This window comes from Pseudorca crassidens, chromosome 2, assembly GCF_039906515.1.
Source record: "Pseudorca crassidens isolate mPseCra1 chromosome 2, mPseCra1.hap1, whole genome shotgun sequence".
Classification (NCBI taxonomy): domain Eukaryota; kingdom Metazoa; phylum Chordata; class Mammalia; order Artiodactyla; family Delphinidae; genus Pseudorca; species Pseudorca crassidens.
The window spans coordinates 80,493,594-81,007,106 of NC_090297.1; the positions used below are offsets into that span (position 1 = coordinate 80,493,594).

The 513,513-nt window shown below is 38.2% G+C and overlaps 8 protein-coding genes, 2 long non-coding RNA genes, 2 other non-coding genes and 3 pseudogenes across 22 annotated transcripts; 8 read left to right on the top strand and 7 right to left on the bottom strand.

The window, feature by feature from the left end:
• Positions 1 to 26,315: 26,315 nt before the first annotated feature.
• On the bottom strand, positions 26,316 to 98,791 carry LOC137218975 (uncharacterized). The gene is made up of 3 exons (XR_010940944.1): positions 98,667 to 98,791; positions 66,786 to 66,879; positions 26,316 to 27,679 (listed from the first exon to the last, which is right to left on the bottom strand). It is a non-coding gene; the product is annotated as an uncharacterized lncRNA (long non-coding RNA).
• BRDT (bromodomain testis associated) lies at positions 35,089 to 83,569 on the top strand. 2 transcript variants are annotated; one of them, XM_067726893.1, is made up of 17 exons: positions 35,089 to 35,323; positions 36,071 to 36,208; positions 37,941 to 38,055; positions 42,306 to 42,475; positions 43,149 to 43,499; positions 46,132 to 46,260; positions 47,303 to 47,491; positions 48,113 to 48,285; positions 48,362 to 48,651; positions 48,745 to 48,858; positions 49,327 to 49,470; positions 57,859 to 57,920; positions 60,093 to 60,267; positions 65,965 to 66,065; positions 74,844 to 75,049; positions 75,567 to 75,741; positions 83,501 to 83,569. In XM_067726893.1, exons 1-17 carry the CDS (start codon positions 35,135 to 35,137, stop codon positions 83,567 to 83,569), a joined length of 2,790 nt encoding a protein of 929 aa, XP_067582994.1. In that variant the 5' UTR covers positions 35,089 to 35,134. The 2 variants fall into 2 exon arrangements, with proteins under 2 accessions (XP_067582994.1, XP_067582995.1); XM_067726894.1 differs by having other exon boundaries at positions 57,859 to 57,914.
• A 160-nt stretch (positions 98,792 to 98,951) lies between the features above and the next one.
• On the top strand, positions 98,952 to 124,787 carry EPHX4 (epoxide hydrolase 4). Its single transcript, XM_067726895.1, has 7 exons — positions 98,952 to 99,191; positions 102,069 to 102,154; positions 109,204 to 109,361; positions 111,669 to 111,797; positions 115,347 to 115,450; positions 120,236 to 120,384; positions 123,316 to 124,787. The coding sequence occupies exons 1-7, from the start codon at positions 98,961 to 98,963 to the stop codon at positions 123,557 to 123,559; spliced, it is 1,101 nt and encodes a 366-aa protein (XP_067582996.1). The 5' UTR covers positions 98,952 to 98,960; the 3' UTR covers positions 123,560 to 124,787.
• Positions 124,788 to 126,292: 1,505 nt separating this feature from the next.
• LOC137210932 (lysophosphatidylcholine acyltransferase 2B-like) lies at positions 126,293 to 127,905 on the top strand (annotated as a pseudogene).
• A 9,610-nt stretch (positions 127,906 to 137,515) lies between these two features.
• Positions 137,516 to 245,903, top strand: BTBD8 (BTB domain containing 8). Of its 5 annotated transcripts, XM_067726898.1 has the most exons (19): positions 137,516 to 137,877; positions 141,496 to 141,690; positions 151,315 to 151,565; positions 159,063 to 159,180; positions 186,013 to 186,102; positions 194,100 to 194,180; positions 195,529 to 195,625; positions 200,024 to 200,112; positions 200,550 to 200,652; positions 212,053 to 212,235; positions 212,892 to 213,029; positions 213,973 to 214,102; positions 216,777 to 216,838; positions 221,659 to 222,367; positions 222,636 to 222,723; positions 223,182 to 223,321; positions 224,646 to 226,976; positions 243,819 to 243,907; positions 245,465 to 245,903. In XM_067726898.1, exons 1-19 carry the CDS (start codon positions 137,729 to 137,731, stop codon positions 245,519 to 245,521), a joined length of 5,100 nt encoding a protein of 1,699 aa, XP_067582999.1. In that variant the 5' UTR covers positions 137,516 to 137,728; the 3' UTR covers positions 245,522 to 245,903. The 5 variants fall into 5 exon arrangements, with proteins under 5 accessions (XP_067582999.1, XP_067583000.1, XP_067582997.1 ...); XM_067726899.1 differs by lacking the exon at positions 243,819 to 243,907; XM_067726896.1 differs by lacking the exons at positions 243,819 to 243,907; positions 245,465 to 245,903 and adding an exon at positions 228,277 to 230,686.
• On the bottom strand, positions 240,580 to 240,686 carry LOC137220277 (U6 spliceosomal RNA). Its single transcript, XR_010941588.1, has one exon. It is a non-coding gene; the product is annotated as a U6 spliceosomal RNA (small nuclear RNA).
• A 5,441-nt stretch (positions 245,904 to 251,344) lies between the features above and the next one.
• LOC137208983 (DNA damage-regulated autophagy modulator protein 1 pseudogene) lies at positions 251,345 to 251,929 on the top strand (annotated as a pseudogene).
• A 1,748-nt stretch (positions 251,930 to 253,677) lies between these two features.
• On the top strand, positions 253,678 to 282,025 carry C2H1orf146 (chromosome 2 C1orf146 homolog). The gene is made up of 6 exons (XM_067709992.1): positions 253,678 to 253,728; positions 259,621 to 259,935; positions 278,994 to 279,087; positions 280,565 to 280,733; positions 281,134 to 281,212; positions 281,891 to 282,025. Exons 1-6 carry the CDS (start codon positions 253,678 to 253,680, stop codon positions 282,023 to 282,025), a joined length of 843 nt encoding a protein of 280 aa, XP_067566093.1.
• TRNAA-CGC (transfer RNA alanine (anticodon CGC)) lies at positions 266,458 to 266,530 on the bottom strand. Its single transcript has one exon. It is a non-coding gene; the product is annotated as a tRNA-Ala (tRNA).
• Positions 282,026 to 282,073: 48 nt separating the features above from the next.
• Positions 282,074 to 325,521, bottom strand: GLMN (glomulin, FKBP associated protein). 4 transcript variants are annotated; one of them, XM_067726907.1, is made up of 19 exons: positions 325,413 to 325,521; positions 324,520 to 324,595; positions 323,964 to 324,089; positions 319,817 to 319,936; positions 318,442 to 318,550; positions 316,777 to 317,017; positions 314,939 to 315,041; positions 307,722 to 307,909; positions 305,626 to 305,679; positions 304,171 to 304,201; positions 303,976 to 304,065; positions 302,800 to 302,841; positions 302,634 to 302,707; positions 301,104 to 301,188; positions 298,147 to 298,253; positions 297,294 to 297,357; positions 284,477 to 284,588; positions 283,598 to 283,680; positions 282,074 to 282,888 (listed from the first exon to the last, which is right to left on the bottom strand). In XM_067726907.1, exons 2-19 carry the CDS (start codon positions 324,556 to 324,558, stop codon positions 282,880 to 282,882), a joined length of 1,677 nt encoding a protein of 558 aa, XP_067583008.1. In that variant the 5' UTR covers positions 324,559 to 324,595; positions 325,413 to 325,521; the 3' UTR covers positions 282,074 to 282,879. The 4 variants fall into 4 exon arrangements, with proteins under 4 accessions (XP_067583008.1, XP_067583005.1, XP_067583006.1 ...); XM_067726904.1 differs by lacking the exon at positions 282,074 to 282,888 and adding an exon at positions 283,252 to 283,491; XM_067726905.1 differs by lacking the exon at positions 282,074 to 282,888 and adding an exon at positions 283,252 to 283,491 and having other exon boundaries at positions 325,364 to 325,445.
• RPAP2 (RNA polymerase II associated protein 2) lies at positions 325,518 to 409,217 on the top strand. 3 transcript variants are annotated; one of them, XR_010940945.1, is made up of 14 exons: positions 325,519 to 325,669; positions 326,411 to 326,456; positions 333,384 to 333,498; positions 335,073 to 335,171; positions 335,379 to 335,444; positions 337,439 to 337,527; positions 352,187 to 352,222; positions 354,102 to 355,038; positions 360,138 to 360,220; positions 362,835 to 362,915; positions 373,605 to 373,673; positions 404,746 to 404,895; positions 407,117 to 407,263; positions 408,489 to 409,217. XR_010940945.1 is itself a non-coding variant. In XM_067726902.1 (13 exons), the coding sequence occupies exons 1-12, from the start codon at positions 325,597 to 325,599 to the stop codon at positions 404,885 to 404,887; spliced, it is 1,836 nt and encodes a 611-aa protein (XP_067583003.1). In that variant the 5' UTR covers positions 325,519 to 325,596; the 3' UTR covers positions 404,888 to 404,895; positions 408,489 to 409,217. The 3 variants fall into 3 exon arrangements, 2 of the variants coding, with proteins under 2 accessions (XP_067583004.1, XP_067583003.1); XM_067726902.1 differs by lacking the exon at positions 407,117 to 407,263; XM_067726903.1 differs by lacking the exons at positions 404,746 to 404,895; positions 407,117 to 407,263; positions 408,489 to 409,217 and adding an exon at positions 403,874 to 404,478 and having other exon boundaries at positions 325,518 to 325,669.
• Positions 409,218 to 419,924: 10,707 nt separating this feature from the next.
• On the top strand, positions 419,925 to 421,146 carry LOC137218979 (small ribosomal subunit protein uS2 pseudogene; annotated as a pseudogene).
• An 18,136-nt stretch (positions 421,147 to 439,282) lies between these two features.
• On the bottom strand, positions 439,283 to 452,303 carry LOC137218980 (uncharacterized). The gene is made up of 5 exons (XR_010940946.1): positions 452,222 to 452,303; positions 451,091 to 451,353; positions 447,907 to 447,979; positions 442,962 to 443,041; positions 439,283 to 441,934 (listed from the first exon to the last, which is right to left on the bottom strand). It is a non-coding gene; the product is annotated as an uncharacterized lncRNA (long non-coding RNA).
• A 7,163-nt stretch (positions 452,304 to 459,466) lies between these two features.
• Positions 459,467 to 486,400, bottom strand: LOC137208992 (putative RNA-binding protein Luc7-like 2). Its single transcript, XM_067710006.1, is given in 6 exon segments — positions 459,467 to 460,295; positions 460,298 to 460,928; positions 460,931 to 461,415; positions 461,592 to 461,974; positions 485,821 to 485,929; positions 486,361 to 486,400. Coding segments are annotated over 6 exon segments (1,689 nt in total). The 3' UTR covers positions 459,467 to 460,254.
• GFI1 (growth factor independent 1 transcriptional repressor) lies at positions 486,083 to 494,237 on the bottom strand. Its single transcript, XM_067713009.1, has 6 exons — positions 494,123 to 494,237; positions 493,621 to 493,803; positions 491,513 to 491,994; positions 491,254 to 491,391; positions 490,037 to 490,202; positions 486,083 to 487,336 (listed from the first exon to the last, which is right to left on the bottom strand). Exons 1-6 carry the CDS (start codon positions 494,235 to 494,237, stop codon positions 487,158 to 487,160), a joined length of 1,263 nt encoding a protein of 420 aa, XP_067569110.1. The 3' UTR covers positions 486,083 to 487,157.
• Between the last annotated feature and the right edge of the window lie 19,276 nt (positions 494,238 to 513,513).

The window sequence follows — 513,513 nt, forward strand, 5'->3', positions numbered from 1 at the left end:
TTGAGAATTTCTGCCATGGCCCCCTAGCAGCACTGGTCTCCCTGTTTCCACTCTGGTCTCCTCCCCCCTCCATAGTTCATTCCCTATAGAGCAGCCAAGAATGGCTTTTACAGTTTTTACGTCAGACTATATCACTAACCTATAACTAAACTTCCAGCACACTTAGAACTCCCTTTGCACTTAGAACAAAGTCCCGCATTACCCAACCCAGCTCCCTTCCCCAGCTGTCCTCCAGCCCCAAACGAACAGTGTTCTAGCCACGTGGGCCTCTTTACTTGCTCAGAGAGGCTGCCCCTGGCTTCCCTGTGTAACGAGGCATTCTCCCCTGCTCTCTAAGGCAGCACCCTGTCCAGGACTTCCATTGGCATTTCTCAGTTTTTATTGACTTACCAGTTTATTGTCCATCTCTCCAAACTAGATTGAATGCCCCCCAAAGGTAGGGCCAGAGCCCCTTTTGTTCAGCACTATATATCCAGTGCCCAAGTGAACACAGCGCACAGTAGATGCCCAATAAACCTTTGTCAAACACCTGAATGAATTGCTTAACTAATGGTTCTCATTGATTATAGGATTAAGAACAAATCTTGCCTGGTATCCCAGGTCCCTGGCCTCTAGTCCTCACCTACCACCCATCCTCCCTCATTTGCAACTTCTCCTTAAGGGGAAGCTTTAGTGCCTGCAATTTCCGTATTCTTATCTTCCTCCCCTCTTTGAATTACGCCATTTTCTCCTGCAACATCTATTCCCTCCTTTTGTTTACCACGTCCTAGTTGTTTTTCTACACCCAGTTCAAATCTCTTCTCCTGCAGGAAGCCCTCCACCTCTGTTATTCTCTCTTACCACTCTGCTCTCTCCCACAATTTCATCGCTACTCATCCCTCCAACCATACTAAAAGGTACAAGAGTAACTCTCCCTTTTGCATTTCTTTGAATTGACATTACAGGAATTGAGACAATGAAATGCCCTGGAAACCAGCCTGGCTATTTTCTAGTCTCAGCTGCCCTCACAGCTAACCAGGTGACCTCAGCACTTTACCTCATCTCCTGAGTGTATTTTCTTCATGAATAAAACAAAAGGGTAGAGCACACTAGTTAAAGACTCCGCTAGCTCTGATATGCCAAGATTTTAACAATTAATCAATTTTAACAAATCCACTTCAGAAGTAGGTGTAGAGATTAAGTCAGTTATTATGTCAGGAACTTAGACAAGTGTCGGGCACTTAGGAAGTCCTCAATAAATGAGTTGCTGATTATTTCACCATCCACCCCTACACACACACACACACACATGAAAATGGAGGCTCAGCAATTTGAATAAAGTAACCCAAGGTCAACAGCTAGTAATGACAAAGCCCAATACCTCCAGTTTTATTAAAAAAAAAAAAAGGAAAGAAAAAAAACCCCAAAACAATGAAACAAAACGAACAAACAAAAAAACATGCTTTCTCCCTGCCTCTCTGATAAAAACAATAACTTTGTATACAAGGATTTTAGTTTATAAACCTTTTTCATAATTACTATCTCATTTCATCTCCATACTGCCTCTGTGAAGCAGTTATTATACTCATTTTACACAGGAGGAGTGAGGTTTAGAGGGGCTGAATCACTTGCTGAAGATCACACAACCACTAAGTAGCTAAACTAGAATCACACCCCAGAATTTAGCCTCAAAGCCTAAGTTATTTCTAATATGCCACATGGCACTGTAGCAAGGTGCAATTAGTAAAGGAGACTTTGTTACATCCCATTTCTGTCAATAGAAATCTGTGCTAAAAATACACCAGTAGGTTACTTATGATAAAGCTAAGAGCAATATTTAATGAATTTAAGTGATATTTTTTATGTGCAGGTGATTTTTTTGCTATTCCACGAGTGTTCTTCCAGATCCATCCAGGGCTCAACACATGTGCAGTTCCCATTGATGCTAATGGGGATCACACACCCCAGCTCTTCACAGAAAACAGCCCCCAAACCACTCAACCATTTAGGAGGCAGAAACTTCCAAGAATCAGGCACATGTTGTCATGTGCCTAGGCGCCCTGCTACCCACCGAGACTGTCTGTTGACACAATGTGGAAGCTTCATAACTTAAACTATTTTTTCCCCTAAACGTATTTTGAAGTCTGGGGAGATCCAAAAAGAGAAGCATTTCAGGATCTGTCCCAAGTCAAAAGGGAAGGTTGGGGGAATTCCCTGGTGGTCCAGTGATCAGGACTCAGCGCTCTCACTGCTGGAGCCCCGGATATGATCCCTGGTCGGAGAACTAAAATCCCATAAGCCGTGTGGCGCAGCCAAAAAAGAAAAAGCGGGGAGCGGGGAAGGTTGGAAAGCTTTTATGGTTCATTTACTTTTTAAAAGCTGGAAATTATTTGTATTTTCAGGCTCTTTCATCACGACAAGTTTAGACCCAACAGCAAATTTCCAGGACTCAAATTTCCCATCTTTGAGTGGAACTGTGAAAAGATCCCTGGACTAGGAGGCCCAGGATATGGGTTCTAGGCCTAGCCCTGCTCTTTACTCCCTTGGGCAAATCCCTTAAACTCTGAGCCTCAGTTTTCCTATTTAAAAACAGGAAACGGGGCTTCTCTGGTGGCGCAGTGGTTGAGAGTCCGCCTGCCGATGCAGGGGACACGGATTTGTGCCCCGGTCCGGGAAGATCCCACATGCCGCGGAGCGGCTGGGCCCGTAAGCCATGGCCACTGAGCCTGCGCGTCCGGAGCCTGTGCTCCGCAACGGGAGAGGCCACAACAGTGAGAAGCCCGCATACCGCAAAAAAAAAAAAAAATTAAAATATAAAAAATAATTAAAAAATTAATAAAGGAAACGGATTAAAAGTAAACAAACAAATACCTGTCTTCCCTATTTCACAGGGGCTTCGTGAGATAGTTTTTGTGAAAGTGTTTTGTCTACTATAAAGTACTCTTCAAATAGAGGGGACTGGTATCACTGCTCCCAAAAGGTGAACCCGGAGACAAACTTCCATTTTCAAAGTATGTGTGTATATTCTGTCACCTAGTGGCCACACAAAGAATTCATTTTTAACTATGCTAATATTAAGAAAATTAATGAAACAAATCTTGTTATTATTTTTAGGAACTTTGAATCAGTCTTCTCAATTTATCAAATTTTTATCAACTTTTACTGACTTGATCAATGCTGTATCACAGAGCCAGCAGAAAAAACAGTACCAGCAACATAATTACATAAGTGTAATGTACTCGAACTAAAATTTGTGATCTGACACCACATTTTTTCAAGTCAGATCTGGGTTTTTTTGTTGTTTTTTTTTCCAGCACATAGTCATTTAACATGCGAGTACTTATTGGGTGCTACTTTGTGCCAGAGTCACAGCAGAGAAACAAGCAAATTTCCTGCTTTCAGTGGAGCTTACAGTTGTAGTGAGGGAGAAAATTAGTAGATGAATATGAAATATATTAGTTGATGATGAGTTCCATGAAGAGAAACAAAACAGAGTCGAGGGACTTGAGAGTGAACAGAAGGGCGATGTGTGTTCCACTTCAGGTAGGGTTATCAGGGAAGGCCACTCAATAAAGAAAATCCTGAAGGAAGTGAAGAGGCAAAGCATACTGATATTTGGGGGTCAAAAGTATTTCAGGCCAAGAGGACAGGAAGTACAAAATCCTGGAGGTGGAATATGTTTGATGTCATTGAAGAACAGCAAGGAGGCCCGCGGAGCAGAGAGTAAGGAGGCGGTAGGTATCAGGATCAGAGAGGTGGTAAGGATGCCAGCTCCGTATAGGCCATGGTCAGGAATTCACATTTGGCATTGGGAACTCTGAGTGAGACGGGAAAGCACTGGAGGGTTTCTTGTTTTTTTTTTGCGGTACGCGGGCCTCTCACTGTTGTGGCCTCTCTCGTTGCGGAGTGCAGGCTCAGCGGCCATGGCTCACGGGCCCAGCTGCTCCGCGGCATGTGGGATCTTCCCGGACCGGGACACGAACCCGTGTCCCCTGCATCGGCAGGCGGACTCTCAACCACTGCGCCACCAGGGAAGCCCACTGGAGGGTTTTAAGTAGTGGAACGACCTAATAATTCTGAGTAACTCTCTGACAAAACAACGTAAAATACCAAATAACCTGACAGACAAGTTTAATGGAATGCTTGGGGAGAAATGTTTCCCATAAGAACATAAATTTTTCAAAACGTTTATAAAGACAGTTCTTTTAGGGGAACTCACAAGGAGGGTTATAGAGGAAGAAAGCATAGTATCTTTACATTGAAACAAGTTAACTCAGGCCATCCAGAGCTATGCTATTTTTACTAGCTTGTCTCAAAAAAAAAAAAAGAAAAAAAGCTTTCATAACAATGGTACATAAATTCTCAAGACACTCTTCAATGAAGAAACATTTACTGAATGTCCACTATAGGCAGGTGATCTGGAAAGGTCGGTTTGGGTTACAAGTCAGGGCTCTAACCTTAAAAGCACTTAAGATACACCTGAGGAGATAAAAATGCATGCACATAAAAAGGTAACACAAGGCAACATATAAATGCAGGAGAGCTGGAGTCAAGCCCATAGCATTTGGGAGAGGAGGCTGTGCTCATGTATGAGCTGCAGAGGGACACACGTCAAGCAGGAACTGAGGCAGGGGAAACAGGGCAGGGGCAGGTTCCAGGAGCTGTGGCCTGGCTCTAGGACAACACCCAAGAAAGTCAAGAGGTTATGCCTGGGATTGCTGACTCAGAATTTTAGGTCTGAAAGGAACTCATCATAAGAAAAACATTTTTGTAACTATGTATATTGACGGATGTTAACTAGACATCTTGGGGTGAACGTTTCGCAATATTTACAAACATTGAATCATTATGTCGTACAGCTGAAACTAATATAATGTTTCATGTCAGTTAAAAAAAGAAGAAAAGAAAAGAACTAGAAAGAAACTTGGAGATGATTGAATCCAGTGCTCTTGTTTTACAAGAGGAAAATCAGATCAATTAAGGTCCCACTGGTTAGTGAAGCTGGACCTAGAACAGAGGCCCCTGTCCATTGCTTTTGCACATCACCATCAGGAAAATGACAGTGAGCCTATGGGATTCCTAAAATTACTAACCAAATTGGGATGGAGCCTTGTGGAACCATGGGACCATGGTTTAATATAGTCTAATATAGTCTTTAATATAGTCTAATTTATCTACATTCTCTTTTTATAGATAGTGGTTTTTATGTCTTAAGACATTTTTCCCTCAGATGACCTATATTTTCTATTAAAGTGTTGAAGTATTGTTTTTGAGATTTAACTTCTTAATCCATCTAGAGTTGATTTTTTTTTTTTTTTTTTTTGCCACACTGCATGACGTGGGATTTTAGTTCCCCAACCAAGGATTGAACCCGTGCCCTCTGCATTGGAAGCTCGGAGTCTTAACCACTGGACTGCCAGGGAAGTCCCTAGAGTTGGTGCAAATTAGAGATCCAATTTCATCTTTTTCCAAATGGACAACCATTTTTCCTCAGTTCTATCTATTTACTAATACACTTTAAAACCTTCTTATTAAGTTCCATAAAAAAGTTTTTGAGATGTTGATTGGAATTGCATTGAAACTTCAGAGCAAACTTCGGGAAAAAACGACACCATTACTATACTGATCCTTCTTCCTTTCTGTGGGCATGTTTTATCTCTACACTTATTTGAATCTTCCTTCCTTAATGTCTCTTAGTAAAGTTTTATAATTTTCCCTTTAGAAGTCCTATATGTCTTCCCTATATGTATTCCCTAAGTATTTAATATTCTCTGACACTATTGAAAACAATGTCTTCTTTCAAAAACATTTTCTAGTTGCTTATTACTGTTGTATAGAATCTTGTATTCAGCCACCTTGCTAAAATCTATTATTAATAATGACAGATTTATTTCCTCCTTCCCAGTCCTATGCCTCTAATTTCTTTCTTTTAGCATATTTCACTGACTATGCCCTACAGTGGAAGTGATGGTGAGGACATTATTATCTTGATGGGGTCCAGGACATGCTACCACAAAATATGGCACCTTGGCACATTGAAGATCTTAAGCTGAAGAAGTTTGAGAAAAAGGCAGAAGAAACAGGAAAGTCACGCTAACTTCACCCTCTTGCCCTTCTTCCCTGAAACACGTCTTAAAACTCCCAAGTGAAATGTACCCTCCCTCTACCAGGAGGAAGGGAGAAATTCTTATCACCAGAATCAGGGAATTTGGGGCCAAGAAATCTATATAAACCTCTCATTAAATTAACCCCTATCCTCCTAGTTACTTCTTCACCACTTACTACCCCTAGCTCAAACCCCTTTGTCTTGTCAATTCTACACAAATTTCTGGTTTCTTTGTCTAAAGGTACAAAAGCTTCCTGCTTTGGTCACTTCCTTGGGTTTTCACTCTCATGTGAAGGCTCCCATGTACATGTAAAAATTCGGTAAAATTTGTGTGCTTTTCTCCCATTATCCTTTGTTATTTTAATTTCCAGAACAGCCAGGGACCCTAAATCGTGGATTGAATTGCATCTCCCAAAAAGATATGTGTAAGTCTTAAGCACACACAACCCCCCCATATCTGCAAATGTGACTTTATTTGGGAACAGGGTCTTCGTAGACATAATTAAGATGTAACATGGAATGTCCATAAGACAAGGAATGCCAAAGATTGCCGGAAACACTAGAAGCTGAAAGAAGAGCATAGGGCAGTTTCTCCCCTGGAGTACATCCCTGTGGACACCTTGATCTCAGACTTCAATCCTCTAGAACTGAGAGAACACATTTCTGTTCTTTTAAGTTACCCAGATTGTGGTACTTTGCTACAGCAGCCCTAACAAACTAATGCAATATCTCTTAAAAATAACTATCTTGGGGCTTCCCTGGTGGCGCAGTGGTTGAGAGTCCGCCTGCCAATGCAGGGGACACGGGTTCGTGCCCTGGTCTGGGAGGATCCCACATGCCGCGGAGCAACTGGGCCCGTGAGCCATGGCCGCTGAGCCTGCGCGTCCGGAGCCTGTGCTCTGCAACAAGAGAGGCCACAGCAGTGACAGGCCCGCGCACCACGATGAAGAGTGGCCCCCGCTCGCCGCAACTAGAGAAAGCCCTCGCACAGAAACGAAGACCCAACACAGCCAAACATAAAAAAATAAATTAAAAAAAAAAAAAACTATCTTAAAAAAAGTAACGACTGCACAAGCCTGAAAAATTCCCAATTTACTTTGAAATTACCATTCCTAGCTTGCTATATAAAACATTTCATTTTGTCAAATAAATGTCACATAAATATCCTTAAAGATCAACCAGACAAGAAGAAAACATCACCTTTATTTATGGACTCACAACTTAAATTTACTCTTTCTGAGGAGTGTTTTAACCTACTGACAATGGCTTTTATAAGGTCTGCCTTCTTAGAAAGTACTATCGCTTAGTCTTTTATTCCTGAGATAGTGTTTTATATCCTTCTCCACTTTAAGAAAATTGTTATGTTATGGACATTTGCTACCCAAGTACCAATCATGGTAAATCAGTTAAAATTAAAGCACTTCTTTTGATTATGGTTCATATAAAACACTCATTCTGCTTTTGTTTTTTCTTTTCCTTTTTTTTTTTAATTGAAGTATAGTTGATTTACAATGTTGTGTTAGTTTCAGATATACAGCAAAGTCATTCAGTTATACATATATATATATACATATAGATATATGTATATATATATGATTCTGCTTTTAAAATGAACTTTGCTTGGACAAAAATTTCTGAATCAGTGAAAGGCAGACAAATCACTACAGCTGCAGTTTCATGTTACATAGCCACTTGTTAACTTTCACACCCAACAAGACAGATAAAATTGAGAGGAGGAGGACCTTTCATTCACAAAACCATGACAAATTTTGTATTTTTTAAATGAAATTATGGTACAATAAAAATTAAATACTTGGTCTTTGTTCCAGTTCCTGGCACAGAGGTCCTAAAACCCTTGGAATCTCTGGATTGATAAGAGTGTCTTTTGTATGATAATGAAATATTTCGGGTGGGTGCCCCTAGACAGCTCCAAGATGGGGTGCTGATCGACAGAAAAACCAACCAGGTGGCGAGAGGGTTAGAAATTTCAGCCCTACTTCCCTGACTCCTGGGAAGGTGAGAGGGACCTGGAGTTTGAGTTCAATCATCGATGGCCAGTTATTTAATCAGTTATGCCTGTGAAATGAAACCTAGTTAAAAGCCCCTAAATGATGGGATTAGGGAGCTTCTAGGTTGGTGAACACGTTGATATGCTGGGAGGGTGGTGTGCTCCCCACCACCACACTTTGCCCTCTGCACCTCTTCATTTGGCTGTTCCTGGGTTGTATCCTTTAAAATAAACTGGTAAACATAAGCAATGTTTTTCTGAGCTCTGTCGTTTAATAAACGCTCTTCCTATTTATTAGCTAGGGTGGATTCTGTTCTTTACAATTAGAAACACTAACTGGTGCAGTGATGTATCCTGGGCATAAGTGGGAGCTAACAGTGGTACCCTTACCCAATTGTTCACTTTAAGTACATCACAGTTGCAATTTACGTGGGCCTGGTTAAGAGTCATATAGAGTATTACGTGGTATAATATACATATTTATATAGTATATATATATAATATATATATTATATAATATATATTATATATATATAATAATATATATATATATAATATATATATTTGGTCTTTTTCTCCCATTCTTAACACAGAGCACCTAAAACCCTTGGAATTTCTTCAGTGACAGAAGTGCCTTTTGTTATTCACAAGAGGCCCCTGGGACCACACCTGACTTTATGCTAATAAGGTGGCTCAGGGTGAGGCCCCTTAGATCGCTAGGAGCTGGTCACTGGAAAGACCAAACACTTGATGAGAGGGTTGGAACTTTCAACCCATCCCTGACCTCCAAGGACGGGAAGAAGGACTAAAGATTGTATTCCTTAAAGACTCTTAAACAAGGAGATACAGAGAGCTTCCCTGTTAGTCAAAAGGTGCTGGGAGCACGGTCACTGGGAGAGGGCATGAAATCTTTGCGCACCCCCTGCAATACCACAAGTCCCCATATCTCACCCTATGCATCTCTTCCTTTTGACTGATCCTGAGTTGTATCCTTTATAATAAACCTTTAAACTTAAGTGTTTTTCTGATTTCTGTGAGTAGTTCTAGTGAATTACAAATCTGAGGAGGGGGTCATGGGAACCCCCAAATTTGTAGTTGGCTGGGCAGAACTGTGGGTAGCCTTGGTACCCTATTTGTGGATGGCATCTGATATAGAGGCAGTCTTGTGGGACAGAGCCCTTAACCTGTAGGGTCTGTGCTAACTCCAGACACTTAGTGTCAGAATTGAATTAAATTATTGGAAACCCAGTTGGTGTTGGAAAATTGGAGGACTGTTTGTGTCAGGAAACGCACACAGTATATTATCTAGTGTGACTTTAAAGTTTCCTGCAAAGTAGACACATATTGAAAATAATAATAATGCAAACAGAAGCTAATAAGAAAATGACAAAACTGACATATTATGAGTTTTCCATCAGGCAGGCAAAAGAGTGTGTCAGTCTAATTAGATATTACAAGCAGTTATCCAATGAATAAGAAAACATCTGCTTTTTAAAAGAAACTCATGTTGAAAGAACATTTGAAAATTGATGTGTGAAATTATTTCCATTGTTTGGTAATTTTTTCCCCCAAAACAATGTAACTATCTAAAGCTCACCTGCATGGTAAAAAGACTTGGCGACATAATTTATCATTTGTTTAGAAATTTCAATGGGTTTTGTTAAAAATATTACAACCTATTTGTTAAAAATATTAAAAATGGGGCTTCCCTGGTGGCACAGTGGTTGAGAGTCCGCCTGCCGATGCAGGGAACACGGGTTCGTGCCCCAGTCCGGGAAGATCCCACATGCCGCGGAGCGGCTGGGCCCGTGAGCCATGGCCGCTGAGCCTGCGCGTCCAGAGCCTGTGCTCCGCAACGGGAGAGGCTACAACAGTGAGAGGCCCGCGTACTGCAAAAAAAAAAAAAAAAAAAAGCACAATCTCCCAGTTCACAAAAATATTGATTGACACCAAAAAAGAAAGAAATTTACTAGCCAGATTTTAACAAAACCTGAAAAATTGGTGAACTGAACTGAAAAATGAGTATCAAGATTCAGTAAGTACAGACAACTGTGTATTTCCATTTGACTCTTCGTATCTTGGTGAGATAGCTTTATCAGCTAGGGCTGTCATTAAAACTAAATACCAAAGCTGACTGAACTAGATCTTTATCACAAAGCATTAACCAAAAAAAAATTTTTAACTAGCAAATATGTGTAAATGCTACATTGCTTTCACTATATCACTCATTACATTAAATATTGTGGGTTTTGCTAAACTTATTTTTACTAATGGGGTATTTGATCATGCAAAACAATATTGTATTTGTCTAGGCCAGGGTTTTCCAAAGTGCAGTCTATAGACCTCTACACCCGAATCCCCCAACAGTACTCCTTAAATGCTGTTGCCTGAGCCTTGTGTTCAAGACAAACAGCTTTCAACAAACGGAGGTATTCTCCTGGAGGTATAATCAGAATGACTGAAAGAGAAACGTGGAATAATTTTATGACCATGTGATTCCCTGTAATTTAATGCTTTGTCTGTGACGCATTTCAAGTCAATGGTGAAATGCTTCCCATAATTTAATCCAGATTTGCAGCATTTCAACATAGACTTCATGATAAATTAAAACCAGCATTAGTGAAAAACCTGGATTTCATACCACCGGCTACTTTATTTAAGGAGTTTTGTCTACTTAGTGAACTGGAGGAAGAAACTAGAGACAGAAGACATGGATGGAAGGAAATGAATGAATATGGCCAGAAGGAGAGCAGCAGAGATGGCCCTTCTACAGGAGACTCTTGCGTCCCAGTTTCTGAATTCCCTAAAAACAGACTTTTATTTCCACTGCTTTTTATCTACCCCCGTTGTGTTACTGAACCAAACTTGGCTCGCCCAATGCACAGCAAAGCCAATCTACTGACACTGGGTTGTGGTGAAGGAAAGTATAGCACTTACTGCAAGGCACCCCACATGGGACCAAGCATGGAGAATGAGCAGCTACTGTTCAAAAGACCCAAACTCCCCGATAGGTTTCAGGGAAGGATTTCTAAAGACAGTGTGAGGTAGAGGGTCACAGGGTGTGTGATCAGCTTGTGCACAATTCTCTGATTGGTTGATGGTGAGGTAACACGGTGATGTTTCCGGAATCTCAATCATCAACTTTCTGATTCCACCTGGTCTGCGGTCTACTTGCTGGTGGTCAGCAAGCAGTTAACTTTTTCACCTAGTAGGGGTTTTAGCATCTCCAAAACAATTCAAGGATATTGTTCAGGATATTATTTACAGCCCTTGAGGAGGAAATAAAGGTCCTTGACTTTGTTTTATGGCTAAACCATTATTATTTTGTCTTGTTTGACTATTTTCCTTTGTTTCTGCATTTTCTCACTTCTCTGATTAAATTTGTTCTTTAGAAATCAGGGTGGGGGGCTTCCCTGATGGCGCAGTGGTTGAGGGTCCGCCTGCCGATGCAGGGGACACGGGTTCGTGCCCAGGTCCGGGAGGATCCCACATGCTGCGGAGCGGCTGGGCCCGTGAGCCATGGCCGCTGAGCCTGCGCGTCCAGAGCCTGTGCTCCGCAACGGGAGAGGCCACAACAGTGAGAGGCCCGTGTACCGAAAAAAAAAAAAAAAAAAATCAGGGTAGGCCTAGGAGGCTAAAGCTTTTCTACAAACAAGAGGGAGGGGACACAGTGGGTAGGTGGGGAGGTTGTCCCCAGGAAGGCCCCACAGGGTCCTGCTAGCTGTTTCAGTTGGACTGGTCCTCACTTAGAACTGCATGACCGGCAGGACCTCAAAGGGAGCTTTCTTCCTCTGTTCACATCCCTCTCCTTTCCCCACTCCCTCAAGCTTTTTTTTTTTTTTTTTTTTTTTGGTGGAGTTCTAACCACTGGACTGCCAGGGAATTCCCCCCTCAAGCTTCTTGAACAGTTCTTTCCTGTCATAACTTATGGTCCCTTGCCCTTGTCTTTCTATCCACCCAGCAGGGCAATCTCATTTCCGGTTTCCCTTTCCCTGACCCTTAGCCTGGAAGGGATCTAATATTGGGAAAGGTTATAGAACCCTGTTCCAACTGCTTCAGAGCCCAGAGCCCTTCATGCTAGTGACCTCATTATTTTGTGCAGAGTGCCCTGCAGGTCCTGGTTAGAGGTTTCCAACGTTCCCAGGACAGACACTTTGGCAGGGGCACAACCCAGGGACATGACCCAAAGCTCTAAAAATTGAAACCTCCCATCTGGAATTCTAAGATGTTTTTTGAAATTGACCTTACTAAGTTACTCGAATGCAATCCAAAAGCATAAAAAGGTAGGTATACCAATTAGATTCTATACTCAAGTATTCGTTAAATAAATTATGGTGGAAAAAACCCCCCAAATTATTCATTCTTCAACAATTGTATTGAAGACTTACTTTTATAAAAGAGACAGCAACAGCATTAAGTAAAATAAATGGAAAGGCACATGTTTTCCAGATTAGTAGCATTGGTAATTGTATCTCTGAATATTACATTACCTTACTGTGCTTTTGAGAGACAATTTGTTTATAAACCTATGAGATGTTATAACACATTATCTCATCACTTTTAATTTGAATTGCATCATTTTCTGGTGAAACTTACGACCAAGAAACATAAGCATTATTGATTCTGACTTATTTGCAAATCTCAGCCTTTCTAGGTAAATAAATACATAGAAGTTATGTGTTTGAGGTTCTAGCTATACAAAAATTTTTTTAGTCAAGAAATTTTATCATGTTAAATATGGTCAAAAATCTTTTCACCACTAGTAACATTTTAAAATTTACCTATGTGTTAATAATCATCCCTCAAAAGTACAGTAAAACAAATTCAAAGGAAAACAAAGCAAAATGAATAAGAATTTCTTCCCCTTTCATGATCTGTGTTCCAGCTTGTCAAAATAAAATTCCCCTATTGCTTATTTGTTTCTTAGGAGCCTTCATGTACATTATAAATTTTACCTATGTGTCAACAACAATTTAAGAAATGGCCAAGTTACAATGTACAATTCTCCAATAGAAATGCATCCTTAGAATTTGTTAAGCCTAAACAAGGGGTCAGAATTCACTAAAATTAACAACACAAAGCCTCCTAAGAAACAAATGAATAAGCAATAAAAGAATTTTGACAAATTGGTTTGCTTTCCTTTGAATTTTTTTTAAACACTGTAACTAATTTTGCTATCATGGCTCTTTTTCTGATTTGGTCAGGGGAGATTTTTCCCCCTTATGAACCACTATTTTAGTTCTGATCAAAGAATTCAGATATTGGAAGGACTCATTGGATTACTGAAGGAATCTTCTTCTTTTCCATTACATGGATCATGACTGTCAAAGGCAGCCAAAAGACAAGGTCATTGCTCCATGTGTAAATTTTTCCTTTGGTTTGTTTGATTTTTCCATGCAATAGAGAATATATTTGCCAATTTTCAGCCAATTATTAGAAGTTTAGATACATAGGGTTTATACAATTTCAACAATATTTGAAAGCTAGTTGCCCGTTTAAATTGCTGGGCAATCCCAGAAAATATATAGGAGCTCCCTAATCCACTCTTCAGTACAAGAATATCTCTTCTGCAGTCAATATAGAGCCTCGTCAGGGAACTTCAGGCCTCTTCTCAGGCCAGTTAAGGGCACTGTCTCCTACTTTTCACTTTGGCAAGAGGATTGCTCTGTTCCCTTTACCTCTTTTGTCCCCTACATTCTCACCTTTGGTGAAGAGTGGGTCTTTACCTGAAAAGACATTTTTCCAAAGAAGACATACAGATGGTAAACAGGTACATGAAAAGATGCTCAACGTCATTAATCATCAGGGAAATGCAAATCAAAACCACAAATCTCACATCTGTCAGAATGCCTATCATCAAAAAGACCACAAGTAACACATGTTGGTGAGGATGTAGAGAAAAGGGAACCCTAGTATACCGTTGGTGGAAATGTAAATTGGTGCAGCCACTATGAAGAACAGTATGGAGGCCTCTCAAAAAATTAAAAATAGAATTACCATACGATCTAGCAATTCTACTCCCAGGTATACATCCAAAGAAATTGAAAACACTAATTCAAAAAGATAAATGCACCCCAATATTCATAGAAGCATTATTTGCAATAGCCACGATATGGAAGCAACTTAAGTGTCCATAAACAGATGAATGGATAAAGAAGATGTGGTGTATAAACACAATGGAATACTACTCAGCCATAAAAAAGAATGAAATTTTGCTATTTTCAACAACATGGATGGACCTGGAGGATATTATGGTAAGTGAAATAAGTCAGACAGAGAAAGACAAACACTTATAAGTGGAACTGAAAAAACAAAACAAACAAATGAATATAACAAAACAGAAACACAGATATAGAGAACAAACGAGTGGTTACCAGTGGGGAGAAAGGTGGGGGGAGGGGCAAGATAGGGGATTAAAAGTTACAAACTACTATGTATAAAATAAGACACAAGGATGTATTGTACAGCACAGGGAATATAGGCAAAATTTCATAATAACTTTAAATGTAGTATGATCTATAAAAAATATTGAATTACTGTGTTGTATACCTGAAACTAATATAATATTGCAAATCAACTATACTTTAATAATAAAAAACAGGAGGTCTTTAGGAACAAATCATTTGTTCATTATTAGATCACTATTAACTGAACACCTGCTATATGCCAGATACTCTACTAGGTTAGTGAGCAAAACAGACAAAAATCCATTCTCTGAGTTTCCATTCAAGGAAGAGATAGATATTGAACAAACAAACAACTATATTATGTGTCAGATGGCTATATATGCTATGGAGAAAATTTGGGAAATGGACAGAGTATAGGGGTGGCAATGGTGGTTGCTCTTTTAAATAGGATGGTGAGAAAAGCTCTCACCAATAAGGTGAGTAGAAAAGTCATGGATTAAGAAATACAGTACAATTGGCCATTAGCGTTCGTGGACATACATTTAAAGGAATACTTAACCGCACAGTTGTGCATTTTCCTTTAGTCAAACGGAGCTGCAAGGCACAGGGCAGATATAAGCTTAATAAGGATTTAATTTAAGTTTTAATAAGGGTTTAATAAAGGTTGTGACCTTGCCATGCATGAAATGAGGAGGAAGCAAGAGGAGACAGAGGAGCTGAGGGTGATCACAAGAATGATTGACCACAGCATTAAAGTTGGATAATAAGGGAAGAGAGGACGTAGGTAAGGGATAGTGAAAATGTGATAGGGTTAATGGATTACTGATCCCAGTGGAGGTGAAGGATTGCTGGATTCTGATTCTCTTCTTGGATCGAAATCAGAAGCACGCTGGGGTTTGATCCTCTATTTTTTTTTTTCCAGAACATCCGTTTATTAATTTAAAGGGATATTTTAATTTTCCAGAAAACCAGATAATGATTGCAGCATGACATAGAATTCTCATTTTCCTGTTTATCTGTGAGGAAGAAATTTTTTTTAACATCTTTATTGGCGTATAATTGCTTCACAATGGTGTATCAGTTTCTGCTTTATAACAAAGTGAATCAGTTATACATATACATATGTTCCCATATATCTTCCCTCTTGCATCTCCCTCCCTCCCACCCTCCCTATCCCACCCCTCTAGGTGGTCACAAAGCACTGAGCTGATCTCCCTGTGCTATGCGGCTGCTTCCCACTAGCTATCTATTTTATGTTTGGTAGTGTATATATGTCCATGCCACTCTCTTACTTTGTCACAGCTTACCCTTCCCCCTCCCCGTATCCTCAAGTCCATTCTCTAGTAGGTCTGTGTCTTTATTCCCATCTTACCCCTAGGCTCTTCATGACATTTTTTTTTCTTAGATTCCATATATATGTGTTAGCATACGGTATTTTCTTTCTCTTTCTTACTTACTTCACTCTGTATGACAGTCTCTAGGTCCATCCACCTCACTACAAATAACTCAATTTCATTTCTTTTTATGGCTGAGTAATATTCCATTGTATATATGTGCCACATCTTCTTTATCCATTCATCTGATGATGGACACTTAGGTTGCTTCCATCTCCTGGCTATTGTAAATAGAGCTGCAATGAACATTGTGATACATGACTCTTTTTGAATTATGGTTTTCTCAGGGTATATGCCCAGTAGTGGGATTGCTGGGTCATATGGTAGTTCTGATCCTCTATTTTTATTTTAGAGGGTGGGGCTCACCAATACGTCTCTTCAGTTCCTTTTCTCAGGAGGTGACTGAAAATGCAGTCAAGCCCAAACAACAGAAATCCAGTTGACTCAAGAGGGCTAGGAATTTCTGAGGACATCCAGATTAGGTTATAGTGGTTTCACAGAGACATTTTCTGTAACTTTCTACTGTACATGATTTATATTTTTTATTGCGGATAGAAATTCTCTGTGTCATATAGTTTTTCCATTCTATATGCAATTAACTTTCTTTTAGTGTTTTCCAGTGTTATTGTGCTATTTACAAAATCTTGATATACAGGATTAATGGGGAACAATTTTACAAATAAATTTTCTTAGGCTGATTAACTAAATTCTTAAGTTTTGTGGTAGTACTATACAAAATTTTTGGCTTCTCTTTTCACAGATGGAGCCCCTGTCTACTGCCCAGCCTCCCAAAATTATTTATGTATAATCTTTACTTATTTGAAATGAATATATTAAAATAATTATTTACTATACATGTTAATTCGCATTCAAATTTGAAACTTCTATACTTTAAGCACTACCTGAGGAGCATTATTTAATTGTATTTAATACTATTTCCAAAATAAATAAATTTGTTAGAGAAAATTGTAAGCTTATATCTATTGGTAAATGTTATACATTTTATTGTCAAAATAATTTAAAAACTGGTTTAATTTCACTTTTTAAAAAATGAATGGATATATAAGAGCTGAAAAGCTGCTAATAAAAATATTAATGTCTAAGGCAAGTAAGAAGTCAAAATTTTAAACCATGAAATTGAATAGGCAGAAAGCAAGACTAGGATTACAAGTCATGTCTCCCCTTGAAGTTAGTATATGTGCTATTTGACTCAAAACCTTTTTTTCATGCTTTGTCAACTAATTGGCTCTGTTTCTTCAAACATTTATGGAGGAACCTACGCATCACAAGTATTATTCTTCTGTCTTCTCTCAAAATCATATTTGTAATTCTTCTTAGCATTTTGCATCCCCCAAATTTACTTATTCTTAATATATGACTCACTAAGTAGGTCAACCCAGGTAAACTTACCTATGATGATGTATATATAAACACAGGTTATCCTAGTTCTTTATTTTAACTGTCTTTTTTCCTGTTATATGGTCATAGGTACATATCTTCTTTCTGTGATAGAGAAGAACAATCCAAACATGTATTAACTAATTCAATTATCAAATAATTATTAAGGGTCTGCTATATGCCAGGTAGTTTTAGGTACTTGGGACACATCATGAACAAAACTGATAAAACTCCTTGTCCTTATGGTGTTTACAATCTAATAGGGTAAGGAGACAATAGATAAGATAAATAAGTACAAATATATAGTATGTTAGTGACTAGAATTAAGGAGAAAAGTAAAGCAGGATGGAAATAAGAAATACATGTATGTGTACCTATATAATGCTTTAATTTAGATAAGCTAGCTATGGAAGATATCACTGAAAAGCTGACAAGATCTGAAGAATTTGAGGGAGTAAGCCATTCAGCTCTCTGGGGAAAAGGCCTCCCAGGCAAAAGGAACACCTAGAGCAAAGGCTCTGAGGCAGGAGTGTGGGTAGGGTGTTCTAGGAGCACCAAGTTTGGCTGCAGTGGAGTGAGCATGGGAGAGAGTAGCAGGCAATAAGATCAAGTATTAATGGTGGGGTGGGGGCGTAGGAAGGAGGAGGATAAAGAGCAGTTAATGTTGAGCATTGAAGACCATTGCAAGGACTTTGTTTTTTACTATGAGGGAAGTGGGAAGCCATTAAAACATTTTGAGAAGTGGAGTGACATGAATTGATTACCAACATCATTCTATGGCTGTGTTGAGTCTAAACTGAAGAAGGCCAAAAGGAGAAGCAGAAGCATTGGAGATTAGTTAGAAGTCTGTTGCAATAAACTAGATGAAAAATTATATAGACTCAGAATAGTTTGGATTCTGGATAGGTTTTGAAAATGTAACCATAAAGATTTGTTGATGAATCAACTCTTTTTGGACTTCACTAGCTGTCAGAGGTGAGAGAGAGAATGACTGAAATTTTTGGCCTGAGTAACTGTAAGATTGCAGTTGTTATTTACTGAGATGGGGAAGACTGAGAGGAGGAGTTCGAAGGTGGATATCAAGAGCTCAGGTTTGGATATACCACGTTTAAGATGCTCTGTAGACTCTCCACATGGAAGTATCCAGTAGGCAGTTGGGTGTATGAGTCTGGAGTTCAGGAAAACGTTCAGGCTAGAAAGATGTAAATTTGGTAGCCAAGAGCAGATAAACCTTGGGACTGGATACACTGCCAGATGTATCAATTGGGAGAAGGTCCAAGGACTGAACATTGGAGCATTTCAACACTGAGAACAAGGATGAAGAAGGAACCAGCAAAAACTGACTTTTAGATTTAGCAACACAGAGGTAACAAATATTTTTATTTTTAGTGATGAATCAACTCCTATGTCTATATGTATTTTATTGCCTCCAAATTCCTATACAAAACCATCTGTACATTTAAATTCTTTTGACTCTGAGTTCTGGGGATACTTGTGAATCCATGGAAGACCAGAGAGCTAGGCTTCCTCTTGTTGAATCTGATGCTAGAATGAAGGATGGAAACTTTAAAATGTCTTTTAGCTATGTTCATGTGATATCTGGATTTAAACTAAAATGCATACCTCATGGAACTACATTTGTTGCTTTTCTTAAAAAATGTAATTACAACTATTTACATTTGTCTTAGAATAGTCCTGTGATATCCTAGTTTTACTATCCTGGTCTTCAGCCACTTTCTTTTCAATATTTTAGAAGCTACTTTTCTCTACATGTCTGTGCCACACATCCCTGGCAAATCTCAGTGTTGGATAAAAGCAACTATCTTACTTCTCCATGAACAGTCACCAATTTCTGGGTCTCAACTGTCTCAGATATGTCTTACTAACACCTGTCCCCAGTCAGCTTTTTCTCCTGTTCTCTATAATTATTTTAAACCTTTTCCACCCTCCTAACCTCCTTCTTGCATTCCTCTCCCAACTTCAGCCTAGATTGTATTTTGAACTCTATAATAAACTCCCTATTCAAAATCTCTACCCAGATATCTTACAGGCACCCTGAATTCATCATGTTCAAAACTGAAAGATCAGAAGGAGAAATTAAGGAAACAATCCCATTCACCATTGGAAAAAAAAGAATAAAATACCTAGGAATAAAGCTACCTAAGGAGGTAAAAGAGCTGTACTTAGAAAACTATAAAACATTGATGAAAGAAATCAAAGATGACACAAACAGATGGAGAGATATACCATGTTCTTGGATTGGAAGAATCAATATTATGAAAATGACTATACTACCCAAAGCAATCTACAGATTCGATGCAATCCCTATCAAATTACCAATGGCATTTTTTACAGAACTAGAACAAAAAAAATCTTAAAATTTGTATGGAGACAGAAAAGACCCCAAATAGCCAAAGCAATCTTGAGGGAAAAAAACAAAGCTGGAGGAATCAGACTCCCTGACTTCAGACTATACTACAAAGCTACAGTAATCAAGACAATATGGCTCGGTACTTTGTGACCACCTAGAGGGGTGGGATGGGGAGGGTGGGAGGGAGACGTGGGAGGGAGGAGATATGGGGATGTATGTGTGTGTATAGCTGATTCATTTTGTTGTAGGGCAGAAACTAGCACACCGTTGTAAAGCAATTAATACTCCAATAAAGACATAAAAAAAAACAAGCCTTGAAGGAACAAAACTGAAGACAGTATATGCAAATCAGATGAACCATTGGATTAAGAAATAATATAGTATGGAATGGGCAAACTGAAACCACCATGGATTAATAATAAACTCTGTGATGAGCAAAAAAGAAAAGACAATATGGTCTCTTACAGAAAGACCTGCATATTTTTATATGCAGAAATATAGATCAATGGAACAGGATAGAAAGCCCAGAGATAAACCCATGCACCTATGGTCAACTAATCTATGACAAAGGAGGCAAGGATATACAATGGAGAAAAGACAGTCTCTTCAATAAGTGGTGCTGGGAAAACTGGACAACTATATGTAAAAGAATGAAATTAGAACACTCCTAAACACCATACACAAAAATAAACTCAAAATGGATTAAAGACCTAAATGTAAGATGGGCCACTATAAAACTCTTAGAGGAAACATAGGAAGAACACTCTTTGACATAAATCACAGCAAGATCTTTTTTGACCCACCTCCTAGAGTAATGGAAATAAAAACAAAAATAAACTAATGGGACCTAATGAAACTTAAAAGCTTTTGCACAGCAAAGGAAACTATAAACAAGACGAAAAGACAACCCTCAGAATGGGAGAAAATATTTGGAAACAAATCAGCAGACAAAGGATTAGTCTCCAAAATATATAAACAGCTCCTGCAGCTCAATATTAAAAAAACAAACAGCCCAATCAAAAAAATGGACACAAGACCTTAAAAGACATTTCTCCAAAGAAGACATACAGATGGCCAAGAGGCAAATGAAAAGCTGCTCAACATCACTAATTATTAGGGAAACACAAACTGAAACTACAATGAGGTATCACCTCACACTGGTTAGAATGGGCATCAACCGAAAACCTACAAACAATAAATGCTCGAGAGGGTGTGGAGAAAAGGGAACCCTCTTGCACTGTTGGTGGGAATGTAAATTGATACAGCCACTATGGAGAACAGTATGGAGTTTCCTTAAAAAACTAAAAATAGAATTACCATATGACCCAGCAATCCCACTACTGGGCATATACCCAGAGAAAACCATAATTCAAAAAGACACATGTACCCCAATGGTCATTGCAGCACTATTTACAATAGCCCAGTAATGGAAGCAACCTAAATGCCCATCGACAGACGAATGGATAAAGAAGATGTGGTACATTATACAATGGAATATTACTCAGCCATAAAAAGGAACGAAAGTGGGTCATTTGTAGAGACATGGATGGATCTAGAGACTGTCAAAGAGAATGAAGTAAGTCAGAAAGAGAAAAACAAATATCATAGATATATGTGGAATCTAGAAAAATGGTACAGATGAACCAGTTTGCCAGGCAGAAATAGAGACACAGACGTAGAGAACAAACATATGGACACCAAGGGGGGAAAGCGGGGGGTGGGGGTGTGTGATGAACTGGGAGATTGGGATTGACACTAATTTGTATAAAATAGATAACTAATAAGAACCTGTTGTATTAAAAAAATAAAATTAATAAAAATCAGTAGAATGAATGGGAAGATAAAGTTAAGGAGAACTCTTGAAAGTAAATCTGCTAAATGATAGAAATTCCACTAAGAACAGAACAGAAGGAAAAATAAACTGCCACCCCCCCAAAAAAAACTGAACTAATGCTCTCCCCACTCCATCAAACTTGCTTTCCCCTCCTACAATCCCCTTCCCCGTAAATGGTGCCTTCTTCAAGCCAGAAACCCCAAGTCATCTTTACATCTCATCTAACACCAAATCCTGGGGAGTCTACTCCCAAATAAATCCATTCTCCATATCTTTTCAATTTTGCAACCATTTTAAGTTTTTCAAAAACTCAAATCTGGTTTTGTCACACTTCCTTTCCCCACCCATCCCCACCCTTAATTCAAATGTGATTTTGTCACAGTTCTTAAAACCCAGCAGTATCAAAGGATAATATACTCAATGATAATACACTTTAGAGGCTTTTGATACCTTGCACTCATGGTGCTTACTGCCTAGTGGGGAAAATAAGACATGAAATATAACCCCGGCTATATAAGTACAATTTAGTAATAAGTGCTATGTAATTAAGTTGTAATGAGAGTGTAATGAGTGTAACAGGAAGACCTAATCTAGTGGAGGCCTCCTTGAGGAAATGACTTTAGGTTGACACCTGAGTGTGTGATGGAAGAAGAAGAGAGAAGAGCCCAGTACAGAAGCAGAGAGAGAGAGAGGAAACAGGGTACTGGGAAGAGCTGAAAGGTAAGTGGCTGGAGATGGGAGCATTGCTGGAGGGGTGGTTGCCGCTGAAGATAGATAAATCACGTAAGACCCTGTAGTTCATCCTAAGAGTTTTGATCTTTATCTTTAAAATAATGGAAAATAATTGAATGGTTTTAAGAGTGTTAACATGATGAGATTTAGCTCTTTTAAAAAGATTACTCAGGCTTCTCGGTGGAGTGTGCCTTTATCCCTTCCACTGGTTCTCAGGAGGAGAGCCAAAAAGTTGACACTGAGCAAGATTTGCACTGTCATTCCTGGGTTTTATTTCCCTTGACCTCCCTTAGCTCTTTTTTTTTTTTTTTAAACATTTCTATTGGCGTATAATTGCTTTACAATGGTGTGTTAGTTTCTGCTTTATAACAAACCGAATCAGCTATACATATACATATACCCCATATCTCCTCCCTCTTGCATCTCCCTCCCACCCCTCTAACCCTTAGCTCTTTCATGGTGTGATGGTCACACCAGAGGTCTGTACCTAGGTTACACCCTAAGCCTTACCTTTTCCCTGCATAATGAGATTTTATACAACAAAAACAAGAACACAAGTATTAAATCTAAATAAAGTAAACGCTATGGTATTAACTCTTCCACACAATTCTTGGTCATTGGGTTACTTGGAAACAAAGACCTTTAGTCCTTTCTTTCACTAAAGAAAAGCATTTTCAGCTTTTTGAGTAAGAAGAGTCTCTCTAATGTAAAAATGCCTGCAGCTAGTTATTTATGTTGACCTCTAGTAGTGTGTGGCTTTCTTGTGAACACTTAGTCCTGAGGACATTTTCTCTCACATAAAAACGACTGAATCAAGCCATGCCAAGCTGTTAATGACCCTCAGATTTGCGCTTCAGGAAACTGGAGGTTGATTGGTTTTTGACGGGTTTCTCAAGCAGTTTGTCATCTGTTTTTGTCCTCCCCTCCCTCTTCCACCCTTCCATCTAGGAATGAATATTAACGAATTTAGAAACACTGTTTGCGGTTGGGTCCAAAAGACAACTACTGTGCTGAATACATTTTTCTAATTCACATCCACAAATAATGATGAGGTAGTGGTCAAGACTCTCAAAATCCAAACTCAGTCTCCTTACTCAGCTGTTGTGAAACAGATCTTAAGTGCTATTTTAAACCCAATGAACCATGTTGGCTCCAACCTCAGCTGCTACCACATGCTGAGTACTCACTACGTTCAAGAGAATGGAGCTTTGGGGAGGGTGGGAGGAAAGTATGAAAAACATGACAACACCGCAAGGCAAAACTCACGAATCCCCTAAACGACATGGGGGCTAATCCACTGACTTGTTTTGAGAGTAAAAGCCTTCAGGACGGCGCTCCTACTCCTAAATCCTCAGCTCCCTTTACGGGGCCTGGCATTCAGAAAGCACACAGCAAACGTGCACGTGGTGAGTGAACGATCTCCGATCCACGCTCAAGCCTGGGGCCGCAGAGCTCAGACCTCAAGCACCTTTCAGGCGGTCGAACTCCAGGCCGGGCCACGTGATGCGCTCCAGCCAATGGGCAGGTTGCCCCCGGAGGATCGCCAATAAAGGCGCCAGTTGCTGCCCGCTAGCGGCCGCCATTGGGGCGAGAGTTGGCGGCGACGGGTGGTGGAAAGGTGCTTCCCTGCAGCGCTTCATCTCGTGAAAGCTGAAGCGGACAGTCAGAGAAGGTCCTTTCCACAAGGGGTAAGGGAGCCCCTTGCGGGAAGCACTACTCTGGGATCCGAGCCCTCGCTGTCACCCTGGGTGGGGAATAACCGTTTTTTCCTCTCTTCCCCTCCCCCATCAACATTGTGCGACAGCAGAGGCCGTTAGAGAGGCCATCCCGGCGTGTGCCTTTAGCCCAGGTGAGCTGCCGATTGCTTTTCTTTGGCCTTACCAGCTGCAAGCTCATTGCCCCAGTGGACCCTCTAAAATGTTTTTGGCTTTTCTCTTACGCTTGGTGGTGGTGGTGGTGATTTTTTTTTTTCCAAGGAAGGGGTGAGAAGAGGAAGGTTGGTCCAAGGAATGGCTGTCCAGCCACCTCCCCATTTGAAAAACAGTCATGGCCTTTGTAGTTCTCTTAGGTCTTGGATTGATGGATCGCTGCTTGTACTGTAGTTTCGGGAATGAAGGAGAAAACATGGAACTTTAGCTGTAGCTGACTTTTTTTGTTGTATTTATTCTGGGCGTGATCATTTGGGACAGGAAATTTCCCATCCTTGATTCATTTATTCATTCAACTAACATTAAGCCCTTGGAACATATTAAACCCTCTGTTGGGTGTTGCGGAATCTGGAGTTAGGGCAGGCCTCAAGGCGCTGGATTGTGTTAAGAATTAAAATGAGGTACGTACAGGGTGCTTTGGGACCTGTGGGAAGGGCCCGGGTGGTTGGAAGGGAGCAAGGGAGGGTTCTGGGTAGGCAATAACTGAGCTGGGTCTTGAGATGAAATAGAAGTTAGTCTAAAGAGTGAGGGGAGCTCTGGTGAGGAGGGGAAATTTTCCAAAAGCATAGACGTGAGAGCACAAGAGTAGGTGGGACAGTGGAAAACTGGCAAATTTTTGAACATGGCTGGCACTGTGTTGGGAGAGTAGGAAGAGATGAGTCTAGTGAGATAGGCAAGGGGCCATAAGAGGGTTTGTTTATTGGTATGTCATGAAGGGCTATAGGTTGAGCAGTATGATCTTAAGTTGCTGAACAAAAATCACAGCATCACCATTGCATGAATTCAGGTGGGAGATAACAAGTGATTGAACAAAAGGAGTGGTTTGGGAGATGGAAATTAGGAACACCATAAGTATTCAGAATATGTAAATTTATATTCAAGAGTCAGTTGTTTAGAGGTATTTGATGCCTTGGAGTGGCTGAGATCTGCAGAAAAGTAGTAAAGAAGACAAAGGAAAAACTGGAGGATATTAATGGGTTAGCAGAAGGTGAGATTATGGATTTCTCTGGAATTCTAATCTGACCCACCTATTTGTTCCCTTAGCACCCTCTTAACCTCTGTCACAGCAATAATTATATGTATCCTGTTGGAATTGCCTATTTTATAAGTCTCTGTAAAGAGATTATTGTATCCCCCAATTCCTAGCTCAGTGCTTGCCACCATTGTAGGTGCTTTGTAAATATTTAGTAAGTGAACAAACAGAATCTGGGGAAAGTGGTATCCTGGAAACCAGAAAAGAGTTTCAAGAGAGTCACAATAGTCTAGTGACAGATATAGCTGAGAGGTCAAGTAAGGTATAAGATTCAAAAAGAATCCATTGGATTTAACAAGTAAATATCGTAAGTATTAACCTTAGTGTAAGGGGAGTTTTAGAGGAATGGCAGGAAAAAGGCATGTGTGATGTGGGGAGTAAAGACTGTCATTTTTTAGGATGCTCTGGTGTGAGATACAGAAGAGGGAAGATTGAGACTACAAGGATAGAATAGGATCAAGAGAGGAATTTTTAAGGAGACTTGAGAAAGTTTATATGGAGGGTAAGCTAGTATAGAAGTATTGAAGATACAGGCAGAAGAGAGCAAGGACCTTCAGCAGGGGTATTATCTAGAGTATCTGGGAAAAGAGTTCAGACAAGAAGATTGAGAAAGGAGCAGATGAGAAGATTGAAGCATTGTGAAGAATATACATTTTCTACAAATTACCTGTTTGACCTTAAACAAAGCCTGATTTTATTTCAAAGAAACCATTTTCTCCCTTGAACTGGAGATGGCTAATTTGATGGTGCAGGATTTGTAGTCAGTATTTGAGCTCATCACAGGGCAGATTGCTTTTGATCTTTCTGAGCCCTAGAGGCATCTGATATTCAGAATCCAGACTTTTTTTTTCACCTCACTATCACCACTTTTATTCAGGATATACAGGAGATAGGAGTATTTGAAAAGAAACTAATAAGCAGACTTTTACAAACCTAATAAACACACAAAACCCAAATAGAAAAAAAGAGAATGCTTTGAGGGATATAACACCAGAGGCTTGTAAGAAAAAATAATTTAAAACAGGGAAAAAAAGGTAAATTTCAGGACATGTTAAGTACACGAAACCAAACTAAATTAGAAAATCAGACGAGACCAATAGATTCTTAGACAGTGGTTTCTTTTTATTGTTTTCTTTTTTCTTCCAGTTTTATTGAGATATAATTGACTTACAGAACTGTATACGTTTAAGGTGTACAGCATAATGATTTGATTTACATATATCATGAAGTGATTATCACAATACATTTAGTAAATGTCCATCATCTCATATAGGTACAAAATTAAAGCAATAGAAAAGAAAATTTTTTTGTGTGTTGAGAACTCTTAAAGAATCCAAGCTTTTTATGCTGTACTGCTTCCCTGCATGTGTAAGATCTATGAACCCAACCAGAAGTGCCACCACACAGCAAAATAACTTATATGTTTCTTGTAACATTTTGGAAACATTTTTTAGCTTGTGTGTGCATTTCAGGAAATCTTTGGCCTATATGTATTTGTCAGGGATGACTGAAACATTCACAACAATCCCAAAGGCTCTCTTTTTCTTAGAAGTTTAAAATTTCACTCTATAAGTTGGAATAACCTATAGAGAACAATTAAACATCTAGCAAAATTTAAATGCATTGGCCCAGAAATTGCCAATAGAAATAAATCCAGTAGGCCAGGCCAAAAGAAGAAAAAGAAGAAAGGAAGAAATATATCCAATAGGTTTTGGCATACATATGCAACAATATATTTACTTATTAGTGAGTAGATATTCATTGCAACATTGCTTATAATATCCATATGTCCACATCCATAAGATTACATACTACGCAGGCATTAAGGAGGGAGGGGGCAGCTCTGGGACATTTTCTAAGATGAATTAAGTGTAAAGAACCAGTTTCTAAAAGGATACCCAAGAAATTGCTAAGAGTAAGGAGGGGGATCTGGTTGGCTGGGGGACAAGAATGGGAAAGGAAACTTTGTTGTATACCATTCAAACCATGTGGATGTTAAAATTCAAATAAACTTGTTTATTTTTTGAAATCCATAAATGATATATTATCTTTAAGAATTTCTCCAGAATTCCCAAGATTATTTTATAATGAGCTATTGTGTGGACGAAAGGGATCTGATTTTCAGGCAACTTGCCCATGGAACCGTAGAATAATTGACAAGGTGATGCTACATTATTATGTGATTATCTTTATCAAAGTAAACCAGAATTTTTTTTAAATTAATTAATTAATTTATTTTTGGCCACGTTGGGTCTTCGTTGCAGTGCGTGGGCTTCTCATCGCAGTGGCTTCTCTTGTTGCGGAGCACCGGCTCTAGGCATGTGGGCTTCAGTAGTTGTGGCTCTCTGGCTCCAGAGCACAGGCTCAGTAGCTGTGGCGCACAGGCTTAGCTGTTCCGCGGCATGTGAGATCTTTCCGGACCAGGGCTCAAACCTGTGTCCCCTACATTGGCAGGCAGATTCTTAACCACTGTGCCACCAGGGAAGACCCTAAACCAGAATTTTTAATAATCATTTATGATACATTGTTTTTGAGCAGTTGTAACTGGTGGTTGTTACATAACATTCAATTCTTAGTGACATTAGATTTCATCTGCCCATGCTATCTTTCTTTTTAGAAATATATCCATGGGTAAAAAATGTTTTGAAAGCAGAAATAACAATAAAATGACAGCTCATCATAACCATTAGAAACAACAGTGGATTTTCACATAAGCAGTATAGGCCATGGATTATGCATAGTTCCCAGTAGACTTGTAACTCCATAGTTCAGTAAGTTGGAGTGAAGTAATTTTAGAGAAAATCTTGAAGTAACCAATCTATTTAAATGACAAATTACTTCTGACACCTTACTAATTGTGACCTACCATTATGTCAATTAAGGTGAATCTTTTAGAGGGTATGTTGCTGGACCATGATGCTGGCATTTTTTGTTTATTCTTAATTAAGAGTAAAAGCTACAAATAATAACAGTCTTTAGAGAATGTAAAATAAAACAGTGAAATTGGCAGCTATCTAACAGAAATTTGCCAAATATCTTTTAAAGCCACATAGCTCCTTTTTAAAAAATTTTAAATAAGAAAGAAAAGATTAAAATAATTTGAACAGTAAGACTGGGATAATTACAAAGAATATTTTATAAAGGGGATAATTCCTAGCTCTCTATTGCTGGACAGAATTTCACCTCAAAGAAACCAGGGCCTGTAGCCAATGCAGAGCACTTCTGAGATCATCATCAGATTACCAAATATTAGCTATTCTTTTGCCCAATGATAATTATCAGAGCTCTTGTCCATGGTCAGTCCATCTGCTGCCTTCAATCGCAGTGCACTTTAAGTTTATTATTAAAAATTTCTGACATGTAGAATAACGGATAAAGTAGTACAAAGGACACCTGTATAACTACCAACAATTGTCAACATTTTGCCATGTTTGCTTGTCTATATAGGTTTTTCCCCAAAACCATTTAAACATATTTCACAGATGTGGCTATTCACACCAAATTTTTTGAGCATGTATTTAAACTTTTTTTCCTTACATAATTACCCTACTGTTCTCACACCTATCAAAATTCCCTCGATTTCCCTAGTTGTCCCCAAAAATGTCTTTAGTAGTTGATCTCAAACCAAGATTTGATATAGGATGGTAAGTTGAGTTCAGTTGTTATGTCTTTTCTTTAAAAATATTTATTTATTTATTTGGCTGCATCGGGTCTTAGTTGCGGCACACAGGATCTTCGCTGCGGCATGCAGGATCTTTCGTAGTGGCAAGTGGTCTGTTCATTGCAGCGTGCAGGCTTCTCTCTAGTTGTGGCATGTGGGCTCCAGAGGGCACGGACACTAGAGTGCGTGGGCTTAGTTGCCCCGTGACATGTGGGGTCTCAGTTCCCCGACCAGCTGTCGAACCCACGTCCCGTGCATTGGAAGGCGGATTCTTAACCACTGGACCACCAGGGAAGTCCCCAGTTATTATGTCTTAATTCAGAGCAGTTCCTCATTTTCTTTAACAATCTTGCTTTTTATAAAAGATGGGCCATTTGTCTTATAAAATATTCCGTATTCTACATGTGTCTCTTTCCTTATGATTTTCGTTTCATTTGTTCTAGCACGTCAAAAAACTTCTGCAATGATGGCAGTGGTCTATAGCTGCACTGTCCTGTACAGTAGCCAGTAGGCATATGTGGCCATTAAGCACTTAAAATGCTGCTGAGTTTTTAACTTAGGTAATTTTGGTTAATTTAAATTTAGAGTTACATGTGGCTAGGGACTTCCCCTGGCGGTCCAGTGGTTAAGACTCCATGCTTCCAGTGCAGGGGGTGTGGGTTCGATCCCTGGTCATAGAAGTGAGATCCCACATGCTGTGTGGTTTGGCCAAAATAAATAAATAAACAGAATTACATGTGGCTAGAGGCTGTCACATTGGACAATGCAGCTGTAGCCCTTGAATTTCTGTTACAGAAAAGTTAAATCTAGAAGCTTGTTACACATTTTTGGCAAAAAGCCTTTATAGATGCTATATAGATTGTATTTTGTCTTATCAGGAGATATATATATATATATATATATATATATATATATATATATATATATAGGCTTTTAACCCAATATATGCTATTTTAAGTTCTTTCTAGTTAGTATTATTTTCCTAAATACTACAAAAACTTCAGTATTGGATTTGACTAATTTGGTGCAGATATCTGATCAAAGTACCAGAAGCAAGAAAATGTGGACTAGTGTGGTTGAAATATAACGGTCATATGATGAAGTGGTATGAGTAGCTAAGGATGTATGGGATGCAAAGGAAAACAATTTTAAGAGTGTTGCTAACCATTTCAAATACTACAGAGGAGTCTGGGAAGATAACTTAGGAACACCAGTGAGGGATTTGGAATATTTCAAGGTATTAGTGGTCTTTGGTAGAGCAGTTTCAGAAGAGTTGGAGAAATCAGATGGATGTATTTGACCTTTACAAGATTTTTTGCACCCAAGTTTTGTTTGTTTGTTTGTTTGTTTGTTTTAAGAGCAGTTTTAGGTTTACAGCAAAATTGAAAGGTACAGAGATTTCCTGTATATCTCCTGCCCAAAAACATGCATAATCTCCCTTGTTACCAGCATCCCCCAACAAAAGGGTACATTCGTTACAATAGATGAACCTACAATGACACAGCATTATCACTTAGTCTGTTGTTTGCATTAGGGTTCACTCTTGGTGTTGTAATTCCTAAGGGTTTGGGCAAATGTATAATGGCAGTATTTTCACTGCCCTAAAAATCCTCCATGCTCCATCTTTTCTCCCAGCTCCTGGCAACCACTGATCTTTTTACTGTCTCCATAGTTTTGCCTTTTCCAGAATGTCATATAGTTGGAATCATACAGTATGTAGCCTTTTCAGATTAGCTTCTTTCACTTATTATGCATTTAATATTCCTTTATGTGTTTTTGTGGCTGTATAAATCATTTCTTTGTAGCACTAAGTAATATTCCATTGTCTGGCTATTGCTTCACAGTTTATCCATTCTCCTACTGAAGAACATCTTTGTTGCTTCCAGGTTTTGGCAATTAGGAACAAAGCTGCTATAAACGTCTGCATGCAGATTTTCGTATGGAAAGGTGTTTTTAAGAAAAAAAATTTTAAGACGCTGATTAGAACATGTCTGTAGGCAGAGATATCAGCAGAAGCTAATAATGTAAACAAATATAGAAAATGAAGCCTTAAGACAAAGCAGGAAACAGAACTATGTGTTGCATAATCTTTAAATAGAGGAAAGGCTTCATAAACCTAATAAAAAAGAAACATACAATAATGGAGATAAAGGAATTATTAATGAAATAATAGGTTTCTGGAAAAAGGGAAAGAAGGTCCTTATGGAAAAGAGGTAAGGCACTTATTAAATAAGAGGTAATAGTGTAGGAAATAAAAGAAGCTAAGAAATTAATTTTTAAAAGTTTCTCATGTAAACTAAGATGAGATCCTCTGCAAATGGGTATAGTGGGCCTGAGGTTTTGAGGAGTGGAACAGGTTTGGAAAAAGCATTTTATAATTGATGTATATTCATTCATTCATATATTTTTTTTTTGAAGGCGGATTCCTGAGCAGTAGGAACTAACTTAAATCATCCTTGATTTCTCTCCCTACTTCTCCCTGTATAAACGAGTCACATCTGCTTTATTTCTAACATAAAATTGAACCTGAACACTTAAATTCAGCATATGTAGGCTCTGTCCTATGCATTGGATCAATACAAACAAGGTCCGTGGCCGGCATAGAGTTTACATTCTGGGAGTTGGTGGGAGGGTGGGTTGGGAGACAGTAAGCAAGTAGGTAAAAATATATTGGTGAAGCAGAGAAATGGCTGATGGATTGGAATTGGGGAGGATGGGTAAGTATGCCTATTTAAAATGAGGTTGTGAAGGAAAAATCTCCCTCAGGAGCTGATGATTTTGAATCAGTCTGGAATAAGAGCATTTCAAGCAGAGTGTAAAGGCCCAGAGACCAGAACTGGCTTGATGCAAAGAACTCAAAGAAGAGGATGGCTGGTGTGAAGTGATTGAGCTGGGAGAGTAGGAGTGGAGGTGGAAGGAACAGAACAATGAACCAGACCTTGGGAGGTTTCAGATCAGTTTGGAGGCGATGGCATTAGTCTTTGTTAGAGGTGATAATGACTGGGGCTAGGGTCATAGTGGTGGAAGTAGTGAGAATCTGAGATTTATTTTGGAGGAGGACTCATCAGAGAAATACAAATTAAAATCACAATGAGATCCCATCATACGCCCACCAGAATAGCTAAAATGGAAGAAGCTGATAATACCAAATATTGACAAGGATATGGAATAACTGGAATTCTTAGACTGCTGTTGTGTATATAAGTTGGTACATTTTGGAAAACTGGTGGTGTCTATTAAAGCTGAACATATGCATAACCTATGTCCCAACAATTTTACTTCTGGGTTTATACCCAGCATAATGCATGTACGTATACACTAAAGCATTTCATAGTATTATTTGTCATAGTCAAAAACTGGAAACAACCCAAAAGTCTCAACAGGAATGGATAAATTTTTGTATAATTTTACAATAGAATACAGTATAATTTTACAGTATACAGAATAGAATACAGTAATGAAAGTGAAAGTGAACAAACAACATAGGCAAAAACATGGATAAATCTCAAAAACAATATTGGTGAAAGAAAGCTAGGCACAGTGTAATACATAGTAAATAATACTATATTTATGTAAAAGTTCAGAAACAGTCACAATTTAATGTATGGAGATAGAAGTCATCGTAGTGGTTATCTCTGTGGAGAAGGGAGGGTGTAGTGATTGGGATATTCAAAAGGTAGGCTAGCTTTAAATAATTGCAAAGCCAGGATAAGAGCCAGTTGCAGTTGCAACACTAGAATAGCACCTTCTTTCTTCTCAATGACTTTTTAAAATTTATTTATTTATCTTTTTATCTGTTTATTTATTTGTTTATTTTGGCTGTGTTGGGTCTTAATTGCTGTGCGTGGGCTTTCTCTAGTTGTGGTAAGTGGGGGCTACTCTTCGTTGCAGTGTGGGATCTTCCTGGACCAGGGCTTGAACCTGTGTCCCCTGCATTTGCAGGCGGATTCTTAACCACTGCACCACCAGGGAAGCCCCCTCAATGACTTTTTTTTTTTTCTCAATGACTTTTTATTGAGTTCTAGTTCATATTTGTATAAGATGAGGAGAAAAGTGAAATGATGAGATAAAATTATAAGTCATCTCCAAGTTAATTCATTTTAATGTAGTGGTTTGAAACCTGACTGCACATCAGGATGTCCAGGGAACTTAAAAAAGAAACAAAACTGATTCTCAAGCTGTATCTCCAGAGGTTTGGACCTAGGCATTGTTTTCTTGTTTCTTTGTTTTTTGGGGGGTTTTTTGATAGGTAAGAAGTGGATTTATTTAGAGAGATACACATTCCATAGACAGCGTGTGGTCCGTCTCAAAAGGCAAGCGGACCTTGGGAGATGGGCCATCTCAGAAGGGCATTGGTATTTTTTAAATGATCCGCAACACCTCACACCCATTACATTGGCTGCTGTTAAACAAACAAAGTAACAGGTGTTGTGAGGATGTGGAGAAACTGGAACCCTGTAGATGGTGGGAACGTAACACAGTGTTGCTGCTGTGGAAAACAGTATGGGATTCCTCAAAAATTAAAAATAAAATTACCAAATTACCATATGATCTAGCAGTTCCACTTCTGCACCCTGGGGATATATCTCTAAGTATTAAAAGCAGGGTCTTGAAGAGATATTTATACATCCGTTTTTTTTTTTTTTACATTTATTTATTTATTTTTGCTGTGTTGGGTCTTCGTTTCTGTGCAAGGGCTTTCTCTAGTTGTGGCAAGCAGGGGCCACTCTTCATCGCGGTGCGCGGGCCTCTCACTATCGCAGCCTCTCTTATTGTGGAGCACAGGCTCCAGACGCGCAGACTCAGTAGTGGCTCACGGGCCTAGTTGCTCCGCGGCATGTGGGATCCTCCCAGACCAGGGCTCGAACCCGTGTCCCCTGCATTAGCAGGCAGATTCTCAACCACTGTGCCACCAGGGAAGCCCCTACATCCATGTTTTTATAGCAGCACCATTCACAATAGCCAAGAGGTGGAAGCTACTCAAGTGTCTGTCAATGAATGAATGGGGAGACAAAATGTGTATACGTATAATGGAATATTATTAAACCTTAAAATGAAGGAAATTCTTACATATGCTACAATATGGATGAACCTTGAGGACATTGTGCTAAAATAGATAAGCCAGTCACAAAAAGACAAATACAGTATGATTCTACTTATGTGAGATTCCTGGAGTAGTCACATTCATAGAAACAGAAAATGGATTGGTGGTTGCCAGAGGCTGGGGAGACGGGAGAATGAGGAGTTGTTTAATAGGTATAGTATAGAGTTCTGGTTTTGTGCGATGAACAAGTTCAGGAGGTTAGTTGCTCAAAAATATGAATATACTTAACACTGCTGAACTGTACACTTAAAATAGTTAAGATAGTAAATTTTATGCTGTATGTAGTTAGCCACAATTTTAAATGAAGGATCCACAAGTGATTAATATGCAGCAGGAGCTGAAAACTAACACTGCTTTAATGAAAAAAAAAGGTAAATTGGCTAAATGTTAACACTGAAAAATGGACAATTTATTTAATAGTCATACTTTGCTGATACACTTGGTAGTACCTTTGCTCTTTTATCCTTAAAGTAATAATGTTGTCTAGGAATGTTAGATACCATCTTTCTGAAATACTCGTGAAGCTTTAAAGTATTTTATTTTAGGTATAGAAATATCCACTAAAGAGTAGCATATTAACACTTGTCATTTTTCTTCCTAATAATTCACTTTTAAAATAAATCACTTTATTTACATTAGCCAGAAAAATTCCTTTGCCTTTCTCCCTTCACTGATTAATAATTGTAGAATAACGATGTACTCAGATAGTTATTCTTTAACCATCTCTTTAACATTCCCTGTTATTTCATTTTTACCAGGAATTTATAGACTTTTCCTGCTGAGACCTCAATTTGTGTCTAAGAAAGACAGAAAGAAATTACTGTAAAAGATTGGAATAACTTAAATCATCCAAAATGGAAGCGTACATAATGAAACAACTTTTAGTACTTCCATAGAAAAAGGTTTGTATTTGTTTACAAATAAATTTATCATTTGGCTTTTCTTTTTTCTTCTTCTTCTTTTTTTTTTTTTTTTGCTGCCCTAGTCATGATATGCTTTAAAATATGAAATCTGCTACTCCTGAAGAAAACTTTTCTGTTCCTATAAAAACCATTTTAAAGGTGCTTTGAAAATAACTCAGTTTTTTTGTTGTTTGTTTTCTGGTTTCTTTTTTTGTTTGTTTTTTAGGGCATATACCTATAGACAACATTAGAATATAAGGACTTGAAGCAGTTGAGAATGTCTCTGCCAAGTCGACAAACAGCTATTGTTAACCCTCCACCACCAGCATATATAAATACTAAGAAAAATGGGCGATTGACGAATCAACTGCAGTATCTACAAAAAGTTGTCCTGAAGGCTTTGTGGAAGCATAGTTTTTCCTGGCCTTTTCAGCAGCCTGTGGATGCTGTCAAACTAAAGTTGCCTGTGAGTGTATCTTATAATTATATTAGTTTAAAACAAGTAAAACCCTGTAAATATCCTCTGATAGAAATATTATGAAATATATTTAACTTAATAAATAAATTATTCAGCACCACTAAAGAATATCCCAATGACTATTTTTTCCTAAAACAAAAAACTCATTTTTCTGAGCATTGAAATTCTCATTTTAGCAAGTTGTGGTAAATTTTAAGTATCAACATATGCTTTCTTGTTTATAGCATATGTCCCTTGACCTTTTGGTGTAAGGTTGTCATAAGTGTTCCCTTCTCCAAGAAGTCACTCTTGACACGTCCTGACAGACTTAGGTGTTTCACATACAGAATTCAACTTTAGGTCTTATATTAAGAATTTTAGCCATCTGATAACAGAATGGTTAAGTAATTTGTAATATAACTTGTAAACTGTAGAGCTGGGATTGTACTCTGGATTTGTCAGACTCCATAAATTCTAGTTTCTTTTTCTTCATGCCCTTGTTATTTTCCAGGATGGTTCTACTCTTATATTCTTTCGTTATTCTTTCTTTATTGGCTTTTTTTTTCTTCTCTCTGAAGAAAAATGCCATGGTAATCAACTTTGTTTCTCATCGCAAAAGGTTTTGGTTTCTATATTATCGCTTTTAATCAGTTGCTCTCTCTAGTTACAGGTGTATAGCTTCTTAAATTTGTGTACCAATTGTTGTAGTGAATTCATTCTTACTACTAACATTTAGAATTTTTTCTTACACCATAGGATTATTACACCATAATAAAAAACCCAATGGATTTAAATACAATCCGGAAACGCTTGGAACATAAATATTATGTGAAAGCTTTGGAATGTATAGAAGACTTCAATACAATGTTTTCAAATTGTTATTTATACAACAAGGTCTGTAAGCCTTATGCTATACTTGCTAATTCTTTTCTCTTACGTACAGAGCAAAGAGATATGTATAAACAAGTGTGCTGATTTCAAATTTCAAGTCTTGATTTGGGGTACATTCCATATTTTTGAAGATAATGTTTTTTACTTTATTTCCTAATTTTCATGTATCAATATTCGTTCATTTTGCCATATTTTTTGCTATATTTTTGTCTGAATAGCTATAATGGCTTATTATGTTTTAAAAAATAAAATACTAATGATTGCTGGTTTCTGTGAATAAAATGTTATCTCAAAATGTTCTCTACTACACTTCTGCCTTTTTAGTTAAAATATGAATGATAAATCTTATTATACACTAATCTTGGTTAAATTTTTATGGTATGGATCGCTAGTTATAATCTAAGAAGCCAAACAAATGACATACTTATTTTTTCTTTCAATAAATTTATTTATTTATTTATTTTTGGCTGAGTTGGGTCTTTGTTGCTGGGCGCGGGCTTTCTCTAGTTGCGGTGAGCGGGGCACGCGGGCTTCTCATTGCCGTGGCTTCTCTTGTTGCGGAGCACGGGCTCTAGAGCGCAGGCTCAGTAGTTGTGGCGCATGGGCTTAGGTTGCTCTGCGGCATGAGAGATCTTCGCAGACCAGGGTTCGAACCCGTGTCCCCTGCATTGGCAGGCGGATTCTTAACCACTGCACCATCAGGGAAGGCCAAATTACATACTTCTAAACTTCATACAAGTTAACTTAAAGATCAGACACACTGTGTTATATCTCAGTAGTAGTTTTGCATTTGTGTTAATGTGTTAGCCTGTATGATAATATATGTGGACATTTTGAACTTAATCTTCACTTTTGTCTTCATCCATAAAATTGGATTTGTGTATTCAATTTTCCTCCATATAGGATTCCTGTTTCCCTAAGTACTGCATCCTTTTCAAGCTGTTCTATGCTATCTAAAATTTTTAAAACTTATTTTCCATTTATTCAAAATCACTAGTGACACTGAAATGTAATAGAAATGTTGGTTTAGTTTCCAAGGTAATCATCAGTGCCACCTTATGTATAATAGATTTAAGACTATTAGCTACTATGATTTTTTTTAAAAATCAGAGCTAATGGTATTCTGTAAGTACCATTGGCAAATTCATTTTAATTTAATAATTGTAAAGAGTCCTCTTACATTTAATATTTTAAAACAAAATTCAGTAATTTTCCTGAACTACCTAACTTAGAAATAGGTGTCTGCTTTAGGCCTTGCTTTGTAATTTAGTTTTTTCTCAGTAGTCAAGTAAAGCAAGATGAAGACTTCTAAGCAGATAGTTAAGATTTAAAAACTTAGCTCTACAGTGTCACTTTATTGCTTAGTTAATTGAAAATTGAATCACATCAAGTCAAACCATGAGGTACTTTTCACAGCCATGAACAAGTTTTACTTTATCCTATTTGTAAGGTAGAAATTCTAATTTCTAATACCTTTTTGTATTAGTAGGATTGGTTGGATTTTAACCCTTAGTGCTCAGAATGGCATCCTCAGTCCTTTTTAGAAGTTATAGGGGTAGGGTGTTAGAATTTTAAATGCGAGCTGCTATACTTAATTTAGAAGTGATAAATACTGTTTAGTAAATATTGTCTAAGAGTACTATGGCACTGCCTTCACTAAGGCAGCCTGAATTATAGAAATTTGATACAGTGACCATACTGTGTAAACTTATGTTACATTTTATATATTTTCTAGCCTGGAGATGACATCGTTCTTATGGCACAAGCTCTAGAAAAGCTGTTCAGACAGAAATTATCTCAGATGCCACAAGAAGAGCAAGTTGTGGGTGGTAAGGAAAGAATAAAGAAAGGTAAGCAAGAAAAGGTTTATGTTCTCTTTCTTTCTCTTTTCCATATATATTTGAATGTGTGTATAAGTATAATGACTATAATTAAATAATAAATCCCTGGGAATTCCCTGGCAGTCCAGTGGTTAAGACTTGGCACTCTCACTGCCAAGGGCCCGGGTTCGATCTCTGGTCGGGGAACTCATCCTGCAAGCCATGCGGCATGGCCAAAAAAATTAATAAATAAAAATAAAAAAATAAATAATAAATACCTGAAAGGAGGTAGACATCTAGAAGTCCTTTTACATCTAAAACGTCCCTTTAAACACTCTGCTAAACCTTGAGCACAAGGATGCCTATCATACAAGATTGGGAGGACTGTATAGATTATGGCCTTGGAGCAAAGTTTCCTATAGAATAGTGCCATTCACTTAGTAGGCACCAAGTAATTCACAGTTACTATTACTATTTTAGTAGATCATGTATCTGTGCTATACTAATTAAGAGGGCCAAAATTGCCAGCATTTCTCTGTGTCAGAAGATCCCATAGCTAAGAATGAAGTGTTGCTGGTGGGTCTGAAGATTCTCTTTTTCTAGATCTTAACTCAGAACTTTAGGGGGAGATGTTTTACAGCTAATAATCCTAATATTTAAATATGAAGTTATAAAATTAATCTTAAGTATTCAGATGGGTTTATTGTAGAGGTTAATCAAGATTGTCATAGGTCAAATGTTGGTTTATCTTTGGGTCACTGAAGCTGTAAATCTTGGTTAAGTTACTTAATCATTCCATGTTAGTTTCCTCATCTATAATATCTGGAAAATATTTAGCTTTCATGGTTGTAAATTTTTGTAAAGTATATGTTAAGTGGCTGGGACATATGAGACTTGTACCAATTCAGGTGATGGTTGAGGTTGTTTCATTGATAGTATGATGTACTTTTTTGCTGGTTGTTAATAGATCTTTAGGATGGGTCATGACTTATAGCTTGCTTTCCATCCATCCTGTGAGATACTCACTGTTTAATAAAGTTTTTATTTTGTTATTTTTGGAGAAGATTGATCGTAAGTCTGACCATATAAGCATAGGTTTCCACAAGAGGTTTAAAATAAGCCCTTGTGAGGCAAAAAACATAGATCAGTATGTTACTTAAATTGTTAAAACAAGGTGATAATTATTGCTGACTTAAAATATTATCTCTAGCAAGGTGAAAATTACTTACCTTTAGAATGTTTTCCTTTAAAACAACACTTTAACAGTTTCTTGATGGTTAAGTTGTAGCTACTTATTTCAGGTGCTCAGGTTATTGCTAAAAGCATAGGTTTCCCTTAGACAAAAGTTCTTTGACTTTGTTTTTCTGTCAGTACCTACTTGGATGTTTGTCCCTGTAAGGCACGTACTTTGGGACTACAAAAAAGTATAACCACCCTAACTCTCAGTTTAAATTTAAGTTAGAAATAAAACTTTTTAAAATAATAAGGCAATGCATTACAATAAGTGTCAGGTGAAATTACACGTGGTGTGTGCTATGGTTCAAGAGTGAGAAATTGACTTGCACTGGAAAAGCTGCGAAGGGCTTTAGAGGTGATAGAACTTGAGTTTGGCCTTGACAGATAGGTAGGATTGGGCTTTGGTGTGAAGGTCTAGGTTTCCAAGTAACTTTTAGTAGGAGCTTTCTACTGCCTAAGTCATGTCATTTTTCATGCACAGTGGTAGGGAAACTGCCATGTGACAGTAGCTAGTCTAAATAATGTGGTTACATGTTGATACTTTATGGCAAAGAAAAAAAATTTTTTAAGTAGTACATTGAATTGGTGTTGATTTACTGATTGAACAAATATTTGGGTACCTCTTATGTACCAGAACACTGTTCTGTATTCTTGGGATATATCAATGAACAAAACAAAAACTTTTGCCATCTCGGAGTTTACATTCTAGTAGTGAAAGAGAGACATACATGATAGGTTCAAAGTAGGCCTCATTGAGAAGTTAAGATTTGAACAAAGAACATTCCAGGCAGAGGGCTCAGCTAGGGCAAAGGCCTTTTCCCTTCCATCACTTTGGGCCATTGCCTTCATTTATGACCTGGATCTTGCTTCCCTCCTTACCTTCTTAAGGATTTTATTCCTTTGGTTATCCCCTTTGTTTCATGCGTCATTAATCTTTCATTCTCTATCAGGTTAGTTTTATTATACTATAAACATGCTCTAGTATCTCATCTTTAAAACTCATCTTTTCCCTATATCCTTCCAGCCACTGTCCTGTTTTTTGCTTTCCTCTTACGTACTCATGAACTCACTTCAGTATAGGTTCTAGCCTTACTACATCACTAGAAAGGTTCTTGTCAGTAGTCTTTATGTTGCTAAATTTAAGTAATATTTTTCTGTTCTCATTTTACTTGATCCCTATCAGTTGCTTTAGAAGGCTGCTGTCTCTTGAAATGCCTTTATTTCTTGGTGCACACTAGTTGTGAGGGTTTACTTCCCATTCTGTAGTCTTCTTGGCCTTATCATCCTCTTCTACTCAATCTCTAAATATTGAGGTATTTTTCAGGGCTTGATATTAGATATTTTCATAAAATCCATCTGTGTTCTATTAACTCCCAGATTTATAGAATTTGGAGAGTCAGGGATACTATATGTTGTATGTCAAATATGATAATGACATGGAAAAAATAAGAGAACTAAAGAGTAGTGGAATAGAGAGGGTTGCTTTATATAGGGTGGCTTGAGAAGGTGACATTTGAGTAAAGCCTGAAGGGAGTGTTGAAGTGAGCCATGAGGCTGTCTCCTGCCGGGCAGAGCAAATAGTCTGCTTATGGTTAACAAACTTGAGGACAGCAGGCCAGTAGTCTGGAGTGAAATAAGTGAGGGGAAGGGTGATAGAAAGTGAGGTTGGAAGGAGCGCAGAGGTAGGGGGAAAAAGTAGAGAGGTCACATGTTTCCTTACAAGCCATTGTGAGGACTTTGGCTTTTACTTGGAGAGAAGATTAGAAACCACTGGACATTGAGCAGGAGTGTCATGATCTTATTTGAATTTTAAAAGATCCCTTTGCTTGCTGTTTTGAGAACAGACTATAGGATGTAAAAAGCAGAAGGGGGGAGGCTTCCCTGGTGGCGCAATGATTGAGAGTCTGCCTGCCGATGCAGGGGACACGGGTTCGTGCCCCGGTCCGGGAAGATCCCACATGCCGTGGAGTGGCTGGGCCCGTGAGCCATGGCCGCTGAGCCTGCGCATCCGGAGCCTGTGCTCCGCAACAGGAGAGACCACAACAGTGAGAGGCCTGTGTACTGCAAAAAAAAAAAAAAAAAAAAAAAGCAGAAGGAAAGAAGGCCTTGTAGGATGCTACTGCAATAATTCAGGGTTATTACCACCTATAATAATAGTTGGATTCTGGATAAGAAGATAGAGCAAAAAAGTTTGCTAATGGATTGGAAATTGGGTTTGAGAGAGAGTGGAGTCACAGATGACTCCAAAGTTTTTGGCCTGGGCAATTAGAAGAATAGAGTTGCCTAGATGGAAGGATGGGCTTTTGAAATAGTCATCCCTCAGAATCCACAGGGACTGGCTCCAGGACCCATTCGTGGATACCAAAATCTTCGGATGCTCAAGTTCTTTATATAAAATGGCATAGTACAGTGGTCCCCCGTATCCGTGGGTTGCCTCTGAGTGTTGTATCCAAGGTTGGTTGAATCCGCAGATGTGGAACCTATGGATACTGAGTGCTGACTGTAATAGATTTCAAGGTGATGTGATCCAAATGTCTCCAGTCCTAGCACTGTCTGGGAACGTATAGGGCAAAAGAACATGCACAAATGTTCCTTTGATAAGAGAATTATGTTCACATCTGTTGTTCTGTGTTAGCCAGTGATGGACTCTCTGAAACAAATGTCCTAGGATATTTATGCAGAGCATTCTGAAGACCTCACGTAGTACCACATAGTTATCACCAGGGCGTCTGAAATTTTTGCTCGGGTTTACAGCAACCTGAAGCTAAAATCACAGAGCTCTGTTAGTCTGAGTTTAAGCCAGGCACCTTTTTGAATAAAATTGATAAACCTACCATTAATATAACAGGTTTTGAAGTCTCCAGTATTATATCTAAATCAGTCTAACTGTCAGCAAGTATGTGTGGGAGGGTTTCAAAGGGGAATGGGAGTGTAAACTGTGTTTGTATTTTTAAAAGCTGAACTAAATGTATTAAAATAGAATGCTAAAAGAAAAATAGTTTTATGTTTTACTCAGATACTGACTCTGGTTCACACTTTACTAGATACTCAACAGAATGCAGCAGTTTCTGTTAAAGAAAAACAATCCCTCAAAGCACTGGAAAAAATAATTAAGCAGCAAGCAATTCCCTCTGTATTTCCCGAAACATCTATTTCTCCTTCAAACATGGCACAAAGTGCTCCACTGAACTCTGCCTCACAAACAGGCACCCAAGTAAGTTTACTGTAGCATTAAAATGTTTCAGTGTAAGTTTGATGTGATGTCTGTACCTTTTTTTTTTAAACATCTTTATTGGAGTATAATTGCTTTACAATGGTGTGTTAGTTTATACCTTTTTATAAGTTGATAAGAAAATTGATCTTCAGCATACAGCAGTCAGTCTTTTTGTCTGTGTACATTTTGTGAACAGAGACCTGGGAGGCAAACCAAATTTTAGAGATTCCTTAGGTAGAATTTGAACTGATTTAGTATCTTTGTAGTATTAATATCAGTTGTCTAACTACTTTTTTTTTTCTTTTTTGGGTGATATAACTTTTATTGGCTCACAACTTGGTGGGTTGGTAATTTTCTTTTTTAAAATTGTATACCCTAGCTGGTTTCAGGTATTCAGAAACTTTTTGATATAACCATGACTTTTTCCCCCCATCTTTCATTGGTCTCAAAGGTTTGTACCAGACAGTTCTTTGGGATGTGGGAAGGAAATATCTGAACTATTTATTTTACCTATGAAAGAAAAATTAACCTTTACTAATACACGGAAGACTTGGTGCTAAATATCATTTCCTTTTTTTAACTGATAAGGGTAATGATCAAAGTGTGAAAACTGTTGCTCTGAATGTCACCTTATACATAGTTTTCTTTTTGTTTTTAAATTGTTTTGTTTTAGGTTACAAAGGGTATGAAGAGGAAAGCAGATACAATTCCTACAGCTTCAGTCGTTAAAGCAAGTGGTGAATCTTCCCCAACACTTACAGAAAAAAAATCAGGGAAAATGCCACCTATAAAAGAAAATGTGTTGACGAATGTTTTGACGGATTCTCAGCAACAATATAAAGTTGTAAAGAATGTTCAAGTAACCGAACAATTAAGGCACTGTAATGAGATTCTTAAAGAAATGCTTGCAAAGAAACACTTGTCATATGCATGGCCCTTTTATAATCCTGTTGACATTAATGCTTTGGGACTGCATAACTACAATGATATTGTGAAAAATCCAATGGATCTTGGAACCATCAAGGTAAATGTTGTGTTAATAGGAGGAACTTCTTTTCTTGATTATAAAAGTAATCTTGTCATCATTAATTTAAAATTCAGAAAAGGATAAAAGAAAAAATCACTAGTAGTCATACCACCTGAAGTAAATCATGGGAACATTTTTTTTTTTTTTTTTTTTGCGGTACGCGGGCCTCTCACTGCTGTGGCCTCTCCCGCTGCGGAGCACAGGCTCCGGACGCGCAGGCTCAGCGGCCATGGCTCACGGGCCCAGCCACTCCACGGCATGTGGGATCTTCCCGGACCGGGGCACGAACCCGCGTCCCCTGCATCGGCAGGCGGACTCCCAACCACTGCGCCACCAGGGAGGCCCCATGGGAACATTTTAAAGTGTTATGTTTTTATTTTCTTCAGTTCAGACACATTCATGGTTATTTACCACAGTGTTTGAGTTACAGTATGTAATACAACTCTACCCTGAATTTTTACTTTGTAGATATTTTCTTGTTATATATTAAAAGTATTTTTAATTTGCATAATTATAACACAAAAAAGGTTTTTTTGGCAAGGCATTTATGTGGTTTCTAATCCTCTCTGCATTTTTTGGTCTTCTGCCAGATTGGTAAGTTTTCTTTATTGCTGATTTGGAAGCTTTAAATTATTGGAAAAATTTAATTATGTGTATTCATTTCAAGGGAAACTACTAAAAGAGTAGAACTGTAGCATTTTCAAAATGATGCATTATCTCAGTGTTCCTCCTGAATGACTACTCATTGTACTCCCTGTTCTTTATTATTGTCTAGAAGTTTGGTTCTTTTAAACACAGTTTTGTTTTATTATTTCATCATCAACATTGTTTATTAACATGTTACTAATTTTAGTGCTTACCCTCATTTCTTGCTTCTTACTCTTTCCCCTCTTAGTGTTTCTTTTTGCTGAAGTGCCAACTTCAGTGGTTCTTCCATGAGCATTTATAGGTAGTAAACTCTTAATAGCCTTATCTCTGAAAGTATCTGTATTTTGTCTTTATTCTTGAATGGTTCTTTAACTGACTATAGAATTCTAGAACGACCAGTTATTTTCCCTCAGCACTAGGACAATATCCTTTGGCATTTATTGTTGCTGCTAGGAAGTCTTCTGTCAGTCTACTTGTCATCCCTTTGTAGGCAGTCTGTCTTTCCTCTCGCTGGTTGTGCATTTAATTTTATTCATCTTGATTGGAAATTATCGCTTTCAATCTGAAGTTCATGTTTTAAGTTCTAAAAAAATTTTAAGCATTATCTCTTCAAAATATGCTTTTCTACTTTCCCCTAATACTTACATGAGAGGTCATGAAACAATACCTGAAATAGGTAAACCTGAGCTGAGTCTTAAAGGATAAGTAAGACTTAGTAAGTTATAGCATCGGTCCCCAACCTTTTTGGCACCAGGGACCGGTTTCGTGGAAGACAATTTTTCCATGGACGGGTCGGTGGGGGGATGGTTCAGGTGATAATGCAAGCGACGAGGAGGAGCAGATGAAGCTTCGCTTGCTCACCCGCCATTCACCTCCTGCTGTGTGGCCCTATTCCTAGCAGGACTGGGGGTTGGGGACCCCTGAGTTATAGGACATTCCAGGCAGGGAGAGCAACTTGGAAGGCCCTCAGATCATAAAAGCATCCAGAATACAATATTTAAGCCAACATGAGACACAATATGAAGCAGTGAGTAGGGGAAAATGAGACTGGATGGAAACGGGGGCTTGAACATGAAAGACCCTCATTGTAGAGGCCTAGAGCTGGCATTAGACATGAGGATTATGGCCTCATATTTGATTCCTACAGTAACTTCTGTAGCAGCAATGTGGAGACTGGGTTATTCAGGAGGCTATCATAGAATTCCAGGGATAAGAAGATAGTGACTTTATTTAATTTAGTTCTCCAAAATCATTCCCAGTTGCCAGTGATCTGAGTGGTAGAAAATTATGTTTCTTGTTTTAGTTTTGTGTTTCTTTAATTACAAATGATGTCTGGCATGCTGTATTTGTTTATTGGCCTTTTGTATTTATTCATGGATTGTCTGTTAATATACACTTGTTTTGCCCAGCAGTCTATAGGATTTTCTTGACTGCTCATTTTTCTTTTTATAGTGGCTGCCTAACTGGCTACTCTGTATCCTCACTTCTATCCACTTTATATGCAGCTACCTAAAAATGTAACCCATCCTGATATTTCTCTTCTGTTCAATTTTTAATGTCTTTTCATTCCCAGGAGAATTTTAATACAGTATAAACCTTTCATTTAGATGTTCAAGGCTCATTTAAGGAGTTTATTTATTCATTGTTTTCCCACAATCAAACTGGTCTATCCAAGATTATCTGGAAACACTGTTTTTTTTCCTGCTTTTGTGGTTTTGTTCCTGTTCTCTTCTTTACTTGAAACACCCTCCTTTGTCTCTACTTGTCAAAATTTACTGGATTTTTCAAAGTCTAAAAATACAAAACAAGCATAGCCGAACTTTAATGTTTGTCAAATCTGGATGGTGGGTATCTAGTTTTGGTGTTATCTATTATTCCTCTGTATGTTTGAATTATTTCATAATATAAACACTTAACATAGGTGCTCAAACAATTATTGAACTATATTGTTGATGAATCCTGTAATTTTTCCTTAATTTAGGCAAAAATGGATAACCAAGAATATAAACATGCGTATGAATTTGCTGCAGATGTTAGATTAATGTTCATGAATTGCTACCAATACAGTCCTCCAGATCATGAAGTAGTTACAATGGCAAGAATGCTTCAGGTGAGTTTTTACTTGTGCACTGAAAGTGAGTTTCCTCTGAACATAGTTTAAAAATTTTAGAACCATAACTCAAGAGATAAAGAATATACCCCCCAACCCCCACCAAGTAGTAAAGCATAATTTAGACTCTTAAAATTGTGGGGGTTGTTTGTTTTCTGAGGCATATTATCCATTTGTAGTAAATCTGTTAATGAAGCTGCCCTACATATAGAAGGTACTGGGGAAGTAGTAGTGAAGAGAGGACAGTAGGTATCTGAGAGAGGGTTGACTGCAGTCAGTGTCCCACTGAAGGGAAGGCTCAAGGACTTCTGAGGCTAAGCCATTGTTAGGTAGTAGAATGATGCACCAGCCACAGGGCAGATCTTAAAAGGACTTCCCCTATATAATCTGAGAGGTCTGTCTTACCTGGAAAAATGGAGAAAAGTTGCTAAGGTTGGTAGGCAGGGAAGCATGAGTCTTATTATATTTCTGGTAAATCTTTTTGTCCTCCAGTTTTATAGGGATATAATTGACATTGTATTAGTTTAAGGTATACATTATGATATATGTATATATTGTGAAATGAGTACCACAAGGAAAAATAGAATTCTCATCAAAATATGACACTGAGGGGCTTCCCTGGTGGCGCAGTGGTTGAGAGTCCGCCTGCCGATGCAGGGGACACGGGTTCGTGCCCCGGTCCAGGAAGATCCCACATGCCACAGAGCGGCTGGGCCCGTGAGCCATGGCCACTGAGCCTGTGCGTCTGGAGCCTGTGCTCCACAATGGGAGAGGCCACAACAGTGAGAGGTCCGCGTACCGCAAAAAAAAAAAAAAAAAAAAGACACTGAGGGAATTCCCTGGCAGTCCAGTGGTTAGGACTCTGTGCTTTCACTGCCGAGGGGCCGAGTTCAGTCCTGGTCGGGTAACTGGGATCTGGCAAGCTGTGAGGTACAGACAGAAAAAAAAAAATGACACTGTAATGTACCTTTTCTTAAAAGGTGTTATTGCTGCATTAAATCAGAAACGCAGAAGACCTTAACAGTCTGATTTTCCATTATAGGATGTTTTCGAAATGCATTTTGCAAAGATCCCCGATGAACCTGTTGAGAGTATGCCTGTATGTTACATCAAAACAGATACCACAGAAACCCTTGGTAGAGAAAGGAGTAGTGAAGCTTCCTCTGCAGATGACTCTTCTAGTGATTCTGAAGATGAACAAGCTCAGAGTCTTGAAAAGCTTCAGGAGCAGGTAGTTGTTTATATTGATACAAAGTTTTTATATTCTTTCTATGAGCTGCTGCTGCTGCTGATCTACTATAAAATCCTATTTGTAGATTAAAAGCTGTTATATTTAGATCACGTATTAACTGTGACTTTATTTACTTCTTGGCACATTTTTAATGTTTAATAGTCTTTTCCCACTCAAAAATATATACATCTTAAAATTCTGTTATTTATATTCCTAATCACAATTCCTAATCACAATTCTCATTGAAACAATTTATATGACATAACCTGGATAGTTTATGGATGAGATCTTTATTTAACATTTGTTACCTTTTGTGATAAAATGTTAACCTGCTTTGAGCTCAATCCTGAAAAATCAATGATTTAAGACTTAAGACTGCCTGGAAAAATTAATGATTCTTGTTCTGTTTTTAGATGAATATTTAAGTTTATGGGTTGAGTACATGGTAGTCTTTGAAATTTAACATACGCCTTTCAAAATAATGAATTTGTGAAATGAAGTATCAACCTGAAGGAAATGAATTTCACAAAGGATAATGTTGACTTTTGAGTGCCTTCATTTTTTTCTACTGTCTTTAATTATTTAGAGCCATGAATGTTTAAAGAATTTTTCCTTTATCAGCTTAAAGCTGTTCATCAACAGCTACCGGTTCTGTCCCAAGTACCTTTCAATAAGCGAAAGAGAAAGAATGAGAAGTCTAAAAGGGAAAAGAAAAAAGAAAAGATTGATAATAGAGGTGAAAATCCAAGGAAAAAGTTTAAGCAAATAAAATTAAAGGAAAAGTCCAAGTGCAAGTAAGTATCTTTAATGATGCCTTATTAAAATAACATTATCTAAAATACATTTGATTAAATTTAACTTTTGTTACAGTCAGCCAAAGAAGGGGAAACAACAGGTCTTCGCTGCGAAATCTGAAGATAAAGATAATGCTAAACCTATGAACTATGATGAGAAAAGACAGTTAAGCTTGGATATAAACAAACTCCCTGGAGATAAACTTGGGCATGTCGTTCATATAATACTGTGCAGAGAGCCTTCACTGAGAAATTCCAGCCCTAATGAGATAGATATAGACTTTGAAACACTGACAGCATCAACACTGAGAGAACTGGAAAAATATGTTGCTGCATGTCTGAGAAAAAGACCAGTAAAACCTCATGGTATGTATTTCTTTATATTAGTAGAAGTCAGTCTGGTATTTGTGTTAGTTTTTGGTCGTACTCACTCTTTTTTTTTCCTCCTAAATCACACAGGTAAGAGAATAATGAAGTCCAAAGAAGAACTTCATTCACAGAAAAAACAAGAATTGGAAAAGCAGTTACAGGATGTCAGTAATCAGTTAAATTCTAGAAAACATCAAACAAAACGTAGGTACCGGTTTTTAAAATGTTCCTGTAACTATTTAATGTCTGGCATTTTAAAAAAATACATTTATTTATTTATTTATTTTTGGCTGCATTGGGTCTTTGTTGCTGCACACAGGCTTTCTCTAGTTGCGGCGAGTGGGGGCTACTTTTCGTTGTGGTGCATTCGCTTCTCATTGCAGTGGCTTCTCTTGTTGCGGAGCATGGGCTCTAGGCATGTGGGCTTCAGAAGTTGTGGCACACGGGCTCAGTAGTTGTGGCTCGCGGGCATCAGTAGTTGTGACTCGTCGGCTCTAGAGCACAGGCTCAGTAATTGTGGCACATGGGCTTAGGTGCTTCACAGCATGTGGGATCTTCCTGGACCAGGGCTCAAACCCGTGTCCCCTGCACTGGCAGGTGGATTCCTAACCACTGCACCAGCAGGGAAGAGCCTAATGTCTGCCATTTTTAATGTCTTTTTGTATTCTGTAGCTGAGAAAACGCAATCATCCAAGGCCATTGGAAGTGGTTCCCGACTGAGTGAAAGCAGCAGCAGTAGCAGCAGCAGTAGCTCATCAGAGTCTGAAAGTAGTAGCAGGGATTCAAGTTCTTCAGACAGCAGTGATTCCGAATCAGGTTAGCTGTCCCCTTAAGTATACCTCTGCTTGTGGGGAAATATTTTTCTTGTAATATTGAGACTTATCGTTTGAAGAAATGTTCATTACTTACCCAGAATCTATGGTTTGGATGCCACACTTATTATTTAACTGCATGTTGACAATCTGAACTATTTTCCTTAAAAGAGATACTGTGTAAAGTGAAACTTCATATTATACGTATGTGACTTACAGGCTTGTAATGTTGAAAATAATTTACTAAAGGTGGGATAGTCTGATATATAATATCAGGTCCTAATACCAAAAAACAGCACAGAATAAAATGCTGATTTTCACTTTTTAATAAAAGATTATTTGAGGACATCTTTCACTTTATTCTCTGATATATCAAATCACTCTAATGTTGCAAAGTTTGCTCTGTTGTGACAATATATTCTGAATTGAATAATCATTTTGAATTAAGAAACCAGTCATCCCAGAAAACGTGTAAAGCAGATTTTTTTCACTTCAGTGTTTTCTTCACTGTCGATTATTGTCCATTTATAGAAAAATGTACTTTAAATTCAGATTCTCAGTTATGCTAAAGTACCATGTTACCTTATATAGTTTATCATCAACTATATCAAGCTTAAGGCATTCGTGTTTCCTTTGTACTCTTTCACTGATGGTTGTGTAGTTGACAGCTAATCCCTGCCCCAGGTTTCAGACTTGGCAGAGGCATTCCATCATTGTTCACCAAAAGGCACATTCAAATACAGGGCACTTCCGGGCCTAAAATTTTGCTTTATTTTAAATGAGACATTTCTTGTTTGTCATGAAATTCAGCTCTCTTTAAAACATCCCACAGAGAATATTGTCACATTAGGAATTCTTACCGTTTGTAAGAATATCCCTCCTATTTCAGTCCGGTAGTAAGGGTCTGCTCTGTTACAGTACATTGTTTCACTTTTGGTTTTCTTTAATTTGTGGTGCTGATGTCTGCATTTTGTTTTTACATTTCTGAAGTATATAGTGGTAAACATTTTTGTTAGAATAAACAGAATTTTTACTTTTGTTGAAATTTGTCACACTAGAAAATTTTTCAATTAATTTAGGACTCAGATTATACATTATTTTCTTATAGTTGACTTTTTAAGCATAAAAAAGTACTGAAAAAACTCTTAACTTGCATTTAGTATTTTAAATTGTGACTAGCATTTGTAATTTCATCTAATAAAGAATTTATGGCCTAATAAGTTAGAGCACTTTGTCTTTTATTTGTAGAATAAAACTCTTATTAAATTATCTAATTATATATTGACTACTGATCAATAAATACCTTGAGTATTAGCAGAAAAGTACTTCAGAGTGCTTCAGTGAAGTACCTTAATTTTAATTTGAATTATCGGTTTCTGATAGAATCTTCCAATATGTTGCTTGAAGGAAAGAATGTTTTTCATCTATTGTGTTCTTAAAATAGTATAATATATATTATGTTTTCCTAACTTTCTAGCAGAATAACTCAGCCTCAGAATTCTGATTTTAAAACACTATTTAATTTTTATTTTATGACTATTTTATTTTATTTTATTCTTGTTTGATGTCATCTTTTCCAAGTAACTGGGGATGTTTTTAAAAACACTGTTAAAATCAAGGTAGCAAATTTTTATATTTCAATCTACTTTATGGATAATGTATAGGTTTGTGACACTAAGGTCAGTTTGTCTACTAATAGGATAGGATAGTATGAGTTATCATTTATCTTTGAAATTTTCATTGTTTTATGAACCAACTACATACTTCATTGGAAAAACACTGTATATGTAGGTTATAAGTTGCAAATGCAATGCTTACCTTAACGGGGAAAGAACAGTTATCTCTTTGCTTAATAAAATAAATTAGTAAATGAAGCAATGGGACCTTTTCTCCTGTTAACTTCAGTTGTACCCATTAAAATACTGTAAGGCTCTTGATTTCTAGTGTGTAAGCTAACAGCATTTTTTTAACTTTCCTGAGAACAACAAAAACTATAAGTAAAAGGACTGCAAATTGTGAAAAATAATTAATTCAGACTATATCAATAGCTATACCTATTGTAAGAATAAGCAAAGCATCTACCATTCTTAATAATGCACATGACGTTATCAAGAAGCAGATGACAAATCCCAAGTCTAAGTTTCAGGGTGAGGGGAAATGGGGCTGTGGAGAAAATATAATTTGTGAAAATTAGATATATTAGCAAAAACATTGTTACATAAGTAAAAATTAACTGAAAATGTAAATAAGATTTTGTAACTTTAAAATTTATTACGGGCTTCCCTGGTGGCGCAGTGGTTGAGAGTCCGCCTGCCGATGCAGGGGACGCGGGTTTGTGCCCCGGTCCGGGAAGATCCCACATGCCGCGGAGCGGCTGGGCCCATGAGCCATGGCCACTGAGCCTGCGCGTCCGGAGCCTGTTGCTCCGCAACGGGAGAGGCCACAACAGTGAGAGGCCCGCGTACCGCAAAAAAAAAGAAAAAAAAAATTTATTACAATTTGTCAAGAGCTGAAACTTAAAATAGGAATATCTTGATTATCAGAATTCTGATTAAATAAGAGTTTTGATTATTTAGAATAGGACATATGCATATAATTTCATTTCCCCAAAATTTTAATAGTGGAATCTTTTCTGAAAGCTTCTGTGAGAAATTCTTTTCTGATAGAAGGATATTGATCTTTAGTAATTTTTCTTAATCTATTTTTTAATACCTGTCTTCCTGGATTTTTTAGAAACTAGAGACTGTATGCAGTTTTCTTAACAAAGTCACAATCTTTTATTTATTTATTTATTTTTTTGTCACAATCTTTTATAATTTCTGTTATCAAGGACAGCTCTCTAAATTAACTTCTCGAAATTCTTTAATAGTATTGACTCTTAAGGTTCTTCTGTAGTTTTCTTGTATTATGAGTTTCTCTCTTTACTGCAATATTATTCTGTTTAGGTATGCTGAAATGTTTTAAGGGTGACATCTGTGAAAAACACTTAAATGTTATAAAGAGTTTTAGAGCTGTTTACACATTAATTATTATGTTCTATGTAATCGTAAACCTTATTTTATGCATGTTTGAAAAATATGGAGTAATTCTGCTTCATTAAATGGGATTAATTAAATGGCAGGGGAGTAAGTGCCAAGGAAAGATTCATTTTAAAATTTCTTTAGTTATAATTTCAAACAAGATACTAAATCAGTTCCAAGATAGACTTGTAATGAAATCCCAAATCTTTGAAAACTATAAGCAAGAAATCTGTGGGCTAGAAGCAGTACTTAATTGCAAATTTCAATGTGATTCGATTTTGCCGTTTAAATTATCTTCTTGAGTTACATTGGCATATGCAAATTGTCATGTGCCAAGAAATCAAGAACGATGATTGGGAATTCCCTGGCAGTCCAGTGGTTAGGCCTCTGCGCTTTCACTGCCAAGGACCTGGGTTCGACCCCTGGTTGGGGAACTAAAATCCCACAAGCCGTGAGGCGCAGCCAAATAAATAGATAAATAAATAAAATAAAATCCTATCTAAAAAAAAAGAACAATGATTAAACATTGGTATAAATATAAAACCTTTCTAAACTGTTTTTCATAACCCAAAATATCATTAAATGCCAGATCAAAGATATAAATGAGGCTTGACAATAAAATGAATTCCAGATACATATATCCTGTGTTAGCTGGGCTGCGCTAGAATGTACACACAAGCAATTGAGAGTTTTCTAATGCTCAACAAGGTTGGCTATCTTGAGTGATATAATAGGGAGGAATATTATTAACAGATTTAATACTATTACTGAGAAACCATCAAATGGAGCAGCTCATAGGTAATAGTGCTTTTTTGATTCTATCCTTGTAGGAAATAACTTCAGGAACTGTCTAAATGTTAGCTCAGATACTTGATTAGTGTGGAATAGGATATTTTTCAGGAATGATTATCATTTCAATTCTTACAACAGTTATACACAAAGAAATTGAATGGTTATGGCATCAATTCTTTACCTGGTTAAGACAAAGTGAATTTGTCACTTCATATTTTGGACTTTTTGCTTTTATTGGCTTCAGTGTAATGTTCTGAAAGTGAAATTTATGAAATTCTTTAAGTACCAATTGTTCCTTTTTTTTTTTTAACTTTCTTAATTATGGTGACTTAAAAGGAGTAAAATAACCGTTTCTCTTTAGTACTACAACCCACATCTTCTGTAGAAGTGACAATGATGCATTTTTTTTTCATGCAAGGGAAAAAGGACAAACTTTGTCCAAGTTTAGATTTTATTTTACCTTTTAAGGGGGAGAATGGTTTAGTAAATGTAGGAAGTATGAAATGACAGTTTGGAGTACTTTTCATCATTCAAGCTAGAAAGTTTAAGAGAAATGATTAGTACTCATCATTTAAATATTTTAAACTTTCATTAGTTTCTCATCAATTAGAGTGTTTTTAAAGCCCCAGAAGGATAAATTCAAGGACTCAGACTTGATTAAAAACTTGCATATATTGAGGTCTGTACTTGAGCCACGAGTCTTAGAAATAGGGATAAACTTTGTCATGTGAATTTAAAAATATTCTGTTCAAACTGGGTCTTACTGAATAAACAGGCTGTCTAGAATAGTGTTTCTCAACCTTGGCAGTACATTAGAATCACCTGTAAAACTTTAAAAAATAGTGTCCAAATCTGAATTGAATGGAGAGTGGGGCCAGGTAAATGTAATGTTCAAAGTATCCCATGTGTGGACTTATCTGGCAGTCCAGTGGTTAAGACTCCACACTTCCAATGCAGGAGGCCCACATTCGATCCCTGGTCCGGGAATTATGATCTCATGTGGCGTCGCCAAAAAAACCCAACAAAAACAAAACAATGTATCCCATGTGACTAATGTGCTGCAGTGTTTGAGAATCATCAGTCTAGGTGTTTTTTTGTTTGTTTCCACTTTCTAAACTCTAGTTAAAATTACTTTGGTAAAAGGAAGAGGCAGCTTATAATCGGTTTGTTCTTCTATATTACATAAGCACCACACACTTAAATCAAAATACCAAAACATTCTTTAAAGGGAGCAGATTTCTTTCGTTCAAAGTACTTGATTTTTATCAATAGAACATTAGGGGATAAGCTTGGGCAAATCATTCAACATCTCTGGACATACTTTCTTTCCTATAAAATAAGGTAATAACTTCCAATCACTTTTCTGTACCTTGTCCTATAGAACAGAAGTGTGATTTGTTTTTCTAATTTAAAAATCTTCAGTAATTTTTTCTGCTGTAATGGCATTACATTCTGGTTTTACATTATGTATGGTATTATATTCATATTCAATTTATCAAATTTTTTAGTCAGTACTGGCTTGCTGATAATATTTGGTGTCTCTGGAGCATTGATCTCAGTGCTTTGATAGGTGATGGTTATTAGCAAACCTTTCAATCAAATATTTGATGCCAGATCTCTCTCTTTTTCTTGATTCTGTGATTAAAATTTTTGCTTAGTTTGAAATGAAAGTTTTCCAATGAAAGTTTTATATTGAGGTTTTTGGGGAGCTGTGAAAATAAAACACATTATATAATGTGCAAAATATTCATTTGTTTAGTAGTTAACATATTTTATCCAATTGGATCCTCACAAGGTAGGTATACATATTATCACAGATCCCTGGTGAAGTTAGTTGACAAGCGTGTATGTTGTCACTATAGTGCTCAGTTTTATTAATGTTTGTAAGACCTGGTAGGGCTTCTTCATTTATTGAAATGTGGTCTTAAGCTTGATAGTGAAAATGTGTATGTTTGCCTTTTAATTCCAAAGGCCAGGAACTCATAAATAAACAGAAATATGCAGTTTTATTTTACTATGTTCCTGGAAAGTCAGCTACATAAGAGTAGAATGAGAAGCAAAATACTGAGTTTTAGGCTATCATTATTCATCTATCTATAGTCTGTAAGACTTTTTTGAGGCACACTGTATTTGGTGTTTTTGATTTTTTTTTTAATTAAAAATCTTTGATGCCTTTTGCTAGTGCTTTTTAGATTTTGAGGTGCTAGTTTGTATAATAGTCCTGAGCTTTAGTTTTATGTCAGAGAACTAAGATAATGCCCTTGAATTTTTCGTCAGAACACTAATGTGGTATGTTGTATTTTTACTGTAGTTAAGAGTTTATATCATTGAATAATTTGTTTAGGTGCATATTTGGATAATTAAGACAGGTGTATATCACTAATCATTAGAGAAATGCAAATCAAAACTACAATGAGATATCATCTCACACCGGTTAGAATGGCCATCATCAAAAAATCTAGAAACAATAAATGCTGGAGAGGGTGTGGAGAAAAGGGAACCCTCTTGCACTGTTGGTGGGAATGTAAATTGATACAGCCACTGTGGAGAACAGTATGGAGGTTCCTTAAAATACTACAAATAGAACTACCATATGACCCAGCAATCCCACTACTGGGCATATACCCTGAGAAAACCATAATTCAAAAAGAGTCATGTACCAAAATGTTCATTGCAGCTCTATTTACAATAGCCCGGAGATGGAAACAACCTAAGTGTCCATCATCAGATGATTGGATAAAGAAGATGTGGCACATATATACAATGGAATATTACTCAGCCATAAAAAGAAACGAAATTGAGCTGTTTGTAATGAGGTGGATAGACCTAGAGTCTGTCATACAGAGTGAAGTAAGTCAGAAAGAGAGAGACAAATACCGTATGCTAACACATATATATGGAATTTAAGGGAAAAAAAAATGTCATGAAGAACCTAGGAGTAAGACAGGAATAAAGACACAGACAGACCTACTAGAGAATGGACTTGAGGATATGGGGAGGGGGAAGGGTAAGCTGTGACAAAACGAGAGAGAGGCATGGACATATATACACTACCAAACGTAAGGTAGGTAGCTAGTGGGAAGCAGCTGCATAGCACAGGGAGATCAGCTCGGTGCTTTGTGACCGCCTGGAGGGGTGGGATAGGGAGGGTGGGAGGGAGGGAGACGCAAGAGGGAAGAGATATGGGAACATATGTATATATATAACTGATTCATTTTGTTGTAAAGCAGAAACTAACACACCATTGTAAAGCAATTATACTCCAATAAAGATGTTAAAAAAAAAAGACAGATGTATAGATGTACATATATTATATGATCGTATTAATGAAGTCTGTTTTTTTTGTTGTTGATCAAAGCTGAAATCATAATTTTTCCCCTAAATGTGAAAGCTACCTGGATCTATACCCTCAATCTTTGCAGTCTGTCTTCTTCCCTTCCCCTTTCCACCTAACCCCCAACACTTAAAATAATACTTAGTGGAGTGACATTAAGATGGTCCATGTCATTTTAAATACTTGAATTCTTTAAATTAAAGCACGTCATTGAGTAGCACTTAGCAATTTTAACAGTGTCCAGCATCAAACATTTTAGGAAAGAACAGTAACACATCCAGCGGAAACTGATGGCATTTCAGGAGGCAGAAGGTAATTATTAAAATTAGAATGTTTTAAGTTTGAATAAGACCTGGTGTTGACCAGCCTTGGTGCCCTGAAGCCTGAGGCAAATAATGCTCAGGAGGCTCATGAAAGCTGGCTGGAGAGGTGAATCAAGGCATTAACTACCAGTTTGGTGCTTTACCACACTGACTTAGGCTTCTTACTGGGGAGGATAGCACCAGAATCAATTGTAGGATCAAGAAAGAGGAACCTATGAGCACCATGTCAGAGAGATCTCTTTTTATATCTACTCTGCTGCCAGCGTCAGCTGTAAAGGCATTTCTAAAGGTAAAGGAGGTACTATAAAAACCATTTGTTTCTCTGTAGTTGAGGCTGCCAGATAGCTCGGAAGTAAACAGGGTATTAATTAGATGGGATCTTTATTATAATGCTTAGCAAGCAGAGCAGACTTTATCATGTATAATCAAATAGCTTCACTTTTAATAAAAGACTGTATCCTCTCAGGTAATGACATACCCTTCTCTTGTAAATTCTCAATTATTTTAATTAAGCCTCTTAATGGCTACTTGGTTAAAGATGATTTTAGTATAATTGGTACTGCTTGTTTAAACCCTTATCTCTGTTGTAACTTGTTTCTTTTTAAACTGTCGCTTATTCAAGCTCTTTACTCTGAAGTAACACATTTTTCTTTTTGCCTAATAATCTAAATTGAAATTTGTGAGGGGATATTTATTCCATTATGTGGAAAAGAAAATATCCCTTTTCAAAGCAAGTATCCCTTTAGAAATTTTGACTGATTCCAAGAGGGCAAAAAAATTTGTAAATAAAAGAATTTCTTGAGTTAAGAAGTTGACCATTTTCTTAAAATCATCACTTTCATTCTAATGTGAAAAAATGTGTCATTTAGATGATGGTAATTTTTTAAGTTGGCAAATATTAAAATATTTATATACATTTGCAGAAATGTTTCCTAAATTTACTGGAGTAGAACAGAATGATTCTTCTTCTAAAGAGAAAGTAAAGGTAAGTTAATTCTTCATTTTTACCTTAGAATTTTAAAATTATGTAGGTTATAGCTCACTGGTATAGTAGTAGCTTTCTTTAAAATTGTTCTTGATTTTATTTACATGAAGAGTTGTCCCTCATTTTAATTTGTCAACTAAATGTTCAAAGATTTCTTTGTAAAGAAGATTGAATAGTGAAATGATTTGGTTACATTTTTCTAACAAGATGTGACTTTTTTATGATTTAGTCAAACAGGTAAGTAGAACAAATTATAGAAATTTCAGCTTAGTCTTGAGAGTCTAAATACAGAGAGAAGGTCTTGGTGTCCCCATGTGCGTACCAATTACCAACTATTCATTTTTAGCACATCTGTGTTTGATTAGTAGTTGACATGCTTTAAAAAGGATAAAAGTAATTTTATCTTTTACTACTAATCCTCATAAAATTTTTAATCCTTTGTACCCATCCCAAATATAGAATTACAGGTGTATACCTTTTATTAAATCATAAACTTACTTAACAACATCTAACTCTAGGTTAGGGGAAATACAACATAAATAATACTGTCTTGAAGTATCTCTTAGTTGTGAGAAGAGAGATAATCATACCGTTAAGAGATTGTATGATTAGTGCTATAATCATCTATATTCATACTATATTGAGAAAATAAAGGAGGAATATATATTTACTGCCTGAAGGAGGGAATGCTTAAAATGGGTTTTAAATTATAGGGAAAGGGAAGAAATGGTTAGTATATTGACATGCTGATTAGGGACTTACTTTTTTAAACAGAGGTAGTAGCAGTAAGAGAGAGGGCGGGGGTGGGGGGTGGGGGAAGCACAGGAGGTGTGTTCAGGGAAATATGGTAGCAGAGGGTGTTTGTATGGGATTAGTTGGCTTTGGAGATATAATAGGGAGGGTTTTGCACACCTAGATAAAGTGTTAATATTTAATTTGTTAGGTAGGCGTGAGCTCTCACCGGTTTTTGAGTGGAAGGAAGATCCAGATGATCTGTCTGCCATAGGTATTAGTGGAATCAGAAAATTATGTCAAGTTATGAACAAACTTTGGAATAATTCTCAGTATATAGCACATAGAATGCTATGTTTATGATCTGTTTGTGACCAAGTTTTTTTCAGTGTCACTCACTGAAGAACAAAATGCTCATTTAAGACAAAAGAGGAAATATATTTATAGGATCATGAATAAATGCACATATTTGTGTGTTTCAGAAAGTGGTGTTTTGCTGATTTAAATCTCAGCATTTGCCTTTAAGCTTTGGGCTTGGGTCTGTATTATTGTTGGGATAAACATTCCTATGCCCTTTGTTTTATTCAAACTAGCATAGGTATTCATACACTTGCCTTATCGGCTCACTCACTCTAACCCCTTTATTAGATGGAGAAGGAAGATTGTCTTATTCATCTCTGTACTATCTATAACTCAGAGCTTAGTAGACAAGGTACCTGGGCTTTGGTACTGTAACTTAGCTTGCCACTGAATAGATGTGAGATTTTAGGTTAAGTTACCTTCCTTATATCTAAGTCCTATTGTAAACTGTAAATGGGGATAATAATTATACCAAACTCATAGGATTAGTGTGAGAAATTAAGAACTATATAAAAGGCTTACCCTGGTGCCTTGCACATCTTAAGTGTTAACTAAATATCATCTATTATAATACACTTTTTCTTAATAAGTAGTTAACAAGAGTTTGGAATCAGAATTTGTTGATAGTCTATGGCTCAACCATCATGTTATTCTTTTTTTAAACACCCCTCCTTTTATATCTATAATTCACTAAGGAAAAGGGGGTAAAGAAAGTGGATTAGTCTCTAGATTTGGTATAAAAGCTCAGTTTTTATTTTCAGTAGATCACAGGGAAGCATTTGAAAATAAGCAACACTGTTTAATAACATGTATAAGTCTATGTGTACTAGCAACTAAGATCATAGACTTTGACTCTGCTTATAAGCTATATAATGGCCAAGTTATTTAATCGTTCTAAACCTTAGTTTTCTCATTTGTAAGATAGTGATATTTATACCTTATAAATTTGTGTGACTTAATTTAATATCATATTCAAAGATAGTATTAAATTATATTCTATCCTCTTGTGTTTCTGTTTTCTTAGTTATACTTCTTGTGTGGTTAAGCTCTGAAAGATAGTTTTGTTTAACTTTGTCTTAGCGGATACAATCATCTGTGCAATATACAGCCTCTGGGAAAACTAGTCTTGTTCATCAGACTACATGTTCAGGTGGAACACCACCAAATCCCTACCAGTTAGTATTTAATTATCAAGAATCAGAATGTTTACAGAGTGTGGAAAACATTTCACCTTTACAAATTCTGCCTCTTTCAGGTAAGAAATTAAGAAGTAAATGACTGTGATTGAACAACTGACTTCTAAATGAAAATGCCAAGATTATCTTAAATGTTATGTATCTGGAATACTGACAATCATAACTAGTAAATTCCAGGTTAGAAATAATCCCTGAAGCATATTGCTTTATACCCCAAGGTACTCATTACATTTGAATGAAAGAAAATTGTATGTGCAGTTCACACACAACTTACTTTCATACAGATTATATACATTGGCATGTGAGCCATGCATAAAAACCTGTCACTGCCATAGCTCATAGCAAGCTCTGAGCAGACTTGCGAAATGTTGCTCTAATTTCCATGATGTCTGTGTGGGTTGGAAAGGTAGATTAGAATAGGGAAAAGATAGAGATTCTATAGGTAGAGAAATGAAGTTATAAACATTAAAAACAGTTTACAGTTAAAGAAACTTGGGCTAGAAATACTTGCCTAGTGGTGGTTCCTATTTACTAAAAACATATTCTAAAACTGAAAATTTTTGTATTTTTAGGTTCATTTGACTTTATAAATGTCTTATCTGTTAGTCTTATCAGAAGTGAACGTATCACCTTTCTCAGCCTGGTCCTCCTGGGAATGTGTGGCACAGGAGCATACTTCTCTGATAATGATGAGCCCAGCTTATGGAGTGCCTGAACTTTGAGACACAAATGTGTTCAGGCCTAGACAGAAGCAGATGTGAATATTCCATATCCATGTCTCCTTCTGTCTAGACTGCTCCCTGGCCTTCCAATGGCAGGGGTTTCTCCAAAACAGAAGAAATTTCTAAGCTGTTTTACTGAAGCACAGATTAGGAGGAACACAAAAGTTTTGATCCTCCTTTATTGCTTCCAGTAAACGCTCCCTACTATTCTGTGTTTGAGTATTCCGTTTTGCATTTAACTAGAGTTATAGCTCTTGACTCTGGAGAAGGAGTGGAGATCAAGAGAAAAAATATCTGAGGCAACACTGGGGGGCATCCCAGGAAGAAGTATAAACAAAGATCCAAAGTATGAAATATTTATAGCCATTCTTTTCTGGAAAAATATTTTCAAGGTACTCAGGAGAATAACTGAAGATGTAGTTGTTCTAGGTCATAAATTACCTTAAATACCAGTGCTACATTTGGATCTTTTATTTTGCACACAGAAAGTAGCTTCAAACAAGAGCATAACAAAATCAGATTTTACATTAGGAAGAGATTGCTGCTTGCTGTATAAGGGATCGACTAAGATGAAGATGCTCTGATATAATTGGGACCAAGTAAGGAAGCTGGGTGCTATAGTCTAGGAAAGAAATTATGAGGACCAAAACTAAGGCAGTACGTACAGAAAGGATGTGGCTAAATTAGATATTTTTGTGGCAGAATTACTAAGCTTTATTAGAATAAGTGTCTTACCAGAGTATTATCCAACAGTTGGCTTGAAAATAAGAGACATTGTTCATTTTGGACATGTTTAAGATGCTGCAGAATATCTAATTGGAAATACATAACTAGAAATAGGTTTCTGGAACTAATAGGGTGTAACAAGAACTACAGTTAGGAATTACCAATATGTAGAAGCTACTTGAAGCCATGAGAATGAAGGAAAATGTACAGAGCAGGAGGAGAAAGGTCAAGGACAAAATTCTGGGTAACCAAACTCCCTCTCTGTAAAAGTAGAAAAAATTAATAAGTTAAAAGAAGAGGTAATCAAAGCTAAGAGGAAAAGGAAAAATGGTATAATAGAAGCCCAGGAGATACGTTTTTCGAAGGAAATCATCATCACGAGTATCATGTCCTACTATATACAAAGCCTTAAAGTACCATGAGGAATGAGGAGAGAAGATTAAAATTGGCAATGTGAGATTTTTTTGCTTTTACAAAAGCTTCTTTTATGGCTACTGTGATTGAGATGGAAGCAGATTCTTGTAAACTGAGAAGTAATGGAATCTGAATGTAAACCAGTCTTTCAAGAATTTTATTGAAGAGGATGGGAAGATAGCTGTGGCTTTAACAGGAAGATAGGTATTTTGTTTTTGTTTTTTTAAGACTGGGAGAGAGGTTGTTTTGTTTTGAATTTTGAAATCGGCGAGATTTGATCGAGTTTGGAGGTCAATCGCAAAGAACCAGAGTAGGGAAAAGTTGCTGTTTTCATTATAGTAAGTTCCTAGGACAATGATAGGGATAGCTTTGAAGAAGAATAAAGACATTGAAAAATAATGGAAATAATGCAGTCAAGATGGTCTTTTGTTCCTATTTTAAGAAAACGTCCTATCTATGAAAAGTCAGGCTTTAAATATCTAAATCTTCATTCGGGTTCCGTTTCTTGTATTCCTTCAATTTCTGTTTATACGTGATTGTGAGTAATAATATTGTGTAGAGGGGAAGTTTGGATGATGCTGAATGGCTGTTCTACTGCACTTAAGCAGATTTTTCAGAACCAAAGTGGTTTGCATTTGCCAACTGTAGGTGGCACTATGCCCAAGGGAAACTGCAAATATATATAAGCTATAAAATGTATATAGAATTTTACTTTTCTGGAGTGTAATCTTGGTGGAAATAAATTAGAGTACATAAATTAGAGTTACATAGAGTACATAAATGTATGTTAGAGTACATAAATATTTAAGAAGTTGAAGTTTTAAGTGTTATCAGTTTTCTGCAAAACCTCTGCCATCATCTCCACATGAACTGGAAGATGTCTAATTTTTTTTCCTTAAAATAAGTTGAAGTTTTTAGTCATGAAGGATTACTAAACTTTATAATTTATCCTTCCAGAGCTCTTTAAAATATCTTCACTCAGTTGTATTAAGAAATTTTTAAAAAAAAAACTTATGCTGTCACATCAATGTGAATTAACATGGCAAATGAGAAGGTAAATCAAGGAGTTTGCCATCTAGTAGGAGAAGTAAACAACTGGTATATAAAGTAAAAATAGGGACTTCCCTGGTGGCGCAGTGGATAAGACTCTGCGCTCCCAATGCAGGAGGCCCGGGTTTGATCCCTGGTCAGGGAACTACATCCCACATGCATGCCGCAACTAAGAGTTCACATGCCACAACTAAGGAGCCCACCTGCCGCAACTAAGACACCAAATAAATGAATATGTCTGTGGATATGTGTGTATGTGTATATAACTTTTTTTAAATTAAAATAAAGTAAAAATAATGTGCCCTAAAAGAACCCAAAATGAAATTTAAGGAGATGAGGAAGGCAGAATTACCTGACCTCTTTGAAAGATGTGTATTGATGTATAGTAGGATCAAAAGGCATTTTGGATAGAGGGAACAACACGAATGAGTGTATTTAGGTGACCAGTAATTCAATGTAATTAAAGCTTTGCTTGAATAAATAGGAATACAGGGAAATAAATTTGGGAAGGTAGATCAGGATCAGATCATAAAGAACCTCAATACCTAGAGACTTTTGGACTTAATTATAATAGTATAGTCAGTGGGGAGCCAATGAAGATTTTTTGAACAGAGTGTGCTTCAGTGTAATTACTCTGCCAATATTGTGAAGGTCAGTTGGAGAGATGGGGAACAGAGAAGGAAAAGACCAACTGGGCTGTTGCAGTAGTACAAAAAAATTAAGTGATGGAAAGAAAGAAAAAGGTATAGTTGAAAGAAATCACAAGAGTGGAGTGAGCAGGTCTGCAAAAGATGAATATATGCTAGGTTTTAATAACAAAGGGGTGTATAAGCTTTGGTGGCTCAGAGGATAGTGGCTGGATACTGGTCCAGGTTGACAGACCTGGAACACAGATGAAGAACAGATGTCTGAGGAAAGATGAGTTTTGTAGTGTTTTGAGGTGCCAGAGGGCATCCATATGAAAATGTTTTTCAGAGAGTCGGTCCCTTGACACACTTCCCTTGGCTTCTGTGACACTCTTCTCTTGATCATCCCATCTCTGAACGTTCTTTACAGACACCTACTTTATCTGCCTACCTTTAATGTTGATAATACTCTGAGTTACATCCTTAAGCCTCTTTTTACTTTACTACAGGCTTTTCTAGCTGTATTCCAACGCATAGGCTTACTAAGCTAGGACCTCCCCCTCAGCTCTCATAGCAATAGGCTTGGAGAAGACCTCCCTTTACCCAGGTATGCCATACATTGATCATTTTCTACTTATTATGGCATGTAAAAGGTTGGAAGGCAGCAATCTATACATCCTTCCTGGATGATCTTCTTGGAGTCTATGACTTCTAGTCTCATTTTTACAACTCAAGCATCCAAGCCCCAGGCATGTTTATACAACTCTACTGAATACCTTAAACAGCACATAGGCATGTCAAATACAGCATGTCAAAACTGAATTTCCCCCTTTTAATTCCTACATTTAAATCTTTCCTCTTTAGTTCTTAATAATGGCACTGTCACCACTTACTAACTTAGAGTCAACAAACTGAGTCGTTTAGAATATACTTCTCTTGACATAATACTCTTTCTACTTCTTAAATAATATCTGATCCCAGGCAGAGAGGGGATGTAGTTCTGTACTTAGACTTTTTCTCCCTATTTTTCCATTCCCTGTTGAACTGAGAAAATAGGTGCATTGGGCCACATAGGAACACACAAATTTAAACTTTGTTCCTTCATTCATCCGTCCACTGACTGTTTTGTCTCACCCTCCTGTGCTCACTCCTATCCTTTAGTGTTCCTCCCTTCTTCAAGCCTCACATTCAACTAGTGTGATTTAGCCAGAGAATCAAAGGAATTGATGGGTGATAGAAGCTTAAATGTAAGTTCCTATAACTCTAAGTGGCCAGGATTTTATGAGCTTGAGCCAATTAACAAAAAGATAGCAACTCAAGTTTTCATTTTTCTTCTCTGTCCTTTTGATACTAGTTAGGACCTATAGACAAGAGCTGGAGAGACCTGAAACAGAAATGACCTAATTAAATTTCATACACCAGGATGCTTTTGGTCACAAATGCAGAAAATTCAGCTCCAAACTGGCTTACACAAGGAATTTTGTTATCATACATACTGTAGTCCAGAAGTAGGTCAGTCATTTAGACATGTTCGACAAAGGCTCAAGCTCTATTTCTGAAATTATTTTCACCTGTAATAAATGAAATATTTGTATGAAAGCTTTACAGTCAACAGGATTGTGTGGTTTGTTCTCTTCACCTCAAACAACATTTTGCATTTCTTACTCCTATTCCCCACTGGGTAGTTTAGGTGTCTGGTATCTTCGTTCTTCAATTCTTTGTATTTTCTTTGTTCTCAATTTGGCTACCAGGAAGCATCTTTCCTTAGAAGCCCTACAGTGGCTTAAGGCCTCCTCTTTTCTAAATGATTCACTGGTGTGGGGGTAGGATTACCATAATTAGCTTGGCCAATGAAGACCCATCTCTGGAGCTGAGGTCAGTTTACAAGCTGAAAGACTGCTATACCATGGGGAAAGCTAAAATAGGTCTTGGTAGGTGAGCCACAATGTCAGCTATACTTTATGCTGACAAAAAAAAAAAGAAGAAGAAGAAGAAAAAGAGAAGAAATAAAGGAGGTAAAATTTCAAGTGAAAATGTTTATTTTACAGTATTACAATTCTCCAACTAAGAATACTCCAAAATTAAGCGTAAAAAAACTAGTTATTTTATTTTCATAGTTTCTGACCTGGCGGGGGGGTGGGGGGTGGTGGAAATGTCAAATTCTGGAGAATCAAGATGAAATAACTTGACTATACTATTCTAAAAATGTGTGCATTAGATAATCCTGAACAACACTTGAATGGCCTAACTGTGATGCATCAGTCCGGTGATAATGACACAGTGGTATTAGAATCAGAATGTCAAGTTCCAGTGCAAAAGGTAAGAGTAAAGTTATTTTTTCTCACAAATATTGGGGGATTTAAAATTGAGTATAGAAATGGCATGGAGGTATTTTAAGCCCTAATTTGAATGAATTTTGGATCTCTAAGCCTAATTTTTGCCTACTTATAAAAAAAAAAGTTAACCTGTGAGCAACACTCTTTCCCACCCTCTACCTTCAGTCCCCATATTTGTGTTTAATTGTAAATTCTATAATGCTGGTATTTGCCAGCTATCCTGATTTTAAAACATGTTATAAAACTATCTTTTAGAATCTGTTGTAGGTGATTTCCTCATGGAGTCTTTGGTGCACTTAATCTCAAACCACACATTGATCAGTCTTTCAACAAATATTCTAGATGTTTGGGATACATTAGATACACCAGGTACTATTCTAGACATTTGAATCTAGTAACTGTCAGAAATGGACTATGAATGAGATATTCACATATCCCCTCTTTTTTCTCTCCCTCCCTTCCTTCCATTCTTTCCTTTCTTTTTTCCTTGTAAGTACTTCAGAGGACAAATCTTACTGCTTGGGCACACTTAGGAATATCTGACATTTCACCATGAGGAGCATATTGCTTTGGCCCTTGTTTTTTCTTATTCTTAGAAACTTTGACTTTCTTACATACTGCTCTGCTAATAGTTATTATCATCAAAGATGACCTATGTTTAATATGGGTGTTTTGTTATTGATAAGAACCATTTAAAAAGTACCTTTCCTGGGAATTCCCTGCTGGTCCAGTGGTTAGGACTCCTTGCTTTCATTGCCGAGGGCGTGGGTTCAATCCCCAGTCAGGGAACTAAGATCCTGCAAGCAGTGTGGCCAAGGGGGAAAATAAAAAAACAATAAATTTTTTTAAAAAAGTGCCTCTCCTGATATCCAGCATAAATTTTTTATTGTTATTGTTTTTTGTTTAAACATTGAAAGTGTCATCTGTCCCCTTTAGGATGCAAAGAATAAAGCAGCAGAGTTTCTCAAATATTTGGTTTACTGTGTACTAAAATCTTTGTTTCTCATTTAACAAAACTGTAATTTTGACTGACCCAAAATAAATTTTGAAAACAGTAAGAAAATTTTCAAAAGGGCAAAGAGATTACAGCAAAAATAAGCAGCAAAACATCAAGTATATGACATACCATTGAAGTTTGTGTTAAAGGTAAAAGTGACATAAGTCTACTCTGTTGATTTCTAATGTCTAGCATATAGTAAGAACTAGAATGTTGAAAGCTTGAGGAGGAATGGGATTATGTGGCTTGTTCTCTTCACAACAAACCGTTTCCATTCTTTTTTTTTTTTTTCTTGATTTTAAACTGTTTCCATCCTTGACATTATTTCCTACCGTTGCTCACTCACTATTAGCAGTGTTATTACCACTTACTGGAAAAAAAAAAGGCTACAGAATTTTGGTGCTAGAACAGATCTTTGAGAATTAGTCTTTATGAACAAACTGTGGCCCAGACAGTTCAAGCATCTTGCCCAAAGAAGAGCTGATACTAAAATAAAACATTTCAACAAGCTCCCAACCTCTGTTGTTTTACTCAGAGCTCTAGCTTTGCTGTTCGTCTCTTACTTACCTCTGCCTCAAGAAAAGGTATCCCTTCTTGCCAAGACTTCTCTATCTCTTTTCTTCATTTTCTTTCATTTAACAGATTTTTGTGGAGCTCTCCTGCCATCTCTATAGTCTCTATTATTCCTTTTGTCTCATTTCTCCACTACCTGTTTACATTTTAAACCAGGCTTTCTCAACTATAGCACTATTGACATTTTGGGCTGGATAAGTTTTTGTTGGGAGTAGCCCTGTACATTGTAGGATGCTTAACAGGAACCCTAACCTCTATCTACTAGATGCTAGCAACACCCTTTCCCCTACCACTACGTGACAACAAAAAACTTTGCTGACATTGCCATAGGTCTTCCCTGGGCAAAGGAGAATCACCCCAGTTGTGAAGCAGTACCTTAATTTTACCTAGAATCCAGCTGTTCCCCATTCCTGTAATTTGTCCTATCAGAGGAACCAATGATGTCTAAAATTGCTGCATCCCTCCCAAAGTCTTGATAGGGTAAGGAGTCCAGGGTCTTCTACTACTTCTCTCTCTGGTTGAACATCCACTGTGGTGATTTCAGTTACAGTCTCTCTGCAGATGACTCAAATATATAGTTCTAGACCTGACATCCTGTGAGTTTTAATCATTTTTGATTTCTCAGTCCCCTACAGCCAAGGAATTGCTAAATTCTCTGGGTTTTACTTTCAACATGTTTCCTTTTCCACTTCTGCCTCAGAGACCAGACCTCATTGCTTTCAGTCTGAGCTCTTTGTAATATTTGTAACTGGTCAGACTAACTTGAAACCTTCCTTGTTCTAATCCATTCTGCTTTTAACATTCTTACACTGTTCCTCCTGATGTATTGCTCTGATCACATTACTAATATGTATGAAACCTTCAGTAGTTTCTAACTTTGACTCCAGAGTGAAGATTAAACACCTTTACCTTATGACTCCAATCTAGCCTTTCAGTCTTAACTATATATGCCTTGTAATTCACTGAAATTGAACTCTTCATTTCTCCCCGGATATATCTAGTAATATCTTTAATTATGATTTTCTTTCTTCAGTGAGGAATGCTTTCCATCCTCATCTCTGCCTGTCAAAAGTCTTCTTATTCTTCTCTGTGATGTCTGAAAAACTGTACTGTACTCCAAACCCAATTATGAACTTTCTTGTTTTAGGATCTGCCAAAATTTTATTGCAATTAGATAGACATTTCTGGGATCAAGCCAGAGACCAGGGTTTCATCCTCCCTTTATTTCCTATTAAGTATACTACCAGGTATTACCTGTTCTGTTTCAAATCTCTATCTGAAGGCAAGATTCTTTAACTAACTCAGTAGAAAAATGAAGTCTGGAACTAGTATTTAGCCCATTCCATGGGTAAGAACGAAAACAGGTTTTATTGGCAGCATACAGGAAAGACTTCATAAACACAACTGGGTGACCTATGGTGAAGGTCTTGTGTGTACAGTAGGGGTGAGATTACTTCAGGATGGAAATTAAAAAGGCTTATGGAAAAGTCTTGTCATAAATTTTCTTTTGCTTTACCTGGGACCCTGGACAAATTTCTCCCTAATATTTCATGGAAATAATATGAAAAGAGGAATCAAGCATAATTATTAAGGAGACATTTATCAAAAAAAATTTAAACAGAGGATGTTCAGGTATTGCATTGTCGTCTTTCCTAACCCCAGATAAGTAGGCTAACTCTTTTTTTTAAATTGAGGTATAACTGATATATAATATTATTAGTTTCAGGTATACAACTTAATATATTGAGAAATGATCACCACAGGAAGTCTATTCTCTCCCTCTCCCAACATAGTTAAAATTTTTTTTCTTGTGATGAGAACTTCTAAGATCTACTCTAAGCACATTTGAAATGTACAATGGAGTATTATTGACTATAGTCACCATGCTGTACATTGCATCCCCAGGACTGACTTATTTTACAGCTAGAAGGTTGTACCTTTTGACCTTCTTCACTCATTATGCCCACTCCCCACTCCCCCTCCTCTGGCAGCCATCACTTTGTTCTCTGTATCTATAAATTTGGGGGGTTTTTGGGGGAGTGGTGTTTCTTGGGGTTTTTTTAGATTCCACATAGAAGTGAGATCATATGGTATTTGTCTTTCTCTGTCTACTTATTTCACTTAGCATAATAAATGCCCTCAAGTTCCATCCACGATTTCCTTGGTTTTTTGTGGCTGAATAATATTCCATCATGTATATATGCCACATTTCCTTTTTCTGTTTATCCATTGATGGACACGTGGTGTTACTTCCAGATCTTGGCTATTATGAATAATGCTGCAATGAACGTGGGAGTGCAGATATTCTTCAAGATCCTGATTTCATTTCCTTTGGCTATATACTCAGAAGTAGGATTTGCTGCATAATACGGTAGTTCTACTTTTTTTTTTTTTCTCGGGTATCTCTATGCTGTTTTCCATAATGGCCATACCAATTTAAATCCCCACCAACACTGTACAAGGATTTCCTTTTCTCCGTGTCCTCACCAACAGTTGATAATTGCCATTCTTATAGGTGTGAGGGTGATATCTCATTGTGGTTTTGATTTGCACTTCCCTTATAATTAATATTCCCTTATGATTAGTGATGCTGAGTACCTTTTCATGGACTTGTTGCCCATCTGTTTGTTCTCTTTGGAAAAATGCCTATTCAGGTCCTCTGCCCATTTTTTTTCAGTTTGTTTGTTTTCCTGCTGTTGAGTTTTCTAAGTTCTTTATATATATCTCTTATCAGACATATGATTTTCAAATATTTCCTGCCATTCAGTAGGTTGCCTTTTCATTTTGTTGTTGGTTGCCTTTGCTAAGCAGAAGGTTTTTTAGTTTGGTGTAGTTCCACTTGTTCATTTTTGCTTTTGTTGCCTTTGCTTTTGGTGTCAGATCCAAAAATTATCACCAAGATGGATGTCAAGGAGCTTACCACCTATGTTTTCTTCTAGGAGTTATAGTTATGGTTTTAGGTCTTATATTCAAGTCTTTAATCCGTTTTGAGTTGATTTTTACATATGGTATGCGATAATAGTCTAGTTTAATTCTTTTGCATGTGGCTGGTCAGTTTTCCCAATACCATTTGTTAAAGACACTGTCCATTACCCAGTTTACATCCTTCACTCCTTTTTGTTTGTTTGTTTTTGTAGGTCATTTTCCTTTATTTTAAATGTAACAGAAAGTTAAATTTTCCAATGAAATAACAATGAGGCTACTGGCTCTCTCCCACAAGACTCTGAGGCCAAGCCAAATTATATGAAGGCTAGCCTATCCACACTATTTTCCTTCACTGCTCTTTTAATTTCCTCTTTCCCCATCTTCTTCTGCAGCAGAACACGTGCCCAAGTATGAAATGAGTCCTTCACTCCTTTATTGTAAATTAATTGACCATAAGTGCATTTGTTTATTTCTGGGCTCTCTATTCTCTTCCATTGTGCTATGTGTCTGTTTTTATGCCAGTACCATACTGTTTTGATTACTGTAAGTTTGTAATATAGCTTGAAATCAGAGAGCATGATACCTCCAGCTCTGTTGTTCTTTCTTGGAATTGCTTTGACTAGTTAGGGTCTTTTGTGGTTCCATACATATTCTAGGATTGTTTGTTCTATTTCTGTGAAAAATGTCATTAGAATTCTGATAGGGATTGCATTGAATCTGTAGATTGCTTTGGGTAATATGGATGTTTTAACAATAGTAATTCTTTCAGTACATGAACATGGAATATCTTTCCATTTCTCTGTATCTTCTTCCATTACTTTCATCACTGTTATAGTTTTCAGTGTACAGGTCTTTCACCTTGGTTAAGTTTATTCCTAGGTATTTTATTCTTTTTGATGCAATTGTAAATGTGATTTTTTCCTTAATTTGTCTTTCTGATAGTTTGTTAGTGTATAGAATCACAGTGGATTTTTGCATATTGATTTTGTATCCCGCAACTTTACTGAATTTCTATATTCTAATGTTTTTGATGGAATCTTTAGGGATTTCTATATATAATATCATGTCATCTGCAAATAGTGACAGTTTTACTTCTTTCTGATTTGAGTGCTTTTATTTCTTTATCTTGCCTGATTGCTCTGGCTGGGACTTCCAGTACTATGTTGACTAGAAATGGTGAGAGTGAGCATCCTTGTCTTATTCCTGATCTCAGAGGAAGAGCTTTCAGCCTTTCATCACTGAGTATGATATGAGATGTGGGCTTGTCATATATAGCCTTTATATGCTAGGATATAGTCCCTCTATACCTACTTTGCTGAGAGTTTTTATCATAAATGGCTGTTGAATTCTGTCAAATGCTTTTTCTGCATCTATTAAGATCATATTTTTATCCTTCATTTTGTTAATGTGGTGTATCATGTTGTTTGACTTGCAGGTGTTAAACTATCCTTGCATCCCTGGAATAAAACCTACTTGATCATAGTGTATCATCCTTTTACTGTATTGTTGAATTTGGTTTGCTAATATGTTGTTGGGGATTCTTGCACCTGTGTTCATCAAGGATATTAGTGTGTAATTTTCTTTTCTTGTGATGTCCTTATCTCATTTTGGTATCAGGGTAATGCTGGCCTAGTTAAGTTTGGAAATGTTCCCTCCTCTTCTATATTTTGGAAGAGTTTGAGAAGGATTGGTATTAGTTCTTCTTTAAATGTTTGGTAGAATTTACCAGTGAAGCCATCTGGTCCTAGACTTTTTGGAAATTTTTTGATTACTGATTCAGTCTCCTTACTAGTAATTGATTTGTCCACATTTTCAATTTCTCCATGACTCACTTTCGGTAAGTTGTATGTTTTTAGTAATTTATCAGTTTCTTCTAGGTTGTCCAGTTTGTTGCCATATAATTGTTCATAGTAGTCTCTTACAATCCTTTATATTTCTGTGGTATCAGTTGTAATATCTCCTCTTTCATTTCTTTCTTTTTTTTTTTTTTTTTGCTTTTTTTCTTAGATTGATTGATTGATTTTGGCTGAGTTGGGTCTTCATTGCTTGCAGGCTTTCTCTAGTAGCAGTGAGCGGGGGCTACTCTTCGTTGCAGTGCGTGGGCTTCTTATTGTGGTGGCTTCTCTTGTTGCGGAGCATGGGCTCTAGGCACACAGGCTTCAGTAGTTGTGGCACGCAGGCTCAGTAGTTGCGGCTTTTGGGCTCTAGAGCACAGGCTCAGTAGTTGTGGTGCACCGGCTTAGTTGTTCCATGGCATGTGGGATCTTCCTGGACCAGGGCTCAAACCCATGTCCCCTGCATTGGCAGGTGGATTCTTAACCACTGCGCCACCAGGGAAGTCCCTTCTCTTTCATTTCTGATATTGATTTGAGTCCTCTTTTTTTTTTCTTGGTGAGTCTAGCTGAAGGTTTGTCTGTTTTGCTTATCTTTTCAGAACACCAGTTCTTATTTTCATTGATCTTTTCTGTGGTCTTTTTATAGTCTCTATTTCATTTATTTCTACTCTGATCTTTATTGTTTCCTTCCTTCTTCTAATTCTGGGCTTCATTTGTTCTTCTTCTAGTTCCTTGAGGTGTAAATTAGGTTTACGTGAGATAGTTCTTGTTTTTTGATGTAGGCATTTATCACTATGAACTTCCCTCTTAGGACTGCTTTTGCTGTATCCCATACCTTTTGGTATGTTGTATTTCCATTTTCATTTGTCTCAAGGTATTTTTTTTAACTTCTTTTGATTTCTTCTTTGACTCATTGGTTGTTCAGCAGCATGTTGTTTAATCTCCATATTTATGAACTTACCAGTTTTCTTCTTGTAATTGATTTCTAGTTTCATATCATTGTGGTAAGGAAAGACACTTGATATGATTTCAGTCTTCTTAAATTTATAAGACTTGTTTTGTGGTATAACATTAACTATCCTGGAGAATACGACAACTATTAGAAGGGCCATCTAGACATGTAATATCCAGTGTCCAGTATGGTAGCCACTAGCCACATATAGTTATTGAGCCCTTGAAATGTCTAGTGCAACTGAGAAACTTAGTTTTAGAACTTACAATTAACTTAAATTTAAAAACTTATACTCAGTTCAATTATTGGAGAGCGTAAGGATGTTTGGAACAGTTTGATTATGCATATCTACTTTTTCAACTGTAAGTTTTATGAAGTCTAATTACAGATCAATGATTTCTAATCAAAGTTAAGCATTTGAATTGAGATGTGCTATAAATGTAAAACACCAATTTAGAAGACATTACAAAAATATAGGGAATTCCCTGGTGGTCCAGTGGTTAGGACTCCAGGCTTTCACTGTCAAGGGCCTGGGTTCAATCCCTGGGCGGGGAACTAAGATCCCACAAGCCGCACAGCACGGCCATAAGTAAGTAAGTAAGTAAATAAATAAATAAATAAAATTATCTTCAGTCTTTTATATTGACTGCATGTTGAAATAATAATGCTTTGGGTATATTTGGTGAAATAAAATATATTATTAAAAGTTTTAGTTTAAAAAAATTGTGGTACTAGAAGATTTTAAACTATATATATTTCTATTGGGCAGCACTGATCTAGACCTTGGCATATCACAGTTAAGAACAGTGATCACAATCAGTTAATTTTTTTCTTCATACCGAAGAAAGGAAAACATAGCTATGTCAGAGGGTTCTCAACAAACACTGTGCTGTTCTTCTGGCATCGTCTTACTTTCCCTCTGATTAATCACTTGTATATTTGCTTTATTTTTCTCATAAGATCATAAATGTCTTTTTTTTTTTTAAGTTTTGTAACTTAATTTTTTTTATTGAGGTGTGGTTGATTTACAGTGTTAATTACTCCACACAGCAAAGTGATTTGGTTATACATATATATATATATTTTTTAATTCTTTTCCATTATGGTTTATCATAGGATATTGAATATAGTTCTCTGTGCTATACAGTAGGACCTTGTTGTTCATAAATATCTTGATTACAGTGACATGGGGATTTTTATATTCTTAACAGATTGTCATACCCTTAACATACATGTTTCATATTAAATTGAAGTAATTGTCAAGCATGCTATTTTAATTTGATCTTAGATGAATAGTTGAATTTAGTTAATCTGTTATCCTATTTTTTCTATTTTAGTAACCTTTAACTTAAGTTTAGTAAAGTTATGAAGCCTTTGGAATCTTTATTTTTGATCTATTACTATATCAAAAAATATTGCTTTTCTTCCAAAATTTAGTTGACATCTGTAGACATATACTGAATCAAATATTTGTTTTAGGATATAAAGATCAAGAATGCAGATTCTTGGAAAAGTTTAGGCAAACCAGTCAAAACATCAGGGGTAGTGAAATCATCAGATGAGCTCTTCAACCAATTTAGAAAAGCAGCGATAGAAAAGGAAGTGAGAGCTCGAACACAGGAACTAATACAGAAACATCTGGAACAGAATACAAAGGAACCAAAAGTATTTCAAGGAAATCAAAGGTCTGTAATTTACTGGATTAATGGAGGCTTTGAGAGATACAGACATGTATTTAAAATAAATTTCGTTTTTGTAAGTGGCTATAATTCAGCTATTTAGTAGACCACAAAGCAAATTATATTTAGAAAAAGTAAATTTTTATTGATTTTTTAAAAATTGGTAAGTAGTAGTATCTATTTTGAAGGGGATACAAATAATCAAGTGATTGAAGAAGCTATTAAAGATACCAATATTGCTAAATTATAAAGACATCATTATTTTCCAGAAATGTCTTAATATTTCCATTCTGTGTGTAAGAAGATGATGGTAAACCTTGGTCATAGTTTTCTAAAACCTTCTCTTCATTAACATAGATTACCTGATGTAAAATTTGACATCAAAAATACTAAAAATAATGTCATAACATACAAAAAAGGGTACCTAGAACATTGCTTTATATTTGTCATTTAACAACGTATCTTCATAATAAAAACTTTTAAGGAGCTTGAAACTTACTTTGAACTTGACTGTTTCTTTAAGGGACCATGGCTTCACTCTAGAATCTTTTCCAAATAAAATGCAAAACAAGTGTCTTGGAGAAGAGCAGAAAGAACATCAGCAGTCACTGGAAGCTCAAGATGGAGGCAAACTCTGGCTTCTCAAAGACCGTAATTTAGCAAGGGAGAAAGAGCAAGAGCGGAGGAGAAGAGAAGCAGTAAGTGAATTTTAGTTTATTAAATCTAACGAACAAAGGAAAGATTTAACAGAGCAGTGTCTTTACATGTTCAAAGATGTATTCTGGGTGGTTCTTCAGTGACAGTTACCTCTTTGGTGAGGATCAGGTTCTAAAATCAGAGAGTAAAATTAAAATTTCATAGTCAAAAGACACAAGCATAGTGTAATAATAGAGTATCAATCCTGGAGGCTACTAGACTTTGAGTTCAAATCCTGGTTCTTCCATTAACTAGATGTTGGAGCCTGGGCTATTTATTTAACCTCCCTGTGCCTCAATTTCCTTATTTGTAAAGTATGGATAATAAAGGTAAAAGGTGAAAGGAATTTACGTGTATTAAGCACATCTGAAAATGCCTGGCACAGAGGTAAAATCACTTACTGTTATTACTGTTGAAAAATCCATAAACTGCCTATGAATTGTGGCTAAAAGATATGCCATCTGTCCCTAGTCAGTGTTTATTTAGTTGAACACTAGATGAAGAAGTTATATGTCAATTATATCTTAACAAAACTGGAAACCAAAAAAAAAAAAAAAAAGACTTGTGTTTAAGGAGTCCTTAATATTTAAAAACTGATGTTTTAAAAAGTAGAATTAATTCCTTTTTTTATTGAGGTGGATTATTCTTTTATCTGTGGACTATTTAGAAGTGTGTTATTTAGTTTCCAAATATTTGGAAATTTTCTGGCTAGTGAAAATAATAGAAAATTAGTGATTTCTAATTGAACTCCATTGTGGTCAGAGAACATACAATGTCTTGAATTCTTCTGAATTCACTAAGACTTGTTTTATGGCCCAGATTATGATCTACCTTGGTAAATGTTCTGTGTGCACTTGAGAAGAATGTGTATTCTGCTGCTGCTGGGTAGAGTATTTATTAAACAGGGCAAGTTGGTTGGTAATGTTTTTCAAGTCTACTAAATTCTTGCTGATTTTCTGCCTGTTTGCACTATCAAATACTGAGAAAGGGCATTGGCACCTACAATGGTATAATTATAGGTTTGTCTTTTTACCCTTGTAATTCTATCAATTTTATTTCATGTTATTTTGAAACTGTTATTAGGTGCATAGACATTTAGAATTGTTACGTCCTCATGATTAATTGACCCCCTTTTCATTACAAAATGATCTTTTTTACTCCTGGTAATATTATTTCCTGTGAAATATGACCACTTCACCTTTTTTATGACTAGTGTTGGCATGGTGCAAAAATTTTTTCCATCCTTTTACTTTTAACTTATCTGTGCTTTAAATTTATTTTCTTACAGGCAATATGTAGTGTAGTCTTGACATAAAAAAAAAATCCAATCTCTGTCTTTTATAGGAGTGTTTAACCAATTACCTTCAATATGATTATTGATATGGTTACGTTTGAGTCCATCATCTTGCTTTTTTTTTTTTTTTGCGGTACGCGGGCCTCTCACTGTTGTGCCCTCTCCCGTTGTGGATCACAGGCTCCGGACACGCAGGCTCAGAGGCCATGGCTCATGGTCCCAGCTGCTCTGCGGCATGTGGGATCTCCCCGGACCGGGGCATGAACCCATGTCCCCTGCACCGGCAGGCGGACTCTCAACCACTGCGCCACCAAGGAAGCCCCATCTTGCTATTTTTTGATGTGTGTCCTCTGTTCTTGTTATTTTTTTTCCCTGCATTCTTTTAGATTAATCGTATTTTTTATGATTCCATTTTATTTCCTTTATTGGCTTATTATCAATAACTCTTTGTTTTGTTACTTTAGTGGTTGCTTTAGCGTTTACAATATATACTTTAGCTTGTCACAGTCTTCTCTTAAGTTATATCACACCACTTCACATTTAGTGTAATAGCCTTGCAATAGTGTACTTCCATTCGCCCCCTCCTAGCCATTAGACCATTGTCTAAGCAGTCAAATTGTCTCTAAAAGTTTTAAATGACATTTTTAAAAAAACCCTTGTATTTACCTACATAGTTACCATTTCTAGTGCTCTTTATTGATTTGTCTAGATCCAGATTTCCAAATGGTATAATTTTCCTTTTCCCTAAAAGGACTTCCTTCTAACATTTCTTGTGGTGTGGGTCAGCTGGTGATGAAATCTTTCAGCTGTTGTGTACATGAAAATATCTTTATTTGGCCTTTGTTTTTCATTAATAGACTTTATTTTTAAAGTGTTTTAGATTCACAGCAAAATTGAAAGTATAAAGAGTTCCCACATATTCTCCCCTTTGCCCCACCAATTCACAACCTCCCCCACCATTAACATCCCGCTTTAGTGCAGTACATTTGCTACACGATCTGTGAACCAACATTGCCACACCATTATCAATCTTATTTTATCAAGGAAAGTCCATAGTTCACATCAGGGTTCACTCATTGTGTTGTGCTTCTTATGGGTTTTGACAAATGTATAATGACATACACCAACCATTATGGTACCATCAGAATACTCTCCCTTTCCTGAAAGTCTGCTGTGCTCCTCCTGTTCACCCCTCCCTCCTGAACCCCTGCCAACCACTGATCTTTTTACTACCATAGTTTAGCCGCTTCCAGCATGTTGTATAATTGGAATCATACAGTATATATACCTTTTTCAGATTGGCTTCTTTAACTTAGTTATATGCATTTAAGTTTCCTCTATGTCTTTGTAGGTTGCTAGCTCATATCTTTTTAGTGCTGAGTAATATCCCATTGTATAAATGTACCACAGTTTATCCATTGACAAACATCTTGGTTGCTTCCAAGTTAATCACTGGGTTTTCATTAATTGTTTCCTTCGTGTGTCTTGTGCTTTGTTGAACTTACTGGAGCGATGTGTTTATAGTTTTGATCAAGCTTGGAAAAATTTGGGGCATTATTTCTTCATATTTTTTCTGTTTCCCCCTTTTCTCCTTTTTTTATATTTGTTTATGGCTGTGTTGGGTCTTCGTTTCTGTGCGAGGGCTTTCTCTAGTTGTGGCAAGCGGGGGCCACTCTTCATCGTGGTGTGAGGGCCTCTCACTATCGCAGCCTCTCTTATTGCGGAGCACAGGCTCCAGACGCTCAGGCTCAGTAATTGTGGCTCACGGGCCCAGTTGCTCCACAGCATGTGGGATCTTCCCAGACCAGGGCTCGAACCCGTGTCCCTTGCATTGGCAGGCAGATTCTCAACCACTGCACCATCAGGGAAGCCCCTCCTTTTTATCCTTTTAGTGACTCCAATTTCTTTTGTATTAGGCCACTTGAAGTTGTCCCATCTCAGACATTATAGTTGTCATATCTAGAAGGTGATTTGGGTCTTTTTAATGTTTTTAGTATCTCTATTAAACTTTTGAACAAATGGAATACAGTTATCATAACTGTTTAATGGGTTCTCTGCTAATTCTGACATTTATGTCACTTCCAGGTTGGTTTCGATTGATTGATTGATCTCCTTTACAGATATTGTTTTTCTGCTTCTTTGCTTACCTGGTAACCATTGATGCCAGATGTAAATTTTACCTTATTGGGTGCTGGATATTTTTGTAATCCTGGAAAACTCATGTGAATTCATAGGACATACAGAAACATTAGTTCCAGAAGAAAAAATCCACTGGCTTTGGCTGTGATATTGATTATGATACAAGTAAATTTCCTAGGAAATAATATAAAAAAGTTTTGTCAGCCTCTTATCTATAGTATGAAGGCAGAAACAAATTGCATTTAGCAGTGTTGTAACATATGGTGGAGTTTACTTTAGAGCAATATGGTCTTATAGAACTTTCTACAATTATAGGAATGTGCTTTATACAATCAAATATAATAGCTGCTAGTCACATATGGCATTGAGCACTTGAAATGTGGCTAATGCAACTAAGGAACTAAATTTTTAATTTAATTTTAATTAATTTAAACAGCAAAGTTTTTACATTGTTTTATTTTTTTGTTTGTTTTTTAGGAGTTCTTTATTAAAGTTTAATTAGTACTTTAATAGAAGTATTTCTCTAGTGACCTAGGAATTTTTCCTTTTGGTACTCACAAGGGCCTGACTTCAGTCACCCACAAGTGACATCTCAGCAACCTACCTGCCACCTAACAACCCAACTAGGTAACCTGATATAACTTCTAAACCCCAAGCATTTTTCTGGAACCCACTGAAATGTGACTAAAAATGCCACCTCTAGCAGCTTGACATTTGAAAACCTGACTTTGGAGCTACCTACTATCATTCTTGACAACCCAAACTCTTAATGCTGCTGCTACTTGACAGATCCGTATTGTAAACAGCTGCAAAAACTTGACATCTAGCATAAGCTCCCTACCAGAGCTTATTGCCAGTTCCTTTGACCCAATTTTTTATCTTAAATTTGAATGGCTGAAGTGTATATTAGGACCACTGAAAAAAGGAATATCCAGGTTATGGTGTCAGCTGCAGAGAGCCTTAATATTTAAATCATGGTATCTAAGGTTAATTGGTATAGGCAATAACCAGTTAGATATCAATAAGTATTCCACTAGTTCAGATTTAGTCAAGATGGAAGAGAATCTAAAATAAAGTACTTTTATTTATTCATTCTTTTAAAGTTAGTTTATTTTTTTAATTAATTCATTTATGCATTTTTGGCTGTGCTGGGTCTTCGTTGCGGCACTGGGTCTTTGTTGCGGCACACGGGCTCTTTGTTGCGGCATGTGGGCTCAGTAGTTGCAGCTCGCAGTCTTAGTTGCAGTATGTGGGATCTTAGTTCCCTGACCAGGGATCGGACCTGGGCCCCCTGCATTGGGAACATAGAGTCTTAACCACTGACCACCAGGGAGCTCCCAAAGTACTTTTACTTTTTATTTAAAAATTTTTTTTTATTGGAGTACAATTGCTTTACAATGTTGTTAGTTTCTGCTGTACAATGAAGTGAATGAGCTATATGTATACCTATATCCCCTCCCTCTTGGACCTCCCTCCCATCCCACCCCCCCATCCCACCCATCTAGGAAGTCACAGAGCACCGAGCTGAGCTTCCTGTGCTTTTATAGCAGGTTCCCACTAGCTATCTATTTTACGCATGGTAGTGTATATATGTCAATCCTAATCTCCCAGTTAGTACCCCCTCCCCCCCCCCTCCGCCCCATGTCCACAAATCCAGTCGCTGTGTCTGTGTCTCTATTCCTGTCCTCAAGTAGGTTCATCTGTACCATTTTTCTAGATTCCACATATATGCATTAATAGACAATATTTGTTTTTCTCTTTCTGGCTTACTTCACTCTGTATGACAGTCTCTAGGTCCGTCCACATCTCTACAAATGATCCAATTTCATTCTTTTTTACAGCTGACCAATATTCCATTGTATATATGTACCACATCTTCTTTATCCATTAATCTGTCGTTGGACATTTAGGTTGCTTCCATGTCCTGGCTATTGTAAATAGTGCTGCAATGAACATTGAGGTACATGTGTCAAAACCTTTTGAATTATGGTTTTCTCAGGGTATATGCCCAGTAGTGGGATTGATGTGTCATATGGTAGTTCTATTTTTGGTTTTTTAAGGAAACTCCATACTGTTCTCCACAGTGACTGTATCAATTTACTTTCCTATCAACAGTGTAAGAGGGTTCCCTTTTCTCCACACCCTCTCCAGCATTTATTGTTTGTAGATCTTTTGATGATGGCCATTCTGACTGGCGTGAGGTGATACCTCATTGTAGTTTTGATTTGCATTTCTCTAATAATTAGTGACGTTGAGCATCCTTTCATGTGCCCTTTGGCCATCTGTATGTCCTCCTTGGAGAGTTATCTATTTAGGTTTTCTGCCCATTTTTTGATTGGGTTGTTTGTTTTTTTGATATTGAGGTCCATGAGCTGTTTCTGTATTTTGGAGATTAATCCTTTGTCTGTTGTTTCATTTGCAAATATTTTCTCCCATTCTGAGTGTTGTCTTTTCATCTTGTTTATGGTTTCCTTTGCTGTGCAAAAGCTTTTAAGTTTAATTAGGTCCCATTTGTTTATTTTTGTTTTTTTATTTTCATTACTCTAGGAGGTTGGTCAAAAAAGATCTTGCTGTGGTTTATGTCAAAGAGTGTTCTTCCTGTGTTTTCCTCTAAGAGTTTTATAGTGTCCGGTCTTACATTTAGGTCTTTAATCCATTTGGAGTTTATTTTTGTGTATGGTGTTAGGGAGTGTTCTAATTTCATTCTTTTACATGTAGCTGTCCAGTTTTCCCAGCACCACTTATTGAAGAGGCTGTCTTTTCTCCATTGTATGTTCTTGCCTGCTTTGTCATAAATTCGGTGACCATATGTACATGGGTTTGTCTCTGCTTTCTATCCTGTACCATTGATCTATATTTCTGTTTTTGTGCCAGTACCATATTATCTTGATTACTGTAGCTTTGTAGTACAGTCTGATCCTCCAAACTCCTGAGGGTCCCTCCAGGCGTGGGAACCCCTCCCCTCTCCCAGCCACCCCTCAGGAGCGCCAGTCCCATCCAGTCTCCACTCCTCCCCACTCGCTCCCCTCCACGTCCTACCCAGTCACTCAGGGGTTCTTCCCATCCCCTTGGGTGTCAAGGTCCCCCACCAGTGTCTGGTATGTGCCCTAGTTGTGGGGAGACGTGAACTCCGTGTCTTCCTACTCTGCCATCTTGACTCCAAATTGCCCAAAGTACTTTTAAACAAAACAAGTTTCATTACATATTTTTGGAATTTTGCAGTATGTTTGGATACTTCTAGGAGTATCAGTGATATTTAAACTAGGACAGTGTATCCAACTCTCATTGGAGGGTTAAAATAGAACTTTTAAGGAACTATTTGGGCTAGATATTTGGTATCCTAAGAGCTGGCATTAGGAAAATAGCCTGGGCTAAGATCTAAGAATTTACCCTTTTGTCTCTAAGGCATGTTTAAAGAAATTTTCATAGTTTTTAAGAGTCACACATAGCTTCTTAATATCCTTTTGGTAGCTAAGTCATAATTCCAAGTCTTCTTCCACATAGCCAGAGAACACCGATTCCCATCCAGGAAGTCAACCAACTGGTTGCAAACTGGTGCTTTTACCTACTACTCTGGGCTGCTACTCTTCACTGATTTAAAAAAACGAAACAAAACATTTTTTGAACTTTCCTAGTTGGTATCATTTCAGATGTGGCAAATACTATCTAACTTGTATCACAAGGACTTTTAGAGAAGGCTTCAGAGTATAGTAAGAAACATTTGTTTCTTTTGTCTTAATTAGCTTTTCCTATACTTTAGCTTATTTTATTTAGCTTTTTAGCATTTAATAAACAACAATGTACTGAGTGTTATACATGCAATCTGGTTGCTCTTCATAAATATCTGTATATAAAATAAACTTGGTTAGATCATTTGCCTTAGGTTACACAGTAATTGGCAAAATCATGGAAAGCCCTTGGCTTTAAACATAGTATAGTTCTCTCACATAGGTAAGATACTAGTTCATTCAGAAAATAATTTTATGTGTCTAGCACTGTGTTGGCTGGAGAGATACATGAAACCACGTAATCTCAGTTCATGTTTATATATTAACACTGAGAACTTTATTGGAGAGATAGGTTAAACTTGTTCTTTGTGTTCTTGTAAGTTTTAAACTTATTTTCATTTATTATATGAACAGTATTTTAACAAAAATCAGATAGTATTTGAACAGATATTAAAAGTTATGTACAAACTCATTATGTTAAATAAATTGCATTCATTTTGTATGTTCCAAATGTTGCATTATCATTTTTTCATATAGATATAACATAATGAAGGTATAAACTTTTTAAGTAACATTTACATTTTCTCTTCTTTTCTGCAGATGGCTGGTACCATTGATATGACTCTTCAAAGTGACATTATGACAATGTTTGAAAACAACTTTGATTAAAACTAGGTTTTTTAATTAACCATCAACTTAAATGAATAATACAAAAGATTAAAATGCAAATGGTAAAATAATTGCTTTCAGACACCAATATACCAGTCTTATACTGTATTTTGACTGCTCTTAGATGATTAAACAATTTTCACTTAACATTTTTTAATAGCTATATGTTCATTTTTTTAATGACATAATTTACAGGAAATTTTATAGTTCTGGATCCCTAAAAATTGAATAAATTCCCAAATGTTATTCATTTTACAAATAGTCTACTATATATTATAGGCCCTGTCTAATCAATGAAAATCCTAAAGAGATGGTGTCTTCCTGTTTAAAATATGAAGACTATACAAGGGTATCAAAAATATAGTTCTTGTTTAGTTTCTAATTTTGCTTTTTAGAGGGAGTTGTCATTTAATGGAGTTCAAACCTTATTTTATGGAGTGATGGGCCCTTTTGTAATGCAGATGTTTCAGTATTTTATTTATTTTTTAAAATTGAAGTATAATTAACCTACAACACTGTTATTTCCAGGTGTACAACATAGTGATTCAATACGTCTGTACATTACAAAATGATCACCATGAGTTTTTAACTTTTAAAACAAATATTTGTCTGCCTTCAAAAATATTTAGAACCTCTAACAAACCATACTTGGTTTCTTTGAGTGTCAGGTTACATAAGATTCTCTATTGGTTCTATATTCAAAATTTATATTACCTATGGTTTGAAAGATGTTGAATTTGAGGCAAAATAGCAGTAGATATTAATTATGTATGCAAGTTTTTATAAGAATCTATACATTTCTTAATATGCATATGTGATAGCAATGGAAATCTAAAGTTTTACTTACTAAGTATTTAAGTCTGTAAAATAGTTTTGTTTCATCATTCTCAAGTTGGAATTATGTATAAGTCATGTATATCAGCTTCATGTATTTTAAAATTTTGATCTCTTGAAGTGTAACATTCAGGCACTATTCCAGTATCATCTAAAGTGAAAATTCAAAGTGTATGTGTATTGTAGAAAAAGAAAGTTTTCTTGGCTTCGTTTATTTTTATAATCAATATGATATTTTTTGAAATATCTTTAAACTATTGACCATTTTGAAAACATGATTAACTAGTAGCTAAAATGGTGACGATACCTTCATGAAACATAGCCAGAATTAAAGTGAAAATCATACCTATACCTATTAAACTATATTTTTAACCAAGAAATTAGTATGCATATACTAAACAGCATGCATTGTTTTTCCTAAAAGATCATATAGATATATATTCTAATGTTTATTTATATATATAGTCTTAGATACTTCAGAAATGCATAGTGGTTACCTCTAGGTGATGGGATTACAGGATTTTTTTTTTTGCTTTTTGGTTTTTTTCCATTTTCTGTAGACTTTTCAGTATTTTCTGGTTCATTTAAATATTGATTGTGTAATGCTTTTATGATCTGTGGGAAATTGTCCATTTTGAAGAGAATAAAAATAGTAAATAAGAATTTAGTTCTGTCACATACACATTAAATCTTTCAACAACTGCCTTTCAATAACTAATAAAACTGCTCAATGAATGATCTTTGTCTATATCTAAAAAGAAAGTTCAGCTTCATTAACATATCCTTTTACATTAAATGGCTTACTTGAGGTTTTCCTGTAAACATTTGCAGCAGTCCTTATAGAGAGCTATGTTATGGTGATCAGTGTTTAGTTTAACCAATTTCATGCTTGAACCTTTGCTCAGTCTGTAAGGGGCCTGGCACATTGCAGATACTCAACAAAATTTTGGTAGGTTGATTGAAGGCAGTTCTGCAGAGAAATTATTGATGTATGACTGATCCTTCCTATGTTACGCATTATTTTTTAGTACAAAATTGTTTGGCTTCTCTTAACTTCTTGCACGGAGTTTACTTGTGTTAACAACATTCTCTATATAATCAACCTTTTTCCTTTTTTTTCCTTTTCGTTCTTGAGTTGTTCTGGAAGTGTGGTCCATGGACCAGCTGCATCAGCATCATCTGGGAACACGCAGATTCTCAGACTTCAGACTTACTAAATCAAAACCTCTTGGTTTGGGGTCCAGCAACCTATAGTTGACCCTCCAGGTGATTCTAATATACACTGAAGTTTGAGAATCACTGCTCTAACTGAACCCTGGCTCTCTCCTGCAGGCTGTCATTTAGTACTTGTTTTTCCACTAATGGTTTTCTTATCTTGGGAGTGCTACTTGCAGACCATTCTCTCCTTCCCTAAATATCCCAGCTTTAAGTTTTTCATGATCATCAGACTATACCACCCATAGTCATTTAGCATCCCTGGTTCACTCCTCCTCGTTCCCCAGAGATTTTAGTCTCTGTTTCACTGTCACTGTCTAATTGATGCTTCTCAGTCCCTTGACTTCTCTGCTAATGACCTTAATATCTAATCAACTTTAGCAACTCCTTTGTCATTGCCAACAACTATAACTCTTCCTTAATCTCAGTTTCAAGCATCCTAGTCTCTCACTATTTACTCCTGTCTTTTTCTAGCTTAATCTGGAAAGGCCCTGACTCCAGCAATCATTAGACCTCACTAGGACCTACGATCCTTTAACCCTAGTGCCTTTTCACAGTACCTCTCCCCTCACACCCTCACATCTCTCCTCATCCAGAGTCTGTAGTACATTATCATTTATAATCGCTCCCTTGCATACACTCTCAACTCCATTGTTCCTTTCTTTGTTGAACTCACTTGGCAAAACTCCAGTCTTTTATTAATCTGCCTGCTTGGCATCCATGAAACTGGTTAGAGAAAGACATACACCTCTAGCAAGAATAACAAAAAGAAAAAGACACAAATCACTACAGATCCTATAATCATTGAAAAGATAAAAGGGGGGCTTCCTTGGTGGCGCAGTGGTTGAGAGTCCGCCTGCCAATGAAGGGGACGCGGGTTCGTTCCCCGGTCCGGGAAAATCCCACATGCCATGGAGCGGCTGGGCCCGTGAGCCATGGCCGCTGAGCCTGTGTGTCCGGAACCTGTGCTCCGCAACGGGAGAGGCCACAACAGTGAGAGGCCCGCGTACCGCAAAAAAAAAAAAAGATAAAAGGGAAATACATAACTTTACATTCATAAATTTGAAGAAATGGACCAATTCCTCAGAAAACATAAACCATCAAAACTCAATCAATGTGAAATAATCTAAATAGCCCTGTACCATTAAAATTTTTTTAATTCATAATTTAATGGCTTCTGAAAAAAATCTCCAAGCCCATATGATTTCACTGAAAAATTATACCAAACATTTAAAGAAGGATTAATACCAGTGTAAAACAATCTCTTGCAAGAAAAAAATCTATTCTAGAAAATGCCTCTTCCAGAAATTGGCCTATTCTGTAATTTTTGTCAACAGGACAAATTTTATCAACAGGAACAGGGAATACTTCCCAACTCATAAGGCCAGTAATACCCTGATACTACAATCAAAGACAGTACCAAAAAAAACAAAACAAAAAAGCTGCAGACCATTACCTCTAATGAACTTAGACACAACAATCTTCAACAAAATACTAGCAGACCAAATCCCATAATGTATGAAAAGAATTCTACTCCAAGTGTGATTTAGTTGAGTTATGCAAAAGAAAACCCAAGTTATACAAATTGGAAATGAATAAAACTTTTTGGTGTTTTTTTATTTCTTTAGCTATAATTTCCCAAAATGTTAAATAATAGAAGCAATAGGAGTCATTTATATTTCCAATTTTAAAGTAAATGGCTGCAGGATTTCACCATAGGCTATTTTTGGGGGGTAACTATAATGTTTAAACAGTTTCTAAATTAATCTTGCTTTAAGGAACAGCTGCTGAATTTTTGCACATGATTTTCTACACAGAAAATCCAAGAAATCTAAAAAAAACTACAGCTAATCAGTGATTTAAGTAGGGTCACAGGATACAAAATCAACATACAAAAATCTGTTCTCTGCAGGCTAATGAGCATGTGAAAACAAAAACAGTAACATTTATAATCAGTCGAAAGAATATGGAATATTTAGGTATACACTTAACAAACGTGTACAGGATCTGTATACTGAAAAGTACAAAATGCTTATGGAACAAATCAAAATAGAAAGACCTAAATAAATGAAGAAACATACTGTGTTCATTAATTGGAAGACACCATAGTAAAGATGTAAGTTCTCCTCAAAATCACATCCTATCAAAACCCCAGCAGTTTTTCATAGACCTAAACAAGCTTATTCTAAAATGTATGTGGAATGGGAAAAGCACTAGAATAATTAAATAATATTGACAAAAAAGAATAGCATGAGGAATCATTCTGTGTGACATTAAGGCTTACTAAAAAGCTATAGTGGGGACTTCCCTGGTGGTCCAGTGGGTGAGACTCCGAGCTCCCAATGCAGGGGGCCCAGGTTCGATCCCTGGTGGGGGAACTAGATTCCGTATGCATGCTGCAGCTAAGAGTCCACATGCTGCAACTAAGAAACCCACATGCAGCAACAAAGATCCTGCGTGCCACAACTAAGTCCCTGTACAGCCAAAATAAAATAAATAAATATTTTAAAAAACTACAGTAATCAAGAAATGTATTAGTGAAGCGGTAGACCCAGAGATCAGTGGACTAGAACAGAATAGGGAACCCAGAAGTAGAACCATAAAAATATGCTCAATTGATTTTTGACAAAAGTGCAATTCAGTGGAGGAAGGATGGAAGGATAGTCTTTGTGGGGTTTTTTTAGTTTATTTTTGACTGTGTTGGGTCTTCGTTGCTGTGCAAGGGCTTTCTCTAGTTGCGGCGAGCGGGGGCTACTGTTTGTTGTGGTGTGTGTGCTTCTCATTGTGGTGGCTTCTCTTGTGGAGCACAGGCTCTAGGCGCACGGGCTTCAGTAGTTGTGGCACATGGGCTCAGTAGTTGTGGCTCGTGGGCTCTAGAGCACAGGCTCAGTAGTTGTGGTGCACGGGCTTAGTTGCTCCGTGGCATGTGGTATCTTCCCGGACCAGAGATTGAACCCGCGTGCCCTGCATTGGCAGGTGGATTCTTAACCACTGCGCCAACAGGGAAGTCCTGGAAGGATAGTCTTTACAACAAATGGTACTGGGGCAACTGGATATCCATAGCCAAAAAAAAACCAAACAATCTCAACCTAGGTCTCACATCTTATGCAAAAATTAACTCAAAAATGCATCTTGGACTTAAATATAAAACCATAAAATTTTAGGAAAAAAAACAAGAAAAATCTTTAGGCTCTGTGTGTTAAGCAAAAAGATTTTAAACTTGATACCAAAAGCATGATCCATAAATGAGAAATTGATAAATTGGATCTCTTCAAATTAAAACTTTTGTTCTATGAAAAGATAAACTACAGATTAGGAACAAGTATTTGCAAACCACATACCTGACAAAGAAATATCATATACAATAAAGAACTCTCAAAACAATTGTAAAAAAATTAAGAAATGGGCAAAAGACATGAACAAAATTTCCTCAAAGAGAATATACCTATGACATATACACATGAAAGCATGTTCACCATCATTAGCCATCAGTGACATGTAAATTTGAACTGCAATGAGATATCACTGTACATCTATCAGAAAGGTCAAAATAAAAAAATAATGACAACATAAAACGCTGGCAAGGATGGAGAAAAACTGGGTCACTCATATATTGCTGGTGGGAATATAACGGTAGAGCCACTTTAGAAACCAGTTTGCAGTTTCTTACAAACAAAACATGCAAAGCCATGTGACACAGCAATTGTACTCTTGGGCATTTATCTAAGATAAATGATAACTTATGATCACACAAAAATGTGTACACAAATGTTCCTAGCAGCTTTTTTCATAATAGTCAAAAACTGGATTGGGGCTTCCCTGGTGGCGCAGTGGTTGAGAGTCCGCCTGCTGATGCAGGGGACACGGGTTCGTGCCCCGGTCCGGGAAGATCCCACATGCCGCGGAGCAGCTGCGCCCGTGAGCCATGGCCTCTGAGCCTGCGCGTCCGGAGCCTGTGCTCTGCAACGGGAGAGGCCACAACAGTGAGAGGCCCGCGTACCACAAAAAAAAAAAAAAAAAAAAAAAACTGGAAAACATCCAGATGTCATATAATAGGTAAATGGTTAAACAATTTGTAATATATACATACTGTGGAATACTACTCAGCAGTAAAGAGGAATGAACTATTGATATATACAATAACTTGAATTTATAGGAAATTATTATGCTGAGTAGGAAAAAATCCCCAAAGATCATATACTATATGATTTCACTTATATAACATTTTTGAAATGACAAAATTTTGGAAACAGAGGACAGATTAGCAGTCACCAAAGGTTAGGAATGAGGTGTAAGTATGGTTATTACAGGGCAACATGAGGGATACTTGTGGAAATGGAACTGTTCCGTATTCTTGATTTTGGTGGCGGGTACACAAAGCCACATATATGATACAATTAGAAAGCGTAAAGTACACTGGATAAAGTATACACAGGTTCTATTATTTCTCTTATAACTTTGTGATTGTGTCACTTGAAATGTCAATTTAAAAAAGGTAATACTCAGGGCTTCCCTGGTGGCGCAGTGGTTGAGAGTCCGCCTGCCGATGCAGGGGACACGGGTTCGTGCCCCGGTCCGGGAGGATCCCACATGCCACGGAGCGGCTAGGCCCGTGAGCCATGGTCGCTGAGCCTGCACGTCTGGAGCCTGTGCTCCACAACGGGAGAGGCCACAACAGTGAGAGGCCCGCATACCGAAAAAAAAAAAAAAAGGTAGTACTCAAAACTAAAAACTAAGTACTAAACTTATAGTGGTAATCATTTCACAATATATACAGATATCAAATCATTATGTTGTACACTTAAAACTAATACAATGTTATAAGTCAATTATATCTCAATTTTTAAAAATTAGGGAATCGGACTTCCACTTAGGATCTAGAAAACTGGAAAAAGCATTTCTCCCATCATTACAATGAATTAAAAAGCCAGAAAATCTTTAAATTCACAAATTAATCTGAGGGCTGACATTGCAGGGTAACCCAAAATCTAAAGAAACACAAATGCATCAAAGGAGAGACATGACATAAGCACTGGCTTACCTGAGGTGGGTAGCACCAAATGCTATATAATCTGGCAACAACAACAATAAAAAATTATCTAAAAGTTCTAACAAATTGCTAAAGGCTGGTGTGGGCTAGCTTGAGAATAGAACCATTGGGAGCACAAGAGAAATCTGCCATCACTTTCAGGCTCTTCTCCACAGACCTCATCAGTACTTAAAACAAAGATTTGGGGGTGAGGGTGGGGCAGGATGAGCGTTCTGAGAAAGCCATCCTCTTGATGCAGGCCTAGAAGAGAAGAGCAGCAGATACAGGAAAAGCACAAAGGCCCCCCAGATCCTTCTCCCCCATCTTCCCTAAAAAATATAAGGCTTAAGCTTCCGGAGGAAGAACAGCAAACTCTATCAACTTTAGGGCATAAATGAAGACCCACTGCAACTGGGGGAAGGAAATAGAAATAAAACTTCTAATCCTGGGAGAGGGGCAGGAAATACATTGTGGGTCCAGACCATTAGAGATACCGTGTCACTGGGGGCAGGGAAGGATCATTGAGAAGGTCCCACTCTGATATCCAAGGACATACTGCCTGCTGACGAGGCTGAATTAGGACAGCAGAGAATGCCCTGCCCTTCTTACCACCAGGGTAAAATGCAGTCAATGACAAGTAAAAGCAGTCTACTGCAATCAGAGGTGCAAGAGCATGGAAAGAGACTGTAACTAACACTAAGCATAAAGAAGGACTTAAAGATGAGCATGTAGCAACTATTGAGAAAAATTCACTGGCAAACCAGGATCCACCCTCATGATTCACACCAGATCCACACCAGAGAAATTTGAGAATCTGTGGTGTACAGAGGATAACCGTAGCAACAATAAAATCCAAATCCAGCTCAACTTCTGACTAGATTGACTCAACCTCCAGACTAAAGGCCTAGCAAAAGAAAAAATGTGTCAATTTCCAGGCATAAAAAGTATATACTTTTGGGCTTCCCTGGTGGTGCAGTGGTTGAGAATCTGCCTGCCAATGCAGGGGACATGGGTTCGAGCCCTGGTCTGGGAGGATCCCACATGCCGCGGAGCAACTAGGCCCGTGAGCCACAACTACTGAGCCTGCGCGTCTGGAGCCTGTGCTCCACAACAAGAGAGCCCGTGATAGTCAGAGGCCCGTGCACCGCGATGAAGAGCGGCCCCTGCTTGCCACAACTAGAGAAAGCCCTCGCACAGAAATGAAGACCCAACACAGCAAAAATAAATAAATAAATTACTAAACTCCTATCCCCAACATCTTCAAAATAAATAAATAAATAAAATAGATAACCAACAAAGACCTACAGTATAGCACAGGGAACTCTGCTCAGTATTCTGAAAAAAAAAAAAAAAAGAGTATATACCTTTGTCTCTATTGTCTTACACAAAATGTCTTTCAAGAAAAAACTATGAGGCATACAAAGGAGCAAGGAAAAAAAAAAATCACACTGTCAAGAGACAAAGCAATCAACAAAAATGGACTTAAAGATGACACACAGTTGCAACTATCAGAGAATTTTTAATTACTATGATTAATGTATTCAAAGCTGGAAAGGAAAAATGGACAATGTGTGATCAGATGGATAATTTCAACAGAGAGATAGTAACTGTAGGAAAAAATAAAATTGAAGTGGTAGAAAATGAAAAACATGGTAACAAATCAAGAATGACTTTGATGGCCTCGTCAATAGAATCAACACAGCCAAGGAAAGAATCAGTGAAACTAAGTATAGATCAAAAGAAATTATGCACACAAAAAAGCAAAGAACACAAAAAGTGGGGTGTGGTGGGACCAACAGAACAGAATATCCAAAAGCTGTAAGGCAGCATTATAATCTAACATATGTCTAATTGGAATCTCAGAAAGAGAAGAGAGAGAGAATGGGACTGGAGAAATATTTGAAGGGACACCAGCTAAGAATTCTCCAAAATTAATTTGTATTGGAGAAAAAAAAACCTCCAGTTTTTCCTTCTCCTGAGTAGGGAAAAACCCTCAGTTCTTCCTCCTGTGTGTTTCCTTTATTATTCACACAGAACGCTTCACTTCTGGTCACCAAATGTGTGGGGGATTTCCCCCAACCAAACAATTCTCTGTGACATCATCTAGGTGTCCTACAATTTAACTCAATTCTGAAAGTATCTACCTGGAGATAGTATCAGATCCCACAGGTTAAGGGCTCAGTCCCACAAGACTGATACACCTTTCAGACACCAATCACAAGTAGTAGATCCCCAGATTATCCACAACTTCTGTCTGACTTAGACAAATCAGAGGTTCCCATGACATTTTCCCCCTTAGATTCAATTATTTGCTAGAGCAGCTTACAGAATTGAAGGACACACTTATGTTTATCGGTGTATTAAAGGATGTAGTAAAGAATACAGATGAAGAGCCAGATGAAGAGATAACATAGGGCATGAGGTCTGGCAAGGTCCCAAGCACAGGAGCTTCTGTCCGTGTGGAGTTGGGAGTGTGTCACCCTCCTGTATGTGGATATGTTCACCAACCTGGAAGCTCCCCTAACCCCATACTATTGGGATGTTTTAAAGGTTTCATCACAGAGGCATGATCAATTATTAGCTCCATTTCCAGCCCCTCTCCCCTCTGGAGGAGGGAGGTGGAGCTGAAGATTCCAAGCTTCTAAACATGTCTTGGTCTTTCTGGTGACCAGCCCCCATCTGGAGCCATTCAGGAGCTCACCCAGAGTGAACTCATTAGAACAAAAGATCCTCCTGGGGCTCTTATCACCAGGAATTTACAAGGGTTTTAAGAGCCCTGTATCAGATATGGGTCAGAGACCAAATATTAGAATAACAGATGCTCCTAGTTCTCTTATCACTTAGAAAATTACAAGGGTTTCAGGATCTATCTGTCAGGAAGCGGGGCAGAGACCAATATATATTTTCTATTATCTAACATAGTGACAGATCCAAAACCAAAAATTCAAGAAGCTCAGAAAATGGTAAGCAAGATAAATACAAAAAAAAAAAAAATCCCACACACTTAGATATATCACATTTACACTGCTGAAACCAAAGTCAAACATGACACAATAAATACAGAGGAACAAAGAAAAGAATATGGCAAACTTCTCATCAGAAACTGTAAAAGTCATAAGACAGTGGAATGGCATCTTTAAAGTTCTAAAATGAAAATCTTGTCAACCTAGAATTCTATATCCACTGGAAACATTTTCAAAATTGAAAGAGAAATAAATACTTCTTCAAACAAACACAAAACAAAGTATTTATTGCCAGCAGACCTGTATTACAAGAAATGTTAAAGGAAGTTCTTCTGGTAGAAGGGATGTGATTCCAGTGAGAAACTTGTATCTATACAATGAATAAAGAACACTAGATATGGCATAAATGGAGGTAATTATAAAACTCATTTTTTATTATTTATAAATGCTCCAAAAGACAACTGGCTAAAGGAGAATTCCCTGGCAGTCCAGTGATTAGGACTATGCACTCTCAATGCCAAGGGCCTGGGTTCAATACCTGGTCGGGTAGCTAAGATCCCACAAGCACGCGGTGCAGCCAAAGGAAAAAAAAATAAAAAAAAGATAACTGGCTAAAGCAAAAACAGTAGCATTGATAGATCTAAAAAGATAAATAGGCAAATCCACCATTACAGACAGATTTCACCATTCTTCTTTCAGCACTTGATAGAATGAGTCGGCAGAAAGTAAAGCTCGAATAGTCCTGAACAACATTGCTAACCATCTTTACCTAATTGACATTAATGCCACACTCTAGCTAACAACAGCAGAATACACTTTTCAAATGCAGCTGGAACGTTCACCAAATAGACCATATTTAGGGACATAAAGCAAACCTTGACAAATTTAAAAGAATAGGTAGTTTATAAGATTCCATACCAGATTTAAAGTAGAAATTAATAATAAAAATATATCTGCAAAATATTTGGAAATTAAGCATTTCTAAATAACCCATGATAAAAGAGGAAATTACAATAAAAATTAGAAAATATTTTGAATTGTATGAAAATGAAAATGCAACACATTAAAATTTGTGGGATGCCATGAAGTGGTAATATTTAGAGGAAAATTTTTAGCACTCAGTGTTTATATTAAAACAGAAGGAAGATCTCAAATCAGTCATTTAAGCTTCTACCTTAAGAAACTAGAAAAAGCAAATTAAATCTAAATCAAGCAGAAGACAGGACATAATAAAGAACAGATATCATTTAAACTTAAATGAAATTAAGTTTCATTAAAACAAAATTAAAAATAGAGGAAAAAATCAATAAAACCAAAAGCTGTTTCTTTTTTTAAAAAGATAATAAAATTGATAAGCCCTCTAGACAGACCTACCAAGAAAAAAGAGAAGACACAAATTACAAATGTCAAGTGTGAAAGGGAGAATATTACAGATCCACAGACATTCAAGAGATAATAAGGGCATGTTATGAAAAATTCTATGGCCATAGATTCAACAACTTATATGAAATGGATAAAATTCTTAAAAAATACAAACTGCCAAAGAGGAAACAGATCACCTGAATAATCCTACAAATATTAAGTAAATTGAATTGTATTTTAGAACCATTAAAAAAAAAAACAAAAAAAAAAACCCCAGGCATACATGGCTTTTTTGGAGAATTCTACCTAACATTTAAGAAACAAATTATACCAATTCTATATAAATTCTTCCATAATATATAAGAAGAAAAAATATAAATGCAAAAATCATTAACCAAATATTAGCAAATAGATTTCAGCAATATATTAAAAATACACTACTTCATGATCAATTGGGGTTTATTCTGGGAATGAAAGGCTGGTTCAACATTCAAAAATTTTATATGTAATTAACCATATCAGTAGGTTAAAAAGGAAAAACTGTGATTATCTCAAGAGAAGCAGAAAGCCCTTTTAGAAAATTCAACCCCCATTTGTGGAAAAAAAAAAAAAAACTCTCAGAAGCTAGAAATAAAAAGAAACTTCCTCCGGCTTCCCTGGTGGCGCAGTGGTTGAGAGTCCGCCTCCTGATGCAGGGGACACGGGTTCGTGCCCTGGTCTGGGAGGATCCCACATGCCGCGGAGCGGCTGGTCCCGTGAGCTATGGCCGCTGAGCCTGCGCGTCCGGAGCCTGTGCTCCGCGACGGGAGAGGCCACAGCAGTGAGAGGCTCGCGTACCGCAAAAAAAAAAAAAAGGAACTTCCTCAATATGATAAATGACATCTAAAAAAATCTTAAGGGAATTCCCTGGTGGTCCAGTGGTTAGGACTCCCTACTTTCACTGCCAAGGACGCAGGCTCAATCCCTGGTCAGGGAACTAAGATCCTGCAAGCTGCGTGGCTCAGAAGAAAAGAATCTTCAGCGAATATTATGCTTAATAGTAAAAGACTAAATGATTTCCCCCTATGATTGGGAACAAGGTAAAGATGCCCATTCTAACTCCTACTCAGTGTTGTACTGGAGGTCCTAGTCAGTGCAATAAGGGAAGAAAAAGAAATAAAGGGCAAACATATTGGAAAGGAAGAAATAAAACTGCCTCTATTCACAGATAACACGATGGTCTACACAGAATATCCCAAAGAATTTTTCAAAAAGCTACCAGCACTAAAAAGTGAGTTTAGCAAGGTCTCAGGATTTGAGACATAAAACAAAAAAAAATCATGTAAGCACTAGAATCAGCAAGCAACTGGAAACTGAAAAATAGCATTTACAATAATATTTTTTAAAGAAATACTTAGGTATAAATCTTACAAAATGCATGCAACATCCATATGTTTAAAACTATGAAAAACATAAATCAAAGAAGATCTAAATAAATGGATAGATATGTTCATGGATTGAACAACTCAATATTGTTAAAATATCAGTTCTCTCAAAATTGATTAATAGATTCAATTCATTCCAATCAACAATTTTTGCCAAAATTGACAAGCTAATACTAAAATCTGTATGGAAAATTAACTAGAATAGCCAAAACAATTTTGATAAAGAACAAATCTGAAGGACTCATATCACCTGAGTTCTAGACTGACTATACTTTCAACAGTCATGACAAGTGTGTATTAGAACTTCCCTGCTGGTACAGTGGTTAAGACTCCTCACTCAGACTTCCCTGTGGCGCGGCTCAGTGGTTAAGAATCCGCCTGCCAATGCAGGGGACACGGGTTCGATCGCTGGTTCAGGAAGATCCCACATGCCGCTGAGCAGCTAAGCCTGTGCACCGCAACTACTGAAGCTGGTGCACCTGGAGCCTGTGCTCCCCAACAAGAGAAGCCACCGCAATGAGAAGCACGTGCACCACTACAAAGAGTAGCCCCTGCTCTCAGCAACTAGAGAAAGCCCCTGCACAGCAAGGAAGACCCAACGCAGCCAAAAAAAAAAAACAAAAACCTTTAAAAAAAAAAAAGACTCCACACTCCCAATGCAGGGGGCACATGTTGGGGAACTAAGATCCGCATGCTGCACAGTACAGCCGAAAAAGAAAAAAAAAGTGTGTATTGGAGAAAATATAGACGTATAGATCAATGAAACAGACTAGAGGGTCCAAAACTAGTCCCACATGTCAAGCGACTTTCAATGAAGGTGCAAAGGCAGTTCAATAAAGGAAGAATATTCTTTTCAACAAATGATACCGAAATAATTGGATATCCACATGGAAAACATAAATGTCAACCCATACTTTGCATCTTATGCAAAAATTAACTTGAAGACCTAAATATAAAACATGAAATGATAAAACTTCTAGAAGAAAACATACGGGGAAAAAAACCCTTGTTGACCTGAAGTTTAGGTAAAGATTTCTTACATGCAAGACCAAAATTACCACATATAAAAGAAAAGTGATAAATTGGATAACATCAAAATTAAGGAATTCTGCTCTTCAGAAGTCCCTAAAACTGAAAAGAAAAGACAGACTGGGAAAATATTTGCAAACCACATGATGTGTGATAAAGGATTCATACCCAAAATATATAAAGAACTTTCAAACTCAATAGTAAGAAAATAAGCAACCCAATTTTTAAAAAAATCTATAAAAGATTTGGACAGCTGCTTTGTCAAAGAAGAATATATTCAAGTGTCACACAAGTACATAAAGATGCCCAACACTATTATCATTAGAGAAATGCAAATTCAAATTTCAATGAGATACCACACTACACAACTCTTAGAACGGCTAAAATCGGGATTTTTTTTTTTTTGACAATGCTAAGTGCTTTCAAGAATATGACCTAATCATAACTCTCACACATTGCTAGTGTGAATTAAAATTGCAGCCACTTTGGAAACCAGTTTGACAGTTTCCTATAAAGGTAAATGCACACTTAATGACCTGACCCAGCAAGCCCACTTCTAAGTGTTGACCCAAGTGAAATGAAAACTTAAGTTCGAACCAAAAATTTTACATGAGTCACTTTATTCATAACCACCAAAAACTGGGGAAAAACTGAAATGTCCCTCAACTGGGGACTGTTCCATATACAATTATGGTACATCCATCCAACAAAACACTTATGAGCAATAAAAAAGAAACAATATATGTAACAGTGTAGTTGAACCTCAGATGCATTATGCTAAGCGAAGGAAGCCAGAAACAAGAGGTTGCATACTACGTGATTCTATTTATACAGTATTCTTGTAAAGGAAAAACTCAGAGCAACAGAAAAAAGACCAGGGATTTCCAGAGGCTTGACTTCAGAACCAAACACCTGGCTGGGCAGATAACGACTCTGAATCTAGTTGGAGAATATCAACATCTTCAGATGATTGTTTGGAATGAATAAAGAAATAATGTCTGTCAGGTAGTATGAAAATCGTTTACTGCTCCTCCTCCACGCGCCCCATAATTCCATGATCCAGAAAAAGGCCTAATTGAGGACAATGGGAGGATTTGAACACTGGTCAAAATGAGTGGCTCTTCCGGCCACAGTACCTAGGATGATTTGGGAAAGTCTCACCTTCATTTTCCCCACATTTTACCAATTCTGAAATGGGATTTTACTCTGCGGAGGAAGGTCGTGTCTCCACCCTTGCCTACCTAGTCCGGGGCGGACGTCGCAGCGTAGTGGGTCTGCGACGCGGCGCTCCGGGGCTGGGCGCAGTGGCCGCAAGAGCTCACCGTGAGTGCGGGAGCCCGGGGCTGTGACACCGGACCCGCGCCAGGCACGGACGCCCGGGGGCCCGCGGGGAGGCGCGCGCGGAGCCGGCTACCGCGGACCGGCTGGAGGGGCTGACGCGCCGCCGCGCTTGCAGTCTCGCTCCGTAGCCGGAGTGCGCGCCGCTGCTCTCCGCGCCTCGGAAGTGCAGCGGACCCCGCCGTTGCCGCCGCCCGATGGCGAGGCTGCGGGATTGCCTCCCCCGCCTGATGGTCACGATCCGGTCCCTGCTCTTCTGGTCCCTGGTCTACTGCTACTGCGGTCTCTGCGCTTCCGTCTACCTGCTCAAACTTTTGTGGAGCATCGGCAAGGGACCCACGCAGACCTTCCGGAGGGTCGCCCGGGAACACCCTCCAGCGTGCTTGAACGACCCCTCTTTGGGTACCCACTGCTACGTGCGGATCAAGGTGAAGGCCGGCGCGGGCCCGGCGCTGTAGCGAGGGAACGTGACGACTGTGAGAGCAGAGGGCGCCGGGCTGATCCTTGCATGACTCCAGGCCCAGCGTCCCCTAGTGTTCTCGGGGCTTGCAGGGCGTGCGGCGGGGACGGGGAAGGTGCCAAGGGGATGCAAGAGGGGCAAGGTGTCGCGGGAGAAGGTCGGGATTGTGTGTCTTTACGGTCCCTGTTTGTTGCGTGCGTGTGTGTGTGTGTGTGTGTGTGTGTATGTGTGTAAGACAGAAGGTTATGTGGAATTTCTCTAATAATCTGGGTCCTATTATATTACTGTCCCCTCCTCCTCCACCACAACAACCCAGAATAATTCTGCTCCCTCTCCTCCTGTAAGGGGAAGCTGTGGTCTGTCACCTCTTTGCCCTTTAGAGCTCAGATAAGCTGTAGGGAATTGTTACTGGTGGCGCCCTACTGTCTCAGGAGGCTGTCCTCGTCCAAATTTTAGAGATTGAAAGAGTAAATAGAATAAGTCATTGGAAATCAGGAGTTTATTCAGATCAGCAGAATGGAGCATTCACAGATGACCTAAGCAACATGAAACAATAAATAAATTGTGTATGTTTGTGGGGAAGGAAGCCGATTTACAGTGCCAGAGACCAAAGGAATGGCACAAAAAGTAAATGTCAACTATGCATGCAGACTCTAATTGTCCGTGCTTGTCCCAAGCTTTCTTACAGCCCTCGGATATTCTATTTCCTGAGGCTCCAGGTGGTGAAGGGAGATGGCTTCTTGAAATGCACCCTGCAGTCTGACTCACAGGCCTTTCAAAAATAGCCTACGTGAAAGGATATTTTTGTCACCAGGTCTGGGATTCCTATTAGGAACTAGATTGCCCAGCAGCTGAAGTTCAGAAAACCAAGGGGCATGTCTTTCTTACACTTATTCAGCCTGGAGTTGATATGAGAATTTAAATGAGTTAATATGTGTAAAAACAAATGAACGAAACCAAAAAACTTAGAACAGTGCCTTGCACATAGTGAGTGAAATGAAGTATTTATTCACTAAATCCAATCAAGTGCCCACAGCCTTTCAGCTTCCAAGACTCACCACCAATAAAAGAAGTTATTGAACTTCTGGGAAGGCATTCAGCAGTGGAGGGCAGGGCTTCCCTGGTAGCGCAGTGGTTAAGAATCTGCCTGCCAATGCAGGGGACACGGGTTCAATCCCTGGTCCAGAAAGGTCCCACATGCCACAGAGCAACTAAGCCCGTGTGCCACAACTACTGAGCCTGCGCTCTAGAACCCCTGAGCCACAACTACTGAAGCCCCTGCACCTAGAGCCCGTGCTCCGCAACAAGAGAAGCCACCACAATGGGAAGCCCGCACACCGCAACCAGAGAAAGCCCACACACTGCACAGAAGAGTAGCCCCTGCTCACCGAAACCAGAGAAAGCCCGTGTGCAGCAATAAAGACCCAACACAGCCAAAAATAAATAAATGTTTTAAAAAAGGAAAAGCAGTTGCAGGCAAAGTCAGAGTTGTTATCTTCATCCTACCTGAAGGGGAAAAGCAGTTTAAGAATCATCTGGAATTCCTCATAATGCACTTTTTCTGACTCTGGCCACCTAAAGAGTTTCCCCAGAGACATAGAACCAAGGAGTGGAAGGAGCATTGTCCTGGGTGGCAGGACAAGATGGAGGTTCTAGTCATAGCCCTGCCCCCAACCACCTTTACGACCTGTGCTAACATCTTTGGACCTCAGTTTCTAACTCTGCAAAAATGATAGGGTTGAACTATATGACCTTTAAGATTTTTTTCACATCTGGAAACCCAATTGCTTGGGTTATCTGATAAAAAACCCAGTCTCTGGGTTTTGGGTCTTGGTTTCTTTCCTCACTTCCTTCTGAGTTTTTGTTTTTCTTTCTTGCTTGCTTTTTCCTCCACTTTCCTCTTTTCTGTTTGCTTTGTATTTGCTGTATTCCTGTCTCATTCCCATGATTTTTGTTTTCCTTGGGCAGTTTTGTCTCCCATATGCAGAGTGAAGGCTTGAGCACTCAGATCATTCGGCTGTTAGAAATACACTGATATGGGGGCTTCCCTGGTGGCGCAGTGGTTGAGAATCCGCCTGCCATTGCAGGGCACACGGGTTCCATCCCTGGTCCAGGAAGATCCCACAACCACGGAGCAGCTAAGCCCGTGCACCACAACTACTGAGCCTGCATGCCGCAACTACTGAAGCTTGTGCGCCTAGAGCCCATGCTCCGAAAACAAGAGAAGCCACCACAATGAGAAGCCAGCGCACAGCAACGAAGACCCAACACAGCCAAAAATAAATAAATAAATTAAAAAAAAAAAAAAAGAAATACACTGATGTGACATGAGGAGCAGGCAGCCAGGGGAACTGTACGTGCAACCTCAACAGAAAATACTAACGTGGGAAGGAGAGAACTAAAAATAAGGAAAGGTGGTGTGAATTATGTAACTGATGGCACAGCTCTTGATGGGCAAGCTGAGAAAAGTACATGAGTAGGAGGTAAATATGGCAGGAATATAAATGCAGATCAGAATTATTTACATGTTCTGCAGAATTTGAGTGTGATGAAATGTGACACATCAGTAAGAAAATTGTGACTGTTTCAGAAGCTCATAATATATAAATTGAACTTGTAAATAGAAGGAGAAGGGAATGTTGACAAAAGTGAATCATTCAATTCACCCTGTTAGTAAATCATGGTTATTTTTTCTTTTTGAAAATTAATATACTTATTTTATTTCTTTATATTAAAAATAATGCAAGTGAATTTTTTTTAACGGCATGGAAATACTAAATGTACTACTTTTTAAAGTCAACACAAAACATCGCTGAAATTTCATGCCCTCTATTTCGTGCTGCAGGATTCGGGGTTAAGATTTCATTATGTTGCCGCTGGAGAAAGAGGCAAACCACTTATGCTGCTGCTTCATGGATTTCCAGAATTCTGGTAAACTTACCAACTAACTTTTTCTTTTGCACTAAAGACTCGGCTTATCATAGAGTCATTTTCTTATAATGACTTTTAATAGACCCCATGCTATGATCAAGTACTGGTCTAGAGTTATTATTCCTAAATGTTCCTCAATCACAGGAATGGTGTTCCTCCTGTTTTAAAGAAACGTGCATATTATCATCCTAAATTTTTTTTTGATAATTAAAAGAAGTATCATTTAGTGTTTCAAATTTCTGAATAGTCAATTACAAAACAGTTTTTATAGTACCTACTGCGGACAAAATACAACATTGGATAGAAAAGGAGATTTGCAAGAAACCAAAGAATTAGAGTGCCTGTTACCTGGCAGCTTTTGGTGAGACTTGGGGTGTGGGAAAGGCAGAGGGAGAAGAGGGCTCATGGAATCTGAAAAGGAACTCTTTCCTATGCACATAGTAACAGGCTCAGATGAATGCAGGACAAATTAAGGATTGGAATATTTCACATTGAGAAGAAAACCTATAGCCAAAAATATGCAGTTGCTAGTTACCTAGAAGAAAATGTTCTGTTCTCCTTTGAACCCCACAGAGCCAAGTAAGTACAGATGAAACATCACATGATTAAACTTTAAAAAAATGAATATCTTTTTAAAAGATGGTACATATCAAGGTGGTAAAAAGAAAATCATATTTTTGATAGCTCAAGGCTATGATCTTGAGATGGGTAAATGGACCAAAAAAAAAATCATATTCTCTGAACTGACTCAAATGTAGAATATATGGTATGTTTTTAAAGTTCTGGGACAATGCCCTGTCCCTAAATGTCTCCCTTACTTTCGCTCTTAACACCTAGAATTCCACCATTACATATTCCTCACTTCCTTTAGAGTTTTAAAGATTTTGGGTCATCCAAAGTCCTAATTTAAAATACATCTAGCTGTGAAAGAGATATTACCTTAATACACTTTAGTTAATACTTTTCAAATGAAAGGGGCTTTATTAATAAATGCATTGAGATTGCTAGCACACTAGGAAGTATTAGGCATCGAAGAAAAGAATGGAGAATGGTAAAAACCCATCTAGCTAATCATTTTCCCAGAGCAAAAAGTCTATGACCTGACTGGCTCACAAGTAAAATGTTAGTCTGCAGCGTTAGTCAAATCTGCATAAAGTAACATGGGCAGTGAATTCTGGCTCAGCCATTTAATTGCTGCAGGACCCTGCACAATCTACAAGAATCTTGCAGAGTTGTGGGGATAAAGGGAGTCAAAATATGTGAAAGGCCGTTCCCATGGCCCCAGTGAATACTCAATAAATGTTCATTTTCTTCCTTCATTCCCATTCACTCAGTGTGGAGATCCATGTGCCACCACTAGCATCCTCAATGCATTTATTAATAAAGTCCCTTTCACTCATAAAGTATTACTAAAGTGTATTAAGGTAAAACCTCTTTCAGAACTAGAGCCTTTTTAAATCAGGGCTTTGGATGACACAGAATCTTTAAAACTCTGAAGTAGGTGAGAAATATGTAATGGTGGAACTGCAGGTTAAAAGTGAAAGTAAGGGAGAAATTTGGGGACAGAGCATTGTCCCAGACCTTTAAAAAATAATTTCCTGATTCTGCTGATGATAGTTAATACTTCCTGAGCATTTACTATGTGCCTGGCACTCTTCTGAGTGTCACAGCTACCCTTCTGCAATTGGCAGTGCCAGAAAGTAGGGTATACCTTCTTAAACTTCAGAGCTGACCTCTGCTCTAATATATCCTTGGTATATAGGAATGATAATGATCTGATAACATACATGGATTTTTACCTTTCAAATTTCACACCTTATAGAAAAATTCAAAAGTTAACCAACAATGTAAGTATACCTTACTTTAACATTTTAAATCATCATTCTATATAAAATTCATGATCTGAGTGGGGAGACTTAACTTTTTAGAAAGAAAAGATTTAAAGGCTCTTCTTTTCTGTACCTCATACCAACCCCGATACTTGTCCGTGCTCTTTTTCCTCCTGGAACGTCACTTCTTTATATGTGGAAGATACAGATGAACCTGCAACCACTTCAGCCACTTGGTAATTGTTCTGAGGAGCCCCAGAAAATAGCAGTGATACCCATTTAATATAGGACAGTAGATGCTCTGTGTCATATTTTAAGAAATGATACTTTTGCACATTTTTCACAGCATTGTCCCTTTATTTACTCTTCATGAGACCCCTTTTGCAAAACAGAAACGTCTGGTGATTCTTGTCCATGTCCTAGAATCTTCAGTGGATAGGACAGCCTAGGAGGGGGCCCAACACCAGTCACTGGACATCAGACCCATTTTCTCCAGCAAAATCAAGTCTTGGCTTTGTCCAAAAGGGTTATTGAGAGGAATGGTTTAGTTTTGAAAAAACTCCTAGAGATATTTTTACTTTAAAGAGCATATATTAGGAAATATATGCAGATCATGGGAATGAGTCCCCTTCTGTTCACCAAATGTACTATTTGTTACTCCAGCAAGAGGCTTGCTATAATTTAAAACAACAAACAGCAAACCCTGAAAACTGAGTTACTCAAATAGACCATATTGAATTCACTGAACTTTGCTAGCCATTAATCTGAAAGCTACCTGGTTGTTCAGGGAGATTCCTAGAGCAACCACATGGTGATTGCTGTTAATCAAAAACTTCTATTTGAGTGTGTCCTACCCTAAACCAAGACCTCTATGTTGACACTTACTCTGTCTTTCCTTCCAAATTACCACTGTTCCCCATCATACAATCTAGTCAATTCCATTCATGTGCTCCATTCAGGAAAAAGTCAATTTGAATCAGAATTTAGGATAAAGCTGTTTTGATTAAGCCACTTCAAGTCTCTCTCTCTTGAACTTCCCCTTTTCTTTTTCCAAAAACCCGTTCTCTTGCACTTCTCCCCTTTTTAAGAGCCAAAAAACTGTATCTGGCACTTCAAACCGATTTCAATTTACATTATAAATATAAATATTATTCCTCTATCATCAAGTTTTGCCTAAATACACATGAATTTATAAGCATCTTTGTAGATCAGGTAGGCCAGATTATTTGGTACAGTGAAAACAAAATAATCATAAATTGGCAATGTGTGTAAAAGTGCTTTTTAAGCAGAAAAGTACTATACAAATGTAATGTATTATTTGCATTTATCATCATTAACTAAGAATAATTGTTGAGAATTGGTAACATTTAATGTATACTATTAGATGTTACACAGAAATAATAAAATTCTCTGTCTTCTTTCTTAAAATATAAAGGAAACATCAAACAATATACACATCTATGAGAACTTTAGCTAAACTAGCCCAAAATAAGGCTGTTTGTCAAAGATGGTTTTTCTCCCCCTCTATCTCCACCTCAATTTTCATTGCTTTTAAAAATATCTTGAGCTGATGCAGGCAATTTCTGGCAATACACCAGCTGTATGGGACGCATTCGTCATTACTCAAGTGAGGGCTCGTCATCCATACAGCTGAGCAGAATCTGATGACTGCAACTTTTTCTCTCTTGTGAAGGGGAAGAGGGTATTCTACATTTCAAAGAGGCTAGCCTGGTAAACCAGGGGTCCTCCTTACGTTAAGAATAATAACTAAGAAAGAGGTTGTTTTTTTTGAAGTGTCCTCTGCTATTACCTAAAGCTACCAGAGGGGGAAGAAACAATGTGGATGAAAATAGCTAGATTTGTTTATTTATAATATTGTCAGGAGTTACTGATTTTGCAGTATGTTTCATTACTCTATCAAGGGGGTTGTTTTGTTTTATTCATGTGAATGACATACCCATCAGTCTATCGCTGGGGTGATTTCTTCTTCAGTTTACAGTTAATGTGTAAATCAAATATGATTTATTTATGAACTCTAGGAAGATTGCATTTAAAATTTATTTTGTACTTTATTAAGATAGCAGTTGCAATCCTTAAACGTTCTTAGAAATGTTTAAGATATTGTTTGGCTCCACTCATTGACAATAGCAATAGCTGAATTTATTTGGAAGGCAATTTAAATTATTAATAAGGTAATGATGTGCAGGTATTATGTTTGCATAATCTCTAATACATTAAATGTAAAATGTTACAGGATTGTACACATTTTTTCGAGTCAAATTTCTACCTTGAAATCTCTAATTAAGTGAATTCTAAGTGAAGACACAAGTATTTAAGATATTAAAAACAATGCACATTTTAATAGAAATTGAGTATAAATTCCCCAACAGGAATCTGGGAACTTTAGTTCAAGGTCATCTCAAGGTTTGAACTGAGACAGAGTTTTATGGAACAACTGGTATTTCTAGCACTATCATAATTCAGTGCTTTCATTTGTTCATTGTTTTACTCAGTCAACAAATCTCTATTGAGCACCTACATGTCTACCAGATAATTCAGGGAGCTCATGGAAGTGCCAGGCACCAACAGACTAGTGTCTAGTACACTTGTCTGTACACTCTTCCCGGTGCACTGAAGAGTGTACAGACAAGTGGGAGAGTATGGAAGGGGCCAACCAACCCACCTGTGAAGGAGGGAGACTGGGAAGTCTCCTGGAAGAGGAGGTGCCCAGCATGAGGAGTTCAATGAGGGGTGAAGGACAGGGATTGTGGGGAGTAAGGGAATGATGTGGAGGGATGATGTTTCAGACAAGGAGATTATATAAACAAAGTCATAAAGACAAAACCCATGTTTATTCACTGCAAGTAGATAAGTGCCGCAGAGGCAGGATAGCATGGGCTTTCAGGCCAGACCACCTGGGTTTGAATCCTGGCTCTGCTGTTTGCTAAATCTGTGACCTTCAGCACATCCAGGAACCAGTCTGTGCCTCTGTTTCTTCATCTGTAAAATGGGGATAATAAGAGTACCTACTTCATAGTACTGCCTTGAAGATCGACATCCCTATGTGTGAAGCACTTAGAATTGTGCCTGGCATGTAGTAAAACTGATATAGATGTTAGTTCTTTTTATTATATGGCAAATGACAGAGTATAAAGTAGTCAGGCTGGAAGATCGGGCAAGTCAAATCTTGGAGGTTTTGTCTGCCAGAATAACATGCTTGGGCTTCACATTATGAGTAACAGAGAGTCAAGAAAAGCTGTTAAGCTGGGTAATGACCTGAGAGAGTTTGTGTTTTTGCTAAACCACTCTGGTTTGTAGAAGACAGAGCCAAGGGGAATGAAATGGACACAGACCAATCGATAGGCTGCTGTGTTAATGGAGGCCTGAATGAAGGTAATGGTACCATGGATGGACAGGAAAAGTGATTAAATAAATATTTAAGAGGTTGAATCTACTGAACTTTATTGATTGAGTATGAGGGATTATAAAGAGTGAAGAGTTGGGCTTCAGTTATGAAGACATAAAAAAATCAATTCACAATGTTAAGTAAGGCTATGAGAAAATAATAAAATCATATGTGTTGACAGATGAGTATCTTTAAGGAATGAAACTGCTTCATTTGTTTATTACAAACCAGAGACAAGATTGTCAATATTGCTATGGCCTTGCTAAGAAAGACACTTTTTGTTAACATTTTCAAATCCATATTAATTGGCAATGCTTTTGCAGATATTTACAAATTATAGGTATCCTAGTAATAGATCGAAGACTCTATCCATTCATAATTCCAAATATGTATCTGACACCCTTCTTGATAATCTACCTGCTGATGTAAGGTGTTTGATTTGCTTCGTTGTTCTCATGGCTTTGTGTCACTTCACACTGCAGTCCCCTTGCACTATTGGTTTATAATCTCAGATCACTCTGTTCACTTTCCTATTGTGCTCCAAAAATCTTTCCAGACAACACTCTCCCATTTGGTTTGTGTCAGATAATTTTGCACTGTGTTTTCATGGACAGATGTGCATGCAGATGCTTTTTGATAAATGCATATTTTGAGCTCCATAACATAGTGAGTCGCTTTGAAAAATCCATGTCTCTTTTTCTGTTTGTCATCCATAATGATTTTGCTTATTAGAAGATAATCTCATGGATCTCTGTATTTCAATTAATTCTGCAGTTTTATTATCAAGCACAGGGGGAACACCTGGCCCAGCAGAAACTTCTAGGACTTGGCTGTCACTATGGTCATTCTAATTAGTCAGTTCCTGTGCCATTTTGGTTGTTAAATGTTTTAAATATCACACTAGCTTATACTGATGGTTCAGGATCTTCCCCCCAAGATTTTGTTTTAGCAAGTGGAGGTTTATCTTTTTTGTTTGTTTTTATTTTTGGCTGTGTTGGGTCTTCGTTGCTGTGTGCAGGCTTTCTCTAGTTGTGGCGAGCGGGGGGCACTCTTCATTGCGGTGCCCGGGCTTCTCATTGTTGTGGCTTCTCTTGTCGTGGAGCATGGGCTCTAGAGCGCAGGCTCAGTAGTTGTGGCGCCTGGGCTTAGTTGCTCCATGGCATGTGGGATCTTCCCAGGCCAGGGATCAAACCTGTGCCCCCTACATTGGCAGGTGGATTCTTAACCACTGTGCCACCAGGGAAGCCCAGAGGTTTATCTTAAGTAGTTGTTTTATTGGATTCTTTCCATGAAAATATTTTTTTAAATCGTCAGACATTTTCATCCATGAGTAACCCATTGTTATTACTAAAAACATTGAGTCCTATTTGACAGTGGACTAAGGTGAGTAAAATCTCCCTTCTAGGAAAATATATTTTCATCTCACAAATTTTTTGAGAGAATCAAATGGTGCAGTATGCGGAAGCATTTATAGGTACAGACTCAGTGATAGTAGTGAGCATTATTTAAGAAAAGCTTAGAAAATTGACTTCTTAAATACATTTCTTAAGGTTTTAGTATCTGATATTTTGTAGTTTCTATAAACCCTGGCCCTTTGTTACACTTCACTGGACCTGGTTAAAAAAAACAATATAATTTTAATAAAGAACGTCAGTGCTTATTTCTCAAACAGTTCTTTTCTTTCCTGCCCACACACAGCTATATAACCTTTCTCAAAAATGAGGGGGTTCTTACAGCTTTCCACTTAGAAAATCTGTAATGTTATTCTTTGTATTAGTTACTGTGATATTTTTAACGTTTCTTATTTCCTGCAGGTATTCTTGGCGTCACCAACTAAGGGAATTTAAAAGTGAATATAGAGTTGTAGCGTTGGACTTGAGAGGCTATGGAGAAACAGATGCTCCCATTCATCGAGAGAATTATAAATTGGACTGTCTAATTACAGATATAAAGGATATTTTAGACTCTTTAGGTAGGTTTTAAAAAACAGTGTTAATTCTTTTTAAGGGACTAACATTCAACAAATTGTAAACTGATTACCACATTTCTTCCATCTACCTGAGCTGTTGTCTAGATCCTGTCACCTTGGTTCATACAGCTCAAAATATTTATAGAGGCAACTTAAAATAACACAACCAGAATAACTATTCTGTCTAACAGCCAAAAGTGACTCTCAAAATTTGTTTTTAAAAATTGACTTAAGGTATACTATCTATTATTTTCAGAACTAATTATTAGAAATTTGATTCTTGTTCACAGAAAATTTATTTCTTCAGAACCAACACCTAAATATTTATTTAAACATTTTGTAAGATGCAGAAACACTTGCATTATCTTTCTTGTATTGATCAGCTAGTGCCAGCTAGTGCCACAATAATATTGTGTAACAGACCACCCCAAACTCAGTGGCATACAGCCATAGGCATTCATTCCTGTGCTCCTGGATCTTCAGGTCAACTGTAGGCTGGACCCCTCTGGGTCTTTGCCTCAGGCTACAGGTCCAGCTGGGATTGGCTTCTCACTGTGAATGGGGCTGGAGCCCCAGCTAAAGCGGAGTAGCTATCTGCGGGAAGCTCTTCTCCTGGCTATGGTTGAAGTGGCAAGAGGATGAGCCCAGTTGCAAAAGCATATTTCAAGTTTCTGGTCGCAGCTCATTGGTCAAAGCAAGTCATATGGCTGAGCCCCAAATCAAGTCATACACCCACCACAAAACCAAAGCAAATCACACTGCCAAGTCTAACATCAAAACATCAAACAGGTGGTGAAGGAACTTCCCTGGTGGTCTAGTGGTTAAGACTCTGCACTTCCACTGCAGGGGGCACAGTTTGATTGGGGAACTAAGATCCCGCTTGTCTTTTGGCATGGCCAGAAAAAAGGTGGGGTGGGGGGGACTTCCCTGGTGGCACAGTGGTTAAGAATCCACCTGCCAATGCAGGGGACATGGGTTCAAGCCCTGACCCGGGAAGATCCCACATGCTGCAGAGCAACTAAGCCCATGCACCACAACTACTGAGCCTGTGCTCTGGAGCCCATGAGCCACAACTACTGAGCCTGAGTGCCACAACTACTGAGCCCACGTGCCACAACTACTGAAACCTGAGTGCCTTGAGCCCGTGCTCCACAAGAGAAGCCACCACAATGAGAAGCCCACACACCGCAACAAAGAGTAGTCTCTGCTCACCGCAATTAGAGAAAGCCCGCGCACAGGAACGAAGACCCAACACAGCCAAAAATAAATAATAAATAAATAAATTTATTAATAAAAGGGGGGGGAGCAGTGAAGTATACTACCTCTATGGCAGTGGGGAGAGGGGAGGAGTAAATATTTTTTAACAATAATCTAATACACTATATCCCTTTTGACTAAAACCCAGCTGCTGCCATCGATATGTTAACAGAACCAGTATAGTGAGAAACCCATGAAATCAAATTAAAGACCCTTTTCTACAACAATCTAATGAGAACGTAGATCAGGTCAATATTCTTAGAGGGGAAAAAATGGATGAGGTCTGGGGGTGTCAATGCAGTGTTGTAATTTACTGTGATTACAGTAAAATAGACTCAGAGACACTGATTTCCGACAGCCATATTTCTTTCACATTTTGTGGTAATTCAGTCAAACTTGGCCTAAATTTGTAATCATGAAATTTTCCAGGGCTTCCCTGGTGGCGCAGTGGTTGAGAGTCCGCCTGCCAATGCAGGGGACACGGGTTCGTGCCCCGGTCTGGGAAGATCCCACATGCAGCAGAGCGGCTGGGCCCGTGAGCCATGGCCGCTGGGCCTGTGCGTCCGGAGCCTGTGCTCCGCAACGGGAGACGCCACAACAGTGAGAGGCCCGTGTACCACAAAAAAAAAAAAAAAAAAAAAAAATTTTCCAGTTAAATCAATAATGTAATCTTGCTTATGACCTAATTATGTGTAGTCTTTACCATGGTTTTCCAAACTCAGGTTTATGTGACCAGAGCTGAACTATTTCTAATTTTTTTTTAAAGTATAAATTCCCAAGAGAGATTCTGAGGTCTATAATGGATCCTGGACATCTAAATTTTCTAAAAAGCTACCCTAGTGCTCGCTTCGGCAGCACATATACTAAAAAGCTACCCTAGGTGATTCAGACATACAGGGTTTTGGAAGCACCAAACTCAATGTCTGCACAAAGTGCATAATTAGGGTAGGAGAGTAGAAAGATTAGTTTTAGAAACATACCTATTTTATGTGCGGTAATGATGTACCCACCTGTTTCTTTTCAATGATGCCAACATTCATTTCTCAATTACAGGGTATAGCAAATGTGTTCTTATTGGCCATGACTGGGGAGGCATGATTGCTTGGCTAATTGCCATCTGTTATCCTGAAATGGTGATGAAGCTTATTGTTATTAACTTCCCTCATCCAAATGTATTTACAGGTGAGTTTAAATTTCCTTTAAGACATCTTTGATAGCGTGACAACTCACTATTGTCACTGACACGGATTAAAAACAGCAAAAGTTGATTAACATAATATTTTTTAAATTAAATATGATATTATCACATGATAATGTCAGCTATATCAGCTTTAAATATTCCTGAAGAGTCACAGGAATTGTTGCTTTATATTTGCTTGCATAATTTTATTTATTTTTAGAAAACATTTTACCGCTAACTTAGGGAGAGTTAAAGAGTTAAAGGGAAAATGCAGTAACATTACTTTGACAGTAATGAATCTTGACAGCCTAGAAATAAATTTTCCTCTTGCCTGACTCCTTTGGCTGTCAGGAATGGCAGCATTCTTTAAAGCAGCAGTTCTCAAATTTTTGGCCTCCTTTATACTCCTAAAAATTATTAAAGACCCCATTGAGAATTTGTTTATATGGGTTATATCCATAAACATTCACTGTATTGGAAATTAAAAAAGAGAATTTTTAAAATGTTTATGTATTAATTCATTTTTTAAAAATAATTAATCCAGTACATATTAGCATAAACATTTTACTGAAAACTAGCTACATCTTCCAAAACAAAATTTTAGTGAGAGGAGTGTCATTGTTTTACATTTTTGCAAAACTCTTTAACTTTTGGCTTAATAGAAGACAGCTGGATTCTCATATCTGCTTCTATATTCAATCTGTTGCAAATGTTTGAATTGAAGTACATGAAGAAATCTGGCCTCACACAGATTTGTAATTAGAAAAAGGAGGAGAATTTTAATAGTCTTTTCAAATAACTGCATATGTTCTCCTTTAATACTACACCAAACTCAAAAATTAGGTATTTCTTAAAGGTTAGTAACAATGTGGAATCTGATGTCATATTAATGAACTTTTTGTACTCTGTCACATTAAAATCCATTGGTCTCTCTAGCACTTTGAATGGATTTTTTCTACCTATGCATGATTTTGCAATCATCACGCATTGGAAGATATTGGTTCATTGAGTTATGCAGGTCTTCCATAAGTGGACACATTTCATTATATGCTATCAAATCATGTTCATTAATATCACCCCAGTTTCATCAAAAAAGCCTTTGCAAAGCTGTCAAGCTCACAGTAGCAGACACAAGTTTCCAAAATTCTAATTTTCATTTGAAATCTTGAACTTCATCATTGACAACAAACACTGTTGATTGTCTTCCCTCAAGTGACAGGCTCACTTTGTTCATTTTCAAGAGACTATCTGTTAAATACCCAATCTGACTGATGATAGTTAGTCGTTCTCTCAAGTAAAAATGGTGTTCCATTAAAAATGCAGCTAATTCAACTTATCAGACAATTGCAGAAGTGCTTTTCCTCGAGACAATCATTGTATTTGGGTGTTCAACAGAACTGCCTTATTTTCTATTTCTTTTTAACAATGTTAAAAAGACGTATACAAAAAGGTAGAAATTTAATAAAATTAATAATTTTTGCTATTTCATCAAAGACATTCTTAAGTGAAACCGCCACTTAATTTTATGTATTTATGTACTTGTTTGTTTACAGCAAGTGTGTGGTGGTGAAGAATACAATGACTGTGGGTATTGTTTAGTGTCACTGCCTTGATTTGTGCTCAGGCAGCAATGGCTTTATCTACTATTGCCTTTGTACCATCTGTGCAAATGGCAAAATGAGAAAAGTTAATTGTATTGTTTTGAAATAATTTGACCATCTGTATCCTTTGAAAGGGTCTTAAGGATCCCCAGGGGTCCACATGGACTATGTTTTGAGAACCTCTGCTATAAAGAGAACCCTTAATCTTAAGAGTGATTAAAAACAAATAAAAAAACTGAACAATGGCTAGGCACACTTTTATTTGGTTTTGACAAAAATTATAATTTTGTCCTCTTTAACTACCCTTGTCAAATTTTCTGAGGTTCAGTACTGTCATGACCCACAGTAGCCCTCCAGGGAACAAAAAATTCAGAAAAACATATTTTTATTTCTTCCTCAAAATTAAAGTAGGTGAGGGAGAAAGGGAACATGACTACATAAATACTGTATAAGTATAAAAGTTAAATTTCAGATACATATTCAATTGTCCTATCTCAGCTGAGGTAATAGCATGGCTGCTTAGGAATCAAATATCTAACTGAGGTTCATCATATTTCTCTCAGTTGCATTAGTCAATAGAAGTTGTGCTACATGCTTGTTCAATTGATCAGGACCCTAGAGTAAATGTTATTTTGTTGGTGCTGCTATATGGACAAACTGTAATTGGTCATTTCAGTAAGAAAATACTTGGATATTTCTGGAACTATCTTATCAATAATAGGTTCAACCCTGGTCAGGTCAATATGAAGTCTTCAAGTAATATGACTGTATTTTCCCTTAACTGTATTGATATCTCTAAATGCAGAGCTGAATAAATCTTATTCGATGATGACATTACAAAAAAGTATAGCACAAGAGTGCTCCACTTACCTGAGAATCATAATTCTAAAAACTCCAACCATGTTGAGTACAGTTACACAGTTAGAAATAAGAAAAAAAAATCACCTCTATAGCAAGGAAAATAAAAGTATAGTATACAATACACAAAAAATATGTACATTTAATATGTATGATCACATTACTCCCTAGTTTAAAACTTGTGTCTTCCCAAAACACTTAAAATCTTTATCATTCTGGCCTTACCTGACTGGGTTTCTGCGTTTTTTTCTAAAACTCATACCATCTCCCCCTCCTCATTCACTACACATCAGCCACACTGGCCTTCTTTCTGCTTCTTGAATGTGCCAAGCCCAGTACCTACTTTCTGTTCTTGATGCTCTTCTTAGATCTTTGCGTTCAAGGCTTATCCCACATCCCCAGAGAAACCTGTTCCACCACCTTTACTAAAGGATAGTCCCTTCACACCACCCAACCATTACTTTCAATCAGATTACCTTGTTCTATTTTCTTTATGGTATTTTTGCTAACTAAAATGATCTTTTAAGTATTCATTACTTATTTATTATGTATGTTCCTTATGAATGGGAACCTCTTTTCTCTTGTTCAATGCTAAATCCCCTCACACACAGTAGATATTCAAAGATTCATTGAATGGATGAATTTTCTCAATACATGAATGAATTTAAAGGAAAGGCTTTAGTTTCTGTTGAGGCCAAATGAATAAGATATTCAAATCAGCCTGTAAGGAAAATCTTTTCAACAAGGGAAAATTACTTCCCCATGTATCCTTAGGAAAAGTGTTTGGTCACTGATAATGACCTTGGAGAAAAGGGAGTGTTGTTTTGGGTTTCCTGTTCCTTTCTGAGTCAACATTTCATAAAGTGGAACTTTCTTTTTATTTAAAGTGCTTTAATTATTTAAAATACCAAAAATATCCAAAATAAAATATAAGAACATAGAAATTGTTCCAAAGAGAAATATACAGAAGCCTTATTTGTAGATTCTTTTATGGGATCATATCAAAGGTGAAATTGCCTTAAAAAGAAGTTATTTCAATAGTAAGTAATTCATACCCCTTGGATAAGGTCTAACACGATATTTTAATTTCAGAATATATTTTACGACACCCTGCCCAGCTGTTCAAATCCAGCTATTATTATTTCTTCCAAATACCATGGTTCCCAGAATTTATGTTTTCCATAAATGATTTCAAGGTAAGTCAAACATGGTGATGGATGTTACAGACTTATTGTCTGTGATCATTTTGCAGTGTATACAAATATTGAATCAGTATGTTGTACACTTGAAACCAATATAATGTTATATATCAATTATACCTCAATTAAAAAAAGAAAGACTGGTGCCCAAGAGGATGACAAAATTAGGAGGTCAAAAATAAAACATAGACTGAAACACTAAAAGCAAACAAAAAACCCAAGAAAACCAGTTCTGCTTATGTTGTTCTGATTTATTTTAAATAATCATTTATTGTACATCTGTTATGTGTTATGCACTGATAGGCATTTCCTCCTATGCAAAAAAATAAGTCAAACAAATAATGTTAATGAGAAACATTTTAAATTAAAATCCATCTTTAAGAAAGAAAGACAGGGAATTCCCTGGTGGTCCAGGTGGTTAGGACTCCACCCTTCCACTGCAGGGGGTACGGGTTCAATCCCTACTTGGGGAACTAAGATCCTAAAAGCCTTTCAGTGCTGCCAAAAAAAAAAGGGAAAAGAAAACAGACAAATGCTAAAACTTAATAAATGTTTCTAAGGCTTCGTCGATAGGCTTACTTATTTTTACATTCTCTATTCATATGTTTGAGTGCCTGGGTGTTAACTCAATTTTTTTCTGAGAGCCTGTTCCCCTACAGGCATACTTCTTTCTAGAGAACATTCCATGGGGAGATGAAAGAATATGAATGCCAGGTAAGAGAATTTGACAGTAGCAGAAGTGGAAGCCCTTGGGATTAAAAAAAACCCCCAAACAAAATTAAGCCTGCAGGTATTGGTGTACCATATACACTGACACCAGGAGTCATATATAGTATCTATTTCTTCGAAGTTAATTAGTTGCTTCTTGTTTGTCCAGCATGATGTTAAATATTTAGGGAGGTTAAAAAAAGACATAATATTATTTTACCTGGAAATACTTCTGCATGTACCTCTGACAATAAGGACTATTTTTAAAAAAAGAACATAACTCCAGTGCCATTATCAAAGCTAACAAAATGAACAACTTGTTAAAATCATTTAATGCCCATTCAAATTCTCTTAATTGTCTCAACTGTCTTTATGCACTTTATTTGTTTGAATCAGGAACCAGACAAGGTCTACATATTGTATTTGTTTGTTATGCATTTTAAAATCTTTAACGGTTCTTTCCTTTTGTTTTTTACCATCACTTTTTTAAGAAGAAATTTGTTCATTTGCCCTGAGGAATGGTCCACATTTTGGATTTGACTGACTGCTTCATCATGGTGTTATTTAACTAGTTCTGCTAAGCCTTGTCTTTCCTACTTCATAGGTGCTACTGATCTAGAGGCTTGATTAGACTGTTTAATTTGACAAGAATATTTTATAGGTGGTTCTGTGTATTTCCTAACGCGTCACATCAGGGAAGCACATAATGCTTAGTTGTCCCAGTTTTAGTAATGCTAACACTAACCAGTGGACTCACAAATTGTCAGCCTATCCAAATTGCCTAACAACCAACCTTTCACCAAATAACTTTAGCATACCTTGATCGTCACGGCCTAGGTTCATTATTTCTTTAGAAAACAGTGATTTTTTTAGTTCTATGGGGATGCCTAAAAAGTTCCCTCAGTTTTTAAGTAAAAATAAAAGACACATTTTTCATTTTCACCAAGAGCTTTACTGAACCCTTTGGTTCCCCTACCTTCTGCCATTTTTCAGGCAACTTCTAAATTCCATCTTCCCAAAATTTTTTATCCTTTTGAGCAAAGAACTGTTCCGGGTGCCTTTTACAGTCTTCCGGGGTATTGACATTTTTTCCATTAAGAGAACTTTGTAAAGACCGAAATAAATGGAAATCTGAAGGTGCAGTGTCTGGTGAATATGGCGGATGAATCAGAACTTCCCAGCCAAGCTGTAACAGTTTTTGCCTGGTCATCAAAGAAACGTACGGCCTTGGTTATCCTGATGGAAGATTATGTGTTTTCTGTTGAGTAATTCCGGATGCTTTTTGTTGAGTGCCACTTTCAGTTGGTCTAATTGGGAGTAGTACTTGTTGGAATTAATCGTTTGGTTTTCCAGAAGGAGCTCATAATAGAGGATTCCCGTTCAATCCCACCATATACACAACATCACCTTCTTTGGACGAAGACCAGCCTTTGGTCTCTTCCGTTCCACATTATTGTACAGTATCCACTTTTCATCGCCCATCACAATTTGTTTTAAAAACGGAACATTTTTGTTACGTTTCTGTAGAGAATCGCATGCAGCAATACGATCAAGAAGGTTTTTTTTCACCTAGCTTAACATCAAAGCGATTCACATAACCAGGGTGGTGCAAATGATTTTCAACGCTTGATTTAGATATTTAGAGTATGTCGGCTATCTCCTGCGTGGTATAACGTTTATTGCTCTCAATTAATTTCTCGATTTGATCACCATCAACTTCAACTGGTCTACCCGACCATGGAGCATCGTCCAGTGAGAAATCTCCAGCAAGAAACTTCTCAAACCACTTTTGCCACATTCACTCAGTCACAGCACCTTCTCCATACACCACACAAATCTTTTTTTGAGTTTCAGTTGCGTTTTTACCTTTCTTGGAATAATAAAACATAATATGCCGAAAACGTTGCTTTTTTTCTTCATCTTCAATATTAAAATAGCTACACAAAAATTCACCAGTTTTGATAAGTTTTTTTTTTTAATGCATGCTAGTATGACAGCAGTCACAATACAACAAAATTATTTCGAATAAAGTTAAAGACAACTAAGTGCTACTAGAGCCATCTTATGGAAAAAACTGAACGAACTTTTTGGCCAACCCAATATTATTCTTTCTGCTTTTATTAACTGGAATTCATGTATAAAGAGGAATTTCCACATCTATATTTGGTTATGCTGAAATACAGTTCCCACAAGAATGGCAGGACAAATGCTTCATTATTTCCCTTTGTAAACAACTTCCAGAGTAATGAATTGGTGTCCTAGAAACTTCCACTGATAACCAATGAGGGTTTTTTTTTCATATCATTATGAGCTCATGATTTTTAAAAATATATTTGATATTTATCAATTGATTACAGTCATTATTCTCTTTGATGCCCAAATTGTTGCAAGTGTGAACTCCTTCAGGTTGGCTCCTATGTCCTCTTGACACAGGAGCCCTTTAGTCAGGGATAGCTTGCTTCCTTAATGTCCTAAGGTCATCATTTTTTTCCTGTTCCAGATCTGGAATCAGTCATTTATTGAAGGAACTCTGGCTCCTATTAGCAGGAAATGGTATTTAGAGACCACAGTTTGGGTATCAAGGTGATCATTGTTACTGAGTTTTCATTGCTTCTAGATCTTTCCATTGGACAGAATGTAGACATACATATTTTTTAGAAAAAAAATATGAGTTCTTATTCACATTTCCAAAGCAAATTTAAGATGACAGCATTTTCACTTAACTTCTATGACTTTATATAAAACATTATATGGTTCTAAGTCAAAACTCTAGAACAAGGTACATTCAGAGAAGTCTCACTTGTCTCTGTTTCCTCTGTTTCTCTGTCTCCATCCTATTCTGTCTCCCATCGAAAACCATTTTGGTTAGTTTTGTTTCCTCTTTTTATTGTTTCTTTTTAAAAATATAAACAAATATGTATATATTTATCTTTTCCTTCTCACACAAAAGATAACATACTATAAACACTATTTCTACCCTTGCTTTTTTTCCAGTTAACAATATACCCTGCAGATGACTCCATCATCAGAATAGAGATTATCTCCATCTTCTCTTGGAGTACTAAGAACACATAATTCACCAATGTGTATCTATACCATAGTTTATTCATCCAACCCCCCACAGACATTTGTTTCCATTCTTTTTATTTTCTTAATTAAAAAAATTTTTTTGGCTGTGCTGCACCACGGGGCATGAGGGATCCTAGTTCCCCAACCAGGTATCGAACCTGTGCCCCCTGCAGTGGAAGCACAGAGTCTCAACCACTGGACTGCCAGGGAAGTCCTCCATTCTTTTTCTATTACAAATAATGTTTCAATGAATCACCTCCTGCACATGTCATTTCATATTTTTGCAAGGGTGTTTTGGGGTTGAGGGATCTAATTTTAAACAAGAATCCCAATAATTCTGATTCAGATTGTTTAGAGACACACTTTGAGAAATGCTGGTATAGAGCAGTATTTTTCAAATTGTAGGTGGAGACCCATTAGTGAGTCATGAAATAAGTTTTGCAATTCAGTAAAGTGGCTTGCAATTTGAGTTTTTAAAAATAAAGTAGAACAGAATTGAAAATATCATTACATGCTGTAATAAGTGTAAGGACTATTTCTTTAAACTTTTGTTTCAGACATATATGTGTAGAGATACGAACTGGATCATGATGTAAAATGTGTTTGTTACTCTAGGGTGTGATCAAAAGAAGTTCAAACAATTTAGGGGGAGGTGTGTGGATTGGTTGTCAGTAAATAGATAAACTGTTAACTGGAATATCAGGCTTTAGAGCAGGGATAGTACTTGAGCTCAGCCTTGTAGAATGTGAAGAGACACCAAGAAGACAGGATACTTTTCATAAGGGTGAAGTGTCCATGGGGGATTAAAAGGGAATAATATCAAAAATAAAGCCAGGAAAGCAGAAATATATAAAATGTGCTTGTAAACAATGAGGTCTCCAACCTGGCTAGAGCAGAAACTGGGCGCTATCACTGCACACTGACCATCATTCTCTTTCAAAAGCCAAGTATTTAGTTACTATTAGGTAACTGAAGAGTTTTAATTATTCTCTTCTCACTTATCAGGCTTTGAAACATCTGTTTACTAGTCACAGCACTGGCATTGGAAGAAAAGGATGTCGATTAACAGCAGAAGATCTTGAAGCTTATATTTATGTTTTTTCTCAACCTGGAGCATTAAATGGTCCAATCAACCATTACCGAAACATCTTCAGGTCAGTATAATTTGCTCTTTTTAACTAAACAAAATATTAATTCCATACAGAGCCAGTATTTGATTTTTGTTAACATCTTTATTGGAGTATAATGGCATTACAATGGTGTGTTAGTTTTTGCTATATAACAAAGTGAATCAGCTATACATATACATATATCCCCATATCTCCTCCCTCTTGTGTCTCCCTCCCACCCTCCCTATCCCACCCCTCTAGGTGCTCACAAAGCACGGACCTGATCTCCCTGTGCTATGCGGCTGCTTCCCACTAGCTATCTATTTTACATTTGGTAGTGTATATATGTCCATGCCACTCTCTCACTTCGTCCCAGCTTACCCTTCCCCTCCCCGTGTCCTCAAGTCCATTCTCTATATCTGCGTCTTTATTCCTGTCCTGCCCTTAGGTTCTTCAGAACTATATTTACTGATTATTTTTAATAAGAATTATTTTATCAAGTATTTTCCATTAAGTTCTTTAGCTTAGTATACTAAAACCTACTCTCTTAAAATATTTAATGTTTTTCTTTGTTTTATTTATTTATTTATACTGTAGTATAATTGACATATAGCATTATATTGGTTTCAGGTGTACAACATAATGATTTGATATTTGTATGTATTGCAAAATAATCACCACAGTAAGTCTAGTTAATCATCTGTCACCATACATATAATTTTTTTCTTGGGATGAGAACTTTTAAGATCTACTCTCTTAGCAACTTTCAAATATGTAATACAGTATTAACTACAGTCACCTATCTGTACATACTTTGTTTTATCTGTAACTTACGTTTCATGTGACATTTAACAATTTGAAACCTCAGGACCAGAGAATATGCTTTTCTTTTAGTTTTCTGAAAACTCCTCCCTTTTACCCTCAATTCGATCTGGTGAAGAATTTATATTCCTCTTTACTTTTTCATTAATAGTCCTTTTAATAGGGACTAATAGTCCCCTTTCCTTACTAATTCAACTATTACATGCTCACATGTTGTTAAATATGCAGGTAACTATTAGAAAATGTTTTGTTTTGGAACACTTTATGAGCTCCAGAATTTAAGTGACTCGCAAGTTTGTATAGCAATCCATGTATCAATAATTAAGTATAGATATATTTTTATATCAGTTTACCCATTCACCAAGAACTTAATTTTTAGGAGCATTAGAACCAAATGATGGCCACTTGCATGAGAATCAAAAGTTAAGACCTTGGTGGACATATGTGATATCCTTCATATTCCAGCAGCATCTTATCAACCCCAAGTAGCCTCAAGTCAAGCTTTTTTGTAACTAGCAAAAATGTAATTCAGTGCTGGAGAGTGTCTAGTTAGATGTTCCTTCTCATTCTTAGTTAACAGGGTTGTAATTAATACCATCCCGCCTTTCTGAAAAACAGCTTAGCAGAAGTTGTCAAAAGCTTTAAAAATATGTATCCTCTTCAGCTCAGGAATTCCACTTCCAGGGCTCTAGCCCAAAGAAGTTATCTGAAATGCCAACTAAGATTTGGGCACAAAATGCTAATTGCAGCATCACTTAAAACATCCCCGGGCTTCCCTGGTGGCGCAGTGGTTGAGAGTCCGCCTGCCGATGCAGGGGACACGGGTTCGTGCCCCGGTCCGGGAAGATCCCACATGCCGCGGAGCGGCTAGGCCCGTGAGCCATGGCCGCTGAGCCTGCGCGTCCGGAGCCTGTGCTCCGCAACGGGAGAGGCCACAGCAGTGAGAGGCCCGCGTACCACAAACAAACAAACATCCCCTTCTTTTAAGTGATGCTATAATCTAAATATTCCATTATACAGGAACAGTCATTTATGGGTTATTATGCCATAAAATAGTATGTTTTACAATTATTTTTGAAAAACTATATGAAACAAGAAAGTTATTATAAATTAATATGAAATTTGCATGTGTATACTGTGTATAAACTGTATATTTACTGCATTGTACTTATGGTTTCAACGATATGCATAGAAAATGACCATTTTTTAATGATGGAATTATGCATGATTTTATTCTTTATACTTTTCTGTATTTAAAAAATACACAATAAAAACTTTATATTTTAAAAAGAATCTTCTTGCGAAATAAATATAGTATCATGTAGTATTAAGGCTCATTCCGTATATATGTTCTGACTTTTCAGTTCCAATTTTCACATAAAATTCATTAGATTATCCAACAGATAATTGAAATACGTTTAAATAGTAACACTGGGGCTTCCCTGGTGGCGCAGTGGTTGAGAGTCCGCCTGCCGATGCAGGGGACGTGGGTTCGTGCCCCGGTCTGGGAGGATCCCACGTGCCGCGGAGCGGCTGGGCCCGTGGGCCATGGCCGCTGGGCCTGCGCGTCTGGAGCCTGTGCTCCGCAACGGGAGAGGTCACAGCAGTGAGAGGCCCGCGTAACGCAAAAAAAAAAAAAAAAAAAATAGTAACACTGTTTAAAGCTCCCTTTCATCACACTATTCAGAAATTCTGTTATCTTTTTGAAGAAAATTATTCTTCATAGTGATGAATTTCATATTTAATTTATAGCCTGCATTATAAGTTTTGCACGGCTGATCCAATTAAAACTTTTATCTGGCCCTTTCTTAAATAGACCATTAATTTTTTTTATTGTACAGATTGATTGCCTAATGCAGTGTTTCTCAACCATTTTGTTTGTCATCACTTCCCTTCAGAGGCTTTTTAGGCATTTTTTTTTTCCTAATTGCCCCCCACCCCATGAAATTTTAATATCTGTTTATGTACTGTGTGTATACTCATGGTTTATATATAAAAAGCATAATTTTTTTTTCACTCTCCCAAGAACAAATTTTCATCCCTTTGGTGGTGATATTGCCCTCCTTAAAAATCTGTGGCCTAAAGAAACATTTTGGGGGAATGTTATTTTAACGTTTACAGTGAGTCTCAAGCCCACGTGTTTTGTTTTTATAGCTGCTTGCCTCTCAAGCATCACATGGTGATCACTCCAACACTACTACTGTGGGGAGAGAAAGACGCATTTATGGAGGCGGAGATGGCTGAAGGCACGAAGATTTACGTTAAGAACTATTTCAGGCTAACTATTTTGTCAGAGGCCAGTCACGGGCTCCAGCAAGAACAACCTGACATAGTGAACAAATTGATATGGACATTTCTAAAAGAAGAAACAAGGAGAAAAGACTGGCTTTTTCTGTGACGAGTCTGTAATGAAATCTCTAAATAATTTTTTTAAATTGTTCATCAACTTCTTTAAGCTTCATTAGGAAAAATTGTTTTAATATGCTTTATCATAAATAAATATCCTGACAAATGACATCAAGAAAAATCTGAGAACATGTGAACTTGTAACATAATGTTGGTTTTTTTCTTGTTGTATTTTGCCCAGAAAAGCATCTGCCTTAAAATGTACACACTTGTACAAAAAGGAAGTTGGAGAAAGTGGTTCAGTTTTGGTTTTTCGTGTTATTTACCCTGTTAATATATGGTGCCTTTTACAAATGTATATTAAAGATTAGCTGTGCCATATTAAAAGGCAAAACTGCAATGGTATAAATTTTTATTTTATTGTTCCAAAGTTCTTTTTACTATTTTTTGACCGTTAAAAAATTCTATTATCAAATCTCTTGGATTTATAGTATATTTATTAGTCTGAAGGCAGATATGACAAGATGAATGTGCATCTTAAAATAGGCCATAAATACTACTTACACTGGGAAGAGTAACAAAAGAGGATATGAAGATTCTATATATACATATATATTTATTAAACATTGTAGGGAAGCAGATCCATTAAATTACTTGCCTTAATTCTTCAGCTAAATTGGTGAGAGATTTAGAAAAAAGATCAAAATGTGCTTTTGCCCCATTTAATGCAACAAGGATTGAATACTGTACTTCCTATGTGCACTAGAATCTAAGCTCCACAGGGCAGAGATTTTTGCTTTATTAACTGACATATATCCAGCATCTAGAATAAGAGCCTGACTCATTGTGGGAACTCAAATATTTGCTAAATGAATAAATAATATATTTGATACACTGCTAGGCACTGTGCGGGAAATATGAAAGGAAGATGGCATGGTAATGTTGATCTTTCCCTTAAGAACCATATACAGAATGCAGTTAAATCAAACAAGGGTTCAAAAGTATTAATGAGCCTTACAGATAAGAGTGGGAAGGGAACTCCCCGGCAGTCCAGTGGTTAGGACTCAGCCCTTTCACTGCTGGGCCCAGGTTCAATCCCTGGTCAGGGAACTAAGATCCCACAAGCCGCACGGTGTGGCCAAAAAAAAAAAAAAATGGCAGGAAGAATTACAGAATAGAGGATGAGACCAACTCAAGGGATTACTACTCATTCTCTTGGGTTGCTCTCATCTGGCATGGGAGACAACCTGTAACACTGCCAAATCATGGCTCCTTAAAGACTACAACTGTGTTCCCAAATAAAACTAAGCTGGTGAAAGGAATGTTTCCCTCACTAAGCCTAGTTCTGATAGTGACAGAAGAAAGTGGAATGTCCCTAAGAATTCTCATCATTGTATCCTAGCAACGTGTATTTACCAATAAAAGCCCAGTTTTCTATGTACATTTTACTTGTGCCTCATAACGTCTCAAGGTAGGGAGTACTTGTGCCTTATAACATCGCAAGGTAGGGAGTATCACCACTTTACAGATGTGAAAATGAGATTGGCCAGTGCCCACAGTACAAGGGTTGGAACCAGGATCTGACCTAGATCCATCTGGTTGTAAAGCCCATAATCTTTCCACTTAGATCACATTCTGTTTAACCGGCTTTGGTATCCACACTGCTCTTTCTGTTTTATGGGTAACCTGTTGTGTTCCAATAATTAGAAACATCTTTCAGAAACTTAAAATTTGACTTTTAATTCTGGAGGAATTTAAATTAGCAAACAGGAATATTTGATACAGCAAATGCTACAAGGTTTAGCAGAGAGCCTCGTTCACACCAACTTGAATTATGCTTCCCTCTTGATCGTTTTCAAAGGGCAGCAACAAAGGAAGGAACAAGACTTTATTGACCGTGTGTGGTGACACAATGAAGTAATCCTGACTTATTTTAATGAAAACGTGTTTCTGACAAAGGTGATTTTAAGGTTTCTCGTTGTTGTTACTTATGTCTGTTTGGAATGCTGACCAGTTCATCTGGACTAATATTAACAGTACGCATCAAAACGTGCCACGGGTAATCCTGGCCTATGATAATGGATGTATTCTAATTTTCAGTGGATGTAGAAGAGTACTTGTAACAGATATAAAGGCTCAAGGTTGCCATCAGTTGGACCTCTTAGCATAAAGAGATCCATTTGTAGGAAGAGTAAATGAATTTGACTTACCAACTGCCAAAGCATCTCACTGTAAGTAAACTTGACTGGTAATGGCATTTAAATTAAAAAATTGTGATTAATAAATATTCATCTATTTAATTCATCCTTAGTAGGTATATAAATATGCTTAATGTAAATTTCAGAAATTATGTGAAAATAATTTATTAAGCATATATGTCAAAAGGAGGCCATTTACAAAAAGCAAAAAAGATTGTGCTGTTGATATGATTCTAATTCTCCTGTTACATCATTTACCATTTTTGATTTTTCTTACTTTAAAGGTAATATATCATTGTCTATTAACCCACAGTTGCCTCAAAGAGTTCTAATTGTGCGAACGGAAAGAGCACTTAAATATGGGGCAGGGGTATACTCCGGGGGCCGCCCCCAGATCCAAGCTACAGGCGTCCTGAGACTAAGGAACAGTGGGCTTCATGGCACAGCCCACCTCGGACTCCGAGGCTGCGGTGTTGGAAGCCACCCTCAGCCAAGACACAAGCAAGTCCCTGTACCCACCGGCCGTGGACAACCCCTTCACGCAGCAGACGCACATCAGCGCGTGGCGCTGGGCCTACATCGTCCTCATGGGGTCTGTGCTGGTGCCGGTGCGCGTGTCCTACATCGCCGTCCTCTTCATCTTCCTCTGGCCGGTGGCTGCGCTTTCCATCATAGGTCGTCGTGCTCGACCAACCAAGCCCGCCAGGAGTTGGAGACGAAGACTGGTGCAGCCAACTCTCAAGTTCTTGTTTCAGGTGACTTTTTTTCAGCAGGGTTCCTGGTTAAAGTGAAAGGGATAAAGGCAGCCCGAGACGAGGCCTGCATCTTCGTTGCAGCACCGCACTCCAGTTTCTTTGACGCAGTCGCCTGTGTCGTAGCAGGGTTCCCCTCGGTGGTCTCTGCGAGTCAAAATGTGCGTATCCCCGTGGCTGGGAAATTCTTACTGTCAACGCAGCCGGTGCTTGTGACCTGAGATGACCCCAATTCGAGGAAGAATACCCGGGAGGAAATCCTGAGGCCAGTGACATCTGATAGGAAGTGGCCACAGATCCTGATTTTCCTGGAAGGAGTGTGTACCAATCGCAGCTGTCTGGTCACTTTAAACTAGGGGCCTTCTCTCCAGGTGTTCCTGTGCAGCCAGTGCTGCTCAGGTAGCCAAACACCCTGGACACCGTGACCTGGACCTGGCAGGGGTTTACAGGCTTCCAGACCTGTATATTGACCCTGAGTCAACTCTTCACCAGGGTAGAAGTTGAGTTTATACCCGTTTATATCCCAAATGACCGAGAAAAAAAAGACCCCGTCCTTTTTGCCAATACAGTGAGGATCATCATGGCCAATGCTCTTGGGGTGCCTGTGACAGATCACACTTATGAAGATTGCAGACTGATGATTTCTGCAGGTAACCTTCGACTACCCATGGAAGGCGGTTTGGTTGAATTTACAAAAATTAGCCAGAAATTAAAGTTAGATTGGGATAATATTCATCAGTGTTTGGATGAATGTGCTACAATTGCAGCTGCCTCAAAAGGAGGGAAGATAGGAATTACAGAGTTGGCGAACTATTTGAAACTCCCAATTTCAGAGCCCTTGAGACAACTTTTTGCCCTCTTTGACAGGAATAATGATGGCAGCATAGACTTCAGAGAGTATGTGATAGGTCTGACTGTTCTATGCAATCCTGCCAACACTGAAAAGATTCTGCACATGTCATTTAAGCTTTTTGATCTTGATAATGATGGTTTCATAACCGAACAGGAGTTAGCTGCTATACTTCGGGCAGCTTTTGGAGTGCCAAATCTTGATGTTTCCAGACTCTTTCGATAGATAGCTGGACAGAACTCAGAGTACATTTCATACAGGACCTTTAAGAACTTTGCCCTGAAGCATCCAGGATATGCCAAGTTATTTAGTTCATACTTAGACCTCCAGGCAGCCTATATATATTCATTACCACAGCAAGTACAGGTTTGATGGTTGTATTCAGATGTTAAAGGCAGCCCTGAAAATGGTGAAAGTTAACATCCAGGTTGAAATAAAAATTATCCTTTGAGGAAAGACACAATAGTTTTTACTCTAAGTGGCCTGGGCACTTAATTATGATATTTAAAATGTGCTTAAGGAATATATATTTCAATTTGATTTTATAGTACCTAATTTTCTTCTTCAGGTAGTATGTTTGTTTCAATGTGGCCTAAAAGTAGAAAAATATCTGCTTATAACTTTGTTCACCCAGCATGGTTCTAGTTAATGCCTTTATTCTGCTTAAAGTAAGAAAAAAATAAGTGAAATAAAGGGCCTTCTTTTTGCTAAATTAAGGTCAGAGAAATATTACAGCCCACCACCTCTCCCTCATTTTTACAGAGAAAATACCTCATTAAGAGCTCTACTGGGGCTTCCCTGGTGGTGCAGTGGTTGAGAGTCCGCCTGCCGATGCAGGGGACACGGGTTCGTGCCCCGGTCCGGGAAGATCCCACATACCGCGGAGCGGCTGGGCCCGTGAACCATGGCCACTGAGCCTGCGCGTCCGGAGCCTGTGCTGCGCAACAGGAGAAGCCACAACAGTGAGAGGCCCGCGTACCGCAAAAACAAAAAAAGAGCTCTATTAGCAATAAATAAATACTTTGTTACCATTATTCTTCCCTCCAAAAAGGATCTGCTGCATAAATGCTTCCTTGCTCTTTCTCAAAGTAGCCCAAATGTTCTTATTGTACAAGACAAAATAAAAATAAACATCAGGAAGATATAGTATTGGGAATACCATTGAAACACTTATATATGGCATAGCTGCCCTTTATTTATTTATTTTTAAGGTATAAAAGTGATTATTTAGAATGGGAAATCATGAGAAAAGAAAGCTGATATAATAAACATAGGTTATAAATACAGGAATTCTGATAAATTCTGTTATGTATGACCCTCACCAAAAAGGAAAAGTTTGTTTATAGTCGAATGTTTTGCATTACTGAGAACATTTCTTTTGTTCTGACTAGGCACCCATGAAACTTCTGCTTACTGTTGTGTACCTCCTTCACTATCCATGTACTTCCAGCATCATTTGCTGTAAGACATCTTCACATAGTGATGTGACCTTGAGCCCTACCCCTTCATGTCACCTTGTAGGATGAATCAGTGAAGTATTCCTAGAAGCCATTCCTACAACAGGACAGGGAGCAACAACTTATCTAGATGTGGAAGTGATGTAACCTTGAGCCCTACCCCTTCATGTCACCTTGTAGGATGAATCAGTGAAGTATTCCTAGAAGCCATTCCTACAACAGGACAGGGAGCAACAACTTATCTAGATGTGGAAGTGATTTTGAACCAATAACTATGCCTTGCTAACCCAAACTACTGTATCCCCAACTCAGCTTCATTGTGGCTGAATCCTCAAAATGCCTACAGCCACTCAATGCCACCAGATATGAGGGGATATATGACTAAGGGGGAAGAGTCTTGATCACTTGTAGTCAAAATCTCTTACTTATGCAGACCTTACAAAAACATACCCAAGTAGACACATTCCTAGGGACCCTACTAGACCTTTGCAAGGGCTTGTACAAGTGGGGCCCCTAAAACTTAAGGGTCATTAGTTAGCTTCCTGGTATTTTGAAAGAGTAGAAAGGAAGAAGAGATAAGAGTGGGAGAAAGGTGAGCAGATGGAAAAACTTAAGGAAAGGGAAAGAAAAAAAATCATATTATTTTGAAATAATTTCCATGCAGTTCTGATCTGAAAAAAGGAGATGGATAAGTGATATTTCATAATCCCCATTGTTTTAGTCCATTCAGGCTACTATAACAAAACTACCATACATTGGGTGGCTTAAACAACCAAAACTTATTTCTCACAGTTCTGGAGGCTGCAAGGTCAATGCACTGGCAGATACAGTGTCTGGTGAGACCCTGCTTCCTAATTCATAGATGTCTTCTCACTGTGGGCTTACCTTGCAGAAGGGGCAGAGGGAGTTCTCTGGGGTCTCTATGTATTTATATTTTTTTTACTTTTTATTTTTGGCTGCTCAGTGCTGCTTGTGGAATCTTAGTTCCCCAACCAGGGATCGAACCTGCACCCTTAGCAGTGAAAGCACAGAGTCCTAACCACTGGACCACTAGGGAATTCCCTGGGGTCTAATTTATAAGGGCACTAATCTCTTTTATGAGGACTCCACCCTTGAGACCTGGTCATCTCCTAAAGGCCCCACCTCCAAATACCATTACATTGGGGATTAGGTTTCCACATATGAATTTTGGGAGGACACAAATAATTCATTCTGTAACAACCCCCCAGCTTGATAGTTCCATGATAATAATGCATGCATATGTAATTCAAATACAATGATTTTTTAAAGGTAATGGAAATTATTCATTTAAATAAGAGATTTTCACTTAAAAATAGTTACCAAGATGTATCTTTACTCAAACAAGGGTACTATTACTCAAATATTCACTGAAGTTTAAAATTATCTCTAATTAGATAGTGAGCTATACAAAATGTCAGGGTCATTACTTCATTATATTCTACCTTTTAACTTCAAAATGTTAAACACTGCTTTATTTAAACCCTCTTTAATATATAACACTTTTTAATTGAAGTATAGTTGATGTACAATATTATATAAGTTACAAGTGTACAATATAGTGATTCACAATTTTTAAAGGTTATACTCCATTTATAGTTATTATAAAATATTGGCTATGTTCCCTGTGTTGTACAGTATATCCTTGTAGCTTATTTTATACATAATAGTGTACCTCTTAATCCCCTACCCCTAACTGCAACCCCCTTCCCTCTCCCCTATGGTAACCATTAGTTCTCTATCTGTAACAGGTAACACTTAAACTTTTTATTGTAAAGTGCTTACAGTTAAAAACTATACCAAACAAATCTGTAGCTAATAATAATTATTACATATTGTATATTATGAATATAATCTGTTTTAAGATAAACACTGTTGCAACTAACTCAGCTCAAGACATTAAAACTTTTCCAGCCACCCTATAAGTTCCTCTATGCCCCCAATCATAATTACAACCTCTTTCTTCCTCCCAAATTTAAACTGCTTTCCTGACTTTTATAGTTTCACTTCTTGTATTTCTTTACATTTTTGTTATCTAAATATGCATACTTTGACACTGTGATGGTTCCTTGTATATGTTGTGAAATAATAGAAAATGTATATTGGCCTTTGCCCCAGCTCCTGGCACAGAGTTCCTAAAACCCTTGTAATTTTCTAAGTGATAAGAGTATTAGGATCATCCTTAGTTCTAATATTTGGTCTTTGATCCCCGTTCCTAAGTTTCTAAACCCCTTGGGATTTCCTGGGTGATAGGAGCATCTTTTGTTCTAATGAGATGACTCTTGGTGGGCTCCTGGATTGGGGCTGGTCACCAGAAATCAACTCATGATTAGAAGCTTGGAATCTTCACCCTTCCATTCTCTAGAGGGTTAGAGGGGCTGGAAATAGAGTTAATGATCAGTCAGGCTTATAGGATGAAGCCTCCATAAAAATCTTCAAACTATGGATTTTGGAGAGCTTCTGGGTTGGTGAACACATGGAGGTTCTGGGAGAGTGGCACACCTGGAGAGGGCATGGAAACTCCATGCCCCTTCCTACATATTGGGTTGGCCAAAAAGTACCTTTGGTTTTTAAGTAAAAGTAAAAGACACATTTTTCATTTTTACCAAGAACTTTATTGAACAACATATTCAACCTTCTGCCAGTTTTCTGGCCACTTCATAATTCCATCTTCCCAAAACTTTTTATCTTTTTGAGCAAAGAACTGTTCCAGGTGCCTTTTACAGTCTTCCAGGGAATTGAAATTTTTTCCATTAAGAGAACTTTGTAAAGACCGAAATAAATGGAAATCTGAAGGTGCAATGTCTGGTGAATACGGCAGATGGATCGGAACTTCCCAGCCAAGCTGTAACAGTTTTTGCCTGATCATCAGAGAAACATGCGGTCTTGGTTATCCTGATGGATTATGCATTTTCTGTTGACTAATTCTGGATGTTTTTGTCGAGTGCTGCTTTCAGTTGGTCTAACTGGGAGCAGTACTCGTTGGAATTAATTGTTTGGTTTTCCAGAAGAAGCTCATAATAGAGGACTCCCTTTCAACCCCACCATATACACATCACCTTCTTTGGATGAAGACCAGTCTTTAGTGTGGTTGGTGGTGGTTCATTTCGCTTGCCCCACGATCTCTTCCTTTCCACATTATTGTACAGTATCCACTTTTCATCGCCCGTCACAATTTGTTTTAAAAACGGAACGTTTTTGTTATGTTTCAGTACAGAATCACATGTGGAAATATGGTCAAGAAGGGTTTATTCGCTTAACTTATGTGGAAACCAAACATCAAAGCGATTCACATAACCAAGGTGGTGCAAATGATTCTCAGTGCTTGATTTGGATATTTTGAGTATGTTGGCTACCTCCTGCGTGGTATAACGATTGTTCTCAATTAATGTCTCGATTTGATCACTATCAACTTCAACTGGTCTATCTGACCATGGAGCATCATCCAGCGAGAAATCTCCAGCACGAAACTTCGCAAACCACTTTTTTTAAAATTAATTAATTTATTTATTTATTTTTGGCTGCGTTGGTTCTTCATTGCTGTGTGTAGGCTTTCTCTAGTTGTGTCGAGCGGGAGCTACTCTTCATTGCAGTGAGTGGGCTTCTCATTGCAGTAGCTTCTCTTGTTTCGGAGCACGGGCTCTAGGCACGTGAGCTTCAGTAGTTGTGGCATGGGGGCTCAGCAGTTGTGGCTCATGGATTCTAGAGCGCAGGCTCAGTAGTTGTGGTGCACCGGGTTAGCTGCTCCGCGGCATGTGGGATCCTCCCAGACCAGGGCTCATACCCGTGTCCCCTGCATTGGCCGGTGGATTCTTAACCACTGTGCCACCAGGGAAGTCCCCACAAACCACTTTTGATGTGTTCAGTCAGTCACAGCACCTTCTCCATATACTGCACAAATTTTTTGTGTGTTTCAGTTGCATTTTTACCTTTCTTGAAATAATAAAGCATAATATGCTGAAAATGTTGCTTTTTTTCTTCTATCTTCAATATTAAAATGGCTACACAAAAATTCACCAATTTTGATAGGTCTTTTCTTAAATGCACGCTGATATGACAGCTGTCACATACAATCTAACAAAATTGTTTCAAATGATAAAGACAACTAAGTGCTACTAGAGCCATCTTACAGGAAAAAATGAACAAACCTTTTGGCCCACCCAATACTTTTCCTCTCTCGACTGGATGTTTACTTGTATCATTTATCGTATCCTTTTATAATAAACAGGCAAACAGTAAGTAAGTCAGTTCCCCTGAGTTCTGTGAGCTGCTCTAGCAAATTAATTGAACCCAAGGATAGGACTGCGGGAACCTTATATTTCTAGATGATTGGTTAGAACCATAGTAACAACCTGGCGTTGCAATTGGCAACCGAAGGAGGAGCAGTCTTGTGGGACTGAGCCTTAAATCTGTTGGATCGGATGCTGTCTCCACATAGATAGTGTCAGAATTGAGTTAAATTGCCTGACATCCATCTGGTGTCACAGAATTGCTAGGTGTGTGTAAACCCCCCCCCCTCACATTTGGTGTCAGAAATACTGTGAGTGTGACAGTGGTGTGAGAGTAAAGGAGATACACAAGAGGAGAAGAGTATTTTCTAAACTTATGCCAACTTGGCTAGGGCATGGTACCCAGATATTTGGTCAGTCATTATTCTAGATGTGAAGGTATTTTTTAGATGAGATTAACATTTAAATGAGTAGACTTTGAGTAAAGCAGATTACCTTCCATAATATGAGTGGGCCTTTGAAAAAAGGATAATTTAAATAAGAGAATTAAGCATTTATCCTGCCTTTGCAGTGTGAAGTGTATTTCTGGATATCCAGTATTTCTCATTGATGAGGGAAAATTCTTCTTTACAGAAGATTTCCAGCAAATTTCTAGCAAATAAATGTAGAAAGAATGATAGAATTATAAAATCATTTTGTAATCCCTAGTTAATTGATTAAAGTAAGAGTCATCAACAGACAAAACTATCAGATGAAAATTAATGATACATTTTAACAACATTAAAATGGGGATAACCAAAGATTATGTGCCTTCTGACAGGATTCAAAATGAATTACTGCTTGTGGGAGGCAGAATAATGCCTGCTCCCCCTGCCCTGCTCCCCCTGCCCCCAAAGATGTCTATTTCCTAATTCCAGAATCTGTGAATATGTTAGGTTACATGGCAGGGGAATTAAGGTTGCAGATGGAATTAAGGTTGTTAATTAGCTGACCTTAAAAAAAAGGAGATTATCCTGGATTATCCACTTGGTCCCCAGTAATCACAACAGTCCTTAAAAGAGGGAAGAAGGAAGGAGAAGATGAGTTCAGAATGATGCAATGTGAGGAGGATTCAACCTGTTAACTTTGAAGTTGGAGAAGCGGAGACGAGAACTGAGGAATATGGGCAGCCTTGAGAAGCTGGAAAAGGCAAGGAAGCTCTCCCCTCAAGCCTTCAGAAGGGGATGCAGCCCGGCCCAAAGAGGAATTTTAGCCCAGTGAGATCTATGTGGGACTTCCAACCTATAGAATTGAAAGTTAAAAAAAGTGTGCTTTTTTAAACCACTAAGTTTGTGGTAATTTGTTAAAGCAGCAATAGAAAACTAATATACCACTTATAAAAGTTTTTTTTTCACTGGGCTTCCCTGGTGGCGCAGTGGTTGAGAGTCCGCCTCCCGATGCAGGGGACACAGGTTCGTGCCCCGGTCCGGGAAGATCCCACATGCCGCGGAGCGGCTGGGTCCGTGAGACATGGCCGCTGAGCCTGCGCGTCTGGAGCCTGTGCTCCGCAAAGAGGCCACAACAGTGAGAGGCCCGCGTACCGCAAAAAAAAAAAAAAAAGAAAGGTTTTTTGCTAAAAAATTGAAACTGAATATAATCAAGCCTCTAAAAACAGCTTCCATTTACAGAAAATATATGGGATAGATGAGCACAGTGCGTGATGCTACAAAGAGGCAAATTTAAAATGTGGCATACTCTACAGCTCAAATTGCTCAGGCTTCTGCCACAATGTCAGTGTCATGAGGGAAAATACAGGAGATTAGAAGAAACTCAGGAGATGTAAGAACCAAATGTAACCTTGTATCTTGTTTGAAAACCGATTCAAACAAACCAACTGTAAAACATATTTTTTAGGACAGTTGGTAAAATTTTACAATGGGCTACATAGGAAATGGAATTATTGTCGATTTATAAGGAATACCATTAATGGTTTTGTAATGTTATGTAAGAAAATGTACAGTTTTTAGTGATGCAAACTGAAGTATATAGGAGAAAATGAAATGGTGTCTGGGCTCTACTTTTAAAATTTTTAGAAGGAAGGGAAGAAAGAAAGAAAGAAAGGAAGGAAGGAAGGAAGGAAGGAAGGAAGGAAGGAAGGAAGGGAGGGAGGGAAAGGAAGAAAGAAAGAAAGAAAGGAGGGAGGGAGGGAGGAAGGGAGGAAGGAAAGAAGCAAGGAAGGAGGAGAGAAGGAAGGAATAAAGAAAGGAAGAAAAGATGAGGAAGGAAAGAAAAACTGATACAACATAATGCCCAAATCTTGATAATTGTTGAATTTTGGTAATGGGTATATCGGGGTTCACTGTAGCTCTCTCTTTGTTTCTTTGTATGTTTGAAATGCTTCATTTGAAAACATTTTTAAAGAAAGAAAAAATACATCTAAGAGAATCACTTTTTTTCATGAAATTGTAGTACTCAGATGAGTTTTTTGCCTTCCAAGGCAATTTTACCTAAACTTATATTTCACACATAAGGATCACAGTTAAGGCCAACCCTAAATAAAATTATGGATTTAGCAGTGTTTACCTTCAGAGCTCCTGTTGCTAGCTTCCCAGGACTTTCTAGTGTTCCTGATCATAAAGCCTTTGAGGAAAAAATTTTTGATAATTTCACTCACATTAAGGTGTAAATGATTACAGATATAAATTAATTAAAATAGAAATAATGTTTTAAGTAAAAAATCTCTAATGGTGGAATGTGAAGCATCATTAAAACTCTTTTTTTTTTCTCTTTTTTTTTGCGGTACTTGGGCCTCTCACTGTTGTGGCCTCTCCCGCTGTGGAGCACAGGCTCCGGACACGCAGGCCCAGCGGCCATGGCTCACGGGCCCAGCCGCTCCGCGGCATGTGGGATCCTCCCAGACCGGGGCACGAACCTGCGTCCCCTGCATCGGCAGGCGGACTCTCAACCACTGCGCCACCAGGGAAGCCCTAAAACTATTTTTTTGTTTTGTTTTTTAACAGGGTACTTTTTCTTCAATTACTTCACAAAGCTGCCTAAGCTGCCTAAGGTAGTTTAAGAGAATTAAATTTACATGGACTAACCACTTCACACCAAAGGGCCCACATCATTAAAAGGTGAGGAATCCAGCAGATGTGACCTCACACCAGAGGGCCCACATCACAAAGGGGATGGGAACCAGGCAGGAGTGACCTCACACCAGAGGGCCCACAAAAAAAAAAAAAAAATTTACATGGACTAGAAACCATCTGTCATCCATTCCCAACCAGAGAGTAGCCTAATTTTTGCTTCATCAGCTGATAAAGGGGCATGGTAGAAGTATTACAGGACTTTGGAGGGAAAGAATCTTGTACTGAACTGTCTGGGTTTTAATACCTAGACCACCACTTACTGGCTGTGTGACCTTGACCAAGTTATCTAGCCTCTCATGCCTCAACTTCCTCATCTGTAATTGGGCTCATAGCAGTACCAACCTAAATGGTGGTTGTGAGGATTGAGTTAATACACAGAAAGCAGGTAGAGCAATTTTCCCACCTAAAAAGCACTCAATAAATATTAACTATCATATTATCTTTGACACTCCTCTTTTCTATAGGAATGATTAAAAATCAGTTATCCAGTATATTCATAATTAAGGTATCTGAACAATTGAGAAGGTCATTATTTGGAGAAATGGCTACTACTTGGCCAATCTTCTGGTACAATATCCATATATTTTCCAAGCAATTAGTATGTACTTGTTACCTTGTGCAGAGCTTCTGAATGATGCAGAAGGATTGAATCTTCTTCCTTTGGAAGAAGTAATCAAATAAAAAAACAAAAGACTTTTTAAGTAATTTCGCTCCAGCTCTTTTCTCCACACCAAAATTTCAAAATTCTATAGCTCATCAATCCACCCAATTCCTTGGTCAATTAAAGGCTCTACCCCTACAACATTACTTCCTTTCTTCCACCTCATAACTTTTATAGCTTTATATGCAAAGTGGGGGAATATAACTGACATTTCTCTGCTTAAGTCCAAGAGCAGTTACATGAGCCACTCCCTGGATTAGAAGGGGAAGGAGTCTTCTAGACATTATACCATACCCTTTGCAGGGGGCTCTGGAGTGTTGTAACTCCTGCTGATTTTACGAAGTTCTTCCCGCGCCCCTCACACCCCCAATTTTTCTTGCCCAAAGCAGTAAGTGAAGGAGTGTGACGCGCCGCAGTAAAGGTCTAGTGAACTTGTCTTTCCTGGGAAAAAAAGCGCTGACACCCCAGGAAGACAAAGTGCTGAAAGGCTGCACTGGTTGATTTGAACTCAGTTCTTGATAAAACATTTATTTAAATGACTGGTTAGCACCAACTGGAAAGCAGAGGGATAGGGATAAAGCGCAGACCTGGTTAGCAGCGCGGACCTGGTTAGCTCCGCAGAACAGTTGACTCCCTGGGCAGTGCTGCGCGGAGCGCCTGCCGGCGGGGTTAAAACACAGCTACTACGCCTGCGCACACCCTCCCGGGTCACGTGCCGGCGCTGTTCGGGTCTCCGAGATTCTCCGTGACTGAGGTTCGGCAGCCATAAGGGACCGTCAACAAAGAGACGAGAGGCGTCAGCATTTTCCTTTAGGGGGCGGATTCGGGTAGGAGCAGAGCTTTCGGTATGAAACGCCCGTTTCTTCCAGAGGCGGGGAAGTGAGACCTTGTACTGGGCCTGCGGGGCGCCGCCGTACCTTTGTGGAACATGGCCCGCCGTGGGGAGGATAGCGTGGCCCCCGTGGTACTTCTGGAGTCCCCTGGAGTTTCCAGTAAGGGCTTGCAAAGGAAGGGGCCCAGTGAGCGGCGCCGGCTGAAGGCGATGGTGTCGGAGCAGCTCAGCCAGGATCTGCTCAGGTAGGAGGAGGCGGGAACTCAGGCTGCTTCAGTTCTTAAGGCGCCCACCTCCGTACCAGAAACTGTGGCTCCTCGGTTTCTCCATCCCTCCCTGCTTTGTCCGCCTCACCTCAGGCCACTGCAGGACGCTCACTAGTCTCCTCACTACAAAGAGGATTCTTTCGCCCTTATAACCAATCCAGAGCACCTCGGAGACCACGTACCAGATTCAAGAAGAAAACCAAAATTACCGTCATAGTTCTATGCAGCACCAGTTTATGCCAAAATACTCTAACACGGGTAGGCTTAAGTCTTGAAAGACTCGCTAATGTCGGGGTGGATACAGGTTTCGTGGTCCTGAAACTTACACAACTTTTTATAAGCTCAAACAATTCTAAGAAAAATGATACAATTAGATATATATATTTTTATATTTATTTTTTATATTTATTTTATATATATTTTTTAATTTTTTGAGTATCTATTTAGAATGAGTAAAAATGGATCAGATTACTGGAGCGCTGGAGGTCTCTTTTGAGCGCTCTTTAAACGATTTAGCACAAATGCTTTCGTAGAAATACTTCCTGATCACAACCTGGCTTCCCCTCTCCTCCTAGAATACTCTACAGCCCGCAGCAACTCCCAGCAATTCCCAGTTCCCATGAGGACTCTAGCAAATGGAGAGTTGTTGTGAAGCTTAACTCAGGCTATAGTGAATCCAGGAACGTCATCTCAGTTAATAAAGAAAATGAACCTTAGAAATATTCCCTAGCTAGTTACCATTTCCACCAAAACATTGATTCTTGAACTTTAGTGTGCATCAGAATCACCTGGAGAGCTTAGATTTACTGAGACCCAGACCTTAATTCTGATATAGTTGGTCTGGGATGGGGCGTGAGATTTTTGCATTTCTAGCAAGGTCCCAGGTGATGCTGCTGGCCTGGGTCACACTTTGAGAACTATTGAACTAGTGTAAACATAATTACTATTAATAACAGTTGTGCAGTTGTGCACTCTACATTTAAAAAGTGCTTACTGTTGCCCACACTTAAGGCTCCACCATTTATAAACTGAACTTTATAAAGCAAAAAAATTTCCTTTTAATTTGGGCCTGTCTATGAGAGATTCTGCCTTGTCTCCACCACTGGGGGAATTGATGTGCAACATTAAAAAAAAATGAGAGTGAAGTTGTTCTGTTTCTAGGATGAATCTCTAAGGATGTGGTACTCCTCTTCAGTGGCTCTATTCTTCTGGCTGTATTGTGAGCCTTGAAGTGTCATGAATTTAAAGAAGATAATACATCTAATTTATATAAAGAAAATGAGGTCATAAGTATAGTAGGTGAACAATTTATCCTCATCCTAGCAGCAATGAAAGGATAGGATCCTGAAGTCTCAAGTTCCTGTTACAAGCAAAAGTGTTTTTGTGTGTGTGTTTTTTTTTTAAACAACTAAAAAATCTCATATACTCACCCAGCCATACTCTTCTACAAACTCTTTGAGGGCAGATACTATGCTTTAGTCCCCTTTATGTCCCCAGTGCTTCGTACATGGTACATGCTCAGTAAATTTTTAGTGAGAATTGGGTTTAATCAGTAGTCTAAAATGCTTTAGATAGGTGAATACAGTAGGTGACAGAGAAATAAGATGGAAAGAAGCTGGGCCTTGACACCACTGAGCCTTTGCTCCAGCCTATCCTTCCTCTAGAGTTTATTATGAGATGAGCCAATAAAACCCTCCTTAATGTTTAAGCAGGTCTGAGTCAGATATTGTTACTTGTAACAGATAACAAGATATGCTTATAACTGATACAGGTAGTTTTATAAAATAAAAAGCACTGTATTTTCACATTAACATTTTTTAAAACATTAACTTTTTTTTTATTTGACGAATACTCATGAGCATCTATTATGAACAAGGCAGATTCCCTAGTGACAGTTGTATGGCTACCAGCTGCAATGCTTGTTTATTCACTTGGGGAGAAGTGGGGGATGGGTAGAAGGTGGGTGGGAAGGAGGAATAAATGGTGTATTTGTATTTGTACAATTTGAGTTTTTATTAATGTTTGGGAGACCAATACATTCTTGTATAACTTTAACAATCGCTTATGAAATAACTTATTGATTAAAATATTGACTAAAATGCATCTATTCGCTCATTGTTTCCAAGGTTCTGAAAGCTTTGTGCTCTGAAGCATTTGTTTTGTTTAGGGTAAAATACAGCCAAATCCAAAAAAGCAGATATTGAGCTCTTGCTGTCTAATGAAGGTACAGTTTTTGCCTTTGGAGAGTTCATTGTCTGAATATAATATATTTTAGTTATATTAAAATAATATAATTTTATTATTATAAAAATAATAATGATACAGTGACAAGTGCTGTGATAGAGGTATGTACGGAGGGATCAGAGGAAGGAGCCAGTAACTGGATCTCGGGGGAGTGAGTGTCAGTGGCAACATTCTAAGCTTTCACTGTAATGGATATCTTTATCCATACTTGGACCTCCTGTAGTGTACTAGTGTGATTGCTAGTTATATCCTGCAATACAGAAGTCCTCTGAGAATATATAACTTGCTGATGATAATGTTATACTATATGAAGTACTATTTAACATTTACAGAGCAGAAATATATAGTTACCACACAGAAAAAACATTGTGACAGTTTCTATTATGATGCTGATTTCTGTTCTTCTATCACCTTACATGTGAGCTTTACCATAACTATGTCCTAACATTAGTAAAGGGATTTGAATGGGCTTTCCTTGAGTCCATCGTTTTAATAATAGATTAGAGCATAGTTCTATATTTTGTGGGGTGGGCAATGGAAACGGGCTTAAATGTCACATTCTTGATAGCCAAGCCTGCATTTCAGACTTGGTATTTAACAGTAGTCAAAGTACAGCGTACCAGTTTCTAGACTGGATTGTCTGTTATTGCGTGTGGTTTGCTGGTGGTGTTGACTGTTTACTTTTTTTGCTTCAGTTTTAGTAAGATTTTAAAAAATTGATTCAATAGTCAACAATCACATTACTTTGTGTTCTCTTTCCAAAATAAATCTAAAGTACATACATTATAAAGGAAAATCAACATAAGTAGCAGAAGATAAATTTTATTGGTAGAAGGAATTAAAAGGAAAAGATATTTTTTGAAAAAATAGTCTTACTCTTTTAGTGTAATTACCTTTGTTTTCATTATAAATTTTAGAAAATTGCCTTCTAAACCAATATTAGACAATGTTCTTTGGATGAACTGAGAATAAACTCATTTTCGTACTAACTTAATTTTGTTATCTCTGTATTTTTAGTTTATGTGTTTTTTTTTAAATTTTTTTCGGTACGCGGGCCTCTCACTGTTGTGGCCTCTCCCGTTGCGGAGCACAGGCTCCGGACGCGCAGGCTCAGCGGCCATGGCTCACGGGCCCAGCCGCTCCGCGGCATGTGGGATCTTCCAGGACCGGGGCACGAACCCGTGTCCCCTGCATCGGCAGGCGGACTCTCAACCACTGCGCCACCAGGGAAGCCCTATGTGTTATTTTTAAAGCTTATTTTATAAAAATGGGCATATTATATATTAACTGTGTATAATTAATTAGTTTAATTAATTAACTAATTAAACTATGGTTCCTTTTTATTCCTTATAGGCTTCTAAGAGAAGAAGTCCATACAGATGTTACTTTCTCAATAGGTTGTACTTTGTTCAAAGCACACAAAGCAGTCCTTTTAGCAAGGGTTCCTGATTTCTATTTTCATACTGTTGGACATACAAATAACTTAACAAATCATGAACCTGTTGCTGTGGAGAACTTTGAAGCTTCAGAATTTAGAATATTTTTACAGTAAGTGCTTTCTTCATCTTTTTTTCTAGTATGTAATTGCCTATTTTTTAAACATATGTGTGTGTTTTTATTTCATGTATTTTCATATCTATTTTATAACCTTCTAACTTAAATTCCATATTATCTTAGTAATTAGTGTTAGTAGAGGCTAAGTATTAGTATTAGAGTCTTTGAGGCTTAGTATTAGGAGAGGCTAATTTCTGCTTGAGATTGATCCTGAGAGAGGAGAAATATATCTGCTTTAGAGAACTGTCTATTCACATCCTTTGTCCATTTTTCAATTGGATTATTTGTCTTTATATCATTGAGTTATAGGAGATCTTTATGGATTCTGGATATTAGGCTCTTATCAGATATATGATCTGCAAACACTTTCTCCCAATCAGTGGGTTGTCTTCACATTCTTGATGGTGTCATTTATAACACAAAAGTTTTAGATTTTTTAATGTAGCCTAGTTTATCTAATTTTCTTTTGTCACTTGTACTCCTGCTATTGTAGATAAGAAACCATTGCCTATTCTAGGGTCACAAAGAGTTATTCTTATACTTTCTTCTATGAATATTTTGGGTTTATGCTTTTAACTCTTACATTTAGGTCTGTGATCCATTTTGAGTTAGTTTTTGTGTGTAATGTAAGGAAGGGGACAAACTTTATTCTTTTGTGTGTGAATATCTAGTTGTCCCAGTACTATTTTTGGAGAGACTATTCTTTCTCCATTGGATTGTCTGTACAGCCTTGTTGAAAATCAGTTGTCCATTGCTATGGACTGAATCGTTTCCCTTGAAAATTCGTATGTTGAAGCTCTACTCCCTAATGTGATGGTATTTGGAGATTGTGCCTTTGGGAAGTAAATTAGCTTTAGATGGGACCTCATGATAGGAATAGTGCCCTTATAAGAAGAGACACCAGAGAGCTCGTTCTCTCTCTTTCTCTGCCATGTGAGGGTACAGTGAGAAGGTGACTGACTGCAAGCCACGAAGAGAGTTCTCACCAGAACCCCACCATGGTGGCATCTGATCTTGACGTCCAGCCTCCAGAACTGTAAGAAATAAAATTCTGTTGTTTAAGCCACCAGTCTATGATTTTTGTTGTGGCAGCCCAAGCAGACTAATACACACATAAACGTTAGGGTTTATTTCCGGTCTCTAAATTCTTTTCCATTGGTCTGTATGTCTGTCCTTAATGCCAGTGCCAATTATCATTTTAACTTTTATGAGAAATCAGAGTTGGATTTTTGTGTTTTTATGTCCTGAATCCTAGGTATTTTTTAGATGCTAGTCTTTTAGTTATTTGCTGACATACTATTTGCCTATAATCAAAATCATGTTGACTTTAATGTTGAAAATTCCTTTTGGATAATTAAACTTAAGTATATGTGTGTGATTTGGTGTATTTTTCTTCATTTCATGCTCTGACAGTTGCTTGAATGATCTGTTTTTATTATTTCAGAGTTTCTTATATGAAGCTCCAATAAGCATAAACAGAAAAATGGGTATCCTTGGCTTCCTCTGTTTGTAAGAACAGTATGACATACTATAATTTAAACAAATACTTTAAGTGAAATTTAGAAAATCATTATCATTTTGCAGTATAGATCATAATAGGTTCATCACTGAGTTCCAACCATCAATTTTAAAATACACACTTTTGTTTTTCTAGTAGGTGGTATAGTGGCTTTGTTGTAGAGTAGCCTCTGTGGTCAAGCCAGGTCTACCATTTCTAACTGAGTGAACTTGGACTGATCACTTACATTAGTTTCCTCACCTGAAAAATGGACATAATACCTACCTCATAGCGTTGTTGTGAGGGTTAAATTAGATGCTTGTGAAGCACTTAGCTCAGTGACCTGAGATATAGTAAGCACTGAATACATTGTAAGTATTATTCATAGTAGTAGCCCTTTGATATTACACATTTCTCCAGCTATTGAGTGTATGTTTAGAAAAAGATGCTTGGGAAAAGTCAAATTTTTATATATTAGAGAAAGAGAAATTACATTAATGTTATCCTTTATTTGTTGTCTTTAAAAGGGTTAGAAAAAAAGATTGAGAGACAGTATGGTAGAGTGGAGGAAGCACTGGACTTGGCAACAAGACAGAGATATGCCTTCTGGCTGTGCATTACCTTGTTTTATGATTTCTTTGAGCCTTAATTTTCTCATATTTAGAACAAGGACGTTGGAGTAAATGGCTTTGTGCTTCCTAGCACTTCACAATCCTCTGTTTTAAGCACTTAATCACATTCTGTTTTGTGTTAGGTTAGTGAAATATGTCTGTGGTTATGGAAGCTCCTTGAGATTAGATCATCTCATCGATGTGAGCATTCCCAGTGGTATCTCATCAGTGTCTTGCGTATAGAAAGTGCTTGTGATATACCTCCCCCTTTTTTAAAAGGCAGATTGTATTGAAATTTCTCTGTGTTAATATAAAGCATAAGGAGAGGATTATAATGTGGAGTATTGAGATAACATTTTTTAGTAAAAATTCTGATAACAGATTTTTAAATTTTTATTGTATGAAATGCAGTCCTTATAAGTATCTTCAACACACATCCTTCTCTTTAAATAACCAATAAAGATTTTGAAGTATACTGTCATATTGCTACTTATTGTAGGGTCCTTTGCTATGCACTTAAGTTAGCATAGTAAGTACAGTCTTTGAAGAAATTTTTTATGTACCGTGTCTTCAGATATGGCTCAAATGATTGGCACTGGAAAGTAGTTCCTGCTTTATGACCTCATGATTAAAATTCAATAAAAATCTTTGATTTCCTAAGATTTACCGCATTATAGTTGTGTGTGCATGTTTGTGTGTGTGTGCGTGTACGTGTGTGTGTAAAGGAAGGAAAAAAGGGAAGACCTTTAAATTTTCAATTTAACATCAATAACTGGGAAATGCTAGTATAAAATGTCAATCAAGTAAACACATAGAACAGCAGCACAGTATAAAAGATTCCGTTTCCCCTACAGCTTTCTCAGGTGGTGGCTATTTTCTCTCCCACATCCCTTGCACTAGTAGGGCTGAAGTGGGTGGAATAGGTGTCTTGTAATATTAACTATATATATATATGTAACTTGGCATCTGGGGCCTCACTAACTGGGGAGAGACTGCCCCTTCCAGAGTTAGCTAATTCCCTGAGCATGACTTTGATATGCAAACCAAGTAATCCTGAAGCCATTCCTACACCCACCTCTTCTGTCTGTTTCTTATACTCTAGAAGGCAACACTCTCCTTCCCTAATCATCCCAGAGTCAGGTACCAGACAACTAAAGACCACCCTTATAGCCCAGAGCCCCTCTCCCCCAAATTACTCAAACTATTTAATCCTAAACTTGGTCAGCTGCTTACCTTGCCTCACCCATTCCTTCCCACAAAAACCACTTTTGCCTGTGCTTTGCCCTCCCTGTTATGTCTCTAAATAGACCCTGTTGCTTCCCCATGTGGCCCTACCTGGCGTGGTATTCCCCATTCCTCTTGTGAACTGTGAGTTGTAAACTATCTATTCACTGGTAATCATCTCCTGATCAGTTGGCCTCACCATACCTGAATAAACCTAAATTCCCAGGTAACTTTTTTTTGTTGCCACGTGGCTTGCAGGATCTTAGTACCAGGGATTGAACCTAGGCCACAGCAGTGAAAGCCCAGAATCCTAACCAGTAGGCCACCAGGGAACTCCCCCCAGGTACATTTTAAAACACTTGTGAACTTCATTACTGCCTCTAGACCTTTCTCCCTCCCTTCTTCCTAAACCCCCTATCTTTGAATCTCATCTTACCAATCTGTACCACTGGTCAGTCATCCATAGACCCCTCCAGGTCAGTCCTCTTCATTCCTCAAAGAAATTGACTATTGTCAGTTTCTCTAATAACTTAATTCTTGGTAATTGCAACTGCCATACCCATTAGCAGTCACTTTCCACTCTCTCCTCCCCCCACTTCCTGGCAACCAATAATTACTTTCTATCATTATGGTTTTGCCTATTCCAGGCATTTCATGTAAATGGATTTTTATAGTATATGGCCTTTTATGTGTGGGTTTTTTTTTTTTTTTTTTTTTTTTTTTTTTTTTTTTTTGTGGTATGCGGGCCTCTCACTGTTGTGGCCTCTCCCGTTGCGGAGCACAGGCTCCGGACGCGCAGGCTCAGCGGCCATGGCTCACGGGCCCAACCGCTCCGCGGCATGTGGGATCTTCCCGGACCGGGGCACGAACCCGCGTTCCCCGCATCGGCAGGCGGACTCTCAACCACTGCGCCACCAGGGAAACCCTATGTGTGGGTTTTTAAACTGGGTGTGATGTTTTCAAGGTTCATCCATGTTGTGTTGTTTATCAATACTTTGTTCCTTTTTATGGCTGAATATTTCATTGTGTGATGGATCAAGGGTTGCCAAGACCATTCCCAGGTTTGATGATTCACTAGGAGGACTCATAAGACTCGGCATATAGTTATACTCTAGCCTCTGATTTATTACAAAGGAAACAAAGGGAAAAGGTACATGGGGTGAAATCCACGGGAAACAAGACACAAGCTTCCAAGGGTCCTCTCCCAGAGGAGCCACACAGACCATGTTTAATTTTCCTACAATGAGTTATGACAGCAACTCTGTAATGTTGCCAACCGGGGGGCTCATTACAGGTTCAATGCCCAGAGTTTTTACCAGGAGTTGGTCTCCTGCCTGATGTGTACCCATATTCCAGACTCCTAGAAGGAAAGCATGTGTTCAGCATAAACCATATTATTTGTATAAACAATACACAAGCTAAAAACAGCTGAGCCACCCTTGTCATTTAGAGAATGCTAGGAACACCGTTGAAATAATGTTCCCAGATACCAGCCAAGGACACCTCTTACAATCAAGTCTTTCAAAAGATAGCAGTCCCACCTGTGTTAACTCTTTTCTGTACATATGGATATAAATTGTGTTTATGCATTCATCAGTTGATATACATTTCAGTTGTTCTGACTTTCTGGCTGTTATAAATAATTCTACTACAAACATTCATGTACAAGTTTTTGTGTGAACATATGCTTTCAGTTCTCTTGTGTTATATGTACCTAGGAGTCGAATTGCTGGGTCATATGTTAAACGTTTTGAGGAACTGCCAGACTCTTCCAAACTGGCTACACCATTTTACATTCCTACCAGCATGTATGAGGATTCCAGTTTCTCTGTGTTCTTGACAACACTTGTTATTATGTCTTTTTGATTATAGGTACCCTAGTGGGTGTGAAGCAGTAACTCATTGTGGTTTTGATTTGCATTCTTCTGATGGACAGTGATGTCGAATATCTTTTCATGTGCATATTGGTTGTTTGTATATCTTCTTTGGAGAACTATCTGTTCTCATTCTTTGCCCAGTTTGAAATAGGGTCATTTGTCTTTACACTATTGAGTTTTGTAAATTCTTTTTTTTTTTTAAATAAATTTATTTATTTACTTTTGGGTGTGTTGGGTCTTCGTTTCTGTGCGAGGGCTTTCTCTAGTTGCAGCGAGCGGGGGCCACTCTTCATCACGGTGCGTGGCCCTCTCACTGTTGCAGCCTCTCTTGTTGCGGAGCACAGGCTACAGACACACAGGCTCAGTAGTTGTGGCTCTCGGGCCTAGTTGCTCCACAGCATGTGGGATCTTCTCAAACCAAGGCTCGAACCCGTGTCCCCTGCATTGGCAGGCAGATTCTCAACCACTGTGCCACCAGGGAAGCCCCTGGAAATTCTTTATATATTCTAGATATGAGTCTCTTATCAGATATATGATTTGCAAACATTTCTCCCATTTTGTGGGTTGTCTTTTAACTTTCTTGATGGTATCCTTGAAAACACAAAAGTTTTTAATCTCTATGACTTTCATTTTATTTTTTCTTCTATAACTTGTGCTTTTAGTGTCATATCTAAGAAACCATTGCCTAATCCAAGGTCACAATTACTTATCCTGTGTCTACCTTTTTAGTTCTTACATTTAGAGCTTTGACCTATTTTGAGTTAATTTTTGTATATAGTGTGAGGCTAGGGTCCAACATTGTTCTTTCACATTTGGATATCTAGTTGTCCCAGTACCACTTTTTTTTTTTTTTTTTTGTATAGGTAAGAAGTGGATTTATTTAGAGAGATACACAGATACATTCCATATACAGAATGTGGTCTGTCTCAAAAGGCGAGAGTGGCCCTGGGAGGAACACACTCCACAGACAGAGTGTGGGCCGTCTCAGAAGGTGAGAGGCCCAGCACTGTTTTGTTTTGTTTTTGTTGTTTTGTTTTTTGCGGTACGCGGGCCTCTCACTGTTGTGGCCTCTCCCGTTGCGGAGCACAGGCTCCGGACGCGCAGGCTCAGCGGCCATGGCTCACGGGCCCAGCCGCTCCGCGGCATGTGGGATCTTCCCGGACCGGGGCACGAACCCGTGTCCCCTGCATCGGCAGGTGGACTCTCAAGCACTGTGCCACCAGGGAAGCCCCCCAGCACTGTTTTGTTTTTTTTGTTTTTGGGGTTTTTTGCGGTACGCGGGCCTCTCACTGCTGTGGCCTCTCCTGTTGCGGAGCACAGGCTCCGGACGTGCAGGCCCAGCGGCCATGGCTCACGGGCTCAGCCGCTCCGCAGCACGTGGGATCCTCCCAGACCGAAGCACGAACCCGTGTCCCCCGCATCGCCAGGCGGACTCTCAACCACTGCGCCACTAGAGAAGCCTCCCCAGCACTGTTTTTTGAAGAGACTTTTCTTTTCCCATTGGATTGTCTGAATACCTGTAAAGGAAAAACACCCTCCTGTGTGTCTCCTTTACTCTTAATACTCTGCTCATTGAGTACTTTACTTCTGACACTTGTGGTCACCAAATTCGCAGGAGTTTTTCCCCACACCAAGCAATTCTGAGGTTCTCCAGATGCCAGCTGGGTGTCCTACAGATTTAACTCAGTTCTGACACTATTTACCTGGAGATTGCTACCTGTGCCTCAGGTTGTTGCCTGTGCTTCTGATCAACTGGCTATAAATGTAGATTCCTATGACCCCTTCCTCAGGTTCAGTTAATCTGCTAGAGCAGCTCACAGGACTTAGGAAAACTTTTTACTTACCATATTACTGGTTTATTATAAAAGGAAAAAATTCAGGAACAGCCAGATAGAAGTGATGCATAGGGCAAGGGATGTGGGAAGGAGCTTCCAAGCCCTCTCTGGGTTCACTACTCTCCCAGCACCTCCATGTGTCCACCAACCCAGAGGCTCACTGAAACCCATCCTTTAGGGTTTTCATGCAGGCTTCATTACATAGGCATGATTGTTTAAATCGTTGACTGTTGGTGATTAATTCAACCTCTCCCCTCTCCAGAGGTGGAGGGGAGAGCTGAAAGTTCCAACCTTCAAAGCCCTTGGTTGGTTCTCCAGGCAACCAGCCCCTATTTTTAGGAGCTTTCAAAAAGTCACCAACTTCACTAATGTAAACTCTGGTGTGGTTGAAAGGGGCTTTGCTATGAATAACAAAAGACATTCATTTCACCTTTATCCTTCTGGAGCTATTTCAGGACCTGGGAACAAAACTTAAGTACTATAATAAAAGATGTTCTGTGGTTTTTACATAGGAAATTAGAAGGGTTTTAGAAGCTACGTGCTGGGAATAGTGGACAAAGACCAAATATATAGTTCATATTATAAATCACAATATCACAACACCCCTGTTGAAAATCAGTTGCCTATAAATCTATATTCTAGACATTCAATTCTATTCCACTGATCTATGTGTCTATCCTTATACCAGTACCACACAGTATTGATGGCTATAGCTTTGTAGGAAGCTTAGAATTCAGAAAGTGTGAATCTTCCAACTTGGTTCTGTGTAAAGATTGTTTTGGCTATTCTAGCATTTCTGTTTGACTTTGAGGGTTGGCTTGTCAATTTCTGCAGAAAACTAGCTGAATTTTGATAGCTGTTGCACTGAATCTGCAGATTAATTCAGAGAGTATTGCCATTTTTACAATATTAAATCATCTGGAATGTGTTTCCATTTATTTAATTGCTTTCAGCATTGTTTTGTAGCTTTCAGGATATGTCTTGCACTTTTTGTGAAATACGTTCCTAAGTATTTTATTTTCTTGATGCTGTTGTAAATTGAATTATTTTCTAATTTCATTTTGGATTGTTCATTGCTAGTGATTTTTGCATATGGATCTTGTACTTTGCAACCTTGCAGAACTTGTTTAACAAATAGTTTTTGGGTGAATTTCCAAGGATTTTCTATACACATGTTTGCCATTTGTAAATGAAGATAGCTTTACTTATTCCTTTCCAATCCAGCTTATTTCTTTTTCTTGCTTAATTGCCCTGGCTAGAATCTCCAGTTAAATGTTGAATAGAAGTGGTAAGAGCAGACAGACATCCTTACTGATCTTAGGAAGAAAGCTTTCAGTCTTTTACCGTTAAGTCTGATGTTAGCTGTGAGTTTTTCATAGATCTCCTTTATCAGGTTGAGGATGTTTCCCTCTACTGTATTGTTGGTTTGCTGAGTGTTTTATTATGACAGCGTGTTGGATTTTGTCAAATGCTTTTTTTTTTTTTTTTTTTTTTTGCATCAACTAAGATGATCATGTAGTTTTTGTCCTATTGATATGGTGTCTTAGTCCATTTGGGCTGCTATAACAAGACACTGCAGACTGGATGACTTATAAACCACAGAAATCTATTTCTCATAGTTCTGGATGCTGGAAATCCAAGATCAGAGTGCCAGCATGGTAGGGTTCTGGAGAAGGCCCTATTTTAGGTTGCAGACTGCTGACTTCTCATTGTTCCCTCACATGGTGGAAGAAGGTGAGGGATCTCTTTGGAGCTGCTTTTAATAAGGGCACTAATCCCATTCATGAGGACTCCACCTAATCATCTCCCAAAGGCCCCACCTACTAATATCATCACATTGGGAATTGGCTTTCAACATATGATTTTAGGGGACACAAACATTCAGGCTATAGCATATGGTATATAATATTGATTTTCATCTGTTTAACTGCCCTTGAATTCCTGAAATAAAGCCCAGTTGGTCATGATGTATAATTCTTTTTATATGTTGCTGGATTCACTTTGCTATGATTTTGTTGAAGATTTTTTCTCTATATTAGTAAGGAATGTTAGTCTGTAGTTTTCTCTTCTTGTGATGTCTTTGTCTGCTTTTGTGTCAGGATAATTCTGGCTTCACATAATGAATTGGGAAGTGTTCCATCTTATATCTTTTGGAAAAGTTTGTGAAGGATTGGCATTAATTCTTCTTTAAATTTGGTAGAGTTCAACAGTGAAGCCACCTGGTCCTGCGTTTTTCTTTGTGAGAAGTTTTTGATTACTAATTCAATCTCTTGTTATTTGTCTATTCAGATACCCTGTTTCTTCTTAAATCAAGTTTGGTTAGTGTGTATCCTTCCTAGGAATTGTCCCTTTCATTTAGGTTATATAATTTGTTGGCATTATATATTCCTTTTTAACATTAAAAATTTTTATGGACTACTTTTCAAACTTTCTGTTATTTTAGATTGATCTTTCCTCTAGTTAGTCCAGATTAGAAAGGTTTTAAAACTATATAGCCGTTATCTATGAAAGCAGCATGCTGGAAAACTAGCTTTTAAAAATCACTGACATTTATTTTACATTTTGTCTTTTAGGACTGTATACTCATCAAACAGAAACATAAAAAACTATGAAGAGGAAATTCTCAGGAAAAAGATAGTGGAGAGTGGAGTACCACAAAAGAAATGTGACTTCAGTGTTGGAAAGTGTACTGACAATGATGGAAGGTCATCTGTAGGTAAAAGGTCATCTGATCATTCTTTTATGAAGCATGAAATTCCAGAAGATAACAATAAAGAGGACATTCCAGAAGATAACAGCAAGGAGGACAATTTAATTTCCACTGGTGAGGTATTTTTTATGGATTTTTATAAAATTTTATAGCCATGAAAGTAATTATATTCTGATACAGTTAGAGAAAATATACTTCACAAGTCAGCTCTACTGATCACTTTTTATAAGTAAATGAAATAAAAGTAAATGAAAGTCAATATAATAAAAATAAATGAAAGTAAATTATGGGTAAATGGAAATAATAATATGGTCAACTCCCAGTTTTCCTAAGTAATTAGAGATGGGGTTATTATTAAAAAATACACACATAATTCATAATTCTCCTTTTAAGCCTCCATATATTATCATCCTTATTCTAATCTACACCAATAAAAGCTTTAGCAGGCTATAGAATCAATTCTGTTATAACACAATATATGCATTCCTTAAAAAACACCATGCAACACAAAAATCACCAGTACATTTTGTCATGACACAAAATCACTGAAACTTTTGTCGTGACACATTTTTAAAAGATAGGAACCTAATAAAAATGGTTAGCATAGTTTTACCCATGTTAAATGGTTCAGAAATGCGTAAGTACTACAATAAATGTGGCATTTGACCTTGAAAAACACCTCTAGTTTGTTTGTATAAGTGGGTGTCAGAAGGGTTGCAGCTTGTGAATTATTGTGAATTGGTGGAAGGAGGTTGTTAAGGATATAGATATATATACAGGAGATATTCTAACAGGAAACTCGAGACCCCTGGATCAGAGAACAGACTGTTACTTACAGAGCATCTCAGCACTACCTCCCAACCCTCAGTCCCCACGAGGCTATGTGGTGAGGGCCTGATGTTACCTGTCCTGCACGTGCAGTGGGATTGCACCATAGGAGGGGAACACCAACATTATGAGACTTTTATAGGCTGCTGGCAGATCTGCCCATCCTCCTCTGCAGAGAGAGAGACACCTTTACTTTGGAAGGTAAATAAATCTTCTCTGGTTAGGATAAGGTAGCTTCAGTACCCTAGAGTGTAAGGAAATGGTTTTGAGGGGAGGGTAGTCTGAATCTTTCTGGAGCATCACATTATCTCTGACTTCTAAGACATGTTTGTTGTTTAACCATCCTTTACCCAAATTTGCCAGTGCTCTGCTCAGAAAGGCCAGACCATACAGAAGCACAAAAATATTCGTAGAAAATGGTCTCCCAGAAGTTGCTATCTGAAGTCAGATAGAAGTTTGTTACACCAGAAATGGGTAGGTGTGGGTGAACTGAGGTATCTGGTATATGTTTTAGGTGTTTGTGTGTGTTTTGTGTATTCTTACAGGGCTGAGTTCGGCTTGGTGCAGTTCTTTGCCTTGACCTAGTGTTTCTCATGGATTAGCTTGCACCTAAGAGAGAAAAATCAAGAGCATAGTGTCAGAGAAGACAAAGGAAGTTTCAAGGAGGGTGGCATTGACAGTATGCAATACTGCAAAGGAGTTAATAAGATGTGGACAAGCAAGTGTAAGATGTGGACAAGCAAGTGTCTGGTAAACCAGTCAACACGGAGGTTTCCATGGAGTGATGGAGAAAGTAGATGAAGGCAAGGGGTTGAGGGGTTAATGAGCTCTATTCACTTATACTCAAAACTTGTTTGGCCACTTTAATAGGCTGCTGTGGGACCATGCGGAGCTCTAGACTATAGGCAGGAAAAATGGGTAACAAATACCAGCTCTGCCAACTGCTCTAACTATGTGGCCTTGGGAAAGTCCCTTACACTCTCTGAGTCTTAGAGTCCTCATCTATAAAATCAGTCTGAAACCACTTCTTAGGACTGAGACTAAATGAGATAATTAAAAAATATGAATAGATCTACCTCAAGCCTAGAACAGGCATACATGCATGTATTCGTTCATTCACCATAATGAGATACAGTGAACATATATAAAAGAAATCTAACTAAGCTTAAATCAGTTTGTTTTTACTGTTGTTGCACTAAACACCAGTAATAAAACTCTTTAGTTAACAGATACTTTCAAATACATCCAATTCTACTATAACACTTGTTTTCAAAACATGAGTTTGATCCAACACAATTGACATATTAGGGAACAATTTGGGCATAATGGGGCTTTTTCCTTTCCTTCCCTCTTGGTCACTCCTCAGTCTCCTTCACTGGAACTTCCTCTTTCTGCCCCTTAAATAATTGGTATTCTCCAATTTTTTTTTTTTTTTTTTAGCTTCGTATCTAACCACTGACTAGACATATCTGTCTAAATATACCTTAAATATCTCAAAATTTAACTTGTGTCAAACTGACCTAATCATCCGCTTTCTCAACCTGCTCTTTTCTTAAATACTGTATCAGTGTGAATTATATTACCATCTTTCTCCTCAGTTACTCTTTTACCCTTCCTTCGATTCATGATCATGTCTGTTGATTTGTCTCCTAAATATTCTTAAATACTTCTCTTCTTTACCCTCCTGCCATTTCTTTATTTCAGGAATTTGCTATTTTCCTTGAGAATTTGAACCCCAGCTGGTCACCAGGCCTCTTGTTGTGCCACCCTCCATCTCTATTGTACAGAACAACGTCCATCAATTGCAAGTGTGGTCATGGCACTTCCCTTATTAAAATCCTGCAGTAGTCTCACACAGCCTTAATATAAATCCCAGCTTCTTTCCCATGGTGCAAGGGGATGTTGGGAACTGACTCCTGCCTAGAACGCTACTACCTCCTGTCTTCACAACCCCTCGTACCCCCTGAGCTCTATTCTTACTGACTTACTTGGCATTTCCTCCTAAGGAAGTATATTTTGCCACTTCTGTTCTTTTGCACTTGCTGTTTATTCCTGAGATGCTATTCTAATCATTACATTGAGTATCAACTTTGTGCTAGTTTTGAAGATTTGATAGTGAACAAAACAGATAGTGTTCCTATTCTGCAGTTTAGTAGGAGGTACAGTCAGGTAAGTTACGTACCAAGTGTGATAAGGACATAGATAGGGCACATGTAACCTAGGCTTAGGCCTTCAGAGAAAGCTACATGGAGGGAGCGATATCTGAATTGAATCCTGAAGGAAAAAGCAGAAGTTAACCAGGCATAAAGAGTTTAGGGGAGAAGTGTTCCAGGCAAAGGAAACAACATGCCTGGAGGCAAAGAGAACCAGGCACATAGCAAATTTGGAAAACCAGAAATGGTTTGTTGTGGGTGTAGGGTAGAGTAGGGGACAGGAATGGTCAAAGTAAGGGATGAACCTGGATATATAAGCAAAAGCCAGATAATGAAAGCCTTCTATAAAGGATGACTTTATAGTCTATGGTCCAAACTAGGATTCTTTTGAGAGAGTGAAAGATGAAAAATTATTATTGCTGTTGATAATTATTCTGGGGCAAGAGGCATTAATTGGACTGCCCCAGGCAAACCAAAAGATGTGGTCACCTTACTCATAACCTATTTTAAGGAGTTTAGGTGGTACTATTTTGCAGGCTTAAGGAGTATGAACAGAGCAAATTTAAGATAGAGTGGAATGATGACTTCAGGTTGTGGAACAGTTTTGGGTTTCTGTGATTGTGTTTTTGTTTTTGTTTTTCTGGGTACCACTTCTGACACCAAATGTGTGTGGTTTTTTCCACATACCAATTCTCCTAGCACCAAATGGGCATGCAACAGTTCAATTCTAACAGTTAACTATCCAGAGTTAGCACAGACCCCACAGGTTAAGGACTTAGTCCTACAATATTGCCCCCACTTCAACACAAGTGGAGTGCTTAGGCTACTGTAGGGGAGAAAAGAGTTCCTTCTACCCTCTTAGGTCCTGTGACTGGCCTACGAATTTAACTGAAGTAAGACAGATTAACACAAGGGGGAAAAATGGTTTTCATTACTTTCTTTTGTACCAGGAGTTTCACAAAGAAAGGAGATTCAAGAAGGTGGCCGGATGATTGAGGCTTATATATCATTTTAGGCTAAATGAAAGAAAGGACTTTTGGGCTACTAGGTGGTGGAGGCAAGTTATGGGAAGATGAGGGGAGAAAATGTATGGTGAATAAGGATTGTCTTGTTATGCAAATAAGAGTCAAGTGATGAGAATAGTAAGGAGATATCTTTACAAATGGAAATTTCCTTTACAAAAGGGAAAATTTGTACTTTTATTTTTAGGCAGTTAGGGGGATGTAAATAGCTTTTCCTGCATCTGCTCCTTCTCAAGTACCTTTAGCTCAAAATAATCCTCATGCCAAAGTGGCATGTTTCGGGGTGACATATTCTGGCGCTTTTTACTACCCGGGCTTGTGCCCAGTGACTACAAATTCAGGAGTTCCCATGACCATCCTCCTCCAAGGTTCAATAATTTGCTAGAATGACTCACAGAACTCAGGAACACATTTCTCTTACGTTTATGTGTTTATCGTAAAAGATATAATTTAGGAACAGCGAAATGGAAAAGATGCATAGGGTGAGATATGGGGTGGGGTGGGCAAGGACAGTATACAGAACAAATTCCATGCCCCCTCAGGGTGCGCCATCTTTCTGTTACCAAGTCCAAGCTTGCTCGGCTCGCCGCATGACAAGCCAATAAATCAGAGACGAGGTGTTGAGGCAAGGAATATGACTTTATTCGGAAAGCTGGCAGACCGGGAAGATGGCATACTAAAGTCTCAAAATAACCATCTTATCGGGGTTTGGATGCCAGTTTCTTTTATAGCACAGAGAGGGGGAGGAGATGAGGAAGTAAAGTAAAAAGGCCAGAAGTTTTGCACATATCCCCTGGAATGGCCAGCCTCAGGGAGGGGATGTGTTAATTTCTTCTTTTTTGCAGCCATCCACGGGGTGGACAGGGTCCGGATGTTTCCCTGAACAAAGGCACTTTGGTTTAACATTCAGGCAGAGGGGCAGGGTTCCCTGAGGCAGGCCATTATGTATAGACAGTATCCTTTTAGTGAACAAAAGCAGTGGGAAGCAAGGGTTAAAGTCAAAAAACATCCAATATGTAGTCAGATTTGGTTCTTCCCTGTTATATTTCCAACAAGTCAGTGTGTTCACCAACCCAGTAGCTCCCTGAATCTTATTCAAGAAATTTTATAATTCAATCTATAGCCCCCTTTCCCTCCCTGGATATGGGGGGGAACACTGATAATTCCCACTCTTTAATCACATATTTGTCCTTTCTGGTGACCAGCCCCCATCCTGAAGCTATTTAGGAACCCTACCCTGAATCGCCTCATTAGCATAAACTCAAGTAAGACATTCCTATAATTTAGGAAATTTCAAGAGTTTTAAGCTCTGTGCCAGGAATGGGGGAGAAAGACCAAATATATATTTTTATTATACCCCACTGTGATGTATCAAGTTCAGGGGGCTATTTGAGTACATAATTGAGAGTTGAGATAGGTAATCATCTATCAAATTAGCTTGGTTTTCTTTTGAAAAGTTTCTAGATTTTCCCTTTGGGTCAAAAATTATACTCTGATCTTTGAATCATCGAAATGAAGACTATTCCTTCAACATCTCCCACAAATTTATGTGCTTTAAGTCTTCTATAGGAATATCTGGAAGTGGTAGGATCTGCCTCCTTCCCCTGCTTTATTCTGGTTGGAGTTTTATGTTTTTTCTTCAGAAATCTTTTTATGTAGTATTTGATACATTAATTTATTCAACAAATATTTATTGAGGATCTATGTGTTAGGACTATTCTAGGTCTAAGGGATACTTCAATGACTAAAGTGGACTTCCAGCTCTTTTGGAGCTTAGATTCCAGTTAGAGAAGGTACGGTGGGGGTGGAGATAGACAATAATGTAGTAAAGAAGTTAGAAGGTGACATGCTATAGAAAAAATAGGACAGAGGAAGGAGGATTGGAAGTACTAGTGATGGGAGTTGCAATTTTAAATGGGTGGTCAGAGTCAGCCTTGATTAAAAGGTGATGTTTAAACAAAGATTTGAATCCAGTAAGGAAGTTAGCCAAGTGGATATCTGGGAGATGAGTGGTCAAGGCAAAAGAAATGGCAGTAGAAATATCCTAACATGGGAACATAACTTGCCATTTGGAGGAATGAGAGAGAGTTCAGTATGGAAATAAGCAAAAGAGTAGACAATGAGATTAGAGAGGTAGGGAGGAGCCAGATGTGGGGCTTGATAAGCCATTGTAAGACTTTGGCTTTTACTCTTAAAAAAAATGGAGAGAACCGTATTGTTTTGAACTGGAATGGTGATGCCAAAAACTTGGCCTCTGTGCACCAGTGCCAAATCAAATCTTGGAGACAGAGTTTTGGGTGAAGTAGAAAAGAATAGCTTTATTGTTTTGCCAGGCAAAGGGGGACACAGCGGGCTCCTGCCCCTCAAAAACTGTGTGTCCCAACCTGGGAAAATTTGATGAGAGTTTTATAGCAACAGTTCAAGGGTGAGGTTGCTCATAAAATTAGGGTGTGTGCAGGGCCTGCACTCCTTTAATCTGGCTTCAGGTGGTCTCCATATAAGCTTCTCTGGTTCTCGAGGCTATCAAACCATGACCTTCTCTCTGGAATGAGGATTGCTTCATCTTCCATCTATTGGGAGTTTTAGTTCTATAAGGAGCTCAAAAGATATTGTTCCTGCTCCAAGGCTGCACCATTGTTTCTTGGCTGCTCGGCCCTTGTCTCTGCATCCCCTCCCTTAAGATCATTAATTACCTGTTCAAGGGCAAGCATTGCGCTAGGCCTAGATCACAAAATGGCTTAGGCCAAAATGGGTTCTCTTGTGTCAAGAAAGCCATTCATGGTTCTCTTTCTCCGGGGACCCCCTAACTTATCTGTTTACAGTGGTAGCAGTGGAGATATTGAGTAGTGGTTGGATTCTGGATTTCTTTTGATAGTAGAGTCAGTATTGGCATTCTGGTTTATAAATGTATACATTTGTAAATTGGTTAGTGGGAATATGTTCTTGGTGATCCATCCTCACCAGGTGTACTAACAAAAATTTCTGAACTGACAAAGCTATAGTATACAATTTAGTATTTTTCTTTTTTTATATATATGTACATGTTTTATATTTCACTTCCCACTGCCTAAAGTGAATCTTTTGAAGTAGAGATAGTTCTTAAAGTGTTTATTTTCTATACCTCTCCATACTATGTACAGTACTAAACTCATAGTAAGTGTCCTATAAATCCCATTGATTTTAGTTGAAATTCTATTGGTTCACAGATTATCCTAGCCATAAATCCATGAACAGGAACAGGAAAAAATTAAGTGGTGAAAAAGAATATCAAAATTGGAAAATTTTCTAAGTCAGCTGTTCATGAAGTGGCTTCAGTTTTGGTATATAATTTTGTAACAATATTACCTATGTTTAAATGTGTATCTATATTTAAAGGTATATCTATATTTAAATAGAAATATATATTTCAGAGCAGAAAGGATAGATGATTTTAAAGTTTCATTTTACTTTGAATTTACCACTTAAATGTTTCAGTCACTGTTACTCTCTTTCAGTAGCTAATTGAGATAACTGTGGAAAAACATTTTGCTAGTATTAGAATACAAAATTTTGGAATATATATACTATTAAAGAAACTATTTTTTTAGTCTTGTTTTTCTCTTTTAAAGATATTTATGACTTGGAACCTGCATCTGAATTAGGAGAAGATTTATTGAAGCTTTATGTGAAACAGTGTTGCCCAGATATTGATATTTATGTTGATGGAAAAAGTTTTAAAGCTCACAGGTAAATAGGCATGTGATTAATTTGGTGTCTTGGTTGTGACAGTAAAGTGTAAAAGGGTAGCTATCTTTTTCTAGCACGGTGGTTTTCAAGCTGATTCACATAGGGTACAGGGGTTCCATGGTGATGCCTCAGGAGGTCTCTGACAGGGGAGGAGTTTGGACATTAGGCAGGATTTTCTATCTGCACATTCACACATGCACAGGTGACCCTACCCAGACATGTGCACATGCTCAGCTAGAGGAGATCTGTGCTGTGCATTGGGCATGAACCGAAGATTTTATTAGAAGAAAATATACTGTTACCTAAAATAGGTTTGAAAGCCACTGTCACAGAAAATGTAATTAAATGCAATTTTTAATTTCACAGGCATTATGCTATTGAAAATGATTATTTCTACATGAATGACATGTATTTTCTCTGAATTCATTCTGGCTCAAAGCCTTTGATTCAAAATAGCCGATTCTCCTGAATAGCATGGATTAGGAGGTTTAATATTTCAGTGTACTTTTTAAAAATTATTTTTCTGCTGTAGAGTTGGGTTGCTTAGACATTCCAGGCTTTTAGAGTTTAAATTAAAGCCTGCTGCCTGTTTTGGTTAGACTCTTCTTTTGGTAAGTAACTAAAATCTGCTTAAAGAAAGAAAAGATGTTAATAAAAATACAGGGTTTTTTCTTGGAACTTAAGGGAAAGAGGTACAGCTGACCTCATAACAGACTAGAATTGGAACCAGAAAGCTGAGGAACCCAGAGTTCTCCTCCCTATCTCTTTGTGTTTCAAAATAGAATGTTAAGTTATTCTGGTGCTGCAGAAGAGGAAGAACCAGACTATTTTTGCAGATGCAAGAAGCAGTCTTGTAGGTTCAAGGGTACACAGCCCTTAATGAAATTAGCAGTGAGTTTAGATTACAGAAGTCCACCAAGCCAAATAGTAGTGATGTTTGTACTCTCAGAAATCATACTGGTTTTGCCAGTTAACTGACTGTAGTACATTGCTAAACTCTAGGATTGCCAGTTTCCATTAGACTACCATTCAGAATTTGAACTTTTCTTTCTGGGAACATAGGTTTTGTAAATATATATACACATTTTCCTATTTTTTATGAAATCTGCATTATGTATAGTAAAATACAGAGTGTGATACAGATTTATTCATATATTTTCCATATCATGGATATGTATTTCTCATATTTGGGAATATACAAATTCCCAAGTGGTGTGTGTGTGCACACGCACGCCTTTCTTTTTGGTTGGGGTAGGGGGACAGCACAATTTTATTTTTAGAATTAATTTACTTTGATTTTATTTTGTGCCAGATTTTTCTTGAAACCATATGGGCATCCTAGCAAAATTCTACCTATGGAGCCCTAAAGCTATTGTTGTCATACAGGGAAAGCAGGACGCTGTGATGATTTGCAGTATGTCCTCAAACAGTGTCTGTATTTGTCTTCTCCCTGTGTACTGCCTGACAGTGGACTGTTTAAGAGCTGGATCTAGAATATTAGGTCTGTATTTTAGGACAGCTCTTGCCCACATTTCTGGCTTACTTTGTTCACCTAGCAATAAAAAAATAAATTTATGTTAACTAGAAAGGCAATTTCCTGAGAATGTGTTTCAGGAAGATCTGGCTTAAGTTTTCTTGCTTTGTTGTTAGTGCCCTTATGTGAGTTAAAATGGCAAATTCTAAATCCCAAGATTACCTTCCTATTCCAAACTTAAACATCTCTTTGTTTGTACATATTTACTTTATTATTCAGTTCAAAGAATATTATGTCAGTAGTTCAGAAAACACAGGCGTACCTCGTTTTCCTTTATGGCACTTCACAGATAATTGTGTTTTTTACAAATTGTAAGTTTGTGGCAATTCTGAATCGAGCAAGTCTGTCAGCACCATTTTTTTCCCAAAAGCATTGGCTCGCTTCATGTCTCTGTGTCACAGTTTAGTAGTTCTCACAATATTGCAGACTTTTTCATTATTATAATATTTGTTATGGTGTTCTGTGATCAGTGATCTTTGATGTTACTACTACAACTCACCGAAGGTTCAGATGATGGGTAACATTTTTTAGCAATAAAATATTTTTAAATTAAGGTATATACATAACGCTGTTGCACACTTATTAGACTACAGTATAGTGTAAATGTGACTTTTATATGCACTAGGAAACCAAAAGATTAGTGGGACTTGCTTTATTGTGGTGGTCTGGAACTGAACCCTCAATATCTCCAATGTATGCTTGTATCATGTAATATAATCTAAAGCCCAGCAACAGAACTTTCTGAATTATTTCTTGTTCTAGATAATCAATGTCAGCATTTATCCTAGTGGTATGGCTAAAAATCCGTTTGTAAAATGACTGCTTTAATTATATGTACTCATATATTTAATGATCAATGCAAGTACTCACAAAGACCAGGATTTATGGGCAGAATTACATTCAATTTAGGTCTCAAATTTTAGAAGAGTTTAGTTTGCTAGTTTAATGTCCAAACTGGTATGGTAAAGAGATAGTTTCTTTTATTGAGTCACTGTCTTTCTCTTATGCTCAAGCTCCTTCTTCAAAAACATCCCTGGTATCCCAGTTCTTCCAAGATTATGTCTCCAGTTGCTAGTTGCTCTGTCCAGCCTTTCCCTTGATCTGCAGCCCAATACCTGGAGCCCTTTATGTGCTGCCGGACAATCTGATGACAATCACTTGCTTGTGGTGCTACAACTAAGCCAAAGAAATCATTTATAACTGAGTAGTTAAGAGTATGTGAACTATGTATGGAGCCTGTCTGCCTGGGTTTGAATTCCAGCTTTACCATCTTTAGCTGTATGAATTTGGAGAAGTCATTTAACCATTCTGTATTTCAGCATCCTCATCAACGATGGAGATTATAATAATACTCATAGGGTTATTCTGAGTATTAAATTACTAAAAGCATTTAAGTACTTTGAACAGTGCCTAGCACATTGTAAGTACCATATAAGTGTTTGCTATCATCATCCAGGTAATAGGCCTTTGATACGAGATTTTGTGTAGATGGTAGCAACAGTCCGTATGTCCTTTACTTACGTGCGACAAGGAGAGAAAGGTGATTTGAATCACTTGCATTTCCCCCCAATCCAAGGAGGAAAGGGATAGCAGTGGGCCTCCAGGAAAGTCACATTTACTACACTGTTCTGCCTCTACACAGGCCTTTCCCTCTCCAAAGCATAACTTCTCCACCCTTCCCACATCTTTGTCCTTTCTTATCTCCAATACTTCCTCTCAAAGGAGAAACAAAGAGAGCTCTTTTTATTTGGCGGAAGAGAGATTATAATAAAAGGACCCATTAGAGTTCATGGATCCCATTTGTTAATTATGTTACTACTTTTCTGAGTATTGCTTCCTGGAGTACTACAACACATTACTCCTGTTGTGGATCTCTGTAACATTACGTTCTTTCCTGAATTGCTGTCAATCACCAGATGAATACCATCTGCATATTGGGCATTTCTCTCTATTTTTATTTCCTCCTGTCATCTTTAGCCTACCTCTAAGTACCTACCTTATCCACTCCACTGCTAATCTCCCATTTCATTGTGTTAATTATTGTTCTGATGTTTTCTGAGTGAAATTGAATCTGCTATATTTTTAAACTAATTTATTTGTTGCACTTCAGTATTCCATAATTAAGATTCTCTTGGGCTTCCCTGGTGGCGCAGTGGTTGAGAGTCCGCCTGCCGATGCAGGGGACACAGGTTTGTGCCCGGTCCGGGAGGATCCCACATGCCGCGGAGCAGCTGGGCCCGTGAGCCATGGCCGCTGAGCCTGCACGTCCGGAGCCTGTGCTCCGCAATGCGAGAGGCCCGCGTACCGCAAAAAAAAAAAAAAAAAAAGATTCTCTTGTGCTGCTTTATTGAAAAAGCAGGGCAGTGATTCCTAATTTTAGCTTTGTAACACTTAAGATCCTATATCCCTTCCAGAATACCTTTTTTCAGTGCCTGATATTATAACATCAGACATTCATTCATGGGGTTAAAATGCTGTCAAATCTCCCTTTAAAATGTAGATTTCTCTGAATATTTAGTAAATCAGCACTGAGTCAGGAGATCAGTGTCCTAGTCTGTGCCACATGACTAATTAGCTATATATTCTTGAGTCCATCAGCTGAAAACTTTTTCAGAAGTACACTGTTTAGTAATTCAGAAGTCAGTCTTTCTGGGTTTAGATTCTGATTGTACCAATTAATAATTATTGAGAAGTTACTCAATCTCTCCAAGTCTCAAATTCTTTATCTGTAAAAGAAATAATGATAGTAATTGTAGCATAGGATGGCTGTGAGGATTGAATCCGATAATGTACATAAAGCACTTAGCATGGTTCTGTGGCACATCGGAAGCATTCAGTAAATATTAGTTTCTATAAGTATATATTAGATATCTGGGAGGGAGGCACATTGTTGCTTTTTCTGCCTTATCTTAGAGTGGAGGTTGGCAAACTATGACCCAACCCAAAGCCGGTCAGTGGCTTCTTTTTGTATAAAACAACAACAACTACAACAAAAAAACAAGAATATGCAGCAGGGACCTGAAAAGCCTAATATACTTATATTGATGTTTACTATCTGGCCCTTTGCAGAAAAAGTATGCTGTTTCCTATCTTACTAGGATTGCCAAGAAGGTTTTTTGTTTTTTTTTTAACTAAAATTAGATGAAATTATTGACTGGAAAAACAGACATATGGAAAATAGGATCTAATGGAAATATAATGCCTCTTTTCAATTGAAAGATTTATTTTATTTATTTTTTTTAACATCTTTATTGGGGTATAATTGCTTTACAATGGTGTATTAGTTTCTGCTTTCTAACAAAGTGAATCAGTTATACATATACATATGTTCCCATATGTCTTCCCTCTTGCGTCTCCCTCCCTCCCACCCTCCCTATCCCACCCCTCCAGGCTGTCACAAACCACCAAGCCAATATAGCTGTGCCATGCGTCTGCTTCCCACTAGCTATCTACCTTACTACGTTTGTTAGTGTGTATATGTCCATGACTCTCTCTCGCCCTGTCACAGCTCACCCTTCCCCCTCCCGCCAAGAAGCTTTATGAAGTAATTGTAATAAAATTCCAGATTCCCATACAATAAAGTGGGTTATGAACATCTTAATACTAATTACTTTATTAATGATAAATGGTCAACCCTGTCCACTTAAAAGGTTTAAAATAATAAATTAGATGTGGGAACAATAGAGAGAAAAGAGGTGAGATTCTTTGGTACCATGGGCCTTTGAGGGAGGTTGCAATGGGGAACCAAAGCCAAAGGTACTGAGCGCCTAAAAGGAAACAAGTCACCTAGAGTAGAAACTCCTTAACTGAACGTGACTAAATGTACTCTTCAGCTGTTCTCTGTAGAGCATGCTGACATGTTAGGCAGAACTCTCAAGGCTAGGATGTCATTCTCTAGTATACCTATAACATTTCCATTCCTTTTATTGAGTTTGTGTCTCCTGAGTCACTTGGGGTTATTCCCAAACCTGTTTGATGCCATTTGAATTTCTTGTTTTGATAACATGACTTAATGACATATCATATAAACCAATGATACATGATGTATGAAAAGAATTTGTTGTTACAATGAAAACTAAAGTGAATGTTTTAGAAAGATTAATAAGGGAGGGGCACTTTTTTTGAGCATTTTATTTAACTTTTTATTTTATATTGGAGTATAGCCGATAAACAATGTTGTGATAGTTTCAGGTGCACAACAAAGCAACTCAGCCATACATATACATGTATCCATTCACCCCCAGACTCATCTCGGGAGAGGCACTTTTAAAATTGCTGTTGAATTCAGGGACTTCCCTGGCAGTCCAGTGGTTAAGACTCCACACGTCCAATGCAGGGGGCACAGGCTCGATCCCTGGTCGGGCAGCCGGGATGCCGCATGCCACGTGGCATGACCAAAAAATAAAAGATAAATTAAAAAATAAAGTAAAACTGCTATTGAGTTCAGTTTAGATGAAACAATATAAAAGTTTGAGGGGAAATTATAAAAGTCTTAAATTATTCTATACTTCAGATTGCTTCATAAAATTTTTAAATTTCTTCACTTCAGAGAAGTTTGAACTAAAAATCATAGACAGGGTATATGGGTATATATAGTTTTTGCAAGAAATAGGAGACTCCAATCAGCAAACCCACAATAAAAAAATAAAGATTGGCCTTGTATGGTCAAAGATTTGTGAATGAATACATATTTATTTTTTAAGTTAGAATAAGATGATTATGATATAGACAAATCACTTAAAAAATTCTCTCCTAATTTTTAGATTAACCAAACAACTATCAGTCCTCATTGTACTGGATAACAGGGCATCCATTACACTTCACAAATCATTTTTTAACTTAGGAAAGGCTAATCCTATGAAAGCTGTAGTCAATGTATGTCAAAATGGATGTCTCAAGAGAAAGCTAACTTACCATTTTTAAAGTTTATGTTCTCTAAAATATTTGCAAAGTGTAATGGGTAATGGTGACAGCACCAGAAAGTTTGCATTCACTGCTCTGGGTTTAACCTTTATTCAGTTATGTTGAACTAAAAGGAAAAAAATATATTCTTGGAGAAAGAGTACTTAAAAAAATAGTCCTAGTGAGAAATTCTTTATTTAGAGCTTCTCTGAGTAATCCAGGCCATTATTCTGCCTGGAGTAGTGAATCCAGTTCAGCTAAAATCAGGAAGTATTGAATAGCAATGTACTCTAAAGCAAGAGGAAGGGGGAAATTAGGGCATCTCTACAGAGTCAGAAGCAGCCTTGTCAGTTGAGATTAAATTTAGTCAAAAAGAGAAAAAAATTTTGATGTGTTGGAAAATGAAAAATCTGGTGAAGATTTTTAATACACCATGCTATCTACAGCATAATTTTTTAAACTTAGGCTTGTATCTGAATTAAATAGGAATGTTTCCTAAGTTTCTGTCTTAAGGGCAGGGTAATTGTTTAAGCCTCAGATGGTTTTTGTCTTATTTAGATGGGAACGGCTAGCATGCTGCTTAGTTTAAACATGCTGTTTAGCATGTTTAGTTCAAGTCTTCCATATCCTTAACTGACTTTTTGTCTACTTGTTCTGTTAATTACTGAGAAGAATGTTGATGTCTCTAATATAATTGTAAATTTATCAACTTCCCCCTTCAGTTCTATCAGTTTTGCTTCATATATTTTGAAGGTTTGTTATTTGGTACACACACATTTAGGATTGTTATTTCCTCTTGATGAATTGACCCCTTTTTCATTATGAAATATTAGTCTTTACCCCAAGTAATATTCCTGTTGTGAAGTCTTTTGTCTGATGTTAATAGGGCCACGCCAAATTGCTTTCTTTTTTAAAAATTGAGGTATAATTGATATATAGCATTGTATTAGTTTCAGGTGTTTAACATAATGAACTGATCATCACAATAAGCCTAGTTAGCATCCCACTCCAGCTTTCTTATGATTAGCATTTAGATGGTATATGTTTTTTCATCCTTTTACCTTTAGCCTCTCTGTGTCTTTGTATTTTAAATGGGTTTAAAATTAATTTTTTGTAGACAGCTATAGTTATGTCTTGCTCCTTTATTATCTGGTCTCATAATCTCGCCTTTTAATTGGAGAATCTAGATTATTTATGGGAATATAGGTATTAATGTGTTGGAATTTAAGGCTACTATTTGTTTTCATTTTTTCTTTGTTTTCTTTTTCCTCTTTTCTTCTTTTCTTTGTATTAATTGAGAAAAATTTTTTTTTTTTTTTTTTTGCCGTACGCGGGCCTCTCGCTGTTGTGGCCTCTCCCGTTGCGGAGCACAGGCTCCGGACGCGCAGGCTCAGCGGCCACGGCTTACAGGCCCAGCCGCTCCGTGGCATGTGGGATCCTCCCGGACCGGGGCATGAACCCGTGTCCCCTGCATCGGCAGGCAGACTCTCAACCACTGTGCCACCAGGGAAGCCCAAGAAAAAAATTTTTTTAATGCAGTTTATTTCCACTATTGGCATATTGGCTATATTGTGTGTGCGTGTTGTTTTTGTTTTTTTAGTAGTTACTTTAGGATTTGCAATATGCATTGTTACTACCATTTACCTTCAATTAATATTATACACCTTTATGTATGATGTTAGGACATTTTCCCCCTTCTGTCTCTTGTGTTATTGCTGCCATACATTTCACTTCTATATATACTCAAAACCCCACTATAAATTGTAATTAATTTTTTAAACAATTATCTTTTAAGTAATTTTAAAAATGAGGGAAAAAGTTATACTTTAGTTATATTACCAGTTCTGACACTTTCAATCTTTTGTGTAGGTCCAGGTTTCTATCTGTTATAATTTTCCTTCAGCCTAAAGAACTTTCTTTAAATTTCTTGTAATAGAGTTCAGCTGGCAATGACTTTTCTCAGCTTTTGTTTGTCCAGAAAAGTCTTCATTTAGCCTCCATTTTTGAAAGATAGGTTTGCTGAATACAAAATTATAAATTTGTGATTTGTATTTCTTTCAGTGCTTTAATCATGTAATTTCATTGTTTTCTTGGCTGTGCTGTCTCTAACAAGAAGCCTGTGATCATGTGTAGCTTTCCATGTCAGTATTTGATGTACCTTTTTCTTTGGCTGCTTTACAGTTTTTTTCTCTATAATTAGTTTTTAGCAATTTGGTTATATCTTGTGCTTTTGTTTATTCTGCTTATGATTTATTGAGCTTCCTGGACCTGTGAGTTTGTAGTTTTTATGAAATTTGGAAATTCTACAACTGTTATTTTTTTCAAGTTTTCTTACCATCCTCTTCTTTTTCTCCTTTCCACATGGGACTCCAATTATGTTATGTTAGTCCCAAGCTCGCTTAAGCTCCTTTTTTTTAACCAGTTTATTTTTTCTCCCTATGTCTTATTTGGATAATTTGTACTGCTATATACACAGGTACACCAATCTTTTCTTCTTCAGTATCTAATCTTTTTAGTCCATTCATGAACTTTTTTTCATTTCAGATATTGCATGTTTCATCTCTAAAAGTTTTGTCAGGTTTTTAAAAAGATCTCTTCATTATGTTACTTATTTAAAAATCCTTGAGTGTATCTATAATAAGATCTTATTTTATTTATTTACTTTTTATTTATTTATTTTGGGCTGTGTTGGGTCTTCGTTGCTGCACGTGGGCTTTCTCTAGTTGCAGGAGCGGGGGCTAGTCTTCTTTGTGGAGCACAGGCTTCTCATTGCAGTGGCTTCTCTTGCGGCAGAGCACCGGCTCTAGGCACGCAGGCTTCTGTAGTTGTGGCACATGAGCTCAGTAGTTGTGGCTTGCGGGCTCTGGAGCGCAGGCTCAGTAGTTGTGGTACACAGGCTTATTTGCTCCATGGCATGTGGTATCTTCCAGACCAGGGCTCAAACCTGTGTCCCCTGCATTGGCAGGCAGATTCTTAACCACAGTGCCACCAGTGAAGTCCCTATAATAGCATTTTTTTTTTTTTTTTGCGGTACGCAGGCCTCTCACTGTTGTGGCCTCTCCTGTTACGGAGCGCAGGCTCCAGACGCACAGGCTCCAGACGCGCAGGCTCAGCGGCCATGGCTCATGGGCCCAGCCGCTCCGCGGCATGTGGGATCTTCCCGGACCGGGGCATGAACCCATGTCCCCTGCATCGGCAGGCGGACTCCCAACCACTGCGCCACCAGGGAAGCCCCCTATAATAGCATTTTTTTTTCCTGTTTTATTTATTTATTTATTGTTGGAGTGTAATTGCTTTACAATGGTGTGTTAGTTTCTGCTTTATAACAAAGTGAATCAGTTATACATATACATATGTTCCCATATCTCTTCCCGCTTGCGTCTCCCTCCCTCCCACCCTCCCTATCCCACCCCTCCAGGCGGTCACAAAGCACCAAGCTGATCTCCCTGTATAATAGCATTTTTAACTGCTTTTTCTGCTAACTCTATCATTTCTTTCATTTCTGGGTCTATTTCTATTGACTGATTTTTCTCCTGATTATAGTTCATATTTTGCTACTTCTTCACATACCTGATCATTTTTTATTAGATTCGGAACATTATGAATAGTATGCTGTTGAGTGTTTGAATTTTGTCGTCTCTCTTTTAAAAGTGTTGAAGTTTGTTTTAGCAGGCAATTAAGTTATTGTGGATCATCTTCATCTTTTTGAGATTTGTTTTTAAACTTACGGTGGCTCTAGAGTAGCCTTTACTCTGAAGGGTGGATAGCTCTTCTACTGAAGTGTGACCCTTCTGGAACCTAGGAGCAGTATTCAGTCCTTGCCAGAAGGAACTTGATCTTCCTGCCCTGTATGAACAGGCTTATAGCTCCCTGACCTTTATTCTTTGCTGGGCTTCATGAAGTTTTACCCTATGTGTGCTCAGATTGTGTTCAGATGAAGGCTCAACGGGATCCCTCCTCTAATTTTTGGAGCTCTTTTTCTTAAGTTCCTCTTCTATTGTACTGTGCCCCGTAAATTCCAGCTGACTCATTTTCCCGAGCTCCCATATTTGTCTTCTCAACTCAGCAAGACAACTAGGCTCTGCTTCTGTTTACCTTCCCTGTGCCATGATCTAATTGTTTCTGGGAAGAAAAGTAATATGATTGTAGGGCTTGCCTCATTTGTTTTCTTTCTCTTAAGGATCAGAGTTCTGTACTGCCTTTTTTTTCAATGTCATATTTTATTCACTTTCCTACTTGTTAATGGAGGTGAGGCAAGTCCCATACTTGTTATCTTTCATGGGTGGAAGCAGAAACCCTAATTTTTTCTTAATATACTTTATTTTTAGAACACTTAAATTTACAGAAAAACTGAGTACAGAGAATTCCCATATGCCCCCACACCCAGCTCCCTTATTATCAACATCTTATGTGTGCATCTTAGTATAGTACGTTTGTTACAATGAAAGAACCAATATTGAGACAATATTATTCACTAACGTCCATAGTTTATTCAGAATTCATTAGTTTTTGACTAATGTCTTTTTTCTATTCTAGAATCCCATCCAGGATACCACATTACATGTAGTGGTCATGTTTCCTTAGGCTTCTCTTGGCTGTGATAGTTTCTCAGACTTTCCTTGTCTTTGATGACCTTGACAGTTTGAGGAGTCCTGGGCAAGTATTTTGTAGAATGTCCCTCAGTTGTAGTTTACGTAATGTTTTTCACATGATTAAATGAGTTATGAATTTTGGGGAGGAAGTTCACAAAGATAAACTGCCATTCTTATTACATCATTTCAAGGGTACCTGTAATCAGCATGACTTATCACCGTTTATGTTAACCTTGATCACTTGGCTACACTAGTTTTTGTCTGGTTTCTTCACTGTAAAGTTACTCCCCTCTCCCCCCATCTCCCATTTCTATACTGTACTCTCTAGAAGTAAGTCACTGTGTATAGCCTACACTTAAAGGATGGGGAGTTATGGTCCACCTTCTTGAAGGGATAGTATCTACCTAAATTATTTGACATTCTTCTATACAAGAAATTTGTCTTTTCTCCCCTCTTTATTTATTCAAACATTTCTGTGTGTCAGCATGTACTCATGGATATATATTTTGTACTTCAGCTCATTTTGGTACTTTGGTTTGTAATTTGGTTTATCTTGCATTTTGGCCTATTTATTTTTTACTGAAATTGTTCCAGTTTTAGTTATGGGAGCTCCTTCAATTGGTTCTTGACATACAACCCCCCCCATCAGTGTGTGTGTGTGTGTGTGTGTGTGTGTGTGTATGTGCGTGTGTGTAGCATTTCCTTACTTACTGACACTAAAAGATACTCTAGACTCATCTGTCCTAGAATCAAATATTTCTCTAATGAACCCTGATTCCTTTTATTCTAATGGTATTAGAAACTACTGTTTGGACACTGGGTGTGCTTGTTACTAGTTCTTTTAGATCCTCTCAGCTGACAGAGCAAGGAAATATATGTGTATATATTAATCTTCAGATATGCACATATCTGTAAATATTTCTGTATGAATCCATCTTTATTTGTATTAAGCTAAAAATGAATTCATCATGAGATCTCCAACACTGAACACACGAACACATTGATCTACTCTTACCTCCTTGCTTGTCTGTAATCTTCCAATATAGCAGTGAGAAACTGGCTTTCATCATCCAACATCTAATACTTAATCATTCAATTCCAGTATTCATGTATAGTGGTTTCAGAATTGTTAATCCATACCTTCATGGGAAACAACTTTACCAACTAGAGCAGGGGTCCCCAACCCCTGGGCCACAGACTGTTATTGGTCCATGGCCCATTAGGAACTGGGCCACACAGCAGGAGGTGAGCGGCGGGCAAGTGAGCGAGTGAAGCTTCATCTGTATTTACAACCGCTCCCCATCACTCACATTACTGCCTGAGTTCCGCCTCCTGTCAGATCAGCAGCAGCATTAGATTCTCATAGGAGCACGAACCCTACTGTGAACTGCACATGCGAGGGATCTAGGTTGCACACACCTTATGAGAATCTAATGCCTGATGATCTGAGGTGCAGCTGAGGCAGTGATGCCAGCACTGGGGAGCAGCTGCAAATACAGATTATCATTAGCAAAGAGGTTAGACTGCACAGAGACCATAATAAATCAATTGCTTGCAGACTCATATCAAAACCCTATCAGTGAGTGGTAAGTGACAATTAAGCTGCATCTTACAGAGTAGACTGGACATAAGCAACACACTTTGGGTGTCACTGTCTCCCATCACCCCCAGATGGGACCATCCAGTTGCAGGAAAACAAGCTCAGGGCTCCCAGTGATTCTGCGTTATGGTGAGTTGTATAATTATTTCATTATATATTACAATGTAATAATAGAAATAAAGTGCACAATAAATGTAATGCGCTTGAATCATCCCAAAACCATCCCCTCCCCACCCCCAGTCCATGGAAAAATTGCCTTCCACGAAACTAGTCCCTGGTGCCAGAAAGGTTGTGGACTCCTGAACTAGAGTACACTGCTTGTACTACACAGTTCCTTTGCCTTTATTCGTACAGTCTATACTCATTTCCAAAGTTATTTAGGCCAGTACCTCCATCTCCCACTCGCTTCAATGAGGTTATTTCATACATTTGTAATACAGTTAGGTAATTTTGTCACAGTCTGCATCCTGGGATCTCCTGACCTCCTCCTAAGTGTTCTTGTTTTAATTAGCATACATTAAGTTTCACTTGTACTATAAAGTTCTGTGGGGTATTTTTAAAAACATCTTTATTGGAGTATAATTGCTTTACAATGTTGTGTTAGTTTCTGCTATATAACAAAGTGAATCACCTATATGTATACATATATCCCCATATCTCCTCCCTCTTTCATTTCCCTCCCACCCTCCCTATCCAGCCCTCTAGGCGATCACAAAGCACCGAGCTGATCTCCCTGTACTATGCAGCTGCTTCCTACTAGCTATCTATTTTACGTTTGGTAGTGTATATATGTCAGTGCTACTCTCTCACTTCGTCCCAGCTTGCCCTTCCCCTTCCCTGTGTCCTCAGGTCCATTCTCTGCCTCTGCATCTTTATTCCTGTCCTGCCCCTAGGTTCATCAGAACCATTTTTTTTTTAGATTCCATATATATGTGTTAGCATACAGTATTTGTTTTTCCTTTCTGACTTACTCACTCTGTATGACAGACTCTAGGTCCATCCACCTCACTACAAATAACTCAATTTTGTTTCCTTTTATGGCTGAGTAATATTCCATTATATATGCGTGCCTCATATTCTTTCTCCATTCATCTGTCAATGGACACTGAGGCTGCTTCCATATCCTGGTTATTGTAAATAGAGCTGCAGTGAACATTGTGGTACATGACTCTTTTTGATTATGTTTTTCTCAGGGTATATGTCCAGTAGTGGGATTTCTGGGTCACATGGTAGTTCTATTTTTACTTTTTTAAGGAACCTCCATACTGTTCTCCCTAGTGGCTGTATCAATTTGCATTCTCACTAACAATGTAAGAGGGTTCCCTTTTCTCCACACCCTCTCCAGCATTTACTGTTTATAGATTTTTTTTTTTTTTTTTTTGTGGTACGTGGGCCTCTCACTGTTGTGGCCTCTCCCGTTGCAGAGCACAGGCTTCAGACGCGCAGGCTCAGCAGCCATGGCTCATGGGCCCAGCTGCTCCGCGGCATGTGGGATCTTCCCGGACCGGGGCACGAACCCGTGTCCCCTGCATCGGCAGGTGGACTCTCAACCACTGCGCCACCAGGAAGCCCTGTTTGTAGATTTTTTGATGATGGCCATTCTGACTGGTGTGAGGTGATACCTCATTGTCATTTTGATTTGCATTTCTCTAATGATTACTGACGTGGAACATCCTTTCATGTGTTTGTTGGCCATCTGTATGTCTTCTTTGGAGAAATGTCTATTTAGGTCTTCTGCCCATTTTTGGATTGGGTTGTTTGTTTTTTTGATATTGAGCTGCATGGGCGGCTTGTATATTTTGGAGATTAATTCTTTGTCAGTTGCTTCATTTGCAAATATTTTCTCCCATTCTGAGGGTTGTCTTTTCGTCTTGTTTATGGTTTCCTTTGCTGTGCAAAAGCTTTTAAGTTTCATTAGGTCCCATTTGTTTATTTTTGTTTTTATTTCCATTTCTCTAGGAGGTGGGTCAGAAAGGATCTTGCTGTGATTTAGGTCATGAGTGTTCTGCCTATGTTTTCCTCTAAGAGTTTTATAGTGTCTGGCCTTACATGTAGGCCTTTAATCCATTTTGAGTTTATTTTTGTGTATGGTGTTAGGAAGTGTTATAACTTCATTCTTTTACATGTAGCTGTCCAGTTTCCCAGCACTACTTGTTGAAGAGGCCGTCTTTTCTCCATTGTATATTCTTGCCTTCATTATCAAAGATAAGGTGACCATATGTATGTGGGTTTATCTCTGGGCTTTCTCTCCTGTTCCATTGATCTATTTCTGTTTTTGTGCCAGTACCATACTGTCTTGATTACTTTAGCTTTGTAGTATAGTCTGATGTCAGGGAACCTTATTCCTCCAGCTCTGTTTTTTTTTCTCAAGATTGCTTTGGCTATTCGGGGTCTTTTGTGTTTCCATACAAATTGTGAACTTTTTTATTCTAGTTCTGTGAAAAATGCCATTGGTAGTTTGACAGGGATTGCACTGAACCTGTAGATTGCTTTGGGTAGTATAGTCATTTTCACAATGTTGATTTTTCCAATCCAAGAACATGGTATATCTCTCCATCTGTTTGTATCATCTTTAATTTCTTTCATCATTGTCTTATAGTTTTCTGCATACAGGTCTTCTGTCTCCTTGGGTAGATTTATTCCTAGGTATTTTATTCTTTTTGTTGCAGTGGTAAATGGGAGTGTTCCTTAATTTCTCTTTCAGATTTTACGTTGTTAGTGCAACAACAAAAATGCAAGAAATGCTGTGCATTAATTTTCTATCCTGCTACTTTACCAAATTCATTGATTAGCTCTAGTAGTTTCTGGTAGCATTTTTAGGATTCTCTATGTGTAGTATCATGTCATCCGCAAACAGTAACAGCTTTTTACTGCTTCTTCTCCGATTTCGATTCCTTTTATTTTTTATTTATTTATTTTTCCTTTATTCCCTTTTTCTTTTCTGATTGCTGTGGCTAAAACTTCCAAGCTGTGTTGAATAATAGTGGTGAGAGTGGGCAACCTCGTCTTGTTCCTGATCTTAGAGGAAATGGTTTCAGTTTTTCACCATTGAGAACGATGTTGGCTGTGGGTTTGTCATATATGGCCTTAATTATGTTGGGGTAAGTTCCCTCTATGCCTACTTTCTGGAGGGTTTTTATCATAAATGGGTGTTGAATTTTGTCGAAAGCTTTTTGTGCATCTATTGAGATTATCATATGGTTTTTATCCTTCATTTTGTTAATTTGGTGTATCACATTGATTGATTTGCATATACTGAAGAATCCTTGCATTCCTGGAATAAACCCTGCCTGATCATGGTGTATGATCCTTTTAATGTGCTGTTGGTTTCTGTTTGCTAGTATTTTGTTGAGGATTTTTGCATCTATGTTCATCACTGATATTGGCCTGTAGTTTTCTTTCTTTGCGACATGTCTAGTTTTGGTATCAGGATGATGGTGACCTCATAGAATGAGTTTGGGAGTGTTCCTCCCTCTGCTATATTTTGTAAGAGTTTGAGAAGGATAGGTGTTAGCTCTTCTCTAAATGTTTGATAGAATTCGCCTGTGAAGCCATCTGGTCCTGGGCTTTTGTTTGTTGGAAGATTTTTAATCACCGTTTCAATTTCAGTGCTTGTGATTGGTCTGTTTATATTCTATTTCTTCCTGGGTCAGTCTCGGAAGGTTGTGCTTTTCTAAGAATTTGTCCATTTCTTCCAGGTTGTCCATTTAATTGGCATATAGTTGCTTGTAGTAATCTCTCATGATCCTTTGTATTTCTGCAGTGTCAGTTGTTACTTTTCCTTTTTCATTTCTAATTCTATTGACTTGATTCTTCTCCCTGTATTTCTTGATGAGTCTGGCTGATGGTTTACCAATTTTGTTTATCTTTGTAAAGAACCTTTTAGTTTTATTGATATTTGCTATTGTTTCCTTCATTTCTTTTCCATTTATTTTTCTTCTGGTCTTTATGATTTCTTTCCTTCTGCTAACTTTGGGGTTTTTTTGTTCTTCTTTCTCTAAATGCTTTAGGTGTAAAGTTAGGTTGTTTATTTGAGATTTTTCTTCTTTCTTGAGATAGGATTGTATTGCTATAAACTTCCCTCTTTAGAACTGCTTTTGCTGCATCCCATAGGTTTTGGGTCATCATGTTTTCATTGTCATTTGTTTCTAGGTATTTTTTGATTTCCTCTTTGATTTCTTCATTGATCTCTTGGTTATTTAGTAGCATATTGTTTAGCCTCCATGTGTTTGTATTTTTTCCTGTAATTGATATCTAGTATCACAGCATTGTGATCGGAAAAGATACTTGATACGATTTCAGTTTTCTTAAATTTACCAAGGCTTGATTTGTGACCTAAGATATGATCTATCCTGGAGAATGTACCATGAGCACTTGAGAAGAAAGTGTATTCTGTTGTTTTTGGATGGAATGTCCTATAAATATCAAGTCCATCTTGTTTAATGTATCATTTAAAGCTTGTGTTTCCTTATTTATTTTCATTTTGGATGATCTGTCCATTGGTGAAAGTGGGGTGTTAAAGTCCCCTGCTATGATTGTGTTACTGTCGATTTCCCCCTTTATGGCTGTTATCATTTGCCTTATGTATTGAGGTGCTCCTATGTTGGGTGCATAAATATTTACAATTGTTATATCTTCTTGGATTGATCCCTTGATCATTATGTAGTGTCCTTCTTTGTCTCTTGTAATAGTCTTTATTTTAATATCTATTTTGTCTGATATGAGAATTGTTACTCCAGCTTTCTTTTGATTTCCATTTGCATGGAATATCTTTTTCCATCCCTCCACTTTCAGTCTGTATGTGTCCCTAGGTCTGAAGTGGGTCTCTTGTAGACAGCATATATACAGCTCTTGTTTTTGTATCTATTCAGCCAGTCTGTGTCTTTTGGTTGTGGCATTCAATCCATTTACATTCAAAGTTATTATCAATATGTATGTTCCTATGACCATTTTCTTAATTGTTTTGGGTTTGTTTTTGTAGGTCTTTTCCTTCTGTTGTGTTTCCTGCCTAGAGAAGTTCCTTTAGCATTTGTTGTAAAGGTGGTTTGGTCGTGCTGAATTCTCTTAGATTTTGCTTGTCTGTAAAGCTTTTAATTTCTTCATCAAATCTGAATGAGATTCCTGCTGGATAGAGTAATCTTGGTTGGAGGTTTTTCCCTTTCATCACTTTAAATATATCCTGCCACTCCCTTCTGGCTTGTAGTGTTTTTGCTTAAAGCTCAGCTGTTAACCTTATAGGAATTCCCTTGTATGTTATTTGTTGCTTTTCCCTTGCTGCTTTTAATATTTTTTTCTTTGTATTTAATTTTTGATAGTTTGATTATTATGTGTCTTGGCGTGTTTCTCCTTGGGTTTATCCTGTATAAGACTGTCTGCGTTTCCTGGACATGATTGACTCTATCCTTTCCCATGTTAGGGAAGTTTTCAACTATAATCTCTTCAAATATCTTCTCAGTCCCTTTCTTTTTCTCTTCTTAATCTGGGACACCTATAATTCAAATGTTGGTGCATGTAATGTTGTTCCAGAGGTCTCTGAGACTGTCCTCAATTCTTTTCATTCTTTTTTCTTTATTCTGCTCTGCGGTAGTTATTTCCACTATTTTATCTTTCAGGTCACTTATCCATTCTTCTGCTGCAGTTATTCTGTTACTGGTTCCTTCCAGAGAATTTTAAATTTCATTTATTGTGTTGTTCATCATTGTTTGTTTGCTCTTTAGTTCTTCTAGGTCCTTTTTTAGCATTTCTTGTATTTTCTCCATTCTATTTCCAAGGTTTTGGATCATTTTACTGTCATTAGTCTGAATTCTTTTTCAGGTAGACTGCCTATTCCCTCTTCATTTGTTTGGTCTGGTGGGTTTTTACCTTGCTCCTTCACCTGCTGCATATTTCTCTGTTTTCTCATTTTGCTTAACTTATTGTGTTTGGGGTCTCCTTTTCGCAGGCTGCACATTCATGGTTCCCATTGTTTTTAGTGTCTGCCCCCAGTGGGTGAGGTTGGTTCATTGCCCATGTCCGGTGGTGTGTTTTGGGATGTTTGTGAATTTAGTATGATTTTAGGCAGCCTCTCTGCTAATGGGTGGGGTGTGTTCCTGCCTTGCTAGTTGTTTGGCATAGGGTGTCCAGCACTGTAGCTTGCTGGCCATTGGGTGGAGCTGGGTCTTAGGGTTGAGACAGAGATTGCTGGGAGAGCTCTTGCAGATTGATATTACATGGGGCTAGGAGGTCTCTGGTGGTCCAGTGTCCTGAACTCGGCTCTCTCACCTTAGAGGCTTAGTCCCGACACCAGGCTGGAGCACCAAGACCCTGTCAGCCACATGGAATTATCAAGGTGGTGGTCATTGGTGAGTGAGAACAGGAGAAGAGGCCTGTTCTATGCCTGGTCCTGCTGAGCAATTTTCAGACTTCACCTCATTCTGGCAGCAGGATGACTGGGTCAGCCACTTGAGGCAGGATGGGGTGCATTAAGCGGGCAGTGCTCAGCTGTTGTGCAGACTGAGGGGCCCAGTCGAAGCCCTCAGGGAAGGGTGACAGCCTCTGGCCTCCGGCCTCCTGTGGCCACGGTCTCTTTGGGGTCTTCCTCCCGGCGTCAAGTCACTCTCACTTCTGCTTTGGTGGCTGCGCCTTTACCCTGAGCTTCTTCACGAGGCTAGCACTCCCGAGGCGACATATGAAAAGTGCGGGCCGCGCTGAAGCACGAGAAACCTCTGTGGGTTTTTATAAATGGATATTGTCCTACATCTACCATTACAGTATCATACAGACATTTTCAACTAAAAATCCCCTTTGATCAGTCTCTTCAGGTTTTCCCCCTCCCCAACCCTCTGGCTTTTTTTTTTTTTTTTTACTATTTCCATAGTTTTGCCTTTTCTAGAATGTCATTTGAATAGAGTCATATAACATGTAGCCTTTTGGGACTGATTTCTTTCATTTAGCAATATGCATTTACTGTTCATTCATGTTTTTGTGTGACTTTATAGCTAATTCTTTTTTTTTTTTATCACTGAGTAGTATTCAGTTGTAATGAATATACCATTTTTTATCTGTTCACCTATTGAAGGACATTATGGTTGCCTTAGTTTGGTGATTATGAATAAAGCTGCTGTAAACATTTGTGTACAAGTTTTTGTGTGGACATAAGTTTTCAGGTCTTACTGAAACTGTCTTTCAAAGTGGCTCTATCACTTGCATTTCCACTAGCAATGAATGAGAGTTCTTTCTGGTCCTCATCCTCATCAGCAGTTGATACTGTTCTTATTATTTTTTGTTTTTTGGACTTTAGTCTTTCAGATAGGTATGTACTGGTATCTTATTGTTGTTTCACTTTTTATTTACCTAATGGCAAGTGATGTTGAAGATCTTTTCATATGCTTATTTGCCATCTGTATATTATTGAGAGTTTTTGGTTCAGATCTTTTTTTTATTGTCAAGTTAGGTTGTTTGTTGTCTTACTATTGAATTTTAAGAATTCTTTGGATATTTTGCATAGAAGTCCTTTATATGATATGTGCTTTGCAAATACTTTCTCCCAGTTGGTGCTTTGATTTTCATTCTCTTAACAGTGCCTTTTATAGAGCAAAATTTTTAAATTTTAATAGAATCCAGCTTATCAGTTTTTTCTTTTTTGGATCATATGTTTGATGTTATATCTAAATTCATCATCAAACCCAAGATCCTTTGTTTTCTTCTAGAAGTTTATGGTTTTATATTTATATCTATGATCCATTTTGAGGTAATTAGTTAATTTTTATGTGAGGTATAAGGTTTGTATCTACGTTTATTTTTTTTACATGTGGATGTCCAGTTGCTCCAGGACCACTGTTAAGAAGATTATCCTTTCTCTACTGAATTGCCATTGTGCTTTTGTCAAAACTGAATTGATTGTATTTGTGTAGGTCTATTTCTGACCTCTCTATTCCATTGATCGATGAGTCTCTACTTTCACTAGTGCATACTGTTTTGAGTACTTTAACTGTATAGTAATTCTGGGAATCAGGTAGTGTGAATCATCCAACTCTGTTCTTCTTTTTCAATATTGTGTTGGCTATTTTAGGTTCTTTGCCTTTCCATATAAGTTTGAGAATCACTTTGTCAATATCTACAAAATAGCTTTCTGGGACTTGGATTGAAATTTCCTAAATTTTTTAAGTCATAAGAATTGCAAATGCTTTTCTGTATCTATTTTGATGATCACATGGCTTTTCTCCTTTATTTTATTATTTTTTTAATCCCATACTCCCAGCTTACCTCCCCCTCCTTTCCCCTTTGGTAACCATAAGTTTGTTTTCTATGTCTGTGAGTCTGTTTCTGTTTTGTAAATGAGTTCATTTGTACTCTTTTTAGATTCCACATATAAGTGGTCTCATATAATATTTGTCTTTGTCTGACTTACTTCACTGAGTATGATAATCTCTAGGTCCATCCATGTTGCTGCAAATGGCATTATTTCATTCTTTTTTTATGGCTGAGTAATATTCCAGTGTGTGTGTGTGTGTGTGTGTGTGTGTGTGTGTGTGTGTGTATAGATAACATGTCTTCTTTATCCGTTTATCTGTTGATGGACACTTAGGTTGCTTCCATGTCTTGGCTATTGTAAATAGTGCCACTATGAACATTGGGGTGCATGTATCTTTTTGAATTAGCACTTTTGTTTTCCAGACAGTTGCCTAGGAGTGAGATTGCTGGATCATATTTTTACTTTTTTAAAGAACCTCCCTACTGTTTTCTGTAGTAGCTGCACCAATTTATATCCCCACCAACAGTGTAGAAGGGTTTTCTTTTCTCCACAACCTCTCTAGCATTTATTATTTGTAGACTTTTTGATGATAACCATTTCTGACAGGTGTGAGGTGATACCTCATTGTAGTTTTGATTTGCATTTCTCTGATAATTAGCAATGTTGAGCATCTTTTCATGCGCCTGTTGGCCTTCTGTATGTCTTCTTTGGAGAAATGTCTATTTAGGTATTCTGCCCTTTTTTTTGATTGGATTGTTTGTTTTTTTGTTACTGAGTTGTATCAGCTGTTTATATATTTTGGAAATTAAACCCCTGTCAGTTGTATCATTTGCAAATATTTTTTCCCAGTCCATAGGTTGTCTTTTCATTTTGTTTATGGTTTTCTTTGCTGTGCAAAACTGATGTGTGATTAGGTCCCATTTGTTTATTTTTGCTTTTATTTCTTTTGCCTGGGGAGACTGACCAAAGAAAACATTGCTATGATTTATGTCAGAGAATGTTTTTCCTATATTCTCTTCTAGGAGTTTTATGGTGTCATGTCTTATATTTAAGTCTTTATGCCATTTTGAGTTTATTTTTATGTATGGTGTGAGAGAGTGTTCTAACTTCATTGATTTACATACAGATGTCCATCTTCCCCAACACCACTTGCTGAAGAGACTGTCTTTTCTCCATTGTTTATTCTTGCCTCCTTTGTCATAGATTAATTGACCATAGGTGTGGGTTTATTCCTGGGCTCTCTATTCTGTTCCATTGATCTATGTTTCTTTTTGTGCCAATACCATGCTGTTTTGATTACTGTAGTTTTGTAGTATTGTCTGAAGTCTGGAAGGGTTATGCCTCCAGCTTTGTTCTTTTTCCTCAGAATTGCTTTGGCAGTTCTGCGTCTTTTGTGGTTCCATATAAATTTTAGGATTATTTGTTCTAGTTTTGTGAAAAATGTCATGGGTAATTTGATAGGGATCACATTAAATCTGTAGACTGCTTTGGGTAATGTGGCCATTTTAACAATATTAATTTTTCCAATCCAAGAGCATGGATATCTTTCCATTTCCTTCAATCCTCTTCAATTTCCTTTTTCAATGTTCTATAGTTCTCAGTGTGTAAGACTTTCACCTTCTTGGTTAGGTTTAATCCTAGGGTTTTTGTTTTATAGTGTGATTTTAAACAGGATTTTATTTTATTTTTTTTACTTTCCCATTCTGATATTTCATTGTTAGTGTAAAGAAATGCAGCAGATTTCTGTATATTAATCTTGTATCCTGCTACCTTGCTGAATTCATTTATCAGTTCTAATAGTTTTTGTATGGAGTCTTTACAGTTTCTTATATAGAGTATCATTCATTTGCATATAATGAGAATTTTACCTCTTCCCTTTCTGATTTGGATACCTTTTATTTCTTTTTCTTGTCTGATTGCTGTGACTAGGGCTCCCAATACTATGTTGAATAGAATTGGGCATCGTTGTCTTGTTCCAGAATTTAGCAGGAAGGCTTTCAGCTTTTCACCCTTTAGTATTATTTTGCCTGTGGGTTTGTCATAAATGACTTTTATTATGTTGAGGTATGTTCCCTCTATACCCATTTTGGCAAGAGTTTTTTTTATCATGAATGGATGTTGAATTTTATCAGATGCTTTTTCTGCATCTATTGAGATAATCATGTGGTTTATGTCTTTTCTTTTGTTGATGTGGTGTATCACATTGATTGATTTGTGTATGTGGAACTATCCTTGTGACCCTGGAATGAATACAACTTGATCATGGTGTATGATCCTTTTTTTGTGTTGTTCCTTTATTTTGTTAATGTGCTAAATTATGTTGCTTGATTTTGAAACGTTAAAGCAATCCTACATTCCTGGAATAATTTCAACTTGGTTGTGATGTTTTATATATTCTGTTTATTGCTGGATTCAGTTTGCTAATATTTTGTTTAAGATTTTTTTTATGTATATTTATGAGATAGGTTGGCCTATAACTTTCCATTTTTTATAATGTCCTTGTCAGGTTGAGGTCTTAAATTTACGTTGACTTCATAAAATGAGTTGGGAGGCATTTCTTTTATTTTCTTTCTATTTTATTCATTTTTAATGTGTATGAGTAAGATTGATTTTATATGTTTTTAAAATATTTATTTGAATTCACTGAGGAAGTCATCTTGGCCTGTAATAAAAGGCCACTTTTCTTTATTAAGTTTTATTTTCATCCTTTTTTAAAGTTAAATTTATTGAATTAGAATTCATATACAATCAAATACACACATTTGAAAGTCCAATTTAATGAGTTTTGACTAATGTATAAACCTGGGTAACTCCCACCACAATCAAGATACAGAGAAGTTTCATCACCTAAATCCCTTGTGCCCATTTACCATTAGTACCTTCCCTCTCTCTAGCCCCAGGCAAAAACTGAGTTTCACATGCTTATTTGTCATCTGTATTTCTTTAGTGAGTTTTCTGTTCATATTTTTTGCCCATTTTTTAATTGGGCTGTTTGTTTTCTTATTGCTGTATTTTCTAAATTATAGTTTATTTTACCTGTCCTAGAATTTCATATAAATGAACTCAGACATGTTATTGAGCTTGGTTTGCTCAGCATAATGTTTTTGGGCTTCATCCTTGGGTATTATGTATATCAGTGTTTCATTCAGTTTTTATTGCTGAGTAATACTGCATTGTATGCATACACCACAATTTATTTAACCATTCTCCTGTTGGACATATTTGTTGTTTTCAGTGTTTAGCTATTATTAATAAAGCTGGTATTAACATTTTTGTGCAAGTATTTGTGTGATTATATATTTTCATTTCTGTTGGGTAAATTCCTACGAGTAGAATTGCTCGGTCATATGTTAAGTGTATGTTAACTTTTTATGAAATTGAGAAACATTTCTCCAAAGAAGTTATACCATTTTACACTACCACCTACATGCTGTGAAGAGTTCCAGTTTTTCCATATTTTCCTCACCACTTAATGTTGTCGGTCTTTTAAATATTTGCCACTCTAGTAGGTGTGTAGTGGTATCACATTGTGGTTTTAATTTGCATTACCCTGATCACTAGCAATTTTGAGCATCATATTATGTGCTTATTGGCCATTTGCATATCTTATGACGTTTCTGTTCAAATCTTTTACCCATTTTTTTTAAAGCACTCGTAAAGGGAGTGATTTGTTACAAATTTTAATATACATTAACTATTGAGAAACAGACATGTACCTTTTTTCCCCCTTAAAATGAATCATGTACTGTTCTGACCATAGCTTTTTCTAATTTTAATCTAATGCTCAAAACTTGATGTGATGTTATTCTTTATAACGAGCCATAAACATTAGTTTTGTAGTAAAACTATTTAAATCAATTTGGCTCTTATCTGATAATTTTTTGTGTGAGTGTGCCCATTTTTTAGTAGGATTGCTTATGTTCTTATACTGAGTGGTATAGTTCTTTATATATTATGGATTCAGTTGTTTGGCAGATATACGTTCTGCAAATATTTTTTCCCAACATTTTGCTCATCGTTCCATTTTCTTAAAAGTGGCTTTAAAAGGACTGAAGTTTTAAATTTTGTTAAAATTTAATTTTTTATGTTTTTTTTGAAAAATTGGTTCATGCTTTTTGGTTCCCAAGAAATCTTTGCCTACTCAGAGTTGCAAAGATTTTCACCTGTGTTTTTTCTAGCGATATTATAGTATTAGCTTTTATGTTTAGGTTTTGATCCATTTTGAGTTAATTTTTGTGTTATGGTGTGAGGTTAACTGTCAACATTCATTTTTTCCCCTCCAAGCCTCCAGTTCCAGTACCACTAAAAAAGCTTGATCAAGACTGCATTGAATCTAGAAATTAATTTAGGCAGAATGGACATGTTAACAGTTTTGGGTCTTCAAATCCATGAGCACAGTTTAGCTCTCTCTTAGGTCTTTGTAAATTATCTCAGCAATGTTTTATAGCTTTTAATGTAGAGGTCTTGTACTTTTTTGTTATATTTGTTCCTGTGTATTTGACCTTGTTTGCTAATAGTGTAAATGAAATTCTTTTCCTTCATTTATAGCTATTCATTATTATGCCTGATTATCTTTGGATATTTTATTGAAAATTTATAGAAATAATTTAATAGTCTGGATGATGTAATTTTAATGAAGACAAGATTTCCTTTTGCTTCTGGAAAGCATTTAGGCTAGGTGGAGATCACTTTAATCCAGTCAGGAATTGAGCTCATTAAAAGCTGGACTTCAGTTCTAATAAGGGCTTGTCTATTTCCTGTTCATTCTTCTTCCTAAGGTGTAGACCTTTCAGAGTCCAACTGGAATCCTGGGGCATCCACCAAAGTTTCTCCTCATTGCTGGATCCCAAATTCCAATTTGTGTGCCTCCAAGCCTGTGAAGATTGTCAGAAGCTATGTTTAGCTTCTTAGCCTCTCAACCATTGCTTTTGCTTTCATATTTGGCAGTTGCCTCAATGGAAAAAGTAACCTAAAATATACTTGGATCACTTCAAATCATGATTTCTTTCTTTATTTAAAAAAAAAGAATAATACATATATATATGTTTTTTATATATATATATATATATATATATATATATATATATATATATATATATAATTTCCAAGCTATTCAGCAGGAGGGTTGGTCTGTGACAACCTAGTAAGCCATTGCCAGAAGTGTCTTTCTCTTATTCCTCTCCCCCTCTACTTTTCCCTCCCAACCTCCACTAGAATATTCACATTTTCTCTATATCTCATTTACTGTTATATTCCCTAGAATAGTGCCTAGCACAGAATAGAAGTCATTAGGTATTTGTTGAGTGAAAGAATGGATGAATTAGCATTCTATCTGGGAAGATAGAATGGACATTCAAAAGAAAATATCTTTACTGTCATTTTCTCAAACTTAAGAGATAGCTAAGTAGCTATTCTTGAGCATAATTATGGTGAGTTTTGAACTGGAGCTCAGGACCTTTAGAGTTCTAGTCTCTTACTAATGTTTCCTCAACATGTTACATGACATCATTTGGTCTTTATTTCTCCATTTGTAAATGATTTATTACTCTCTTACTCATGGAAATTGTTACTAAAATTTAAGAGCTTTCAAGAGAAAAAATTAAGTGGGAGTTCCCTGGTAGCCTAGTGGTTAGGATTCTGGGCTTTCACTGCTGTGACCCAGATTGAGTCCCAGGTCAGGGAACTGAGATCCCTCAAGTGCATGGCGCAGCCAAAAAAAAAAAGAGAGAGAGAGAAAAAAAAATAAAAAGATGAAAAGGACATTGGAATTAATGTTTTAATCAAGGAATCAAAATTCTTTGGTATAAGTATAGGCTTATAATTTGTATTATTAAAATCTACCAGTGAATACAGTTAAGACGGATAGATTGTTATCATGTTTTAAGAGGTAAAGATGAAGAGTTTCATAAAGAATAACATTTTACATTGTGCATAAATGTTTGCCTGTGTTTTTTCCCCCTCTTCCCTTTAGAGCCATTTTAAGTGCAAGATCTAGTTATTTTGCTGCGATGCTGAGTGGCTGTTGGGCTGAAAGCTCCCAAGAGTACATTACTCTTCAAGGGTAAGCAGAATTTTTACAAGGCAGCTTGACTGCAAATGATTATAAATAATGCTTTTAATACAAAGCACTTTTCATGAATCTGATTTCCCTGTATGTTCAATGAAATGTTTCTCATGTGGTACAATTCAGCAAAGTACACTTTCTGAAAATGAGAGGTAGTTGGGAACATTTAGTAATAGAGATAGTGTGTTAGTCTTCTCAGACTACCATAACAATATACCACAAACTGGGTGGTTTAAACAGCAAAGATTTGTTTTCTCACAGTTCTGCAAGATCAAAATGCCAGCAAGGTTGGTGTCTGGTGAGAGCTCTTACCTTGGGTCCTTGGGTTGTAGATAGGCACTTTTCCACTGTGTGCTCCAGTGATGTTCTTTTTAAGTGCATGGGGCTGGGGGGCAGGGAGGTAAAAGGAAGGTGGAAGGAGAGAGCTCACTCTCTGGTGTTCTTCTTATAAGGACACTAATCCTATCACATCAGGGCAGGGCCCCACCCTTATTACCTCATTTAACCTTAATTATTTCCTTAGAAGCCCCATCTCCATATAGGTACACAGGAGTTAGGGCTTCAATATACGAATTTGAGTGGGTGGGAGAACACAGATATTCAGTCTGTAATAGGTAGTTTCTTAAAGAATAATTTGGATAGGTGTGGATTTCACTGACCTATGATAGTGCAATGGTGAATCTACACAGTTGGTGGCAGTTTAAACTGCTGAGACAGTTATTAAGAGATGAACTACTTCCTTAAATGGTGAAATGGAATATTTTTTGGTCACAGATGATCACTGTGAGAATCTGGAGGGTACAATATGGGAGAGGGCTTTGTCAGTAGGAAAACTGCCTGGGCGTTCTGAGGGAGCCTGTCAGCCCTGCATCATTCACACTGCTGATGTTTCCTCGCCTGGGTCAACCTTGGCTAGAGGGTTGGGTGTGGAATGGTGGTCGTGGTGATTCCATAACAGTGGATGCATGGAAAGTATTGATAAATTCTCACTATTTTTTACACTGGCCTATAATCTTGAGCCTTCTAGGTTACAGCTGTCTGGTTTCCTTACTAACTAAAATTGATCCCCAAATGCCTCTCATTTTTAATTTCTCAGTCTATAAAATATGGAAAATTGAAACATTTGTAAGAATATGTTATGTGTTTTTATTTATTTTTTCATATTTCATTCATTTAATAGAAATGAAACACATATGCAGAAGAACCTAAACCTCCTTTCTTTCTTACCAGGGTTTTAGAGAGTTGTGTTTTAATTATATTACCTATCACAGTTTCGATACACATATCACAATCTGGCAATCACCAGGTAGTTTCTGATTATGGAAGATTTTGTACACCAAGCAAAGAGTTTATTAGCCTATGGGTAAAAGGAATGTGTAGTTGAATCAGTTGGTGAAACCTTATCATTCACTGTTGAAAAACAACCTGAAAGATATATATATCCTACCAAGAAGGCCTCTTCCTTTATGGCGAATTTAAAATATCTGCTGAATATAGGAAGAGGGATAATGCTAGCAGAGGCCAGAATTTCTCTAAGTGTGTCAATCCTAGGGATAATCACTCTAGTGTAATTTTGGAAACGTGTCCAGGGACTGTGTTTCAGATGTTTTAGATATCATTTTTTAAAACTGTCAATCTTCTCTCATTAGAACTGAATTAAATAAAAATTTAAATGAAGAGATAACCTAGTTTGACTCAGAATGCAACTTTTTTGGCATTTATTAAAAATCATGTGATTCTATGTAGTGAGATAAAGGTCAAAAGAAGTGTATGATTATTGGACCTTACTTGACAGCAGGGGAAAGTAATTTACAGAGAACACTTGTCTGATTTCGTAGAAGAAATCTTAGTTGCTTATATGTTTAGTGACAATTTTTACTATCTGATACCTATTAACATATACCTTTGTTCCTCTCTCCAAATAGATTCTGTCCTCAGCAGTGATAATACCTTACAATAACATCATATATTTTCTAGGATTCTTCCACACTTATGGTGCCCTTTAATTTTTAGAATCAGTCTTTGAGAGAGAGGGTATATTCACATATTACAGATGAGTAAAAACAAGATCAGATAAATTAAATGTCTTCCAGGGGTTACTTGGTAAATAAGTGCTTATGCTGTATATAAGTTACACGTTTGTTGATTCTTAATTCAAAGTCCATTCCACAACAGTCACTGAAGAAATTAAAAGTTTCACATTGGCGTGTGTTCTTGAGCTATCTCAGACTGATCTTCTCCACTGTTTAAATCAGTGATTTTCCCATAGGACCCTTAAGTTCCTGGTAGGTATGTTAGGGAATACATGGCATGGGATTGGGATATGAGGGGAAGGCCATTTGGGAAGAGGCACATCTTCAACCAGAGCTGCTCTACTTTTATTTATTTTATATTGCTCAAAATGACCTCTGAGTTTAGCTATAGGAACAAAGGCAATCTTTAATCAGCACTCACGAGTGATCCGATTAAACATTCAAAACACACAGGCTTTTAAAGGAGAAGTCTATTTATTAAGAGGTCAATAGATAAGAAAGAAGTAGTGGCATAACTATTGGTCTCTACTCACCACCTATAATTTTCCTTCTTTCATTATAGTGGAGGTAATGGATAAAAATCTCCTCTTATAATATGGCTTGACTGCTACTGACCAACTTTAGTGGTTCAAGGGAAAGCCAAGTAGAAGTAGCCAAATTTGTTTTAAACTGTCATTACAAATAAGTAGGCTGTACGTTGTAGCAGTGCCAGCAATGATCAGGCTCACTCCTCTTACAGTATTTTCCCTTCACTTCTGTTGTAAGCAAGACTCTACTCCTTACTGGATCATCTTACCCAGAGCTGCTATTTCAGCAGTGGAGACTTACTCCTAATCAGCTTATTCACTTCTAATGCTAGCACGTTGGAAATGAGGATACATTTCTTTTTGACTCTTTTATTTTGATTGATGTAACAAGGTTTTCTAATGCTAAAATGAAGAGAGAATTTCCTGACAGATTCTGGGTTTTATCTACATCCTTTATTATTATTATCATCACACAATCTGTTTTGCTTTCCCCTCCTGTATCATATATCAAATTGACTGTCTCAAATTACCACCTAAAATGTTATTAGCATCATGGTGTATAAAGCTGTAGGAAGGCTAAAGGGGATTTAGGGATTTTACTTTTTAAAAAAAAAAAATCACATCTTTTAGGAATTTTTATATTATAACAAAGTAATCTACAAAATAAAATCTCTTTTCACATTAATTTATATGGTAATCCTGGGTAGATGTTTCCATGGATTGTGTGGTATAGTAGAAAGATCATGGACTTTGGTCCTTCCTTATAGGAAGTCCTACATCCAGTCCTAAAGTGTTACATGACTTTAGGGACATTGCTTACCTTCCTTAAGTTTCCTGAGGTTGTTGAAAGAAAAAAACCTGGCATAGTGCTTGGTACATAGTATGTAGTGCTCATTAATATTTGTCTTTTTCTTCTTTCCCTAAATTATATTGTTCTCATTTTCTAGAGAGAAAAGCCTTCAAGTGAGGGCCATTTACAGTACCAGGACAGCAATGCCTGCTGTGCTTGGTTAGCAACCGCTTTTGGAACTGTGCCACTGTTGCATATCTGTAGGATGTTTTCTGCAGTAGATTAGAATTGAAATCCTGTCTGAAATCCTTACAGAAAAGAACCGAATGTTTTTAATGAGTTGGTAGTTCAACGATGTAATGCACATGATATTTTTAAGATGGACAGCCTTCAATAAATTATAGTAGGAATAGTAGGGTCCTATTATCCTTGATAATAATTATCCTATTATCCTATTATCCATGTCCCAGAGTTGGAGGGGGAAGGATATAGTTGGAAGGAAGTTCTCCTGGTGGAGGAAGGGGGAAATTTTCCACATCCTATACTGGAAATTGAACCGCAGCCAATAGTTCTGTAAAGAAACCCCACATGTTTCCATTTTATATAAAAAGAGGTCTTTCACTGGTGGCTTGAGACTTTAGAGCATAAATTTGGATTTTCTTGTCTCCCTTGGGAGATTCCTGGGCTTGCTGTGAACCTTCAGGATGATCTTTTCAAATATGTCAGATAATATTTCTTTTCTGACTAAAATTCTTCAATGCCTTCTCATCACAATCAGAATTAAACCCAAATCTTTACCATAATCTATAAGAACCTGTATGATCTGGCCCATAGGCTTTTCCCAAACTACCCCACCTAAAGTAGCTACAGCCTAACTCTCTAGTTATTCTCTTCTATGTTATTCTGTTGTATTGTCTTCACTTTTCACTATTAAAATTATCTTCTTTGTATATTTGTTGACATATTTATTGGCCATGTCCTCTCTCTAGAACGCAAGCTTGTTGTATCCTCAAGGTCTAAAATAGGGCCTATCATTCAATAAATATTGACTGTATATGAACAAATGAATGAGTGAATGAGACCCTACATTACCTTAGCCCACATATATAGGAGCCTGAAACTTTAGGAAGCACATATAAAGCACAGAGGTTTAAACTGGGCACATGTTGTATCTGATCCTAGAGCTCTGTCCTCTCATAGGCTTTTCTTTTTTCTAATTCTGGGTATATGTTATATTTTCATCTCCTACAGGATTTTATTCTGATTACATTTAAATGGGAATAGTGCTTTAAATCTTTCCATTTAAACTGTGGGCTATTGCAGTAATTTGTTGGGGTTTTTTTTTTTCCAGGTCAGTTGATCATGTCTTTATAAACACTTTTAGTAAAAATACAGATGACTTACAATAATGAGAATGCAGTTTAGTAAAACATCTGTCAAGACAGCAGGAAAACAGTTTCTTGCTGTTTTTATAGCTATCATATATATTGATATATAAGCTCAAATGTCTAGCTTTTGCTATTTATTTTAATAAAACTCCTTTTATTTTTACTTAGTCATTATTATCCTTTGCTTAAATATGTCAAGTCTTAGAAGAAACTATTCTTTCAACAGAAATGGTCAGTCCTCATTAATACTGATAAGAATGGCTCTCGAAATTTTGAGGAAAAGTGCATGGAATCTAATAATTATGCTACTGTTTTAGGCTACAAACTATAGATGATATGGCATAATCATTCTGAGATCAAATCTTGTTGTATCAACGTATATAAATGAGAATATTTAGAGATTTGACTTTTTTCTAAGTATTAAAGATGTGGAATTTTGAATCAGCAGAAACCAGTAGGGGGCAGTAAATATTTATTAAGTAAATTGAAAAATATTTATGTTTTCAACTCAGTATTCCTTCTGAAGGTTTGGGAGATGCTTATAACTACCCTAATAAGCCATTCATTAAATATTCATTAAACATTTATTGAGCATATATTATTTAAGGCCATAAAATCAAAGCAGACACCTTTCTGAGTCCTACCCTGAGGACTCCATTTCTTTTCTTCTTGCCTTCCTCCTTTTGTTCCTTTAGCAGACATTAGATACCATGCTTAACAAACTGTGAAGGTCTTATCAGCACTGTGCCCACCCTGCTTCCACTGCGGAGCTCCAGTATTATGTGGGGAAAGGAAATTCTTCTCAACCTGGGGATATTGAATCAATGCTGACATTCTGCTGCTACTAGAGATGCAAGGGTAAATAAGACACAAATCCTGCCCTCACAGAACTCAGTTTAGAAGGAGAAACAAATACATAAACAAAGATATTACAAGTCAGTTTAATAAATGTGATAAGGGAAGTGTGTGGTGTGTGTGTGTGTGTGTGTGTGTGTGTGTGTGTGTGTGTGTGTGTGTGTGTGTGTGTGTGTGTGTGTGTGTGTGTGTGTGTTATACTGCTTAAGACCCCAGGCTTTGGAGTCTGGATTTAAATTTGAAAATTCCAAAATTCCAGTGCTATCTGCCTGGATTTAAGATCCAGTACATCACTAGTCATTTGACCTTGGGCAATTTACTTTTTTTTTTTCCCAGCACCTGCCCCCATGGGCAAGTTACTTAATTTCAGTTGTTTCATCTGTAAGATGAGACTAATAACAATATCTACCATTGAGTTGTTATGATGATTAAATGAGCTAATGGCATTCAAAATGCTTATTAGCTCATGACTGAATCATAATAAATGCTCAACTGATGTTAGTTATTATTTATGTTTAACATTCAGTGATTTCTTTTTTTTTCCCCCTTGTGAGCATTAAGGAAACAATCAGAGGTAAAGAGCCCCATGTCTTGTGTCTAAAAGATGAAATAAGTAGAGAGGGAGAGAATTTTAAGCAGAGTGAACAGTATCTGCTAAGGCATGGATGTATAAAGAATTATAAGTAGTTCAGGTATAAGAAATAGCAGTTTACTTATCTTGGAACAGCTGCTAGAGAGAGAGAACTAGAAATCAGATGATAAAGAACATTGTACACCAAGCTAAAGAATGTCGGCTTGTTTCCTAGGTGCTCTGGAGAATTGTTGAAGGGTTTTTAAAGTCAGGGGCTATATCAGATTTACATTTTAGCAAAGTCACTCTAATAACAAGGTGGGAAATGGGATGCAAGGAGATAATTTCAGGCAAGAAGCCCACACGAGAGGATACATTATCATAGTACAGAGGAGAGAAACTGAGAGGCTAAACCAGGGCAATGAAAGGGGAAATTAGACAGCAGAGGCTGAATTCAAGAAAATTTTGAAGGTATAAAATGACAGAATATAATGAGGGAGAGAATTGAGATGAACCTCCAGCTCTGACTTAGGCATTTAGGTTATTGTTCAGTCTTCTTTTTGTTATTCCTGTTTGGTTCATAGCACTGTTGCAGGACTTCTTGCATCTTGTCCCACCTTCTATTCCTCGGTACCAAGGCGAGTGAATTATCCAACAACCATTGGGCATTGGTCAGGACGAACTCTAGATGAGAGGTAATTTGATTTCTTTTCTCCTTTCTTCTGTGCTGAACCCGTGAAAAGAGGTGATGGGGAAGAGGGGCATCTGCTTTCCATCTTTGCTATCTGTTGGAATTTTGAGGGGGCCCCAATAAATAGTATACTTTCTTCCTGCTCAAAATGAGACAAAAGACTCAGCAGATGAAGTTAGAAAACATTTCGTTGATTTTTGATAAAAACTGTTAAAGCAGTAAAATGTGCTTTAACGCAAGAGCCAAAGTTGATTTGCTAGCTATGTCTACTCTAAGACAGCCCACCTGAGAGAAAGTCTGAATCTGGACAGCGGATGCACTTCTTCCCCGTCACCTCTTACCACTGGTTCAGCAGAGAAGAAAGGAGAAAAGGAATCAAATTACCTCTCATCTCAAGTTCCACTTGATCAACAGCCAGTGGTTGCTGTCTACCAACCAGATAATTAACCTCCCTTGATACAGAGGAATAGAGGGTGGGACAAGATGCAAGAAGTCCTGTAACAGTGCTGTGAACGAAATAAGAAAAACAGAAAGAAGACCGAATTTGGGGTGTTGGGAGAGGAAGTCATGAATTTAGAGTTTGAGATCTAGTAGTCAGTGGGACATAAAGATTATCACTTCAGACTACTTCTTAAGTCATGTCTTTACTTTTAAATCTGTAAAATGAGGATGTTGGCAGAGCTAGAGCCACTGGATAGGTATTACAAATTAAGAAATCTATACAGCATAACAAGACTCTTTCTAGTGAGTAGAGTTGTCCATCCCAGGCTTTAAGCAAGACCAGAGGCCATTTGTCAAAGATGCTGAGAAGGATTTCTTAATGAGCCAGAGGTTGAACTATGACCTCTAAAGCCCTTTCTAACTTTGTCTATCATGGAAGATGCCCCAAAAATAATCAGGTATTTTATAATATACTAATAACATTTTATAGCATATAAAAACCCATAGCTGCAGTTATGCTTCATTTTTAAATTAATGGCATACCTCATGGATGTTATTCAAAGAATATATTCTTCAGATGAAAATGAGATTAGAACTTTATCTTGGCTAAAAGTTTATGGGAAAATAAAATGTATCATTGCTATCAGTTAAATCTTAATTATTTCTGGATTTGAGTATAGTTTTCTTTTATTTTTCAGGATAAGCCATGTAGAAATGAATGTTTTGATACATTTTATATATGGAGGAACTTTGGACTTTCCAGACAAAGCTAATGTTGGGTATGTATGATTTTTTAATGATTTTAAATATAAAAGTATTAATATTTTGTGGCTTCTGCTTTGTTGAGCTTTGTTTAAAAGTGTCAGTGGAGTAGAAGCTTCAATTTTATTGTCTATTTTGCCTATCTTGTGTGTATTTTGGGAATATCTAAAAATAGTAAGTCACCTTATTTAGAAGAAAAGATGATCTAGCAACTCACAGTAATAAGATTAAGAAAAGTCTATTACACTTAAATTATGTTAGAAAAACTTAAGATTTGTTTTGGAAAACAGACGACAGGTTTTTATAAAATTAATTGAACTTTTATCAAATTTGGAATAATTTTTTTACTACTTTATTTTTTAATTTTAGGATGTCAAAAGAAAAGGAAAAAAACCCTAAAATTAATCTGAGAATTTAGGCATCCTAATGATTAACAGGAATTCCCTGGCAGTCCAGTGGTTAAGGTTCCACGCTTCCACTGCAGGGGGAGCGGGTCCGATCCCTGGTCAGGGAGCTAAGATCCTGCATGCCGGGTGATGTGGCCAAAAAAAAAAGAAAAAGTAGTATGATTCTTTAGTGCTCTATGGTGAAATGCCGTCTAAGCTGCTGAAATCCTACTGGAGAGTGAAATCTATCTTGCTCTTCTAATCTTCTGAATGTTCTCTCCTTTTATTGCTATTCTAACATCAGACAAATGAAGGCTGCTCGTTTACTTTTAAATATTCATTAGTTCCTTTAGTTATAAACTGAATAAATGTGATTTGGGGGAGAAGGTATCATGAGTCAAAGGGATTAAGTACTGAAGTTTTGCCCCTGGAAACCTATAAGAAATTTTATCATGGTATCAAGGCTTGTAGGTTTCCTAAGTACCTAAAGTATGTGTGGGTACTCAGAAATACTTGCCAGTTGAAAGAAGCAACAGAAACCCTCTGAATCATTGGATGCCATCTCCAATCTTATGGTCATTTGTAGGCATTTTCAATATGATAAGCATCAATTAGTTGCCCTCCCCCTAAATTTTTATTATTCGTATTTGTTGTGAAGAGTTGTAACTTTTACAGCCTTTGAAGCAGTTTCCTGGGCTTTGTTGCATATGACTGAGAATATGAGGGGAGTTTGATTGAAACATCTCCAAATTTACTTCGTGTTATTCCCCACAAATCAAATCAAGTTACAGGGCTTTCAACTTTTGACCTATGTCCTTTTTATAATCTATAAAGAGTATCTATTATGTAGGGTATAAAGTTAGAATTAAAATAATTAAGATTATTCTTTTTTCTAAACTATATATTATCAAAAAATTATTGTGTATTATGCCTTGGTTTTTAAATTGAAGAATTAACAGTGCATCTATTCTTATCTTAGGCACATACTCAATATGGCTGATATGTATGGACTAGAAGGATTAAAAGAAGTAGCAATCTATATTTTAAGAAGAGATTACTGTAATTTCTTTCAAAAGGTAATTATTCAGTCTTAGAAATCTTTTACGTAGTGCTTAAAGTCACCCATTATTACCTACTAGCTTTTGCTGTACGCGGGCCTCTCACTGTTGCGGCCTCTCCCGTTGTGGAACACAGGGTCCGGACGCACAGGCTCAGCGGCCATGGCTCATGGGCACAGCCACTCCGCGGCATGTGGGATCTTCCCGGACTGGGTCACGAACCCGTGTCCCCTGCATCGGCAGGAGGACTCTCAACCACTGCGCCACCAGGGAAGCCCTTAAAAGAATTTTTTACATCAATAGTCCCCTCTTATTGGCTACTTGAGCCAACAATATGCATTGTAATTATGTAATTTTAATCACATTTAAATTTAGATTTTTGTGTTGGAATGGACTTTTCCTATCTGTCTATAAGTTGTAGCTGAGGAATCCCCCCATGTGCTAAAACAGAGTCATGAACTGGGTCTACCACTCCTACCAACCCTTCAAGGTTCACTGAGAAACAGTTAAACTCCTTAGCTACCTTTAATCAACCATTCATTCCAGCCTCTATAAGTAAGGGAGCTAGAAGAAGGAGCACAGTCTTGGTGTCCTCAGCATTGCAGAAAGTGAAGAATCCTGGTGAAAGACTTTTCCTTCTCTTTCATCTTTCCCCATCTTCCCAGCCAAGAGAAAGTTAAGAGCCTGTTCCAAATAAAGATTAAAGATAGGGGTATCTGCAGTGAGGAGATAATGTCTTCTCAGCCCCGAGATGGACATCTATCGTATCTGTATAACCAACCCACTCTGGAACTTCCATCAAAGAAGAAAAGAAAGTACTGAGAGATTTCTTGGAAGAGCCTGGAATATGTCTCAGGAACCAGTGAGAATATACTTGAATATGGAGATTTCTTAAGGGAGGAGGAGGCTTGCTGGAGAAGCCAGTACTAGCCTGGTGACTAGAGGCAATAGTTATTGTCATAGATAGAAAAAAATAATGGAGAGTCCATTCCACACCCCAATTATACATGGTATGCAGGGAAGGAAAGGGACCTTAGTGGTTCATTGAAGATTAGAAGAGACTGATACAGGGTCAAATGACAGGGTCCCACGTAAGGAGGCATCAAGCATCATGAACCCTAGAAGAACCTTTACCACTGAGAGGTTAGGGTGAAGTTCAGTCTGTCTCTTAACAAGCCACCACATTAGCAAAGGCCACCAACATCTGGATTAGAGTAGTCAAGGACATCTTCCTATTACCATGTTCGTCACTGGTTAGTTACATAAGGTGGCCATAGCCATCCATAACCCTCTTCCACAGGAGTTAGACCCACAAAATGGAGGAGTAAGAGACCATGTTCTACTCTCCATTCCAGATCTCCCCAACTAAAAGTGTAGTCAGTGATGGAGAGTGAAAGATTTAAATCAAGTATGAGATAGGTGTTTAAATAGTACTATACCGAATTTCAATACCAAAAGTAACCAGAAGGTACTGGAATTTGCCTATGATCATTAAAGTATGGGAAAAGAGGGAATTTGACACAGCGTGGTTGATAGCGCTAATTGGGGAAAGAAAGTTTTGTTAGTATCTGCTTTAAACTGAGACTCCTCAATAAACCAATTGCATGAAACATTTAAAAAATAATCTCTTTTATGTATTGTCTTTGGACCATTGCCTCTACTTTTTAGTATGTTCATGAGTATACACAGGTTACATGCAGCTTCTTATATTTTACTTTCAATAATTCACTTAATTTTAAAAATACAAAAGGCATATTTGTTGCCATTTAAACAACAGAAGATGAAATGCTTTTATATTATCAATATGGCATTTTGTTGAAAATTATTTTACTTTATTTTAATGAAGTCTGTACTACTGTGCTAACAGATATTTGAGAGCAGTTTTTGTTTTTATTGACCTGATCTTTAAATTGTTTGCTTTACATATTTTAACAATATATATTTTGATAAATATATTTTTGAATGTATAATTTTTAACTTCTAGATCTCAATTATGCAGTTTCTTAGCAGTGACTTAAATATAGTAAATCTATAATAGCACATGCCACAGTAATATATGATGGGATATAATATGATGGTTAATGGGCCCCAGAACTCTTGGCAAGCTAGCTTCAGTCATTTCATTAACTTTACAATCTTGCCTTTTTTAAAAGTAAATTTTAGAACTTCATTTATAGGATTATAGTGGGTTTTACATTATGTTTTTTGCCACTGATTTAAAAATATATCTTAGGTTATAATTTAAATATATGTCATCCCAGATTTTACAAGCAGGTTTTGAAGATGACTAAAGATCAAGTCATCCTATTACAAAAACACTTAGGAAATCAGCATTTCCATATAAATAAAATTCTTAGAAAGCTAGTTATCCCTTTAAGCCAGGGGTCAGTAAACTTTTTCTATAAAAGGCTAGATAGTTAATGTTCTAGGCTTTGTGGGCCACACAGTCTCCATCACAACTACTCAGCTTTGCTGTTATAAACCAAAAACAGCTATGGACAATATGTAAATGGAACAGCATGGCAGTGTTCCAATAAAACTTTATTCACAAAAACGGTGGGCTAGTTTTGGCCCACAAGCTGGTTTGCTAGCCTTTGCCTTTAAGCAGCAAATTATTTTGTATGGAAATTATTCTTAAGTTATACATCAAGTAGTGGATTTTGTGTTGTGGAGGGCTGGTTATTCCTAAATAAAATTAGATTGCTAGACTTCTTAACTCTTGTGCTTACTTTTATAATTTTTTATGCTTCTGGATGCTTTTAGGTTGTCAATTATGTCTATACCAGTAGTCTCTTCCCTCATACTACTTTTATCTTATCTGAAGTGGGTCAGAAAACCAAATTATTTAACTTAGTAGAATTATTGTATAATTTATATAGTGATAGCCATTTCTGATTTTAGGACAATTTAGAGTACCTTCAGTTATCTCAAAGGGAATAACTAAATTGTTGATGTGCAAAAACAGGTATTTACAGTTAATTTCCTAAGTAGTATGTAACACCTTTAGGAGAAGGGTATTAGGAAATCAAATTAATAGCAATTTGTAATTTTAAAATTTGGGGGACTTCCATGGTGGTGCAGTGGTTAAGAATTCGCCTGCCAGTGCAGGGGACATGGGTTCGATCCCTGGTCCAGGAAGATCCCACGTGCCGTGGAGCAACTAAGCCTGTGCACCACAACTACTGAGCCTGTGCTCTAGAGCCTGCGAGCCACAACTACTGAGCCTGCACACCTAGAGCCCGTGCTCCACAACAAGAGAAGCCACCGTAATGAGAAGCCCACGCACCGCAATGAAGAGTAGCCCCCGCTTGCCACAACTAGAGAAAGCCCGCGCACAGCAACGAAGACCCAATGCAGCCGAAAATAAATAAATAAATAATGAAATGGAAAAAAAATCTATTAAAAAAAATTGGAGGGCTTCCCTGGTGGCGCAGTGGTTGAGAGTCCGCCTGCCGATGCAGGGGACACGGGTTCGTGCCCCGGTCCGGGAAGATCCCACATGCCGCGGAGTGGCTGGGCCCATGAGCCATGGCCGCTGAGCCTGCGCGTCCGGAGCTTGTGCTCCGCAACAGGAGTGAGAGGCCCGCGTACCGCAAAAAAAAAAAAAAAAAAAATTGGAAATCACTGACCTTATTTGAAGGACTATGCTGGAGGCATTTCTGAAGAAGCTTTTGCTGTTCTCTGAGTGCAAGGTATCTTCAGATACATATTTAGAGACTATATATACATATTGGTTGATTGCTGGTCTTTATTAAGTGTATAAACGCAAATCACAACTAATGAATGTGTACAAAGAGAAGCTGAACTCTATTCACCCTAATAGGGCAATAGTTGTGCTTAGGAACATAGTCTAAAAAACTGAAAATACATGGCACAGGTAATACGTAACACATATTGAGGCTTAACACCAAGAGCAGTGAGTTCTTCACTACTTGTATCTACGTTTTATTTATTTGTTTTAGTTCATTACTTCTGTATATGTGCTTTTAAAAAATATGTTTATATAATCACGATCTAATTAAATTCTGTCATTTTGTTTGAGGTCAATGTAGGACCTCCCATTGCACATGTACTTAAAGTTATATTTATACTTTAGGAAGCAGATTAGACCATACGGTTGTGTTGCAATGTGATGTGCTAGAAATTATTATACCACTTGTACTCTAGAAAATATTTATGCTAAAAGAAATTAGAATATAAACTGTGTGCATTCTGGCAGCTAAAAGAACTCAAATGCTATCCTATAAAAACTAAAGTTTATCAGTGATACTTGATTTTAAAAGAATAACAGACTTTTGAGTTACATATATTTATTCTGCAGTTTAGGTATGTAAATCAGATCATTTTTATGAACCAATTACTTTTAGCCTCTGTAAGTTGAAAAAGAATAAATGTAGTGTTTTCTATCAATTTTAGCCTGTTCCCAGAAGGTTGGCATCTATATTAGAATGCCTGATTATTGCTCATTCAGTTGGAGTGGAAAGTCTTTTTGCTGACTGCATGAAGTAAGTGATCTGAAGTAGTGCTGATATTATTAATTTAGGGATTCTGTTCTTCCATTCTCCTAATTTTCTGGGAAATTTTAGACTTGGCCTATTTTCTTGGGCATAATGTAAATAGCTTAATGCTTAACTAGTTACAACAATTGAGGAGAAGTATTGATGTAGATATTACTCAAGATGCTTGGAATCAACGTTATTTTAGCTGAACCATGGTTACTTATGTTAAAATCCATGCACGTAACCCAGAGTGGACTTGAAATAAATGTCTACAGAAAAGGGAACTTAGTTAAGTCCATTATAGCACTCACAAAATTAACTGTTAGGGTTAGTCAAAACATAATATATATAAAACTTATATTATTGAAAACCAAAATGTTACTGAATATTATAATGAAAAATATTTTCATTACTTTAACTTGAGATTCTTTGACTTTTAACAGGTGGATTGTAAAGCATTTTGCAAGGTTTTGGTCTGAGAGAAGCTTTGCAAATGTACCTCCTGAGATTCAGAAAAGTTGTCTTAATATGTTGATTCAGTCTTTAGTAAGTATAACCTGAATACTTTGTGTTTGTCATCAAAAAGTTTATTAAATTTTATATAGGTACTTTCGGTGTTTTAAATACAAATGTAGAATTGTATTATAAAAGCAAGATGAAAGGACCGATTCCAGATAACCCAGAACCAATTCAGAGAATCTGTCTTTAAGACTCTGTTCCTCTGTACCAAATGCATTAGAATTCAGTCAGAGAACCACAATCACTAGAAAGTATACGTTGGCTCATGAACAAAAGGGGCATGGTGCCAGGGTCGGTTATGCATTGGCTCAGTAGCAGGGACCTCCACTCATTACGGTGGATTTAGGTGCAACACTGAAACAGTGGCACCATTCTCCAAGAGGACCAGCCATCTACCTGCTGGCAGGTTAATTACATTGCACCACTTCATCATGGAAAAGGCAGTGCTTTGTTCGCAGTGTAATAAACATTTGCTTTGGATATGGATTTGCCTTCCTTACTTCCAGTGTTTCTAGTAAAACCACTGTCCGTGGACTTACTGCCTTTTTCACCACCATAGTATCCCACACAGCATCACTTCTGACTAAAGAACTCACTTTATAGCAAATGAAGTATGGCAGTGGGCCCATGCTTACTGATTTCACCTGTCCTACTGTGCTCCCTATCATCCTGAAGCAGCTGGCTTGATAGAATGGAGGAAGGGCCTTTTGAAGACTTGGTTACAGTACAGCCACGTGGCAGTGACTTGTGGGATTGGGGCAGTGTCCTCCGGGAGGCTGTATATGCTCTAAATCAGCTTTTGATTTATGGTGCTATGTCTTAACATAACTAGGATTCATGGGTACAGAAATCAAGGTGTGGAAGTGAGAGTGGCTCCACGTATAATTACTCCTAGTGATCCACTAGCAGAATTTTTGCTTCTTGTCCCTATAACTTTAGGATCTGCTGATCTAGAGGTCTTAGTTCCAAAGAGAAGAATGTTTTCACCTATGGACACAATGATTCCATTGAACTGGAAGTTGGGACCACCTCCTTCTGGCCACTTTGTAAATCAACAGGCAGAGAAGGGGAATTATTATTAGATTGAGCCTATTTTTTTTTAAACATCTTTATTGGAGTATAATTGCTTTACAATGCTATGTTAGTTTCTGCTGTACAACAAAGTGAATCGGCTATATGTATATATATATCCCCATATCTCCTCCCTTTTACATCTCCCTCCCACCCTCCCTATCCCACCCCTTTAAGTGGTCACAAAGCACCAAGCTGATCTCCCTGTGCTATGCAGCTGCTTCCCACTAGCTATCTATAAGGAGAAATTGGGTTGGTGCTATATAATGTGGGGAAGGAGGAGTATATCTGGAATGCAGTACTCCCATGTCCTATGGTTAAAATCAATGGAAAAACTCAATTTAAGCAGCACTGATACTGGCCCAGATTCTTCAGGAATGAAAGTTTGGGCCACCTTACCAGATAAAGAACTATAAACAGCAGAGGTACTTGCAGAGGACAAAGGGAACATGGAATGGTTGCAGGAAAAGGTAGTTATAAATACTAGGTATGACCACGTGACCAGTTATAGAAATTAGCACTGTAGTAGTTATGAGGTAAACATATTCATTTCCCCTTTTTATATGAATGTTTATGTATATATTAACCAATTATTTTTTTCCCCACTGTCTCATTCCCCTACCATTTAGTATAAGACATGTTAACTATACCTCTGTATTTAAGTTACAGGATGCCAAGGGGTAGTTTGAATCAGTTTGAAGAGAGACTTTGTATCCTGTTTTAGGGAGAGGGTTAGCATGTTTGTTTTATAGGGGATGGTTGTATATGTTAGGCATTAGCATGACTTTACTTTGTCTCCATAGGAATTAACTATGATTTAAAGAAATGTGTATGCATGCCAAGTTGACAAGGGTTGGACTGTAGTGTCTCTGCAGTGTGTTAGCTTGATTAGAATGAACTATGCTTCCCAGAATTTCCTTCTTTGTACTGCTTCACCTTGCCCTGTATCCTCTTTGGTTTCTCTTACCCCTGGGCCAGGGATGTGTTTAGCTCCATGATGGCGGGTGCTAGCATCTCCTGAAGGACACTCATTTAATCCATGTTGGAGGCAGTGAGACCTAAAATGAGCCCATCCTTGTGGGTTATAGCTTGTGCTCTTGGGTGTCAGCTTGTCCTTACCCCTCACACTTTACATCCATCATCCTCTCTCAACTGCTTTCCCTGTGGACTTCATACTACAATACATCATCATATACAAAGAGTGCTTAACCAGCTCCCATAATTGCATAAGGTGAAATCCCTTTAACAGACTCCTTTATGTATATAAATACCTCCTAGTGGTCCCGTTTCTCTGATTGAACCATGAATGGTATTTTAGACTGGGTTTCATAGAAAATAATATCTAAATCTAACTGGGAAAATAAGTTTAGGCCATCAGCTGGTGATATACCACTGCAAAAAATAAATCTAAATCTGTGTTTATGCTAATGAAGGACTTTGTTGTTTTGTTGCTTACTATTTTGCATTAGTTTCTTTGGTCATTGAATGGTTACTCTGTTCATGAGGCAAGCAAATGGCCCAGCTATAATTCAGTTCAATAGAAGTGAATTATTACCTAGTGGATTTTTAAAAGACCTTTATGGTTCAAAATATACTTTTTATATTTTGAAATTACATATAACATAGGTACTCTTATTTCCACTTTATATATAAGAAAAAAGAATCAGAGAGGTAAATGCTTTATTCAAGTTCACATTGTCAGTAAATTATAAAACCACGTCTTAAAACCAATTGCTGCCATTCTAAAGGTAATATAATAGATGCTCAGCATGGGCAAAGATTATTTTTAGGAAGTATGGGCCTTGACTTCAAGGAACTCGCAAACTGATGGAAGGATAGGCACTTAAACAACTATGCAAAATACAAGTTAGACTATGATGAATACTAGCATTAAGTTCCATGTCAGTCTTATTTACCTTTGCAGCACCAGCCTTAGGGCAGTGCCTAGCAGACATTAGGCACTCAGTATATATTGATAGGTAAATAAAGGAGTGAATAAGTATAATTTATAATTCAGGTTTATACGTGGAATCACAGAAGTTAAAACAATTGATTCTGATTGGAAGGATAAGAGAAGTGATGTGAGATGAACCTGAAAATAGAGGACAATTTCAAAATAAAAAAGTGACTTTTAAATGTGACCAGGGACCTGGAGTCTGGGCAGTGCCAATATTCTCTTGTAACTGGAATAATGAGAGAAGATAAGTCTGGGGAGAGGCTAAGGCCAGATTGGGAGGGATCTTAACTGACTGTCTCAAGAAGTTTGATTTTTTTTTTAACAAGTGGTAAGTGAGTATAACTGAGGAATAAGCTCTTCATACTATGCCTCTCCCTCTCCTACAATATTTTATTTTGATTTTATAGCTCTAATCAGTTCCTTGTAAGCTTTGTGAATGCTTGGTTTTTCCTTTCAAGACAGATATAAAGATGAACATCAAAACAACCAAACTTACGAGCCTTTTGGCATTGTGGTGATTATAATGAAAATTTGAAATTTTGTCTTTCTTTGTGGATATTCAAATTTTAGGAAACCTTAATTTAATATATTCTTCATATTTTACTATAGAAATAAAATATATTTTGCTACATTAATAAAAATAGAATATTTAAAAATTTTAAAATTAAAATATGTTATCCAAAACAAGTGAAAGAAAGATTGAGAAATCTTCTTAAGTCTTCTTTGGCTCTAATTCAGTTAAACAACATGTTTCATGGCAGGCACTTTACTCTATCAATAATATGCCTAACACTGTCATATACAAAGGGAGATAAGAAAGTGCTGCATTGGACTATATATGGAGAATTTTTTTTTAAATTTTAATATAAGGGACTTTGAGCTTTTTCTCCTTCTTGCTCACTATGCAGCAGTTCAGTAAGAAGTGGCTACTCCCTCCTACCAAGTACAAACCGTTGCTTTTGGGAGGAAGAGAGAGAAGGGTAGAGGAGTTAGCAGAAGAGAGAAAGTTTTTAGAAAAGTTAGGGCTTCTAATTACTTGAACTATTTCAAAACAAGATTAAATTTTTCTGTTTCAAAATGTTTTGTTTTGTTTATGGTTTCCTTTGCTGTGCAAAAGCATTTAAGTTTAGGTCTCATTTGTTTATTTTTGTTTTTATTTCCATTTCTCTAGGAGGTGGGTCAAAAAGGATCTTACTGTGATTTATGTCATAGAGTGTTCTGCCTATGTTTTCCTCTAAGAGTTTTATAGTGTCTAGCCTTACATTTAGGTCTTTAATCAATTTTGAGTTTATTTTTGTGTATGGTATTAGGGAGTGTTCTAATTTCATCTTTTTACATGTAGCTGTCCAGTTTTCCCAGAACCACTTATTGAAGAGGCTGTCTTTTCTCCATTGTATATCCTTGCCTCCTTTATCAAAGATAAGGTGACCATATGTGCATGGGTTTATCTCTGGGCTTTCTATCCTGTTCCATTGATCTATATTTCTGTTTTTGTGCCAGTACCATACTGTCTTGATTACTGTAGCTTTGTAGTACAGTCTGAAGTCAGGGAGCCTGCTCCTCCAGCTCCATTTTTCTTTTTCAAGATTGCTTTGGCTATTTGGGGTTTTTTGTGTTTCCATACAAATTGTGAAATTTTTTGTTCTAGTTCTGTGAAAAATGCCATTGGTAGTTTGATAGGGATTGCATTGAATCTGTAGATTGCTTTGGGTAGTATAGTCATTTTCACAATGTTGCTTCTTCCAATCCAAGAACATGGTATATCTCTCCATCTGTTTGTGTCATCTTTAATTTCTTTCATCAGTGTCTTATAGTTTTCTGCATACAGGTATTTTTTCTCCTTGGGTAGGTTTATTCCTAGGTATTTTATTCTTTTTGTTGCAGTGGTAAATGGGAGTGTTTCCTTAATTTCTCTTTCAGATTTTTCATCATTAGTGTATAGGAATGCCAGAGATTTCTGTGCATTAATTTTGTATCCTGCTACTTTACCAAATTCATTGATTAGCTCTAGTAGTTTTCTGGTAGCATCTTTAGGATTCTCTATGTATAGTATCATGTCATCTGCAAACAGTGACAGTTTTACTTCTTTTCCAATTGGATTCCTTTTATTTCTTTTTCTTCTCTGATTGCTGTGGCTAAAACTTCCAAAAGACAACCCTCAGAATGGGAGAAAATATTTGCAAATGAAGCAACTGACAAAGGATTAATCTCCAAAAATATACAAGCAGTTCATGCAGCTCAATATCAGAAAAACAAACAACCCAATCTAGAAATGGGCAGAAGACCTAAATAGACATTTCTCCAAAGAAGATATACAGATTGCCAACAAACATATGAAAGGATGCTCAACATCACTAATCATTAGAGAAATGCAAATCAAAACTACAATGAGGTATTGCCTCACACGGGTCAGAATGGCCACCATCAAAAAATCTACAAACAATAAATGCTGAAGAGGGTGTGGAGAAAAGGGAACCCTCCTACACTGTTGGTGGGAATGTAAATTGATACAGCCACTATGGAGAACAGTATGGAGGTTCCTTTAAAAACTAAAAATAGAACTACCGTATGACCCAGCAATCCCACTACTGGGCATATACCCCAAGAAAACCATAAATCAGAAAGAGTCATGTACCACAATGTTCACTGCAGCACTATTTACGATAGCCAGGACATGGAAGCAACCTAAGTGTCCATCAACAGATGAATGAATAAAGAAGATGTGGCACATATATACAATGGAATATTACTCAGCCATAAAAAGAAATGAAATTGAGTTATTTATAGTGAGGTGGATGGACCTAGAATCTGTCATACAGAATGAAATAAGTCAGAAAGAGAAAAACAAATACCGTATGCTAACACATATATATGGAATCTGAAAAAAAGAAATGGTTCTGAAGAACCTAAGAGCAGGACAGGAATAAAGACACAGACGTAGAGAATGGACTTAAGGACACGGGGAGGGGGAAGGGTAAGCTGGGACGAAGTTAGAGAGTGGCATTGATATATATACACTACCAAATGTAAAACTGATAGCTAGTGGGAAGCAGCCGCATAGCACAGGGAGATCAGCTCGGTGATTTGTGACCACATAGAGGGGTGGGATAAGGAGGGTAGGAGGAAGATGCAAGAGGGAGGGGATATGGGGATATAGGTATACGTATAGCTGATTCACTTTGTTATACAGCAGAAACTAACACAATAATGTAAAGCAATTATACTCCAATAAAGATGTTTAAAAAAAAAAGGTTTGTTTAAGCCTTTTTTTAAAAACAAATTATGAATAGTTTTTAAATATAGGAAAATTAAAACAAAAATAGGCATGGGGGATAGTCAGTAGCGTAAAACTGAAGTTGTATATATATTATGCTTTTAGTCCTAAGGCCAAAAGATAATTGAAGGCCTATTTAATTAACACAATATCAAAAGAATTAAATAGTATGAGTCATAGTGTTTATTCAGTATATGGTGTTAGGACAACAACAGGAAGCTTGCTGGAAAAAATTTAAGTTGGATCTATACATCACATCCTGGTATGCCAGTATACATTCCAAATGGATCAAAGATTTACAAGTAAAGAAAATGAAACCTAAAACACTACAGTTAAGTCCTGGGAGAATTAGTTTATAACCTCATCAGTGGAGTGGGGATACAAAATTTAGAAGCCATAAAAGAATTTGGTTACATAAAAATGCAAAATTTCTATATAGTAAAAATTACCATAAGCAAAGTCAGAAAACAAATGACAGTTCATATCATACTCTTATTCTAATTTTTCTAATATAGAGAGTTCCTACAAGTTGATTTTTAAAAAATAGCTAAATGGTAGGGTAAGACTAGATAGTTCACTTAGAAAATACAGATGCCTCTTAATTTGATGAACAAATCTTCAACTTCATTTATTTAAGAGAAATGGACATTAAAATTACCATGTCAGACTGTTTTGTACCTTTTAGTATGGGGGAAAAAAAGGAAATTTGTACTATTTTAACAAGGATGTAGGGAATAAGTACTCCTATTCACTCCTGGGAAGGGTATAAATTAGCACAACTTTTGCTGTGTTTTTTAAACTTTTTTGACTGACCCAGAGCAAGTTCTTTTTATGTTATAACCCAGTTTACTCACACATGTAGAACTGAAACAAGTTTCAAAAAAAGAATACTTACCATATTCCATATGATGTTCTGATATTTTCTGTTTTTCTCTTTTCTATCTCTTTCTTGTTTTGTCTTCTAATGCTGATTGTAAGCCACTAAATATATTTCTCTAGGTTGCTAGGGGAGAAAACTACAGTTTGGAAAACAGTGCTCCGTTGAATATATGTTGGCAATGTTTTGTATCCTCCTGGTGCCCCACCTCATATCCTTTGACCCATGTATGTACTCCAACCATTGCTGCAGCATCCAGCTGCACACAGATGTAATCTGACAGCACTTTCCCTCAGCCACATCACACGTATTTCTCACTTTCTGTCCTGAGGCTTCACTGCTGTTCTACCCAGGGTACCTACAGCTCTTCAAACCTGGAAGTGAAAGGGAATTAATATCCCAGGGGACAAACCTTGACCAATGGGAGATTGGTCAGTGATTAACCAGTGATTAAATGTTTCCCTGATCTATCCCTTGGGTGAATAATTCAAATTGTATTCTCTGTGGCTCTTCAGAGGGCCCCCAACAAGATTGATCCCCAGTTGCTTACAATAGCAAATGCTATATCATTGTTTCTCAAACTTAAATGTATACACACAACACTCCAGGACTGGGTATTCCCTGGTGGTGGTCCAGTGGTTAGGACTCAGTGCTTCCACTGCAGGGGGCACAGGGTTCAATCCCCGGTTGGGGAACTAAGATCCCGCATGCCGTGTGGTGTGGCAAAAACAAAAAACACTTCAGGATCTTGGTTGAATGTAGGTTCTAATTCAGTAAATCAGAGGCGGAGCCTGAGATTCTACACTTCTAACAAGCTCTAGGTAATGGTAGCTGCGGATCACACTTTGAGTAGCAAGGAGCTGGAAAACATACCCTTCCACCGGCTTTCCCTCCTTCCCTGTTTCACTCTTGGGTCATCTTGGGATCACTTACGTACAAGCCTGTTTCTCAGGCTCAGTTATTAGGCAGAACCCAGGATAAGACAAGTAGTATTGACCCAGCAATTTTATTTCTAGGAATTTATCCTATAGATATATTCACATATGTGTGAAATAATGTTATCTACAAGGTCATTCATTACAACACTGTAATAACAAAAACTGGAAAGAAATAAACATCTACAAGTAGAGGACTGGTTGTATGACTTCTGATATATCCATATTATGGGCTATTCCATAGCTATTAAAACAATAATAAGGCTCTTTATATTGTGATAAGAAAAATATTCAAGGTATATGCTAAGTATAAAAGGTAAAGTACAGAGTACTGTGCATATTAATGCCTCCATTTGAGTAAAATAAGGGGAAAATTACTTTTTTTGTTTGTATATGCATAAAATAACTCTGGAAAAATACAGAAAATAAATAATATTGATTGGGACAAGGGAAAATAGGTGGCCAGGGACAGGAAGGAGTGGGTGACTTTTCTTAGTAATGCCTTTTATATAGTTTTGAAATTTGAACCATGTGTTAACTATTGAATTTAAAATTTTATGTGTTTTTATATACGGAATCTAAAATAAAAAATTTTTAATGGTTCTGAAGAACCTAGGGGCAGGACAGGAATAAACACGCAGACATAAAGAATGGACTTGAGGACACGGGGAGGGGGAAGGGTAAGCTGGGATGAAGTGAGAGAGTGGCATGGACATATATACACTACCAAATGTAAAATAGCTAGTGGGAAGCAGCCGCATAGCACAGGGACATCAGCTCCCTGCTTTGTGTCCACCTAGAAGGGTGGGATAGGGAGGGTGGGAGGGAGACACAAGAAGGAGAAGATATGGGAATATATGTATACGTATAGCTGATTCACTTTGTTATACAGCAGAAACTAACACACCATTGTAAAGCAATTATACTCCAATAAAGATGTTAAAAAAATAAAATAAAATTTTATGTGTTTGATCTAGAAGTATATTACATTTTCTTCCTTCTTTGAACCTTAAGCTACTCTTAACATTTAATGTTATCATATATTCAGATCAGTATGGAATTAAGATCACATACCATCTGTTATCATTATGTCCATGTTTTAGTTTTCCAATAGATTTCAAGCTAAATTATGACAGCTATACATCTGTATTTTTTAAAAGATATTGCTTGTAAGCTGGCCATTTGCTGTTTGAGGAGAGACAGGTTGATTGGCAATTCTACTGAGTTATTGCTTTTATGATTTTCTTCCTGAGCTTAAATAAAGTTAATAATACCCAAAAAAAAAAAAAGATATTGCTGTCAGAGCACATAACATTATGTTTATAGTAAGCACTTTGTAGATACCTGCCAAGATATTTGAATACTCTACATTTGTCACTAATACCAGAACAATGCCTATTAGTAGAGCAAATTGGGTTTATTGCCTAAAACTCTTAGTAACTGCACAGTTACTCAGGTAGTTACCAGAGGAGGAAAGGATAATGGTAAATTATAGTAAAAATGTAAAAAAACTTTTTAAAGACTCAAATTATAGCAAAGTATGATTTTTTTACTCAAATAAATAAAGCAGGGGAAGTATAGAATACTTTTCAGAAGAATTCTTGGTAAATGGGTAAAATTTTTAAAGTTTTGATGTTCAAGGATTAAACTTAATTTAGCTTATGAATTCATTTACAAACTCTCAGTCTCTGTTGATGCTCAGAGATCAACAGATGTGTCTACTGTGACTCAGTTCTGTACTAGGACCTGTGGTTACAACGGTGAGCCAAAACAGACATGGTTTCACATGCAGTAAACATACAGCCTAGTGAGAGAGATGGGTATTAATCAAGTAGTTATTTCATGATTGAATAATTACAAATGAAGTAAGTGCTCTAAAGAGAAGGGACAGGCTCTCTGATGGCATGTGTAAAAGGAATCTGAAGTAGGTATAGAGATCAGGGAAGACTCTGCTTGAGGATCAAGCACTGTCATTTCCAGATTTACTAGTTATTTATTGCTGTGTAACAAACCACCCCAAAACTAAGTTGCTTTAAACTAAAATTTATTCTCTGTGGATTTACTGGGTGATTCTTCTGCTTATCTTGCCTGAGCTCAGTCCTGCAGCTGCTTTCAGCTGGTGGCTAAGTTGGAGGCTGGGCCTCCCACTCCCTGTGTACTTTCTTACCAGGCTTCTTCATGGCTTCATGGTCCCAGAACCAAGAGGGTAAAGATAGAGGCTGCAAGGCTACTTGAGGCCTATGCTCTGAAACTTGCACAATACCACTGCTTGTGCAAGCAAGTGAACAGGCCAGTTTAGATTCAAGGGATGAGGAAATAGAGTCCACCTCTTGATGAATTGAGCTACACAGAATTTGTGGCCATTTTTTTCAATCTACTACAATCGATCAGATAACTATTTATTCAATAAATCATTATTTCCTAAGGATCGTTTTAAGAGTTAGAAATCAAACATGAATAAAATATAGTAATTTTAAGTTGCCATTTTTTCCTTTTCCTTAGAGCACATGGTATTTGTGAATTGTCATTTCATTTTTATTTATTTATTTATTTATTTATTTTTTTGTGGTACGTGGGCCTCTCACTGTTGTGGCCTCTCCCATTGCGGAGCACAGGCTCCGGATGCGCAGGCTCAGCGGCCATGGCTCACGGGCCTAGCCGCTCCGCGGCATGTGGGATCTTCCCGGACCGGGGCACGAACCCGTGTCCCCTGCATCAGCAGGCGGACTCTCAACCACTGCGCCACCAGGGAAGCCCTGTCATTTCATTTTTTATAGAGATCAGTATTCGTGAACATTTTTTCCTATGGTATAAAAATGAATCATTATTAAATAAATAATATAATATAAAAAGAAGAGTCTTACCTAATTAGAAAGGAAGAAAAAGTCACTGGGGATTATAAGTCAATTTTAGCCTTTCTAAATTTGTAATAACATGTATTTTATAGTCAGAAAAGAATTAAGGCTATGTCAGTGTAGCCATGCAGTTATGAATGATATCTATAAGCACAAAAATTAATTCAGTAGTGAAAAATCTCAGGGAAGTCAAGCTTTTCTTTGTAGTTATAACTTTGCTCTCATGTTTGTTTTAGCTGTCTTTTAAAGGTGATTTGTTTCCAGCTCAAAGTTTGCCCTTTGGGATAATTTTGAATGAATTAATAAATATGTAAAGCTAATGACAAAGATATTAGCTACCTGGAATTTTGGTTTTTGCAGGCAGTGTCACAAGAAAACAAAAGTATTTAATTTGCTTGGAAAGTTATTTTTATGAGCAGTAATCTAACTTTTTTCCCCAATATTTTCAAAATTATAAGAATGATAAGAATGCTGCTTTTCTTCTGATGGAAAGTGACAGGCTAATCATCAGTTTACCCAGAGTGAAGTGGACAGAAGCAGCACTGACCATGGCATCTCAGCTTCAAGAAGAATGTATTGCATTTATTATAGAAGACTTCTCCAAGATCATTCAAAGTGAAAATTTTGCTCTCCTCTTACAGGTACTGCATCTAAAATTATATCCTATATTTAGTCCCATCTTTGTGTTCTGATTATAATTATGTAAGTTTTCAAATTCAGGTTGCCTTTGATTAAATTAGTATGACTTAAATAAATTCCATAGCAGATGGCATGTTTGCATAGCATTTAGGGCAGTGATGGACAGGATTTTTGTCTCATAAGATAATGAAGGGAGGAGGGGACAGGTTGAGTGCCCTGGCAAGGCACAGTGTAACTCTGGCAACTCCAGCCCTCAATCGGCATAAGCCATATTTTAGAAATTGAAGTCATAAAGATATTGTTTTGGTCAGTAATACAATTATGGTTCATGCAAAATTCTCTGTCTTACTGGGACCCACTTTCTCTAAATTTAGTTACTTAATAAAGAACTTTTATAACTTATTTCTAGGCTCTGTTTTAGGACTATTTTGGCTATTAAGAACTGTGTGTGTGTGCCGATATTTTTAACAGAGGAAAGGGATTAGTATAATATTTATTATTATAATGATAATAATTATTATTATTAACAGAGGAAATAAGATTTCTGATTGACTTCATATAGCCAGTTATGATGAATGGTCTGCTGTTATGCCAGACTTTCACATTTCTTACACATTTACATATATTCCTATTAAATATCAATTTCTGTGTTCTATAGTCACAAGCAATGAGTAGCACATCTGATCTGCTGGACAAAATTTTAAAAGCAATTGAAGAAAACATTACCACGGAGAATAGTTGCTCTCTTCTTACAGCTCTGGACACGTTACTGAACTCTGACAGTACAAAGGAAATGGTATTTGATGTAATAAAATTCATTAAAATGATAGAATAAACTGTTTTAAGATTTTTAAATATATACACGAATGACAGAATATTTAAACTGTTTTAAGATTTTTAAATATATACACGTTTTAAATGTTGCATGGTTCATTGAAACTAAGTGTTTGATACCTGGAGGTTGGTTACAGTCTCTACTTCTGTGTATATTTGGAATTTTTCATAATACAAAATTTTAAAAATTTCATTTACCTCCAAATACACTTATTATAAAAGTTTAGAATTTGGAAGTTTGGCTGGCTAATTCTAAACATAGTTTGGTACTTAGCAATATTAATTGGTACAGCATAAGTTTAGTATTTCTCCCCAGTCACTACATTAAATTTCCTAAATATAAAACTTAAAGAATTTTAAAGAATGTTTTACAGTTTTAATCATCAGTGTCTTTTAATTTTATAATATGTTCTTAATTTTTGTCTTAAGAAAAAAATCATTTAAAATTGGATTGAGAAAAAGCAAAATTAAAATATATCTTATTTTTAAATGCAATTAATCAATGGTAATTAATAAGCTAATTGCAAATTATTGACATTTTTTATTTGTTCAACAAGAATGACAAAAAATTTCATCATATTTATTATTACTGCATAGAGTATTTGACCTTGTAATGTCATAGCTGATTTGAAAAGGCTGTGGAAGGTTTTTACGTAAAGGCCATTGGTGGTTTAAAACAGTGTTTGGTTAAAAGGAAAATGCTGAAAGGATAAGGTTCATGTTCACTATAAAATTCTGTTGTTAAAGAGCAAGGCTTCATAAATAACTTGTACCCGACGATCTTAAAAATCTAAGTGATGACATCATTGATCTAGCTTAGGAGTAAGTAGATTCGGAAGGGAATAATGACTGGTTGCTATGACAATGTGGCTCTGACCAGCTGCTGATTTGTTGCTTGAACACAGGGTTTTACGTGCAAGATCCAGGCTCTGCGTGATAAGCTGTGGATCTTCCTGGTTCAGTCTTTCTATGCTGTTCGTCACACAGAAAGCTGGAAGCTGATGAGCACAGATGATCAACAGAAAATCCAAGCAGGTATATTAGCCTTGAGATTTTTTATTCTTATAATTGTGACAAGAGATATTTTAAAGGGATTCTAATAAGTGATAGGATTAACGTTTGTTTGCTTCTGTTTGCTTGCTAATTGAAACTGGTGCTGGTATGTTTAGGCAGTTTTAATAAATCATGCTTTTTTTCTGTCCTTAGAAAATGAAACTCATTTCCTTATATATACATATATAATTCTACTTTATCTTAGCAACTTTATATTCTAGCCAAATTTGCTTAAAAGCATTCTTTTAGATAGATTTAGAAGTATAGGAAAATGTAACCCATATAGAATAGATTACCAAACATACTTTCTCTCCCTTTTAAAATATATTTTTCCATAAAGCTTTCCCATCTTTTGCATAAGATACTCTTTCTTGTGGTTTTGCCTAGATTAGATGGCTTTATTCCATGATCGATTGGTTCAGTGATACGATGTGTGCTATTGCGGACTGTCCCTCAGGAGCCGCACAGTGCTCTTTGACATTTAATAGGTACCATTTGAAATATTAGCATTAAACAAAAGATTTATACTGCTCAGAATGTGTGTTTGTTTCAAAAATGTTAAAATAAAAAATTGAGGGTGTGGAACTAAAAATGGCTTCATCACTATTTTTGGGTTAAAGCAGGTACCTTAGGAAAAATATTGACAGATTCAGTAAGTATACTTTTAAAAACATTTTAAATTGAGACTATATTTTATGAAGCAATATTTCTGTCCTATAAAACATGGAGACCATATGTGATATAATATATTCTTGATAGTACATGGATATGTTAAATTCTTTAATGATTTAATCAAAATATGATTTGCTCTGTCTTGCATTAAAAGCATAACACGATGGTGTAGCCAGATGTGATCTCAAGAGCACTTTTCAAAGAAATTCCAACAAAATAATAAAACAACAAAATCCATGAAACAACAAAAGTCATGAGAAGGCCTTTAGAAATTGGAATTTTTTTCCTTGTGACTATTTCTGTACTGATTTTTAGATGACAGTTCATCTGTACTATACAGTGTAAAAAACTAAGATCAGCATTCCATGAGTAGGTGTCATTCAACTCTCTTCTGATTGGGAGTAAAGTTTGCTCTTCTCCATTTTTAGAGGATATCATAGTTAAGTTGGGTCCCGAACAATGTTCTTTATCTTAATTCTTCAAAGTGCTAATTTAAAATACATGTAGGGGCTTCCCAGGTGGCACAGTGGTTGAGAGTCCGCCTGCCGATGCAGGGGACATGGGTTCGTGCCCCGGTCCGGGAGGATCAATCCCACATGCCGCGGAGCGGCTGGGCCCGTGAGCCACGGCCACTGGGCCTGCGCATCCGGAGCCTGTGCTCCGCAGCGGGAGAGGCCACAACAGTGAGAGGCCCGCGTACCGCAAAAAATAAATAAATTAATTAAATAAAATACATGTAAATACATACATATATATACACATATCTAAAACAAAATATTATTGGTAATCCAACTAATTGTCAAAAAGAACTTTTCAATCTATTACATTCTATCTGTGTAAAAATAATTTTTAAAATCTTAAGTATGTTGAATTATAATGAGTCCTGACTTATGCATAATTATTGCATTGGGAAATCCCAGATAAAGGAGTAATTCTAGGTTGTCTTTGTTATAACATTTCTTACGTTCTAGTTTGAGTTACTGATCTTTGGGAGAAATCTTGTATTAATTTCCACCTGTATATTTTTGTGCAGTCATTTGCTAACCACAAACCAATCCTTGTAATGCTATTTCTAGGATCCTGCTTTGTCTTATAACATAGTTCCTATAGAATAGAAATAGTAGAAGGTGCATGGTAGGGTTACAGATAATTTGATGTATTTTTCATCAGCTGTTTTAATAAAAATAAAATAAATTTTGGAAAATATATGTATATATTTCTTCAAAATATATTTTAAAGCTACATAACCTTCAAAGGGAACAAATACATTAGCTAAACTATATTTATGGCTCTCATACCATTATTCCTATATATTTCCCTGACGTCATTTAAATTCTTATTTGAAGAACATAAACCGAGTTCCCCAATAATTCCCATATAAACCTAATCTATAAAATGAATATTTTATGTAATTCTAAAAAGAATGATATAGGTTTAAGGATTGTCTCTTGTTTTATTTTCAACAAAACCTTACCTTTTTTCTCTTTACTCCTTCCTCAGGACATACCTGCAAAATCAGAAAAATTTTAAGAGTATTTTAATATTTTTTAGGATAGAAATTTTCTCCCATTGAATAGTTTATAAAATATTACATCTCCAAATATCTCAATATTACATTTCAAAAACTCTGTAATTTTTTGAAATTTGGAAAACTAGCTAAAAAGGTTATCTCTAAAATTTCAAGCTTGAGAAAATTCTAAGTTTTTATAAATGTATAAATCTTCTCTGTGAGACTGTACATTTCTAATTCATTAATTTTAATAACATAAAATCCATAGGGACAAGAAAATAAGATTCAAAATGAAGTTCTTTAAGAAAAATTCTAAAATAGGGAATTATTTATGTGTGCTAGATTGGTTTCAACTTTTTAAAAGTTATTTCCATCAAAATGTAATCTTTTTCTGCTAATATACTATTTTCCCTCTACTTCTATGGTAATAATAGTGCTTCCTGTAAAATTAGATTGCTTTTTTTTTTCCTACAGCTGCATTTGACAAAGGTGATGACCGAAGACTTGGCAAAAAGCCTATATTCAGCAGCTCTCAGGTAAACTTTTACAATTTTACAGGCCCAGATGAAACAAGATAACAAGTAATTTAAATTTTATCATTTTATATTTCAGAATAATTTTTAAAAATCTATTCTTTCATTAACTAAAGCTGTTTCTGGATGGAAATAATTTTGAGTCTCGTTTTTAATCAAGTGAACATTTTGTAAATTTTTAAATGATATGCATTTTTTATATCCAGCTGGTATGGGAAGTGAAATATTGTCTACCATTTTTATTTCCTTGAAAACCTTTTTGGCAACTAGCATGTTGGAACTATTCCAGATCAGAAATTGTCTAGAATTCTAGATCTAGTTCCATGTCTGTTTTTCTAATTAACCTACTTTTTACAAAAGAAGATTTTAGTTGTCCCAGTTTTCTCTATGCTAAGATTTTAATCCACATAATAGATTTTTGGTGTGAAAAAGACAGTTAATACCAAGAGTACAGTTGTGTTCACTTTAAAAGTTACTTGGTGTACTTATATGAGTTAACTAAAAATAGTCAAACTCTTAAAAACTAAGTAGAGTGGTGGCTGCCAGGGGCTGGGGAGATAAGGAGAAGGGGAATAATTGTTCAATGGGGATAGAGTTTCAGTTTTGCAAGATGAGACCGTTCTAGATATCTGTTGCACAACAAGGCGCATATAGTCAACCTGACTGTACTGCCCACTTAAAAATGGTTAAGATGGTAAATTTTATGTTATTTTTTAGTGCGCACACACACACACACACACACAACACACACGTTACTTGGTATATTCATTATAACATGAAATACATTTTTCTTCCCCTAAAATGTTATTAATGATAATTAGAGTTCCAATCTAGCTAACTTAAAAATGGTCACTTAATACATTTGAAGCATAAAATTATACTAACCTAGGCACACATTACAGTGATATGGAGACATACACTGAGAGTTCCAGTTTGGAATGCAAAGAATATATTGCCCTTGCAAGAGTGGAATTGGGAATCTTCCTTATCAGCCAGTAGATAGGAACTCACACAACTCCAAGCCACAACCAAGAGCTCTGATGGCTTGAGGCAGAGGTCAAGCTCTAAATGTCTTGGGTGAGAAACTGTGAGACGCTGGAGCTTTTTGCTAGTAAACCTCCTAGGACTATTTCCCTAAGTGTGTTCCATAATATACTAGCTTCATCATATGTTCTACCTAAGAACATCTAGCGTCAACTAAGGTTGAGAATTGCTACACACCATAGCTCCTCTTAGACACTAACGATGCACATCAGCACCTAAAAGCTCTGAGAAACACTACAGTAAAGAACACTTTTGAATTTTGTTTTCCCCAAGATTTCCTCAAATTTTATAACCATGGAACACCACTAGACTCCCTCTTGACCCCTTTTAAGCATGTTGTACAGTTCCACAGAACATATGTTAGCAAATGGCACCTTAGAACACTTTTTCTATGTACTATGTTCCCTTTCACCCTATGTGTTTGTGTGTGTATGTGTGTGTGTGTGTGTGTGTGTGTGTTTTAAGGCCACCATGATTTAGCCTACCTGCCTTTCTTTCCCCTGTTCTATCTACTAACTGCTATCAACCAGGCTTTTCCTCCTTCCTTGCCTTACAGCAAAACAAAATCTCATTTCCCTTCCTCAGTTCCTGACTTTCAGGTTGTCCAAGGGTTTATACTGTTAACCACAATGGGAAGGAAACAGGCTAATATGTTTTCCTTAGAAAGGCAGCATTGTACTGAAATGGGTGCTGGACATAAAATCGTAAGAGTCCAGATCTTGACTTTATTATCTTTGTCATCTGTGAGTCTTAATTTGCTTATCTGTAGAATGGAGTAATAAAACCTAGCCGGGATTATTGTGAAAATTAAGTGAGATAATTTATGTGCAATTGTCTAGTATGTAGTAAGTCCTCAATAACTGTGGTATGAATAAGTGTGTCTTCCAAAATGAGATGAGATCTTTTAGAGGTGGGAGAAAGTTGATGAGATAAAATAGAAACGTTTAAGAAGAGTGCTGGTACCAAAATACTTAAGACTAAAATTATACGATGTCTGGGATTTGCTTCAAAATAAAATGGTGGTAGTTATATATGAAACAGAATTGGCCAAGAGGTGATAGTTGTTAAAGCTGGGTAGTAGGTATGTGGGGATTCATGATACTGTTCTGTCTTCTTTGATTATGTTTAAATTTTTCTATAATAAAAAGTAAAACAAAATAATACCAACAAAAAGGAATAGTACTAGACCTGAAAGTGTGTCCAAGAGGAATGCTTTATTTTATTTTTTATTTTTGGCTGCGTTGGGTCTTTGTTGCTGCGCACAGGCTTTCTCTAGTTGCGGTGAGCGGGGCTACTGTTTGTTGTGGTGTGCGGGCTTCTCATTGCATTGGCTTCTCTTGTTGCAGAGCATGGGCTCTAGGTGCGCACGCTTCAGTAGTTGCAGCACATGGGCTCAGTAGTTGTGGCTAGTGGGCTCTAGGGCTCACGGGCTTCAGTAGTTGTGGCTTGTGGGCTCTAGAGCACAGGCTCAGTAGCTGTGGTACACAGGCTTAGTTGTTCCACCCCATGTGGGATCTTACCGGACCAGGGATCAAACCCATGTCCCCTACATTAGCAGGCAGATTCTTAACCACTGTGCCACCAGGGAAGTCCCAAGAGGAGGGCTTTAGAGTGTTACTCTTTTTTCTTTATCTTTGTCAATAGCATGTGGTGACCATTCCCAACTGGTCAGTTGTATATAAGAAACATACATAAACTTTGTAGATGTAAGTCATAGATTGCCTAAAAATGCATATACGTTGAATCCTCACCATGGTATACTATGTTAATGTGAAATTTCTAAAGGGGTAGAGCACCCCATATACTACATAGATCTCACCCATAGCATGATGCTTTAAAGTAGATAGATTCAAGGATAGCGTGAATTAAGAAGGATTAGTTTTAAGGGTGGGAAGAGGTCTAACATCAGAGTCTTCCTGGTTTTAGGTATTAAAAATAGAGAAATGGTTTTTTTGTTTGCCTGTTTGTTTTTGCGGTATGTGGGCCTCTCACTGTCGTGGCCTCTCCCGTTGCGGAGCACAGGCTCCGGACGCGCAGGCTCAGCGGCCATGGCTCACGGGCCCAGCCGCTCCACGGCATGTGGGATCTTCCCGGACCAGGGCACGAACCCGTGTCCCCTGCATCGGCAGGTGGACTCTCAACCACTGCGCCACCAGGGAAGCCGAGAAATGTTATTTTTTTTGAGCTAAGATTTGATCTAGCCTATTTGGACCTAGCCTATTTGAACTTTATAAGTATTACAGAGAATCCTAGTACACAGCACTGAATGGGACCAGTCTCCACCCCTAGACATGAGTAATCTGAGGCCCAGAGATATTAGTAATGATTTCTTAAATATCCTATCTTCTATTCTTCAGTTAAAAGCAAAGCTAGAACAAGAATCTAATGATTCCTTTATTATTATACCTTGCTTTTGCTAAACTTAACTAGGTTATTTATTATGTATATACATATGTATGTGTGAATATAGACACACACATATTTATGTTATTTTTATCTTAGACAAATTTTAATTGTAATTAGAAGCTTTCATATTTAGAAATAACTAGACCTTGAACTGTATATCAATATGTGCTCAGATTTGATAGCCATCATCACATGTTCTTGAGTACCCAGTATGTGATGGGCATGGTGCTAAGGGATACAAAGATGAAGACAACACAGACGCTGTCTCATACAGCTTCCAAAAGGGAGTATTTATATAACAAATGGCAATATATTCTTAAAAATTTATTCTGTAATTCCTACCAGTTTTTAAAATTTTGTTATTCCCTTCCATACAACGTTGTTCTAAGCAAAATTATAAAGTAGGTGCATTGTCTTTAGTGCCCTTCTACTTTCCCCTTTTTATCTATTTCACCTGTTTTTAGGACCCCTTTTCCTTTCTCCAGACAACCAGTACTGTATTACTATGTTGTGGTTTGTTTTTTTTTTTCTCAAAAACCAAACTTTTCAGGGACTTCCCTGGTGGTCCAGTGGTTAACACTCCGTGCTTCCAATGTAGGGGGCATGGGGTCGATCCCTGGTCAGGGAATAAGATCTCACGTGCCATGCTGCACAGCCAAAAAAATAAAAAAAGAAAACTTTTCAGGTGTAATGTGTTCTTTCCCAGGGGCTTCCCCCTCCCCACCCCCCCCACCCCCGCCCTTGCTTCCAGAGGATTAAATATTTAGTGATAAAATTTCTGGAATTTGGGATAGGATTGAAGAGAGAATTTTTGGTGAAAATCATTAACATACAGATGATTACCTGCTTAAAGCAGTAAATCCTGAGCTCAAGTCCTAGTTCAATCCCTTATCAGCATGTGGCCTTGGGTTACATACCTGCTTTAATCCCCAGTTTCTTGTTGAAGAAATGGAGATAACAACAGGAGCTGTCTCATAGAATTGTTGTGAGGATTAAGTGAGATGATACATGAAAAGCATCTGAGCACAGAACCTGGGAGTGGGCCCTCGAAAAATGTTGGATATTGCTATCATTCACCCAAGGCATCCTGACACCATTAAGTATTCATCTCTACCATAACTTCATAAAGTTAAATAGTATGCCTCTTAAAGTAGAATTTCCTGTTAATTTTGTATGTTTTATTTCAGATTTGATTAAGGTAATGTGATCAAAGACACATTCAAATGACCCCAGATCATTCAAGTTTTAAGTGGCCCTAAATCATAATCTGAATTTTGCTGCTTTTTCCTCTTTGAAAAACTGGCTATTGAAACATAAAGTATTATGTCCAAGACTTCAGTCAAGTTACAGAGTATTTTTTTTCTTCTTTGTAGCAAAGGAGACAAGTTTCTGACCCTGGTGCTATAAAAAACAAATCTTGGAGAGAAAGTAACAAGAAAGAGTATTGGAGTTGTCCCTCTACGAATCAAAAGATGAAATCTGATGGATTAGGAGCGTCTGGACATTCATCAAGTACTAATAGAAATTCTATAAATAAAACTTTGAAGCATGATGATTTAAAGGAAAAGGATGGTACAAAAACCGCATCCAAGAGTACAAAAGAATTAAAAACTGTGGGAAAAAATGTTTCTGGAAAGCCCAAACCTATAATAAAGCCCAAAACAGAAAACGGTGATAATGCAAAGTCAGCAAACATGTCACCTAGACAAGTTGTGGAAAGATCAGCAGCAGCAGCAGCAAATGGACAGAAAAATTCAGTAAATGGAAAAGGAGTGAGAAATCAGGAAGGTCAAATTACAGGTGCCAGACCCAAGGTACTCACTGGGAACTTAAACGTGCATGCCAAAGCAAAGCCTTTGAAGAAAGTGACAGGCAAAGATTCTCCATGCCTCAGGATTTCAGGGCCCTCCAGCAGATCTACAAATTCAAGTATGGAATTACTGACTTCCACTGACTGTCTGGATGAACCAAAAGAAAATGGGTCAATAAAAGAGAAGCCTTCTGGTCATAAATTTTCCCTTTGTGACTCTCCAGGACAGACTGTGAAAAACAGTGTAGAAAGTATCAAAACTTCCACTGTAGGTGGGTTTTAACACTCTAATTTTTAATAGCTATTAAGAAGCTTTTTAGGAACAGTTAAAGTTCCTAGGAAAAAATGAACCTATGTTTCGACTTTTATTTAGTTTCAAATGCAAAGAGATTTTAGTAACATATATTCATGCAAACTGAGAAAAAACAGTTTTTCTCACCGTAACATTTAATTTTGTATATAGTGTATGACCAGTGAATTTATACATACTTATTACATATTTATTCCTCAATCTCATGGCTCACTCTTCTTAATTTATAGCAGTAAAATCTCGACCTGTTTCAAAAGTTACCAATGGAACTTCCAATAAAAAAAGCATTCATGAACAAGAAACTAATATAAATAATAGGTAAGCATTCATTGTTTTACCTAGACATTAGCTTTCTCTGGAAGTTAATTATATACTAACTTCTAGCTAAATATTGTTAAAATATCTTTCCTTTGTTAGAAAATTTAGTATATTTACATAATGATACTTAAAAACTTTTCTTATTTATTATGTAAAATGACGACTGATACAAAATTGTAGAAGAATAATTTATACTTGTGGTACCTTATTATGCATTGCTTTACCATAGTTGATCTACAGTTTTATAAACTTAAACACTTAAGAACCTATGGTTTTTTCTATTTTCAGAAAAGAGATATATTTTTTATTTCTTTGAGAAAAAATACTTTTTTTGTTTTTTTTTAATTGAAGTATAGTTGATTTACAGTATTGTGAAAAATATATTTCATGTATGGGTCTTTTAAAAAATTATGTTTTGGAATCTCAGTGTAATACTGAACGCAAATAATTTTTCTTAGTGTGCTAAAGAAGGTCACCAGCAAAGGATACAGTGATCCAGTACCACAGGCAATTTTAAAGAAAAGAGGAAATGGCAATGGATGTGGTACAGCTCAGCAGAGGACAAAGAATGCCACAGTTAATCTTGCTAAAACTCAAGGTAAAGTTGAAATACTCCCAGGTATTACTTCCTTGTTTAAATTGAATAAGCAGAACTCTGATTCTGGAACTTTAGCAACAAATAAGCAAAGTATAACGTGGTTTCACTCATTTTACATTCATTTCATATTTTAGAGATGAGATTTTATTCTTCCACTTTTCAGACAAGTATTTTGGTGTTTTGGGGTGTGAGTTTAGTTTTTATTTTCTTTTGTGAAAAAAATAATTAAGGAAGTCACTAGGTTATCTGCATTTCTGGTCCTTCTGTGTATTATACCTGTGCTTCTTCAAAGTTTCATTGATAAATATAAGAATTCCATCTGCAAAACCAACACTAAAGAGCTCTTTAAAAAGTAATGGTACAATCTAGAGAGCTGTAATACGTAGGGAGGAAGAATTTTCCCTCTGGGCTCTGTGCTATGCCTGTTGTTTTTCCATATTCTAATAAAGAGAAGAATACTGATCAGATTGCATAATTTGCTAATATAATAACTGATTTTAAAAATTAATTTGCTTTATGCATTAAGCATTCACATATGTAAGAGCAGTGTGTAAAATGCTAAAACCAATTTTGAGGTAGGTAATGAATTAATACTGAAAGTAAATTTAAAAGTAAGCCAGAGAAAAGTTATTCATGTTCTAGTGACAGCTAAAAATTAAACATTTAAAAAGATTTGATAATTCTGTTTGACATATTTAAATGCTCAAAATATCATCTCTAGGATTTCAACCATTATAAACAAATGAATTGCCAAAATTAATCCTCTTTCTTTCCAGTTACCAGCTTTAGTTTCAACTGCAGATCTAAGTTGTTAACCCTAATGACCTACAATAATAATGATCTGGCTATGAGAAATAAATTAGCTTTGTTACTGTTTGAGGAAAAAAATTGCAACAATTTCAACATTTCTATTTTGTGTTTTAGCTTGATTCTGCTTTCCAGCTATGTGGAACAGTCTGTTTTTCCCCCTAGAACTTCAAAGGGAAGAAAGACCCTTACTGCTCTTTTGGCATAAGAAAATCAGATTTTTCTACCCCCATATATTTATGCAAATCCAATTCTGGCATAGGATCAATGCTCTTTACTTGAGGAGGAGAGATCCTATTTTAATAATTTTACTTAAGATACTGGAATACTTCCTCTATATTTGTAATAAATTTTTTTTATTTTATCACATCACTAACGCCTAATTTGTAATTGTCCGTTTGATCATTATGTTACCATTTCATTGTTATCTATTTTATTTCTTCTAAAGGGATTTAAAAACAAATATTGAATTTCACTCACAAACTGGAAGGTATATTTTTGAATTTTCTTTACTTAGGATCCCAAGGAGAGTCACCACATTCAGTAAAATCTTCAGGGTCTTCAAGGCAGTCTGATGAAAATGTGACAAAATTGGACCACAGTGTAACTACAGATAAACAAACACCTAAGAGAAAAACTGTCAAGCAAGGACAAACAACATTGCCTAAGATTAGTGCAAAAATAGTAGCAATGCCTAAAAACCTAAATCAATCTAAGAAAGGTGAAACTTTGAATAATAAGGATTCAAAACAGAAAACACTTCCTGGACAGGTTATATTGAAGACTCAGCCTTCTTCTCTGAGACCTTTAAAAAGTGAACCATCTGTTGTCCAAAAAAGTGTGCTTCGTGATGTATGTGATAATAATAACAAAGGCAATGTTTCTGAACAGAAGCCTCATGAACCTCTAATTAATCTCACAGCCGAAATCAGTGATACAGAAGCATGTCAGTCACCATGCATACTTGACCCACAAAAGCCATTAAACAATCAAGAAAAAGAGAAGTTGGTGTTAGAATGCCAAAATATTTCAAATCTAGATAAATTAATAAAACATGAACTGGAATCAAAACAGATTTGTTCAGATAAAAGTGAAACAAATTTTTCTGGTCACAAAAAAACAGATCAATGCAACACAGTTAAAATACATTGTCATTCTGATGAGAGTGATAATGTAGATCCAGAATTTTATAGCACCACTGCTCTAAAATCCATGATTTCAAATCCAAATGAAAACTCTTTGAACTCTAATCCAGTTTGTGACCTAGATTCAACAAATGTAGAGCAAGTCCATTCAGTGTCAGATAGGGAGAAGCAAGCAGGGAGAAAAGATACAAACAAAAAATTAAACATTAAATGTGTGGAAGATGTTTTACCTTGTGTTCCTGAACAGACAAATGGTACCTTAAATTCTGGTCAAGATGACAGAAAATCTAGAATTCATGTGGAAGAACAGACAGTTCCCCATCAGTTTTCTGATGACTCTGCCATGAATGGAGACAAACATGCTACAGTAGACTCAAATACTTCCTCCAAGTGTTTTTTGGAACAAATACCAGGGAAAAATTCTCCTAAAGACATGGAAACAACAGAAACTCCAGAGAGCCATGAAACTCCAGAAGCTCCATTCATGAGTCACTGGAATTTGAGTACCAGTGTTCTGCATCAGAGAGAGAGTCCTGAATCTGACAGTGGCAGTGCTACAACATCCTCTGATGACATAAAGCCTAGATCTGAAGACTATGATGCTGGAGGGTCTCAGGATGATGATGGGTCAAATGACAGGGGTATTTCTAAATGTGGCACTATGCTGTGCCATGATTTTCTTGGAAGAAGTAGCAGTGACACCAGTACTCCTGAAGAATTAAAAATATATGATAGTAACTTAAGAATTGAAGTGAAAATGAAAAAGCAAAGTAGTAATGATCTTTTCCAAGTTAATTCGACAAGTGATGATGAGATTCCTAGGAAAAGGCCAGAAATTTGGTCTCGATCTACAAGAGTCCACCCTAGGGAAAAAGAAAATATTCCACGAGGCAGTATCCAGTTTGCTCAGGAAGTAGATCAGGTTTCTTCCTCAGCAGATGAAACAGAAGATGAAAGGTCTGAAGCTGAAAATGTTGCAGAAAATTTCTCTACATCTAACCCAGCTCTTCAGCAGTTTCAGGGAATAATTAATTTAGCTTTTGAAGATGCAACTGAAAATGAAAGTCACGAGTTTCGTGCAACTAAAAATTTTAAAAGGTCAGTTTTACTTTCGGTAGATGAATGTGAAGAACTAGGATCTGATGAAGGGGAAGTCCATGCTCCCTTTCAGCCTTCTGTAGATTCGCCTTCACCTTCTGATGTTTTTGATGGTGTTTCTCATGAACATCACGGAAGGGTCTGCTACTCCAGATACTCACAAGGAAGTAAAGGTAGTATTTTAGAATGTAGACAAGAGAAAGCCAATAGTGTATATAAAAACAAAAGCTCTCCCTTGGGTCTTAGTAGCATTGACTCTTCAAGAAAAGATAAACAGAGTGCTTCAGCCACAGAAAAAAAGAGCACAACAGATGTCCTGTCCAGAGGAGGCAGACAGCTTCCTCCAGAAGATAAAAAAGTAAACAGTGGAAGCAATGTGGTTAATGACTTTCAGCCACGCAGCAAACTTTCAGATAGTGATATAAAATCTCAAGAAAGACCATGTCATCTGGAACTTCATCAAAGAGACCCCAATTCTGACATACCAAAGAACAGCTCTACAAAATCTCTGGACTCTTATTGGAGTCAAGTTCTGCCTCCAGAAGGTCAAGTGAAAGAGAGCCATTCTGCAGCTACCAAGAAAGCTAACATTGCTTTATCTGCAGGTAATGTACAGATATAGAAATGCTAAATCCATAAGAAAATGAGTTTATAGAATTTTAAAGCTGTAGGTAGCCCTGAATGTTATATTTTAGTTAGATAGAATAATTACTTAAGCAACAGATTCAAATTTTAAATGAAAACTGAAATTTCTTAATAGAATGAAAATAGCTCGTTACTCTTTATTGTTCACTTAAAATCTTAGTGAAAAATTCATATCTAGTAAAAATTTGGGTGGTTTATTAGAGCTAACCTACTAAGAGATTTTACATGAAAGAATAAAGGGAAAAACTTAGTTTGCTATTATTTAGTTATTTATGTCTAATTTAACATAGGAATTATTGACTATTAGAAATTTTATTATACATTGGATATGATTTATGAACTATGCTAATATATATCTAAGAGGGCTGTGCAATAAGTATAGTAATATGTAACTAAAAGCACTGAACTATTTTAACTAGATTAATTATTAAAATTTATATACATTTTACAGAGATTAAGACTTTCAGGATCACTATAATTCTATTCTAAAATTTTCAAGTAAAAAGATAAATTTCCTAAAAGAGATTATATTTAGAAGCAATGATAATATATGAAAAAATCCCAGGCTTATTTCATATGTATAGATGGTTTCCTGTCTAATTGTTTTGTGTGTTTGTCTTCCTTATTATAGTAATTTGAACCATGACCCACATTTAAAATATGCAATAGTGGCTGACTGAGTAGCTAATGTATACCAGAACTAAGAAAAATACTTATCAGTAGTCCCTGTTCAGCAAAATCACAAGAATAGGGAACTCTTTAAAGTTGTACTTTTTTTTTGTCCTTGCTTGCATCCTCCTTTGCATGTGCAATATATAAGTCTTTAGATAAAGTAAGTCTTTAGATAAAATGTATTTATTCTCCCTTTGAAACTGACTTACCTTAAAAGTCACCATCAAATAACCGCCTCTTATTTTCTCTTTAAATTTCTATTATAGTGAATTAGATACATGTGCGCGTTCTGTTTATGTTTAAATAATTTCTGTTTTCTGTATCACAAGTTTTCAAATTAAACTGGAGAATTATTGTTAGTTGCCTATGTTGATTTTGCTGCTAAACATTACCTTTGAGTTTTTTTTTTCAAACGTAGAAAAAGAAATGCCTCAGAAATCTTGTCAATTTTGTATAAATGTTATTTTTCCCATTCTCTGTTTTTTTTTGGACAATAACTGTTATATTGTGTTAATATTGTTCTACAGAACTCTGAGGGGTACCAACATGTGCAGTTTTTACATTGTTTAGTATTATGAATTATTTCAGGAGACATAGATGATTGTGACACAGTGGCACAAAACTACATGTATGACCATCGGCCTTCAAAAACCCTCTCTCCAATATATGAAATGGATGTAACAGAAGCATTTGAGCAGAAAATGGAATCAGAAACACATGTTACAGACATGGATTTTGAAGATGAGCAACACTTTGCAAAACAAGATTGGACGCTATTAAAGCAACTGCTCTCTGAAGAGGATTCAAACTTAAATATTACAAATTCTATTCCTGAAGACTTAAATTTAGCACAGTATCTAATCAATCAGACACTACTTTTAGCACGAGACAGCTCAAAACCTCAGGGTAAAGCACATGTTGACACTTTAAACAGATGGAGTGAACTAACATCTCCATTCGATGATTCCTCAGCAAGCATCACCATGGCTAGTTTTTCCTCTGAGGATTGTTCACCCCAAGGGGAATGGACAATTCTGGAACTAGAAACTCAGCATTAAGAGTATTAACACTTTGGAAAATGTTAAACTATGCCACCGCTTTATTTTTTTGATGCTTATATTATATCCAAGTGATAATTGCATTAGCCTATTAGACTATCCTTAATATTGAGGAAGTCTTTCCAATTTACTGAAGTAAACATAGTTTGTTTATTAATATATCACATGTAGAAAAAAGTGTTTTTCTAAAAATCTTGAGCATGTTTTCTATAATTATTAGAGAAATTAGAAGACTTGTAAGGAAACCCTTGCTTTAGTTTTCCTTTCCTAACTGATCATTCATTTACTTGTTTATCATTCAATAATTTAAAATGTGAATGCACAAGTAGAACAGTCCCTTTACTTTTTGCTCTGCATATGGTAACCATAATTTAACAATAAAAAAACTTATTGTGCTTGTGTCAATTTATGTAGAGTTAATTTGTAACATTCAAACGCAGGTTGGTATGGTTGAGGCTGATAGCTTAATATTAGAAAAAACCTTCGCTTTCCCAACAATTCACGTCCAGGAAATTGTCAAGTAAATGCATCTCAAATTTCACTGACATTTTTGCTAAAACAGGAGAAGTGGAATTTCCCGTAACTCTTTTTGGGATATATCCGCGGAAAGGCATCTGCCCTTGTTGAAAAAAAGTGGGAAAACTGTCCATCTGTTTTATCTATATAGACTTCCTTTATAGTTAATCACTCTCCATTTTTCATTCCATGGTAGAGATATTTTTGAACTGCATCTGCAGTAATCCTGCACTAAATATTACCTTGAAAATGGGTACATGAGGCAATTGAGTTATAGAGTTAAATTGTGTGCATGTGTGTGCACATACATGTATGTTTGCTTTTCTATTTGTCTATATGCTCTAGTTCCTTATTTCCTTGATCAGATTGTCTTTCAGTCTGTAATTTTGGTAGAAAGGCAAAGATAAACATCTTTTTTACAAAATTCTACTGGGGAGTGAACACTTGGTTACCTACTTGATACTGGTGGATGTTACCCTTAGGGTGATGGGATTTAGTAGAATTGGCACCTCTCAAAGCTTTGTAACTAACTAATAATTTCTCTAAAATAGACCAGAAGGAAATATTTTGGCTTAGAATTCCTTTTCTAAATTAACAAAGTTTCGGGCAATTCCCTGGCGGTCCAGTGGTTAAGACTCAGTGCTTTCACTGCTGTGGCCCAGGTTTAATCCCTGGTCAGGGAACTAAGATCCTGTAAACTGTGCAGCGCGGCCAAAAATAAAAATAAAAAAATAATAAATTCACAAAGTTTTCAACAAATGATCAACATTAGCGAGAACCTGTAACTATATTGAATATCAACAATTATATTGATGCACAATCATTTGGTATTCTTATATAATAACATATTAATGTTAATATTAGCTACTAACCTGTTATACCATACCTTTTTTAACTAGAAGCTCTGCAAGGGACACTCATTCATTCAAACAGTCAAGAAACACATTTGTTCTAGGCACTGAAGTGTGAAGATAAATAAGGTTTGATTCCTGCCACCCAAAAGAGTTCAGTTTCTAATGAGGAGGGAAAACCATATAAGAAAAAGGTCAAAAACAGTATTATAAGAACTTTGTGTCTTAAAGCTGGATGGGAATTTAGAGGTTAGTTTAATCCCTTCAAATTCCCAAGGAGGACTCTGAAGCCCAGAGGAATTTTAAAATTGCCCAGGGTCCCACACTGATTTGTGAGTTAGAATCCAGTATTCCTTAATTTCAGTTAGATGTTATCTCTACCACACAACACACTTCATTTGACTTTTATCATAAAATCTGAAAACAAATTCATTCATAGATAGTTTGTAGCATAAAGAAATAATATATGATAGAGTCAGAAACAGCACAGATTTCCAAGACAGTGTGTTTTCTTTTTCTCCAAATGTGAAATTGTTTTGTTATTTTTAATAAACTACCTCAGAAGTTCACAAATTTATAATTGAAGCTTCACTTCTTTCATGTCACATTTGCAAATAGATAGTAGGGAAGGACTTAAGTCCTTAAGTATGACCTCTTAGGTAATTTCAGGACGTGTTTTCTTATCATGCCCTTTTGTGAACAACACATCTACCAGTCTGTTTCCTGCAGGACTCTGGGCTAGTTCTTTATCATTCAACAAACATATACTGAAAAATAACTACTAAAATTTATTTAACACTTATTAAATGTTAGACACTGTGCTGAGTGCTTTAAATATGCATTAACATCTAATTCTCACAACAGTTCTATGAGATATGTCTTATCTTTATTTTATACATAAGGAGACTGATGTAGCATCCTTACCCTGGATGAGCTACTCTAGTGGAAGAAACTAAGAGAGAAATAACACATTATGCTATTGTTTGGTAAGATAGCAATTGTATATGGTCAGAGTTGTAATAGCTCAGAGGGAAAAGCTATGAACAGATTGTCAGGAAGAAAAGATTAGAGAAAGCTTCTTAAGGGCAAGTAATATTCAGTGAAGCTTCAGAATTTCTATAAAGGGGCTTGGTGGCTGCAATCTAGTTGGAAGTGTAGGCCAGGCAACTTGACTTGAAGATGAACTTTTATAGGAAGTACTTTGCTTTTCCTTAGATTGTATGTTACAGATCAATAAAAATACAAACATTTTTAAAACATGCTTTTATACATAGTTTACCTAAGACTCAAAAACTCCATCCATACAAAAAAAAAATCTTATTTTTTTTAAATTTGAGTTCTTGGTGGAGGACTGATGAAGATTATGGAGAGAGTCTAAAGCCCCTTTGTACCATCTCTTGCAGCAATCAAGTAATAGCTGATGCTGGCTTTCCAGGAGGAGTAGGAATTTGCTTGGTGATAGGGCATTCTAGACATAGGAGCACCTTAAGGAATGGTGACCAGGATGTGTGTTGAGGATGCAGACAAAGAGTGGTAGAAGATAAGACTAAAAAGCTGAGTTGGAGTTGGATTCTGGAAGTTATTAAATACTATGCTTAAATGTTTAAATAGTCAAAGCTCTGGATTTGGTAGGCATCATGTCTCTTTCCATTATGCATTCATTTATTTATTTTTAACTCTCCCTGGACAATCTGTTTGCACATTCTTGGGGAAATAACCACCTACTGCTCACAATGGGTAGTCATCAAACTTGTTTCTTAAGTTACTAGGTAACATAACCAGGTGTTTCAGAAAGATAACTGTCAGCAGTAATGAAGATGGCCTGTTTTGGAGAAGCACTCAGATCTCAAGATGCAATTACAATAGTTCTGTCAACCTTAGAAATGGGGAACGGAAGAGGATTTGGTAACAGAGACATTAGGTAGATTGAGATATGGTGGCAGAAGATAGAAAGGAATTTTTTAATTGCTATCAAAAATAACATTTATTCCACACATATTTGAGGGCCCATGATATTTCTGGGTATTAAAGGATGAATGGCATCGTATCTGTCCTTGAATATATCAGTTTAGTGAGAGATTGTTAAAACTTTTTAAGTTGTGTCAAAATAAAGCTCTGTATGAAGTGTAATCAGTGTACACAGGAGAGAGAAATGATGGAATGATACTTCGATAGGCTCCTTTACTATTTTAGGACTAGTAAGAGTTCACAAGACAAAGGAAGAGGCATATTCGGCAGAAAAAGAGTTTAGAAGCAGTGGGGAATTCTTGTTCCATATGGCTGAAGAGTAGAAGGGAATGGATGGGGAGGGCAAGAGATGAAGTTGGACAGGGACATATAGTACAGAGAGGAGCATGATCAGATCTGCATTTTAGAATGATCACTCTGGAAGCAGTATGTACAATTGAGTAGAGCAGGGTTCAAAGCAGGTAGACTAGTGATGAGTGTTAAAATAATAAAGGCTTGAACTAGGGCAATGGCTGTGGAGATAGAAGGAGTGGCCATATTAGGTTTAAGATGTGGATTGGAGAAACATTGATTTTGGGTGAGAGGAGGGAGTCATCTTAGAAGACTCAGGATTCTGACTGAAGTGCCTGGGTTGTGGATGACGTCATTAGCCAAAAATTGAAGCAAGCTCAGGAGTGGGGATGAGTTCAGTTTAGGACATACTGCGTTTGTGAGGCCTGTGGGACATTCAAGAGGCTGAAGACAAAATACTGTGGAATAGTCAGAGAAAGAAAAGCCGGAGAAGGAGACTGAAAAGGAATATTCAGAAGTAAGAGAACTAGGAGGCCAAAGATAAGAGGAGACAGTGGTGAATGTATAATCACCACTAATCAGAGAAGGGCAAATCAAGGCTGAGATTCTACTTTAACCTATCCAAGTGGCAAGGATTTTTAAAAGTTTGTAAAAAAAAATTCAACAGTTAGCAAGAGAATGGTAAGTTTGGGATCCTTGTATGTTGCTGTAGGAGTGTAAATTACCTTTCCAGGAAGTAATTAGGCAATCTATGTCAAGAATGTTTATAACTTTATATCCTTAAACTAGTCCTTTCCCCTCTTGGGACCTGCCATTGAGAAATAAGAAGAATCTGAGACAAAGATTTGTCTACAAAAATGTTTGTCAGAGAGCTAGATATATAAGTGAAAACTGAAAACTAGCTAAATGTCAACAGCAGAAAGGCTAAATTATGGTACATCTATATAACACATTATGAAATGATTAAAATTGTTTTCAAAACATCTATTTCATGTCAAGAGAAGATACTTATAAGAAAAAAAACCAGAATATTAATTTATAAATATAACATCCAATTTTCTATACTTACAAGTACATAGAAAAAGAGACTTGAAGGAAATAAGTATGTATTAATAGTGGTTATGGTTAAGGGGTGATTATTATTTTTATCTTTTAACTCATATTTTTCATGTTTTCTACAAGGCACAGAAAAATAAGTATGTTTGTTTTTAGGTAAGTAGTAGCGGTTAACAGTGTCAAATGCTGTTTGAAATGTCAAGGTTCACACTTAGACTAGTACATTGGATTTGGACATTAGGACTTTATTGGTAGTTTTTGTCAATTGGTGTTTTCTTTAGAGTAGTAGTAAGGACAGAAACTAGACTACAGTGGGTTGAAAGGTGAACAGGAAGTAAAGAAGTAGAACTTGTTCTTTTAAGGAGCCTGACTGAAAAAGAGACAGTGGTAGCTTGAAGTTACTGTTGTTTTTAAGATAAAAGTAACTTTAGCACTTTGAAAATAAGAGGTTGGGAATAATCAATGAATCAGGGGCCATCAAGGAAGAGGCAGGAGAAGGTGGGATCAAGCACAAAGAATACTAACTGATACAGGGCATTGCAAGGAACTTCAGGTGTTTAAAGCACTAAATGCATGTGGAACAGTAGAGGAAGATAAAGCTGGAAAAGTATAGGAAGGCCAGGACATGAAGAACCTGTAAGCCATGCCAAGGACGGGGAAAGCCATTTAGGCAAACATATTAAATATTTTAAATATATTAAATCAAAGGTAAACATATTATAGGACTGTTTTTTGTTTGTTGTTTTTGGGTTATTTTTGGCCTTGCCGTGCGGCATGTGGGATCTTATTACCTGAGCAGGGATCGAACCTGCACCCACTGCATTGGAAGCATGTAGTCTTAACCATTGGACCACCAGGGAAGTCCAGGACTGTTTTGTTAAGATTATTCTAGCTGCATAGTGTGGAAAAGTATCTTAGAGAAGAGACTGGAAGAAAGAAGACCTGTAAAGGGGTCATTGGAATAATTAAGGAGAAAAAGAGACCCAAACTAAGGAAAAAATGGCGAAGATAGAAATAAGAAGATGGATTTGAGAGAAAATTAGGAGGTAGAATGAACAAGATGTGGTTACCAACTGACTATGAAGACTTGGAAGAAGGGATAAAGGTGATTCCTCTTCATACCCCAGAATTCTAATAGGTAAAAAATGGAAGGCTGATGCTTTGTAGTTGAAAAAAAGATAATTTTCAATTTGGACATGTCACATTTGAAATGCAGTTGAGACAACCAAGGTATATAATATGTCTTTCAAAATTCAGAAACCCAACAAACTATGATATTTCCACTCCCCACTCCATGTACTGCTAGTTTTGTTTCTTTGTGTTTTTTTGGTGGGGGGGAGTAGGGGGGTGGGAACTTGGTTTGTCTCAATTTAGTGGTTTATTGCAGGAGCTATTTTGAGATTGGAATTATCTACATACTCTTCTCCAGTGATATGTATATTATTTATACTATAAATTCCTATATTAAGACTACTTTGAATCCAGCTAGTTAGATATGAGAAGTATACGTTTCTATCATGTTAATATTGCATGAGTTACTTTCAGTGTTTGTGATTCATCTTACACACAATGGTTTCTTAATTACTTCCAAATTTAGCCAGTATTATCACAAGAATTTTAATTCTAATCTGAGAATTTCAATTCTATTCTGATTCTATATTTTATGATAACAGTATCCCAATCAATTAAATAATACATTTCCAAATCAGGAAGATATTAGGAAAAAATACTTCCACACCAAAAAATACAGTATTTTTCCCTAAAAGGTTTTCAAATAAAATGTTCTGAAGCTTACCTCTTTTTATTCAATTTATGGTCAACTTTAGTCAGGCAAGAGAGCTAGATAAAAAATTAAAATAGAAATATACCTGCACTTAAACATTTACATGCTTAAGGAAGATGTCTAACACTCTTACAAAATTGTCCTTTTACTTAGATCCAAACTCTCAAAACATGCAGAATCTACTTTTAAAGTCAAGAAAGTAAATAGAATATTTTCCTACAGTCTTCTGATCTGGATAAATTATAGAGAACAACACAAACTCAAGAAGTTAGAAAAATAACATTAAATTGAATCCAAAGAAAGTAGAAGAAAGGAATTAATACAGGCAATAGTGGAACTTAATTAGAAGTCAGAAAAAGAATAAAACTGATAAATCTAAGGGCTAATTCTTAAAAACAATACCACCCACACACTAGCTTAATGGAGAGAAAAGCATAAGTACACAATATTAGACAGAAAAAACAACAGAAATTAATAAGGTAGTATTTTATGCAACTACATATAAATACAGTAGAAAACCTGGATGAAATGAATAACTTCTAGAGATATATAAATTACCAAAACAGGCTCAAAAAAAGACAGAAAATCTACACAGATTTTTAGCCTTGGAAGAAACTGAGAAAGCATTCAAGATCTATCATTTTGGCATATTGGAGAAAGAAGAAAGCTTCCAGATGCAATTTAAGAAGCCATCATAATATGATCACCAAAATTTAACTAAAGATAGCATAAAAGAGAAAATTATGGAATAATATCACTTATAATAATCAATGCAAAATTCCTAAAAGATCCAGAAATATATTAAAATAATATGTGGCAATTTATTTAAGGAATGTAAGACAATTTAAGGTTGGGAAACCTATTCATATACTATATCCACATTAATAGGTCAAACATAGAAAAATCATCTCCATAGATACCAAAATTTAACTTGAAACAATGATGCCAAAAAGTACTATAAGAAAAGGTGAGATTATTTACAATTGCCAAGATATGGAAGTAATCTAATTGTCCATCAACAGATGAATGGATAAAGAAAATGCAGTGTGTATATATATATAAATACACACACACACACACACACACACACACACACACACAGAGTGGAATATTATTCAGCCATAAAAAAGAACGAAACTTTGCCATTTGCAACAACATGGATGGACTTGGAGGGCATTATACTAAGTGAAATAAGTCAAACAGAGAAAGACAAATACTGTATGTTATCACTTATTTGTGGAATCTAAAAAATACAACAAACTAGTGAACATAAAAAAGAAGCAGACTCACAGATATAGAAAACAAACTAGTGGGGGAGGGGCCAGATAGGGGGAAAGGATTAAGAGGTACAAACTATTATGTATAAAATAAGCTACAAAGATATATTGTACAACACAGGGAATATAGCCAATATTCTATAATAACTATAAATGGAGTATAACATTTAAACATTGTGAATCAGTATTTTGTACACCTGTAACTTATATAATATTGTACATCAACTATACTTCAATAAAAAGAAAAAAGATAAAAAAGGAAAACGTGTGATACTTTAATATAATCCTGCAGTAAGAAAGCACATGAGGGCTTCCCTGGTGGCGCAGTGGTTGAGAGTCCGCCTGCCGATGCCGGGGACGCGGGTTCATGCCCCGGTCTGGGAAGATCCCACATGCCGCGGAGTGGCTGGGCCCGTGAGCCATGGCCGCTGAGCCTGCGAGTCCGGAGCCTGTGCTCCGCAACGGGAGAGGCCACAATAGTGAGAGGCCCACGTACCCCCAAAAAAACAAAAAAAGAAAGCACATGAAACCCAGAAAAAACACATGGAACTCCAAAACATAAAATATAAGATTGTTAATTTGGTTATTTAAATTTTAGAATGAATATATGCCCCAGATATCATAAACAGAATGAAGAGGCAAAAGATAAACTGGGGGGAATTTTTTTTCTTTTTAACAAAAACTAAAATGCAAATGGCTGGTAAACAATCAAAAGATGTCTAACCAGACTCAAAGAAGCATAGAAAAAGAACCATAAAAGAGTTTTTGAAAATATGAATACATTTAATAAGTAATAAATTTGATAAGTGAGACTATTATAAGTAAATAAATGACTATCCACTAAACATTTTAATTACTTAGGAACTATGAATGAAAACTAATTAGATGCTTTGCCAACATAAAAAATTATTGGAGTTAATTAGATTCAACTAAGCAATTGAAATATATTAAGGGAGAGATACAATTCCAAGTATTATTATACTATACAAGTTTAAATTATTGGTCAAGTCAGTTACCTTGCTTGGAATTCAATTTCACTTCTAATTTTGAAAATCAACCTAAAATTCTGGGCAGGTTACATTAAAATCAATCCAAGAACAGTGTGTGGGTTGACTGTACTTTTCATAGTCAATGAAATAAGAAAATCTAAAAACTACTGAGGAAATGAAATCATTTTGAGCTGTCATGTGCATCACAAATGCCTGAGTCAGTTTATATTATCTCACAGATTTATTTATAGCATGTCAGTGTCAAACAGCTATTACTGCCATCACAAATCCTTATTTGCTGCTTTTTCATTTTTAAATTTTTTTAGAAGCAGGAAATAAGTCATCTTATAAGATCATTGTTTAATTCATTCATTAAAATGATCTTACTAATCATTTTAAAATTTATTTGAACATAATGTTGACCTGACATCTTAGAAACAACAATTCAGTCAGGAGACTCTAAAGTTAGTAATACTGGGCTTCCCTGGTGGTGCAGTGGTTGAGAATCTGCCTGCCAATGCAGGGGACACGGGTTCGAGCCCTGGTCTGGGAGGATCCCACATGCCGCGGAGCAACTAGGCCTGTGAGCCACAACTACTGAGCCTGCGCGTCTGGAGCCTGTGCTCCGCAGCAAGACAGGCCACGATAGTGAGAGGCCCGTGCACCGCAATGAAGAGTGGCCCCCGCTTGCCGCAACTAGAGAAAGCCCTCGCACTGAAACGAAGACCCAACACAGCCAAAAAGAAATTAATTAATTAATTAATTTTTAAAAAGCAAGTTAAAAAAAAATAAAGTTAGTAATACTACTACTAAATGAAGAAAAATATTACATAGGTAAGAATTCTTAGGGGAAAAATATTGAGTTTTCTCAAGCACTTGTTTTGGAAAGATATGACTGGTTACCTGACTCATCCGTGGGAATGATGCTTCATTTGTGTATGAAAATAATCTAATCTTCATGTTTCAGTTCCCTTTATTTTAGTCACCAATAATATGATAGTATATTTATTAATTTTGATTGACTGTTTACCCTAAGTGAAAAGTTGAAGTATATATAGTTTCTTTCTTTTTTTTTTTTTTTTTGGTATAGTTTCTTTCTTTAAGTAATTTGTATTCTAGAAACTTTATAATAAGAAAAAAGTAAGAGCAAATTAGGAATCATTTACAAGAAAGACAACAATGATTTATATTCTTAATATATAAATACCTCATATATCAATCAGAAGAATGCTAACAGCCCAGTAGAAACCTAGGCAAAAAGTAAAAACAAAATTAACAAAATAAATAGAAATGGTCAATAAAAATACAGTGAATGATATAATGTTTTATATACTAGTTAGTAAAGAGGTAAAAAACAAAATATGGTCATTATTTAATTGTAAAGATAAAATCATGAAACCTAATGTCTAGAGTACAGTGAGACTGGCACTGCATTCATATATGTTAGTGTCAGTATAAATCAGTGCAAACTTACTGGAAAGCATTTTGGCAATACGAATAAGGGTCTTAAAAATCTTCATAATTGTTGAATCAGTAATCTCACTTTTAGAAAAGTAATGAATAATCAGAAATGGTTAAAAATAAGCACATGTATATAATATTTTAATGTCCTAAAACATAGTAATGAATAAGTTATTTTGATATGTTGGGATATTAAGCTATTTTATTAAATATCATGTTTGATAAGAATATTTGGGGACGTCCCTGGTGGTGCAGTGATTAAGAATCTGCCTGCCAATGCAGGAGACACGGGTTTGAGCCCTCATCCAGGAAGATCCCACATGCCGCGGAGCAACTAAGCCCGTGCGCCACAACTACTGAGCCTGTGCTCTAGGGCCCACGAGCCACAACTACTGAGCCTGCAAGCCACAACTACTGAAGCGGGAGTGCCTAGAGCCCGTGCTCTGCAACAAGAGAAACCACCACAATGAGAAGCCCATGCACCACAACGAAGAGTAGACCCCGCTCACAACTAGAGAAAGCCCACGTGCAGCAACAAAGACCCAACACAGCCAAAAATAATTAAATAAAATAAATAAGTGTATTAAAAGAAAAAGAATCCGCCTGCCAATCCAGGGAACATGTATTCGAGCCCTGGTCTGGGAAGATCCCACATGCCACGGAGCAACTAAGCCCGAGCGCCCCAACTACTGAGCCTGTGCTCTGGAGCCCACAAGCCACAACTACTGAGCCCACGCACCTAGAGCCTGTGCTCCGCAACAGGAGAAGCCACCGTAATGAGAAGCCTGCACACTGCAACGAAGAGTAGCCCCACTCACCACAACTGGAGAAAGCCCATGTGCAGCAATGAAGACCCAACGCAGCCAAAAATAAATAAATATTTTTTAATTAACTAAAAAAAAAAAAAATTGATGATTTGGGGTATGCTCACAATAAAATGAAGGAGTTAGATGTTAATATGTATGTATATGTAATATATTAATGATAAACACTTTAGTCTTATGTGTCAATCTGGGTGGGCTCTGGTACCCAGTTATGTAATCAAACATGAATCTAGATGTTGCTGTGAAGGTATTTTGTAGGTGTATATAACCTCTACAACCACTTGACATTAAGTAGAGATTATCCTTGATAATGTGAGTGGACCTCATCCAATCAGTTTAAGGCCTTAAGAGCACAAACTGAGGCTCCCTGAAGAATAAATTCTGCCTCAAGATTGAAACATCAATTTCTGCCTGAATTCCAGCCTGCCCTACAAATTTCAGACTTGCCAGCCCCCATAATCCTGTGGACCAATTCCTTAAAATAAATCTCTTAATATATATGTCCTATTGGTTCTGTTTCTCTGGACATCCTGACTGGTATAACTGCTAATATCCCACCCTAAATTCTGGTCTTCTCCTTTTCCTTCTCAACAGAATCCTAAATTTTATAGCAGGGTACTTGGCTACTCAGAATGAAAACTACATTTCCCTGCCCTTCTTGCAGTTAGCTGTAACGATGTGACTAGGTTCTGACCAATGAGGTATAAATAAAAGTGTTGAGTGATACTTCCTGAAAGTTTCTCTATAGAGGATGGTGATTTCTTCTCTTCTTTCCTATATCAAGCTGTCTGAAGCACAAATGTGTTCTTTTTTTTTTTTTAATATGGAACGCTTCACGAATTTGCATGTCATCCTTGCACAGAGGCCATGCTAATCTTCTCTGTATCACTGCAATTTTAGTATATGTGCTGCCGAAGTGAGCATGCGCAAATGTGTTCTATCAGCCCTCTTTTGTACCATGAGGATGAGGGCCACACCCTAGAGATGGCAGAGCGGTAACCTATGTACCTGAATACCTCATGAAACCACTATACCAACCCTGGACTACCTATCTTAGGATTGCTATTACATAAGGGAAGAGAACTTTGTATGTTAAACTTAGTATTTCAGACTATTGTTGATTTGGATTTTCTCTTACTTGAAGCCAAACACAAACTTAATTGGTGCACGACATATGAATACATTACTGAAAAGAAATACCTAACACATTGGTAGTAGTTAGCTCTGGATTTTGGAATTTGTTATTGATGTTATATTTACTATTCTTTCTGTTTTTTATATTAAATATATATATTAATTACTCATATAATAAATTTTTAATAAAAATACTGAAAATAATAGGAATTATTTTTCCTAACAATTTTTGTAATGATTGTAGACATTGTAAGTGAAACATAAAAGATGGGTCTCATTGTGTCTTTAAAAGATAGATGATAGCCTTTAATATGATCATTAAAATGCTTTTGAACACGAAGCAAGTCAAATGAGTTTAAAAGCATAGAATTAGGAAAAGGACCCATTCATTTCCATTATTTTCATCAGAGTTATGCATACAGTTTAAACAGTGAAATAGTTCTGCAAGCTTTAGTAAAAAACAAACATCAGTCCCCTGCCTGGCTCCACCTACCCCAATCCCACTTCCTACAGCAACCACTTTCAAGTCTCTAAGCTATTTCTTGTTTGCTTCTATTTCCCTAAATAACATGAACTCCCTGTGACATAATCTGTCACACATTAACTTTTCAGTTTTAGATATTATCTATTGTCATCTCACTCTGAAAAATGAGAATTTGATTCTCATTTACCCACACCCATTACCCAACATAGATGTATAATAATTTTAGTTGTATCAGAATTTAGAGTTTACATTATTATAATCATGAAAAAACTACTTACTGCTAAGTAAGTTAGTAACATGATTACTTTTCCTTCCATTCAGTTTTTCTTCCCTCTGAAGTTATAACTGTAGTTTTTTTAATTGAAGTATCATTGATTTACAATATTGTATTAATTTCAGATGTACAACAGTGATCCAATATTTTTATAGATTACACTCCATTTAAAGTTATTATAAAATATTGGCTATATTCCCTATGTTGTACAATATATCCTTGTAGCTTATGTATTTTATACATAGTATTTCATACCTCTTAATCCCCTACCCCTATCTTGTCCCTCCCCCCTTACCTCTCCCCACTGGTAACCGCTAGTTTGTTCTCTACATGAGTCTGTTTCAGTTTTGTTATATTCATTCGTTTCACTTTTTAGATTCCACATATAAGTGATAACATACGCTATCTGTCTTTCCCTGTCTGATTTATTTCAGTAAGCATAATACCCTCTGGGGTATTATGGGTCCATCCATGTTGTTGCAAAAGGCAACATTTCATTCTTTTCTTATGGCTGAGTAATATTCCATTGTATGTATACACCACATCTTCTTTACCCATTCATCTGATGATGGACACTTAGGTTGCTTCTATGTCTTGGCTATTGTAAATAATGTTGCTATGAATATAGGGGTGCATATATTTTTTCTAATTAGTGTTTTTGTTTTCTTCAGATAAATACCCAGGAGTAGAATTGTTGTATCATATGGTAGTTCTTTTTTCAGTTTTTTGAGGAATCTCCATACTGTTTTCCACAGTGGCTACACCAATTTACATTCCCACCAACAGTGCACAAGGATTCACTTTTCTCTACATCCTCACCAACACTTGTCATTTGTTGTCTCTTTGATAACAGCCATTCTGACAGGTGTGAGATGATCTCATTGCAGTTTGAATTTTCATTTCTCTAATGGTTAGTGATGTTGAGCATCTTTTCATGTGCCTGTTGCCCATCTGTATGTCTTCTTTGGGAAAATGTCTATTCAGATACTCTGACCATAATTTTACTTCCAAATTTTGAATATATTGTTTCCAGTGTTGCTGTTGTTAAGAAGTCTGATGCTGGGCTTCCCTGGTGGCGCAGTGGTTGAGAGTCCACCTGCTGATGCAGGGGACACGGGTTCGTGCCCCAGTCCGGGAAGATCCCACATGCCGTGGAGCGGCTGGGCCCATGAGCCATGGCCGCTGAGCCTGCGCGTCCAGAGCCTATGCTCCGCAACGGGAGAGGTCACAACAGTGAGAGGCCCACATACAGCAAAAAAAAAAAAAAAAAAAAAAAGAAGTCTGATGCTATTCTGATTCTTTATAAGTAGTCTGGAGAATTTTAGGATTCTCTCTTTGTCCTCAGAGTTGTAAAATGGTATGAACCTGTGCTCAATGTGGGTGTATTTTCATCCATTGTCCTAAGCATTTGGCAGGCCTTTTCAGTTTGGAAACTCACATCCCTCAGTTCTAGAAAAATTCCCTAAATTAGCTAACAATTTCTTCCTCCCTCTAGTTTCTCTGTTTGTATTTTTGGAACTCCTATTATTTAGACATGAGACCATTAATACCTTTTCCTTCATACTAATCTCTTTGTCTTTGTTCTTTACTTCTTGAGGTATTTCCTCAATTTTATCTCCCAATCTTTCCATTCAGCTTTCCATTTTTCATTATTGCTATTATATTTTCTATTTTGTTCTTTGAAATTTCTCTTCTTAATAGTATTTTGTTCTTGTTCCTTTGATGCAATGTCTCCCCCTATTGATCTGAGGATATAATTTTAAGTTTTACTCTCTGAACAGAGAATTTCTCCAAATTTGCTTTTTTTCTATGTGTTTGTTTTAGTCTCTATTTTTTACATTAGCGGAATTTGTGGGCTGTTTGCTTATACTTTAGGGACTCAAAAGCTTTTTTGAAAACTCTGTGTGAGTGAGTGGGACTTGCTGCTGACAGTGGGCCTCTCTGCAGGGTCAGCTGATGGGGCTCAATTTTTGTAAAACACCAGTGTCAGTATCTTGAGGTCTTTTCACCTGACCTGGTTCAGTGCTTCATAGAGCAATCTTCCTATTGCTTGCCTGGAGGAAATGACCTGGATACAAATATTCTAGGCTGTGACTGTGGAAAGATGGTTGAGGGTCTCACTTTCCATGTGTAACTAACTGTTCTCTTATCCTCCTATTTTCAGCAAACTCCACTTCCAACTGCACTTGCAGTCCCCCAGTCAGAGACCCTCATGTTTCCCTCTTCAGAGAAAGAACCTCCAGTTCTGCTGAGGTGAGAGACATGGAATCACCTGGCCATGAGGAGGGCATCTTGGGTTCTGAGTGCTTCTTAAACAGACTTTCGACAATTCTTCTAAATTTTAGTCACACCTCTGGTACACCAGAACCTCTGGAACAAATTCCTAAGCCTCTGGGAGTTCTGAGTTACTTTTTGACTTTCCCCATTGCTGGCTTAGGCTTTAGCTTTCTTGGATTTATTAGGTTAGTTATCACTCCTTTTGCTTAGAGCTTCCCAAATGTGGTTACCATCTCCTCTACCATTCTGTTTTGTCTTTGCTAATGTACATTTTTATTTTTATTTAAATATCTTCAACATCATTTATAAGATTTACATTTATTCATTTTGTCATTTTGTTTTATATTTTTATGGTTTGCGCTTCTTTCTTGTTTTTTATCTTTTTTCTCTATAAATCAGATTTTATTTACTTTTCTCTAGTTTTTGAAAAGTCAGTATTCCATTTTTAATTCTCCAAACAGTTAACCCTATTTTCCCTAAAACATTCTTTAACTTATATTTCTCAAATCCACAAGAATCAAATGTGTAATTCTATCTTTTGAGTTTCCCCTATTTAAGATAAGGAATTAGCATACCTCTCCATCACTCGCCTCTGTTATGTCCTTTCTTACTTCTTTCTCTGTTATTGAGATATTTTGAATGTTTGGATCCAGATTATCATTCATAATTTTTACATAACTTCTCTAGAGTAATTCTGACTGTTTTAACCCGGCTCCCCACAAAACAGAGCCTAAGGCAAAGCTTGTGGAACTAATGCTTTGTTGGAGGGTTCAGTCCCAGGGGAGCAACAGTGAGGGGAAAAAGTAAAACAATGAAGGAAGTAAACAGAAGGTGGCAAGTTGTGCTCGGCTTCATGAGAAACAGCTGGTTTCTTGGTCACACAGGACATCTTTGGAGAAGCCAAGGGAAGTTCTGGATTTTGGAACAATTGGGAGGAAGAAGAGTGAACAACTTATGTGCTCAGTCCTATCTCTTTCCTCCCACTGCTCAAAATATGCTCAATAGGAGTTAACTACCCCACACTTCTAGTTTGTGACATGGGCCCCTACTGGCAGCTACTGGAGAATCCAGAGCCTATGTGGATTCCATTGAGCCATACAGCTCCCACTGTAACATGTATGACAGAGGCCATGCCAAAGCTGGCCATTAATACCTGCCTGGGAAGGCTGAGCCAGCTGGTGGTGTCAGAAGACAAAATGCAGTTGGAGCAATCAAGACTTATTATTGAAGGAAAGGCAAGAGCCTTTGACAAGGTTGCTTGGGCTGGGAAGCAGAGCAAGTGCTGAGCCATAGGGGTCAAGAAATGGAAAGGATCTGAAGACTTGCATAAATGAGTGCATTATACTTGTGTTTATCTTCTGTGGCCATATTTATAGTTCTTTAGATTTATGTCTTCATTTAACTCGTTTAGTGCTTATTGCCAGTCCTTCTTATCTCTCAGTTGACAGAAAAATAGCTTGTAGTAATTATCTCCTGTAATTTGGTGTGGCAACAGAGAAGTGCAAGGCTAACATGATTTTTTCTTCTTTCTAGGCAACATCTTTTATTTCCTTCATGGATGTCTGGACTACTTCTTCTATAGCGCTGTAATTTAAAAACAGTGTCAGGGGGCTTCCCTGGTGGCGCAGTGGTTAAGAATCCGCCTGCCAATGCAGGGGACACGGGTTTGAGCCCTGGGCCAGGAAGATCCCACATGCCGTGGAGCAACTAAGCCCGTGTGCCACAACTGCTGAACCTGTGCTCTGGAGCCCCCGAGGCACAACGACTGAAGCCTGTGGGCCTAGAGCCCGTGCTCCACAACAACAGAAGCCACCGCAGTGAGAAGCCTGTGTACCGAAGGAAGAGTGTCCCCCGCTCGATGCAACTAGAGAAAGCCTGCATGCAGCAAGGAAGACCCAACACAGCCAAAAATTAATAAATAAAATAAATAAATTTATTGAAAAAATAAAAACAGTGACAGGCCATGTCTAAATGTAGGTCTTTGTCATTTATTTTTGCCAAAAACATGGCTATTCCTTTCTGTCTGCATCTATGGGCTTTTTTCTCATCAAGAAAGTGTTCTTCCCATCAAACATTTGATTTTTCTCCCATTTGTTTTGGTTTCCTCTTCATGAATACCTATTACCTTTTCTCGCCTTTAGCTGTATCACCTACCTCTGACCTTTCTCTCTTTATCCTGGAGTGTCTCAAATAAACCTCATTATGTATTCAATATTCCTCCAGAATCAAGTTTTTCTTCATTGCCAATGTGGATATTTTAATTCTGTGGTTGTATAATTTTTGTATCATTCCATTCCTCCTTTACTTCATTCGTAACATTCTATTGACTTTCCACTTCAGCCTGTTGTCTTACATCTTTCTTCTCATACTCTGGATGCATGTTTATAGAACATGCATGGCTTTTTGTACTCTAAGGATGCAAGTAGCCTCTTAAAGTTTTCTTTTGGATCATGCTTTTCCTTTGAGTCTTTATGATGCCATTTCCTTTCCCTTGCTCTGAAATATTCTGTCATAGGCTCCATGTCAACTTTTTCCTCTACTCATAAGTAAGAGTCCTTAGACTTAGTGTTTATCAGCAGACAAAATGTGTATATTTCCCTTGGTCCTATTCCCTACCCACTTGTATGTATGCCATTTCTTATTTCAATTTCCATGTCTACTAGGCATGCACCTACCATTGTTTGCTCTACTGGCTTTTCCTACCCCACTGTTTGATCATCCGTTACTCTGAAATGATGGAGCACATGAAAAACTACAATATCCTCAGTGTGCACTGCTCTTAGGTTCATCCTCTCTCTGCCCCTACCTACAATGCTGTACTAGATTGGGACATTTCTCAACATGTAGTCCACTATCTTTTTCCTGCCCAGCTGTTTTTTGGAGCTCATCTCTGTGGATGTAGAACAACAGGACAAGGCAATGGAGGTAAAGGGAGGAAGAGAGAAAGGTGATTAATACAATTCTGGCTGCCTCAAAAAGTGGTGCCTACCAGGTAAAGTGATAAGCACAAAATTTCTAGTTGGTGTAGGCCCTTGATCTGAGGCAGAGTGCAAAGAGATAGATACTATGTATCTTATATCCTTTTTCAGACAGTGTCTGAATTATATGATAAAACTTGACTAGGCCTTGAAAGGAAGCCTAGGTAGGAATTTCTTTATCCAGCTCAATATTAAATTTAGGGATTTTTGGAGGCCCTGAACCAAGATGGCAGAGTAGAAGGACATGCTCTCACTCCCTCTTGTGAGAACACCAGAATCACAACTAGCTGCTGGATAATCATCTACAGAAAGACACTGGAACTCACCAAAAAAGATACCCCACATCCAAAGACAAAGGAGAAGCCACAATGAGATGGTAGGAGGGGCGCAATCACAATAAAATCAAATCCTATAACTGGTGGGTGGGTGACTCACAGACTGGAGAACACTTATACCACAGAAGTCCACCCATTGGAGTGAAGGTTCTGAGCCCCACGTCAGGCTTCCCAACCTGGGGGTCCGGCAACGGGAGGAGGAATTCCTAGAGAATCAGACTTTGAAGGCTAGTGGGATATGATTGCAGGACTTCAACAGGACTGGGGGAAACAGAGCCTCCACTCTTGGAGGGCACACACAAAGTAGTGTGCACATCAGGACCCAGGGGAAGGAGCAGTGACCCCAGGGGAGACTGAACCAGAGCTACCTGCTAGTGTTGGAGGGTCTCCTGCAGAGGTGGGGGGTGGCTGTGGCTCACCACGGGGACTAGGACACTGGCAGCACAAGTTCTGGGGAGTACTTCTTGGCGTGAGCCATCCCAGAGTCTGCCATTAGCCCCACCAAAGAGCCCACGTAGGCGCCAGTGTTGGGTTGCCTCAGGCCAAACAACCAAGAGGGAGGGAACCCAGCCCCAGCCATCAGCAGTCAAGTGGATTAAAGTTTTACTGAGCTCTGCTCACCAGAGAAACAGTCAGCTCTACCCACTACCAGTCCCTCCCTTCAGGAAACTTGCACAAGCCTCTTACATAGCCTATCCACCAGAGGGCAGACAGCAGGAGCAAGGAGAACTACAATCCTGCAGCATGTGGAACAAAACCCACAGTCACAGAAAGATGGACAAGATGAAAAGGCAGAGGGCTATGTACCAGATGAAGGAACAAGATAAAATCCCAGAAAAACAACTAAATGAAATGGAGATAGGCAACCTTCCAGAAAAATAATTCAAAATAATGATAGTGAAGATGATCCAGGACCTCGGAAAAAGAATGGAGGCAAAGATTGAGAAGATGCAAGAAATGTTTCACAAAGACCTAGAAGAATTAAAGAACAAACAAACAGAGATGAACAATACAATAACTGAAATGAAAACCACACAAGAAGGAATCAATAGCAGAATAACTGAGGCAGAAGAACGGATAAGTGACCTGGAAGACAGAATGGTGGAATTCACTGCTGCGGAATAGAATAAAGAAAAAAGAATGAAAAGAAATGAAGACAGCCTAAGAGACCTCTGGGACAACATTAAATGCAACAACATTCACATTATAGGGGTCCCAGAATGAGAAGGGAGAGAGAAGGGCCAGAGAAAATATTTGAAGAGATTATAGCTGAAAAATTCCCTAACATGGGAAAGGAAATAGCCACCCAAGTCCAGGAAGCGCAGAGAGTCCCATATATGATAAACCCAAGGAGAAACACGCTGAGACACATATTAACCAAATTGGCAAAAATTAAAGACAAAGAAAAATTACTGAAAGCAGCAAGGGAAAAATGACAAATAACATACAAGGGAACTCCCATAAGGTTAACAGCTGATTTCACAGCAGAAACTCTACAAGCCAGAGGGAGTATATCATGCCGATATACTTAAAGTGATGAAAGGGAAGAACCTACAACCAAGATTACTCTACCCGGCAAGGATCTCATTCAGATTCGATGGAGAAATCAAAAGCTTTACAGACAAGCAAAACCTAAGAGAATTCAGCACCACCAAACCAGCTCTACAACAAATGCTAAAGGAACTTCTCTAAGTGGGAAACACAAGAGAAGAAAAGGACCTACAAAAACAAACCCAAAACAATTAAGAAAATGGTCATAGGAACATACATATCGATAATTACCTTAAACATGAATGGATTAAATGCTCCAACCAAAAGACAAAGGCTTGTTGAATGGATACAAAAACAAGACCCATCTATATGCTATCTACAAGAGACCCACTTCAGACCTAGGGACACATACAGACTGAAAGTGAGGGGATGGAAAAAGATAGTCCATGCAAATGGAAATCAAAAGAAAGCTGGAGTAGCAATACTCATATCAGATAAAATAGACTTTAAAATAAAGAATGTTACAAGAGACAAGGAAGGACATTACATAATGATCAAGGGATCAATCCAAGAAGGAGATATAACAATTCTAAATATATATGCACCCAACATAGGAGCACCTCAACATATAAGGCAACTGCTAACAGCTATAAAAGACGAAATTGACAGTAACACAATAATAGTGGGGGACTTTAACACCTCACTTACACCAATGGACAGATCATCCAAAATGAAAATAAATAAGGAAACAGAAGCTTTAAATGACACAATAGACCAGATAGATTTAATTGATATTTATAGGACATTCCATCCAAAAACAGCAGATTACACTTTCTTCTCAAGTGCGCATGGAACATTCTCCAGGATAGATCACATCTTGGGTCACAAATCAAGCCTCAGTAAATTTAAGAAAAATGAAATCATATCAAGCATCTTTTCTGACAACAATTAGAGATTAGAAATGAATTACAGGGGAAAAAACGTAAAAAACACAAACATATGGAGGCCAAACAATACGTTACTAAATAACCAAGAGATCACTGAAGAAAGCAAAGAGGAAATGAAAAAATCCCTAGAGACAAATGACAATGAAAACACGATGATCCAAAACCTATGGGATGCAGCAAAAGCAGTTCTAAGAGGGAAGTTTATAGCTATACAAGCCTACCTCAAGAAACAATAAAAATCTCAAATAAACAATCTAACCTCACACCTAAAGGAACTAGAGAAAGAATAACAAAAAAAACCCCAAAGTTAGTGGAAGGAAAGAAATCATGAAGACCAGAGCAGAAATAAATGAAATAGAAACAAAGAAAACAATAGCAAAGATCAATAAAACTAAGAGCTGTTTCTTTGAGAAGATAAACAAAATTGATAAACCATTATCCAGACTCATCAAGAAAAAGAGGGAGAGGACTCAAATCAATAATGTTAGAAATGAAAAAGGAGAAGATACAACAGACACCACAGAAATACAAAGCATCCTAAGAGACTACTACAAGCAACTCTATGCCAATAAAATGGACAACCTGGAAGAAATGGACAAATTCTTAGAAAGGTATAACCTTCCAAGACTGAACCAGGAAGAAATAGAAAAGATGAACAGACCAATCACAAGTAATGAAATTGAAACTGTGATTAAAAATCTTCCAACAAACAAAAGTCCAGGACCAGATGGCTTCACAGGTGAATTCTATCAAACATTCAGACAAGAGCTAACACCCGTCCTTCTCAAACTCTTCCAAAAAATTGCAGAGGAAGGAACACTCCCAAACCCATTCTATGAGGCCACCATCACCCTGATACCAAAACCAGACAAAGATACTATGAAAAAAGAAAATGACAGACCAGTATCACTGATGAATATAGAAGCAAAAATCCTCAATAAAATACTAGCAAACAGAATCCAACAACAAAACATTAAAAGGATCATACACCATGATCAAGTGGGATTTATCTCAGGGATGCAAGGATTCTTCAATATATGCAAATCAATCAATGTGATACACCATATTAACAAAGTGAAGAAGAAAAACCATATGATCATCTCAATAGATGCAGAAAAAGCTTTTGACAAAATTCAACACCCATTTATGATAAAAACTCTCCAGAAAGTGGGCATAGAGGGAACCTTCCTCAACATAATAAAGGCCATATATGACAAGCCCACAGCAAACATCATTCTCAATGGAGAAAAACTGAAAGCATTTCCTCTAAGATCAGGAACAAGACAAGGATGTCCACTCTCACCACTATTATTCAACATAGTTTTGGAAGTCCTAGCCACAGCAATCAGAGAAGAAAAAGAAAGAAAAGGAATACAAGTTGGAAAAGAAGAAGTAAAACTGTCACTGTTTGCAGATGACATGATACTATACATAGAGAATCCTAAAGATGCCAACAGAAAACTACTAGAGCGAATCAATGAATTTGGTAAAGTTGCAGGATACAAAATTAATGCACAGAGCTCCGGGGCCAGGCCTGCCCCACTGTCGCGGAGCCTCTCACCCGGCCGCCCGTGGCTGTGCACGCCGTGGCCGCCGCACCGCGGGTCAGCACGTGCACAGCCCCTGCCTCCCAGCAGCGCAGAGCAGCCCCCTGTTCCGGCCCCACAGAGCGCAGTGCCCTCCTGGTGGTGGTGCGATGCTGTGCTTCCTGAGGGGAATGGCCTTCATCCCCATCCTCCTGGTGACCTGGTTGTCCTCCACCTTCATCATCTCCTACGTGGTCGCCGTGCTCTCCGGGCACGTCAGCCCCTTCCTCCCCTACATCAGTGATACAGGAACAACACCTCCAGAGAGTGGAATTTTTGGATTTATGATAAACTTCTCTGCATTTCTTGGTGCAGCCACGATGTACACAAGATATAAAATAGTAGAGAAGCAAAACCAAACCAGCTATTTCAGCACTCTTGTTTTTAACTTGGTGTCGTTCTAGGACTGGTGGGATGCATCAGAATGGGCATTGTAGCCAATTTCCAGGAGTTAGCTGTCCCCATGGTACGCGATGGCGGTGCCTTTTTGGCATTTGTCTGCGGTGTTATGTACACACTCCTGCAATCCATCATCTCTTACAAATCATGTCCCCAGTGGAACAGCCTTTCCACATGCCGCATACGGATGGCCACCTCTGCCGTTTCCTCTGCAGCCGTCATCCCCAGAGCTATAGGGACTTCCCTGGTGGTGGAGTGGTGAAGGATCCACCTGCCAATTCAGGGGACATGGGTTTGAGCCCTGGTCCAGGAAGATCCCACATGCTGAGGAGCAACTAAGCCCATGCACCACAACTACTGAGCCTGTGCTCTAGAGCCCAGGAGCCACAACTACTGAGCCTGCGTGCCACAACTACCGAAGCCCACGTGCCTAGAGCCCATGTTCCACCACAAGAGAAGCCACCGCAATGAGAAGCCTGCGCACCTCAATAAAGAGTAGCTCCCGCTCGCTGCAACTAGACAAAGCCCGCACGCAGAAAAGAAGGCCCAACGCAACCAAAAAGAAATAAATAAAATTTCTTAAAAAAAAAATTAATGCACAGAAATCTCTTGCATTCCTATACACTAATGATGAAAAATCTGAAAGAGAAATTAAGGAAACACTACCATTTACCACTACAACAAAAAGAATGAAATACCTAGGAATAAACCTACCTAGGGAGACAAAAGACCTGTATGCAGAAAACTATAAGTCATTGATGAAAGAAATTAAAGATGATACCAACAGATGGAGAGACATACCATGTTCTTGGATTGGAAGAATCAATATCGTGAAAATGACTATACTACCCAAAGCAATCTACAGATTCAATGCAATCCCTATCAAATTACCAATGGCATTTTTTACAGAACTAGAACAAAAAATCTTAAAATTTGTATGGAGACACAAAAGACCCTGAATAGCCAAAGCAGTCCTGAGGGAAAAAAAAACGGAGCTGGAGGAATCAGACTCCCTGACTTCAGACTATACTACAAAGCTATGGTAATCAAGACAATATGGTACTGGCACAAAAACAGAAATATAGATCAATGGAACAAGACAGAAAGCCCAGAGATAAACCCACGCACCTATGGTCAACTAATCTATGACAAAGGAGGAAAGGATATACAATGGAGAAAAGACAGTCTCTTCAATAAGTGGTGCCGGGAAAACTGGACAGCTACATGTAAAAGAATGAAATTAGAACACTCTCTAACACCATACACAAAAATAAACTCAAAATGGATTAGAGACCTAAATGTAAGACCAGACACTATAAAACTCTTGGAGGAAAACATAGGAAAAACACTCTTTGACATAAATCACATCAAGATCTTTTTTGATCCACATCCTAGAGTAATGGAAATAAAAACAAAAATAAACAAACAGGACCTAATGAAACTTAAAAGCTTTTCCACAGCAAAGGAAACCATAAAGAAGATGAAAAGACAACTCTCAGAATGGGAGAAAATATTTGCAAATGAATCAGTGGACAATGGGTTAATCTTCAAAATATATAAACAGCTCATGCAGCTCAATATTAAAAAAACAAACAACCCAATCCAAAAATGGGCAGAAGACCTAAATAGACATTTCTCCAAAGAAGACATACAGATGGCCAAGAAGCACATGAAAAGCTGCTCAACATCACTAATTATTAGAGAAATGCAAATCAAAACTACAATGAGGTATCACCTCACACCAGTTAGAATGGGCATCATCAGAAAATCTACAGACAACAAATGCTTGAGAGGGTGTGGAGAAAAGGGAACCCTTTTGCACTGTTGGTGGGAATGTAAATTGATACAGCCACTATGGAGAACAGTATGGAGGTTCCTTAAAAAACTAAAAATAGAATTACCATATGACCAAGCAATCCCACTACTGGGCATATACCCTGAGAAAACCATAATTCCAAAAGACACATGCACCCCAATGTTCATTGTAGCACTATCTACAATAGCCAGGTCATGGATGCAACCTACATGCCCAGTGACAGACGAATGGATAAAGAAGATGTGGTACATATATACAATGGAATATTACTCAGCCATAAAAAGGAACGGAATTGGGTCATTTCTAGAGACGTGGATGGACCTTGAGACTGTCATACAGAGTGAAGTAAGTCAGAAAGAGAAAAACAAATATCGCATATTAATGCATATATGTGGAACCTAGAAAAATAGTACAGATGAACCAGTTTGCAGGGCAGAAATAGAGATACAGATGTAGAGAACGAACGTATGGACACCAAGGGGGGAAAGCGGCGGGGGGTGTGGGTGTGGGTGTGATGAATTGGGAGATTGGGATTGACATGTATACACTGATGTGTATAAAATGGATGACTAATAAGAACCTGCTGTACAAAAAAAAACCAAAAAATAAGATGGTATTATATGCATTTTCTTTCATTCTTTCAGAAGAAACATACATATTTACTAGAAGGATGATTTATTTATTTGACCAAATTTATTTATATTCTCTTTCCATTCTTTTAACCTTACAGACTATAGTCAAATTAAGTCTTGATTTTTTGTTGTTGTTGTCCTTGGGTGGGTATTTATTTTTGTTCTACATTGGTTTTTGTTTGTTTGTTTTAATATTCATTATCAGCTATGGGCTCACTGACAAAAAATTTGGAGAAAATTTTAAAAAAATAGAAAAAATTCACTAATCCACACTACTATAAAACAAGAATTTAAATTCCCAGTAAAAGTTCACATATACAATAAAAAATAAATAAATAAAATAAAATAAATTTACGGATTTTTAAGTTGTCAGACTTACTTGTTTGCTGGTGTGTTCAGTTTTCATCTTAGTTGCTTTTACGTTATGACTGCAAACTGAGGCTAAAAATAATCTGTTGAAATATCTAAACCTTGAGGAAGTCATCACTGAATTACAGCTGTGCTCAATAAGCACATTAGACCAACAGCAGCACAAGGGATTACCACGAGAGACAGCTGAGAACCAGGAGAGATTTAGGTCAAAGAGGACAAATAGGACCAGTGAGGTAAGAGAGTGCAAAATTTGTTCTCAGTGCGTAAGTAGAGAACTGAATGTTTGCTTTTATTATCTAAGTCATATAAATTCATACTCAAACCTATTTAGAAACAGAAAAGCTTTGGATGTTTTTAAAACATCCGATGGTTTAATTAAATTGATCCTGTTGTTTCCAAAACAATAAATTGTCTAAATCCAATGATTTTAAGAATTATACCTGGTCAGGGTCTGAGAATATAGTACTCTGTCAGTTTTTCATATCAAAGAAAACTGGTGAAGGGCTATTTGAAAACAGCCACTTTTCTTTCATCCAACTTCCTCTATAATTCCCTGTGTGTGTGTGTGTGTGTGTGTGTGTGTCCTTTTGATGGGCTACAACATCAAGGTCGGAACATCAAGAATGAAGCAGATAACATAAAAAATGTGCAGTGGAGCCTCAAAGGAAAATGATTGTTCAACATTTGCAATTGACTAAAAGGGAAAAAATACTGAAATACATTAATTATTTTAGATCTATCCAAGTGTTCAAGCCACTAAGTAGATTCAAGGCTTCGTTGTTGCTTCTGAAACAGAGGCATCTCACAAAAAACATATTTTTGCAGTCTCATAACAGGTTGTCACTCTGCAACTAATGTGGAAGTATGGCATTGCAAGGTTTATGAAATATCTATTTCTTATTGATTCTATGCTTTCAAGTTGAATTTTACATTTTCAATCCAGGAATCAATAATTTATGGAATTAATTTTTCATCGTAACTTTCTCACAGCTGGTGAATTAGGAATGTTCTGACACTAAACAGAAATGTAAATTGAACATATTTCTTTGTAGGCATTCTAGAGAGTAGTGAATCAGGGAGTTGGGCTGTTATAGAGTTGCCAAATATATTTGTGTATTCAGTTTCAATATATTTGGGTCTGAATCTTGTAGACACCCTTAAAAGGACAACTTAAACAGCTTTATCTGTTCCATATATGACTGAATTGTGGTAATACATAAGCCTCCTGAATAAAAACTCATTATCAGGATTAACTGTTGAACTTTTATTTCTAGCAAATATCTCTCAGACAAACTAGTTAGCCCTAACCCAGAAGACCAAAGCTTGAAATAAATTAGTTCAAGCCTAAAAGTAATAAGGGTAAGAATTTTAATAAAAATAGAGGCCTCCATTGGTACTATTCATCTCATGGCTACTAAAATTCAATGAAGTCTGATATGTTATCATTGAGACATAAGCCCGAAGGAACTTTATAAGTGAGAGTGAATGACACTTCAGTATTTGACTATATTTGTTAGTGCTTAATGGGTACCAGACATTGTTCTAGATGAAAGAGATTCATCAGCGAACAAAAGAGACAAAAATTCCTTTTCTTGTGGAGTTTACATCCCAGTGAGAGGAGAACAGCTATAAACAATAAACATAATAAGTACACACATTATATAGTATGTTAGAAGGTGGCAAATGCTATTAAAAAAACATAGAGCAGGCTAAGAGAGATCAAGAGTGGTTCCAATTTTAAATGAGGAAGTCAGGGTGGGTGGGCTTTACTGGAAAGTTGACAGCTAAGATTTGAAGAGGAGAGTGAGTTATGAATATATCTCGGGGGAGAGCACTTCAGACAGAAAAGCTGATGCAAAAGCCTTGAGGCAGGAGCATGCCTGGCAGGTATGAGAAGCAGGAAGGGGGCCAATGTAGCTGGAACAGTAGAAGCAGGTGAGAGAGAGTAGTAGAAAAGGTTGGCTAGGTAATAGGGAAACTGGATCACATAGTGCCTTGTAGGTCATCATAAGGACTTTATCTTTAATTCTGAGAAAGCTGAGAGCCATTATAGGATTTTAAGCAGAGAGGAGACAAAATCCATCTTCTGTTTTAAGAGGATTACCCTGGTTGCTATGTTGAAAAATACTTTCGGGAGCAAGGCATACATAAACAAGGAGACCTGTTAAGAGGCTAATGCAATAATCCAGGTGAGAGTTGATAGTGGTTAAAACAAGGGAGGTGGTCAGGCTCTGGATATATTTTGAAGGGACAGGCAACAAGATTTCCTGATGGGTGAGATGGGGTAAATGAGAGGCAAGGTATTTAAATCTAACAATAGGTAAAATGTGAGTTATTAACAGAGATGGGGAAGACTCTGGGTGGTACAGCTTTGCAGGGTGGAAATTAAAAGTTGTCTTGCCATGTGAAATTTGAGATGTCTGTTAGTGGAAATATTAAATAGGCAGTTGTATATACCAATCTGGAGTTCAGGAGAAAAGTTAAGTCTGGAGATAGAAATTTGGGATTTGTCAGCATACAGATTACATCTAAAGCCATGAGTTCATGAGATCACAACAGTGAATACAGTTGACCCTTGAACAACACAGGGGTTAGGAGCACAATCAAAAATCTGTGCATAGGGAGACTCAAGAGGGAGGAGATAATGGGATATATGTATATGTGTAGCTGATTCACTTTGTTATAAAGCAGAAACTAACACGCCATTGTAAAGAAATATCTTTATCTCCAATAAAGATATTTAAAAAAAATAATAAATATATAAAATATAGTAAAGAAAAAAAAATCTGTGCATAACTTTTGACTCCCCCAAAACTTAACTACTAATAGCCTACTGTTGACAGGAAGCCTTACCAATAACATGAACAGTCGATTAACATATATTTTATATAATATATTGTATTCTTACCATAAAGTAAGCTAGAGAAAATATTATTTAGTAAATCATGAGAAAACACATTTACAGTACTGTACAGTATTTATTGATACAGCAAGTTTCCATCATCTGTTTACAAGATGAGTCACCTGTCAGTACCTACATCAATATTGTCTTACATGATACAAAACACTGTGGATGTTGTATGTATTACTAACACTAGACATCAAAACTGAAAAGATAATGTGAAAAATAAATTAATTTTTATTTACAAGTATAACAATTCATGCATTGGTAAAGAAGCAGCAATATGATTGTTCTATGGTAGCCTAATGTTTTTGATACAATTGCTTCACAGTAACCTAGCCTATACGCTAATGAATGAATCATTAAAAAATGTTTATGGCATACATTATTGCAGTCATAGTCATAATACAATACTGGAAACATTGTTACTTAAAAAGACACACTTACCTGTGATAATAGGCTGATATGCAGTTTCTCCAGCTATGAGAAAGAGGCATACTGTACGGTAATATAACTCTGAAAGCAAAGTTATAGAACAGTAAGAAAACTAACACTATTAATTTTACATTAAATATCACTCATGTCTATGTAAAGATAGACTAATATTTACATATATTTTATGCATTCATGACATGCCTAATTTTTTCTTAATTTTTTCAATATTTCTAGGCTAACAGTTTGTGAGTTTCTTCAAATTGTCACAAATCTCCAAAAAGATTTCCAGTATATTTATTGAAAAAAGTTCATGTATAAATGGACCCATGCAGTTCAAGGGTCAACCATATAGCCAGATAAGAAAAGAGGTCCAAGGATTGCACTTGGGGTACTTCCAAGAGGTTGGGTATTGAGGGAAAAACAATAACGGATGTTGCAAAGTAGCCTGTGAGGTTAGAGGAAAACCATGAGAGCATGGTGTGGGAAAGCCAAAGGAGAACGTGTTTCCAAGAGGAGGAAGTGATCAACTGCAACAAATGATACTGATTGACCAAGTAAAATTAGTATTGAAACTGCTGAATTTAGCAAGGACCTTGACAAGAGCAATTTCTGTGGCATGGTGGAAATTTTAAAAAGCCTAACTGGCTTTTAAGAAAAAGCTGTAGAGGTAGGGATGTGGCCTAGACAACTTAGGTTTGAAGCCCAGCCCTTTTCTCACTAGCTATATCATCATGCCCAATAACTTAATCTCTATGAGCTCCAGTTTTCTCATTTTTAAAATTAGAATAACATAAATTTTACAGCATCTATGGAGAATATTAATAGAATCATGTATGTAAAGCAGCTGGTATAGTACCTGGTACAGAGTAGGTTCTCAATAAGATTAGTTTTCCTTTCCCTCCCTACTCTGGTGAGTTGCCCAGAACTTCAGTACCCTCCCCAGAATGGACCCTTCTTTGCACTTGCCAGGTTCCCTACCACAACTGGAGTCTCTGCTCTCAACCCAGCCAAGTCTCCTTGTAGTATCACAGTTGGAGAGGGAACTGCTGTCCTGCACTCAGCCCACGGAGACCCTCCGATGCTTAATCTTGGATGTCTCCCCTACCCCTTTGCTATTAGCCTGCTCTGAAACATGAGGACCTTCCAAGGAGAGTCCTCCGGCCCACACCAGCTGCTGACTCAATTCCTTGAGCTCTCAAACCCAGAAGGTGTGGCTCCAGCCAGGTCCTGACTCTTGTAATAAGTTTTGCCATGACTTAACAAACTGTCCAGAGGCAGCAAAAGAGGGCACCGAATTATAATATCTGTTATAGGAAACTCCACACTTACAAAAGGGCTACCTCGGAATAATTAATCCACATTACAAGTGTGCACCAAAGGACTTTTTCCTGGAGCACTCTCCCCCATATTTTATAAAGTAAGACACAAATAGTTTTGCATTCTAGCCATTAGGCTCTAGGTAAATGGTGGCTTTTCTTTTTCTTTACTTTTGAATTTTTACACCAGTGCCTAATAACTTGCTGAGCTTCAGTTAGGTCTGAAAAAAATGGAGTCCCAAGAGGAAATACAAAGGCCTCTATAAGTTACATTTACGGCCATTAATGAAAATGTATTTTTACCATAATTTGGATAAACCAGAGGTCACCTTGATTTTACGTTCACAGTGGTACTACAAGAATTGAGCCTGAATTTAAGAAATTGTGAAAAATCAACTGCAGGCAACTCAAACTAACATGAAAAATCCCTCGGCTTTTTCTTAATCTCTTACCGGTTGGAGCAAATTTTACGCTCTAAAGAGCGGGGCACGCCGGGCCGTGGTTCACGGGGTCTGCGGCTGCGCAGAAGCCCTGCGAGCAGACGGGGCCGAGGCAGCCGAGCGCAGAGAACACGCCTGGGCTTCTGGCTCCGCCCGCGGAGCTTCTCGCGAAAGGCTCTGGAAGTGTAGGAGCAGCGAAGCTGTTCTGGACGCCGTGCTGATCAGGTGTGTTTGCAGCCTTGGGGATGAGGCTGCCGAGAACGTGGTTCTTCGCGTTTTTCTTTCTTGGCTCTTTTCCAGTGTGGTTTTTCCTCACACGTGCCGAGATCAGATCTTTACCTCAGGGCTTTGGCGGGTGAGAAAGGATCCTCCCCAGCCTTTTCTTCCTTTGGGAATCGTGTGGAAAGGGGTTTTCTTGGGTTTTTCATGTAGGATTGTAGAAGTGCCTCCTTTTCCGAAGCTCTGTCTTCCACCCCTCGGATTTATATTTGACTTCGGGCGGTGTTCGTAACCTCTCCCATCCTCCCACTCCCGAGAGCGGGAGAAAGTCCTAAAAAGAATCGAAGAGGGGCTTCCCTGGTGGCGCAGTGGTTGAGAGTCCGCCTGCCGATGCAGGGTACAAGGGTTCGTGACCCGGTCCAGGAGGAACCCACGTGCCGCGGAGCAGCTGGGCCCGTGAGCCATGGCCGCTGAGCCTGCGCGTCCGGAGCCTGTGCTCCGCAACGGGAGAGGCCGCAACAGTGAGAGGCCCACGTACCGCAAAAAAAAAAAAAGAATCGAAGAGGCCATGAAAACCACTGTAGGCCAGACTCCCACTTGATGACGGAGGAGACTGAACGGGTTAGCGATGTACAGGAGGTTGTTGTGCAATGTTAAATTTATTTAAATTTGGAAACTTGGGAAAGACAAAACCGTAATGACGGAAGCCCAGAATATTAGGGCCTTGGACCTGGCAAAGGCGTTAAGAGGCCATTGGGTCCAGACTGATTTGCAGATGAGGGAACGGGCCACCTGGAGGTGTGGTGAGTGGCTCACAATCAGCGATGAGTGGGGCTTGGTTGCTAGTCTAAGAGCGTTTCCCCAGAGAGATTGAGGGAACCTTGCTGCCTCAGCCCTGTTTATCTGACGCGTTCTCAGTCGTTAATAGTACGCTTCTGGGGGTCTGCGACCCCAATTCCTTTCTCACTTATTAGTGCATAAAATTAGTTAACCTTCTAAGTTTAGTTAAATTAGTTAAAATTGTTTATTAAACCTGTATAGAGGGGTGTGAGGATTTAAATGACTGTACAGGTATGCCTTGGAGATATTGCAGGGTTTGGTTCCAGGCCTTAGCAATAAAGCGAGTTACATGAAGTTTTTTTGTTTCCTGGTGCATATTAAAGTTATTTCATACTATACTGTAGTCTGTTAAGTGTGCAGTAGCATTTTGTATCTAAAAAAATAATGTATGTACTTTCATTTTAAAGTAGTTTTTTCAAAAGGTAATCATAGTCTGGGCTTCCCTGGTGGCGCAGTGGTTAAGAATCCTCCTGCCAATGCAGGGGACACGGGTTCGAGCCCTGGTCCGGGAAAATTCCCACATGCCGCGGAGCAACTAAGCCTGTGTGCCACAACTACTGAGCCCGCATGCCACAACTACTGAAGCCCGTGAGCCTAGAGCCCATGATCCACAACAAGATAAACCACCGCAATGAGAAGACCATGCACCACAACGAGGAGTAGTCCCCACTCACCGCAGCTAGCAAAAGCCCGTGCGCAGTAACGAAGACCCAAGGCAGCCAAAAATAAATAAATAAAATATATTTATAAAAAAGAAAAAAGCTAATCATAGTCTGACAAGGCAGGGTTGCCACAAACCTTCAATTTGTCAAAAAAAAATCAAAACAAACAAACAAAACCCACAGTATCTGCAAATCACAATAAAGGGAAGCAAAATAAAATGAGGTTTGCTTGTATGTTTTGTGGATGTATTATCAGGTGGATTGTTATTAGCTAGACAGTAAATTAAGTTGTATGGGAGGAAATAAAAATTTCAGTCCTTCCCCCAGACAGCCATTTACTCATTCATAAACAAAGTTTGAGTATATACTTTGTGCCAGGTGTTGGAGGTACAGTATTGGATAAAACAGGTGTCTCTGCTCTCATAGAGCTGTTAACTTGTCATTCATTCATTCATGCAATGAATGAGGAAATTATAGAGCATCTGGTTTCAACCCAGCAGGGAGAACTTTCTAATTATTAGAATTGTTCAAAAGGAGAATAAAATTGCCTTAGGAAATATTAGCTCACCATCACTGAACGTTACTTTCACTTGGATTAGTTGGTTTCTAAATTTTGCTTTAAACTAATTTTGTATTAAGTAACATGGAGATTATAAATTTGGTTGACATTAAGGAGATTATGATCTAGGGGAAATGAACTACGTTTATAAATAATTTTATGGGGCAAAATATGAGAAGTGCTTAACAGGTGTTGTAAGGTGGATTCTGAGGAAGGAGAGGTCTCATTTAGTTTGAGGGAGACAGAGATAGTTTCTTGCAGGAGGCAGAATTTCTAATGGGCCTTGAAGGAGAGGTAGGATTTTTTTTTAAATAAACTTTATTTTTTAGAACAGTTTTAGATTTACAGAAAACTTGAGATTCTACTTCACATTCCACTGCACATTGCATTACACTGCAATGTGAAGCCCGTGCACCACAACGAGGAGTAGGCCCTGCTCGCTGCAACTAGAGAAAGCCCATGCACAGCAACAAAGACCCAACGAAGCCAAAAATAAATAAATTAAATAAATAAATTTATTTTAAAAAAATTTAAACAAAAGTATGAGGAATAAAGTAAAAAAAAATGCTTCTATGAACATTCTTATACAAGTCTCCTAGTACACATTGCATGCATTTCTTTTGAGTATATATTTAGGATTGGAATTGCTGGGTTATAATTTATGTGTATTTTCAACTTTAATAGATAATGCCTGTCAAGAACTGTGAAAGGTCTTTTTACTCTACTTGCAACCTAACAAGCTAACCTATTACCGTTTTATTAATGCTGGCAGAAGATAAAAGATGCCTGGATCAGAAACAAAAGATTTTTAAAATTTTGTGGCAGAAGCAGTAACCAAAGTTTCAGGTTCTTGTTCGTTCCTCTGGCCCCCAAATTCCGCAGGGGTGTGGGAATAACATAAGTAAACCTAGGTGAATATACATTCAATTGGTTATGTTAACAGAGAGAAACACTGAAGGGAAGAACACTTGTTAATTAGTAGTAACAAGCCTGCTTGCCTCATTCCTCAATGTTTATTGCAAGTGAAAAATGGCCCGGATAAAGAGTAATCAGGGGCTTATATTTACATACCCAGCAAAAACATGCAGACAGTAAAGGCCCCTCACAGATTATCTACCCCAATGATGCCTAATCATCTTCCAAAATGGTTGTATCAATTTGCACTCTACCCATGTATAAGAGTTCTTGTTGCTTCATATCCTTATCCTTAGTTTGTTTTTTTTTTTTAATTCTAAGTTTTGTCATTCTAATGCAGCTATTCTCAACAGGGGTTCTATGAGAGAATTAAACCTGTAGAACATGGTTTGAGTGATTATTTTCTCAATTCTACCAAAGTTGGTAGGTGACTAGTACCATTCTAGATGTACAGAAGAAAAGTAAAGTCATATCATGGATGTCTTAGGGAGGGCTTGGCACACTACGGCCCATGAGCCAAATCTGGCCCTCCACACTTGGAGCCAAGAATAGTTCTAGTTCAAGTGACTGGAAAAAAATCAAAGAAAAATAATACTTGTGACACATGAACATTATATTAAATTTATATCTTAGTGTCCATAAATAAAGTTTTAAGAAATACAGCCTTGTTCATTTGTTTACTTATTATCTGTAGCTGCTTTCACACTACAATTGCAGAGTTGAGTCACTGCAACAGAGACTGTATGGCCCACAAAGTCTAAAATATTTACTCTCCAGCCTTTTACAAGAAAGCTTGCTGACCCCTGTCTTAGGGCATTAGAGCTTCATATCCCAGAACCCTAATTAAGAAGGCTGTCATGCGTACAAAATGGTATCTCCTTGTGGTCTTAATTTGCATGTAATTTATCATTTTGAGTGTGATGTAAATAAAGTGAGTATTTAAAAGGTAAGTAGAATTTTGGCAGGCAGAGATCAGGGTGGTTGTTTCAGATGGAAGAAAATAGTATGGCATGGTAGTGAGGTGAGAAAGTATAGGGTTTCTTTGGTATAATGGGCAGGACTGACTATATAATTTGCAGGGCCAGTGTGAAATGAAAACATAAGATCTCTTGTTTAAAAATTAACATTTTCAAGACAGCAATAGGGGATAGTAGCAATAAGACAAGTACAGGATCCTTTTAAGTGTGGAGCCTTGTGTGACTCCACAGATTGCATGTCAGTGAAGCTGCCCATGTTAGTGGGAAGTAATTCTGGAAAGGAAACGTGGCATCAGTCTTTGGGGAGAGGAGCTTGAATACTAGGCTAAAGAATTTGGATTTGATTTCTTAAGCCTTAGGGAGCCATTAAAGTTTTCTGAACAGAACAGTAATCTATGGGCTTCCCTGGTGGTGCAGTGGTTAAGAATCTGCCTGCCAATGCAGGCAACATGGGTTTGAGCCCTGGTCCAGGAAGATCCCACATGCAGTGGAGCAACTAAGCCCGTGTGCCACAACTACTGAAGCCCACATGCCTAGAGCCCGTGCTCTGCAACAAGAGAAGCCACCGCAATGAGAAGCCCGCACACCACAGCGAAGAGTAGCTCCTGCTCGCTGCAACTAGAGAAAGCCCACGCGCAGCAACGAAGACCCAATGCAGCCAAAAATAAATAAATTTTTAAAAAAAGAAGAGTAATCTAGTTATAAATTAAGTTTTAGGAAAATTATTTGGGAAGAGTTTGTAGAATAGATTTGAAAGGAGGCAAGACCAGTTAGGAGGTAAATATAGTAGCTCAGGCAAGAGGTAATAAACATGGTATTAATGAAAAAGGAAGAGGAAAAAGGAATAGATCTAACATTGGACTCATTCACTTTTTTTCTTTTTCTTTTATTGTGGAAAGAAATATAGTATAGATCTACCCTTTTAATAAATTTTAAGTATATATTATTGTTGACTATAGGTACAATGTTGTACAGCAGATCTCTAGAGCTTATTCACTCATAAAAGAAAATTACCCGATATAATAAAGGCCATATATGACAAGCCCACAGCTAATATCATACTCAAATGTGAAAAAGTGAAAAATTTTCCTCTAAGATCAGGAACAAGGCAGATGTGCCCACTTTCACTGTTTCTATTCAGCATAGTACCAGAAGTCCTGGCCAGATCAGTTAGGCAAGAAAAAGAAATAAAAGGCATCCAAACTGGAAAGAAAGAGGTAAAACTGTCCCTGTTTGCAGATGACATGATCCTATAAAAAAACTGTTAGAACAAATATATCAATTCAACAAAGTTGCAGGGTACAAAATCAACATATAAAAATCAGTTGCATTTCTATATAGGAACAGCAAACTATATGAAAAGGAAATTAGGAAAAAATAATCCCATTTACAAGAGCACCAAAAAGAATAAAATACTTAGGAATACATTTACCTAAGGAGGTGAAAGACTTGTACACTGAAAACTACAAAACTTGGATGAAAGAAGACACAAATAAATGGAAAGACATCTTGTGTCCATGGATTGGAAAACTTAATACTGTTAACATGTCCATTCTGCCCAAAGTGAACCCATTCATTTTCACTCTGTAGGTGTATATGACCTTTGCTACCATCCTCTCTCAGCCTGAATTTCCTAAAGTGTAAAATTATATAAATACTTTCTTTTCCTTTTCACATTTGTTGCTCAAAATCCAGGCCAAACTGAAGTTCAGTGTGAAATTTCTTGTGTTTTCCTTTGAGCATTCCTCATAAGATATATATATTTAAATATGTGTGTATACACATTCTCATTCCATTTCTAACTGACCTTTTGTTTTGTGATAGTTATGTCTCTACTCTGAGCAGCCTTTAATTTTATTATCAAGTTTGAATCACTTCAGTTTCCTCTCTCTCCTCTTGTTGCCACAAACTGCCTCTGCTGGAAGGAAAAGCCTGGTTTGTGGATGCCAATTAAATCAAATAACAAAATGTTTATAAACTGTCTACTGTGGACTAGTTTGGAAGAAGATCAAAAATTGAAATATCATTAGAGAAGACTTCATGGAAATGCTGGGTCTTCCTTCTTTAAGTTAATGCTCTGAAATGGGAACCATTGCTTTTAATAATTCTTAATAGGAAGCATAATATTGAATGAGCTTAATGTATAACAAGACAGATATTTTTTCAGTGTTAATTTTTTTTTTTTTTTTTGGCTGTGTTGGGTCTTTGTTACTGTGCGCAGGCTTCCTCTAGTTGCAGCAAGTGGGGGCTACTCTGTTAGAGTGCGCAGGCTTCTCATTGCAGTGGCTTCTCTTGTTGTGGAGCACGGGCTTTAGGCGCACGGGCGTCAGTAGTTGTGGTGCATGGGCTCAGTAGTTGCAGCGTGCGGGCTCTAGGGCATGCAGGCTTCAGTAGTTGTGGTGCATGGGCTCTAGAGCGCAGGCTCAGTAGTTGTGGTGCACAGGCTTAGTTGCTCCGTGGTATGTGGGATCTTCCCAGACCAGGGATCAAACCCATGTCCCCAGCATTGACAGGCGGATTCTGAACCACTGTGACACAAGGGAAGTCCCAATTTAAAAAAATATATATTTATTTATTTATTTGGCTGCACCAGATCTTAGTTGTGGCACATGGGATCTTCGTTGCCACGTGCGGAATCTTCATTGCCGCATGCAGGCTCCTTAGTTGCGGCATGCAGACTCTTAGTTGCGGCATGCAGGATCTAGTTCCCAGACCAGGGATGGAACCCAGGCCCCCTGCATTGCGAGTGCAGAGTCTTAACCACTGGACCACCAGGGAAGTCCCATCAGTGTCAAATTTTGACTTTCAAATATTCTTTAGAATGTCTCCATTACCCTAATTTTATTTCTTTCTGTAATTTACTCATTCATCAAGCAAACATTTCTATGTGTTCTTTTTGTTCTTATTTTTCTCAGATTGTTGGCACCACTAGAAGCTGGTTTGATACAGAGAGATGGCTGAAAGTGATGGAAAAGAAAAAATTAAATGGACAACCACCATTATTATTAGCTCATCGCTTAAGGTAAAAGAGGCATTTGGGCCATTGATCTTGAATTTAAAATTAAAAGCAATAGAACAATATTTTTAAATATCTTTAGCTTCATTATCCAAAGTTGTGTGAATCGGCAAGTACATAATCTAAAATGTGTTTTAAAGACAAATTATGAATGTCCCTGCATCCATTTTCCTACTTCTCTAAGTATTTGAAGGTTGGAAATTTTCTAAGTTCCTTTTTTTTTTTCTCACTAAGCCTATTCTAATAGAGATGTTAAGTGATTACAGGAACAATGCATATGCACATATATATTACTTAAGGTTTTTTGAAAGGTAAACAACAGAAACTGATCTGTCTAGACTTAGTGGCCTTGGGAGGAGGCTGTCTCCCTACAGTTTGGATGGGGAGGGAATGGGAGTTGAATGCCTGAGGGCAGTTGGTCAGTCCACAACTGTTTTTAACTCCTCAGCCAACAGGATTTCTCCATTGCCCTGATGTTTATCTTATGGACACCACCTAATGTCTAGAATGAAGGGGCAAGAAATGATTATTCTATGGTAAAGAGAGAGGCTAGAATAAGACTCTGAATACGATCTGTTTTATTCACCCTATCCATTCACTGCTGCCTCAAGCTGCACTTTGCTCTGTTGGCTTTAGCCATCTAGCACCATACCAAATACCCATTTAAGACAGCCTCAAGGTTCATTGGAATTTTTCATGCTTCTTTTTGTTAGGTTTCTGGAATCCATATTTCTCTCTTGTTTCTTTAGCTTTTCCAGACTGATTTTGAGAGAGGGAGACAGCAACCCATGCTAATGTGCTTGTTTTGTGCTTTCTTTTCTTTTTTCTTTCCTTTTTGTCCCACCTTTTCTTTTCTTATTATTTATTTATTTTTTTATTTATTTGGTTGTGTTGAGTCTTAGTTGCGGGCATGTGGGATCTTCGTTGCAGCATGCAGGATCTTTCATTGTGGTGCGCAGGCTCTTCATTGTGGCACGCGGGCTTCTTTCTAGTTGTGGCGTGTGGGCTCCAGAGTGTGCAGGCTCAGTAGTTGTGGTGTGCAAGGCTCTAGAGCACACAGGTTTAGTTGCCCTGTGGCATGTGGGATCTTAGTTCCCCAACCAGGGATCGAACCTGTGTCGCCTGCATTGGAAGGTGGATTCTTAACCACTGGACCACCAGGGAAGTCCCACCTTTTCTCTGTTTCTTTTTTCTCTTCTTTTTTGCCTCCTTTTGTATTGATTGGTAATTTTTTCTCATTTTTTTCTTAACTAGCTTTGAAACTAGCTAGTTTCTTAACTAGCTTTGAGGTAATTTTTTCTCAACTAGCTTTGAATAGTTTTTTTCTTAGCTGGCTTTAAACAGCTCTATTTATGTTTTTTAATAGTTACCCTAGAAAATTTAACATGTATACTTAGCGCCACAAAATCCAAAGTAAATAATTATTTTTATCTTCCTCTTAAATGACAAACAAATCTTAGAACACTAATTCCAATCACCCTTTTCTGTATTATATTTTGTTATCATATACGGTTTAATTCTATCAATTTTTTAACTCAACAAAGTGCTATTATTTTCTAAAGTTAGCATTTGTTTAGATTTACTCATGTCTTTGTTACTTTCTTTGCTCTTCTTTTCTTCTTTTGGCTCAGACCTTCCATTTTCGATCATTTTATTTTTTATCTGAAGAATATAATTTAGAAATTATCTAAATGAGGATCCTCTCAGTTTTTGTTAGTATCCAAATACAGTTGACCCTTGAACAACGTGGGGTTATAGGCAGTGACTCCCTCACTCCCTCCCTCAAAACTTCACGTTTAACTTTACATTTGGCCCACTGTATCAGCAGTTCTGCATGCGAGGATTCAACCAACCTCAGATTGTATAGTACCTGTATTTATAGAAAAAAATCCACATAGAAGTGGATCCACACATTTCAAACCTGTGTTGTACAAGGATCAACTATATTTTTGTCTTCCCCTTGATCTTGCAAGATGTTTTAAAAATCACTTTAATTCAGGGACAACTTACATACAATAAAATACACACATTTTAAATGTACAGCTTAATGAATTTTGACAAATGTGTATACCTGTGTAACCATCACCCCAATCAAAATATATAGAACATTTTCGTCACTCCAGAAAGTTCCTTCATGCCCTTTTGTAGTCAGTCCTTTTCCAGTTCCCTACCTCAAGCAACCATTGGTCTGATTTATCACTATAACTAGTTTTGCCTGTTGTAGAACTTCATATAAATGGAATGATACAGTTTGTACTCTTGTGTCTGGCTTCTTGCATTAAGCATAATGCTTTTGAGATTCATCCATGTTGTTACATATAACAATAATTTGTTATCTTTTCTTTGCTGGGTAGTAGTGTGTTGTATGAGTGTATGCCAGTGTATCTATTCACTAATAGATATTTGGTTTGTTTCCAGTTTTTGGCTATTATGAATTAAGCTGCTCTGAACATTCATGTATGTCTCTGTTAAGACGTGTTTGAATTTCTCTTATAAATACCTAATAATGGAACTGCTGGGTCGTATGATGAGTGTATGTTTATAAGAGATTACAAACTGTTTTTCAAAGTTCACTACAAATGAACACTGAATCCATTTAACTATATAGCTATACTAAAACTAAATGCAGGGATTATGGTTTTATATTCCCATCAGCAATGTATAAGAGTTCAAGTTGCTCCAAGTTGAAAGATATTTTCCACTAGATTTACAGATATTTTCTCTCAGTGTACTGAAAATATATTCACTGGATTCTGTTGTTTTTTCTTTTGTTTGTTTTGTTTTGTTTTAACTTTTTTTTTAATATCTTCATTGGAGTATAATTGCTTTACATTGTTGTGTTAGTTGCTGCTATATAACAAAGTGAATCAGCTATACATATATCCCCATATCCCTTCCCTCTTGCCTCTCCCTCCCACTGTCCCTATCCCACCCCTCTAGGTGGTCACAAATCACCGAGCTGATCTCCCTGTGCTATGCGGCTGCTTCCCACTAGCTATCTATTTGACATTTGGTAGTGTATATATGTCAGTGCCACTCCTTCACTTCATCTCAGCTTCCCCTTCCCCATGTCCTCAAATCCATTCTCTACGTCTACGTCTTTATTCCTGTCCTGCCCCTAGGTTCTTCAGAATATATATATATATTTTAGATTCCATACATATATGTTAGCATACAGTATTTGTTTTTCTCTTTCTGACTTACCTCACTCTGTATGACAGACTCTAGGTCCATCCACCTCACTACAAGTAACTCACTTTCGTTTCTTTTTATGGCTGAATAATATTCCATTGCATACATGTGCCACATCTTCTTTATCCATTCATCTGTCGATGGACATTTAGGTTGCTTCCATGTCCTGGCGATTGTAAATAGAGCTGCAGTGAACATTGTGGTACATGACTCTTTTTGAATTGTGGTTTTTTCAGGGTATATGCCCAGTAGTGGGATTGCTGGGTTATATGGTAGCTCTATTTTTAGTTTTTTAAGGAACCTCCATACTGTTCTCCATAGTGGCTGCATCAATTTACATTCCCACCAACAGTGCAAGAGGGTTCCCTTTTCTCCACACCCTCTCCAGCATTTATTGTTTGTAGATCTTTTGATGATGGCCGTTCTGACTGGTATGAGGGGATACCTCATTGTAGTTTTGATGTGCATTTGTCTAATGATTAGTGACGTTGAGCATGCGTTCATGTGTTTGTTGGCAATCTGTATATCTTCTCTGGAGAAATGTCTATTTAGGTTTTCTGCCCATTTTTGGATTCTTTTTTTGTTTTTTGGATATTGAGCTGCATAAGCTGTTTGTACATTTTGGAGATTAATCCTTTGTCAGTTGCTTCGTTTGCAAATATTTTCTCCCATTCTGAGGGTTGTCTTTTCGTCTTGTTTATGGTTTCCTTTCCTGTGCAAAAGCTTTTTTTTTTTTTTTTGCAGTACACGGGCCTCTCACTGTTGTGGCCTCTCCCATTGAGGAACACAGGCTCCGGATGCGCAGGCTCAGTGGCCATGGCTCACGGGCCCAGCTGCTCCGCAGCATGTGGGATCGTCCTGGACCGGGACACAAACCCGTGTCCCCTGCATCGGCAGGCGGACTCTCAACCACTGCGCCACCAGGGAAGCCCTGTGCAAAAGCTTTTAAGTTTCATTAGGTCCCATTTGTTTATTTTTGTTTTTATTTCAGTTTCTCTAGGAGGTGGGTCAAAAAGGATCTTACTGTGATTTATGTCATAGAGTGTTCTGCCTATGTTTTCCTCTAAGAGTTTTATAGTTTCTGGCCTTACATTTAGGTTTTTAATCCATTTTGAATTTAGTTTTGTGTATGGTGCTAGGGAGTGTTCTAATTTCATTCTTTTACATGTAGTTGTCCAGTTTTCTCAGCACGACTTATTGAAGAGGCTGTCTTTTCTCCATTGTATATTCTTGCCTCCTTTATCAAAGATAAGGTGACCATAGGTGTGTGGGTTTATCTCTGGGCTATCCTGTTCCATTGATCTATATTTCTGTTTTTGTGCCAGTACCATACTGTCTTGAATACTGTAGCTTTGTAGTATAGTCAGAAGTCAGGGAGCCTGATTCCTCCAGCTCCATTTTTCTTTCTCAAGATTGCTCTGGCTAAAACTTCCAAAACTATGTTGAATAATAGTGGTGAGAGTGGACATCCTTGTCTTGTTCCTGATCTTGGTGGAAATGGTTTCATGTTTTCACCATTGAAAACGATATTGGCTGTGGGTTTGTCATATATGGCCTCTATTCTGTTGCAGTAAGTTCCCTCTATGCCTATTTTCTGGAGGGTTTTTATCATAAATGGGTGTTGAATTTTGTCAAAGGCTTTTTCTGCATCTATTGAGATGATCCTATGGTTTTTATCCTTCAATTTGTTAATATGGTGTATCACATTGATTGATTTGTGTATATTGAAGAATCCTTGCATTCCTGGGATAAACCCCACTTGATCATGGTGTATGGTCCTTTTAATGTGCTGTTGGATTCTGTTTCCTAGTATTTTATTGAGGATTTTGCATCTATGTTCATCAGTGATGTTGGCCTGTAGTTTCCTTTCTTTGTGACATCATCTGGTTTTGGTATCAGAGTGCGGGTGGCCTCGTAGAATGAGTTTGGGAGTGTTCCTCCCTCTGCTATAGTTTGGAAGAGTTTGAGAAGCATAGGTGTTAGCTCTTCTCTAAATGTTTGATAGAATTTGCCTGAGAATCCATCAGGTCCTGGGCTTTTCTTTGCTGGAAGATTTTTAATTATGTCTCAATTTCAGTGCTTGTGATTGGTCTGTTTATATTTTCTCTTTCTTCCTGGTTCAGTCTCAGAAGTTCTGCTTTTCTACGAATTTGTCTATTTCTTCCAAGTTGTCCATTTTATTGGCATATAGTTGCTTGTAGTAATCTCTCATGATCTTTGTATTTCTGCACTGTCAGTTGTTACTTGTCTTTTTTTATTTCTAATTCTATTTGAGTCTGTTTGAGTCTTCTCCTTTTTTTTCTTGATGAGTCTGGCTAATGGTTTATCAATTTTGTTTATCTTCTCCAAGAACCAGTTTTTAGTTTTATTAATCTTTGCTATTGTTTCCTTCATTTCTTTTTCATTTATTTCTGATCTGATCTTTATGATTGCTTTCCTTCTGCCAACTTTGGGAGCTTTTTTGTTCTTCGTTCTCTGATTGCTTTAGGTGTAAGGTTATGTTGTTTATTTGAGATGTTTCTTGTTTCATAAGGTAGGATTGTGTTGCTATAAACGTCCCTCTTAGAACTGCTTTTGCTGCATCCCATAGGTTTTGGGTCATCGTGTTTTCATTGTCATTTGTTTCTAGGTACTTTTTGATTTCATCTTTGATTTCTTCAGTGATCTCTTGGTTATTAAGCAGTGTATTGTTTAGCCTCCATGTATTTGTACTTTTTAGAGATTTTTTCCTTTAATTGATATCTAGTCTCATAGCATTGTGGTCAGAAAAGATACTTGATATGTTTTCAATTTTCTTAAATTTACCAAGGCTTAATTTGTGACCCAAGATATGATCTATCCTGGAGAATGTTCCATGAGTACTTGAGAAGAAAGTGTATTCTGTTGTTTTTGGATGGAATGTCCTATAAATATCAATTAGGTCCATCTTGTTTAATGTATCCTTTAAAGCTTGTGTTTCCTTATTTATTTTCGTTTTGGATGATCTGTCCATTGGTGAAAGTGGGGTGTTAAAGTCCCCTACAATGATTGTGTTACTGTCGATTTCCCCTTTTATGGCTGTTAGCATTTGCCTTATGTATTGAGGTGCTCCTATGTTGGGTGCATAAATATTTACAATTGTTGTATCTTCTTCTTGGATCGATCCCTTGATCATTATGTAGTAGTCTTCTTTGTCTCATGTAATAGTCTTTATTTTAAAGTCTATTTTGTCTGATATGAGAATTGCTACTCCAGCTTTCTTTTGATTTCCATTTGCATGGAATGTCTTTTTCCATCCCCTCACTTTCAGTCTGTATGTGTCCCTAGGTCTGAAGTGTGTCTCTTGTAGACAGTATGTATACGGGTTTTGTTTTTGTATCCATTCAGCCAGTCTACGTCTTTTGGTTGGAGCATTTAATCCATTTACATTTAAGGCAATTATCGATATGTATGTTCCTATTACCATTTTCTTAATTGTTTTGGGTTTGTTATTATAGGTCTTTTCCTTCTCTTGTGTTTCCTGCCTAGAGAAGTTCCTTTAGCATTTGTTATAAAGCTGATTTGGTGGTGCTGAATTCTCTTAGCTTTTGCTTGTCTGTAAAGTTTTTAATTTCTCCATCAAATCTGAATGAGATCCTTGCTGGGTAGAGTAATCTTGGTTGTAAGTTTTTCCCTTTCATCACTTTCAATATGTCCTGCCACTCCCTTCTGGCTTGCAGAGTTTCTGCTGAAAGCTCAGCTGTTAACCTTGTGGGGCTTCCCTTGCATATTATTTGTTGTTTTTCCCTTGCTGATTTTAATATGTTTTCTTTATATTTAATTTTTGATAGGTTGATTAATATGTGCCTTGGCATGTTTCTCCTTGGATTTATCCTCTCTGTACTTCCTGGACTTGATTGACTATTTCCTTTCCCATATTAGCGGAGTTTTCAACTATAATCTCTTGAAATATTTTCTCAGTCCCTTTCTTTTTCTCTTCTTCTTCTGGGACCCCTATAATTCGAATGTTGTTGTGTTTAATGTCCAAGAAGTCTCTGAGACTGTCCTCAATTCTTTTCATTCTTTTTTCTTTATTCTTCTCTGCAGTAGTTATTTCCACTATTTTATCTTCCAGGAAACTTATCCTTTCTTCTTCCTCAGTTATTCTACTATTGCTTCCTTCTAGAGAATTTTTAATTTCATTTATTGTGCTGTTTATCATAGTTTGTTTGCTCTTCAGTTCTTCTTTGTCCTTGTTGAACATTCATGTATTTTCTCCATTCTATTTCCAAGATTTTGGATCATCTTTACTATCATTACTCTGAATTCTTTGTCAGGTAGACTGCCTATTTCCTCTTCATTTTTTTTGTCTGGTGGGTTTTTACCGTGCTCCTTCGTCTGCTGTGTGTTTCTCTGTCTTCTCATTTTGCTTAACTTATTGTGTTTGGGGTCTCCTTTTCACAGGCTGCAGGTTTGTGGTTCCCATTGTTTTTGGTGTCTGCCCCCAGTGGGTAAGGTTGGTTCAGTGGGTTGTGTAGCCTTCCTGGTGCAGGCGACTAGTGCCTGTGTTCTGGAGGAAGAGGCTGGATCTTGTCTTTCTGGTGAGCAGGACCACGTCCGGTGGTGTGTTTTGGGGTGTCTGTGACCTTATTATAATTTTAGGCAGCCTCTCTGCTAATGGGTGGGGTTGTGTTCCTGTCTCGCTAGTTGACTGGCATAGGGTGTCCATCACTGTAGCTTCCTGCTCGTTGAGTGGAGCTGGATCTTAGTGTTTAGATGGAGATTTCTGGGAGAGCTCTCGCCGTTTGATATTACGTGGAGCCAAGAGGTCTGTGGTGGACCAGTGTCCTTTACTTGGCTCTCACACCTCACAGGCACAGGCCTGACACCCAGCCGGAGCACCAAGACGTCAGCCACACGGCTCAGAAGAAAAGGGAGAAAAAAAGAAGGAAAGAAAAATATAATAAAGTTATTAAAATAAAAATTATTAATTAAATAATTAAAAAATAATAGTAAAAAGAAAAGAAAATAGAAAGAAAGAAGAAAGCAAGCAAACCAAGAAACCAAATCCACCAATGATAACAAGTGCTAAAAGCTATGCTAAAAAAAAAAACCAAAAAAAACCCATAAATGGACAGAGAGAACCATAGGACAAATGGTAAAAGCAAAGCTATACAGACAAAATCACACAAAGAAGCATACACATACACACTCACAAAAAGAGAAAAAGGAAAAAAATATATATATCATTGCCCCTGAAGTCCACCATCTCAATTTTGGGATGATTCGTTGTCTAGTCAGGTATTCCACAGATGCAGGGTACATCAAGTTGATTGTGGAGCTTTAATCCGCTGCTCCTGAGACTGCTGAGAGATTCCCTTTCTCTTCTTTGTTCACACGGCTCCTGGGGTTCAGCTTTGGATTTGGCCCCGCCTCTGTGTGTAGGTCGCCTGGGCGTCTGTTCTTCGCTCAGACAGGATGGTGTTAAAGGAGCAGCTGATTCGGGGGCTCTGGCTCACTCAGGCTGGGGGGAGGGAGGGGTACGGAATGCAAGGTGAGCCTGCAGCGGCAGAGGCCGTCATAACATTGCACCAGCCTGAGGCGCGCCGTTCGTTCTCCAGGGGAAGTTGTCCCTGGATCACAAGACCCTGGCAGTGGCGGGCTGCACAGCCTGGCAGTGGCCAGGCTCCCTGGAGGGGAGGTGTGGCTAGTGACCTGTGCTTGCACACAGGCTTCTTGGTGGCTGCAGCAGCAGCCTTAGCATCTCATGCCTGTCTCTGGTATCCGCGCTGATAGCCGCGGCTCACGCCCATTTTTGGAGCTTGTTTAGGTGGTGCTCTGAATCCCCTCTCCTCGTGCACCCCGAAACAATGGTCTCTTGCCTCTTAGGCAGCTCCAGACTTTTTCCCGGACTCCCTCCCGGCTAGCTATGGCGCACTAGCACCCTTCAGGCTGTGTTCACGCAGCCAACCCCAGTCCTCTCCCTCGGATCTGACCTCAGAAGCCTGAGCCTCGGCTCCCAGCCCCCACCCGCCCTGGTGGGTGAGCAGACAAGCCTCTTGGGCTGGTGAGTTCTGGTCAGCACTGATCCTCTGTGCGGGAATCTCTCCACTTTGCCCTCTGCACCCCGTTGCTGCGCTTTTCTCCATGGCTCTGAAGCTTCCCCACTCCGCCACTCGCAGTCTCTGCCCGCGAAGGGGCTTGCTAGTGTGTGGAAACTTTTCCTCCTTCACAGCTCCCTCCCAGTGGTGCAGGTCCCATCCTTATTCGTTTGTCTCTGCTTTTTCTTTTTTCTTTTGCCCCACCCAGGTACATGGGGAGTTTCTTGCCTTTTGGGAAGTCTGAGGTCTTCTGCCAGCGTTCAGTAGGTGTTCTGTAGGAGTTGTTCCACATGTAGATATATTTCTGATGTATTTGTGGGGAGGAAGGTGATCTCCATGTCTCACTCCTCCACCATCTTGAAGGTCTCCCTCAGTGTTTCCCAGTCTTATTTGAATAAGGAACATTTTTTAATATCTCATGGGACTAATATTTAATGAAACATAATTTGGAAAATCTAGTCTTAGCTCCTTGTTATGTTGAAAACTTAACTCTTGAACTTACCTATTTTTTTGTAATTCAGTACTTTCTAATTTTAACTTTACTATTTTCTTCTATTTTCTTTATACTTCTCTTAGTTGGCTCCTGGATAGGATAGAATTGAAATTCATCAGCATGGCATACATGGTCCTAATTATCTGCCATCAGTTATTCCTAACACTGTCTCCAAATTAACTGACTCATACACAACTAACACACTTAAAGGAATCATACTTTCAGGTCTGAATGCCTTTGTCTATGTTTTCTGTCTACGTTCTTCTCACATTTGTCTTCTTCTTTCACTTGTCTGCTTAATAAACTGTTTTCCATTTAAAAGATTTGCCTCGGGCTTCCCTGGTGGCGCAATAGTTGAGAGTTGCCTGCTGATGCAGGGGACACGGGTTTGTGCCCCGGTCCAGGAAGATCCCACATGCCACGGAGCAGCTGGTCCCGTGAGCCATGGCCGCTGAGCCTGGGCGTCCGGAGCCTGTGCTCCGCAACGGGAGAGGCCACGACAGTGAGAGGCCCGCATACCGCAAAAAAAAAAAAGATTTGCCTCAAATTTTATGAAACTTTCCTGACTCATATCTGTTACATCCTTTTATATAGTTTCTGGTTCTTTGCCAAAATTCTTAACCTTGCCTTTCATCTCCTTGAACATAGTAAACAGCTATTTTAAAGTATATACATGGTATCTTTACTATATGTATCCCCTATGACTGCTTCTATTACCTGTTGTTTTTCATAGTTCTCTTTCATGTAATTTTGTTTTTGAATGTCTGATTATTTTTAACTGTGTGTTGGAATTTGTATTTGAAAAATTGTTTGTGGAAATAATTCGAGGCCTAGAATAGTTTTACATTCCTCTAGAGAAAACTTAATTCTGCGAGAGAATTAAACCTCTAATGTCCTAAGCAGGGTTGCCAGATAAAATACAGGACACTCAGTTAAATCTGAGTTTCAGATAAACAATGAATTTAGTGTAAGTTCATCCCAAATATTGCACAGGACATACTTACATCAAAAAATTATGTTGTTTATATGAAATTCAAATTTAACTGGATGTTCTATTTTTTTATTTGCTAATCTGGCAACCCAAGCCCTAAGGCTTCTATTGTATGTAATAAAGGAGCTTATCTCCTGTTCATTTAGAGGATACTAGTTATGTGAGAATTGAGAAAATAATCATTCAGATAATTTTCTTTGTTCTGTAGTTGAAATGAGGAGACCTAATTGAGAAGGGTCCCTCTAGGGAGTGCTTCTGCAAGGTACTTGGGAGCACTAGTAATACAGTATCACTTTAATACAATTTTAAGGATTGAAATGGTTTGAAGCTAGGCGGCAGCCCCTGTGAGAGCTGTTCTACTTTTGTCAAAAGCTCTGTTCAGCCTCTCATCTCTCTTCCTGAACTGACAGATGCCCTCAGGAAAAAAAATCACCTAAGTGCTGATCTCTTATCTTTGAATTTCTGTATAGGTCTTGGTCCTGTAAGTTTTCACTATCCTGCTAACTCTCTGATGCATTCAAGATTTTTTAAACTTTCCAGCTTTTCTAGTTGCCTTCAGCAGGAGGGTTGGCCTAAATTACTTAATCTGCCATCACTGGACTCAATGTGTAATTTTAAAACAGCAGAAGAAAACTCATGCGAAGAGTCTTTATTGAACTCTAGGTCAGGATCTGTTTGAGTACCATAAAATACTCTTTTTAGGAAGGAAGGGAATCAAGTATTCTATATCTAGAATACTTGATATTCTAGATATATTTAAGTATGCTTAAAATATACATGTTCTGAAGCTAAATATAAAGTTTATATAAGGGATTTTTATCTACTTGGAGACTAACAAGCTTGAGTTTTAACCAATTCATAAATAGTATAAACCACGTCTATTTTAGTGCTTTGGGTAATATCTAATTACGTGGGTAGAATAGGAAATTAGATGAATTTTGAAACGCTTAGTATTTAAACCAAAAGTCCTATTGCTGTCTTCATGTTTTCTAACTCACCTAAGGCTTAAAACATTTGAAAAGTATACTAAAAGTAACTGTAATGTAAACATGAATTGGAGAATTGGTTGTCTCCTTGTGGTACTGTGTATGGCACTTCATGGTTCTGTCAACCATCTAAGAAACACACCACCATACACCTTCTATTTATACATTAATGCATGTCAGAATCCATCTTCAAGTTTTCAAAGAGAAGTTTGTGTTTGCTCTTATAGTTTAATTCTTTAATACTGTCCTTATTTTCTTCCCTAAGTAACGTAACTAGTACACAACTCATTTCCAAACCACAGTGTGTTTCAAAACTAAATATTTTTACCTTTTTTTAAAGTTTTTTTCTCCATAGAGAGCACATTTGGTATCTCTGTTGATGATCAAATCTGTAAGTGGTATAGTTATAAAAGAAGCTATTAAACTTATTTTAATTTTTTGATTAGCTTTAATTAAACTCTTTAAAACATGTCTTAAGTTTGTATTTCTGAAAATTTTTTTAAGAGTTATGAAGTTGCAACCGCCCTAGAAAATCGAAGCCATAAGGTTCGGTATTCAGATTCAGTGGAAAATGGATCAATTATATTTTCTCTTTCTGGTACAGTATATTTGCTAACTTCCTTGATTTAAGTTTCTTAATAAATAAGTAAGTGTAAATTCTAATAATTTGGTAGTTCAGTAACTAAGTAATAAGCTTAAGGTGTTACCTTTTGGGAGAGGTAAATGTATAAAACTTTGTTACTGCTGCAAAAGCAGTACATATGGCCAATTACAAAATATATTCCTTTTTAGATTACAATTGTTGAACTAAAGCTGAACCAGTGGAGTCTGGTAGAGGATGGTACAAACTACTTGCTTTGGAACGAAGTTGAAAATAGAACAAAGCCACCCTCTGCAACAGTCAATACTTAAAATATTACCCATATTAACAGAGGCCAACATCACGATATTGGTCAAAATCCATATACAAAAACAATATAGAAGAATGTTTTTCATAATTTTGTACAAGAGTTTGCTGAACATAATATTGATATAAACAAATACTAATTAAAGGAAACAAATGGGGACAAATGTTTCTGAAATCATAAAACTGTACAACTGTGAGTCATGGGCAAAGTACAGGAAGGAATTAGATTAGGATATGAGAAAGCTAGGGACATGGGAAGGAGGCAGCTCCACTTGTGCTTGGAAAATGACAGAAGTGATAAAAAAAAAAAACATGGAGGTGAAGGATTTTATTAGGATGGTTACAAACAGACCTGTACTCTAGCAGAGATTTTGGAAGACAGGCACTTTCAAAAGCTCCTAGAAATAGACCTCCAGGCTGAAAATGGCCCAACCTCAAATTCATCTTTCCCGGTTGAATAGAGAGCCCTATATGCATTCTCTTATTTAATCCTTTCAACAAACCTATCAAAGAACTATTATTCCAACCTTACAGATGAAGAAATTTAGGTTCAGAGATATTATATAAATTTTTAGCTCAGGTTGATTCAATTAGTATAATCACATAGTAGCTTTCCTCAGATTGTGTCCTCCCCCCATCTTTTAAAGAGCTAAGTAGATTGTTTCCCTTCTGGACCATTCTTATAGGCCTGATACTGTTTCAGAGATCCTAGATATCTGCTTACTGTTTTAATTTATAGTTTATGTTCTGATATAAAAGATTCTCCAAGAAATAACTAAAGGCTTGCTTAAAACAACTCTTCTTTAGTTGATTTCCAGCTTTTAAAAATCATAACATGAAAAATTAACATGTAACTAAAATTAGGCATTACTTTCATTGTGGACAGTGCCTTAGAGTAAAAAAAAAAAAAAAAAAAGGTTACTGACCAAGAAAGGGTTTTTCCCTTAAATATTTAATCTTTTATATACAGAGCACTTCAAAGAACTACCTAATTATTTTGTCATGTAAAACTTTCATTATGGTAATTTCCATTTGTTATGGGTTTAGGGCCTGGACACTTACAGCTATGTTTTACTTATAGTTATTTTTGTTGATTTTACGGAGTTTACAAGAAAAAATTTTATCAGTATGACGAAGTGACATTTTATATTACACTCACCTTTCCTAGGAGTTGCATTTTTATTGATGGATGCTAAAAAATGCTTTATGTCTGCTGAAGAAACATTTCTAGCCAAAATTGAGAAGTTTATTAACATTCACCGAAATAGTTTTTTGGTTCTGTCTGCTGCCCTGCATGGGCCTGAGGAATGGAAACTGATGTTCAGGATTCAGCAGAGGTATGGACAACAGCACTACAGACCTATTTTCCTGAAATTATTTTATTTACTTCGATTCTGAATTATATTAGGCAAGCGAATTATGTTTTTCCAAAAGGTAAACTTTATAATGTTAACCTGTCCTATTTAATAAAATGCAGGCCAAATAGCTAGTCTATGAATCAGGGTGACAAGTTTCAGAGTGCATGCTGATTTATGGGATTCTCCAGCAAGACTAAATCAGAAGTGAATGCTTCTTAGTCAATTAAGTTCTGGCTGTAAAGCCATATCAAATCCTCTGTGGAATAAGGCAGGCATGAATGAATAAACAAATGACAAACAATAAGAGGTTTGTCTCTTCTTTCCACTTAACAGATGTAAGTCATATCAACTATTTAACTTTTGAATTTTTTTTTTCCAGATTCCTGGGTAGTAACCTACGGATACTTCCAGTACACAACACAATAAATGCTATTAATCTTATGTGCACCATAGCTAAGGTAAGTCACCTGAGGAAAATGACATACATACATACACACTGATACACTTTAAGGTTCTTGACTTCAAAATGCACACCCTCTTCGGTAGAACTGACAAATATTCTACTTCTGTTCCCCTCAGAGAAGTTGCTATTTCCAACACATGCAACTCTTTCCCAAGCCTGAACTTAGCCTCTCAAGTCTTCTCAATTTATTTCCAGTACCAACTACCAGGATCACTCATTTAGGGCCAAAAGAGCATTTGGCCATATATATACAGTGTTGGCCCTATTGGTTACTTAAATCTTCTTTCAAATTCTAAAGTATAAATATTGGTAGTCATGAACTGTCAGAGTGCATACATACTATTTTATAACTTCACTGGTTATCCACTTTCTTTTCATACTTACTCTTCTCTGTAAAGTGTGCTCCCAACTCCCACAGGCAGAGTTAGGTGTTCCTTACTCTTATACTTGGAACAGATCTCTATTGAAGCAATTCTTAATAGTATTCTATTTTTTGGCTTGCACATCTGAAATCTCTTAAAGACAGAGATCAGGTATTTTTCTATTACTCTCATAACCCATACACCATACTGATTGATGCTTGTTGAATAAATAATGTTAGGTATTTTATGATGTGACCCTGTAAAAATACCTTATTTCTCAAATAATATTGCATGTTTATATCTTCTTCCAGATCACCTCCAAACCACACATAGATAGCATCTGCTACAGAATGATAACAAGTAAAGCTTACATCATTGAGCAAAGTCCAGTTTGGAAAACACTTCAAAAGATAAAACTGAGTAGTGATACATTTAACCCAAATTAAATTATCAATTACAAATGTTCTTTTGGAAGAATATTAAAATAAAATACATACAATTAAAAATGATTTTATTTTCAGGAGTTCTGTTACTTCCTTTAATAATGTTCAGAAAAGAGACTTCCCTGGTGGCACAGTGGTTGGGCAACCGTCTGCCAATGCAGGGTACGCGGGTTCAATCCCTGGTCCAGGAGGATCCCACATGCCACGGAGCAACTAACCCCGTGCGCCATAACTACTGAGCCTGCATGCCACAACTGCTGAAGCCCGCACGCCCTAGAGCCCATACGCCACAACTACTGAGCCCACGCACCACAAATACTGAAGCCTGTGCGCTCTAGGGCCCACGTGTCGCAACTGCTGAGCTCACGTGCCACAACTGCTGAGCTCACGTGCTGCAACTACTGAAGCTTGTGTGCACCCAGACCCTGTGCTCTGCAACAAGAGAAGCCACCACAATGAGAAGCCCACACATCGCAACGAAGAGCAGCCCCCACTCCCTGCAACTAGAGAAAGCCCATGCGCAGCAATGAAGACCCAATGCAGCCAAAAAAAAGAAAATGCAGTATCTGCAAAATGCAATAAAAAATGAGGTATATAAAAAAAAAGTTCAGAAAAAATTGGTACATATATTATAAAACTCAGATGCAGTTTCTTAATGATACAAATTAAGTTGGATGAACAAATATTTAATTGCAAATAAATATACAGCATTTTCTAATTAGCCCCTTAGGTTAAAGGAAAAGTCATATATACTTTTTTATAATACAAGCCAGCCAGTATTTCTAAAATTAATCTTCACAGATGCTTTCACATTGTAACTACTGCTGGAGAGCTGGTGATTGATAGGACTCTGCACCCTAAGACTCCTGAGGCAGGGAAAAAGAAGGAAATTAAGAGAAGTAGTCAGCTGGTCCAAACTCAAAATTTCTCTCTAAGCTCTCTTAGCTCTTAGTGGTGTGATAGCCAGTTTGATACTAGGAGTTCTAAAATGTAACACAGCATCTAACTGGAACACAAAGTGTATCAGTATTTTTATAAACTCACTACAACTGTATGAATGAATAAAGGCAATTCCAGTACATTTTATGAAGTCATAATATAAAATTATTGATTTGTATTGGATTTTCAATAGTAGTATTTAAAATACACATGGGCATTATTTACCATGTAGATATCTTTTTAAAACCAAACACTACTACTGATCCATAATGTGTCATTGCTGAAACGGATAAATGAGAAAAGCTACATTTATTTTCTATCAGTGTGTTTTACAGAAAAGCTTTTATAAAGGTATTAAATAAACATAATGGAAAATATAGTATATTTCTAGTTTTTATTTAGGGGATGGAGCTTTCACTTTATCCCATATTTTCCTCAGAGGTAGACTTTGTTTTTATTTCAATGAGTTCTTCTACTCGAGCCAGAACACTTTCAATCAAATCAAATGTGAAAAGAGCTGAATGTAGGACCTGCAATACCAAGAAAAATTAGTGTTATTAAGGCTGCCTTTAAAGCAAAACAAAGCAAAAAGAAAAGACTTCAGCTGTATGTAGCTTAGGAAAATTTCGTATCTACCTTAAGCTGCATTTCAGGAGGCATATTCGGGATCTCTTCTCTACCTACAGTTATAGAACAAAGATCTTTAGACTTCTGGACTTCTGTAAGAGAAAAAAAAAATCGTGTCACAGTTAATCATTAAAAAAAACTCTCAGATTTCAATAATAAATTTATAAGCTACTTTAATCATTTACTAACTTAAAAAATGCCAGTTATTTGCGTAAATTAAGCCTTAGTGTTTAATAGCTCAGGATATGCTAAAATCAAGCTATGAACAAACAAAAATATTAAAATTCTGCAACATGTGAATAAATGTTTAGGTGAATAATATTTTGGCATGTACAGGATGAATGAAAATTTTAAAACTTTTTTCTTCAATATAAAATCAGAAATATACCTGTCACACTAAAAATGACAAAATTTTTAGTAATGCCTACAGAAATACCACAATAGTGAAATGGAAAAGACCACAAGATTATTATAATAGAATTGCTGACTTTAAAAAGTAATTCCGGATCTAAGATTCTTTTTCATAATTTGTACTGAGTAGAGGGTGAAGTGGGGGATGGACCCCACAATACTAAAGGAAGTACAATGACATCCAAACAGAAATACTTGTGATACAATTAGATTCTTAATCAGACCTTGAGGTTTGAAACCAGAATATGCTTCAGTTTGGTTTAAATCTTTGTTAACCCAATTTCAGTGTTAACTGGCATACAGATTTGCCAAGAAACATTTTAATTATAAACAAAATGACTTAGCTATCACAGTTCCCTGTTTGCTCTAAGTTAGACAAGTACAAGATAAAGTTCTTTATTTTGAATATAAATGACAGTTCAAAAAAATATGACTAATTTTTAGACCTAACTGAAAATGAAACTTCACATTACCAACCTTGGCTATTTTTAATTTCTGCTTCATAATGTGCTTTTGACATATTAAGACCTGTATGGAGTGGCTTTAAGAAATTATTCTCAATCTTTTCGAGTTCTGTCCATAATCCAGTCTGTTTGGAAGAATTAATGAAACAATTAGTTATTTGGTTCAAGATGTATTGATTGCCTACTAGTATTAAACATGTGCTGACAGTTGGAGAAACAGAAATGAGTAAGACATGATCCTTGCCTTTCAAGGTAGAGTTGACTGTTTAATAATACATTCATTACTACATCTAGTTATTTTATCTAAATACCAGTCAAAACAAAAATGAACTTGTTCATACACTCATTACTGTGCCATTTGGATAGCTCCTGGTTTTGAGATCTGCAACTTAGAAGTTTTATCCATGAGAAAATTATTTGAAAATAATCCACACGGTCTGAGACATCTCTCTTTATTTTTATAAACCATCCCCACAATGACTCTACCTTATAAGTCCCTTCAACTCTTTATCTTTCAAATGATATTCCTGTCACATATCTAGTTCCAGGGGATTCTTCTTCTCTATTGATGGAAACTTTTCTAACACAAAGCTGATACAGACTTTCTTGGGGACCAATATACATGGAGATTTTACCTACCTAGGACAGCTTAGGGTTATTTTGTCATTTGTATTAGAGGTTTTTATTCCAAGAGCATTTCCTCCTATAGTACTACAGGAAGGGAATCATAAAGTCTTAATTTTAAAAAAAAAAGAAAAGAAGGAAGACAAAGAAAATTCATTGGTATTGCTAAGTTTCCAGGTACTTATTACAAAGGAAAGTACCTTAGGCAAAAAAGGGAAACTTAGGAATCCAGTTATCCTTAACTAGAACTGGATCACATGAAAATCTATTTTGTAATGAACTTATTTTGATCCAGGTAGTATATAACATTTAACATATATAGCCCTCCAAAATAAAATCTACACATGTCTGTGTTGAATAATTTATAATTTCACTGTCACATATATCCTTTTAATTTAAATCTGTCCTTTCTCATTATTCCTATATTGCTAGGAAAAGTGGAGTTCTTGAGAGGAACTATCAAGAATCCAAAACCTCAAAAATATGCATACTTTTTCACTCAGAATCTATGAACTTAATCTGGGGAAGAATTAAATATGTATGTTATAATGATTCCACTGAAGAGATGTTTATAAAAATATGTTTAAGTAGTGAAAAGTTGTAAGTAATGACAATTTTTCACAACAGGAGCAGGGTAAATTGTATATCCACACAATGGAAAACTACACAGCCGTTAAAATAGTGTTCTTCAATACATATTGGTGAGTGGAAAAAAGGTTACAGCATGACTCATATAATATGATCTTTTTTAAAAAAGAAGTATGTACAGATTTGCTGGTATAAAGCCTAAAAGGGCATACACTATAATGTCAAAAATAAATGGTGAGATTTTGATTATTACTTTTTGCTTATTTATCCTGATTTTTAAACAATGAACTGTTTTAATTGTATACTTTAAAAAACATTTTTTAATGTTTTTAAACTTCCATTGAAATTGTAAGTTTTCTTGTCCTCACATGGAAACGTGGGTTACGCATTAGTACAGCAGAAACTTCAACCAGTAGTCACACAGGATGTCAAGTATGTTACTCTACCACGCGCACCCACTGCTCTCATTTCTCTTATGTTCCTCCCTCTCTCTCCAGCATTTTCTTTACCTTTCTCTATCCCGCCCCCACTTTTTTAAACGTTGTTTCCCTTTACCTCTAAGCTTAAAAGTAGAACCCACTACTACTGGCCAATATCACGGATGGCTTTCAAGGCTACAGAGGTTACTGATGACCCTCTACAGATTAAAACACATTCAGACATAAAGAATATAGAGAAAACACCTTTTTACTCACACCTAGCTTTGTCAAATGTAAACATCCTACCATATTTACTTTACAAAATACATCAGATATGGTTGAAGCCCTCTTTATCCAAGAGAAAGCCATTAACTAAGCTATGTAACATTTTCTAAAACTTGAGGTTTTAGTATTCTTAATTTATACAATATATCAGTTTTTCATGTTTAAAACTTATACAAATGATATCACAGTGTACATATCCTGCGTTAGCTCCCTTTTGTTCAATCCTGTTTTTGAGGGTTATTTATGTTATAGCTCTAATCCTTTCATTTTAATTAGTATATAGGCATCCCATTATACTATACCTTTTATCCTGTTACTAGTTTTTTTAGTACTTCAAACAATGCTCCCTGAAATTGCTGCATATGTTTTCCTATTCACATGGAATAAAAGTTTTTCTAGGGTAGCGTTTTTCAAAATATTTTTACCATGGCCCACAGTAAGAAATATAATTTACATCACAACTCACATTTATTTATATAGTTGAAACAAAAGTTTCACAGAATGTCCTTTCTATTTATAACATCAAATATAGCCTGGTCCTTTCCTTTTTATATATTATTTTTTAATGTCTGGTGTATTAAGGTATCATTTACATACAGTAAAATAAACATTTTTTAGCTGTACAGTTCTGAGTTTTGACAAAGATATATAGTTGTATAACCACCACCACTATAGTTTCATGACCCCAGAAGTTCCCTTGTGCCCCTTTGTAGTCAGTTTTCTTCCCCCACCCCCAGAGAATCACTGGTCTGATTTTTGTTTATATAATTTTTGCCTTTTCCAGAATGTCATATAAATGGAATCACTACTGTGTAACTCTTTATAGTACAGTGATATTGTGATTTATAATAAATATATACTGTATTTGGTCTCCATCCTGTTCCTGGCAAAGAGCTCCTAAAACTCTTGAATTTCCTAAGAACAGTAAAACTGTCTTTTGTTATTTATAACAAGCCCTTTCAGCCATGAATATGACTTTTGGAAAGCCCCTAATAAGAATGGGGGCTGGTTGCCAGAGGAATCAACCATGTGATTAAAGGGTTCCAACTTTCAGCTCCTCTCACCACAAACTCCTGGTAGGAGAGAGGGGCTGGAGACTGAGCTCAATCACCAATGGCCAGTGAATTAATGAATCATGCCTATGTAATGAAGCCTCCATAAAAACTCAGAAGGATGGGGTTCAGAGAGCTTCTGGGTTGGTGAACACGTAGAGGTGCTGGGACAGTAGTTTAGGAGAGGGCATGAAAACTCAGCGCTCCTTCCCTCATACCTTGCCTTATGCATCTCTTCCATCTGGCTATTCCTGAATTACATCCTTCTATAATAAACTGGTAACCTAGTAAGTAAAATGTTTTCTTGAAGTTCTGTGAACAGCTTTAGCAAATTAATCGAACCTGAGGAAGGGGTCGTGGGAACCTCTGACTGACAGCCAGTCTGTCAGCAGCACAGATCAATACCTGGACTTATGATTGGTAACGGAAGGGGGATAATGTTGTGGGACCGAGCCCTTAGCCTGTGTAATCTGATGCTATCTCCAGGTAGAGTGTCAGAAGGGGACTGAATTGTAGGACATCTACTTGGTGTCAAAAAAAATTGCTCGCTATGGGAAAATCACTACACATTTGGTGACCAGAAGTGTAAAAAATGAAGTGAAGTACTAAGAGTAGAGCAGAAACACCGGAATGTTTTTCCTCTACAGGTAGAAACTGACAAAATTATTCTAAAATTCATATGGAGAAGCAAAGGATCTAGAACAGCCAAAAATTTTTTTAAAGAAAGAAGTTGGTAGACTCACACTACTTGAGTGTAAGACTTACTATAAAGCTACAGTAATTAAGATAGTGTGGTACTAGTGAAAGAAGAGACATAGGTCAATGGAACAGAACAGAATACAAAAGTATATACCCACACTTATATGATCAACTGATTTTTGACAAAGGTGCCAAGACAATTCAAGTTAAGTATAGCCTTTTCAACAAATAGAGCTGGAGTTGAAACAAAACCTTAACCCATACTTCTTCACCATATAAAAAATTTACTTGAAGTGGATCATAAACATAAATATAAAATCTAAAACTATAAAACTTCTATTAGAAAATTTGTGACCTTAGGTTAAGCAAAGATTTCTTAGAACCCAAAAAAGCATAAATCATTTAAAAGAACAAAACTGATACGCTGGACTTCAGAATTTAAAATTTCTGCTCTTTGAAAAATTCTATCAAGATAATGAAAATACAAGCCACAGACTGGAAGAAAATATTTACAAAAACCAAACCTAATAAAGGACTTATATCCAGAATACAGGAAAAAGTTTCCTTTAAAAAAAAGTTGGTCTAAGTTGAAAAAATTTTCTTTCACTCCTACTTAGTAATAGAAATTATTTGAAATCTTATTCCCAAAATGATAAATTTAATGTCTTATATTCATTCTTTGGTGTAAATGAATAACTAAGCTTCACTAATTAATTTTCTTCAGCCAACAGGTTTAACCTAACTACTGATTCAGGATTTTTAAAAGGAAATGTATCTTTTATCAAACATTTTTCTTGAATGTTTTAAATTTCTCCTTTAGAAAGTAATGATTAAAAGTTTACAACAGAGAAATGAGATGTAACAATAAATCTAATTTTATATTCAGACTGAATTCATTAATAAATTCTATTCAGTAATGTCAGAAACATATATTAGTTAAAGCAATTACATTTAAGCCTTCCTTCTATAACAGTAATGTCTTCTACAACCGACAGATAAGTTTAACATACTGAAATATATAATCATGTCTTCCTGCGGTTTCAGATTTCATTTCTTAGGCATGCCAGAAAATCAGACACATGTCAATTTTGCCACTCAATATTATCTTTGAAAATATCTGCCACATAAGATTGCTTTCCAACTAGAAAAACATGAATATTATTCCTGAGTTCTTATGCCCTACTTAGAACTTTCCATAGGAACAATAAATGAATTTTGATATGATACAATGGTCATGCTTAGCTCTAATCACTGAAAAAAGTTTCAAGAGTTTGGTTAATCAGTGAACCTTTAAAATTAACAATTTTCACCACTTTTACAAGATATTTATAATATCCAGAGGGATTTCCTTGGATACCAAAGCTTTCCAAAAAAAAATACACTGACTTCAAACAACTTTGGTAGTGCTTCTGACAATTTAAAAAGATAATTGCCCATAGTTCTGTTACTTGTCATTCCTGTAAAAAATTTTCTGCTTTAAGTTTTAATGACCCACAGTGTGTTTCCAATTCAGTAAATGTAGGTAATCTTTAGGTGTGTGTAAGGTTGAGCTGAAACAATACAACATCATATTGTTTTGCAAATACCAGCTATCAATTTAAGTGTTGCACAATTTATAATAAGTCTCATCAAGAAGCATCATAACCTTTGCATACATGTTTTGCAATACAGATTTGATAAAACATCACATTACCATTAAAACATACTTCTAAATAAATAAATAGACACAAACACTGTATATGCTGGGAAAATAATCTTTCCAGGTCCAAATGAGCCATTTTCTCATTTGCTAAATAACACGCAATTATATACGCTGATAATAAGGTTTCTTTTCTACCTCTACAGAGACTAAAAGAATGTTGGTAACTTTTCATCTTTCAAAACATTAGGGGGCCTCATTCACAAGTTCAACATGTTGTTTCTAGCTGTCTCTAATTTTGAAGGTTTTATGCTTTCATTTGCAAGAAAAATTAGACTATCATTTTCATTGGGTATTTACTTTTGATGAAACTATCTTAAATAGTCTTAGCTTTAAAGTCTTACATTCATTTTCTTTCTTTTTAGAATGTGGCTCAAATTAAGGCTAAGTTTACTAATTATAGAGTCAATACTTTTTTGAATTTTGTCACTCTTTAGTTTCAGATACAGTTGAATGTTGAACATGTTTCTGTATTTTTCACTTATTTTTGTTACTGTCATGAATTTGAAAACAATATATCTCCCTCAATAAAAGTTCATTCTGAAAATACAGATTAAAATAATTTGCTTGTAAAACTTCACAATTTTACTGACAGCAGGTACAATTTATTTCCCAATTAACTACATACTGTTACTATAAAGTTAAACTGTACAGTAGCATAGCCTTTCTGCTAACTGACCACTAAATACATCATAAGAGATATTGGTAAGCAACATGCATCTTATTCCTAGCCAATCTGTCATATCCCCTCCACTTTCAAACACCGTTCATTGCAATTGACCACAAAATTTGCTGCAATAACCATAACTCTTACTAAGAATCTGTGCAAGCAACCTGATGTTTCAATTATATTCTATTTCATTTTGTAAAAATTGCCAGTCTGAACCACTAAATTGATTTAATGACTCTAATATGCTTGGTTATGACCAGCAATTTGAAGAACACTGCTCTAATTATATAGCTTAGGAGAGAAGTTGCTGAGTTAAGAGTATTTATTCTTCAACTCCACTGGATAATGCCAAATTGCCCAAAAAGGATTATCAGCTTTGTTTCATCACTGTGCTGGATCCTAACCTATGCTACCCACCTTTTTTAACATTCGCCATTTTGATGGGTGTGCAGTGGTATCTTACTGCAGTTTTAAGTTACACTTCCATAAACACTAGTGATACTGGGAATCTTGTCTTGTGGTTATTGGCCATTTGGGTTTCCTCTTCTGTGAGCTGCCTTACAATGTGTGTATCCTTTACCTATTTTGCTGATTTGTGGTCTTTTTCTTCTTGCTTTGTAGTTATTCTTTTGATACTAACTATTGGATGGAGAAAGGAAGACATTTTTTTTCTCTTTTTGTGGCTTTTTCAATTTGTACACATTTTCTTTTCTTGAATAGGTTTTAGTTTCAATGTTATTATCAATCTACTTTTTTGTGGTTAGTGCTTTTTTACTTAAGAAACCCTTAGGTCACACAGATCTTCTCTTATAATGTGTTCTAAAAATTTCTAAGTCCATTTTCAATGTTAAGTCTTTAATCTGTTTGGAATTTTGTTTTGTATATGTGAAATAGGCATCTAACCCCCCCCTTCCCCATACATATGACAAATTACCCAGCATCATCTATTGAAGAGTCCTATTCTTTCCTTCCAATTTGTAATGGCATCTCCATTTCAGACAGGAAGTTCAGTGCAATGGTGTAATTAAGAATGTTAGCTCTTGGAGATTGCCCAAGTGCAAAAACTGGCTCCTTCACTAGCTACAAGACTTTGAGCAAGTTCTACTTACCCTCACTATGCCTCAATTTCCTCATACCTTCCTCATACTAAAAAGTAATACCTTGCAGGAGGATTAAATGAGTTAATACGTGCTTAAAGCACAACTTGGCAAATGGTTCTTAATAAATGTAAGCTACCATTAGCAGCAGCATCATATATATCTATTATATATATTTTCCACAGATATCTATTTTTAGATTCTCTACTGTTTTCTACTAGTCAATCTATCCAGTCCCATGGCAATACTACTCTAAACTACTGTGGCTTTATAATAAATTATGATATCTGGCAAGGCAAGTTCCTGTCCACACACCTTGCTCCTCAAAGGTGCTCGGCCCTTAACTGTTCCATATGAAACTTATAATCAATCATCAAATTCCATTTTAAAAAACTAATGGGTGTTTTGAATTATACTGAATTTTTAGATTAATTTGAGAACTGACAACTTTAAGACACCAAATCTTTCCATCCACATACGTATTCAAATCTCTACTTATATTTTTATATCTCTCTATAAAGTATTATAATTTTCCTCAAAAAGTTTTATACATATTTTTACATGTTTTCCTAAGTATCTCATATTTTTGTTGCAATTAAAATAAAACTATTTTCTGGTTGACTAAGAATTTTTATCACGATTATGTATTGAACGCATCAAATGCTTTTTTTTTTCCTGTAACTATGTATTTCCTCTACTTTAACCTATGAATTACATTACCTCACATTACTGGAATAAAACCAACTTAGTCCAATGACTTAAAAAAAATTTTTTTTTGCTAGATCTGGTTTGGTAATATTAGTATCTATATTCATAAGTGAGATGAGCCTGTAACTTTACTTCAGCATACTATCCTAGTCTGTTTTGGTATTAAGGTTATATCTTACTAAACAGATGCATAACATTAAGCACAACTATTCTTTTTCTAGTCTTTTGAACATTTTATATAAGACTTGAGTATCTGTTTCTTGAAATTATGGTAAAAATTATCTGACCTTGTGATTTCTCTTAGTAGATTGTGGCAGTTTTGTTAGATTATATTTTCTAACAAATTCTATTTTATTGAAGTTTCCAAATTTACTGGTATGTTTTCATGTAATTTTCTTCCTGTTTTTCAATCTGTGCTGTATTTATACTTCCTTTTTAATTAACATATTATGTCTTCATGCATTTTAAAAATCAATCTAAACAAGTATGTATCAAGACTTTTTACAAATCGAATTATATAAGATACCCAGCTGATTTTGATTAGGACCATATGCTGAGAAACAATAATCTAGAATGGCCCTGTCCAATGCTAAGGAGGCACTGAATTTTTAATTAAACATTTTAAAAAAATAAAATTTAAATAGTCACATGTGGCTACTGTCTATTGGACAGTGTAACACTAGGAGGTCTTTATTAAGACTTTAGTTGTTCTTAATGGCAATAATTTAATACACAGCCCATAATCTAAAACTTATAATAAGGTAATAAAATGTGCCAAAATTAGGCTAAAGAAAATTTGTGCACATTCTGTTCAGCATAATTCCACAAATTTTTCATGTGATGAACAACAGTAATATTTTTAGAAGCATGTAGGAGTGAAGAAGCTATGGAAATAAGAATATTTTCTCTCTCCTACATTAAGATTACTAGATCTTTAAAAAAAAAACAAACACTACGAAGAAAATCATCTTTTTTTTTTTTTTTTTGTGGTACGCGGGCCTCTCATTGCAGAGCACAGGCTCCGGACACACAGGCTCAGCGGCCATGGCTCACGGGCCCAGCAGCTCCACGGCATGTGGGATCCTCCCGCACCCGGGCACGAAACCGCGTCCCCTGCATCGGCAGGTGGACTCTCAACCACTGCGCCACCAGGGAAGCCCAGAAAATCATCTTAACATTTCTTTTATCTTCAGTGTCTAGAAAGTAACAAGATGTTAAAAAATAGTACTAAGGATAAAAATTTGAAATGTTCACAAATGCTTACTTTAAAATTTTATACCCAAGTAACTCACTGGTGGAGTAGTTCTGAGATCTTTTCAGTTCTAGAGCTTAACTATACATTTCAAATTTCACTGCAGCCTGTCTCACAAAAGAGAAAACGCAGTTTTATACCACAGTGAAATTTATTGCCAGAACAGACAGGGACCTTGCAAAGGACACAGTCAACCATAATAATGAAGAAATAAAAAGAAGGAAATGAATAAGACCCAGTTTTCCCTTTTCTAATTTGTGTATCACTTCTTATTTATGAAGTAATATTGTAGAACTTCTATCACTTGTAATATTAAGGAATGTGCATAACCTTAAGTCATTTGGATCTGCAAATAACACACAAGGGATATGTTTTAATCTTGAAGAAAGAAACAATTTAAATGAGAACGTAAAATGTGGATTATATAGAACTATAAGTATGTGTTTGTATGCCAGATATTTGTTGTGTTTTCCTAAATGAAAAGCATATATGCATACATTACATAATTCAATTTTTTTAAATTCCTGATACATACTTCTGGCCTTTACAATCTTACATTGCTTCCCTTGACCCTGCTCCCATTCTACATATTACAATCACAAATTATTTAGGAAAAGAATAGGTAAGCAGGTGGACAGGAAAGGATATGAGCAGATGGGACAGACGGTGAGGGATAAATTATTATGGCCTATGTATCAGAAAAAATTACTATAATTAAACAATTAACACTTACTTAAAGATACCTACCAAATAGTAGGGAACACTAGGTCTAAAAATTAAGTTGGTTTTATCAGTACAGATAGATGGAGGTTCAAGGTCCAAGAAGTTCTGTCAAACTGAAGTGTGGGAGAAAGTGCCTTCAACTTATGCAAAGAGACATGAAATAGTAAGGTAAGGAGGGGAATGATTTATGAAAAGAATAAGTCAGTTGACAGTAACCCAATATAGCAGGGAAAGAAGTGGATTATTATTCAATTATGAATCATTTTTTGTATTTTAATGATCCTGTTCTTATTTAATTTTTCTATACACCTTTCTGATTGCTTTTCAGCTTTTCATCTGACTAGTTACCACCTCAGCACACTTAACTGCTCAAAAATAGGTACTGGTAGGAATCCTTTTGAATAAAACTACCCACAATTCAGCATCACTAGAGTATCATTTTGTTTCTCCTTTACTCACAATTTCTAAAACTCAGAAGGCTCTTATTTTTTGATTAACCACAGCAGACAGATTTGCCTCTCATTTATGTACATGACCTACTGTGACTGCACTTGGAAGAAATGCTTCCATGATGAATAAGCTGCCTCAAAGATGTTAGGTTGCCATCTTGGACTGATTTTTTGGCCAATTTCCTTGGTATGATAATTCTTACAGTAACTTGCATGGCAATACTATGGAATATTTGATCCCTAAGAAAAAATTTTAAAAACCATTAAATAAGAAAGCAATCTTATAAGCTGGTTGTATCCTTTTCTTCACTGTACAATGTTCAAGCCAAATAAATGTGAGGCATTATCTGTGGATATCATAGTAGACATTGCACAATGCTAAAACTGCTTTGCCTTCCCTCTCTAGGCAGAGGCCCGTTTGCTGCCCCTGTAGTACACTGTGCTCACTCTTAATCAAAAAGATTCAAAAAGATTCTTTTTCGTCCTGTCAGGCAAATCAGATCATTTCTAGGTATGGCCTCATCCTGATGAAAGTAAAAACTCATACCATACTCTAAGGGCATCTTCCTGAAGCCTCAGGGCTTCCACTGCCACTGAATTTACTTGTTATCTTTCTCTTTTTATCACAAAAAAGGAGTCAGGATTTAGTTTGTGATTCAAAGGTTCTGGTCACTGCCTGGGGTCATAGCTATTTCTGCCACTTACTAGGTATATGCCCTTGTGCAAGTTAAAGATCCTTCCTGTGCTAACAATGTCTATGAAAAATAAAAACTAAAGAGCACTTATAGCATAGTGAAGAATAAATGATAGGGCTTCCCTGGTGGCGCAGTGGTTGAGAGTCCGCCTGCCGATGCAGGGGACATGGGTTCGTGCCCCAGTCCGGGAAGATCCCATATGCCGCAGAGAGGCTGGGCCCGTGAGCCATGGCCGCTGAGCCTGCATGTTTGGAGCCTATGCTCCGCAACGGGGGAGGCCACAACAGTGAGAGGCCTGAGTACCGCTGGGTGGCGGGGGGGAGAATAAATGATAGCACCTGGCCAGAATAGAGCTGCCACTGGCAGGGGCTAGGGATGGGTGTGGAATGATGATGTCAGAATTAACTGAGAGGATAAAAGGGAACTTTTTGTGATGATAATAATGTTCTATATTTGGTAAGGATTTGGATAACAGATCTAAGCATTTATTAAACCTCAGTGAATGTACAATTAAAATTTGGGCATTTCATTTTATGTAAACTTAACTCAAAGAAAAACTAGACAAATATTTAACTCTTCTTAATGAAATACATGCTGAAATATTTACGGTAAAGTATGCTGATGTTTGCAGTTTACCTTGAAATGCATCAAAAAATAAGAGACTAATGGATGGATAGAGGGTGGAGAGATGGATAAGTGATAAAAGCAGAGTAAAATGTTAACGGTAGAATCTTGGTGGTGGGTACATCAGTGATCGCTGTAAAATTCTTTCAACTTGGCTTTATGTTTGAGGGAAGGAAACTACTACTTTTTCCAAACTTTTGATCCCAAATTATGATTTACTTAAATTAAAAAAGAAAAAAAAACCCTCTGGCATTCTTATATAAAAATCAATTACTTGCATTTCATTTATTACTTCCTAAAAAGTTTAACCACGCATGTAATCCAGGTAGTTACAGTTAATAAGATGACACATACACAAAAAGCAACTATTAGAATAAAGTAGGTAGAGACTTCCCTGGTGGCACAGTGGTTAGGAATCGGCCTGCCAATGCAGGGGACACGGGTTTGAACCCTGGTCCAGGAAGATCCCACATGCCGCGGAGCAACTAAGCCCATGCGCCACAACTACTGAGCCTGCACTCTAGAGCCCGAGAGCCACAACTACTGAAGCCCGAGCACCTACAGCCTGTGCTCCACAACAAGAGAAGCCCGCCTGCCCACTCTCTGCAATTAGAGAAAGCCCAAGCGCAGCAACGAAGACCAAATGCAGCCAAAAAAAAAAGAATAGAGTAGGTAGAAAGAGAAGATAAAAAGCAAATGTAATTTTACTGTATGATAAATCTCCCTCAAATAGTTTTCTATTTATTGAATACCTCTAATGGTGCACTATTTTAAAAAATTTCAACTGCCTACACATTATTCAAAAGGTGCTGTTAATGGATTTAGTGCTGAAAATGCTTCAATTTGTCATTTCTGATGAGGGGATATCAAATGATCAGATGATTTTATTTTATATAGCTCAGACTTAAATCATGAGCAATAGATGGCGGTTAATGAACAAGATATGCAAATATATGTTGAGTTTTAAAAGGTTAGTTAAGTTAGGAGCTGCAACTTATCTACCTAACAAGGTTAAGCAATGTTTATAGCAAGAGAGCAGAGGTACAACAGGAAAAGAAAAGGGAAAGCTGGATGTGGGGTGGTAAGCGCTCCTGGGAATTAACTTCAAGTTGAAAGAACTGTTGGCACTTGTCGGAGCTTTACAGCTGGGTAAAATATTAATTATGGCTTAAGTAGGTATTGATAAGAAAATACAAAACGCTCCTTATGCATTTGAATAATAGTTTTTTTCAAAAAATTCACTTACTTGATTGTCATTTTCATTATCTTTGATAACCAAATACCTCAGTAAGTTTAATGAAGCCATTATCCTGTTAATTAAAAATATATAATTTGTTACATACAGTACAGTTTCATATAATCAACAATTTCAATGAATAAAGGTAAGTTAAAACCTTGGGTATATTTCCACAATTATGTTTGCCATTAGAAGCTTCTCCCTTTAAAATACCTTATCAGCAAATGACGAGGTGGCCAAGTGGTTGAGGCGATGGACTGCTAAAATATCTTATCACACATCTCACCCCCTTAACATAACGTATTACTTTTGTTCTCCAAGTTCACAAAATATAATTGTGAAAATTACTATTCGTTTTTCCCCCAAGGGAGACTTGTTATCTTTAATGTTCGAGAGTACCGTCTTTTGTTTCCTTAATTTTAAGATTCCTTTGAAAAATGCTTACAACCGTTTCTCAACGTTCATTCGAGTATACTGAAAGTAAAATTACATGTTGTATATGAAAAAAATTGATGTATGTCCTCGAAATAAAATCCAAATGTATAAGCCTTCTATAAGTTATATACACGAAATTCTTAGTGTTTAGTCACCAGTGCTATAGTCCCAAATCTCTATGAGCTAGGTACATCAAAGGTACAAAATCATACTGTTAGTCATAGTTCTGGAAAGGAGAATTTTTAATTTTGTTTTTATATAATATCTAATTACTTAAATATATGAAAATCTTTATGTAATTTGATGAACTAACCACTGATTATAAAATCACAGAAAAATACGTTTTATTTTCGTTTAGGTTCCCAAAGCAGGGGTTTCACATTTTATTCTGAATTTACTACGTGAACCTTAGTAATGGTCACCTCACCTATCTGAGTTTTGCAGTAGATCTGTTTCAGCACCCTCTGGGAGAAAAAGTACCAAATCTAGAAGGGAAATCAGCTGCGGTCCTGTAAACCATTTGTTATATGTTCTCTGAGAAACAAAAGAAAAATTGAGAAAGGCTTTAAATAATAGGTTGTTAGATATATGTGTTTTTCTAATACCTTGATACTACAAAAATAAGCTATTACACATTTAAAATATATATTTTTAACTTTAATTTCCATTCTTTCATTCACTATTTCTGGACACCTAGAACAAACTCTGCTAGTTTGAAAGCACTGGTGTGCTCTTTCTCTGTTCTCTATATGGAATTACTGAGTATTCACAAATAGACTTCAGTTTCCATTAACATTTCACAAGTATACAGCAAAACAAAAAAGTCATATTATCAGTTTTAAAAATTAATACAATTTAAATCTATAGTTAACAAATTTCAAAATCCAGGTTTTTAAAAAAGAGTAGAAATGGAGAAAAAAATATACCGGCATACCTCATTTTACTGCACTTCCCTTTACTGCATTTTTTACATATTGAAGGTTTATGGCAACTCTGTGTCAAACAACTCTATCAGCACCATTTTTCCAACAGCATTTACTCACTTCACATCTGTGTCACATTTTGATATTCTCAAAATTTTCAAACTTTCATTAATATATATTTGTCATGGTGATCTGTGATCAGTGATCTCTGATGTTACAATCGTTAACTCCTTTGGGGCACCATGAACCACGCTCATATAAGACGATGAACTTAATCAAAACATGCTGTGTGTGTGTTCCAACTGCTCCAATGACTGGCCATTCCCCCATCTCTCTCCTTCTCCTCGGGCCTCCCTATTCCCTGAGACACAACAATATTGAAATTAGGCCAATTAATAACCCTACAAAGTATTCAAGTGAAAGGAAGAGTCATATATGTCTCATTTATCAAAAGCTAGAAATGATTAAGCTTAGAGAGGAAGCATGTCGAAGGCCGAGATAGGCCTCTTGTGCCAAACAGTTAAGCCAAGCTGTGAAGGCAAAGGAAAAGTTCTTGAAGGAAATTAAAAGTGCTGCTCCAGTGAACACATGAATGATAAGAAAGTGAAACAGCCTTATTGCTGATATGGAGACAGTTTTAGTGGTCTGGATAGAAGATCAAACCAGCCACAACAGTCTATTAAGCCAAAACGTAATCCAGAGCAAGGTCCTAACTCTTCAATTTTATGAAGGTTAAGAGAGGTGAGAAAGCTGCAGAAGAAATGCTTGAAGCTAGCAGAGGTTGGTTCTTGAGATTTAAGGAAAGCAGCCATCTCCAGAACATAAAAGTGCAAGGTGAAGCAGCAAGTGCTGACATAGAAGCTGCAGTAAGTTATCCAGAAAATCCAGCTAAGGTAATTAATGAAGGTAGCTATACTAACCAAAAGACTTTCAATGTAGATGAAAACAGTCATACACTGAAACAAGATGCCATCTAGGCTTTCACAGCTAGAGGAGAAAATTCCTGACTTCAAAGCTTCAAAGGACAGGCTGACTCTCAGAGTAATACAGCTGGTGGCTTGAAGTTGAAGCCAATGCTTAAACTTTACCATTCCAAAAATTCTAGGGCCTGTAAGAATCATGCCAAATCTACTCTGCCTGTGCTATATAAATGGAACAACAAAACCTTGATGACAGCGCATATGTTTATAACATGGTTTACTGAATATCTTAACCCTACTGTTGAGACCTACTGCTCAGAAAAAAAGACTACTTTCAAAATATTACTGCTCACTGACAATGTACCTCATCCCCCAAAAGCTCTAATGGAGATGTAAAATGAGATTAATGTTGTCTCCACGCCTGCCAACACAGTATCCATTCTGCAGCCCATGGAAAAAGGAGTAATTTCAATTTCAACTTTAAAGTCTTATTCTTTAAGAAATACATTTCATAAAGCTATAGCTGCCATAGACAGTGATTCTTCTGATGGATCTGCACAGAGCAAATTGAAAACCTTCCGGAATCATTCCTGATTCATGGGGAAAAGGTCAAAATATCAACCTTCACAGGAGTTTGGAAGAAGTTGATTCCAACCCTCAAAGATGACTAGGAAGAGTTCAAGACTTCAGTGGAGGAAGTAACTACAAATGTGGTGGAAATAGCAAGAGAACTAGAATTAGAAGTGGAGCCTGAAGATGTGACCGAATTGCTGCAATCTCAATGATAAAATCTGAACGGATGAAGAGTTGCTTCTCATGGGTGGGCAAAGAAAATTGTTTCTTGACACGGAATGGACTCCTGGTGAAGATGCTATGAAGACTGTTGAAATAACAACAAAGGATTTAGAATATTACATAAACTTAGTTGATACAGCGGTGGCAGAGTTTGAAAAGATTGACTCCAATTTTCAAAGAAGTTCTACTGTAGGTAAAATGCTGTCAAACAACATTGCATGTCACACAGAAATCATTCGTGAAAGGAAGAGTCAATCTGTGTGGCAATCTTCATTGTTGTCTCATGTTAAGAAATTGCCTCAGACACCCCAACCTTCAGCAACCACCGCCTTGATCAGTCAGCTGCCATCAACATTGAGGCAAGACCCTCCACCAGCAAAAAGATTACAAGTCACTGAAAGCTCAGATGATGGTTAGCATTTTTTAGAAATAAAGTATTGTAAAATTAAGGTATGTACATTGTTTTTTATAGATATAATATTGCACTTAACAGACTAAAATATAGTGTAATTAAGTTTGATATGCACTGGGGAAACCAAAAAATTTGTGTGACTTGCTTTACTGAGATTTTTGCTTTATCATGGTGGTCTGGAACTAAACCCACACTATCTCTGAGGTATGCCTGTACCCTAATACTAGAGATATAAAACGTCCACAGAGCAAAATTCCACATTAATAAATTCCACAAATGAATAAATATATCCTACAAAATAAATTGATAAATGACACCTTAGTTATGCTCTTACCTTTAATGACATGTCAATTTGATTTTTGATATTTTGAATAATAAAGGCCTCCACACCTGAGTGATTACTTGTATTCAATAAGCACCTTTAAAGCAAAATTACAATACATTTGAAATTATCTAGGCTGCATTATAATTAAATGATAATGAAAGTTTTACAAATTCAAATGGGGCATGTGCTATTTCTAGGAATACAAAAACCAGTGCATACAATTAGCAAGGTGATCAACCAATTACAAAGTCACCTATTATGATTTCTGCCCTCACTAACTGGCAAATTCTATTTTAACTGGGTCTTTCCGACACAAAATTTCTATTAAACCAAATTTGAATCTTTTTATGCATATAGTTGCAATGATTTAACATGGCAAGGATGGTCACTAGTGTAATAGCCTAAAAACTCCCCAAATTATTCCCTGTTAGACTAGTCTGGTTAGACTAACTTAATTGCAAAGAAAGGAAACTCAGTAATGAGCTTAAGAAGAAGGGGGAGATTTTGGGGTAGGAATACAGGTAGATCAGAATAGGAAGCTGGCAGAAGACATAAGCATCAAACTGAGGTTTCATAAACCTGCTATGACTCTATCAATAGAAATGAAAAAAAGATAAAATCAAGAGTGCTAGTATTGGCCAATCCCAAAGAACACTCCTTAGCACTCTGACATTGCCCCAATTTGGTTTTAACTCATTTTTATTACCTAGGTATCAACAAACTAAGGTCTGCAGGCCAAATCCAGCCTACTGCCTGTTTTGTTTTATTGGAACACACTTACCCCCACTACAAAGTTGAGCAGCTGCAACAGAGACCGTGTGGCCCACAAAGACTATACTTACTTATGGCCCTTTAAAAAAGTTTGCTGATCTTCAACTCAGAGTTGCTAGAATCTTTTCCTCCTCAAACAGTACTATTAATAAGCTCCACTGTTAAAGTGTATATAGCCTGTCAAAAGTTATAACTTCAGGGCTTCCCTGGTGGCGCTGTGGTTGAGAGTCTGCCTGCCAATGCAGGGCACACGGGTTCCTGCCCCGGTCCAGGAGGATCCCACATGCCGTGGAGCGGCTGGGCCCGTGAGCCATGGCCACTGAGCCTGCGCGTCCGGAGCCTGTGCTCCGCAGCGGGAGAGGCCACAGCAGTGAGAGGCCCGCGTACCGCCAAAAAAAAAAAAAAAAAAGTTATAACTCCAGAGCCATTAATTTCAACTGTGAATAATGGACATTATTGACATATGTAAAGCTCTAGCAGGAGCCCCACCAATCTCAGTTTAATCTTCTAAGTCTATTTTAATTTTAGAGTATTTCAATTAAACTGAAATATATACTATTATTCATGTAATATATATATATATGTAGCCATAATTTTTGATTAACCTTTCACTACCTATCACAGAGAAGAGAATTTATTATGATATGGCTTCCAAGTAGAGAAGAATTACATGTAAAACATACCGAAATACAGTAACCTAGAATAATTAATGGCATTAATTTGGTTTTTAATCAACCACACATTTCGCAATTAACCACTGATACATACCTAAATAAAGTATATTTGCCTTGTGGATCCAACTTGTTAATATACAGCTGAAGCATAGCTAAACCCTTTTTCCTCTAAAATGGAACAAATAATATTGTTATATAAACTAAAGATTATTTATTAAAATTTCTCACTGTAACTCATTTAGTTCCAGACATTTACATACCAGTGTCTCAGTGGGGCAGAGTGTCATTACTTTGACTAAGCCCTGGAAATTAAAAAAATTTTAATTCAAACGTTAGATTATATTGACTACAAAGAAACAACTATATTATCAATGGACACTAAAAATTCAGAGAAATGAGGGCAAGAGATTTAAAGATGAAGTAAATTTTTCCCTGAGCCTTTCATTCTACTGTTTTGTCTACAGGGAGCTTAGTACAATCCATTTTGTAAGTGCTATTGAGTGGGTGTTACAAAGTATATCGTTAGACGTAATTTTCAATTATGTCTAGAGTGGCAAAAAAAATGAAACCGAACATACAGAAATATAATCCATTAATTTAAAATAATCAGGCTTATTATACTAACAAAAGCCATATTTTTCTATTTAAATAGTGGAAAAACAATTTTCTACATTGACATCTACGGTAAGACCTACTTGGCTATGATAACTAACAAACAGTATAACTAATAAACAGGCAAAATAAATCACAGGAGGGAAAAAAAAATGTCTTTGTAGTAATGAGTTATACACGCCTTGATGGAGTTCTGAGGACTTGAGTTATGATAAAAGTAAAGGAGGGCTTCCCTGGTGGCGCAGTGGTTGAGAGTCCGCCTGCCGATGCAGGGGACGCAGGTTCGTGCCCTGGTCTGGGAGGATCCCACGTGCCGCGGAGCGGCTGGGCCCATGAGCCATGGCCACTGAGCCTGCGTGTCCGGAGCCTGTGCTCGCAGCGGGAGAGTCCACAACAGTGAGAGGCCCGCGTAATGCAAAAAAAAAAAAAAGTAAAGGACCTTCATTTTCCAGGGTTTCTACAGAACCAAAGTGTTGAGGACACAAGTTATATTTTTCCACTAGATGCTATGCTGTCAACTATAGTAGCCACTAGCCACATACAGCTATTTAAGTTTAAATTAATTTAAATTAAATAAAATTTAGAATTCAGTTCCACATTTCAAGTGAACATCTCAAGTGTTCAATGTGGCTAGTGGCTTTCAAACTGTATGGCACAGATAATAGGACAATTTTACTATCACAAAAAGTTCTATTGGACGGCAAGGCACTAGAGTTTTCAAAGGATATGGAGAAGAAAGTGAGAGAGGAGTCTGAAGAGACCTTTACTTAAGTTCAGAATAGGAAAGGGGCTTATTTCGAGATTAGAATACATATTTTACTTACCTGAGGTACAGTAAGAAAACTCTTGATTTCTAAATACTGGTGAAGTAGACTGTTGTCCTCTATTCTCAATAAACCATTCTCCAACAGATACTACAGATGAAAATATACGCAGAGATACATATATGGTAAAGTCAACAGCTGTATTTGTTAACATGACTATGTATTTAAATTATAATGGGTGCAAACAAATCTTACCAATCCTTTGGAGAAAACAGACTCCTCTGTTCTGGAAGAGAATATTAAAATTTATCAACATGGTTTTCTAAATTGCTTCAGAATTATTCTTCATTTTAGGAAAAATAAAGCAAAAATTGAAATTTAAATACTTAAAAAATACATATTAAGGAGAAATTCTATTGAAGAACCTAGTCAAAATTCTTAACCTACCTTTGATCTGTCTTTTGATTTGGCTACTGATATCCAAATCTAACCAAAAGCAGCCCATTCAGGGCTTATTTCCTGGTATCAGATCAGTAGATCTTCAACAGTAACTGCTAAGAAATCAATTATACCTGATATAATACTAAGTATTCTAATTGATTAATCGGTAAGATCTTCTCTTTATATATATATATATATATATATATATATAAATGCTTTCCATTTGTGATTATTAAGTTTTACAATCACTGTTAACTAAATATTTAAGATCTGTGGCAAAAAATATTATCTCAGGCTCCAGGTTCTTATTCTAACCATACAAGGAATTAAAAATGTTATGTTTTTTGGCTCAATGACTAAACAGTTTGGAAATCTTAAGACTATAGAACTTAAGATTGAAATCAATACATATTCTCATTTTATGAATATAACAGAAGCTAAATAAAAATGTAAAATCATTAAGACATACATAATACAGTAAATTTACAGAGTTAATAACTACTTGTGCCAGGAGACCCTTGGAAATTCCTGCCTTGTAGGCTGAGGCTTTGGACATTTGCCATGTTACAAATCTTCCTTCACCTGGGAAGAGATGGGATTAATAAACTGTCACCAGTATTCCTAGAGGATAAGGCCCTGACTGATCTCAAGAGATAATTTAAACATGTTACAGAAAAAGAAAACAAAGCATATAGAGTTTGGCAAAATTCTTAAATATCTGTCTGGGAAAACTATGCATACCTGTTACTTGGTAATTTTTTTTAAAAAGGGGAAGTCTTCCTTCTTATTAGTGCCTCAAATGAGAAAAGCTATTGAATGATACCACTATCAATAATCTAAGTTATAAAAGATGGAGTTAAGACACTTCCTTCCTTTTGATGCAGTTCACAGATTGTGTCCATGAAGCAAAACCAAGGATGAATTTCTTTTATTGACCACCCCTCCTTAGATCGGACGAGGCTGCAGTGGGATAGAGGTGGTTTAATTTATCAACTTCTGAAATAAGCAAAGAAACCTTAGAAGCAGATGACTGGAAACCTCCTTAGGAGACAATATTTAAAAATTATCTTTAGTTTAAAATAAGAGGTTTTGTTGTAAAAACGTCCTTGGTTCATTTCTATCTCTGCTGTGAATATCTGCTTCACTATTTTATAAAATAATCAATTAATTAACTAGGGTCTGGCAAAGAGAAAGTAGTCTCCCCTGATCTTGACAAGGACTATTTTAACATTACTATTTAATTCTGAGATGCCATCTAAATGATCTTACCTTTGTAAAAGGACTTCAATATGCCCCATATTAAACTGCAAAAGGTATGATGGGCTAAAATAGAAAAAAAAATGTATATATAAACACACACACATACACACGCACTTTTAGTTTTACATACATAAATACTGTTATGGGTTGAATTGTGTCCCCTCAAAAAAGATATGCTGGGGCTTCCGTGGTGGTGCAGTGGTTGAGAGTCTGCCTGCCGATGCAGGGGACACGGGTTCGTGCCCAGGTTCGGGAAGATCCCGCATGACGCGGAGCGGCTGGGCCCGTGAGCCATGGCCGCTGAGCCTGTGCGTCTGGAGCCTGTGCTCCGCAATGGGAGAGGCCACAGCAGTGAGAGGCCCGCGTACCGCAAAAAAAAAAAAAAAAGATATGCTGGAGTCCTAACTGCCAGTATCTCAGCATATGACCTTATATGGAGAAAAAGTCTCTCTTTCTTAAAAAGTTGGGGTAGTGATGGGCAGGGACAGAGCAGGAACCCCCCCCCCCACCCTAGGGACAGGATTTTTACAAAGGTAATCAAGATAAACTGAGGTCATTAATATGAGTCTTAATCCAGTATGACTGGTATCCTTATAAAAAAGGGAAATGTGGACAGAGACAAGCACACAGGGAGAATTCTATATGAACATGAAGGCAGAGACTGGAGTGATGCATCTACAAGCCAAAGAACATCAAGGACTGCCAGTAAACCACCAGAAGCTAGGAAAGAAGCATGGAACAGATTCTCCTGCACAGCCCTCAGAAGGAACCAATCCTGACCACACCTTGACCTCAGACTTCTAACCTCTAGAATGATAAGATAATAAATTTCTGTTATTTTAAGCTATCCACAGTGTGTGGTACTTTGTTATGGCAGCTCTAGCACACTAATATACATACCTAAGTCATTTTGGTGGTCGAGTGTGATTAAGGGTATATGCTCTGGGGTCAGACAGAACTATGTTTAAATTCCACCTATCCTACTAACTAGTTGTATGATCCTGGGTGGTATGTATCGTAACTTGTCTAAGCTAGTTATTTTCATCTGTAAAATGAGATAGTGCTCTATTTAAAAGGGTTATTATAAAGATTAGATAATGTATACAAAGCTGTTATAGTGTTTAATACGTGGTAAACATGCAAGTGGTAGCTATTATTGCTATATTTACATACAAATATACTCCCAGGTATATTCATACCTAAATATACAAATTACACAAATACACCCAAGGCCTGCAACACAAATACACAATCTTTATTATCATGGACCTTAAAGTCTAAAAGGTGTTACATTATAGAAATATGTATTTTTTTTTAAGTTTTGATTAAAAATTTAGTTTAAAAACTTTATGGGAAATGAAACACAAGGTCAAGGTCATTGTAACAGGAAGATTCAGCCTAAATTGGGTGGTAAAGAAGGCTTTCCTCAGAAAGCTATATTTAGGATAAAGATGGTTCTAAGCGTGTACAAAGATCTTATAGCAGGAAGGTTCATGACACATGTGAACAAGAAACCAGAAGATCTGTGTTACTGGAGCACAGTAAACAAGAGGAAAGGTGGTAGGAGATGAATCAGGACAATAAAGCAAGGACCAGATCATGCATAAGCTTGTCTCATGGGAAGGCATTTAAGACTTTATTCTTAGAGCCATTTAGGAAGCCACTGAAGGGTTTTCATTAGGGACGACTCTTAAAAGCTTCACTTTCTATGTGTTGAGAATAAATTGGATTAAAAGGGATTGAGGGTAGATATATAAATATCCACTCAGGATTACATTAATAATCCAGTGAAAAGATGATGGCAATTTAGACCACCCTATTGGTAAGTGGCCTAACAGCTTCAAAACCAAGCTCAGTTTAACACTTTGTGACTCTTGTCCCAATCATTCCTTAAGTCTATTTCAACACCTACCCACCCAACCACTTTCACTACTTGATGACTACTGGCTTTAAGGGATTATACACAGTAATATTTAGCATAAAAACAGGTTTTGTTTATACTTCATTGAAAATGTACTAGTACATTAATAAACACATATTGGACATTAGATAAATGAGTTTGATGCTATTCCTTTCAGAATATATAAATAAACAATAACTCCTACCTTAATACCATTGGAAGCTGATCAATACTGATGCCCTGTACAAATACTAGATATGCCAGAGAAGCCATAGAGTCTGACAACTGTTTGTCTTCTTCTTCCTCAAATTCAAGATAATCCCAAGTCTTCTTTTTCCTTCCATGATTAAAAATCATTTTGAGGAAAGGGTGTCCAATTGCTGATAAAAATCCCTGTGAAATGGATAAAAAAGGAAGCTATAGCAGACACTCTACTGTGCCCTCTCCCACCCCATATTCACATCCTATAAAATCCCCATCCTATAAAATCCCCTCCTCTTGAGTGTGGATGGGACCTGTGAGACTTGCTTCTAACCAACAGAATATGGCAAGATGCCACCCCTATGATTAGATTATGTTATATGACAAAAGTGAAGGGATTTTTGCAGATGTGATTAAAGTCCCAAGTCAGCTGATTTGAGTTGAGAAGAGACACTATTCTCCATGGGCCCGACTTAACAGGAAGAACGTTTTTAAACAGGATCCAGGCCCTCCTTAAGAGTCAGAAACTCACCCTTGCTGGCTTTAAAGAACTAATTTGCCAAGTTATGAGGGGGCCTATGAAGAGGGCTGTCTGTCAAGGAACCACAGGCAGCTTCTAGAAACTGAAAGTGTTCCCTGGCCAGCAAGAAAATGGGGACCTCAATCCTACAGGTTCAAGAAGATAAGTTTTTGCCAACAACCTGAAGGAACTAAGTGGGTGGGAAGATGAAAAAGTTCTGGAGATGGATGGTGGTGATCGTTACACAACAATGTGAATGTACTTAATGCCACTGAACTATACGGTTAATGGTTAAAATGGTAAATTTTATATATATTTTGTCACAATTTAAAAAATGCTTCAGAGATATTTGAGAACAATCTAAAAATGTGAGACATACAAGTATCATGAAATGACAGTAAACTACTCAAATGAAGAATATTCTAGGAATGCTCTACTGACCACTGTTTGCCTGGATACGGAATGGGCAGGAGGAACACTGGCCAGTGGCTGAAGAGACAGAGGAAACAGTACTGATACCTCAGGTCACATGGGCTCTTGTAGGAGAAAGAGAAGCATCCCTGCCTGAGTTAACTGACTACAGTTTTATGTTTGTTCATTTGTTTTAAGGGGGGAAGGAAAGAGAAAAAGAGAGCCTTAAGAAATACAAGGTCACTCCTATGCCTCTTATACCATTTCCAATTCTAGTGTGCTGGAAAGCACCTGACCTTCAGTATCCAATGAAATTAATCTGAGTTTTGGCTCTACCACCTATTAGCTGTTAGATACTGGTTTAGTTACCTAACCTCTTTAAAGCTTCAGTTTCCTTATCTAGAAAACGACATAATACGTATGTCAATATTTATTGAGAAGCTCCACAAAAAAGTTTAAGAAAGTTAAGGTCACAACAAACTACTATATAGAAGTCAAGGGAATGACGGAAACAGCTAAGCTAAAGCTGACCTTCCACATATTCACTCATTTATTCAATAAATACTTGAGTGCCAGGCACTGGGCCTGCCACTGTAGAGAATTAGAAAGCCAAATAACACTTTTCTGGTCTTCAGGGAGTTAAAACCTGCCTACTCCAGATGGCTCCATTAGTCATTTCAGAACACAAAAATCAACCATGGAAAATAATCCTCAGTCACAAGAGACTGCTATTCAGCCACCAGATGCTAAATAAATACTGATTTTCGAAGCCTTGCATTCTTGTTATATCCATAAAACAAAAATTTATTGTATTCAGATTCCAAATGTCCTCTTAATCAAGAAGCTCCATTTCTTCATTCAGCCAATGCTAGATGTGTTTGGGGTTTTTTTTCCAGAGGAAGGTTATTAGCCTTTTAAAAAATCATTATATGTAACCAGATCCTACAGTGCTGCTGTAGATATTTGGGGTCCATCTGTGTCCAAATAGGGTCTTCACTATCTATCCACACACCATCCAGCAGCCTTGCTCAGACCCAACATACCTGCGCCTCTACAATTTCTCAAGGCAGTCTTTGCCCTTTCATGAAATGTTCCTATGCTGCTGCCCCTGGGACATTCAAGCAGTTCTATACCAAAACAACTTGTGCCAGAGGGATGGCTGAGGCATGCCACATTTACCTATACTTCTTCAGCATAGAACAGAAGGCACCTCCTCACTTCACTTCCTACCCTGATTTCACTTCTATTTCTTAACTGCTTTGTGCTTCCTCACTGTTGGCTTTACTTGTAATGTGCCTTCCACTGACTGAGACCTTAGAACCTCTTCCCTATACCCTCAACCTCTTCATAGGATGCTGACTCTATCTCACTGCTCTCATTAAACCTGACTGGTTTCTGGTGGGAGCTGCTCATACTCTCACACCTCTTACATTGCACAGCGAGGAAGGCAGCAGTAGGAAAGGGTGGTATGGGTAGAGGCTTAGTATTATCTTGGTTCTTCCTGCACTCTCAGGCAAAAGCACATTTTCGTTTGAGGCAGGTGCCATACTGCCCTTTATCTGTCCTCATCTCTGTCATACGCTGACTTCCTGGTCATTTCCCCATGTTCACGGAAGACTGGTACCTGCTCACATCCTTTTTCTCTATCCAACTCCTGCTATGATCCTAGAAAAATTGAATGTTCATGTAGATAACTCCTGTAACAGGCCGGCCTCATGGTTTTTCTGACCACTAAATTCTAATGACCTTAATTTCTAATCCGTTTTGGCACCTAATTCAATCCTGGATCTCTATCAAAATTTGGAGCTATTCCATATTAGATACCTAAACTCCAGCATCTCATTTTTTGACCACATGCCAACCTACTCATCTACCTCTAACTTCTCTAGTCTTGTTATGCCTTCATTTTAACCTACCCATCTGTCCCCTCTTAATCCCCTTCTTTCCCTAACCAACCAATGCACTATTAGTTATTTGAACTATCTGCACCCTATATTTCCGTTAGCTACGTCTACCCAATAAAATGCCAGCCTTGGAAAAACAGCTACAAACCACCTTCTCTACTTCTACACCCAGGTAGCTGAGTACTGCTTGAGAAAAATCACAGAAAAATAGTATTATCACTATAGTTGTGGTCTCCAACCACAGTCGCCAAGTGCTTAGCACTATTGACTAATGTTTTCTTCGTCTTCTACCTCTCTTTTCTTTCCACTCAATATTCCAAACCTTTACCAGTTTCCTGAAGCCCCTTGTTCAGTCCTCATTTCCGCCTCTCATTCTTTTTTTTTGCGGTACGCGGGCCTCTCACTGTTGTGGCCTCTCCTGTGCGGAGCACAGGCTCTGGACGTGCAGGCTCAGCGGCCATGGCTCACAGGCCTAGCCGCTCCGCGGCATGTGGGATCTTCCTGGACCGGGGCACGAACCCATGTCCCCTGCATCGGCAGGCAGACTCTCAACCACTGCGCCACCAGGGAAGCCCTCCACCTCTCATTCTTAAGGGATCTGAGGACAGTGGGTCTGATTCCCTCAATTATAATAATATTAATAATTATATTATAATAATAATATAATTCCCTCAATTATAATACTCCATTTCTGCTACAAATTTTTCTACCTACATACCAGCTCTTCCCTCTTCCTCTCCAGGTATCCTCAATCCCATGCCCAGCTGTCTGCTCTCCTTGAGCCACATTATTTCAGTTATCCCATAATACTTCTCTTTCCCCCTGTGATGGTTCCCACCCCTTCAGTCTATAAACATGCTCACACCTCCTGTCTCCCCCAGTTACCTTCCAATCTAAGGCTGTGTCTTCTCTATTGCCTCTCTTCTTCCTTATTCATCCAAACTCTTAAAGAATAGCTTATACTAGTCATCTCCTTTTTCTCATTTTTCATGCACTCCTTTATCTAGTCCACTGATTTTTGTCTCCCACACTCCACTCAAACTGCTCTTGCTAAGATTATCAATGCCATCTTACTTCCTAAATCCAATGGATGCTTTTCAACTCCTACTCTACAGACTATCTCTGCTGCTTTTAACAGTAGCAATCATTTCCTTCTTCCTGAACTCTACTACCCCAGTTTCTGTGATATTTTCATCACCTCTTTGACTCTCCTTTCTTGGTCTCTTTGGTGGGCTCATCTTAAGCGCTGGTACCCTACAGGATTCAGTCCTGAACGCTTTTCCTTTCTCACATTGATCTACCGCTTTGGGTAATCTCATCTACTCTTTTCCAAAATTTGCTCCTTAAAAACCTGTTGTCTCTGGGTATTAGAGATACATATATTAGAAATTATTGTTAATCTTGTTAGGTGTCATAATGGCATTGTGGTTATGATTTTTAAAAAGTCTTTACCAATTAGAGAAGCATACATAAAGACTCACAGATGAAATGATATATCTAGACTTTCTATAAAATACTACAGCAAAAAAAGAGGGAGGCTGGGGGTGGGGGGGAGGGATGAACTGGGAGATTGGGACTGACATACACGCACTACCGTATATAAAATAGATCACTAACAAGGACCTACTGTATAGCACAGGGACTCTACTCAGTACTCTGTAATGGCCTATTACAGAGTAAGAATAAGAGTGGATATATGTATATGTACAACTGAATCACTTTGCTGTACACCTAAAACTAACACAACATTGTATATCAACTATACTCCAATAAAAATTAATTTTAAAAAATTAAAAAAAAATAAACTAACTTTACATTGCTTATCAACTCAAAATAAAAAGAGGGAGGCTAGATAAAACAAGACTGGCAAAAAGGTTGATAATTGTCAAAGCGGGGCAGGAGGTACATGAGAGTATGTTATATTGTTCTATTTTTATGAATGTCTTAAATTTCCATAATAAAAAAAAATTTTTAAGTAAAAAACCCCCTACTGCTTGCTGTGTATTCTCTATCTTAATTATTGGTAACTTCACCTGTCCTGTTAACTAAGCAAAAAACCTTGTCCATAACTCAACCTTTTTACTATTCTTCTAAATCCAATCCATTACCAAAATTTGCTAATTTTATCTACCTATAAAGTTCTCAAATCTGCCTTCTCTTCTTTCCATACTCAGGCTCTCATCATTATCACTTAACTCCCAAAAGACACCTAACCCATCTCCCTACTTCCACTCTTAGTTAAGTTCATCCTCCAATAAAGTGATGAACTCAAAACAGTTTGATTACATCACTCCCAGGCTTAAAATCCTTAACAGTTTCCAACTTTCATAGACATCTTGGAGTACATATATCACATATGGTGCTGTTTATATTGGATCCAGAGGTTTACACTGTACTCTAGTATTGGCAACAATGAAGAGGCACCAGGCTTTTATGTGGTCCTGGGAAAATCCCTTCCCCAATCCCTCTTCATCACTCATAACCTCTTTACCGCTACCTTGACCATCAGCATTAACCCCATTAAACTATGTATCTGTTTATATCAGTTACCAAATCATCTCTCATCCTCAGAAGCTATTTCCCCTAAAGTTCTGGAATCTCCTCTCCTAACTCCTCCTATCCCTCCTCAAATTTCTAATTCAGGATACAGAGGGCTGACTGTAAGTTAAACACAGATTTTTGACTGAGCAGAGTTGTGGTGCCCCTACCCCCTGGGCATTGTTCAAGGGTCAACTATATAATATGATAGGATCTTTTTAAAAATTATATATGTATATATTTATTTATTTATAAGTATTAGAGCAGAAAAAAGTCTGGAAGGTGTTGTGAAATAACAGAAAAAATATATATATTGGTCTCTGCTAATGGTTGCTGGCACGGGGCTCCTGAAACCCTTTTTTTTCTTTTTTTCCTGAAACCCTTGTAACTTCCTAAGTGATAAGAGCACTAGGAACATCTCTCGTTCTAACTTTTGTCTTTAACCCTGTCCCTGACAAAGAGCTCTAAAACCTCTGTAAATTCTTAAATGATAAGACATTAGGAGCATCTTTTGTTCTATTAAAGTGACTCTGAGTGGGCACTAAGATGGTTCCTGGATGGGGGGTGGTAATGAGAAAGACCAAGCCATGATTAGAAGCTTGGAATTTTGAGCCCCATCCCTCAGTTCTGTAGAGAGGGGAGAGGGACTGGAAACGGAGTTAATATCTTATCATGCCTAAATGAGGAAGCCTCCATAAAATCCCAAGTATGGGTTTCAGAGAGCTTCCAGGTTAGCGAACACATCCACATACTGGGAGTGTGACACACTCCAACATCATGAGAACAGAAGCTCATGCACTTGAGACCCTCCCAGACCTTGACCTATGTACAATTATCTCTTCATTTGGCTGTTCTATCTCTTCATTTGGCTGTTCATCTGCATCCTTTATCATATCTTTTAATAAACTAGTAAACATAAGTAAGGGTTTCCTTTAATTCTGTGAGCCGTTCTAGCAAATAATCGAACCCAAAGGGGAGGAGGTCATGGAACCTCTGATTTGTAGCCAAGTCAAACAGAAGTTGTGGGTAACCTGGGGACCTAACACGAGCAATTGGCATCTGAAATAGGGAGCAGCCTCATGGGACTGAGCCCTTAACCTGCAGAATCTGATACTATCTCCAGGTAGTTAGTGTCAAAATTGAGTTTAACTGTAGGACACCCAGCTGGTGCAGCAGAATTGTTTCGTGTGGGAAAGAAACCCAATGGGACTTCCCTGGTGGCTGCATTGGTAGGCTGATTCCCTCAGAGGTTAGGAATCTGCCTACCAATGCAGGGGACACGGGTTCAAGCCCTGGTCCAGGAAGATCCCACATACGGTGGAGCAACTAAGCCTGTGTGCCACAACTACTGAGCCTGCGCGCCTAGAGCCAGTGCTCTGCAACAAGAGAAGCCACCGCAATGAGTAGCACACGCACCACAATGAAGGGTAGCCCCCGCTCGCCGCAACTAGAGAAAGCCCATGTGCAGCAATGAAGACCCAACACGGGGGTTGGGTCAAAAATAAATAAATAAATAAATTTTTTTTTTAAAAAAGAAAGAAAAGATAAAACCCCCACACATTTTGTGACCAGAAATGCCAGAAGTGAAGTGTTCTGAGTGAAAGTAAAGGAAAAAGACACAAAAGGAGAACTGTAAATTTTTCCAATACAGGGGTTAATATTATTTATATCTAGTTATTGAAATTATTGCTGTTCGTTTTTCATCTTTTTATCTATATTCTATAAAAAATACATATTGCTTTATTAATAAATGTATCAATTTACATGCCCATGTGCAGTATATGAGAATACAGCAGGTAATATTTTAGATTATAGCAGATTTTATAACATTAAATTAGCTGTACTTACTATTATTTCAGATGCAAAACACCTTAAAGGATCATCTCCAGTGTCATCAGACTGCTCAAGGAATTGTGCTGTCAGCAAAGGGCATTTCAAGCTTCTGAAACAACTAAAATTTAAGAAATGGGTAACGATGAATACAGCACTTCCTAAGTATAAAATACCTAGTTTTCACATGAAAAATAACATAAGCACCAATAACCCAATGGCCTGTAAAACAGGTGATATAAGATCCTTCTTACTAGTAATGGGGAGAGCATGAGAATACCTTGCTAGATTCAATGCAGAGAGTCACTTCCATGTCTGGACTATACCAATGGATATTGAATATTTATCTTAGGACCAGTGCTAGTGTATATGTAGTTTTCATTAGTTTAAGGAAAATCAGGACAATGCTGTAATTTTTTCATAAAGCTATATTTGTTTAATTTAGAAAATCAAATTTATTCTGTGATTAAGTCTTACCTATTTTAGTTAAAATATGTTTTCTTTCATGAAATAATGGGTTTTATAAATGGTAAAAAATGCTTTAATGTCCTAACCTGACAAAATAGAAAGCTAACAGTGGTTTTAGTCTCAAAATTTTAAAAATAAAATTACTGGTCCATATTGTTCAATATAATCCAGTCCAGCACTACCTAAGAGTCTCATATATAATTAAAGCCCCATATATAATTAAAAATTTTTTAGTAGTCACATTAAAAAAGTAGTAAGAGACAAGAAAAATTAATTTAAATAATTTCTCTTATTAACCCATATGTCAGAAACATTATTTCAATATGTTACCAGTATAAAAATTGAGGTATTTTAGTATTTCTTTTAATAACAAGTCTTCGAAATACAGGGAGGATTTTACACTTAGAGCACTAAATTTGGACTAACCATATGTCAAGTGCTTGACAGCCATACTGAACAGTGCATACATAGTCTACAGCAGGGGTCCCCAACCCCTGGGCCACGGACCAGTACTGGTTCTCGGCCTGGTAGGAACCGGGATGCACAGCAGGAGGTGAGCGGCGGGTGAGCCAGCGAAGCTTCATCTGCCGCTCCCCATCACCCCCCATGGCTCCCCATCACTTGCATTACCGCCTGAACCATCCCCCACCTCCTGCCCCTCCCCATCCGTGGAAAAATTGTCTTCCACGAAACTGGTCCCTGGTGCCAAAAAGGTTGGGGACTGCTGGTCTACGGTACCCCTGGAGTGAATGCTACTGGGTTCTCTGCTACTGTTTTTGTTGTCAAATTGGAAGTTCAGCTGTCTGGTGCACCTTCTGCTGCTTTCAAAGGGAGAGTAAAAACATAATTCCCCTGCAGAAAACCAGATTCTTTGCGCTACACCCATCTATTTCCTTCACTGCTATTATTCACTTACCATGGCGAGTAAAGGCAACCCATAGAAGAATATAAGTAAACTAAACAAATGGATTTTGGTTTCATTTTTTTAAAATATCGATGCTTCATTAAATGCCCATGTTATATCAACTGAACTCCATATTCTTCTAAAATTCAAAATTAGAAACTAGATTTAAATTTCCATTGCAAACAAATAAAACAAAGAAACATAAAATAACTGAACTATCACTTAAGTCCATTATGAATTATTCTTTTTTTTTTTTTTTTTCTGGTATGCGGGCCTCTCACTGTTGTGGCCTCTCCCGCTGCGGAGCACAGGCTCCGAACGCGCAGGCTCAGCGGCCATGGCTCACAGGCCCAGCCGCTCTGCGGCATGTGGGATCTTCCCGGACCAGGGCACGAACCCGTGTCCCCTGCATCGGCAGGCGGACTCTCAACCACTGCGCCACCAGGGAAGCCCTCATTATGAATTATTCTTAAAATATACTTACAATTTCAGTATTTCATCCTTTAATTTTTCATTTTCCATTGAGCTTTCCTTGTTATCAATGACATCTTCCACAAAAGGCTTAGTGAACTCTATTAAGGCCTTGCAGCACTGACAAAGGCCATAGTCATCTGCTTGTATTTGTTCTTTTGAGTATGGAACAGGAAGGAGAGACAGCTGACTCCAAAGCGTAGACAATGCTAATCCAACTGAATATGCCTTGTTGTTACGAAGTTTCTGAATCACTAAAACAGAGACCAAGTTGTTACTTGAGGCAGCCTCATCAAGTATGCTAAACATGGGAGAAGTCCAATAAATGCAGAAGTACAACACATATTTCCTCCATATTTTGACAACTCTGATATCAGGATGACATATCATAGCTTAACTGGCAGTATTTTTTTCCTTCTTAGGGGTTCATAAAATAATGGAGCATCTTACAATCATGACACTTTACAACAGATGCCATGAAATTTTGTTCAGGTATGTTTACACCACAGGTTACATACTTAAAACGAAAACACTTCTTTCCATATTTTTTGGTTGTTATAAGTATAAAATAGGAACAAGTGTCTTGTAAACTATAAAGCACTGTAAAAATGAAAGGCAGTAGTATTAGATTTTTTTCTAGAAGACTTTAAATATTTCAAGTTATACAAAGCTGTTGGGAATTCACATTTAAAATAAATTTACTCTAGCTTCTGATTTTGGGTCCTTCTACCAGACTCTGAGTTATATGTATGTTATAAAATGAAAAAGTGGTCTCTTCCCATGCATAAATACTGTCTGCCTTGGTTGCCAAAGTCCATTACTTATCAATACTGTTTTTGCACTCAGTTATGGAAACTTTTCTTTCCACACTTGTTTCATTGTTCAGTAGTACCTTTGTTATTCCCAATCCCAACCTCCTAAAGCAAAGGCTGAGCAATGCCCTGCCCGATACTGTTCTTAATTAAGATACATGACTACCACAATGCTATCAAACTGAGCACTGCAGAGGCAATCCTTTAAATATGTTTACAGGAAAAATTCTAAATATAAGCTGCAGATAGGAAGGTTAAGCAAAAACTATAGGTCACAACAAAGCACATGAAAAAGAGCATGACATTCAACAAAATATTTACTGGGTACCATCTCCGTGCCAGGTATTGCCAACTTTCTATGAGTAGCAGGATTCAAACTCGCATTGCTATTACTAGTTTAAGCAGAGTACTAAATAATTAGGCATAAACTATGGGACTTCCCTGGTGGCACAGTGGTTAAGAATCCACCTGCCAATGCAGGGGACACAGATTCAAGCCCTGGTCCAGGAAGATCCCACATGCTGCGGAGGAAATAAGCCCGTGCACCACAACTACTGAGCCTGCACTCTAGAATCCATGAGCCACAACTACTGAAGCCTGTGCACCTAGAGCCTGTGCTCCTCAACAAGAGAAGCCACTGCAATAAGAAGCCCCTGCACTGCATCGAAGAGTAGTCCCCGCTCGCTGCAACTAGAGAAAGCCCACACACAGCAACGAAGACCCAATGCAGCCAAAAATAAAAAAATAAATTTATATAAAAAAAATAATTAGGCATAAACTTTGCTATAGTGTTGACATCTTGGAGTAATATCAAGGCACTTACACAAATAAAACAAGAAACACTTAGATGTCAATATACTCATTACCTGTTTGTAATGGCCGAAGTAAAAGAAGAATAATTTGGGATATCTGTTTTCCAGAGGGTTCTTCAATCAGCTCAAGCAAACCCAACAATAATTCCTTTGGATTACATAACTATAAAAATATTCACAATTGAACCTGTTTAATACAAGTTGTATTTAAAGCCACATGATTATTATTTTTAAAAGGCATATACTGAGACAGTATAATTATTTTTGTTTAACAGTAAAACACCTCATAAAAAGTTTTTAAAAAATACACTAGCAGGGAGAATGGATACATGTATATGTATGGCTGAGTTCTTTTGCTGTGCACTCAAAACTATCACAACATTGTTAATCGGCTATACTCCAATATAAAATAAAAAGTTAAAATTAAATTTAAAAAAATACACTAGCAAAACAGAGAGTCTGAGATTCTGTGAAAGCAAGAAGTCAAGGGTCTCCCAATGGACAACTACATTTAAGAGACTTAAATTCCTGACTAATGGAAAAGTTAGAGAAATAGGGGAAAGGAGAGCCTGAACACCAGAGCTGAGGTTTCCTCTGAGCTTTGCCTGTCTACTCTGAAGGCTGCCTTTGTCTCCCAGGGCTTCCAGCAGGTGGGATCTTTCTGTCTCATACTGCTAGGGTAGTTAGATGAGTGTAAAGTCTCTTTTGTTTTTCCTGAACAGACAAAACTTTGCGTTGCTTTCTGACTGGTTATATTTTATCGCCTCACTTGCCTTGTTTTTCTAAAAGCTCTCATAGTTAATAACTAATATCTAGGGAGTTCCCTCTTTTCAAGTACATATTTGTGTCTATTTACAGTGACCTCTAAGTGGCTTCTTATGTCCTTTCTCTTAGAGTTTCTCTCTTGTAACCATCATTTTTGGCTTATAACTCTATTAACCTTTTACTCAGAGTCTACCTAAGGCTGTCAGTCACCACTAACCTATTTCCTACTCTTATTTCCTCTGTTATCACTGGCATTCTAGGTTTTTCATATTCTTTTAGGGAACATACCACAGAAGAAAGAACACTCATATTTGATTTTAGTTCCAGCGTTGCCAAAACATCAGTGTGGTCTGAAACTACCTCTTTAAAGCATGAATTTCACATCTGAACAATAAGCTACTTTTTAAAAAATAGAGCTTTTTAGGCCTCTCTCTGAAGATTCTGAATCAGTGGGTCTAAGATGAGGTCAGATAATTCTTACATCCAGAAAATCTGGGAAAAATGAAATGGACTGGCCCATCCAGTAAATAAGGATGGGCCTCTTCTCCAAAGAGTTCCCACCTATACTTTCATGAACTAAAAGCTTTCTCACCAAAAACATTAAAGGGAATTATAAAACATTGCTGTGTATTGTGACAAAGAGAATCTAGTTGTGTTAACTTACCTTTACCAATAAATCAAGCATCAGAAAATAATACTTTCTTTTATCATGTTCCTTATCATTCCATAAAAGGTATCGAACAACAGGACCAACAAGATTCCAGCCCATATTCTTAATGATGACCTGTAAAAACATTTTCATAGTAAAATAAAGCAAATACTGCCATCTACAGGACTCTCACAGTAAGCTTTCTTAACCTGGAGGAGCTGACAATTTCCTCTAAAACAGGAAAGATGAGGCAAGTGAATCCATGAACATCTCACCATTGACTTCCTAGGGTTGGCTGTTAACAGGTAACAGCATTCTAAAATAGTTTTTAATACTTTCACTGAGGAAAGGCAAATGGGTCTTTACTTTTAACCAGGTAATTTGGTCTTTCCCAGTTTTTAAATAGTTCCTCTAGGGCGTCCCTCGTGGCGCAGTGGTTGAGAATCCGCCTGCCAATGCAGGGGACACGGGTTTGAGCCCTGGTCCGGGAAGATCCCACATGCCGAGGAGCAACTGAGCCCGTGTGCCACAACTACTGAGCCTGCACTCTAGAGCCCATGAACCACATATACTGAGCCTTCATGCCACAACTACTGAAGACCGTGCGCCTAGTGCCCGTGCTCTGCAACAACAGAAGCCACCGCAATGAAAAGCCCACGCACTGCAATAAGAGCAGCCCCCGCTTGCTGCAACTAGAGAAAGCCCGCGCACAGCAACGAAGACCCAACGCAGCCAAAAATTAATTAATTAATTAATTAATTAAAATGCTAAAGTATAGCAGGAGAACAGTCACTTCTACCTGGGGAAGGCAAGAAAGGCTTCCCAGAATAGGTGATAGCTATGCTAAGGCTTGTTAAAGAAACAGAAGTTTATCAGGCATAGATAGGTGGGAAATACATTCAAGGCTCAGAAACAGCATTGTGCTAGGACTTAACATGTCCTAGAGAACTAGCAACAGAAAAATGTCAGGGTATGTGGATACATAGTTCAGAAGAGGAGATGCTATCTGTTTACATCTTTATTTATCAACTGGAAGTTTTAGTGTTTGTCTTACCAACCTGCATGAGGTCCCGATATGTTAATATTCACTTCACTGTATTTACGACAAATTGTCATTTGGTTTTTTGGTTGTCCTAATTTTTTATACAGCAAAATACAGTGATTTTTTTTCTTTGGTCCCTTTTCTAGTGCTTTTAGGTCTAAAACGGTTTTCCCCTTGAGATACATAAATACTCATTTAAATTAGAAAAAATATATATACACATATATTTATATATACACACATATATACACATATATATACATATATACTCATATACACACACACACACACACATATATTGCCTTTCTTTTTATTCAGTAAGATTTACATTGGAAACATGGCATAAAATGAAGCCTTAAATTGATTTTTTTTAAACAAATAGCAAAACAATCATGTTTTTTATCTAATGGGATAGCTTCCATTGATCTCTCTGAATATTTTTTTTGCACTAGTTTTTTCTTCTGCCTGGCACACTCTTACCCAGACAGTCCCATAGCTTACTGTGGGGCTGTCTCTGCTTCCTTCAAATTTCTGTGCAATTTCACCCAACACAACCCATCCCCCTGATCATGCTGCATTATTCTCTATAGAATTTATCACTTTCCAACTTACTAAATGATTTATCTGTCTTTGCTAGAATTTAAGATCCATATGGGGCACTGATTTTTGTTCATTACTGTATCTATTCCCAGCATCTAGAGTAGGGCCTGTTACAAAACAGATGTTCCAGGGCTTCCCTGGTGACGCAGTGGTTGAGAGTCCGCCTGCCGATGCAGGGGACACGGGTTCGTGTCCCGGTCCGGGAAGATCCCACATGCCGCAGAGCGGCTAGGCCCGTGAGCCATGGCCGCTGAGCCTGCGCGTCCGGAGCCTGTGCTCCGCAACGGGAGAGGCCACAACAGTGAGAGGCCCGCGTACCGCAAAAAAAAAAAAAACAGATGTTCCACAAACACAGGTTGAATTATGTCTATTACTTCTAAGCATGACAAATTATCCTCTCTCCAAAGATCTGATATTATGTCTTGTTTTCTTCTATCTTTTCTGTGGCCTGACTTTTAATATTTAGGTCTTTACTAATCGGGAATTTACGTTATATATTATTATAACACATATAATTTTTCCAAATTACTAAATATCAACAGTGCTGATGTTGAAAACCCCTGCACTATAGCGTCTTAGGACAAACTACCATTCCTGAGACTTAAAGAAAAATTTTTTTACACAAAGCAGATTAATAGTAAATCTTGATCAATCTTGATTGTGTCACCTGCAAGTAAACTAAGGTGCAGTTTTAAACTCTGTCTTATCAATATCTGAACCTTTAAATTTAGAAGACCACATTACAAAGGTGATCCTCAAGCTATCAAGGCTAGGCCTCACTATGCTTAAGTCTATCACAATCACCTAATCTCTAAGAGTGACACACAAATCTACATCTTAATGTTGTATTTCTCTACTGAGCTCTAAAGATTACTTTTCGATTGCCTGCTGCATCTTAAACTCAACGTTGCCAAACAATGCCAACTTATTTGTCCTCTGCCAGGGAACTTTCTCTCCTCCTTAAGTTGCCTGTTTCTGTTCAGGATGTATTGTCTTCTCAGAGGCTAGAAACCCCATCACCTTTGCCACCTCACAATCAGTCCTCTCTCTTCTACTCTAAAACTTCCTTTCAAGTGCTACACTGTGCTAACCAGAGGCAGAGCAGAATCGTTAAGAGCTCTGGAAACAGGCTGCACAGGTCTGAATGCCTGATGCCACATAAAAGCTGATACTTTTGTGCAAATCACTTATCATTCAGTGACTCTTTCCTTATCTAGAAAATCCTATCTCACGGGATTCAGGAGAGACTAAGTGAGTTAAAAGATGTAAAGCACCTAAGACAGCACCTGGCACATAGTAGATCTCAATAAATATTATTAACTTTCATTAATTTTATTATTAGCTAAAAGTAAGGTACTCTCAAAGATAATCCTCTGAGAATGCAATTGGGAAAAATCAAGGAGTTAAAGAAAGCATTAATTTTATTTTATTTGGGGCTACAAAGGTATTATAAACACATATCAAAAACAAATGTACTAAATAAAATGTGCTAATTTTTATTTTAAAAAAATATAAATAAAAAGGGATAAGACCTTTGAACTAGTAAGAGATTCTATAACAATGTATGATTAAAAAGTTTTAGTAATCTCCTAAATACAATCAAGGTGCCCTGGATATAATCCTAGGCCAGCATGACTAGATTGTGATATCAACAAAGAAAAATTTTTTTGGCCATGCCGCATACCATGGGGGATCAGAGTTCCCTGAGCAGGGATCAAACCTGCGCCCCCTGCAGTGGAAGCGCAGAGTCTTAACCACGGGACCGCCAGGGAAGTCCCCCAAAAGAAAACTTCTGTATAAATAAATAGGACTATAAATGAAGAACGATTATGTTCCTGGAAAGAAGATGATCTTCCCTTATATAAGAAGAGGGGTGGGGATGGGGGAGGGGTTCAAAGACACAAAATTAGGCAGTGTTGTCAACACTGTGTCCCAGCTGTTCCTGATCCCAAAAACATCCTTTCTCATTGTGCAGAATGATTTCTCAGACAATTGTAGCTGGATGATATTGGCCAGTAAGGTCATCCAGCTCTCCCAAAATATGATCTTACTTAATATTTGGTTTCCCATATACACCTGGCTGAAGGAAAAGAATGTGCTGATGACCAAAAATGAATATGTAGCCTGGCTGATACTTATATTTCTCAATGTAAATTGCTAATTCAAATACCACTTTGATCTCTAAACCAGAAGTAATCCCCACTCTTCTAAAGCATTTTACTTACATTTCAACTATAACACTTACTCTGGAGAAGCTAAATGAGTTAACAGATATAAAGTATCTGTTTATTCTGCCTCCTATTGCTAGTTCTTTACATGTTTATCTCTTCCACCAGACTGTAAGCACCTTAAAATATATAATTAGTCCTAATTCCTTTTTATTTTCCACAGTTTTCTACTGTGGAAATTTAAGTTGATTCTTAAATGTTTGCTGAAAAAAATAAATGGATGAATAATAGCATCATGTGGCTATTCTCTTCCTAGTAAAGACTGAGAAGTACATACAAAGATTATACTTACCTTATTCTCTTCATTTTGAATAATTTCTAATAGCTGATCTATGTGTCCTTCATCTATGCATCTTTGGCCTGCTAACTGAAACAGGCCAAAATCTTCCTCTTTGAAGTCTTGTTCTTCTAGGATTTGCTGGCAAAAACAAAATAAACAAAAAAAACAGTAATTTTAGGCAAATGAAAATTCAATAACTACTTGACTTATTTTATCTCTCTCTAAAAAAAGAAATGTTTAAATTCTAGATAAGGTGCACATAAGTGTATATATGAAAATTAGGATAAGCCTAAAAATACTTTAATAAATCATCTTGAAATCCACTGTACCAAAGAAATCTATGAGAAGGATCAGTAAATTATAAAGATTATAAAGATTATTTCTCCAAGTGACATACTCCAATCTGTCTTCCTGCCTTCATGCTATTTATTCATAGGTCAAAAAAAGCAAGGATTAAAGAAGATTAACAATTTGAGTGACTGCAGATGTAATTAAAAGTAATCTGTGCTCTGCCCATATTTTGAAAGATTATTTAACTTCATAAAAAGAAAAAGAAAACATTACTTACACATCTCTTTATTATGGAATTAAGTTCCTCCACAGCCATTCCTTCTTGTTTTTCCTAGTTTTGATGCTGAAATGTACTAACATAAGACAAACTGTTAACTATCAGTAATACTATATTGAAATATTAATAAGTTATTTCATTCTGATTATTAATAAATACAATAAAGAAAATGGAAAGTTTTAAAGCTGAAATGGTTTTACTGAAAGTTACTATGTTAGCCTAAGAAAATTTAAAGAAAAGCCTCCTGTTTCATCTTTTAAGTTTCCCTGGAGCATAATTTTGAAAGATAAACTCAAGGAAAAAAAAATCCTCTAGTGCACTCGCAAGAGGCAGCTCAAATTTGGACTACAAGGGCTTAAAAAGGCAGTCTTTTTTCCTCCAAAAGGTGGGCCTGAAATCAGTTCTAATCATCAGGGAATTTTTTATTTTTTAACCCACTTGACAGAAAATGGAGTGCAACACAGCTCACCCGGAGGGGGTGAAAGTTGAGATGTCCTCCACCGCCAAGTGTGACCAGGGCATTTGTACGAGATGTAGTCCCCCCAATATAATCAATCGAGCTAGTGAAATCACTGTATCGCACGGAGGCAAGGCAACAGGCCGCCCTCAGGACAACACCGTTGCGTTCCCACGGGCCATCGTTTCCCCCGGAGGGAAGGCCCGTTCCACGCCCCGCAGGAGGGGCGGGGTGTCGGTAGTATCCTCACAGCAGCGCGCTCCAAGGCGGATAAAACCCCAGCGCGCGTGCAGGCGGCATCCAAGGGAAGCCATTTCTCCCTGTTCCCGCCTGCGTCGGCCTTCGGGCCCCAGACCTCGCGGGGGCGCCGGGTTTTCTGAGACTCACCGTCCACCGCGAGCCCCGGCCGCCCGGGACCCCCGGTACACCCACCTACCCGCCAGGCCTCTCGCCGCCCTCCTTCTCCTTCTGCTCCTCCTCCTCCTCCTCCTCCTCCGGCAGAGCAGGCCGCTTTCCTGGCCCCGCCCCACCCCAGCCGGTCCCGCCCCGCGCTACGCGACGGGAGGCGGAGTCTTAGGGGAAAGGCTCCTGGGCCGGTTCCGACGCCGACGACGCTGCCAATGGCCGACTGGGTCGGAAAGGTCTCTGCCGGCCGTAAGGCCCGGGGTCCTCGTGCCTCCCGAAACGTCGCAGGTAGGAAGAAGGGCCTTCCTACGTTTGGAACTGAGAACTGGTCCCCGACAGAATTCCAGACTGAGGCGTGCGGGGCGCTCCCGAAAGGTTGCCCCAGGGGAGGAGGTCTTCGGGGCAGAGAAGGCCGGGAGATTCCCACCGCCGAACTCTGGCCTTCTGGGAAAGACCTTCGGCCAGACCCCCCACCTCTTTACACTAGTGTTCCGAGATTTCCCCCAGAATGGGCTGTGCTCCAGGCTCTGAGGGAATGAGAAGTAGAGGTCCTGGGAGCCTGCAGCTGGGGTCGCCAGAGTGGATAAGTGACCAGGGCAGCGTCGGTAGGCCGAGTGCAGCTGACCTCGACTCAGGCACTGGTCCTTCTTCCAGATGTGCTGCTGCTTTGGTGCCCTGGTTCTCTGAGGTGTCAGACCCCTCTTGCCCGGGAGCGAACATTTACGGGGACGGAGAGCGGTTGCCCCTAGAAGTACCCAGATCTCGGGCTTTCAGGAGTGCTTAGTTATGCGACTGTGATACAAGAAAAATCAGTCCTGAGAGAGATACATTTTAACCAAGAAAAATAATTAGTTTGCAAAACCAAATTGGATTCCCTTCCCATTTCATTTGATTTTCACACAGAATTGGAAGTGAAATGTGTGGAAAAGAAGAAAAGATGGTCTACAGTTTATTTGGGCAAGAATCTGTCCTGTAACCTGGTGTGTTTGTGTAGACTTGACCTACTGTTTTTTGTTTCTTTAATTGTAGGTACTAAGCAGACAAGTGCCTTGAAACAAGAAGATGCTTCTAAAAGGTATGAGAACTACTCAAGACAGCTGCTTTCACTTATCTGTTAATCACATATTAATTGAACCATTTTTTAAAACAATAATGGGTGCTACCTCAGAGAAAGTTATTTTGAGAGAAGGGGAAGATCTGGGAAGTACGATAAATTCTATCATAGATTGTTATTTTACCTACTCCACACCTTAAGAAAGTCCAATGGACACGTTTAGATTGCTGGTGAAGGTATGAGTATCTGTAGAAAGATGTCAATGGGAATAAACATTCCTGAATTAACCAGGTACTTTTTTTTCATCTCTTCACATAGTCTCCTTTTTTTGCATTATATGCCAGAGACTCCAAGAAACCTTTTTTGTTGTTGTTGTTTGTTTACATCATGTCCATATTTTCAGCAAAAAGTTGTCCTGTACTGTTTATAGGCATCTCCTAAAAAGGCTTTATCTCCTGTCAAAAAGGTTTTTAGAATAGATATAGTCTATGAGGATGATTAAAGTATACATATCTATAAGGTATCATTTTATAAAGTATTGGCTTTGGCCTTAATTTACTCATTCTTTCAAAAATTATTTACTAAATGTAAGACATGCCAGATTTGTGTTAGGCCCTGAGGATATGATTTTTAAAAATTTTTTTAATTGAACTATAGTTGATTTACAATATTATATTAGTTTCAGATGTACAACATAGAGAGTAAATATTTTTGTAGATTACACTCCATATAAAATAATATTAATAATATTAAAAAATAATAGCTAAATTTCCCTGTACTGTACAGTACCTTCTTGTTGCTTATTTATTTTATACATAGTTTGTATCTCTCAGTCCCATACCCCAGTCTTGCCCCTCCCCCTGCTGTCTCCCTACTGGTAACCACTAGTTTGTCCTCTATATAAGTGATTTCACATAATATTTGTCTTTTTCTGTCTGACTTATTTCACTAAGCATGATACCCTCTGGGTACATCCACATTGTTGCAAATTGCAGAATTTCATTCTTTTTTATGGCTGAGTAGTATTCCATGGCATGTATAAACCACATCTTTATCCATTCATCTGTTGATAGACACTTAGATTGGTTCTATATCTTGGCTATTGTAAATAATGCTGCTATGAACATTGGGGGGCATGTATCTTTTCAAACTAGTGTTGTAATTTTCTTCAGATATATACCCAGGAGTGGAGTTGCTGGATCATATGGTAGTTTTAGTTTCAGTTTTTTAGGGAACCTCTGTACTGCTTTCCATAGTGGCTGTACCAATTTACATTCCCACCAACAGTATGGGAGGGATCCCTTTTCTCCACATCCTCGCCAGCATTTGTTATTTGTAGACTTTTTGATGATAGCCATTCTGATAGGTATGAGGTGATATCTCATTGTGGTTTTGATTTGCATTTCTCTGATGATTAGCAGTGGTGAGCAGTTTTTCATGTTCCTGTTGGCCATGTATATATCCTTGGGAAAATGTCTATTCAGGTCTTCTGACCATTTTTTAATTGGGTTGTTTGTTTTTATATTGAGTTGTATCAGCTGTTAATATATTTTTGGGTATTAACCCCTTATTGGTCATATCATTTGCAAATATTTTCTCCCATTCAGTAGGTTGTCTTTTCGTTTTATTGATGGTTTCCTTTGCTGTGCAAAAGCTTTTAAGTTTCATTAGGTCCCATTGGTTTATTTTTGTTTTTATTTCCATTTCTCTAGGAGGTGGGTCAAAAAGGATCTTTCTGTGATTTATGCCATAGAGTGTTCTGCCTATGTTTTCCTCTAAGAGTTTTATAGTGTCTGGCCTTACATTTAGGTCTTTAATCCATTTTGAGTTTTTGTGTATGGTGTTAGGGAGTGTTCTAATTTCATTCTTTTACATGTAGCTGTCCAGTTTTCCCAGAACCACTTATTGAAGAGGCTGTCTTTTCTCCCTTGTATATTCTTGCCTCCTTTATGAAAGATAAGGTGACCATATGTGTTTGGGTTCATCTCTGGGCTTTTTATGTCAAAGAGTATTCTGACTGTGTTCTCTTCTGGGAGTTGTGTGGTTTCAGAGGCCCTGAGGATATGATTTTGAACAGAATACACACAGTTCCTTTCTAGTGGAACAGAGAAATACCAATTAAATTATCACAAATAAATACATAATTACCAATTATGATAAGTGCTATAAAGGAAAAGACTGTGATGGAGGAACTAGAAACCGGGGTCCAGTAAAGCTGGAGGTTGGCAGGAAGGGTGGTAGGTTTTCAGGGAAAGCCTTCTCCAAGAAAGTAATAATTAAACTGAGACCTAAAGGCTAAGTAGGCATTTACCAGACCAAGAGTAGTGAGGCGAGACCGCCAGCCAGAAGTGGCAATATGTGTGACAAGAAAAAGCTTAGTCATTTAAAAAAAAAGAGATGCTGAGGGTGGTATGCAGCATTCTGAGCAAAGGAAGAAAGCAGCATAGGAAAAGGTTAGAGGTGGGTTCTATTCAAACAGTGCCTGGTAGGCCATGGTGAGAAATTCAGATTTTCTAAGTGCAAATGGGAAAACTTTAATAAAGTAGAAGAATTTAAGTTTTAAAAGTTGTAAGATGTTAGGGATAGTGATCATTTGGGAGTGGAGAAATCAGATAAATTTGAGATCTGTTTTGAAGAGTATTCTCCTGTGGAGCAGCATGATTATAGTGACTTGGCTTTAGGAAATATTATTGGGTGGGCCAAAAAGTGCTTTCAGTTTTTTAAGTAAAAATAAAAGACACATTTTTCATTTTCACCAAGAACTTTATTGAACATCTTATTCACCCTTTTGTTCCACTACCTTCTGCCTTTTTTTAGGCAACTTCATAATTCCATCTTACCAAAACTTTTAATCTTTTCGAGCAAAGAACCGTTCCAGGTACCTTTTACAGTCTTCCAAGGAATTGAAATTTTTTCCATTAAGAGAATTTTGCAAAGCCCGAAATAAATGGAAATCCAAAGGTGCAATGTCTGGTGAATTGGATGGATGAATCAGAACTTCCCAGCCAAGCTGTAACAGTTTTTGCCTGGTCATCAAAGAAACATGCGGTCTTGTGTTATCCTGATGAAAGATGATGAGATTTCTGTTGGCTAATTCCGAATGCTGCTTTCAGTTGGTCTAATTGGGAGCAGTACTTGTTGGAATTAATTGGTTTTCTGGAAGGAGCTCATAATAGATGACTCCCTTCCAATCCCACCATACACACATCACCTTCTTTGGATGAAGACCGGCCTTTGGTATGGTTGGTGGTGGTTTCATTTCACTTGTCCCGTGATCCCTTCCATTCCACACTGTTGTACAGTATCCACTTTTTATTGCCCATCACAGTTCGTTTTAAAAACAGAACGTTTGGGCTTCCCTGGTGGCACAGTGGTTGAGAGTCCGCCTGCCGATGCAGGGGACACGGGTTCGTGCCCCGGTCCGGGAAGATCCCACATGCCGCGGAGCGGCTGGGCCCGTGAGCCATGGCCGCTGAGCCTGCGCATCCGGAGCCTGTGCTCCGCAGCGGGAGAGGCCACAACAGTGAGAGGCCCACGTACCGCAAAAAAAAAAAAAACAAACAGAATGTTTTCATTACGTTTCAGTTGAGAATCTCATGCGGAAATACAGTCAAGAAGGGTTTTTTTTGTTTTTCTGAAGGGTATTTTTTTTTTTTTAATTTATTTTTGGCTGTGTTGGGTCTTCATTGCTGTGCGCGGCCTTTCTCTAATTGCGGTGAGCAGAGGCTACTCTTTGCTGTGGTGCACGGGCTGCTCATTGCAGTGGCTTCTCTTGTTGTGGAGCACGGCCTCTCGGCACACAGGCTTCAATAGTTGTGGCTTGCGGGCTGTAGAGCGCAGGCTCAGTAGTTGTGGTGCACAGGCTTAGTTGCTGCGCAGCATGTGGGATCTTCCCGGACCAAGGGCTCGAACCTGTGTCCCCTGCATTGGCAGGTGGATTCTTAACCACTGCGCCACCAGGGAAGTTCTGGTCAAGAAGGTTTTTTTCACTTAACTTATGTGGAACCCAAACATCAAAGCAATTCACATAACCAAGCTGGTGCAAATGATTTTCAAGGCTTGATTTGGATATTTTGAGTGTATCTTCTATCTCCCGAGTGGTATAATGTTGATTGTTCTCAATTATTGTTTCAATTTGATTGCTGTCAACTTCAACTGGTCCACCCAACTGTGGAGCATCATCCAGTGAGAAATCTCTAGCACGAAACTTCTCAAACCACTTTTGACACGTTTGATCAGTCCCAGCACCTTCTCCGTACACTGCACAAATCTTTTTGCGTTTCAGTTGTGTTTTTACCTTTCTTGAAATAATAAAGCATGATATGCCAAAAACGTTGCTTTTTTCTTCCATCTTCAATGTTAAAATGGCTACACAAAAATTCACCAATTTTGATAAGTTTTTTTTTTTAACGTAAGCTGATATGACAGCTGTCACATACAATCTAACAAAATTGTTTCGAATGAAGTTAAAGACAACTAAGTGCTACTAGAGCCGTCTTATGGAAAAAACCTAATAAACCTTTTGGCCGACCAAATACAAAAGTAAAGTTTAGTTAATAATTATAACAATGTAATTTGCAACTCTCTTCAACATGGATCTGACCACAAGCTTGAGATTATATTTTATTCTAAGCACTATGATTTGAAGAATATAGATAAGCTGAAATGTATTTTGAGCAGATCACGCAGGATGATGAAACAATTAAAAATCCTTGGGGTAGCCAACTAGTTGTTGAAAGGAGTGATCCTTCATAAATTTATTCCAACTGAAAAATACTTCTACATTCAATCCAGGTGAATAGTATTAAGCCAGAAATTAAAGAGCTTTGCAAAAATATAAAACAATTCCTCTCTTCACAATAAATTTTTCATTTAAAAATATGTTAAGCGCTTCCCTGGTGTCTCAGTGGTTAAGAACCCACCTGCCAATGCAGGGGACACGGGTTTGAGCCCTGGTCCAGGAAGATCTCACATGCCGCGGAGCAACTAAGCCCATGCACCACAACTACTGAGCCTGCGCTCTAGAGCCTGCAAGCCACAACTACTAAGCACATGTGCCACAACTACTGAAGCCCGTGCACCTAGAGCCCATGCTCCGCAACAAGAGAAGCCACCGCAGTGAGAAGCCCATGCACCGCAACGAACAGTAGCCCCCACTCGCGGCAACTAGAGAAAGCCCGTGCACAGCAACAAAGGCCCAGTGCAGCCAAAAATAAATAATAAATAAATTGATTTTTAAAAATATGTTAAATGTAATGGGTGCATTCCTATTAAATGAATTAATAAATGAACGCTTGAAATTTTTCTCACCTTTAATCCTAGTATGGTAAGTATCAACAGTTATAATCTATATAAGCAAAAGCTAAGAGTATAAAGGAACACTGAAACCAAAAAGTTTGAGAACCACTGCTGTACACCACATTACCTGTCATTTGGGTTAGAGAGCAGCAGTGAGACAGGGCTATCCATGGGATACAGCTGTAGGTATCCATCAGTTAAGGAGTGCGGCTGTTCCTGCACGTTGAGGTGATTAACTGCTTAAGTTAGCAACTCCTAATGTACATTCTGTTCTGATCTTAGTATATGACATAGCTTTTAGTGGTAGGCAGCAAAATGAGAAAAATAAAATAATGTTTGTCATAAAGCTGAATATATATATTCAATACAAAGAACTGTCTTTTAATCTCTGTCCATGTCTTTTTTACATATTTGACGTAAGATTGGTCTTTCTGAAATGGTGGGAGAACAGGTGTTAATTGCAAGTTTCTTCTTGTTTTAATGTCCCTATTTGTCCCCAGCTGGCAATCTTGTGTCATTTCTCCAAATTGTTTTTGTAAGACATATTGCTCCAGGCCAGGAACTAGAGTCTAAAGTCTTGGAAGTCAGTGAAGGAAGGGAGAAAAGGTGAATACATTCTAGGTCCAGGTATGAGAGCCTAGTCAATGTCCAAGAGGGCAGCAAATGTTGTTCTGGTAGGCAAGAAGAAAGTAGTGTAGGAAAGGAGCAAATAAGTCACCAAGATAGTTGGTATCTTTGGTCCCATGGCAGTGGTTCTCAGCCCTGTTACACGCTAAGATTATCTGGAACACTTAAGAAAACACCAGTAACCAGGCCCCGTCCTCAAAGATTGTGATTTAATTAGCCTGCAGTGGGACCTAAGCATGGTATCTTTTTAAAAAATCTCATCAGATGATCCTAAAGTGCAGCTAGACTTGAGAACCACTGTCCTAGGGCCATTGTTTGATCAGATAGCCTCTGCTTTTATATTCATAATGTGTATTCATGGGGCCAGCAAAGGCTGACAGAGTCCCACTGGTGCGAGGATAAGGTCCAGCCCTCCTAGGAAGATTGTTGTTTTCCTAAACTATATAGTCATATCAATATAGTTGTTTAATAAGACTTTACAACAAAAGTAAGTAAATACTTCTTTGCAAATATGACTCTGTCCTGTCAGACTGGGCCAGCCACTACTTAACTTTTGAGAATTAGCACAAAGAAATTTTTACTCACAAGAACAGCCGAAATCCTCTTTTACCTCTGCAGTCACTTCTGATTTCTAACGATTTCAGGGGAAAACCTCCATTTTTAGGTACACACAGGAGTGATTGAGTATAAAATCTAACTGGCAAAAAGATTTCCCCTCATTTTCTTTTCTGTAGGAGACTCTAAGTTCTTCCTTGTCCTCTGAGCTCTGGAAGTCAAATAATCCTGTTGTTATGGCAGACATCAATGTGTGCAGTGTAACAAGTAGCTTGTTTCCTTTTTGAAAAGTATTGGATTGAAAGAAACAGCATTTAAAAATATACATTTAACTTAAATAGCAAAATAGTAAGTTGTTAGTGTTGTATTTTAAAATATAGAAAATTAGCTATGCTAAAACTTACAAGTAGAATAACCTTTATAACCTTTATAATATGTAAAAAAAAATACATATTTTTTTAATTTTAGGAAAGCCGAACTAGAAGCAGTTGTCAGAAAGAAGATTGAGTTTGAGAGAAAAGCTCTACGTATTGTTGAACAGCTTTTAGAAGAGAATATTACAGAAGAATTCCTAAGGGAGTGTGTATGTGTTGATAAATTATTACTTTTGTTGTATAAGATCTTTAAATATGTGTAATGTGAAACGTCTTTACATTATTGAAATCTTTGAATCTATTGTCAGCTACATGCTATAGAATTTATGCATTTAAAAATAATCAACTATTATGCATTCCTTGTTTTATAGTGACTTTAAAATGCACTAAAGAGAGATAACATGCATGTTTTACCCCTTCGTGCTAGTTCTTTTAACCAGTCTGCTAATCTCAACCGATTTTCATTGCTTTGCACTGCTGATCCCCATGTCACTTTTCATATTCTGTATGTTATCCTATTTTAGTAATGGAAGATCGTTATTTTTGTTAATGTAATTTCATTAATTTTGATATTTTAAAAACCTGAAATATAGACCATTTATAGTTTAACACATAAGAGAATTATCATCTGCATTAAAAAACTTTTTTTGTTTTCTTTAATGGCTTATTGCATTAAAAACTTGAATGGAAATGTCTGTTATATCCTCATAATCCTTAAGAGAAAAAAGAAATGGAAAATTAAAGCTCAGAAATTTTATTGCAGAAATAATTCTTAGTGTGGCTTAGAGATTTTCCTAAACAAGAGGAATATAAATATGACAGTATTTAAATTCATATAGGTAACTGCATCAGAATCTCCATACTTGATGACTTTAAAGACAAAGACAGACCAGAAATGGTTTGTCTCAAGAACTGAGATTATTTGAACATGAAAACGTCAAAGGAAAATATCTGGCATTAGCTTATAACTATCACCTCACTGTTCTTTTCAGAAGATAGAAGATTTTGCACAAAAATTTGTTCAGGAATCACAATGACACCTTTAGTATACTTTGTTTTTGAGATTGTGCTTTAAGAAATAGGTTAAATTATATCCTATTATTTTATTTGGTTTATTTTTGAGTAATACTTTTTTTATTATTATTTAATTGTTTTTGACTGTGTTGGGTCTTTGTTGCTGCACACGGGCTTTCTCTAGTTGCAGCGAATGCGGGGCTGCTCTTCGTTATGGTGCGCTGGCTTCTCTTGTTGTGGAGCACGGGCTCTAGGCGCACGGGCTTCAGTAGTTGTGGCTCGTGGGCTTAGTTACTCCGTGGCATGTGGAATCTTTCTGGGCCAGGGCTCGAACTGGTGTCCCCTGCATTGGCAGGCAGATTCTTAACCACTGTGCCACCAGGGAAGTCCCAAGTAATACTTTTTTAAAATAAAATATACTATCAATATTTTCCTTTGATATAGCAGTCACTGTAGCATCACTTCTTCCTCCTTTCATGAATTGTATAATCTACAGGGATGCACAGTCTACCATGGCAGAAATTTTTTGGGCTTTGTGGGTTTTTTTTTTTTAATAATAGCTAACATTTTCTGAGTACTTAGTATGTGTCAAGAAGCGCTTTTTGAGTACTTTTCCTTTATTTTCTCTTCTGATTCTAACATCAAACCTATGAGATAGGTACTGTTATGATCCCTGTGTTTTCAAATGAGATCGGTAAAGCTTAAAGAGCTGATAAGTAAACTTTTCCAATAATCTGGTGGGGGAAATGCCCCTCTCATTTCTTTATAGGGGAAGTTCATCACACCTGCTCATTATAGTGATGTCGTGGATGAGCGTTCTATTATCAAACTCTGTGGCTATCCCTTATGTCGGAAGAAGCTAGGAATTGTAAGTAACTACTTTTTTTTAACATGTAGACTTTTAATTTTTATATTTAGCAAAATACTGTGTAGAAAGAACAATAAATGAAACAGGTCATGAACTAATGATGTGAGTTAGCCAAAGATATGATATGTAGATGACTTACTCTTGTTAACTGTAAAGTTCATGTTTATTATTTGAATTCTTTTGTAAGCTATATGTTCTTTTCTTTAGGTACCAAAACAGAAATATAAAATTTCTACCAAAACCAATAAAGTCTATGATATTACTGAAAGAAAGGTAAGTTTAAAGGCTATTTTCAATGTGGCAGTTAATTTTTAATATTATACTAGATGGAATTCTAAAAATATCTGTTTAAAATCTTGCCTTTTAGAAAATAGCCATGTTAAAAGTTTTTCATTTATAAATATTTCATTCAAGGTGTTTAAAAAAAACCTCTTTGCTTACACTTTACTTAATATGTGAACTTTTAAAAATTAAAAATGCATATTGGCACAAATTCAGGCGAGTGAATCATAGGACAGAGTAGAGAGCCAGAAACAGACTCACTGCTTATGTGGACACTGGACATATGACATCAGGAGTATTTTAGATCAGTGGAGAAAGGATGGATTTTTTTTTAATAAATTGTACTGGCATGATTAGTTATCCATATGGAAATAATGAAAACTGACACCTATTTCAGTATACATACAAAGATCAATTTTAGGTAGATTAAGGACCTAAATGTAAAAGAGATACCTTTTCAAAGACAGTATGAGGGAATATCTTTATAAACTTGGACTAGAGAGAATTTCTTAAATAAGATAGAAAACTATAGACCATAGAGGAAAAATTGATACATTTTTTTACATTAAAATAGAAAACATTTGCTCATTAGAAGTTTCTTTAAAAAGAGAGTGAAAAGATAAGCTACAAATCAGAAGGAGTTATATTTCTCACATGTAACTGACCATAGATTCCTAACCAGAGTACGTCATCTATTAGAAAAAGACAAAGACTTAATTAAAAAAATTTTACGGAAGGAACTTGAATGGCTAATGAATATGAAAAGATGCTCAGCCTTATCGGTAATCAGGAAAATAGCAAATGAAAACACATTGAGTTACATTTTTACAGTCCCCAAATTAGCAAAATTATAAAAACCTGACAGCATTAGTAACTCTGTATACTGCAAGTCAAATAAAAATTGGTACAACCTTTTTGAGCAACTGTTTGGCAAAGTCAAATTTACGCATTCTTTGTGACCATTCTTTCTGTTCTTTGGTATAAATCCTTGCCCATGTGCACAAGTATATATGTGTATAAATGTTCCTAGTAGGATAAACAAAATATGGTACATACATAGAATGGAATAATTATTTGACCTTGAAAAGGAAGGAAATTCTGACACAAGCTACAACTGAATGTACTTTGAAGACGTTATCCTAAGTGAGATAAGCCAGCACAAAAAGAAAAGTATTATATGGTTCTACTTATATGAGGTAATTAGAGTAGTCAAATTTATAGAGACAGAAAGTAGAATGGTTTTTGTCAGAGGAGGTGGAAAAGGGGACTTATGGTTTAATGGGTGTGGAGTTTCAGTTTTGCAAGATGAAAAGAGTTCTGGAGCTAGATGTTGGTGATGGTTGCAAAACAGTAAGAAGGTACTTAATGCCACTGAACTATATACTTAAAAATGCTTAAGATGGTAAATTTTGTGTATTATACCACAATTTTTTAATTTAAAAAATTGTTATTAAAAGAAGGTTCATAGTAACATTGTAATGATAACAAAAAATTACAAACAACTCAACTGTCCTTAAATAGTAACTAAAAGGCAGTATACTTAGGCAATGGAATATAATACACAGTGTAAATGAATAAGCTATAGCTACACAAATGAGTCTAAAAAACATAATGTGGAACAAAAGAATACAAGAATACATAACAATATGATTCCATTTAGACAGTTTAAAAATAGGCAAAACCGAATGATATATTTTATAGGATATGTATGTAAGTAGCAACACTAAAAGAAAGCAAAAGAATGAATAACACAAAATTTATAATAGTGGTTACCTCTGGGGAGTGTGGAGAGTGATACCATTGGGGAGGGATACATAGAAGCCTTCAGAGGTACTAAATCTTACTTCTTACCTTGGGTGGTAGATTCATGGGTTTTCGTTTTTTTCTGTGAACTACATATTTATGTTTTATATTCTCTTCTGTACATAAGTTGTATTTCACAATAAGAAAAAAATAATTTCCTAGTTTTAAAATGTTCTTTTCAGTGTTTTTGCAGCAATTTTTGTTATAAAGCATCGAAATTTTTCGAAGCACAAATTCCTAAAACTCCAGTGTGGGTTCGAGAAGAAGAAAGGTAATTTAAATCATTATGTATACATTTGTTCATAAATTCTAATAATTTCTTTCTATTTTTTGAAATATGCAAAAAGTAGGTATAGTTTTCTTTGGAATGCATTTACTGTACACATTTTAATTGTGGGGAAATGGTTATATTTCAAGCAGAGCTTTTGAGGATTTTACACTTAAAATCAGAAAATTAATACATACAAATGTTATGTGTTTGCTGTTTTAGCTTTAAGCATAAAATCTGAACTTTGCTTCCTATTGTGATAGTTATTTCTATTAATTCTGTTAATATAATCCTGGGATAAGAATTATAAATTTTTTCAGAAGGTACTGGATTTTGGGATCCAACTGAACTCACTTTGTTGTTAAGAAACTATATACTAACGTTAAAAAGTTCAGGTTACTAATTTATTTAATCTGTATTAAAAATTGGTACAATATAAATTTAAAGAAAGCCAATTTAGAGTCATTTTTAGCAAAAAAGTTTATAGACATTCCTGGGATTTTGCCTTGTGAGAAATGTTTAAACATTTATAACATTTTATTAGTTGCTGAATTTGAAAGAGAATTTGTTACTGAGGGGAAAATTACATAATATTAAAAAAGTAACAAAAATTATTCTTATGTAACTGAACTGTATTGTCTAGAAATTCCAAACAAAGGCTTAAATTAATGAGATAAAGTCTCAAGTAATTCATGTTTGATAGAGAATATTGTAACAACACAAGGCAGGGTTATTTGGGGTAAAATAGGATCTATGCTAAATAAACTTAAAGTCTTATTTGATACACAAGTAACGTGACACTATGTTCAACTAGCATTAATTTTACTGATGGCAGTACCTTTGCAGACACCTTTGCCTGCTGCTCCAATTTTGTGTGGTTCAGAATATGTAAAATATACTACAGTATGGCCTTTGTTAATTGAATTCAACATAATGGAGACTAAATTGCTCATCATTTCTCTAGCAGCCTATCCAACTTTCTTGTTTGGAGGATAAAAGATTGTAGCATTGTCCAAAGTGACTGGGAAGCTAAGAGCACCTTTCTAACTATCACTTTTTCTCTTTCCTTAACATTTCTTTCACCAGCGCTGCCCATTATCTCCTCAGTCCTAATGACAGTGACATATTCCATTTCCCAGTGTTAAGACTGGTGTTTCCTTGAGTTGTTCTTAACTTTGCTTCCAGAGATCTCTACTTCTTGAAGTTAGCTCTCTCATTTAGCCCATACTCATATCTGCTTCAAAACCATTTATCAAAGCACCTTTGCTGTCATCTCTGTTTTCTTCAGATATAGTTATTGGTACTTCCTTCAGCTAATTTAAAACAGTTCTTCCCTCTAACCTTTTCCCAAAATCTTACCATGCTCTCTTAAGAATGCCCACTTTTTCCCAAAGCATGAAGCTCTGTCATTTTATATTTGTAGTTCTTGAAATTCTACCGTATCTATATGCCCTTTCTTACCTCACTTAAAAAAGAAAGACGAAAATGACCTTGGTTTCCCTAAACTAATCAATTTAATTTACATTTAAAGTGTATAGCATGCTCTTACTACCCAGCAGGCTACACATGTGTAAAAACCAACCTGTGAGTTTAAATTTAAATCTCATTGGGATGACAAAACAAATACACATGAGTGAAACAAGTTTGTACTTATTCTAATGGGAACCTGTAATGTAAGTTAGTGAGGATAAAGCATTGCATAATGAAAAACTGTAAGCAGAAGTGAGAAAATAAACTCATAGGAATAGGTTGGTATTGGAAGTAGATAGTGAGAACATTAGCTCACTTGAAATAAGGGATATGTTTGGGAAAAAAATAGAAAATAATGATACGTATCAAGGAGCCAAGCTAAGTTTGGTATATCTTCAAGTCCTGGGGAGATATCAAGTGTTTTTGAATAGAATTTAGTTTGGCATTGGTGTATAAGATGAATTAAAGAGAGGATCATAATGAAAGAACTGAAAGGGTCCTTAGAGAAAATTTAATCCAACCTTATTATCAAACAAGCTCAGAAAGACTAAGTGTATTTCTTAAGCTAGTGATAGATTCTGAACAAGGCTAGGATTCTTTCATCATATTCCTCTTGATTGGAAGTAACCAGTGAGTAATCTATAAATATACAATTGTCACATTGTACATAGTGTAACTATAGCCTTTATTTATGTATAATACTTGTCTGTATATAATAACCATGTCAGTATTTTTCATATCTGGATGCGTCAGTGTTACCTTAATTTCTAAATTCTTAGGGGCAAGGATTATGTCAGTTTATCTAATCCACTAGAGGTCACTGTGTTTTCACAGAGAATGTTTGATATTTTTATGTGTGCTAATGATCAGAATTCTGGAATTCAGTATTCGTTTAAAAAGCTTGTCTAGCTATTGTACATATAAGCTCTACAGAAATGTGGTATTTTAAAGAAAGTCTGTTCACATATAGTATGGGGTATAACATTCGTAACCTATCTTCTTTTAAAGGGGAAAAATGGCTTTTTTTTAGATGGCAGCATTAAGTATTTAATGCAGAGATATTTTTATTAGCTTAGAGTGAGTTGTAATAAATAATAAGCTATATCACCATCATAATATTAAGTTATAATTTTATTAATATTACTATTTTTATTATAATTTAAAAATAAGAATAAATTTTAAAATTCACTCATAGAATTAGTTATTTTATTGTAATGACTTGCAAAATCTTTCTTTAATTGAAATATAGTTGACATATAGTATTATATTAGTTTCAGGTATACTACATGGTGATTTGACATTTTCATATGTTATGTAATGATCACCACAATAAGTCTGTTAACCATCTGTCTCCATACAAAGTTATTACAATATTATTGAACATATTCCTCATGCTATACTTCACGTCTCTATGGCTTCTTTATTTTATAACTGGAGGTTTGTACCTCTTAATCTACCCTTCACCTATTTCATCGACATTTGTTTGTTCTCTGTATCCATGAATGATTTCCAAAATTTTTGACCACTGTAATAAATGCATTTTACATTATCCACCACATACATAGAACTGAAGCAAAAGTTTTAGGAAACAGTTTTTATCCTCACTACATGAAAAGCCTCTGATATTTTCTACTCTGTTGCTTTTTTGAAATGCTGGTAGCAACCCCCTTAATTGGTTGGTCCTGATCTGTAGTGTTTGTTTGTTTGTTTGTTTGTATAAATTTATTTTATTTATTTTATGTTTGGCTGCATTTGGTCTTCTTTGCTGCACGTGGGCTTTCTCTAGTTGTGGCGAGTGGGGGATGCTCTTCATTGCAGTGTGCAGGCTTCTTATTGTGGAGCACGAGCTCTAGGCGCACCAGCTTCAGTGGTTGTGGCATGCAGGCTCAGTAGTTGTGGCTCGCGGGCTCTAGAGCGCAGGCTCAGTAGTTGTGGCGCTTGGGCTTAGCTGCTCTGCGGCATGTGGGATCTTCCCAGACCAGGGATAGAACCCACGTCCCCTGCATTGGCAGGCGGATTCTTAACCACTGTGCCACCAGGGAAGCCCCCGATCTGTAGTTTTAAGAGCACTGTTTTGTTGGATCTAGCTTAGATTTTTAGTTGTTTTAGTGTAAGAAAGTCTGTTACCAGCGCTGAATCTTATTTTCCTCATTGGTAAGTAGAAAGTTGCATTTAACCTTAGTTCCCTTTAGTTCTAATGTTTTACAATTATAAGTCAGTCAGTGCTGCTATAGTGAAAGTTTTCTAGATAAGGAAATGTCTCATTGATAAAAATGATGAAAATTAAAATGATCAGTATAAGCCTAGGGAAATTTATACTACCTTGTAGAGAAGTCTGTCTCATTTAAGGGTACAGAATACAGTATTAGAATACAAATTACTGACTAAATAAATTTGAACTCTTCAGTCTGTAAAAGATAAAGACTGATAAAGGATTGAATTAAAGTTTTTAAATTATGAAGAAAAAGCAAGAATTTTTTTTTTTTTTTTTGGCGGCACACGGGCCTCTCACTGTTGTGGCCTCTCCCGTTGCGGAGCACAGGCTCCGGACGCGCAGGCTCAGCGGCCATGGCTCACGGGCCCAGCCGCTCCGCGGCATGTGGGATCTTCCCAGACTGGGGCACGAACCCGTGTGCCCTGCATCGGCAGGCGGACTCTCAACCACTACGCCACCAGGGAAGCCCAACCAAGAATATTTTATATTTTATAGTATGTCCAGAACAACTTGAAGTTTACATCTTTAGGGACACCATGGTCTTACATACCATTTGGAAATAGAATATTCAATTTGACAATTTAACTCAATTTGTTTTTTCTTACATTATTGTGAAAGCGAATATAAATTTATTCACCAGATTCTAAAATACTAAAAACTATAGTAAAATTTACTATAAGATACTATTTTGTACCATAATAAACTCACTACCTCTTTGGTAAAAACCTATAAATCAATTTAAGAAAAAGTTAGACAAATTCATGAATTCTAGCTCCATACTTCTGTTGAGGCTTTGGAGTCAAAAAGGGTCTTCATTTTCATTATTAAGGTAAAAATATCTGGAGTATATCTTTAATGTCATGAATAACAGCAATGCTTTACACAAAATGTCTCCTGATGCTCTGTCAGAGACAAAACATTGACCATGACGCAGTATGATGCTTCTCATGTTGTGAGTTAGAAATTTTTCACCCACTTGGTGGCCAGAAACAGACCACATACAGTTTTGTTCCTCTGAGACGGTATGCTTGTTTAGGTAGTCATATAGTTACATTTATAAATCCTGTTTGGTTGACTGTAGGCTCTGACGTTGTTGAAGGAGGGAAATTTCTTGAATTGTAACATTAAAAAATCAGGAGTTAAAGCTGAGAAGGAAGGGCAAATGTTTAGATTCAAATTTTGATTTAAAAGATGAAATTGGGGTGAATGGTTAATGCTGACAGAGCTAAAAGCGCCATCATGTGGCCCAGAGTAGGGGATTTTCACACATGCTTCTTAGCAATAAACAGTATAATCTTAGAGGTGCGGAAGCCAAAAACCTCTGCAGAACAACTTCTATAACCTCTTCCTGAATAGTGTTGCTTGGTAGACAGAATAAAAACTTTCTGAAACAGGTTTTAACATGTTTCATATTGTATTTGAAAAATTCCCACCACAGGGGGGAATTGTATGTAGCCTGCTGCTTCTGTTGGTTTATATATAATACACATATTCTAAGTGATACACACACACCAAGGTCTTCTGGTGTGCTATTTCTAGTTTTAGATGTACTTTGCTAAAGTTACAGTTAATCATCTAATTTGTACTTTAGTGAAAATAATGTGAAAATGCTTATAAAGAAGAGCTTGAAGATATTCTTTAACTAAGATAGTTATTTATTTTTTAAATTGAGCTTATCTGAATTAAATGTCTCAGGACAACGTAAACTTTGAAAGGAAGGGAAGATACTTAACATTGATGAGAAATGGTAGTTTTAACAAAGAAAAAGCTTTTGAATTTCATCTAAAAAAGGATAGAAAAGAAAGAGCAATGTAACTTGGTGCCTTGTTTCTAAAACAGCTCATAGCAAAAACAAACTGAATTTTATATTGAACCTTTTGTCCAGTACCTCATTAAATTCAGTTTTGGTTTATCTTAGTGTCAGGTACCATTTTTCCTTTTACAGATTGGGAATCAGAGAGTATTAAAGTCACTCATAAAGCATCTAGAAACAATGTTCAGCGTAGTTTTCTTTATGTGAAGTCAGAGAACTGAAACAAAGGAGAGGAAAATAGTAAAGTATATTGAATTCTTTTGGGAGGGGATAAGTAAAGATGGTATCCTCGCAACTTTTGGGGTTCCTTTTTCTGGCTTTAATTAGAGGCATCATGTTAGAAAGAGAGAACTTAGACTTTGAAAGACCTAAATTCAAATCCTAGATTTACTACTCGATATGTGTAGTGATCTTAGGAACTCAGTTAACCCCTCAGAGCTTCAGTTTCCTCATCTATAAAAATAAAGTTGTTAGTTACGTGAAGATTAAATGAAATAATAACCATGTAGCAGAAAGTATGGGAAGATGAAAAAGTCCTAGAGATGGTGATAGTTGCACAACAGTGTGAATGTACTTGATACCACTGAACTGTAGCTAAAAATGGTTTAAATGGTCAATTTTATGTAATGTATATTTTACCACAATTTAAAAAAAAAATTCACTTACCATATAATAAGCAATCAATATATGCTAATTTTCCCCTTCATTAGAGGTTTAATTTTCTTTTAATTCTTAGTGTTTTTCTCAAAAAATATCAAGTTGTATTGCTGGAGATTTCTCATAAAACTACTTAAATTGTATTCATGATTTAGAATAATGTTTACATTTTTATTACCCCTTGATTCAGCCATGCTTGGACCTCGTCTTATTTGGAACCATTCTGCCAACAAGATCTTGAAATAAGAGCTTCCCGTCTCTGACCACAACCTCTATCTCATCTGCATCTGTCACTCCTGAATGTGCTTTGTGACCTCGTTTTGACCTCCTGTCTCTACCTCAGCTCTATTCTTCTAGGTTGGCAGACCCTCATTAAATTTGTTTTCTTGAGTTCCACTGTCAGCAGTTGTAATATCATCCTCTCAAAAGATCCCAGATTCTTTCTCCCTTAACTTCTATTATGTCCACCTTCTAGGCTTCAGTCATCCTTCTTTTCTGTTGCTGAAGATTATTGGGTAAAGTTCTCAAATAAGATCATTAGCACTTTCGATATGCTGTCTCATTTAATTCAGTCCTCACAACATCCCTGAGGAAGTACCGTTACCCATTTTATGGGTGGTGAAACTGAGGCTTAGAGAGGTTTAGTGACTCTCTCAAGAACACTTAGCTTATATATATAGATTTGGGATTTAAATGCAGATTTGTCTGGCACCAAAGCCTGCACTCTTTGCATTCCTGTGGCCCTGTTCCAGTTCATTCTGTCTAGTCTCAACAGTGTCCTCACGTGTTTATTCTTTGTTTCTTAATGACTATGATACATTCAGACCTTTTCTCCTCTCCTTAAACTTTGAACCCCACCCCCAACTCCTAGTAGATATAACCTACTACTTAACTGAAATGATTGAGGGCATCTACCAGAAGCTCCTTCAACATTATTTTCTTCATATGCTTTCTCATTTCTCTGCCTCCTCGTTGCTAATGTAGTACCTCTGTGTTACCGTTTCTGTTCTCCTCTCACCAAGGCCTTGCTGTATGGTTTATTCCTATTTTCTTACTCTTTCAAACTCTCCTTTCATTCTAATTCTTTTTCCTGTACTTTAAAAAGGAAAAAAAAAATCCTGAAAAATATCCTTTAGATTTAGCAGTCCTGTGGTAATTGGTGATCTTAGCAAGAGCCATTTCAGTAGAGTAATGCATACAGATTCCAGGAGGCAGAGGGTTGAGGACTGAATAGGAGATACGGAATTGGAAATGATGAGTGCAGACTTCTTTAAAGAAGTCTGACGATGAAAGGGGGAGGGATTGTATGGCTCAAGGACAGGGTTGTTTTGTGTGTTTGTTTGTTTAAGAGATGGGCTAAGTTTAAGCATGGTAGTTTACTGAAAGGAAAGAGAAAAAAGGGAGAGAGGTTTGTGGAGTAAAACCTCAGAGTAAAATCCATAGGATTAGCCTCCAATGTCTTTATATACAAATTATATTGATCTTTATAGGCCCAGCTGAATCTGAAGCTTTTCTTCATTGGCTCAGCCAGAAGTTTTTCTTTCTTCTCTAATTTTCTGGAGCAGCTCATCTCTCTCTCATGAATTATATGATGCAGGAGTGTAGTTCTTATGAGCGATGCTGGCTGGCAGTGATTCCTGGCTTTACCACTTACTAGCTGTGTGACTTTCGGCACATTAGTCAGTCTTTCAGTACTCGGTCTTTTTATCTGTAACGTGGGATGGTGGTAGTAGCTATATCATTCTTATGAGGATTATTATTTATAAATATCTTGGAACACGTGCTTTCCTCCTACTAAATTGTAATGTCCTTAAAAATAGGAACCTATTCTTTGTATTACTTAACATACCCAACATAGTCCATACATATAATACTTCAGAATTTTATTTTTGAAGGAATTTGTTGAATGATGGAATATGCCATGCATTTGCAGGTTAGCCATTTAGTTAGTATAAGAATCCAGTTGAGAATCACTGTGTCTACACATATTTTTTTTTCCTTACAGTGATACTCAGATCCTGGTGTAAGACCAAATACCAGACAGCTGCATGGTACTGAACCTTGATAATTTTAGCCAGGAAGACTTGGGCGGGGAAGTGGGATAGGAAGAGTGAGAGAACTACAAATGGAAGTGGGAGGAAGTAGTCAACAGGCAATAAAACACTCTGTTGTAAACGTTAGCATATTATTTAGTATGCTAAAAAAGCTCTTAATGGGAGTTATAAATACCCCCTGGAGTAGTCAAGGCTAGTCACCATCCAAGCAGTGTCATTTGTTTTCTTTGAGTAACACCAAACCAAAGTAGCTTCTGTGACTAGAGTTTTCGTGAGTGGGAAGAAGGAGGGTAAACAGGATAATTTGGATGATTGGGAAAGGACACACCTCGATTGGCTGAAGGACTAAGGAAGAAGAAAAAATAGATCAAATTTTTACTGTCAAGGAACTTACTGCCTATTGCCTTATCTTGTCTTTTTCTTCTAATTTTTTTATTATTGGTCTTGGGGGAATTCCTGAACTGCAGGGAAATCTCTAGAGCAGGGATGTACACCTCCTGATGTGTGGTACTTAGATGTTTAATGGGAAAGAATGCCTTGATCAGTTAGCAGTGCCTCCCATAGCTAAGGAGAGGATTGGCAACAAATCATTCCCTGCAGTGCCTAGTATGCTTGCGACTGAACAAAAGATGAATGGATTATCTAGGCAGTAGTTATATGATTGATGCTGTGATGTTTAATTATATAGAAAAATACTTGCAACTGATATTTTTGATTGGTAGCCTTTAAATGTCATAACTCAAATGGCTTCTGGTTCCATCTATCCATTTAGCTTGACTTTTTTAAATTAATTTTTATTGGAGTATAGTTGCTGTACAATATTGTGTTCTTTCTGCTGCACAGCAAAGTGAATCAGCTATATATATACATATATCCTCTCTCTTTTGGATTTCCTTCCCATTTAGGTCACCACAGAGCACTGAGTAGAGTTCCCTGTACATAGGTTCTCATTAGTTATCTGTTTTATACATAGTAGTGTATGTATATCAATCCCAGTCTCCCAAATCATCCCACCCCTTCTCCCCGCTTGGTGTCCATATGTTTGTTCTCTACGTCTGTGTCTCTATTTCTGCTTTGCAAATAAGATCATCTATACCATTTTTTTCTAGATTCCACATATATGCATTAATATACGATATTTATTCTCTTTCTGACTTACTCTGTATGACGGTCTCTCGGTCCATCCACATCTCTGCAAATGACACAATTTCGTTCCTTTTTATGGCTGAGTAGTATTCCATGGTATATATATACCACATCTTCTTTATCCATTCCTCTGTTGATGGACATTTAGGTTGCTTCCATGTCCTGGCTGTTGTAAGTAGTGCTGCATTGAACATTGGGATGCATGTATCTTTTTGAATTATGGTTTTCTCTGGTATATGCCCAGTAGTGGGATTGCTGGGTCATATGGTAGTTCTATTTTTAGTTTTTTAAGGAACCTCCATACTGTTCTCCATAGTGGCTGTATCAATTTACATTCCCACCAACAGTACAGGAGGGTTCCCTTTTCTCCACACCCTCTCCAGCATTTAATGTTTGTAACTTGACTTTTTTTAATCAAAGATTTTTGCAATATGACCTTCATTACAGCCCTATTTTGCCCTTTAAATGGGATTTATGTTCAGTGCCTTAGCTTCTCTTTAGTGCACACCTATGTTCTTGTATTTTTTTTCTATTAATTGACTTTGTTTTTTACTTTTATTATTATTATTATTATTTTTTTTTTTTGCTGTACACGGGCCTCTCACTGTTGTGGCCTCTCCCGTTGTGGAGCATAGGCTCCAGACGCGCAGGCTCAGCGGCCATGGCTCACGGGCCCAGCCGCTCCGCGGCATGTGGGATCCTCCCAGACCAGGGCACGAACCCGTGTCCCCTGCGTCGGCAGGCGGACTCTCAACCACTGCGCCACCAGGGAAGCTCGTATTATTTTTTTTAATTAATTTATTTGGTTGCGCTGGGTCTTAGTTGTGGCAGACGGGCTCCTTAGTTGCGGCTCACAGGCTCTTTAATTGCAGCTCACAGACTCCTTAGTTGTGGCTCGCCAGTGCCTTAGTTGCGGCATGGGAACTCTCAGTTGTGGCATGCATGTGGAATCTAGTTCCCTGACCAGGGATCAAACCCGGGCCCTCTGCATTGGGAGCTCAGAGTCTTAACCACTGCACCACCAGGGAAGTCCCAGTCGACTTTGTTTTTTGAGCAATTTTAGGTTCACAGCAAAATGGAGAGGAAGGTTCAGAGATTTCCCATAAACTCCCTGCCCACACACATGCATAACCTCCCCCATTATCAGCATCCCCCATCAAAATGGTACATTTCTTACAACTGATGAGCCTGCATTGACACATCATTACCACCCACATCCATGGTTTACATTAGGGTTCACTCTTAGTGTACAGTTTGGGGTTTGGACAAATGTATAATGACTTGAATCTACCATTACAGTGTCATACAGAGCAGTTTTATAGCTCTAAAAATCCTCTATGCTCCACCTATTCGTCTCCTACCCGCAAACCTCTGTAACCCCTTATCTTTTTCTGTCTCCATAGTTTTACCTTTTACAGAATGTCATATAGTTGGAGTCCTATAGTATGTAGGCTTTTCAAACTGGATTCTGTCACTTAGTAAAAAGCATTTAAGTTTCTCCCTGTCTTTTCATAGCTTGGTATCTCATTGCTTTTTAGCACTGAATAATATTTCATTGTCTGAATGTGCCTAGTATTTATCCCTTTACCTATTGAAGAACATCTTGGTTACTTCCAAGTTTTGGCAAATATGAATAGAGCTGCTGTAAACATAGCATACAGGTTTTTGTATAGACATGTTTTCAATTCCTTTGGGTAAGTACCAAGGCATATGATTTCTGGATTGTATGGTTAGAATATGTTTAGTTTTGTAAGACGTCTCTAAGATGTCTTCCAAAGTGATTGTACCATTTTGCATTCCCACCAGTAGTGAATGAGAGTTTCTTTTGCTTTACATCCTCACCAACATTTGATGGTGTCAGTGCTCTGGATTTTGGCTGTTCTAATAGGTGTGTAGTAATATCTCATTATTATTTTAATATGCATTTCTCTGATGATATATGAGGTGGAGCATCTTTTCATATGCTTGTTTGCCAGCTATATATCTTCTTTGGTGAGGTCTTTTGTGCATGTCTTTGTTCAGGCTGCTATAACAAAATAGCATGGATTGGGTAGCTTAAAAACAAGAGGAATTTCTTCTCATAGCTATAGAGGTTTTAAATCTGAAGTCTTAAATCTGTCAGGGTGCCAGTATGGTTGGGTGAACACCTCTTCTGGGTTGAAGACTTCTGGTTATGTCCTCACATGGTAGAATGGGAAGGGATCTCTCTGGCCTCTCTTATAAAGACGCTAATCCCGTTCAGGAAAGATTTGCCCTCATGACCTAATCACCTCCCAAAGGCCCCATCTCCTAATAGTATCACATTGGGTTAGGATTTTCTTTTTTTTTTTTTTATGGCTGCGTTGGGTCTTCGTTGCTGCGCATGGCTTTCTCTAGTTGTGGTGAGTGGGAGCTGCTCTTCATTGCAGTGTGCAGGCTTCTCGTTGCAGTGGCTTCTTTTGTTGCAGAGCACGGGCTCTAGGCCTCCAGGCTTCAGTAGTTGTGGCACACAAGCTCAGTAGTTGTGGCTCACCGGCTCTAGATCGCAGTCTCAGTAGTTATGGCACACGGGCTTAGTTGCTCCACGGCATGTGGGATCTTCCTGGACCAGGGCTGGAGCCTGTGTCCCCTGCATTGTCAGGTGGATCCTTAACCACTGCACCACCAGGGAAGCCCTGGATTAGGATTTAACATATGAATTTGGGGGTGAAGGGACACAAACATTCAGAACCTTTGATCTTGTCAGTGTTCTGGATTTTGGTTATTCTAATAGATGTATAGTGGTATCTTGTTGTATTAATTTGCATTTCCCTGATGACTTTTGTAGAGCAGGGGTCCCCAACCCCCGGACCACAGACCAATACTGGTCCGTGGCCTATTAGGAACTGGGCCACACAGCAGGAGGTGAGCAGTGGCTGGGCGAGCCAGCAAGCGAAGCTTCGTCTGTATTTACAGCCACTCCCCATCCCTCACATTACCTCTTGAGCTCTGCTTCCCGTCAGATCAGCAGCGGCATTAGATTCCCATAGGAGCTTGAACCCTCCTGTGAACTACACATGCAAGGGATCTAGGTTGCACGCTCCTTATGAGAATCTAATGCCTGATGATCTGAGGTAGAGCTGAGGTGGTGAAGCTAGTGCTGGGGAGCAGCTGCAAATACGGATTATCATTAGCAGAGAGGTTTGACTGCACAAAGACCGTAATAAATCAGTTGCTTGCAGACTCTCATCAAAACCCTATCGGTTTAAAAAAAAAAAAAAAAAAAAACCGTATCAGTGAGTGGCAAGTGAAGACAAGCTCAGGGCTCCCAGTGATTCTGCATTATGGTGAGTTGTATAATTATTTCACTATATATTACAGTGTAATAATAATAGAAATAAAATGCACAATAAATGTAATGCATTTGAATCATCCCAAAACCATCCCCCCATCCTGGTCCGTGGAAAAATTAACTTCCACGAAACGGGTCCCTGGTGCCAAAAAGGTTGGGGACTGCTGTTGTAGAGCATCTTTTCATATGCTTATTTACCATCTGTTTATCTTCTTTGGTGAGGTATCTGTTAAGGTCTTGGGCCCACTTTTTAATTGAGTTGCTTGTTTTCTTACTGTTGAGTTTTAAGTGTGCTTTGATATTTTGGATAACAGTCCTTTATCAGATATGTGTTTTGCAAATGTTTTCTCCTAGTCCGCCCGTCTTATCTTTTTATTCTGTTGACAGTATTTTTCACAGAACAGAAACTTTTAATTTTAATGAAGTCTGACTTATCAATTCTTTTTTCATGGATCATGCCTTTGGTGTGTATCTAAAAAGTCATCAAGGTTTTCTCCTGTATTATCTTCTTGGAGTTTTGTTGTTGATGTTTTAAAATATTTATTTATTTATTTATTGGCCACACCAAGCAGTATGCAGGGTATTAGTTCCCCAACCAGGGATCAAACCTGGGCCCCCTGCAGTGCTGCAGTGGAAGCATGGAGTCCTAACCACTGGACCACCATGGAAGTCCCTCTTCCAGGAGTTTTATAGTTTTGCATTTTACTTTTTAAGTCTGTGATCCATTTTGAGTTTTTGTGAAGAGTGTAAGGTCTGTGTCTAGATTAATTCTTTTGCATGTGGAACATCACTTGTTGAAAAGACTATATTTTCTCCATTGTGTTGCCTTTGTTCTTTTGTCAGAGATCGTGACTATTCCTGTGGGTCTATTCTGGTCTCTCTATTTTGTTCCAATGATCTTTTTTGTCTCTTCTTTCACCAGCGCCACACTGCACTGTCTTGATTACTATAGCTTTATAGTAAGTCTTAAAGTCAGGTAGTGTCAATTCTCCAACTTTGTCCTTCTCCTTCAATATTACGTTAACTATTTTGGGTCTTTGCCTCTCCATAAAAACTTTAGAATGAATTTGTCAGTATCCATAAAATAATTTGCTGGGATTTTGATTGGGATTTCATTGAATCACAGATCAATTTGAGAAGAACTAACTTCTTGACAATATTGAATCTTTCTATCAGTGCACATAGAATATTGATCCATTTATTTAGTTCTTTGAATATTTACTTTTATTTAACATGTTTTGTAGTCTTTAGAAGCCACTTTTTCTGAGTACTTCAGAAGCACTTTACAGAGTTTTCCTGTCCTCTTGGATTCATTTGCTATTATATTTGTTCCTCTTTGTATTTGGCTTTTTAAGAGCCTTTTCCTCCCCCTTTTTAATGCCCAGCCATATGTGATTTCTGGTATTGCATAGCAAAATTGTCCCTAGAGTTAAATCACCTGACCTACATACCTCACATCCATGCTACAATACAACTGCTTTCTCAAAATTAGGGCAAAAAGTCTTATTGACCATATAAAGGAAATAACAGGAGAATTATAATATTGAATAAATAATCTCTGACCTCAACAAGCTTGTAGTCTAGTTAAGAAACTAGACTTAAACATACGAAAAGTAAGATATTTAGATAAAATTTCTGTGTTAGGTCATAGAAGAGCACATGATTAATGTGTATTAACTCTACAGACAATGATGACTCTGGAATTTAGAGAAGGGAGAGATTTACTTTAGCAAGTTAGTCAAGGAAAACTTAATTGGGCTAGTGGAAGTTGAACTTAGTCCTGAAATATAAGTAAATTTTGGATTAGAAAGATTAATTCATATTTCTTGTGGATGAGTTTTATAATATGTTGTGGTTTAAGAAAAACATTAAAAAATCTTTATATGAACTATTTCCTTTTAAATTATATTTTCTATCCAAAGTGGTTATAATAAACACTTGAAAGTGTTTGACATATCAATTGCTTTCAGTTTTTTACTTCTGTGTTTTTGTCACAGATGTCCTGATTTTCAGCTGCTACAGGAAGGACAAAGGTATGGTTGAATCAGTATCACTTACCTTCTATGTATTCTTGTTAATAGAAGCATTAAGAGTAAACCAGGTGATACGAACTCTTGGACTTCCTGTGCTAATGCATTATGTAAGTGCCCATTCTAGCCCACAAAAAGAAATATTTGCCTTGTACAGCTTTTTTTTCTTTTGTGATGGTAAGATGATGTGTTTGATCTGTATGATTTACTGTACAGCTGTTCCTACCAAGGAAGTCTAATTGAACCTGTTGAAATATGACACAAACACAGCTTCCATCTGAGATATTGTGCTTCATTGTCAACTAGATTGTGCCAATTACATTTGTTGAAAGGTTTTTATAGAACATCAAAACATTAATGTATCAGTTAATTATTTGAAAGAGTGTCTAAAGCATTAATAGAAATTCCAAGTTGTGATTTTTTTTTCTAAACTTTGCTCATGGTATTGCTTGCCCAACCATGATCATCTCTCAAAACATATCCTTTTATCTTCCAGAATAAATTTTCCTAGTTATTAGTCACTACCTTAGTTAGATGGAATTGAGCACAAGTGAGAGATATTTATTATTCGCTATAAATCTTTAACTTACAGCTTCAAAATAGTATAGAAAAATATAATTACCATACAATTCCAAGAGAAAGTATACATGAAAATTGAGTTGTTCTAAGTTTTTTGAAATTGTACTTACTTCAGATACAAGAGACAGTCTGTGGCTATGTAGGCTAGACTCTAACTAAAAAATGGTATAAAATACTGAATGAACTTATCTTTTTTCTCCATTCCCATCTACAACCTTATTTTCAACTGTTTTTCTTCTTCTTTTACACTTCACCCAAGCATGCTTTTTTGTTTATTGCTGAATTATTTTATTTCATTTTATTTTTAAAAATTGTAATAGGCTTTAGGGGGATAGGTTTACAGAAAATACAAAAAATAGGTTTACAGAAAAATTGTGTGAGAAGTAGAGAGTTCCCATATACCCTTTCACCACCCTCCAGGTGCTTCTTGACCTAGAATCCTTGCCATCCTGATCTTTTAAAGTTGTTATATGTGCATTTGCTTAAGGGTAATTGCTCTCCTATCCTTATTTATCTCAAGTTTGTATAGACAAAGCTCTCTTTGTCTCTGCTCTTTCATATTTTTTAATCTTTTATAAACCTAATCTGAAAATTAAAGGAACATAGGCAAAGGGAAAACTGTTGTCTTATTATTATCATTGTGATTTAACTCTGGGATTTTCAAGTATAAGTATCTTTCATTGATAAATCTTGATTTGCCAACTTTATTTTCTGCTATGACTTTCTTGAATTTTTCATTCAGTGGAATTTTCTGCATAACTATCAACCAGAATTGGAAAATGCTTAAACGTCTCTTTTTATTTTTGTTTCAAAATCTAAACAGTTCCTCTCATTTTTTTTTGAGAAACCAATAATGAAGTTTTCAAAAGAATCCTTTTTTAAAAAAAGATATATAAAGCAGTTACAGAAATGGAGAAAGCAAAAATCAAAATAATTCAGTAGGATGGAATTATCAAATGTTGGTTTGTGGGGTTTTTGTTTTTGTGTGTATGTTGTTTGGTTTTTGTTTTCTTTTCTTTTTTGCTATACTCTTACAACACTTTTAAAATAATCGGCGAGAAAATACAAGGGAAGAAGATGGAAAGAGACTTATATCAAATAAATAAGATGTAGAGAAATTATAGAATTATAACTTTCTTCTGAAATGTGTATGTGTGTGTGTATATAGGCCTAGGTAAATATAAGCCTATAAATAAGGCCTTGCCCAGGGAATAAAAGTTTCTACCTTGAAAGTTACAAAGTATAAATACTGTGGGACATGTTGCTTTTCTGTTACAGTTGTTTTGTTTCTTTCCCTCAACAGTGGTCATTCTGGAGAAGAAATACAGTTATGCAGTAAGGCCATTAAAACATCAGATGTTGACAGTCCTGGCCATTTTGAGAAGCATGATGAATCTAGTTCTTCTGGCACTCATAATGATAGTAGCAGTGATAATGAGCAAGACTTCGTTTCCTCCATTCTACAAGGAAACAGACCAAGTGCAACGGGTATAAGGCCACAGCTGCACAAAAAAAGCATAATGAAAAAGAAAGCTGGTCAAAAGGTTGACTCCAAACATGAAAGCAAAGAACAGACAGTAATAGATGTCACTGAGCAGTTAGGCAATTGCAGATTAGACAGTGAGGAGAAAGCTGCTGCTTGTGAACTTCCTTTACAGAATGTATGTACTCAGATTTCTTCAGATAGGTCTCTGCAAGAAAAATTAGAAGCTTCAAAAATTTCTGAAAATAAATACAGTAGTTCAAAAATAACTCTTGTAGGCATAAGTAAGAAAAGTGCTGAGCATTTTAAGAGGAAATTTGCCAAATCGAACCAAGTTCCTAGGTCAGCTTCTAGTTCAGTGCAGGTGTGCCCTGAAGTTGCAAAGGCAAACTTACTTAAAGCCCTGAAGGAGACTTTGATTGAGTGGAAGACAGAAGAAACTTTGAGGTTTTTGTATGGCCAGAATTATGCTTCTGTATGTCTGAAACCCTCTTCAGCCCCTCTGGTTAAGGAAGAAGAACTTGATGAAGATGATGTGAACTGTGACCCAGACAGTCATTCCCCTGCCTTGCAGGAATCTCAGAACAGCTTGGATGAGTCTTTACCGTTTAGAGCCTCAGATACAGCCATTAAACCACTGCCAAGTTATGAGAACTTGAAAAAAGAAACTGAAACATTAAATCTAAGGATCAGGGAGTTTTATAGAGGACGATATGTTTTGAATGAAGAAACCACCAAATCACAAGACTCGGAAGAGGTATGTCTTAATGATAATGATTTTTCCATACTGCTAACATGTGGAACACTCACCATAGTAAATCTTGGAACAGGAAGAAAAGTACTGAAGGAATAATTTTTTTTAATTTTCAGAATTTTCTTTAGTCTTTCAGTCCTGTGGTTTAAAATTTCATCTCCAGTATTGACATTATTATTTTCCAAATAAGTTAAAGTTTGCCCCAGGAAATTTTCATCAATATTTAACATTTTTCTCTAATGTAGAAATAGCCTACAATTGTGGGACAAAGTTTTCTTTAAAACCTAATTCTTAAAAAAAAAAAACCTAATTCTTCATATAATATCTAGACTCTCTAAAAAGGCTGTTTTTTCTTCGTTGGTATGTATGCTTTCAGATTTCTACAGAGGGTGTGTATCTTTGTGTTTTATTTCCAATGGGACTATATGCAGTGGAATAGACTTACTAATTGAATAGTAAAATATTTGGATAATATTTGGCAAGCATGCTCACTTAAAATATTATGAATGAAAATTATTTAGTAAAGGAGACTTATTGGGGAAATAGTGGACATAGGAGAAAATGGAAAGAGCACATTCAGGTAACGTAGATTTGATTATCTGCTCTGTCATTTACTAGCTGTATGAAAATTTAGTCTCTTGAGTCTGATTGCTTATCTGTAAATGGGATTATAAATGGCTTCCCTTACTCAATTTTTATGAGTTTTAAAGATAATGCATATAAAGCATTTATCCCAGTGCCTGACATATAATTGGTACTCAGTTATATGTAAATAGTTATATGTAGAAACTGATGTTATGCTGCTGAGATTTCATGAGGTTCTTTCAGTATTTCCATTACCCATTTTTGGTTGATGTGTAGTTTGGGAAAGGAAGTCATTTGGCATGAAGAGGAATAGGTGATAACCTTGATTTTTACCATAGGAGTTTGTTTTCTGAGTAAATATGGCTCTAAATTTAAGAACACATTTGGAGATTTAAAAAGAGTGTGAAAGTGGAAATACAGTAAAACTTTAGAAATTTCTTATATTTCTACAGAATGTTACCTAGCCCAACACTATATTTGAAATCACTTCAACTGGATTATTAGACAGCATCCATAACTTTATATGAAGCCTGGAGAAACATTGTTGTCTGTCATTAAGCTGCATAACTTTACTATAGCACTTGTTTTATTGTTTTTATGCTAATAAGCCTTAAGAAGGAAAAAGTAATCCCTGAAATTTGACTGCTTCTCTGTTGCTAAAACTTTTTCATTGCAGAAACTAACACAAAATTGTAAAGCAATTATACTCCAATAAAGATGTTAAAAAAAATTTTTTAATATATATTAGAAAAAAAACTTTTTCATTGAAGTGTAACACAAATAGTAAGTGTACAGCTCATTGCATTATCACAAGTGAACACACCAATGTAATCACTACGCAGGCCAAGAAATTTGAGTAAACCAGAAGCCCCACTATGTCTCCTCCAAATCATTACCTCTTTCCCAAATTAATGACTATAATAGCATAGATTAATTTTCCCAATTTTGAACTGAATGTAAATGGATTCACTCAGTATATGTTCTTTGGTATCCAATTTATTTTGTGCAGCATTATGTTCATGAGTCATTTGCGTTGCAGATAGTTGTAGTTCATTCTTTCATTGCTGCATAGTATTCCATTATATAAATATACCACAATTTATTAATGTTAATAAGCATTTAGGCTGTTTCCAGTTTGGGGCTATTATGAACTATGCTGTTATGAACTTCTCTTGTGTATGTCTCTCTTTTAATGTGTATGCATTTCTGATGGGTATGTACCTAGGACTAGAATTTCTGGGTCAGAGTGTATGCATATATTCAACTCTACTAGATAATGCCAAACAGTTTTCCAAAATGGTTCAGCCATTTTATATTCTACTATCACTGTATGAGAGTTTACATGACTCCATATTCTCACCAATACTTGATATTGTAACTTTTCACTATTCCGATGGTACTGATTTTAGGTTATAATACATTTCTCTGATGATTAATGAGTTGAGTACTGTTTCATCTGCTTATGAACCATTTGGATAGTCTCTTTTGTGAAGTGCCTGTTCAAGTCTTTTTTTCCATTTATCTATTGGAATATCAGGAATTCTTTATGTATTCAGGATTCAAGTCCATTTTTGTGTATTGCAAATATCTTCCACTCTGAGACTTGCCTTTTCCCTCTTATTAATGGTGTCTTGAGTCCAGTTTACTAATGGTTCCCTTTAGTGACTTCTTTAAGAAATCTTTACTTAGCCCAGGTTATTTCATCTTCTAGAAGCTTTGTTTTTCCTTTAACATTTAGATCTGTAATTCATCTGGAATTGATTTTTGTTTACGGTGGGGAGTATCAGTCAGATTTCATTGTTTCTCTCTGGGGAAATGTGTGCACATTAAAGTACTATTGATTTTTCTTTTTCTTTTCTTCTCTTTCTTTTTTTCCTTCTTTCTTTTTTGTTTTGTTTGTTTGCTCATTCCTTAAGTTACTGAGAGAGATGGGCAAGGTGGGTCAAAATCTCTCAGCATAATTATAAATTGATTATTTTTCCTTTCAGTTTTGTGAATTTTACTTTTAATATTTTGAGACAATGATCTTGGGTGCAAATGTGAGATTATTATGTCTTCCTGGTAAATCTAACCTCTTAGCATATGGAGTGACTTTGCTCTCCATTGATTTTATTTATTTATTTTTGGCTTTACAAGATCTACTTTCCTGACACTCTCATTCTTTTATTAGTATTTTCAAGGACTATCTTTTTTTAAAAAAAATCTAGGTTGATAATCTTTGTCCGTTACGTAGAGGATTTAGTCCATTTACATTTAGTGTCACAATTGATATATTTGGGTTTAAATCTAGCATCTCACTTGTTGCTTTCTGCATGTCCCACCTGTTCTGTGTTCTTCTCTCCTTTCTTGCTTTCTTTGGATCAGATATCATTATTCCATTTTTTGCCCTCTGTTAGCTAGTTTTTATACATTCTTTTACTGATCATTAATTGGTTTCCCTAAAGATTAAAAACTGAATCTGTGTCTTATTAAAATCTAATATAAGTTAATACTTTTATTGCTTCCTGGACAAGTAGTACCTTAGAAACTTTAATTCCATTTACCCCATCTTGACTTAACGTGCTCTGTTGTTGTGTACTTTTATTGTCTCTGTATTTTTAAATCCTACAAGATTGTTTATAGTTGGTATTAAGTTGGATTTATCCAATTAATTACTCTCTTACTGTTCTTCATTCCTTCCTGCATCTCCATTCCTTCATCTGGGATCGTTCGCCTTGGGCCTGAAGAATATCCTTTTTTTCCATTAGTGCCAGTTTGCTAATGATGAATCTTCTCAGTTTTGTCAGGACATTCTTTATTTTACTTTCACTTTTGAAAGATGTTTTCCTGGACACTGAATTCTAAATTAATTCTAAATTAGTAGTTATTTTCTTGCAGCCCGTTGAAAATACATATTCATTGTTTTTTGGCTTCCATTTATTTCTCTTATTTGAAAATACTGTTTCTTCCTTTAGCTACTTTTAAGATTTTTTTTTTTTTGTCTTTGGTTACCGTCAATTTTAGAATGCTTTGTGTGTGATTATATTTGTATTTATTCTTTTGGCTGTTGTATACTTAAATCTGTGACTTGATTTCTTTTATCAGTTTTGGAATATTCTCAGTTATTATCTCTTCAGGTATTGCTTCTGTCCCATTCTCCCTTTCCTCTCTACCTCGTACTCCAGTGGCAGATACGTTAGTCTTTTTCACTGTATCTTCTGTTTTTTATATTCTCTTGTGCTTTGCATTACCCCAAGCCGGGGGGTGGGAGGAGAGGGGTGTGTGTCTGTGCTTCATTCTGGATATCTTCCAAATCAGTATTCTCTCTTCAGTCTTTTCTACTATGTTATTAAACCTATCCATTGAGTTCTTTTAAATACTGTTTTTTCAGTTACTGGGAGTTTTGTTTGGTTTTTTTATATAGCTTCCAGTTCTCTGCTAAAATTTTCCATCTTGTTATTTTTCTTTGAATATATTCAGCATAGTTATTCTAAATAAGGTTGATAACTTCATTACATGGATTTCCTAGGGGTTGATTTCTATGAGCTAATGTTTCAGATTTTGATCATATTGTCTTGTTTTCTTATTGTTTTATTATGTGGCAAACATTGCATAATAAAAATTAGAGATAGCTTGAAACCCAGGCTGATGTTATCTTCCTCTAGAACAGATTTGTGTTTGCTTCTGGCAGATGATTTGCTGGTCTAGTTCCCTGACTAGGTTTTGAACCCGGGCCCCCTTCATTGGGAGTGCAGAGTCTTACCCACTGAATCACCAGGGAAGTCCCACCAAATCACTTTAATCCAATCAGTGATTAAGATGATTTGAAGCTGGGCTTCAGTCCCTGCAAGAGCCAGTCCACTTCCTCTTCATTCTTACTCCTGGAGTATGGTCCATCTAAGTCCTGTTCTCAAGTTTGGGGTAGGTTGACAGTACCTCTTCCTTCTTGGCATGCCCTGAACTCTGATGCTCGGGTTCTCATAATCTAAATTGCCTCTTCTGGAATTAGTCAGTGCCTTCTCTGGAATTACTTTCTCCAGAATCTCAGACCATAATTCTTTACTACCTTATTAGCTCTCTGATGCTTTCAAACAATCGTGGGTTTTTTCCCAGTTTTTTCAGTTTTTCAGCAGAAGAAGTGGTTTGAATTATCTTGTCTGCCGTTTCTAGAAGTGGAATTTCCCATAATACATTTATAGCATTTGATAATTTTAGTCCTTTAATCTCCTATATTTATATAGTATTTAGCATTTTACGAAGTCTTTTTATATACGTTTTCTCATTTAATAAAGAAGGTATTAGTATCCCTATTATACAGATGAGAAAATGCTCTCAAAAGAGGGCAGATGGCTCAAGCAAGTTCATACCAGCCTACTAACTGAGCCAATACTCAAATTTAAATATTCTAATTCTGAAGTCTAATTTTTATTCTACCATACCACAGGTATAAACTTTTGTGTTTTAATGTTTGTTGTTCTTATCAAAGAAAGAATGTAAATTTATGATTTTATTTTGCTTTGTTTGAAAATGTGATTCAGCATGATCCCACCTTTCCACTGATAGATTCAAGTTCTCAGAACCAGATTAGAAAACGCATCGTACTTGAAAAATTGAGTAAAATGTAAGTATGTAATTATCATTCCATGTTTATAATACTTAAATTAATTTGGTATGTGTGGGTTCATAACTTATTGGTGTAATCCTTGAATTTTGAACAGAAGAATAACGTGTAAAGTTTATGTGGATTTTGTCACCTGAGAAATTTAGATTTTTAAGATGTCCTACCAAAGAATATTGAAATTGTTTTGTGTAGAAGATATAGAGACACATAATAAAGAGGAAGGTTGAAATTATGGGAGTAGAAAATCAAACTGCCTCACTCCCATTTAATAATCTAGTGAAGTCAGGAAAAAATATCAGAGCTAGACCCATTTAAATACTGATTTGTGGTAAATGTGTCACATCAGTTTCACGTGTAAATAAGATTTTATAAAGGTTTAACGGTTTATTGACTTATTCTATATACATATTCATAGAACCGTTTCACACTCAACAACCTGAATTTTGCAATTTAGTTTTAAGCTTCCCGTAGTGGAAGTTGTTGTTCTTGTAATTAGCCCAGTCATAAATGACATTTGAAAATTGCAATCTTGGTTTCTCTTTCAAAAGGAGCTTGAAAATCTTTTTTTCAGAGGTGTGAAGGCTATCTTGAACTTTTCAACCAGCATTTTTTTTCTTCAGCAGAAAAGACAGAAAGGTGTTTTTCAGTCAATATTTAAGGTGCTGTGCACGTGCAGAAGTCTTAATTTTGTAGTAGTTCAAAAATAAGAAAAGCCTATTTTCTAGAAGCCATAGTATTTTGAACAGCTTACTTCTCTAAATTTTACATGTTAAATAAGTGTTTAAATTAATATTTATTGAATGCCTGTTGTGTGTTAGACTCTTCATATATAATAAATCTGTTTTGTCTTTTACCTGCTCTTCATACTTGTACATTTGTTTCTGTTAAATATTAGTTTAGACAACAGTGTAAGTCACCATCTGTCTGATTCATAGAATAAGAAGATATCAGTCCTTGATTTTAGTTACAAAGGTTTTGAAAGTTGGGATAGATTAACTATACTAGCATGTAATTAGTAGGTAGGGATTTATGTGAAAATAGTTTTCTAGACTTTTTATCTAATGAAAGTACCCAGTTTTAAATTTAAGACCACATAGGCATGTCATTGAAGGAATTTGGGCTACAACAGAAGATACCAAAAGGAACCCTGCTAGAAGACCAAGTTATCGATATTAGGGCAGGAACTAAATTTGAGAAGTGGTGGAATAATTTAAGAAGAAGCACAAAGAACACTGAAAACAAAATAATTATAGTGACATAGGGATTTTTTTGGTTGGTTGTTTATGAAAGCAGTTGAGTTTTTTCTCATTGTAAAAGTAGCACCAACTGTACAAAAAACTTTTAGAGAATCAAAGAACATGAAATATGCACTGAGTATTAGATGATATTAAGGAATTGTTAATTTGGTTAGGTGTGATGGTTTTATTATTATATACGGAAATGCACTTGTATTTAGAGATAAATAAGGAATAATTTAGGGGTCAAATGACATGATGTCAGGGATTTACTTTAAGATACTGCAAAAGAAAAGGAAGGAAAAATGAAGCAAATGTAGCAAAATATAGGGAGATTGAATCTGGAAATAGAAATATGGGGTTATTGTTACTGTCTCTATTTTGAAACGTGTTTTAAACTTTTATAATAAGTTTTTTTAAAAAGTAATACATGCTTATTCCAGAAGATTTAGGCTGTAGAAAGTGATATAAATAAGGAAGCGAAAATCACCTGTAATTCCACCACTCAACAGTAACTATTAATATTTTGATGTTTATCCCTGACATATATGTGGTATAGCTGGTGTGTGTATATTCATTCCATTTGGTTCCCTCTGGTATAGTCTAAACCTAGAGAGAATGACATATGTTCGATATATACTGTGTGTGATATGCAATTGCATTATAACATGTATGTTTTTATGAAAATGGAACAATACTACGTATGCATTTTTCACTTAACATTTATCATGAATATCTTTCCACATTAAAAAATATAGATTTATATTATTATTTTAAAGATTTTATTATTTGGTTATATCATAATTTATTTAACCACCTATTGATGGACATTTGTTACCATTTTTTCACTACTAAAAATATTTCTCCAATAACCATCTTTTTTATGTTTGATTATTTCTTTAGGATAAATTTTTTCATAGTAAAACTATTGGGTCAAAGAGTGTCCACATTTAAAATATTAGTATATATTGTCAAATTGCTCTCTAGAAATGTACCAATGTTTACTCTTACCATAAGGATGTAATAAGAAATATGCCACACTCCCATATTGGACCATTTGGAGGGCAGTTCTTCTGGCCTGTGTTCTTTCCATTTATTTAATATTTGAAAATAAAAAGTTAAGAAATACTAGAGACAAGAATATAGATGGCAGCCAAAATGATATTTTTGCATTTCAGTGCCTCATTCTGTAGCATAGGCTACAAAATAAGAGTGTGGAGTTATTTTGAAATATTTCTTTATGACTTCTTACCAGTTACAACCTTGCTTAATTGTCTCCACCTCAGTGTTTCCCTATGGAAAATCCAGACTTAGGCAAGACCCCCAGAAATGTATCTATATAATTATATTTTAAAGGAAATGTAATTTTTTATTTTCAGATTGCCTGGACTTATGGGGCCTCTTCAGATTACATTAGGAGATGTTCACACACAACTTAAAAATCTTGTCCGAACTTTCAGGTTAGTGTTAATATTAGGATTTTCCTTCTCAGTTATTTTGACTTTATGTAATTGCCTTGCAGAATCCATAGTAGACTAAGGCATGAAGAAAGTAAATGAGTTACCTTTATTGTCTTAAATCTAAATACTGTTTTATTTTCTCTTCCACTAAACATTACTTATATCTTTTGTTTTCGTTTTTGTTTGTTTAATTTTTATTGTAGTTGATTTACAGTGTTAGTTTCAAGTGTACAGCAAAGTGAATCAGTTATACGTATACATATATCCACTCTTTTTTAGGTTCTTTTCCCATCCCTGTGCTGTACAGTAGGAAGGTCCTTATTAGTTATCTGTTTTATATGTAGTAGTGTGTATATGTCAATCCCAATCTCCCAATTTGTCCCTCGCCCTCCAGCTTATATCTTTTGTTAAATGTAATCCCTTATTTGCTCAAACCTTGATATGTTTAGTTTGGGATAGTTTACTTAATGGAATAGCCTAAAATTAAGAAGGAGAATATCTGAGACACAAAGGTGGTTAGTCAGTGACATCTTGGATTTTAGTGAATTAGTAAATATATATCAGATGACCAGCACTATGGACAATACAGAAGAAGACTAATGCCCACCCTTGAGGAAGAACTCCTGTGAGAAGACAAGGTGAGCACAGAGAGCAGTGCAAAACAGTGGATAATTTAGCTTTGAGTAGTGTGGAACAGACTTAAAGTGATCAGACAAGGACAGGAAGAATAGAGAATATCAATTACGAAGTGGAGCAGTTGGGATTTTTCTGCAACTATCAAGGTAAAAATATTCAACAGGCTAAGACGAGGTTCTCTACTAAGAAGCATAGAGATAGGCCTCTAAATACGTTATTAGTAGAGGTGTACCAAATACGCATTTTGGCCCAATGCCAGTGACCCAAAGTTAAATTAATAGTTGTCTGTGGCTAAAGCCAGATAGCACCAACATAGGATGAACTTCTAGGGTAAAAGAATCATTTCATCCAAAAAATCAATTATTATTATAGTTTATTGCCAACAGTAGTAGTAAGATTTTTAAAGTTTACAATTATAATACAGGAACAGTTTCTTGACACTGTCAGCAGTTAGATTTCTCTTGCAGTCCCTGTATTGTACATAGGTAATACCAAATAGATATACACTTTCAACCAGCACATTTGAAAACATCACTAACCTTTTTGTGTGCCACAGAGTAATTCAGGAAAATGTTTTCAAATAAATTATTATTTTAATTTATTTGAGGAGCTAGGATTCAAGGAGCTAGGATTCAAAGTTTAGGAGCTAGGATTCAAAGTTTAGGCATGGCTCAAAAATTCTTCATCTTCAGCTACTGAAAAGGATTGTTTGTAACACTTTATGTTTGAATCTTCAGCCTTCATAGACCTAAGACTATATTAAGACATTCTTGTAGAGTTGTTTACTGTGAAGTTTTACTAAACAAAATGTGTTTGGGGTACCCTAATTTTCTCTAACAGGCTTGTCCTAACATCTTAAAAATTATTTTGATTAGAGATTATATTTGAATTATTGCCCATCCTTTATTTACATAGTTTAGGTATTTTTCCATCCCATGGTATTATGAGGTAACATTGTTTTTAATTCATCATCACAAGGTGTGAAGAATTCCCCAATAGGATGTTTTCTTGAAAAATTTATGACTTAAATGGAAGTAAATAACTGAAATTTAAATACAGCTCTTAAATGTTATTTTCTTTAATGTTATGAATGGTAGTACATTATACAGTTCTGCAAAGACTGAATTATGATAAATCTAATCTCTATGATTTTGTCTTACATTATTTGAATTTTTATAAACATTTTTTCCAAGATATAATGTTCTTGAGGAAGTTATCTATTTAATGTATGACATATTTGTATTAACTGTCAATCTATTTTGCTAAATAACTGAAAATTTTTACTAATTCTTTTATGCATAAAATTAAGTTTTCATAAGCAACATTAATTACTACAGCATTTTACTCTTATATTGACTGATGAAACAAGCACATAAGAACATTTTCACTCCATTTCATCTAGAATGTTTATATTTGAAAGTGAGTGTTCAGGGAATAACAATAAATCTGAATGACATGATTGTGCTGATTACTGACATTGTTACACTCATTGGATGTCATGGTAACTGTGCAATCACAAGATCATTGAATGCCAGAAATGATGCTCAGATTGGCCTAGGCCTTTGGAAGACTGACTAAATGCTTTGCTAAAAGGAGGGTTTGGGCCAAATACCAAGACGAAAGCTGAACTTCTTTGCATTTCTGTTTAGTTAGGAAGAGAGAGACACTTGTTTTTTAGGTCTGGGTCATATACCTGTCACAAAACCATGCATCCAAAAGAAAACAAAAGTGTTTTTCAACTGTCTACACTCATGATAAAGTTTGAATAGATATGTACAGTGTGGATTTATTAGGAAGTAAATATCATATAAAGAAAGGTTAGCTGAGGGAAGAAGACGACCAGGTGCTACTCTGTTTCATTGATTTTTAAAAGACTTGTTACTCAATTTCTTGCAGACAGTGTTTATTTAATCACCATTCTGAGCAAACTGGTAAAGTCACTAAAGACACATTAGATGAAATATTAGAATAAAGCCTTTGATCTTGAACTACAAATATGAATTTTGTACTTCATTTTTTACCCCACTCATTTAGAATAGTGGGGTAAATGAACAAGTGATTCAACTTACTCTGCCTATATTTTCTAAAGCTGTTTTTCTACCTAATTGTATGTTTTCTTTCTTTCTTTTTTTTTTTTTTAACTATTCTGAGGTTCTCAGAACTTACTGGACACCCATTGGAAAAAAATGTTTGGCTACAACTGCAAGATTGCCACATTATTACTTTCGTGTGCCCTAGAAATTTAGGTATTTCAGGTTGGAAACCACTCACTATCCAGGCTATTTGTTATTTTGGTCTTTTGAAGCAGCCCTGGTAATAATGTTTAGTCCATGTCAATACGTGTATTCAATATAGTACTTACTATCTGCCGGACTGTGCTTGGGACTTTACACGTTTAATTTCCAAAAAATAGTGGTATTATCCTCATTTTACAGATGAGAGATGAGAGATTAAGTAATCTCAAATCACACAACTAGTAGTTAGGTTTAGACCCCAAATCTAAGTTGAGAGGATAGATCTTAAGTGGCCTCACCAAAAAGAAAGAAAGAGAGACAGAGAGGGAGGGAGGGAGGAAGGAAGAAACGAAGAAAGGAAGAAAATGGTAACTCTATGTGATGGAAATGTTATTTAACTTGATTGTGGTGGTCATTTCACATCGTATACATATATCAAAACATCAACTTGTGTACCTTAAATATATAATTACTATGTGTCAATTACACCTCAGTAAAGCTGAAAAAAATTTTTTTTATAAATTTATTTTATTTATTTATTTTTGGCTGCATTGGGTCTTCATTGCTGGGTGCAGGCTTTCTGTAGTTGTGGCAAGCGGGGGCTACACTTTATTGCGGTGTGTAGGCTTCTCATTGTGGTGGCTTCTCTTGTTGCGGAGCTCGGGCTGTAGGCGCATGGGCTCAGTAGTTGTGGCTTGCGGGCGCTAGAGCACAGGCTCAGTAGTTATGGCACACGGGCTTAGTACCTCCGTGGCATGCGGGATCTTCCCAGACCAGGGCTCGAACCCGTGTCCCCTGCATTGGCAGGTGGATTCTTAACCACTGCGCCACCAGGGAAGCCCCTGAAAAAAAATTTTTAAAGGAATCTATTGGTTGTCTCAGTAATTATTAGTATTAAAGGTTTTTTTTTAAGTAACTTCATTTATCACCACTCTAGACCCCAAGTAAGAACTCTACTTGAGAGGATTCTGTTACCTGTGCCTTCTGTGACACATAAGCTAGCCAAGACAAGAGGCACAGTGTTCTTTAGTTTAGTAAGAGGTAGCCAACAGACTGCAGAAATGAGAAGACTCAAATATCACTTTCCTTTTATATTTATAAACTGTTATTTTATCACCTTTTTCTGTCATTCTTATTTAAGTTTTTTCAAGTTACTTTCTGCATTATTTACACTAAATTAAAATAAAGCCTAGATGAAACAATATGATGTGTGGGATTTGCTTCATAATTATCCAGGTTAGGGTGATGTTGAATATGAGGTTGTATAGATGAAACATGATTGACCAGGAGTTGATAATTGTTAAAGTTGTGATGACTGTATGGGAGTTGATTTTATGTTCTATTTTTATATATGTTTGAAATTCAACAATTTCTGCAGAAATAAGCCAAAAAATTCTTCGTTTTGGTGTAGGGGATGCTATATATAAAAATGTTGTTGTTAAGTTATTTTTGAAAATATTTACTCTTTAGTACCTGCAAGTCAAAGTCTATAGCTTTAATAAAAATTACTTAAATTGACTTTGCTGCCTTTTAGCAAAATGTCTGTTACTTATAATACAGAAATACCTCTGGTAAGATAATGCGTTTTGGGGTCTTCAGATTGTGGCAGGACAATTTTAACAGGTATGTGACCATAGGCTAGGTCTTCTAGGTGAAGTCTCTGGGAAAACGCCGTATTGATGACAGTGACTAGTGTTGGGAGATCTTTTCAATCAATACTGATGGTGGGAGAGTTGACATAAATAACCATATCTTTCTCTTTGAAATGATAACCAATAATAGGAACTTGTAGAACAGTGATTCTTAAGCCAGTTGTGCATCAGAATTACCTGGGGGAGCTTTTAACAACTGCAGATGCCTGGCTCCACCCCTAGAGATTGAGTTTCATTTGGCTGGGGTTGGGCTCAGACATTAGTGTTTTTCAGAAGCCCCCCAGGTGATCCTAATATTCAGCCAGAGTTGAGAGCCTGTTAGAAGTAAACATGAAGCAGCTTTTTCAGCTCTTTGAAGAATCTTTCCCCAGTGAATAGAGCTGTGCTTTCCACTGAATTACATCTTAGTCATTTATCTGGAATGTTACATTGATTTACCTGTCATAGTGGTTCCATCAGAAGCTGCTTGGTAATGATTCACTGTTGTCATTGTTGAAGCAAGATATTTTTCTAAATATGATTTGAATTAAAATTGTATTTTGACACACAAGTCCTTTTTAAATTTCATCAGTGATGACTCAGTGTATGTTTTCTAAATCTGTATTGAATTTCCAATTATATTTTGGAACTGCTTTTAAAATGTTTTCTATCAAATATTACTGTTTTAATTTTTGAATTATCACTCAGAAAATAGTTAAGTATGATAATTTAGCATCTGTGCTTGAAATTATTTTGGCTCAGCAAAAGGGGAAATATGATAGCAGGTAAAAATTTTGCTGTTCTGCCACTTAAAGTACTTTGAAGTGAAAGCAGAGTACTTTGAAGTGAAAGCAGAGACCTTGTATTTTCCCCAGTGCCTGAAATGGTAGCATAGAGCAGGCACTCACTAGATTTTTTTCTGAACGAGTAAATAAATTCATGAAATCTTAAATTTGTCTTGGCTTTGGGAGATTTGAATACAATAGAAAAGGAAATTCTATTTAACTGTTTTTGACATTTTTTTTTCTTACATGTTTACCCTTCTTTGGCCTTTTTTGGTTATGTGATAGATTCTGTTTTAGTTGCTACAGATAAAACAGTGAACAAAATAAAAAAAATTCCTTCTCTCATTAACTATTCTAATGGAGAGGATATGTAAAATTTTAAAGACAATATGTGTGTTATTATGTGGTGATATACCTTTTTCCCTTTCCCAGTTCATTCTCCTCCTTTTCTCTCCAGAAGCAGGCAAAAAGGAATGGTACTAAGGAGGAAGTTGTGATTTTTAAATAGGCTGGTCAGGGCAGACCTCATTGAGAAGGTGCCATCTGTATAAAGACCTAACAGTTGGTGAGGGAACAAGCCATGTTGCTATCTGTGAAAATATATCAGACAGGGAACAACAGGTGCAAATGCCCTGAAGCAGAAGCAGGCCTGGTATGTTCACAGAATATTAAGGATGCTGGTGAGGCTGGAGAAATGAGCAGAGGCAAAGGTACAAAGAGATATGGTCAGAGAAGTAAAGGGCAGGGAATGGCTATAGTATAGTTATATAGTCCTTGGAGCCATGGTCATTCTTTGACTTTTACTCTGAGTGAGATGGAAAGCAGTTTGTGGATTCTGAATAGGGGAAGGATGTGATCTGACATATATTTTTAGCAGTATCACTCTGTCTGCTGATTTGAGAAGTATAGTAGATGTTCAGAGGCAGGAAGACCGTTTAGATGTTGTTTAGGATATTGTTTCCATAATCTAGGCAAGAAATTATGTTGACCAAGGTGAAAGTAGTGGAGGTAATAAAAAGCGATAAGATTTTATTTTGCAAATAGAACCATCAGGATTTGATGACTGATTTGACATGGGATATGAAGCGAGTCGAGGTTACCCACAAAATTTTTGGCTTGAGCAACTGGATTCTAGAAGGATTGGGTAGCCATTTACTGAGATGGAGATACCTGCAAGAGGACCCAGTTTGCGGGGGAAGATAAGGAAATCAATTTTGGCTATACTGAAGTTTTGAGACGCCTATTAGACATTCAAGTGGAAATGAAGGTAGATCATTAGATATAGAAGTCTGTAATTCAAGGGAGAGGTACAGGCCAGAGATAATAAATTTAAGAGTTGTGAGCACATAGTTATCTAATATTTAAAACTATGAGATTGGATGACATCACCAAGGGAATGAGCACATATAGAGGAGAGCAGAGACACAAGGGCAGAGGCCCTGGGGTGATCCAAAATGTCAGAAGGGGTGATCCAAAATCTCAGAAGGAGTGCCAGTGAGAGGGGAGGGGAATCAGGCGAGGGGAAACCAAGTGTAGAAAGTGTACCAAGGAGAAGGGATTGATCAACTGTGTCAAATGCTCCTGGTATATTAAGGTGGGAACTGAGAAATGTCCATTGGATTTGGCAACATGGACGTCGTTTGTACGTTTAATCCTCACAAGAACCCTGTGAGGTAGGTAGTACTATTGTCCCCATTTTACTAAATTAAAAAAAAAAAAAGTTTTACAGCCATTGAATGTGTCCAACGTAAAACACTACTAATGACAGATCTGAATATTGAACCCATATCTGTCAGACTCTTTAACCACTATACTGTACTTGCTTTTTATATCATATAGACTTTTAACTATGGAAACATTTGTAGACATTTTAACTATGGAAAAAATTCAGAGTAATGTAACAAAGATACACATCTCCACTCAGAATTAATCAAATCTATTAAGACATACCTTTTTCAATAAAATAAATAAAATGTTATAAGTTAATTCATTCATTCAGAAGAAATTAATTGAATCTCTTCTGACTCTTATTCTGGGCACTTGGAATAAATATGTGAAGAACACAAAGATTCCTGCCCTCAGCCCAGGCAAAACAGAAAATAAACAATAACCGTATGTTAGAAGGTGGTAGGTGGTACAAGGATAAAGAAAAATATATAGCAGGATAAGGAAAGTCAAGAGTTTGGGGCTGGGAGGTAGAGGGAGTTGCACTTACTAATAGTGTGGCCCAGGTAGACCCTACTGCAAAGGTGACATAAGAAAACTTATCTATCATTCAGGCAGATGGAATCACCAATGCAAAAGACCTAAAACATGAAGTCCTCTTTGTCCTCTTCCCCAATCCATTCTCCTTTCCTCCCAGAAGCAACCAGTACTGTGAATTTCGTGTATATCTTTCCAGTCTTTGTTTTTATACTTTTAGTACATATATTTGTGTCCATAAATATGAATATTGTCTGTTCTTGATTTTTATAAATAATGTCATACCATACTTGCTTTCATTCAAATTATGATGAGCAAAATGTGTAAGTTCATTCTTTTTAACAGCTATTTAGTATTCTATAAAAATGCCACGATTTATTATATTTTCTATTATAAGCAGTGTCACATCAAACATCTTCATATACATTTCCTTATGCATAGTGAGAGAGTTTAAGGTTTATATTTAGAAGTTATTCATATGCATTTTCAGTATTATTAGGTATTGCTAAATTGTTTGATTACTCACATCAACAGTGTGTTAAAAGTAGTATTTCTGGGCTTCCCTGGTGGCTCAGTGGTTGAGAGTCCGCCTGCCGATGCAGGGGACACGGGTTCGTGCCCCAGTCCGGGAGGATCCCACATGCCACTGAGCGGCTGGGCCCGTGAGCCATGGCCACTGAGCCTGCGCATCTGGAGCCTGTGCTCTGCAACGAGAGAGACCGCGGCAGTGAGAGGCCCGCGTACCGCCAAAAAAAAAAAAAAGTAATATTTCTTCATGTCCTCACCAACCCTTGGTATTGTTAATCTTTTGTTTTTGCCAATGTAATGGAGTGCATTTTTATATTAATTTCCCGGATTAATAGTGAGATTGAGCTCCTTTTCAAATGTTTACTGGCCATTCGGCTTTCCTCCTCTGTAAATTGCCTGCTCATGTCCTTTGCTAATTTATTTATTGGCTGTTTTTTTTTCCATAGACTTTATTTAAAATCAGTTTTAGGTTCATAGCAAAATTGGGAGAAAGGTACAGAGATTTTCCTTATGCCCCCTTCCCCCACACACGTAGCCTTTCCCGTTAAAACCATCCCCCACCAGAGTCATACATTTGCTATAATTGATGCACCTATGTTAATGACATCATTAACTCTTGGTGGTGTGCATTCTGTGGGTTTGGACAAATGTATAATGACATCTATCCATTATTATAGTAACAGAGTATTTTCACTGACCTAAAAATCCTCTGCACTCCACCTATTCATCTATCCTCCCTCACCCCACAACTCCTGGCAACCACTGATCTCTTTAAATATTTATTTATTTATTTAGCTAGCTAGCTATTTGGCTGCGCCGGGTCTTAGTTGCCGCATGTGGGATCTTTAGTTGCAGCATGCGGGATCTTTTAGTTGAGGCATGAGGACTCTTAGTTGCGGCATGCTAGTTCTAGTTCCTTGACCAGGGATCGAACCCAGGCTCCCTGCTCTGGGAGCTCAGAATCTTAACCACTGGACCACTAGGGAAGTCCCTGATCTTTTTACTGTCTCCATAATTTTACCTTTTCCATAATGTCATATACTTGGAATCATACAGTTTGTAGCCTTTTCAGACTGGCTCCTTACGCTTAAATAATATGCATTTAAATTTCCCTTAAATAATATGCATTTAAAATACCTCTATGTCTTTTCATGGCTTGATAGCCCTTTTTTTTTATGGTGTTATTTATTTGGCTGCATCGAGTCTTAGTTTCAGCACTCGGGATCTTTGTTGCGGCATGCGGGATCTTTCGTTGCAGCACATGGGCTTCTCTCTAGTTGTGGCGCGCGGGCTCAGTAGTTGCGGCACGTGGGCTTAGTTGCCCCGCGACATTTGGGATCTTAGTTCCCCAACCAGGGATCAAACCCGTGTCCCCTGCATCGGAAGGCGGATTCTTAACCGCTAGACCACCAGGGAAGTCCCACTAGCTCATTTCTTTTTAGGGCTGAATAATATTCTAGTGTCTGGATGTACCACAGTTTATCCATTTACCTACTGAAGAGTATCTTGGTTGCTTCCCAGTTTTTGACAGTTATATTAGTAGAGCTGCTATAAACATTCATGTGCAGGTTTTTGTGTGGGCATAAGTTTTTGACTCCTTTGGGTAAATAAATACCAAGGAGTGTGATTGCTAGATTATATGATAGGACTGTGTTTAGTTTTGTGAGAAATACCAGAGTGTCATCCAAAATTGCTGTGCCATTTTTTTTTTTCCCACCAGCAATGAGTGAGTGTTCCTCTTACTTCACATCCTTGCCAGCATTTGGTTTTGTTGATGGTCAGGATATTGGCCATTCTAATAGAGTGGTATATCTCATTGTTTTAATTTCCATCTCCCTGATGACATATGATGTGGAGCATCTTTTCATATGCTTATTTGCCATCTGTATATCTTCTCTAGTGAGGTGTCTGTTGAAGTCTTGGACCCAGTTTTTAATTGGGCAGTTTGTTTTCCTATTAAGTTTTAAGATTTCTTTGATATTTTGGATAACAGTCCTTTATCAGATGTTGTTGGCTGTTTTTTTTATTGATTTATAAATGATATTTTTAAAATGCTTTCTGAGAAATAAGATGACTACAATGTATTTTATTGTCATCAACTGCTAAGTGATAGAAATTACTTCTGATTTTTTAAAACTTAAGTTTTCTTGAATAAAGACCTAGTATTATAATTTATTAAGTCAACTCTCATTTCTGTAAATTATGGATTATGACATCCCTTAATTGCCTGCTGCCAACCTAGCACAAGGTAGAAAGGTACAAAAGGTGAATTAAAATTAAAATCAGAAATTGCTTACCTTGTCAGCTTTAATAAAACATTTGATTAGGGAAAAACATAGAGGATATGGTTACAGGGAGGTGTATGTGTTTGTGTATGTATTTTAATAAACCATACAATTCAGTTTCCCATATTGTTCTTATATCACCATCTTGTCTAATAGTAGTATTGTTATAAATATATAAAAGTGGGGCTAGAACACTTCCTTTTGAGATGGCCATTATTAGATACTGAATATCAAGCCACATTATTATACTATTAACTCTGTTCTATCAAATATAACAAGAATTAAAAAACAGTGCTCTTTCATGATATCATAAATCTGATTATATCTAAAAATAGAAGGGTTATGTATTTAACAGTCTTTGGGTAAATTTTATCTTACTGTCTTTCAGATTAACAAACAGAAATATTATACATAAACCTGCAGAGTGGACCTTAATTGCTTTGGTGTTGCTGTCATTGTAAGTACTCTTTCATATTTTTAACTCTAAATACTAAATATGAAGAATTTTGATTAGGGGAAAACAAAGTTATTCATTGATTTTCTAAACTTTCTTGGAAAATATTGTACCTCTATTTTGTGCCTATTTTCCTTTCCTATATGATAAAATAACTTTCATGTAAAGTGATATGCTATATTTTGATAAGTTGTAATCATTCTCTTTATATTTTTTACTATCTTCTAAGGGCATTTTTCTTCTCAAATATTATTTGTAATCATTTGAAAGGGAAGAACATCTCCATGTGGGATATGATATATACAGGCTAGTCCCTTAATTTCTTGTGTTTTTTTTTTGCTTTTTTTTTTTGCAGTACGCGGGCTTCTCACTGTTGTGGCCTCTCCCGTTGCGGAGCACAGGCTCCGGACGCGCAGGCTTAGCGGCCATGGCTCACGAGCCCAGCTGCTCCACGACCTGTGGGATCTTCCCAGACCGGGGCACGAACCCGTGTCCCCTGCATCGGCAGGCGGACTCTCAACCATTGCGCCACCAGGGAAGCCCCCTTAATTTCATTTTTAACAGTACATTTTATTAATGTTGAATGGCCTCATTATTTTACATCTGTATTTTTACCAATACAGCAATGCTGTTTCATTTTTCATCAGCATTTTTATCAGTGATATCATCAGAAAAGTTTTGTTTTCCAAATTAATGTACATCTTTAAAATCAAACAGATTTAAAGGAACTAAAGTAGATACTACACAAGCATATATAAAACATTTAATACTCATTCACCTTTTAAGAAATCACTAGTGGTGTCTAAGGCTTTCAATAGAGTTAAAACCATCTAGTAAGTGTAGTGTATTTCAGCTTGAATTGCAAAAGTCTTCTTTTGAAGACCATTCATTACTGCATTACTGTTGCTACTTGGTACTTGTTAGGTCATTGAAGCCCATAGGACATTGAATACTTACTGGACACTCACAGGTCAAGAAGTGTTATGAGCCAACCTCATAGCATCTCCAGCCCTACTTTTCTTTCTTTGATGTTACTTCAGTCTGACATGTTATTCTGGCCTCACTGTCCCACAGAAGGCTGTGCTGGGAGGCATTAGAGTAGGCTTCAGTGAGCCAGCATCCGTGTCACCCAACGAGATACAGCTCACATGATTCGTTAAATCAGAACACAGAAAATAACTTTACTTGAATGCCCTGACATAAATTTTTTATCAACCATAAGAACAAATCTTTTGTCATTTCTGCTATTCAGTGTTCCAGTTGAATTGGTAATTTGTGAAACAGATCTTAATTTTTTAGAAAGTTCTTTCCAGTTTATGAAATTTGTAAATATTTTGGTCACTGGCAAAAAAAATATCAGTATGTCTGCTCACCCACCATATCCTATGCCTGCTAATAAACCCTCGTAGATAACTGTTTAACTGTACTTCTGTAGTTCATTATACTAAAGGGGAAGTAGCTTTTTTGGTTGACAAGTCAGAGGCCCAGGCTCAGCAGTAATCTCAGAATCTTGCTTTCTAAGCCAGTAACTGGAAGTATTATCTTAATGAGCAGCTGCTTACTGAGGACACGTTAGGTCCTACTTCTTTTTGTATCAGACCACTGCCTCACCTTCTCCAAAGTGTATAGCAAGGAACAACAACAGAAAAAAGTATGGAAAATGAAAATTTAAAAGTCTACCATCAAAATTTCCTAAGTTTAGTCCATACAGAAGTATACCTCTAGTATTTGATTTTAATAGAGGCACCCATGTGGCCCAAAATACTGAAAACTTTGCTAGTCCTTTTATTTGACTTGCCTAACTTTGGATGTAGTGTAGGTATTTCAAGGGTCAGTGACCCATAAAACTAGTAACTTAATTGAATTCAAGAAACGAAACTGCACACATCTTAGACGTATTGCATATTTCACATTGTGCAGTCAGTCTTAAGGTTGTAGCAGTCAACACTGTTTCCTTTTGTCATTCACCTTGAATCCTTCTCTTCCATTATTTCCCTAAGCCCTACAGTTAGATCTACCCATCCTTCTCCTAGTCTTTGGTCCTTTTGATCCCTTGACAACTAAAAACCTTTCCAGTTAGGGCCCTTTTGGCTTCTTTTAAAATCTTTGGTCACTATAGACACCAAGTTAGCTGGTACCTCTTGGGTTTTGCCTTTCAAATCTTGTTTTCTCATAATTTTCTGTAACTTTTGCAATAAGCCCTCTTTGAACATTCTTTATCTTCCCTAGCTGAATCTCCTTATTGTTTGGTCATCTGATCCTAAGACTTCTGTCTCCTGTCCCCATATTATTTTATTTCTTATTTCCTCATTTCTCAGAAATCCCCTTTAGCTTTTCATATTTCTGCCCCCCAGGGAATCTGTGACTCAACTGATAGACCCTTTCCTTCTCAGCCTGTCCTTTTTTTCATCCTTTTAGAATAAATGTTACTATATGAGATGGGGATAAAATTAAAATACATATCCATTATGTTAAAACTAATCCCATTGGCTTCTGTAAAGTATAATTATACTTTATATTTGCACCCCTCTTTCCTCCCACTTAGAGTTCACAGTTACTTTTTAGGGAAGATATTTTGTTACTGGGGAAAGAAAAAGTAGGCATGAGGGCCAGCATTAGATAAAGAACCTTAAACCCAGTGAAAAATATGGAGACTTTAGACACTCAAAGAGGTATGTGCATATGAAGAGAAAGGAGGTAAACACTCACATGTATTTGTAGAACAGTAACCCCTCATTCAGCTTTTTGATTTATCGCCACTAAGATTGAACGTAGGCATACATGGGATTACCTTTTTTTTAATAATTATCCTATGATTCAGAAAATCTTTGTTGTATCTACTCTCAAATTGCCAATGGAATTTTTTTTAGTCATTGTAGACATTTCTGGAATTCATATTAAAAAGTGGACTTCTTATAAATCTTTATAACTAGGAAAAAGGTTCTGAATGGCAGTTGTAGACACTGAAGATGAATATAGTAAGATAATATGTTCAGTATTATTATAACAATGGTACTGTTCTTTGTATATGAATATTGCAAAGTTTTGTTATTATTAGCATTTGTTTAATGCATGAAAGGTGTTTTCAAAATTCCTCATGAGAACCATTTAGAAAAGGATACATATACACATATATAATTTTATTAGTAAAATAAATGGCTCAAGTCTAGCTCTTGTTAGAGGGAAAAATCAACATTTTGAGCAAAACATGATAGTCCAGATGAAAGAAATCTGAGTCTTGAATTTTCACATCTGTATTCTTAAAAGTAGATAAGGTGTCTCTGTAGCAAATCATCTTTTCCTAGTAACTTCCCTTGCACTTTCACAGATGTATTAACATTTTAAAAATTTGAACCACAATGTGTAATTTATCAGTGTATACTGATGGGAATTTTATACCCATATAATCTCAGAAAGAAATTCATCAAATCAAATTGGTTCACTTGATCTTTCCACACTCAATACATTTATATATAAAAATACAATATGACCCATGCACACTTCATTTAGATTTCTCACTAATTCCATAGGACTTGGATGGCCAGTGTGACCGCAACATTTACTGATATTTATACTATGCATTCAGACCCTAAATAGTTACCAAGATCACACTGAAAGATCTTTCAAAGCTTAAGCAGTATACATTTTTTTTTTTTTTTTAAGCTACGTTGGGTCTTCCTTGCTGCACACGGGCTTTCTCTAGTTGCAGCAAGCAGGGGCTCCTCTTCATTGCGGTGCATGGGCTTCTCATTGCAGTGGCTTCTCTTGTTGCGGAGCACAGGCTTTAGGTGCACAGACTTCAGTAGTTGTGGTTCACAGGCTTCAGTAGTTGTGGCTCACAGGCTTCAGTAGTTGTGGCACGCGGGCTCTAGAGCTCAAGCTCAGTAGTGGTGGCGCACGGGCTTAGTTGCTCTGCAGCATGTGGGGTCTTCCTGGACCAGGGCTGGAACCCATGTCCCCTGCATTGGCAGGCGGATTCTTAACCACTGCGCCACCAGGGAAGTCCCAGTATACATTTATTTAACAGTGAAGGAATTAATGTTCCTTTACTCCTCTCATTTTTATTTAATAAATGTTATAATTAACAAAGGTAAGTTCTCAAGAACTCCTTACACATAGAAGGACATCTATAATAGTGATAACGCTGTTGTTTGTTTTTGCTTTTAGTAACGGATTAGAAATGCAATAAAGTAACCTGGTAGTTGGCGTTATTGCTTAAACTCCTGGCTGTAGTAATTTTTTGTTTTTGTTGAACCTTATCATATTTTATGATTACATACTATATGTTGAAATAATACAAAATCAAATCTGATTTTCTCACATAAATATGCTCTAATAAAGATATTAGGCTCTTTCCACAGTCTTGATGCATGATTTTTCACAAAAATGTATATGAATATATAGTCTGCTGTAAGTATTTTAGTACCTGTATGCTCTACTGTGTAAAGCTTTTAATGTATTTATATATTTTGATGTGTTTATACATCAAATTAGAAAGCACAATAAATTACATTAAAGTGTGTTTTCTGATGCCTCCTCATAGTATATCATATATTTGTTTTTATATTCCTCATAATTTTCATCTACCCTTACCTACCCTTCTGTATAGGAAAACAGAAACTGAAGGATCACTTTTTATCATGATCGTGTTTTTCAGGGAAGTTTCTCTGAGAATATTTTGACTGGTATTTTGAGATTTTATAGATGTAGGACACCCGCCTCAGCTCGGTCCTTATCCTCCTTTCCCTCTTCCCTTTGCCCTTAGTCTTCCCAGTGTTCTTTGACCTCTGTCATTATACTTGAGCCTGTAACACGAGTGGGGACTATGCAGATGTTGACCTAAAGCTGAGAAATCTAGGGAAGGGTCCAGACCAAGGCTGGCAGCCAAAGAGAAGCCATATAGAAGGCTATGGAGAAGCAAACTGACTGGCCTGAGTTCTATGTGCAGCACACAGGCCAGAAATACAATAACTTCTTGTATTTAAAATGTAACTTTTTCACCCAAGTTTACTGTGGAACCTTTGTAAAAAGCCCACTGCTTATGTATTGTGATGATCTATGGTTAATTTTAGCATGGGAGTCCAGAGTCTGTTTGTGGATAGCCAGGGAGAGGTGTGTACTGTGTTCCATGGGAATGATTTGGTTATCTAATGAAGGAGTAAGTAGGTAAATATTTACTTACTTCGTGCTACTTAGAAAGAATGGAGGGTAGAAAGTGACTTGTGGTAGTCTAACATGGATACATGCTATTCCTAGTTTTATGCCCTTGATGTTCCCTAATGGAAAGCTTTCAAGATCATCTCCAAAAATGTCTGCTTTCATTTTATTTATCTGAACTGTCTGTTTTCAGTGAACTGTGGCCCACTTCCTAGACAGAGACCATGCAATAATTTATTCCCCCTAAAAGCTTTGAGTATTCCCGTCGTTCCAGGAGTAGCATGTAAGTTCTGGGAAATGGTATTTAAATAAGCTCAACTTGACCATGATCACTAAACAAAAGCCTTCACTGGACGTGGGCAGCCACTTTAGGTAACCATCATAAAGATAGACACTCAGGAGAGTCACTTCCCTAGGGCACTAGACATGAATGGAAAGATGTGGCCAAGGCTTTTTGCCTCAGCAGATTGTTTGTTATAGCACGCCCATCACTAATTTCCTTAGAGAAATATGTGAGCACACCATGAAAATGAAGAGATGGTTCCTTAGAAATTTATTGGTTCTCAAAAGTATTCCAAAGCCTTTCTCTTAACATTCCCAATTTAGTTCTCAGTATTTGCGACCATAATAGATAACTGAAATAATTTTTGTTTCCTTATAATTATGGAATTTTTTATACTTAATTGAATTTTATTGAGATATAATTCCTATAACTTAAAATTCACCATTTTAAAATGTATAATTCACTGGTTTTTAGTATATTCACTATTTTGTGCAACTATCACCACTGTCTGATTCCAGAACATTTCCATCACCCCCAAAAGAAACCTCATATCTATTAGCTTAGTCCCAGTTTCTCCTTCCTCCATCCCCTGGCAACCACTAATCTACCTTCTGTCTCTATGGATTTACCTATTCTGAACATTTCATATAAATGGAATCATATAATATGTGGCCTTTTGTATCTGGCTCCCCTCACTTAATGTATTCAAGGTTCATTCATGTTGTAGCATGTAACAGTACTTAATTCCTTTTTATGGTTGAGTAATATTCCATTGTATGGATATACCACATTTCGTTTATCCATTCATCAGTTGATGGACATCTGGGTTGTTTCCACTCTTTGGCTCTCATGAGCATTTGTTAACAAGTTTTTATGTGAACGTAAGTTTTCGGTTCTCTTAGGTATATACCTAGAAGTGGAATTAGTGGGTCATGTGCTAACTCTGTTTAACCTTTTGAGGAACTGCCAGACTGTTTTCCACAGTGGCTGCACTGTTTTAAATTTCCACTGGCACTCCATAGATTGAACTTCAAAGGTCATCTCTTCTTGCCTTACACCCAGTAGTCCCACCAGGCTTATGTTTGCAGTTTTTCCAAACTTTAAATATGCTTGTTCGTATTAAATTTAGGCCTTCATGGACCTGTAACATCAATTTTTTATGTTCTAGGAATTTCTACTACGTATGCAAAATGAGTACCTATGAGCCCCCTCACAAAAAAAAAAAAAAGATCATAGTGTTGAATATGAGACCATATAAATTAAATGTCTGAACCATAACTAGTGGTATTTATTTTGGATTCCTCAATATCCATAAAATTCCTGTTTTGGTTTGTTTTTTGCTTGTGTAAATCTTGGATTTGTTTATCTAATATTTACTATCACAATACCCTTGTCATTGTGAAGTTTAAGTAAAGTACTTATTTACTGAGGGTTAAATAATAATTAGATTATTTCTAAGCCCCCTATACTTATTGCTGAGAGTTTATCTAAGAAAAATAAAATATTTTTTAATTGAAGTAACTTTATCCTCAGCCAGCAGGCTGTGTGGGAACCCAGATATTTTCTAAAGGAAAAATAATACTTGTGTAAATTTTTAACCAAAGACTGCTTTCTTCAGTGATTTTTTTTTCCCCTCAGAATTCCTCATATTTTTGGCAATTTTATAATGTTGGGTTTTTAATCCATAGGTAGCTAAGAGTCCCCAACCTCGGGCCAGAATACATATTAAAGTCACCAAGGATCCTCAGCAAAAAGATGTGCTCCCCCGCTTCCCCTTCCCAAGCAGCACAGTAACAGTAGTGGTGACAGCTAGTATCAGGCAGCACTTAGCCCTTACCAGTCACAGCCTCGACTTGAGGAGTCAGTCTCCCTATGTACTCTTGATATCTTCACATCCCGACTGAGTTCAGAGAGCACAGGTCAGGAGAAGCCAGGAAGCATAAGGCGTAAGGGCACTGTTATCCCTAGCCTCAGGGTTCTGCACCGTAAGAGTGTGATAATCATTGTGTGTGGACACCACTGGTTGGTCCCATTTCTGTCTTAGAGCACTGAAAAAGTTGGAGCCACTATGTTGAGAGAATTGTTACATAGCAGTAGTTATGAAGAAAAGTTTTTCCAACACACATCTCCAAAGCTGCTCTATAGAGCTGTCACAAACAGGATCTAGATATAAAGTTTAAAGTCACTACAGCCCAGCCCTTTAAACAAACCTATGTGTAATATATTGCTACTAAGTGAATTACAAAGAACTTGTTTCTTTTCAATCAGAAATATCAATGGAAAGCATCCCTGCTTCCTTATTAATAGGTAATCCTAAAGCATTAAATGCAAACATTATCAGAACATAAACCATCTGTTATAAGAAAAACATTTTATTTTATTTGGCTGTCATGGTCTTTTATATAATCAAAGTTTTTATCAAAGTTTTTATCTCAGTTTTTTAGACAATAGTTCTGAAATAGAAAGCTCATGATGACATACTTCTTCATGGTATGTTCTTGTCTACTTTGTTTTTCTTGTAGAAGTCCTTAATAGTAATAGCTTCATATGCCTCTGGGTTTTTTCAAATTTGGGGACTTTAGATTTGTGCCTAGGATAAAATTAAATTCATGTAAATTATTATTAAGCATTGTTATGGTATTTTTAGTAAGTGTAATTCCCTTAACCCAAAGACCACCTTTAACTATGCAAGGGTGTCTTAAAACCCTAAGTTGAGTCTCATTCTGGATTTTCCCTTGCACTAGCAGTGTGCCTTGCACAAGTTTCTTAACCTCATTGTGCATTTTTTGTCTTGTTGGCAATAAGAGGGGACTAAGTCCTGGTTAAATCAACTTGGCAGTGTGAATTCAACTATGAGATGTTATAAGTAAGAAACAGTTTTAATGCAGTATGTCAAAGGCTACTGAAGGAGACAGTGGAGATGAGTATATTTAGCATAGGAAACAATGTAATTGTGCTGATAGCCATGGTGACACGGCCCAAGTGTTACTAGTTTGTTTGGTATCTTAGTCCTTAAGCTTGGCAAAGAAATACGTTGATAATATTGCTAGCCATTCTTTCTGTGGAAAGATTACACAGTACTCATTTAAGTAAATGGGATGAACACCCCCGAAGATTCCTTAACTCTCTTTCTACTACAGACCTACCTGACATTATATTGCTCTCCACATCAAAGATGAGGGACCTGCCCTTGATATTTAAGGAAACAGTGAAGTGATTTAGTACCTCAGCAATATAAATATTAAAGGTGGTGAAGAGCAAAGTAAAATGTGTAAGTTGATTTTTTTAATGTAAAACTATGTTTTAGAACTCATTTTCTTACAGAATCCTCACTATAACCATGGACCTTTTCTCCCCCGCTTCCATATTATTCTTTTTTTTCTTCTTTTTCTTTTTTTTTTTTTCCATATTATTCTTTACATTTTATTCTGGGAATAAGTCTTATCAACAAATAGGGACATCTAGAAACCTGATATTTTATGTCAGAATTTCTGATTCTTTGTTCAGATCACATTTAAGGAAATTTTTTTTTAATTTATTTTATTTATTTTTGGCTACATTGGGTCCTCGTTGCTGCACATGGGCTTTCTCTAGTTGCGGTGAGTGGGGGCTACTCTTCGTTGCAGAGCGCAGGCTTCTCATTGCGGGGGCTTCTCGTTGCAGAGCACGGGCTCTAGGCATGCAGGCTTCAGTAGTTGTAGCACACGGGCTCTAGAGCGCAGGCTCAGCAGTTGTGGCACGCGGGCTTAGTTGCTCTGAAGCATGTGGGATCTTCCCGGACCAGGGCTCGAACCTGTGTCCCCTGCATTGGCAGGCAGATTCTTAACCACTGCACCACCAGGGAAGCCCCAAGGAAAATTTTTAAAGTAGTTCTAGAATAACTTTTTTTTTCTTTTATTGATGAAAAGATCCCAACCATTCATTGATATAACTTCTTTGAACTAGGTATGTTGAAGTAATCTGAGTTTCATCTTGGAGATAATAGATTGTTAGCTATAGGAATGATAAGCTACCTTGCCTGTAGCCCTGATTTTCCTTCTAAAGAGTTTATTTGCACTTCTTTTAATGTTTTTAATATCATGCCACTAAAACCAGCGTAAGTAGAGCCCACATTATACCAGGAAAGGATGAGACTCACACTTTGCTGTAGCATCATAACTGTAAATCAGTGTAGAGACTGACTATACAATAATGGAAAAGTTTTCAAATATTAGAAATCTGACTTTAAAATAACCAACAAATGTTTATTGAGCAGCTGCTATGGGTAAGACTGTATCTTAGGCCTTGTGGGGGATACAGAGATTAAACAAAGATCCTGCCCTGGAAGACTACCAGGGGTTGAGGAAAGGGGGAGATAGATATGTGCACAGGTGACTACAGTAAAAAGTTGAATGTATTATTAAATGGCAAGAAAGAAACACAAACTGTTTGGGTGTTCAGAGAAGCAAAAGAGCTCTACTAGGGAGATCAAAAAAGGTTTCACAGAAGTGGGATTTGTGATAGGCCCAAAAGATAGAAACCGTTTCAAGAAATAGAAATGAAAGGATGCAAGTATTCTAGGAAGTACCTGTGTAATGAAAAAAGCAAAAAGAAGAGATGTAGTGAAGAGTATAAGATAACTGGAAAGAGTGGTTGGGAAGTTGGGTGTATTGTAGAGATAGAACCTTTTAATGGCAAGGAAAGTTATTTTAGTGGACAGTGAAAGTCATTTAAGTTTTGAGCAGAGAGTACCATCATGAAGCCAGTGTTTTAGGAAGATCAGTCTTGCTGGAGTCACATCTGATCCTGTCTTCCACCTTGTGCCAGTCCTTCGAAGGCTTCCAGTTGCTCTTATTGTGGCCCACATGGCCCTGCGTCGTCCAGCCCCTTCTCCAGCCTCATCTCACATTACCCTACCTTGTTCTCCCATTCCTACCACTCTGACCTTCTTTCCAGCCCTTCTCATCATACTCTCCCTCAGCATAGGACACAGGTTGTTCCCTATATCCAAAATGTTCTTCCCTCCCCTCTTCCTTTGGTTAATTCCCCTTTCATCTCTCAGAACTTGAGGAAGTGTTTCTTCCTCAAGAAATGTTTCGTGGACTTCCCTGACTAGATCAAGTATCTTTATAATATGCTATCATAACACCATGTACTTATCTTTCCTAGCACTTGCCCTGTTTTCAGTTTTATATTTAATTGTATGATTACTTGATTAATGTCTGTCTCACTCAACTTGAAGATTTTAGCGGCAGGTTCTATGTCTGATTTTACTCACCATTATATATCCAGCACTTCAACATCGTGCCTAGAACATCATAGATTTACAATAAATACCTGGCAATGAATGAATGATTATTTAGGAAGCTATCATTTCTAGCTTTTTGTTGACTCCTTCCCTCCTGCCTTCAAGTGCTTATTCATCTTTAAAGTCTAAAAAAACAAAACAGAGAAAAAAAAACAAACCTATCCTTTGTCCGTAACTTCACTGATCCCCCCAGACTATCATCCTTTCATTTGACAAACTTCTTGAAGAGCTAGTCTGCTGTCAGTGATTCCCGTGCTTTTCATTAATCCCTTGCATTCTGGCTTTTGCCCACAGCATTTATGAAATTGATTTTCTCAAGGCCTCCACTAGTAACAGCCTAGTTAACCAGCGAGCACTGAGGCAGTGAACTAAAATGATTACAATGAAAATGAAATGGGAGAGACAGACGATGAGAGACATTACAGCACCAGAATCTACAAAGTTTAGCAGTGGGGTAAGAGGAGCCAAACATGATTTCACAAAATTAAGACATAACTGGGAAAAATAGTGGTTCTTTTAGGGAAGAGAGTATGAGGAACTAATTGAAGGATATACTGCATTTGGTTTAATACCTGTTCTCCAAGCACTGAGACTGTTCCTGTTCAGGGAGATTTAAGGTTAAGGCAGATTATCCAGTTGGGCAGTTCCCCAGTAGCAGTTGAAAATGTGGAATTGAAGCTAAAGAATGGTAAGAAAGGGCTTCCCTGGTGGCGCAGTGGTTGAGAGTCCGCCTGCCGATGCAGGGGATATGGGTTCGTGCCCCGGTCCGGGAAGATCCCACATGCCGCGGAGCGGCCGGGCCCGTGGGCCGTGGCCGCTAAGCCTGCGCGTCCGGAGCCTGTGCTCCGCAGCGGGAGAGGCCACAGCAGTGAGAGGCCCATGTACAGAAAAAATAAATAAAGAAAGAAAGAATGGTAAGAAAAATCATAGACTCAGATTTTAGAGCCATTATTGAGATGGGTGAGAGGTAGAGGGTATTAAGTGCAGAGGAAAGAGAGAATCTGTGGAGGAGCTGCATCTATGCCAAGGTTGCCTGAGGAATACAAAAAAAAGGCAGAAAGAGGGGAGGAACAAACATTTGTTTTTTGGAACACCAACTCAAACATGCTAGACTCTTTGCCTACATTATTTCATTTGATCCTCACAATTCAGTGAGGTCAGTGGTAGTGTCCCACTTCCCAGAGAAAGAAACAGACCATGGGAAGACAAGCACTTTGTCCAAGGTCATAGCTGGGATTTTGATTTCAAAATGTGTGCACTTGCCACTGCCCAGTGTACGTTAGAAAGGTGTGTGTACAATCAGAACACTGTCAAGGAATCCAAAGCAGGTTTGAGGTTCAAGAAAGAGGTGGTAACTACCTTCCTGAGAACCAGGCAGTTATCCTCTGCTGAACAAAGACAAGGACTGAACAAAGGCTATGGTTTGGGCAACCACAGTTGTGGGTGACCTTCAAGGAAGCAGTTTCCGTAGAATGATAGTGGAGACCAGATTGCAAAGGCTGCTCTAGTAGACAGTTGTGAAGATACTAGACATAGCAAATGTTGACCACTCTTCATATGGTTGGCATAAGAGGAAAGAAGAGAGGGCTTATAATCCAATAGGACATGGTAAATCTTCAGAAGATTCTCAGGATAGTGGAGGCTTGAGCATGTTGGCAGCAAAGGGGAAGGAGATGTCAGACAGGCAGGCTTGGGAGTACTGAAAAGACAGTGTAACTGATGGGATGTGTTCCATGAAGAAACTGGGAATGTCACCAAAGGCATATTTGCCGATTATTTTTTCTTCCCTGATCCCTGTCACCCACCTCCCTTACCCACCTTCCCCCACATGTTTCTCTCTCCTTGCCTTGAATGTCAGAGTTGTTTGTTAACATTTTGCCTCCTGTACTTAATTTCAAAAGTGAATGGACCAAATCTTGTATGTTTCTCTTTCCAAAGACTCGTATTAGTGTTATCATTTCATTACTTGTTCTAGTTTATCCCCGTCCACCACAGGTTAGTGATCTGCTTTAGAATTAATTTAGGGCAGCATTTCTAAGTTTGACCTGTATAGCCACTGTGTTTAATGCTGGTGTCTAACTTTTTTTTTTTCAGATTTATGATTTTTACCTGCCTTCTCATCTTTTATAATCCACAAATCAGTCTTAGGGACATATACATGTACTTCACAAAAAAATACACACATATACACACACACACATACATACACACACACACACACACAGTTTCTACATGAGAATAAGAGACTTTCCATTCATCCAAAAATTGTGTTTGGACAGTGTGTAAACAATACTAAACCAGGAAAGATGTCTACAGTAAGTTAGACAAATTTGAAACTGTTTTCTTACCAAAACATAATCTCCATGCAGCCAAGGACATTGTCTAGATTACTTTTGTCTCCCTAAATCTGGCACTCAATCTGGCATTTAGTAAGCACTAAGTGAATATTTGTAGAATAAATCAAATGAATGAATGGACAGGAAAAACTTGGATAAATTATTGTTGGTGTTACGAACTTCAAAATAGAATTGGTAACACTGGTGAAATTGCACAGGAAAAAACAAATAGTTGCTTACTATCATGAGTAAAAAGGACAGTAACCTTTGTCTTGGTAATGATTCATATTTTCCAGGGTGGATATTGTCTGATAAGGATGTGACTAGCCTAAAAAGAATTGCTGCTTTTAACCAAATCTAGCATTGCTTTTTTGCAAATAGATATTTATAAAATCTTTAATAAAATTAATGAAAAACAAAACTAGATGTAACTGGGAAATTATCTTTTAATTTATAAAATTAGTAAGCATTTTAATTTTTTTAAATGTGTCTTTGATTTTAAAACTATATTTCAAATACTGCTTTTCTCTGATTTCCATGGACTTACTCTTTCATATTCTGTGGACTGATAAATAGAAGAATTGGTTATAGAGCAGTTAATCACCGAGTATGTAGATATGGCACTAAATCTTTTATTTATCTGATGCATCACAGACACAATTCTGGAGAATTCTTTAAATGTTTTACATGTTGGTATTTGTTCGTTGAATTGGAAGCATTTATCAAATATTAATGGGTCTTAATGGAAAATTTCACTCTAGAGGCAAACTCTTCCTTTAACTAGTCTTACTGAATGTATTTTATTAACTAGTCTTGCAAACGTGCATGAAAATTATAAGGAAAAAAATTATTATTCCTAGGCATATTGAGTGCTTGTTAAATTCAAGAACCAAATCACCTAGTGTGTTTTTTCTCTGTTGTCTTTAAACACTTCCAAACACCTTTTTAATATTTTTCCTGCCTCTGACTTTTCTCATTCTGATAGTTCTAGTTAACAGTAAAGTCATATAGTTCCTGAAGGCAAAACTAAAATACTTCCGATTTACTCCTGGTTTAAATATTTTTACAAAGTTTTAGAGCAGATTATAAAGGCCAAAGGGTAAAACGAGGCTTGCTGTTATCTAGTTCTCACTATTGCTGTTTGTGTCGTCCCATGTCCTCTTTCAGTGAGCAGTCTGAGAGTTGGCTCTTTGTCATTTTAGTACAGCTTAGGTATACTCTGCCTTAAAAGACACAACATATCAAAATACATAGAGCTTAATACTGAAAATTCCATTGGAGCAAAAGTACTCAGGAAACTGCTACAAACTGCTTGAACACCTGTAATTTCTGTGGAGGTGAAATCACATTCCAGTAACTGAATTGTCTGTACAATTTCACAGTTTTATTTATTTACTGATTTTCTTTCCAATGAGTTTTTCAGGCCCCACATTATGATGTTGTTTGTCACATGGAGGTTTCTAATTTCAATGAGTGACAAATCAGCCACACTGCAAAAATGTTTTTTAAGAATAATGCAACTGCCAGGTTATAACTAGTATTCCTGTGGTTTCAGTGCAGAGAAGTATGTTGCTCATCCAAAACACTAACACTTATACAACTTCCACATGCTCCAGAATTCCTCAAACTGTGTAAAACTAAATGCCACTAATCCTCTACAGCTCACATTACAGATTGAGAGATATGGTTATACGTTGAAAGTAGGAATAAAGTTATGTATTCTTTCCCCAAAGAAAAAAAATACACATTTGGAAGAAAAAAAAAAGAAACCTTTTTATGTAATTTGAAGGACTATATGAACCCCAGTATCCCAGGTTAACATGAGGAAGTGGAGTCAGCAAATGGAGGTTTCTCTTTTGAGAAAACTGATGATAAAAGTAGGAAAGAAATTGAACTGCGACAATTTGTTTGGGAGAAAAGAGACTTAAGCATGTTTGTAGGGTATGGAGAAGGAGCCAGTTAAAAAAAAAAAAAGAATCTGAAGCTGAGGGCAGGGTTGGGGGGGTAGACATGCATGGTGGAACAGGGTCCCAGAGGAGGTACAAAGAAGTGGGATCATGGTTACAGGCAGCAGTAGCTTGAACAGGAGAGAGATACATCTTCTGGGGCAGGAAGAAAATAAATGAAGAGTAATGTGGCTATAGTTAAGTTTGTAAGTAGAAGGGAGATATTTATTTGTGTATGTATGTATGCCTGTGTTGGGTCTTCGTTGCTACGCGCAGGCTTTCTCTAGTTGCAGCGAGCGGGGGCTACTCTTCGTTGTGGTGAGCGGGCTTCTCATTGTGGTGGCTCCTCTTGTTGCGGAGCATGGGCTCTAGGCACGCGGGCTTCAGTAGTTGTGGTGCACAGGCTTAGTTGCTCCGTGGCATGTGGGATCTTCCCAGACCAGGGCTCAAATCCGTGTCCCCTGCATTGGCAGGCGGATTCTGACCCACTGCATCACCAGGGAAGTCCCTAGAAGAGAGATTTTTAAATTACGCCTGACAACTTCAGGTAAGATATGATGTATTCTAAGAGTGAAGAGATGATGGTTGAGTAGGGCGTGAAAAAAAGAGGTAACAGTCATTGAGAGTATCGGAAAAGGACCTAACCAAGTGCCAGAGAAAATTGACAAGTTACCCAGCTGAAGCCAGAGATCATGGATTTGTAGTTAATATCAGTCTTCGAAGTTCCCTTCTTCCTGCCACTTTCCTGTCCTCCAGTAGTTTTCAGCCATCCTGTTGTAGGTGTGAAGAAAGCAGGTTATAGCACTACTTAGTTGTAGTTTTGACAAATAGGAAAGCTAAGACAAGGATGCAAGAGATTCAGAAGAGTGCTGGTGAAAGATTAGTTTAAGAAATCAGGACAGATATGATTGGTAAAGGGTAATGGAGTTATCTTAGGAAGAAAATTGGTTGTCCTAATGAAATGTTTCTTTTGTCCCTCCCTGCAAAGTTGTGTCTTCAGCTCTGACATCTCTCCTAGGTTGCAAACCAAAATTTTATGGGGGTGGGGGAGCATCTCCATTTGATATCCCTCAAGCAATTCACACTCAGAAATCTGAGACTGAGCTGATCTTCCCTTTCTTTTCCTTTGGTGGCATTTCCATCTTCCTAATTACCCAGAATTGAAGTTTGACTTGGCTTTGGTGCTTCCTTTGCCTTTATCTCCCATATTTAATCAATTGCTAAAGCCTTCCTTCTTCTCCTTTCCCACTGCTACCAACCCACATCAGGCTTTCATTACTTGCCTAGACTGCTGCAATTATAGCCTTCTTAAACACGTCTCTTGCCATGTGTCTCTTTCCTCAACTAGTCCATCCTTCCTCCAGCTACCAGAGTAATCTCACTAAAGCTCAGTTCTGATCAGGGCAGGCCTTTGTTCAGAAACCTTCTAATACCCCATCTCCTATCATGTAATTTTGCTTGAAATTCAAGGCCTTCCTAAAGTGGCCCCAACCTGCCTACCCAACTGATTTCTCTTTTGTGTCCTTACATTGTATCTACTGACTCTTTTCCCCTACAGGCATCTCTGTTAGCTTGTATGTTTGTGGACTCTGCTTAAAATGCCTTTACTTTTCATGTTCCTCGGTCCTAGCATTCAAGACCCACTTCAAATGTCACTACCTCCTTAGAAGTCTTTCTTAACCTCCCCCCGAGGTACAAATAACATCTTCCTTGTACAAATTTCTATAGGTGAGACCTTTCTTTTGGACTGTATTACCTTCTGCTTTGTTACATAGGTATTTATATAGAGATCTCATTTCCTTTGCTATTCAATTTTGTCCAGCAGTATAGTTAACAAGTATAACAAATGATCAGAACTGCACAGATTATCTCAATTCAAAAATTTAACAGTGGTTCTAAACACTGGTTGCCCATTAGAATCACATAGGGAGCTTTTAAAAATTACTAATACTTGGGAATTCCCTGGCAGTCCAGTGGTCAGGACCCCACTCTTTCACTGCTGAGGGCGTGGGTTCAGTCCCTGGTTGGGGAACTAACAACCTGCAAGCCTCGCCGTGTGGCCAAAAATAAATAAATAAAATAAAAATTACAAATACCTGATCCAAAGATTTTGATTGACTGTTCTAGGGTGGAGGCTGGACATATGTATTTTTAAGTTCCCCAACTGTAATTTGTGCAGACAGAATTGACAACCACTATCCTTAATTCTAGTGCAATTATTAGTGTGCTAGATAAAGATATGCTAAATCAGTTAATTTAACTATGTCTGCCAGGATTTGCTTGCTGAGAGGCATGTCTTAGCCTTCTTCTAAAGTCTTCATTAGTTGATGATGTTGGAAGATGCTTCTTGGCTGTCACAGAAAGGATGAATTAATTAGAAACAATAGAATTGTCCGTTTTCATTAGCATCTTTTATTTTGTAATGACAGATTTCAAAAATTATTTGAAGAGCATATAAAAGTGGGCCTTTGAAATCATAAGGTCTACTCAGTTCTTAAAATGAATCAGACATGTGAGCTTGTGTGGTATAGTGGTTAGAAGCGTAGACCCGTGGGAGTACTTCTGGGGTTATTTGCTCATCTCTTACTGACTACGTGACCTTAAGAAAGTCACTGGTGTCTCACCTTGGAGTTAACACTTGCTGTAACTTCACAGAAAGGTTGAAGATCAACAAGTTAGTTTCATAAAGAAAAATTTCTTTTTACGAACTTGGAAATCAGTGTAGCTTCTTATGTTTGACTCAGTGGTTGAGATCCTGCCACAAAAGGAGTAACTGGGAAAAAGAACTGGTCTTCTTCAAAGGAAACAATTTGCTCTAATTTAGAAAGCCACCCAGCACCCATTTTAAAGTATCTGAATTTTAAACTGATCTCTGACCTCCTGGCATTTGTTTCCTTGTCAAACTGTTTACTCTTTACTGAAAAACAACATCAAGAGCAGCTTAGGAAAATGCCATGAAGGAGTTATCTCTGCACGTGGCCCAGTCCATGTTATTTTATGGAAAAGGAAAAGCTCTTCCACAGGTTGACTTTTTTGGTTCTTTCCCTGTGCCCCCGGGGCTATCGTGTTACTTCAGGGAGGAGGCCAGGGGCCACAGATTAGACAAATATTTTTAGAGAATCACTGACAGAGTTGAATCTTCTTCTGCCTTCTCCCCAGTAAGAAACGCGCAAGGTGGGAAAAGAGTTATATTAAATAAGAGCCCTGAATATACAGATGAAAATCCCTTTTGAAAGTTTACACTAAAAATTTTTTTTATATCTGAAAGAGACGTTTTAGAAAAATGCCTTGGGTTTGTGTGAGCCCTCAAATTTCTGAAAATAGATGACATTTTGACCCTTTGGGTTACTTGTCACAGCTCTCCTTTGTTTCAGTTTTGAGTGTATATTTTCACAGACAGAGGTTATCATTTAGTACTTATTCATGTAGAGAAGGAGGGAAAATCCCAACTTATTTTTTTGAAGAATACAAAGTATGGGTAAAGTGACAATTGTTACTGCAGTGCATGAAGGAATATCAGACTTCATAGATAAGCAAGATACCCTAGTGATAAAGGTGTCCATTTTTAGCACTGTTCTTAACCAGTGTGATCCTGGATAAATCCCTTACCCTGTCCAAAGCCTCTGATACTTCAGCTGTCAAAAGGAAACTAGCTGGGTTGTTGAGACTAAATCACACTTGAGGAAATTAAGTGGTATAGCCTCATCAAAGAAGACTGTGCAGTTAAACCTCATCGTTCAGATTTTTCAGTTACTCAGGCCAATAGTAATAAAGATGCCTCATCTATCCTGGAAGACTTTTGGTTTTGTTTGATTCTAAGCCCCTGAAGTGTCAGGTCTTGTAATATCTGTTCTGTTTTCACTGGTAAAGTAACAAGCATAGTGCCTGTGCATGTAAACATTGAAAATACTTCTTTTTAACAGAAATACTCCTCCTTCCCAGCCCTAACTTCTGAAGGATGAGAGAGTGAGTGTTAAAAAAATTTCTTTTAAGCCCAGCATTATCTTTTAGCGGTCTGCATATTCATCACCTTTATGTGTGGTAATCAGCAGAACAGGTTTCCCTACTGCAACAGAACTCTGTGGGAACCCAGTAATTTCTCAAATCTGATAGGTACAGAAAAAGAAAAGTGTGGCTTTTCACTTCCTATCCTTTCCTCCAACCCCAAACCATAGAGAAGCATGCTTTCTGGTGACATTTATTCACATAGACATTCTCACAGCATTTTCTTCACTTAAGATTATATTGAATATGAGGAGCGTTGTTCAGTGTCATTTTACAGCAGCCTACCAGTTTGATTGTGCAAGTTTGGAAATCAGTAATAAACCCTTAGGAAACTCTAAGAGTTACTGCTTCTTAGTGTTGACGGACAGGTTAAGGGATGTCTGTGCTATATCATTTAAGGCAAATGCCTGATGTGATCTTCACCCATATTACCCAGATTATTCAGGAAAGGATAAATCAGACCATGCCGTGATTTCCAGTGTTACAAGAGTCGCACTGTATATTCCCCAATGGGAATGAATGCAGTGATCAAAGCAATACCGACCACAATGGGAAGACCATTTAAATATCCAAGTTCATTACTGACTTTTAATGCACTACAGGAGATGGATAACCTAGAGACCCATCAGTTGTTTAGCTCCACTTCTTCAGTAAACCATAACTTTAACTCTTTATATAGCTTTCTCTGTTAATGTAAAACAAACCAGTGACTCACAAAATCATAGGTAACTTTCTTCTGAGCCTTAATCAAGAGTTTGTACAGCCCTAAATCCTTGGATAAAAAGATTTATAAAAAGGCCACTTTTAATTAAAAATATCTTGTTTCAGTTGTCAAACTTCGAAACTCCTCTTAATTCTGTATATAATAATTCCTGTTAACCAGATGTTGTTTGATAGCTCAGTAATAACAAATGGAGGGTACCTGTCCTAACCTGACTTCCAATCTCTCCTTTTGATGTGTAGCATATGTGCAGCAGTCAGCTAAATAAAGGTCTTATCAATAAGATGCAGTTTGACACTTGGCTTTTTTTGCTTTTGTCATCATGCCATTTACCATATGGTAAAGAACTGGTTATAGAAGGCTGCCTTTCTTTTCAGAATAGAGATTTGAATCAGTGGAGTTTTCATGAGAAGTTTCCTCTCTTGTTTGTGATTTATACATTTGCAAGTTATGTCGTTTTTGTCAAATCATATTCTCCAGCATACAGACTTTTTGTGGTAAACCATCCTTTTAGTGTCACCTTTAGAGGTTTTTATTCATATTTAAAAGTACACGAAGGAAATAAATTGAAACATAAAAATATTTTGTTCTTACTGCTAATCACAATTTCTGTTGATTATTTTAAAGGTATTTCCTATATAAAGCACATTGTTAAATACCAACTGTGGTATATTACTATATTATTTAAGTAGAGTAGTTATTTGGGCCCAGTTAATTGTAGTTTTCTTTGATATTCACTATTAGAAGTTGTAGGACTGGAACAGAGGTTTGAGTCCCTTTCCATATATAATAGGGTGGAAGTTGTTCTTTAATTAAAAGGCTAAGCAGGTAAATGATTAGCATACACAGGTAAAGGATTAAAAGGAAAGGAGGAGCCTAGGGACTCTAACAAAAAAGGGGAGAAGGTTAATAAGATTCTGAGATTGTACTTCAAAGATAACTTAGATGTGAAAGATTTTACATCATGATATCTTTCTCTGAAGGTATATTGTTCTATGTTTTGAAGTAATGAATTTGAAAAATATTTATATTCTGGGACATTGCATTTTAGGAAAATGAGAAGCTAGAAGTGGGGGACATGGGGAATAACACCAATCTGAATAAGGAGCAGTTAGATGGCATCTATTAGGAAAGATTAAAAGGACTTGGAATTGAGAACCATTTTCAAGAATATGAAGGAATAACTTTTAAGAGGGGGCCCCCCCAAAATTCTGCAAGGGCCATTTAGATTATATATGAGGAACAATGTCCAGGATTTAAAATGCGTTAACCGTTGCAGCATGCTACACATAGAAGTATAGAATCTCCCTCCTTCATGATCATGGAGGTAGTTTTTTAACTGTCTTGTGTAAAGGGTCCCAATCACTATATCAAGAAAGGATCTTGAGTCTCTTTTCTTAAATGGGAGGAGACTAAAAGGGAGTATAGATTCCAAAAACAACTGAGTCCTCATTTTGTGGCTACATTGTTACTTTCATTGATCTAGAAAGAATAAGAACACACCCCATTCAAAAACAGTAGTAACAGCCAGAAATACACAGAAATAAAGACCTGTATTAGTTGGACTGTGGAAATCCGAAAGTGCTCTTCCTTTTGGCCAAGTGTCATCTCCTTTAGAGTGAAAGGAATTTCCTTTCCTTTCACATTTAACCTGTGAGGCTAAAGTACTTTTGCTCCAGAGGAAGGCACCAAGCAACCACTCAAAGGCCAGCCCCTTGCTCCACAGTTTCCTCTACAGACTGGAGTGAATTAAGCGACAAATCAAGCCTGCTCAGTGACATTAAGCCAACACTTAGTGACACTCTTGGCCAACACTGAGTTTCAGGACACATGGAAGGGAGGAGGGGAAATGCAGGAACAAGTGATAGGTCTTGATTTAATGCTTGGCCTACCTGATGAATTTAAAGCTCATCTCACCTCACTGATGGATATTCTGAAATATTCTAGCAGGAGGATGCCACTATGTGCGACCAGAAGTCGTCAAGAAAATGTTTCCTCCCTTCCTTCCTCTAAATATGAAAGGAGGAATATTTTATGAAGAAGAAAAAGTATTTCAGTAAGCACAATAAATTAGTGACCTCTTAAGCTATTTCTTCATTCGACAAGTAATTAGTGATCATTTACAATGTGCCAGGCATGAGGGATACAGTGAATGCAGTGAATACACGAGTCATTGTGCTCGTGACATTCACCTTCTTTTGGATGAGAAATAGGCAGTAAACAAGCAAACAAATAATAGAACTAAACAATAGTAAGGACTATGAGACAAATAAAACAAAGTAGGTAGGTAGAGCAGGCGAAAGTGAGGATAGATTTCAGGTGGGAGAGGTGACATTTAAACAAAACTGAATTACATGAAGGAGTCCACCATGTAGAGATCTGGGGGAAGAGCACCCCCAGGAAAGAAAACAGCCAGCCCTTAAGTGAGGACAAACTAAACCCTGGCATAATTGAGGCAAGGTTGGTCAGTTTGGCTGGAGTGGAGTGAGCCAGGGAAAGTTCTCTCTCCACCTGGTAGATATTATGAGATATTGTTGGTTTTGTTAAGCCTCTTCCATACTGAAGTGATTCAGTGTACAGGAGATCTTTCACAGACCAGACTTTGAGTATCCTAGAGCCAAGTGGTTCCTTTGGATTTCTCATCTCCTATTTTAATAACTCCCATCATCAGACTTATAGTATATAAAACATTATATTAGTGACTGAGTTATTCACTTTAAATTAAAGTTGGTACATAATAATCTTCTAGTATAAGTGTTGGCAAACTTTCTGTAAAGGGCCAAATTATAAATATTTTCAGCTTTGCTGTCCCTACAGTCCCAACTACTCGACTCTGCTGTTGTAGCACAAAAGCAGCTGTAGAATACATAAATAAATGGGCATGGCTGTTTTTCAGTTTATTTACAAAAGTAAATTATTTACAAAAGCAGCAAGCCAGATTTGGCCCACAGACCATAGTTTGTCCAGGACCTCTTGTAGTACACTGAGAAGTGTTAGTATGGGGTAGCAGCAGTTTCAGTTCTATAATCATTCACCAAATTATGTATTAAGAGAACAAGCCTGTGAGGAATACAAGATGGATGAGTAAAATGTGATCCCAGTCTTCCACCTTTCTGCTTGGTGCGAAAAATATATACAGCCAACAATATATACTTTCATATTATTTGAAATATTTATGAAAATATTCATGTGATAGAAACAAGGAAAATAAAAGGCCCAAAGAAACTTGATTCCTCCTATAAGTAGTTATTAAAGCAAGAGAGTGACTTAATCAGATCTGTGAGAGAGGATTGTGGTGGCAATGTGGAGAGTGGACTGGAGTGGGAGACCACTTAGGCTATAGCTATGGTAGTCCAAGGAGATGATGCATCTGAATTAGGACAGGGACAGTGAGAGTGGGGGGAGATGAAATGGATTCAAGAAGCACCTCAGAGGAGAATCAGCAGGACTTGGTAACTGACTGAACAAAGAACATTAAGGGTTAAGATTTAAAGATGACTGAGGTTTCTAATACTAGAAGGTTTTGATGAAAATGAGAGCTCAGAATTTCAGGGTTGAACATAATGTATTTGAGGTACCTTTTGGACATCCAAGTGGAGAAAAATCCCAAGAGAGAACTTAAAGATTTGGATCACTGATAATCAGAGCCATGAGATGGGATGTAGTGCAGAAGAGGGTCAATATGAAACCATAGGTAAGACCTATCATTATTAATGGGCTGATAAAAAAAAAAAAATGCCAACAAGAGAGATCATAAAGATTCAGTAGGAGGAGGAGGAGAACTGTGACAGTTCCTGAAAAGCCAAAGAAGGAGAATTCTAGGAAAGGAGGAAATGATTGAGGACATCAAGTACTGCAGTCAGCCGGAAAAAGAACTAAGATGAGGCTTTCAGAGTGGCAATTAAGAGACCATAATTGACCATGTAAAGAATAGTTCCAGTAATAAGTCTTTGTTCATTTGTCCTTGGGCCTGGTTCTAAGCACACGTAGACTACGTTGCTTAGTGCTTTGTGCTTTCCAAAGCCCTCTTCCATGGTCACTGCTAACAAAAGCAGATTCTGCACAGAGCCCTGTCTCCAAGCTCAGTGTAGTGCTCCTCACACCCCAGATAGGTCCTCACACCCCATTCAGCCGATGATACCTATCATTAGGGTGGCATGTACCCTAAAAAGAATCCTTGCAGTTTATTAGTAGCATCTTTGGCAGTGGCAACAGCCAACTCTTATCATTGACAAAAACCATAACAGTCTGATAAAAAGTTACAATCTTGCCTCAGATTCATCTGTGCAAATAGGCACAGAAGCCTCTTGCTACAGAGATGACATGGAAATTCAGCAGATGTCCAGTAAGCAGTCAGTCTGGTAGAGTGGGCAGGTAGCCAGTTGCTATTAAGTAATAAAACATGTTAAAGTAGATGAGTCAAGGAATCTGGAAAACAAAGATTATATATAGCCCTTATTCAACTTTAAATGTAAATTACTTTGGAGATAAAAGCAAATCATAATTCTTTTGAAAGAATCATTCATAAAATTATATTTTCAGGGTTTAGCATCTTTCTTGACATATTATGACTTTATAACTTGTCAAAACCGTCCTTTTCTTTTTGTATTAGCCTAGTTTCTAGGGAGGATATGTTAAAAAGAAAAACACAATTTTTACATGACTCCCCAAAAGTAACCCACTGGATTACTAATGTTTAGAGGTGCACAGGAACTATTAGAGTATTTATTTATTTATACCTCAGCTTATTCCAAAAAGGATTTAAGTCAACTTAAAATTTTTAGAAAGCTAACATATTTCTTATGATCATTACATTCTGTGTTAGGGACTGGGGGGTGGGGAAGAAGTCTTTTCAGTTAAAGATTGAAGGAGAAACACAAGGGAATAAGTAAGGTTAAAGGAAATCTCATTGGCTAACTTTCCAGGAGTATAATTATGCAACAACTCTTAGGGCTCAAGTGTTAAGAGCAGGCAGGAAATCCTGGCTCCAGATGCCTAAGGATTGCTATCTATCTGCTTGATGACTTGCTGCAGAAATCCCCAGGTCCCAAACTGCTATTCCTGTCTCCTAACAGACACCAGACCTTGCGTGATTTCTCTGTTAGCATTTCCTTCTGCCTGCCAGCTACTAGCTATTTTTATATTTGTAGTCCTGTAGTTCTCAAAAGCAAATTTAAAACGTTCTGTTTCGGGCTTCCCTGGTGGCGCAGTGGTTGAGAGTCCGCCTGCCGATGCAGGGGACGCGGGTTCGTGCTCCGGTCCAGGAAGATAACACATGCCGCGGAGCGCTGGGCCCCGTGAGCCGCAGAGCGCCTGGCCCGTGAGCCGTGGCAGCGGCCGCAGAGCCTGCGCGTCCGGAGCCTGTGCTCCGCAATGGGAGAGGCCACAACAGTGAGAGGCTCGCGTACCGCAAAAAAAAAAAAAAAAAAATTCTGTTTCTTCTGCATGTTCATTGAGGGCACAGTATACATCAATCAGGCAAGTAAAGATTAAATTTATATAGTGTTCTATAGATTAAAGATTAAATTTATGTAGTGTTTATGTAGTGTTCTACAAAGAATGAAAGCTATAGCCTACAAAGTATGAAAGCTTGCATATTAGCCAAGAGCATGGGCTTTTTGAGATAAGCTGCCTGGGTTCAAAGGCCTGACCTGCTGCTTACTATCTTTGTGACCTTGGGGAAGGCACTTCCATTTTTTGTGCCTTTCTTTCCTCATGGGAACAGTACTATATCCCCCAGCATCATTGTGCAGTTAAAGGAGATAATTCATGCTTAGAACAAGTACATAGTAAAACTCCAAGGTAGCACATGGTAACTGGTATTAAAATCATTATTATAGGGGCTTCCCTGGTGGCGCAGTGGTTGAGAGTCTGCCTGCCGATGCAGGGAACATGGGTTCGTGCCCTGGTCCGGGAAGATCCCACATGCCGCGGAGCGGCTGGGCCCGTGAGCCATGGCCGCTGAGCCTGCGCGTCCGGAGCCTGTGCTCCGCAACGGGAGAGGCCACAACAGTGAGAGGCCCGCATACCGCAAAAAAAAAAAAAAAAAAAAAAAAATCATTATTATAATTGATCTTTTAAAAACCTGTTTACAGTATCCTACTTGACTTTTGTAATAATAACTTCTAAGGAACTTAAGTATTATTAGCCCTATTTTATAGATAGACCCTAAGGCTTTGATATTCAACTTGCCAGAAATCATAAGTGGTTGCTCAGAGCCCTATTTTGAGTAGTCTCAAAACAGGTCCAAGCTCATTAAGAAAAGAATGATTGATTCACAGTATTTGTCATGGGCTCACGAGCGAGATTGCATTGTTGCTTTCCTTTTTCTTTTCACTCCTAGCTAGTTTCTCGTTAACCCTAATTTTTCTTTATGAACAGAACTTTTGGGTAAATTTGAACATATCTTACAATAAAGTTATTATAGAATAATGTTAGCTTTATAAGTTTGCTAGAGAAGTATCACTATTCCCAAACCATTTTTCTTTTTTATGAATTTATTTATTTAGTTTTGGCTGTGTTGGGTCTTTGTTGCTTCACGTGGGCTTTTCTCTAGTTGCGGGGAGTGGGGGCTACTCTTTGTTGCGGTGCACATGCTTCTCATTGCAGTGGCTTCTCTTGTTTCGGAGCACAGGCTCCAGGTACTCAGGCTTCAGTAGTTGCAGCACGCAGGCAGGCTCAGTAGTCATGGTTCACGGGCTGTAGGGCACAGGCTCAGTAGTTGTGGTGTACGGGCTTAGTTGCTCCACCGCATGTGGGATCTTACCGGACCAGGGCTCAAACCCATGCCCCCTGCATTGGCAGGTGGATTCTTAAAGACTGCGCCCCCAGGGAAGTCCCCCAAAATATTTTCTACCTAGGGTAATTGATAGAACAATTCTCTTACAAACTTTTTATCTACAATGCTTTTAATTTTCTGCTTTCATTAGGCACACAGGTTGAGAAATCTAGTAGTCACCATTGATTTCTAATTTGAGGGTTAAGTTTTAAACATACTAATGGCACTTTGAGAAGTAATTGAGAAAACTTTGTTTTCATATATGAGCCAAACAGTAGTCTCCTTGATAATTGGAGAAATTGTTTTGGATATGTCATATAATTACCATTTTTAAAAAACACAAAAACTAGTTTTCTATGGAGCTGACAGCTGATCTGAAGAAAAAGAAATAAATACAAATTGGAAAAGAAGAAGTAAAACTGTCACTGTTTGCAGATGACATGATACTATACATAGAGAATCCTAAAGATGCCACCAGAAAACTACTAGAGCTAATCAACGAATTTGGTAAAGTTGCAGGATACAAAATTAATGCACAGAAATCTCTTGCATTCCTATACACTAATGATGAAAAATCTGAAAGAGAAATTAAGGAAACACTCCCATTTACCACTGCAACAAAAAGAATAAAATATCTAGGAATAAACCTACCTAGGGAGACAAAAGACCTGTGTGCAGAAAACTATAAAACACTGATGAAAGAAATTAAAGATGATACCAACAGATGGAGAGATATACCATGTTCTTGGATTGGAAGAATCAATATTGTGAAAATGACTGTACTACCCAAAGCAATCTACAGATTCAATGCAATCCCTATCAAATTACCAATGGCGTTTTTTACAGAACTAGAACAAAAAATCTTAAAATTTGTATGGAGACACAAAAGACCCTAAATAGCCAGAGCACTCTTGAGGGAAAAAAACGGAGCTGGAGGAATCAGACTCCCTGACTTTAGACTATAATACAAAGCTACAGTAATCAAGACAATATGGTACTGGCACAAAAACAGAAACATAGATCAATGGAACAAGGTAGAAAGCCCAGAGATAAACCTATGCACCTGTGGTCAACTAATCTATGACAAAGGAGGCAAGGATATACAATGGAGAAAAGACAGTCTCTTCAATAAGTGGTGCCGGGAAAACTGGACAGCTACATGTAAAAGAATGAAATTACAACATTTCCTAACAAACACCATACACAAAAATAAACTCAAAATGGATTAGAGACCTAAATGTAAGACCAGACACTATAAAACTCTTAGAGGAAAACATAGGAAGAACACTCTTTGACATAAATCACAGCAAGATCTTTTTTCACCCACCTCCTAGAGTAATGGAAATAAAAACAAAAATAAACAAATGGGACCTAATGAAACTTCAAAGCTTTTGCACAGCAAAGGAAACCATAAACAAGACGAAAAGACAACCCTCAGAATGGGAGAAAATATTTGCAAATGAATCAACAAAGGATTAATCTCCAAAATATATAAACAGCTCATGCAGCTCAATATTAAAAAAACAAACAACCCAATCCAAAAATGGGCAGAAGACCTAAATAGACATTTCTCCAAAGAAGACATACAGATGGCCAAGAAGCACATGAAAACCTACTCAACATCACTAATTATTAAAGAAATGCAAAACAAAACTACAATGAGGTATCACCTCACACCAGTTAGAATGGGCATCATCAGAAAAATCTACAAACAACAAATGCTGGAGAGGGTGTGGAGAAAAGGGAACCCTCTTGCACTGTTGGTGGGAATGTAAGTTGATACAGCCACTATGGAGAACAGTATGGAGGTTCTTTAAAAAACTAAAAATAGAATTACCATATGATCCAGCAATCCCATTACTGGGCATATACCCAGAGAAAACCATAATTCAAAAAGACACATGCGGGGCTTCCCTGGTGGCGCAGTGGTTGAGAGTCCGCCTGCTGATGCAGGGGACACGGGTTCATGCCCCGGTCCGGGAGGATCCCACATGGCGCGGAGCGGCTGGGCCCGTGAGCCATGGCCGCTGAGCCTGCGCGTCCGGAGCCTGTGCTCTGCAACGGGAGAAGCCACAACAGTGAGAGGCCCGCATACCGGAAAAAAAAAAAAAAGACACATGCACCCCAATGTTCATTGCAGCACTTTTTACAGTGGCCAGGTCATGGAAGCAACCTACATGCCCATCGACAGATGAATGGATAAAGAAGATGTGGTACATATATACAATGGAATATTACTCAGCCATAAAAAGGAACAAAATTGAGTCATTTGTTGAGACGTGGATGGATCTAGAGACTATCTTACAGAGTCTGACAGTTGTTTTTCTCTTTCTGAAGTAAGTCAGAAAGAGAAAAGTATCGTACATTAATGCATGTAGGTGGAACCTAGAAAAATGGTACAGATGAACTGGTTTGCAGGGCAGAAGTTGACACACAGAAGTAGAGAACAAACGTATGGACACCAAGGGGGGAAAGTGGCGGGGGGTGGGGGGGGTGCTGAATTGGGTGATTGGGATTGACATGTGTACACTAATGTGTATAAAATGGATGACTAATAAGAACCTGCTGTATAAAAAAATAAAATTCAAAAACTAAAAAAAAAACACACAAAAACTAGATTTCTGTGGAGCTGACATCTGATCTGACTGCTCTGACTTCTTGTTTTTAGCCAGTGCTATCCCATCCCCGGTATCTTTGGTCTTACTGTGGGGAAGCAGCAACTTGATGTTTTAATGTTGACATCACCTAAGTATGAGAAAAGCCAACAGAGTTGACTTCTGGGTTCCACTTTCTCCGCAGGAAAATGCCTCAGGAAAAGCTGGCCACAACTGCCTATAAGTTCACCCAAGTACACAGCTTGAGCTTGGCATTAGAAGACTTAATCCTAAATAAGGATTAATCCTAAATAAGTCTTAGTCCTAAATAAGGACTAAGGATTAAGAAGACTTAATCCTAAATAAGGATTAATCCTAAATAAGACTTAGTCCTATTTTCAAGTATAAAATACCTTTGGAGAATACTTGCAGACAAAGCTCATATGAGAACCTGGTACTCCATCCGCTGGCTGTAAAGAAACAGAGGAGAGGTGGGGAAGGAATAAGTGGTTTTCTTGGGTAGAACTCTAGATTTCACTGGACTATTAGAGTTACCTAGTCTCCAATTCTTGCTAAAATACCTTCAGGAATATAGAGAATCTACCACCTCCTCAGAGTCTAGGGCATCTTTGGACAATTCTAACAAAATTTTCCTTTTATTTCTGTTTTCTGTATGAGATGGCTAATAAGCAAGGAAGAAATCTGTCTCAGAAAATAACATTTCTCATTCTACACTCACTACTGTGGAATTGTTCTGCTCTGATTTCTTGAGCATTATTGATTTAAATCAGGGTTATTTTATTTATATTTGATGTGCCCACTGGCAACGACCAAGGTTAAATAAGCATATGTAAGAGGTTTGTGTGGGAAGTATAGACTATTTGGGGAAAAAAGAATTTTCTTCCAAAAACCTTTCCAGAATGTTCTTGCAAAGGCTCTGTGAAGCATGCTCTCTGGAGATACAAAAACTTATGAAAAGGAATGGTCTGCACAGTTTGTGATTAGATATTGTTCACTTTTTAAAAATCATGTTTACTAATCACATTCAGTGAAAATTACTTTTAAGAATCTATTATGGGCTTTCTTGGTGGCGCAGTGGTTGAGAGTCCACCTGCCGATGCCGGGGACACGGGTTCGTGCCCCGGTCCAGGAAGATCCCACATGCTGCGGAGCAGCTAAGCCTGTGCGCCACAACTACTGAGCCTGTGCTGCTGAGCCCATGTGCCACAACTACTGAAGCCCATGCACCTAGAGCCCATGCTCCACAACAAGAGAAGCCACCGCAATGAGAAGCCCGCACACCGCAGCAAAGAGTAGCCCCGCTCACCACAACTAGAGAAAGCCGGCACGTGGCAACGAAGATCAAACACAGCCAAAAGTAAATAAATAAATGTAAAAAAAAATAATCTATTATATGTAATCAGTCTTTAAGGATATTTACTGGAAATGGTTAGAGAAGAAAGCATTGTGTTCCTTGTGAAGTTTGTATTAAGTGCCTTTTAAGATGTAATTCATGTGTTTAGTGTTACAAAAATAAAAATGTTAAGGTTTCATCCAAAAGGTAATCTTGTTCATTGTCTTTTTTTTTCAGGTGATATAATCTAAACAGTTGATATAAATTTTTTTTTAAAGCAGTTCTCACCTCTAAGCTTCTCTACACAACCTCCTTTCACCATGTGGAAAGACTTCATTAATTTTCTGGGCAGAATTTTGGTAGTTTTTGCTGGCATAATGAACATGTTTTGGATTAAGGCTTTTAGGCTTCTTTCCTTATGTAACAATACGTTTGATTTTTCAGTCTTTTCCTGAGATTTCTCTTCAGCTTTAGTAAAGCCTTCTCTCTCTGGGAATTTTGTTAAATCAGATAGACTTCATTATCCTCACAGAAATCCCCTCTGCCATGTTAGAGACTGGAGCCCCTTAGTCCTTCCAATTTCATGGATATATTTAATATTTTTGGTGTTTCAGACTGACCTCAATTCTCGGCATTCAGAAGCATTCTCAGGAAAATGTAATGTTTACACAGTTTTTGACCACCCTGCTTGAAGAATTACATTTAAAGAATGAAGACCTTGAAAGTTTAACCATCATATTTAGAACCAGCTGTTAACCACAGTGGTGAGTTTCATTGTGTTTTACTTTAGTTTGTTGTTGTTGTTTTTTGTTTTTTTTCATTTGTTGCCTGTTTGGATTCTGTTTTCAAATTGGACATTTTAAAAATCAAGTAGAGACCTCCAGATGACTTCAGCTTGCTATGGTAGAACACAATATCCCTTAGTTCTCAGCTGCTCCAGTCATTTCCTGTCCACTCTTGTTACTTCATGCCCCATCTTCGTTTTTTTTCCTTTATAGGCTACTGTCCTATAACAGAACTTTATAGGTTCTGTTTCTTGCAATCCAGGAAACTCGTTGCTATCAGCTTCATACTCAAATCTAGACCATCCCATCCTGCATGTCCCATCTGATGTTTCTTCCCAGCAAGTAGCAGTTTACTTCAACCAAACTGCTGCAGTGATCTTTGAGAATATCCTCATCCTACTTCCCTCCTCAGCCCAGCCAATACCTTAGTCATCTCATGTGCAGATAAACAGGTGAATTTTCAAGTCTGGCTTTGTTGAATCCTGACCTTGCTCCCAGATACATAAGCCCTCTTCTACTATCCCAAGTTTTTGCTTCTTTTTAAAAACTACCCCCCCTCAAAAAGAAAAAACTGCCCATCAGAATGTCCCCTCCCTGATTCTGCCTTAATCACAACTTTCCATCTCTTCCTCCCTTTACTTCTTACTTCACATACTCTGAAGTGCTCAGATAGGTATTGATTTAATGTTATGATTAACAAAATTCATTCTGAACTACAAATGCGATCCTCTTAAGGAGGATTTCCTCTTTTTTAACTTTCAGTTATTCTTTAAATTATAAAAGCAATACAAGCTTGTTGTAAAAATTAAACAGTACAGAATTGCATGTATAATTTTAAAAAGCAAAATTCCCAGGCTTCCTTGGTGGTGCAGTGGTTGGGAGTCCGCCTGCTGATGCAGGGGACATGGGTTTGTGCCCCGGTCCGGGAGGATCCCACACGCCGTGGAGCGGCTGGGCCCGTGAGCCGTGGCTGATGAGCTTGCACTTCCGGAGCCTGTGCTCTGCAGCGGGAGAGGCCACAACAGTGAGAGGCCTGCGTACTGCAAAAAAAAAAAGCAAAATTCCCCCCTCACTTCTGCCTCCAGTCCTGTCTCCTTCCCAGAAGTACACTACTGATCTATATCATTTTACATTTTATTATTTGAATATTTGTTTTAAAAAAACAGCTCTTCAAGTAAATCTGTAAATATACGACAAGGATATTTGAGAGCCATATTTGGCAGGCAAGAAAGAATGCCATCATCACTTTATTGAACCTGCTAGAGAATAGAAAATAAGGAATTAGCACTGTAACTGCCTCCAGACTTATACCTAGTGACCTTTTCATGCAACCCTGCTCCCCTGAGGACCCTGTAAAATAAAGGCTTTTACTTAGGCAGTGTGCTCAGGTTGGCCTGTGGAAGCACCAGTTCAAAGGCCCTTCTAAGAGTACAGTAAGTTTGGAGTTTTTTTGTTTTATTGACCTTCAGTTACAGAAGACTGAATTAATCATACCCCTCAGGGTTCACGACACCCTATCTCCATTGGTTGAAAGGTTGCTTTTCCAGATAGACTGAGAACAAAGAGCGCCTGCCTAACCAGAGGTCCTTCCAGACCTGCTTTAATGAATAGGTATCAATTAAGAACCATTTTTAATTAGCATAGTTAATGCTTGTATATAAACAAATGGTGTTAAAGTACTTTTTGTTTTAAAGCTGAAAGTTCAAATTAGTCTTTTTTATGCAGTTCATCATTTTTTAACATATTTATTGGAGTATAAATGCTTTACAATGGTGTGTTAGTTTCTGCGCTATACATATACATATATCTCTATATCTCCTCCCTCTTGCGTCTCCCTCCCACCCTCCCTATCCCACCCCTCTAGGTGGTCACAAAGCACCGAGCTGATCTCCCTGTGCCATGCGGCTACTTCCCACTAGCTATCTGTTTTACATTTGGTAGTGTATATATGTCCATGCCACTCTCTCACTTTGTCCCAGCTTACCCTTCCCCCTCCCCGTGTCCTCAAGTCCATTCTCTACATCTGCATCTTTATTCCTGTCCTGCCCCGTGTTCTTCAGAACCACTTTTTTTTTAATATTCCATATATATGTGTTAGCATATGGTATTTGTTTTTCTCTTTTTGACTTACTTCACTCTGTATGACAGTCTCTAGGTCCATCCACCTCACTACAAATAACTCAATTTCATTTCTTTAAAGTACTTTTAAGGATCAAACCCACGCTGCAGCAGTGAAAGCACCGAGTCCTAACCACTGGACTGCCAGAGAATTCCCTAAACAATAGATGTTTTAAGTGGACTTAACAGTTGCCCTGTGATCATTGTTTTTTTTACATTGTTCATTTGTGTAAGTAATCAAAGGTAAATCTTTGCCCGGACTTTGTCAGTATTAAAAGGGACACTGAATGAATGAGGCCTTATTACATAATTTTCCATATGAGAAATGGAGATGGTTGTGAATAGGTAGATGGGTTTTTTTTGTTGTTGTTTGTATGATATTTGTAAACCATAAGTTCACAAAATTCTTTGTGTATAATATGGCCTACCCTTTTTAAGATTAGATTACTAATAGCTAGGATATGTTAATATGCTTTCAGTTACAAATAACAGGGAAGAAAAAAAAAAACCCAGCTCAAACTAGCTTTTCTTATGCTAGTATATTAATTATCTTTTGCAGCTTAAAAATTACTGTAAAATTTAGTGGCTTAAAACAAACTTTTTTTTTAATCTCAGTTTCTGTGAGTCAGGAATCTGGGCACAATTTGGCTTAGGGCCTCTGCCTCAGAGTCTCTCATGAGGTTGCAGTTAAGCTCTCTGACAGGGCTGCAATGTCATCTGAAGGCTCAGCTGGAGGAAGATTCCCTTCCAAGCTCACTCATGTGGTTATTGGCAGGATTTAGTTCCTCACAGGCTGTTGAATTCGGGGCCTCAGTTCCTCATTCTCTGTTGCCTAGAGACCACTCTCAGTTCTTTGCCACGTGGGCCACTCCAGAGTGTGCCTTGCTGCTTGGCATGTTGCTTCCCTCAGAGTGAGCAAGTGAGATGAAACCCAAGATGAAAGCCACAGTCTTTTTGTAACTAATCTCAGAAGTAACATCCATCACTTTTTCTGTATTCCATGACTAGTTAGAAACTAATCACTGGACTCAGCCCATATTGAAGGTGAGTGGATTATATAAGGGGATGAATACCAGAAGGCAGAGTTCATTGGGTGTCATTTTAGAAGCTGTCTACTACAGATGGCAGAATCATTCAGTAGTTCCCAGCTTTACAGCATACCTCACTGTCCTACTGAGAGTCTTAAACTTTTCACACTAATTGAGGGCACTTCTGAACTAATCCATGTCATTCTAGCAAGGAATGGAGGAGAGAGAAGAGGATTTTCTAATTGACCTAGATCTATCAGGGCCTACCCCTCAAGCTGAATATGAAGCTGGGTTTATTCTACCCAACCCACTGTTGCTACATAATAGGGGAAAATGGAATGTATATTGGGGAGACAACACAGTGTTCCCCAAAACTGGTAAAAATATTTTAGGTGTCTTATTCAGGTGTCCTTTTTTGTTTCACAGGTAATCCGTGAAGACCAAATAGATGAACTTACATTGACCATTTCTGGAATTCTAGCCACAATAATTGTACAGTTAGAGCTACTTATCAGTCACCACCGGACAGAGTGACTTCACCAGATAGAGGAGAACCATTATTCCAACAAGGATAAGCAAGTCCTTGCATCCTAGATAGAAGATATAGTATTTCTACTTATTTGAAAATGAAAGCTGAAATCTTAAGTTGAAACTTCAAGAAAATATAATGACCTGTTTCTTCTGGATTATTACAGCCATCATATCAGTTGACCAGAAAATTGAGAAAAGTCCCATTTTAGCCTCATAGTCCAACTCTGGATTCTAAAGAACAGTGAAGAATTAGGTCAATAAATACAATTTAGGGCCTCCCTGGTGGTGCTGTGGTTAAGAATCCACCTGCCAATGCAGGGGGCACAGGTTCGAGCCCTGGCCCAGGGAGATCCCACACGGAGCAACTAAGATCCTGCGGAGCAACTAAGCCCGTGCACCACAACTACTGTGCCTGTGCGCTAGAGCCCGCATGCCACAACTACTGAAGCCCGAGTGCCTAGAGCCTGTGCTCCACAACAAGAGAAGCCACCGCAGTAAGCCCATGCACCACAAAGAAGAGTAGCCCCTGCTCACCACAACTAGACAAAGCCCGCAGGCAGCAATGAAGACCCAACACAGCCAAAAATAAATAATTTATAAAAATAAATACAATTTAAGATGAAACCTTTTGGAAGTCTAGTCTTTATTCTTTTAAAGAAGCTGGCTATGCTATAAAGTGGTCCTGAGCAATGTACATCTGAAACTTACATAATAGAAAAAGAAAAACATTAAGAAAACAAATTGACAAACCACAGACTGGGATAAAATATTTTCAAATCATACTTGATAAATGACATCCAGATTACATATTCTTAAAACTCAAAAATACGGCAACTCAATTTTTAAGTGGGCAGAAATGCGAATAGACATTTCAGAAAGAAAATATCCAAATGGCTTGGCATATGAAAAGATGCTCAACATCACTAGTTGTTAGGGAAATGCAAGTTAAAACCAAAATTAGATACCACTTCACAGCCACTAGATGACTATAATAAAGACAAAGATAGTGTTCTTGAGGATGTGGAGAAACTGGAGTGCTAATACACTGCTGGTGGAAATGTAAAATGATTCAGCCACTTTGGAAAGTGATCTGGCAGTTTCTTAAAAAGTTAAGGGCTCCCCTGGTGGCGCAGTGGTTGAGAGTCTGCCTGCCGATGCAGGGGATGGGTTCGTGCCCGGTCCAGGAGGATCCCACATGCCGCAGAGCAGCTGGGCCCGTGAGCCATGGCCGCTGAGCCTGCGCGTCCAGAGCCTGTGCTCCACAACAGGAGAGGCCACAACACTGAGAGGCCCACGTCCCGCAAAAAAAAAAAAAAAAAGTAACAAGTGTAGGCAAGAATGTGGAGAAAAGGGAACCCTTGTGATGTTTTGGTGGGAATGTAAATTGGTGCAGCCACTATGAAAACAGTACGGCAGTTCCTCAAAAAATTAAAAGTAGAACTACCATATGATCCAGCAAATCCACTTCTGGCTATTTATCCCCCAAAATGAAAACACTAATTGAAAAAGATATATACACCTCTATGTTCACTGCAGCTTTATTTATAATAGCCAAAATATGGAAACAACCAAAGTGCCCATTGATGGATGAATGGGTAAACAAGATGTAGTATATATATTTATGCAATGGAATATTATTCAGACATGAAAAATAAGAAAATCTTGCCATTTGTGACAATATGGATGGAATTTGTGAGCATTATGCTAAGTAAAATAAGTCAGATAGAGAAAGACAAATACTGTATGATCTCACTTATAAGTGGAATCTGTTTTTTTGAAAAAGGTCATAGATGGAATCTATTTTAAAAAATAAGCTCATAGGTGCAGAGAACAGATTGGTGGTTGCCAGAGGCAGGGTGTTGGGGGTGGGCAAAATGGGTGAAAGGGATTGAAAGGTACAAATTTCCAGTTATAAAATATGTCATGGAGATGCAATGTAAAGCATGGTGACTATAGTTAATACTGTATTGCATATTTGAAAGTTGTTAAGAGTAGATCTTGAAAGCTCTCATTACAAAAATGATATGGTAATGGATGTTAACTATACTTACTGTGATGATCATTTTGCAACATATACAAATATCAAATCATGTTATACACCTGAAACTAATATAATTTTAAATGTCAATTTTACCTCACATACAATTATATCCCAATAAATGGGACAAACCAGAAGAAATGGACAAATTTTGAGAAACATACACCCTTCCAAAACTGAATCAAAAAGAAACAGACAGTATGGACAGAACAGTCACTACTAGTGAAGTTGAATTTGTAACCAAAACAAAACTTGCACCAAACTAAAATCCAGGACCAATTTCACAGGGGAGTTCTACCAAACATAAAAAGAAAAGCTAATACCTATCCTCAAACTATTCCAAAAAATTGAAGGAGAGGGACCACTCCCAATTTCATTCTATAAGACCACCATATTACCCTGATGTCAAAACCGAAGACACTAAACAAAAGGAAAATTACAGGCCAGTATCTCTGATGAATATAGATGCAAAAATCCTCAACAAAATATTAGCAAACTAAATCCAACAATATATAAAAAGGATCATACTCCATGATCAAGTGGGGTTTATCCCAGAGATGAAAGGATGGTTCAGTATCCACAATCAGTGTGATACACCACATTAACAAAAGGAAGGATAAAAATCACACGATCATCTCAATAATGCAGAAAAAGCATTTGACAAAATTCAACATCCATTAATGATAAATTCTCTCATCATTGTTGGTATAGAGAGAACACATCTCAATATAAGAAAGGCCATTTGTGACAAACCCACAGCTAACAGCATACTCAACATTGAAAAACTAACTTTTCCTCTAAAATCAACAAGACAAAGATACCTACTCTCACCACTTCTATTTAACACAGTATTGAAAGTCCAACTGACAAGAAAATGAAATAAAAGGCATCCAATTGTAAGGGTAGAAGTAAAACTGTCACTGTTTGTAGATGGTGTGATACTATATACAGAAAACCCTAAAGTATCCACAAAAAAACTATTAAAAGTAATAAATGAATTCAGTAAAGCTGCAGGATACAAGATTAACATACAGAAATCTGTTACCTTTCTATATACACTAATAATGAACTGTCAGAGAATTCCAGAAAACAGTTTCATTTACAAGTGTATCAAAAAGAATAAAATACCTATGAATAAACTTAACCAAGGAGGTGAACGACCTATACTCTAGAAACCATAAGATACTGATGAAGGAAATTGAAGACAATACAAATAAGTGAAAAGATAGCCCATGTTCATGGATCAGAAGAATTAATAGTTAAAATCTCCATTCTACCCAAATTAATCTACAAATTTAATGCAATTATCAAAATACCCATGACAGTTTTCACACAACTAGAATAATCCTAAAATTTATATAAAACCACAGAAATACCCCAAATAGCCAAAGTAATTTTGAGAAGAACAAAGCTGGAAGTATCACACTCCCTGACTGCAGGCTATACTACAAAGCTACAGTAGTCAAAACAGTATGGTAGACCTTCAAGATGGCAGAGGAGTAAGACGTGGAGATCACCTTCCTCCCTACAAATACATCAGAAATACATCTACATGTGGAACAGCTCCTACAGAACACATACTGAACGCTGGCAGAAGACCCCAGACTTCCCAAAAGCCATGTGGCTGACAGGGTCTTGGTGCTCCAGCTGGGTGTCAGGCCTGTGCCTCAGGTGGGAGAGCCAAGTTCAGGACGTTGGACCACCAGAGACCTCCCGGCTCCACATAGTATCAAACAGCGAAAGCTCTCCCAGAGATCTCCATCTCAATGCTAAGACCCCGCTCCACTCAACAACCAGCAACCTACACTGCTGGACACTCTATGCCAAACAACTAGCAAGACAGGAACACAACCCCACCCATTAGCAGAGAGGCTGCCTAAAATCATAAAAAGGTCACAGATACCCCAAAACACACCACTGGATGTGGTCCAGCCCACCAGAAGGACAAGATCCAGCCTCATCCACCAGAACACAGGCATCAGTCCCCTCCACCAGGAAGCCTACACAACCCACTGAACCAACCTTAGCCACTGGGGGCAGACACCAAAAACGACGGGAACTACGAACCTGCAGCCTGCGAAAAGGAGACCCCAAACACAGTAAGTTAAGCAAAATGAGAAGACACAGAAACACAGAGCAGATGAAGGATCAAGGTAAAAACCCACCAGACCAAACAAATGAAGAGGAAATAGGCAATCTACCTGAAAAAGAATTCAGAGTAATGATAGTAAAGATGATCCAAAATCTTGGAAATAGAACGGAGGAAATACAAGAAACGTTTAACAAAGACCTAGAAGAACTAAAGAACAAATGATGAACAACACAATAAATGAAATTAAAAATTGTCTAGAAGGAATTAATAGCAGGATAACTGAGGAAGAATAACGGATAAGAGAGCTGGAAGATAAAATATTGGAAATAACTACCACAGAGCAGAATAAAAAAAAAAGAATGAAAAGAATTGAGGACAGTCTCAGAGACCTCTGGGACAACACTAAATGCACCAACATTCAAATTATAGGGGTCCCAGATAAAGAAAGGGACTGAGAAAATATTTAAAGAGATTATAGTTGAAAACTTCTCTAATATGAGAAAGAGTCAGTCAAGTCCAGGAAGCACAGAGAGTCCCATACAGGATAAATCCAAGGAGAAACACACCAAAACACATATTAATCAAACTATCAAAAATTAAATACAAAGAAAAAATATTAAAAGCAGCAAGGGAAAAACAACAAATAACATACAAGGGAATCCCCTAAGGTTAACAGCTGAACTTTCAGCAGAAACTCTGCAATCCACAAGGGAGTGGCAGGACATATTTAAAGTGATAAAAGAGAAAAACTAACAACCAAGATTACTATACGCAACAAGGATCTCATTCAGGTTCGACACAGAAATTAAAACCTTTACAGACAAGCAAAAGCTAAGAGAATTCAGCACCACCATACCAGCTTTATAACAAATGCTAAAGGAATTTCTCTATGCAGGAAACACAGAGAAGGAAAAGACCTACAATAACAAACCCAAAACAATTGAGAAAATGGTAATAAGAACATACATATTTATAATTACCTTAAATGTAAATGGATTAAATGTTCCAACCAAAAGACATAGACTGGCTGAAAGGATACAAAAACAAGACCTGTATATATGCTGTCTACAAGAGACCCACTTCAGACCTAGGGACACATACAGACTGAAAGTGAGGGGATGGAAAAAGATATTCCATGCAAAGGGAAATCAAAAGAAAGCTGGAGTAGCAATTCTCATATCAGACAAAATAGACATTAAAATAAAGACTATTACAAGAGACAAAGAAGGACACTACATAATGATCAATCCAAGAAGAAGATATAACAATGGTAAATATTTAGGCACCCAACATAGGAGCACCTCAATGGATAAGGGAAATGCTAACAGCCATAAAAGGGGAAATCAGCAGTAACACAATCATAGTAGGGAACTTTAACACCCCACTTTCACCAATGGACAGATCATCCAAAATGAAAATAAATAAGGAAACAAACACAAGCTTTAAATGATGCATTAAACAAGATGGACTTAATTGATATTTATATGACATTCCATCCAAAAACAACAGAATACACTTTCTTCTCAAGTGTTCATGGAACATTCTGCAGGATACATCATATCTTGGGTCACAAATCAAGCCTTGGTAAATTTAAGAAAATTGAAATCATATCAAGTATCTTTCCCGACCACAACACTATGAGACTAGATATCAATTACAGGAAAAAATCTGTAAAAAATAAAAACACATGGAGGCTAAACAGTGCATTACTAAATAACCAAGAGATCACTGAAGAAATCAAAGAGGAAATCAAAAAATACCTAGAAACAAATGACAATGAAAACATGAGGACCCAAAACCTATGGGATGCAGCAAAAGCAGTTCTAAGAGGGACGTTTATAGGAATACAATCCTACCTAAAGAAACACCTTACACCTAAAGCAATTAAAGAAAGAAGAACAAAAAAACCCCAACGTTAGCAGAAGGAAAGAAATCATAAAGATCAGATCAGAAATAAGTGAAAAAGAAATGAAGGAAACAATAGCAAAGATCAATAAAACTAAAAGCTGGTTCTTTGTGAAGATAGACAAAATTCATAAACCATTAGCCAGACTCATCCAGAAAAAAAGGGAGAAGACTCAAATTAATAGAATTAGAAATGAAAAAGGAGAAGTAACAACTGACACTGCCGAAAAACAAAGGATCATGAGAGATTACTACAAGCAACTATATGCCAATAAAATGGACAACCTGGAAGAAATGGACAAATTCTTAGAAAAGCACAACCTTCTGAGACTGAACCAGGAAGAAATAGAAAATATAAACAGACCAATCACAAACACTGAAATTGAGACTGTGATTAAAAATCTTCCAACAAACAAAAGCCCAGGACCAGATGGCTTCACAGGCGAATTCTACCAAACATTTAGAGAAGAGCTAACACCTATCCTTCTCAAACTCTTCCAAAATATAGCAGAGGGAGGAACACTCCCCAACTCATTCTACGAGGCCACCACCACCCTGATACCAAAACCAAAGATGTCACAAAGAAAGAAAACTACAGGCCAATATCACTGATGAACATAGATGCAAAAATCCTCAACAAAATACTAGCAAACAGAATCCAACAGCACATTAAACGTATCATACACCATGATCAAGTGGGGTTTTTCCCAGGAATGCAAGGATTCTTCAATATACGCAAATCAATGTGATAAACCATCTTAACAAACTGAAAGAGAAAAACCATATGATCATCTCAAAAGATGCCAAAAAAGCTTCTGACAAATTTCAACACCCATTTATGATAAAAAACCCTCCAGAAAGTAGGCATACAGGAAACTTACCTCAACATAATAAAGGCCATATATGACAAACGCACAGCCAACATCATTCTCCATGGTGAAAAACTGAAACCATTTCATCTAAGATCAGGAACAAGACAAGGTTGTCCACTCTCACCACTCTTATTCAACAAAGTTTTGGAAGTTTTAGCCACAGCAATCAGAAAAGAAAAAGGGAATAAAGGAATAAAAAAATAAATAAATAATAAAAGGAATCCAAATTGGAGAAGCAGCAGTAAACCTGTCACTGTTTGCAGATGACATGATACTATACATAGAGAATCCTAAAGATGCTACCAGAAAACTACTAGAGCTAATCAATGAATTTGGTAAAGTAGCAGGACACAAAGTTAATGCACAGAAATCTCTTGCATTCCTATACACTAATGATGAAAAATCTGAAAGAGAAATTAAGGAAACACTCCCATTTACCACTGCAACAAAAAGAACAAAATACCTAGGAATAAACCTACCTAAGGACACAAAAGACCTGTATGCAGAAAAACTATGAGACACTGATGAAAGAAATTGATGATGACACAAATAGATGGAGAGATATACAATGTTCTTGGATTCGAAGACTCAACATTGTGAAAATTACTATACTACCCAAAGCAATCTACAGATTCAATGCAATCCCTATCAAACTACCAATGGCATTTTTCACCAGACTAGAACAAAAAATTTCACAATTTGTATGGAAACACAAAAGACTCCGAACAGCCAAAGCAATCTTGAGAAAGAAAAAAGGAGCTGGAGGAATCAGGCTCCTTGACTTCAGACCACACTACAAAGCTACAGTAATCAAGACAGTATGGTACTGGCACAAAAGCAGAAATGTAGATCAATGGAACAGGATAGAAAGCCCAGAGATAAACCCACGCACATACGGTCACCTTATTTTGGATAAAGGAGGCAAGAATATACAATAGAGAAAAGACAGCCTCTTCAATAAGTGGTGCTGGGAAAACTGGACAGCTGCATGTAAAAGAATGAAATAAGAACACTCCCTAACGCCACACACAAAAATAAACTCAAAATGGATTAAAGACATAAATGTAAGGCCAGACACTATCAAACTCTTAGAGGAAAACATACGTACGACACTCTATGACCTAAATCACAGCAAGATCCTTTTTGACCCACCTCCTACAGAAATGGAAATAAAAACAAATGGGACCTAATGAAACTTCAAAGCTTTTGCACAGCAAAGGAAACCATAAACAAGACAAAAAGACAACCCTCAGAATGGGAGAAAATATTTGCAAATGAAGCAACTGACAAAGGATTAATCTCCAAAATTTACAAGCAACTCATGCAGCTCAATATCAAAGAAAAAACCCAATCCAAAAATGGGCAGAAGACCTAAATAGATATTTCTGCAAAGAAAATATACAGATTGCCGACAAACACATGAAAGGATGCTCAACATCCCTAATCATTATAGAAATGCAAATCAAAACTACAATGAGGTATCACCTCATAACGGCCATCATCAAAAAATCTACAAACAATAAGTGCTGGAGAGGGTGTGGAGAAAAGGGAACCCTCTTGCACTGTTGGTGGGAATGTAAATTGATACAGTACTATGGAGAACAGTATGGAAGTTCCTTAAAAAGCTAAAAACAGATCTACCATATGACCCAGCAATCCCACTACTGGGCATATACCCTGAGAAAACCATAATTCAAGAAGAGTCATATACCAGTGTTCATTGCAGCTCTATTTACAGTAGCCAGGACATGGAAGCAACCGAAGTGTCCATCGACAGATGAATGGATAAAGAAGATGTGGCAAATATATACAATGGAATATTACTCAGCCATAAAAAGAAATGAAATTGAGTTATCTGTAGTGAGGTGGATGGACCTAGAGTCTGTCATACAGTGTGAAGTAAGTCAGAAAGAGAAAAACAAATACCACATGCTAACACATATATATGGAATCTAAAAAAAAGGTTCTGAAGTACCTAGGGGCAGCACAGGAATAAAGATGCAGACATAGAGAATGGACTTGAGGATACGGGGAATGGGAAGGGTTGACTGGGACAAAGTGAGAGAGTGGCATGTACACTACCAAATGTAAAATAGCTAGTGGGAAGCAGCCGCATGGCACAGGGAGATTAGCTTGGTGCTTTGTGTCCACCTAGAGGGGTGGATAGGGAGGGTGGGAGGGAGACACAAGAGGGAAGAGATATGGGGATATACATAGGAGATTATTCCTATGTATATGTATAGCTGATTCACTTTGTTATAAAGCAGAAACTAACACACCATTGTAAAGCAATTATACTCCAATAAAGACGTTAAAAAAAGAAAAACACAGTATGGTACTGGCACAGAAAAAGACACATAGATCAATGGGACAGCATAGAGATCCCAGGAATAAACCTACATACCTATGTTCAATTAATCTGCAACAAAGGAGGCAAGAATATACAATGGAGAAAAGACAATGTCTTCAATAAGTGGTGCTGGGAAAACTGAACAGCTACATGTAAAAGAATGAAATTAGAACATTTTCTCACACCATATACAAAAATAAGCTCAACATGGGTTAAAGTCCTAAATGTAAGACCTGAAACCATAAAGCTCCTAGAAGAAATCATAGATAGACACTCTGACATAAATCATAGCAATTTTTTTTTTGGATGTGTCTCATAAGGCAAAGGAAACAAAAGCAAAAATAAACAAATGGTACCTAATTAAACTTAAAAGCTTTGGCACAATAAAGGAAATGATCAACAAAATGAAAGGACAACATACTGAATGGGAGAAAATATTTGCAAATCATATATCAGATATGGGATTAATATCCAAAATATATTAAGTCGTCATACAACTCAGTAGCAAAAAAAAAAAAAATTATTTTAAAATGGGCAGAGGCTCTGAAGAGACATTTTTACAGAGACATACAGATGGCCGACAGGCACATGAAAGGATACTCAACATCATTAATAATCAGAGAAATGCAAACCAAAACCACAATAAGGTATCACCTCACACCTGTCAGAATGGCTATCATCAAAAAGTCTACAAATAACAAATGTTGGTAAGGACGTTGAGAAAAGGGAACCCTTGTACATTGTTGGTGGGAATGTAAATTGATGCAGCCGCTATGGAAAACAGTATGGAGGTTTCCCAAAAAACTGAAAATAGAAATGCCATAGGATCCTGTAATTCCACTCCTGAGTATATATCCGAGGAGAATGAAAACACTAATTTGAAAAGACACACGCACCCCAATGTTCATAGGAGCATTATTTACAATAGCCAAGCAACCTAAGTGTTCATCAACAGACGAACGCATAAAAAAGGTATGGTGTGTATATATACAATGGAATATTACTCATCCATAAAATATAATGAAATTCTTCAATTTGTAATAAAGTGGATGGACCTATAGAGTATTATGCTTAGTGAAATAAGTCAGAGAAATACAAATACTGTATGTTATCACATGTGGAATCTAAAAAATAAAACAAATATATATAACAAAAGAAACAGACCCACAGATATAGAGAACAAATTAGTGGTTACCAGTGGGGAGAGGGAAGGCAGGAGGAGCAAGGTAATGGCAGAGGATTAACTGGTACAAACTACTACTATGTATAAAATAAGCTACAAGGACATATTGTACAGCACAGGGAAATATAGCCATTATTTTATAACTTTAAATGGAGTATAATTAATCTATAAAAATATTGAATCAATATGTTGTACACCTGAAACCAAAATTATAAATAAACTACAATTAAAAATAAAGTGAATTAACATTTCACATTTCTAAATAATTTAATTTGCTCTCTATATTATTTATGAGAACTTACTTTATACTCTGCAAAATAATCAATTATGACTCCACTGGAATACTATGGTTTATGAACACATTTTTCTATGCATTTAAACACAACTACACTGTTTTTATAAGAGTGTTAATTCAAATAAACCTCAAATTGCAAAACAAATATATATGCCTCAATTTTTTAAATTAATAATAAATTTTTAAAAAATCATAGATGACAGGGCCCCTCCCTCTGACCTATTAGTGACAACTCTCCAGGAAAAAGAGGGGAAGAAGCTGCAGTATCCCACTGCTCCCCTCCCTGTGCCCAGAAACACCTCTTTAGTTATCTTCCACACTCTGCAGGTCTAGGACCTCAGGTGAAGGGCCAGTAGCTCACTAGAAACATTAGGAAGCCAAATGGACTGATGCCCAAGTGGACCACTACTGCTTCTGCCACAAGGTCACTGTGGGGCCAGCAGCTTTTCTGGGTGCTGCATCTGCCTCCCTCACACTCCTGCCAGGTTTATGTTAACTTGGAAGGACTTGAGCGGACTTCAGTTTAGCTCAGAGAACTGTGCTAGATCTTGATTTCTAAATGTCATTAAAGGAACTAAATGTCATAAAAGGAACAGAGATCCTGGGAAAATAGCTAGTTCTAGGGCTGGGGCAGAGAAAATACAAGTCTGGAGCACCTTATAGTACCATAAGTTTAAGCAAGTGCTCAAAAACCAAAATGAACTATGTCAAAGGGACACAGGAACCAACCTGAAAGCACCCACTGGCCAAGGCCGTGACAATTTCAGCAATAAAATAAATAACAATATAGTACGGAGTTATGACCCAAAGTATAAAATAAATACACATACTGATATAAGTGATTGAAAAATAAATGAGGTAGAAGAGACACACCTTCCTTACAGAAGCACTCCAAGTGATATATGTAGAGCCCTTCTGCACTACCCAGAAAGGGATCCATATGGCATTGTCCTCCGTTCCTGTAACAAAGGGGAATTTTCATGATGTCCACAGTTCTTGATGTCCTGCAAATGAAAAAGGAGGATGTCCTCAAATTACTTGCAGCGGGAACCCACTTAGGTGGGACCAACCTTGAGTTCCAAGTGGAACATTTCATCTACCAAAGGAAAACTGATGGCATCTATATCATAAATCTAAAGAGGACTCAGGAGAAGCTTCCACTGGCAGTTCATGCCATTGTTGCCATGAAAAACCTGGTTGATGTCAGTGTCATTCTCCAGGGACACTGGCCAGCAGCCTCTGCTGAAGTTTGCTGCTGCCACTGGAACGACTCCTGTTGCTTGGTGCTTCACTCCTGGAATCTTCCCTAATCAGATCCAGACAGCCTTCCAGAAGCCTCGTTCTTCTGGTGGATATCACCCCAGGGCTGACAAACAGCCTCTATGTTAACTTGTCTACCATCAAGAGTCTCCCTTTTTGCTATGTGGACACTGTCATCCCCTGCAGTGACAAGGAAGCTCACTCAGTGGGTCTGATGTGGTGGAGGCTGGTCCAGGAAGTTCTGTGCAGGCTTCTATGAACACCCATGAGAGATCATGTGTGATTCTACTTATACAGAGATCCTGAAAGGACTGAAAAGGACGAGCAGGGTATGCTAAAAAGGCTGTGACTGTGGAGGATTTCCAAGCGAATGAACTGCTTCAGCTTCTGACTTTACTGCTGCTCAACCTGAGGTTACAGGCTGGCCTGAAGGCAAGCAAGTGCCCTTTGTGCCTATCTGCAGAACACTGGAGTGCTCAGCCTGCCACTGAAGGCTGGCCTGCAGCTCCCACTGCTCAGGACACTGAATGGGTGGGAAAAACCACTGGGTGGTCTTAAGCTGTTCTTCCACAGGCTGTTAAACAGAAAACAGAGATAAGGTTGCCAGAAAATAATCAGTTTTGAAATAAATAAATGAATAAAAATATATGTAGATACTATCCCTTCCAGAAGGTAGAGTTAGAGGTTCTTCCACCCTTTGAGAGGAGATTAAACTTAGTGACTTGTTCCCAGTGAACAGAATAGGGAAAGGAAAAACACATTCCCCAAGTGATGAAGGTTCACATCCCCAGTGATGTCATGTGCGTAATGTGTGTCGCCTGATACGTATGATGAAAAGGGCACTTCACCTCTGTGGTGTATTTCCCCCAAACCCATAACGTCAGTCTAACCATGAGAAAACAGACAAATCAAGTTTGGGGGACATTTCTGCAGGAAACTTTGCCAGTACCCCTCAAGACTGTCATGAAAAGGGAAGGCTGAAAAATTGTCACAGACTAGGGGAGACATGTAAACCAAATGCAGTATGGTATCCTGGTCTGGACCAGAACAGAAAGAGGACATTAATGGAAAAACTGGTGAAATCCAAATAAAGTCTGAAGTTTAATTAACAGTAATAAACCAATGCAGTTTCTTAGTTTTAACAAATGTATCATGGAAATGCAAAATGTAAACGATGGGGGGAAATTGGGTGAGGGATATACGGAACTCTGTACTACCTTTGCCACTTTCTGTAAATCTAAAATTATTTCAAAATAAAAAGTTTATTCTTTAAAAAGTATACTAACTGGGCTTCCCTGGTGGCACAGTGGTTAAGAATCCGCCTGCTAATGCAGGGGACAAGGGTTCAAGCCCTGGACCAGGAAGACCCCCATGCCGAGGAGCAACTAAGCCCATGCGCCACAACTACTGAGCCTGCACTCTAGAGCCCACAAGCCACAACTACTGAGCCCGCATGCCACAACTACTGAAGCCCATGCACCTAGAGCCCGTGCTCCGCAACGAGAAGCCACCACAATGAGAAGCCCACGCACCACAACAAAGAGTAACGCCCATTCACCACAACTAGAGAAAGCCCGCATGCAGCAACGAAGACCCAACGCAGCCAAAAATAAATAAATTAAATATATATATATATATATACACACACACTACTAACTGGACATGAGAAGGGATGCAAAGATGAGACAGTCATTGCCCTCAGAATCTTCAGCCTGCCTATGGGAGAGGCAAGACTACAGTAAATGCCCTGAAACGGAGCATCCATCCTGGTTTGCCTGAGACTGTCCCTAGTATATAACTGTAAGCTCTGCATCATTATTAATTACAAGTACCCCCTTTTACTTCCAAAAGTATTCTAATTTAGACATTAAATTATATGCTCATACCACCTAAAAAGCACAGGGTATGCTGTGGTGGTCAGAGATAGGAGGGGACATTAGGGAAGGCATGGAAGGATGGATGGGGAGCTATGAAGTGGAGATAGAAGTCAGAGAGATAGGAAGGGGGAGGAATGGCCCAGGCAGGGGCAGCTTCAAGAAGAAAGTCCCAGAGGCAGGTAAGACCCAGGGTGTGTTCTTTTCAAGACACAGATATCCGAATTTGGAGAAAACTCTGATTAAGAAGAGGGGGTTAACTGGGGTTTGGAGCAGGCTAAATGGACTAGAAATTTATTGGGGCAGTAATATATTTTCAAGCACATAGGAGGGAAAGTGACCAAACCACCCTACAAATGAAAAACCTACAAAATTAATTTTCTTGAGAAAGATCCTTTTTTTCCCCTTATGTATCCACTCTTTCCCTAACTTTTCCTATAAAAACTCTCTAGGCCCTTGATATACACTGAGCTCCAGCTCACCTAAGCTAACTGTCAAAGGTATCGTGAGATCCCTCTAAACACTGATATTGCCATTTACTAAGCTCTCAACCTATACAAGATTAAGCAGCTGCTTCCCTAGGCCTCTGGTGTCTGACCCAATCTGTGGTTCAGTCATGTGCTCTGCTACCTCAGAGCCTACACTGTCTTCTCTCCAGGACACCACTCCCTGACCACGTGGCATTCTTCATTATTGAAGTAAAGTGTTGCCTTCAATAAAGCATAACCCCCAGGTTTTAATATAAACTCCAAATTTCAAAGAATGGGAAGAAATATTTTACAAAAACCCTGTTGCTCTTTCAGGGAAGATTTGAATTCTCAATAGCTTTTACTCTGAAAAGTAAACAGTATGATTCAGTTTCACTTTCTATTTAAATACTTCAGGAACTCATATGCTGTTATATTCAGAGAATGGTGACCTTTTTTTAAATCTTGTCCTTTGAATAATTCCATTCCCTTCAGATTCTCAAACACTTAAAATCCCCATCAGGCTTAGTATATTTAGTGGAGTCTCTTTAAGGTATTATTTAGCATCTTCTGCTTATGGTCATGTGCAAAAGCCAGGTAATCTTCCTGCTCATTAGGGAATAGGGTCAATTCTTTAAAGATTTACCTGGACTCAAGGTGATACCATTGTGAAGTTTGAAAATGTTTAATAGCTTTACATTATAAGCCCTGGCAGAAAAAGAAGAAGGATATCTGGAAGGCCACCTCTGCTGGGCTGAGGGTGGGGTAGGGAGCAGGGGTGACTTTCATCTGAAATGTGCCTAGAAAAGCCTGAGTGAGGTTGGGACTGGCTCCCGGGTCCTCTGATGTCCAGGTTCTCCTCTCACTGCAGCACAACCTGGAGCTAAGAGATACGGGGCAATGACTGTATAGGGATGCCCAGTGTGATTGCTGATGAAATACCTGATGAAATTTGTTCTTCTGCAATAAAGCTCGTTTTCTTTGGGAATTCGTGTGTCCTTTTCCAAATTAAACTAGCAAAATAGGAACTTTTGTAACATCTCAGCCATCTAGCTCTCTTCTCTAAATTTTCAAGCTTTGTGTCTCCTACCTTCAGCAAAAATACTTGTGTTTCGGAAAACTGATTACCAGTGAAGGAACCAGGAGGTGGAATTGGATCACAGTACTTTAGCTGGAAGCAGTGGCACCAAGCCCTTCCCTCTAAATGAGCTGGCCTCGCCTCTGGGGGGCCTGTGGAGAAAAGCCCGCTCCAAGGTGCTAGTTTTCAGTTTGCTTCTCAGCACCCGTGCAGTCATAACTAAAGCAAAGGAAAATACTGCATGACTTCAGAAGAAAGCCAGCCACCTTGCAACATCTTCAGGAAATTCTGCACTCCCCTAGGGCTTGCAAAACTCCCTATGTCTTGCAGACCAAAGGCAAGATCTCAGTCACCTAGCTCTAGTTTGCATAATTAAAGAAAGTGGAAGCTGGTTTTTTTCTGGGTGACCCTTGACCCAACCAAGCTCACAGGGCCTATCACAGAAATAAGATAGCATAAAATGAAGTGTTGTAGTAATGAAAGCTGTTATCATTTAGATGAGCAGGAAAAGCCAGGTCCCTGGGTGACCATCCTGACTTACTACGGTCATACAGCCAAGACAGTGTCCACTTAAGGTACTATAATGTTATTCTTTTGAGTTGGCATACGTACAACAATATAATTTCATGTCATAATTTGTAAGACATTTCAGAGAAACCATGTACTAATATCTTCTATAATGCCTTTTATCGGGACTTCCCTGGTGGCACAGTGGTTAAGAATCCGCCTGCCAATGCAGGGGACACGGGTTCGAGCCCTGGTCCAGGAAGATCCCACATGCCACAGAGCAACTAGGCCCGTGCGCCATAACTACTGAGCCTGCACTCTGGAGCCCACAAGCCACAACTACTGAGCCCATGTGCCACAACTACTGAAGCCCACACTTAGAGCCCATGCACCGCAACAAAGAGTAGCTCCCGCTCTCTGCAACTAGAGAAAGCCCGCGTGCAGTAATGAAGACCCAATGCAGCCAAAAATAAATAAATAAATTTATAAAATGCTATTGTTCATTGGCAGCAAGTTGTGGGAAACCACTGTACTCATATGTTTGTGGTAAATAGCCCCTTGTGAAATATTAACATTTATCCATAGTCATTACCATTTGTGTCCATGCCTGGAAATTTATCATAAGTCACTAATTCAATAAAGGAAAAATCTGTATGCTTGAGGCTGTCTATTGAATGAAAAAAATCTAATGTCCAAAAATAAAATTATAAAAAAAAAACCTTTTATATCCATTTTTTATATGGAAGCATAGCCAATGATCTGTTAACTCCCTCCCTCCCACATCATTACCTCTTTCTTGTCTTTCTCCCATTGTCCTATTAACATATTATCCATCTTTGGGGAAAAAAATTAAAACAATTTTAAAACCACATTCAGTATGGCCACATAATGGGGGAGACAGTCCACTTTCAAGTCAAGCAGTTCTACCTCTTTTCCATATTGGGCATCCAGACAGATTTCCTTTGTACAAAGAGTCTTGCAACTAGGGGAAAGAGTTTGAAAATCACTGGGCTGGTCTAAATCCCTTACCGTAAAAAAGCACAAACTAAGACCCAGAGTGGTTACCTGACACGAGTTCAAGCGACTTTTAGCAGAGTGATTGCTAGAAACGAGGTCTCAAACTCCTAGTCTTGATTGCTAGAAACGAGGTCTCAAACTCCTAGTCTATGGCAACAAAAAAGCCCGATGAGCTTTGAAGAGAGAGAGGAACTCAAAACAGGACTCTTTCGATCAAAACCCACCTGGTATCAGGGCAGCCACCCTGTCTGGGTGAGCTAAACTGAGATTCCTCCACCTCCGCCCCCACTTCCGTTGCAGAACAAGGGTCATTGCCACAGGAGAGCTGAACTTGTGGACTGGGTTTGGTTTTGAGTCAGAACAATTTGGTTTTAAGGCTCAGAAATTTTTGTTTGAAGCCTCCTCCAAGCTTGAGTAGAGGTAAAAGATCATGGGGCCACCGAGCAGCCCTTGGCTTTCTAGAGTTTGGGAAAGCAACTCAGTTGCATTAGAAGTTTCTCAGGCGGGACTTCCCTGGTGGCGCAGTGGTTAAGAATCCGCCTGCCAGTGCAGGGGCCAGGGGTTCGATCCCTGGTCCAGGAAGATCCCACATGCCTCAGAGCAACTAAGCCCGTGCGCCACAACTACTGAAGCCTGCGCACCTGGAGCCCACGTGCCACAACTACTAAAGCCTGTGTGCCTAGAGCCTGTGCTCACAAGAGAAGCCACCGCAATGAGAAGCCCGCGCACCGCAATGAAGAGTAGCCCCCGCTCACTGCAACTAGAGAAAGCCCGCGACAGCAACGAAGACCCAACACAGCCAAAAGTAAATAAATAAATAAATAAATTTAAAATATGTACAGGTTTAAAAATAAAAGAAGTTTCTCAGGGTAAGGCCTCTAGGACAGAAAAGGAATATTCACTAAGTGGGAGAGTACTAGTACTTAAGATCTTTCTAACCCATTTCTGTGAGGTTCAACTCAATAAAACCAGCAAACACACCTATCACAACTTTGTTTTCTCTGTGATTAAAGCCTTGAGTTGTTTTGTGGAAAGTGACACACCAAGAAAGCCAGCTTGCTCATGTTGGTGACAGAAGCAAGGATATCTACACAAGTAGGGTTCTGGGCCATTTGGGGTGGGGGGCAGAAATAAGTTAGCATTAATATGAGGATCTGTGAAGGTTTCTGGGTTAATTTTTTAGGAATATATGGAATTCACTGGCTGGGTAAATGCAGTCACACTCAGTCTTCAGCTTGTTCAGCTCCAGGCCCTGGGATGGGGGTGGACAGGCCTGAAAAGCAGCGTGGAGCTTTTAGAGTCTCCCCTGAAGCTGTTTCCTCACTCCCCACCCCCCTCAGCCTGCATTCCTGGGGAGCATCTTAACATCTTCCCAGGGCTTCAGAACCCTGCACACTCATTCATTCATTCAACAAATATTTGTTCAGTACTTACCATGGGCCAGGCCTTCCCATCAGGAACTACTCACTGAGTGTCTTCCATGATGCCCTGTGCAATTTCTCCACTAGGCATGTAGGACTACACCCTGCTCACTCCCTCACTTCCCACAGGAGCTTATGATCTAGCTTGGGCTGTGAAACATTCAGTAAACCATGAGCATAGGAGGCAAATGGGAAAAGGCTAGGATCTGTGGCCAGATTGGCCCAACTGAAATCCTGACATTAAGGGAATTGGCAATAACTAGCTGGTTGATCTTGGGCAGGTGTTTAACTTCCCTGAGCCTCAACTTATTTAAAAATGGAGACTAGGGACTTCCCTGGTGGTCCAGTGGGTAAGACTCTGTGCTCCCAATGCAGGGGGCCCGGGTTCTAATCCCTGGTCAGGGAACTAAATCCCACGTGCCGCAACTATGGGTCTGCGTGCCACAACTAAGACCTGGCATGGCCTAAATAAATAAATTTTTAATAGAGAATAATAAAATATATTCCTTACAGGGTTATTGATTTAATGGGACATAAAGACATAGAGACCACCAATATTAGGTAAATACATAAAGGCCACCAATATTAGGTAAAACCTTTTAAGATTCGCACAATTTTTGTTTTTATTTTCATTTTAATACTTTTCAAAGTAATGCCTATACATAATTATAACAGTAACTCACAGCACTTACTTTGTACTGGACACTAGTCCAAGTATTTTACATAGATTAAATTAGTTCACTCTAAAAACAGCTTTCTGAGGAAAGCACATTATTACACCAATTTGCAGCAAAATATGTAACCAAGCAACAGAGAGGTTAAGTGACTTGCCAAGGTTACACAGCTAGTAAGTGGCAGTACCAGGCTTCAAATCATGTTCATATGCACATAGTTCAACAACACAAAAAACTCTACAAGACTTATTATGAAAAACAGCCACCCTCTTCATTCCCTTCCCTGCCCTTCCCACTCTATATTCAACTAATATGCTTACAGAAGATAAGGACTTAAGTCTCTTTTACCACTACTGGAAACCACCACATACCTGTGACACTCCACATTTTCCCTCTTCCATCCTTTCAATATCATTTCTAATTAGATTAATATTCAATGTTTACATTATTATCATCTGTAATGCTATTACAGGCAAGCCCTGCAGTATGCTTTCTCTTTCCTCCTTATACAAATAGTAACAAGAATTAATACTGGTCTTATTACTTTTCTTACTTTCTATGCATCTTCCACTAATCTATCACCGAACTCTCCATCCTGGTCATCTCCACTCCTTCTACTTAAACACATCAAAAGTTTATCAATCCCTTGAACTCATCTTTCCCAGAGCCTTTCTGCTCCAATCTAGACTGGATGACTCTAGTTCTGCTGCACAGCCATATCTTAGGAGCTCCTTTCATCATCTCTATAATTATATTTGCTTCTTTCTTGGGCTAGTTCACCCGGGTTCTTTAAATCTTGATGAAGTTAAATTTCAATTTTCTTTTCAGTTGTGTTTTTTGTGTCCTACTGAAGAAATCCTTGCCTACTCCAAAGTTGTGAAATTTTTCTCTTCTAAAAGCTTTACAATTTTAGCTTTTCTGTTTAGGTCTGGATCCATTTCAGTTACTTTTTGTGCATGGTGTGAGGTAAGGGATAAGATTCTTTATTTCCATATAGCTATCCAGTTGATCCAGTACTTGAAAAGATTTTCCTTTTCCCCATTGAAATACCTCAGACGCTTTGTCAAAAATCAATTGCCTATATGTGTTTGGGTCTATATCTGGACTCTATTATCTTCTATTGACCCATATATCTATCCTTATGCCAATACCTAGAATGTCTTGATAACTGTAACTTTATAGTACGTCTTCAAATTAAGTAGCGTAAGACTTCCTTCTAACTTTGCTCTTTTCAAAATTGTTTTGGCCATTCTAGGTCTTCTGCATTACCCTATAAATTTTAGAATCAGCTTGACTGTGATTGCATTGAATCTACAGGTCAATTTGGAGAAACTGATATCTTAACAATATTAAGTCTTCCAATTCATGAACATGGCATACCTCTCCATTTATTTAGGTCTCCTTTCATTTATCTTAGCAATGTTTTGTACTTTTTAGTGTACAAGTCTCACATAAATCTTGTAAGCTATGTCCCCAAGTACTTCACATGTGTTTTTTTAAAAATAAACTTTATTTTTTAGAGCAGTTTTAGGTTCATGGCAAAATCCAAGTACAGAGAGTTCCCATATGCCCCCCACCCACACATACACACAACTGCCCCCACCTCAGGTGTTTTTTATGCTATTATAGTAAGTAGTATTTTTTAAATTGCATTTCCAATTGTTCATTGCTGGTATAGAGAAAAAGAACTTTTATATATTGACCTTATCCTGTGAACTTGCCAACCTACTTATTAGTTCTAGTAGCTTTTCTGTAGAATTTTAGGATTTTCCACATACCCAATCATGTCATCTGCAAATAAATATTATTTTACTTCTTCTTTGCCAATCTGTATGTTTTGCCTTATTGCCCTGGCTAGGACCTTCGCAAAAATATTAAAAAATAAGTGGTGAACAAAAAAGTGGTGAAAGCAGACATCCTTACATCTTAGAGGGAAAATAGTCTTTCACTGTTAAGAATAAGATGTAGGTTTTCAGATGGGAGGGATTGGGGAGTTGGGATTGACACATATACACTACTGATACTGTGCATAAGATAGACAACTGAGGGAAACATACTGTATAGCACAGGGAACTCTACTTAATGTACTGTGGTGTCCTAAATGGGAGGGAGATCCAAAAGGGAGGGGATATGTGTATGTATATGGCTGATTCATTCTGCTGTGCAGTAGAAGCTAACACAACATTGTGAAGCAACTATCCTCCAATAAAAATTAATTAAAAATAAATTTAAAAAAATTTTAAAAACTGAAAAAAAAAAAAAATGTAGGTTTTCATGGAAGGCCTTTATCAAGTTGAAGAAGTTCCCTGGCACTCATAGTTTACTGGAAGGTTTTCATAAATGGGTGTTGAATTTTGCCAAAGGCTTTCAATGCATATCTATAAAGATATATCTTCACTTTTAATGTTGTAAATTACACTTATTGATTTTTTTTTTTAAATTTATTTTATTTATTTTTGGATCTGTTGGGTCTTCGTTGCTGTGCATGGGCTTTCTCTAGTTGCAGCAAGTGGGGGCTACTCTTTGTTGTGGTGTGCAGTCTTCTTATTGCAGTGGCTTCCCGTTGCGGAGCACAGGCTCTAGGTGTGTGGGCTTCAGTAGTTGCAGCACACAGGCTCAGTAGTTGTGGCTCACGGGCTCTAGAGCCAGGCTCAGTAGTTGTGGTGCACAGGCTTAGTTGCTCTGCGGCATGTGGGATCTTCCTGGAGCAGGGATCGAACCCATGTCCCCTGCACTGGCAGGTGGATTCTTAACCACTGCACCACCAGGGAAGCCCCCAATTATTGATATTTAAATGTTAAATTAACCTTGCATTCCTGGGATAAGCCCTACTGAATCATGACATATTTACCTGTTAGTATATTGCTGCATTCATTTTGCTAATAGTTTAAGGATTTTTCCCTGTTCCTGATGGATATTGGTTTATAATTTTTTTTTGTAGTGTCTTTGTCTGGTTTAATATCAGCCTCATAAAATGAACTGGAAAGTATACTATCCAATTCTATTTTCTGAAAGTTCTTCAGGGCTAAAGGATTGGTATTATCACTTCCTTAAATGTTTGACATAATTCATCAATAATACCATCTGGGCCTAGGAATTTTCTTCGTGAAAACATGTCTTAATATGACTTTAATCACTTTTATTGACATATGGATATTCAGAAATGTTTCTTCTTGAGTCACTATTGGAAAATTGTGTCTTGCAAGGAATTTTTCCATTTCATCTAAGTTTTCAAATGTATTTGCAGTTATTCATAATATCTTTTTATTATCCCCTTAATTAATGTAGGATTTTAGTAGTGTTTTATCTTTTCCCAGATACTGATAATTTATGTCTTTTTTTCCTTGATCTATTTAGATGTTGTCAACTTTATTGATTTAAAAAACCTAAATCTTTCATTTCATTGATTTTCTCTATTTTTCTTTTTTTTTTTTTTAATTTTTGGCTGCCTTGGGTCTTCATTGCTGCGCGCGGGCTTTCTCTAGTTGAAGCGAACATTGCAGTGTGCAGGCTTCTCACTGCAGTGGCTTCTCTTGTTGCAGAGCACAGGCTCCAGGAGCGTGGACTTCAGTAGTTGCAGCACATGGGCTCAGTAGTTGTGGCTCACAGACTCCAGAGCGCAGGCTCAGTTGTTGTGGCGCATGGGCTTAGTTGCTCCACGGCATGTGGGATCTTCCCAGACCAGGGCTCAAACCCGTGTCCCCTGCATTGGCAGGTGGATTCTTAACCACTGCGCCATGAGGGAAGCCCTCTATTTTTCTGTTTTCTGATCTTTATTTTTTCCTTCCTTCTACTTCCTTTGGACTCAAATTGCTCCTCTTCTCCTAGCTTCTTAAGGTAAAAGCCTCAATCACTGTGGAGAACTGTCTTCTTTTCTAAGCTATTAATTATCTTCTGAGCACTGCCTTAGCTGTATCCCATGAATTCTGAACACTTTCTTCACCTTTATTCAAAATATTTTAAAGTTTCCTTTATGATTTCTAATTTGACCATTACGTTATTTAAAGGTGCACTGTTTTTACCAAATATCTGTTACTGATTTTTAATTTAATTTCATTCTTATTAGAAAACATACTCTGTATGATTTTAATTGTTTTACATTTATTGAGACTTGTTCTATGACTCATAATATGGCCTAATGCTATTGTTGGCTAGAGTGTTCTATAAATGTCAATTAGGTCATGTTGGTTGATAGTATTATTAATATCTTCCATATCCCTACTGATATTGTCTGTTTGTCCTGTTAGTTACTGAAGAAGGAATGTTGAAATCTCTAACAATAATAGTGGGTTTGTTAATTTCTTTATTAATTTTTGTTGCCATGTATTTTGAAGCTCTGTTATTGGATGTACACACATTTAGAATGTTTATGTCCTCCTGATGAATTGTACTCTCAACTACTATGAAATGACCTTCTTTATCCCATATGAAATTTCTTGTTCTAAGACACCCTTTGATATTAACATGGTCATGCTAGCTTATTTATTTATTTATTTTTGCTGGGTTGGGTCTTCGTTTCTGTGCGAGGGCTTTCTCCAGTTGCGGTGAGTGGGGGCCACTCTTCATCGTGCTGCGCGGGCCTCTCACTATCACGGCCTCTCCCGTTCCGGAGCACAGGCTCCAGGCGCACAGGCTCAGTAGTTGTGGCTCACGGGCTTAGTTGCTCCATGGCATGTGGGATCCTCCCAGACCAGGACTCAAACCCATGTCCCCTGCACCGGCAGGCAGACTCCCAACCACTGTGCCACCAGGGAAGCCCATGCTAGCTTTTTTATGATTGGTGTTTGCATGGTATTACTTTTCCATCCTTTTACTTTTCATCTACCTATGTATATATATTTAGATTCCCTCTAGAAAGTGCATAGTTGGGTTTTGCTTTTTAATCCAGTTGGTCTATCTCTGCCTTATAATTGGGGTGTTTAGAACCTTTATATTTGATAACAATTATTAATATGGTTGGGCTTAAGTCTACCATCTTCATATTTTGTCCTGTCATTTTTCTCTTTTTGCTTGTCTAATTTTGTACTGAGTATTTTTAGTACTCCAATTTATCTCCAATACTGATTTATTAGCTATAGCTCTCTGGGTTTTTGTCTTTGGGTTTTTTGTTTTTTTGTGTGTGCGTGTGGTTGCTCTGGGGTTTATAATATGCATACTTTATTTGATCCAAAATGTACTTCCAGGTAAAAGCCTAAGTGATGATAGAGCTCACCTCATTTGCCTCTCTTCCCTTAGGGATCACAGTCCTGTACTACCTCTAGTCCAACATCAGAAAACAGGTGTTTCATACATTTTGTACAGTTTCTAATTGTTTCCAGTGGTAGGGTAAATGTGGCCCCTATTACTCTATCATAGATTAAAGCAGAAGTCCACTTATGCTTTTTTAAAAATCCATTTACTAACAATTTTGAGGAAGTAATGGAAAGTAAACACATGTGTTCAGTCTACCACATTTAGTTGAAAACCCACTTCAATTTTTAAAATTATAAACAAAACATAATACTTTTCAAATTAATAATTATCCCAAAACAGTGAGAAGGATAAAAATTGTTTTCAACTTTTCACCAAAGTGTCTATATAGTCAGATCAGTGAGGACTGACTTGAGCCATAAGTCAGGTTCCACATCTAACTGTTTTCTTTACTTACTTTCAGAAGGATCTCTTGATAAAAATAATTGTGCCCAAAGCTTGTTCTGCTTTCTCTCCAAGCCCAATACTTATCATTAGCTCAGCTTAAGCTGGTTATTCAGGTGTCTTCACAGCAATATGACTTGTATATGATTTTGCTCTAAGAAGTACAACTTTGAACAATATTTTTGTAGTTTTGGTCTCCTCCCTACCTTTACTGACAAAATTAATCAGTTTCCTATACTTACTCTGGAAAATATAATTTGTTTTGCCAGAGACATAACCATACTTTGTTTAAAAATTGTGGGGAGTTCCCTAGCAGCCTAGCAGTTAGGATTCCAGGCTTTCACTGCCATGGCCCAGGTTCAGTCTCTGGGTGGGGAACTGAGATCCTGCAAGGCATGTGGAGTAGCCAAAAAAAAAAAAAAAAATTGTGTCAGAATTTGATGGCTTTGTGCCACTACAGGACAAAGTCCTATAGGAACAATATCCTTAGGGACCATTACAATAAAGTCCACTTTTCAAACATTCAGCACTACATTTCTTATTTGAACTTCCCATTTTCAGCTACTGTGCCAAAACAACACTCCTATAAATAATTTTGTCCTAGCTCATACAGATTCATGGTGTATATTCATACTAGAGCCATATTTAATATTTATACTTACAGAGTTATCCTGTATTGCACTATTGATAATATTATCTTCATCATTCATTTTACTCTTTAATGAACTACTTTGGAATCATGAGAAATTTAATGCAACACAACAGTAACAACAAAAATGTAGATTTTTACAATTAAGAATTATAACACTGCCCTGATATGAAACACATTATCTAAAATAATCTATAATTGATAACTGAAATTAGCTATGATAAACTGACCAATGCAGTCCTTGCAGTGAATATGATGAAACAATTATTAAGAAAGTAATAGGGCTTCCCTGGTGGCGCAGTGGTTGAGAATCTGCCTGCCAATGCAGGGGAACGGGTTCAAGCCCTGGTCTGGGAAGATCCCACATGCCACGGAGCAACTGGGCCCGTGAGCCACAATTACTGAGTCTGCGCGTCTGGAGCCTGTGCTCCGTCACAAGAGAGGCCTCAATAGTGAGAGGACCGCGCACCACGATGAAGAGTGGCCCCCGCTTGCCACAACTAGAGAAAGCCCTCACACAGAAACGAAGACCCAACACAGCCATAAATAAATTAATTTTAAAAAAAAGAAAGTAATAGACTTTCTGTGGAAATCTTAATTAACCTTTCATTTTAGATTAGTTAAGTGTATGTGAACAAAATTGTTCCATCAGTTTTTCCTCTAAAACCATCAAATCACTTGCAAACTCATTGACAGATCACCAGTTTGTGGACCACCTTTAAGAAACCCTGTTTTAAGGATAGGCACTTGTATCTCTAATCAGTGGTAGTAATTATTGATTTTCAGTGCTTTACACAAAGAAGATATTTAATACCCACATAATAAATTTTTAAACAATATTTTTTGGTTTTGTATGTGTTAAGCACTATTCTAAACTCTGAGGATAGAGCAGTGAACAAGACAGGTATTGTCTTCCTCTCTACTGGAAAGAAGCAGACAATATAAAGAAAACAGGTAAGTTCAGAAAATGTTAATGATATAAAGGAAATAGTGTAATGAGATAAAGTGTGACTTGAGGAGGGCAGGAACTACTTTAGATAGGGTGGTCAGGAAATATCTCACTAAGGAGACCACAGTCGAACAGAATGCTGAGAGATGAGAAGGAGGTAGACATTGAGGAACTGAGAACATTCTAGACAGAAGGCCCAGAAAGTGCAAAGATCTTGAGGGAGTGGTAGTGGTTTGGCCTTTTGGGGGAACAGAGAGAAGGCTGAGGTGCCTGAAGTGGAATGAGCAAGAGGAATGACAGGATGAGAAAAGGCTGGGAAGGCACTCAAGTGCCAGATTAGCAGAGCCTTGTGAGCTGTGGTGAGGAGTTTGGGTAGCTACTAGAAGACTGTAAGCAGGGGAGTGACAGGAGCTAATTTATCTTTACAAAAGATCGTTGGATGCTCCACAGAGTATGGAAAGGTTGGGGAGAAGCAGAGCAAAAGCAAGGAGACCAGTTACAAGGGTATTTAGTAATCCAAGCAAGAGGTGACTAGGGTGGGAGCAGTAGAGATGGAGAGAACTAGATGGATTGGGGAAGTATTTTTCATAGAGAATGCGCAAGACTTGCCAATGCATTGAATAAATTAATGAACGAGATAATTAACGAATAGTCACTAAAATGGGGAGATCTACAAGGAGAAAGCTCAGCATGTGCTGTAGAAGAAGTTAAGGAAAGCTTTCTGGAGGAGGGAGAATGAGAGCTGGGCTTGAGAGATGATCTAGCTATGGCTAAGAAGCGAAGCAGTAGGGATCCAACTGCAAACAAATCACTGAAGTGGGACTGACTTTCTATGTGCTTGGAGACTCATGAGTTGCTAGCTTGGTGTAGGTGTTGACTGTTGAGGAACAAGCAGGATAATGGGGTAGAATGGGATGGGAAGGGGCTGAATCATGGAAGATCCTGGAAAGCCCAGAGGGGTGAACTGTGTGCCTACACCCTACCTAATCCCCAGGACAGCTGTACCTTAGACCAAGCAGACTAGCAATGAGCCCTTTTGCCAAGTTCCATGCCTGGACCCAGGCACCCATCTTACTGCCTCCCAGGAAAGGCCCAGAGCACTCACTGATCTGCCCAACATCAAGGTGACCTGTGAGTCAGTGGGCTGGGAGCTGGAACAGGTCCCTGGTACATTTACTGTCCCTGGCACATTTACTGTCCCTGGCAAATATGGCAACTCCTAACACTCTATAAATGTCTCAGATAACAAATAAATTATACCTTTTATTTTTTTTTGGCATCAGTCTGTCTCTGCCAAAGGTGGTGGGTTTTTGCCAACACCAGATAGGAAGCTCCCCCAGGTCCACCTTGGACACCCCCCACCCCCTCCTCTCAACAGTCTGGCAGCCCAGTCTTTCCTGTCTCCACCAAGGAAGGGGTGTGCTCCACCACTCCATAATAAGAATCTGTTACACCTGGAGAGAAGGCCTGACTCTGACAGACCCCACTGGTGAGGATTAGATTCCCAGATTCTGCCCCCTCTATGACTGTACTAGATATTTCTCTGCCACGTGGTTCCAGCTCAACTGTGAGCTCCATATGGGCAAGGACACTGCCTGTCTTGTATATGTTTGCCCCAGCCACTGGCAGAGTGAGTGTTTGGAACACATTTTCTGAACAAATGAATAAATGATTGACTTTGTTGTGGATTTGGGGGAGGGGACACAAAAACTACTCGATGCAGAAACAGCTCTCCTGGAGGTCTGCTCACTCCCCTCATGGAGACAACAGCTGCCTTTTACTCGGTTGTGTACAATATACAACACAGGTGCTAGGCACACTTCCCACATTAGCTCATTTAATAGTCACAACAACATCCCCCCTTCAGTGAGCTCTTATCCACATTTTACTGATGAGGAAACTGAAGGTCAGACAACTTAAGGTCATACTGTTAGCAAGAGGCAGAGCCAGGACTCCTACCTAGAGCTGACCAACCCCAAAGCCCTCATCCTTTCAGATCATAGTCCTAGAGCGATTCCATGGGCAAAGGCACTGGAGTCTCCCACCTGCCACTCTGGAGGGCAATTCAGCAGATCTTCAGCTCACCCTCCCACCTTAGCAGGAAGCCGTTTATCAGATTAACAACCCACCTGCTCCCACAGCAGACAGCAGGGCCCTGAGGAAATAGAACTCGGATTGGCTGGAACTTCTGTGAGGACAAAAGACACAGGGACACTTCAAGCCTTGGAGCAGGGAAGCAATCTTGTGCTTTTCCCCTTCCCAGGGGGAGTCTGGGATGTGTCCTTTGACTTAAGTGTCAGCATGAAGTAATGAAAAGAACACAGGATTTGGAGCCAGACAGATGTGGGTTTGAGTTCTGACATGCTGAGTGACCTTGAACAAACCACTTAGCCTTTCCATGTCTCAGTTCCTTCAGTTGAAGAATGGTTTAATGCCTACTCCTTCATGGGATTGTCTTTGGTATTAAATGAAATGGCATATTTAAGGTGCTCACTCCACAACTCAAGCAAGAGCTGTCCTTTTCTCTCTCAACTGGATAGGGTACCCATTACTGGTCCCACTTGTCAGATGAGCAAACTGAGGCTCTAAGATATTGAGTGGCCTACATTAGGAATAGAGGCCATCCCCTAACTCACAAAATGAGGCTCTTTCCCCTGCTTTTTTTTTTTGGCTTGCTCCTCAAAAGCAAAAACAGTAAACTTCTTAAAACTGGTAGTTTCACCTTAAATATGTAACTGTCTGGATCCTCCTCCTCTTCTTGCTCCCCTTCCCTGAATTCTTATCTCACCAGTCTCTTTGCACACAAATCAGACTGATCATCATAAAGCAATAGAGAGGCTCACGGGCAGGATGGGGATGGGAGGTAAACACAATTCTCTCCACAAGCAAGACAAGCCCTCTCTGTTGGTGCAAAATCATGACTCACTGAAGGCCTTTTATGAGGGCCAGATGCTGAGCACGTCTAAATTGCTTTAAATTGCTTCTATGCTGTGTGTTGGTGGTGGGGAGGGGAACAGCCAACATCTATATATATTTATACATTTACAAGGAAATGTGTGATATTGTTTTCCAATCAGGATTTACCATAAGCCAGAAGTCCCACACCTATTGAATAGGTCAAACCCAGCCCACTGTCAACAGAGAAAAGTTTATCTCAAACATAAAAGATTTTAAATCAAAATGGATGTTAGAAGAGCAGGATTCCCAGCATTGTTGGGCAGAGAGGGCTGTCTCTAGCAGCTGACAGGGTGAGTGATGGCTGTTTCTGAGCTCAGACTTCATCCTGGGAGCCCTAGAAGCTAGGCAAGGGAAGCTTCCAAGGAAGGAAAGGATCTCTTTTTGGACAGCAACTGCTCTACATCTAGGTCTTTGGAAATTCCTGGTATGGCCTCTGACCACCCAGAGCCTATCTGTGGGTTGGCCCGCTGTCAGCAGCCCCGCACCAGCCCGAGTCTCTATGGAGCCACAGCTTGGGTGTTCCACAAGGCAACCTGACCCCAGAGATCTGCGTGGACCCCCCATGCTTAGATGTTACATCTTGTAGACTTAAGTCACTGTCTAACATGTAAGCTTTCTCCTTTTTTCTCTCTGGCATTCTCAACCTCACACTCTTCTATGTCTCTTCTCCCAAATGCCAGCTGCCCCTCTTCCCTGCAAAGCTTTCCTCTGTGCCCACTGGACTCCTTATTCCATGGCAAATCAATGCCCTTCATCCTTCACCTCCTCACAGAAGGCTCTCTTCTCTTCTTGGACCGCACTGAGACCTGGTCACAGGCACCTCCTGCAGCCATCCTCAGTGATGACTCTGCTCTCTCATACATGTTTATCTGCCTGACTCAGCAGATGAAGCCAGATGGTGGGGCCAGTGTCCTCACACCCCCGTGTGCAAGACCATTGCTCCCCACCAGCATAACTCCCCTGGGGCTCACACTGTCTGGCTGCACCAGCTTGCCTGTGTTCCTCTGTCTCCCTGCTCCCACCATCGTCCTGGAGTAGTTCAGCGTGCAGGGGGAGGACCCTCCCATGCCATGCCTTACCCTTTGCATCGAGTCATCCTGCTCTCCCACGTCCATCACCTGCTGCCACAGACACACTGTTCATCTCGTCACTGCCAGATATGCCATTCGCTGGCACAGGCTCCCAACCCTCTGGCTGTATATCTGTTTGATACCTCCTCTTTCTCCCAGTCCATCATCCTCAGATGGCCTTCTCTCCTTTCGAACCAAGCTTAAACTATTCTCTCGCCCACACCCTCCATGCCTGGCACCCCTATTCTTCTGCTGCCCCCCAACCCCAGCCCAGTCCTCTGCACCACATGCCATTCACCTTCTCTTTCTCCCGCGGAGCGGCTGGGCCCGTGAGCCATGGCCGATGAGCCTGCGCGTCCAGAGCCTGTGCTCCGCAACGGGAGAGGCCACAACAGTGAGAGGCCCGCGTACAGAAAAAAAAAAAAAAAATCATAACTTTATTCTATTGGAAAATAGTAGCAAAAGAAATAAGGAAAGTATTACATTTAAGCAACCAAAATTATAACACACTTAGAGATCTACATAATAAGAAGGAGACAGGACTTAAATGAAGTAAACGTATTGGAATATATAAAAATGACATCTGGATAATGGAAAATTATACTATGTTTTTGGAGCAGAAGAACTAAGTAAAAATTTCAGTTTCCTCAAATTATTAACATATACATTGAATTAGTTCCAATTAGAATATAAACAATGTATTTAATGGAATTTTATAAAATTATCTTCAAATTCATGTGAAGAATAAATGACTGAAAATAGCTAAGAAAATTGTGAAAAGAAGAAAAGTTAAAGGGTTTTGCCTCACCAGAACACATTATAGAGTCAAACAGAAACTGAAAAACAGGTCAGTAAAAAAAAAAAAGAAAATCCACAATCAATAGCAGTATTTATGGAAAGTAAACATGGGAATCTCCTGGTAGTCCAGTGGTTAGGACTCCTCATTTTCACTGCTGAGGGCCAGGGATCAATCCCTGGTCAGGGAACTAAGATCCCACAAGCCATGCAGAGGGGGAAAAAAAAATGTTAGCACATGATACACGTGGAAGTTCAATTTGGTAGGAAGAGAACAGACTATTTAATAAATGATGCTGGCACAACTGATTATCCATGTGGGAGGAAGTAAAAAGGGATTCTAATCTTACACATTATACAAAAAAAAAGAATTCCAGACAGATAAAAAAATAAAAGTAAAACAGTGAAAAAAATATTGCAAGAAAACTTTGGAGACTATATTATAAACTGAAGATAGGGGAGACCTTCCTAACAAAGACTGAAAACCTGGAGACTCTAAAAAAGATGAAAGATTATTTTAACCATATAAATGTTTACAACTTTCGTACCATAAACAAAAGCCATAGAGAAATAAAGTATCTGGGAAAATATTAATTTGTATTTTTTTATAAAAGTAAGCAACTATGATGCAAAGAGTACATTAAAACGACCCCAAGATCATGTGTATATATGTGTCTGTATGTGTATCTGCAAAGATTATATTGGGGCTCCAAGAAGTTCTCTATGAATAGCACCCCTCTTTCTTGCTCAAGGTTCTGAAAAAGTTGAAAGTAAACAAAGTAAAAATGGGGACCAACTGCCTGCTGATGCAGGGGACACGGGTTCGTGCCCCGGTCCAGGAAGATCCCACATGCCGCGGAGCGGCTGGGCCCGTGAGCCATGGCCGCTGAGCCTGCACGTCCAGAGCCTGTGCTCCCCAATCTCAAGGTGCTCACAACTGCCAAGAAGCACCTAAAACTCAGATACCAAAGGGCTGGGGCCCCAGACTCCTGAGCCTCCAGAGATAACTCTGCCCCATAGATGTGCTCTGGCTGGCAGGTCCTGAAATGACAAAGTAATCAGGGCTAATCTGGACTGGGGAGGGGCCAGGAGGAGTCCAAGGAGAGTCATAGCTGCCTGAGGGAGATCTGGGGAGGGCTGGGCTGGGTGAGACTTCTCAAAGCCTTTGTTGGCCTCCTCTGGGAAGCCTGGGAGACTAACTCCCTCTAGCAGGAACTGTAGAGCCTTAGCACCCCTTTCAGGGCCTTTGCAAGTAAAAAGGCTTACCAAGTCTGAATATCTGGACACTAGGTCTGTCACTCATATCTCCCCAGAGGCTGAAGGCCTTTAGGTGTCTCTGTTCAGAAGCTGTTGGACACAAACTTTTTCCAGGTACTCCTGAAGGCTCTAGGGAAATGGCAGGTGTTGACTATACGATACCTACTTGATCACAGATATGCACAGTCTGTAAAAGCTTCAACTTTGAAGTCACACAGAACTGGGTTTGAAGCTCAGCTCTGCTCCTCACTCACTGTGTGACCTTTGGGAAAGGTTCTTTACACCCTAATCCTCAATTTTCTCATCTGTAAAATAGGGAATAGTACTGTTGAGAAGATTAAATAAGATAACATATGTGAGGTACTAGATATGATCCTTCATAAATCAGTTCCTATACTTCCTTTGATGCCACCAGGCTTCTTTTCCCACTCTTGGATCCTTTCTCTTATTCTTTAGCCCCTATCTTATCTCCTATCCAAGTGGAGCTGCCCAGCTGGTGACCTGAATATACGGGTCTGACATTTACAGAAAGACAGACAGTTAGGAGAAATGATGTTGAGAAACACCAGCATGTAAATCATTAAAACTATGGGGACAGATGATGGCTATCTATCCCCAGGAAGAGTATGGCAAGGGAGAAAAAGAGAGGGTCTGGGGTGGACACCAGCCTTAAAATCAGGTGGAGAAAGAACTCATGCAGGTATCAGAGATGGAACAGCTAGAAGAGTAGGAAGAAAATCAAGAGGTCATGGTGCCTTAGAGGAAAAACAGTTTGGAAAAGGGAATGAATAATGGTATCAAACAGTTCTGAGAGGTCAAGGAAGGTGAAGACTCAAAAGTGACCCTGGGGCTTCCCTGGTGGCGCAGTGGTTGAGAGTCTGCCTGCTGATGCAGGGGACGCGGGTTCGTGCCCTGGTCTGGGAGGATCCCGCATGCCGCAGAGTGGCTGGGCCCGTGAGCCGTGGTCGCTGGGCCTGCGAGTCCGGAGCCTGTGCTCTGCAACGGGAGAGGCCCGCGTACCACAAAAAAAAGAAAAAAAAAAAGTGACCCTGACATGCGCATCAAGATATCTGGGTTTCCTGGGAGGTGCCACTCAGAATGATCCTAGATAGGAAGGGCAGGCAATGGAGCCTCTGTCCTGCTTATGGCTGTATCTGAGCTGACCTTTGCCCTTTGCTTTCTAGTTCCAACAGTGCAGGACCCAAACCTTGTCACTACACTCTCTCAGTCTGGCCTGTTACATTTTGAGTTCTATAAAGTCTCCTCAGATGGAAAGGGCTACAAACCATGAGTACAGCACACATAACACACCTGGGAAAGGCACCAGTCCTGGTGCATCTCTAATTTTCTCTTTGATCCTGAGCAAGCCATAGTTCCTCAATGGACCTCAGTTTTCCCATCAGTAACTTAGAGGATCAGAGGGGATTACCTTTAAGGGCTCCTTCCAACTCTCATATTCCATGATCCAATAAGCCACGTGAAGAGACAGACTCTTGCTTAGCTTTTTCTGAGCAGGGACCATTTTCTGATGTAAAAAGCTTGCTCAGAAATCACAGGCTGTGTGTTAATTAGCTATGGGCAAGAAAGCATAAGCCCGCCTGAGTGACTCCCTCACTCTGCATCCAACTGCAGGACCTACAGTCATGTAGATTTCAAACACAATGAAGAAAGGATATCACACTGAATAGATGTTTGACTTCAGAGAAAGCCCTGCTCTTTAAGCCCTTCTTTGGTGCTTGTGTCCAATGAGGGACAGCATAAGATTGGTGACTAAGCCCAGCTTCAAATCCCTACTTATGAGTTGTGTTAACTCAGGCAAATTATCTAGTCTTTCTGTATATTGTTTTTCTCTACTGTTAAATAACGATAATAATATACCTATTTCGTAAGACTGACATGCTGATTAAATGAGTTAATATTTATAAAGCACGTAGAACAGCACCTGGCACGTAAGAAACATTACACATGACTGTTAAATTAAATAATAATAATAATACATACATGCATGCATATGCTGACTCACTCTGTGTCTCTGCTCTGTCCTCCAGGATGCCAGCTTCATCTTCCACACAGCCTGCAGGCAGCTCCAGGCACTCCTTCGTGCTAGCAAAATGGGTAAACAATTCTACCTTAAATCTTTATGATACAACATGTAGGGGAAGAGAAACACATCTTCTAGCAGCTGTTACAGAACTAAAAGAAAGCTTTTCTTCTAAAAAAAAAAAGTTTTCTTGTCATTTGCTATAATTGGGTAATATGGCCAATAAGGACCTACCCCTTCAATAGGGAATAGGTCAGTCCCACCCAAACCTATGGCTCAAGAGTAAGGCAGTGGAGAGGTCCCCAGAGGAAGATCAGAGTATGATTTGATTAAGGGATGGAAGATGTTTCCTACAAGTTTCTACTCGACAACAAGTACCATGCTATGCTCTGGGGATACAATTCTCAAAGTCACAATTCCTGCCCTCTAGGAGCTCACAGCTTAAAGGAGGAGACAGGCAGTTATAACACAGTACAAGGAAGGAAACACAAACATGAGAGTATAGAGAAGGGTCACCCTAGTCAGCCAGGCCAAGGGGCAAAGAGGCATAAAAGAGTGGAAGTGGGGGGTTGTCAAGGAGCTTCCTAAAAGAGGTGAATTTTGAAGGATAAGTAGAACTTCATCAAGTGAAGAAGGGGAGAAGGAATTTCTAAGCACAGCAGGATCAAAGGCATAGTAAATGCAATTAGTTCAGAACGACTGGGACATATATGGATGGGGAGAGGAAGCTGTCAGGGAAGAGCGGTGAGATGCGAGGATGGAGAGGCCAGCGGACCCCAAATCAGGTCAAATTTATGGTGAGATCTATGTGGCAGTGGCATGAACTCAATAGTTGAAAATCTCAAGCAAGAGGAGAGAATAAGTAAAAGATCAGGCAGAAGAAAAGGAACCAGGAAAGAGTCTGAAAATGTATTACCAGAGAAGTCAAAGGACTCAGATAAAATAGTAGGAAAAAACATGTTTAAAAGAAAAGCACAGAAAGTGGCAGTTGCTGAAAAGAGATTAGGCCAGATAAAGCCTGGGAAGACTTGTGATTAGTAATCGATGTTGACCTTAACCTCTGACAGAGCAGCTTCAGTGATGGTGGAAGGGCCAGCACTGCTTGGAATTTAGTGAATGGGAGTTAAAAGTTGAAGGGATGATAGTAGGCTACTCTTTCAAAAAGGTTTATATTTTGCAATAAAATATGCACTCAGGAACTTCCCTTCAGAAATTTGTACTAAAGAAATAATCGGGAATATGTGAAAAGATTTATTTGCAAAGGTTGTACTATAATGTTAATTATAGCAAACAGTTGGAAATAACCCTATGATTGTGGTTTAAAATGGCTAAATTACAGGGCTTCCCTGGTGGCGCAGTGGTTGAGAGTCCGCCTGCCAATGCAGGGGACAGGTGTTCGAGCCCTGGTCCGGGAGGATCCCACATGCCGCGGAGCGGCTGGGCCCGTGAGCCACAACTACTGAGCCTGAGCGTCTGGAGCCTGTGCTCCGCAACAAGAGAGGCCGTGATAGTGAGAGGCCCGCGCACTGCGATGAAGAGTGGCCCCCACTTGCCACAACTAGAGAAGCCCTCGCACAGAAACGAAGACCCAACACAGCAAAAAAAATAAAAGTAATTAATTAATAAACTCCTACCCCCAACATCTTAAAAAAAAAAAAATGGCTAAATTACAATGCAGCCATACAATGGAAATTTTAATGCAATAATTAAAAATCATGTAGAAGAATATTTACTGACAGAAGAAAAGTGTCAACTTACAAAATAGAATATCCAGAATGCTCTCGATGTTGAAATAAATTAATATTATAAGTGCACAGAAATAATATTGGAAGGATAGAAACCCAAATGTTAACACTGGTGATTACTTCCAGAACTGTGATTATGAGTGTTCAAAATATGTTCCATTATTTCTACTTCCCAATTTTTCTACTACTATGTTACTTTTATAATGAGGGAAAAAGTTAAGAACTTGCCAGTAATGAAAGGAGAAATAAATTAACTTCAAGGGAAATATGGTTAGGCTTCTATAGGTTGAGGAATATTTGAGCTTGTTCATGAGTGAAGGAAAAAGAAGAGGAGAGACTGAAGCTAGGAGAGAGGGAGTAAATGAAGGAGCCAGGTCCTGAAAGATAAGGGGGGGACTTGGGGATAAGAGCCCCAGGGAGATGAGGAGAAGATGAAGGAGGACCCAAAGGCAGTGGGAAAGAGAACTGATCACAGAGGCACAATCACCTGCCGCTCAGTGTATGGAGAGCAGGGAGAAGATTAAGGGGATGGAGGAGTGGAAGAGGTTTACTTATAACAGCTGCTGTGGGGAATTAGGAAATCAATTAGCAATAAGTGAAGGGATTGTAAAGAGGCTCCAAGGGAGGGCCAGCTGCCACTGAGGAGCAGGAATTGACCCCACTGTCAGTTAATTTATTAGCTACAGCTAAAGAGAAATCCAATGAATGTCCAAATAATATCCAGAAAATCTGACCCAGAATAAGTACACCCACTAAGGACTATACTAATATATTGGCTTATATAAGCCCTGCTTGCCTCTTCTAGTTTGGTCTCAGGCAGTCTCTTCACTGTAATCATTATTTTAAAAAATAAATAAAGGAAATGAGTAAAGGTAATAAAATGAAAAAGGGTTTAAGGAAATGGCACTTTATCACCCAAAATGATGAAGTGTTAAAAGATCACTAACACACTGGACCAAAACACATAGCCAGCTGTTTCCAAGACTGCTGGTGCTTGTTCACTTCCCAGATGAGTGACTGCAGAAGTTGTCCTAGTGTCTGATAATAAATAGTCTCTGCTTTGGCCTTACAGGTAGGTGATTACAAGATATCCCTGTCTCATAAATAAATGGTATCAGACTTTCCTATCTGACAGTATAATCATTACTATTCACCTTGAAGGGGCAGTATCAGGAAATTCAAGATTGTTAGAAACCAAGCAGAATCCTCATATTATGTAGTTTGTGTTTACTGGAGTCACTTCCTGGACTGAAGGAAAGGAGCTACCATCCGTTAAGCATCTATTATGTACATAGTCTTTGCTAGGCCCCTTACATTTACTATTCTCATTTAATACAACAGTTCTGCAAGGTAGATATAATTTTCTTCATTTTATAGACAACAAAAGAAGCTCAGGGATGGTTAAAGTGGTGAAAATGATAGCACCTACTTCATAAGACTGTTTTGAGTATTAAGTGAGATAATACATGTAAAACATTTAACATACAGCAGTACTTAGTACTCTCCTCATAAACATTAACCACAATAATGACTATTAGCCATAATAATATTCCAGCATTTATGCCATTGTTTGGATTCTTCTTCTCATTATCCCCATTTCACAACAAATGAAACTGGCTTAACTGAGGTTCCAGCAAGGCTCTCTATAGTCAGTATTTGAACAATTGCTTTCACTAGGCTCTGCTGAACCACCATGATTCAGTACTAGATTTGAGTTCATCATGTCTTCATTTTGTTCACAGTTAAATAACTTTACAATCCCTTGAGCACATACCTGTGAGGGTGAGGAAACCTCAGAGAAGCAGTCTGGCCTCCAGCCAGAATAAGTCTGGCATCAGAAAAGCACTACTCATAAGGAAAGGAAAGTCTTTTCAACAAATGGTGCCCATAAAACTGGATATCCACATGCAAAAGATTGAAATTGGACTCCTACGTTACACCATACACAAAAATTAACTCAAAACGGATCAAAAACCTAACGGTGAGACCTGAAAAACTATAAAACTCACAGAAGAAAACATACGGAAAAGTTTCATGACATTGGATTTTCTTGGATACGACACCAAAAGCATAGACAACAAAAGAAAAAAATAGATAAACTGGACTTCTTTAAAATTAAAAACTTTTGTGCAAAGCACACTATCAATAGAAAGAAAAGGCACATTACCGAATGGGAGAAAACATTTGCAAATCATATATCTGATAAGGGATTGATATTAAGAGTATACAAAAACTCCTACAATGCAACTACAAATATAACCCAATTAAAAAGTGGACAAAGGATGGGAATAGACATTTCTCCAAAGAACATATACTAATGGCCAACAGGCACACAAAAAGATGTTCAATATCACTAGGGTAATGCAAATCAAAGCCACAGTGAGATTTCACTTCACACCCATTAGGATGGAGATTTTTTTTTTTTAAGGTAAATAACAAGTGCTGGCAAGGATATGAAGAAATTTGGAAACTTGTGCTAGTGGGAATGTAAAATGGTGCAGCTGCTGTGAAAAACAGTGTAGTGGTCCATAAGAAATTAATCATAGAATTAGCATATGATCCAGCAATGCCATTTCTGGGTATATACCCAAAATAATTGAAATCAGGAATTCAAACAGATATTTTTACACCAATGTTCATAGTAACATTATTCACAACAGCCAAAAGGTGGAAATAACCCAAATGTCCCTTGATGGATGAATGAATAAACAAAATGTACATATATACAATGGGTTTTTGTTCAGCCTTAAAATAATGAAATTCTGATATATGCTACAACATGGATGAATCTTAAAAACATAGTGCTAAGTGAAATAAGCCAGAAACAAAAGGACAAATATTGCATGATTTCACTTATATGAGGTAACTAGTTATATTCACAGAGACAGAAGGTAGACTAATGGTTGTCAGGATCTGGGGGAAAGAAGAATGGGGAGTTATTGTTTAATAGATATGGAGTTTCGGTTTGGGATGATGAAAAAGTTCTGGTGTTGGAAAGTCATGATGGATGTACAATAATGTGAATGTACTTAATACTACTGAATTGTACACTTAAAAAATGGTTAAAATGGTATATTTTATGTTATATATATATATTTTATCGCAGTAAAAGTTCTATTTTAAAAAGTGCTGAACATACAAAAAAGATGGGAAAGTTACATTTAAAGGTTCATAGCAGTTACCTTTAGGGTTTGGGATTACAGGTTTTGTGTTTTTTTCTTTACACTTTTTTCTTATTTTCCACATAATGAACTTCTGAAATGAGAAAAAGGTGTTTATTTTTTTAAACTGCTGTACCTCCACTGGGATAACAGTGAAGGTGATAAAATATTTCATCAAGCACCAATTTTTAAAATGTCAATAATGATTTTCTCCAGAGCAAACATGGAGTTTAACACTATGCATAAAATAGTAAAAAGTAGTCTGAATAGCAGAGAAGCAATTTTGATACTTTTTTTGCAGAGGCTGATTTGGAATTTTTTTTTCAGATGATTATTTACTGTGTCAGCAATAAACTTTAAACTACCAATATATACTGAAGATAAGATGCAGCTTCTTAGTCAATTCATCAAACATTAGTTGAACACTCAGGGTGTGTTGGACCTGAGCCATGGTGCTCAAAAAACCCTTGCCTTTTGAGCCTAAAATATAATGGGGTGATCTTGATTGACTGAAAGTTCTCTCACCCTTTCCTATCACTACTTCTACTGCTGGGGGTAACCATGGTTAATAATTTGGAGTATATGCTTCCAAACCTTTTTCAATGCACACCATATAAAAATATTCTTTTTACAAATATAGTTTTAAAAATTACTTTTTAAATTCCACACTTACTAACATCTTTCCTTGTTAGTACATGAAGAACTACCTTTTATTTTAAGTTACAAAGTATTTCAAAGTAAAGATACTTCATTATTTATTCAGTCATTTCCTCACTGATGTACATTTAAATTGCCTACAATTTTTTGCACAATTACAAAAATGATACAACAAAAACCCTTGAATATTTATCCTTGTAAGCGCCTGTAATTATTTCTGAAGCACGAATACCTAAAAGTGAAATTGCTGGATCATGTTATACACTTTTAATTTATGCTACTTTATTTATTTTTTTTACTTTGGTTTTGGGTTTTTTTTTTTGACGTACGCAGGCCTCTCACTGTTGTAGCCTCTCCCGTTGCGGAGCACAGGCTCCGGACACACAGGCTCAGTGGCCATGGCTCACGGGCCCAGCCACTCCGCGGCATGTGGGATCCTCCCGGACTGGGGCATGAACCCACGTCCCCTGCATCGGCAGGCGGACTCTCAACCACTGCGCAACCAGGGAAGCCCTACTTAATTGTATTTTATAATCCACATGAGTCACCTTAAATCTTTCCTGGAACAATGTATAAACACATAGGGTGGGGATTTACTTTCAAAAGACACAAAACTGAAAATATTTGCAAACGAAACAACTGACAAAGGATTAATCTCCAAAATATACATGCAGCTCGATATCACAAAAACAACCAACCCAATCCAAAAATGGGCAGAAGACTTAAATAGACATTTCTCCAAAGAAGACATACAGATGGCCAACAAATACATGGAAAGATGCTCAAGATCACTAATCATTAGAGAAATGCAAATCAAAACCACAATGAGGGGCTTCCCTGGTGGCGCAGTGGTTGAGAGTCCGCCTGCCGATGCAGGGGACACGGGTTCATGCCCCAGTCCGGGAAGATCCCACATGCCGCGGAGCAGCTGGGCCCAGGAGCCATGGCCGCTGAGCCTGCGTATCCGGAGCCTGTGCTCCGGAACGGGAGAGGCCACAACAGTGAGAGGCCCGCGTACCGCAAAAAAAAAAACCACAGTGAGGTATCACCTCACACCAGTCAGAATGGCCATCATCAAAAAATCTACAAACAATAAATGCTGGAGAGGGTGTGGAGAAAAGGGAACCCTCCTGCACTGTTGGTGGGAATGTAAATTGATACAGCCACTATGGAGAACAGTATGGAGGTTCCTTAAAAAACTAAAAATAGAACTACCATGTGACCCAGCAGTCCCACTACTGGGCATATACCCTGAGAAAACCATAACTCAAAAAGATAACATGTACCGCAATGTTCACTGCAACACTATTTACTATAGCCAGGACATGGAAGCAACCTAAATGTCCATCAACAGATGAATGGATAAAGAAGATGTGGCACATATATATAATGGAATATTACTCAGCTGTAAAAAGGAACGAAATTGAGTTATTTGTAGTGAGGTGGATGGACCTAGAATCTGTCATATAGAGTGAAGTAAGTCAGAAAGAGAAAAACAAATACCATATGCTAATGCATATATATGGAATTTTAAAAAGCAGTACTGATGAACCTAGTGGCAGGGCAGGAATAAAGACACAGACATAGAGAATGGACTTGAGGGCACAGGTGGGGTGGGAGGAAGCTGGGATGAAGTGAGAGAGTAGCATTGATACATATACACTACCAAATGTAAAATGAATGGCTAATGAGAAGCAGCAGCATAGCACAGGGAGATCAGCTCGGTGCTTTGTGACTACCTAGAGGGGTGGGATAGGGAGGGTGGGAGGGAGGCAAGAGGGAGGAGATATGAGGATATATGTATACATATAACTGATTCACTTTGTTGTACAGCAGAAATTAACACTACATTGTAAAGCATTTATACTCCAATAAATATGTGGGGAAAAAAAAGACACAAAACTGAAAGGGGGAACTTTGTGTCTTTTTAGGAAGCCCACAGAACTGGAAGTGGGTCAGGAATGTTTGGTGGAAGTAGGGTAGACTGAGGGATTTTATTCTTTGTGGTCCTCACTCTCCTTTTTACCTTTCTTCTTATTTAGACAATAGAAAACCATTTTGGACAACTGCCTATAGCTTATACCAACAAACAAAAAGAAGACATTCTAGGGGACTTCCCTGATGGCACAGTGGTTAAGACTCTGCGTTCCCAATGCAGGGGGCCCGGTTCGATCCCTGGCCAGGGAACTAGATCCCACATGCATGCTGCAACTAAGGAGCCTGCCTGCTGCAACTAAGACCTGGAACAACCAAATAAATAAATATTTTTTAAAAAAGAAGAAGAAGACATTCTAACTAATGAAGCTGCCCACCAACAGACTGGAGATCCCCAAGAAGCTTCCCATTACAGGAACTGTTCAACCTGAGGTGAAATGGTCTACAAGAGAGGCCAAGACACTGTGCTGTTTAAAAGCACAGACCCTGGAGTCAGGATGCCTGGATTTGAGTCCTGGTTCTGTTACTTAGCTGGGAGACATTGGGCAAGTTACTGAAACTTTTTATGCCCCAGTTTCTTCATCAGTAAAACAGGAATAATAACAGTACCTACCTGATAGAGTTGTTATACATCACTTGTTCTCTCCATGTTTAAAAATATCTTTCAAAAGAAACAAGGAGGAAATTCACTTTCGAAGATTATATACCTTGTGGCAGTTAAAAAAAAAAAATCCCCATAGAAGTTAAATCATCCAAGATGGGGTTGGGAGAGGGAAGATCTTGAGGATAAGACACTGATGAAGAATTCTGGCTCCCAATCCCTCAGAAGTGGGTGAATTCCAGAGCTGTTTGGGGAGCAGCATCATAATGAGGAAACTAGCAAAACACAGGAGTTGGAGAAACCATTATGAGAGAATATTCAAAGTACTTATAGGAAATTCTCTGGAGGGAAACAGGAAGTTAGGCATCTTATCTCATTATGGTGAGGTGGAAAGAAAACTGGATGGCAGCCAGAGGATGGGGTTTAGCACAGTATCAAATTTTTAAATAAAGACAGAATTGGACCCTGCACTTGTGCAAACCTGCCTCACCCATCTCATCCTATTGGAACCCTGGTTCCAATAAAATTTTGTTTACAAAAGAAGGTGACAAGCCATAGCCATAGTTTGCACATTTGATTGTTTATCATATTGCATTAAAACATGATTTATCTTTATTTCTGACCTTTTTGATGCCGCCCCGCCACTCCCCCCCCCCCCCCGCTTAAATTTTGTGCCCATGGGGAAATGCCTTACTTTCTGCACCCTAGTCCGGCCCCTGGGCAAGACAAGGAATGTCCCTGTCCTCAGGCCCAGAGCATGCTATACCTAAAATCTAAGGTTTCCTGACCTGGGGTGGACAGCTCCCCCAAGGCAGTATGTGGATAGGTTCTGGGGATCCACGAATCTCCTCAGATTATAGGCAAAATACTGTGTTCACATATCATTTCCTGGGGAAAAGATTTCGTTCCCATTTAATTGGTTTATTTGTTGTTAATAAGTTGGCAACACAGGAAGGGCGAGGGTGTGCTCTCAGGCAGGCTCCTGCGCAGGGCGGGCTCAGGCAGGAGACGCTGCCCTGGGGCGGGAGCAGGGCAGGGCTGGGCCACCCTTTGCCACCGGGATGGAAGGAAAAGCCCGCCTCCCCAACTTCTGGGGGAACCCCCTGGGATGAACACAGCGACCACACAGCAAAGGGTCCTTACCTTTCACTGAGTCTCAAAAGGACCCCCAAAAGATTAGGAAGCCCAGCCACAGAATGAGGCAGGAAGTTTGCTTCTAATACACACCCACCCTACCCGCCCCTCCCCCCCATTTTCCTGTCTCCTCATTCCTCCTTTATTATTCTTCCTGCATAAAATACCCCTCTTTAAGAAAAGGCTTCTCACTGAAGTGCAAATGACTTGACAAGGCACAAAGCCCAGTTTATTCATTTAGCTCAAATGCCTTGGGCCCATGTTAGGAGTCTCTTAAGGCAGAAATTTAAGTAATAGCAACAGGCTTTAGTAGGCATTTCCCCGGCCCTTCCACCTCAAATCTCGTCTGTTACCACGCGTCCTCAAAGACTTCCTAACCCTTCTCTGGTGTGTCTCGACACTTCCAAATGGCCACAACCAACACCCTTCGACAAGTCGTGGAGTGTAGGCAAAAAGCAACACCTCCTGAAAAAGAAACGATCTCTGAGAAGGAAGCAACTCAGCACACCGGCCACCCTTCCTCCCTGCGCTTCGCCGGCACAGGCCTCAGAAGGGATCCGGCCTCAAGCACGCAGGACAGGAAGCGCGGGGCAGGGGCCGCGCGGGGGCTCACGGGAAAGGCCGGGGCCGCTACACCCTTAAGGCTACGCGGGCCCTGATGGAAAGTTGGTTGATGGCGACCCGCTTGAAGCCACCAATGTTACTGCAATCGAACTGGCAAATATTTACCTTGGAATCCGAGTGACTGAAAATATTTGGTTGGAGCCAGATGCGTCGCGTGTCTGTCACAGAAATATTAGCTAAAGGAGTGATTTAAGAAAATAAAATGGTGGGTGGGGTGCCTTCCTGACCGAGATGTTTACTTTCCTTTGGCTCCTACGAAGCAAGGGGAGCTTCTGACAATCCCGGAGGGAATGTGAACAGCTGGGAAGCAGGCCAGACCGGGGGGGGGGGGGGGGGGGGGTTGGCGCGGGGGGAGAGAGAGAGAGAGAGAAAGTTTTGGTTTGGGGCGGATAGTTTTACATGAATCAAAGATGTGGGAATTACATCTTCCTTAAAGGCTCTTAGTAATGCTCTCAAAACAACTGACCCTGGAGACATAAACTGTTAAGTGGTTTCGTTATATTTTCAGTTCTAGAGTTCATCTAAAACAAGGGCACGGTGCTACTATTTGGGAACCAACAACTCCTATCAGAAATGCTGTTTTCTGAGCGGTTTGTCTGTCCTGAGGTGCGGGTGAGCCAGTTCATATAGCTTAACGTTGAAAAGATGCTTTCAACATGCCTGCCACCGTGGTCAACTACACTGGCCCATTGCCTAGCAATTCTCACAGCCAACACAGACCTGGGATGAGTTATCATTAGCTAGCTCCATTTTACAGATGAGAATCAGCTACAGGAACATTGTATGACTTGCCCACGATCTCACGACTCACGAGTGGCGGAGCTGGAATTGAAACCCAGACAGCCTGACTCTGCTCTTTGCCTCCCCTTGAGAGCGTCAGTGATCGTGAGGTGCATCTCTGGCCTGTAATTCTACAGGTGAGGGGAATGAGATTCCTGCTGCTGACTGGGAGGCTTTGTGTGTCTGTGGCCAAAGGTAACCTCTTTTATTGATCTCTGTTGCTATCCTGTGTGGTGCTAGGAGATGCTGCTAGTGAGGAAAGTAAAATTTAAATGTAACTAAAATAAGCCTCTAGTAAAGAATTCCAAAAAAGGAGTCAATATTTGATTTATTTTTCAAATGTAAAGAGAATACAAGGTATATGGTGGTGTGGACTCAAGTGATAGTCTTCACCTCTCAAGGGAAGAAACAAATAGTCAGAGGAGGCATATTGAGTACCTGACACCGATTACAGATTGGACCCACTTTCTCCAACCATCCTTAACATACTCTTAAACTAGAATCTGTGTCTAAAGACATGACTTTTTAAAAGAGGTTACATTCAATCAAATAGTTACTTTACATTCAATCAAACAACTGATTTTGGGGGGGGATCAACTGATTGTTTTAAATTGAACTAAGCACTGTTTTTCTAGATCTAATTCTGTGTTAACAGAAACCCTGTGATATGAAATTAGAGTTACCAAAATATAATTTCCAGATTCCCAGTCTCTTAGCCTAGAAACCTTCAAATCATCTTAGCCCCTGTCACGCCTTTGCTACTCACATCTTCCTCAAAACTTTCAGCGACTCCCCTCTGCGTTGAGATGACCACCAAGCTTTAGCCTACCATTCTAGGCACTCCTTGATCTGTCCCAGGCTAACTGGAAGCACAAATGTGGGAACCAAGAGAGCTTGAGGTTTAATTCCATCCCTACTACTGAATAACTGAGGAGACTTCCTTTCTCTGTGGGCTTTAGTGCCTTCATCTGTAAAATGAAGATGTTGGGAAAAATGATTCACTGGCCCTCATTAGTGGAATACTCTTGGCATCTGCCCCTCTAGCCTTCTTTCCTGTGTCTCCTCTTCATGTACCACAAACCTGAGCCCCAGTACACCCAAGAGCCTGCACATTCCCATCTCTGCCTTATCTGGAATGTCCTTCCTCCCTCTTCTCCAGATAACCAAATCCTTTGCTTAAAGACTCAAATGTAATGCCATCTCTCTCATGAAGCTTTCTTGATTTCCTTGGTGGGAAGTCATTTTTCCGGTCTAGCAACTGCATAACCTAGTAGCTGACCCTCCTTTTGAGCACAGAGCCATATTTGGATCATCTGTATACCTTCAGGGTCCAGGTCATCTTTGTATCCTCTCCAATGCCAGGCAAAAAGAAGGCATTAAAAGCAGCAGGTAATAAATGGGAATTAAATGTTAGCTTGTGTTAACTACCAGAAATGAGTATATACCTATTAAGTGTATGCTATTCTTTTTTAATGTTGATAATAATAGATATGTATTGAATGAGTGAATGAATGAAATAAATTGCAAACAAAAAAACCCTATGAAAATATGCCAAGTTTTGTTAGACTGGGTCTCTAGACATGAAGTAAAAGAACATATATTTTTCCTGGAAACATCCAGTAAACTGAGGCAATATTTGGGGTCAGAATTTCCAGTTGTGCATGTATAGACATGTTTAAAATTTAAAGAGCCATAGGAACCTTAAAATTTTGAATGGGTAGTCTACATCAGATTTTATAAATTTATTTTATTTATTCTTTTTTTTGGCTGCATTGGGTCTTCGTTGCTGCACACAGGCTTTCTCTAGTTGCAGTGAGCGGGGGCTACTCTTCATTGCGATGCACAGGCTTCTCATTGCGATGGCTTCTCTTGTTGTAAAGCATGGGCTCTAGACGTGGGCTTCAGTAGTTATGGCACACAGGCTCAGTAATTGTGGCTCTCAGGCTTCGCTGCTCCGTGGCATGTGGGATCTTCCCGGACCAGGGCTCGAACCCATGTCCCCTGCATTGGCAGGAGGATTCTTAACCACGGCGCCACCAGGGAAGCCCCTACATCAGATTTTAATCTCAGCACCTCGAAATTCTCCATTCTTTCTGTTGCAATAAATATCCTCATAAATTGAGTACTTTTTAAAAAAGTAAACTCTAAAATAGAAATAAATGACTTTATCAATTTAACCAAAAGTGATATATAAATAAATTTCAAACTCAGTGGTCAAATACTACAAGTATTGTAATATATAAATGCCTACTGGTACAACATGTCCCGTTGAGAACAGAACCATTGCAAATGAGTGAAGGCAATAAGCTGCTGGCTGTTGCGTGCTGTGGAATAAAATCTGCAACTATGGAAATAGAGTGCCTCTGTCTTGAGGAAAAAGCATTTGACCATGAATGCAACTCAGCACCAATCCTCATCTTGGCTAATGAGAGGGTACAACATCAAGACCCGGGGTCCAGGGAATGAAATGTTTCTAACACTGCCTTTCTTTCCTTCCTTCTTTCCTTCCTTCCTCACTTCTTCTCTTGTTTTGATCCAAAAGGAATACAAAGTTATATAAAATTGAAACATTGTAAACACAACACATACAGCGAAATCTCCCAAATTCCATCCCACTTCACCCCATCCCCAACTATCACTGTTAACATTTTGGCCCACATTCCTCCAATTTTTTCCCTACATATACTAAAATTATTATTGTTACCATTGATTTTTATCACAATAGAATCATACTTTATACACCACTCAGTGACTTGCTTTGCTACATGTCGAATTCCGAGCTTTACAATATATTGCCCACAACTCTGCTGATGGGTTTTTACTGATGTTCCACAATTTTAAACAGTGCTCTGGTGAACATCCTTGTACACATACTATTTTGCTTATGACACTGCTTTCAGGCAGGGCAGATTCCATCTTCAAAAGCTGCAAAGGAGGAGCTTTAGTTCAGTAGATTTTTTAGTGATAAAGCAGTCAGTCAATGGAGCAGTTTCAAGGCAGATAAGATAAAACGATTCTTGGGAACAGAAGGAAATCACACCACACCTAAATTAAAGGGAACTTCCCAAGAGGCTCTCTGCCCTCCTCCCTCAGCATCCATCACACAGGCCCTGTTTATCTTTGGAAGCTGAGCCAGTTATCTTTGATACCTGAGTTCCCTTGGCAACACCTAGATCTGAAGGGCATCATCATATCACAGTGTATGTAAAATGCATAAAGGGTAGGCATTTGCATCTGTGAATTAGGAGGATAACAGGTAGGGGGATTCAAGAAGTTCAACAATCAAGGCTTTCAGACGACAGGGGTGCATTTGAAAAGTCTTTTGTAATTAGGGGTAAGGAGAGTGGGTTTGTTTGATAGCTTCTTGCTGTCTGGCAGCCCAACCCCAGTGCTTTGGTGCAGAGCTCTGAGCCTGCTGGCTCCTCTGAGAGCCTCTGGAATCCCTTCCATCCTGGCCGGGAAGGGTAACTTTGACAAGTCTCTTCTGAGTGGGGGCTTTCCTTTGTCCCTGGTCAGTGGCCTCCAAGCTTGTCAGGTTCTGGTATGGGGTAAAAAGACCTACTGCTTCCTACTCTGTGGGGACCGAACTTCTTGTGTCTGTTATGAGTGTTCTGAAATGGCCACTCACCCAAATAAACGATTTCTGAACACCCTCCCCCCCCTTTTGTTTGTTTGTTTGTTTTTGGTCTGAGTCAGGAGATTTCCTCGTTCTTTAGGTTAATGAGGATTTAAAAATACAGAACCATCCAATTTGAACTTGCCTTCCAACCCCTCCGACTGCCTTGTTTTATAGATGAGGAAATGACTGGCCTAAGGTTATAAACCTTGAGAATCATAGAGCTTTTAAATCCCTACAGATTACTGTCTTTTAATTAGTATTATTGACTTGTTAACATCAAGGAACTATGAGAACTAGTAGAACATGCTTGTTAAAGGGTCCTTGTCTTGAATGCCACAGAGAGGTTTATCAATACAGAAATAACAGTTATAATAATAACAACAAATTATTATATTATATAATAAGTATATCTTATTCTTTAATAAAAGAATAATTATTATTATTAAAATGATAATGTCAGGCACCATTCTAAATGCTCTAGATCCTGTTACTATCTGTTCCTTTTTTTTCTCTTTCTTACTTTGCCTCCTCTTGAATTGATTTTTTTTTCTACTTCCATTTCCCTCTAATTGTTTGGAAAGCATATGCACTGTTTATTATTTCAGTGATTACACTAGCTGGTTTAGCATGCTGACTTAAAGTCTGAAGTAACTGTCTTTACCTCTAAATAATCAAGGACTTTGGACAATTTTAATTCTACTACAAGCCCAGTATTTTTGTTTTTGCTTTGTTTTGTTTTGTTTTTTGGCTGTGCCATGTGGCATGCCGGATCTTAGTTCTGCGACCAGGGATCGAACCTGTGCCCCTTCATTGGGAGCTTGGAGTCTTAACCGCTGGACCACCAGGAAAGTCCCCCAGTATTTTTATTCTATTTCCCCTCCAAAAATTAGACACTGTTATAGTATGTTTTTCCATAGTCCATATTTGCTGAGATATGACCTCATATTTACCAATATGTTTATTCAGTGGTCCTTTTTGCACCTCAGGCTTTTCATTTTTTATTCTGCTAAAGTACATCCTTTAGGATCTCCTTTAGTGAGGGTCTTTGTGTGATACATTCTCTCAGGTTATTGGGAGCAGGGAGGGCTGTTTTTATTTCTTTTCTCTGTTTTGATTTCCTAGAAATATTCTTTGTATAATACCTTTTCTTGAAATAAAGCTTCACTGGACATGGACTTCTAGGTTGATAGATATCTTCTCTCAGCACAATGAAGAAATTCTTACAATGTATTCTCTTCCGTAGTTGCTCTTACAAAGTGAATTATGAGTGTAATTGCTCATTTTTTAAAATTAATTAATTTATTATGTATTATGGCTGTGCTGGCTCTTCGTTGCAGTGTGCGGACTCCTAGGTGCGGTGCGCAGGCTTCTCTAGTTGCGGCGCGCAGGCTTCTCTAGTTGCGGCGCGCGGGCTCTAGAGCACAAAGGCTCAGTAGTTGCAGCACGCCTGCTTAGTTGCGGTATGTGGGATCTTACTTTCCCAACCAGGGATCGAACCTGGGCCCCCTGCATTGAGAGCGTGGTGTCTTAACCACTGGACCACAAGGGAAGTCCCTCATTGCTCATTTTACAGGTGATTTTTTTTTTCTCTCTGGCTACTTTAAGATCTCTCTCTCTCTTTCTCTCTTTCAACTTTTTTGTATTCTGCTGTTTCACTATGATTTCACTATGATGTGTCTAGGGGAGACTTTTTTTTAATACATGCTCACTGAAATTCACTGGGTTTCCTGGATCTAAGAAATACCAGCTCTTTTGCATTCTTATTATATTTTCCTGGAACTCTTGTTTGTTGGACCTTTACACTAGCCTTAGTCTCTTTATAATATGTTCCTCTTTTTATCTCAATCTAATACATGTGGATAATATCTTCAGATCCAGTTTTCTAATTCTTTCTTCAGCTATGTCTGACCTTTTTAATGCATTGAGGGGTTTTGGTACAGCTTTATTGAGGCATACTCAACATACAATAAACTGTACATATTCAAAGTGTACACTTTGTTAAATTTGGACATATGCATGTACTCATGAAATCATCACCACGGCCAGTATAATAAATAAATCCTTCATCCCTAAAAGTTTCCTTATGCCACTCTGTAATTCTTTTCTCTAGTTCTTCCCTACCACTACCCCTTGTCAAACAATCATTGATTTGCTTTCTATCTTATAGATTAATTTGCATTTTCTAGAATTTTACACATATGGATTTATACAACATGACTTTTTTTTTTTGATGGTGGTGGTTATTTTCATTTTATTATTTTTTACAATAAGGGTGTAATCTTTATACTCCACACACACAAAATAAAACAAGAAGTGCTTATGAAAGAGTCACTGCCCCCACCCCCCATCTCAAAACATCCTGAACATAGCTATTCAATAGAACAGAAAAATCAAGACATGTTTGATTTCAAAATTTCAATAAAAAAGCAAAGCATGTAACGCAACAGCTGTTCAACTTCCCACTCTAAAATAGGCACCGTTAGACAAACAAAACTCACAGTATTTTAAATTTCTCCAGCACACATTCCAGTATAAATGTTCTGAACTGTAATCAGCTAGTAATTAATAATGGGAATAGAACCTTAGAACAGAAGTTATATTGCTTCCCTGCACCCCTTTCTCTTACAATTAGAGGGTAGAGGTATCAGGGGATACAGAGTCAAAGGAAGAAGGATTAAAAAGAAATTCCCAAAGTTGCTGGTTTTTTGGACGAGAAAGGAAGACAGCATTTTACAAATGTTCAAAAAAATCCCAAAGCAAGTAACACAATTCATTCACTATCACTCCTACTAGAAAGAATAAAGACATCAGCATCTTATTATATAAAACTGTACTTTCAGAAGTGTATTACAAGTTCACCAGAAACTATGGATGTAGTTTTAGGCTTCATCAAAGAAAACAAGTTCAGATCAAGTTAGATGCTATACACCTAGCCTAGCTGGATAGGTGTCTGGAACTGCTCACTGTGTCACCCTGAACAGCTGTAAACTAAACAATAGTATGTAACTCCAGAGGAAGCTTAAGGATCGAGGATATGTACACAGCTAATTATATCTCCCCTGCTTCACGCTCTTCAGAGCTCCTCCTGTCTTCTGATCTGCCATTAGCGCTCTCATAGGACTGCTTCTTACCTTTTCGATCTCTGTCACGAGGTGATCTGTCTCTTGAATTCCTGTCTCTGTCACGTGATGCTAAGTCTTGTTCTCTGAATCTCTCTTTTGAGGATCTCCTCCTGGATCGCTCTCTGCTCCTGTCTCTAGAACTGTGCCCACTTCTCTGGTGGCTGCGACTGCGACTATGGCTGCTGGAGCGGGACCTGTGGCGATGGCGTTTCTCCCGGGATTTGGATCGAGTTCTCCTTTTCCATTCCCGTGACATGGAGCGAGACCTATGTCTGCGATACTCTCTGGACCTGGATCTTTTAGGATTCTTGCTATGTGATCGAGACCTCCTCAGCTTCTCCCTTTCTTCTCTCTCCCTTTCTTCTCTTCTTCTCAGGCGTTCCTGGTTTCTTTTCTCCTGCTTCTTAGCTACAACTCTCTTTAATTCTTCAAGTTTCTCTCTTATTTCAATAAAACCCAGGTGCAGTTTACCCCCAAAATGATCAGCCAGTCGTCTGTCATTATCATGAAGACCTAAATAGGCAGAGCAAACTTCACAGACTCGAAGTTTCTGCTGCTGGAAACTGGAAGCTTCCAGCTTCCAGAAACTGGCATGGAATTCCGATAAACTTCCTCTGCTTCTCTTTTCTTTGCCCGTGCTTTCTCTACTTCATCCATTACTTTCTGGGATTCCTCCACATTCCCTTCAGCTCCTAGCTGTTCCACCTTAGCCAACAATTTACCGATTTCATTTAACTCATGAACACGTTCTGCCTTTGCTGCAACTTCAGCACTAATCTCTTCCTGAGTTTCTGCTAATCTTTTCTTAGCCACTTCTGTTCTTCGATCACAATCTGCAATGAATGACTGCAGATGATCCATAGCATCGAGTTCAAAGAAAAAATCTTGTTCTTTGGATGCAATTTCATAATCTGCTCTTAAAGCCAGGTCATGGACTTTCAGACATTCTCCAAGATCGATTCTAGTTCCAGACAGGACATCATGGGGGCAACAATTCAGAAGGTGACTCTTGCATACTCTGTCATCACTGAATTTGATTCGTTGATGAGTAGTATCTCGCGGTACCCTGCTTCCATTTATGCAGTATGCCAGGCATTGGCACGATTTTCAGTGGCACACAGGCGGTTGCCACCACCAGGGCCTTCTGGCCCAACACAGCAGTGAAAATCCAGTCATTTCAGCTAAATAATATCGTGGACTTGTAAACATGGGTTCATTGGTAAATCCTCTTAGACGTCCCGGGAGGTGCCCATCAACTGGTCCAGCATCGCGCGCATCTGGGCCTGCGCAGACACGGCGGCGGCATAGCGGGCGGACGGACGGGGGTGGGGCGCAGACCGGACCCGCTCGGGCGGGAGAGACAAGGGGAAGGGGTCGGGGAAGGTGAGACGCTGTCTCGGTTGCCGCCGCTGCCTCGAGGCGTGCGAAAAAGGGAGATGGAGGGGTTGCGGGAGAGTCCGGGCTGCGCTCCTCACGACGACGCGTACGTGGAAGGCAGCAGCCCCTGAAAGCGACCCTCGTTCCCTCACTCTCCGTTGGGTTCCTGGGACAGAAGCAATACTGGCTAACCAAGCTCTCGTCTCCAACACCGCCACCCGCCAGAAGACGTCAGCCCCCCTTCAAGCTCTGACGCCGCTCGCCGCCACCGTCGCCGCCAACATGACTTCTTTTTGGGGGTCTGATTTCTTTCACTCAACAAAATTATTCTGAATTTGTCCATGTTGTTAGGTCTGTCAATTGTTATTGTTGTTGTTGTTTTTATTTCTGCGTAGTACTCCATTGTACAGCTATAACACTATTTATTTTGTCACTTGTTGGATATTTCCAGTTCTTGGTTACTACAAATAAAGTTGTTATGAACATTCATGTACATCTTGTTATGGACATGTGCTTTCATTTCTTAGGTAAATATTTAGGAATGGAATAGCTGAATTATATCATATGCATATGTTTAACTTTTTTTAAGACACCGCCAAAGGGTATTCCAAAGTGGTTTGTACCATTTTACATTCCCACCAGCAATCAATGAGAGTTCCAGTTCTCCACATCCTTGTGGTATTATGAGGCTTTTTGCTTGTAGCTATTCTAGTAGATATGTAATTGTATCACACTTTTGATTTGAAGTGGTTTTAATTTGAATTATCTAATGATTAATGATGCTGAGCATCTTTTCACGTGCTTATTTGCCATCAATACATCTTCTTTGGTGAAATGTCTGTTTAAATGTTTTGCCTACTTTTAAATTGGTTTGTTCTGTTATTATTGAATTATAATAATTCTTTACATATTTTAGATATAAGAATTGTGTCATAGATATATTTTGCAAATATCGTTTCCCAGTCTGTAGTTTGCCTTTTAATTTTTTAACAGTGTCCTTCAAAGAGAAAAAGTTTTAAATTTTGATGAAATATGTTATTGATGTTTTCTATTATAGTTATGATTTTTGTGTCATATTTTAAAAAGATCTTTGACAAAACTTCTAAAATTTAAAACAAATGAATGAATATAACAAAACAGAAAAAAAAAAAACTCTTTGACAAAGCCCAGGTAAGTAACATTGTCTTGTACATTTATACCTAGAAATTTTATAGTTTTAATTCTATATGTTTTGGTCAATGATACATTGAGTTAATTTTTAATTGGTAGGATGCAGAATCAAGGTTGATACTTTTCCATATGGCTACTCAATTGTTCCAACACCATTTGTTGAAAAGATTATTCTTTCCCCCCATTGAATTACCTTGGTACCTTTGTTGAAAATCAAGTTACCTTATATGACTTCGACTCTTTCTTGACTATTCTGTTATATTAATTTGTCTATCTTTACATCAATACCATACTGTCCTAACTACTGTAGTTTTATAATAAGTTTTGATATCCAGTAGTGTAAGTACTCCAACTTTATTTTTGTTTTCTGGTTTTGTCTGCTTTCTTTTCAAAGTTGTTTTAGTTATTCTAAGTCTTTTTCATTTCTATATAAATTTCAGAATCAGGTCATCAATTTATTTTTTTAAAACCTTTTGGGATTTTAACTGGGATAGTAAATCAATTTCAGGAGGATTGATGCTTTAACAATCTCAGGTCTTTTGTTCCATGAACATGATATATCTCTCCATCCTTCTAGGTCTTCTTTAATTCCTTTCACCAATGTTTTCTAGTTATCATTATATAGTTATTGTACATCTTTTGTCAAATTTATTTCTATTTCATATTTTTATGCTATTGTAAATGGTATTGCTTTTATAATTTTAATTTCTATTTTTTCACTGCTTATATATGGAAATACAATTGATTTTTGCACTATGACCATGTATCCTGAACTCATGCTAAATTTGCCTATTAGTTCTAGTACATTCTTTTTGTAGAATCCATAGGATTATCTACAAAGATAATCATCATGTCAGCAAATATAGTTTTTGTTTTTCTTCTTCCTTCCCAATCTGTGTACCTTTAATTGTTTTTCTTGACTTATTGCATTGGCTAGAACTGCCAGTATAATATTGAATAGAAATGGTGAGAACACACATGCATGCCTTGTTACTGATCTTAGGGGGAAAGAATTTTCAGGTTTTCACCATTAAGTATGATGTTAGCTGTAGATTTTCTATAATATCCTTTATTAGGTCAAGAAAGTCTTTTCTATTACTAGTTTGCTTAGAATTTTTATCAGGAAAAATGCTTTTTCTGCATCTATTGAGATAAGCATATGGTTTTTCTGGTTTTCAGTCTGTCAGTATGGTGAATTATATCAGTTAATTTTCAAATGTTAAACTAAGCTTGTGTTCCTGGAATAAAACTCTCCTGGTTATGATGTATTATCCTTTTTATGTATTTTTGGATTTGGTTGACTAAAACTGTTATGAATTTTTGCATCTATGTTCATGAGGGATATTGGTCAGCAGTTTCCTTATAATGTCTTTCTTTGGCTTCGGTATCAGGGTAATACTGGCTTCATAGTATGTGATAAGTATTCCCTCCTCTGCACTTATCTGGAAGAGTTTTTATAGAATTTGTATTATTTCTTCCATAAATATTTAGTAGAATTTACCAGTGAAGCCAGTCAGAAGTAGTTTTCTTTGTGGGAAGGCTTAAGTTCAAGCTCTTAAGTAGATATAGGGCTAATTCAAGTCATCTATTTCTTCTTGAGTGAAGTTTGGCAGATTGTGTCTTTCAATGAATTTATCCACTTGTAAGTTGTTGAATTTATTGACATAAAATTACACAACATTGTAAATCAACTATACTTCAATTAAAAATAATAAAAAATAAAATTCATAATTTCCTTATTATCCTTTGATATCTGTAGCATCTGTAGTGATGTCACCTTTCTCATTCTTATGGCAACTTCATAAGTTGCCTCCTAAATCTAGCTAGAGGTTTATTATTTCTGTTTTCCTTTCATTGATTTCTGGTCTTATCTTTTTATTGCCTTTCTCCTCTTTACCTTAGGTATAATTTTTTTCTTCCTTTTCTAGTTTCTTAAGGTGGAAGCTGGGGTAATAAAGATTTTTCTTCTTTTCTAATATAGGTATTCAGTGCTCTAAATTTCCCTCTAAGCACTGTTTGCTGAATCCCACAGATTTTGATAAGTGTATTTTTATTTTTATCAGTTCAAAATACTTTCTAAATCCCTTTTGATTTCCTCTTTGACTCATGTGATAATCAGACGTTTGATATTTAGTTTTTAAATGTTTGGATATTTTAAGATATCTTTCTGTAATTGATTTCTAATTTAATTCCATTATGATCAGAAATAAACTTTGCATATTTGAATCACTTTAAATATATTGGTATTTCTTCTGTGGCTCAGAATATGGTCTATCTTGGTAAATAATCTTTTTTTTTTCACTTTAAAAAGAGTATGTGTTCTATGTGTACTTTATTTTTTTTTAATATTTATTTATTTAGGCTGCTCCAGGTCTTAGTTGCGGCACATGGGATCTTTGTTGCAGCACGTGGGCTTCTTAGTTGCAGCATGTGGACTCTTAGTTGCTGCATGCATGTGGGATCTAGTTCCCCGACCAGGGATCGAACCTGGGCTTCTGCATTGGGAGCATAGAGTCTTGCCTTACCCACTGGACCACCAGGGAAGTCCTTCTATGTGTACTTTATTTTTATTTTTTAATGTAGTTTAATTTTTTTTTTTTTAGAAATTTATTTTTATTTATTTATTTTTGGCTGCATTGGGTCTTCGTTGCTGCATGTGGGCTTTCTCTAGTTGCGGTGAGCAGAGGCTACTCTTTGTTGTGGTGCATGGGCTTCTCATTGCAGTGGCTTCTCTTGTTGCAGAGCATAGGCTCTAGGTGCTCGGGCTTCAGTAGTTGTGGCTCTAGAGCACAGGCTCAGTAGTTGTGGTGCACGGGCTTAGTTACTCTGCGGCATGTGGGAACCTTCCTGGGCCAGAGACCGAACTCATGTCCCCTGCATTGGCAGGTGGATTCTTAACCCCTGTGCCACCAGGGAAGTCCTCTATGTGTACCTTAAAAGAATATGAAGTCCTCTGTATGTACCTTAAAAGAATATGTAGGGACTTCCCTGGTGGCACAGGGGTTAAGAATCCACCTGCCAATGCAGGGGACATGGGTTCCGTCCCTGGCCTGGGAAGATCCCACATGCCGCGGAGCAACTAAGCCCGTGCGCCACAACCACTGAGCCTGCGCTCTAGAAGCCCAGAAGCCACAACTACTGAAGCCTGTGCACCTAGACCCCATGCTCCACAACAAGGGAAGCCACTGCAATGAGAAGCCCGTGCACCGCAACAAAGAGTAGCTTCTGTTCGCCACAGCTAGAGAAAGCCCACACGCAGCGACGACCCAACGCAGCCAAAAATTAATTAATTAAAAAAAAAAGAATATGTATTCTGTTCTTGTTGGATAGAATGTTCTATGTATGTCAGTTGATCAAGTTTATTGATAGTGTTGCTTATGTCTATTTGTTCTACCCATTATTTAGAGAGTAGAGTTGAAAAATCTGACTGTAATTATGTATATATCTTTTTTCTCTGCAGTTTTCTTAGTCTTTGCTTCATATATTTTGAAGCTCTGTATTTAGTTGCATAGTATTTAGGACTGTGACATTTTCTTGAGGAATTGTTCCCTCTGTCCCCATGAAATGAATCTCTTTATCTCTGGTAATTTTTCCTCTGAAATCAGTTTGGTCTGACATTAATACAGGTTCACCGGCTTTCTTTTAATTAGTTTTATCGTGATACGTCTCCTTCTATTCTCTTACTTTTAACCTATTTGTGTCTATATTTAAAATAGATCTTTTTTGTAGGCGGCATGTAATTAGATCTTGCTTTCTCATCTGCTCAGATAATCTCTGTCTTTTAATTGGAATGTTTGGAACTGTGCTGCCCAATACAGTAGCCACCAGCCACATATGCCTGTTTAAATTTAAATTAATTAAAATTTAAAAATCAGTTCCTCAGTCACACACAAGTTGCATTTTAAGTGCTCAACAGCCACATGTGGCTAGTAGCTGCTGTATTGGACAGCACTGGTTTAAACCATTTACGTTTATATATAATGGGATTATTGATATGGTTGAGTTTGAGTCTAACATCTTGCTATTTGTTTTCTATTTATCCCATCTGTTCTTTGTTCCCTTTTTATTTCTAGAAGTTCTATTTGCTTTCAAATCTGCTTGGTCATTCTTTTTTTTTTTTTTTTTTTTTTTTTTTTTTTGCGTTATGCGGGCCTCTCACTGCTGTGATCTCTCCCGTTGTGGAGCACAGGCTCCAGACGCGCAGGCCCAGCGGCCATGGCTCACGGGCCCAGCCGCTCCGCGGCATGTGGGATCCTCCCAGACCGGGCACGAACCCACGTCCCCTGCATCGGCAGGCGGACTCTCAACCACTGCGCCACCAGGGAAGCCCTGCTTGGTCATTCTTTATTGTCATTATTCTCTGCTCGTAATTTCAAACATTCATTTAATTTCTTTAAATATATTAAACATAGATATTTCCTTTTTTGTGTCAATAGTTCCAACATCTGAAACATCTGTTGGTCTATATTTGCTGAAATTTGTTTCTGATGGTTCTCATTCATGGTGTCTTGTTTTCAATGTTTGTCTTGTGATTAAAAAAAAAAATTGCAGTACCTCATTGTAGTTTTGATTTGCATTTCTCTAATAGTTAGTGATGCTGAGCATCTTTTCATGTACCTACTGGCCATCTGTATGTCTTCTTTGGAGAAATGTCTATTAAGATCTTCTACCCATTTTTTGATTGGGTTGTTTGTTTTTTGTTGTTGTTGAGCTGTATGAGCTGTTGTATATTTTGGAGATTAAGCCCTTGTCGGTCACATTGTTTGCAGATATTTTCTCCCATTCCATAGATTGTCTTTTCATTTTTTTTTTTTAATGATTTCCTTTGCTGTGCAAAAGCTTGCAAGGTTAATTAGGTCCCATTTGTTTATTTTTGTTTTTATTTCTATTGCCTGAGAGACTGAACTAAGAAAACACTGGTATGATTTATGTCAGAGAATGTTTTGCCTATGCCCTCTTCTAGGAGTTTTATGGTGTCATGTCTTATGTTTAAGTCTTTAAGTCATTTTGAGTTTATTTTTGTACGTGGTGTGAGGGTGTGTTCTAATTTCATTGATTTACATGCAGCTGTCCAACTTTCCCAGAACCACTTGCTGAAGAGACTGTCTTTTTCCCATTTTATATTCTTGCCCCCTTTGTGGAAGATTAATTGACTGTAGGTGTGCGGGTTTATTTCTGGGCTCTCTATTCTGTTCCACTGAGCCGTGTGTCTGTTTCTGTACCAATACCACACTGTTTTGATTACTGTAGCTTTGTATTGTCTGAAGTCTGGGAGAGTTATGCCTCCTGCTTTGTTTTTTTCCCTCAGGACTGCTTTGGAAATATTGGCTCTTTCAGAATAGAGCCTGTGCTCCGCAATGGGAGAGGCCACAACAGTGAGAGGCCCGTGTACTGCAAAAAAAAAAAAAAAAAAAAAAAAAAAAAGTAGACAAATAACAAATACTGGAGATGGTGTGGAGAAAAGGGAACTCTTCTACACAGCTCGTAGGAATGTAAGTTGGTGCTACCACTATGGAAAACAATATGGAGGTTCTTCAGAAAAGTAAAAATAGAATTACCATATGGTCCAGCAATCCCAGTCCTGGGCATATACCCAGACAAAACTATAACTGAAAAAGATACATGCACCCCTATGTTCATAGCAGCGCTATTCACAATAGCCAAAACATGGAAACAACCTAAATGTCCATCAACAGATGAATGGATAAAGATGTGGTACATATATACAATGGAATACTACTCAGCCATAAGAAGAACAAAATAATGCAATTTGAAGCAACATGGATGCAACCAGAGACTATCATACTGGGTCTTCCCTGGTGGCGCAGTGGTTGAGAATTCGCCTACCAATGCAGGAGAAACAGGTTTGATCCCTGGTCTGGGAAGATCCCACATGCCACGGAGCAGCTAAGCCCCTGCGCCATAACTGCTGAGCCTGTGCTCTAGAGCCCACGAGCTACAACTACTGAGCCTATGTGCCACAACTACTGAAGCCTGCGCACCTAGAACCTGTGCTCTGCAACAAAAGAAGCCACCTCGGTGAGAAGCCCATGCACTACATCAGAGAGTAGCCCCTGCTCCGCCGCACACAGCAGCCCGTGCACAGCAATGCACAGCAATGAAGAGAAAGCCCGTGCACAGCAATGAAGACCCACAGCAGCCAAAAAAGAAATAAAGTAAATAAATAAATAAATAAAACAAAAAGAGACTATCATACTAAATAAAGTAAGTCAGAAAGAGCAGACAAATACCATATGATATTACTTATATGTGGAATCTAAAATATGGCACAAATGAACCTATCTACAAAACAGAAACAGACTCACAGAGAGATCTGACTTGTGGTTGCCAAGGGGAGGGGGCAAGGGAGAGGGATGGACTGGGAGTTTAGGGTTGGAAGATGCAAACTATTACATTTAGAATGGATAAAAAACAAGGTCCTACTGTATAGCACAGGGAACTATATCCAATCTCCCGGGATAAACCATAATGGAAAAGAATATAAAAAAAAAGAACGTCTACATGTGTATAACTGAGTCACTGTGCTGTACGGCAGAGATTGGCATGACATTGTAAATCAACTGTATTTCAATTTTAAAAATTCTAGGGGCTTCCCTGGTGGTCCAGTGGTAAAGAATCTGCCTTCCAATGCAGGGTACACAGGTTCAATCCCTGGTTGGGGAACTAAGATCCCGCATGCCGTGGGGTAACTAAGCCCATGTGCCACAACTACTGAGCTTGTGCGCTCTGGAGCCCACCAGCCACAACCAGAGAAGAGAAAACTTGCATGCCACAACTAGAGAGAAGCTCGCATGCCACAACTAGAGAGAAACCTGAGTGCCGCAACGAAGAGCCCACATACCACAACAGAAAGATCCCTCATGCCTCAACGAAGATCCCGTGTGCCTGCAACTAAGACCCAATGCAGCCAAAATAAATAAATAAATAACTTAAATAATCATGAAAAAAATGCTAGCTATAAAATAAATAAGTCACAGGGATGTAACACACAGCATAGGGAATATAGTCAATAATATTATAACAACTTTGTATCCTGACAGATGGTAACTAGACTTAATGTGGTGAACATTTCATAATGTATAAAAATATCGAATCACTATGTTATATGCCTGAAACTCATATAATATTGTATGTTAATTATAATTTAATAAAAAAATAAAATTAAAAATTTTCCTTAGAACTCAACAGGCAGGAATTCTTTGAGATCTGAATTAAAGTTAGGTTCCTCCAGAGAAATTTCCATCAGTTTCTATCAGTTGCCTGGAGTGCTACCAATCTGGGACTATAGTTAGATTAAAATTTTAACCTAAAATTCAGCATTTAAATGAAAGTGAATCCTGACAGAAAATACATGTGAGGACCAACATGATTTATGAATTCTTGAGGAAGATTTCTGCCCCTTCCACCAACACCAAGGTGAAAATAGGCGTTTCTTCATTATCGCCTGTGCAGTGTGATTTCTTTTTCCTGCTATTGTGGCCTCTCGCGTTGCGGAGCACAGGCTCCGGATGCGCAGGCTCAGCGGCCATGGCCCATGGGCCCAGCCGCTCCCCGGCATGTGGGATCTTCCCAGACCGGGGCACGAACCCGTGTCCCCTTCATCAGCAGGCGGACTTTAATCACTGCGCCACCAGGGAAGCCCCTACCTGTGCAGTGTGATTTCTTATTCACCCTTGCACTGAGGGTGTAATAGGGTAGGTTTTCTATTAGACTCTCCACCTTGATCAGCCCAGGCTTTAACTCCCAATTCCATGCTCTGCTTCATGCAGGCATCAAGGAGGAACGACCCTCTGGAGTTTGAAAAAAGCCTCAGGGTGATAGCCAGCTTGGCACTTGTTTCCTGACCAGATTTCCTACTTTCACTACTGGTTTTGAAATCAACAGATTCCTTACTTTGGATGTATCTACAATTATTTTAAAATATTTTACCCAGAATTTTAGTTGCCTCCATCTGGAGGGTTGTTCCCATAATACTACCAGAAATGGAAGTTTCCAGCCCTGTTGTGTTTCAAATTGGGTGCTACATGAAAAATTTCAGAGCCATCGGTTAACAATAGCAGTATAACTACCATTATGTATTGAATGCCTGCTCTGGTTCAGGTATTTTTACATGTATAATCCCCAATTCTCACAGTAACGCTACAAGTAGATACTATTCTTTGCATTTAACAGATGAAGCAACTAGGATTAAATTGTCCAAAGTCACACAACCAGTCAGCAAAGGAATCTGAACTCTGCCCTTTGCAATCAATCCTGATCTCCTTTTCAAGCTGCTGAGTCTTTTTGTGTGTGTGTGGGATCATAGTTCCCCCACCAGGGATAGAACCCATGCCCCCTGCAGTGGAAGCACAGAGTCCTAACCACTGGACAGCCAGGGAGTTCCCAGAGACTTTTTTCTTAATACTGAGAGCACACAGTGACTTTTATATTTAACAGCAGGCACTGAAAGCAAGTTGCGCAGAGAAGAGATTTTAAGGGGTTAGATTTTCCATTTTAGTGTCCCAACTCATAGGCTCCCATCATCTCAACCCATAGCCCTGACATTCTTCTTCATCAGATTCAAAATGCTCTTCAGTGAAATGGTCATGCAGAAACTGACTTCATAACGTTACTAGTCAGAACTCTCAGATCTCCCCATTTCTCTACAATTCCAAAGCGTCAGGTGATCTTTATTTGCATGAGACACAAAACCCATTATCTGAATTCTCTTTTAGACCATGATATATCTAGTGGGACTTTCTCACAACCGCAGCCTTTAGATGTCATTTTTCTTCATTTTTTGGGTTGGTGGCTTTTGTCCTTAGCAGCTGTGGCCTTCAGCTTTATCTGTGTTTGCAATCAGGAAGCTGTGATACTTCCTGAGACTGTTCGGGGGGTGCAATTTACACAATACAACTTGAGTTCACTTTCTTCACTTTGGAGTTGCTCTAGGCTCCTGAAAGTGTTGGCTGTGCTTTGTCCAGTTTTCTACAGGTTGAATTCAGCAGTTGGTGAGAACCAACCTCTGTGGTTTGCAACTACTTGTGCTTCCTGAGCAACATACGTGGAGAATTTGGAAAGAAGGCAATGATTAGGATTGGAGGCTAGAAAACCGTTAAGAAGGAGGAAGTTTATCAACTCAGTGGGAGTAAATCTGCAAACCACCTTCAGAATGCTAACACGCACACACTGTTCCTCGTTGCTAAGACCAATCAGCAGGTTGTTGATGAAAAACAACCCAATACCAGAGGCAGAGAGAAGCTGGAGGAGAATCATCATTTTTAGATATTCAGATCCTTTGACCAAAGGAACAGAATCAGGAATGGCATTAGTGGGCGCCACTGATTATACACAAGCTTTTTCATTCGTGAAATGCTCCCAAAGCTGTGACCATCATTCTGTGTTTAAAAGTTGTTTCCTGGGCTTCCCTGGTGGCGCAGTGGTTGAGCGTCCGCCTGCCGATGCGCCCGTGAGCCATGGCCGCTGAGCCTGGCTGGGCCCATGAGCCATAGCCGCTGAGCCTGCACACCCGGAGCCTGTGCTTCGCAACGGGAGAGGCCACAACAGTGAGAGGCCCGCGTACCGCAAAAAAAAAAAAAAAAAAAAAAAAAAAAAGTTGTTTCCTTGCTGGCTATACCTTAGTATGATAAGCTAAACTATTTTTATATTTATTGATATAAAATGTATACTATTTAAAAATATTATGAAATTATTTGTGAGCTTATTGTTGGGCTTGTGTGCTAGGAGTCTTGCTTCTGGGCCTTCTTCCCCAGGGTCCTGTCTTTGTATCATTTTGGTGAGATGACTTGGAGGAGTAGGAGAGGGGCAGATACACAAATCAATCTGTGTGAGCAGATTTGGTATATGGAAATGGGTGAGCACAGGGGTGACCTGAATTTGGGGATCATGTCTGCATTAGAGGTGTTCAGCTTTCCTGGTCTCCGTAAATGATGGTCCAGAACTAAATGTCCACTCACTGCCTGACCCCCAGAAACTAATATAAACAATGTCTTTGATGGCTATAGTATCTATCCTCTGAAATTCTAAGGATTACTGTACTAAGCCCCACAAAGTCCCTGTGAAGTGAATGAATAGGACTGGCGTTACCATTTCCACAAGAAAGGAGGGGGGCAGATATCTAGGAATGAGATTGCCTGATTTTCATTAGGCTGGACTGTCTCCTTCACCCATCATACCCACAGAAGACTTGGATTCAAATATTGGCTCTACCACTTAGTACCTGTGTGACCCTGGGCAATTGCTTCTCTGAGTTTCAGTTTTCTCATCGTCATATACACATAATGACAATTACCTAATAAGAATTTTGAATTGGGAAAAGACTGGCAAAAAACTTGACACATTATAGGCATTTAAGAGATGCATGTTCTCTTCCCCTCCCTCACAGTTCACAGAGCCTAAATTATCATTGCATGTTTTCTATACTTGGAATGGAATAAAAGTATCTGAATATCCTTGAGGCTGGCAGATATGCAGTCAAACCACACTCCATTGAAGATGTGCTAAACAAGGTTTTTAAGAAAGTGACCACATGGGGGAATAAAAGAGACATTTATAATGGCAACCAACACAGAAAAAACCCACAAGGATACAATGAAAACTGAAACCACAATAATCTCTAAATAGAGAAGTAATAATTGTAGCCTATATTTAAGTGTACGGGAAGCAAGGGTTTGGGGAGGGGGTGTGCCTGCCATGGAAATCATGCTTATTATTTCTAAGTTTGTGGAGAGAACTAGAACTGATTTTTTTTCCAAGTCACAAAATGTTTCAAGTCTTTCTAGTCTTACCAAGAAAAGTATACGAATAGAAGAAGTAATAAAGAGTGATGTTGAGAGAAATGGGCCAGGGCAGGAGTATACAGGTAGAGTCAATGGGTATTGATAAAGTTCTCACTTTTAAGCTTGGGCCGGAATCGCAGTTGTTCAGTTTTACTATTATACTCACAGCTTACACTTTCATTACATATATTCTTCTGTATATAGCAAATATTATATAATAAATTTTTTTTAATGAATTGGAAATTTGGTGTGTTCCATAGCAATAAAAAAAGAATATTCAATATCTGTGAGGAGATTCTGTCCAAAATCAAAGATGGTATGTGTAATCCCACTTCCCAAATGCTGCTGGAGAATATATTTGTCTTTCTAATTTTAGAATCAGTAAGTTAGTGAAAAAAGAGAGTATAGCTTTCCCTCTGGACATCAGTAAATTTCTGGATCAGGTGTCTTATACAATTGTACTTATTCAAGGTCACAGAGAAGTCTGATCTCCATCAGGCAGATGGAAACAACTTGGGTGATAGTGTCAAAGGACATCAGGCAATGGAATGGTTTCTGGCTTGCGAGAGTCGGTCTATAAATTGCAGCCCTCCACAATGAGTGGCTGATTTCTTAAATACCCTTGTGAATTGTTTGAAAGAAGAAATATACTTCTCTTAATTGAATGCATGTGATTTAATAATAAATTATTAGGGTTTCTAGAATAAAAACTTGTCATATTCAGGACTTCCCTGGTGGTCCTGTGGCTAAGACTCCATGCTCCCAATGCAGGGGGCCTGTGTTCGACCCCTAGTCGGGGAACTAGATCCCACATGCATGCCACAGCTAAGTCCACGTGCCACAACCAAGAAGCCCGCATGCCGCAGCAAAGATCCCGAGTGCCACAACTAAGACCCTGTGCAGCCAAATAAATAAAAATTTTAAAAAACTTTTATAATTTTTTAAATGGGACTTCCCTGGTGGTCCAGTGGTTAAGAATCCATCTTGCAATGCAGGGCACGCTGGTTTGATCCCTGGTTGCGGAACTAGAATCTCACATGCCTCAGGGCAACTAAGCCCGTGGGCCGCAACTACAGAGCCTACGCGCTCTGGAGCCCGCGCGCCACAACTAGCGAGCCCGCACGCCTCAGTGAAGAGACTGTGCATCGCAACAAAAGATCCCACATGCCGCAACTAAGACCTGATGCAACCAATAAATAAATAAATATATATATTTAAAAACTTGTCATGTTCTAACTGAGAAATAAAATCAACCAGTGACATGACCTGTCCCCAAAGAAGGGTACAAATAACCTGAGATCAGCCTTGAGAGCCAGAAAGACTGCCTAGTTCTGTTTCTCTGGAGAGCCTTGACTAATAAAATATTTCATAGGAATATTGTTAGGATTAAATGAGAAAATGCATGCAGCACACTTAGCACAGTTCTTAGCACAGAGTAAAGTCTTAATAAGTGGCAGTTACTAATATAAGAAGGTATCAATAATGATACAAATATTAACAACAGTAGGGCCATTTATTGAGTTCCTACTCCACACTAGACTCTTGACTTATATGATATGATATTTTTGCTCCTTTTGTTTGCAGACTCATCTTACAAATTGTGTTTAATTTGTAAGGTGGGGTGGTGAATAAAGAGACAATGATCACAGTGAAACTGAAAGCATAAGCTAAGGAGAGCTCAGTCACACCTTTTTTCAGGGACAAGAAGAGCTGCAGGACAACTAGATTTTATTTGATACACAAATAAGAAGTAGAGCTAATTTCTATACTTCATGGGACTAAAAAGAGACAGCTATACTCTCTAGGTTAGAAATGCATGCTCATACTCTGAAACTGACCATTGTCCAAAGTAAGGACAATTTGGCACATAGCCTTTGTGGAGAAAGTGCAGCTCAACTGAAGGCTGACAGCATATGCTTCCCGGCCTGGAGAAACAGCACTTACACCCTGTTTTAACGTTTCTGAACCCCCAAGTTTAGGTTAAACCATGAGGGATAGTCTGTTATTGGTCTCTTGCTCACTATTCTAAAATTACTAGTGTTAACAGTAAACTTAGGTAAGATTAAAACATTACTAAGTAGGCAAATATATGGATGTATTACTAACATAATTTCCCCAAGAAATCCTATTACACCGAATTTAGACTAAATTAAAAAATTTTCAGTAATACTTATTCATTCAAAAATGTTTACTTTATGCCAGGCACCATTACAGGCCCTGGAGATGCAGTAGTAAATAAAGTAGACAGGATTTCAGACTTTGTGGAGTCTAAAATCCAATGGGGAGTCAGATAATAAACAAATAAATTAAAAATCATCAGAAAGTGCAGAAAAAAAAAACAAACTTGTGAACACAATCATTCTGACACAGCCCAGTCTTTTGTGAAACCCTCTTTTAGGCTATCTGGGGCTGAGGTGTATATAGCCTTCACCCCTCTCTGTTGGTACTCTAGAATCTTAGGGAAGGAGCCCAAGTGGTCATCACTTTTCACAGCATGAGAATTGTAAGAGGCGATAAGGAGGAAGTTTCATGGTCACATTAGTATTTGCACAAATACTGGGTAAGAGGGGGCTGGCACCATGACCTAGGGTAAGGCTATACCCTGAGAGAGGGGGTTATCTTGAATCTCGGGAACTTTAGGAAGTGAATAAACTTCCCAGAGGCTGCAGGTATAGACCAGAAAATCCTTGGGGGCACACTGAGCACTGTTCTTCCCTCTTGGACTGGGAGAGACCATCTCCAAGCTGAGTGTTTACAGGGCCCAGCCAGGGTTTTGATAGAATTATAGAACTTAGATGGTCAGAGCTGGAAAGTCCCTTAGAGAATGTTTAGTCCATCCTCCTCACTTTACAAGGAAGGAAATAGGCTCAGAGAGGGGATAAGCTCAAGTTTAAAAGCTGGTTAGGGCTCTGGCAAAGACTGGCTAGATAGATAGAAAGAGCTGAGATCTCTCAATCACCTGTGAAGGCAGCAACCTGAACACACCCAAACCAAACGTGACGTGTGTAAGAAGCTTTATTGTATAAGCCACTGAGATTTTGGATTTGGTACACAACTAGTGCTCTTTACTATGACAAATACACTGACAGTTTGGAGACTGTGATGGTTAATTTTAAGTGTCAACTTAACTGGGCCATGGGGCACCCAGACATTTGATCAAACATTACTCTGGGTTGTCCATGAGGGTGTTTTTGGATGAGATTAACATTTGAATTGGTAGACTGAGTACAGCAGATTTTCCTTCCTACTGTATGTAGGTCTTACCCAATCAATTGAAGACCAAATCAACTGAATTGAGCCAAAAGGCTCAGAGGGAACTTTGCCAGCATGACGGCATGTGCTAGGACACTGGTCTTCTCCTCCTCTTGGACTGGAACTTATACCATCAACTCTCCTGGTTCTCAGGCTTTTGCAATCAGACTGGGAACTACACCACAGGTTTTCCTGGATCTCCAGCTTGCTGACTGCTGATCTTAGGACTTTTCAGTCCCCCAATCATGTAAGTCAATTCTCTCTGTGTGTGTGTGTGTATATATATATATATATATATATATATATATATATATATATATATATATATACACATATATAGGTTCTGTTTCTCTGGAGAACCCTGACTGATACAGAGACTATACGTCAGACCTTCTGACTCCCAATTCAATGCTGTTTTTCACTAAACTATTATATCTCTCCAAGCAAATACAGAGAAGATTCCCTAGGAAACTTCATACCCACTTGCCATACCTAGAACCTCCCAGTCTTGGTCCAAGAGTGAAAGTGAAAAATAAATCTCCAGGAAGACACAAGGGGATCCTAGCAATGCACAAAGTATAAGGTTGTGAGCGCCCTGGGATCAGCTAACCCTCTGGCACTAGTGCTTGAACTACAATGTGTCTCCTAATCTACTGTCCACTATTTCATGTGCCTAATAAGAGCACATGTGCCCAGCAGTCTGTCAGCCAGAGAACTCTACCTTGATCAGTACTGCTACACACCTAATAATCACCTGAAGCTTGAACTGTGAATCATCAAATAAAATTAAGTAAAGTTTTAATATTGTATGACTTTGCTATAATCTGATTTTTTTTTTTTTTTTGTGGTACGCGGGCCTCTCACTGCTGTGGCCTCTCCCGTTGCGGAGCACAGGCTCTGGACGCGCAGGCTCCGCGGCCATGGCTCACGGGCCCAGCCGCTCCACGGCATGTGGGATCTTCTCAGACCAGGGCATGAACCCATGTCCCCTGCATCGGCAGGCGGACTCTCAACCACTGCGCCACCAGGGAAGCCCTAATCTGATTTTTAATGTAATAATCTATACATGGTACAAACACAGAACCACAGTCCATTGACACAAACTTATAACCATCTACTGACTAGAATTGTCTATTCCTGTCTTCTCTGAACTACAGATGGAGAGACAGATTACCAGATGGAGAGAGATTATCAGATGAAATAGCTAGCCACAAAGCTTCCATCCCCGGGCAACTGGTGAAATGAAGTGATCTGGATCTCTTTTCCATAGCTTCATGATATTAACTCTCTTCTGAGTGAAAGGACTTAGTTGGACATACCTGAAACATATCTCTATAGTTGTTATTTTAGATAAACTCTTAGAAAAAAAAAAACCTTAAAATCAGAGAACCATTGGATTGAAAAAGTTTTGAAGTTCATCTGATTCTACATTTACATTTTTTAATTTTATATGTTCTTTAGTGCCTAAACATGTGATATAGCCAGTGACCACACAAAGATAAATCAGAAAGTTGGCGTGCAAAAATATGATACTGTGGTAGGACTCCCTCAGCTGGGTTAAGAACTTGTCATCCTTGTTTATTAGAGTCCTGTGAATGGTAGTTTCGGTACAAGGAAAGAGGAAGTCAAGTTTGTGTGAAATCTCTGGGAAGGTATGTCCAAGAGATAAAATATAGACAAGTCTACCGAAAGGTAATGAAAGGGTGGTTCCTGACTCTTCTGAAAGTCAGCTGATAGGAGATATCCAGTCAGCCTTTCTTACCCTAAGAACAACTAAGGAATTGCCATTGCAGCAAAATCTTACAGAGGCACGTCAATCAGTTCTACTTCTCAGAAAGGGCAACCTAGGAAATTGTCTAATTTATGCTAAAAGACAGAATTGAAACTATGCTTCCTAATTTACCAAAAATAAAAAAATTCTCAATGAAGTTTGTAGAACTAGCATCAAGAAGCAAGTCTAACTTCCTGCTGTTTCTTCTCTACAGTTACAAAAAATTGAGGCTTTAAAAACCTTGCAAATTAGGATCCTTCCTCAAATACCAGAAAATGAACTGGCAGAGTAAAGCAATATATAGTCTTTTGGACAGAGTAATTAAGTACTTTTTTCTCTCAAGTGTGTGTGTGTGATCAAAATATCAGATGCTTTAATACACACACACACACACACACAAACAGTATCAGAAATTAAGATTTTGATTGGAAATTATATTTTACTCATGTCTGAAAGACTTTTAAAAGGTAAATCATATAAACATAAAGACCAACAAAAGGAAAGTTGGCATAACTATAGTCATCAGCAATCATACATTTTTTTCAAGTATACATTATCTATAAAAATTGACCATGGATAAGGCTACAAAATAAATCTCAACAAATAATATCAAGAGAATTAATATCATGCAGGTCATGTTCTCTGATCAAAATGTAATTAAATTATAATTCATAAAAAATTACTGAAAAAAGATGATTAGAAATTTTAAATGCACTTCTAAATAATACATCTGTCAAGTAAGAAATCTTTTTAGCTAAGATGTAGAAATAAATGAAAACATGCTGCAAAAACTAATAAAATAGAGACCTTTGGCAAAATTGATCAAGAAAAAAATAAAGGCACAAGTAACAATATTACAATGAAATACTGAATGTAATTATAGGTACAGTAGGGATTTTTTTTAAAATCAGAGAATACTATGATTTTTCATAGTATTTCATAATGATTTTTAAATACTGTGACAATTAATTTGAAAACTTAGAAGAAACAAAACACCTCCTGAAATATATAATCTATTACATTCGATTTAGGAAGAAAGTGAAAAACTAAATAGACTTACAGTCACTAAAGCTTAAAGTATACCCTCCCCTTCCCTTTCCAAAAAAAAAAAAAAAAGGCCCAGACGAGTTCTATCAAATACTCAAAGAACACCTAATCTCAATCTTTCACAAATTGTTCCAGAAAACAGAAAAAGAGGAAATGCTACCCTATTCATTCTGAGAGAAGTTAACCCTTGATATCAAAACTACATATGGACAGTATAAAAAAGAAAGATTATAAGCCAATTTCACTAATAAGCATAAACGCAAAAATCCTCCGTAAAGTTCAGCAAACCAAATCAGCAATGTAGTTTTTTAAAATGACCAAGTTGGGGTTTGTTCCCCCCGGCAATGCAAGGACAATTTACCATTAGAAAACCCAGAAAGTCATTTGCCACATTGACAAGTTAAAGAACAAGAGCCATAAGATTTAGAAACTAAATAACACACATTTCTCAACAGATGCCTAAAAATCATACAATAAAATTAAATACTCATGAACACAAACAGAAATTCTTATCAAATAGTAATAGAAATTCTTAACCTGATATTTCAAGTTATCTACCAAAACCTACCCCCCAAATCATACTAAAATGTGAAAAATGAAAAGCATTTCCCTGGAAATTAGGAATAAGACAAGGATGCCTACTATTCTGCCCCTATTTAATACAGTGTTAGCTACCGCAGTAAGAAGAGTACATTAGAAAGACCACTATTCATTTGCATATTTTATGATTACCTTACACTGAAAATCTAAAATAATCTGCAACAAACTGAAGTTTCAGCAAAGGTGCAAAATACAAGATCAACATACAAAAATAATAATTTTGCTCCCATACACCAGCAGCAGGCAGTTAGAAAATGCAATTTTTTTTTTTTTTTTTTTTTTGTGGCGGTACGCGGGCCTCTCACTGTTGTGGCCTCTCCCGTTGCGGAGCACAGGCTCCGGACGCGCAGGCTCAGCGGCCATGGCTCACGGGCCTAGCTGCTCCGCGGCATGTGGGATCTTCCCGGACCGGGGTACGAACCTGTGTCTCCTGCATCGGCAGGCAGACTCTCAACCACTGCGCCACCAGGGAAGTCCAGAAAATGCGATTTTAAAAAAAGAACTATGAGAGCAGTGAACAAAAAAAAAGACAGAAAATTATGCCCCAAATTATAAAGTGTTATTGAAAGACATAACAGAAGACCTTAATAAATGAGCAATATACCATATTGATGGATGGGAAGAATCAATATCAAAATGATTTCAGTTCATCCCAATTAAATAATAAGTGCAGTACAAATAAAAATTCCAACAGAGTTTTTCACAAGCAAGAGCAAAGGACCAAGGGTAGCCAAGATATCCCTGAAGAGGACGAAATAGGTCAAAGGAAAGCCTTCCCTACCAGCTACTAAGGGTTTATTACAAGTTTAATTGAGACACTACAGCTTTGGCTTAGAGATCGACAAAATGACCAATGGAACAGATCAGGAAGCCCAGAAGCAGAACTATACAGAAATAGAAACTTGACATATGATGGCAAAATGGCATTAAAATCAGAGGGAGGGGCTTCCCTGGTGGCGCAGTGGTTGAGAGTCCGCCTGCCGCTGCAGGGGACACGGGTTCTTCCCCTGGTCCAGGAGGATCCCACATGCCGCGGAGCGGCTGGGCCCGTGAGCCATGGCCGCTGAGTCTGTGCGTCCGGAGCCTGTGCTCTGCAACGGGAGAGGCCACAACAGTGAGAGGCCCTCGTACAGAAAAAAAAAATAATAATAATAATCAGAGGGAAAAGGATGTAATTTGCTATAAATAATGTTGGAGTAATTGGTTATCCATGTAGGAAAAAAATGTTTAATTAGATCCTATTTCATATCATACACATATAAATGGATTAAAAAGCTAATGTTGGGCTTCCCACCACAAACAGTAACCCCCCACTCACCGCAACCAGAGAAAATCCTGTGCAGAGCAAGGGAGACACAATGCAGCCAAAAATAAAATAAATAAAATAAAATAAATAAATTAAAAAAAAAAAAAGCGGGGGCAGCGGTTAAGAATCCGCCTGCCAATGCAGGGGACACGGCTTCGAGCCCTGGTCCAGGAAGATCCCACATGTCGCGGAGCAACTAAGCCCATGTACCACAACTACTGAGCCTGCACTCTACAGCCCGCGAGCCACAACTGCTGAAGCCCGCACGCCTAGAGCCCGTGTTCCGCAACAAGAGAAGCCACCGCACTGAGAAGCCTGCGCACTCAAAGAAGAGTAGCCCCCACTCGCGGCAACTAGCGAAAGCCCGCGCGCAGCAACAAAGACCCAACTCAGCCAATTAAAAAAAAAAAAAAAAAGCTAATGTTATAAGTAAGCATTTTAATGCTTTTAGAAGAAAGTATAGGGGATAAGCTTATGATCACCAATTAGGGAAGGGTTTCTTAATTCAGACATAAAAAGCATAAACCATTAGGGAAAAGACAAATATATTTTAATACATTAACACAAAAACAAACAAATCCTCTTCAACCAAAATGAAAAGGCAAGCTACAGACTGGGAGATGTGTGCAACATATTTAACTAACAAAACAGTGAGTAGTGAGAACACAGAAAAATTCATTGATAAAAAGCAAGAAACCCAATAGAAAAATTCATTGATAAAAAGCAAGAAACCCAATCAAAAAAATGGGCAAAGTACATGAATAGGCATTTCACAGAAAAGGAAACCTGTCAGGCCAATAAACTTCTGAAAAGATTCTCAACCTCACTAGGAATCAGGAAATGCAAATTACATTAACATTTTACATCCACCTGATTGGCAAACATTTTTAAAGTCTGACAATACCAAGTGTTGGTAAGATGTGGAGCAACAGGAATTCTCTCATACTATTGATGGGAATGTAAATTGGTACAACTTTGGAGAGCAATTTGGTAATATCCAGCATTCCCATTCCCAAGAACATACCCTGAAGAATCTCTTTCACAAAGAGATATGTAAAAGGTTGCTTGCATCAGAATTGTTTGTGACAACAAAAACTGGAAATATCCAAAACTCTCCCAACAGGAGAATACATAATTAGTCACCAAGTATTCATACAATGAATTCTATATGCAGCAGTTAAAATAACTGAACAAAACTGCATGTACCAACGTGGATAAATCTCAAAAAACAAAGTATTGAGGGAAAAAAAGCAAGGTGCAGAAGGATATATACACTATGACACCATTTATATTAAGTTAAAATATGCTAAACAGTATTACATGTTGTTTATGAGAATATGTATAAGTAAAGGTATAAAAATATTCACGGTGATGATAGTGTGCCAGTTTTGGTATAGCGGATGCCTCTGATGAGACAGGAAAGGGATAAACATATTCCAGAAGTTAGTCAACCATGTCTGTAATATTTTATTTTAAAAATAAAGTCTGAAGTAAATATGGCAGAACAATGGGTAAACTGATGTTTATTGTATTAGTCTTTTTAATTTCCCATATGCTTGATATGTTTCAGTTAAAAAGTGAATAACTTTAAAATAAAACTTCAGAATAGACTTCATCTTAATGGATGATAAAATCCCTAATAACTACTAAGATTTCAATAAAATTTAACCATAAAATGGTCAAAATTCTCATTGTGAAACATAAATATTTCCATTTTAAGCAAACATGTGTCCACACTATCGATCAATAAATAAGAGCTATCTAGACATAAATTGATAGCAGGGTAAAAAATACATAAACATACACACACGTGGGTAGACTCGAAATGAGCACTAAAAAATTAACATAAGCTTGGAAGCTAGAAGGGTTTGGGATGAAATACCTTTTTAAAAAAAAAATTGACTCAATGAATCAAATGTTGAATAAACGTTAAGGAACAAGTGTATTATGTACTTCCTGAAAAGTTGTTACTTTAGAAATCATATAGCAGCAGAGATTTAAATAGTGCTCTAGAAATGCACAGTAAAAAGTAGTCAAGTCCTTTTCGGCCTTCCTCTCAATTCATTTCTTTCTGTTAAATGATCAGGTTAAACAAGCAGGCACACAACAAAATGACACAGGTCAAATCACTATCGACACTTCAATAGAACAAAAAAAATCACTATCGACACCCAATTTTCAAGGGCAATGGCACTCAAGAACTCACCCAGTGATACTTTGCTATGCCTTTAATTAAGGCGGGGCTTTTAAAGCTCAATTGTTCCATTCGTGTCTCAAATCAATCAGATGAATTTCACCTTTTACGTGGCCTGAATCCTGATAGCTCGGCACACTTGATAGGTAATTTAATCATCTGTGGTGTAGATGAACGCAAACTCAAATTAGCTACTGAAAGAGTTGGTCTTCTCTGAGATAGCTGTGCTTTTCCACTTTTATGCAAGAGCTGAGCTTCACCAACTGGCTAGCTGGAGGTGTTATTAAAAATTTAGTGAAAGAAACAAAGGTGTGCTCTGGTGTCTCTTGTTACCCTTTCTACTGTTACTCCAGTGGACAAAAGGCATAGGGCCTGCCTCATGAATAATGTGACATGGAATATTCACATGTATTTTTAATGGAGTCAAGTAATAACATTAAGAGAGATATTTGCAATCTTCAAATTTCACACGGTAACAGGCGCAGTAATTTGTTTTGATTCTGAACTGAGGATATCAGGATATTTTTTTTCCAAAAAAAGCACACTATTAACATCAAAATTAAAATTCCACATTTATAGCATAAATAGGAATTATGAAAATGGACCAAAGTTCTAAAAGTCACAAGGGTAGAGCAGTACAGGGCAGCCAACTAGATTTCAATCAGTTCTACTTACCCCCCAATGTAACTTCTTTACTTTTCAAACCAAGTTGGAAATAATCAACCAATGTGCACAGTGAATCCTGTGAGAAGGTCGTTTTGTGATCTTTATTCACTGGGAACTTTGTTTCCCAGGACACTAGAAAGAGCTTCCTGGATGCTGCAACTGTTCACCCAACAGTTCTGGAAAATTATCTTAAACTGCCTTATAGAGTGAACAAATTTCAATTTTGAATGAGAGTAAATTAACATGTAAAGACATGGTGTAGAAAACCAAGTGAGGATAGCCAAACACCGAGATTTGGAGAGACCGGAGAAAAGCATGCTCAAAGCCAGGGAGAGTCCTATGTGTTCTATTTGCTTCCTTGGCCCTCAAGCAATCTCTCTTCCCTCTGTGCTGCAGAGAGCAGAGCCAGCCAGGATGAAGCAGGAGTTTATTTTCTCTGCTTATTCACTTACCACCTCAGCAAATATTTATTGATCTCCTACTGTGTGCCAGGCATTGTTCTGGGAGCTGAAGATTCAGCAGTGACCAAATATATAAAGCTCCACAGGACACTGTGTTCACTGCTGTATCCCTAGCACCTAGAACAGTGCCAGGCACATACTCGGCGCTCAATCAATATGGGTGAAATTGATTTGAACAGAAATGGACAAGCTGCTGATGGTCACCATGGGCAGTGCAATACCTTGGCTGGGTATTAGAAAGAGTACAGGTAGTTGGGATTTAGGCCAGGATCTTATTCTGGTTTCATTCTTTTAAAGGACTGATTTATTCCCAAAGGTGGGATAGAGCCAGAAATAACCCAGATGCCAAGTTTACTGCCCCTCATCAGTCTTCAGATTTATAACTTGCCTTAGGTGAGGCAGCTAATCAGTCTCAGATATTTTCTTTCCCCTCTGTCTCCAGAGAATCAAAGTAGTCAGGTTTGGATTGTGATGATAGAACCATATCTTCATTTTATGGTGAAGGAAACCAGTATCGGGAAGGTCAAAGGATTTGCCCAAGTCACGTGGTATGTTGGTGACAGAGTCGTGACTAAGACTCAGTCTCTAGACCTAAGGCTCGTAACGCCTTTATTCATCTGGGAGCCTTCTGGCCTGTTTAAAAACAAAAACAAAAAACCTGAACCTCTCAGAATAAAAAGCCCATATACATGTAGGACATCAGAGACTCGGCAAGGTAGGAACTTACTTTTGTATCCCTAGTTCTTCTGCTAAGAAAGAAGGAGCTCAGGCACAGAAGAAAAGAAAGAAGCTCATGAAAACCAGAGCAATTGAATTTTACTCTCTTCTGGATGTTGGCTTGTCTGCTATACTTTTATACTCTGCTCCAGTTTCCTTCAGTGCCAACTGCCCCCAGAGACCAAAACAAGGTTCTTTCCCAAATTCCCTACCTAAATGAAAAGCAATATGTAAGAGTCTTAATACTTTATTAACTTAAAACACCACTCTAATAAATATGTATTAACAAACATAATGCACTCCAGAAGATCTAAAACATTTACAAACTTCATCATAGTAAAAACACCACTTTTTTTTTCCTCTGTGGTACGCATGGAGGGTTCAAAGAGTTGAAGACAGAGCCTTCACGTGCCTGCTAGCTTAGACATCTTAAAAATATCAGCTTAACAATAAAAAAACGGAATATACACAAAAATCTTTGAAGTATCTGTTCAGCTATTTTTCATTTACGTTTGATAAAATCCAAACAGTCAGAAGGGAAGTTTCAAGATTCTGTTTTACCTTCTCAGAATTCCTTTGTGGGGGGAGGGAGCATAGACCCAGCTACTTGGAGCTGCGGAGCAGAGGCAGACAGAGACTTTACTTTCCGGCTCCCCAGTACCTAGCATAGGGCCTGAAACCATGGTAACTGGTGGTCAATAGACATTTGCTGAATAAATGGATGACAATCTTGTCCAAAGGCATTGCTCTGTGCTTCCACCTCTTCTGAAGAAGCCTTCACAGGCCTCCTGGAGGGAGGACATCTAATCTCTTCTCACCAAGTCGACTTTTCTTCTGCTCCTTCTTGGGGCAGGATCCACAGTGTATCTTGTAATTTCAAAAGTATGAAATTCCTTTCCCAAATCAGTTTCTGAACCAGTCTCCAAGTGGAAGAAACGATTCCTCCAACCTTTATAGGCAGCACCCAACAAAAAAGGGGTCAAAAAACGCCCCAGAAGGAAAACAATAAAATAACACTCATTCTTCATTCCAGATAAAAACATTGATATGTTTACCTTGTAAATGATGATTCCTCCTATTCCACACAAGTATCTGGGGTAGGTCAGGAGGAGGAGGGAGGAAACCTGAAGGACCTTCCTATCTGTGGAACAGGGCTGGGAATAGGAAGGACTGTGAGGCCCGGTATTTTATCTGATTGCTTCTCCACTTGGAGTCTTCAGATGTAGAGGAGCCTATTGGGTGAGTCCCATACCCAGGCAGTCATTCGGTTCCCACTCCAGGCTGAAATTTCAAAAGGTAACTTATCCCCTCTGGCGGCTCCAGGGAGAAAAGGGAAGGGGGATCACCCTGGTGGGATCTGCGGAAGTGGCTGGTGGCAAGTGGGGAGGCTGCCCTCCGTAGTGTTGCCTGCGTAACTGCGCCTGCAGCCGGCCGAGGCGCTCACTTGAGCCCATGCTGTGTCTCCCGGTGCCGCCTGAGGTCCACCTTCCTCTGGAAGCCCTTTCCACACAGGTCGCAGCCGAAGGGCTTGAAGCCTGTGTGCTTGCGGCTGTGGGTGATGAGGTTGGAGCTCTGGCTGAATGCCTTGCCACACACCTGGCACTTGTGGGGCTTCTCACCTACAGAGATGGAAGGGGGAGGGGAGGAAGCATGAGTCTATGATAGAGCTAGAGGGGACTCACTGTGACCCGCAAGCTCTTGGCAGCGGCTGGCTGCACCACAGTCTAGGGCCTCTGAGCAGCTTGGAGGGTGCCGTGTGTGGCAGTGCAAGTCCCGGGAAGCCAGGGGTGCACCAGGTGAAAGGGAGACTCTCCGGGTGGGGGTTCCCAGCCAGAGGCCTCAAACCGTTTCCTGCTAAACGGAAACAACAAAGGCCACGTGCCCTCCCCAGACACGCAGCTGAATCTGCCCTGGGAGGACTCCCTGGGCTTTAGAAGTAGAGAGCTCCCACAGCAGATGTTCAGCGCAAGGGGCCGGGGTGCTGTCTTTCAAACCACGTGACTCTGCTCTAATTGAGAGGAAGTTTTCAAATCTGAGTTTCCAAGTGGGTGTTGGTTTGTATGGACCAGTGAGCCTGTCTTCTTTCTTGCTCTTGGAGGACAACAGGATGTATTTGAAAGCATGGGCATTTCTAGAAGTCTTATTTTAAAAAAATCCACATCTGGGTCACAAAGTATTTCTTAAGGCAGCTGATCCTTTTCTATCTTGATTTTACTCTCTTTTTACGAGGTTAATCACAGGATTCTTTATATACCAGCAACTCTTCACCATAGATTAATAAATAGCAGATAGGCTTCCCTGGTGGCACAGTGGTTAAGAATCCACCTGCCAATGCAGGGGACACGGGTTCAAGCCCTGGTCCGGGAAGATCCCACATGCCGCGGAGCAACTAAGCCCATGCGCCACAACTACTGAGCCTGCGCTCCAGAGCCCGCGAGCCACAACTCCTGAAGCCCGGGCGCCTAGAGCCCGCGCTCCGCAACAAGAGAAGCCACCGCAATGAGAAGCCCACACACCGCTACGAAGAGCAGCCTCTGCTCGTTGCAACTAGAGAAAGCCCGTCCACAGCAACGAAGACCCAACGCAGCCAAAAATATAAATAAATAAAATAAAGTACCTTTAAATAAGTAACAGAAAAGGGTTTCTTTCCCCCCCAATTCATATGCTGTTTAACATTTGGGAAAGTAGCATGATTTTCCAAATAGCCTCAGCATGGCATTATAGTCGGGGTTCGGCCTTGGAAAAAATGCAAAATAGATGAAGTCTGTTTTTGAGGAACCCTCTGTTCCTCTTGCTGTACCCCTTTCTATCTTTGTGCTTCAGGTTTCCTTGATAAGGAACCAATCATCAAAACTTATCCTATCCCTTAGGGTCAAATAAATCTGAGAAACGAATTCTAGCTATAATGTAAATGTTTGATAAGGGCTTAATGTTTCATTCAGTCAAGATCCTAGTTGCATTTTGGTGAGCGTCTTGAATACCTTTACTCAAAAGGAGCGAGTTGCATGGAAATTTCAGGCAAGAGAGCATGATTAAAGTAGGATATTTTTCTAGGTTTTCTGACGGGGGCATCTACTCTGCCCAAGCATATTTGTAAACATCAACGGTGATTGTTTGGAACACACTGCAATTTGTTTTAAGTCAGTATTCCTCTTCTAAAATAAAATAAAATTCTCGATCTTGTGTAAATGTCTTGTTGACTATTAAGAGAGTGCTCCTGGCATTAAACCTGCCACCTACACACAATCAAAATATTAGAGAAAGAGTTCAGGATTGGAAGCCAGAGCATTCCACAGCCCTATGATTTACTCTCAGTCTGACCTTTGGTAAATCATTCCATCTCTCTGAGTTTCAGGATGGTAAGAGCAGCTCCTTCTACTATATGGGACGGCAGTAAGAATCAAATGAAGAGACAGATTTGAAAGCACTTTGTACATTATAAAGCATCATAATGGGTAAAGGCTTATCATTGTTATGACAAACTGGCTGATATTTTGAAAAGGGCAATAAGTGAATAGAAGCTTTCTGTATCCACCAATCCCCTTGGCTTTGAAAATAGAATATAATAAACACTGGTCAACAGGATAGACATTTGAGAGCAGACAGACCTGAATTCAAGTCCTGGCTTTGCCACTTGCTAGCAATATGACCCTGGGTGGGTGCCTCACTTTCCTCATCTCTAAAATGGGGATAAGGAGTAGTCTTTACCTCCCTGAGTTGTTGTGAGCATAAAATGAGATAATGCATTTTAAAAGCGCTTAGCAGAAAAAGCCTAGTAATAGTTACCTTTTTTTCCCTTGCTCTGTCAGAATAAGCTGTCAGACTCCTAAAAATGCAGCCAAGAGGTCACACATAAGACCCTCCCCCAAAAGGCTGGGTGATAGCCCTAGAGAAAGTCTCAATCTCTAGGTAAACATTTAGAGCAACACTCTGAGAGGACCCTGGAGCTTCACATTTCACCTAGAGCAGGCAGCAGTTGGAGCAGCTGCTAAACTAGAGGAAAATATTCTTTGCAAGGATAGAAAACTTGCAGCTGACCTGCTGAGTCGTTCTTCAGATATAACCCCCAGTCAAAGCCTCTCTGGGGAGAACCACGTATGTAAATGAACCTAAGAGAATCTGTGCCTCTTGTTTTGTTTTTTTTAACACACATGCAGTGATTAACTCCATCTGGAAGGCCATTTCCACCACTCATTCTGGGGCAAGAATATCACAAAGAAGGTGAATTATGTTGGCCTCAGGGAGAAAAACAATGACCTCCACCCCCCCTTTCCACCCCTCAACAGGTGTTTCCCACAAGCCAAGGGCCTTCAGCTCACCAGTGTGGATGAAGGTGTGTTTCTTCATGTCTGATTTCTGGTGGAACCTCTTGCCACAGTACTGACAGGGGTAGGGCCGGGTGTCTGAGTGGATGAGCAGGTGTGTGGACAGTGTAGATGACCTCTTGAAGCTCTTGCCACAGATCTTACAGTCAAAGCTCCGTTCCTGCAGAGAGAAAGAGGTGATTACTATTGCAATGGTCTAGGCTGCCATTCTCCTCACCACCAACCTGACACTAAAATCCCCAAAGCTAGGGCTCTCCCTTCCTTCAGACTCCCCTTCCCCATAGCCTGCCCTATTATCCTCTCTCCTCCCATTTATTTCCAACCTCCACCCTTCCCACCCATATCCTCTACCCCTTTAACACTTTTTCAGCCCAAACACTTTTCAGCCACAAACTTCCACACCCCTTGGCCAAAACGTATCCCCACCCTGCTTTTTTGACACCAATTTACAAACACTTCTCCACCCTCCTCAACAGAAGGCTTAGACCTCAGTCACTTGAGAGGCTCCTCCCCCCTCCCCCCAGCCAGTGTGGATGTTGAAGGAGACGGGAGAATACTCTTTTTAGTAAATAGGTCTCTGTAAGTAAGCATTCTTCTGTCATAGTTACTTGTGAACTTATTTGCTTATCTACGTAGCCTCTATCTCTCAGCTAAACTGTAATCTCTGTGAGGGTATTCTGTCAGGGACCTGGTGTGTTACTGGATTCTCATGTACCTAGCACCTGGAAGTTGAGCAACAAATATTTATAAGTGAATAACTGAAAGAACAGAGGGACAAATACTGGATGCTCTAAATGAGCTGAGATTCCTCTTCTTCAGTCAGGAGGGGTCAATGCAGATTAAGTGACGGCCATTTGGTGAAAAGAAAGAGGCCAAGAAACAGCGCTAATAAATCTGACATATCCGCTGCAAGAGTGCATACAAGCCCTTCTCAAACCCAAAGTAATGATGGGGATCACATTCTGGAGTCTCACAATGATGTGACACCAAACTCCAGGGCTGCCTCGAGCCCTGAGCCGGCAACCACGCACCTTTCCCTGCACGCCTACGTCTGAGCAAGGGGACGTGGCAGAGGAGACTGGGGGCAGTCGGGGCAAGTCCAAGGAGAAAGGTGCCAGGCGGAGAGCGGTCGGTGCTGCACAAAGAAGCAGAAGATGCCGGAACGCGAAAACCTGAGCAGGGCGGCGCGCGGCCGTGCGTCCCGCGCTTACCTGCGAGTGCACGGCTTTGTGCTGCTCCAGGCTCACCGCGTGCCCGAAGGTCTTGCCGCATATCTCGCACGCAAAGGGTCTCGTGCCGCTGTGGGACCTGCGCACGTGCACCTCGAGCCCGTGCGGTGTGGAGAACACCTGAGGCGGGTGGGGCCGGGGAGAGGGCCGCTGAGAGGGGCCGAGGGGCGCGGACGCTGGCTGGGCGCGGGCCGGGGGCGGGGGCGCGGGACCGCTAAAGCCAGGCGCGAGGGAGCCTCACCTTGCTGCACTTGATGCACTTGTAGGCGCCGCCGCCCATTAGCAGGCGGGTGCACAGCAGCTCCGACTCCACCTTGACGCCGGTGCCCTTGTCGCCGTGCAGCCCGTGGCCGCTCTCCGGGTACAGTCCGCCGGTCGCCGGCCTCTCGTACAGTCCTACCGCCGCGGGCCCAAAGTCGCGGTAGAGCCCCAGGCCCGCGCCGCCGGCAGCTCCGCCTCCTGCGCTGCCTCCCCCGGGTGCCCCGGCCCCCGCGCCGCCAGCAGCCCGGTCCCGGCCGTACAGCGCCGCGGGGTGGCCTGGCTCCGGGGCGCGCTCGCAGAAGAGGCCCAGGCCGGCGCCCCGCTCCAGGGCCGCGCACGGCCTGTAGCTCTGCACCAGGTGCCGCAGGTCGGAACCCGCCAGACCGCTCCACGAGTACGGCTTGAAGGGCAGGGGGAAGGGCTGAACTTCGTCCAGCGAGGGGCACACCGACTTCTCCGAGGCTGTGGAGGAACAAGAGGGCGTCCGGTTAGGTCAGGCCTGAGACCCGGCGGTGTCGGCCAGTCGGTGTGTCTGCGAAGTGCCAGGCACCCAGCCCTTGTGCAGCACTCGGTGCGCCAGGCCTCTCGCTGCGTGCCAGGGAAGCCCCCAGGTTCAAACGCCGGCCGGGTCCTTGGGGCCTCGAGGACAGTGGAGGCGACAAGGCAGCACACAGAAACTTTTCTGGCTGGACCAGCACATCTGGCGGCCCCATAGAGAAAGACGCGCCACGCTTCAAAAATGCTCCGAGCAGAGCGGAGCTGCGCGGGAGGAGAAAGCGGCGGCCGTTCCGGCCCTGGACGGAGCCTGTGGAGAGAGGGCCCAGCCCCGGCGCTCTCCCGGCCCCTACGTGTTCCTACTCCGTCCTTTTTCTTTCCCGGAGTCGGGAAGGAGGGAGGCAGTGAGGACCAATAAAATGCGGCCCGGCCTATCCGAGACATATCTGTCTGGGAAGAAACAAAAATAAAAAAACGGGAAGGCGTTAACATTTCTCAAAGTTATTAAATACCCAATGCAGGGCCAGTGGGAAGGGGGCTCGGGCTTGCTAAATACTCCCTATTCCCAGTCCTGTCATCATTTGACAGAGGGAAAAAAAAATTCCCACGAATTTCTTAGAGGAATGATTTACAATGTAAGGTTTAGTCACCACCTGCCAGACAAACAGCTTTCCGAATTCACGGCCTTCTGCACCCCGACCCATGCGAATTTTGCTAAAACCAAATACCAATATATACTTTTCCCTAAATGCATACGGATTTACAAATCTGTTCACACACACCGCAGACTCCAGTCCAGGCTAGCCGCTTCAATGAGAAGCTGCATTTCGAGTTTCCGTCGGAGATTCCGGCGGTGCCCAGTCCTTGCGCGGCGGTGTCCTGCACAGCCAAGAAGGACCCTCGGGTCGCCGGCTCCCAGACGCACCCTCTTTAGCCAAGTCGACGCACTGAGTTTCGGACGGGGTTGGGGGTATCTTTTAAAACTAGTAAGTTAAATCTGGAAATAACCGGCCCTTGGCAGAATCCCGCTGTTCTGCGCTCTCCATTCCCCACCGCCGGAACCCGAGACTCGCTCCCACCCAACGTGTAGTCGGTTTGCGCGAAGCTCGATTACTGGCTGGAAATGAAACCAACGGGCTGGTCCCCAAAGCGGGGCCAACCTGGTAGAACGAAAAATGAAATAGGCCCCCAATCCGCGCCTGCGAAGACCTAGCGGGTGGCCGAGATTTTCGTCCCGGACCGGTCCCTCCCGCTTGGCGCCCCGCTCCGCCAGGCCCAACGCCGCGGCAGCGAGCTTAATTTTTAAAGGCAACGACACTTTTCTCTCAGACTGCCCAGGTCTCCGTTTGAGACTCGGGGGTCTGGATTCTGGGATCCCAGCACTGCCTGGGATCCAAGCAGCCGACCCCGCGAGCAGGCTGTCCCTGTCCCAGAAAAGCCGCTGCCTCCCCGCGGGGCCCAAGAACAAGCTCCCTCCTCTCGGAAAGACTCTCCGCCATCCATTTGGCATTTCTGTGCCCAAAGCCGCTCCGGTTCATTCCTCACCGCTGGGTCTCTGCCGCCCGGGCCCCAGAGCTCCCAACGGGTCCCTACCTGGAGACACAGAAGGCGACGGAGGCCTCCAGAAGTCCTCAAACTCCGAGCTCCGATCGCAGACGCTGCCTTCACAGCTGCCGGGGGACGTGGAGGCTCTGTCGGGGGCTTCGGTCAGCTGAGACTCGGGGGACAAACGGCCCCGGGGCTCCGCCTTCGCCCCGCCTGTGCTCGAGGTGCTGTCTGCGGAGAGGAGGCAGGATAGGGGCTCAGGTTGGGTCTGGATGGGCCCGATGGTTCTGAAGCGGTGCCCCCCAGACCGTGGCACCTGGGCTCCCTCAGCTCTCCCCAGACCCGGCCGGAACCCTCCCGGATCCAAGGGCGGGAGCAGAGAGGCCTTGGCACCTAGGCGACAAGCCCGGAAGGAACCTGAAAGGTAGGTAACAAAAAAGGCAGCAAAGGGGCTTCGGGACCGCCCTTCCCGGTTCCTGGGGGATGGTGTGGCGGACACAGAGTCTATGGCCCCGGGAGCGGCCCCGCCCGGCCCGCGCACGCCCCGCACCTGCTCCGCCTGGCGCCAGTACATTCTCCAGGCGGAGGGAATAGTCGGGTCCCGGGGAGCGCGGCTGGTGGTAACTGTGAGCCTTTTTGCTCTTAACCAGGAACGAACGCGGCATGGTGGTCGGGCGCGCTCCCCACTCTGCTCCAAGGGTCCCTGGAGCCTCCGTCAGCCCACCGTAAGCCCCAGCCAGGCGGAGACCTGCGAGAGGAGAACAGGGTGGAAACGTGGGTCAGCACGCTCCGAGACCCGGGACTGGGCAGCGGAGTAGACAGAGTTCGGGCCAGGGAGGAGGGAGGAAGGCCCGCGGGAGGAGGGGCTTGGCCCCGCTGCGCCGCGCTCACCAGGTGGCACTCGGACAGGTGGCGCAAGCCAGCCGCCGCCGCTCAGCGGTAAAACCCGTCCCCGGGCTCAGACTCAGGCCTCTTCCTTCTGCCCTGCCCACGCCCCTCGGCCCCTCCCCTTCCCTAGCAAAACTCGTTTTGGTAAAAACTCTCCGAGAGCCGAAGTCCCCAACGGGCCAGTTACCCCAACTCGACCACACACTGCCTGTCTGGATCCGCTCTTGGGCTGGGGAGAAAGGCGTAGACGCACGGACCAATTTAGGGCGGGGGAGAGCGGAATGTGTCGACGGTCGCGGACCGAGTTGAGGCAAAGAACCAAGCCCTCCAAGAGCCGGCTACAGACTGTAGTGAAAGGGGGTCAGGGGAGAGATGCCTCCGGCTGATTGAGGGGCGGGGTCGGGGGAACTGCATCAGAAGGACTGGGGGAAGCAAAGGCCGGAGAAAGAAAGCAGGAAGGTAGGGAAGCAAGTGGCAGAGGACCAATCAAGGCCCCGGGAAGAACTCGCTTCCCGGTGATCTTGATCGCCCCTCACTTGTACCCCACGCGGGGAATAAATTGGCCCGGAGACGCGGGTGCGGAGGGAACAGGCAGGGGTCGGCGCAAAACACACCAGACCATGGAGACCTAACCTCGGAAACAAAGTCCCGGGAAAAAGCACTTTCCGTTCTGCTCACCAAAAGCCTTGCCCTGGGGAAGTCGAGCCGGGTTCGCGCGCTACGGCTGTGAAACGCGCGGTGTGCTGGAGTCCGCAGAGAACCAACCGTTTAGAGGACGCGGGAGAGCGCAGGCTGCTCTGGCAGCAGCTAGAGAGTCGGGATCGGGGCGCGGGTCTGGGAGGGAGTTAGCTGCCCGCTACGCCGCTCTCATTAACCCCCCAATCAGTTCACCTAATCCCGGGGTCGAAACCTGAGCCCGGCGGGGAGGCGGGGCAGCGCCTACGGCCTTTCCTGGGGCTCGCTCCGGGGGCGGGACCTGGCGGGCTAGGAGGTTTGGGGAAAACGAATCTGCCTTTCTCTCAGGGTGAAGGCGATGGGGGACGGGTTCAAGTGCGAGCTGCAGGCTCTTCGGGCACCGCAGCTCTCGGTTGTCTTGGTTATTTCAGAAACAAGGGCCCTGGGGATCCCGGGTCCGGGAAGGACCCCTCATCTTTGAGCTTCGCGCGACTTATTCTGCCAGACTAGGTACCGTGCGGCTCCCAGAGCAAGATGCAGGACAGAGTCTAAGTCTGCCGGTTGGCGCTCCGGAATCAACACGAGTTCTCGCCCCACGTCCCACTGTGTCCCCTTCCCCGGAGGAGGAATGGACAGGCTTGAGAGAAAAGACAGCTGGGACATATAGCTGAGTCTCAAGTGACGTTTCCCGTGTCCTAAACGCCAGAAGGCCCCTAGGATTGAGGGTGTTGCCCGCCCGTACCCGGGCCGGCCCCTAAGGGTCGGGGCTTCAGGAGGCCTCGAGGTGCTCGGCTGCCATAGGGCGAAGCACTGCCGATTCAGTTTTCCCTGCGCCCCGGGGTGAGCTGCTCCGTCGGCTGTATACTTAGACACCACAAATCCAAAACCAATTTCTTAAACAACCATGAAAACTCGGAGGAAAAGGAAAATGGGGTGAAAATGTCCCGAGGGCCCTGCTGCGGTTTGGGTCTGCGTTGGCGCGGAGCGGGACAGGGGCGGGAATGCAGGGGGTGGTGAGCTGTCCCCGCCACCACTGAGTCTGTACTGACTGGCACGGAAGCGACCTCCCGACTCAGGCCACAGCCCTGCGCCTCCTTTTCATCCTGGCTGGCTCTGTCCGTTCCTGGGAGGGTGGAATAGGTAGAGGGGTGGTAGGACCAAGGGCTGATCGCGTGGGAAGGCGACCTCTCGCAGCAGCTGGCGCCCGGGGGCGGGGCAGCCTCCTCGGCGCACGCGGGCCAGCCGGGCCTCTCTTCACGGTCAGGGCCTGGGAAGGCGGGAGCTGGAGGCGCAGAGAGGGCAGCCTCCTGAGCCCAAATGCCGCCGCCTCCCCACCAGATGTTACCTTCCCGGTGGATCCCGCTCCTCTGCAGAACCACCAAACCGCCTGGCGTGCGCCCCCTGAGCCAGATCCCCAGCCCCTCCGTGCGGGTCGCGCGGGGACCAAGAGGATAGAGCTCTTTTGGTTCCCAAACTGCGGCCGGCATAGGGTGGGAAACAGCAGCGCCCTCTGGTCGCCCCCGCAGTGTCGGTGTCCCGCCAGTTCCTGCGTCCGCCCCCGCTAGGGGGGGGAGGCGCAGCGGACCTACCTGCGGGGTCAGGGCGCGGGTATCGCGCTCCGAGAGTTTTCAAACTGAGTTGCTTTCGGGAGAGACCGCGCTGTCTCGCTGTCGCTGTCTCTCTCTCTCTCTCTCTCTCTCTCTCCTTTTTTAATCTTCCGAGCTCAGCCCCCAAAACCACAAGCTTCACTTCCTGAGCGTTAAGGAGTAGCTCGCTTAGCCCTGTCAGACCTGCCCCCCAAGCCCCAGTCGGGCGGCGGGCGCGCTCCCCCTTTGCGCAAGGGTATAGGAGGCGGACGGGGGCCTGGCCTTTCTAGCCGCCCTCCCCTGCGGCCCTCCCCGTTTTTTCTCTGCGGGACGGCGGGAGATGGGGAGACCCGGAGGGCCCAAACACCCAGGCACTAGAAATGACTCGAAAGAAAATGAACTATTCTTGGCTCCTGGGAGACTTCCGCAGCGAGAAGAAGTCACAGATTCAGGACACAGATTGACTGGAGCGCAGGGGGTGGGAGCGCCCAGCTCCGAGGAAGCCTCCCCGCCCATCTGGTCCGGGACACCCCCCCACAACCCCGCTGCCTGCTTGGGCTGCGCCGCCCCCGGGTCGGGGCCGTGAATCACCCGCCAGTGGTGCCGCCGGCCTGGAGCCCGGCGAGTGGCCGCGGCGTCCGCAGAGCGAAACCTGCCCCGCGGCCCCGAAATAGCTTGTTGTGGAAACACTTCGGGATAAATACGCCCAACAAGGCTGAAAATACCTTGACACCCAATCCCAGAGGTTTGCTCATTTCCCTTCGGATTTAGGTAATGGTTAAATTTGGAAGAGGTGGGCGAGCGCCGAGCCCCCGGCCGAGAGGGCGCAGGCGGCGCGTCCCGCGGGCGCCCGGCTGGGCTGGCGGGCGCGCCCTCCCCACGTAGCGCTCACCCGCGCTGGGCCGGGTCCGCTCGGCCGGCGGCTAATTTCCGGTGGTCGGAGCTGCGAAATTAAAGGCCGCGCGGAAGGGAGCGCGCGGGGGCAGCGACGGCGGCTGCTCGGCTGACCCCGCCCTGCCGGGGCAAACCAGGGAGAGCCGTACCCCAGGCGCGGGCTCCGCCACCGCCTGAGGTCAACCCAGGCACCTAGTCGGGACGCGAGCGGTAAAGCTCCATAAAAGCACTACCCTGCTGATTATTAAAAAGTCATTCTTCGCTGGGATTGTGTGTTCCATGAGGGTAGGGGTGGATCTACAGCCTTGTGTCCTGGTGGGCTCGTAGCAAATGTCTGTGGACGGAGTAAATGAGTGAATGGCACTAATTCACTAATTAATCGTAGTAGAATAGGAAAAATTAAAACCTCACCCATAAATTAAAAAAATGCAGCGACCTCCAACGCTGGACTGTATGTCATCATCCATAGAGTGTGGCCTGTGGTGTGTACTTAAAGCCTAAACCCTTTCCTTAAGGGGGATGGATATCGTTATAATTACCTTACTTTCCTAAATGAATTGAGTTAGATTTTGATCACTACTTCCTGCACAATAAATTTCCAGTGTCAGATACCGGGAGAAGGGAATGGTGTTCCTCAGTTCTTGCAAAATAACTTGCTATTTTTTAGATTAATCCAAAGTTGTCATGCAAAAAAAGTCCTTAGAGAATGCTTTTTAAAAATGATTTTTAATTTGCATTGTAAATCTAAAGGTTTGTGGAAAATATTTGACTACTATTGCCGTGCTTCAAGCATGCTTTAATAATTTAGATGTTTTATACAGCAATGACTGCACACCTACTATGTGCCAGGTGCGGGACCATACACGCATCTTAATTGTGTGACTGTCCTCCTTACACCACTGTTCATTTGCTTAACATACTCTTTATAAATAAATGCAGAGGTAAGCAATCTTAATCAGAAGGACTACAAATATTGAATTAGCTGAAGGGAAATTAAGGTCATTTTGTTAAAGTTTTTATTTGTGTGCTTTGTTCTGGCCTAAGGTATAAAAATCTTAAAGCAGTAGAAAACACATCTTTCTTTTTTCCTTCTGTCTTATGCAACAGCAAAAAAAAAGACCAAACAAAATTTTTTTCATGATAAATGGGACCATAGAAAATTTATTATCAGCCAAGTTCTAGAGAAATGGCTGAACCATTTCCTTTGCACATTAACAAGTTCAAAGTCAAAATTTCTTGTGCTGTGATTAGTTAGTAGTTTAGTGTCGCTGTTTGAAGTCTCAGAAAACATGGGGAGACTTTGAAGGGGACCAATAATCACCTTAGAATAAATCCCGTTCATTCAGAGTAAATCTAGTCATCTTGGGTTTTGTTTTTGTTTTACTTTTTTTTTTTTGCCCTTCACAGCCTCTGAGTTTGCAAAATAAAACTAGGGACTGGGACAGGGACACCCAGAAAGGAGCAGGTGGGAGGGGAATGGCACCGAATTCCCCTTTACATACTTTATGTTATGAGCCATGTAGATGTATTACTAATTCAAATAAATAAATACACATTAAAAATATTCAGCCATTGAGATCAGGTTATCTATCAGGTGCATAGTGTTGGAAAGTGATTCTCACGCTTAGGGGGGACAGAGGAGAAAGGTAAGAAGAGGGGCACCCAGAAAGGTTAAGAAACTTACCAAGGGGCAGCATAGGGCCAGGACTGGAAGTGATGATAGAATGAACCTGACTTCCCACTACTCCAGACTCCCTCTCATTTACCACTAAACGGAGAGTGAAGAGAGTAAGCCCCCCCTCCCGAAAAGTACACTTTTTTAAATCTAGGAAGAATCCCTCCCCCCAAATATTCCTTTGGAGCTGGATATAATGATAAGCAGAATGTAGGCTTGGGGCATAATTATCTATAAATACTGGTTTTCACAAAAGAGGATGTTAAATTTACTAATTTTGTCAGTAATTTACTAATTATTATTAAATAACAATAATAATGTATCTACAGATGCCAAATAACAAATGACCTTCTTCATATGGCAAACATTTCCAAGTTCTGGCCAGTGGCTCATTTATTTCAAGCAGCATCTCATAGATCAGAATTTCCTTACAACAAAAGATTTGAGACATTTTAAAAAAGAAAATTGTAACAGGATATTACCAGTCTCTTGTTTTTTTCACAAAGCTTTACAGTTACCATCTCTGTTCTATTTGTGGGAGGCATAGGAAAAATGGGTGATCCTGAGGAGGGGTGATGCCTCCATTTCCAGCATACATTTCTGTGATGTTTGCATCATTTGATCCTCACAGCAATGCTATCAGGAGGGGAGAGAGTCTACGCTTTTTGTTGATGGTCATTTGTGGTATCTATCTCTGTTCTGCCAGTTACTAGCCCTGTGACCTTGAACAAATTGGCTCAACTCTCGCAGCCTCAGTTTCTCATCTATAAAGTCAGAGTACCTACCAATCTTGCAAGACCATGGAGCAGTCCTTTGATTTCCACTCTTCACAGGATCCTCTGGGCACCAAGAATGGAAGAATGCTCCAGTGAAGGTGTCCTAGGTTTAACCTCCTTGTCCCATGTCTTGATTCAATTTGTTCAACTTTGCATAAGTAAACTTTGTGACAGCAATTTGCAGGGACTTGGATTTTTTTTTAAAATCAAAGGTCAGGGAAAAAATGAATCAAGGATCTATTTTCATTTCTAGATATTCTATGGAATTATTTGGGGGAAGTTAAATGAATAACTAACTTGTTTCAGAACTTAGTTTACCCATCTTTAAAACAAGAAATGCCTCCCGTGTATCAAATGCCATGAGCTATTGGCTGAGGAGTAGCTGTGGGAGAGATACTGAGAGTAAAATCAATGTTTAATACACACAGTAAAAAGAAAAAAAAAAAATCACAGGATGGGACTAGGCATGAGGCTCCTCTGTAAACCAGACAAGAGATTTTGTCTATAAGAAGGTGGTGCTTTATTTTTTAAATATATTTTTTCATTATAAATTATATTAGATACAGTTTGATAAAGAAAGAAAAGAAGAAACCCAAGACAACATTCTAATATTTTTGCTCTGCTTCTTTAAAAAAAAAAAGTAATTGTAATCATATCACAGATACAAGTGTGTATTCTGTTTTTTCCACTGGATAATATTTCTTTTTTCTATTCTCTTTCTTTTTTCAGATTTCTTTAATTGAACAAAAAACTATTTTATAGTAAAAATTATTTAAATAAAAATTGTAACAATCATGTTCCTTGCTTTTATATTGTCTTTTATCATTCTCAACTGCTATAAAAAGAATTCTATCAAGTAGGTTACTATAATTTACTTAATCATGCCTGTCTTAGTATTTAGCTTGTTTTCAGTTTTTACTATTTTAAGTAATGCAGTTTTCTGGCTATAGCTTTGCCCACATTTTAAATTGTTTCTTTAGGATATCTTTCTAAGTGTGGAATTTCTGGATCCAACAATGAATATTTTTTATGGCTTTTGATACATGCCAGAAAAAGTATTTTGGATAGCATGTTTGTGTAATGCACAGGCCAAAAAAATTCATATCACTTAGCAAACAGTTAAAAGATTTAAAAAATCAACTATGGAAAAGTTAGACCTTGATAAAAGACCAGACATAGAACTGGTTTTTATTTTATGCACAAGAAGTATTTGTGAGACAGTGTCCACACCCTGTCATATTGCTATGGTTTTGTTCTCTTGCTATTAAAAAACTATTTAATTTTTGTCTTTGGATTAGCTGTTTTGGTGAGTGAAGTTAGACAGAAATAAGAGATATATATATTTTCTAAATTATATGAATTCAAGGAATATAAATGCAGAATGATAACTCCGTGATGCCTTAATTGAAATGTTTGAAATGTTAGGTAATATATTGTCTCCCTTCCACTCTTAAAATAAAATTCAAATGACACTATAAGTCAGAATAAAATTTGAGGGTATCATCATTTATGGAAAGTGGGTAATGCTTTTTTACCAACATATGCAAAAATTGGGAAATGGGGTAAAGGAGAAATTTGGAGATAAAAAAATTAGTATAAGACTTATGCCATGAGTAAGACCCAATTTTGTATTAATATTCAGAACCTTTTCAAACATGATGAGAAACACTATTTTTCTTTAATAAACATTTTGGAACCGATATATTTAAATCTTGTCACATTATAAAACATGTTCTATTAGTATAAAAATCTAAATTAAACATTTACATAAAGGATTTCAAACATCTGAAGAGGGAGGGGCTGTCAGCTTTGGTGTTCAAAGTTCAAATAAGAAAATTGTTAACCTCACCACATATATATTTTTACATTGTTCCTAAGAACAGATTGACTGAATAAAGTGTCATCTTATGTGTGGGCTGCATGAAATGACTCTTCATAGAAACATACCCAGTGTGAACTTTCATGGAAAAAAAAAGTAGATTTTAGTTGGTGAATGGAAAATGTAACGAGAGAGAAAATGTAAAATTATTTTTCTTTTTTTTTTCATCATTTCCTCCAAGATGTTTGGTGATCCTTTTACCCTATGTTTACCCCAGATGAGACACTTCACTTTCAAACAGTAAAGCCTATATATTGTAACTTTAAAAAATTACTTATAAAGCATAGCTCTGCTACAGGGAATGTCTGACCCCATACCTGGAAGCAAGGTGGGAGTTGAGGCTCCTGGAAAACTCAGGCAGCCTGCGAGGCTCAGATCAGTCCTCGTGGATATCCCCAGACTCTCCCTGAGAGACAACTCCCTGGGAGAAGGACAGCAGGACCCGTGGTTGGCAGATGCAACCCACTGGGTGTTCTAGCTCTGCCCCTTACTGGCCTCGTGGAGGAGAGGGAAAGGCTGGGACTTCTCAGAGGCAGACATTAGAGTCATTTCTATTTCTGCATAAGGACACCAGTGGTTTAAGAAGCCCAGGTTCTGATAACTAGCAGCTTTTTAAAACCCAACCAAATCTGTTGAGTCCCAATCTTGTCTCTTTCCACCAAACTGTACTAATAGTTCCACATCCAGCACAGGGAGCAAGAGCCTTGAGCCAAAAGCCAAGTGCCTGTTAGAGCCTTGGGGAGTGATAAGCATGGGGGAGACCAAGCCAATAACTAAGTTTGATTGGTAGAGGAGAGGGAACACACTTCCTCACCTCCTGCTGCGAGCTTGAACCCCAGCCCACCTCCGCCTTGCCCCCGGGCACGCTGCTCATCACAAGCCCAGAAACAGCATTAAATGAGTGAGTTGCTGAAAGTAGAATAGCTGTGTGACAGAACACTTGTAAAGTTGATAAAAGAAAATATTAAAACACACTTCCATATCCCACTACCTTAGCTAGTAATATCTTGGAGTGTTTTTTTCTCAATCTTAAAAAAAAAAACTCTAGGTGTATATTTTCCATGCTATGATCACATTGTCTAATTGTCCATGTAAGTGATGTGTTGTGATTTTATTTATTAACATTTTTCTGGACAATTGGATTGTTTCTTTTTCCCTACTATGAATGATGCTATGATTTTTTTTTAAGTGCATTTGGGTTTTTGTGTATATATAATTCTTTCTTTACTATTGATTGCCAGAAACGGAATTACTGCATCAAAGAATAAGGACCTTTTAAAGTTTATGAACACATATTGACAAATTATTTTCCCAAATGAGTATAATAATTACACCTCTGCCAAGAAAAATTATAAAGACCATAGTAACCAAGGAACAGAAGAATGTAGTCATTAAAGGCATGGACTCTGAGCCAGATTTCTACAATCTAGAAATTCTGGCTCTGTCCTTTATTAGCCTTAGACAAATTCCTCAACCTCTCAGTCCCTCAATTTCTTTACCTGTGAACATACTTATAATAATAGCACCTACCTCATAGTTTGTTGCACTGCACAGATTTAACGAGATAATAGATGTGAAGCATCGAGTAGGCATTTATGAATTGTTAGTTACTGTCACTATATATCAAGCACTATCGAGGCCCTTTCATACATTTTCTTTAACTATCCTGATAAACATGCTGTGGAAATAGACTTGAAGAGGTTTGCCTTTCCTAGATCTCATGGCCAGAGAAGGACAGGGCCGAGATTCAAACCCAGGCCAGCCTGGCTACAGACCCTGTAGGTGGACTCTTGGAGGTAGGGCCCACGGTGTGGGAGCAGTAGCTTGCATACCCTGGACAATGACCAGGAATTGCCAGGAAGCGTTTTACTACAGATTTCTGACATCCCCAATCAGTCCGACCACCTGAGGCTCTCAGACCTCATCTCCCACAGGAGGCCTTGGGTTCTGGGCTTTCCAAGATTACTTTCAACTCTCATGGTCTGTGTCTCCATCAAATTGAGTAGTTCATCAAGGCTGGGGCTGGTAGAGAGTGGCAAAGGATCATTGCCTCTTCCTAAAATACTCTTCTTATTAATAAACAAATACTTATTTTGTGTTCCCCTTTCTAAAATATTTTTTAACTCTTCCTGTTGTCAGGTAAGGGCCAATTCAGTGGTAGGGGTCATGAGGTTTCATTTGAGCTTTAATTAAAACGCACCCACCACACACATCCCCCTGCACATGACCCCCAATCCAGACATATCTGATGAAAGAATGAACAGGGCTTCTGTGCGAATCAGGGATTTGCTTGAGCACTGCATGGCTTCTTTGTTCACTAGTAGAAGAATGTCCTGGTGGCAACAAGGAAACACAAGGGACAGCACCAGAATGAACTCTGACTCAGGATGGTAACCTGGGTGACCAGTGTGGCAGCTGAGTTTAAAAGCAGTCCCTGAGGCCTGAAGGATGGAAAGTCAAGTGCTGGCACAGTTGTTCCACAGGAGGATGGGGTCTGTGGATTCAACAGTATGATTCAGTTTAATTCAACAAATATTTAGTGAATACTGGTTGAATGTCATGTACCGTGCCCTATGTGGGGTACAGAGATGGATATGGGGGCCTCTGCTCTCCTTTACCTACCAAGAAGTGACTATAGCAGGGAAGGTAAATAAAAGAGAAAATTAATGAATGAAGACTATATCCCTCCTACCCCAGGCCTCTGAGATGGCCATTTGGCCTGGCATACAGGGACTTTTTCCTTTTTTCTTTTTTGGCTGCACTGCACAGCTTGTGGGATCTTAGTTCCCTGACCAGGGATCGAACCTGGATTCATGGCAGTGAAAGCCTGAGTCTTAACCACTGGACCTCCAGGGAATTCCCCAGGGACTTTTCTTTTGACCAGTGTGATAGTTAATTTCTCGTGTCACTTTGACAAAGGGATACCCAGATAGCTGGTAAAACGGTATTTCTGGATTTATCTGTGAGGGTGTTTCCCAAAGAGATTAACACTGCATCAGTAGATAAAGTAAAAGATCACACTTAACAAAGTGGGCTGGCATCATCCAGTGTATTGAAGGCCCTAATAGAACAAAAAGGTGGAGAGGAAGGGTGAATTCTCCACCACCACCCCCACTTCTCTCTCATCTTCTCTTAGCCTTGGACATTGGAATTTCTGGTTTTCAGACCTTCAGCCTCCGACTGGATTTACACAATCAGCTGCCCTGGTTCTCAGGCACTTAGACACAGACTGAATTATACCACTGGTCTCCTGGTTCTCCAGCTTGCAGATTGTGGCACTTCGTGGCCTCCATAACAGTGTGAGCCAATTCCTATAATAAATTTCCTCATATATATCTAGATATATCCTATTGGTTCTATTTCTCTGGAGAACCATGATGAGTACAACCAGTCAGCACCATTGCACAGTTTCTGCTAAAGATCTGAAATTAACAAAATACATGAGGCTGGGGTTAGAATTTTGGAGCATCAAAATATTCGACCAGTTGTGAAGAATGTGATGTACTTTTTGCACAGACATTTTTCCTTCTGGTTTGGGAAGTATTTTGTAGTTTGGATTGTAGAAAGGCATTTATTTGATTTTGGCATATTCCATGATGCTTGTCTAGCCAAAATTTCTCCATGTTTTTGCTTGGATTCTCTGGGAAGGAGTCAGAGAAGGTGGATCAAAATGTTTTCTTTCTTTCTTTCTTTTTCTTCTCTCTCTCTTTCTTTCTAATAGCAAACTTGAGATTAACTATTACTATTAACTATTTTTGGTACCAAGACCAGCTGTATTTCTCTCTGGAATCCTAAAAAGTGGTTATTGTGAGACAGAAATGAACAATGTTTCATACTTCCTTATAATAGATGCAATACTCAACACACAGTGTTGATATCACAGAAAAGCACAAATTGGTAAAAATTATACTTTAGGAAACTATGGCACTGTCTAGCAAGGTACCAGTTGTCTAATGATCTGGTTTAATCCATGGATATGATTTAGACTAGACTGTCTGAAAAAGCACATAAGCTGATGTATGCTTCAAACAATCCTCCCTGAAAATTGCTTCTCCCTACTGAGTTTTTAATAAATATTGGATGGCTTCCCTGGTGGCGCAGTGGTTAAGAATCCGCCTGCCAATGCAGGAGACATGGGTTGGAGCCCTGATAGGGGAAGATCCCACATGCCGTGGAGCAACTAAGCCCATGCACCACAACTACTGAGCCTGCGCTCTAGAGCCCATGAGCCACAACTACTGAGCCCATGTGCCACAACTACTGAAGCCCGCTCACCTAGAGCCCATGCTCCCGACAAGAGAAGCCACCACAATGAGAAGCCTGCGCACCACAACGAAGAGTAGCCCTGCTCGCTGCAACCAGAGAAAAGCCCGCATGCAGCAACAAAGACCCAACGCAGCCAAAAATAAAATAAAATAAAATAATTTAAAATAAATAAAATAAAAAATAAATATTGAATGACAAAATGAGATTATATTCCCAGCCAAATCCTGGAATGTAGCTATCCTGAGTTGTCTAAATTCAGACACACATGCCTTAATAGACAATTCAAGGGTAGAGTCTAGCCTATTATGAAAGCTGAGGTACCTAAGGACAGCTGGCTGGATAAAAGGCTTTTCTCACCTACAAGGGAAAACCAAAGTCAGGTGTAGACTTTTCCTGAGGAAATTGTTTTGAGTCTTTGTAGCACACAAACTCGACTCTAAAAGCTCACATCCATAGAACATGGCCAAAATGATATTTTTCTAACTTTATATTTTCAATACAGAAAAGTTCAAAGAATAGTGCAATGAACATCCAAATAATTCTAACTAGATTCAACTCCAACATAACCTTAATATAAAATTTGAATAAAAATATTAACACCAAAAGATAACCTTAATTAAGCATCCCCAGAATTCATAACTTTTAGTAGGGCTACTTCCTACCATATCTACCCTCTGGATAAAGTATCTGTGATGTACAGGGAGATAATTAAACCAAGTAACTTACATAACATTGTTTTAACATTATAAACCAGTTAAAAGATGAGAAATAGGTGCTTTCCTGGTGGCGCAGTGGTTGGGAGTCTGCCCGCCGATGCAGGGGACACGGGTTCATGCCCCGGTCGGGGAAGATCCCACATGCCGCGGAGCGGCTGGGCCCGTGAGCCGTGGCCGCTGAGCCTGCGCGTCCGGAGCCTGTGCTCCGCAACGGGAGAGGCCACGACAGTGAGAGGCCCGCGTACCGCAAAAAAAAAAAGATGAGAAATACCTACTGAATACATACCAAGTGTAAATTTATTTTGCAAGTATATACCTTCTCTGGCAGCAATTACCCAAGAGGGTTTTATCAAGAGCTCTGAGTTTGAGATGATAAGACTCGTTTATCTGCATATACAAAAGTGCTTGCTTTTTTTTTTTTTTTTTTTTTTTTTTTTACAACAGAAGGGAGTTGTCAAGCTCAGCTATGAAAACTGTTTTATTGCTCAGGTTCTTTAAGATTTAATATATGTGTTAATAGGGCGCAGCAGGATAGAGTGTATCTGTGTTGAACCTGTGTAGATGGCTCCATAACCAATTCCTGCCAACAGACCTAAAGGCTGAGAAAATGTCAAAGGAATATTATGTTGCATATAATAGACAAGCTACGTCTAAAGTCTGCCTATTCCTTATGTACAACACTAGCCAGAAAAACCCAGGCTCAGAATTTGCCAATCAAGATAATAACTCAGGGCTTCCCTGGTGGCGCAGTGGTTGGGAGTCCGCCTGCCGATGCAGGGGACATGGGTTCGTGCCCTGGTCTGGGAGGATCCCACATGGTGCGGAGCGGCTGGGCCTGTGAGCCATGGCCGCTGGGCCTGCGCGTCCGGAGCCTGTGCTCCGCAACGGGAGAGGCCGCAGCAGTGAGAGGCCCGCGTACCATAAAAAAAAAAAAAAAAAGATAATAACTCATTTTTTTGGTTGTTGACTATGAGTTCTTTCCCCATTTTATCTCATTGACTACAACAACCCTATGAGGTAGGCAGTGTTATTGTTATTATTCCTATTTTATGGGTGAGGAAACTGAAGCTGAGAGGTAACTTTGCCCAAAGTCACACAGTTAGTTAACAGGATTCAAACCTAAGTGGATTTGATATTAAAGCCCAGATTTTTAACTCTGGTTACGCTACCCCACTATAATAAGCAAACAGACTAGATGGTCCTTTAATCAGGCTGGCTTTTTCAAAGACAGAATAAATGCTGCTCTTCTGCCAGGTATGGTCATGTCTGTGGAGGGAACAAGTCAGAAATACCTCTTGTTTATAAGGACCAGAGCTTGTGATTTCACAGCAATTGTTAAACAGCTCTAGAAATAAAGTCTTGGGTACTTTATTAGTGCATAAATCTTAAGAGTATAGCTTGGCTAATTTTTACATAGATATACACCCAAGTCAAGATCTAGATTATTTTCAGGACCTCAGGTGCTATACTGAATTTGTATTTTTTAACCAGTTGCTTAAAGTGGGAGACCATTACTGAGCTCTGGTTAGAAATTGGCTTGGGAGCTACAAAAATCCAGGCCATGGACCATGGTCCGTAGAGTTAGGTAAAGTGAGCCTCCCATGGGCCTGCTCACATCTGGGTTGCCACTCCATCATCTTGCCTTGGAGATCATTTTCAAAGTGCCAAATCTAATGGCCTGTCTCAGTTTCTTCCAAAAGTTCATAGCAAAGAAGGTTTTATTGTTTTTGTTTTGCTTTCATGGAAAATATCAAACATATATAGATAGAATAGTAAAATGTACCCCATGTACCCATCACCCAGCTTCAACAGTAAATCTATGGCCAAACTTGTTTCATTTTATCATTTATCTCCCCATCCACTGCTCCCCTCCTCCACCTGACTATTTTGAAGTAAATCCCAAATATCATATCATTTCTTCTATAAACATTTCAGGACATCTCTCTAAAGAATAAGGACTCTACTTAGCAACAGTTTTGAGGCAAAGAAAAATTATAGATCTTTGCTTTTATAAGTAAGTGTCAGGTAGACATTCCAGATTTTGGTTGTTTCATCATTAATCCTATGAAGGTTTTCTTGGCCAACCAGTAGTTCTTGACAAATCATGTACTAGGAAAGTGATACCTTCATTTTCAGGGAAACTGGTTATGAGTTTTCTACATCCAAAGCAGTTTATGTAAATTCACCTAATGATAAATTACCAGGTGTTTGAAAGCTCTCAGCCACCTTACTCTTGTCAGTGCATCAACCACCCTAATCTAATTCCTAGGTATTACAGCTCTATGACAAGGATGCTCTTAGTTAAGCGAGAGAAGAGAAAATTTTATATGTAATCCAGAGTATTCGTTCTAAGGGTGGTTAGCAGCATAATAATAATATATGTTATAACTACAACATATGATGCAATCTCTCAGATTAGAGAGGAAAATTTCCCCCAAATTTATTCAATACCACGTTTCCATTTACAAAGAATATACGTCTTCAGTTTCAATTAGCCTGTTCCCAAAAGTACGCTCTATAAGGAAAATGAATATTCTTTTATAGTACTAATGAGAATGTTAATTTGTAGAGGATAAATTGGCAATATGTGTCAGAAAAACGTATTTAAAATATACATACTCCCTGATGTGGGAATTCCACTTTTAGTAATATATCATAAGGAAGCAAAGATGTGTCACAACTTATTTTAAGCAGTTTCATGGCAATAATAGGGAACACATGCCCAATAACAGAACATTGGTCAAATAAATTAAAGAATGTTCATGTGATGTACAGCCATTAAAATATGTAGGAAAAGGTAAGTTTAAAAAATCAGGTCACATGACAATGTGTACATATATTCTCAAGTTTGATAACTAACTAAATAAACAAATAAGGAAAACAGGAGAGAAAAAGACAGAAAAATAAGAGGAGCAATCCAGGGGTCCCACTATCCCACTGATAGAATAGAAAGGAAATTATCACAGAGATCAGGACAATGTTTCCAAATCTAAAGGACATAAGTCTCCTTATTGAAAGGATCCAGTGGGGGCCCAACACAATCAAAGAAAAAAGGCCCTATATCATAGGATATCATTGTGAAATTTCAGAACCCCAAGATACTGGGGGACATCAGGCAGTCTGTATCATATTGCCCAAACTATCAATCAAATAGAATAAAAAAGAATAAAAACATTTTCAGACTAGCGACATCTCACAACATTTAACTCCCATGCACCTTCCTTGGGAGGTGACTGAAGGATGTAGTGTAATTTACCTAGAATTTTGGATTGATGATAAAGATGAGAAAAATTCCATCACTTACTAGCAATATGACCTTGGGTAAGTTACTTAAGCTCTTTATGCCTTTATTTCCTCTGTAATGTGAAGATAATTATATTGTTGTGAGGATTAAATTACTTAATATATAAAAAGTACTTAGCTAAATGCAGTGCTTTATCCTGGATTAGATCCTGGAATAGAAAAAAAGTACATTAAGTACATAAGTGGAAAAACTGGTGGGATCCGAATAAAGTCTGTAGTTTAGTTAAACCTATTGTACCATTTAAAATGTCTTATTTTGACAAATGTACTATAGTTATGTTAGACATTAGGGGAAGCTGGGTGAAAGGTATATGGGAACTGCACTATCTTTGCAACTGTACTGCAAATCTAAAATTATTCCAAAATAAAGGATTTATTTTAAAAAAAAGTATTCACCCCTACCTCACACCATATTCAAAATGGATCATCAACCAAAATGTAAGAGCTAAAACTATATAACTCCTTTATATAAAACTATAAATCATAGTGACCTTGAATTAGGCAATAATTTCTTAGATATGACACCAAAAGCACAAGCAGCAAAAGAAAAAACAGACAAAATTGACTTCATCAAAATTAAACACTTTTGTGCTTCAAAGGATACCATTAAGAAAGTGAAAAAGATAGCTCATGGAATAGGAAAAAATGTTTGTAAACCATATATCTGATACGGGACTGGTATGCAGAATATACAAAGTATTCTTACTAATTCAACAAATAAAAAAAACAAACAACCCAATTAAAAAATGGACAAGGGATTTAAATAGACACTTCCAAAGAAAATATATAAAGGGTCAATAAGCACATGAAAAGATGCTCAATATCACTAATCATTAGGGAAAAGCAAATCAAAACCACAGTTAGATACCACTCCACACCCAACTAGGATGCCTAAAATAAAAAGGACAGACAATAGTAAGTGTTGAGGATGTGGAGAAATTGGAACGCTCATACATTGTTGGTGGGGTTGTAAAATATGTATGGTAGTTCCCCAAAATGTTAAACAGAGTTACTGTATGACCCAGAAATTCCACTCCTAAGTATACACCCAAGAGAACTGGAAACCTATGTTCACATACAAATGTGTACACAAATATTCAAAGCAGCATAATTCACAACAGCAAAGAGCTAGTAACAATCCACATGTTTATCAACTGATGAATGGATAAACAAAATATGGTATACTCATATACTGGAATATTATTCAGAAAAAAATAGTTGCCTACTAATAGTAGGGGCTGGGGAAAGGAGAGAGTAGAGAGTGACCGCTAGTGGGTATGGGGTTTCCTTTTTGGAGTGATGAAAATATTCTGAAATTGATGTGAATATTCTAAAATTGGTGTGAACCATTATTACTAGTGGTGATGATTGAACAACTGTGTATACACTAAAAATTATGTAATTGTATACTTTAAAAGGCTAAATTTTTTTCAAAGATTTTTTTTGATATGGACCATTTTTTAAGTCTTTATTGAATTTGTTACAATATTGCTTCTGTTTCAGTTTTTTATTTTTTTGGCCGTGAGGCATGTGGGACCAGGGATTGAACCCATACCCCGTGCACTGGAAGGTAAAGTCTTAACCACTGGATCGCCAGGGAAGTCCCAGGCTAAATTTTATGGTGTGTGAATTATATCACAATAAAGCTGTTATTTAAAAATAGTTATTGGCACAAAGTAAGTACTATGTTTCCAAATATTTACTGCCTCTCCTTGGAGGAGTCTTAGTGGTGTGACTTAGCCAATGAAATGGCTAAGTGATATACATCAATGAAAATGATGTATATCACTTCCCAGCAGAAGATTTGGGAGCCAGCATATTGTTCACCATATCACTTTTCCCTCTGCCTTAACAATCAACAATGTTCAAAATAGAAGTGGTGGGCTTCCCTGGTGGTGCAGTGGTTAAGAATCCGCCTGCCAATGCAGGGGACACGGGTTCGAGTCCTGGTCCGGGAAGATCCCACATGCCGCAGAGCAACTAAGCCCATGCACCGCAACTACTGAGCCTGCACTCTAGAGCCCATGAGTCACAATTACTGAGCCCGTGTGCCACAACTACTGAAGCCCGTGCCTAGAGCCTGTGCTCCACAACAAGAGAAGCCACCACAATGAGAAGCCCGCACACCGCAACAAAGAGTAGCTCCAGCTCGCTGCAACTAGAGAAAGCCCACGTGCAGCAATGAAGACCCAACAGAGCTAAACATAAAATAAATAAATTTTAAAAAAGAACAGAAGTGGCTTTATCAGCCTGGTTCCCAGAGTAAAAACGATGTAGAGCAGAACAGCAGCCAACTTTTAATGGACGTGTAGCAGGAGTGAGACACGATGTTGTAAGCCATGAGATTCTAAGGTATGTGTTAATAACAACAACAACAAGTAGTATAATTACCACTACGGGCAGAAATTAGGAAACAGAGAGTGTTGGCCCATCACCTCAAACATATTTATGTGGAAATACCATGTAGATAGTGGAAGTAGAGAACTGGAGTGCAGATGAGAAGTCAGGGCAGGAGAAGGGACATTCAAATCCATGAATACTAACTGAGTGGCCTGTACTGGTTCTGGGGATTCAGAGATGCCACGCACGATCTCGCTGTTAGCTAACGTTGACTGAGCACTTACTATGTGCCAAGCCCTTCTGGGCTCTGGGCCTTGTGTTGTCTCCAGTCTCATCAAAGAGCAGTTTGGTGATGAATAAGAAACTTCTCCGATTTTGGCCCACAAATAATTCTATTTTAGAGAAATTAGTGAAGCAAATGAAAGGCTGTGGGATCTGTTTAAAATAGCTACAGAGTGTCAAGGGCTGTGAGCCAGACCAAACAACACACCTTCCCACACACCCGACTTGGGCTTGTGATTACTCAAATCCCAGCACTGGCCTGGGGAGCTGCCTGCCAGGGACATCCCTCCACAGAGCACAACTGGAAGGCAGTTCGCCAGAATAGGGCAGAGCTGGACCTGGCCTGAGCTTCTGAACTAAGTTAACTGGGGGGAAATGCCTGACGCTTTTCTTTGTAAATTTATGCTGAACATCACGACTCCTCACTGTTGGGGTTTCCACCGCATCACCTGGCAGATTGCTTTTGCAGTTCTGGCAGCAGCTCAGTGGGCTGATGAGGCAGGGGAGAGGGAAATGGCTCAGACTCCTTTAAGCTGAGCAGCTTAAGCCTGACCAGAAGCTTATCTGTAGAGAGAAGGCTGCAGAGACATTTATTCATGCACCAAAGGTTTTAAAACTCTCTTTGTAAATGGAGTGTAGTTGGCCCAATCCTGAGCTCCAG

Excerpts from the sequence above, each read along its gene's own strand:
- BRDT (XM_067726893.1), top strand. The coding sequence starts at position 35,135 with ATGTCTCTGCCAAGTCGACAAACAGCTATTGTTAACCCTCCACCACCA. Across the intron at positions 38,056-42,305 it reads TAAGGAAAGAATAAAGAAAG|ATACTCAACAGAATGCAGCA; the intron begins GTAAGCAAGAAA and ends ACACTTTACTAG. Across the intron at positions 42,476-43,148 it reads CCTCACAAACAGGCACCCAA|GTTACAAAGGGTATGAAGAG; the intron begins GTAAGTTTACTG and ends GTTTTGTTTTAG.
- BTBD8 (XM_067726896.1), top strand. The coding sequence starts at position 137,729 with ATGGCCCGCCGTGGGGAGGATAGCGTGGCCCCCGTGGTACTTCTGGAG. Across the intron at positions 159,181-186,012 it reads AAAAGTTTTAAAGCTCACAG|AGCCATTTTAAGTGCAAGAT; the intron begins GTAAATAGGCAT and ends TCTTCCCTTTAG. Across the intron at positions 194,181-195,528 it reads CCAGACAAAGCTAATGTTGG|GCACATACTCAATATGGCTG; the intron begins GTATGTATGATT and ends TTCTTATCTTAG.
- EPHX4 (XM_067726895.1), top strand. The coding sequence starts at position 98,961 with ATGGCGAGGCTGCGGGATTGCCTCCCCCGCCTGATGGTCACGATCCGG. Across the intron at positions 111,798-115,346 it reads TCATCCAAATGTATTTACAG|AATATATTTTACGACACCCT; the intron begins GTGAGTTTAAAT and ends TTTTAATTTCAG. Across the intron at positions 120,385-123,315 it reads CATTACCGAAACATCTTCAG|CTGCTTGCCTCTCAAGCATC; the intron begins GTCAGTATAATT and ends TTGTTTTTATAG.
- C2H1orf146 (XM_067709992.1), top strand. The coding sequence starts at position 253,678 with ATGGATGCAACCTACATGCCCAGTGACAGACGAATGGATAAAGAAGAT. Across the intron at positions 279,088-280,564 it reads AATTATATTTTCTCTTTCTG|GAGTTGCATTTTTATTGATG; the intron begins GTACAGTATATT and ends CACCTTTCCTAG. Across the intron at positions 281,213-281,890 it reads TTATGTGCACCATAGCTAAG|ATCACCTCCAAACCACACAT; the intron begins GTAAGTCACCTG and ends ATCTTCTTCCAG.
- RPAP2 (XM_067726902.1), top strand. The coding sequence starts at position 325,597 with ATGGCCGACTGGGTCGGAAAGGTCTCTGCCGGCCGTAAGGCCCGGGGT. Across the intron at positions 326,457-333,383 it reads CAAGAAGATGCTTCTAAAAG|GAAAGCCGAACTAGAAGCAG; the intron begins GTATGAGAACTA and ends TTTTAATTTTAG. Across the intron at positions 333,499-335,072 it reads AAGAATTCCTAAGGGAGTGT|GGGAAGTTCATCACACCTGC; the intron begins GTATGTGTTGAT and ends ATTTCTTTATAG.
- GFI1 (XM_067713009.1), bottom strand. The coding sequence starts at position 494,237 with ATGCCGCGTTCGTTCCTGGTTAAGAGCAAAAAGGCTCACAGTTACCAC. Across the intron at positions 490,203-491,253 it reads ACAAAGCCGTGCACTCGCAG|GAACGGAGCTTTGACTGTAA; the intron begins GTAAGCGCGGGA and ends TTCTCTCTGCAG. Across the intron at positions 487,337-490,036 it reads ACACACCTTCATCCACACTG|GTGAGAAGCCCCACAAGTGC; the intron begins GTGAGCTGAAGG and ends CCATCTCTGTAG.
- GLMN (XM_067726904.1), bottom strand. The coding sequence starts at position 324,558 with ATGGCTGTGGAGGAACTTAATTCCATAATAAAGAGATGT. Across the intron at positions 318,551-319,816 it reads TGCTTGATTTATTGGTAAAG|TTATGTAATCCAAAGGAATT; the intron begins GTAAGTTAACAC and ends ATATTTTTATAG. Across the intron at positions 284,589-297,293 it reads ATAATGAAAATGACAATCAA|ACTGGATTATGGACAGAACT; the intron begins GTAAGTGAATTT and ends TCTTCCAAACAG.